At 33.4% G+C, this 576,716-nt stretch overlaps 2 protein-coding genes across 2 annotated transcripts; one reads left to right on the top strand and one right to left on the bottom strand.

The window, feature by feature from the left end:
- The first annotated feature begins 3,211 nt into the window (after nt 1–3,211).
- On the top strand, nt 3,212–44,006 carry GFRAL (GDNF family receptor alpha like). Its single transcript, XM_074190001.1, has 8 exons — nt 3,212–3,278; nt 16,695–16,823; nt 27,284–27,436; nt 29,563–29,976; nt 31,475–31,516; nt 32,655–32,711; nt 35,413–35,743; nt 43,739–44,006. The coding sequence occupies exons 1-8, from the start codon at nt 3,212–3,214 to the stop codon at nt 44,004–44,006; spliced, it is 1,461 nt and encodes a 486-aa protein (XP_074046102.1).
- Nucleotides 44,007–191,858: 147,852 nt separating this feature from the next.
- Nucleotides 191,859–445,968, bottom strand: HMGCLL1 (3-hydroxy-3-methylglutaryl-CoA lyase like 1). Its single transcript, XM_074237239.1, has 9 exons — nt 445,683–445,968; nt 373,689–373,766; nt 373,164–373,271; nt 328,941–329,036; nt 326,360–326,508; nt 273,382–273,445; nt 270,541–270,729; nt 200,426–200,551; nt 191,859–192,736 (listed from the first exon to the last, which is right to left on the bottom strand). The coding sequence occupies exons 1-9, from the start codon at nt 445,788–445,790 to the stop codon at nt 192,635–192,637; spliced, it is 1,020 nt and encodes a 339-aa protein (XP_074093340.1). The 5' UTR covers nt 445,791–445,968; the 3' UTR covers nt 191,859–192,634.
- Nucleotides 445,969–576,716: the final 130,748 nt, after the last annotated feature.

The raw sequence follows: 576,716 nt of genomic DNA on the forward strand, positions 1-576,716 counted from the left end.
GGTAGTATCATTTTATGTATGTTAAACAGTTGAGAAATAATAAATGTTCTAATAAATATTGTCTGCATTTACAAGTCTACAACTTTTAGTTTCAGGACCAGTTCCAAGGTAGATTCTGTTGTTGTTCAGTCATGTGCAATGCTTGAGACACAGAATGATTTTTTTGGGGGGGCAAAGATACTGCAATGGTTTGTCATTTCCTTCTCAAAGGATTAAGATAAACAGAGGTTGAGTGATGTTGCCTATGGACAGACAGTTAGTAAGTGTTTGAGACTGGATTTGAACTCTGGTATTCCCAACTCCAGGTCCACTGAGTCACCTAATTATCTCCTAGAGGGATAGTAGGTAGGCATGATATGATTAAGACTTCCAGTTCTTTTCTTAGAATTCCTATTGCATCAGAAGATATAAAATAAATATAACATTTTAACTCAATAAAGACCAAGTAGATCTTGAAAAAATTTCAATGTGTGAACTATTATGAAATGGTTCATTATTCTGCATTCTAAATGTTTCTTGAGCAGAAGCAAACAAAATCAAAATTTTAGTGTTGCTCAAATGTTCCCTAATATATCAATTGTTTTTTTTTAACAAATTTGAGTTTTCAAACCATATTATAGTATAACAGATTCTCTGTGTGATTATGTATATAGAGTATATATTTTTATATGTTTATATGTATACACATATACTTCTGTGTGTGTGTGTATGTGTGTGTATGTGTGTGTGTAAAATCAGAAGAGAAAGGAAAGGAAAGATGCTGCAAATGTAAAACTGGCAAATGTGGGCAACAGATTGTATATGGGGAAAATGAAGAGAGATAGTGAAATATCTACTCTGGAGTGAATACACACATAAACACATGCATCAAGCATATTTACACATATGGGTGTAAATATGTAAAACAAGGCAGAGATAGAGACAGAGACAAAGAATATCTGCTACTATTTCCTTGTTCCTAGAAGTATCATGTGGAATTCTATCCAAATAATGAAGGCTGAGTTGCTGTTTCTGTCGCCCTCTCTCTCTCTCTCTCTCTCTCCTTATGCATGTATACACACACATACACACATATATACATTTTACACACATTAATATATTATAAAAATGATCATCTTCCCAGCTCCTAGCTAGATTTCATCCTTGATTCTTTATTATTTCTCATATCACCACCGCCACTATGCATATTCTTTTTTTTTAATTTTAGTCCTTCTTCAATTTCTTTTTTTGGGGGGGGTGTATTTATTTATTTATTTATCTATCTATTTATTTATTTATTTTCAGACATTTGTACATACATATTTCCAAGTTACAAAGTTTCCCTCCACCCTCCCTTCCTACCCACTCCCTCCCCCCAGTTGGGAACAGTCAGGTTAGCATTTTATATACATATGTTGTTAAACATATTTACAAATTAGTAATTTTTGACATGAGGAATTAGGATTAAGGGAAAGATACATAAAAGATATTTTTTATAAAGTGTTCATCAGATTTGGTAGAGGTGGTTTTTTTTTCTGTGTTTTGTTTTGTTTTTCTTCCTCTGGTTGGGGATAATATAGTCCATAATTTGTCAAATATGGTTGCCCTAGCTCTCTGGACTGCCAAGAGGAGTTGCTTCCATCAAGGTTGTTCATCTCATAATGGTGATGTGTAAATTGTTCTCTTGGCTCTACTCCATTTGCATTTAATATGTTGTTAAGTTGCGCTGATTTCACCATTCCAACATCTTCTCTTCTTTGTTATTGCCATCACCCTAAGACATGCCCTCATCTTTTCATGTCTGAACATCAGTTAATCAATAAACTTTTCTCAAGTTCCTATTCTATGCCAGGTATTTGTACTGTTTTAAGGATACACAAAAAGCAAAGAATGTCCCTGCCCTTAAGGATCTTACAGTGTGATGGGGAAGACAACATGCAGATAAATACAAAAGATCAATGGTTTGGGCAAGTAATAACTCTAGAGTAACTTGGGAAAAAAACAACTTCAGTAGGATTATAAAGTCAGGAGTGGAATTGTACTAGATTAAGAAGAGTGCAAAAAAAGTGAAGGCACTATTTCAGATATCCTTTTTCAAGAAGTTTCACTACAAAGGACAAAATAGATTTGGGACAAAAGTGAGAATGTGAATAAGGGAGGAGTTTTTTTAAGGGTAGGGGAGACTTGGGCATGTTTATAGACAGTAAGTGATGATCCAATAGACAATGAGAGGGATTGAAGACAGTTGAAAGAATGGAGGTAACAGAGGGGGCAAACTATTGAAGGAGACAAGATGGAATGTGATTACTTTGAACAAATAAAGAAGGTTAGCCTTGGTAAGGATTAAGGCCACTTTATCATGTAAGACAGGATTCTTGAAGGGGACCATCATGGTAGAAATCACCTAAGTTCTATGAGTTGAGGAAGAGGGCAAAAGAGAAAATTCACTCTTAATGACCTTAAAAACTGAGAGAAGATTCTCAATTGAGAGTGGTAGGATAGGTAGTCATGGAAAATGTGAGGAGGAATGGAAAGGCTTGGAAGATCTGCTGTAAAGAGTAGGATAGTAAGTAGGTAAATTAATCCAAGTAAAGTTGAATTATTTAGCAAAAGTGAGGATCCAGTTGAAGTTATTTAAGAAATTTGTAGTGGACCTAGTCAGAGCAGTTGAGTGTTCCCTCCATTTTTTTTTCATCAGTACATTGTGATGAATGGTGGGAGTGATTCAATACTGATACTTGACTGGGTATAATCAGCAATATGATTAGCAGAATAGTGATTCAAGAAAGGAGGACAGTGTAGTGCTGAACTGATTTATCAAACTGTCAAAAATGGAAAAAGATGAGAGCATGACTATTACAAAGGAGATTACCTGGGAGAGAATTAAGGGGTTAAGGAATTGGAGATCACGTCACAGAAGCACAGTAAGATATTATAAGTGAAAGCAGAGAGAGAAGTGAAAAGATAATAGATTATGTCAAATAAAGGGATTTCAGAATTCTTGAACACAGAGATGATATATTTCTGGGTGAAAGTAAGAAAAGGGATATAAAACCATTATTTGGGTGTGACTGAGGTGGAGTAAAAGTAGGAAGTGAGTAGGTTGTGGTACTGAGTGGTCCTGACATTTGAGGGAGAGTCAATATGAATGTTAAAGTGTGAGATTGGAACAGTAGTATGAATCCACCATGATCCAGGCCATGTCTTAGCCAACACCTGTTTTGTGGGATACATGCTCAAAGATTGCTCCATTATGGCTCTCCATGTAATGCGAGATACGGACCCTGAGAATGGAGGAAGTATTCAACTTGGGAACAAAATATGCCTGAAAATATATTATACATAGTTGTGTAGGTGCAGAGAATAGTACTGAGTTAAACAAAACAGGACACTGGAAAATAGTGCATAAAAGTCTTTGAGCAGATCAAAGGGTACAATTATTACAAGCTTCAATTGTTGACTACATAACTTTTTGCAGTTTTTATCTTTAAATATTCTGATTCTCTGGACAATAAATGTATTGTTCTCTTGCATTGTCTGCTTGCCTGTGTCTTTTCTCTATTCAGCTTCTCACCAAAGCAATGGGGGCACAGGTTGTTCCCCACATTAAAGTCCCATAGTATGAAGGAAGAAATTGAGGAAGAAGAAAAATTGTGAGCTAGACATCAAATTCATAGAAGAAAGGGGATAGATGTATGTAAGTTTGTGTGGGTTGGTCTGAATTTTTCAGAATTTTGCTTGGTTGGTAGATATGAGTACCATTTGAAAGAACTTGTTAGTTGATCTGCTTGCTATAAGTCTTTTGCAGTCCAATCCATCCTTTATTTAGCTGGCAAAGTGATTTTCCTAAAGCACATTTATGATGACAAAATAATCTCCAAACTCATCTATTTCTTGTGACTCCTATGATATCCAACATCAAATACAAAATTATGTTTTTGTGATTCAAAGTCCTTTATAAACCTTGTCCCCCCACCCCCACACTATCTTTCCAGTATCCTTAAAACCTCCCCACAGAAATATATAATTTGATCCAGTGGCACTGAACATTCTGATCCCTGGACATCACCTGACACCTTCTGACTCTTGATATTGGTTCCCCAAATAGGTTTGAAATATTCTCCCTTTTCAACTCTACCTTCTTTCAAGTCTCTATTAAAATCCCACCTTCTCCTAGAAGGCTCTCAGTCCCCCTTAATTCTAATGTCTATCCCCATGTTAAATATTTCCTGTTTCCTATATATTGACTGCTTTGTACAGATTTGCTTGCTAGTTGTTTCCCTCATTACATTATGAGTTCTTTGAGATATTTAATCTTTTTTTTAATATTCTACCTCTTAGGAAAGTGTCTGTCACACAATGTTGTTTCTTTCATTGTCGAAGAAAATCAATGGCATCAGGAGTGATGTCTTTGACTCATGGGTGAATTGGATTTGAGTGAGGCAGAATTGCACAAAATTGTTAGCTTCACTCTCTGTTCTAGAATCATCAAGTCCAGTGGCAAGACAAAGGTTAAGATGAATGGAAATAACCCAGGTGTATACATGACCTTGGTGTTTCAGATGTCAGACCAAACTCTAAGAACTCTACATTAAGGCTGACAGCAGTTAAGTAACTTGCCTAGATTCACATAACTAGTATGTGTCTGAGCCTGGATTTGAACTTGGGTCTTCTTCATTCCAAATCCAGTATTCTAACCACTATGACACATATCTACCTAGCCTTAATGGACATTGTCTCAGTCAAACTGAGACCTATTAATTTAAAAAAGCCAAGATCTCCCACTATATCCAGAGCCATCTCTAGGTGTCCTGATCTATATCTTGCCACTGGATCCAGATAACTCCAGAGGAGAAAATGAGGCTAGTGGTTTTACATACCATGCACACACACACACATGCACACAGACAGAAATCCAATTCTCTTGCATGTCATTTCATCCCTTCCAGAATGAAGGACAATGACCTCTGAACATCTCTTGCTTTGCTTCTTTCTTAGACTTTCTTCCTTTGTTTCTTTCTTAGACTTTCTTTGTTTCTCTCTTTCTCCCTTCCTTCCTTCCTTCCTTCCTTCCTTCCTTCCTTCCTTCCTTCCTTCCTTCCTTCCTTCCTTCCTTCCATGCCTTACCTGCTAGTGCTCCACCTAAAGGAATATAAATTTTGATTACTGAAGTTTTCCTAGATACCATGAAATTTACTAGCTAGATTTTTTCTTAAGAATCATGCCTTAAACCCAAATCATTCTCATCAATAGGACTCAAGTCAAATCCCATTTGGTCATTGTTTGGGTCCTGAATGAGTCAGAGTGAATGTAAATAGTAATTGTTTCTCTTTTGCTCAGAAATCCTGAGGATTTTACCCTCCCAGATTGTTATTGTTATTGCTATTATTATTATTATTATCATTATCATTATCATTATTATTACTAAGTAAAAGAAACTAGCAAACAAAATTTTCTGTCTCATTTCTGACTGAATGAGCTTTGTCACAGTCAAACTGAAACCTGTTAAATAGTTTAATTTATTACCTAAGTTAAATACTTTAATTTAAAAAGACCAAAGTCTTCCACTTTATCCAGGGCTATCTCCAGTCATCCTGATCCAAATCTAGCCACTGAACTCAGATGGCTTCAGAAGAGAAAGCAAAGCTAATGATTTTAGGGGCATCTAGGTGGTGCAGTGGATAGAGCACTGGCCTTGGAGTCAGGAGTACCTGAGTTCAAACCCATCCTCAGACACTTAATAATTACATAGTTGTGTGGCCTTGGGCAAGCCACTTAACCTCATTGCCTTGAAAAATCTAAAAAAAAAAGCTAGTGATTTTGTAAGTTTCCCCTCTTAAATCCAATTCACTTGCATGTCATGGTCCTCTTCAAGAATGATTACTGAACAGCAACAGCCACTCCATAGCACATGCTTTGGCTGCCTTTATGACCATTGGGAAAAAAAATGTTCTTATCAGCCTATTTTACTGGTAGAAGAGTTCACATGTTTAGGGTAGACAGCCACCTAACTTGCTTATGAGTTTGAGGTCCTTTGCGTTCCTTCAACTTGATTTAGTTTATCCCCTGAGATGGTTTAGAAGGGTGTGGCCAGTGATCAAGCTAAAACTTCTTAGAGTCACAAGTGAGATATGTGTCCCAGGTAAACAGCAAAGGTAGATAAGTGGCCCTGAAAAGAATTCTGCAAACTCCCACATCAAAGGTGCTAGTCTTCCTTGAACATCTCATACACATACTAGGAACTTAATAAATGTATATTGACTGATTGATTAATGGAGAAGTAAGATTTTCTGCACACTGAACATCATTGCATTTTACGTATTGGTGATTCAACCAGAGAAGGTCAAAAACATAATATGAACAAATATAAATAAAGCAACTTCTATCCAGGAAAAATAGGAAAGATTTAACAGTGAGAAACAATGGGATTAAGAAGGGATGGGAAATATTCCTACAGAATGAGGAATTTTAGTTAGAAAAGGAAGCCAGGGAAGTCAGTAGCTAAAGAAAAGGAGGAAGAATATTCAAGCATGGGAGATAGTCAGCAAAATTTCTGGAGCTGGATGTCTTGTTTGTGAAACAACTGGCAAGTCAGTGTTACTGAACCAAAGAGTCTGTGTGAGGCAGTAAATTAAAAAAGACTGGAAAGATGGTGAGTAGGAGTGCCAGGTTTGGAATGTCAGAGAGAGGATTTTGTATTTGTTTCTTGAAACAAAAGGAAGCTATTAGTATTTATTGAGTAAGGAGCTGATATAATCAAATCTGTGATTTAGTAAAGTCCAAAAAGAGGAGGAATTGGAATCTAGAGAGACTTGAGGTAAGCGGAGTCACCAGGCTGTTGAATAATCAAGAGAAAGTAGAGAAAATATCTGAAGTACATCTTCTTTCTCCATGGTTAAGAACCTTAGAAACAGTGGCCAATTTACTCCCTCAATGGACCACTATATCTTTAACTATAAGTAACTCTAAGTTCACTTTTAATTCTCAGTCTATGAGCCGATGAAGCCATGATGATAATGATGTCAATAAAGGTAACAACAGCAATAACAATCATTATTTCATCTTGATACTTTTATTTTGTATCCACTGATAAAAACAGAATTAAGTAGCAACAATATTCCCATCTATCTAGGACAGACAATATATGTAGATAGTTGTGTTGTGTATTATGTGACTCTAGTAGAAAGAATATTGGATTTGGAGTTAAAAAATATATTTGAATCTCAGGTCTATCATTTCCTGAAAAACCTACCATGGTCTATCAATTAACCTTCAGTTTCTTGATATGTAAAATTGTCATAACAAATATGTGTGCTATCCAACCCACAGAGATATTATGAAAAAACAGTTTTGTAAACTATAAAGCACTATATAAATTGTTATTATTATTAATCAGATAATTATGATGTTTCCTCAAGATTAATTGACTTTATAGATAAGAAAACATAGGAGGGCCTATCTTGAACTCTTAAAAGCATATTAGGTAGTTTGAGTGAAGAAGAAACATTAAGACATGACACTCCTTTCAAAATAGCTCACATCTAAGAGTTTTCACTGATTCCAATTGTCCTTCCTAACAATTCATCTAAATCATTGAGAGTTTCCTATGGCTTAGGAGATCAAGTACTGAACTTGGAGTCAGGAAGAATTGTGTACAAATCCAGTTCTCTGATACTTGCTAGTTGTGTAACATAGGCAAGTAATTTACCCTCTCCAAACTTCAGTTTTCTGAAATATCTCCTAAATTGTTGCTGAATTGCAAAACCCTTTACATATATTATCTTATTTGAGTAGTAGCAGACATTCTATGTCAGGCACAAGTCTCAAGTGGGAAATGATTTTGGAGGAGAGAGATACAAAATACCAAAGAAAATTGTAAATTTTCTTTTTGTACAGTTACCATATTTTTAATTTACAGAAAAAAAAACATTTCCATAGGAATTTCCATAACTTTATACAATAAAAAGATAAGTAGACATGAAACTATAAATCTAGTATCTGAAATGTGTCATTCCTTTCAAATGTACAGCAAAATTATCATGTAATTTCTTTTTTTCTTTTTTTATAGAAATGGTCATCATTAGACACAAATATATATATATATATGCATGTATCTATATGCATGCTTGTGTTTATATACACATATATGTAAAATTATTCTAAACACACTATTTTTTCAGTTCATTCTCTAGAAATAGATATTATCTTTTATATTCATCCTTTAGAGCTAATTTAGTTATTTAAATTAGTCAAAATAACATTCCATTAAATTTATTCCAAAACATGGAATGATGAAGAAGCACTCGAAATGACCACTATTGCTGAAGGGTAAATTGGATCAGGGAATAAATATCCCTGGACAGTGATTTTTGTGTCCTCTAAATTTTTCTTCTTGGTGAAAACTTCAAATGAATACATACACATAGAAAAAGGAACATTTTAAGAAAATCCATATTTTATGGTCAAAGGATATGAACAAGTGGTCTTCAAATAAAGAAATTAAAGTTATAAATATAATTATATGAAAAATGCTCCAAATCATTATTGATAAGAGAAATTCAAATTAAAATAATTATGAGATACTATCCATACCTAGCAGATTGACTAAAACTACTAAAAGGAAAAATGATCAGTGTTGGAGAATGTGTGGGAAGATTCATATGTTGATGTACCACTGGTGGAGTTGTGAACTAATCCAACCATTCTGGAGAGTAATATGGAATTATACCCAAAGAGCAATAAAACTAATCATTTAAATTCTATCTGCCTCAGTTTTCTCATTTGTAAAACTGGTATAGTAATCTCTACTTTCCAGATATATACAAGGCACATCACGCAAAATGCAAAGCTGGATGAATCAAAAACTGGAATTAAGGTTGTTGGGGAATATAATAACAATCTCAGATATAGATATAATACCACTATGATGGTAGAAAGTGAAATGGAGTTAAGGAATTAAGAAACCTCTTGATGAGGTTGAAATAGGAAAGTATAAAAAATTGTCTTGAAGTTTAACATAAAAAACAAACAAGCAAAAAAAATTCTAAGATCTTTGAAACCTGGTTCTATCCCTTCCTGACAAATTGAGAAGTAAAAACATTGTCACATTTTGTAGTTTAGGATTCTAAGATAACTGAAGCTAAAAAAAAACCCTTGCACCTTGGAAGGAAAAATTATGGTAAATCTGCACAGAATATAAAAAGCAGAGACATTGTCTTAGGAAATTATGAATGCTGATGTTCACATGATATTCATATGGACTATTTGCTTTTGACCTGTGGTAGAGCATTCTGAGCTCATATTGGTCTGATCAGCCACAGTTAGACAGACACACCGTAATTTGTGGCAAACATAGTGATGTTGTTTTGATCTTCTTTGATAACAAAGGACAAGAATAAACCAGAACTTTATATTCATGCTTGGTTTCTTGCTTTTGTAGTCCTGGAATTTGTGTAAGATGTGCAAAATCTGTGTGTAGGGTATTTGGAGAGGAAAAAAAAATACCCACTGAATAATATAATTAGAGGTCAAAGAAATGTAGCCTTCAGGGTTGTGTACATAATGACAAATTCTATTTTTGAATCTATCTCAAAAGGAGACTTCATTTTTCTTACACCTCCCATCCATCACACTTAGGCATTCTGATGAGATTAATTAGAGCTTCCTTCCCCAACAAGATGGTCTAATGAGATTATTTACCAGGAAACACTTTCACTGGAAGAGATATAGTTTTGGATTTACTACTCAATTATGTGAATTTACCACTTAAATTTACTATTCAAGATGAAGCTACTCTCCACACTCCTAACTCCTCAATTTACCAAGCATCCTGTCCCTATTTCTCAGTCACTGTAATAAAGTAACTGAGAAAACTCATCAGATAGAGTCTTTCTGCTGATTACCTTGAAGCTGTGTAAAATGTCAAAATGTGTGTCTCTTTGGGAGCACTGCTATCCACCTGATGTTAATTAAACTACTTTTTTGTTCTCTAGATTTGTCTCTAGATTTTTTTTTATCTGCACTCAATTTTTTTCTGTTCTTGTAGTTCAGTATTTAAATTAGAAGATTCTCAAAATAGTTCTGATGTGAGATAAGAACCTATACTAGCATAGTAGATTTTGCTTCTCACTTTTGAGCTATAGTTTTTTGTTTTATCCTTAAAAAACTATATGGTTTTTTTTATTTACCCTAAAGAAGTTGATTAAGAATTTCATGAAAATAATCCAATAAAACAAAGACAACCCAACTTGCCAAAAATGCTACAACATAATAATACACACTCCAATTTCAATACTTTCAAGAGACACTGTATTTCAGGCCATTGGGAAAACACTTCCCAGGAACTCCCTCAAAAGCTAAAAGGTCTGCTTTACATCATTACCCTTTTCTTGAAAATCAGGGGCAATAATTTTAGTATATTTTCTTAGTAAACCCAGCACCCTAACTCACAGAAGGTATTTAGAGAATACATTTTTTTGGCAAGGCAATAAGGTTAAGTGATTTGCCCAAGGGCACACAGCTAAGTAATCAGTAAGAGCCTGAGGTCACATTTGAATTCAGGTACTCCTGACTCCAGGGCCAGTGCTCTATTCTCTGTGCCACCTAGCTGTCCCTAGAGAATACATATTGAAATGAATTGAAGAGTAATTCAAGACAGGATGACTAGGAGAATTGGAAAAAAAAGTTAAATTGTTGTTAATTGCAATGTTAATTAAAATGAACCAAAATTAGGACAAAGAGACTGGGTTTAAAAAAAATTCAGAATTCATTGTGAAGGTGAGAAAATGTGTACTATACATCAAAGTAATGAAAAAGGAAGTGGCCAAAGAGAAGACACACATTCATAAAGGAAAACTCAATACAATGAAGAAAAAATTATAAATGATTTCAATGATGTCAAATGATGACAAATGATGTCAATAAATGACATCATTATATAATGATATCAAACTCAAATAGATGTGAATCCCTTCAGAGTGTATACTGACTTAGAAAATCACGAATTAATTTTAAAGAGGGATACATACATGGATATGAACCATCCAACATACATTTGTTTTTCGGGAGGTGCAGATGAGAAGGAATAGTTTTAGGCATGGCAGACAGTTAATGAAAATACCTAGAGTCAGGAGATGAAATAACATATTCTAGGGAAAGTAAGACAGCCAGTAAACACCTGTCAGCTTTCTTGACAGAATGTGTTTTTAAAGAAGGATCAAATTAGGAGTGAGGAGCAGCTTCTAGTAGAAAAATATACATTGTCATGCATTGGTGAGTAAGTGGTAACAGCTGACATGGATTGTCCAATCAGCAGTATGTAAGCAGGGAGCTGTTCAGCTCTGAGTTGTACTGAAACCTTGAAACCTTATTCTGGACAGCTCCTTTGAGCAAGAGACCTGTGACTCCACTTTTCTCTTTCAGCTTCATATGATCAAATCTTTCAGAATGTTATTTGTTCTCTTCCTAGGTAAGTGTTTTAAACTTTTTTCAAATATTTATATTATTTAGACTGTGAATAATTTTCGAATGAGAGATTTTATGTAATAATGAATCAATGCAAGCACCATCAATGTCAAATGCTCAACTGCATCTTTCTCAAAAAGAATATAATCTTGTGTTTATTTAGGATGCTATTCAACATTTCTGCTACTGTCCTATAAATTACTTTACTTTAGCATTCATTAAAATGTATCTTTAATCCTATCCATGTCTTTCTGGGAATTTAGCAAATATAACATTTTATATAATACATGATAACATTATCCAATAAATATGTACAAGGAGTATATAACATATATACATATGCTAATGATTTTTAATAATGAAAATATTTATTTATATTTCTATAACTATAGGATGAAACAATAATAATTTCTCATTTTCTTTTAAAATACTAAAATTTTCTTTTTTCATATATATATGTATATGTATTCACATGGCAATTTAAGCAGATTATAGGTTTTTAATAGCATCACAAACTATTTTTCATATATATTAAGAAAATAACAATTTAAAGGTTATTTTGGTGCATTCATAGTAACTTGTGCTTAAATGGGTATTCACATCATCTTAAAGTGAAATCCTTAGTGATTTGTTTTGTTTCATATAATACTAAAGAAGCTTATTCATATGATTGTTCTTGCAATTTGATCAGATTGGTAAATTAAATTGAATAAGTATTGTTTCCCTCAGTTCTGGCTAGTTATCATTAATTTACCCATCAATAAAAAGACTGGTAAATTGTTTATCTTCTCTAAGCAAACAGGTGTTTAATGGCTATAGGTGTGCATGAAAGAACCATAAAAAAGAACTGAGTATTGAGGTTTCTTTTTATGTTTTTCACACTTACAGGAGAATAACATATGAAGCAAGGTTGCTGAAAGGATATTTAAAAAATAATTTTGTCTTTTAAACCAAGTTTCTCATTATTTGCTTCAATCATTTTACTTCCTCACTCCCCATTAGCTTCTATTATTATTTTCACTATTTGTATATTTTTTATTTCTGTGGACATGTACAGAGGGAAATCTAGTTGACTACTGTTATGGAAGATAACAGCAGTATATTACTTAAGAGAACACATATAACCTGCTTGAGAGTTTAGCTCAACCATTGAAAGGTGGGGTGAGGAAATGGGGTGGAGGATTCCAAGATATGTAAAGAGAGAGAAGAAACTCTTTAGCACTATAACAGAGAAGCTAAAGTGACACATCAAACTTTTCAAAATGCACATCTGTAGATTCTTGGAGGCAATGTAATGCATGCTTTCCTGAAAATCTTCTCTTTTTGGAGTAGCATATTAAGCCTCCCTCATACCCTGTACTTAGATTCTAGGTATTAATGAGGTCTTTCACCAAGACCCTCTCTCTAACCTTTGTTTTGGGATTTTAATATAAGTAGCAGTTAAGGAATGAAATCTCAGTGAACATCCTCATTATCAAAACCACCTATGTAATTCTCCAGCTGTTCCTATGTATAAGAAGGGGCAAAAGAGAAAATATTTTGTATTAATTAATGAAAAACGTATTTGGCATATGAAAAGCAAGGTATTAACTTTTTTAAAAGGAAAGAACAAAGCAGACCATGGAGTGCTAACAAGATACATGAAATTCACATAAGCATAGCCAATGTTTTTAATTGATTTTTTAAATTGATTTTGTAGGTAATAGTTACTGAAAGGTCTAAAGAATCAAGGAAAATATTCAAATGTGGGAGTCAACAAAATAGAAATGGAAAAATTTGTAGAGAAATTTGAAATTTGCCAGTCAGTAGTTATTGTTAGTGATAAATAAATAATTGATTTTGTGCTAAATGGCATTTTCTTTTTCAGTTTTGAAAATTTTTGGTCTTTATTTAATTCATTAGTTAGATTTTGCTATGGGAAGAATTTCTACCAAGAATAATCTGCCTTGGGGTGGCTAGGTGGTGCAGTGGATAGAGCACCAGCACTGGGGTCAGGAGTACCTGAGTTCAAATGTGGTCTCAGACACTTAATAATTACCTAGCTGTGTGGCCTTGGGCAAGCCACTTAACCCCATTTGCTTTGCAAAAAAAAAATCTAAAAAAGAATAATCTGCCTTAAAAAACAATCTGCTTTTCAATATGTTGCTGTCTTAACAAAATACATATGACTATTATGAGTTGTGTAAAATTAAAGAGGTTTAGTGTCAAGAAATTAAAAAAAATTTATCTAAAGATAAAAAACTAAATAGTGTCCTTCTCTCAAATATAAAATGAGTTGGTCACTTATAATGGTACAGATTTGAAAGGCAAAAAAGATTTGGGACTCTAGAAACATTTGAGTTTTACAGGACAGTGCTGCAAGTTCATCAATATTGGAATTTTTCCCACTGAAGTAGACTGGCAAATCATTGTGAGTTTAGGGTCCTAGAGAGGATCCTGGAGGGTGGTGGGAGGGTTGGTGACTTGCCCAAATTCACAAAATCAGAAATTATGAATAGTAGTACTAGAACCTAAACCTTGTAGACATCTAGTCTGGTACTAAACACTGAAATTTTTCCACTTGGCTTGTTATGAATTTTTTTAAAAAATAGTTAACTTAAAACAATTTAGGGAAACCTGACTGTTCCTTGCTGAGGGGAGCAGGGTGGGAAGGGAAGGTGGAGGGAAATTTTGTAACTTGGAAATATGCATCTACAAATGGATGAAAATAATTAATTAAAGAACAATTTAGGGTTTACTGTATCTAAAGGACATAAATAGAAGGAAATATTATCTCTCTTCCCAAAGAAATTCTAATAAGGGACAATAAATAGAGTGATAGGGTGAAAATATATAAAGAGAAGTTGGAAGACTAGGAATTCAGAGTCAAATAACATAATACAGGGTGAGGGGAGGAGGAGGATAATTCCAGTTTAGGAGGTATGATTTTAAAATAATAAGCAAGAAATGTAGAGACCAAGTTCCTGGGCAATTAAGGCAAAGACCTTTTCCATTTCCTTTCCTTTAACTGTATACTAAACATTTTGATATCTGAATTTCCACCTCATTAACCAACTAAAATTAGACTTTATGGCATCACCAATGAGCTCTTATTTGCCAAATTTAATGCTCTTTTCTCAATCTCCATCTTTCTTGACCATATTGCAGATTTTGACACTGTCAATCATACTTTTCTCCTTGGTACTCTTTTCTCTCCAAGACTGAATAACAGTGACCTTTTCCAGTTCTCCTTTTTACCTGGAATCTCTTCAGTTTCCTTTCAAAATTATTTATTCAGGTCAACCAACTAATAATGAAAGTAATCAAAGTCACTAATCCTATATACTAATCTAGCTCTAATTTACCTTGCTTGATAATTTCCATCAATAGTTTAAGTCAATTCAATCATTATTTCTATCTATGGAGATAATCCTCAGTTTTGTAAATCCATTACTATCTTCTCTCATGAGCTCCAATTTCACTTTAGTAGCTGCTTATCAAACATGTTGAAATGAACATCATATATATAATATATATATATGTATATATATTATTTATATATCTTAAACCAAACCTGAAAATTGAACTCATCATTTTTCTTCTCTTCTCTTCCAAATGTTCCCATTACTATTGGAGGCCTATCTTCTCTGTCACCCATTTGTTGCCATTTTACATTTTTCTCTCATAATCATTTCATATATCTACTTTATTGTCAAGTTTATCATGACAGCATTCACAACTTCTTCCATTTATACCCCATCTCTCCTCTAACATTTCCATTAACATAATGCAGGCTCTCATCTCATGTCTAAGTTATTTTAATGGCCTTCCAGTTTGCCTCCCTTTCTCAAACCTCTTCGAACTCCAATAAATCATTCAATTAATTTCCAGTGAGATTTTCCTAAATGTGAAGTTTAAATATGTCAGTTCCCTGCTCAGTAGTCTCCAGTGAAAAACACCATTACTTCCAAGATCAAATATAAAAATCCTATGTTTGACATTTAACTCCTCATAACTTGTATTCTTTTTACTTTTTGAAAATCCTTTTCCTTAACCTCCAAGAATTTGATTTTTTTAAAAGTTGCTAGTCTTTTATTAAGACCCTATGCCTTTGTACTAGCTGTCTCTTTTCACCTCAAAGGTATTAACCTTCCTTCTGAGATTAGTTCCTAGCCATTTTGTTTTTTGGAGGGTGGGGGTGGGGTAGCTTGCAAGGCAATGGGGTTAGGTAATTGTTAAATGTCTGAGGTTGGATTTGAACACAGGTCCTTCTGACTTCAGGGTCGGTATTCTATCCACTTAGCTGCCCCAATTTCCAAATATTTTCAATCAATCTTGTGAGCACTCGATTATATTTTTTTCTCCCATGGTTGAATATGATCTCCTTGAGGTTGAGGATATTGCAAGTTTATATGTGGGTTTTTATTTTTTTTTGTTGTTTTTATCTGCTGTCTTTTTATTTACTTTTTGTATTAATAGTAGTTAGTTGGACACATTGCAAAGCACTTAATAAATGCTCATTGGCTGGATGCTTGACTTCTCTGAATTCATGGTTCCAAGGTTAGATAGAGCATGGGATTCAACTGAAGAGAGTTAAAGACAATGAGCAGGATTCAGGCACCCTGGAAAGAAATTGACCAAAAAGGAAAGGAATGATTTAGGATAAGAAGAAGCATCAATTACTACAACCCAGAATTCCTGGAGCAAAGTGGACAATCCTGTGGAAGGGTTTTAAAGAGGATACCTAGAGTGCCACACATCTTGTTTCTGATTTTGCAAATGACTCAATATTTTAAATAGATTTTTCTAATATCTTTCATCTTAATGATAGTTTTCTGATTAAAGCACAGTCAAATGACATTAAGTTGCAAGAAATCCATTATAGTTTCCTCAGTTTTCTATAGCAGGATTGACATTGTGTCAGGTTTTTGTTGCTGGATGTTTGTTTTATCTATGTGTAAGTTTAAGTTATCTATGCAAAACATAAAACAAAGGTTCAGAAGGAAGTTATATGTATTTGATTTTTTTAATCATATTTTTAATGTTGGCTTTCCCTTTTTTCCTTGTTGTCAAGATCTGATCTATTACTGTGATTAAATCAATTATTTAAAAATGTGGTTGACAATTTATAAAAAATCAGTTACTATGAAAAAGTTTCATCACACTTTACTTTCCAGAAGATAGTATTTTTGAAAGAAAAGCTTGGTTTTACAGAATGAATATATGCATGTCTTATGACACTGAGTCAATAATATTTGCTTTTAAAATTTTAGTGCTGTGCTTAGAAAAGAAATCTACAGCCCAGATTACTGACTGCACACTCTTGAGGGAACAATGTATAAATGGCACAAATGGATGTGACCTTGTTTGGGCAGTCCTTGAAGATGTCTGTAATGTTTCAGGTAAAATACTCCTTTAGAAAGTATATTGCCATAATATATATATATATATATACATATATATATGTATATATGTATATATATATGTATATATATATGTATGTATATGTGTGTGTGTGCCAAAATGCTATTTTTGTCCCATTAGATATCATATATAATTATGCATGTGTGTATTATTTATAATCCATTTAATAATATATAGTGCAAAATGTATACCATATAATAGATTATATGTATATGTATATGTATAGGTATGCTTGCATATGTGTATACATTACAAAAAGGGAAGAGATGAAGAGATTTGTTGACATTTGTTTGGGAGATACTGGTATAAAAATGTCTATAATTAGTCTATAATTAGTAGTGGAAAAGATTTAACTGGAACATTGAGAAATTAAGTAAAGTGTCAAAATTGCAAAGTTAAATTCTGTCTCATGCATAACTTGAACCCAGGTATTCCCTACTCTAAAAATGGTGGGTTCCAGTTATGGATTCAGGGAAACTAAGTTTCATGAGTTCAAATCTGGTCTCAAATGGTTACAATCTTTGTGATCCTAGGCAAGTCATTTACTTACTTCAGTTTCCTCATCTGTATGGTAAACTGAAGAAAGAAATGGCAAACTGCTTCAGTATTTGCCAAGAAAATTCCAAAGCTGGATATCAAAGAGTTTGATTAGATTGAAAATGAATGTACAAATAAAACAACTCCCTTACTTTGGAGCTGACCCCTCTATCTCCTTAGACACAGTTCTGAGAAATTCTACAAATTCAAATTTAAAAATAAAAATTAGTGTTATATACTATGTTTGGAGGTTGCAGATATGGTAGAAATAGAACAAGATTTGGCATCAGAAAACCTAGGTTGAAGCACTTCCTAGCTGTGTGGCCATTGGCAAAGTATCTGTTTTATCCTAGGTAAAATGAGGATAATTTAAAAAAATGAGATTCTGCAGCTTATTACAATTTACATTTTGCCCTTTTCACATATTGACACACATACTTCACTTTTTTTTTTTTTTAGGATTTTGCAAGGCAAATGGGGTTAAGTGGCTAGCCCAAGGCCACACAGCTAGGTAATTAGTAAGTGTCTGAGACCAGATTTGAACCCAGGTGCTCCTGACTCCAGGGTGGGTGCTTTATCCACTATGACACCTAGCCACCCCCTCAGAAGTTGTTTCTACTTCACTTTTAACACAATAAACTTCTGTTATTGTTTTGTGATGGAAACATGTGTTTTGATCTGAATAAGATGTTAAGATGTTAAGCAGTTTCTTTACCAGAAGACAAGGTCTCAACTAGTCACCAAAGCTGGAGAGGACTTTTTGAAACAGACTCAGAAGATGCAGAAGGATAGTGAATGACTCCAAAAGACAAGAGAAGAGAAGAGTGGAGAGACATCGGACCAGTTCATCTCTATCATCTCTCGTCTATGTATACATTGTTTATCTGTAACTTCCCCATGACTCTGTAAGTGTGACACCCCTACCTTATGCCCTTCTCCTTATAGAAAGAAGGAGGGGAAGCAGGGTAAAAATGTTATCCATTGAGAGAGAAAGAGGAAGATTATTGGGTGGCATGATTATCCCACATGAGTCTGTATATCCTATCTAGGGAAAGTCCTATCTCTGATTTAGACAATGGGGTATTAGTAAAGGTGGGAGGAGAGAATCTAGCTTGCAGAAGTCAATGCCCAGTCTTTTGGTGTGGCTAACTGTTGGACTTGCTGTAGTCCAAAGCAATTTGAGAATTAGCTTTGGGTAGCAGTACCCCTGAGTCTGACCTAGATTCTCAGGTCCTGGTCAGAGGTGCACTGTGGCACAGGATTCTAATCCAGAGGAGAGAAATACCAGTGGCATATGACTGAGTCAGTTCAGGGTGACTATTGTCTATAACTGACTCGCCAGGATATTTGCCTGGGGAGTAGCAAATGTCTGGACATGTTCAGAAGCAGGGTACATATATTCTGGACTGTACAACATAGAGATAGGTGGCCTCAGACTCATGTGAGATTAATAATAGTACCTGGATCCCTTGTAAAGATGTGCAAATTGAGGCATTTGTTAAGTGAAAGGGATTATGAGTTAGTATGGACTTGCAAGGAAAATGCAGAAATGGCCTTGCAAGAAAAATAATTTAAGGAACATCATTAGGTATATTAGCTATTCTTGGGCTTGGTCCACTGACACAAAATCAGGGATTTATTTTTATCAGTTTTGGAGCCAGGAAGACCTATCTAAAGACATTGGTATAAAAACTTGCCAGTGGAAGAAGGTACAGCAAATTTGGAAATGTATCTATTATCATGGTAATTATAGGGCCTATCTAAAAGGGTCTCTTGGAAGTAAGGAGGTGATCAGGAAGTCATTATCTAGACTCAGAAATCTGAAGAAATCTCATCAAAATAAAAGAGGAGGGATTGAGTGGGATAAAGTCTGAGATCTCTTCAGTAGAATATTATAGATTAGAACTGTGTCTCTTCTGCCCCTCTTCCCCTGACAAAAAACTTGTGAAATACCAGTGAATGTTATTAGGATTGTAATGTGAAGGGCAAATTGACTTTTGTTCCTTATCTACTGAATCTTCAGGAAGGAGACATGTCTCTGATTGGATTATTTAAATTACTTTACAGGTTTATATGGTAAAGGACACATTCTTAACTAATGAGAATGGGTCAGTGGTGGGAGTGAATCACAAATGTGATTCTTGGGTCTTTGCTTTTGCCTCAGTCTCTAATTGACTTGGAGAAACAAATAAAGCTTTCTCTTTATAACTTGAAAAAAAAAAGATGAGGATAATTATTTCACTATGACTTACCTCTTAGGGTTGCCTTAAAAACTTTGTAAACAAAACATTATATAAATGTGAGCTCTTATAGATGTTTAAACTGGGTCCACTACAAATTTTACATCATGATGGGGTTACAACTTGGGGGGTCACATTACTAAGCAATCTTACTTTATAGAAAAAATTATGGTTATTCATTTCAATTTCCCTCTTCCTTTTTCTTCAACTCACATCATTCAAATTCCTTCTATCACAATCTTCTCTTCCATTCCTATCTCATTTAATAAAATGGCCCTACTCCTTATCCAGGATAAGTTTTTTACCTGCTCAACCAGTCCCATTCTTTCCCATTTCTGCCAACTGACTGTCCTCTCTGTTATCCACACTTTATCAAGTATTTCCTTTCCTTCTTTGTCTACTGGCTTGTTCTTTATAGAGTACAAGCAAGCCCAAATCCATTCCATTCAACAAACAAAAATAAACAAAAAACCCTCCCCCTTGAGTTTTCTATTTGCTTTAACTTTCATTCTCTATCTCCTCTAACTTTTGTGGTGAACTTACTTGCAAAGAATATTTACAATTGGTATCTTCACTTTATCACTTCTCACTCTCTTCTTACTTCTCACAATCTGGCTTCCAAATATCATTCCAATTGAACTACACTTTCCAAAATTCCAATTTATCTCTTATTTTCCAAAGACCTTTTCTCAGTTCTCATTCTCCTCAAGCTCTCTGTGGCTATTGACACTGCTAATCATTATCTCCTTCTTTATAATTCCTTCTCTCTTATTTTTCAGGGAATCAATCTCTCCTGCTTCTCCTCCCCCTTATCTAACCATTCTTATTCAATTTGATAGACCCTTTTACTAGATCACAACTTTTAATGTTATTTGATCTACATGGTTCTGTCCTAGGTCCTCTCCTCTTCTCCCTCTATACCACATCATAGAGTAGTTTCCTCAGCTTCCATGGATTTTATTATTATTATGTTGATGATTCTCAAGTTACCTATCCTAACCCAACCTCTCTGCTGACTTCCAATCTCACATCTTCCACTGCCTTTCAGAAATCTTGTCTAATAAACATCTTAAATACTACATGTCCAACATGTAACCCATTTTCTTTCCCCCTAAACTTTTACCTACTTGCCACTTATCACTCTTACTATGTATATACATATATATGTATATAACTATACTATTCTCTCACTGGCCCTTAAACTTTTAAGTTAGGAATCATACTGTACTTTTCATTTGCTTTTAACCCCATATCCAATCTGTTGTCAAAGCCTGTCATTTCATCCTTCACAACATTTTCAGAATATATATTCCCTTTTCATCTCTAACACTATCACTACTCTAAATCAGGCTCGTTGCAAAAGTCTGCTGATGAATCTGTCCGAATCAAGTCTTTCTTTACTCCATGAGCATCATTCAGCTCCTGAAGTGATTTTCTTAAAGTACATATTCAATCATGTCACCCCCCCCTTCAAGATTAAATACAAAATAATATTTTGGATATCCAAAGCTCCCTTCTACTTTTTTTTAACTTTCCTATCTTACTTCCTTATTTCCAAGTGGCAGTGTCTTCCCTACTATTCCATGATCAAGACATTCCATGTCTCTCTTGGTTTAGGGCATTTTCTTCAACTGATTCCCATTCCTAGAATGCTCTTCCTCATCTCTACCTATTGGTTTTCTGACTTCTTTTAAGTCCCAAATAAATCTCATTTTCTACAAGGAGTCTTTCAATCCTTCTTACTCCTAGTACTATCCTTCTTTTAATTACTTCCTAGTTATACTTTATATAGCTTCTTTTTTATATTTTTGCTTGGCATTTTCTCCTCCATCAAAATATAAGCTCATTGAAGGCAGGAGCTATCTTTGGTATATTTTTTTATCTCCAGGGTTTTGTACAATGTCTTTTTTTGCTTTCCCTTTCAAATTTTTAAATTATGTCAATAAAATAATTTCATAAAAAATTAACCTCATCTATTAAGGTGATGATATGGATAGAAACTATATCTATATCTATCTATCTATCTATATAATAAATATATATATATATATATATATATTTAAGTTCCAAAGTAAAACCTCTTTTCCTTAGGAAAAAATTGTTAATTCTCTTTGTTTATACCTTAGAGGGTGCTAAAATATTTTGCAGTGAGGAACAAGAGAAATGAACTACTCTCTCTGCCCCTTCCCAAATTCTCCAAAGCACCTGGTCTCACATGGTGGGGAGAGGAATGAGCAGAGCAATTAGAGTGAAACTCTGGAATTTTGCCAGGGTACTGTTTTTTGTTTCTGCCAAGACTGGCTTCTCCTGGGACATCCATGGAATCACTAACCCAGGGAGTCAACATTTGACTAAAATGACTGAATTGGTTTGTGATCTGAATTTGATTTTCTTTAACCCACAGATAAAATTTATGGGGATCTCCAAGTGCAAAAAGTAACTTACATGTATTAGAAACAATTTTATGCAATCATATTATTCATAAAATATATCCTTGTAATAGATATTCATGTGCATACACATGTACTGATCTTTTAAAGACCTGTGATTTCATTGTTTTGGGTACTCGATCTGCTTGAATTTTACATTCCCCTCTGCCTTAGTAGATGATCCATGAACAATAAAGAAATTACTAAAAATGTCTGAAAATATTAATAACCCCATACTTACTTGCACTGATGAGACTTCCCTCACTTAGCTAGACTGGACCTTAGTGAGAGTGAGAGACATAGAATCTGCTCCCAAACTTCTGGACCTCCCCAGGATTGTAGTGCTTGTCAGTGCTTGTGAATATAGGACCTTAGAATGAAGAATAGAATGGAACCTCAAAAGTCAATCCCCTCACTTATAAACTGAAAAACTTTTTAACAGCATAGCTAATTGCTCAACCATGCAAGAAGAAAGCCTGCATTGGATTGTCCTTAAAGCCGGAAAAGACTTAATCACTTAATCCAATACCATCATTTTTACAGAAGAAAAAACTGAAATTGAGGGAGTCAATGATTTGATTGAGGTCAAATTGATAATGCAAAAGGAAGTATTTGAATTCAGGTCCTCTGCTTCTAAAGAATAAATAGGCATATGTGTGTATAATTATTATTTAAATAATTAAAAATAAATTTCTTTTGTTAGCATATGCATACATGTATATTGATGAGATTTAGCATTTGTTCAAGGTTTTTTCCCTTTAATTTCTTTATCTTATTGTAACCTCTTTTTAACAATAAAAGATTAACAATCAGGGCCCTCCTTTTACAACAAAAGATCCTCACAATGGCCACCAGTAGGGACTTGATCTGAAAAGTAACTTGACAGTTCATCTAGGCAGGCATAGGAAACTGAGAAGATATGAATAAATCCTGCATCTCATGCCTACTCACTTAAACCTTAGACAAATTATTTATCTTTCTTTATCTTTATATTTCTTTATCTATAAAAAAAAGAAAGAAATTTGGAATATATATATATATATATATATATATTCTCTATAGTTTCATCCTCCTTTATATATAAAATCCTATGCAGTTATCCAAGCCTCCATTTTACAAATACAAAAACTGAGGCTAGCAAGGTAAATAGGCTTACACATGGATCAAAATCTAGAATTCTAACAAAATGATAAATATAAAATTAGTTATATATAGGTCAGTGCTTCCTTGGGGAGGGGGTTTGCAAGGCAATGGGGTTAAGTGACTTGTCCAGTGTCATACACAGCTAGGCAATTATTAAGTGTCTAAGGTCAGATTTGAACTCAGGTCCTCCTGACTCCAGGGCCAGTGCTCTATCCACTGTACCACCTAGCTTCCCCATCAGTGGTTTCTTTAGAGAATAGTTTAGTCCTCTGATAGTTTAAGCAATTTAGGGTTACCTTACCAATATTTATCAGAAGTCACACTTGAATCCACTTGGACCTAACAACCACTGACTTTAGAGAGTTTTCAATTCACTATGTTAAACTGCTTCTTACCTCTTGTATGATTGATTTAAAATTCTGCACTTGCTTAACAGAAAAATATGAGGAAATATTTCTATTACAAATGGATTTGCCTGCAGTGACAAGTAAAAAATCTATTGAATTTAAAAAAAGAGGCCAATGAATTAAAAAGAACTGAATTCAAGTTCCAAACTAGACATATATCTGTACAAACCAAATTTTTTAGTAATTAGGACAGAAGTGTCAAAAACAGAAGCTCTAAGAATATAAACAGAAGAGAGTGATTCACCTTCATTGGTAGGAAGAGTTTCCCATCTAAACATACGCACACACACACACACACACACACACACACGTATGTATGTGTGAGTATATATATGCATATATGTATATATATAGTATTATTCTTTTCATATTGCTCCATAATTGTGTGAAGAGATGAACATTGTCTTAACATTATTTGCAAAAAGGAAGCAACTATGAAATGTAGTGCTATATGAAATATTGTTATAATTACAACTGTATCTTAGTATTTCACCAACTGATTTTTAGATAAAGAAATACTTCACTTTAGAACAATACATTTAAATGGTACCATTTTTTTCATATTTATTTTCATCCATATGTGCATGTATATTTTTAAGTTGCAAAATTTCCTTCCACATTCCTTTCCCACTTACCTTCTTTCAGCAGCAAGCAGTCTAGTTAATATTGAACATAAATATTTTGATGAACATGTTTACAGATTAGTTATTTTTGGTATGAGGAATTAAGATTAAGGGAAATAGACATATGAGATAATTTTTATAAAGTATTCATCAGATTCTGAAGGGTTTTTTTGGTATGTTTTGATTTGTTTTTCTTCGGTATCATTCTCAAAATTATATTTTCAGGAATCAAAGAAATATAGTGCATACACCTTCATGATGTTTCATCATCATCATTTTCTCATTGTTTTTGGACTTGAATCAAATAGCATTAAATTGAGATATTTGCCAGTCATCCTTTCTGCACAGTTTTGCTGGGAGCAGATCAGATAATAATTATTAAAGAAATAACAATAGTTTTGTATGCTATCCTATAGATTTTTTTAGTCAGTTGAATAAATACAATATTTACACTATAACTAAGACAACAGAAAAGTGAGGCTAAATTCATGGATAATTTACTATAATAAACTGACCTTGTCATAGAAGACTGACCATCTGGGGAATATGAATATAAGATTAAAATATGTATATTTGTAAAAAACCTCCAAACTTAAGAACATTTTTCTCAAACACATTATATATATATATGTATATGTAGATCTTGATAGTTTAGAAATATAATCAGCATAACTTATCATCCCTTCATGACATGTAACTTAGGTAAACTTGTTACCCAACTCTCAAACCTTCCTATCCCCAGACCAAGGAAGTGTTTGCAATGAAAATAGAAAAAGATATATTTTCCCCTTTCTAACATGAATTTATTGAATATTATATATGAACCTTGTAGTTACTACATCTAATTGTTCACATATCTCAAAGATTTATATGTCTTTGCAACTACCCAACAGATGTGAACTAGTTAGACAAAGAGACAGTAACCACTGCTATGTGGATACTAATAGAAAAGTTAGTTTAATAGAATGGGTGCTAGATAAAAGCAATAGGATCCTTCTTTAGAGGCAAATTCTTTAGCCTCTGTGTCCCACAGTTTCCGCATCTGTAAAATGAGAATAATAAGATTTATAATAAATCATGCACAGAGATGTAGGGGAAAACTTTTGAAGACGTTAAAATAATATCTATTGTTCAGTTGTTTCAGTCTTGTCTGACTCTTTGGGACTCCATTTGGCATTTTCTTGGCAAAGATACTGGAGTGGTTTACCATTTCCTTTTCCAGCTCATCTTACAGATGAGGAAACTAAGGAAAACAGAGTTGAATGATTTGGCCAGGATCATGCAGCTAGTGTCAGAGGCTGAATACGAACTCACATCTTTCTGTCTCTGTTCCCAGTGCTCTAGACACTGCACTTACCTATTTGACAAAGTAAATGTTTTATTATCCTTTTCTGTAGCTATCCTCCATCCTTGCCCTAAGTGATTGACATGCACGTATGTATGTATGTATGAGTGTGAGATGAAACAAAGATGATTACTCTCCACACTGTCTTTGGCCAGACAGATGTACAATACCTATGCTCTCTCAACTCATAATACAATAGTACAAGTTGGAATTAATCATGATGATCATCTATTGTACTTATTATCACCTACTCCAATTATTCCAATTTCATTTTATGTAAATAGACACTGAAATGGAGCACTGGAGTAAAATTCTTGGTCACGAGTTGAGAAGAAAATGTAGAGCATTAAAAAATTTCTTTGTTTTCTTTAAGCAGAAAAAAAATTCTGAAAATTTCATGATGACAAATTCAAAATTGTGTCAAAAGACTTTTATGTTTCACAAAATGTGAGATATTTTCATAAGATCATCTAATCTTAGAATCATAGGAAGAGTTGGAGGGGATCTTAGACACTATCAATTCCAATTCCCTTATTTTATGGATGAGGAAGCTTGAAGTTCAGAGATGTTAAATATATTGTCCAAGATCATTCAGTATTAGGATCTGACTCCAAGGCCCCTGATCCCAGAACAGCATTTTTCTCTCTAGACAAAATGAAGTAATTTCCAGATTTTTGTTAATTATATTCTTATAATTATCTTTTTATCACTCTATAAGAAGGGTACTCAAGTGTATCAAGAATCTTTTGGTAAAAGCCTTAGAGGAGTTATTTTGTTTCACTTTCAGGTTTACAACTTGCACTGGAAATTAGACCAATAGTTAAAATGAATAGAGATACAAATAAGAAATAGCTTTGTGATTAAATTGTTGTAGGGAAAGTACTGAATGAGGAAATTCTTCCATCCAATTTTTGAAACTATAGTGTATAAGAATTTCAGAGTATTGAGAGATTTAGTGTGTTATTCAGGGACACATGGCTAAATTGTGAGGCAATGAGGATAAAGAACTAGATTTGATATTACAAAAACAAGTTCAAAACCTTCATCAATCATTTATTAACTGTGTGACACTGACTCAATTAGTGACTATCTACCTCAGCTTCCTCATTTGTAATTTGGGGATAATATTATACTTCTCAAGATCATATTTGTAAAATGCTTTACATTTTAAACTTAAAACATCATGTAAGTATACATTATTATGCTAAAATTGAAAACAATGTAATGTTTATTTCCTAAGACTCCCATAGGACTTCAAATAATATATCACTTTTAAAGATTTTGCTATTTTCTATCTAGAATATGATCATAAAATATTAACCTAATGAAACATTATTTCATTATAATCACAATATATTATATGTTAAAACTTTACTCCTTGAAGCAAAACTAGAAAAACAAATGGGAAAACTTGTTGCATTAATGAGTTCACATAGATATGGTTTTCATTCTATATTAAAAATAAATAAAATAAGTTTTGTGCTTAATAAAAGAGCCTACAGATATTAAAAGAAATTTCATTTTATAGTGTTTCTCTTTGACTCATCAAGTCATGAAACTTTGATATTGCTAAATTGTTGTTATTCAAAATATATTTTAAATAAATATATTGTAATTAAATTATTTTGGAAAATCAAGTAATTACATTCAAACTAATGTATTCAATATTTTATATATGTGCATATTTATATTTATATTTGTCTATAAATTTTAGGTAATGACTGCAAAATGAAAGATTCATTGACCTGTAACTCAAGTATCCAATCCCTGGAAGATCATTATCCCAAATTTAAAAACTGTCTTTGTACTGAAGATATTTATTGTAGCATTAACAAGTTGCTTGGCAAACGATGTACCAGTAAAACAGGTAATAAGAAGATTCTCAAATATAGAAAATTATCAAAAGAAAAACAGAGATTTTACCAGTGACAAAATGAACTAATCTAATTAATTAATTAACCATATAGATTTTGTAAATATATATAACTATGTGAATCAGCTTAACAGCTAATCATTTTTCAGTCATATCTAACTCATCATGATGCCATGGGATTTTTTAGGCAAAGATATTGATGTGGTTTGCCATTTCCTTTTTCTTTGCATTAAGGCAAACAAATGTCAAGTGACTTGCTCAGGGTCACACAATTACTGTGACTGTGGAAAGATTTGATCTCAGAATTTCCTGGCTTCAGTTTCCACTGTGCTCTATCCTCTGAAACTTAGCTGCCTAAATCAGTTGTACAGGTAACTTATCCAGCTCAATTACATACTCTGTGACTTCTATTTCAAATATTAAATTTCATTGAAATGTATTATGAGTTGTAGATTATATTCTTGTACAAAAATATTTATGGAAATTGTGTTGCAAAAGGACTAAATCAATAATTTAACATGACATATATCTTTATGACTTTTAATAATAAATGAATTGGCTCAAAATGCATCTCTTTTAAAACTACCTTGCATAACCAGGAAAATAATCAATGATAGTACTGAAACAGAGCCCTCACCTCTTTTTTGATCCAAAAGTCATCCTTTGTTCCTTGCTGATGCTTTATGTTCCTGTTATTTGACTATGTGGACAGGCTGTTAATAAGAAGTTTTATTGGTAAGAATTTTTTTTAAACCATAACCTGTATTACAATGCTTATGTAATCTTTAGCATGTCTCCATGGCTCATGATAGATCTATTTCTTTTGTGCTTATGTCTGAATCTATACATTTTTTGTAACCAAACTTTTAAACCAAAGAGCTCTGCTAAATTCAATTATACTTTTAAAATAATCAAAAATCTCCCACTAGAGGGCAGCTAGGTGGTACAATAGATAGAGCACTGTCAGGAGCATCTGAGTTCAAATCCTGCCTCAGACAATAATTGCCTAGCGGTGTGACCATGGGCAGATTACTTAACCCCCAATTGCCTTAAATAAATAAAATTTTTTAAAAATCTCCCACTAACTCTATTTGTATTCAGATGAATTAGCATAATAGTATATTTTCTCCCACAAATAAGAGATTACATCCTTACAATGCTAAAAGGTCTCACATTTTTAACTTAATGCTTCTGACACAGAAACCTAAGATTATTTTAGGAAATCATTACATAAATGAAGAAAAGGGTTATAAGATGTTTAGTTCTGCCTTTCTTATTTACCAACAGGTCTTATTTAGTCTTCAATCTTCCTCTAAAATGGAATTTTTCCTTTACCTTCCAATATATGAAATGATGAACTATTTTCTATCAAAGTCTCACATAATCTTGAGTCATGGAGTAGTACTTATTTTTTGATTTTTAACTATTGGCTTTTTGGTTTGGTGCTATTATTTATCTGCTCTTTTTAAGAGATTAAAAAGGAATCAAACTTATTTTGACCATACCACTTGGGGGTATGTGTCTCAGTGGAGAGAAAATTTCAGCAGAATTTTAACTAAGAGAAGAAGAAAAAATGTTTAACATATAAAATGTCATATGAAATGAATGAATGAATAATAAGGCTCTTAACTATTTGCCATGTGAAAAGAATTATGCAAAGTCCTGGAGATAAAAGTAGAAAAGAAAGACAGAAGAATATAGGTGAATGATAGATAACCTTAAAATCAGGAATTCTGGAGAATATATTAGCAATGTGATGCACAACCACATAGTTCTCTTAGGCAATTGTCTAAGTTGACTCTAAGTTAAAGTGATGTTTATTTTTATTGGTAAAGGAGTTTCCTTGTAGGGACTTCCCTATGTTAATTTAATCTTATCCCTTAAAGCTTCCATTGAATAGAACATAGGAATTAGACATTTTTAGTTACCACCAGGTTCTCCAATTAAATGATACAAAAAGTTAAAATCTAAATATGTGCATAAAATAAGTTTAAGGAAAATTGAGCACTGAAGTTTCAGAGGGCAAAAACAGATTGTCTTAGTCCCTAGTTGTCCTGCAGGTAGTAGGTGGTTAATATATGTTTATTGATTGATTCATAGTCTTATATTCATTTTTGCAGAGCATTCAGAGCTTACTTCAGCCCAAGTTATTCAATCAGATGTCATCCAGAGGACTATGTTGGAAAAGAGAGTGCAAGGGAGTGAAAGAGACAATGACTGCATTGTTGCCATGCAGGCTTGTCAAGCAACTGAGCATTGCTTCATGATCTATGAGAATTTTAAAGAAACATGTAGTTCAAAGACAGTAAGGTGCAGCAGTGATGATGCAGCAGGAAGCCTGTGCATTGCATTAAGGGAAAAGTTAAAGAAAAGTGTGCTGTGGGATTGCAACTGTATGGAGCCATTGAATGAGGACTGTATCCAAATATGGAAAAATATATTTGAAAGCCCTTGCTTACAGCATGCTCAAGGACATGTGACAGTCGTTAGTGAAGAATATGAAGATGAATATATTCAGGAGGATATGAATGCAGGTTTGTATTTATTCAAGGATTTTCAAGAGCAATATATGGAAGCACTCTACTAAATGTAGAATGTCAGACTAACTTAAATATCCTTTCCTTTCTCACAAATAGAGATGGAGTCATGACTTTTCTCCAGATTTTGCATTATTTTAACTCAAACAATTTCCCTTTGTGTGTGAAAATCAGATTCATAGCCGAGTTTCTACCTCTTTCTTTCCCTCATTGGAGAAGATGAAATTGTCATTTAGACAACTCAAGATCTTATAACTCTACTATCTATTCTATTTTCTACTTTGGGGAGAGAAAAAGGTGGGGGGGGGGAGAAGAGAGGAAGTGAAAGAGAAAGAAAGGGAGGAAAAGAAAGAGAGAAAAAGAGAGAGAGATATCTTAGATTTGAAGAAATTCTAAATTTAGAAATTAGTGAAAGTAAAAAAAAGTAAAAATATAATTATATGATTTTTTTTTATTTTTAAGTTCATGGTCAGTTTTAAATCTATTTAATTGTTCAATCATTTCAGACATGTCTGAATCTGTGATCCCATTTAGGCTTTTAAATTTCCTTCCTCCACTCATTTTACAGATGAGAAAATGTGAGGCAAATAGGTTTAAGTAATTTGCTCAGGGTCACATAGCTAGTAAATGTCTGAAGCTGAATTTGAATTCAGGTCTTTCTGACTTCAGGACCAGTATTTTATTCACTGTATTACTTGGCTCCACAAAATCTGTCTCTAGACTTCTTTTTAAGAAATCCTCTTCTAAGGGGTGGCTAGGTGGTGCAGTGGATAAAGCACTGGCCCTGGAGTCAGGAGTACCTGAGTTCAAATACGACCTCAGACACTTAACAATTACCTAGCTGTGTAGCCTTGGGCAAGCCACTTAACCCCATTTGCCTTGCAAAAAACTAAAAAAAAGAAAAGAAATCCTGTTCTAGAGGTAACTGAAGGAGAGACCCAGAAGATTTAGGTTCTAATTCCTCTTTATATCTATTAAAATATTATTAAATTTCTTGTTTTAGGATTCTACCTTCCTTTTTTACTATTGTATTGTTATACTATTTTATTCATTAAATTCATTCATTTAAGTAACATTTATTAAGTGACTTCTATGGGTCACATACTGTAATAAAATTTAAGAAACAAAGAAGATGAAGAAAAATAAAATACCCCCCTTCTTTTAAAAATGTATATTTTATTGAATGAGACAGTATATTAATGTACATATTTTATACATAATTACGGGGAAATGAGGATGGGGACTAGTGGTAACATGGATCAAGAAACGTAAACATGATGCTTGAACTGAATTTTGAAAGAAAAAAGGAACTCTGCAAACTAGTCAGTCAACATACTTATTAAATATTCACTATGTGCTAGGAACTTTGTACCTTGTAGAGGTAAGAAGGAAGCATGTTCCCGGCCCTAGGCAACAGCATATTTGAAACTGATGGACTGGTTTGAGACAGTAGATGGGCTGTGTTGAGAAAAAGCAGTAAGGTAAATTTGGACAGAATATAAAGTCTGGGAAAATAATGGATACTCAATTGAGGATGGTAAGGAGAAAATAAAATAAAAAAGAAAGACTATAGAATGTCTACCTAAAGGTGGCCAGGATATCAAGAAGTCTTAACAGCAAGTTCTATGGGAAACAGTTGAGAAGAATGGAGAGAAGAGAAGAGAATGATAAAGAACAAGACAGATAGCTATCTTCAAATATTTGGCAGTTAGTCAAATATCTGAAAGAATGATTATGTAAAGACATAAATAGAATCTTATGAGGACATAAGCAGAAATAGTGGTTGGGAGAGTTTAGCTCAATATAAGGGAATCAGATTTCAACTCAAGAACTTTCCAATTCTGTCTGTGCAAGACAGAATAGATTATTTTATGAGGCAATGACTTCTTTTTCACTGGAGCTGCATGGCATAGTATTTAGATAAAGAAAGTATTCTGGAGATCAATTAGTGCAACTTTCTCATTCTGCAAATGAGTAAACTTTGACCCAATAAGGTAACTTGGTACCTGAGCAGCAGAGGCAAGATAATAATAATAATAATAATAATAATAATAATAATAATAATAATAATAATAATGATGATGATGATGATGATGATGATGATGATGATGATGATATTTATGACAACAATCATAAATCAACTATTCTTTTCCTTACAACCTGTTATCTCCTTGAGGGGAATATTATAGGAGAGGTCATATTGTGGGAAGAGATTGAACTGAATCATCTCAGAGATTCTTTTCAGCTCTAAGAATCTAAGATACTATTATTTCAGTGCACAAGACCTCTTTTTTTTAAGATTAAAGTAATTTAGATTAAAGTAATTTGCCTAAATTTTACTTCTAGAGAATCCAAATATTGAAGGGAAGGTTAATTTGGTTTGGAAAAGACAACTGACTCATTGTTTCTGTTGAAATACAAGGTCCAGTCACTAAAATTTATTCCTATGATTAAGCAATGACAAGGATGGTAAATTGACTTAAATAATAGCCAAGTCTTTATTTTGATCAGATCTTTGCCCAGATATTATCTAGACTTGCAGGTTTAAAAACTTAAGTCTAAGTGTTCCCACTTTTGTTAATTATTAGCTATTTTAAAGGATCAGTATTAATGATTCTGATTCATATTTACAAGTTACACATAGGAAAGTTTTCAATTTATGTCTTTCTTTCTAGATTACATCAATAAACCTATTAAATTGCAGTGGGATAAAGCTCTACTTCCTCACCATGGTAAGCATTACAACAGTTAGCGTTACTACCACATTCTGTAGTTATTTAATATTTTTATTATTTCAAACTATACAGTTATCAAATAAATCAAATATTTTAAAAATGATCTACTTATGTATATTTTCTCTCCCTCTTTCTATGTATACATTTGTGTGTGTGTGTATATGTGAACCCTAAAACTGATAATCCTAAAAATATAGGTTTAAAATAAAGTGACAAAAAAAATAGGTTATACATGAACTTTTATACCCTGGGATTATTTGTCCAAGATGATCACCCAGACTGAGGAAGAAATAGGTACATTTGCCCAAAACCAAAGAATAGGGGAAACCATTAACTTCATTGCAGAAAATTGTCTAAAAAAATTGGAGTCCTGAAATAGTTACATTAAATTAAAGAGATAATAAAGAAAATAACATTTTGCCTATTAACAAGTAATTGACTTTTACCATGATCCAGGGAGATGGTTCATCAAATTTCTTTGTACAAGTCAGATAATTTAGCTTAAAAACCACTTAAAAACTGACAAGTTATCTAATATTAACAATAATAGTAGTAGTAGTACTAAATTTAAATTTAGCATTATTTTTACTTTCTTCTGTCTCCCTCACTTGATTTTCAAAATCTTTTTTTGAGCTCTGTCATAGCCTGAGCCCAATTTCTGTTTTTTTTAAAGTCTTTAGATGCAGAAGCTTGTAGTTCCTCATCTTCAGATTGAGTATTTTGATCCTTCTTGGGATCATAGATAATGTATTTCTCTTTCTTTTTTTTTTAAAGGTTTTTGCAAGGCAAATGGGGTTAAGTGGCTTGCCCAAGGCCACACAGCTAGGTAATTATTAATTGTCTGAGGCTGGATTTGAACTCAGGTACTTCTGACTCCAGGGCCGGTGCTCTATTCACTGCACCACCTAGCCACCCCCTACAACGGATTTCGCAATGGTGTTCCTTTTTTTCCCCTCTGCTTACTCATTTCTCCAGTCTGTGCCTGGATTTGGGCTGCTTCCTGAGCTTTTGAATATTACTGGGACACCCCTGCCCCCCACAAGGATATCTGTGTGTGAAGCTCTGACTTCCCTCCTAGTCTGTGAATGTACAAGTTCACCCCTCTGCCACGGGGCTGAGGTGGTGGGGGCTTGTTCTATGGGGGGCCTAGAGTGTGATCAGGATCTGAATGTGGTCAAGAGCCCCAGAATCATGTTCCAGGTACAGAGGACAGACCTTTGAATTCTTTCCATTCCCTTACCTTTGGTGAGCTGAGCACTCAAGACTCAGTTGCCTGGGGGATTTTGCTTACTGATTCCATGCCTGCTTCTGTTTCCTGCCATGCAGAGCTGACTGCGCTGATTGCCACAAATGCCCTGAGGGCCTGGGCTTCCAGTGCTCTCTCTGACAGAGGTCCCCTCGGCTGATCCTCCAATTTTTGCCCTGTGCTCCCCATGATGCATGTCAGGAGACTGCCCCTGCTGTGGTGAGCTACAGCAACCAGGCACCCTGGGGCTGCCTCTTGGAGGCTGAAGTTACTTCACTCTGGCAGGCTGCCCCTCTAACCTCGTAGAGTGGAGCCTTGCCACTATTTTCCAGGACTGGAGAATTGCCTTACAGGATCTTTCTGTGGGTTATGTTTCTTGAAAATTTAGTTGGAGTCATAATTTTAAGATTTTTGAAATATTATGGAGAGAACACCTAGGAGAGGCTGTTCTTCCATCACATCTTGGTTCCACCCCTAAAATACATTTTCAAGAAATGTTGTATATATGTATGTATGCTAATGTATTAAATTTCTGTACTTTATTATTCTAATTTATTTGAACTTCAGGTCCCTCATCAGTAAATTGAAATTATACCTCTGTGGTAAAGTAGAAACAGTTCTGAAATTGTATCCAAAGGAACTTTAATCTAATAATGGTTCAGAGTTTTACTGCCCATGTGACCTTGAGTGACTCTCTTAACCTCCTTTCCTTTAGCTATAAAATGAGTGCATAGGGTTAGATGGTCTTAAAGTTCTCTTCCAGTACTAGATCATGGTTTCATGATCCTATTATGGGCAATGAAATAATACATACAAAACATTTTATAAATATAAAAGTTCAAATTATTGTTATTATTACTATTTTCATTATCAAATTATCAAAAGGCAATCTGATAACTCCCTGTCCTTTGCCATTCATCCAGGAAATTTATGTTATGAGATGTTTCTTGAAATACAGAATTGTTCTTTCTTGTGTCCTTTCAAATCATCCCCAAAAGCAAAATTAAAAGAAATATATATATATATATATATATAGATAGATAGATAGATAGATAGATAGATTCTCAGTTTTTATTCATATTATTGTTGCTGTTGTTGTTATAAATATATGACTTTAATGTTTTATAAAACCCCCTGCATGAACACTCTCTGCATTAGAATACTCTAATGTAAAGCCTTAAAGAGTTTTCTGAACACTATGAGATTAATCACACAACTCATACATTTGAGGCAAAACTAGAACTGAAATCTTCCTATTTTCAAAGCTGGTCTGTTCTCTCCTGTATTGTATTTCTCACAGCAAATTCTTACTTTTTTAAAGCAATTGCTGAAACACACAAGATTAATAATATACTAATGTTTCAATTCTCGACTTCTAAAAGTATTTTCTAGGTGTTCTATGTGTTGATGCCTATTTATATTCCTCTAATCTGAGTTTATTTCTGTTTTTAGGGTTCCAAGGTATCTGGTCCTGTCTGGAAGCAGCACAAGTTTGTGTTGGAGATATAATGTGTAACAAACAATTGGCTCTGTACCTCAAGGCTTGTTCAACAACTGGAAAGCCATGCGATCTGTCACAGTGCCAAGCAGCCATCCGTTTCTTCTATCAAAACATGCCTTTTAACATTGGCCAGATGTTGGCTTTATGTGACTGTGCTCTAGCTGATATACCTTGTCAGAAGTCCAAAGACATTCTTCATAGCAATTCATGTGCCATGACTGTAGTTCCACCCCCCTCATGCCTTGATGTAGTACACAGCTGCCGAGATGATGAAATATGCCGGTAACTAAAAGCATGTCTTCCTAATTTTCTCATTTTTGACAATTTACTTCTTACCATTCAGTCTCAATATTTGACCTGATTGAACCAGTCACAGTAGTTCTTAGCAAAAGATAAAAAAAATAGTGTAACAATATGACTAGACTAATTTTATGGGAAATCTCAATCCATATGTAAATAATTTCTGATATCTATCCATATATAAATATATTTATATATGCACATATATTTGTATAGAGAGATTTATACACTTCATGTATAATACATATATAAATGTATGAAAATATCTATATACAAATATGTATTTGCATGTATATACACTCATATACAGACATCATTTTATATAATATATTTGCATATATGTATACAATTATATATTATTATTCAATTCTTCTTGTCCCCATTTAGGGCTTTCTTGAAAAGACACTAGAAAGGTTTCCCATTTCCTACTCAAGCTAATTTTGCAGATGTATAATTATATATAGTATGTACATATGTTCATATATATATACATATTGAAGTATTCAAATATAATTCATAATGGTATGAAAAATGGAACATGCAAAATGTTGACTTGGGAGCAAACAGTATTACTAATGTTGCATATCCTGTTGCTAACAATTTGCACATCCTCTTCCTATCTCTGACCATATCTCTGTTCCTTAAGGTTTATGGGATTTTAAGGAAGGACTAGCATCCATAATGTAAGGGCCTATTGAGCACTTTTTAGAGATGCTTATCCATCTTTGGTGTCCACCTTCACTCAACTCTCACCTGTGAGTCCAAGAAGTATCATGTGCAGTGATCTTGCTCCAGTAAACCATCTTGATAAATGGGCTAAACTAGGTTGACAGTAAGGGGTAGGCCTCAAATCAGAGTTAGGGAAATGCCCACCCCAATAATGAGAAGACTTTTTTTTTTAAAGGAGAATGGATAAAAGAAAACAATTTGTTCCAATAACAATGAATGTGCTGACATAGGTACTGAAATAGTTAATATATCCTATGAAGTCTTGACTTTTGTCTTGTCTTGGAACTTTGAGAACTCAAGAAGAGAGATTAAAATTAATGACTTTGCTCAACTCTGTTTTTTCATATTTTTTTCATCCATATGCACATGTATATTTTTAAGTTTCTAAATTTCCTTCCACTGTCTCTTCCAATCCCCCTACCCCTCAGGTCAGGTTAGCATTGTATATACATATCTTTGATAAACATATTTACAGATTAGTCACTTTTGGTATGAGGAATTAGGATTAAGGGAAAGAGATTCATTAGAGATAATTTTTATAAAGTGTTCATCAGATTCTGAAGGGTTTTTTTTTTTTGTTCTGTTTTGTTTTGTTTTGTTTTTCTTCCTCTGGATGGGGATAATATTGTCTATAGCCAGTCTAACACAGCTGTCCTAGGTCTCTGAACTGCTGAGAGGAACTGCTTCCACTAAGGTTGATCATCTCACAATGTTGTTGTCAATGTATACATTGTTCTCTTGGTTCTGTTCCCTTCATTCAGCATCAGATCCCGTAACTCATTCCCTGTTTGTCTGGAGTCCAACTATTTATGGTTTCTTATAAAAAATAATGTTCCATAGATGTACCATAACATGTTTAGTCATTCCCCAATTGAAGGGCATTGTTCAACTCTGTTTAACTAAAATGCAATTTACATACAAGTCACAATATCACATATCTTTGGTCCTCTTTGAAATGAAGGTCAAGCAATAATATCTCGTCTAGGAGTGCCAAACAAATAAAAATGGGAAACACTACTCTCCAAATATGAAATTATATATGTTTACTCAGTTTTAAAAAATATTATCTATATTTTCTTTTCTTTATCTTTATTTTGTCAAATATTTCACAATTTCTTTTACATCAAATTTGGGTCCTGGTTGTGTCACAGGAAAGTGTTTGTTTTCTCCATTCAAACAGTCTGATTTAAACCTAGCTTTTTGTTCTTATGGGTTAGGCCAAAGTATTCAATTTAAATGCCCCTTTTGTGGCTATTAATCTAGCATTAGATTTGAATTTGTCACTGGTAGATAAGAGAAAGTGAAATAGAAAATGATGACATTTAATTTGTATGGATTAAGCAGGTGTCATAGTGATACCCTGATTCTTTAGGTTTGATGAAAATGTGATTTATTCTTTATCTTTTTATCTTCATCACATTAATAAGTATTTTTAAACATGTATGACTCTCATTACTGTCTGCTATCTGGGAAGCACAGAGACTTGCAGGTTATAAACTCATTTAAAAGTGTTAAAATCAATCATTTTTTCCATTTTTATTGTTTGCAATTTTCAGCTCTATGTCTTAATTGTTGCTTTAGCCATTATCCATTTATCTGAAGGCTTTTAATGATGCATATTCTCCTTGAAGGATTGAACACTTGGAAATTCAAATTCCTTTTTAGATATGTACCTTTATTTACTTATTATTTCCAAAATCTTAAAATTGAAAACAGTAAAGAAAGTGTTTTTTCAAATTTTCAATATATTTGTCAAAAAATTTTTATTAAGCAAGTTCACACTAGGGGTGGGGGAAGGAAAGAGTAGGATGATTATAGTTCTAGATTCAAAAGGCCCTTAGTCCAAGTCTTTGATTTTTATATTTTAGAGAACTGTGGCATATCCAGGTGAAATGATTTAACTAAAGCAACAGAAATACTACTTAGCAGAGTGGAAAATTGAATTCAGCTCCCAAATTGAACATTCCAGTTTAAATTTTCTTTCTGCTGCCACACAAGGTTTGAATAAAAATACAAGAGTACAGAAGTACAAAAATGATAATTTTTGTATTATTTGGATTTGTCTTAGAATTCTATAGGAATTCTCACTTTCTACTAGTAATTAATACTTTCACTATAATAATTGTTCCCTTATAAGCCAGAGACTTTTACTGAAGACGAAAATTGCATTCCTCTTGCAAAATGACTCTATTGATTATCTCTTGTATTCTGTCTATCCAGGGCATTCTGCCAGAGGGCTGAATCAAATTTATTTTCTACTCTTTTGTCATGATACATATTCTTTTTCTATAACTCCCCACAAAGAACATAGCTTCCATATTCCCACTTTAAGTTATCCAACATAGACTCTTTTGAAATCTCTTGCAATGTAATCATTTATTTATGTGACTCCAATTCTTTATTCAATGCAGCTTTGTACTTTTCAGTAGTTCTAGAAGTATATCAAGTACCATACTCTTTTACAATCAGTCCATATCCTCCATTCTTCATTGTTTTTTTTAATTCTCCCTTTCTTTGTAGCTTTCCTCTGGTCACCAATCAAATGCTACATATTTTAAAATCAATAAATCTTACCACACCATTTTACAGTATCATAGATCTAGCATTAAAAAGGATTCTGGAAGTTATTTAATACAATCACTTCATTTCATAGAGTAGCAAGTTGGAGCTGAAGCTAGGTTAAATAATATGCCCAAGATAGTAAATGCTAGATATGGTCCCTCTGATTACAAATCTAGTGCTTTTTTTCATTATCTCATTTATTGGTTCTCCTTGAATTTCTTTTATTTATATGAATTCTCCTGATTGTATTATAAACTCCTATGTCCACACAGGAGTAATAGTATAAAATGAAAAAAGGGATTCTTCTACCAGGGAGCTTTTTTCAGTGGGATGGCGAACTTGGATAGGAAAAATTGCATCTTTCTTTTGATATAATCATTTTCTTTAGTAATTCTCTGCATTTTATTTCATGCAACTAAAAATATTATTCTTATAAGGAAGCAATAAGTTCTACCATATTTCTAAAATGGTTCCTATCTCACACGCACACACACAAACACACACACACAGAGAGAGAGAGAGAGAGAGAGAGAGAATCCCTAGCATAAAAAATAGTGATCCAGCTTTAGTGTAAGGAAAACCCATGTACAATTTTTACCTTGAGCAAATACTAGCCTATGACCCTGAGCAAGTCACTTAGCTGCTCAGGGTCCTCAGGCAATTCTCTAAGACTAAATTATATAGAAGCTGCTATCGGCATCTGTGGGCAGAATTTCTACATCAAAACATTTTATATCAGTGAAATTCCATGTCTTGATCATTATCCTACAAATGTTTAAAGTGTGGCCTTTTTTCCTATTTCATCAGTCTCCTAAAAAAGTCACAAGGATATGGACCCTGCTTTACCAAATAGTAATATGAACCATCTTTCCAGCTTTTGAAATTTCTAAGAATCTTAGTCTTTTAGGATAGTGTCTTTGACATTAAACTGAGATTTGATTTTTTTCATCCTTAAGTTAATTCATTATTGACTGGTTCTTTTAATCTATCTTCTGAGTTTACTTTCAGTTTTGAATCTCTCTACAAGTATCATAAAAGTATCATATCCTTTCTTTGCTTAAATGTATTCCTATTTTGGTTATGAGTGTTGGTCCAGTTCCTCAGGCAAATAATTCCTAGCACATACCACTTATCAAAATAGGCCAACTCTCAAGATTACTCACTCTCATACACACATACATACAAAATAATAAGAGATAGATTTGATTGAATTAATTTATTTATAAAATAAATGTCCATCCATCAAAAGATTGGATATGTAGCATTTTTTTCATGAATACAGTTTAGTAAGATGTCAAAGATTTGGACTCTTTATCAAAGAAGGGAGAGTCCATAGCCATGATCCTCCCTCTCCTCTTCTCCACTTCTCCCTTTCCCCTCTCTTCACATTTCCTTTACTATCCTCTCCAATTCCCTCACTTCTCTTTACTTGTAAAATAGAAATTTATCCTAGTTACTTCACAGAGTTAATTTGAGGGAAAGCACTTTGGAAATGTACTAGGAACACGTATTTTTACTACTGAGGCAGTTGATTGCTTTCCCATTCTTGCTTCTGTTTGAAGTCTCTGCATGAAGTGCCACCTTTGTCCCTCACTGAAAAACTGTTGAGAGGTCTGAAGAAGGCCAATATAAATTTATATGACCTGGTCCAGCTGCCAAGGAAGCAGGTGGAAACTGGAAGAAGATGGAAAGGAGATTTGAATGTCTTTCCTACTCTCCAAAAGACTCAATAGGAGATATTTCCTAGTTCTGGGTATATTGAATGATTACTGAAAAAGAGGAAAGATAAACCCAATTAATTCACCCCCCTGGAACAGGAGTAGGAAACCAAATGAGCATTTATTAGCTTGATGACCTGCCAGACATCATTTATCCTGAAATCACAAGGGGATAGGAAATGACTGACACAAACAGTGAAACAAATTTTATTAGTATACATAAGAGCAGGTATCAATCAGCAATTCCTCAGCTCTCTGATTACTGCTTTAAGGGATCCTGAATACCTCAAATAGTCAGACAGCAATCTAAATACTATATTTTCAATCACTGGGGACAAAATAGGTCCCTACAAAATGCAACTGGGAATGAGAATAGCAGTTGGAACACCTGCTGCAAAAACAAAGTGGCAAAAGATCTTTTAAATGTAGAGGTTTAATGGAAAAATGCTGTAAAATTACATTTCTTCCAAGGAGATCTGTAAGGTAGTAAATCTTCCATAGGATGGAAAAACACAGCTAAGTTTTCTGATTTGCTAGGGGCATCTTTATAACTTTCTCAAGGTAACACTCTCTCAAGTTGGTCTTCTAAAAAAATTAATACAAAAGGCAATAAGAATCCAAGGTGACGGTACATATCTTCCCCTATTTTGGTGAGAAACATGGGAGCAGTTAATTCCTGAAAACAACCTTCAACAGAAAAGCACAATTTAAGGTTTTATTTACATAATTGTATATCATCGTTGCTTAAAATATCTAGAGAGAAAATCATTTTGTTCCTGGATATATGTCAGAGTAGCAATGTAACATTTTTGGATCTCTTGAGAATTAGAGTCAAAATTACATCTCTACATCAATACCATTAGTTGCATCTTGCAAAGGCTTAATATTTCTTTTAAAATGAGCATAGTTTATTTTTCTTCGAAACCAAACTTAGTTCACTTGGAGGAAAGATGGAACTTCTTTCTGGCAAATTGAAAAAAATCAAGTTGATATAGTAATATCAAAGTAGAGGCATTCAGTAAATTTTTTATAACAACTTATTAAAGAGAAGCTAGAAATTAATTTACATATAAATATAAATTTTAAGATTGAGTTCTATGTTGCCAATGAAATTGCAAAAGTAATGCTCTTTTGTCCTGAATTTTTCAAAAAGTAATTGGAGTAAATTATCTAGATTGCTATAAAAATAATCAAATACATTGCCAAAGTAGTCTTTGTGATAGATCACTATTTTATTTAAAAAGCAAACAAAAATGACAAAAAAGCAAAAAAATTTATTCTTTTTTTTAAAGTTTGATTTTAATTAGAATCTACTAGGAGCTTGGGAATATTTAACCAACATTAAATGAGACCCTGGAGTCCAAGAGAAAGAAATTGACCTTTGTCTACTTTTCATTGATGAAAAATTTAGGTTAACTGACTTTGTCCAAACACTCTCAATAAGAAAATGGCAGATTACTTACAATAAGAGCAATATTGTGAAACATTATGATACCATAATAAAAATCTTCATTCAGCAAGTGAACTCAAAATTGAAGTTAAAATGAATGAGAATTACTATCTATGTTTAATCTGAAGTAGAATCATATCTACAGATTTCTTTTCCATGTCCTAGTGTAAGCATTTTACAATATAACTTTTTCTTACATTTGTATTGTATGAAGTTCCTAGCATTCTACATTCTAGTTTAGCCTAGTTTTGAGCAACAGTAAGTGAATGTGGTGTAAGCAAAGTGGTACAAAATAAGATTTTGTATTATCCCTGATGCAATCTCCATTCAAGATAAATTGGATTACTTGCTCTTCCTTGTACCTAACATTGAATTTTCAGATTATTTCTGTATCTGGAATTCTCCGTTTCTCCTTTCTCCATGCTTCATGGTATCTCAAGTTACCTTCGAGGCTCAGGTCTGATGCCCCTTCCTACTTGAGGCCTATTCTAATTCACTACAACCCCCAACAAGTTATTTATGCTTTTCCTACTGAAAATTACTTTGCATATATTTTATTTTTGCATAGATTTTATTTTATAATACGTAGTATTGGGGCTTGGTGGATATAAGACTGATCTTAGAGACAAGAAGACTCAGGTTAAAAATATGCAGCTCTGTTTGATGCTGGTTCCTTGAGTCTGGGAAAGCTAATTAAACACTTAGCTCTCTAATGAAGGCAACTCTCTGAAAGGATGAATTGAGAACAGGTATTAATCTGCATTGGGAGAGTAGCTGGTACAGTGGATAGAGTGCTGGACCTGTTGTCAGGAAAACTTATCTTTCTGACTCCAGATATGAACACATAAAGTAATTGTATTTCCTGTGCAAGTCACGGTATTCAGTTTGCCTTCAGTTTTCATATTTGTAAAATGAGCTGGAGAAGGAAGTGACAAACCATTCCAATATCTTGACCAAGAAAATACTAAATGAAATCACTGAGTTAGTTGGTACTGAATCACTAATCTGTATTAGTGGGAAAAATAATTCCTTTACCGTCTTACACCAATGAAATCAGAGGTCCTGCTTTGACTCTTTTTTTTAAAAATAATTTTTAATTTTATTTATTTAAGGCAATGAGGTTAAGAGTGACTTGCCCAATGTCATACATCTAGGCAATTATTATTGTCTGAGCCCGCATTTGAACTCAGGTCCTCCTGACTCCAGGGCTAGTGTACTATCCAATGCAACATCTAGCTGCTCCCCAGAGATCCTATTTTGAAAAATTAAATTGACAAAAATTATTTTCCTGAGTAGAATATGAGGATGGGCAATGTTTTTTCTTTTTCTTTATCGTTTTTTTCTTTTTCATTGTCAGCATCTAATGAAGTATCTTTCACATGTAGGCATTTAATAATTTTTTAAATCATTACAGTGCTTGTAAAATATTACTTGCCTAACAAACTATTATTAATTGATTGACTGAATTGAATTGAATTAATGTGAATAACCAACTATTCTTGACTTTTTTTTTACCAGAAGCCGCTATGAAACATTTCAATCAAAATGTTGGCAACATGTCACTGAAAAATGCTATTATGACGAGACTTGCATTAATACCTTCAATAAGGAAGATATAAGTTGCTCAGCAGATGATAAATGCAAAGCTGCTTATATTGGCACCCTGGGGACCATTCTTCATGTACAATGTACCTGCAGCTCCATTCCATTCACTGAACAGCCTTTATGTGAGATTTTTTATCACATGCTTCAGAGCAGGTCCTGCTTCAGTAAGTCATCTGATTAACATCACCCTTAACGAATGTCAATTTTTATGCAGGAACTAGATCTAAAACTGCATATGTATATACATATACAGAGATGTGTGTATACCCATGTAAATAGATAGATGAGTATATCTATACTTATCTCTGCATTAGTAGGAAAAAATGATACCTTGACCTTTTTATGCCAATGAAATCAGAAGTTCTATGTGAGAAAAAAATATCTATATGTATTGTTTAGCTAAATAGAATATGATCTCCTTGAGGGGGGAGAATGTTTCATTATTAAAATCACAAACATCTAATAGCCTTTCATCTCTAGATCTCTATTTCATCTCTATCTTTATCTCTATCTCTATCTCTATTTCTAAGTATCTTTCTTATTTAATGAATCTTGAATAGTGCAGATCTCAATCTCTCCAATTTTTTTTATCTTGTACAACTCTTTATCATGTCTTCCCATACATTTTCCATTTGACATTTGACTAATACAACAGGTTCCTTCTTTTAGGTCTCTTGATGTGGTATAGATTCAAGAGAAGCCCATAGGACACCCCTTTCTCATACTACTTAACTGACTTTTTTTTTTCCCTTTTCCAGTTATATATTTCTAGGGGACTATCTTTAATTTTGAACCATTTAGCATAATTGGGAGAACATTGGCATTATAAAAAAGGAACCCTTGTTTCAAGACAAAACACTGCACAATGAAATCCAATATGTTCTCTTCGTTTTTTTTTCCATTTGGGGATATTTTGTGGGCTATCTACAATAATTTTGAGCCATTTATGCCAGTAGGGTGAGCTCTATGACCTGTCCAAACAAAATGCATAGCACTCTGATCTTAAAACATTCTCTATCTCTTTATTTTTTCCCATATAGTTATATTTACATATTAAATGCATATAAGTATATAAGATAATAATTATCTGGCATTTGATTCAGATTTATGTTTTTCTCACACAGAAGCAACTGGAAGATCTCTTCCATCTATCCATTGAGTTAGACTGCCTCTTTAACAGAATCCAAAAATATGCAGGCAGGAGAAGTCTCCCTATTTCATGCAATACAATATTTATAATAAAAACATTATCGAACAAAACTATTTCTATTGTCAAATATTTCAGTTCATCTTATTAGAATATATGTACATGGGAGGACAGCTTTTTAAGATTCACTTTTCTTCAGGATAGATATTTTTACAATTTGAGGAAGACAAAGAGATGGAAAGATACACACTGTGATCACATTTTCTATACCTTTTAGTTAAATTATAGGGTCATCTGTGGGATATTGTTTGTGAAAGCCATCACAAGCAATAGCAATATTGACATCACAGACCATTAAAGACAAAATTCAAAGACAAAAGTCTTTAATAAAGGAAAAAGATTGAATTTGTGAGGGTTAAAGATTTTTTAATTTTTTTTACTTCTAGTGTAATCTTTTACTTCAACATAATCTAAAACTTACCAAATTTTATGTAATTTTGCTTTTATATTTCCAATTGATTACTTTTTGCTGTTTCTGAGATGGATATGAGATACTCGTATCTTTCTTCTAATCTTCACTATAAAATTTAACAAATAGTTTTCAGTCTAAACCAATGCTTCCCTGAATCATCATATTTTTAAAATCTGAAGTATTTGAATATTGCAGTGACTAGAGTGCTGGGCCTGAAATCAGGAAGACTTGAATTAAAATTTGAACTCAGAAAGTTAATTGCCATGTGACCTTGGTAAAGGAGTCAGTTTCTATCTACCTAAGTTTCTTTCTATGGAATATAGAGATAATATTAGAATCTACGTCTCAGGACTTTTGTGAGGATAGAAGGTTGTAATATTTGTAATGAATTTTATAGACAAATAATATGCAATATATTAAAATATAACACAAATGATGATGATGCAAGATTTTAGATAACCTAGAAATCTCTAGGTTATCTTAGTCTTTTTGTAGTGCCTTCCTTAAGAAATTATTTAAATTTCTTTAATTTATGACATCTGCTCCATTATCCATTCTCCTTCCCACTTTTTTTCCTTTTAATGAAAGTTTCTTAGAAGAGGCAAGCTTAGGTGTGGTTTCATTGTAAAAAACAGTTTTTCACTGTTAAACTCATTTGGTATTTTTACCTTTTCTCTAATTGGGCAATGTTAAGATTACACATGGATAAATGATGTGCAAAATGAGTACTTTACTAAGAAACAATCATTTCTTGTAAAAAAAGAATACATTTTGCTTATTTATTTATATTAATATTCCAATGTGTATTTGATTTCAAAAATACTGACACTCTCCAAAAGCAAAAACTATCTGCCTTTGATATCATCTTATCCATGTCATTCTTATCTCTATACTTCCATGAATCAACTTCAAAAGCTGCATAGATGTCCAGGATGCAGGGGTTGTGGACATCTTCTTAAAGGTTATATTTAATACTGCTTGGGATGTACACTGGTTCATTGGTTAGCTCTCACTCACAACATATTGCTCACTTACTTCTTAAGGTTTAATTCTTCCTCTTTTCTCTCCTTTAAGTCACTTGCCTTGTGTGTTTCTTGATAAATAATATGTTGTATCCTGTTCACATCGGTCAAGTAATTGTCCTTAAAAGAACTGAAGGCACTAAAGTGTTCAATGACTCACCAGAATATTGGTGGTAAAATACACGAGCTTTTATTTCAGGCAGAAGCTTGCCATTCAAAACACTGGGGAAATCTCACAAACATAATCCAGTATACTTATACTCTCTTGTTCAGTCTTTGTCATATATATGTAGCTACATACATATGCATGTGTTTATAATGACTTTGTGTGTATTTTATATACACACATGTTAATGTACAGGTACACACACCACACAAAGCATAACTACATATGTATATATATATATGTGTGTGTCTATGTGTGTATGTATATAGATGAATTCTTTGGATCATACATATAGCTATGTATCAGAGTCTAGAAAATGGGCATCTTTCCCTCAATTTTTTTCCACTTTGTGAATAATTAGCATGACTATAATCAATGATTAAGTTGTTCTGCAGTATTTAGGGATTTGTTGTAATCAACTCTACATCTTCTACAAACAGAAGCGTCTAGAAGACTTTTGTCTCTGTGAGAATATCTTTTTTATTCTTCTCTGCTGGACATCCTCCATGATTATTGCTTAATAACTCAACTTCTTAAAACCTGAATTCTACCACTGCTATTTTCTCCGATGAGTAGACTCAGTAAGTAGCATTTGGAAAGGGTTTCTATCTTTAAGACAAAGAAATTCTGTTTATATGAAATTCAAAGTGGAATTATGATAATATTTACATGTCTTCTTGAATTATTGTGCCTTGATGGGGTTTATTTAAGTGAAGATTACACGTTTCTAATTTCAGGCTATCATTTCATTTTTCAGAACAATACAGATGTCTGTGCACATAGATGATTTTTTCTGGTTTCTTATTCTCTGTTTCAGTACTATAGAACATTTTAGCGTTTAGAATGGAAGTAATTTCAAGTATGTTGAGGTTGCTCTCTACTATTCTCTGGCATCTCTCTGTATTTCAAAATCTTTCCATCTTGGTAATAACTACTGGATCTTGTATTATATTAGCATAGATTTAAAGAAACCAGGAACACCTCTATGCAATCAGAAAGCATTAGAGTAAATATTAGGGCATTATCAAAGACAGCTATCCTTTGATACCACAATACAATTTCTTCTTTTTTTTCTAATAATATTTTTGTTTGTACAAATCCTACTCTAATGTCTCATTATGGAACAAACTTCCTATGTATAATCAGATCACTGACAAATTATTAGAACAAAACTAGTCCAAAGTTTGAAAAAAAAGTGAATAAAAACTAATAGGCAATGAAAGTAACACAATGCTGACATGTTTAAACAAGTTACTTATGATAAAAATGAGATATGTTTGGAAGAACTTTCTTAAAATTTTATACAGAACTTTATCCTACATAAATCAATCTCCATTTTAGGGAAGCAAAAGAAAAAATCCCAAAAGCACTAAATTGGAAAACGTTTTACATACTTACAAAGCAGAGAGAAAAAAACAACTAAGAGCAACATCATTTTAGAACTGAATGCATTTGAAAAATTTTACTGAGAAAAATTGGAAGAAGATGAGTCCTAAATTCTCACAAAACAGAGCCAGTAGTAGAGAATAAAATCAATTTAAAGAACACATAGTAACAGTATACTACCTAAGTAGTATTATTCAAAGACATTTAAGGTCTGGAGTGCAACAAAAGTCAGGAAAATTGAAAAATTAGTAAAAAATTTGCATAACAAATGATTTTCAATTTTTGAATTTAGAGGAAGCACAAAACTGATCCTTAATGGTTCAGTTTTTCATGTGCTTATGAAAGAATTAGAAATGTCCCTAAACAAATATAGGGAAAGCAGCTAGATAAGACTAAATGCACACAGAAGAGATCCTTGTGGGAGGTGACAAAATTGTTAGGGTTTTAAAGGTTCTATCAAAAACCATATGGAAAAAGAGAAGATACTGAAACCAGAAAACCTGCCTGCAAGCACAGACACAGACACACACACACACACACACACACACACAGACACACAGAAAACTTCAGACTTTATTTATACTGTAAAAGATAACATAATATTAACAATTATCAAAATTTCTGTTTTGTGAATTAATAAAACAGTGAATTAAGTGAATTAATAAAAATAGAAAAACATAATTCCAAAGTTGTTCATTTCAGGGGTGGCTAGGTGGTGTAGTAGATAAAGGACCAGCCTTGGAGTCAGGAGTACCTAGGTTCAAATTGGTCTCAGTCACTTAATAATTACCTAGCTGTGTGGCCTTGGGCAAGCCACTTAACCCCATTTGCCTTGCAAAAACCTAAAAAAAAAAACAACCAAAAAACCCCACAAAAAAACAAAGTTGTTCATTTCACTCATGGAGGAGAGTCAGAGTACATTCCAACTTGAAGATGAAATTCTTCTATATGATTAAAGCCTCTAGCTTCTCCTGTTTTTAAATAAAATCTAAATTTGATAGGTATATCAAACTACTCTGTAGATATTCTATATCTATAGCACTTCCAGAAAGGATCTATAAACAGTAATGTTTGGTCTGGCCATCTACACAAGAAAATCCAAATGGATAAAGAATATCTATTGTTCATATTATATATACAGTTGGATAGATAACCCAGAGTTTGTATTTGTGTGTATGTATGTGGTCTTTAATAGATAATGCAAATAGATAAACTAGCATTAGAATTTAATAGGAGGAAATTGGGCTTACCTTTACTAGTTTTTCTTTTTTTAGATTTTTTTACAAGGCAAATGGGGTTAAATGGCTTGCCCAAGACCACACAGCTAGGTAATTATTAAGTGTCTGAGGCCAGATTTGAACTCAGGTACTCCTGGCTCCAGGACCGGTGCTCTATCCACTGCGCCACCTAGCCACCCCACTTTACTAGTTTTTAAAGCTCCTTTAGTGACTACAAGCTTTTCCTAGAAATAGGGTTCATCTTTTCAATACTAATGTCAATAGCAGTATATCTATGAGTTGCAGAACACTATACTAGCTACAGATATTACCTAAAAATATTCCAAGGAACTATGGATAGAAACCATAAAAATCTCTCATCTCCAAATGTCAATTAATTATGCTATCAATGCTCCAAAACATTTATGATTTAATTAATATGGGAGTTCTAACTCATAGTGCAGATCTCAAATCATCCTTGCTTCACCATTTTCTAATTTTGGAAAATTCTCCTTAGATAGAGGTTTCTTGAGCCCTCCATAGTAATCAAAGTACTCAAGATCTTACTGACATTTCAGAAATAACATTGTAACCCATGACAGAAAAGAGTTCAAGGAGACAAAGAACTCTGCAAATCTGTGATTGGGGAATGACTGAACAAATTGTGTTAGGTATAATATAATAAATGATTATATAATGAGTTCAGCTAAGAATGAAAAGAAATATGAACTGATTCAAAGTTCAGTAACCAGAGCAAAAAAATAAAAGCCATATATTCAATAACTGCAATGAAAACTGAATGAACAACCCCAAAATGATTGAAAATGAAAGCTATGCAATTAAAAAGAAAAAAAAAACTTGGCTTCTAAGAATATATATGAAAAGCAACTTTCCCCTTTTCACTACACCTCTCTCTCCCCTCATTCTGCTTCTTTGCAGTCATAAGAAACCTGTAAGTGTGGAACATTGTAAATATTTCCACACTTTTTTCATTTTGTAGATTTTTTCTTTTACATTTTAAAAATACGTTTCATTATTAAGGAATGGCTAAAATTAAGTATAACAAAATAATTTCTTTTAAAAAAGTAATTGGCAATATTAAGAGGGCAAAGAATCAGTGGATGTTTGTGGTAGTAATTTGCAACATATAATAAGAAATTACAAGCAACAACTAGAGGAAAGAATGTACACATAAACATAATTAAAAAAGAGCATAAGCTGTATCCATGAGTAGAACAAGAGGTAGAGGGATCATGGGTTACAATGTCATTTCTGATATATTAAAAAAATAAGTAAGATCTTGAGTACTTTGATTACTATGGAGGAATCAAGAAGGTTACATCTTTAAGGAGAATTTTCCAAAATGAGAAAATGGTGAGGCAAGGATGATTTGAGATCTGCACTATGAGTTAAAACTCCCACATTAATGAAATGATAAATGCTTTGGAGTACTGATAATATAAGTAATTGATATTTGAAGATGAGATATTTTTGTGTGTTTTATCCATATTTACTTGAAATATTTTTAGGTCATTTTTTTTACTCTAGGAACAATAGAAGTCACTTTTATAAAAAATCATATTTTGTCTACTAGATGGCATAGTGAATAAAGCACTTGTCCTGCAGTCAGAAGACATCTTCATGAGTTCAAATCTGATCCAAAACATTTATTAACTAGGTAATCTTGGGTCTCAATTTCTCAACTATAAAACAAGGTGGAGAAGGAAAAGGCAAACCATTCTAATACCTTTGCCAAAAAAAAAACAAAACCCAAATGAGGTTGGACATACATAAAAAAACCATTGACTTCTGCTTTCTGGCTCCCATTCTGAAAACTGATTAGCAAGATTGGTATAGTAAAATGGTGCCATTGTTCACACCAAATTAAGTAGAACAGTGGTATCATTAAGAATATTGCTACAATTCGTATTATATCTGTGTTTGCATTTAATGATGGCACCAGTATAAGGTAATGAATATCACCAATTGTCTGAGTTGTATGTTCATAACTACCAACTTGGCTACAATATTCTCAATGAAGCATTTACCACTTGTATATGACCAGATACCAAAACAAATTTGGAATAATTTCCAAATAGAAATCATAGTTTTTGCCCTAGAAAAAGATGATAGGTGGCCAAAATTGTCTTTTCTTTTTTGTATCCCCAGTGCTTAGCATGGTGACTGGCACATAGTAAAGAATATGACAAATGATCATTAACTTAAGTAAAGTTAAAGCCCTTGTGAAGAAACTATTCTATACCTATGCATATGAATTCTACTACCATGGTTTTAAAAGTACAGAAGGAAAAAAAATAAAAAAGCTAAAATCCTTTTAAAAAAAGATCTCCAGAAGAATGAGGTTCAAGATATAGAAGCTGAAGAAAACAAGTATATCTCAAAATCCTATTACTGAGCTAAGTTAATTGAGTAATATAGCAGCACAGATAGCAAGGACACCTTCCCCTAATTAACAGGTCAGGAAGAGGAGAGTTGAGACAAAAGGAGTTACCTTTGGGTGGTAGCTCCCTGGATTAAAGTATGCTCAGGCATATTTAACCTCTTTAACCTCTATATAACCTCTAAATGGAAAACAAAATCTGTAAAGTGATAGCAAATGCCAGAGTAGGAAATTGAATTCTTTAGTAATTTTCTCCAAATCTATTTAGGAGACCCAGTTTCCAAGAAGTCATCTTTAGAGGCTGCTGTTCTACTTTTTTCATGACCTATTGTGTAATCAAGGTAACATTCCCAGATCATTTAGTTTTAATTATGTAATTTTATATTATGTTATTTTAATTATATCAGAGTTCTCTAGTGTCAAGGCTTCTATAGTTAATGTTCAGAATTAATTTCATGAACTTGCATTCTAAAAGGAGACATAGAAGGGGAAATTGCATTGCATCCTTTTTGCTGGTATATTTCTTTAACCATCATTTTACTCTGAGAATTCAGCTACTAGTCCTTTTGGGAGTCCCAAAATGTTAAGTAATACTTTTAGAAAATTGATTCATATCTCATAGCACCAGCTATCAGGTTTCAAAAGATTTAAACAAACCACAACCCATATTCAGTACCTCACATCAATTATGTAAATATGAGGATAAAACTGATTTATTATGTACAATAATTGGTCTCATAATCTAAAATGTTTCAGAGAACAAATGGAGGCCCTGTTGGTTACTACCAAGTCAGTTTCCTGAGCACATACATTTCTCCTTTTAGAAAGAAATGCCAGTTCAAGGGTACTTTCTCTAACTCTGAGTAGGATTTTCTTTTTCCTGTGTATCTTGATTTATTGGCATATTTTTTTATGACATGCGTGTGGCCACTAAAGCTCATATAAGGAAAGGGAATATCAATGGATGACAAATAGCAGTAATAGAAAGACAGCAGGAGAGGGAATAAAAATGCAAAGAAACTGAAATGATATATAAGCTTTGTAGGAAAACACAAAAAATCAGGGACCTTTCACTTTTAAAAAATTTTAATAGCTACAACAGATTTGAAGGAACCTTCCTCCAGGAAATTCAAAATAAGCATGGGATTTTTTTCAAAGTGTTTCCTTGAATACTGACCATTTGCTTAATGTCAAAGCTAGACGCCTAAGAATATTAAAGAGATCATCTTTTTTGAGAAAACATAACTCCGCCTTTTTTGTAGGAGTAAGGGATAGCAGGTATAGAACATAGTATATACTCAACTAATGTTTAGTTTTGTTGAACTGCCTTTTTCCTCTCATTTTTAATTCTTTTTTTAAAAGAAAAGATTGGAAAGAACAGAAGGGCAAATATTATTTTGAAATAAAAATTTTTTTTTTAGGTTTTTGCAAGGCAATGGAGTTAAGTGGCTTGTCCAAGGCCACACGGCTAGGTAATTATTAAGAGTCTGAGACCGGATTTGAACCCAGGTACTCCTGAGTCCAGGGCCGGTGCTTTATCCACTGCGCCACCTAGCCACCCCGAAATTAAATAATTTTAAATATATCAAAATTAATGATTAAAAATAAATCAAAGATGACATACAGAATTAAAGCTGAAGATAAGGGTGAAGAATGATTTCCTTTCATTTGTAATATTCAAAGGTAAATAGAATGGGGGTGGGGGGGATTTATTTGTGGCTAAATTTAGTGGCAACTTTGACATGTTCCCCTCTCAGAATAGGTTAAAAGGCTTCAGATCCTCTGGGGAAAGCTTTATACAGCAAAGGCATCGAGTATCACTCCAATCCTAATGCTCCTCCTACTCCCTTCTACCCATAGTACACCTATTCTCTTGGATTTTTCCAAAAGATATGACACACAGCATGTCTCATCAGATGAAATCCCATATCTTCTACCTACTACATTTGCCAGAGACATGGAGAAAAAACCAGAAAACAGAAAGATTTCAAGTGGTGAGACTGTATCATACTGACTTCAGAGAGACTATTCTTAAATTTTTAATTTGAACCCTTCAACCAGGGACATCAGCAAATGTTATAAAAAGCATTAGATTCTTTTGTTGATTGTCTAGAATTAAAAAATGATGGAGAAAATATTTGTAAATAAACTTAAAAATATACGTATGTTTGTGTGTTTACATATATATATATATATATATATATATATATACATTTTTTTTCAACCAGTTATTGAACATGTACCAGCACACTCCCTTAGAGCAAATCAGTTGTACAATTCAGTGAATATATGTACTTATAAACACTGCAAGGAATCTCTAACTAATACATTTTAATGTCTTGTTATAGATTCAGGAAAGAGAAAAAAATCACATGTGTATCCAGTTCTGTTTTATAACTCTATATAGAAATCACCATAATCTTAAAATCAAGGTAATACTTTTTCTTTCCTTAGAGAATTCAGAAACTCTAGGTGTGGATTGTTGTGAACACAATCAGGAAAGAATAAAGCTAATGCTATTCCATTTTTCTTAAATCCTTATCCAAAAGTTTAAGTAAATATGAGAAAGGGAAAATGTCACCAGCTAGAAAATTCAGGATATCTTGCTTGTGAGTCAGGGAAATGACTATCTCAGTGCTATTCATTCAAATAAATCAATATTCAACTTTCTTTTTGAGGTACTCGTTGCAGCTCAGTTGAGAGGTCTTTCACTGGTAAGGATGAAAGTAAAACCAAGACTGGCAAATTGTGCTTTAGTTGATAATTCACTTTGTGGGTAGAGATGGTAGTGGTGGAAGGAAGACTTTGTTATATGACCTAGAAGAAAACAATTTGAATTTTCAATTCTACTTCTAGTCTAACAACCACAGCAAAATTAATCATAATAACTGACATTTATAAATCAGTCACCAGATAAATCAGGTAGGCTGAGTTGTCAGTTATACTGTGAGTCAGAGGACTTGTTTGAACAAACCTTGTTATCACTTGCCTCTCCTTTCTCTGAGGTGATTTAAATTTTTTTTCCAAACACATTGGAACTCCTCTTTCCAAGGTAATAATTAATCATGTCTCCTTGTTCTCATTCCCAGATTAAAAGCTTATTATGTTTTCATTTTTTTATCATGGTTATATTGTTTTTGGATTTTGGGGGAGACATATTTAATTTTGAATGTAGTCTCCCTACTATACTTCAGTGATTCCAAATTAGCTGAGAATTTCAGTAAACTTCATTTGAGCAGCTAATGTCCTATTCACAAACAGATGACTTTCCATCTTCAAAAAGGAGAATCCCCTTGTCCTCATCTTGCCTCATCTCTAAATTTCAGTTATAAATAAACTATATCATTTTCATCACATTAAAGGTTTGAGACAAATTATTTAGAGATTAAAAAACAAAAACTTTATTTGCATCTGTCTTTCTGAGAGGTTTGTCAATCATTCTCATTTATCTTTAGAAAATCAAGGGAAATAGTCTCAAGTTTGTGATAAAAAGGTAATTCAGAGATCATAGAAATCCTCTTTCTGCAGTTATTAAGAATTTACTTCTTTTTAAGGTACAGTTTTCTACTGTATTGTACTGTATGGATTCTTTGCATAGTTGTTTACCTGCATTCAGTATGCACTTGAGAGTCCATGCAGATACTGCCATAAGCAACAGTTTCAAGGATATTGATACTATCCTGATGAGAATATGAGATATCCTCTAGACTTTTAATATTTTCATTGTCTCTATATGATCAAGATTTAAAGAGAATGAAGCTGAGACTGAAACCAAGTACTTCTCTATCTGCTCCTGTTCCCTCATATATTTCTTCTTAAAAGCAGCTGTCTCTCCTCTGTACTGCTAGACTCAACTCCAAATCACACCCACATATTCATTCTCAGATGCAGTTATGTTTTCTCTCCACTTTCAGAACCTTATTCAACTCCTAATCTCCCACAGGCTCAAATCAACTTAATATTTTATAAATGAACCCTAGGGTATGATTAAGTTTCCTCATTCCATTTAAACACTCTTCCTGTTCAAGATCATTTTCAGTTCATCAGATTCATTAGAGACATCTGTACTGATAAAGGATTCTTCATACCTTGCTGGAATGCTTTGGATGGATTTAATTCAATCCATGTACTTTAGTGTTGCATTTTTCCACATGCTTGATTGAATTTCTCAAGCATGCTCTACTCTTACAATAGAATTATAGGATTATAGATCTAATGATAATTTTTGTTTGTTGTTTGTTTTTGACGTTTGCAAGGCAATGGGGTTAAGTGACTTCCCCAAGGGCACACAGTAAGTATTAAGTTTCTGATTCTGGATTTGAACTCAGGACCTCCTGACTCCAGAGCCAGTGCTCTATTTACTGTGCCACCTAGCTACATCTAGAGATAATTTTAAAGGCCATCTAGTTCAATCCCCTCATTTTAAAAATGAGGAATCTGGGGACTCACTATTTACAAGTAGAGCTAGAATTAGAATTTGTTTTCTAACTATGCCTTTTGCTAAATTTATATCTACCAGTATTCAAAAATTCTGGCTTGGCTGTGAAGTTTTAAGTTTCCTCTTCTGGGAAAAAATGTCATTTTTTTCCTTATAAAGGAAAGATTTAACACCTGAATCCTATCCTTTTTTAATTTCCTTTGATTTTTGCAAAGCAATGGAGTTAAGCGATTTGTCTAATGTCACACAGGTAGGTAATTATTAAATATCTGAGGACATATTTGAACTCAGATCCTTCTGACTCCAGAGTGGGTGCTCTATACACTGTGCCACCTAGCTGCCTCAAGTCTTATCTTTAATAAGTCGTTCAGAAATCCTCTGGTACAAGAGTTCAATAAAATTATTCTATACTTATAACCCATTGATTAATGCTCACTAAAAATAAAGTATTTGCTAGAAAGGAATACTCAATTTCCAAGTCCAGAAAAATTTTGCAAGGCTTTTATTCCAAGTTCTCTACTACATTATTTTATTTAGTGCCTTTGTTATCAATGAGTTATGCCTTTGTGATGACTAGAGAAAAAAACAAATATATATATTTGTAATTGTTTATGAGCCAGAATTTTATGCAAATATGAACTTATGGAGTACTGAGTCTAGTGTGTGTGTGTGTGTGTGTGTGTGTGTGTGTGTGTGTTTAGGAGAAACTGGGCAATCGAACCTAGTACAAATAACATTTAAAACATTTAAATAATAATTTGAAAAGAGAGAAAATGCCAACAATGATGGAGATCTATGAAGTATTTTTATGAGAGAGGAGCTCCTCAACTGAACCTTAAATGAAGTTCAAGGTAGAGGAAAATTACAAAGGACAGAGAGGAAAGTCTAAGTTCAACTATCAGGAATGTAGAGTACACAAAGGGAAATAAAGCAAAATAAGCCAGAAAGGTAGACTGGAGCCCAATATGGGAGGCAGAGATTATAATTTAATGTACTAGAGTTAATAAGGAATCACTAAAAATTCCTAAGCAGAAAAATTACACGTTTAGGTTTATTTTTAGGGAAAATTATTTCATTAGCTATATGAAGGATAGAAAGAATGGAAAAAAGATGGATAAATAAGGGACCCATTGCAATAGTCCCAGGAAGAGGTGATGATGATGATCTGAGCATGTGTGGTAGCCATGGGGGTGAAAATAAGAGAGTGGGAGTGAATAAAATTTCAGAAGTAAAATTGACATGACTTGGTAAATAATCTAATGTTGTAAAATTAGCTGATTGTTATGATGGTTGTACCCACAAAAGGAATAAGAAAACAATGAGGGGGGGAAAGGGGGGAAAGATAATGAATTTTGCTTTAGCAGGTTGAATTTAAGATACCCACAAGGGTTGAAGGTGGACAGGCAGTAATTTTATCTATGTATCTATATATCTATGTATCTACCTATAGATCTATCTATCTACCATCTATCTCTCTATCATCTTTATCTCTCTATCTATATTTCTATTTATAGAGATATAGATCTCTCTCTCTCTCAAGATTGAGATAGATAGATAGAGAGACAGAGATCTAAAGTTGCTTGTGCCAGACTATTCCTTTCACTACCCACAATGAATATGCTACTTATGTATGTCTTCAGAGCACATATCTCCCCTTTCAATTCATAATAAGATAGCACTGCAAGAGTTAAGGGAATTTTTATTCTGCAGTTGGACCACTTGAGTAAACTTCTATTTTCAAAAGAGACTCAAATGACTGATTCATATACAATGTTCCCTCTGCCCAGAAGTCTTAGCAGGGGAGCCCTATGAGACATATATTCAGGTCTGACTCATCTGATTAGCAGTTATATCTATGTCTTTGCAGGTTTTGTTTTTTATTTGTAGCTTTGTTCTTCCTACTGCAAGTCCTATCTTTAGGTCTGTCATAAATGCATGCTCCATCTATCTACTACTGCTGATTTCCAGGAGTCAGGAGCTGGACCTTAGGAATTGATATTATTTTCAGTATAAGTTTATAAGAAGTTCTTTCTTCTTATTCCTAATAAAGATCCAACTCTAGAAATAATATTCCATCTATAAAACAAACATTGTTATACAGGGATTGCTTACTTCTAAAGGTGTTTTAACATACAAGTATGCACAAACACATACTTACACTTTATTTACATATAACATATTTAAATATATTTTTAGTGTCAATTTGATAAGTGAAATTTATACAATTACATTTTGCATGTTCAGGGACTATAGCATTGGATGTGTCAAACAGAGATATAGAAAGGATATAATGAACAGTGAATTCAATGAATTGAAAAAAAATCAGTATCCACTGCCATGTACTCACAATAACCTTCTTCTGTTGTAACCAGTTTATATAAATTTGTATTCTAGGAGTTTTATGTTAAGGTTCATATTTAAATAAATCCCTTCACTCAACCAAAACCACAGAATTTTTTCTGGTTTCCACACAAAACCCTAATTCACATCCAGTTCCCTTTAAATTCAGTCCAGGTGTTTAAAAACATTCTTAGTTTTCAATAAAACATTCAGCAGCTTGGCTTTAATCTGCATTCAAGTTTATCCTATGGTCTGTAAACAGACCCATGTTTCTGAATTGGTGGAATCATGTAGGTCAGTGGGAAATATGATTCTTTAAATTCACACATGCTCATTAAGAAATATATAATTTTCCTACAAAATTCAAATTATTCCTTATGCAATATATATTTTTGTTGATAATGGAAGTACTTTCCTCTCTTTGAAGAATTCTATTTTGTCAATTGAAATTAAATAATAAATATATTCTGCTTGCCTTTAAAAAGCAATGATTATCATTGCAACTTTTGTATTCACAGATAATTTATAAAAAGATAACATTTTTATCTTGACTTCTATTTACCAATAACAAGAGTTTTGTTTTTATTCTATTTAAGTCATAGATACAAGACTTTTAACTTTGTGTTCAATTTGTTTTTTAGTTAAAAAAACACAGCAATTCATGTGATTTTGTTTTAGATCAAGAAAAAAAATAGCAACACCTTCCCATTTTCCTTTTTTTTCTTTTTCCTTCTCAAATTTTGGATTTGGAATGAGTACCAGTAACACTGCTACTATGATGTTTATATAATGTTTAGAAGTGTTCATTGCAGTGATCTTAGTGATAATTTTCCAGAGAAAAGGAAAAAAAAACAGATCAATAGGCTTTTTAGTATACTCAATATGTCACATGGGACAGTTGTGGCTCCTGAAGTCATTCTGGAGACTATTTCTTCTTTCTTATGACACTTCTAAATTAAAGAATCTATGGAAAAATATTTAGCCCTTTAAGGTCAGGTGTTTCTAGACAGGATGGTTGCATATTCTTGCTCTGCAAAAGTCCTGCATCAATTTATGAACAAAATGATGTTTCATTTTTGGTAAGGAATAAGGTCACAGGGGCTGAGAGGCAAGTTAGTCTCAATATGTAATGGACTAGAGATCAAATAAGCTATTTCTTTATATACAGATTGTCTTAAGATGATTTCAATCAATAGTCAATAGATTATGTAATTACTATTCTAGAAAAAAATGTCACTTACAGAAATGGCTCCTTTCCATTGTTACCAAATTCCAGACAAATCTTGTTTCTTATAAATATTAGGCAGGGACATGTTTGGTTGTTTCCCTCCCAGCACCAGTGCTTTGAGGGCAGAATAAACGTTCTTAGTACATTTACACAGAATTTTCTAAAATGTTATATCATATGTTGATCCAGAATATCGATTATTCCATTACTGAAAAGTAATACATTACATAACATCTTTAGTGCTTTAGTCAGTAACACAGATTTCAAAAGATTCTCCTCCACTGAACTTCCTGAAATATTATTTGCCTTCTGCCCAAATAACACAGGTTGTTTTTAAAAATTGAAATTTTTTTGATGCTTCCCTTTTCTTTTTCTTGGTTTAAAAAGAAGTTTCTTTATATTATTTGTTTACATTCAGTTTAATTTAGATGTCCTAAGGGAACAAGACATAACCAAAAAAACCACTTTTCCATTGTTTTTAAAATTAAAGTCTTCACTTAAAATAATTGAAGCACTTTTAAAGCATTAAAATACAGAAAATTTGGTCAACTCATTTCACAAAAAACATAAATAGATGAGGTATACCTCAAATAATTGTTTAAAGATGAATTAAATTAATTCTAAGATTAATGTTAAATAGATGTAATATTACTGACTTATAAAAGGTCAGCTGGATTAACTTTTCTTCTCTCCCTTCCTATTTCCCATCTCTCCTTCCTTCTTCATTTCTTCCCTTTCTTTCTTTCATGTTATCTTTCTTTCTGACTTTTTGCATCATTTCATAAATGTATGCACAAGTATCACTGAATTATTCTTGCTAATGATTTCTACAGTGAATAATATCCCAATTTATTAATATGCCATAATTTGTTTAGACTTTTATCATATGATGAGTGCCCACTTTCTTTTCAGTTCCTTTTATATCATAAGCAGTGCTATAATGCCATTCTATATTTTCTCTATTTCTGTATATATTTCCTGAAGCCTCTAGACCACTTCAGCAGGGCAATCAAGTCTTCTATTCTTTCTCTTCGCATTTCCCATTACCATATCAAGAATGAAGTTATTGGTTGTGATTTGTCATTAAGATGATAATATCTCTTTTTTCTTAACCATTTTGTTCATTTATACAGTAAGCAGAATAAAACTAATTTTCATATTAGACTATTATTGACTGACTAAAATATTCTCAAGAATCATCATCAGAGGCTTGAAGAAAGAAACTATTTAGTTAGTGAGAGAAAACTCAGAATCATAGAGGATAGTCTGAAAATCATGCAAAATGAGGAAACCTGAACATTATAACAACATTTAGGAAGGAGATTGCCATTAGCAGGATTATATCCTAAAATACATTGACATCATTATAGTCAACGAAAGCATCCAGTATTGGAAGTGTTTAATTTTTTTTAAATATCATTTGTCTCACCAATTTAATTAACACAAACTAGTGTTTCTTATGTGCAAATCATTGTGTCAGAATTGGAAGGTGATACCTGAGGTAGATAAGACATGACATCTACCTTCACCATATTTACATTTTCATAAGTAGATAAGACATCTACAGGTAAATGTACAAAAACTATGTGTATTAGAGAGGTATGTTGCAGGTTTACCTCTCTCAGCCATGCTCAGCCTTATGATAGATTCATGATTGATATCTCTACAACAGAGACTAGTATTTTAGGATCATGAGATCATAATTTTGGAAACTCAGTAGTAATTTTGTCCAATCTCTTAATTTTACTTATGATGAGATTGTGACCCAGAGAAATAGCTTGTTCAACAGATTAAGTGACTTTCACATATATTTAGTAGACCAAAAAAACAGAGATTCAATCCAAAGTACTCTGAATCAAAATCCAGTGTGCTTTTCTTATTATCACATTAAAAATTTTCAGGGATTAAAACTTAAAAAAGTTCAAACATTCATTTGGCTTCATGCCTTACACTACTGGTGCCAGACTCAAATAGAAAAAGAACCATTAATCCAGATATAATAAGCATCCCTTTAGGCTGTATATTGACCTAGTTTTGATATATAGTGCTATCTATGTTTTATTGTATTTTCATTTATTTTCTTAAATATTTCCTAGTTTCATTTTAATTTATTCCTGGAAAACTCAGAAGACCTGGGCCTCAAGGGGCCCAGAAGCTGAATGTTTGACACCTCTCCCTTATATTATCCTTTTGTGGAAAAAATGAGTGTCAAATTTTGGCTATGCAAGTATTCATTTGTCTCCAAGAAAGTCTACCAAGTATTTATGACTAAGAGTTCTACATTCTTATCTAGTATAAATTGTCTATATCCCAATTATCATTGAATATACCATCACCTTGACAAACTTAAAGGAGGGGAAAGAGACATTTCAGTGGTCTGGACAAGCTCAATGCAACAGGCATATTACATATGACATGCAGTGAAAATGGGTGGGGGAGAGGTCTGGGAGGAGGATTAACACACATGTTGCTGAAATGTTAGCCATCAGACCACACAGAATTGGAACAGTTAAAGAATAATTGTCTGTTCCTATTGAACAAGTATTCTTTACAGCAATCTCTAATCTTTGTTCAGAGTCCTGATTACTAAACATGGAAACATATGGCTTATCCAAAACTATAAACAATTTGTATTCATTAATTACAACAGAGTTTGATAGAAAGCCCTCAAAAATACCACTCAGATTACTACAATTAGCATTACACATAGCTGAAAGCTCAACTGACCATCACATTATAGATACCCTAAAATTTTAGCATTGCAATCAGGACACCTGAAAGTATTATTCAAAACATTCATATGGACTAACATGAAAAGACTGAGTTTTCATGAGGCCTCTTGCAGAGAGCTTTCCTGTAACCCCTAAGGAATCATTCTGATTTAGACCTCCAGATAAAAATAATGCAATTCATTTCATAGACATTTATTAGGCATCAGTGTGTGCCCCTGTTTGTACGAGCCATTGTAAAGAATATCAAAGAAATAAATAAGAATATATTTGCTCTTAATGAGTTTACAATTTTACTGGAAGGACAAAATTAATGTGTACCAAAAGTAGAAAGAATATATATATATATATATATATATATATATATATATATATATATGTACATATATACATATATCAGTATATCAGGGGCGGCTAGGTGGCTCAGTGGATAGAGCACCGGCTCTGAAGTCAGGAGTACCTGAGTTCAAATCTGGCCTCAGACACTTAATAATTACCTAGCAAGCCACTTAACCCCATTTGCCTTACAAAAACCTAAAAAAAGAGAAATATATAGCAACATACTTTGAAGTATCTGAAATATTTAGTGCAGTAGATCATAAATCCCATAAGCATTCAGAGAAAAATCAGTAGAATAGGAGTGAATAGGAGTGAATAGGAATGAATAGGAGTGGTGAGAGATTTAAGGCAAGAATGTTATTGCAGTAGTTAAGGTATGAGGACTGTTCAGGGAGGAAAAATGTATTATCTGGTAATTTCCTAATTTTTTTTAGTGATCATTCCTGTTTCCCAGATTCTAAGCCTAATTGTACTTCAGGGACTTGCAGTGAGGGGGAAGGCAGAGGAGGCAGAGCTGAACCTCACCTCTAATTGTGAAGGGTTGAGTGTTTATACAATCAGAGGTGAGACACAGGTGAGGTACAATTCTATCTCCTCTGCCTCCCCTCACTATGTCCCTGGTTGTATCTACTTGATGAAGGATTACAAGTTATATTAGGGCTGTGAGAGAAAGCTGAGATCCTTTTGCCCTAGTATACCTAACCAAACTAAAAATTCTGGTCAAATTACCAAATATAATATCTCTCTCACTTTTGACACGTCACTTAATCTCAGGCCTTGGTATACCTTATAGAGGTCTTTAAAAAAGACAATATGATCACCCTTCGATCACTCCTTTCTGTTTCTCTTTGTTAATGGTGACATGTGTTCTGTGATGGCAAAGGGAGGATTAGGTATAATTGTGCCTCCCAAAAAAAGACTATTAAAATATTTTTAAAAAATGCATAGAATAGAACTGAAGGTGATTTTAAAGGAAGTAAAAGGACAGTTTTGAAAGTAGCATATAGAATTTTTACATATTCTTTAAAAATAATAGCAATAGTTAACATTTACATAGAATTCATGTACCAGATACTATTTCAAATATTTTATAATTATTACATCATTTGACTTTTAAAACAACTCTGGAGGTGGGTGCTATTGTTATACTCATTTTATAGACAAGAAACTGAAAATTATTCATCCAGGGTGGCAAAAGTAGCAAGTATCTTTTTTTTGGACTTGAAATTTGGCCTTCTTGACCCCAGACATGGCCTCCTAGTTGCCCTATGTGAAAAGAAGATTCACAGCTATGACTGTAAAAGCTTTTTTTGTGCATGTGTATAAGTTCATGATAATAATAAAAATACTTAAAGAAGATGAGAGCATGGGCAAGTAACAGGTACAGTGGACAAATTGCTGGATCTTTTAAGTCTTAGTTCCAATATCAGTTCTGCTGCTAGTTACCCACATGACTATGGGCACTGCAACTAACATTTTCTGGAATTTGGTTTCCTCCTTTATGAAATTGGAAATTGGATTATGTGATCTCTAGCAACATTTCCAATGGGAAAAGAAATCTCCAACATATTTCCCAGTATTTATTCGAGTATTTCTATTTACAGAATGTTGCAAGAGATCCAAATGAGAATTTCACTGGTGCAACTTACTGATAATATTTCCTTGGTGTCTAACCGAATATATATCACAGTTCAATGAAAAGAATGATGTATTTGAATCAGGATGTTTTTGCCTTGAATTTATGGTACTGTCACTTCCTATTTCACTTTGTCTCAGTTTCCTAATGGATAAAATGAAAGAATAAGACTGGAATTAGAAATTCTATGCTTTGGAATGAAACTGGTAAGAGATTTCAAGGAGTCTCTGAAATTTAATAGGAAAATATTATTCATTTTTCTCTCAGTTATTTGAAAATAGGTTTCTGAGGAATTCATAGACTTTTCCACAATACTGAAGTATGACATTATAGAAAAAACCCATAAATTATCTGTAAGGTCTCTTGAAGTCAAAAAATCTGTGACCCTCTGAAAAATCTAAAGTAAATTTTTAAACAAATAAGATTAAAAACAAAGAAAGATCTGGAATGTATGCAAAAGTAAGGTGTAGTAGGTGAAGTAATAAATTGAATTATAGACTCAAAATTAGGACAACTTTTTTATTCCCAACTGAATTTTGTTTTATTTTTCCAATCACATGTTACAAAAGATTTTCAACCTTCATTATATGCATATGAACACTTATAAGTTACATAATTTCTTTCTGTCCTCCCTTCCCAGCCCCCTCTGCTCAGTGGCAAAGTCTGGTGAACATTGGACATATATATTTGTGTTTAAATGCTTATGGATTAGTCATCTTCCAAAGAAGGGAGAAGGGAAAAGAAAGAAAACCCTGAGATAGGAAGGAAAAACCATAAGGTAAATTTTAAAAAAGTGAACAGTGTTCATTCAGATTCTGTAGAGTTATTTTGTTTTTGGTTTTGTTTTTCTTCCTCTAAATGTAGATAGCATTATCGACAACAGGTCTTCCAAGGTTATCCTAGCTCCCTGAACTGCTAAGAGGAGCAGCATCCATCAAGACTGATCAATTCACAAAGGTGTTATTAATGTGTACAATGTTCTCTTGTTTATGTACCCTTCATTCAGGATCAGTTCCTATAATTTGTTCTATGGTTCTCTAGATTCTGACTATTCATGATTTCTTATAGAACAGTTCTTCATACTATGCACAAACCATAATTTGTTCAGCCATTCCCCAATTGATGGGCATGCCCTTAATTTCCAATTCTTTGCCAATATGAAAAGAGTTGCTGTGAATATTTTGGAACATTTGAGACCTTTCCCATTTTTTATGATTTCTTCTGTATAAAAGTCTAGTATTGGTATTGCTGAATCACAGGACATGAACAGGTTTTTAATTTATTTAATTTTGAATTTTATAATTCTCCCCCTAATCTCTCTTCCATTCCCCCCACCCCCCACAGAAGGTAGTCTGATAGTCTTTATATTGTTTCCACGCTATACATTGCTACAAATTAAATATGTTGAGAGAGAAATCATATCATTAAAGAAAAAATAAAGTTTAAGAGATAGCAAAATTACATGATAAGATAATTTGTTTTTTTAATTAGAGGTAATAGTCTTTGGTGTTTCTTCAAATTCCACAGTTCTCTGGATACACATAATATTCTCCATCACAGATACCCACAAATTGTCCCTGATTTTTTCACTGGTGAAATGAGCAAGTTCGTTAAGATTGAGCATTAACTCCATATTACTTTTATGTTATACAATGTTCTGGTTCTGCTCATCTCACTCAGCATCAGTTCATGTAAATCCTTCCAGGCTTCTCTGAATTCCCATCCCTCTTGGCCTAATAGAACAATGGTGTTCCATAACATACATATACCACAATTTGTTCAGTCATTCCCCAATCAATGGACATTCACTCAATTTCTAATTCTTTGAAACCACAAACAGAATTGTTATGAATATTTTTGTACAAGTAATGTTTTTATCCTTTTTCATGATCTCTTCAGGGTATAGGCCCAGTACTGGTACTGCTGAATTATAAGGTATGCACATTTTTATTGTCCTTTGGGCATAATTCCAAATTGCTCTTCAAAAAGGTTGGATGAGTTCACAGTTAGACAAACAGTGTAATAGTGTGCCAGATTTCCCACATCCCTTCCAACATTGATCATTGCCCTTTCTGATAATATTGACTAGTCTGAGAGATGTGAGATGCTTTAATTTGCATTTCTCTAATCAGTAAAGATTTAGAGCAATTTTTCATATGACTTTGGATCGCTTTGATTTACTCATTTGTAAATTGCCAATTTGCTCATTTGTAAATTTGACAATTTATCAATTGGGGAATGGCTTGTTTTTTAATATATAAATTCGACTCACTTCTCAAAATATTTCAGAAATGAATCTGTGTCAGAAATACTAGCTGTAAAAATTGTTTCCCAATTTACTACATTTCTTTTGATCTGGGCTACAGTGGTTATGTTTATGCAAAAGCTTTTTAGTTTGTTTTTAATGATGTCCTCTATCTCTTCCTTGTTCATAAATTGCTTCTCTTTCCATAAATGTGACAGGTAACCTATTCCTTGACCTTCTAGTTTGCTTATAATGTTGTCTTTTATGTCTAAATTCTGTACCCAATTTGATCTTATCTTGGCATAGGGTGTGAGATGTAGATCTAGTCCAAGTTTCTACCATACTAAGTTCTAATTTTCCCAAGTTTATGTGGAAGTGAGTTTTTACCCCAAAAGTTGGACTCCTTGGTTTTATTAAACAACAGACAACTATAATTATTTCCTGCTATTGTACCTAGTCTATTCCACTGATCTACCACTCTATTTCTTAGCCAATAAAGACACTTTTGATGACTAATACTTTGTATTATAATTTTAGATCTTTAAGGCATAAGCCACATTCTTATGCACTTTTTTTCACGAAATCCCTGGAAATTCTTGACTTTTTATTTCTCCATATGAAGTTACTTATAATTCTTTCTGACACATTAATTTTTTGAAATTTTTATTCATTGGGCACTAAATAAGTAGTTTAATTTAGGTAGAATTGTTAATTTTATTATATTAGTTTGGCCTATTCATGAGCAGGTGATATTTGCCCAGTTATTTAAATCTGATTTTATTTGTGTGAAAAGTGTTTTGTAGTGGTTTTCCAAAAGTTTCTGAGTCTGCCTTCACAGGTAGACTTTCAAGTATTTTATATTGTCTGAAGTTTCTTTGAATGAAATATCTCTTTCTAGCAATTTCTGCTGTATTTTGCTAGTCACATATAGAAATGTTGAGGAATTTTAAGGGTTTATTTTATATCCTGTGACTTTACTAAAGTTTTCAATTGTTTCTAATAGTTTTTTAGATGATTCTTTAGTATTCTCTAGGTATACCATCATGTCATCTGCAAATAGAGTTTTGCTTCTTGTTTCCCAATTCTAATTCCTTCCAATATCTTTTTCTTCTCATTACTGTAAGCTAACATTTCTAATAAATATTGAATGGTAGTAGTGATAATAAGCATCCTTGTTTCAACCCTGATCTTATTGGGAAGGCCTCTAGCTTATCTCCATTGCATACAATGTCTGTTGATAGTTTCAGATAGATACTGCTCATTATTCTAAGGAACAATTCATTTATTTCTACACTCTATAGTGTTTTTAGCAGGAATGGTTACTGTATTTTGTCAAAGCCCTTTTCAACATCTACTGATACACTCATATGATTTTGATAGGTTTGTTATTGATATACTTAGTTAAATTAACAATTTTCCTATTATTGAACCAATCCTGCATTCCTGGGGTAGATGCTGCTTGGTCATAGAGTATTATCTTAGTGATAAATTCTTATAATTGTTTTACTAAGATATTATTTAAGATTTTTGCATCTATATTCATCAGGGAAATAGGTCTGTAATTTTCTTTCTGTGTCTTGAAACTTCCTGGTTTAGGTATCAGCACCATATTGGTGTCATAGAAAGTGTTAGGTAGGGGTGGCTAGGTGGTGCAATAGATAAAGCACCAGCTCTGGAGTCAGGAGTACCTGGGTTCAAATCTGGTCTCAGACACTTAATAATTACCTAGCTGTGTGGCCTTGGACAAGCCACTTAACCCCATTTGCCTTGCAAGAACCTAAAAAATAATTTAAAAAAAATAAAAAAAGAAAGTGTTAGGCAGACTTCCCATCTTCACCTATTTTTTCAGAGTTTATATAGAACTGGAACCAATTGTTCCTTAAATGTTTGACACAAATCATTTGTGAATACATCTGACCCTGGAGATTTTTATCTTTTCTTTTCCATAAAAGGAATGCCTGGTTTTATTCCTTAGTTCAATAGGTTTTTTTGCTTTCTATTTTATTAAATTCTCCTTTAATTTTTAGAATTTCTAACTTGATATTTAATTGGGAGTTTTCAATTTGTTCTTTCACTAACTTTTTAGTTGTATATTTAGTGTCCTAATTTCCTCTTTCTCTAATTTATTCATATAAGCATTTAAAGATATAATATATACCCTGACAGATGCCTCTGCTGTATCCCATGAAATTTGGTATGTTGTCTCATTATTGTCATCATCTAGGATGAAATCATTCTTTCTATAATTTATTTAATGCACTCATTCTTTAAAATGAGGTTATTCAGTTTCTAATTAGTTTTAGGTATATTTCTCTCTGACCCATTATTGTACATGATTTTTATTGCATTAATATCTGAGTTGGATGTCTTCACTGTTTCTGCCTTTCAGCATTTGATTATTAGGTTTTTATGCCTAGTACATGGTCAATTTTTGAGTAAGTGTCATGTACTGCAGGAAAAAAGAGAAGTACATTCCTTTATATCCCCATACAACTTTCTCCAAAGGTCTATCATGTCTAGGTTTTCTAACATTCTATTAACCTCCTTAAGTTCCTTCTTATTTATTTTATGGTTAGATTTATCTAAATCTGAAAGCAGGAGATTGTGGTCTCCCACCAGTAGAGTTTTGCTGCCTATGTCTTCATAGCTCATTCAACTTTTCTAAGAATTTGGATGCTATAGCACTTGGTGGACACATATTTAGTATTGAAGTTGCTCCATCATCTATGGTACCTTTTAGGAGGATATAGTTTCCTTCCTTATCTCTTTTAATGAGACCTATTTTTGTAGCCTCTTTGAGATAATGATTGTTACCCCTGCTTTTTTTCTCTTCAACTGAAGCAAAATATAATGTGCTCCAACCTTTTACCTTTACTTTATCTATCTTTCCTCCATTTATCTCTCTGCTTTAAGTGAGTGTTTTTTTGTGAGCAGCATATTGTAGGATTCTGGTTTTTAATCCACTCTGCTATTTGCTTATATTTTGTGGGAGAATTCATCCCATTCACATTCAAAGTTATAATTAATAAATCTTTATTCCCCTCCATGCTATCTTCCCTCTGTATTTTCCCCCTTTTTTCACTTTATCCATATTTTGGTTTTGAATACCGCCACCTTGAGTGAGTTTGTCCCTTTGTATCCAACTCTCCTCCCCTTTCTTTCCCCTTTCTGTTTTCCCCTTCTACCTTTCTCTTTTTCTCCCCCCTCCCCTTTTTCCCTTTTAATACTTGAAAGGTAAGATAAGTTTCTCAACTTAACTGTGTGAATGTTAACTTTAAGCTAAATCTTATGAGAGAGATTCAGGTAGTTCTCACCTCCTCCCTTCTTGCCCTCTACTGCAATAGGTTCTTTGTATCTCTTTATGTAATGTGATGTACCCCTTCAATCTCCTTCATCTTTCTGTTTCTTTACTGTCCCCCTTTTAAGGACATATTATTTTAAAATCATTCTATCAGATTAGTCATGACTGTTCATTACCTCTGGCTAAATATATTCTCTCCAATAGAGTTACAACTCTCAAGAGTTATGAGAATCTTTCTCCCATGTGGGAATATAGGCAGTTTCTTCTTATTGGATAGCAGGTTTTTTTCTTTACCCTTTTTTTGAACTTTTCATGTGAATCTTCAGTCTCCTGTTTGAAGTTCAAATTTTCTATTTAGCATTAGTCTTTTCATCAGGAAAAGTTTCAAGTCTCTTATTACATTAAATGTCCATCTTTTCTCCCACAAGAGAAGGCTCAGTTTTTACAGATAGAGAATTCTTTGCTGCATTACAGACTTCCTTTCTCTTTGGAATATCTCATTCCAGGCCCTTCTATCCCTTAATATTGATGCAGCCATGTCCTGTGAAATCCATACTGTGGCTCCTTGGTATCTAAATTGTTTCTCTCTGGCTACTTGCAGGATTTTCTCTTTTATCTGATAGTTCTGTAAGTTGTCTACAATATTCTTTAGTGTTTTTATTTTGGGATACCTTTCTGGAGGGCAACAATGCATTCTTTCAATGACTCTCTTCACCTCTGGTTTCATGATATCAGGGTAATTTTCTATCATTAAATTCTATAATATTGACACCAGGATTTTTTCTCTTCAGTGTTTTCAAGGAACATGATGATGCTTAAGTTGTCTTTTCTGGATCTATTCTTGATGTCAGTGGTTTTGCCAATGAGGTATTTTTTGTTTTCTTCCATTTTTTGATTTTTGGTTTTGTTTATGAAGTCATTAGTTTCCACAGACTCTGTTCTTTTATAGAGAAGAATTTTCTTCATTTACCTTTTGCAACTCCTTTTCCAATTGGTCAATTCTATTTTTTTTGCAAGGCAAATTGGGTTAAGTGGCTTGCCAAAGACCACACAGCTAGGTAATTATTAAGTGTCTGAGACCAGATTTGAACCCAGGTACTCCTGACTCCAAGGCCAGTGCTTTATCTACTATGCCATCTAGCCACCCCAGGTCAATTCTATTTTTGAAGGAGTTTTCCCTTTGCCCAATTGAGGTTTTGGGAGTTATTTTCTTATTGCATTTGTGCAGTTGTATTTACCAAGCATTTATTTTTATGATGTAAGATGTTAATTTTCCCTCGAGTTTCTTATCCGAATTTTTCCAATAGATTTTTAAACATTTCTGATTTCTTCAAGGAAATCTTTCTGAACTGGAAACCAAATCATATTCTTCTTAGAGTTTCTAAATCTCTCTGAATTAGGGTTTTTATCTAGGTAGTTTTCCATGGACCTCTCTTTCTCCTGGCTTTTCTTCATTTTCCTAAGATTTTGTGTTGGGGGAAGGACTGATTTACAGAAGTTTGGTGTTGAGATCCCTAGAGGCTTTGCTCACTGTGTTTAGTAACTCCAAGTGGGCTGGCCAGTAGGGGGTGCTGTTTGCATTCTCTCTAGTGCCTGTGCCCTTCATTTGAGGCCCTCTCCCTAGGCCTGGAACAGGTTGGGAGAGCAGCTGGATCTGAATTATCCTTGGACAATGTAGACTGCGTCCTGGGGCAAGGAAGTTAATCTCCCTATTCAACTGAGGAAGCTCTGATGCCCATGCTTGAGTCTTTGTGGGGTGGGAGTGGGGGGCTGTTACTATGTTCATTCTAGGAATCCACTGAAAGTATAGAGCTCAAGTCTTGAGCCCAGTGGATCAATGTCCAGCTATACTCTGCAACTATCTGTCCTTCAACTCACCTTCCAGCCCAGCTGGGGCTGCTCAGATGGCTGCTCCCACAGTCAAAGCTTCAACAGCCTAGGCTGGTCTTCAGACCTGTTATTCTGACAACCAAGGCCTCTGTAGCTGATCTTAGGTTAGTCCCAAGTCTCACTGCACCACTACTGGTTGGCTCTCTGCTCTCTGCCTGCAGTTCACCCAGGCTCCCTGGAGACAGACCTTGTTGGTAAATATTCTTCTCCTAACATCTTTTTCTGGCTTTTGTTGATAAAATTTCTTTGAAGAGGTTTATTTCCATATTATTTCTGAGGGAAAACCAGGAGACCTTAGCAGAGTACCCGGATTCTCTCCACCATCTTGGTTGGGAGTCCCAGAATGATCAGTTTTATTGTTCTTTAGATATATTTTCATATTGTTCTCCAGAATGGTTGAATTAATTCCAACTCTCCTATAAATACATTAATGTCCAAATCTTCCCTTAACCTATCCAAAAATGATCATTTTTCTCTTTTGTCATCTTAGCCAATTTGTTAGCTACGAGGTGGTACTTTATAGTTGTTTTAATTTGCATTTCTTTAATCTGTAATGATTTGTAGCATTTTTTCACATGATTATATATAAAACTTTAATTTCTTCATTTGAAAATTACCTGTTCATATCTTTGTCTATTTATCAAATGAGGAATGACTTGTAAGTTTATGAATTTAATGCAATTATTAATGTGTTTTATAAATGAGACCTTTATCAGATCCCTTAACTGTGAAAATTATTTCCCAACTTTCTATTTCTCTTCTAACCTTTGAAGCATTGGTTTTATTAGTGCAAGAACTTTTAAATTTTATATAGACAAAATCATCCATTTTGCATTTTATAATGTACTCTATTTCTTGTTTGGTCATAATTTTTTCTTTTTTCCATAAATCTGGCAGATGAGTATTAATTGGTCTATGATGTCACCCTTTATGTCTAAATTCTGGACCCATTTTGACCTTATTTTGTTTAGGATGTGAGATACGGATCTATGTCTAGTTTTTGCATACTATTTTCCATTTTTCCCAACAATTTTTGTTAAATAATGAGTTCTTATCCCCAAAACTAATGTCTTTGTGTTGGTCCAACAGCAGATTACTGTAGTCATTTATTATTGTTTTTTTTTGAAACTTCCTAATCCACTGATCCATTGCTCCATATCTTTATCAAAACCAGGCATTTTGATAACTGCTGCCTTATAGTATAGTTTTTGATCTAGTAGAGCAAGACCATCTTCCTTTACATTTCTTTTTTAAATCAGTTCCCTTACTATTCTTGACTTTTTTTTTTTTTGCTACAGATGAGTCTTGTTACTATGTTTCATAGCACAGTAAAATAGTTATTGGTAGTTGATTGGTATGGTACTGATTAAGTAATTTAATTTTGGTAGAATTGTCATTTATATTATATTTGTTTGACCCAACCATGAGCAATTGACATTTTCCCCATGGTTTAGATCTGACTTTATTTATATGAAAAATGCTTTGTAATTATGTTCAAACAGTTTCTGGGTTTGTTTTGGAATGTAAATTCCCATTTATTTAGTGTTTTATGCAGTAACCTTAAAAAAGGATTTTTTTTCTTTTTCTCTTGCTAATTTTTTTCTCTTACCCTATTCATATACAGAAATGTTGATTTAGGTAGATTATGTTAGATATTGCTACTTTGAAGCATTTGTTAATTTTTTCATTTGTTTTTTAGATGATTTTCTTGGGTTCTTTAAATATACCAGCATGTAATTTGCAAAGAGTGAAAGTTTTGCTTCCTCATTGTCAATTCTAGTTCTTTAAATGTCTTTTTCTTCTCTCATTACTAAAGCCAATCTAAATTGAATAGTAATGGTGAAATGGGCATCTTAGTTTCACCCCTCATTTTAATGGTAATGCTCTTAGTTTATCTCCATTACATATATTTGGTTTTAGATAGATCCTGCCTATTATTTCAAGGAAATCTCCATTTGTTCCTATACTTATGTGTTTGTAATAGGAATGGATGTGGTATTTTTTCAAAGACATTTTCAGCATCACTTGAAATAATCATATGAATCCTGTTGGTTTTCATATTGCTATATTCAATTATATTGAGTGTTTTCCTAATATAGAGTTATCCCTGTCTATCTGGCATAAATCCTGCCTGATCATGGTGTATTATCCCAGTAATAATTTGCTGTAATCTCTTTGATAAAAATTTATTTAAGATTTTTACATCAATATTCATTAGGGAAATTGGTCTGTAATTTTCTTTGTCTGTTTTGGTACATCCTGGTATAGGTGCTAGTATCAGACTGGTGTCATAAAAGGAATTTTGCAGAATTCCTATTTTTTAAAAATAGAATTGGAATTAATTGTTCCATAAGCATTTGATAGAATTCACTTTTAAATTAATCTGAACCCTGAGACTTTTTCTTAGGAAATTTATTGATGCTTTCTTCAATTTCTTTTTGTGAAATTGGGTTATATAAGTATTTTAATTCCTCTTCTGTAAATATTAATTCCTTTCACCCAGGTTAACAAATTTATTGGCATATAGTTGGCCAAAAACCCCCCTCTGTACTTTTTAATTTCCTCATTATTGGTGAGTTCTTTTTTTTTAAATCTTTGATACTGATAATTTGGAGTTCTTATTTTATTTTCTTATTTTTTTTTTTATTTTTTAGGCTTTTACAGGGCAATGGGGCTAAGTGGCTTGCCCAAGGCCACACAGTTAGGTAATTATTAAGTGTCTGAGGATGGATTTGAACTCAGGTACTCCTGACTCCAGTGCTGGTGCAGTACCCACTGCGCCACCTAGCTACCCCTTCTTTTTATTTTTAATAAGAATAATTAAGTGTATCTATTTTATTTTTTTCATAAAAGCAACTCAGTTTTATTTAATGGCTTTCTTGCTTTCAATTTTATTACTCTCCCTTGATTTTCAGAATTTCAGAGCTGGTATTTAATTGGGCATCTTAATTTGTTCTTTGTCCAGTTTTTTTTAGCTCCATACCCAATTCATTGATCTCCTTTGTATATATTTTTTCATAAAGTTTTTAGAAATATGAAATTTGTCTTAAAAGTTAGTTTGGCTCCCTCTCAGAAATTTTTGTATGATGTTTCATCATTATCATTTCTTTGGATGAAATGATTGCTAATTTCTCTGATGTATTGTTAGATCTACTTGTTCTTTAAAATTGCTATTTAATTTCCAATTTATTTTTGGTTTATCTTTAAAGCCATGGCCCTTTATTACATGTATTTTTTATTGCATCAAGATCTGAAAAATATGCATTTATTATTTCTCCCTTTCTGTATGATTGCATAGTTTTGTACACTAGTACAAGGTTAATTTTTGTATAGGTGCCATGTACTTCAGAGAAAAAGGTGTATTCTTTTCTAAACCCATTCAGTTTTCTCCAGAGGTCTATCATGTCTAAGTTTTTGAAGATTTTAGTCACCCTCTTAGCTTCATTCTTGTTTATTTAGTGGTTAGATTAGTCTATTTCTGAAACATCAACAAGCATTATATGCAATGGGGATAAGCTAGAGGCATTCCCAACAAGATCAGGGATGAAACAAGGATACCCATTATCATTGCTACTATTCGATATTGTATTAGAAAGATTAGCTTCAGCAATAAGAGAAGAAAATGAAATTGAAGGAATTTGAATTGGGAAGAAAGAACCAAAAACTCTCATTCTTTGCATTTGACATGATGGTATACTTAGAAAAACCCTAAAATAAGATCATTTAAAAAATGACTAGAAATAATTAGCAACTTTAGCAAAGTTGGAGGATATAAAATAAACCCACATAAATCCTCACCATTTCTATATATTACTAGCAAGACACAGCAACAAGAGCTAAAAAGAGAAATCCCAGTTAAAGTAACTTCAGATAATATAAAATACTAGGGAGTCTGCCAAGGCAAACTCAGAAACTCTATGAAAACAAGTTTAAAACACTTTTCACACAAATAAAATCAAATCTAAATAACTGGGCAGATATCAACTGCTCATGAATAGGCCAAATTAATATAATAAAATGACAGTTCTTCCTAAATTAAACTACTTATTTAGTGCCCTATCAATCAAAAAATTATTTTCAAAACAAAATGAGCTAGAAAAAATTATACCTAAATTCATATGGTGAAGCACTGTCAAGTATATCAAGGGATTTAATGATAAAAATGTAAAAGAAGGCTTATTAGATATAAAATTATATTACATAGTATCAATCATCAAAACTGTCTGGTAATTGGCTAAGAAATAGAATGTTGGATCAGTGGAATAGATTAGGAACAAGAGAGACAGCAGGAAATAATTATAGCAATAAACCCAAAGAGTCCAGCTTCTGGGATAAGAACTCTTTCTTTGATAAAAACTGTTGGGAAAATTGGAAGTTAGTACTGTAGAAACTTGGATTAGACCAACATCACACACCCTAAACCAAGATAAGATCAAAATTGTTGCAGGATTTAGACATAAAAGACAATATTATAAATAACCTAGGAGATTCAAGAATAGTTTGCCTATCGGATATATGGAAAGGAAAGCAGTTTATGATCAAGGAAGAGATAAAGGACATCATTAAAAACAAACTAGATAATTTTGGTTACATCAAATTAAAAAGCTTTTTCACAAACAAAACTACTGTAACCACAATCAAAAGAAATGTAATAAATCGGGAAACAAATTTTTTCAACTAGTATTTTTGATAAAGGTCTCATTTCTAAAATATATTGAGAACGGAGTCAAATTTATAAAACTACAAGCTACTCCCCAATTGACAAATGGTCAAAGGATATGCAGAGGCATTTTACAGATAATCAGTCCATAGTCATATGAAAAATTGCTCCAAATCATTGCTGATTAGAGAAATGCAAATTAAAGCATCACTGAGGTACCAACTCACACTTCTCAGATTGGCCAATATGACCAGAAAGGACAATGTGCAATATTGGGAGAGATGTGGGAAATCTGGGGCACTAATACATTGTTAGTGGAGCTGTGAACTGATACAACCTTTCTGGAGAACAATTTGGAATGATGCCCAAAGGGCAATAGAAATATGCATATGCTTTGACACAGCATTACCTCTAGAGGGTCTATACCCTGAAGAGATCATGAAAAAAGGTAAAAAAGGGGTGGCTATGTGGAATAGTGGCTCTGGAGTCAAGAGTACCTGAATTCAAATCCAGCCTCAGACACTTAATAATTACCTAGCTGTGTGGCCTTGGGCAAGCAACTTAACCCCATTGCCTTGTAAAAAGCAAAAAAAAAGGGGGGGGGGGGTAAAAAAACATCACTTGTACGACAATATTCATAGCAGCTCTATGGTAGAAAAGAATTGGAAATCGAGTGAATGTCCATCAGTTGGGTAATGGCTGAACAAATTGTGGTATATGGGATGCAATTGTTCTATTAGAAATCAGGAAGGATGGGATTTTAGAAAAACCTGGAAAGGCTTGCATGAACTGATGCTGAGTGAGTTGAGCAGAACCAGAACATTGTACACCCTAACAGCAACATTGGGGTGATAGTCAAACTTAATGGACTTGCTCATTCCATCAGTGCAATAATTAGAGGCAATTTTAGGATATCCTTGATGTAAAATGCCATGGATAGCCAGAGAAAGAACTGTGGAGTTTAAAAAAAGACCAAAGACAACTACCTTAAATTTAAAAATTTTTTTTCTTGTGTACTACATAATTTTGCTATCCCTAATATTTTATTTTTTCCTCAAGGATATGATTTTTCTCTCAACACACTGAATTTTGATCAATGTAAAGCTGATTAGACTGCTTTCTGTGAGGGTGGATGGGGGGAGGGAAGGGAAGGTGGGGAAAACTGTAAAATTCAGAACCTTACAAAAATTATATATAATTGGAAAACAAATAAAATATTTAAAAATGATTTATGTAGTTCTAAGTGAGAGAGGCCGAGGGTCCTCATTATTATAATTTTGCAATGTCTTCCTCTAATTTTTTCAACATCTCCTCTAATAAAATGTACACTATACTATATATGCCTATATATTTAGTAATGATATATTTACATTGCCTATGGTTGCTTTTTAAGATTTATTTTCCTTCCTTATCCCTTTTCAAGAGAACTATTTTTGATTTTGCTTTGTCTGTGATCAGAATTGCTACCCCGATTTTTTACTTCTGCTGAAGCAAAGTATAATTTGATCTAATCTTTTACCTTTGTCCTTTGTATTTCTCTGTTTTTCAAACATGTTTATTGTAAACAACATACTGTAAGATTATGGTTGCAATCTGTTTCTGTTTTATTAGAGAGTTCATCCCATAGACATTTAAGATTACTAATTCTTTATTTCCCTCTATGTCATCTTTCCCATTTGTATTTTTCTCTTTCATTTCCTCCCCACCAATGTTTTATTTCCTTTCTCCTTCAACTTTTTTCTAATTTTATTTTCTTTCATTTTCACTTATACCTTCACTTTCCCCTTTTCATTACCTTCTTCCCTTTTTCCCAATCCCCTTGTCTCTATGGGGTAGGAGAGATTTTTAAACCCAATTGGTGATGTATCTTATTCCCTCTCTGGACCAAATTTATTGAATAGCATTTACTGAGTGTTCACATCCTCCTTTCTTTCCCTCTATTAAAATAGGTTTTGGTGCCTCCCTGGTGTTTTTTATTCACTAATGCCTAGTTTTCTCATTTTATGTTATTATTGTTTTAACCCTGTCTTGTACTTACATCTCTTTTGCCAAATAATGCATCTTTTGCCTTTGCTGATAGAAGTACTATTAATAAAAGTACTATCAATCAAAGGTTTACTGAATGATTATTTGATTGATTGATAAATAGGATTGCCTTATAGTCACTAAGTACCCTCCCCTCTTCTCCCTCATTAGAAATACACTTTTCAAAAGTTGTGAATCAAGGGGTGGCTAGGTGGCACAGTGGATAAAGCACTGGCCCTGGAGTCAGGAGTACCTGAGTTCAAATCCAGTCTCAGACACATGATAATTACTTTAGCTGTGTGGCCTTGGGCAAGCCACTTAACCCCATTTGCCTTGCAAAAAAAAAAAAACCCTAAAAAAAAGTTGTGAATCATATCAAATTATAATTACATTATACCTTACCCCCTTTTATTTTATTTTTCAAAGGTTAACTGTTTTTTTATTTTATTTTTTCACATTACTATAAAAGCTATGTTGAAAAATTAAAAATACCCCCCCCCCCCAAAGAAAGAGAAACCATGAAAAATAAAATGAGAGGAAAAAGGTGTGCTTCAGTCTGTATTCAGATACCATCAGCTCTCTCTTTGGATGAATAACATTCTTTATCACAAGTCCATCAGAGAAATCACTTCACAGTTGCTACTACTATTAGCTGTATTCCACTCTATTCTATCTCCCCACCCCCATTTAATCTATTTTCTCTCTCCTTTCACTCTGTGCTTCCTCAAAAAAAGTGCAATATATCTGGCTTCGCTCTCCCATGACCTTCCCTCTTGCTATCACCTACAACCCCTTCCCCTCCCCCATCCTCTTACTTCCAACCCTTTCCTCTCCTGATTTCCTCTAGGGTAAGGTATGTTTCTGTAGCCAATTGACTGTGTTTGTTATTTCCTCTCTGAGCCACTTCCAATGAGAGGCAAGGTTCAGTCACTCCCCTGAACGTTCTCCCAGCTTCCACTCCATTGCAAAAACTATTTCTTGCCTCTTTTATGTTAAATAACTTCACTCAGTCAACCTTTCCTTTTCCTTTCTCCTAGTACATTCCTTTCCCCAACATTAAGTCCATCCTTGTAATATATTATGCCTTATATTCAGTTTCCTCCTGTGAATTGCCTATATATACTCTCCTTTTAACTTCCCTAATAAATGGAAATGTCCTTATGAGTTATCAGCATCAACTTCCCATTCAAAAATACAACTAATTCAACATCATTTAATCCCTCATAATTTCCCTTCCCAGACACCCTCTGTATACTTCACCTGAGACCTGTACTTGTAGATTAAACTTTCTGTTTAGTTCTGATCTTTTCAAGAGCAATGTTTGAAAGTCCCCTACTTCACTGATTGCCCATCTTCTCCCCTGAATAAGTATGTTCAGTTTTGCTGGGTTGTAACCCAATCTCTTTTGCCTTCTGGAATATTATATTCCAAGTAAAATGCCTTCATCCTTAGACTGGGGCAAGAAACAATCTTACATATATCATTTAAATACAATCTATTCAACTAGAATATATTTAACTAGAATAATATTCTCAAGAGTTACAAGTGTTATCTTTCCTTATAGGGTTATAAACAATTTAATGTTCTTGATTAACATTTATTCCCCCCCTTCCCTTTCTGTTTATCTTTTTATGCATCTCTTGACTGTTTACTTTAACAATTGAATTTTCTGTTCAGTTCTGGTCTTTTTATCATGAAATTTTAGAAGTCTTCTATGTCATTGAACATTCATTTTTTCCTTTGGCAGAATATGTTGAATTTTGGAGTGTGACAATTCTTGGTTGTAATCTAAGATACTTTGCCCTACAGAATTCTGTACTCTAGATCCTCTGATGCTTCAATGTTGAAAATGATAAGTCCTATGTAATTCTGATTGTGCTACCTTTGTATTTAAATTGTGGGGGGGTGTTTTTGGCTGCTTTCAGTGTTTTCTCATTTATTTTATAATTCTGGAATTTAGCTATGATAGCCATTGGAGTTATTATCCTGGAGCATCTTTCCGGAGGAGTTATATGTAGGCTATTTTCTTCTTGATCTAGAAGATTTGACCAGGTTGCCCTGATAATTTCTTTTTTTTTTATTAAAGATATTATTTGAATCTTACAATTCCCCCCATCTTGCTTCCCTCCCCCCCACTCCCCACTGAAAGCACTCTGTCAGTCTTTACTTTGTTTTGATGTTTTACATTGATCCAAATTGAGTGTGATGAGAGAGAAATCATATCCTTAAGGAAGAGACAAGAAGTCTAAGAGGTAACAAGATCAGACATTTAAGATAATAGTCCTTGAGCTTTGTTCAAATTCCACAGCTCTTTATCTGGATACAGATGGCACTCTCCTTTGCAGACAGCCCAAAATTGTTCTTATTGTTGCACTGATGGAATGAGCGAGTCCTTCAAGGTTGAACATCACCCCCATGTTGCTGTTAGGGTATACAGTGTTTTTCTGGTTCTGCTTATCTAACTCAGCATCAGTTCATGCAAATCCCTCCAGGCTTCCCTGAAATCCCATCCCTCCTGGTTTGTAATAGAACAATAGTGTTCCATGACATACATATACCATAGTTTGCTAAGCCATTCCCCAATTGGAGGACATTTACTTGATTTCCAATTCTTTGTCAACACAAACAGGGTTGCTATAAATGTTTTTTTTACCAGTGATGTTTTTATCCTTTTTCATCATCTCTTCAGGGTATAGACCCAGTAGTGGTATTACTGGGTTAGAGGGTATGCACATTTTTGTTGCTCTTTGGGCGGAGTTCCAAATAGCTATCCAGAAAGGTTGGATGAGTTCACAGCTCCACCAACAGTGTAATAGTGTCCCAGATTTCCCAGAACCCTTCCAACAATGATCATTATCCTTTCTGGTCATATTTTGCCCTGATAATTTCTTGAAAGATATTTTCCAGATTTTTTTTTTTTTTTGATCTAGGCTTTCTTGTAGACCTATAATTCATAAATTATCTCTTCTGGATCCAGGTCTTGTGTTTTTCCAAAAAAGGTATTTTAAATTTTCTTCAGTTCTTTTCATTCTTTGAGTTTGTTTGATGGAATCTTGATGTCTCATTGATTCATTGGTTTCTATTTCTACAATTCCAATTTTAGGGTTTTATTTTCTTCCAGTAGCTTTTGTCTTTCCTTTTCCAGTTGGTTAATTTTAACTGAGTTGCATTCTCTTTCCAGTTGGTTAACTTGAAATTTAGATGAGTTGAATTTATTAGTTTTTGAAGAGTCACATTCTTTTTCCAGTTGGTTATTTTTATATTAAAAGAAGTTGATTTCATTGGTCAATTTTTCATTATTTTCCTGTGTGGCTCTCATTTCTTTTTTTTTCATTTTTTATTTTTACTTTCTTCTTTGGTTTTTAAGATCTTTTCAAGGTCTTCCATGAGGTTTTAGATTTGGGACCAATTCATAGACACCTTTAAAACTTGCCTTATGTCACAGGTTTCTTCTTTTCAGTAGCATTTTTATCATCTCAATTTGAATAATATGGTTAGTACTCTTTTAGCTTTTTTGCTCATGATGACTATTTGAGCTCTGCTCAAGCTTTTTGTGTTGGGGGTTGGGCTCTGATACTTGGCTTCTCACTGGCCAAGATGTTGCCTGTTTGTTTCCTCCTTTATGGCTAGGCTCTGTCTCTACAGTGATTTATTCCCAACCCAGTCATGTCTTTGGCCCTGGTGTTCCCAGGTTTAATACTTTGTTTGGGGTTGGGACCTACCCTCTTGGCTTACTGTCTAGTTGTGGTGACCTGTGCTGTTGTCAAACTGCTGTACCTGGACTGCACTGTGGCTTAAAGCTTCTCACTGGCTTTCCCACTCTTTCACCTAGCTGGGTTTTACTTCCCCTTTTTCCTCTTTTCCCCTGAAGAGACATAACTTCACTGAAGATCCTCCATGATGTCTATATTTGAAAATTTGTTTATATCTTTTATTATTTTGGTGGGATCAGTAGCTTTAATGTCCATGTAGAGGCTTCATTTAATGTTGTGTAGGGAAAAAAAGTTCCAGGAGCATCCCAGCTTTGCACTGCCATCTTAGATCTTGGGATTTATTTTAAACTTCTGCCTGATATTGTTAATAGTAGAGGGTAATGAAGGGCAGGGGGACACTGTTGAAGGGAGCTGAAAGGTTTGAACTCTTTGATGAGATAAGATGGTATCCACTCCAAATATATGAAGACTTTCCCCCACATAATTATATAGAGTATTATTTTTTTTATATATTTAAGGCAATGGGTTTAAGTGGCCCAAGGTCACACAGCTAGGCAATTATTAAGTATCTGAGGTTGGATTTTAACTCAGGTCCTCCTGACTCCAGGGCTGGTGCTCTATCCACTGTGCCACCTAGCTGCCCCTCCACCCACAGAATTAACAAATGTAGACAGTTCATTCCAATGGTCATAAAGGCAGCTGTAGAGTTCTTAGAACATGATTAGACATTGCAGATGCCAAGGTCATTCTGACTTTTTTCTTGCCACTGGTCTTCAGTGACTATGGAAGAGAAAGTGAGGCTGACAACGTCACATAGCTCTCACTCATTAAATACAATCTTCAGCACTCCATTATTACTCACCTCACCATTCTTCTTACCGATTACTGGAGAGACCAAGTTTCTCGGTCACTCAGACAAATAAAATATAATTTTCCTGTGCCTGTTTTCATCTGAGTCCTCTTAAACATTGATATTAATAGCTAATTATGAGTTAATATGCTGCATCTAACGTGGGAATTTTAGAAGATATGGTCTTACTACAAGAAATTAATTTCTTAATATTTGGGGCTCAAAATAACACCACTCCAATTTTACCCTCTAGGCAGCCACTTGCTTTACTTTGAGTAAGACCTTTAAGATAAATTCTTCTTTATTTAAAACACCTAGGAAATCATAGGATCATTAATGTAGAACTGGAAGAGACAGAAGCCATTCATTTAGCTCGACTAAAATATTTTGCAAATGAAGCAACTGAGGTTCAAGTAATTTAAGTAATTTATCCCAAAGTCACAGAGATACTATGTTACAATGACAGGAAGTCCCACCATACTCCAGTGATACATAAATAGTAATAGAAAGTATAACTAGATATCAGGATTAAAAGGAAACTTTAGAAACTTTAAATCATTACTGTCAATTTATAAATGAGGAAATTAATGGCATAGTAATAACTCTATACCACACTTTTTCTTTCTGTTTTTCAGTAGAATTTACTATATCATTAATGCTGGGAATTCTCTACCTACGATGGTCAGCAAATGCTGTTAAACTTATAAACTTCAGAAGTTTCCCTGGGTCCTGAAAAGTGAAGTGATTTGTCCAAGCTAACAAAATCATTTTTCTAAGGCATAGAGCTAGAACTTCTGACCCTTCTGATTTACTCATTTTTTAAAAAAATTATACTTCTTTAAGGCAATGATGTTAAGTGACTTGCCCAAAGTCACAGACAGTTATTAAGTTGTTGAGGCTGATTTTGAATTCAGCTCCTCCTGACTCCGGGGCTGGTGTTCTATTCACTGCACCACTTAGTTGCCCTGACTCTTTAGATTTCAAGGCCATCTTTCTATGTTTTAGAACTGTTTCTCCCCTTTTTTTCCCTATCATTTTAAAATGTTGATGCTTTCTCAGAAAGACATGATCATCTGGTGAATACAGATTATTGTTTATCCTGGTGTAGTTTTGTTGTATAACTATTTTCCAGATTCTCAAGCTATTTTCATAAAAGAGTACCAGACCTATTAAACAATAGCAATACAGTGAGTTTTTTAATTTGAATACCTCTGTATTTCACTCTATGAAGATATGTATCCTCTCAAGTAAGAAGCATATTGGTCCAAATGGCAAAATATAATGTTTTCCACTTAAGACACACTCAAAAACTAATCATGGGACTTTTGCCAACTTTGAATACAATAGCCTTTCCATTACTTGCCAGGTTGGCTAAACATAGTGACATGTGTGTGCCTGAAATCATTAAATGCTTTAATTTGGAGTACTTAGAACCAGAGTGCTGAGAGAACCACAAGCTTCCCATCATTTCTCTGAAGATTTGTTTGCATTCGGCATCATGTCTGGTTTAAACTTCCACCCCACATGGACTGGGAGACCCAATCAGATTCAATCAGATGCCCTAAGGAATTATCTGGTGGTTATGCCATATGACCTTTCATAATTCAAAACTTTCCCCCAAAGGAAGGGCGAGGGAGAAGCCTCAGAAGACTTTGCCGATTCCATTCCAACAGAGACAAATGTTGGCTTCAGTTACACTGAAAGGTTTACAGGCACACAAAGGATCCCAATAAAATGCAGCTGGTTTAAATTTTGTAGACTTGAAACCCGGCAAATTTGGCTGGGGTTCCTGCTTTATAAAGAATGCTTCACACAGACCTAATCAGGAAACACTGAAGTGTACAAACAACAGAGACAACCTAGGAGCAGATGTCTTCTACCTTCTCTCCCTTTCCCCTCCCATACCCTGAAAAGCTTAGAGGTGCTTAAAAAAAAGTCTGCCACTAAAGCATGAAAAGTAGTATGAATCACCCATAACTACCTTTATAGTGTTCTTGAAGCCAAGAAGGAAAGATTAAAGAGTTGCCAATGATGAGTGAGACAACTCACATTTTACAGATGCTGAAAGGAAAGGTGTGTTTGCACAGCAGGCAAAGAAACAATGATGTTACAGTCTGGACAATTGCAGGATTTGGTATGGTAATGCATTCTGTTATCTTTTCCATTTTCCTTCCTTAAACTTATTGGCTCAAAACAAAACTACTTATAGGTTATAATCGAGTGAGAATAGATGCCAAGTTGGCATAGAATAAACACTTTATTTTCTAAACATTATGGTTGTGTTTGTGAAGCCATAAAGTTCCTATATTATAAACATATGGATATCTAGCTTCAAAAGCTGTATTGTTTTGTAACATTAGAAGACACAAATTGCATGGGTTTCTACCAAGCATTATTCTCTTTGGTTTTCACAATATCTTTTTAGGAATCCAAAAATGCTGCATTTAAGGCTATTATAGTATCATCTGGATTGTGAAACCATTATTAAGGCAAAACCTCCATATCAAGGAGGCAGTAGATAGAATGCTGGTTTTGGAGTCAGGAAGATTCATCTTCTGGAATTCAAATCTAACCTCAAACACTAACTAGCTACGTGAATCTGTGCTAGTCATTTAACCCTGTTAGACTCGGTTTCCTCATTTGTAAAATGAACTGGAGAGGGAAATGGCAAACCATTCCAGTATCTTTGCCAAGAAAATCTCAAATGGTGTCATGAGGAATCAGATGACTGAAAAAGAGGCTGGAGAACAGTGCTTATAAGGAGAAATATTTGGTATTAACTTCTTTTATTAAGGGACTTTTTGTTCTGAACTCCTGATGAGGTAAGGATCCCACAGTATTTGATGATGAGATGTTTCATTTTGTACTCTATCAAATAACATTGTGCCATGAAGACATGTTTTATATATATGTGTGTATATATATAAGTTTTTGACTATAAGTCACTTACCTTCTACAGTGTCCCAGGTAACTTTCTAGATTCTAGATTTGAGAACCGGTGCCAATTTATATTAAGTCCCTCAATTTACCTCATCAGGAGTTCTTTATACTAATGTAATGACATGTCCAGTGCAAGAACCAACATCACTAACAGATTAAAAAAGTCAGATTTGAAGGGTAATAGTTATTTCTTTATTTAGTTTTTGGGAAACTGAGTTCCAGAGAGCCAAAGGCTATTTTCTAAGATCATGCAGTAATTTATTGGTAGGGCTGGGAGAAGTATCTGAGTTTCCAGCATGCACAAGAGAACCTGAGTAAATTTTGGGCATCTCAAACTTCAGTGTAAGTAAAGTGTGCCACAAATTTCAAAAGGTTCTAAACTAACTTTCTAATTCAGCAAAATCTCCAGGAATGAATAAAAGCAATTGTCATTCAGTTTACCTATTTTCTGGCTACTCTGTTGAAACCATTCATTTGGGACAAAAATAAATCATATGGGAAAGTTAGAATGGTATGAAAATTGAGAAAGTAGTTTCCACACTCAACCTGTAAGTTTGTAAATTCTTTGATAGCATTTCTATTAGATAGAGACAATTTCCTGTTGTCTTTTTCCTTACTACTAATTTATACTACAGACCAAGAATAGCTTTTGATTATTATCCCCTTCTGGAGAGAGATAGTCAGAGAGACAGAGAGACAGACAGAGATATAGACAGAGACAGAAAGAGACAGAGACAGAGACATATACAGAGAGATACAGAGAGAGACTAGAGTCAGAGATAGAGAAAAAAAGAGAGAAATATTGATTTGGGGGTGATCTCATTTTCAGCAACTTTATGAAACAGAATAATAATGATTAATATTTGATGTCTCTAAGCACAGTGGTCAAAATTTATTACAATATCTTTTTTAGGGTTCTGTCTCAGTTTTATACATCTGAACACTTGGAAGTATGTAATGAAACAAAGATTATAGATATTTGGACAAAAAGAAACCAGAAAACACATTTACTCACAGTCATTGTCATTCACATTTGAAGATGTTTCTGCTCTTCTGGCTACTCATTCATGATGGCCATTTACCTTTCTATACTGTCCTTGCTTATACCCAAAGTTTCTAGTATCAATTAAGGCAGACTGAGTTTTACAATGACATTTTGTTTCAAATGCATATGGATATTATTACCCTGAAAATGTATGCCAAGCACATGTCCATACTCCTGATAGTTCCTTCCAACACTATTGCTAGTTGCCTTTCCCTAGTTACATTCCCTCTTCTATTCTTTTGGCTCATTCTTCCACTCTAGTAATATTCCCTTACTGTGGAAAAGGAGTTGAGTTTTTCTTTTTTTCCCTCCTTCTTCAGAATGTCATATATGAATGGAAAGAAAGGAACATCTGAATTGACAAACAGCTTACACTGATGTGGCTCAGTCTCCCTCACTTGAGGAAGTTAGATTATCTCTGTTCTTGGTTTCACAACTTGACCAGTATTCTGAAATATTAACTGGCAAATCCTCTTTTGATAATAGTTTTCTTTGAACTCATTCATTAATAAATATGTGTCCAAAGTATTTTTCTCTTATGAATCTTACAATTTTATTCATTATTTTGATCTAAACCTATTTTCAAATTGTATAGAGAAATTAAACTCTTAAGAGGTTCCTGGGGCACACAGAAAATCAGAAACAAGACTTAAACCTGGATATTCCTGACTCTAATTAGAGTCCTCCAAAGGTACTTTGTACCTTTGTCAGTCTTTCTTCAGCTCCTAAATATCAATCATAATTTGACAAAATAAAATTATTCTACTTCAACATATAATAATTTATCAATATGCCTGACTCAGAATTTCTATGTATTTTTGTATAATAACATTGGTTAATGAAGAAGTATTAGAAAAAGATTCTTAAAAGGAGGAGAGTTAGTATGGAGGAAAGAAATTTGAATTTGGAATCAATGGAACTGATTGCAGATACTCACTCTAGCTTATATTTTCTCTGTATGCTTGGGAAAGTCACTATACATTTTGAAACTCAGTTTCCTGAGGAGGAGAAGGGTATACCATATAAATTATGATGCCCTCCATCCCATTTTCTTTTTCTTGTTTTTAAGAAAGATATAATTTATATTGAATTTTACAATTTTTCCCCTAATCTTGCTTCCCTCCCCTCCCACCCCCCACAGAAGGCAGTCAGTTTCCACATTGATCTAAGTTGGATGTGATGGGAGAGAAATCATATCCTTGAGGAAGAAACATAAAGTATCAGAGATGGCAAAAATTACATAATAAGATAACTTTTTTTTTTAAAAAATTAAAGGTGAAAGTATTTGGTCTTTGTTCAAGCTCCACAATTCATTCTCTGGATACAGATGCTATTCTCCAGCACAGATACCCCAATATTGTGCCTGATTGTTGCACTGATAGAATAAGCAAGTGCATTAAGGTGGATCATCACCCCTATGTTACTGTTAGTGTGTACAATGGTCTTCTGGTTCTGCTAATCTCAATCAGCATAAGTTTATTCAGCTTCCCTGAATTCCCATCCCTCTTGATTTCCTAATAGAACAATAATATTCCATCATACATATACCACGGTTTGTTCAGCCATTCCCCAATTGAAGGACATTCAATTAATTTCCAATTCTTTATCACCACAAACAGGGCTGCTATTAATATTTTTTATACAAGTAATAATTTTACCCTTTTCCATAATCGCTTCAGGGTATAGACGCAGTAGTGGTATAGTTGGATCAAAGAGTATGCACATGTTTTTGCCCTTTGGGCACGATTCCAAATTGCTCTGCAGAAAGGTTGGATGAGTTTACAGCTCCACCAACAATATATTAGTGTCCCAGATTTCCCACATCCCTTCCAACATTGTTCATTGCCCTTTCTGGTCATATTGGCCAGTATGAGAGGTGTGAGTTGGTACCTCAGAGATGCTTTAATTTGCATTTCTCTAATCAGGAAAGATTTACTCATATTTCATATAACTGGATTGCTTTGATTTCCTCATCTGTAAATTGTCTTTGCATATCCTTTGACCATTTATCAATTGGGGAATGGTTCGTCTTTTTAAAAATTTGATTCAGTTATCTGTGTACTTTAGAAATGAGTCCATTGTCAGAAACACTAGTCGTAAAAATTATTTCCCAATTTACTACATTTCTTTTTATCTTGGTTACAGTGGTTTTGTCTGTGCAAAAGCTTTTTTATTTAATGTAATCAAAATTGTCTAGGTTGTTTTTAATGATAATCTCTATCTCTTCCTTAATCATAAACTGCTTCCCTTTCCATAGATCTGACAGGTAAAGTGTATCTTGATCTCCTAGTTTGCTTATAGTATTTTTTATGTCTAATCTTGTATCCATTTTGATCTTATCTTGGTATAGGGTGTGAGGTGTTGGTCTAATCTAAGTTTCTGCCATATTACTTCCAAGTTTCCCAACAGTGTTTATCAAAGAGACAGTTTTTATCCCAATATCTTTGGGTTTAACAAACAGCAGATTACTATAATCAATTCCTGCTATTGCACTTTGCCTATTCTACTCATCCACCACTCTGTTTCTTAGATAATACTAGAAAATTTTGATGACTGATGTTTATAACATAATTTTAGATCTGGTAGGGCAAAGCCACCTTTTATGGCACTTTTTTCCATTAAGTTCATGGAGATTCTTGACTTTTTATTTCTCCATATGAATTTACTTACAATTTTTTTCTAACTCATTAAGTAATATTTTGGAAATTTAATTGGTAGGGCAATAAACAAGTAGTTTAATTTTGGTAGGATTGTCATTATTATTATATTAGCTCAGCCTATCCATGAGGAATTGATATTTTCCCAGGTATTTAAATCTGATTTTATCTATGTGAAAAGTCTTTTATAATTGTTTTCAAAAAGTTTCTGAGTCTGCCTTGGCAATTAGACTCTCAACTATTTTATATTGAGTGCAAGTACTTTAAATGGGATTTCTCTTTCTAGCTCTTTCTTGTTGGATTGTGCTAGTCATATATAGAAATGTTGAGGATTTATGAGGGTTTATTTTATTTCCTGAGACCTTGCTAAAGTAGTTATTTAGATGATTTTTTGGGGAATTCTCTAGGTATACTATCATGTTATCTGCAAAGAGTGAGAGTTTTGTCTTCCCAAATCTAATTCCTTCAGTTTCTTTTTTCTTTTCATGCTTAGGCTAACATTTCTAATACAATATTGAATAGTAGTGCTGATAATGGGCATCCTTGTTTCACCCCTGATCTTATTGGGAATGCCTCTAGCCTTTCCTCATTGAATATGATGCTTGTTGATGGTTTCAGATAGATACTGCTTATTATTCCAAGGAACAATCCATTTATTCCTACTCTCTAGTATTTTTAATAGGAATGGGTGCTGTGTTTTGTCAAAAGCATTTTTGGCATCTATTGATATAATCATAGGATTTCTGATAGGTTTGTTATTGATAAAATTAATCGTACTGATAGTTTTCCTGATATTGAACCAACCCTGCATTCCTGGGATAAATTCTACTTTGTCCAAACGTATTATTCTAATGAAAACTTCTTGTATTTATTTTGCTAAGGTTTTATTGAAGATTTTTGCATCTATATTCATCAGGGAGATAGGTATATAGTTTTCTTTCTCTGTTTTAACTCTTCCTGGTTTAGGTATCAGCATCATATTGGAGTCATAGAAAGAGTTAAGCAGACTTCCGTCTTCACCTATTTTTCCAAAGAGTTTATATAGAATTGGAACCAATTGTTCCTTAAATATTTGATAGAATTCACTTGTGAATCCATCTGGCCCTGGAGATTTTTTTCTTAGGGAGTTCAATAATGGTCTTTTGAATTTATTTTTCTGAGATAGGGTTATTTAGGTTTTTAATTTCCTCTTTATTTAACCTGGCCAACTTAAAGTTTGGTAAATGTTCATCCATTTCACTTAGATTATCAAATTTACTGGTATTGAGTCGGGCAAAACAATTCTGAATTATTACTTTAATTTCCCCCTCATTGGTGTTGAGTTCACCTTTTTCATTCATGAAACTAGCAATTTGATTTTCTTGTTTTCTTTTTTTAAATAAAATTGACCAGAGGTTTATCAATTTTATTGTTTTTTTTATAAAAACAACTCTTAGTTTTATTTATTAGTTCAATAGTTTTCTTGCTTTTGTTATTAATTTCTTTAAATTTTATAGTTTAGGTTTTTAATTTGTTCTTTTTCTAATTTTTTTAGTTGCATATTTCATTCATTGATTTCCTCTTTTTCTAATTTATTCATGTAAGCATTTAAAGATAAAATATATCAACTGATAGCTGTAGTGTATCCCATAGGTTTGGTATGTTGTTTCATTATTGCCATTATCTAAGATGAAATAAATGATTCTTTCTACAATTTGTTGTTTGATCCAGTCATTCTTTAAAATGAAGTTTAGTTTCCAATTAATTTTGGGTCTATATCTCCCTTGCCCAAAATTGCATATGATTTTTATTACATTATGATCTGAGAAAGATGTATTCACCATTTCTGCCTTTCTACAATTGATTATTAGGTTTTTATGCCTTTGTGCAAGTGCCATGTCCTGCAGAAAGGAAAGTTTATTCCTTTCCATACTCATTCAATATCCTCCATAGGTCTATCATGTCTAGGTTTTCTAACAATCTATTTACCTCCTTAACTTCCTTCTTGTTTATTTTATTGTTAGATTTATCTAAATCTGAGAATGGGACATTGAAGTCTCCCACTAGTAGAGTTTTGCTATTTATGTCCTGTAACCCCTTCAACTTTTCCTCTAAGAATTTGGATGCTATGCCATTGGGTGCATACATATTTAGTATTGAAATTACTTTATTGTCTATGGCACCTTTTAGGAGGATATAGTTTCATTCCTTAACTCTTTTAATGATATCAATTTTTGTAGTTGCTTCATTTGAGATAAGGATTGCTACCCCTATTTTTTCACTTCAGCTTAAGCAAAATATATTTTGCTCCATCCTTTTTACCTTTACTCTATATGCATCTCTCTACTTCAAATGAGTTTCTTGTAAGCAGAATATTGTATGATTCTCAGTTCTTAATCTAGTCTATTTGCTTATATTTTAAGGGAGAGTTCATCCCATTCACATTCAAATTAATAAATACTAACTCTTTATTGCTCTCCATGTTATCTTCCTTCTGTTTGTACATTTCCACTTTTTCCCCTTTATCCATATTCTCCAGTATTTTGTTTCTGAATACCACCACCTTCAGTGTGTTTACCCTCCTATATCCAACCCCCTCTTTCTATTTTTTTCACTTCCTTTTGTCCCTTCTTCCTTCCCTTCCCTCACTTGGTCCCCCTTTTCCTCCCCCCTCCCTTTTTCCACTTTTAATACTTGAAAGGTAAAAATGTTTCTTGACTTAACTGAGTGTATGTATGTTAACTTTGAGCCAAATATGATGAGAATAAGATTGAGGAGGTTCTCACCTCCTCCTCCCTTCTTCTCCTCTATTTCAATAAGTACTTTGTACCTCTTAATGTAATGAGATTTATCCCATTCAGTCTCCTCCATCCTACCATATCTTTACTGCCCTCCTTTTAAAGGAGGTATTGTTTTAAAATCATTCTGAGTCACAGAAAATCATGAGAGTCCATCACTTATGGCTAAGTATATACTCTCTCTAATAGAATTACAATTATTGAGAGTCATTTGAGTCTTTATCTCAGGTAGAGATATAGCTAGCTTCACCTTATTGGATAGCAGTTCTTTTTTTCTTTATTTACCCCCCCCCCCTTTTAAACGTTTTCTTGTGTCTCTTGAGTCTCCTGTTTGAAGTCCAAACTTTCTATTAAACTCTGGTCTTTCCATCAGGAAAAATTGGAAGTCTCCTATTTCATTAAACGTCCATCTTTTGCCATGGAAGAGAGGCTTGGTTTTGCTGGATAATGAATTCATGGCTGCATTCTAAGCTCCTTTGCTTTTCAGAATATTGCATTTCAGGCCCTTTGATCCCTTAATGTTGATGCAGCCACATCCTGTGTAATCTTTTCTGTGGCTCCTTGGTATCTAAATTGTTTCTTTATGGCTGCTAGTAGTATTTTCTTTTTTATCTAAAATTTCTGGAATTTTACCACAAAATTCCTTGGTATTTTCATTTTGGAATCCATTCCTGGAGGGAATTGATGTATTCTTTCAATAACTATTTTTGCCCTCTGGTTCCATGATATTAGGGCATTTTTCATAACTAAATCCTGTAACATTAAATCCAGGCTTTTTTTTCCCTTCAATATTTCCAGGAAGACTAATAATTCCTAGGTTAACTCTCCCTGATCGATTCCTGAGGTCAGTGGTTTTGCTGATGAGGTATTTTACATTTTCTTTTATTTTTTCGACTTTTTTGTTTTTTTTTTTAACAGACTTTTGTTGTCTCATGAAGTCATTCGTTTCTAAAGACTCCATTCTTTTTTTCAGAAAGATTTTATTTATTTTGAGTTTTGCAATTTTGCCCCTAATCTTGCTTCCCCTCTTCAGAAGGCAGTCTATTAGTCTTTACATTGTTTCTATGGTATGCATTAATATAAGTTGAATGTGATGTGAGAGAGAGAGAGAGAGAAATCCAGTCTTATTTTTTAGAGAAGAATTTTCTTCATTCATCTTTTGCAGCTCTCTTTCCAATTTGTCAGCTTTATTTTTGAAAAAAAAATTTCCATTTGACCAATTGAGGTTTTGAGAGAATTATTTTCTTTTTTGCATTTGTCCAGTTGTATTTTCCAAGGATTTGTTTTTTTGTTGCAAGGTGCTGATCTTCTCTTGGACTTCTTTTCCCAATTTTCCAATTGATTTTTCAACTCCTTCCTGATTTCTTCAAGGAAGTCTTTCTGTGCTGGAGACCAAATCATATTCTCCTCAGAGGTTGTAGGTCTCTTTGAGTTATGCTCTTTTCCTTTTAGGAATTTTTTATGGACCTTCCTTCCTCCTGGCCTTTCTTCATTTTTCCTATGATCTTATGTTGGGTGATAGTTTGGTGTTGGGATCCCTAGTGGCTTTATTAACTGGGTTTAGTAACTCCAAGTGGGTCAGTCATTACAGAATACTGCTTGCTTTCTCTGGAGTGTCTGTTATCTTGATTTGAGGCTCTCTCCCTTGGCCTAGGGGGTGTGGGCAAAGCTGCTGAACCCTTTTATCTTTGAACAATAGTGGGCTATGCCCTGAGGCCATGTAAGTACTCTCCCTATACACAGCTGAGGGATCTCTGCTGCTCACCTGACCTTGGTGGTGGTGGGGGAGGTGGGCTGTAATTGTGTTTGTTCTGGGAAGAGGCTTCAGCTGAAATGAAGGTATATATTCTGAGTTCCTCTAGACCAGAGGTGACCTGGTATTGATTTCTGAAACTCTCACACACTGGAACTCACCCTCCAGCCCTGCTGGTAAGCTCCAGACCATCCATTGGCACTCAGACCATGGCTCCCACAGTAAATGCATCTGTAGATGCTCCCATGCTAGTCTTGCTCTTAGGCTCTCTCACTCCACCCCGTCCTCCCCTCAGAAACTCTGCTTTCTGTGCCTAGCTCACCCATGATCCCAGAAAACAAAACTTGAGGTAGATGTTCTTCTCCTAGCTTTTCTTTCTGGGTTTTGTCGATTGGATTTCTGTTAAGAGGTTTGTTTCATATTATAAATGAGGAAAGATCAGTATACTTAACACAGAGCCTGTCTTCTCTCTGCCATCCTGGCCCTCTAATGTACAAACCACTTTCTTTTTTTTTTTTTTTTGTTTGCAAGGCAATGGGGTAAGTGGCTTGCCTAAGGCCACACAGCATATTAAGTGTCTGAGGCCATATTTGAACTCAGATACTCCTGACTCCAGGGCCAGTGCTCTATCCACTGTGCCACCCAGCCATGTCCCAACCCACTTTCAACACATTGATTTTTCATGACCTTCTCCTCCTCATCATCTCAACCATTCAGAAAGATGACCATGTCCTTGATTTTGCCATAAGTTACAAATGTACCACCTTCGTGAACTCTGAAATTTCACTATCTGTTCAATATCTATTAACTCTCCAGTTATGAACTCCAATCGCTCTAACTACCAGTTCTCTCTAGGGCACTGGATTATTCTCATAATCTTCCATTACCCAAATTAACCAATTGGTAGATCATTTAAACTCTACCCTATTTTCTTCTCTTGAATTGCTTTCCCCTATCACATCATCAAATAGACTCTCTCAAGCCTCATCACTAGATCACACCTCACCTTCACCTACCTTCAATACTACATAAATGATGCTGAAAAAAATGATGCATGACTCAGTATCCTACCTGTCTTAATGCTTCTTCCAAATCTTTTCATCCCTTCCTAAACATACCTTGGCTCTTCCTCCCCAAATTTCTTTCTTTTTTTCATTCTTTCTATCTTTATTTATCCAACTACATGTAATGGTAATTTTCAGCAATAATATTTTATCATTTTTCTACCTCCCTCCCTTCCCGCTTCCACTCTTCAGGAAGTCATGTAATATAGACTGTATATTTGTGAATATGCTAAACATAGATGAATATTAATCATGTTGTGAAAGAAGAATCACATCCAAATGGAAGAAAAAATTAGAATGTAAAAATGATATAACTTATAAAATAATATTTTTTAAATTGAGATAGTAAAGCTTGGTCTGCATTCAACTCCACAGCTCCTTCTCTGAATATGGATATTATTCTCCATCACAAGTCTTTCAATATTGACTTTGATTATTATAATAGAAAAATGATAAAGTCCATCACAGTTGATCATCATCCAGTGTTGTTGTTACTGTGCATAATGTTTTTTCTGGTTCTGCTCACTTAACTCAGTTTCAGTTCATGTAAATCTTTCCATGCAATTTTGAAGTCCCATTCCCCATGATATTTTTTCCTTTTAATAAATATTTTATTTGATTACAATTATATATAATAGCAGTTTCTAATCATCGTTTTCAGTAAGGTCTTGAATTTGATAATTTTTTCGTCACCCTCATTTCTCTCACCCAATCTAAACCCCACAGAAAGTATTCTAATAATCTTTATATTATTTCTATGCTATACATCTATCAATATTGAATATGATGAGAGAAAAATAATATTCTTGAGAAAAAATGAAATATTAGAGATAGCAAAATTATGTAGTACATTAGACAATTAAAAAAAAATAAATTGAAGGTAGTAGTCTTTGGTCTTTGTTTAAACTCCACAGTTCTTTCTCTGGATACAGATGGCATTCCCTATCACAGATACCCTAAAATTGTCTTTAATTATTGCATTAATGGAATGAGCAAGTGCATTAAGTTTGATCATCACCCCCCATGTTGCTGTTAGGATGTACAATGTTCTTCTGGTTCTGCTCAGCATCAATTCATGCAAGTCTTTCCAGGCTTCTCTGAAATCCCGTCCCTCCTGGTTTCTAATAGAACAATAGTGTTCCATATACCACAATTTGTTCAGCCATTCTCCAATTGATGGACATTCACTGGATTTCCAATTCTTTTCATCTTATTGGATAGCAATTTTTTTTCTTTTCCCTTTTTTCCCTTTTCATATATCTCTTGAGTCGCCTATTTGAAGTTCAAATTTTCTACTTAGCTCTGGTGTTTTCATCAGGAAAAGCTGGAAGTCTTTTAGTTCATTAAATGTCCATCTTTTTCTCTGGAAGAGAAGGCTGACTTTTGCTGGATAATGAATTCTTGGCTTCATTCTTTTTTTAAGAAAAAATTTAAATTATTTTTTGAATTTTATAATTTTCCCCCAAATCTTTCTTCCCTCCCCCTACCTCCCACAGAAGGCAGTCTGACAGTATTTACATTCTTTCCATGCTATTCATTGATCAAAATTGAATGTGTTGAGTGAGAAATCATATCATAAAGGAAAAAAATAAAATATAAGAGATAGAAAAATTACATAATAAGATAACTTTTTCAAATTAAAGATAATATCCTTTGCTCTTTGTTTAAAGACCATAATTCTTTCTTTGGAAACAGAAGGTATTCTCTATCAAAGATAACCTGATTGTTGCACTGATGGAATGAGTAAGTCCATTAAGTCCATTAAGGTTGATCATCACCCCCATGTTACTGTTAAGGCATACAGTGTTCTTCTGGTTCTGTTATCTTGCTAACCATCAGTTCCTGCAAATCCTTCCAGGCTTCTCTGAAATTCCATCACTTTTGGCTTCTAATATAACAATAGTGTTACATAAAATACACATACCAAAATTTGTTCAGTCATTCCCCAATTGATGAAAATTCACTCAATTTCCCATTCTTTGCCAGCACAAACAGGGCTGCTATGAATATTTTTGTACAAGTGATGTTTTTACCCTTTTTTCATGATCTCTTCAGGATATAGACCCAGTAGTATCATTGCCAGATCAAAGGGTATGCACATTTTTATTGACCTTTGGGCATCATTCCAAATTGCTCTCAAGAAATTATGGATGAGTTCTTAGCTCTATCAACAATGCATTAGTATCCCAGATTTCTCACATCCATTCCAACATTGATCATTGTCCTTTCTGGTCATATTAGCCAGTCTGAGAGGTATGAGGTGATACCTCAGAGATGCTTTAACTTGCATTTCTCTAATCAGTAATGATTTGGAGCAATTTTTCATACGACTCTAGTTTGCTTTGATTTCCTCATCTGTAAATTGCCTTTACATCCTTTGACCATTTGTCAATTGGAGAATGGCTTTTTTTTTTATAAATTTGACTCAGTTCTCAATATATTTTATAAATGAGTCCTTTGTCAGAAATACTCATTTCTTGTCATCTTGGTTACAGTCATTTTATCTGTACATTTCTTTTTCATTTAATAGAAGTAAAATTATCTAGCTTGTTTTTAATGATGTTCTCCAGCTCTTACTTGGTCATAAACTGCTTTCCTTTCCATATATCTGAGAGGTAAGCTAATCCTTCATCTTCTAGTTTTCTTGTAACATTGTCTTTTATGTCTAAATCCTGTATCCATTTTGATCTTATCTTGGTATGGTGTGTCAGATGCTGCTGTCTAATCCAAGTTTTTGCTGTACTAACTTGGAATTTTACCAACAGTTTTTATCAAAGAGAGAGAGTTTTTATCCCAGAAGCTGGACTCTTTTGGGTTATCAAACAGCAGATTACTATAATCATTTCCTCCTATCTCTTTTGCACTTAGTCTATTCCACTGTTCTACCACTCTATTTCTTAGTCAATACCAGATAGTTTTGATTACTGATGCTTTATAATATAATTTTAGATCTGGTAGGGATAAGTCACCTTTTTTTGCACTGTTTTTTATTAAATCCCTGGAAATTCTTGACTTTTTGTTTCACCATATGAAATTAGTTATAATTTTTTCTAGGTAATTTTTTCTAATAATTTTCTATAATTTTTTCTAAGTATTTTTTTTGGAATTTTGATTGGTAGGTATTAATACTCAACTGAGTGTGTGTATGTTAACTTTAGGCCTAATCTGATAAGTGTAAGATTCAGGCAGTGCTCACCTTCTCCCTTCTTCTCCTCTATTGTAATAGGTCCTTTGTACCTCTTTATGTAATGTGATTTACCCCATTCAATCTCTTCTATCCTCCCATCTCTTTAGAGTTTCCCCCCCTTTTAAAGAGATGTTGTTTTTAAATCATTCTATCAGAATCACAGATAAAGCATAAGTGTCCATTACTTCTGGCTAAGCTTATTCTCTCTAATAGAGTTATGGTTCTTTTTCCAAGGTGGGGATATAGCTAATTTCATCTTATTTTCTTTTTACCTTTAATGTGTATGTTTGAGTCTCCTGTTTGATGTCCAAATTTTCTATTTAGCTCTGGTCATTTTTATCAGGAAAAGTTAGAAGTCTTCTATTTAGCTAAATGTTCCTCTTTTGCCATGGAAGAGAAGGTTCAGTTTTGCCAGATAGTGGATTCTTGTCTTCCTGCCAAGGTCACTTGCTTTTTGAAATATCACATCCCAGGCCTTCAGTCCCTTAATGTTGATGCAGCCAGGTCCTGTGTAAACATTAATGTGCTCCTTGGTATCTTAATTGTTTCTTTCTGGCTGCTTGCAGTATTTTCTCTTTTATCTGCTAGTTCTGGAATTTGGCCACAATATTCCTTGGTATTTTCATTTTGGGATCCCTTTCCAGAGGGGATTGATGTATCCTTTCTTTCTTTTTACTTTTTTTTTTCTTTTAGGTTTTTGCCAGCCAAGTGGGGTTAAGTGGCTTGCCCAAGGCCACACAGCTAGGTGAATATTAAGTGTCTGAGACCGGATTTGAACCCAGGTACTCCTGACTCCAAGGCCGGTGCTTTATCCACTACCCCAACTAGCTGCCCTGATTTATCCTTTCAAAAATTATTTTGCACTTTTGCTCCATGATATCAGGGTACTTTTCCATCACTAAATCTCATAGTATTGAGACCAGGCTTTTTTCTTTTCAATATTTTCATGAAGCCCAGTGATTCTTTTTTTGGGGGAGCATCTGAAATCTTACTAAATTTTATTAAATATTTGTAGAATGAATAATAAGATCTTAGAGTTGAAAGGGACCTCAGAAGTCTAACATATATCTGAGTACAAATCTCCTCAATGGTCACCTAGTTTCTACTTGAAAACTCCAGAGACTAGAAACTTACTATGTCTCTTATATTGACTTTTCTTTCCAACTTCCACTTAGTATGTTTCAGTGGAAATTCTAAAAGGAACAATAACAAAAAAATCTAACTATAGGTAGACTTATTATTAATGATAAGCAGAAATTCTCTTACATATGTGACAGAGAACATTCTTAAGTGAATATGAAATTAGATATGAAAAATGTTTTTATGTTTTTTTATTAAAGATACTATTTGAGTTTTACAATTTTCCCCACAATCTTACTTCCCTCCCCCCACCCCTCCATGGAAAACAATTTGTCAGTCATTACTTTGTTTCCATGTTGTACATTGATCCAAATTGAGTGTGATGAGAGAGAAATCATATCCTTAAGGAAGAGACAAAAAGTCTAAGAGATAACAAGATCAGACAATAATATATCTTTTTTTTTCTAAATTAAAGGGAATAGTCCTTGAGCTTTGGTAAAAATTCCAGAGATATTTATCTGGATACAGATGGCACTCTCCTTTGCAGACAGCACAAAATTGTTCTGATTGTTGCACTGATGGAATGAGTGAGTCTTTCAAGGTTGAACATCATCCCCATGTTGCTGTTAGGGTGTACAGTGTTTTTCTGGTTCTGCTCATCTCACTCAGCATCAGTTCATGCAAATCCCTCCAGGCCTCCCTGAAATCCCATCCCTCCTGGTTTCTAATAGAACAATAGTGTTCCATGACATGCATATACAGCAGTTTGCTAAGCCATTCCCCAATTGAAGGACATTTACTTGATTTCCAATTGTTTGCCAGCACAACCAGGGCTGCTAGAAATATTTTTGTACAAGTATTGTTTTTACCCTTTTTCATCATCTCTTCAGGGTATAGACCCAGTAGTGGTATTTCTGGGTCAAAGGGTATGCACATTTTTGTTGCCCTTTGGGCATAGTTCCAAATTTCTCTCCAGAAAGGTTGGATGAGTCCACAGCTCCACCAACAGTGTAATAGTGTCCCAGATTTCCCACAACCCTTCCAACAATGATCATTATCCTTTCTGGTCATATTGGTCAGTCTGAGAGGTGTGAGGTGGTACCTCAAAGAATCTTTAATTTGCATTTCTCTAATAATTAATGATTTAGAGCAATTTTTCATATGACTATGTATTGCTTTGATCTCATCTGTAAATTGCCTTTGCATATCCTTTGACCATTTGTCAACTAGGGAATGGCTTTTTGTTTTAAAAATATGACTCAGTTCTCTGTATATTTTAGAAATGAGTCCTTTGTCAGAACTATTATTTGAAAAGATTGTTTCCCAATTTACTACATTTCTTTTGATCTTGGTTACAGTGGTTTTATCTGTGTAAAAGCTTTTTAATTTAATGTAATAGAAATCATCTAGTTGGTTTTTGGTGATATTCTCGAACTCTTCCTTAGTCATAAACTGCTCCCCCTTCCATAGATCTGACAGGTAAACTAGTCCTTGATCTTCTAATCTGCTTATAGTATTGTTTTTTATGTCTAAGTCCTGTAACCATTTGGATCTTATCTTGGTAAAGGGTGTTAGGTGTTGGTCTAATCTAAGTTTCTTCCATACTAACTTCCAATTTTCCCAGCAGTTTTTATTGAAGAGAAAGTTTTTATCCAAATAGCTGGACTCTTTGGGTTTATCGAACAGCAGATTACTATAATCATCTCCTGCTTTTGCACCTAGTCTATTCCACTGGTCCACCACTCTATTTCTTAGTCAATACCAAACAGTTTTGATGACTGATGCTTTATAATATAATTTTAGATCAGGTAGGACTAAGCCCCCTTCTTTTTGCACTTTTTTTAAGTTCCTGGAAATTCTTGACTTTTTATCTCTCCATATGAATTTAATTACAATTTTTTGTAACTCTAAAGTAATTTTTTGGAATTTTGATTGGTAGGGCACTAAGGCCATGTGATTCTTACATTGTCTTTCCTGAATCTATCTCAAGGTCATTGGTTTTGCTATTGCAGTATTTTACATTTTCTTCTCTATTTTTTGGATTTTTTGGATTTGTTTAGCAGATTCTTGCTGTTTCATGAAGTCATTAGTTTCCAAAGATTCCAATCTTTTTTTTAAAAGAGAAATTTTCCTCATTTACCTCTTGCATCTCCTTTTCCATTTGGTTAATTCTATTTTTTGAAGGAGTTTTCCATTTACCCAATTGTAGTTTTGAGAGAATTTTTTTCTTTTTGTCTTTGTCAGATTGTATGTTGTAAGGAATTGTTTTCTTGTGATGAGATGTTAATTGTTCTTGCAAGGTGTTAATTTTCTCTTGAGTTTCTTTCCCCATTTTTTCCAATTGATTTTCAAACTCCTTCCTGATTTCTTCTAGGAAGTCTTTTTGGGCTGGAAACCAATTCATATTCTCCTCAGAACTTCTAGATCTGTCTGGGTTAGGATCTTTGTGCTCAAGGTAATTTTCAATGGGACCTCTTTCCACTGGTCTTTTTCATTTCTCTAAGATCTTGTGTTGGGAGAGAGGCTGTTTCACAGACCTTAGGTATTGAAGATCCTAGAGACGTTGTTCACTTGGTTTAATAACTTTAAGTTGACCAGCCTGTAGGGGTTGCTAGAGGCTTCCTCTGGAGTGTCTGTGACCTTGATTTGAGTCCCTCTCCCTAAGCCTGGAGGGGGTGATGGTTGCAGCTGGATACTGTTATCCTTGAACAATGGGCTGTTCCCTGGGGCAAGGTAATTAATCTCCCCTTTCTGCTTCTCACAACTGAGCCTGGGAGTATCAGTGGGCTATTACAGTGTTTGTTCTGGGAAGAAGGCTCCACTGAAAGTAAGGAGTTCATGACTCTGAGCCAAGGAGATTAATGTTCAGCCTCACTATTCAACTCTCTGTGCTGGAATTCATCCTCCAGCCCCACTGGGGCTCCCCAGAACACCACTCCCACAGACAAGGCCTTCCAGCCTTAATGCAGTCCTGCTGCTCCCATGACCAAAGCCCCTGCTGATTTGGTTGGTCCTCTGGCTTCATTCTTCTGCTTCCCCTGGACTGGCTCTCTGTTCTCTGCTCCTGGCTCACCCAAGGTCCCCTGAGACAGACCTTGTTAGAAGATGGTCTTCCTCTATCATTTTTCTGAGTTTTGTTGATTGAATTTCTGTTAAGGGGTTTCTTTATATTATTTCTGCTGAAAAATCAGGAGACCTTAGCACTATGCCTGTCTTTCTCTCTGCCATCTTGGCTGGAAATCCTCCTAGCTTCATTCTAGCTTCCCTTGCTCTTTGGAATATCATATTCCAGTCCCTTTGATCCCTTAATGTTGATGCAGCCAGGTCCTGTATAATCCTTACTGTGGCTCCTTGATATCTAAATTATTTCTTTATGGCTGCTAGTAGTATTTTCTTTTTTTTTTTTTAATCTGATAGTTCTGGAATTTGATCACAATATTCCTTGGTGTTTTCATTTTGGAATCCCTTACCAGAGGGGATAGATGCATTCTTTGAATATCTATTCTGTCTTCTGGTTCCATGATATCAGGACAATTTTCCACCACTAAATCTGAAATATTGAGTTCAGGTTCATTTATCCTTAATGTTTTCAGAAAGCCTAATGATTCTTAAGTTGTATCTTGTGGATCTGTTCTCTAGGTCTGCTGTTTTGCTGTTGAGGTATTTTACGTTTTCTTCTATTTTTTTTTCGATTTTTTGGTTTTGTTTAACAGATTCATATTGTCTCATGAAGTCATTGGCTTCCATAGATTCCAATCTTTTTATTTTACTGAAGAATTTTTTTTTCATTTACCTTTTGCAATTCCTTTTCCAGTTAGTCAATTCAATCTCTAGCCACACTCTGGAACTCTCCCACGTGCTTCACTGGAACGCTCCCTCCAGCTTCATTGGAATTCTCCCACCTGCCTACTGTTCACACAGCCAAGGCTTCTGTGAATGTTTTTGGGTTAATCCCAGGCCTTATCTTGCCACCCCTAAGCTGGCTTTTTTACTCTCAGCCCCTAGCTCACCCATACTCCCTTGAGACGGACTTTGTTGGTTGATCTTCTTCTCCTAGGTTCTTTTTCTTGGAATTGTGAATAAGAATTCTTTTCTTTTAGGTTTTTGCAAGGCAAATGGGGTTAAGTGGCTTGCCCAAGGCCACACAGCTAGGTAATTAGTAAGTGTCTGAGACCAGATTTGAACCCAGGTACTCCTGACTCCACGGCTGGTGCTTTATCCACTGCGCCACCTAGCTGCCCCAATGAGAATGCTTTTAAGAGTCTTGATTCATATTAATTTAGAGGGAAAGCCAGGAGACCTTAGCACAGTGCATGGCTTTTTTTCTGCCATCTTCCTCATGATTTATTTTAGAACAATAGTGTTCCATCACATTCATTTTCCATAGTTTGTCCAACCAATACCCAATTAATGGGCATCCCCTCAATTTCCAATTATTTGTCACTGCAAAAACAGATCTTAAAAATATTATTTTGTATATATGTAGGCTTTTTACCCTTTTCCATTATCTCTTCAGGATACAACTCTAGCAGTAGTATTGCTGAATCAAAGGGAATTCATAATTTTATTGCCGTTATTGCCTTTGAACAAAATTCCAAATTGTGCTCTAGAAAGGTTGGATCACTCCACAACTCCACCAATACATTAATGTCCCAGTTTTCCCAGATTCCCTGCAACATTGTTCATTTTCCATTTTAGTCATATTGGACAATCTGATAGGTGGAGGTGGTACCTCAGAGTTGTTTTAATTTGCATTTTTCTAATCAATAATGATTTAGAGCATTTTTCATATGACTATAGACAGCTTTAATTTCTTCATTTGAGAATTATTATTTCATATCCTATGACCATTTATTTAGTGGGGAATTACTTGCATTCTTATAAATTTGAATCAGTTGTCTATATATTTTAGAAATGAATCCTTTGTGAGAAACTAGTTATGAAAGTTGCTTTCCAGTTTACTGTGTTTCTTTTGGTCTTGGCTGCATTAGTCTTATTTATGGAAAAATCTTTTCAATTGAATGAATTGAAATTATCCATTTTTCCTTTATGATATTCTCTATCTCTTCTTTGTTCATAAACTGCTCCTCTTTCTATAGATCTGACAGGAATACTATTCTCAGCAGTTTTTATCAAAGAGTGAATTCTTATCCCAGAACCTGGAATCTTTTGTACTTATTTTTATGGTAATTTACCCCTGTTTCTTTTGTACCTAATCTATTCCATTGATCACTAGTCTTTATTTTAGTCAGTACCAAGCAGTTTTGATTACTAATGCTTCATAAAATAATATTAGATTTGATATACCTAGACTTCCTTCCATTTCATTTTTCATTATTTCCCTTGATATTCTTGACTTTTTGTTCCTTCAAATGTATTTAGTTACTTTTTTCTAGCTCAATAAAGTAACTTTTTGGATTTTTGATTGGTATGGCACTGAATAAGTAATTTATTTTAGGGAGAATTGTCATTTTTATTATATTGATTAAGCCTATCCATGAGCAATTGATGTTTGACCAGATTTTGGATCAGATTATATTTGTGTGAAAAGATTTTATAATTTTCATAGAGTTTTTGAGTTTGCTTTGGTAGATAGACTCCCAAAAACCTAACCTCATAAATTTACTAAAAATTAATTGAGGATATTCAATGAGAGCTCTTTCTTCTATCTTCCTTCTAATCTCATTTCTTTCAGATGTCTTCTGCCACTGTCTCATGCAAAATTATGGTTCTTCCCCTTGCCAAGGCAAACTTCTTTATGTGCAAAAATGATCTCATTTCACCTTTTGTCATTTAGGCAATTTCTTTCTCTCTTTCCTCTCAGTTATCTTGATCTTCTCCCTGCCTACAACCTACTTCTCAATTGCCTAGAAACATGCCTATATATGCCCCCATCCTCAATTTACTGCCTACTGTTTCAAAAATTATTGAACATTACTTCTGGGTTTTTTTTTTTTGTATTATTGGTGGTGGTTTTTTTGTTTTCTTTTGGGTTTTTTTGGCTGATCCTTGAAAAGATCATTTCTAATAGAAGCTTCTGCTTATTTTCTTCTCTTCTTTCCTCTCTACTCTCTGACTTTCAGTCAAAACCTCTTTCTCCAAGGTTACCAATGATCTCTTAGCTACCATTTGCAGTGATCTTTTCTCAATTCTCATCTTTCTGGATCTCTCTAGAGTCTTTGATGCTAACCATGTTCTTCTCCATGACACTCTCTCATGTCTAAATTTTTGAGTCACCACTCTCTAATGATTCTCCTGTTACTATCTGAAAATTTCTTCTGAATCTGCATTACTGAATCTTTGACAAGGTATGCACATTAATGTAGAATGTCCAAAAGAGCTCTATCTCCCTGGATTCTCTTCTTTCCCCCCCCTTTCACTTGTTTATTTCATTTGATCCCTATGATTTAATTATCATCTCTATGATGATGATTCTCAAACTGAATTAACTAGTCTTAAGTTCTGTACTTATTTTCAAACTTACATTTTCAGTTGCTGATTATATAGCACTGTATATCTTCTAGAATTGAAAACTTAAAACATCTAAAACTGATCTCATTATTTTTCCCGGAAAACTCTTTCCAATTCTAAACTCCCCTATTAATTTCAAGAGCACCACCACCCTTCTTAGTCCCCAGGCTTTGCCACCTAGGTATTGTCTTCAACTTCTCATTATCTCTTGCTTCCCCTATCTTTCCAAGGTCAGTCAATTTCATCTTTATAATGTCTCTGAAATACATCCCCTTCTCACCTCTGATGATCCTATGTCAAACTTAGTTATAGCATACCTGAACTATTGTAATAGCCTATAGACCTGTCTCTCACAAATCTTTATCTATTTCAGTACATTTAGCCACTAAAGTGATTTTCCTAAAATACAAATCTGACACTGTCAATCCCTTATTCAATAAACTACAATAAACCTTCAATATCAATTATAAAATAGCTGTTTAGTATTCAATGCCCATCATAAATTACTTCCCCTTATGTAACCAACTTCTTTACATATTATACCATTCTCATCCATCCCCACATATGTTATTTTATTCAGTAACACTAGCTTCCTTGCTGTTATTTGAATAATGTACTCTATCTCTTGACCCTGGACATATAAACTACCTTCCATACCTGAAATACTCTGCCACTTAATTTTTGCTAGCTGACTTATCTGGATTCCTTTAAATTCGTAATAAAATTTGACCTTTTATAGGAAGGCTTTTTCAATCCCCTTTAATTCTAGGACTTTTATTCTATTGGTATTTCCAAGTATATTGTTTGTACATATTTGTTGACTTATTTTCTTCCCCCTTAGATTATAAGCTCCTTTAATGCAAGTAATGACTTTTCCTTCTTTTTTGGCAATTCCTACATTTCAGCAAATGCATGGAACATTATAAATTCTTAGTACATGTTTATTACCTGACTGACTAAATGAATCTCTAATCATTTGATCCTAAGAAACTATTACATGCTGATACAGGAAGTTGTTACTAAATAAGAAGTCAATTGATCACCTTCCTGAAGATTATTTTCCATTTCTCTAAAATGATAGGTAACGTTAGATGTGCTTTAGTTGATGATCAAGTTACATGATACGTCATGATACATCAAAGAAATTATGATATTATGAAATAGAGAATCAAAATATTTTGAGGTCGAGTTAAACTTCAAGCTCATCACAAATATTCAATAAGTGTCAGTAAGTGAGACTGATCATTCTTTGAAGAGAATGCTTATCTTAATCTTTAATTTCTTTACCTTCCCTACCACCAAGTATAATTGAGCAAAACCTATTACACAATCAATGTGACATTATCTCTTATATTGTTGCTGTTGTTTTTATCTAAATTTCGATTTAACTTGAAAATAGAGGAAACAGAATTTTAGAGAAAAAACCATCCCTAACTCCTTTATAACATTTATATTAATATATTAATATCTTGATAAAGTTGTTTGTGGAACCTCAGAAACCTCAGAGTCACTGGTTATATATATATACATACATATATATATATATATATATATATATATATATATATATATATACATACATATATATATATATATATATATATACATACATATATATATATATATATATATATATTTTACCATGGATGACCTCTTTTCCCCTTAGTACCTAAGGTTTCAGGTAAAGAGAGGAGAGGACAATAGGGAGTATTGAATTTTTTTGGCTCTTCTAATTGTACTTTTACTTCTAAGTGAATTTAATCATTCTTTAGTGCTTCCCATTAAGATCTTAACCCAATTACAGAAGAGTAATAGAGTTAGCAAAAAAAAGAACTGCCATAAGAAAGAAGAATAAAATTGGTTTTATTGGATTTACAAGAGGTTTCTAGCAAACAATTAAGAGCAATTAGAACTACAGAAAATATTTAAAAAAACTGACAAACATTTTAATAATTTAATGAGTTAATTATAATTGTTTTATTACTAAGCCATGCAAGGATAAAAATACCTTAAGAGAATAATAAAACAATGAGTTAGCAAATAAGAATTTAAAACTTTAAAATAAAATATTGTCAAACTGTAAGAATTGACCCAAGAAATGTTGCACTATGATCAAGTTGAGTTTATAGTACATTAGACAAACAACAAAAATAATGAATCATATAACAATAAAACAATGCTAAATATCATGATTATTTCAAATATATAGAAAACTCATTGACTAAATAGGACACATTTTTAAGGGTAAAAATCATGTGAAGCATATTTTTTAAAAAATATGCCATTAAAAAAGACCTTTAAAAAAACAAAAAAAAACCATTAAGTGCAATGGGGATGCCCCAGACATTTTCTTAGAAAATATAAAAGTAAAATAAGAAAGCCTATTCTCCCTGTTCTTATCTGTTATAGTCCTAGAATTTCTAACAAATGCAGGAGGATCAAAGAAAGAAATTATAAGGATAAAAATAATCAGAAGAAACAAAAATATTTGCACTTGTGAGAGATATGGTAGCTAACTTAGAAAATCCCAGATATTTAGCAAGGAAACTGAGAGAAGTATTCCATCAAAACAAAATTGCAGCCTATAAAGGAAATCTAAATACCCACATAAATTACATTGTAAAGTTACATAAAAATTCAGATAGAAAAAGCAATAACAGAAATGAAAATCTGATTCCAAAACCTTCAAAATATATAAATTCTTTGGGAATTAATGCAGCAAAGCATCATACAATGCTTATTTAGGTTAAATTGAAAATTTTTTCTTAAATTTTAAAGTAAAATAAAACTTACTGACGGAATATTTTGTGCTCATGATACCTGAATTGCCATTATATTAAAATTACAGTACTCCAAATGTTAGCTTATGATTTTTAGTTCCTTAGGACTTGAAAAAATAAGAATATGGAATATTTTTAACAAAATCTTATTTTTCCAATTATATGCAAACATAATTTTCATCTTTTTTTGTATGCTTTTGAGTTCCACATTTTTCTACAAATTTTTTTTGGGGGGGTTTCAGGATGTGAATGGTGGAGTCTTTCAATTTCCATTTTACCCTTTACCTCTAGGATATCAGGGCAGTTTTCCTGGATAATTTGAAAAATGTCAGCCAGGTACTTTTTTGGTCTTAACTTTCAGGTCATCCTTATTATCTCTCCTGGATCTGTTCTCCAGTTCAGTTGTATTTCCTATAAGATATTATACATTTTCTTTTAGTTTTACATTCTTTAGATTTTATTTTATTGTTTCTTATTTCTCACAAAGTCATCAGCTTTCCTTAGCTTCATTCTACATTTTAAGAAATTATTTTCTTCAGAGACTTTTTGTATACCCCTTTCCATTTGGCCAATTTTACTTTTTTCAGGCATTTTTATCCTCATTCATCTTTTGGACTGCTTTTTCCATTTGACCCAAACTAAATTTTTGAGACATTATTTTCTTTAGTATTTTTTTTTGTTTTTCCTTCACTGCTGACTTGGTTTTCATGATTTTCATGCATAGTTTTCATTTCTGTTCCTAATTTTTCCCCCCTCTACCTCTCTTACTTAATTTTCAAATTCTTTTTTAGAGTTTTTCCATAGCCTGAGATCAAGGGCAACTAGGTAGCACAATGAATAGAGCACTGGCCTTGGAGTCAGGAGGACAGGAGTTCAAATATCACCTCAGGCATTTGACACTTACTAGATCAGTGACCTTGGCCAAGTTACTTAATCCTGATTGCCTCTCCTCCAAGGTATCTCCATTCATGCTGATTCATATCTGGCCAATAGACCCTGATGGTTCTAGAGGAAAAAGTGAGACTGGTGACTTAACAAAATATCCCTAACTCCAATTCATGTTCTTTTCATGGTAACACTTCCCTGAAGTCATGGTCTTCTTTAAGAATGAAGGCCAAATTCATATTCATATTTGTCTCAGAGGCTTTAGATTTAGAAACATTTTAGTATGTATTTTGATCCTCCATAAAACAAAAATATTTTTCTATGGTAAGATTTTTTTTCTTCTCTTGTTTGTTCTTTTTCCCAGTCTATGACTTGATTTTGTTCTTTATTAAGTTGGGGCTCTGCTTCCTGGGTAACGGACACCTTGTAGCAAGCTTTTGAGGTTTTTGCAGCTGTTTTCATGGATACTTTTCAGGTTCCCCCAGAGTCATAAATTATCAATTATTCCAAGATCTTATGAGAGGCTATGACTGCTCTCCTGCCTCTTGTCTGTGGATGAGCATAAGCCCTCCTTTCTGTTCTAGGACCATGAGGAGGGTCTTTGCTCTGCTGCAGGCAGTAAGCTCTGGGGTGCTTCTGCTCATTGTCTTTAAACTGGGGCCCCAGAGGATGAACTAGATCTGAATGTGGGGAAAGCAAAAAAATCCTGCCTCAAGTATAACAAAGAGACCCCCTTCAATTTTCCCCTACTCCCTTACTTCCTGTGGGTTGAGTGCTCTAGAAGCAGCTGCCAAATAATTCCTAAGGCATACTCTGAGTCCCTGGGGTCTGGGCTGTACTGAGGCCTGTGCTAGACTGGGCTCCAATCTCATTCTTTTTTTTAAAAACTTTTGCAAGGCAATGGGGTTAAGTGGCTTGCCCAAAGCCTCATGGCTAGGTAATTATTAAGTGTGTGAGGCTGGATTTGAACTCAGGTACTCCTGACTCCAGGGCCAGTGCTCTATCCACTGCACCACCTAGCTGCCCCAATCTCATTCTTGTGGATCAGTTTTCCTTCTGATCTTTCCAATTGTTTTCAACAGTCCTTGGGCTGAGAGGTTTGAAATCTGCTACCACTACCACGGACTGAGGCACTTTCTAACCCTGGTGTAACAGATTCTTCCCTCAGATCTTTCAAGTTGTCTTGTGCTGCAAAATTGCTTGACCCAGTGCTTTTCTGGGTTCTGCAACTCTAGAATTTGGTCAGAATCATTATTTAAAGGTATTTGGAGTGGAGTCCTTGGGCAAGACTTTATTCCATCATCTTGGCTCTATTCCCCCTCTTTTTTTTTTTTTTTTGTCATTTTGGCCAATATGGTAGGTATGAGGTTGTGTCACAGAGTTCTTTTAATTTCATTTTTTTCTACTTAGTGATTATATAGAGCATTTTTTAATATGCTATAGATTGTTTTAATTTCTTCATCTGAAAAACTACCCGTTGGTGACTTCTGGGGCGGAGCCAAGATAGTGGCATGAAGCTAGTGTGCTCCTGGAGCTTTTCCCTACACAACATTAAACAAAGACGCTGGAAAGATATTAAAGTTATAGATCCTATCCAAAAAAGACAAGATCAAAAGAAGTTTTCAACCATGAACATTGTGGAGGATCTTCAGTGAAGGTCTGCCTAACTTTGGGAAAAGGGGAAGAAGCTAGGTGAAAGAGCTAGAAAGCCAGTGGGAGGCTTTTAGCCACAGTGCAGTCCAGGTCCTGACAGTTTGAAAACAGGATACATGCTGGCAGCTGAACCCTGAGAACACCAGGGCAAAAGACAGGACTGGGTTGGGAACAAACCACTGCATATGCGGAACTTGGACATAAAGGAGGAAACAAACCTCTGCAAAGGTAAGGCCTAGACTGGACAGGCAAGATCTTGGCTAACAACAAGCCAGGAATCAGATATGGCATCCAGCATAAAAAGTTTGTGTCTTTATACCCTCTACGCTGATTAGAGTTCAGACATTTCAAGATGAGCAAAAAAAGTATTCACTATAAAAAGCTACTTTGCAGATAAAGATGAAAACAATGTCACCTCAGAAGAGGAAATCAGTGAAAAATTATTCAAAGGGGAAATCTCAAAAGAGTCTATGAATTTAACTCAAATCCCAAAGCTCATAGAAGAGATTAAAAAGAATTTAAGAGCCAAAGAAGAGAGGAAGAAGAAAATTGGAAAAAAAGAAATGAGAGTCATGCAAGAAATTTATGAAAAATTGACCAAAAAATCAACTCCTTTAGAAATAGAAATAACCAACTGAAAAAAAAAAGAATGTAACTCTTCGAAACATAAAATCAACCAACTGGAAAAAGAAACACAAATCTAATTGAAGAAAATAAAACCCTAAAAATTAGAACTGAACAAATAGAAAACAACAAATCTTTGAGACTATATGATTTCATCAAACAAAATTAAAAAAGGTAAAAAAAATTGAAGAAAATATAAAGTACCTTTTAGGAAAAACCAAAGAACTGGAAAATAGATCCAGGAGAGATAATTTGTGAATTATTGGACTACTAGTAAGCCAATATCATAAAAAGAACCTGGAATACATCTTACAGTAAATCAGCAGGGAAAATTATCCATGTCTACTGGAGCAAGAAGACAAAAATAGCGATTGAAAGAATACACAGAAGTCTCATAGAAAAAAAGAGCCCAGGATAAAAATTGGAAAGATCACCCTAGCTGAATCCCAGAATTCTTTAAAAAAATAGAAAATAGTGCAAGCAGCAAAAAAGGAAGCAATTTAAATACAAAAGAATCATTATTAGACCTACACAGACTTATCAACTTCAATAATGAAGGAACAAAAGACATGGAATAGCATATATTGAAAAGCAATATTCTACAAAAAAAGAGGACTTCCAAAGTTTCCTGATAAAACCAAACTGAACAGAAAATTCAATCTCCAAATAGAAGCCTCACGAGATGCATAAAAAGGTAAACACAAAGGGGGAAGGAAAAACAAAACAAAACAATTTTTAGTCAAGACCATCAAATTGATACAACTCTAAAAGGGAAGATATAACACTTGTAACTCTTGAGAACTGTATTTCTTTAGGTAGTTAAAGGGTTGAATATAATTGAAGATATTGGATTTAGAGGATATTGGTATGTTTGATACTTGTCTTTCCATTGAATAGGACCAAAGTGACAGATCTCTGAGAGAAAAAGTTCAGATGAAAAGCAGGAGTGTTTACTCTAAACTAATGAGTCTCAGTTTCCTTTGACTACTGTAATTTTGATTTAAGCACAAAGCTTAGCACTTTCTCTGATGAGGGCTTCATATGCTGGCCAGTCCTGAGCCAGTATCTTCCATACCTTACAATCAATTGTGAAGTTCTTAAGAGAGACCTTGAGAGTGTCCCAGGGCTTAGTGCTCTTTCAGACTGTAAATCATAAATGACTTTAGGGATCGAGGGTGGGAACCTACTTAGAAGGGTTGGATTTAATTCATACTTCAGTTAACAAGTTCCTGGTTGGGGAGCTAAAAGGGGGGACTATGGGAAAAAGGGCATTTGGGAGGGGGCATACAAATGGTTGATGGAATTATTTGGCTTTGCATGATACTTTGGCACATGAGGACTGTGTGTCCTTGGAGGGTACTTGAAAAGGGATAAGATGTAGAATGATTATAATTTGATGTGTTCCATAATTTTTGAGAAATGCATTTCTAATGAGGCAGAAGAGGGGGTGTACTTAGTGACTATGAGGCAATGCTGACTAATCAAACAATTAATCAAGCATGCAAGCAATCTGTGATGATACTTTGATTGATAGTACTTTGAGTTTATCAAACAATCGCTTAATCAAGTTTTGATTGATGGTAATTTGAATGAAAGTACTTTGATTAATGTTATTCTTTCAATAAATAACACCAGGTGAAGAGGCACATCTATTATAGTAGAGGGAAAGAAGGGAGGGTGGGAACACTAAATAAATTCCATTCTATAGAATTGACCCAAAGATGAATAAGATACATTCCCACATGGGTTTAACAATCTATCCTACTGTACAGGGAAGTGGGGAGCAGAGAAAGGGAAAGAAAAGGGAAAATAAGACTGATAAAAGGGAAGGTAAAGGTATAAGTGAAAATAAAGTGAAAGATACAATTTAAAAGAAAGTTAATGGGGAAACCAATATAACTTTGGTGAGGAGGAATAAAAGGGAAGAAAAGAGAAACAATATAAATTGGTAAAGATAGCATGCATGGAAATACAGAATTAGTAATCTTAATTGTGAATGTGAATGGGATGAAATCTTCCATGAATAAATGAATAACATATAAATAAACTCCTTAAGAAAAATCTTCAGGTTCACATGGATTTACAAGTGAATTCTTTGGAATACACTTGTTCTATAAGAAACTAAATGGTCAGTCAGATTCTAGAGAATGACTTATGGGATCTGATGCTGAACAAGGGGAGTAGAACCAAGAGAACAATGTACACATCAACAACAACATCGTGTGATGAACAACCTTGATGGAAGCAGCTTCCTAGCTCAACTGTATTAGACTGACTATGGACTATGTTATCCCCATCCAGAGAAAGAAAAACAAAAAAAAAACAACACACATACACACACACAAACACACATACACACACACACAACAACAACAACCCTCCAGAATATGAACACTCTATAAATGTTTATCAAATTATGTATGTACAATGCTAACCGGACTGTTTGCAGCTACAAGGAAGGGGGTGGGAAGGGAGGGTGGAAGGAAATTTTGTAACTTAAAAATATGCATGTGTATATGGATGAAAAATAAAAAAATAAAAAAGTGAATTCTTTTATTTTTTTATAATTTCATTTGAGGCAATGGGGTTAAGTGACTTGTTATTAGGCATCTGTGATTACATTTGAACTCAGGTCCACCTGACTCCAGGTCTAGTGCTCTATCCACTGTGCCACCTGGTTGTCCTACAAGTAAATTCTACCAAACATTTAAGGTACAATTAAGTCCTATTCTACATAAACTATTTAAAAATATAAGAGAAGGAGTTCTGTCAAATTCCTTTTATAACACCAATATGGTGCTGATATCTTAACCCAGAAGAACCAGAACAAAGAAAACTACAGATCAATCTCTCTAATGAACATTTATGCAAAAACTTAATCAAAATTTTAGCGCAGTGATTACAGCTAGTTATTACTACGATAATATACCAATAATCTGATAGGATTTCTAACTGGTAGACAGGGTTGGTTCCACATAATTGAACATATCAACAGCAAAACCAACAGAAATCATACAATTATCTTAATAGATGCTGAAAAAAACTTGGATAAAAAACCACATCCATTCCTATCCTATGCAGTTGTCCTTAAAATTATAAGCAGTATCTATCTACAACCATCAACAAATATTATACATAAGGGGAGTAAACTAGGAGTCTTTTCATTAAGATCAGGGGTGAAAGAAAGATACCTATTATCATCATTGATTTTCAATATGGTATTAGAAATATTAGCATTACAAATATTCTTCTAATAGGAAGAAAAATAAATTGAAAGAATCAGAATTAGCAATGAGGAAGCAAAGCTCTCAGTCTTTACAGATGATATGATATTATACTTAAAAAAACCTTAGAAAATCATCTTAAAACTACTTGAAATAATTAACCAATTTAGCAAAGTAGGCAGGATATAAATTAGACCTCCATAAATCAGCAGCATTTCTATATATGAACAAGAAAGTACAAGAGCAAGAGATAGAGAAATTCCATTTAAAGAAACTGCACACAACCTTGAATATTTGGGAATCTACCTCTCAAGGCAAACCCAGAAACTGTATGAATAAAATTACAAAGCACTTCTCACACAAAGAAAGTCAGATCTAAACAATTGGAAAAAATGTCAGTTTCTCATGGTTGGTAGAGCTAATATAATAAAAATAACAATTCTACCCCAATTAAATTACTAATTAGGCTGCCATACTAATCAAACTACCAAAAATTATTTTACCAAGTTAGAAAAAATAGTAACAAAATTCATGTGATGCAACAAAACATCAAGAATATCAACGGAACTGATGAAAAAAATGTAAAGGAAAGTGACCTAACTCTACCAGATCTAGAACTATACTATAAAGTGGCAGTCATCAAAACTGCCTGTTACTGGTTAAGAAAATAGTCATGCATCAGTGGAATAGGATAGGTTCAAAATGAACAGTAATAAATGATTATAGTAATCTACTGCTTGACAAACTCAAAGGCATTAACTTTGGGGGTAAGAACTCACTATTTGAGAAAAATTGGTGGGGAAACTGGAAAAGAGTATGGTAAAAATTCGATATAGACCCACATCTCATACCCTATGCCAAAATAAGTTCAAAATTGGTACAGGTTTTAGACATAAAGTGCGACACCATAGATCAATTAACAGGCCAAGAAATACTCTATCTCAGATCTATGGAAAGGGGGAAGATTTATGACCAAGCAAGAAACAGAGTACATTATAAATTGAAAAATGGATGATTTTGACTATATTAAATTAAAAAGTTTTTCCACCAATAAAATAAATACTGCCAAAATTAGAAGGAAAAATGAAATCTGGGAAATAATATTCCCAGCTAGGGATTCTGATAAAGATCTCATTTCTAAAATAAATAGAGATTTGGATCAAATTTATAAGGGTACAAGTTGTTACCCAATTGATAAATAGTCATAGGATATATGAACAGACAGTTTTCAAATGAAGAAATCAAAGATATACATACATATATATATATATATATATATATATGTAAAATCATATATAAAACGACTCCAAATAGAGAAGTTTCCACCTCACACCTATCAGATTAGCAAAGATGACAAATGTGAAAACCATCAATATTGGAGAGGTTGTTGAATGATTGGAACATTAATACATTGATGCTGGAGATATGAACTGATCCAGCCATTCTGGAGATCAATATGGAACTATGCCCGAAGAGCAATGAAACTGATTTTATACTTTGATCCAACAGTTCCAATACTAGGTCTATATCTTTCAGACATCACAAGAAAAAGGGAAAAGTCCCACATGTTCTAAAATATTCATAGGAGCTCTTTTTTGTAATTGAAAAGAACTGGAAATTGAGGGGATGACCATTAACTGGGGAAAGACTGAAGAAGTTATGGCATATGAATGCTATGAAATACTATACAAAACCATAAATAATTGACCTCTAGTGAAGCATGGAATGACTTACAAGATCCGATACTGAGTGAAGTGAGCAAAACCAAGAGAGAACATTGTACACATTATTTTTTTTTTGTAGTACATAAGACACTTCTTTTATTAAAAAAAAATGATGGTAATAGACTTTGTTCTTTGTTTAAACTCCACAGTTCTTTCTCTGGGTACAGATGGTATTCTCCATTGCAGGTGCTCTAAAATTGTCCCTGAATATTGCATTGATGGAATGAGCAAATCCAATAAAATTGATCATCACCCCCATGTTGCAGTTAGGGTGTACAATGTTCTGGTTCTGCTCATCTCACTCATCATCAGTTCATGCAAGTCTTTCTAGGCTTCTCTGAATTCCCATCCCTCTTGGTTTCTAATAGAACAATAGTGTTCCATAACAGACATATACCACAGTTTGTTCAGCCATTCCCTAATTGATGGACATTCATTTGATTTCCAGTTCTTTGCTACCACAAACAGGGCTTGTATGAATATTTTTGTACAAGTGATGTTTATTTTCAATTTTTTTATTTTTATTAAAGATATTATTTGAGTTTTACAATTTTCCCCCAATCTTGCTTCCCTCCCCCCACCCCCACCCCACAGATAGCACTCCATCAGTCTTTACTTTGTTTCCATGTTGTACCTTGATCCAAATTGGGTGTGATGAAAGAGAAATCATATCCTTAAAGAGAACAGAATTCTCAGAGGTAACAAGATCAGACAATAAGATATCTGTTTTTTTCCAAATTAAAGGGAATAGTCCTTGTACTTTGTTCAAACTCCACAGCTCCTTATCAGGATACAGATGGTACTCTCCTTTGCAGACAGCCCAAAATTGTTGCCAATTGTTGCACTGATGGAATGAGCAAGTCCTTGCGGGTTGAACATCTCTCCCATGTTGCTGTTAGGGTGTACAGTGTTTTTCTGGTTCTGCTCATCTCACTCAGCATCAGTTCATGCAAATCCCCACAGGTTTCCCTGAAATCCCATCCCTCCTGGTTTCTAATAGAACAATAGTGTTCCATGACATATACCACAGTTTGCTAAGCCATTCCCCAATTGAAGGAAATTTACTGTATTTCCAATTCTTTACCACCACAAACAGGGCTGCTATAAATATTTTTTGTACAAGTAATGTTTTTACCCTTTTTTCCTCATCTCTTCAGGGTATAGACCCAGTAGTGGTATTGCTGGGTCAAAGGGTATGCACATTTTTGTTGCCCTTTGGGCATAGTTCCAAATAGCTCTCCAGAAAGGTTGGATGAGTTCACAGTTCCACCAACAGTGTAATAGTGTCCCAGATTTCCCACATCCCTTCCAACAATGATCATTATCCTTCCTGGTCATACTGGCCAATCTGAGTGGTGTGAGGTGGTACCTCAGAGAAGCTTTAATTTTCATTTCTCTAAAAATTAATGATTTAGAGCATTTTTTCATATGGCTATGGATTGCTTTGATCTCCTCATCTGTAAATTGCCTTTGCATATCCTTTGACCATTTGTCAATTGGGGAATGGCTTTTTGTTTTAAAAATATGACTCAGTTCTCTGTATATTTTAGAAATGAGTTCTTTGTCAGAATCATGAGTTGTAAAGATTGTTTCCCAATTTACTACTTTTCTTTTGATCTTGATTACATTGGTTTTATCTGTGCAAAAGCTTTTTAATTTAATGTAATCGAAATCATCTAATTGATTTTTAGTGATGTTCTCCAACTCTTCCTTAGTCATACACTGTTCCCCTTTCCATAGATCTGACAGGTAGACTAGTCCTTGATCTTCTAATTTGCTTATAATATTGTTTTTTATGTCTATGTCCTGTGACCATTTGGATCTTCTCTTGGTAAAGGGTGTGAGGTGTTGGTCTAATCTAAGTTTCTTCCATACTGACTTCCAATTATCACAGCAGTTTTTATCAAAGAGGGAGTTTTTATCCTAGTGCCCTGACTCTTTGGGTTTATCAAACAGCAGATTACTATAATCCTCTCCTGCTTTTACACCTAGTCTATTCCACTGGTCCACCACTCTGTTTCTTAGTCAATACCAAACAGTTTTGATGACTGATGCTTTATAATATAATTTTACAACAGGCAGGGCTAAGCCACCTTCTTTTGCATTTTTTCATTTAGCTCCTGGCAATTCTTGACTTTTTATTTCTCCATATGAATTTACTTACAATTTTTTCTAACTCATTAAAGTAATTTTTTGGAATTTTTATTGGTAGGGCACTAAACAGATAGTTTAGTTTTTGTAGAATTGTCATTTTTATTATATTAGCTCTCCCTATCCATGAGCAGTTGATATTTGCCCAGTTATTTCAATCTGATTCAATTTGTGTGAGAAGTGTTTTATAATTATTTTCAAAAAGATTCTGAGTCTGTCCATTGTACACATTAACAACAACATTGTGTGTTACTCAACACAGATGGATGCAGCTCTTCTCAGCAGTTCAGAGAGCTAGGATAACTCTGACAACTAAGAATGCTATCCCCATTCAAAGAAAAAACAAGCAACAAACAAAAAAATCCTTCAGTATCAGAATGAAATTCTAAATTCACTTTAAAAAAATTCTCTTATGTATTTCTTTTCTGTCTCATGGTTTTCTTTCTTTTCCCTTAAACTTAATTTCACATGCCAAAATTGACTAATCTGTAAACATGTTTAACACAAATGTATATTTCCAAATGGGGTGGGAAAGGAGGGTGGAAGGAAATCAAATAACTTAAAATATGCATATGCATATTTATGACAGGTGAAAATCTTTCATAACATTGAACTGTAAAAATAAAATAAAATATCAATTGAAAAAAAGAAAAAAGAAAAAAATCTTAAAAATCAGTATGAGTCAAATAGAAAAGCCAGTCCAAAAGATGTATGAGAAGAAGGATTTAAAAAGCAAAATTTTCCAAATGGAAAAGAAGATACAAAAGCTCTCTGAAGAAAATAATTTTTTAAAATGTAACTAAAGAAAGCTGATGATGTTGTGAGAAATAAAGAAACAATAAAAAGAAACCAAAATAAAGAAAAACTAGGAGAAATTGTGAAAAAATGGGTAAAAATCAACTAATCTAGAAAACAGGTCCAGGAGAGATAATTTAAAAAGAAATTATTGGACTACCTGAAAGTCATGATCCCCACTCAAAAAAAACATAGATATTTTCCAGAAAATTTTCCAGGAAAATTGCCCTGATGTCCTAGAAGCAGTGACTAAAATACAAATTTAAAGAATTCACTGATTACTTCCTAATGGAGGAGTCTCAAAAGGAAAACTGTGGTGAATATTATAGCCAAATTTCAGATCTCCCAAGTTAAAGAGAAAATATTTCAAACTATCAGAAAGAAAACATCCAAATATTGTGGAGCTACAATTAGGATAAAATAAGATTTAGCAGCTTCTACCCTAAGGGATAGTAGTACTTGGAATATGATATTCCAGAATGCAAACCAAGAATCAAATACCCAGAAAAATTGAACATACTCTTTTGGGGGAAAAGATGGACATTCATTGAAATAGGAGACTTTCAAACTTTTCTGATGCAATGAGCGGAGCTGAGCAGAAAGTTGGATTTTCAAGTGCAGAACTCAGGGGAAGCATAGAGAGAATGATCAGGAAGGGCAAATCATGAAGAACTTAATGACCTTGACCTCTTTGTATTCCTACATGGGAAGATGATACTGATAATTCATATAAACCTCATTTATTTTGACAGTATAGACAAGGTACTGAAATGAGATAAATTTGAAGTTATAATATATTATAAATATGGAGTTAATGGGGAGAAAGGAATGTATCAGGAAAATGGAAAGGAGGGGTAGAATGGGGTAAATTATTTCACATAAAGGAGGTGAGAAGTTAGGTAGACTACAATATGGGGAAGGTGAGAGAGAGTGAAAGAGCCTTATTGTCATTGGAATTGACTCAAAGAGCTAATAACATACACACTGAGTTGGATATAGAAATCTATTTTAGCCTAGAGGAAAATAGGAGAAGAAAGTGATGTGAGAAAGAGGAGGAGGGTAGGAGCATATAGATTATAGAAGAGAGGGAAGACTGTGGGAGGGGGTAGTCAGATGCAATATACTTTTGATCAGGGAGTGGGTAAAAGGAGAGAGAGAATAGCTTAGTGGGGGAAATTGCATGGAAAAATAGCAATTGTGGGAAAAATATTGAAACAAATTTTTCTGATAAATAACTCATTTCTCAAACATGGAGAATTAAGTGAAATATAAAAAATAAGAACCATTCCCTAACTGATATATGAACATGAGATATGAACAGTTTTCTGATGACATTATCAATGGAATCTAATTTTTTTAAAATGTCCTGCATCACTATCGAAGGGAGAAATGTGTTGAAACAATTCTGAGATACTACCTTATAACTATTGAATATTACCTTATAACTATTGAATTGGCTAATAGGACAGAAGGAGAAAATTACAAAAGTTTGTTTGGGATGTTGGGAAATTGAGACATTGAAGCACTGTTGAAGAAGTTGTGAAAGGATTCAACAATTCTGGAGAGCAATTGAGAAACTATAACCACGCCTATCTTTTGACTTAGAAATGCCACTGCAAGGTCTATATTTCAGAAGAGATGAAATACACAAAGAAAAGAATCTATATGCATAGAGATATTTATAGAAGCTTTCTTCTGGTGGTAGGGAGCTGGAGACTGAGGTAATGGTTCAATAGATGGTGATACATGATTGAAATGAAATGCTGTTCTATTATGGGAAATCATGAACAGTATGCTCTCAGTAAAACAATTACAGGAGCGCCTGCATTGGGAAATGAACCTTATACTAAATGACAGCAATATTGCAAGATTTCTGAATGATCTACCTTTCCTCAACAATTCTGTGAACCAAGAGAACACTGAAGTACATGAGAAAGAATGCTATCCATTCTAAAGTCAGGGCTTAGATGCCTAAATATAAACTGAAGCATACTTTTTTCATTTTATTTTTCTTGAGATTTCTCTTTTTTCTGGGGGGGCGGTATTTATATGCTTTACAATATGACTATTATAGTAATGTTTTTCATGGTTACACATTTTTAAAATTTATTTATTGTGAATTTTACAATTTTTCCCCTAATCTCATTTCCCTCCCCCACCCCCCACAGAAGGCAGAATCTTAGGCTTTGCATTGTTTCCATGGTACACATTAATCTAAGTTGAATGTGATGAAAGAAAAAATCATATCCTTAAGGAAAAAATAAAGTATAAGAGAAAGCAAAATTACATAATAAGATATATATATATATATATATATATATATATATATATTTAAATTAAAGGTAACAGTCTTTGGTCTTTATTCAAACTCCACAATTTGTTCTCTGGATACAGATGGTATTTTCCATCACAGATAACCCCAAATTGTGTTTGATTGTTGCACTGATGGAATGAGCAAGTCCATTAAGTTTGATCATCACCCCCATGTTGCTGTTAGAGTGTACAATGTTCTTCTGGTTATTCTCATCTTGCTCAGCATCAGTTCATTCAAATCTTTCCAGGCTTCTTTGAATTCCCATTCCTCCTGGTTTCTGATAGAACAATAGTGTTCCATGATATACATATACCACAGTTTGCGAAGTCATTCTCTAACTGATGGACATTCACTCAAATTCCAATTCTTCACCACCACAAACAGGAATGCTATGAATATTTTTGTACAAGTGATGTTTTTACCTCTTCATAATCTCTTCAGGGAATAGACCCAGTAGTGGTATTGCTGGATAAACATTTTTGTTGCCCTTTGGGCATGATTCCAAATTTCTCTGCAGAAAGGTTGGATGAGTTCACAGTTCCACCAGCAATATATTAGTGTTCCAGATGTCCCACATCCCTTCCAACATTGATCATTGGCCTTTCTGTTCATATTGGTCAGTCTGAGAGGTGTGAGGTAGTATCTCAGAGATGCTTTAATTTGCATTTCTCTAATAAGTAGTGATGTAGAGCAATTTCTCATATGACTATGGATCACTTTGATTTCCTCAACTGTAAATTACCTTTGCATATCATTTGACTGTTTGTCAATTGAGGAATGGCTTGTTTTTTAATTTGACTGAGTTCTCTGTATATTTTAGAAATGAGTCCTTTGTCAGAAGTACTAGTTGTGAAAATTATTTCCCAATTTACTACATTTCTTTTGATCTTGGTTATGGCTACACATCTTTAACCTACACCAAGTAACTTGTTTCATCAATGAGAGGAAGTAGGGTAATAGAAAAGGAGAGAGAGTTTTGAATTCAGTGTTCTGGAAGTAAATTTTGAAACTTCTTTGAAGCGAGCTGGATGAAAAATTTAAAAAATAAATAGCACATTAAAAGAGAATAAAAGAGAAGGAATTCATTTGCTCCAATGTTTTCTATGCTCAAAGATACTTCTCCATATATACAACCTACCTAAATGTCTTTAAAAAAATGGTAAATACTATTTTGTCCCCACTAAAAATAGTCACAGGAAGCTATTGTATTTTGACAGTGCAGGTGTAGAAACTGACACTAATACTATATCTATAGATGCCAAATATAGTTAGTATTACTAGAATTTTTATCAGTGCCATCATACTAAACAATGTATACTATTTTTTGATGATCATTCTTTATCATTTTCCTATAATATTAAGGGAAAATGAATTGGGCTTGGTTCCCATGCTCTCAGAATGTCAGTATAGACAAACATAATATATTATATTGTTGTCACTATGTCACAAAAGCATGGTAAGAGAAAATTAATAGTATTTATTAGTGTTGATAATGAGGATTATGATGGAGCACAAAGATTATTTAGTGTGTTTATTTTCTATAAACTACATTTTATTTGTTCAGGTGATAATTTTCCCATGATGATGTGTTTATGTTTGGGTTGATGGTATCATTTTTGTCTCTAGAATATTTCAGAAGCTTATAGTCATTATTGACATTTTCAAATTCAGATACATTATTCTACCCAAATGAAGTAAGGTATAAATAACTGGGGAAATGTTAGTTGCTCATGGTTAGACTGAGCTAATAAGAAGAAAATGAGAATTCTACCTAAATTAAATTACTTATTTAGTGCTATATCAATGAAACTACAAAAAGTTATTTTACAGAGCTAGAAAAAATAGTATCAAAATTAATCTGGAGAAACAAAAGATCAAGAATATCAATGGAATTAAATGAAAAAAATTCAAGGAAAGCTTATCTAAGCTGAATCAGATCTAAAACTAGATTATAAACAGAGATTCATTAAAACTGGTACTGATTAAGAAATAGAGATGCAGATCAGTGAAACAGATTAGGTACAAAACAACTCATAGTAAAAGATTATGGTGATCTATTATTTGGTAAATTTAAAGACTCAAACTTCTGGGATAAGAACTCACTATTTGCAAAAATTGTGGGGAAAATTGGAAAAGTGTGACCAAAATCAGGCATAGACATATATCTCACATCCTATATTAAGATAAAGTCAGAATGGCTACAGGATAAACATAAATGATGATACAATAAGCCAATTAGGAAAATAAGGAATAGTCTTTATGACAAATCTATGGAATGGAGAAAAATTTATTACCAAAGAAGTGATAGAGGATAGTTAATTTCTACTACATTAAATCATTTTTTTACACAGGTGGATTAATGCAACCAAGAATAGAAGGAATGCATAAGATGTGAAACAATTTTTACAATTAATGTTCTTAAAACATATGGTAAAAGGATATGAACTGGCAGTTTTCAGAGGAAGAAATTAAAACTTTCTATAGTCATGAGATAAAATGCTCCAAATCATTATTGATTAGATAAATGCAAATTAAAATACCTCTTAGATACTATGCCACACCTGTCAGAGTGGATAAAATGAAAAAAAAAAAGGAAAAATGATATATGTTGGAGAGGATTTGGTAAAACTGGGATACTCATTCACTGTTGGTAGAGTTGTGAACTGATTCAATCATTCTCTAGAACAATTTGAAACAATGAACAATGGTCAATAAAACTATGCATACTCTTTGATCCAGTAATAGCACTATAAATCTATATTTTAAAGAGATCATATAAAAGGGGAAAGGTCCATTTGTACAAAATTATTTGTAGCAGACTTTTTATAGTGGCAATTAGAAATTGAAGGAATGTCCACTGAACAAGTTATTATATTTGAATGTTATGGGATACTAATGCTTTTTAAGAAATCGTGAATAGCATGACTTTAGAAAAGCATGGAAAGATTTGTATGAGCTGATCTGGGTGAACTGAGTAGAACCAGTTAAACACTATAACAGCAATATTATGAGATGGTCAACTATGGTTGATGTAGCTCCTCTCAACAGTTTGGTGATCATGGACAATCTAGAGAGACCCAGTAAGGAAAATGTCATTCACATACAGAGGACACAAAAAAAGGAAAAGAAAAGGAAAAAACAAAAAGAACAGTAACAAAATTATGGATTCTGAATACAGAAAAAAGTACACTATGCTCACTTTTTTAAAAACTTCCTTTATTTTTTCCTTTCTCATGTTTTCCCCTAAATTTCTCCTAAGTTCTAATTCTTCTTTGACATTATAATTAATACAAAAATATATTCAACACAATTTTACATGTACAAACTATATCAGATTGTTTGCTACTATGGGGAAGGGAGTGGAAAGGGATGATGGAGGAATACATGGAACTCAAAAACTTTCAAAAAGATGGATTTGAAAACTATCTTTACATATAATTGGAATAGATAGAGAGATACATGATAAAAGAAATTAAATAGTGCACTCTTCTAGTTGAATGAAATGCTGAGCTATTGGTACTATTGGTACTTTTTAAAAAGACATATTTTATTTATTTTGAGTTTCACAATTTTTCCCCTATTCTTGCTTCCCTCCCTCCAACTGCCGCAGAAGGCAGTCTGTTAGTTTCCATGGTTTACATTGATCTAAGTTGAATGTGATGAGAGAGAAATCACATCCTTAAGGAAGAAAAATAAAGTATAAGAGATAGCAAAATTACATAAAAAGATAACTTTTTTTTAAAAAAATTAAAAGTAACAGTGTTTGGTCTTTGTTTAAACTCCATAATTCTTTCTAGGGATACAGATGATATTCTCCATTGCATATAGCCCAAAAATGTCCCTGATTGCTGCACTGATGGAATGAAGAAATCCATCAAGATTGATCATCACTCCTATGTTGCTGTTAGAGTGTACAATGCTTTTCTGGTTCTTCTCAGCATTAGTTCCTGCAAATCCTTTCATACTTCCCTGAATTCCCACCCCTTCTGGTTTCTAATAGAACAATAGGACATTCACTTAATATCCAATTCTTTGCCAACACAAATAGGGCTGCTATGAATATTTTTGTACAAGTGATATTTTTACCCTTTTTCATAATCTCTTCAGGACTTAGACCCAGTAATGGCATTACTGGACCAAAATGTACATTTTTTTTTGCCCATTGGGTGTAATGCTAAATTACTCTCCAGAAAGGTTGGATGAATTCACAGCTCCACCAACAATGCATTAGTGTCCCAGATTTTCCACATCCCTTCCAACAATGATCATTGTCCTTTCCAGTCATATTAGCCAGTCAGATATGTGTGAGGTGGTGCCTGAGAGATGCTTTAATTTGCATTTCTCTAATAAGTAGTGATGTAGAGCAATTTTTCATATGACTATGGACACTTTGATTTCCTCATCTGTACATTACCTTTGCATATCCTGTGACCATTTGTCAATTGGGAATGCCTTGTTTTTTGAAAATTTGACTCAGTTCTCAGTATATTTTAGAATTGAGTCCTTTGTCAGAAATACTAGTTGTAGGGGTAGCTAGGTGACACAGTGTATAGAGTACCGGCCCTGAAGTCAGGAGTAACTGAGTTCAAATCTGACCACAGACACTTAATAATTACCTAGCTGTGTGGCCTTGGGCAAGTCACTTAACCCCATTGTCTTGCAAAAAAAAAAACCCTAAAAAAGAAGAAAGAAATATTAGTTTTAAAAAATTGTTTCCCAATTTACTACATTTCTTTTGATCTTGGTTACAGTGGTTTTTATCTGTGCTAAAGCTTTTTAATTTCATGTAATCAACATTATCTAGTTAGCTTTTAATGATGTTCTCCATCTCTTCCTTGGTCATAAACTGCTTCCTTTTCCATTGATCTGATAGGTAACCTACTCCTTAATCTTCTAGTTTGCTTATGATATTGTTTTTGATGTCTTAATCCTGTATCCATTTTGATCTCTTTGTATAGGGTGTGAGGTGTTGGTCTAATCCAAGTTTCTTCCATACTAACTTCTAATTTTCCCCAAAAGTTTTTATCAAAGAGAGTTTTTATCCCAATAGCTGGACTCTTTTGGCTTTATCATACAGAAGATTTCTATGGCATCTAGTGTATTCCACTGATATACCACTCTATTTCTTAGTCAATACTGGAGAATTTTGATGACTGATGTTTTATGTTATAATTTTAGATCTGGTAAGGCTAAGTGATCTTCTTTTGCAACTTTTTTCATTGGACCTCTAGAAATTCTTGACTTTTTATTTCTCCATATGAATTTACTAACAACTTTTGCTAACTCAAAAAAAGGAAACTTTTTGGAATTTTGATTGGTAGGGAACTAGTTAGTTTAGTTTTGATAGAATTGTAATTTTTATTATATTAACTTGACCTGTGCATGGGCAGTTGATGTTTGCCCAGTTACTTAAATCTGATTTTATTTATGTGAGAAGTGTTTTGTAATTGTTTTCAAAAAGCTTTTGAGTCTGTCTTGGCAAGTAGACTTCCAGCTATTTCATATTGTCTGAAGTTAGTTTGAATGGGATTTCAGTTTCTAGCTCTTTCTGCTGGATTGTGCTAGTCTTATATAGAAATGTTGAGGATTTATGAAGGTTTATTTTCTATCCTGTGATTTTACTAAAGTAAATTATTTCTAGTAGTTTTTTTAGGTGATATTTTGGAATTCTCTAGGTATACCATCATGTCATCTGTAAAGAGTGAGAGTTTTGTCTCTTCCATTCCAATTCCTTCAATTTCTTTTCTTCTCTTATTGCTGTAGCTAACATTTCTAATAAAATATTGAATAATAGTAGTGATAATGGGCATCCTTGTTTCATCCCTGATATTATTGGGAATGCCTCTAGCCTATCCCCATTGCATATAGTGCTTGTTGATGGTTTCAGCTAGAAACTGTGTATTATTCTAAGGAACAATCCATTTATTCCTACACTTTCTAATGTTTTTAGTAGGAATAAGTGCTATATTTTGCCAAAAGTTTTCAGCATCTATTGATATAATCATATGATTTCTGATAGGTTTGTTATTGATATAATTAATTATACTAACATTTTTCCTAATATTGAACCAACATTGCATTCCTTGGATAAATCCTACTTGATCATAAAGTATTATCCTAGAGATAACTTGTAATTGTTTTGCTCAGATTTTATTTAAGATTTTTGAATTTATATTCATCAGGGAGATAGGTCTATAATTTTCTTTCTCTGTTTTAACTCTTCCTGGTCTAAGTATGAGCACCATATTTGTGTTATAGATAGAGTTAAGCAGACTTCCATCTTCACCTATTTTTCCAAATAGTTTATACAGAATTTGAACCAATCGTTCCTTAAATATTTGATAGAATTCACTTGTCAAATCATCTGGCCCTGGAGATTTTTCCTTAGGGAGTTCAATAATGGATTTTTAAATTTATTTTTCTGAGATAGGGTTATTTAAGTTTTTAATGTCCCCTCCTTTAAACTGGGCAACTTATATTTTTGTAAATATTCATCCATTTCACTTAGATTGTCAAATTTATTGACATAGATTTGGGCAAAATAATTCTGAATTATTACTTTAATTTCCTCCTCATTGGTGGTGAGTATACCTTTTTCCATTTGTGATACTAGCAATTTGGTTTTCTTCTTTTTTTAAATCAAATTGACCAGAGATTTATCAATTTTATTGTTTTTTTCATAAAACTAACATCTGGTTTTATTTATTAGTTTAATAGTTTTATTGCTTTTGATTTTATTAATTTCTCCTTTAATTTTTAGAATTTCAGGCAGAGCCAAGATGGCAACATTAGAAGAGCCTCTCTTAGCTCCCCTCTCTATAATATTTCAATACTCATAAAATAACGACTAAATTTTCGAGAGGCAGAACCCACAGAGGGATCCAGTGAGGCAATTCTCCAGCCCAAGGTAACTTGGAAAACAGTGGAAAGGCTCTGCTCCATGGGGTTAGGGGGCAGCCTGCCAGAGTTAAGGAACTTCAGCCTCCCAGAGGCAGCCCCAGGAAGCTGGGAGTCGCGACTCATGGCAGTGGGGAGTACAAGGCACGACTTGGAAGATCAGTGGGGGGACCTCTGCCAGAGCAAGTACATGTAGCCCAGCTCTCAGGGCACTCAGCGAGCAATGGCCATAGCAGCCCAGATCCAGGTAAGGCAGCAGCTGGAGCAGGTAAGCAGGAGCCGCCAGGCAACTGAGCATACCCAAAGTAGGAGAGTGGAGAAAGTGGGAAAAGACTTCCAAGATTTGTCCCCTGTACCTGCAGCAGGACTCTGGAGCTCTGACCACATTCAAATCCTGATCACAGTCTAGGACCCCCATAGAACAGCAGGGCCCCACCCTAACCTCAGCCCCGTGGCAGAAGTGTGCACTTATGGTCATTCATAGACCAGGAGGGAAGACAGAGCCTCATACATGGAGATCCTTGTGGAGGGTTGTATGTCCCAATACTACTCAAAAGCTCAGGAAGCACCCCCAAACCAGGTGCAAGCTAGGGAAATGAGTAAACAGAGAAAAAAAGAGAAGCACTATTGTGAAATACATTGTCTATGATCCCAAGAAGGATCAAAATACCCAATCTGAATATGAGGAAGTTCAAGTTTCTGCATCTGAAGAATACAAGAAAAACGGAAATTGGGCTCAGGCTATGACAGAGCTCAAAAAAGATTTTGAAAATCAAGTGAGGGCGGCAGAAGAAAAATTGGGAAAAGAAACAAGAGAGATGCAGGAAAAACATGAAAAAGAATTCAGCAGCTTAGTCAAGGAGATCCAAAAAAATGCTGAATAAAATAACATGTTAAAAAAACCAGCTTAGGTCAAATGGATAAAACAGTTCCAAAAGTTGTTGAGGAGAAGAATGCTTTAAAAAGCAGAATTGGCCAGATGGAAAAAGAGATAATGAATCTCTGAGGAAAACAAATCCTTCAGATAAGAATGGAAATAAAGGAAACTGCTGAGTTTGTGAGGAATCAAGACACAATACTTCAAAACCCAAAGAATGAAAAATTAGAAAAAAATGTGAAATATCTCATTGAAAAAATGACTGATCTGGCAAACAGATTCAGGAAAGATAATTTAAAAATTATTGGAATATCTGAAAGTCATGATCAGGAAAAGAGCCTTGACATCATTTTTAAAGAATTCCTACAGGACAATTGCCCAGATATACTAGAAGCAGAGGGCAAAATAGAAATTGAGAGAATTCAACGATCTCCCTTGGAAAGAGATCCAAAATAAACCAACCCCCAGGAATATTAGAGCAAAGTTCCAGAACTCCCAAGCCAAAGTGAAAATATTACAGGCAGTCAGAACACAATTCAAATATCATGGAACCGCAGTCAGGATCACACAGGACTTAGCAGCAACTACATTAAAGGCTCATAGGGCTTGGAATATAATATTCCAGAAGATAATAGAACTCGGAGTGCAACCGAGAATCAACTACCCAACAACAACTAAACATCCTCTTCCAGGGAAAAAGATGGACATTCAAAGAACCAGGTGAACTTCAAATGTTCCTGTTAAAATGGCCAGAGCTGAACACAAAGTTTGATCTTCAAATATAGGACTCAGGTGAAGCATAGACAGTGGAGGAGATGGGTAAAATATGAGGGACTTAATGATGATGAACTGCATGTATTCCTGCAGAGAAAAATGATACTAATAATACTCACAAGAAATTTCTCATTTAATAGAGCAGGTAGAAGGAGCTTTTAAAGTTGAAGCACAGGAGAGAGCTGAATTTGAAGATATAATATATTGCAAAAATGAAGTCAATGGATAAAAAGGAAATGTAATGGGAGTAAGAGAAAGGAGATGTGGAATAGGCTAATATATTTCATATACTAAGATTTTATTATGACAATGAGCTATTGCAATGATATGGAAGGGGGGGAAGGTTAGGGGAATGAGGTAACCACCCACTCTCATCAGAGGTGGTTCAGAGAGGAAACAGCATCTATACTCAATGGGGTATAGACATCAAGAATAAAAATGAGAGAAGGGGGATGGGGGAATGGGGGGATGTGAGTGTTGGAGGAGAGAGTGGACCATGGGGGAGAGTGGTCAGATATAATACATTTTCTTTTATACTTTTTGCAAGGGGCTGGGATTGGATGGCCTGTCCGGGACCACATGACTGGATGGTTGCTGGGCCTTAGCTGTGGTATGTGGGCTCAGGGCCTCTTGGCCACAGGGCCAGTGATGAATCTGCTGTGCCACTCAGCTACCCTACAGCACACTTAAGAAGTGGGACAGAGTGAAAGGGGAGAGAAAAATATAGTATATGGTAGTAGGGAAGTACAAATAGAGGGAGTTGCGATCAGCAATGGCAACAGTAGAAAATATGGAAGTAGATTTTGTGATTTACTTATAAAGAATGTGATCCACCAACGACAGAGCTGGTGATGTTGAAACACAGACTGAATCACATTTTTTATTATTATTATTTTTTTGGGGGGGTTTCCAGGGCAAGTGGGGTTGGGTGGCTTGCCTATGGTTGCGCAACTGGGTGATAGTTGGGTGTCTGTGGCTGGTTTTGAACCCAGTTGCTCCTGACTCAAGGGCTGGTGCTCTGTCCACTGCACCACCTAGTTGCCCCTATCATTATCATTGTCATCATCATCATCATCATCATCATCATCATCATCATCATCATCATCATCATCATCATCATTATTGGTTTTTGCATGGCAATGGGGTTGAGGTGGCTTGCCCAGGGTCACTCAGGTGTGTGATTGTTAGAAGTCGGGGGATGGATTTGCACTCAGGTCTTCCTGACTGCAGGGCCAGTGTTCTGTCCACTGCACCACCTAGCGGCCATTATTATTATTATTATTATTATTATTATTATTATTTTTTTAATTTTAATTTTAATTTTTTCTTCTTTCCTTCATTGCTCATGAGGGTCCATATTTTTTTGGTGGGAGGGGGTATTATGTTTACTTTTAAACAAGAATATTTTAGCAATGTATAAAAATCATTTGTACAAAAATAAAATGAATATAATTCAAAAAAATTTTTTAGAATTTCTAATTGTGTATTTAATTGGGTATTTTAAATTTGTTCTTTCTCCAGTTATTTATTTTTTGTTGCATATTTAGATCATTGATTTCCTCTTTTTCTAATTTATTCTTGTAAGCATTTAAAGATATAACATATCCCCTGACTTGAGTGTATCCCATAGATTTTGGTATGTTGTTTCATTATTGTCATTATCTAGAATGAAATAATTAATTTTTCCTTGATCCACTCATTCTTTTTATTTTTTAAGGCTTTTGGCAAGGCAATGGGGTTAAGTGGCTTGCCCAAGGCCACACAGCTAGATAATTATTAAGTGTCTGAGGCTGGATTTGAACTCAGGTTCTCCTGACTCCAGGGCCAGTGGTGTAACCAGTGCACCACCCAGCCGCCTCTCACTCATTCTTTAAAATGAGGTGTTTCAATTTCCAATTAGTTCTGGGTCTATATCTCCCTTGCCCAATATTGCATATGATTTTTATTGCATTATGATCTAAGAAAGATGTATTCACTATTTCTGCCTTTCTGCAATTGATAATTAGGTTTTGATGCCCTAGTACATGGTCAATTTTTGTGTAAGTGCCATGTACTAAAGAAAAAATTGTATATTCCTTTCTATCCCCATTCACTTTTCTCCATCAGTCTATCATATTTACGTTTTTCTAATGACCTATTTACTTCCTTAACTTCATTTTTGTTTGTTTTAAGGTTAGATTTATCTAAATCTGAGAGTGGGACCTTGAGGTCTCCCACTAATAGAGTTTTGCTTTGCTGTCCTATAGCTTTTTTAACTTCTCTAAGAATTTGGATGTGATTTGAGTGGGTGCATACATATTTGTTATTGAAATTACTTTATTGTCTATGGTACCTTTAGCAGGATATAGTTTCTTTCCTTATCTCTTTTAACAATATCTATTTTTGCAGTTGCTTTGTCTGAGACAAGGATTGCTACCCCTGTTTTTTCACTTCAGTTGAAGCAAAATATATTTTTCTTCAACCTTTTACCTTTATTCTATATGTATATCTGGTTCAAAAGAGTTTCTTGTAAGCAGCATATTGTATGATTCTCTGTTTTTTAATCCAGTCTACTAGTTGATTACATTTTAAGGGAGAGTCCATCCCATTCACATTCAAATTAATAATTCCTAACTCTTTATTGTCCTCCATGTTATCATCCATTTATTTATATATTTTCCCTCCCCCCCCTTTATCCATATTCTACAGTATTTTGTTTCTGAATATCACCACCTTCAGTGTGTTTACCCTCCTATATCCAACTCCCTCTTCCCATTTTTTTCCTTTTCCCTTTGCTCCTTCTTCCTTCCCTGGCCTCTCTTGATTCCCCTTTTCCATACCCATCCCTTTTTCCTCTTTTAAGACTTGAAAGGTAAAATAAGTTTCTTGACTTACCTGAGTGTATGTATGTTATCTTTGAGCCAAATCTGATGAGAGTAAGATTGATGCGGTTCTCACCTCCTCACTTCTTCCCCTCTATTGCAATAGGTCCTTTGTATCTCTTAGTGAGATTTACCCCATTCAGTCTCCTCCATCCTCCCATCTTTTTATTGCTCTCTTTTTTAAGGAGGTATTGTTTTTAAATCATTCTACCTTTACCCTATATGCATCTCTCTCTGCTTCAAATGAGTTTCTTGTAAGCAGCATTTTGTATGATTCTGGTTTTTAATGAACTCTGCTATTCAATCATGTTTTAAGGGAGAGTTCATCATATTCACATTCAAAATTATAATTAATAACTCTTTATTGCCCTTCATGTTATCTTCCCTCTGTATTTTTCCCCTTTTTACCCCCTTTATCCATATTGCCCAGTATTTTGTTTCTGAATACTACCACCTTCAGTGTGCTTGCCCTCCTATATCAACCCACCTCTCCCCTTTCTTTCCCCTTTCCCTTTTCCCCTTCCTCCTCCCCTTCCTTCTATTAGTTCCCCCTTTTCTCCCCCTTCCCATCCCTGCTCACCTTTTCCCCTTTTAATATTTGAAATATAATATAAATTTCTTAACTTAACTGAGTGTGTTTAAGTTAAATTTAAGCCAAATCTGATGAGATGAAGATTCAGGTGGTTTTCACCTCCTCCCTTCTTCCTCTCTATTACAATAGGTCTTTTGTACCTCTTAATGTAATGTGTTTTACCCCATTCAATCTCTTCCATCTTCCAGTCTCTTTATTGTCCCCCTTTTAAAGGAGGTATTGTTTTTAAATCCTTCTGAGTCACAGAAAAATCCTGAGTGTCCATCACTTCTGGCTAAGTATATTTTCTCTAATAGAGTTACAATTCTTAAGAATTATTAGACTCTTTCTCCCAGGTAGATGCATAGACAGTTTCATCTTATTGGATAACAGTCTCACCAATAAGTCATGAGTAACCATCACTTCTGGTTAAGTATATTCTCTCTAATAGAGTTAAAATTCTCAAAAATTATGAGGATCTTTCTCCCAAGTGGGGATATAGCCAGTTTCATCTTATTTGATAGCAATTTTTTTCCTCTACTGTTTTTTTTAACCTTTTCATGTTTCTCTAGAGCTTCCTGTTTGATCTCCAAATTTTCTATTTAGCTCTGATCTTTTCATCAGGAAATCTTGAAAGTCTCGTATTTCATTAAATATCCATCTTTTACCCTGGAAGAGAAGGCTCAGCTTTGCTGGATAGTGGATTCTTGGTTGCATTCCAAGCTTCCTTGCTCTTCTGAATGTATCATTCCAGGCCCTTTGATCCCTTAATGTTGATGCAGCCAGTTCCTATGAAATCCTTACTGTGGGTCCTTGGTATTTAAATTGTCTCTTTCTGGCTGCTTGCAGGATTGTCTCTTTTATCTGATAGTTCTCGATTTTGGCCACACCATTCCCTGGTGTTTTCATTTTAGGATCTCCTTCAGGCAGAGGTTGATGTATCTTTTCAATAATTAGTAGACATTAAAAATCAGGATTTTATTTTGTTGTTAATTGTTTAGACTTAAGAAATCAGTTGAGAAAAATGTTAAGGTGGATTTAATCTAAAAGTGTGCCAAGCATACAGTCTTTCCCTTCCTCCAAAGAACTACTTATTAAATATTTATCAGATGGATTCCATTACATCCAGTGCTCTTCTAATTATACTTTTATTAAAGTCTCTCCTTTTTAAATTGAGATTGCATAGTGCAAAACATAAATAGGGAAAAAAGACTTAACATTTATCTAAGAATATATATACCTAAAAAAGAGCAACTTAAATTGCATTTACCACTTTGGTCAGAAAAGTTTATCAGCCATTGAAACCATCTTACTTAGAGACAAATAACTGGAGACAACAGAGCAATTAAAATACTATTTCAAAAGACAAGTAAAAATTTAATTTCACAAGATCCATTTAATTTTTTAAGCCAATGCATCTGTTAAAAATCAATCAGTTCAAGAAAATTGCAGGACCATTCAATGTACTTTATGATTATATTTATTATTTTAAGTGAAACATTAATGTCTATGAAGAAATTGGGAAAGAAAAAGTTCTATTTCTTTAAGTTTTTTATTATTCAAGAGTCACAGTATGTGTTTATGCTTTTGCCTAATGTTTAATAACTGTCTATATTTATATGTTCAATAATATTATATAGAACAATGATAATCTGAATCATTCCTGAGGTTCTGTCACTTATATTACTTTTTGAAGTAAAAGAAATGAGAAAGTTAGCAGTTTCTTTGAGGAGAATATTGTTTAAACTTGTTGTTAACCCAGGATTGAAATTAATCTTGATTTTTCTTCAAGTGCATTGGGATTTTATAATGTAATTAATAATCATATATAATTCCTCCAGGGTAAGTGTTAAGATAAACAAATCACTGACACTGTTTATCTATAAATATAACAGATGTTGTGGGACTAAGTTCAGTTATCAACTCTTCTGACTTTAATTTGTAGGTTATAAAGCATTGTAAACCTCACTGTTTATAATGGGAAAGGAAAGAGAAAGAGAGAAAAATCAAGAGGCTTCAGTAGCCAAGAAATTCTCACTAGCATTAATCTGTCTGACTGATATTCAGTATCCTCCTAGGGTGCAATATTTAAGATTGGGTAGTGATTGCTAGACACATTTAAAATTTCATTGGGATCATTAATAACCACTTCTGTCATTGATCTATTATAACCTAGTTAATGAATTCCATGTGATTAAATTTCAGTTCATTTATGAGTCTTTCTGAACTCTTGTACACAAATTCTGCACAATTATAGGAAGCAATTCTATATCTGAACTTTACTTTTTTCCTTAGGATATTATATTCACTTGAATTTTATAATCCCAAAGGTACTATAGAGTTCTAACATTCTTGGGTATATTATTTTTCAAAGAAAAGTAATAAAAGCTAACTTAATCTAAATGATTCAAATACAAAATGTTGGAAGAAGTTGTAGTAGCTATACATAAATCAATACTTCAATCCATCTATTCATCCATCCATGCATCAACTTAAGCAGTAAATCATCAGGGATAAATTCCATGTGTTTAATCTCATTAAGAGTACTAAATAAGTATGAGACAGTTCCTGTTTATTTTAAACTGATTTTAAATTCAAATTTGAAATGTTATTACAATAACAGTCTTTCATGGAATTCCTTTTTGAAATATACAATTGAACCATCAAAAGTATTAGAAAAGTATATTTAGATGTGTTTTAAATGCACATATATGCATATATATGACAACTATATGAAAATCTAGTAAAAATATTTAGCCAAAGCCAAATCATGTTTTATTATTGCTATTCTTTGCTTTGGTCAATCTAATTCCCTTTCTTCTAACTCTCCTATTTAAAGCAAGATACATTTTCTAACTTGGAGACAAAAATAGTATATTCCCTAAGTGTTCTGGTATATATAAACACATATATACTTAATAATGTTCATTGTGCATAATTCACAAAGGAAGAGTGAAAAATATTTTTAAGGAAAATTAAAAACCACATCTACTTTTATTGCAGTGAAACTGTGGATTTTTCCCATTCCGGTGTGAAACAGAAATAATTCCTTCTGTGGATATATAGTCACCTAATATCAGACACATAAATCAGTGAATCTGTACTTTACTTGTTAAATACCAGTTAATGTATGAAAAAAGGGACAGTCTTGAAAATTATATTTCCTGAAAGAACATATACAGACCTTGTAGCTAATGTTTCCTTATCTATCTTAAGAATGTAATTATTAACCTGGAATATCATCCATCTTCAGTTCTTTCTCCTGATTATTTCTGATATATAGCTCAAACCTAAGTTTCCATGATAGCTGTATTCTGAGCAGTAGCGGTCCCCAAAGAGGAAAATCTGAATAGGATTATAGTAATATATCTCTTAGTCCATTGTACTGCTCATTCTGTTATTATTGTCTATCACCTAGAGACTAACATCTATTGTGTAATACACTCACTTCTAGATACTGTTCCTATCTTTGTTATTTGAGAATAATAATGCTCAAAAGAGCTGAAATAAGGGATTGACAATGTCCTTTTACAAAGGTCATTTTGTAGTAGCTGTTTTTCATTTGTCCTTGACCAAGTCTTAAAAGTGATCTTCCATTCATTTCCTTAAACAAAAAAAAATATACTTTAGGTATATTTTGCATTTAATTTTAACTTAGTTGTAAAATTGAGTGAGTTTTATTTTTTCATAGTCTTTATACTGCATAACCTATAGAAATGTAATTTTGGGGGGGCAGGGAGGAACAGTCTGAACCTGTGATCCCATCTGTGTAGGGAACTTCCCATGTGACAAATCATCTGTAATTTAGTATCTTAGAGATTTGTGTAGGGACATTGAGAGGTTAAATGACTTTCCCATGATCATCCAGTCAGTGTGTGTCAGAGGCAGGATGTGAAACCAGGTCTTCCTGACTACAGGAAGACCTGGTCAGTCATCTATATACAATTCTATGTTCCTTCTATTAATCCATTTTAGCCACTAAATATTTTCTCTTTTTAACTGACTTGAAAAAGAATGTATTTTAGTCCCCCAATCCATAAAAATATGATTTTTTTCTTTTAAGTATCTTTGAAATATTTTAAATTTAAATAGGGAAAAATTTAGAAGCAACTAAGTATAAAGAAAGCATCCAGGGTCAATTATGGCAAAAATATGTAGAAATCAAATGTCCTTAAAGACTATTGAAGGGGCAGCTATGTGATGCAGTGGATAGAGCACTGGCCCCGGAGCTAGGAGTTAAAATCTAGCCTCAGACACTTAATAATTACATATCTGTATGATCTTGGGCAAGTCACTTAACCCATTGCCTTGCAAAAACAAACAAAAAGACAGTTGAAGTAAGGAGGCCATGGACCAAAACTAATGCTTATAGAGCATGAAACGATATAATTGAGGACTATTTTTTCATGACTGACAGATACTTGGAAGGTGGGGAAATTCAATATCAAGAAAAAAAATCTCATTACAAAATGCAATGTTACAGAGGATGTTACTCTTTCCATATTTTATTGACTAACCTATAATGTTAGGTCTTTTAATCAGTTAATAACAAAAGTTATTTAGTGAATAGCTCCATACAATAAATGTTTTCTCTAGTTCCTGTTTATATAAGAAATTATTCAATAGACTATCTAGAGAGAAGGCATTACATTGTAAGGAAAAACTGTGTTTTTGAAGTCCAGTGGAATTTTTGTTGTTTTTGTGCATTGGAGAAATGAATAAATCTTTATTAATTGCTTAATATGTGCCAAAAACTATACTAAGCAATGTGAATATAAATCCAAAATATAAAACATTCTCTACCTTCAAGGGGTTTACATAACATGGATGAGGAAGAGAATTTTGGTATAAAACATAGAGTGAAATAATCTATAAAACAGTTAATAGGCATTCCCTTTCCAAAAACAATGGTACCATTGATTAGAATAGTGTGATCAAAATCATGTTTGGTGTGGAGATCCATATGGTGGTGGGAAGGTATAAATATAGACTGAGTAAATAACTGGATAAGATATTTAGCACAGTCTTATATGGTCTGGGTCTGAATAGATATGATGGGAAAGGCAAGCTCTCACTCTAGCCAGAAGATTTAACTTCAAAATCTGGGTTCCACAAATTAGGGCATTAATTTTTCCAAGGGGGATACTGATTATGGGAAACAATGAAAAAGAGGGAAATCTAGGTGGAGAGAAATGGGGATGTGTCAGAAAAATGATAAATGGACAAAGTAGATTGTCAGGTAGGATGAAGAACAGATGTAAATGTCTTTTCAAAGATGAAGATTCTAGTCTTGATTGTAATATGAATTTTTTTGTGACCTTTGGCAGATCCCTCCCCCCTCTCTAACACCCTTTTTGAAAGGGTGGAAAAAATGGGAAAAATGGAATTAGAAGATCCCTAAGTTCTTTTTCAGCTTTTGTCTTCTTCTTTTTTGCCTATATCTAAATTGAAATATTTTGAAATCATCTTTTTCATTTCCTGAAATAATCATAACTATTTACCTTCCTTTGATACCTTATAATGGAATGGATGAGATCTTGTATTCCTAAAGGATGTACCAGTGGTAAACATGTTTTGGTAGTCCTACCCTAATAGAGAGGTGATGAGTAATGACCTTGAGAATATCAACAATGTCTTGCCTGAACAGCATCCAAAGGAAGTTCAGAGAGATTCCTTACTTCATTGCCCCCAGGGTAAGGAATGTTACACTGCAGAAAATCTCAAAATTAACAATTTACTAAATTATAGAGTCATTGTGATCTCTCTTGATGGAAGAAGCAACCACAGCAATATAATGAAATTGAAGTAATGATTCATGTCATTTGAATATTTGGATTCAATTGTAACCTTTGTATTTCAGGTAAGACATATATGTCTACTGTTAAAAATATTCCCTTATATGAAGAAACATCTGCAAAAGAAATCACGTTAAATGGATTTCACTTCCTTTCCAATGGTGGGTTAATCTTCTCCCCCCCCCATTTTTTTAAGTTAGCTTAACTCTCAGAAAGTATTTATCATATGTGTGTGTGTGTATGTGTATCCCATGTATCTTGTACATTTCTCTTATGTTGTTAGTTTTTTGTTTGCTTTCTTTTCCTTCAGGTGAAGCTATATACACCATTGCATGCCTAGTGCTTGCCTTTGGAATAATTCTGGTGGCTCTTTTCAAGACCAGGTAACTTGTAGAGTTATAATGTATAGAATGCTAAGCTTGGTATCAGAAAGTTCAGGATTCAAATCCCTTCTCAAAAATTTACTAGTTTATTTAATCACTTTGAAACCCAATTTGCTTTTGAGTAAAATGGGGATAATACCATTCATAGTCCTTACCTTTCAGTACTCTTGTGAGAATAAAATGAGGTCATTAATCTAGAGGTAGATGGTGTTTCCAAGACTACTTAGTCCCACTCAACTCATTTTGTGACCCATGGAGATTAAGAAGCTTTCTCAATAGGCAAGAGTTTCCTCATAGGGAATAAGTAGTAATGAAATTGGGATCTTATTCTATGATCAGAGGTTTAGAATAAAATGGATAATCTGAGGTTTGCTAATCCAATACTTTCATTTTGCAAATAAGGGAACTATGGCCAAGCCTACACAAGTTGTAATCAATAAGTTCCCATTTTATGCCAGACATTATGCTAAGCATTATAGACAAAAATGCAAAGAATAAAGCAATATCTATTTTTAAGGAACATGGATTCTAATGGGAAACCCACATGGGCATATATATGTATATGCATGCATTTGTGTGTAAGAATACAAATAAAAAAATGAAATATAAAATATAAGAATACAAGAATAAATAAAGATAAAATTAAAAAAAAATACAAGGTAATTAAAAACAAAGGAGTTGTAAAGGGAGAACACTAGTTCTAGAAGGCTATATGAGAGAGAGATCTTCAGTCATGAAAAACCACTTTGGAAGTTATAAGGAGAAGCTGGATTTGGGAAAGACTGGAGGTGCAGAGGCAATGAAGAAGTTATAAAAAGTCTAGGTCAAGAGGGATGAGTATTTGACCTAAAAGGTTATTGTGTTAGTGAAAGAAGGTTTCAGATATGAAAGAATTTGTAGAGGTATAAAGGAAAATATGCAGCAACCAACTAGATATGCAGAATAAAAAAGAGTAAGAAGTTGAGGAGGAGACTTAAGTTACCAATAATGAAATTAATGAAAGTGATTAAGATAAACATTCATAAAACATAAGATATCAGAATGGATTAAAAAAACAACAATAGAACATACCAATGTGATGATGACAAGAAACATACTTGAAACCTAATGAGTCAGACAGAGTTAAAATAATGAGCAAGGGCATTATTTATTTATTTGTTCGTTCATTCATTCATTCATTCAGTTTTATTTTAACTAAGAAAAAACAGAGGCTTACATTGGCAAAAACTAAACCAATTAGAGTGATATATATATATATATATATATATATATATATATATATATATATATATTACAACTATAACAGTTGGGGACCTCAGTGTACTCCTTTAAGACCTTAACAAGACTAAAAGTAATTAACAGGAAAGAACTTAATGAAATGAAAAGAATCTCAAGAAATTTAGATGACAGAACTCCAGTAATTTTTAAATGGTATTTAGTAATTAGGTCTGAAAGGTGTACACTGAGGTCCCCTTGTGTCTAGGAAAGGGTTTTTGAAAACACTTCAGTGTATTTGATGACAATAGAAACAAAACCATTAGAAAAAGTGAAATTAGATATCTGAGAAAAATAAGTGAATACTTGAGGATGAAATTTGTCAGAGAAGATAAAGTCTGGAGTCACTGAACACATGGAGGATTAGCATGAAGACTCTGGGGCAAAGAACGAGAGAGTTGAATGTGTCAAGGGTTTATGTGATGAAAACAGTGACAAAAAGAGGAATCTTATATCGATGTTTTCAGTTTTCTTGGTAAATTAAAGTGGAATAACCCTTACCTGAGGAGAATAGAAGGGACGGTGTAGGAGGTATGAGGAGGAAAGAGAAGGTTTGGGATAATTTCTATTGGGACTGAGAAATGGAATACATTAGGGAAGATTCAAAAGCTTGCATTGTTATTTTGAAAACTATGAAGACTGGATAACATAAATTTAGAATGTTCATAGTGTTGTTGTGAGACATTATCCAATTGTTTTCAGTGTGTGGGTGCAAGAAAGGTGGGTAGTGGTATTAATTCAGGGCTAACTGAGGTTTTTCAAGAGATGAGAACTAGTGAGATAGGACAAGGAATTTTAAGGATTCAAAGGCAGAGGAGAATAGAAGTGGCTTAATATTGAGTTGAGATTAGAGAGGCAGGAAAGTGAATTTAGAGCAGTCATAATGACATAGGAAAGTGCTATCAGTGAAGGGATTAGAAGTCTTGATAATTGTGACAAATAGTTTGGTAGGAATAAGAAATAGGGAAATATGGAATAGTAGGATGTTATGATCATTTAGAGTTTTTAATTAAGAAAGTTGAAGACTTTGGAGTAATGGTAAAAGTTAGAATGTAAATTTCTCCTCTATTTGGGCCTCATTTGAAGTAAAGGTATAGATTCAAATATTTAAGGAAGCTAAAGAATTGATTCAGATAGGTGGTACAGTGGATAGAGTGCAACCTTGGAGTCAGAGGCCGTGAGTTCAAATCTAACCTCAGACACTATCTGAGCGATTTTAAGTTACTTAACCCTGTTTGACTCAATTTTCTCATTGAAAAAACGAAATGGAGAAGGAAATGGCAGTGCACTCCTGTATCTTTGCCAAAAAAAATCCTAAAAGGGGTCATGAAGAATCAGACTAGACTTAACAAAAATATGGATTTGGAAGGTTAGTAAATTTGAAGGAATATTCATGAGAATGTTTAAGTTGTCAAGTAATAAGAATATTAGTTGGGGAAGAGAAGACTATAACAATGCAGGTGTTTATGTCCTTTAGAAAGGAGTGAGAATTATCTGATGATTAATGCATTATAACCACCATAATTTATATTGTATAGGCAATTTGGCTAGCCTTTGAGTGGAAGGCCTGTGGTCTGTCACCAGGCCCTTGAATGAATCCTTTCTAGCTAGCATGGTAGCAAAAGATAATGTTTCAATTCTAATGACATAACTTTTATGAATCTGGGATCCATCTCTAGTCATAGTAAAGTGCTTTAGTAAAACATCAGTGCAGGAAATAAAGGACTAATGAATAAAACATTTCTTTAGCATGCTATGGGAATTGCTAAGACTATAAATAGAAAGTTAGTCCCAACTTTAAGGAACTCACGGTCTAATGGAGGAAGTTTATATGTGGGAAAATCATATGTCCTTAGAGTCCAATGGCAGAACATATGGTAATGTCTCTTCTTGAATGTCATTTCCACAAATAAAATATTATCAGTTTTTGAAGTTTTGAAGTTTTGAAAGTAGCAATGATTTTGAGGACAAGAACTTTCTCTTCTAGATCTTCAATACATGTTGCTATATAGCACCTACAGGAATATACTATTGATACAGTGTTCTAAGATATAATTTGGAACTGAACATTCTCACAACAAACCATTTATCAACCCATTTAAAAAGTATGATTACTCATCGGAAGATTTTCTTCGTTTCTCAAGACTAGGCTATTTCTCTTAAGGTGAAATAAGAGCCTTGATAATTCACTTGAAAAATCTATTTTGAGAGGACTAATCTTCCTTTTCTGAAACAATTAATTTAAAACTCTTCAGGGTGCTGATAAATCACTGAAACATTGATTCTAAACAAATCATTTCATAAACTCATAAATTACTTCTCACTATAATAATATAAATGGAATTTAAGAAAGCTAGAACACTGATTTAAGTTGCCCAATTCATGGATTAAGTGCCGAACTCAAATAATTAAACTCATATCAAGGACAAAAGACTTAGGAATTGTCTTTTTAACTTCTGTTGACATATTACAGTACTATTAACTTTATCTGTCCTTGGAATTCTAAATATTGAATCATGGGGTTAATCTTCCCTGGGGAAATTTCATAGTTCATTACTTATACACTGGCTAGGTAGAGAAAAAATAGATATTGGAGGCAAGGGTTGGACCTTGAATCAGGAAGTCCTAAGTACAAATCTGACTTGGTATGTGTTCCTAGAGTAAAACCATTCTGATATCTTTGCCAAAAAAAAAAAAAAACAACTCCATCAAGAATTGGATATAATTAAACAGCAAGGCAGAAAAATATGATTAGAGCAACAAAATGGTATGAATCAGAAGACTTTCTGATTGTTTGACAGTTGGTGTATAATTGTATCCTTAAGAGTGAATAAGAAAGAAAGAATTCTCTCTTTTGCAGTCATGATAGGTCTTTAAGAATACTTAATAATAGTCTGACTAAGAAGTTAAGACTACAGTCCTAGGTCAAGAATGGAGTTCTGTATGCCATTAGAAGAAAAGTAATTACTGTATCATAAGAGATATTGACACCCAAAGCATCTTCCTGGAGGAGTCTGACATCCACTCTATGTTGTTGACTTATTTGACTTATTTTTTCTGGATGACAGATAGATAGATATATAGATAGATAGAAAGAATAGCTAGAATTAGAAACATAATATAATACCATTATATGGTGTTATAAATAGAGCCCTGGAAATGAGTTTTGGAAGACTTGGATTAAAGTTATTCATTAGACATTAACTTGTTTTGTGACCCTAGTTATTTAGATTCTTTCAGCCACATTTTGCTCATCTATTAAACCTACCTTATAGGCTTACTTTTAAGAACAAATGAGGGGAGGGGCTAGGTGGCGCAGTGGATAAAGCACCAGCCCTGGAGTCAGGAGTACCTGGGTTCAAATCCGGTCTCAGACACTTAATAATTACCTAGCTGTGTGGCCTTGGGCAAGCCACTTAACCCCGTTTGCCTTGCAAAAAAAAAAAAGAACAAATGAGATTGTGTATGTGTGTGGACATTGCTTTGCAAATCTTAAATAATAATATTAATAAACACAAGACAATTTATGAAACACCCAGTATGGGAACTCCCTCCACCAAAGTAAATTTCAACTTGCTCATGGCTTTCCTATATAAATTCCTAGGATTTTGCCTGGAGTATTTAAAACTTAATTGACTTGTCCAGGATCGTATAACTAATTCATATGGGTAGTGGAGGAAAGTAATATTAAAAAAAAGAGTAGAATAAGTCAGTAAATCAAAAAAATAATAATGTCATGCCACCTTAACATATGAGAAATAAAATGTTTTTGTGTACTGATAAAGGGTCTTAATTTTGAACATAATATTAAAGACACATATATAATAACTCTTTGAAAAGTAAAAGTTACAAAGGTAGAACACATTCTAGAACTGATGACATATGCCCTAAATTCCAAATTCTTATTTCTTGTCAAGTTACTTAATATATATTAACTCTTTGCTAAAATTTAAGATTTTATAACAGCATGCATTTGTTGCAGTATATTAATCAAAATTGTAAAAACCTTTACAATGACATATTGTTTAAAATATACAATCTTACTTTTATGTGTTTTTAGAACCTGCAGAAAATCAAGTTCGACAAGAAATCCTTCACCAGTCCAAATCTCTGAAGGTCTTATGGTACATTAAGTCATGGATCATTAACAATCACTTCTTTAAAGCTATTCTTTGTAGCCAGTCAGTAGAACATATGTGATTAATAAAGGGGGTGGTTATTATTAAGATGAATTTCTTCTGAGATTGAATTCTAAGGAATTTGAAATGAAGCATATTAACTTTAAATTTACTTTCATTTAGAAATATGTTAACATGGAAAAATTATACACTAAGCCTTTTTTATAATATTGGTGTCAGGGTTACAATCCCAAGTTCTTGAAGGTATGTTTTAAGAGAACCTTATGCATGAATCTCTATATTACTAATGTTGAATAATCTTATAATTACATTCACTATCTTAATCTAATAATTATAGACAATCTCATAAACTTTTAAATTTACAATTGATCAAAAAAGTTTTCCTCTCATTTGCTGTTTTGATATTTTAAACATTTCTAACTGCAGGTAAGACAGTAAGTCATGTTTACTTTGACCTTGACTTTCTAGATAATTATTCACTAGGTTTAAATTTTCAAGTAGTCTCAATATATTAAGCTTAATTTCAAAGAGATAAATTCATGGCAACTTATGCACACTGGTTAAATATAATATGCAAAAGAAAAGTAATTCTAGATTTCAATAGCAATGCATTTTGTTTGTAATATTCCTTTATTTAACTTTGCCATTCTTTAGGAATTCTTCACAATAATGAGATGTATTTATAGTTATTTAGTATTGAAACATAATTTGAGATAACTGTTTGATTAGAAAATGAAGGAGCACCACTGGGTCACAATAGTTCAGACAGAAAGAAGAATTTAACGTTTTTCAAAACATTTACAACATTTACAAACCAAAAATCTCTAATGTAGGAAATGGTTTAACAAATTGTGGCATATTCGTGCAATGGAATTGGATTCTTATGCTAGTCACAACAAATGTGAAGAATTCAGAGAAACTTGAGAGGATTTAGATGAACTGATGCAAATTAAAGAAGCAAGCAAACTACATAATGACATGAAAAAAAGAAAGCAACATTAAAAGCAGCTGAATTCATATTTATTTAATTAAAATTCTCAATTCCAGAAGAATAAGGATGAAATGTGACTTCTTCCTCTATATGGAGAAGTTATGAATTATGGTTGTAGAATGCTATATATACTGTAACATATGGTTGATTTTATTTGTTTATTTTTTGCTTAACTTATTTTTGTCATTGCATTATAAGAATCTGTCAAAAAAGCAACAAATGTAAAAAAAATCAATAAAAGAAAAAAGAATGATTACTTTATTTAGTGTTTTAAATAAAGCCATAATTTCAAATTGTCTTCAATAAACTATGAGGTGAATTTAAAAATTTATGTATAAGTTAGGTGGTGCAGTGGAGCACTGACACTGGAGTCAAAAGGAACTGAGTTCAAATTTGACCTCAGACACTTAATAATTACCTAGCTTTGTGACCTTAGACAAGTCACTTAACCCCACTGCCTTGCAAAAAAGGAAAAAGTTTACATGTGATAATAATCATTCTTATTACTTCTAATTAAAAGAAAGTGAAACTAAGACCTTGAAATCAAATGGTATTATGGTATCTTGATTCAAATATGAAACATGCTCAAAATTAAAACTAAAGATAATGGGTGTATTTTTTTTTTTGCTATATATGACCCTGAATATACCTCAGTAATACAATATCATCTTAGAATTTGGCTGACATATCTAATTGTTTTTAGACTTGCTATCTACTTTTAAAAAAAGGAAATGATGAGCAGTAGAAGTGTTATTCTGTCAAGAGAAATCAATGATTCAGTGAACCATTTCCCCTGCTAGAAGTCATTCCATATTTTTCCATTTCGCTTTAAGTGTCTAGGTTAAGAGGATCTGGTCCTTGTAAGCACATCTGTAAATCACTATTGCCTGAGATCCATTAAGCCAAGGAAACACAAATATGTTCATCCAAACCTCTCTGCAAAGCTGAAGGAAAGAAGTCAGGGTTTTTTCTGGAGAGATAATATCAGAGACCTAGACATAATCTCAGGGTGTTCACTCCAAAGAAGCTTTTCAACACATGAAGTGTAGATCTATCCTAACTGTCCCAGAGTATTGTCTTGAGGAACTATTCAGTTAATTTGACTTGGGCACCTGGCCAGGCATTTCCATGCTTTTGTGTCTTCCCCATATTTTTAATATTTAAATTCCTCATTTCTCCAGAGTTCATCTGAATATATCTATATAACACATGATGTACTTTGCAAAACAAAGCATTTTATAAATGCTAATTACTATTACTTTTAATAATATTTTTAGTTATCATTAGCAAAATATACAAAAAAAGACTCCCATTAGAAATAACCATGAGGCATTGAGTTTCTTTTTTTTTTCAATTTATCTCAAACCAGGACTAATTGTTTCTAATGATTTTGAATGGAATGGTCTTAAAACATTTTTTTTCTTAGTGCTAATCTTGTCATTTCTAGCTCTGACTCTGAAAATATTCTTATTTTCATGAAAGACTTAAATAAATGTACTAAAATCTGATTATCACTGATGATAAAGGGTTCAACAATCTTCCTGTTCATATTTTTCCAGTTTTCTTATAAATACTAAGATATAACCAGCATGGGCAACATTTTGGAATTTTTAAAAATTTGTTTTTGTATTCTCTTTTGGGGAGGCTGCTTGTTTTTTAAACCAATCTGAAATTTAATTATCACAGGGAATTTCTAGTTAAGAAACTCTGGATATCAATGTAAAATCACAACTGCTTCTTCTAATTTAAATTCTTAGATCTGTTATACAAAGAGATTAACTGACTAGGGTCACATAGGCAATATGTCTCTGGGGCAGGGCTGGAACCTGACTCTCAGAACCTCAAAGACTGGTTATCTGTCAACTACACCATTCAGCAATTACTAATACCCAGAGAAATATAGGACTTGGGCTTCATATCTGAGGGACTTAAACAAAGCTAGCCATTTCCTCCTGGGTGGTATAACACTTCTGGTTCTGTCTTCCTGGATCTAGAATAATTACTCACAGCATTTTCTTCTCCAAAGGAGGAGGAAAAAAAATCTCTGTAATTTCTTTCTGAATAAGCCTAGAAACGGTGGTCAATAGAAGAATGCTAGTTGAATGAAGATCCATCAGGAGGCAATCAAGGGCAAAAGGTAAACAGAAACTTGCTGACAACTATAAAGTTGGGAAAAGATACCTTTCCTATTTTTGGATATCCTGAGTTAATCTGTGAGACATTTTAGTATAACACACATGCACACACTAAAACACATTATTTGGAATGTTCTAGGCTACAATGAAGAGGAGATAAATGATAATTTCTTCCTCTCTCACCGAAAGAACATGATCTCAAGGTGAAGTCACTAAACATTAGGATAAAATTGAGAGGTTGACAATCCATAAGAGGGAGCTACAAATTTAAAGAAGGTGATCACAATCTCATGAATTCTTAAGAATAGAAGAACTTCCTTGTCTGTTTGCCTGTTATTTTTTCACACTCCATGCTACCACCACCCCCTTCAGTATCATGAGATGAATACCATCTGGTCTGCAGTGATTTACTGCTTTTGAGTTTCTCAAGTTGTTCCCTAAGTGCCTTTTTGAAGACTTCAGGGTCTGTTAAGACCACACTGATTTCATCCCAAAACCATACAGTAGAATTAGAATTTCCAAAACAACCTCCACAAAGAAATCAGTGACAGAGAGCAATCTTTATTCAAACTTCTCCAATGAGTGCAATTGACTCTGCTTGGAGTTCCATCAAAGTAAAAGGGAAATGGCAGCTTTAAAAAGCAAAATCCAATTTTATATGCAACCTAGGAGGATTGTCAGATTTAAAGGGCAATATTAAAATCATGGTCATTATAAATATCTGACCTACCACAAATTATTTTACTAGATGTTGTTAATCTTTTTGTGACTGTCTTTGATTCATTCACACATAATAGCTTTCAATTTTTAAAGGATAGACTAAAATAATAAAAGTATTATTCCAGATTCATTAGATTCTCCATATAATTAATTTGGGGGCAAAATTAGTAGAATACATAAGATAACAAACCTTGGTTTTGTGTCACATTTCACATGATTTAAAACACTGTCTTTCAAGTTAGAAACTTGAGGAGACCCAGGACATATTTATTTTCAGTACCAGGGCATAAATATTTATTTAGTGACTGGGAAAAATGTATATTCTAGTCTCAATTCAGTCACCAAATATTTCTATTTAAAGGAATTGATTTGTGGAGGGGGAGGGAATTTTTCACAAATTATTTCCATTAAGAACTGTCAATGTGATAAAGATAGAAAATCATCCAGGAAAAATGTTTTTAGTCTGGATTATATTCCATCAGTCAATAACAAGCTACCTCATTTGCAAGATAAATGATATTTATTATTGTGACATAGTCAATTGAAATTTTTTGAGATGAACAGTATGTCAATAAGCTATTTTCACAATGAAACTTTATTATATTCATTACACTTTCATTATAAGGATTAAAATATGACTTCTATGCCTCGACACAACTGTGAGTTACAGTTGATAGGATGCTGAGTTCAAGTGCAGTCTTAGACACTTACTAGATCTATGTGACTCTGGGAAAGTCATTTAAACTCTATCTATCCCAAGTTCCTCAAATTGTAAAATAAAAATAAGAGCACCTACCTCTCAGAGTTCTTATGAATATCAAATGAGATATTTGTAAAATGCTTAGAAGCATTCCTGGCACCAAGCCATGAATACTCATTTCCTCCTTCCTTGAGTAATTATTTTGAAGAAAAAATGACAATTTACTAATGGTTACTTAGAAGATGATTTACATCTTTATTTGATAACTAAAAAAAGTATTTACTGAAAGTCTTCTATATGCTAACCCAGGTTCTTAGGATTGAAAAGCAAAAGTGAAACAGTTTATGTTCCCAAAGGGCCTATGTTTGATCTATTCAAGATGAAAAATAAATGTTATAAAATTGTTCTAAAATAAATTAGATAAGTGAAAAATGTAGATCATAGATCTGAGAGTTATCTTCCAATATGTTTCTCAGGATAACCCAGGTTTCTAATCAAGTTGAGAGCATTTTGCATGAGATTCTTCTAATTAGTAGAGAGAATGTTGATAATACTGTCTTGGAGTTTGTCTGTTTGAGGGTGAGAAATTGTTTGAATTCTTTATTCTTGATTTCAAGATAGGACTTACATGGAAGTAAAGTCTTTTGGATACCAAGGAGAGGAGAGGAGAGGAGAGGAGAGGAGAGGAGAGGAGAGGAGAGGAGAGGAGAGGAGAGGAGAGGAGAGGAGAGGAGAGGAGAGGAGAGGAGAGGAGAGACAGAAAGACTGACAGAGAGACGGAGACAGAGAGACAGAGAGACAAAGACAGAGACAGAAGGAAAAAGAGTCAGAGACAGAGACAGAGACAGAAAGAGAAACTTTCAAGAGAATCTTATAAAATTTTAAAAAGACAACTCTCATGTACAAATTTCCCTGGAGAAATCAGGAATTTTTGCCTCCAGTAAAATCCAGAATTCTAGTTTGTTTCAGTGAATAAGTTTGCTCCCATTGATGGAGCTGATTTTGTTATTCGTTTTTAAAAATTTAAGTTCCAAATTCTCTCCCTTTGTCCAACCCCACCTAACCTGCTCATTGAGAAAGCAAGTAATTTGATGTAATTTAGAAATGTGTAGTCACGAAAAACATTTCCATTATGGTTATTTTGTGAATGAAAACATTGATTTGCCCCATCCCCCCCAAAAAATAAGTTAAAAAATATGCTTCAATCTGTATTCAGTCATAATCAGCTCTCACTCTGGGAATGGATAGCCTTTTTTTTTTTTAAATAATAAGTCCTTCAGAATTGTTTTGGGTCACAGATTTGCTGAGAAAAGCTATCATCCACAGCTGATTATCCTACAATAGTAGCTAGTGGCACAGAGGATAGAGCACTGATCTTGGAATCAGGATGACAGGAGTTTGAATCCAGCCTCTGACACTTACTAGCTCTGTGACCTTGGGAAAGTCACTTAATCGTCATTACCCTGTATCCAAAGCCATCTCCAGTCATCCTGATCCATATCTGACCACTGGATTTTTCCTGTTCTCCTTCCAAGTTCTCCTTCAAAGAATATGGACTGAGAGGTTGAGAAATAGCCACTGCTGCCACTGAACTAATTACTCTGGCTACCTGTTTATGAATTGCTAGGGCTGGTCCATACTGTTGTGTTCAGCACTGCTCTGCACAGTTGCAACACACTTTTGTTGATGATCTTCCCAGTTGTCATGGGTTGGAAAATTATTTCACTGCTTTTTCTGGGTTATGTCACTCAAGAATTTGCAGTCCTTATTTAAATGTATTGGAGGAGTTTCAAGGATGAAAGAGTTGATTTTATAACATTTGTCTATTACTTAGATATAAATGCTAAAAAATTAATGTACATCTCATACTTCAGCTTCTATCTTTATCTCACTTGACAAATAACAGAAATAAAGGCTTGCTGGAGAGAGGGTTGTATTCATCAGGAATGTATTAGGAGGAAAAGGGTTGGGGATAGACCAGGGAAAGGTTGAGAAATATTGGTAAATCTTGATAGACTAGTTGAGAACACTTATCAATAGAAATTATAAATTTTTTTAGGTTTTTTTTTTTTTGCAAGGCAAATGGGGTTAAGTGGCTTGCCCAAGGCCACACAGCTAGGTAATTATTAAGTGTCTGAGACCAGATTTGAACCCAGGAACTCCTGACTCCAAGGCCGGTGCTTTATCCACTACGCCACCTAGCTGCCCCGAAATTATAAATTTAAAGAGGCAAATCATTTCCCAGCAAAGACAGTCATAAATGAGGGTATGGAGAAGAAGCAAGATCAATTTTTTATTAATGAATTATTGACATACCAGGATATGAGGAAGGGGTCTTATGGATATACAATCACTAAAAAATGTTGCAGTTTCAACAGAGGAAATTGGGAAATGACAGATATCACTGTCAGAAGTTTACCTCATAGGGACTGTTTTTATTGCTTTATTAGATCATAAAATTATATAAAAAGCAATAGTATTAAAAGATTAGGCTTTTAAAATGTTTAAAAAACAGGGAAACAGTAACCAGAACAAAGATGTAGACATTTGGGGCATAAGGGCAATTCTGGGAGAAATAACAGGCAGGAGAGGAAAGGGAGAAATGTGAGAGCAGTTCAAACTTGGGACCTAAAGATGTTTCTAGGATTTTCCAGCTGGAAGAATGTTATGAAATTGGCTGTGTCCTTAATCTCTCACAATATCCTGTAATATTCCATAATAATAACTTCCTGCCTTGACAATCTCCGACCCATAATCCCTTGCATTGATTATATATATGGAATGCTCTATGCGTGGAGGGTGGTTATTGTTGGGGGAGTGGGGGTGGGGAAGTATTGGGGCACCACAACAGTGAAATGAACAATAATGATAAAAATATGGCCCATTCATCATGTCTATCAATGCATATCAAAAATAGGAAAATTAATTTTTATATAAATTTATTATAAATTAATATGATTTTATGCTATATTTCATATATACATTTAAAATAAAAATTCCCAACTTTTGTTCATCTGTGCATATTGGGATGTTTGTGTTTTTAGATAAAAGAATTTATAAGAAAAAAAATAAAAGTGGTTTTCTGGTCTATGATATTAATTGATGTCATAGAATTCCATCTAAGCAATGGGGCGGGGTATGGGGGGACTTACAGTATTTCTTATCATTTTGTTCATATTGAAATCTTTGATTATCTTGAGAGTATCACAAGATTTTTCATAATATTTGATGATGAATCATAATTTTTAATAATTTTTCTTTTTCTCCTGACAGAATTGGGTACCATTAAAGGAAGGTAAGCTACTGATAGGTAGAATAAAGAAAATGTATGGGGTAGGTGGGAAATTTGCCCATGTGAATATTTTGAGCTATATTTTTGGAAATTCCATATCATATATTCTCAATACCCTTTAAATCAGAGGTATTACGTGCACACAAAGGTCACATGTGACTTACAAGACCTCTAAGTGATGCCCAAACAAAATTAAAATGAAATTTGGAAATGTTTAATAAAACAAATATTACAAAATATAGTTAACAGTAATGCATGAGTTTTTATTTTAATGTCTGGACACCCAAGAACCTTATATTAAGTTTAGTGGTCCCATTTTTATTTGAAACCACTGTTTTAAATGAAAGGACTTTACAGTGACAGAAAAAGTATTATTGCAAAACTTTAGAAAAGGTGACACTTCTATTGCCTAGATTCACTTGAAGTGAAATTTGAGGCACGTAGATAGTTTAGTGGAGAGAAGAATGTAGGACTTGGAGTCAGAGAGACCTGAGTTTTAAGACTTATATCAGATATTTATGTGATTATGCATAAGTACTTTCAGTTCTCTCATCTGTAAAATGGGAATTAGAATAACACCTACCTCAGAGGGTTGTGGTGAGGCTCAAATATTATATATATATATATATATATATATGTATATATATATATATATATATATATGTATGTATATATATATATATATATATCTTTGCAAACATTAAATGTTAGTTATTATATGTTGTTATACAGCATTTTCCTGCAATAGCAGGAATGACTTCTCTCAGTTTAAGTCTTCAGTGTGACTCTACTAATTTATGTGAAGAATTATTTTTAGGAGAAATAGTTCAATTTAATGGATAGCAAGATGGATTTGGGAGTTGAGGGATAGATATGACTTCAAAGTTTTCCTCTATTTCTTATGAACTGTGTGAGTCTTACTGAGTACCAGGTCACTCTTTCAAATAAGATGATGGAGGATGGTATTCCTATACAAAGATTTCAGATTCTAGACCATCAATTATACCCTTATTTAAATATAACATTCATAGGAGATATTTTTTGAAGTCTGTTCTTCATTATCAAAGACCATGCCATGACAAGCACAAAAATAGGATCTGAATGAGGGGGGTGCTACACAAAGTCATCAATTTCATTTTCTACTCCAGGGTCATCTGGGTCCAGTGGCCGGATAGGAATCAGGACAACTGGAGATTTCCTGGACTATGGAGCAATCAGGTTTAAATGACTTGCCCAAGGTCACACAGCTAGTAAGTGTCAAGTGCCTGAGGCAGAATTTGAACTCCTGTGTTCCTGAATCCATGGTCAATGGGATCCAGGGTACTATCTAGCTGCTCGAACAATCATAAGTATGCGTGTAATAACCATCTAAACTGAAATTTTTATGGTCCTTTCTCTAAGGTCACAGTTCAGTAATTTTCATTTGTGTTTGACTCTTTGTTACTTCATTTTAATTTTTCTTAGCAAAGATACTGAAGTGGTTTGCAATTTCTTTTGTCAGTTCATTTTCTAGTTGAGGACATTGAGGTAAACAGGGTTAAATAACTTGTTCAGGATCACACAGCTAGTAAGTGTCTGAGATCACTGAGATCAGATTTGGGAGAGAGAGAGAGAGAGAGAGAGAGAGAGAGAGAGAGAGAGAGAGAGAGAGAGAGAGTATTCCTTCAAGGAATAGCTAGAAGTCCAGTTTGTTTAGAATATATATGTATTTCTTTTCAGCTTCAGACTACAACTAAAGATCATTTCCACTTGTGAGTAATAAAGGAATTATACATATGTTACTGGAAAGGCATTTAAGAGACCATATAATCTTTTCCAAGTCTAGGAATCCAATTATTTAAGTTTGATAATGGACTGAAATAAGACACTTAGAAGTCATTCAGCAGGTAACAAAAGAAAATCTGCTTCATCTTTGAAGGAAGATACTTCATAAAATTATGTACTGAGGTTAGTCCCAAGTTGATTATTTGACTGAAACTGTCTTACCTGAATATTGCCTTTGTGGTTTGCCAGATAAAGAGCAGAGAAGTACAAGCTACTCATGGTTATTTAAGACATAGGCATAAGTAAAGCAATGTTAACAGCCTGAACCTTTAGTTCCTTGTGCCAATCAAGTCTCAAGGATGGTCTCCTTACCTTTTAAGGAAATCTAGTCTAATGTAAGGGTTAAGATATTGTTCTCATCACATTATCCAAGCCTACATTTTACACAAGAAACTGGGATTTAGATTAAAAGATTTGTCCTAGGTCACAAAAGTAGAATCAATTAGAATTCAAACCAAGGGCCTCTGATCCAAGATGGTATTGCAACACAGAACCTCACTGCCTCTAGTTTTGATTTATTGCCTCTTCTCACTCACTTCTAAATCTCTTGTAATCTGAATTCTGAACTCATCACTCAATTCAAAGTACATTCTTCAAGTTAAATCCAATGGCCTTTTCTTGATAATCTCTAAACTGAACAGACCTTAAAATGTCACCTTATCTCCATATACACACATACACAAAGTCTTAAATTCCTGCTTAATTCTCCAATATAAGATGAGGAAATAATTTAGAATTTCAGAGTCCTCATAGTCTTGCTGAAACTTATCTTTTCCATCATTCTACATATTATATTATTTTCATATTATTGCCGTCGTATTTCATATTATATTCATTTTCCATTATTTCATATTACCTACTCTCCTTTCGAGTCAATGTTTTCCAAACTGTTCCCACTCACAGTATTCCTTTTCCTACTTCTTCCCCCTGGCAGGATTTATCCCTTATACTTATGCTAAATCTTATCCTCACATTCACCTCACAAAACAATCTTTCCCCCTTCTCCTTCGCTTTTCCTTCAAAGCAGAGCTTTAGTTGCCAACTCTTTTATAACAATTTTCCTAATCCCCCAATCTTTGATGATTTCCACCATATGAAATTATTTTAATATTTTATATACATATTGTATTTACTTGTTCAAATTGCATTTTGTCCCTTCTCTTCACCCTCTTCCATAATAAAAAAGTTTGTGAGGACAAAATTGGTTTCTTTTATTCTTAAGCATAGTTGTTCATTCAATACATGTGTGTTGAATTTAATTGAACATAGAGCTTGTCAAAAGCAAGTTTATGAAATTTCTGGAAAGGGTATGTGGGGGTTTCCAGATTGTGGAGGTTTAAATGCAATGTTAAATTTAAATCTCTGTGCTGTTTCTTTCTAGTGCCCTACAGGTATCAGCATCCAAGTGCTTATAAGGAAAGGCAGAGATGGGTGAATGCTTTGATTCCTTCCAAAGCTTAGGTTGCTGATCAAGTCCAGAATAGTATTTCCATTGTTTTAGGTTTTTTTTCTTTGTCTAATTAAACAAGACAAGAAAGGAAAGCAAGGAGTAAGGGGGGTGCAAGGAAGAGATTTATAAAAACAGATCTATGTATTTGTGTTCCCATATTCAGAACAGTTATGCTTGCTTTCCCCCATTTTAATATTAGATGACAAAATCTCACAATAAGGAATAGGTAGAAGTCCAGTATGACCTGATAATCTATATGCAATTATTCACTAATTATTTTATTCTTGTTTTGTTTTATTTAGAGTATTTAGACTAATTATTTTGCTGTCAGAAAACCTTTTTTTTCTTAAACTTTCCTAAATATAAAGCATAATTCTTTTGTCTTCCTGGGATCAAAGCATAGTTTCATAAGTCGGATCCTTTCAACATGCGGAAAATATGCTTTTTATTGATTCAGGATTGATTTTATCTTGCAGTCAATGTTACAATATATGTGCATGTGTTTTCATATGTGTGTTGGGGGGTGCATGAGCATATGGATATAGATGAATCTGAGTCTGTGTACAGTTTTAAATCTCTTTGAAAGACTTTTTGGTTCCAGTGATAATAATGATTGAAGCTAATGATGACTGATTATGATTACAACAATGAATGTGCTGATCATGATGATACTGAGGATTCATCATGTCATCTTAGTGGGAATTCCCAGAACCTCACTGTCATAGTGGGCTACTTCATTAATCACTTATGTTTCTTCCCCCATCTCCAATCTTCATTGGGATGATGAGCCTTTCAATCTTCATGGAATCTGGCAGAGATTTTCCTACACTCAGAGTTACCTTCTTGCCTCAGAAAAGTCTTTTAATGGAGGATTTATAATATCTTAATAAATCAAGGACCTGTGATTTCATGGATGTGGGAACTATCTCCACCTAAGGCAGATCCCAACTCATCTCAAATGTGCATCTTACACAGTTGTCTGAGACTCAGGTTAAACGACATGACTAAGGTCACACAGAGATTAAAGGTCAGAAGTGAGATTATATACTAAATCTTCCTGTTTCTAAGACCAAGTATCAGAGAGGAATAATGACAACTATAGCAAATAACAATAACAATAATATAATTTATATAGCACTTTAGCTCTATAGGTTTAGAAAGTACTTTACATATGTCATCTCATTTGATCCTCAAAACAACACAGGAAGAAGGTGCTATGATTACCATCATTTTATAGGTAGGTAAATTGATAATTAAGGAAGTTGAATGATTTGTTGAGGGTCACAAAGCTAGTAAATGAGTAAGATAAGCTTTAAACTCAGGAGGTCTTCCTATCTCCTACACTCTCTCTACTCTGACAACTAGGTACTAGCAGTATCTAGAAACTTGGTTAGCCTATGTGCATCACTTTGAAAGATGGGGGAGAAAGCTATAGTTGTTTGTATACACATGTGTCCAGACCCTCAAAAAATTTGAAAAGTTAAGAATAGTCCTTAGTTAGAATCTTCCTAAATCCCTCTCCCTACTACCTGGACTGCTTGGACTATCTTCCCTCCTCTCTGACTCGGGCTTTGTCCAGTGGAGAGAAGACACCTAAACAGTTACCACTACACTGTATGAGACTACTTGACTATTCTTTCCATGATTAAGAGATCTCTCTGAATTAGCACTTATTTCATTGAAATATGATGTATAACCACTTAGAGAATATAGAAGTAGATTGGCCACTAAATTTAAGTTGTATCAGTGAGGAGTACAGATAAACCACTTTTGTTGTCCCATACAATTGTGTAAAACTGTATTATAGAAAAATTGCTCATCTGAATTGGTAGAGGGAAGGTTACACTAGAACTCCTTATAATAATGAATTCTCAGAGAATTCTCTAGACAGAAATCTCTAGACAAAGAAGCATGTTTCTAGAAATCATTTAGGAGTAAATAGAGGCTCAGATAGGTTTAAGTATTAGGCAAAAATCACAAAGAACTGGGACAATCCAGAATTCAAAATTTTGTTTTTTCAGTTTAAGTTACTTTGTCCCAGAAGCTGCCCCATATTTACAAATCACATAATTAATCAGTCTATTAAGAGCTATTTCAGGGAATTTCAGTGAAGGGTACTTTTATCTCCATCTTATTTGCATTGTTGCAACCTTTTGAAGAATCAATTACCATGAATCTTAAGTCAACAATTCTACCAAATATTTATTAAATATCTACTACATGGAGAATCCTATATAAGACACAAGAAGAACATACAAGACAAATGAGACATAGTCATTGATCTCTTAGGGTTAATCAACTAGAAGGTTAAAAACCATGTAAAGTTAAAAAATGGAAAGTAATGAATGGTCAATTCAATTCAATCAACATTTATTAAAATACTTACCAAGTACTAGATAAAACACTAGGTAAAAGAGTTCAAAGTCAAAAAAGAATTAATTCCGGACTTCAAAAGACCTATACTTTGCATTTTTGTCATTGAAAAAGTGAGTTATAAACCAGAAACCAATCAAAATCAGGGAGGTAAAGGCCATTACTGAATGGGGCTGTAGGATCACAGATTTAGAGTTAGCTGGAAAGGACTTTAGAGGCTAATTTCTCATTTTTTAAAAAAACAGAATGGAAGCAAGGGCTCTCCCTTGCTCTGCAAAAACAAAAAGGTCAGGGAACTTTTTCTTTTTGCAGTCATATACAGGTATTCAAACGAGAACTTTGAAGGCCAAGTAGAGAAGGTTTTCATGTGAACAGCCATTGAACATGGGTCATTAGGTCCTGAGAGATATAGGAAAGTGCTATTTTGAAGCGATAGACCATGACTTCTGTTGCCTCAGCCAGTTGAAAGGGAGTTTGGGTTCAGATTGCCAAATCTAGAGAGGTGGGGATGGTCCTCAGAGGCATCCAGTGTGGTAATCTATTCTGGAGAAGCCAGTGGGAGTTCCAGGGAGAGTTCTCTTCTCTTTGTGAAGGGTTCTACATTGATGAAGTGTCATGATGCCTCTCTGATAGGAGGAATAGAAATCATAAGGCAAAGGGACTCCAGAAGCAGCCAGACCATCTCCAATAATCCTGTTTCCTATAAAAGCCTGAGATGGAACGTGAGAAGGTCCTGAGATGGAATGTGAGAAGGTCCTGAGATGGAATGTGAGAAGTTCCTGATATAGGAAAATAAGAGGAATTCCTTGCACCACAAACCCCTCTTTATAATAAGCAAAATTGGGCAATGCATGGCTCCAATAACTTGGTTGATTGGTGTAGTTCTAGGATGTATAGCAGGGAGGGAAATTACAGAGAGAGAGAGAGAGAGAGAGAGAGAGAGAGAGAGAGAGAGAGAGAGAGAGAGAGAGAGAGAGAATTTGAATACTAGTCTTATGCTATTTGAATTTTATTTAGTAGATAATAGGCCAAGACCATTGAAAGATCTTGAACCAAAAGAATGTGAGATGAGGGTTGTGAAGAGATCAGGATAGGGGAAAATTGACTTGACTGTATTGTAGCGAAAGAACTGGAAGAACACTGTGTAGGTGAAAAGATTAGCTAGGACATGAAAATATGTTAGGAAAAAACTTATTCTAAACTGGATCCAAACTATATAACTACATTAAAATTTTCCTCTGATTCATCATCATTGTCTGGAGGTCACCTGAATTATAATGCGATGCCAGTAGAATACATACTCTGGCTGCTCCTCTCAACCTTTGATTATAGACACAACAAGTGTCTGTCTCCTGAGGAACTGGAGAAAGATATATCAACAGAAGGTTGTCTATCTTGAGAATTTTTTTTTAATCAATGTAATTCACAAATTATTTTTATTGAACCATAGGGGTTTGAAATATGCTTTGTAGATGGAGGGAATATCCATGCAGATAAGTCCATTAATCCTTGAAATATTGGACTATGAGTATGTGCCAAGTACATGGGCAGCTCTGAGCCTTCATCAATACCCAAGCAGCTGACAGGAAGCAGTCTCTTCCAACTTGGTGCATAAGCACTTGCAAATAGTCTAAAACAGCTGCTAATGAGCTAATGATCTTTACTCATTAGCAACTGCTTAAAACCCAGGTTGGAGTTAGGTGGGACATGAGTGAAGCACTGCTACCAATCAACTGCAGCTGATTCCAAGCAGCAGGGAGTTGAAGGATCAACCCATAATATGGTTACATGATTATCTATGAATATTATACACAGACAGTATCAATTCTGACCTTAAGATGATAGAGCACAAAGGCAAAGAAGCTCCCTATCTAATCATATTTGTGTTTGGTACAATCCTCTCTTTATTTTGGAAAAAGAGAAAAAAAATGTTGGTGGTACAGTAGTGTTAGTCATGGCAGAAATACAGTGCTGGCTGACTTAAACCTTTCAGGGTTCTCATAAAGGCATACCATCACCTTCAAAGTTTGCCTGGTGTCCTTTCTTACTGTTCCCTACCATGTTAACTTGTCAATTCAGTTATTTCCTAGCAATTTTTGCATATACCCCAATATATAAGTGCATAGTGTAGACTGCAAGGGATTGGTTTGCTGGCACAACTGGATTACATTGACCCTTGCTCTAAAGGCAGTAGGATTTGAGTAACATCATTGTGGCCTTAAATCTTTACTTTCTTTGTAATGACTGGTTGTTCCATTCAACTCTCTATAAGTGATATCTAGGGACAGTTATGTGGCACGATGAATAGAATGCCAGACTCAGAGTCAGAATACTTGAGTCTAAATTTGACCTCAGATCCTAACTAGGGAAGTCACTTAACCCTGATTTCCTTTGTTTTCTCACATGAGCTGAAGGAAATGGTAATCCACTACCTTATCTTTGCCAAAGTATTGGACTTGACTGAAGAATGATTAAATAACAAAAACTAATATAAAGGACATAAAGATATCAAACATTTTTCAGTGGCCCCAAATTTAAGATTACAAGAAATACTCTGTTTCATGTAATTATATATATATATATTATAATTATAAATAATGATAAAAAATAAGAATTTGGTAAACTAAGAAAGGAGGTTAAGTTCCAAGTTATCATATTCTATGGTACAGAAAAATATTTTCATATGCATTTAACTAAACATCTGCTAAGAAGCCTTCCCTGGCAATGTACTTCTCACAAACTTTTTATAAGCTTCAAGGAGGCAAAGTGGTACAATGAAAGGAGTGCTCGTCAAGATGTCATATGATTTAATTTCACATCTGACACTCCCTATGTCACCTTGGGTATGGCATTTCCCTTCCTTGGACCTTGGTTTCTTAGTATGAGAAATGAAGGGAATTAACTCTGATGACATCTAGTATTCCTTCCAGCTTGAAATCTATGATCTTGTAGTACTATAAATTTTTTAGACTTTGACTAGTAATTGGTTTTTAATCCTCTCTTATTCTTTATATAATATTGGGTTATAGTTAGTTATTTTGATACTTCTATTTTACCTCTGATTAGTCTGTAAGTACCAAGATAAAAGCTATCATATCTAAACTTACTTTCTATCTCAGCACTAAACATCCTGTATACACAATATGTACTTTATGGTTTCTGAGTGAATTGACATAATTGAATAGCTTAAAACATTTTCTCCCTGAATTTCTTACTGGAGTTTATGCAATTATTAATATGTGGAATTGCCTAAACAACCTAAGATCTCCTTCACTATTGTTAGATTCTGAAACAGAAATTGTTCTTTGGCTCTTGTTTAGAAAGTCCTCACCATGAGAAACAATAGACATATTGTTATTATACATCTACCAATGAAAGCAAGTTGATTATGATGTATTTGTTCCTTTGACTTTGCTCTGAGAAGTCCTTAAACTATTGAGGTCTATAGAATGTATAGTTATGTATTCTGAAATCTCTGCCTATCACTTAGGCCCCTAAACAGGTGGATAGTCAAACTTTCATTTCCCTGATATGTGAGATATGTGAGACTCAGGATCCAAATTGCCTATTTCTTTCATTTGGAACCTAATCATAGGGTTTCAGTAAACTACCTTGATGGAAGGTTTATCTTAAGACTTTTATAATTTTTGCCTCTTGTGTATCATAACATTTTTGGGGAAATATTTTCTAGGGATAACATGTGGTGGAACAATCTTTCAGGTTACCTGTTGTGACCCTGATTTTGCGTCATGTGGGAAAAATGTGCTTCCAATTAAGTTTGTCCCAGGAGGATGCAATTCTTTATGGATTTAGGGTGAAGAATAGCCATGTAGCCTGGTCTTTGTCTGACAGCTGGAGAAAGGCACCTTGAATCAATAAAATTCTTATTAATTCCAGTCTCAATGCTGGCAATTGGCTCAACACTGTCAAGAGTCTGCAAAGTACTATAGATCTAACAAAACTTATTTTGTAGGAGGAAAAAAGTACAGGAAACGTGAGGTAAAAATCTACAGATTAATTCAAAGTCAAATAAAAACAACACACATTTATTCATTGCCTACTGTATGCAGGTGGTCCTATGTCTGGTACTAGGTGGAATAAGAAGATTAACAAGCTTCTTTAGGTCAGAGATCATATCTCATTCATCTTTGTATCTAGCACAAGATTGCAATGTCTTACAGTGGGCACTTAATAAATATTTGCTAAATTAGTTTGTTGAACAGTTAATCAATCAATCTATAGACACAAAACAGAATAGTTCAATAAAACATCTTTGGACTTTGGAATCAGATGACCTGGGGAGGAATCTCATTCTTCTGTTTATTATACTTGAAACCTTGGCGACATTATTTAAGTTCTCTGAATCGTAGTTTCTCATCCATAAGAAGAGAAGGTTTAATTGTATAGCTTCAAAGAATTCTCTAAATCTAAATCTATGATACAGTTTACATTGAAGAATTTAATTTATATAATAAGATTTAAGTGGGATATGACAGTATAAGAGAAAGAATGCTGGATTCACATAAAAAGTCTTGGCTATGCTCCTTACTTACCTGTGTGACCTGAATCAAGTCATTTAACCTCACTTAATTCTCTTTAGTTCTCTGAACTGTAAAATGAGGAGGTTAAGCTATTTGACCTCTGAGATCATTTTTAGCTCTATGAATTCATGAGCATATGAAAAATCAATAGTACATAATGTAGATTTAACAAAAATAACAATACATTTAGATTATTAATTAGTAAAATAATATTCTTGTCCTAAGAATCAAAATTTCCCTCATTAATTTCATTTCTCATTTGGAAATATTTTAATAAATATTTCAATTTATTCAGTATTCTATTAAAAAAAAATCTAATGGTTAGACTAGGAAGGAATATCAGGTGTATGTTTTGTTTCACTGCTCATTCCCTCCTAGAAATATCAAGGAAATCCAACTTGCCTAGCCTTCTACCCCATTCTAATCTATCCTTCATTCACTTATCACATTGATCTTATAAAAGCACAGTCTGAAACATGCCATTTCTCCCTCACCATATTACATGAATTCCAGTGGCTTCTTTTTTATTTTCTTTTTAAAATTTGCTTTATTTTCATTCATATGCACATGCATATTTCCAAGTTAAAAAATTTCCCTCCACCCTCCCTCCCCACCTCCCTTCCCCTTAGCAGAGAACAGTCAGGTTAGCATTTTACATACATATTTTGATAAACATGTTTACAAATTAGTAATTTTCAGCATTAAGAATTAGGATTAAGGGAAAGAGATATCTAAGAAATAATTTTTATAAAGTGTTCATCAGATTTGAAAGGGGTTTTTTGTGTATGTTTTATTTTGTTTTTATTTTCTTCCTCTGGATGGGGATAATATAGTACATAGCTGAGAGGAGCTGTTTCCATCAAGGTTGTTCATTTCATAATGTTGTTGTTGATGTGTACATTGTTCTATTGGTTCTACTCCCTTTGCTCAGCATCAGATCCCACAAGTCATTCCATGCTTCCACACTTTATGATTTCTTACAGAACAATAGTATTCCATAATATTCATGTACCATAACTTTTTTTTAGTCATTTCCCAATTGATGCATATCCCCTCAATTTCTAATTTTTTCCCACTACAAAAAAGAGCTGCTATGAATATTTTGGAACATGTAGGATTTTTCCCTTTTTTAATAATTTCTAAAGGGTATGAAGAGCTTTATTGATTTTTAGACATAGTTCCATAATGTTCTCCAGAAAGTTATATACATTCACAACTCCACCAGCAATGCATCAATGTCCCAAACCTCCCACAATCTCTCCAACATTGTTCATTTTCTCTTTTTTCTCATCTTGGCCAATCTAATAGGTGTGAGATGATATCTCATTGTTATTTTAATTTGCATTGCTCCAATCAATAATTATTTGGAGCATTTTTTCATATGATTAGATATAGCTTTAATTTCTTCATTTGAAAACTGTCCATATCCTTTGACAATTTATCAATTGGGGAATGACTTGCGATCTTATAAATTTGATGTAATTCTTTATATATTTTATAAATAAGACCTTTTGTGGTAGCTAGGTGGTGCAGTGGACAGAGCACCGGCCTTGGAGTCAGGAGTACCTGGGTTCAAATCTGACCTCAGACACTTAATAGTTACCTAGCTGTGTGGCCTTGGGCAAGCCATTTAACCCCATTGCATTGAAAAATCTAAAAAAAAAATAAGATCTTTATCAGAAACCCTAGTTGTGAAGATTGTATCACTATCACAGCTTTCTGCTTTCCTTCTAATTTTGGCTGCATCAATTTAATTAGTAATTTTTTGCTTTTATTTTATTTTAAATTAGGAATGATACCCCAGATTATTTTACTTCAGCCGAGGCATAATATATTTTGCTCCAGTCTTTTACCTTTACCCTGTGTTTATCTCTCTGCTTCAAATGTGTTTCTTGTAAACAGCATATTATAGGATTCTGCTATCTGCTTCCATTTTTGGGGACAGTTCATCCCATTCACAATCACAGTTAAGTTTACTAATTCTGTATTTCTCTCCATGCTTTCTCCATTTATATTTTCCTCTTTCCTTTTCTATTATTTCTTCTCATCAAAATTTACTACCTTTCCCTTTGACTTTCCTTTTAAAAAATTAACTTTGTTTATTTTCTCTTATACCTTCCCTTCCCCTATCTTTTCCTTTCCTGATCCCCCCCCCCCCACTTTCTGGTATTCTAAGTTAGATTTTTATACCCAAGTGGGAATGTACCTTATTTCCTCTTTAGGCTAAATCTACTGAATATGATTTACTCAGCATTCATATTCTCCCTTCTTTCCCTCTAAATTTATAAATCTTTTTGCCTCTTCCCTTAGTATTATTTATAGCTCTAATACTATTAATCTGGTATCATCAATTATAGTTTGATTATTTGATTGTTTGATAAGTTCATATTGTTATCAAGATATGATTCCAGATTGTTTGCTTGATTTCTTGTTAAGCAGCATTGACTCAAATTGCATCAAATTATAATTATAGTCAATTTTTACCTTACCCCCTTTTCAAGAATCTTTCAAGTACATACAATCCTCCTCATGAGCCAAAGTCATATCATTTCTTCAATTATTTGTGACCTTCCCCCCAGGTCTATTCTCTCTCCCACTTTACTCCCCACCACCCAGAGTACTTAACCCCTTGTTAAGTGAAGCACAGCTTAGGTCAAACCCTGATCTAATTAACTGCAAGAATCTTAAAGATCTCTAAATCCTGGGAAGTTCTGGAGATCTCAACTGAGAACTTTACAAATGATAGTAAGTTAGGGGAGAAACTGACTCAAGACCTCCCAGTTTATGATGCTTAAAGGGCCCCAGTACTTGGAGGCTCTGAAGGTCTCACCTGAGAACTTTACAAATGGTTGTAAGTTACAGAGACATTAACTCAGGTCCTGGCAGTTTATCATGCTCCCATTAGACAAGGTTGCTAAGCACAGTAGAATTAAAGTCAGTCAAAGGATAATGAGAAACTTAAGTTTACACCCCTGCTTTTCTTCAGGGCTTTTGGTTTCAAATGTAGTGATATTATCTTGGATCTCTTCAATGGAGAGATAAGATCCAATTATAGTCTACCCTTTAATTATCCCAAGTGAAGTAAAATTCTAAAAAATTAGAAGTATTATATCTTCCCTTTTAGGGTTGCATACAATTTGATAGTTTTGAGCTACATTTGTTTAGTTTTATTTTGTTTTTTCTTCCCCTTTTCATTTACTTTTTTTTTTAATGCAACTCCTTAAATTCTCTGTTCTTTTGGTCTTTGTGTCAGGAAACTCTGGAAGTCTTCTATTTTGTTGAACATCAGTCTTTTCCCTTAACATATCCTGAATTTTGCAGGGTAGTGCATTCTGGGTAGTAATCCCAAGTCCTTCACTCTACAAAATATGCTATTCCAGATCTTCCAATCTTTCATTGTTGGGGCTGATAGTGTTTCCTTTATATTTGAATTGCATTCTTTTTGCTGCTTCCAAAATTTTCTCCTTTATTTGAGAGTTCTGGAATTTGGTTATTACAGCCCTGGGAGTTTTTATCCTGGGATCTCTTTTAGGAATTCCAGTGACTTCTTAATACCTTTAGGATAAAATATAAAATGTTTTCTTTGACAGATAAAGTACCTTATAAACTGGTCTTTTCCCCCTTTTCAGTCTTCTTACTTTCTTCCCATTCACCATTTCCTGAGCCCCATAAGATACTGTGATCTCTTTGCTTCTTGTGACCAAATTATTATATTTTCCTAATCCATGCATTTCGACTTATTGTGTGTTTGGAATGCCTCATGTCTTCCTTCCAGTTTCCACAGCTTTTTTCACATTCCAAATAAAATTTCACCTTCTATTAGAATACTTTCCCAATTTCTAGTGCCTTTCCCTTGTTGATTATCTGGCTTAGATTTACAGATCTCTATCTCCACAGCTATAAAATCATACACACACACACACACACACACACACACACACACCTACAAACAAACACATATAAAAAGATAAATAGAGGGAGAGACTGATAAACAGATAGATAATATCTGTTAACACAATTATTTTCATAATGTCTTCTTAATATACTATGAACTCTTTGATTTCGTGAAATTGTTTTTGGAGGGGTTGAGGTCTTTTTTCTTTTTATTTATTTCATTAAATAGTTATCAATTACATGTAAAATTATCAATAATTTTCAAAATTTTTGAGTTCAATTCCTCCTGATCCTACCACCTCCTAAGTAATTTGATATAAATTATGCATGTGCAATCAGGTAAAGTCTATTTCCATATTATCTATGTTCAAATAAGAAAACATAAGCAAAACAATTAAAATAACATTTTTTATTGATTGGTTTTTCCAATATATGTAGAGATAATTTTCAACATTCAATTTTGTAAAGCTTTCTCACTCCCACCATCCCCTATTCCCACTCAGGGATAGCAAGTAATTTGATATAGGTTATACATGTACAATCATGTTGTAAATATTCCCATATTGGTCATTCTATGAAAGAAGAATGAAAAGAAAGAAGGGAAAAACCACAAGAAGGGAAAAGAAAAAAAAAACAAAATTAAAAAGGTTAAGAAATACTTTGATCTGTATTCAAATTCCATAATTCTTTCTCTAAATGTGTATGTCCTTTTCCATCACATCCATATAAGAGTTATCTTTATTGAGAAGAGTTAGATCCATCATAATTGATCATTGTATAATGTTGCTATTAAAATATAAACTGTTTTGGTTTTTTTCACTTCACTCAACATCAATTCATGTAAACCCATCCTTTTCTGAAATCTGCCTACTCAACATTTCTTATAGGGCAATAATATTCCATAATATTCCTATACCATAACTTGTTCAGCTATTCCCCAATTGATGGGAATCCCCTCCATATCCAATTCTTTATCAATACAAAAAGAGCTGCTATTAATATTCTTGTAAATGGGAGTATTTTTCCCTTTTTTTCCTGTAATTTCCTTGTGATACAGCCTTAGTAGTATAGCTGGATCAAAGTGGTATATGCAATTTTTTTCTTCCTTTGGACATAATTCCAAATTTCTCTCCAGAATTCATGGATTAGTCAACAATTTTACCGGTACTTTAGTGTCCCAGATTTCCTATACTCCTTACAACTTTTATCATTTCTCTTTTCTGTCATAGTAATCTGATAGGTGTAAAGTGATACCTCAGAGTAATTTTACTTTTAATTTCTCTAATTAATAGTGAAATAAATAATTTTTCATATGACTATAGATAGCTTTAATTTCTTCATTTTATAACTGCCTGCTCATATCCTTTGACCCTTTATTAATTGAGGAATAGTATTCTTTTAAATTTGGCTCAATTCTCTGTATTTTTTTAAATGAGACCTGTAACAGAAATATAGGTTGTGAAATGCACTTCCCTGCTTTCTACTTTCCTTATATTTGGTTTTATTGGTTTTGTTTGTACAAAAACTTTTTAATTGAATGTAATCAAAATTATCCATTTTGAATTTCATAATGTTCTTTATCTCTTCTTTGGTCATAAATTCTCCTTCTTTCCTTAAATTTTAAAGATAAATGATTCCTTGCTTTTCTAATTGATATATGGTATTACCCTTCATGTCTTAACAGGTTTCTATTTTGATCTTAATGTTATATATGATGTAAGAAGTTAGTCCATGCCTAGTTTCTGCCATAATAAAGGTTTTTTCAGATACGCTTCAATTTGCATTCAGTTCATCTATTCTCTTTATAGAGATAGATAATATTTTTCAACATGAGTATTTAGGAATTGTCTTGGATTATTGACTTTATGAGAGTACCTATTAAATTTCACATCATTAAGTACTGACATTACCATGTATAATGTTGTCCTGTTTCTGTTCATTTCACTTTGTATAATTGGTTTTTTCTGAAACCATCTTGTTCATAATTTCTTAGAGCAAAATATGCTTAAATTTATTCAGCCATTTCCCAGTTGATAGGTTTTCCCTCAGTTTCCATTTTTTTTAACTGCACAAAAAGAGCTGTTATAAATACATTTATACAAATAGATTCTTCTTCCTTTTCTTTGATCTTTTTGCTATAAACATCAAGAAGTTTTATAGTATACATAATTTAAAATGTTTTTCAGTATGGTTTCAAATTTTTCCTCCAGGTTAGTTGCTCTAATTTACAGTTCCACCAAATGTGCATTGGTCTCCCAATAAATCCATATCCCCTCCACATTCCCTCAAGTATTTGTCATTTACCTTTTTTGTCATGTTAACCAATCTGATAGATAATTTCTCAAAGTTGTTTTAATTTTCATTATACTAATCGATAGTGATTATGACTATTGATAGTTTGATTTCTTCTTCTGAAAATTGCCCATTCATATTCTTTGAACAATTATCACCAGAGGAATGGCTTTTATTTTATAAATTGGCTCAGTTACCTACAATTCGAGTAATGAGGCCTTTATCAATGAAGCTTTCTATAGTTACCCCCAGTTTCCTGTTTTCCTACTAGTCTTGGCTGCATTAGCATTGTTTGTACCTTTTTTTTTAAAGTTCATGTAATTAAAATTATCTATTTTACTTCTTAAAATGTTGTCTATTGGGGCAGTTAGGTGGTGCAGTGGATAGAGCACCAGCCCTGGAGTCAGGAGTACCTGAGTTCAAATCTAGTCTCAGAGGCTTAATAATTACCTAACTGTGTGGCCTTGGGCAAGTCACTTAACCCCATTGCCTTGCAAAAGCCTAAAGAAAAGTTGTCTATTTCTTATTTTTTTCATAAAATCTTTCCTAATCCATAATATCTGACAGTCACATTTTTCCATGCTGCCATCATTTACTTATATCATTCATTTCTCCATTTTGAACATATCTTGGTATATGATATAAAATGTTCACTATATCTAGTTTCTGCCCAACCATTTTAAAGTTTCCCCAGTAATTTCTTTTTTTTTTGGTCAGATAGTGAGTTCTTGACCACAAAACTTAGATTGTTGGGTTTATCAAACACTGAATTACTTTGTTCATTTAAATGGTATGTTGGGTACTTAATATATTACAAATATTCAACCCTCTATTTCTCAGTAACAGAATGTTTTGATGAATATTACTTTGTATTACAGTTTGAAATCAGGCATTCCTAAGCCTCCTTCCTTCACTTTTTTTCCCCACTGGTTCCCTTAACATTCTTGGCCTTTGGATCTTTCAGATGAATTTTGTTAATGATTTTCCTAACTCTATAAAATATGTTGTTGATTGTTCAATTGGTATAATACTGCTTATAGGTGGGATGAGTCAATATGAGAAAAGTGATAAGTAAATTAAATTAGATAAAATCATCACTTTTTTATATTGACTCAGTCCACCTAAAATAATTACTGTTTCTACAATTTTTTAAACCCATTTTCATTGGTGTGAATAATGTTGTTTCTTTTTCTTTTTTTTCTCAAGACAATGGGGTCAAGTGACTTGTCAACGGTCACACAGTTAGGTAATTGTTAAGTGTCTGAGGCTTCATTTGAACTCAGATCCTCCTGACTCCAGGCCTGGTGCTCTATCCACTGTTCCACCTAACTGCCCCTGTTTATATTTTTAAAAATTGTATTCAAATAGTCCATGGGTTTGTCATGGCATATTGACTCCAAAGTATTTTAGATTATTTGCAGATATTTTGAATCAATTTTCTCATTTCATCTCTTCCTACTGGATTTTATTGGTAGTATATAGAAATCATAATGATTTATATGTTTTTTTTATTTCCTTCAACTTAGTTTACTCTTGGTTTTTAAATAGATACTATTTATCATTTTGAGAAAGATTCTCTCAATTTCTATGCTTGCTAGCATTTTTAATGTGAATTGAGTTTGTATTTTATCAATGATTTTGTATGTATTCTTGATATAAATTCCACTTGATCATCGACTATATTCTTCATTATAATTGCTCTAATCTCCTTGATAGTATTTTATTTAAATTTTTTTGCATTTATATATATTAAGAAAATTGGTCTGTAGTTTTCTTTCTCTTTATTACCTCTTTACCTAAGATATCAACTATATCTTGTCTAATGTATCAAAATCATATTTGCTCCATAAAAATAATGTGTAGGAATCCTTCTTTATCCACATTTTCAAATAGTTGCATAGTATTGTGCTCTGGACCCAGCTCTGGACCTTGGCCACCTATGGGCTAGGAGACGCCTGGGGGTGTGAACCCGCCCACGTGGGTGCTGGGAACGCCCCAGTAACAGGAGTGGCTCCGCCCATGAGGGAGGAACGGGGAGGAGCTCGGGGAGGAACAGAAGACTAGATATGGGAGGGGACTGGGGAAGAGGAGAGGCTTTTTTCTCTGCTATGTAAGGAATAAAGACCTGCTTGTTAGACTGCAACCGGGTGTTCTGTCCAGTTATTGCCCTCCTTCCCCAAAGGAGGGTCCGTGCGTCCGAAGACCGACGGGTCCCTGACATGCGAAGACCGGGGAAAGGTATGTATCCAGGCGAAGGCTCGGGATAGGTCCCCGAGCAGTATTGAAATTAATGGTTCCTTATGTGTTTGGTAGAACTCACTTGTAAATCTACCCATTTTTTTTTTCTTAGAGAGCTCATTTATGACTTGTTCAATTAATTTTTCAAAGAAAATATTATTTTAGTACTTAAGTTATATACATTATATAATGTTAGTATTAAAGCATTTATTTCCTCTTCTGCTAAACTAGGAAATGTATAGTTTTGTAAATATTCATCCATTTTACTTAAATTCAATTTGACTGGTACACAATTGGGCAAAATTATATCTCATAATTGCTTTAATTTCATTTTTTTTGGAAGGCAATGGGGTTAAGTGGCTTGCCCAAGGCCACACAGCTAGGCAATCAATCACCAAGTGTCTGAGCCTGGATTTGAATTCAAGTACTCCTGACTCCAGAGTCGGTGCTCTATGCACTGTGCCACCCAGCCGCCTGTAATTTCATTTTTATTGGTGATGAAATAATTCATTTAATTTTTGATACTAATACTTTCTTTTTTCTTTTTTTAAATCAAATCAACCAATAATTTATCTATTTTTCCATTAAAACAGCTCTGAGTTTTATTTATTAGTAAAATTTTGTTTTACTTTCCATTTTATTAATGTCTCCTTTGATTTTGAGGATTTCCATTTTGTTAGGATTGTAATCTGTTGACCTCTGCTCCCTTGGGACCTGAAATTATACTCTTCCTGGGTCCTTGATCCCTTGGAACCAAATGTGATAATGGTCCTCAGGATCCCTGGTCCCTCAGGGCTCCTACTTCATCTTAACTGAAAGTGCTCCTCTCCACCTTGAACTATGAACAGAATTGTGTGCAGGTAATGGAGTTACCTAGTAATGCTCTGCATCCATTCCTAGGATGTGAATTCCCCATATCTTTCTGAACAGCTGCCAAGTACCCTAACCATCTCCAGGATGAGCAGCTTCTGTTAATCACTATCTGGTCCCACCACTTGTATTTCATATGCATATCTCTGGAGTAACATCCAACTCTGTGTCACAGATCTCTTTCTGAACTGATGTCTTGAATGGGAAGAATGTCTGAGTTTTTTCCTCTCTGAAACTGCAAAATTTAAGTTGAGGTATTAGTTTAAAGATGATTAGAAGAGAATGTTAGGGGAGGTCAAGTTAGCGTTTTCTCTACTCTGTTCTCTCTACTCTTTGTGGCTCTGCCCACAGAAGTCCAGGAGGGTCTTTTTCCCCCCTGTACTTATCATGGTACCCTGGTACAGAGTAGGTATTTAAAGGCTTTTTGATTTCACTTGACTTAATTTTATCTTGGCTATAATTAAAATGACTATAGAGGATCTGAGAATATGGATACAATTGAGAAGGAAGTAATGTGTAGTTGATGACAGCCCCATTCCTATGTGGTGAGGGGTCTGATAGCCTATTTAACACAAAGGAGTACTGCAGACTATTCTTTTTATTAATGTTGCATTAAAGTCAAATTTTCCAAAAAACTCCAAGAAGATAAAAGAAGCTCTGTGGCTACTATGGATCTTGGGCAAAACACAAGGAAGTACTGAAGAGTACAATCCTTTTATTAATGTTGTATTAAAGTCAGGTTGTCCAACAAAAACTCCTACAAGACAAAAGAAGTTCTGTGGGCACTGTGGATCTCTAGAAGGATGCTCTGTCAGTCAAACACTGTCTTGAGAACTCTAGAAAGGAGCAAAGAAAGGTCTCCAAAAATGACATGGAGGATGTAATACCTGGGAGAGCAAAAAAAAAAAAAAGTTTACTGCGTTATGCTGGATGATAAGAACTGCAAATGAAGAAGGGAATACTAATTGTAGGAGTTTCAATAGGATCCTTGAACTAAGTTATATATCCAAGGAAGGGTTATTCCTTAGTGGTTGTTATTTCCATCATTGGAAAGATCATTGATCAATAGCTGGAAGAGATCTCAGAGTTCTCAAAGGGTCCAGCTCCCCATTTTACAGAACAAGCAACTGAGACCCAGAGTTGACTCACTCACAGTCACATGGATAATAAAGGAAAGATTTTAACCCAGGTACTTTGGCTCCATAGCAATGGTAGTATTTCTAATCACTGGAAAGTAATTAAAAATTTTCTTCTTTGAATTTTGTGAACAGGAGTTGGTAAACAACATTTTGAATGATGTCAGATAATAAAATCTCCAGATGATTTGGATTCTGGTTAATAAAATATGGAAGTGGAACTATGAAATAAATGTTCCATATCAGTACTTTGTCTCATGTGTGAGAGATTTTGACACAATGGCTTACATTTTTATCTAGAAGGTGGAGGGGAAAGGGGATAGTTATCTAAGATTGGAATTTAGAGCTCAGAGCTACTGTGCTTTATAGTAGCTAAGTAGAGAAAACACATTTAGAATTGCATATACATTCAAGTGTGAGTGCTATATACAATAAGTTTAAAAGGCATATACTGGTCATCTCCATGGCTACCAAAATTTTAGAGAATAGCTGAGAAAATTACTCCCTTAGCAACAACTAGGAAACTCTGCTAATCAGTGACATGGTTTCTGAGTCTTAAAATTGTTATGTATCTTCATAGAAGAAAATTGCTCCAGTTAGAGCAACAATTTATAATAAAGGGGTGACCGATTTCAAAAGCCAACACCAAAGCAAGTTGGAGACTTCTAATTAGGCCCTTGAAAATGTGAAGATATTTCTCACTCCAAAAGTCTCTGAAAAGCATCGAATCAAGTCCAATAGTTTCCTTTGTCCAGAAAACTGTTCTGAAATAATATCTTTGAGCTTCCTTTCTGCTTATGTTTATTCCCAATAAGATATCTATGGATGAAATCTTTGCCTTCTATGCATTCAATTTATTGTTTGATCATACTGTTTTTCCCCCTCTGGGAGTTTACTATTGTAAAAGTAGCATTGTTTTTCTTGAAGTGTACGTTTGATTTAATGAAAAATACTTCAAGTACATGTCCAATGATGGGTCTGATCTTCTATGTTGATCATACAATCATAAAATCATAGATTTGGAACTGACAAATGTCTTAGCTGATATACAGCCCAAATCTCTTATCTTGTAAATGATGAAACTGAGGCCCAGAGGATTTAAGTGAAAACGCATAGCAAATACCTGGGATGGGCTTTGAATCAACAACCTATGATTTTTGTTCTGAGAATATACTTTTACAGATCCATGATGAGTGGAAAGTACTTCTGTTACAAGTGTCAGATGCCTTCTCTACCATAGGAATTTTGTCCATGCCCTCTGGAAATCCTTTGGGATCCATACAGTTTTGAAACCCTTTCTTTAATTTATTTTAATATTTCATGGTTATTCTTGTAATACTAGGACTATCTCTTCCTCAGGTTTGATACATATCTGGCCCATTTCCTTTTCCAGTCATATGTATATTCTTTGTCTTTTAAGTCCCCCAAAGCACGTAAGAAATTACTGATAATGTGCTCAAATCAGTTAACACCAATCAAATGCCTTTCCATTGACCTTTGGCTCACCTGTCAGTTTGATTCTTCTGAATTTTATAATTCTCAAGCATGTACTATCACTGAGAGAATATTAATGCTTAAGAGCTATCTTCTGTGGCATTGAACATCTTGAGATCATTAACAGCTCTGTACATTCTCAAATGTGATCCAAATCATTGTCCTATTCAATTTTTGACTCAGTTCATTGTCCATTTGTTTTGCTGGGACAGAAGATTTGCCCTGATATGCAAACTCAATGGGCTGCTTATTCAAATACATGTCACAATCTGGGTATTATTCATTTTTCATCTAAAATTTTTTCACCCCCAGAATGCATAGCTGTGCCAATTTCTTTCACATGACTGCAAATTTCCTTGATGGGGCTTCATACATTCAGTGCAAGGTCATCCATAAACAAAAGCATCTGTCAAAATCATCCATAAGAAATCCATATTCCATTTAAACTCTGCAAGGTATCCTCCATGACACAGAGTGATAATTTATATAAGGCCTATTACATGGTAGATACTATGCTAAGTGTTTTTACAAAGATTTTCTCATTTTATTCCTCACTACAATAATTCCAAGTTTTACTATTTTACGATTGAGCAAAATTAGACAAGAAGAGATTGAGTGATTTCTCCTGTTTCTCACAGTTAGAATGTATCAGATGCTGAATTTGAACTCAGATATTTCTAACTACAGGACCAGTACTCTATCTTTTTGACATCAGCTGACAACCACAAAATTTCTCTTCCAATGCTTCATTGTGGCCTAGAGGTGGCATTGCTTTCTTAAAGGTTATATTCTACCAAGCTAGAATTACCTCAAGTACAAATGCAATGAAAGGTCTAATCTTCTATATGGAACACAGCGTCATAGAATCATAGCTTTAGAACTGAATTGAGTTTTTAGAGGTCATATAATACAACTCTTATTTTCATAAGTTGAAATTGAGACCCTGGAGGATTTAAGAGTTACCAAGGTCTTACAGTTAGCAAATAACTGGACTGGACTTTGAACCAACAACCTGTGACATCAAATCTAGAACTTCTTTGACTTTGTCATAAAATGGTTCATCCAACTTGGCAATGCCAATAAGCAATAACTATTTTTGGCCAATGCCAATGATCAACATCCTCCTTTATCACTTACTTGGTCTATTATAACCTTTCAGAATCTGATGAACACTTTGTAAAAAATAGCTCTTATGTACCTCTTTCCCTTAATCCCAATTATGCATACCAAAAATGATTAATCTGTAAATATGTTTATCAAAAATATGTATGTAGAATGCTAACCTGACTGTTCACCACTGAGAGGAGAGGATTGGGAAGGGAGGACGGAAAGAAATATTGTAACTTAAAAATAAACATGTGCATATGGATGAAAAAAATAAAAAAATAAAAATTACCATGATCTTGTAGGATTTCTACCAGATACAGGGATAGTTCAATATTAGGAAAATACTCAACATAATTAGACATATAGATAGCAAAAAAAAAAACCCAACAGAAATCATATGATTATCTCAATAATGCTAAAAAAGACTTTGATAAATAAACATCCATTCCTATTTAAAAAACTAGAAAGTTTAGGAATGAAAGGAGAAAAATAATAAAATAAAAATAAATAAAATAAAATGGTATCTATCTAAAACCATCAACAAATATTATATGTAATTGGAATAAACTTGGAGTATTTCCAATAAAATCAGGGGTGAAACAAAGATGCCCATTATCACCATTAGAAATGTTTATCTGTAGAAATAAGAGAAGAAAAAACATTGAAGGAATCAGAACTGGCAATGAGCAAGCAAAGCTTTCACTCTTTGCAGATGACATGATGGCATACTTAGCGAACCTGAGAAAATCATTAAAAATTCCTTAAAATAATTAACAAATTCAGCAAAATAGCAGAATATCAAACCAACCCATTCAAATCATCAGCATTTCTGTATATGAACAACAAAGCCCAAGAGGAAGAGATAGAAAGAGAAATTCCATTTAAAATAACTATGGACAACATTAAATACTTGGCAATCTCCCTCCCATGACAAATTCAGAAACTGTAGGAATACAATTATGAAGCACTTCTCACCCAAATAAAGTCAGATCTAAATAATTGGAAAAATGTCAAATGCTCATAGTTAGGTTCAGCTAATATAATAAAAATGACAATTCTACCCAAGTTAAATTACTTATTCAGTGCCATACCAATCAAACTTCTAAATAACTATTTTATCAAATAAGACAAAATAGTAACAAAGTCAAGAATAGCAAGAAAATTAAGGGAAAAAATGTAAAAAATTTAAGTAAAACAGTAGTGGAAAATAAAACCATATTTTTTTCCATCCAAGGTCAAAAACTTCCTGAAATCTCTAAAGAGACCTTTCTGTTGATGCCAGATTAAAAATTTCTCCTCAATTAAAAATGACAACAGAACTATTGCTAGTGATTGGGAGATAAAGGAACACCCATTTTCCTCAAACAAAAGGAACATACATAGTGCAAATTAAAGAATCAAGTTTTGACTCTTATTTACTACCTAAGTGACATCTGACATGTGTCTAAATGTCTCTGCGCTTCAATGCCTTCATCTGAAAAAATGAGAGAATTGGACTTGAGGACCTCTGAGGTCTTTTGTAAGTTCAAGATCTATAATCTTCAATCCTTTTAAGTTGCTAGTAATGGCATAGTTGGAGACAGGAGAAGACATTTAGATCTCCAATTTTATTGTTTTACTTTTTCTTCTTATCTCTTTTGCCCTATGAAGTCTGGGAAACATGTCTTGCAATTGGCTAGAAGGAGAACAGTAGAGTTATATTACCCTCTTTAAATAATTAAATACATGTAACTTCAAAAATTTTGAGGGGATACATATAATTCTGAAACCACTCCCTCCATCCCAGAATTTGTTCAAATGAATTCTGACATGTACGAGTTAATGGACTATTTCTTCACACATCTACAAGGAATTGGCTGTGTGCCTTTTACTGCTTCCCAAATTCATTTCAATATCCTGACATCACAAGGTATTTGAATATTATTACAATGTAGATAACAATTTAGGGATAAATTAAAATGATATGTTTCCAGTTTTTCTTATCCATTTAAAGTTCTCCATTTGTCTTTTCCTTTGTTTCTTGTAGTGGTATTAGTTGGCAGTGGTTGTTCAGATTTGTACTGAAATAACAAGTTGAAAGACTAGTGGACAAAGTTTTAAATAAGAACTAGGCTCAAATCCTTCCTTTGACATACATATTAGCTGAGAAATGATTAGCAAATCTCTTAATCTCTCAGTGCCCCAGGCAAGAATTCTTAACCTGGGGTCCAAGATCCTATTTTTAAAAGATATTTTGAGGAGTTTATTTCAATATATTGGTTTCCTTGGTAATCCTGTGCATTTTATTTTATGCATTTCAAAACATTATTCAGAGAGGGAGTTCTTAGGCTCCACCATGCATGAGAGGGTTTTCATGGCCCAAAAAAGGTTGAGAATATTTGGCCTGAGGCAACTCTGTAAGACTATAAATTACACACTAGTTGCTGAGCAGCAACTGGTTGGTGTACAGAAGCTTTCACCAGAGCTTTAGGCACCTTCTAGAGTCCACCATAATGATGAAGTAAGTCATAAGTCCAGAACAACAACAAAAAGTTGTTTTTATAAATTCAAGTTTATATTTGAAAAACTCTACCCTTGCAAGAAATAAAAAAGCTTAAAAGGAACTACATCTTACTAAGTTTAAGACTTTACTTTTTCTGATTCTTAAAGGATAGATTTTGGTGGCTGCCTGGGATTTTTCACCCTATAGCTATTAGTTACTGTATTCTATTATTCTCCTGGGTCATGTTACCTTAGGAAAATTAACAGAATGATCATGGTATTGGAGGGAAAACATATATTTTTGTTTTATAGATAGGAGCAGGGTATAGAGAGAATCTTCTGCTGTGGTCTCCTTACTCATTTTTTCCCTTTTGTTTCACTTACAAAACCTGTAGTTTTGAGCAGATAAGAAAGATATTCTACAGTAGTGGGATAATATTTATATTGGATTTCTTGCTTGCTACTCTTAGGAATTCTTATAAATATAATTTCTCTATTACTCCATGTCTTCCCCAAGGCTACCAAATGCCTTTCTATTTCTGGGCTAAGATTATATCTTATCAACTTGCCTATTCTTCAGTTACTGTCTATACAACCCCATTCTTTATACTAAGGTCCATTAAAAAAAGCTTGCCTATTAAAAAGAGATAGAATTCTATGGTAGGTCATTAATTAGATTGGATAAACAACCTTGATTTATATGTATGACACAATGGAAAGAATATGGAGTTTAGGAATCAATATACAAGTATCAATTTCACAAGACACAAAAAATCAAAGTAAATGTGGGGTTGGATTTCATTTCTTTGGCACATTGCTTTCACTCAGATAAGACAGAAATATCCAGACAGACATTACCAAGTGAGTTGTCACTGATTTGTCTTATGAGAACATGCTTTTAGACAATGGATAGTTAATAGTCCTGTAAACAATACCAATCTGGTCCTAACTGGAGAGGTAGGGCATGAATTAAGCACCCACAAGCTCTCTAGGAATGAAAATGCATTTTTTTTACACTATGCAGATGCATTCCAAAGTCAGGTCACACCTGACAGAGTGGGGGCAATAAGCAATCTTTCAACTTCATAGAACTAATAAATCCTATTCTTTCTATAACAAATAAGTAGAAATCTCACCTTGACTTGTGACCTTTAAGCTCATTATAAAAATAAGATGCACACAGCATACTTTATTTTTTTTTTAGGTTTTTGCAAGGCAAATGGGGTTAAGTGGCTTTCCCAAGGCCACACAGCTGGGTAATGATTAAGTGTCTGAGACTGCATTTGAACCCAGGTACTCCTGACTCCAGGGCCAGTGCTTTATCCACTATGCCACCTAGCCGCCCCACAACACAGCATACTTTAATAGAAAAATTAATTATGAAATTATTATTCCCCTAGAGAAATTGTTAAAATAAATCTTATTTATCTACAAAATAAGCAAAAGAAATGACTCAAAAAATGGCCAGATGTTAAATAACAGAAATGGAACATATTTCAGAGCCCATTCCCTTTCCCCCCTTTATTGATTTATTATTTCATATGATTCAAGAGTGATCATCATAGTTACAAATCCAAATGAGGATGAGGAAATTTTAGATGAAGAATCTGATATTCAGGGGATTAAGTAATTTGCTTAGTATCCTGTGGATCTATAATTAATAATAACAATAAATAATAAAAGGCAGAGTCACATTTACTATATCATATTTAGTACATCATGAAATTCATGCTTAATTACATGTTGCAGTCTATTTAGACCTATCATTCTGTTGCCCTGTTACTCATTTTGAATTATTCATAGATTATATTATTCAATGACTCAGAATGGTAGAGTACTCCTATTAAAGGGTATATCTTTGCTTCATAAAGGGCATTTGGTGTCATCTAAAGAGCCAAGCCTCTATCTGACACATAATGAACACTTTATAAAAAGCAAACTTTTCAATTGAATGGTCAGTGCCTTCAATAATGCTTATAGGAAATAAAAATACAAAATATTAGCCCTCTAGAGACAATTAGGCCATTCCTTCATATTGTAGTATAGTAGTAGTAGGCAATTAGTATAATCCCTCTCTGGTTCTTTTTTGTTTGTTTGTTTTTGCAGTGCAATAGGATTAAGTTGCCTACTGTCAACCAGCTAGGTAATTACTAAGTGTCTGAGGCTGAATATGAACTCAGATCCTCCTGACTCCAGGTGCTCTATCCACTGTCACCTAATTCTCTCTCTCTCTCTCTCTCTCTCTCTCTCTCTCTCTCTCTCTCTCTCTCTCTCTCTCTCTCTCTCTCTCCCTGTCTCATCCCCTCTCCTCCCCTCCACTTCTCTCCTCTCTCTCTATCTGAAGTAAGAAGCTTGTACTAAATGGTATTTGAGGTTTCTCCCAGTTTTCCATCTATAGTCTAATGGTATCACCATTCTCTTGAATCTTCCTAAGTTAGGTACTGCTTGCCATGGTACTCCTCTGCTAACCTCTCTGATATACTTCTTTTTTTTTTTTCTCCTGGAGTTCTTGATTTTTTGCCCTTAACAATAATTATAATAATATTCATATAGTACTTACCATGTATTAGGAACTCTGCTAAGCACTTTACAAAAGTTATATCTCATAGGATGTTCAAAGCAATCATTAGAGGAGGTGCTTTTATGGTCCACATCTTATTTTCTTTATTTTTACAATTTTTTAAAAATGAGATATCTACTTTCTATTCCTCCCACTCCTAGTTTACTGAAAAAAAGTAAATGACAAATATGAGATATAAAATATGAAATATTGAGCAAAGTAAATTCTCTTGTTGATAAACTAAAAAATAATAAACTACATATTGCACCCTGTGTCCATCTGTCTTCTAGTGGATTGCACCCTTTGGATAGTCATTGCATTGATCAGAGATATTTCAGCTTTCAATATAGTTTGATTTTACTATACTGTTGTTAATGTATATTTTTTACATCTGGTTCTGTGCACTTCATTCTTTATTGATTAATTAATGTCTTCAAAATTGTCCATTTTCATATGGATGTTAAAGTATAAATTGTCCTGCTCACTATACTCTCCATTGATTTGCATAAAAATTTCCATGTCTTTTCAAAATAATCTATTTTGTCATTCTTATAGCATAACAGTGTTACATTATGTTTATATAACATGATCTGTTCAGCCATTTCTGAATTGAAATTCAGATGATTTGTTTTTTGTTAATTGTCATCACAAAAAAATTCAATAAATATTTTTGTTTTTATTTTTAATTTTCAAATGCCCTTGATTTCTTTTGGGTATAGTGCAATATAGTTGGATCAAAGGGCATGCTCATTAAGTAATGGTGTATAATTCTGAATCATTTTGTTGGTAGCCATGAATCCATAGTAATCTAGTAGTAAATCTATGCAAAGATCTTAGTTACTAGAATAACGGCTTGTTATTTGACAAAAAACTGCTGGACAATAGTATAGAAATTAGATTTGGATCTGTAATTTTTCACCTTCCAGCAGATGGCACTATATATAGCCTTTTGAAATTGGTAGTGAAATAAGAACAGAAAAGATCTAGGGCAAATTTCTGATCTATTGAGAGCTGTGTTCTGTTTAATACTAAATTCTAAGTATTGCCCTTAGTTTTCTCAAAATAGAATTGATTGTTTTCCTTGCTAAGGAAACAGATTTCTATAGGGAAGAAAATTACAGGCTATCATTTAGCTTATAACTAAAAATGTAGTCTAGAGTGTTTGATCCTGCAGCCTCCCCATGTACCATACTTCCAGATGCTTGAATACATAGTAAAATTGCAGGACAAAATTATACAGACTAAAAAATAGGTAGCATGATATAGTCAATATTAAAAAAAAAGCATCCCTGCAAATGAAGAATTTGACTCAAATCAGGTCTCTGACATATATTGCTCACATGAGCATTAGCAAATTTCTTAACCTCTCAGTATAATAGACAACAGTTTTCTAAGATTATAAATTATAAAGTTGGTTCCAAGGTGTAAAGGTGGAGAGAATTTCCACTGCTGAAATCATAAAATTTAGGGGAAAAGAATAAGAGGCAGATGCAGGCAGAAGAATGGTCTGTGAAAGCAGATTATAAACATTGGTTTCAAAAACATCCCTCTCCTTCTTAATTCTTTTTATAAGACATGACTTGATTGGTAAGGGATAAGATAGGAATTTATTTGGAAATGAGGGTGATATAAAAATATCATTAATAATTTAAAACTATTTTTGAAAACACTAGATTCATACTCTTCAAAACTCTTCATTTATCCACATCTGTGAACCTAGAATCATCAAGTTTGAAATTAGGCAATTGGTAGTATGATGAATATTTGGACAATTGTTGAATGTGTTCATGCATCACTGTGCCTGAAATCTAAATAAAACTTCCTAAAGACAAAAGGCAGGTAACTTAGACATAAAGAGAAAATTGAGATTTTGATCATAATCTTGCTATTCTTTAACCAACACAATTCTTTTATCAGAGATTCTCAAATTATATGAAGGAAATTAGTAGAAGGCAAATTTCTCACCTCTCTCTGACTCACTGATCCTATTCAGAAAACAAATAAACAATCAGAGAAACCTGGAAACTTCATTGTATAAAATCACTCATTATGTTGTTACTAATTCCCCTTAGGAAAGTACACTCTTTACAATATTTCAGAAAAAGTCTTTTGTTTGTTTTTATTTTTATTTAGAAGTCAAAGGAAAATAAAACTATCTTATAATGAATTGAAATATACCAATGAATATATTGAATACTGATGAATAGAATTTATACAGTCTCATTTATTGACAGACATAAACAAAGTCGAGCCATCATCTCTTGTAGCTCAGCAGCATGTGGCTTAACTATTTCCTCAATATGGTGTCAGTTGTTGCTTTCCATCATCACTCTTCCAGCAGCTGTCCACAATTCCCATAAGGTGCTTCTTTGTTCGGGATTCCTAATTCACTTTTTTTTTCTGTGCAGTGTAATTCTACAAATCTAGTGATATTCTGAAAGTAAAATTATGTTATTCCCTTACTCAAGAGGCTTAGTGACTCTATGAATTTATGGAGTAATGAAAAAAAATTTTTGTTTGACCCTCCACAACCAGGATGTGTCCTACCTTTCCAGTCTCCTTATAGTTTACTCCCACTCAGATTCTAAGATCTTGCTTCATTGTTTTTATTTCATTTACTTACTATTCTATAGAAAGGCCATTACATTTCCAGGCTCTTTGCCTTTTCCCTATCTCTCTATCTCTCATTCTTGGAGAGTTCTCCTTCCTCCCCTCTACCTCCTAGAATCTTTACAACTTTCTTCAAAATTTAATTAAAAAAAACTTAATATAAATTTTTTTCTGGTCCCCTATCCCTGCTAGAGACTTCCCTTTGATATTCCCTTCTACTTATACTGGAAATATCTTGTGTGAATGGTTTTTTTCTCCTTATATTGCTTTCCCTGTAGGAATGTGAAGTACTTGAGGGAAGAAACTAAATTTTTTGTTTATTTGTTGAATTTGATTTGTTTAGCTTTCTTGGTTTTCCCATCCAACACAAAGCAATCACTTAAAGTTTGTTGAGATTTGGTTTCCAACTTTTGCATTTTCAGTTCTATTATCTTATTTTTTTATATAATCTTCTGTTGACGAAATGTGGGCTTCTTGTTATTCCTCAAGGGTTTATAACACATATTTAGGATAAATAACAAGGATATTTTTTTTTACAAAAAGAATGCTTAATAATGAAAGGCACAGTTTTTATTCATGAAATTTTAACCATGTCTATATGAATTGAATTTTATTTTGAAAATAAAAACATTGCAAAGGGATCATTCATACAAATCAATAATTCAGCTTTAAACTATAGAAGGATTTTTTAAGCTCAAATATTTGGTGAACAAAGTATCCTTCCAATCAGATGGAGCCTTCCAACCTACACTTGCATTTTGCTATGGAATGCTAAAGATAGAATTTAAGACTTGGTGACCAGGCACATTTCTTTCTTTCAATTTTTAAATTTAAATTGTTTAATTTATTTGCCCTCCTTTGAGAGACAGGTGAAAGTGCAATGTTGAAAACCCCGGCTGAGTTTTGAGAATCAAACAGGCAATTGAAAACAAAATTAGGGGGAAGGGGTATCAAACTGATTTTTCCTTGATGTGAATGCAGCCTGCTGACATCAGGGAGATGATGTCATGACAAGCACATGAACTGGATTTGAGTGAGAGGGGCTGCCCTAAGTTACTAGCATTATATTCTCTTCTTGGAGATGGCCCTGAATGCAAGGAAATCAGGATTAAGTGACTTGTTCAAGTTTACATAGTAAGAGACAGTTGTCTGAGGCTGGATTTGAACTCCTGTCCTTCTGACTCCAAGGCCAGTGCTATTTCTATGGCATATCTACTGCAAAGAAATATATACAAAACAAGTTATATATATATATAGAAATACTGAGGATAAATAGAAAAATAATTAAAGAAAATACTGAAATTAAAGAAGGCTTCTTGTCAAAGGTGAGATTTTAATTAGGACTTAAAAAGAAGTCAGGGATGGTAGTATTAGGAGCAAAGGAAGGAGAGCATTCCAAGCATGGGGTAAAGGCAGAAGAAATGTAAAGAGTCAAGAGATGGAGTATCCTATTTGTGAAATGATCATGAAGTCAAATTCACTGTATTGAAGAGTGCTTGTTGGAAAAGAAGGTATAAGAAAACTGAAAAGGTAAAAGGGAGCTAGGTAATGAAGAACTTTGAATGCAAAACAACAATAGAAGGGTGGCATGATCAGACCTGCATTTTAGGAAAATCACTGTAGTGGTTGAATGGGGAATGGATTGGAATGGAGAGAGATATAAATCTGGTGGACCTGTTAGCAGTAATCTAGTCATAAGGTAATAAAGACCTGCATTTGAATGTGGCTGTATTAGGGAACAGAAGGAAATGTATTCAAGAGATACTGGAAAAGTCACATCTACTGGCTTTGATAATAGGTTGAATGGGAGTGGAAAGACAGCAAGAATTCTAGAATGACTCTTAGGTTGCAAGTCTGAGGGTCTAGGAAGATGGTATTGTCCTCTATATTAATAGAGGAGGGTTTAAAGGGGAAAGATAATTTCTAATTTGAACATATTGAGTTTTAGATACTTATTAGACATCTAATGAAAGATGTCTGAAAGGCAGTTGGAGATGCAAGATTGGAGGTCAACAAAGAGATTGGGGTAGGGAAAGTAGATTTTAAAAGCTTCAGCATAAGAGAAATTAAATCCATTAAATCCCCCAAGTCTTAAATTCTATCTTTAGCATTCCATAGCAAAAATGCAAGTGTAGGTTGGAAGGTTCTATCTCATTGGAAGTATACTTTGTTCACCAAATATTTGAGCTTAAAAAAATTTATAATTCTATAGTTTAATTTAACAATTAATTTAATATATAATTCTATAGTTTAAAGCTGAATTATTGATTTGTATGAATGAACCCTGATTAGATTAGACCTGATTAGATCATTATTGAAATACTATTGAAGGAGAAGAAAAGAAGGCTTGGGAAAGAACCCTAAGGGATTTGAGATTAGAGGACATGATGTGGAGGAGGATCCAGCAAAGGAGACAAAGAGATGATAGGAGGAGAACTAGTGGAGAATGAAGGTCCAAAAATCTATAGAGAAGAATATATCAAAGAGGAGAGATTAGCCATTTCAGACTGCAGAGAGGTCAAGGAAAACAAGAATTGAGAAAAGGCCATTGAATTTAGCAAATAAGAAATCATTACGAACCATCTTTTCGATGCTACTAGATGACTCAGTGTATAGAGCACCAGCCCTGGAGTCAGGAGTACCTGAGTTCAAATCCGGCCTCAGACACTTAATAATTACCTCGCTGTGTGGGCAAGCCACTTAACCCCATTTGCCTTGCAAAAAACCTAAAAAAACCTGTCTTTTCCCAGTTCTTGCATTATCTTAAAGTTGAATATTTTATGACTTATTAGACTGTTTTAGCTATAAGAGGTTTTTTTGGGGGGGAGATGGATGAATATTAAAAGAAGGCAAAACATGTTCTTTCTATTCCTTTTTTTTTTTAGTTTTTTTGCAAGGCAAATGGGGTTAAGTGGCTTGCCCAAGGCCACACAGCTAGGTAATTATTAAGTGTTGTCTGAGACCGGATTTGAACCCAGGTACTCCTGACTCCAAGGCCAGTGCTTTATCCACTACACCACCTAGTCGCCCCATGCCACCTAGTTGCGCCTCTTTCTATTCTTAGGTCAAAGGTATACATAGATCAGGGTGAATTATGCCTTTAACATCTACAAGAAATATATCTTATTTTTCCAACACCTGTAATTTCTCGTTGCCATATTCTGACATCCTATTCAATTTCTATTGCAATACATGAGATCTCTTTGCTTTCTTAAAAGAGGATACTATTTTAATACAAATGGGGGTAGTACTTTGTATATTTAGGAAACATAATTCTACTCTTTTGAATCAATGAATGAATAAAAAAACCTTAGCAAATCCTTTGTTCTAAGCAGTGATGATAAAAAAAAAAGAAATGATAGTCCCTTCTCACAACGCTCACACAATATAACAGGGCAAGCCAATATATATGAGAAAGTTCCATTGCAATTCAGATCACACTGATCCCCAAGGTATAGACTCAATTTCTAATTAGAGTATCTCTCACATCTCTTTTGTTTTCCTCTACATTTTCAATATAAAGAGGGATACAAAGATGAACAAAACATAGTACCCACCCTCAAGAAATTGCAGACTACTAAAAGACTCCTACATCAACAAAGTGACCAGATGACCAGAGAAGTGAATTAAGGCTTTTTAAAGTTAGGAACCATTGATTTCAGAATTATTACTATAATTAAGTTATAGTATTCCATGCTAGTCAGACTTCATTTATATTGATTTATTCACTTCTTGGTGCAAAGTTTTATGAGGGATATTAACACATTGAAACACATCCAAAGGAGGGTAACCACAATGGTAAAAAAGATTTAAAACCACATTATGTGAGAATTGGTTGAAAGAATTAGGTATATTAGCTTGGGTAAAATAAGAAGACAATAGAGTATATGATCAAACATGCAGTTAGTTGGTATAATAGGAAGAAAGAGACAGAAAGACTTGGGTTCAAATTCTACTGCAGATACTTATGCTGAATTGTGGACTTCAAAATAAAAAAGAAAACTTTCACTTCAGCTTTATGATCACTAATCTCCTTTCCTGTGAATAGCACTCCTGTTTCACAGAGTTCTTATGAAAATTCAAAGAACTAGAGATAGCTAGGTGGCACAGAAATAAATTAATGGACTTATAGTCAAGAAACCAAAATATACAATCTTGACTCAGATGCTTACAAGCTATGTGACCCTGGGCAAATCATTAAACCTCTTTCAGTCTCAGTTTTCCTGATAGATAATTAGAGGTCTAATCCACAGGATTGTTGTGTTCAAATGAGATAACAAATAGAAAGCATGATATTTAAATGATATCTATCAACATCATAAGCATTAATTTGCAAATCTTAAAGTGCCATGCAAAAAAAAATTTCTTATAGCTCTCTAGAATGGGGAAGAATGTTGATACATGGGAAAATTTGAAGACAAAAAAATACCAGATACCAATGAAATAATTGTGAATAGACTATTAAAACAGTAATACAGGTTAGAAATTTATTTAAAACACTAATTTATTATTATTATCATCATTATTAATCTCCTCCTATGTTCTAGGCTTTATCCAAAGTTCTGGGGATATTTTATCCCCAGAAAAAGTGAGATAATTCTTGTAAGTAGTTTACATTTTTATAAAATAGAGACAACAAATATGTAGAATTAATAGCCTGGGAACGGAGTTTGAATCTAAGTATTCACAGAGGTTGGGTATGGGATGATAGGGCAGTAGGTGACTTTGCCTTTTCCTGGAGCAAAAGTAGTATTGATTTGATTTTTATTCTAAAGCAGGAAAAGGAGATGGTAAAAATGGAGATATCCATGTAATATTAGTGTAGTTAGTGTGTTGTTCACACTGGGTAAGATTTGTTGTCCAGGTAGGTAGTTGAAAAATATTCTGAGGTCAGTTAGATATAGTGGATTAGGGGATATTTATACTTACCTGTCTATCAGGAGAAGACAGTTAGACAGTATAGTGGATAAAGGACTGGGCCTGGAATCAGGACCTGAGTTCAAATTTGACTTCAGAAATTTAGGTGTGCAACCTTGGGAAAATCATTTAATTTGTTTTCCCTGGAGGCAACTAAATGGCTTGGTGAATAATGCTGGATCTGTTGTCAGACAGACCTGCATTCAAAACCAACCTCAGTCAATTAATAGTTATGTGGCCCTGGACAAATCACTTAACTCCTATTTGCTTTAATTCAGTGGAGAAGGAAATAGGAAGCCAATTATCATTATCAAGAAAATCCCATGGACAGGATGGTCCATAGGATTATAAAGAGTCAAAAAAGACTAAACAAAAAAAAGCCAGGATAGTTCAGTTCTAAGGCAGCTTAAATGATTTTTATAGTCTCTTCGAAGTCAAAATATATGATCCCCCTTCTCTACTGAAAAGCATGTAAATACTACTTTGAGAGATCAAAGTAGTTCCTCTCTGAATAAATCAGCTCTTGTTACAGATAGAAATAGGAGGTGTCAAGGGTTTTGGAAATAATTCTCAAGAGCTGTCAAGTAATTGAAAGATGTAGGTAGAAGAAGAAATAGACTTGCGCTGTTCATCCTCAGGAGGAAAAATCAGAAATGACAGGTGGAAGTTGAAGAGAGTCAGATTTAAGTTCTATGAAAAGAAAATTTTCTTAACTTCAGGGTCTGCCCAAGGAGGTAAAGTCTTGTTATCACTGGAGATCTTTGAATAGAAGTGAGGGTGACACTTGTCCTAGATATTGTAGATGAGATATATAACAGTAAGACAAAAGGACGTCAGCAGTTCTTTACAGTAATTCAATTTTGAGATTAAGAAGGCAGAGAGATTTATTCACTTTAGTTTTTTTAGGCTAGAGATGTATTATCTAAAATATTTGACAGAAATTTTGTGTTTTGTTTAATGGTGGAGTGGATAGGGTTTTGACTTGTAGTAAGAAAAATCTGAGCCCCATATACTTACTAGCTGTATGATCCTGGATAAGTCATTTCAACTTTTATACTTCAATAGCATTAATTTCCTCATTTGTAAAATGAGGAAAATAATAATAATTATCCAGCATTATGGTGAATATAAAGGAGACACCCTCTGTAAACTCTAAAGTGTCATAAAAATGCTAAATATATTATTACCAATACATCCAATGTTTCATGCATCAAAGGAACACTCTGTGTTTCAGACTTACAGACACTGCAGGGAACTCAACAGCTTCTCTTGGTGAAAGAGAATATCAGAACTCCAGAAAGGCAATGTTCCTTGTAGGAAGTGGTCTGCACGTGCAGTTAAATAATGTAGGTTTAAGTTATAAGTTGTTTAGCATTTCAGGACCTCCTTTTTCTCCTTTACATATTGAAAGTTTTGTACTATGATTTCTAACACAAAATTTATTTATTTAAAAAATTGAATAAAAACCCTCTTTATGTTAAGTACAATTCTAGAAGCCAGAGTTTACATGATAGAAACAGTTTCTTAGGGTCCAAAATCTAGGAACTATGCTTCTTCACTGGATCCAGTACATTCTTTCTTATTTATCCAAAGACCATGTGACAATATTATTTCCTGATGAGTATTAAAGGTTTTGTTTTTAACTTAAGAGTTAAGTAATAAAGGATACATGGACAGGAAATGCCTAGTTATATATTTGGAGGCCAGGGAAACAGAAAAGAAAACATCCCATAATATCATCACTGGAAATTTTTTCCATGAAAGAAAGAAACTGGGCTTACCATTTTGGGTGACAAAATGGGTTTTGAGGGGAAATCTGACTCCTTACTTACTGTTTCACTACCATTTTTCTCTGAGAGCTATTTTAGCTTTCACAACTCCCAGAATGTTTCATTTATGAGAATTCTTATTCATACTATCATTATTAAATTCACCTTAGTTACATTCAGTACCTTTCTTCATTGCCTTGATTTTAAAAGTATATTATAAGAGATTTGTTGAATATTAATAGAAAGCCCACAACATGAATTATCGTATTTGAACCAATATGCAATTTATTCAAAAGATAAAATCATCAAGGATTATTAGAGAAGCCTACATAAATAAAAGAACTGACATTTCAGAGTGAGTGAAATATTTGTACATGATTTGCATAGGTTACTGAGATGTTTTTATTAACATGGTATTTCTCATTGTTCATTTTGGATGAATACAAAATATTCTAATATTATATTATAATATTTATGACCTGCATTATTTCAGTAAGAACTTTATATATGTGACAATTTTTCCTCTTGAGTTTACAATAAGCTAGAATTTCATCAAGTTCAACAATGATCACACTACTAATAAAAATAGATAATCTGATTAAATGGTTAAGTATAACAACCATAGAATACAGAAGAATGACATTGTCCATGCATTGAGGATTATTCTTGATAGCATTGCAATTACAGTTAGAGTTATAAAGGAATTATAGAAGCTGAAAAAATGTGAAAATAGGATGTGCTAAAAGTAGAGCCAGAATCATACTCTTTTTATGGTATGAAATAAATGGGATGGAAATTCTACCTCCAATTTCTTTATTGTTGAGTAAGAGCCCATTGGTTTGTACTGTAACTGATGAAAAGAGAAGTATGGAGAACTGGATGCATGTAACAAATATGGGAGGTCCTAATATGTTCCCAGGATGTGGCATGTTGCCATTGACCACAGCCTCTTGGAACAAGATAAAGTCATTCAAATAGTTAACAGATGTTAACTATAGTTGAAATACAAAAGTCTTATTGCTAAAATTACTTAGGGTCATATTGAGATTTGGCTCTTCGTTTATAACTTAACTGACTTGGCAAACAGAAAGTTGAGATCCAGAAGCAAAATGTATAATATCAGGGCCACACACTATGTGGAATCTCATAAACTACTGAAAATATGTATTCTGTGTTGAACCCACTTGATTAAGTATTAACCAAGTATTCAATATTGGGGAAATCTGCATTCAATTTTCAAGTGAATTAAAAAAAGTTATTTCTGTCACAGCAATATATGACATTCTCCAAGTTCTAATGTTTATACACTGAATTGTTTTATTATTTATTCACAAGTCATTCTATTTACCTGGAATCCATGCTATGCTTTGACTCAACAATCTTCTTTTTTAGAGCTGAGTCCACTTCTGTCCATCATTTCACATTTCCAAATAAAGTGACAGTAATGTTAATCAGATGAGATCTATGTATTTTGAGATGGTGCTTCCAAATTTCACAATCCAACATCATTCATGTCAAACATTGAAGGAGACCTGTGCTACTTTAGAATTTGTTGTCTTATTTATAGCTCTACAAATATAGTTCCCAGCTTCCATCACTTTGTAAAGATTCACCCCCTGGTCAGCAGGAAAAAATGTAAAAGAAGAAAAGGGAAAAATGAGATAGTGAAATATTATTATTATTAGTAGTATGACCACTTATCATTTAAATAAGAGTTTTAAACTTTGCAAAGTGCTTTGCAAGTATATTCAATTTTATTATTACAATAACTGAGACAGGCAGAGAGCAAATGATTTGCCTAGAATCATTCACCCACTTCATCCTGAATCAAGATCCAGTAATCTATCCATTATACCATCTAGTTATCTCTATTATTTCTATCTGGTTCCATAATTATCAAGTGCTAGATTTGTTGTTCTAAATCTAAATACTTCACATTTAATTCTCTAAAACATAGCATTATCATTTTCTTTTGTTTTCCTTAATAATGTTAAACAACTTATCTTTATATAATATCTTAAGGCTATATAATATAGTGAATATGGAGATAGAATCAGTTTCAAGAGCATAGGTTTGAATCCTCCCTCAAACACTTAAAAACTGTGTCACCTTATAAAAGTACTTCTCCTCCATAACCACAGTTTCCTATTTGGTAAAAAAAAATTGGGGATGATAGTCCTTGAGATGCTGTTTTCAACATCAAATAAAATACTATATATATCAAGTACTTTGTAGGCCTTAAGATGCTATATGAATGTCAGGTATTATAAAAAATTTTCAAAATATATTTTATCTGTATTATCTCATTTGATAATCACAATAGTCCTGTGAAATAGGTACTATTATTATCCCTCTTTTAAAGATAAAGATACTATATCAGAAGACTAAAGTGACTTGCCAAAGGTCATCCACTTGTTTGAATTTGAATTCAATCCTCTCTCTTTCTGATTTTAAACTCAACAACCTCATCATGAAATATAGTCTATAATCTTACCCATATATAACTCCAAGGAGCAACCACAATGTAAATATTATATACACAGATGAACTTGATGAAAGGTACAATAGACAGAAAAAGATCCAAAGAAAGACAACTCAAGTAATCAAAGATAAGAGCAGCTTTCAGATTTAGGATACATGAAAACATAAGAACTCTTTACTGCTGCAAGATAAAGACTTAAAAGACTTAAGGCAACATTGTCCTTAGGTCAAAAAGAATATTAAGAAATAATGCATTAGCTTTTGGAAATTCTCTGATGATATATGAAAGTAAAAAGAAAATAGAACTAAAATTGTGATAAATATGTACAACAAAGGTTTAGGCCAGAAGTTCTTAATCATTTTCTGCAATCCCTGGTGTCCTATGATCTGGTGAAATCTCTGGACTCCTTCTCCAAAATATATTTTTAAGTGTGTAAAATGACATGGTATCATGAAGGAAACCAACTATATTAACATAATTATCAAAATATACATAAAAAGTTTGTGGGCCTCAAATTTTGAACTTCTGTTTTAAAACTTCATTATCAAGTCTTAAGAGTTACAAGAAGTTGAATCTGAACCCTAAATAATACACAAAATGACTTATTAAGCATAGTAAAATCACTTAACATCCCCTGTTCTCTGCTTTCTTTTTTTCTCCTATTAATTAATTAATTAATTCATTTCATTCATTCATTTGTTTATTTATTCACACATTAATACAATAGTAATGTTTTAAAAATAAACATATTCCCCCTCTCCCCCAAGAATGAGAAACCCTCAAGAAAATTAAAGTAAGAAAGAAAAAAAATGTGCTTCCAGCTATATTCAGACAACATTAGCTCTATCTTTGGAGCTTTAGCATAATTCCATCTGAGAAAATGCCTCAATTTTTTTTCCCTCACAGTTGCTATTACTAGTTGTATTTTCATCCATTCTATTCCTTCCCATCTCCATTTATTCTGTCCTTTTTCTTTCACCTTGGTCCTTCTCAAAACTGTGTTGTATCTGACTACCCTCTCCCATGATCTTCTCTCTCTTCTATCACCTACACCCCCTCTCTCCGCTCTGCCTGTTTCCTTTCTCCTATCCCTTTCCTCTCCTATTTCCACCCCCCTCTAGATTAAGATAAATTTCTTTCCAAATTGATTGTGTGCTATTTCTTCTCTGAGGCACTTCTTAATGAGATGAAGGCTCATTCATTCCCCCTCACCTTCTACTCCATTGCAAAATCTTGTTCTTGTTTCTTTTATATGAAATAACTTAGCCTATTCTACCTCTACTTTACCTTTCTCCAGGACAATCCTTTCTCACACATTAATTTCACCTTTATAATATATAATACCTACAAATTCAGCTCTCTCCTGTGCCTTGTTTATATATGCTCCTTCTAATTGCCCTAATAAATGAGAAGGTTCATATGAATTATCAGTATCATCGACCCATGAAGGAAAACAAGCAGTTCAACATAATTAAATCCCTCATAATTGACTCATCTCATACAACCTCTCTATGTTTCCCCTGAGTCCTGTACTTGAAGATCAAAAGTTCTGTTCAGTTGTGGTCAGTTCAACAAGTCCCCTATTTCATTCAATATCCATCTTTTCCCCTGAAAGAGAATGCTCAATTTTGCTGGGTAGTTGATTCTCAGATTATAATCCAAATTCTTTTGCCTTCCAAGTCTTACAAACCCTTAATTTGGATGTTGCTAAATCCTGTGTAATTCTGATGGTAGTTAGATGATATTTAAATTGTTTCTTTCTGGCCACTTATAATATTTTCTCTTTGAATTGAGAGTTCTGGAATTTAGCTATAATACTCCTGAGAGTTTTTATTTGGGGAATCTCTTTGAGGACGTGATCAGTGGATTCCTTCAACTTCTATTTTACCCTCTGCTCCTAGCATCTCAGGGCAATATCCCTGGGATTATTTCTTGAAAAATGAAGTCTCAGCTCTTTTCCTGGTTATGACTTTCAGGTACCCAATAATTTTGAAATTATCTCTTCTGGATCTGGTTCCAGGTCAGTAGTTTTTCCAATGTGATATTTAACATTTTCTTCTAGTTTTTCATTCTTTTAGTTTTTTTTATTGTTTCTTGATTTCTCAGAAAATCATCAGCATACATTTGAATCATACACATACATTTGAAGAAATTATTTTCTTCAGAGAGCTTTTGTATCTCCTTTTCATATGGCCAATTTTGCTTTATAAGACATCCTTCAGTTCAATGATCTTTTGAACTGCTTTTTCCATTTGACCAAAACTGGTTTTTAAGATATTATTTTCTTCAATAATTTTTTTGTATCTCCTTTGCCAAACTGACTTGGTTTTGATGATTTTCTCACATGCTCTCATTTCTCTACCTATTTTCCCTCTACCTACCTTACTCAATTTTCAAAATATGTTTTGATGTCTTCCATAGCCTCAGATCAATTCACATTTTTCTTGGAGGCTTTGGACATGGAAGCCTTGATTTTGTTAACTTCAGAGTTTTATTTTGATCCTCTAAGGACACAAAGTAATTGTCTATGGTTAGATGCTTTTTCTTCTGCTATTTGCTCATTTCTAAAGTGTATGACTTGATTTTAACTCTTTGTTAGGGGTAGAAGACCCATTTACCCAAGCTTTTGAAGATTTTGCAGCTATTTGCAGGGACAGCCCCAGGGATTCCAGTTCCTTCAAGGAGTCTTTGATCTCCTGGTCTGCACTCTGGTCTGTGGATGACCACACACAGACACACACACACACACACACACACACACACACACACACACACACACAAACACACACTCCCCTCTGCCCTGGAACTGTGAAGAGAGTCCTTGTTTCACTATGGCAGTTAAACTTCTTTTCCTGAGACTGGAGCCCCAAACTATGACTTGGATCTGAATGAGGGTGAAGAAAAAGAATCCTGTCCCAGCAGTAGCAAAGAGACTCTGCAGTCTCCCATGACCCCCTTACTGTTCTTAGACTCAGCACTCTGGAAGCAGTTGTTGGATGTTTCCCTGCCAGGTGACTCCCCAGATCTGCTTTTGGTTCCTGGGGCTGGGTCTATGCTGAGACCTGCACTGGTCTGTGCTCCATGCTCACTCTGATGCTACAGAGTTTTCCTGTTGACCTTCCAAATTGTCCTTGGCAACCCCTGGGCTGAGAGACCTGGAAATCGCCCCCATTGCCATGGACTCAGATCCCTCTCCCCCCCCCCCCCCCCAAGGGATCCAGACAGTCCCGGAACTGTTCCTAGATAGTTGGAGCTGGATTGCTCCCAGAATGTGGTGCATTCTGAGCTACATTGGGGTCCTTTCCAGCCTTGGTACAACAGAACTTTGCAAATCTTCCAAATTGTCTTGGGTCAGGACATTGTTTCAATTGGTTTTCTGTGGGTTCTACCACTCTAGAATTTGGCTAGAGTCATTATTTAAAGGGATTTGGAGTGGTCTGAGGGAGAGCTTGTGGGAATTTCTGCCTTCACTATGCTATCTTGGCTCCACCCCCCCCCCCCCTGCTAACTTTCTAAAGCTATAAATTATAGACAGATTGGCAAACTGCACTATGAACAGTTTCCACACAAGGAATTCTAAAACCTGATCAAATCAATAAAACTATTTTGATGATTTTTTAAAGCTGAAATTGGCATAATACCATTAATCTGTGATAATCCCCCTGTAGTATGTATGTCCCAATATCACAGTTATACATAGGATTTGAAAATATTACTTTGAGAAGGGAGGGAACAAGCACTTATTAGTACCTAATGTATTTAGGTGGTTTACAAATATTTTCTCATTTGATCCTCACAATTACCTCCAGAAAAAGGTGCTATTATTTAGCCCCATTTTATAGATGGGGCAAACATATGTTAAATATCTTATCTAGGGTCACCCACATAGTTTCTAAGGTTGTATTTAAAGACTTGCCATGTTAGATGACCAAGTGGGAAAATCAACTATAAAATGGGATCAGAGAAACAACTGAAAATGACTGGACAATATATGTACACAGATATTTCTACATGTGTATATACATGTATATACTATATATATATATATATATATATATATATATATATGCATGCAAACACAAACAAAACACACATGCATACTTAACCATATTTTCTTATCAATGGTGTTTACTATGTATAATTTTTGGAGGTCATAAATTTGAGTTCTCTCTTTTTTAAATTAAAAAAGTCATGAAAATATTTTTAAAAATCCACTATCTATAAATAACTTCCATTATTATTATTTTTTGTACAACCACTCCAATAACTAAGAATTACTTCAAATTGGATCTTAATTCAGGAAACCCAGTTGTATCACAGTAATGTCTTTAGGTATCTCCTCTGTTGGGTTCAAGGCACACTCTAGTTTTGATTCTCTCACAAAGTTAAAAGAAATTTTGGATGATTGGCTACATGTGTCAACTGAAAGTTCTTAATTATCTTCTAACAAGTGCTCACAGGAGACTTTTAAAGCTTCATCAACCATCAAATCCTCTCATCACCTCCTCAGAATTCCATTTGTAACAGTCATTTAAGCTGAATTGTTGAAATACATGCAAAGAAAGGAGGAAAGTCTTTTAACAGCTTTCTACCCTTTTGTAGGACTTAAAATGTCAAATAGAACATATTTTAAATTGTTACTATTTTGTTTCTCAGTGTAACAGCCTAACCTATTTTAAAAAAAAAAAACACCTAGCTTTCGTTAATAACCTTCAACTCTAAAACATGAAAAAATATCATTACAATACCTTATAAAACAACTTTATACTTAAAAAGTCATGACAGTCTTCATACTAAATGAAGACTCAGGGCATCAGTTATAACACAGAATTCAGAGTTAAATGGGACCTCATGACCAGAGTCCTTTTTATTTTATAGTTAAGAAAACTGAGATCCAGGAAGATTTTGACTAAGTTCACACTGCAGAGTGAGCTTTTGAACCAAGTTCTGTTTAGGCAAAATTCAGTGCTCTTTCACTATACTTTGACTGACTCCTCTTGTTCTGTGGTCATATTTGTTTACCTTAATTTTTTTCACCTAAAATTGATTTAATCTTCATTTGTCTTTGTAGGAAGCTAAATTGCTCTCTTTCTAAAAGGAGTATCATATCTAGTGAGTACATATATACATACATACACACACACACATATATATATATATATATACATATCTCTATATATATATATATAGATATATATATATATATATATATACCATTTTGGGAGATAGTGTAGTCCTGTGGAATGACCACTGCTTTTGCACTCAAAAGATTAGAATGAAATTTAGTCTCTAGCATTCTTCCCTGTAAGTCCCTATAAGTCATTTTCACTCTCTAGGGCTCTGTTCCCCCATCTTTAAAATGAAGACACTGGGCTAAAAGACCTCTCAGGGTCCTTCCTGCTCTGAAAATGTGATACTATGAATCGAGATGCTATTCCATAAAATGAAAATAAGGTTGGATTTGGATTTAGAAACCTGAATCTCTAACTGTTGTTGATGATGATGTTTATCTTTCATTCTCAAAGAAAACCATGACATCAGGGAGGTGATGCCATGAGAAACAAGTAAATTGGATTTGAGAGAGGAGATGATAAGCTAAGTCACCAGCCTCACTTTCTACTTGAGAGTCATGTAGTTCTAATGGTTGGATATGAATCAAGATGACTGGATGAGAGGCAATCAAGGTTAATTGACTTGCCCAAGGTCACACAACTAGTATGTGTCTGTGATCAAATTTGAACTTGGATCTTCTTAACATTAGGCTAAAATTCCTATCCACTATGCCATCTAGCTGTCTTTAAATATGATTCCTAATTTCCCTTTCTGTTTTAAACCTAAATTTCTGACCCTTAACAAGTACCAAATATGTATAGTACATGTTATGTCATTTAAATAGTTTTGTGCTATTATCTAATAAACCTTTCCCTTTTTCAAAGTAGATTTAGGAACACTAAATTATTGAATTAATCTTAAACTTAATTTTTTTTGTTTAAAAATCAAGAATAGTAATATTTGTATTACCAATCTCTTGAAATTGTGATGTGTATCAAGTCAGGTCAAGTAAATATTACATAATATATGGGAACTTTGAATTTTTTAAATTCTTTAACAAAATATAATTACCTGAAGAACAGAAACTGCCTTTTGCTCGTTTTTGTATCCACAGAATTTAACAAAATGCCTGATACATAGTAGGCATCTAAAATATGTCTATTGATTGTTTTCATTTCTGTCCTGTATAGTGTCTGATACATAATAGCACTTGATAAATACTTGGTGAATTGGTTCTGATGGTTGGGATTAGGGGTGGGTTGGGAGAAGGGAACATCTAGACTTGTGATTTCATTGGTTCAAAAATTCTTCTTTAGGAAATTTTCCCTTCTGAGGCAGATCAGCATCTTTTCTACAACCTCAGAATTTCAAGAGTTGTCTGTGGAACTGAGACTTTAAATGACTTATCTAAATTCACTTGACCAGTGTATATCAGAGGTAAGACTCAAATTTATCCTATTTTCCTTACTCTGGGGCTAAATTTCTATCCACTATACTATGCTGCCTCTTAAATTGAAGTTTAAAGAGTTGTAGCAAATGTAAGGTATTATTGTTCTCAATGATTGAGCTGTAGCAATATTGTTATTGTAAACCTGTGTAGAAATTTGGATTTTCATCTATGAATTTCTATTTTTTTATCATCTTTGAATTACAGCACATTGCAAAAGTAAAATAAATTTTTGACCTTAGAATGAATTTTCACTTCTTACAAATCTGATCTTGGGCTTCATGGAATACATGAATATTATTTGAATTCATTAAAACAACTTACCGTATTGAGTCCCAGACCATTCAGCATATATATCAAATCCTCTGTTGCTACATTCCCAGAAGCACCTTTTGCATAAGGACAACCACCTAATCCAGACACAGCCGAGTCTACAACATTAATTCCCATCTGGAAAGCAAACAAAAGCAATGCATTTTTCTTCAATTAGCAGTATAGTGTTTTCATTGGATAATTACATTTTCATTGGATTTTTGTAGGTAAACAAAAGATTAGTTCTTCCACAAATAGTTGGTTTGTAGGTCGAATGCCAGAATCACTTCATTTTAACCCTGAATTTTGTTGTCTATAAAGTTGGAGAAATAATATCAGAGGGCCTGCTTATAACTACCAGAACCATGATAATTTGCTGATGTACCTAGAAAATGTGAATGCAAGGGGAGGCAAGGATAAAAGATGCTACAAATGGGAAATTTTCTAGATACGACCACAGAATAAAGTAGGAGACACCCCTCTCAACTGTTGAAGCAAAAGTTTCAAGATTCAGCAGCAGTGCCTATAATTGTTTTTGATGGAGTCATCTTAGGCTGTACCCAATTTAATTTAACCAATGAATTGTTTAATTACTTATAAAGATATCTTCCGCTCACATATACAATAATAGAGGACAAACACTGTATTGTTTCTATTTTTCTTTTTTACAGGATCCAGCTTAGTGACATATATTTTTGAGCATTTATGTGATTTTATAAAAATAGATAATTCCTGGTGAGGATTTCTTCTCTGCCAATGCAGATTAGCACCTGATATGCTCTTTATAATCTTAGTACATCCTAAGGATACTGAGAAGCTTTGCAACTTTCTGAGGGACACATAGATATCATGTGTCAAAAATAAGGTTATGACAGCAGAGGGCAAGTCAAACAGGTCTTCCATATCAGAAAAAAAAAAATTAGTTTGGGCCTAGTGATTTGCTATACTTGGCTTCCCAAAAGTCTTAGTATAGTTTTAAGATTTATTAGTTCAAAATTTGAACAGAATGCTTAGTAGAGTTTTTGCAACTTTTAGAAATTACCATCAGTATTATTTTTGGGTTTTTTTTTTCAAGGCAAATGGGGTTAAGTGGCTTGCCCAAGGCCACACAGCTAGGTAATTATTAAGTGTCTGAGACTGGATTTGAACCCAGTTACTCCTGACTTCAGGCTGGTGCTTTATCCACTGCACCACCTAACCGCCCCTCCTTCAGTATTAATTTAAGTTTATTTTAATTTCCCCAAGACTTGGAACTATTTGCATATCTTTTTTTTCTGAGAATCAGATGTTTGGGGAGACTTACTAGGAAAATTTAGGTTGGACATAGGCAGATGATTGCTTCAGTCCCAGTGATTTATAAGTCTCTTTTATACAGTTGTGGAGTAGTTGTTAATTCTGTAGATAGCGTTTAAATCAATAAAAAGACAGGAGTTCAAGTACACAGTGCTTTGGGAGGAGATGCAAAGATGTAGGAAACCAAGAACTTCACTCAAGGAACAAATTATATTTTTTTTGCTACATAGACAATATTTGCATTGTAGTTAAATACTTTGCTTGTAAAAATCCTGCTTTAAATGTCAGAAGTGGTGCAATCAACAATCTCTGGAGTAACCAGGGAAGGTTTGATGAATCAAATAGGACAAGGACTTGGTCCCAAGTGTTGGATAAAGCATCCACATTCAACAAGATGACTTGAGAAGATGACACTGTACAGATATAACAGTCTTCAGCTACCCAAAGGATTGTCATATGGAAAAGTGAACAGTCTTGTTTTACTTATTCCTAGAGCATAGAATGAGAAGAAAAATGCAGAAGCAGTAATAGATAGTAGAAAAACTAGATAGCAGAAAACTTCCTCACAATTAGGGTCAACCTTAAGTGAAATGGGTGACTCTCAAGAGAAATGCCTTCCTCCTTGAAAGGCATTCAAACTGAATATATACATTATATTGGAGATGTGTTTCATGTTTGGGTTGGGATAGTCCCTGGTGTCCCTTTCCAAACAGAAATTCTGCAATTCAGTAACCAGGATTTTCTCTTATCAGATGAGAATATACAAAAATTCAGGAATTAGAAGAATTATAAGAACAATCTAAAGGGATCCATCACTCTCTGGGGATTTCTAAAGGCTAAAAAAAATCAACATGGTATTCCATACAAATCTTTCTCCTACCACCTCCTTATGTCCTGTCTCCCAAAATTAATTTGTGACCAATGGATAGTTCACTAAATCTGGTATGGAAGATCTGAGTTAAAATCTAACCTCAGTCACTTAGGAGCTCTGTGACACAAGACAAATCATTGACTGCTGTTTGTCTGAGTTTCCTTTACTGTAAAAGAATAATAATAATAATGATAATGATGATGACAATTTATATATAGGAAATGGAAATCCTGTAATTTAATCTAGTTAGTATCATACTAATAAAGCCATGCAATTGAAGGTGTCAAATTTATGGGTTTCTCTTCTTTTTAAACTTGATTAGTTAATCAAATTATCATTCTGAAATAGCACTGAATTTTGCAGACCAAGAAGAGAGCAATTTATCAATCAATAAGCATTTATTCTAAACACCAGAGATTCAAAAACACAAATAAAATCAAACCCTGATCCAAAGGAATTATATTAGAAGAAACACCATTCTACACATATAGGTAAAATATATGATTGCAACCTGATTAGCATGATGACTGACACATAGATGAAATTAACTTTTTTATTTGTCTGAAAAACAAGGGGATGAGAATATCAATAACTCAGTGCCTGATATGTGACAGCACTGTTCTTTATCTATTTATTTGTTTTCCTGTTTGTTTATTTTAATTTTTTCCCATCCATATGCATACATATATTTTAAAGTTATAAAATTTTCTTCCACCCTCTCTTCCCACCTCCCTCAGCAGCGAACTGTCAGGTTAGAACTGTACATACATATTTTTGATAAACTGTTTACTGTTTTTTCAGTATGAGAAATTAGGATTAATGGAAAATAAATAAATAGATATAATTTTTATAAAGTGTTCATCAGATTTGGAAGGGTTGTTTATAGCTTTTGTTTTTTGTTTTGTTTTCTTCCTCTGGATGGGGAAAACAGTTGTCCTAGCTCTCTGAAATGTTAAGAGATGTTGCTTCCATCAAGGTTGATCATCTCACAATGTTGTCCTTAATGTGTACATTGTTCTCTTGGTTCTACTCCTCTGGCTCAGCATCAGATCCTGTAAGTCATTCCATGCTTCTCTGAGTCTAACCATGTATGATTTCCTATATAACAGTAATATTCCATAGTATTCATGTACCATAACTTGTTTACTCATTCCCCAATTGATGGACATCCTTTCAATATCCAATGCTTTTCCACTATGACAGCACTGTTCTTAGCATTTTTAGAAATATTATCTAGTTTGATCCTGATAACAATCCAGGGAAATAGGGGTTGTTATTTTCCTCATTTTACAATTGAGGAAACAGAAGCAAGCAGAGGTTACTGACTTTCCTGTGTTCATATAGCAAGTGTCTGAACCTGGACACAACTCTTGCTGAATCCAGGCCCAGTGCTTTATCCACTCCATCACCAGCTTCCTCTATAATACAAGAGAATTTCAGGGAGATGGAATAACTGGCAGCTAGGGAGTGGGGGTTCAGTAAAGAATTTCTAGGGGATGTGGTTATTTGAATTGAGATTTGAAGAAAGCAAGGAATTCTAGTTCATTCTAGTCATGGAGGAGTCTTTTGCAAAATCTCAGAGAGAGGAGATGGACTACTACTGATCATGGAGAAGAAAAAGCACACTGGTCTGACTGGACCATAAAATGCATGAAGGAGTCATCTGTTAACAAGTCTGGGAAAGTGACCTGGAATCATGATGAATATTTTAAAACTCCAATTGAAGTTTCTAGATGTACCATATGGCAATATGGAAGGAACGGAGATTCTACAGCAGGCAAAAGACATAGTCTGAGCTGTGCTTAACAAATATGACTGCTTAAAAACATTGGCAGCTGCATGGAGTCCTGATGATTGGAAAGAAGAAATTGGCAGAGGTGTGCTTTCATTGTCATGGATTTAAGGTGTCACTAGGAGAATCTTAGATTATGTTAACTGAAGATCAATATCTACTTTGTTGTTCTAAGATGTCCAAAACAGAGAAGTTTAGGAAGGCTGAGCTTTTGTGTAGGGAGTGATAGCGGTAACAGAGCTGAGGTTATTTTCTTTTGGACGTGGTGCAATGAACATGAAATATGTCTACAAATCCATTGTTTACGATTAATTCAGTGTGTACTTCAGGGGAGACTCAAATATATGAGAATGAGAGACTTGACACTGATCCCCACAAGTAGAGAAAGCTCCTAGTGGGGCAGTAAGAACACAGTGGGGCAGGCTCCAGGAGACATTTGCCTGTGGTTTGGCTGCCAAATAAAGGCAGCTGGTAGCTTCTTATTTTAATTCATTATTATCAACAAATAGTATAAAACCCAGTCATTTCTAGGTTGCTGGAATATAAAAGTTGTCAGCACCCTTAAAATTCTGAAGCCTATGGCAAAACCCTGATCCCCCTAAAAAAAACTCCAGCTCTGCAGAGGATTGATTATTTATGTACTATGTACTTAATACTTTCAAATGAGAATGTACAGGATTTTAGAATGCAGTGTACAAAGCAAAGTTGCTATAGGCAGGTAATGTAGGGCTGTTGTGCATTGATCAAGATACATAAATACATTGCTTTATGCTCTGGCTGCAATTTTCCTCTGCTAGAACATTTTCAGGCAAAATCTGAATAGGTTTTGCATAAGAACAGAAACAAAGATTACTATCCTATGATGTGATCTGGTCTATTCTAAAATGAATGAATTTTGGAAAGTACTTCTTCCTGTTAGCTCTGATTATGTTTCTACAGAGACCTTGGATCTAAAAGATTCCTCAAGGAGTCCATTAGAGTACAAAATCAAGAATGTAGGAGAAATTTGTCTTTAGTACTATTAGCCTCAATATGGCCCTAACTATATTCCTTATTTAGTTAGGTACCCAGGGCTGTCATGCCTCTTTCATTCATTCATTCATTCATTCATTCATTATCTACCTACCTATTTATTTATTTATATATTCATTCATTCATTCATTTGTTTTTGCAAGGCAGTAGAGTTAAGTGATTTGCCCAGGATCACACAGCTAGGTAATTCTTTAGGTCTGAGGTTGGATTTGAACTCCGGTCTTCCTGATTCTAGGCCTGGTGCTCTTACTACTGTACCACTTAGCTGCCCTTATCATGCCTCTCTTCAAGTCATCATTTTTCTCCCTTTTTTATTTGGAAAAAAATGAAAAAAACTCATTCAGTCTCAAAGATAGATCACCAATAATAATTTGATATGATATCCTTCAAAGGGTAATTGCATGTAACATGACAAAAACCTAAAACCAACAGCATGTTAAAAGAAATCTAACAATAGAATATTAGATATCATGGTGGGATGAAGTAGGGGGATAAAAATAGGGAACTTTATAGTCAGCAAGGCTTTCTAAATCATCCCACAGAGGCATAGACATTGATTTAAGCAGACTAGCCTTGCATGATGGAGCTGACACACTCTCTCCTAAGGGAGCCAAAAGATGAAGCCTTCATCTCTTTCAGTTTTCCTGTCTCTTAGTAAATGCTGAGTCTTAGGTGTGGGTCGTCTTTCATCTTTAGTTCCATCCCCCAGGGTATCACGAGATTCCTGGGCAATGTTTCAAAATACTTAAAAACAAGGTACAGGAAGGATTTAAAGGACACAAGAGTCAGTACCCCTTGAGTGATCCATCTGGGTCAGCAGGAGATTACTTCAACAGCATCCAGCAGGTAGACCATGAACATTTCTTTGTTCCTCACTTCCCTGCACCAGAGGTCAGAAGATAGGTTAACCCTAGGAGTTATCCATTGCTCCTGAGCAGAACTCTCCTTTCTCATAACTTTGTTGACATTGGAAAAGAGCACAGTCTTAGTCCTAACTGGTCTTTGGAGAGTCAGTTTAGTTATGAGTTGAAAGGGACCAATTGCTTCTATCTCAGCACCAAAACCATATTTCCTTTTTGCTTTTCACAGAAACCAATGTGAAGTGTTTTCTATTGTCTTCTGTGTCATAATCACATGAGACTCATAAAATGTGACAAATTGGCACTCAAAATATAACACATCCCAAACTTTACTTTTCTATTTGATTGCTTTTGCAAGAGTCTGGAATCCTAAAGTCTGAATGAAATGAGTGGCAGAATGACCTAGTAATTAAAAAGAGGCAATCTCAGAGTCCTGAGTCACGTTTGGTGATCCCTTCCTGTTTTCCATCCACTTATACTCTCAGTACTCCGTCACTTATCTAAAGCTATAAATTGAGGCAGAGATGTCATGCCCACCTTCATTGGGAGTAAAAGTTTCTCTCTAGAAGATCAATGCATTATTTCAATGATAAAAGCCCAGATCTGTTAAAAAGAAATGTTTTGAGACTATGAATAGAAGAGATTGGAATAGCTAAAGGGTTCATTTCACTTATTTGCCATGGTGTCAGAACATAACCTTCCAATGGTTAATACCTTTTTATATATGAGTTCTTCTTCTACTTTTATAAATTTGTTCCAAAATACCATGGATAAGCAAGTTGTTTTAGTTTTGAAGATTACTCAAGAATACTAGCTCAATTTGCATGATCTCAGTCTCCAGAGGTAGGAAATACTAAACTATTTTAAAATTAAATTTCCTAAAATATTACTTATAACCAGTTTCCTATTCTTCTGTTCTGCTAAGCAATTGAATTCTATCTTTAACTAATAGAGCTCTGCAGAAAACAGTATTATCTGTAGTCCTATTAAGTATTCTCCCTGATATCAACATGATGGTTCAGGAGTTTGAAAAAGAGAAATGGAAAGATGAATTACCACTTCTACCTCATGTTCGTGGTTCTTCATAGACATGATTACATTTCACTTCTACTAAGTGTGAATCAGGAAAACAAAGAAACAAAACCTACCCCCAAAATACACACACACACACACACACACACACACACACACACACACACACACACACATACCTGTTTTGGATGAAAGACCTATTTTTTTCTCCTTTGTAACAACTATTCACTTTGAAAGGAGAAATAACTGGACAATTTTACTTTTTTTAGTCTATTCCTTATTATTCAAATGATAGGACTTGGATCTGTGATTTCATCAGTATCAGGAACTCCAAGCTACTTTTCCTATCGCATCTCTCTGCAATTTTACTTTTTTTTTTTGCAAGGCAAATGGGGTTAAGTGGCTTGCCCAAGGCCACACTGTCAGGTAATTATTAAGTGTCTGAGGCCAAATTTGAACTCAGATACTCCTGACTCCATGGCCATTGCTCTATCTAGGTACCACCTAACCGCCCCAGCAATTTGCTTAACACTAGGAGATTAACTTGCCAAGCATCACATAGTATGATTTCAATGTTGATAAAACAGTGCCTGAAAGCAATTTCTTTTTTTTTTCATGAAATGAAACTCTTTTAGTAGAGCCATAGGTAAACAGGTGAGATATTACTGTCATAAGATCATCTGTAGGCAAAGACCACATGTGTGACTACTTTGAGTGGAAGTTCTATTTGTGAAACAAGTAATCCTTCATTGACTGTTAAACTGAATAGGTCTTTACACAACCAACCGTAAGGTGGCACTGTTGCACCAAAAGATTCTCTGGTTAATAGTGGCCTTTTGGATGAAATCCTGACATTTAGCAATAAGAAAAATGAGAAACTACTCTGTTCCAAAAGAAGATAGGAGTCTATAGAAATATCAGTAATAGTGTTTTCCTTTAAGGAAAAAAAGAATTCCTCCAACTATATAGGATGCAATAAATCAGGGAAAGAACTTGAAGAGAATTCAGGAGTCATCTAGTTCAATCAACACTTGGGGATCAATTCAACAGCATCCCTGAAAATATGATATTCTAACCTCTGCTTGAACATGTCCACTGACAGATACATTCTATTCCATTTCTGGAAACCCAGTTCTACTCATTAGGACATTTTCCCTTGTTTCTTATTTGAAAAGTCCTCCCATTGTTTCAAGTTCTATCAATTAGGGCAGACTAGAACAATTTTATTTTTAAGTTTTTGGCAGGCAAATGGGTCTAAGTGGCTTGCCCAGGGTCACACAGGTAGGTAGTTATTAAGTGTCTGAGGCTGGATTTGAATTCAGGTACACCTGACTCCAGGGCCAGTGCTCTATCCACTGCACCACCTAGCCATCCAGACTAGAACAATTTTAATATTTCTTTTACATATCAGAATGGGGAGACAGAAGTCCTTGGCTGAAGTTCTTATTTTGCTATTTCCTACTTACTGACTTGATAATTTACCTAGAGAACTTAGTCTCTTCATCTTTAATTTGAAGGGATTAATTTAGATAATATCCAGTGTACCTCCCAGATATAACTTCCATTAGTCTATGAAATGCTTTCAAATAGCTTGTAAATTATTGTGTACCACTTCATCACATGAACCTCAAATAATATCTTCCCTATGCCAAAAATCATTTGCTCTTTCAAATAATTTTAATTAATTAAATTTAATTTTAAAAGTTGGTGTTTCCAATTATTTGTACTATCACCCTAGCCACTCTCTTTTGAATACACTCATACTTATCAATGTCATTCTGAAAATGGCATGTTCAAAACAAAACATCTCAATACTCCAGATATGTTCAAAACCAAAAGTATAGTCAATTGTTTTGTTACTCCCTTTTTTCTATGAATGTAGACTAAGATTGTGAGATTTTTTCATGCTATCATATCACATTTTGACTCACATTGGCTAGTAGTATAATAAAAATCATCAGTTTTTATTCATGTGTGCTTTTTAAAATAATGTCTTCTTTTAATGATTTTGTGCACTTCTTTTTAATGAGAACCATAGAATTTTAAATTTAATCCAGTTATCTTTGGTCATAGAGATGCACCATCAGTCTAGGTTGTCAATATTTTTTTAATCTCCTTTCTGTCATCACATATGTTAGCTATTCTCTGTACTGCGTCATCTACAAATCTGATAAGAATGGCATATATAGCTTTATTTTGTCCAAGACAGAAATATTTAATAGAACTTAATGAAGTATTTACTCTTGGGGCATTCTTTCCAGGTTCACATCTATCTATTATTCATTATGCTTTAGATCCAATTGGGCACAGTTATGAAACCATGTTGACTAAACAAATATCAGGCTGACATCTCTCCATCTTAACTGTCAAATATCTTATTAATGTATCAGATCAAGAAATACTCTATCAAATCTACAGAAAGGGGATACATTTATGACCAAACAAGAATTAGAGTACATTATAATTGCCAAAATGAATAATTTTGATTATATTAAATTAAAAAAGTTTTTGCACTAATAAAATCAATGTTGCCAAAATTAGAAGGAAAGTAAGAAGCTGGGAAATAATCTTCACAACTAAGAATTATGATAAATGTCTCATTTTTAAAACATGTAGATAATTGCATTAAATTTATTAGGTTAAAAGTCATTCCCCAATTGATAAATGGTCAAAGGATATGAATGGAGAGTTTTCAAATGAAGAAATTAAAGTTATATATAATCATATGAAAAAATTCTCCAAATAATTAATGATTAGAGAAATGCAAATTAAAACTCCTATGAGTTATCACCTCACAACTATGATATTGGTCAAGATGAGAAAAAGAGAAAATGATTAGTGTTGGAGAATTTGTAGGAGGATTGGGACATTAATGCATTGCTGATAAGAGTTGTGAAGGGATCCAACCATTCTGGAGAGCAATGTGAAACTATGACCAAAGAGCAAAAGAATTGTTCATTCCTTTTGACCCAGCAATTCCAATTCTAGGTCTATATCCAGAGGAAATTATAAAAAAATGGGAAAAGTCCTACATGTTTCAAAATATTCATAGCAACTCTTTTTGTAGCGGCAAAGAATTGGAAACTGAAGCAATGTCCATCAACTGGGAAATGGTTAATCAAGATATGGTACATGAATACTACAGAATATTATTTTTCTTTGAGAAACCATAAATGGTTGAACCCTAGAGAAGCATGGAATGAGTTTCAGGATCTGATGCTGACTGAAGGGAGTAGAACCAAGAAAATAATGTACACATCAACAACATCATTGTGGAATGAACAACTGTGATAGAAGCAGCTCCTCTCAGCAGTTCAGAGAACTACCACAAGTGTATTAGACCAGCTAGGGATAATGTTCTCCTCATCCAAAGGAAGAAAAAACAAAACTAAACAAAACAAAACAAAGGAAAACAACCCTTCAGAATTTGATGAAAACTTTAAAAAATTATCTCTTATATATCATTTTCCCTTAATCCTAATTTCTCATACCAAAAATGAATAATCTGTAAACATGTTTATCAAAAATATGTGTATACAATGCTAACTTAACTGTTCCCCACTGAGGGGAGAGGGGTGGGAAGGGAGGGTAGAAGGAAAATTTTTAACTTAAAAATATACATGTGCATGTGGATGAAAATAACTAAACAAATAAATAAGCAAAAAATTTAAACAAAAAATGGAATGAATCCATGACAATTCAAAGAACCCATGAGGAAAAATATCACCCACCTCCAGAAAGAAGTCTATTGTACTCTGAATATGGATTGAAGTATATTTTTCACTTTTTCATATTTCTTCCTCTTTTTTGCTACATGCTTCATATGAAATATATTTTGCATGATTTAATGCAAATATTTAATTGATATATTGCTTTCTTCTCATTGGGTGAAGAAGGGAAAATTTAGGACTCATTTTTTAAAAAGTATGAATGTTTGCAATAAATAATTGGTTCATTTAAAAAACCTAAGAAGTCATATGGATGTTCTTAATAAAACTGAGCTGGGGATAGGATATAATTAAGGCTAAATAATGGAAATTAAAACTTGGAAAAATAAGTCAGGAAAGGGGAGGGTGAGAAAGGGAAGAAAATAATAAGGATTGGGGGAAATGGGAAAAAGGAAGAAATATCAGAACAGTTTTTGAGACAGTGGTTGAAATTGCTCTGTGAAAACATGATTTCTTATTGCCATTTTTTAATGAAAATTGAAAAGCACAGACCACGTGGCATCTTTGAATGTCTTTTACCTTAGGACATTAGCAAATCTTCAACAGAATTCATATATTTATCCTTAAAAGATGAATTTATTTAAAGAAAAAAAACAGATTATTGCTCATTTAAAAATAGTTTTGCTTTGCCCACATGGATAGAGAGGTTTCACAAGTCCTCTTTCCTCCAATTCTTCCTCTCATCCAATGCTATTTTTAATATTTCTAACAATATGAGTAGATGAAAGGTGTAGGAAAGAAAGAAGTTATGAATCAACAAAGAATGGCCATATATACATAGGTTTTTAGAGGTGTAATCAAATAGAATTTATAATAATGTGACCAAAGCACACTGGAATAGAAAGATAATCATTATTATGCTTCATGGTAATGAATGTATTGGTTTTAAGCATTTCCTGTGACTAATATTGATTTTGTACCTTTTCCCTCCATTACCTAAACACCTAGAAGAAATAAAAAGTTGTAATGCTGCATGAAAAGTCAGAGCCCTCCATCACCTTGACTAAAAAGGTTATTCTAGCATGCTTTATTTTACTCAGCTCTAGTATAGTTTCAGGAGACAGAGCACTGGAATTGGAATTTAGAGACCTGACTTCCAGTCTAGATTCTACCATTTGCTAACTATATTAGTCAAGTCCTTTGACAAGGCAAGTTATTTAATCTTTCTGATCCTCAGTTTTCTCATTTGCAAAATGGCAATCATTGCTTATAGATTGCAAGCTATCATGGTGAGAAAATAACTTGGTAACCTATTGGATCTATGGACAGGCAAAGAATATGTGAGTAATACATAGAGAAAATTACAAATGGACAGTTTCAATAATATATAATTAAAACATTTTCTTTACACAAAAATCTGCAAAACTGAAATTAGATAAATTTTAAATATTTTAATTAACTTTCTCTGTTAAAGGTATTTCATATATGTGAATATATGTATATTATATATATTTAAATATATATGTACATATGTATATGACAGAGATAGGGATAAAGGGGGAACAAAGGAAGGAGAAGAGAGAGAAACAAAAAGAGACAAGGGGAAGAAAGAAGCTAGAACTGAATAAAATTCTTAAGGATAAGGGTTGCTAAATATTCAAAGGATATGTATAAGTAGTTTTTACAGGAAGAAATCCAAGCTATATATAGCAATATTTTAAATATATATATATATATATATTTATTTATAAATAATACAACACAGTTTTTAGAAAAATGGGAAGTTCTATCTCACAACTCTTGGCCAAAAAGGAAAATGTCAAGTGCTTTAAAGACTCTGGGAAAACATGTACACTAATGCCAATAGTGAAAGTTGTAAACTTGGAGAAGTCAACTGGAAAAAAAAGAAACTGGAAACCTGACCAAAATTTATCCATTGTAACTTCTAATAGGTCAAAACTCAAAAGAAATCAAAGATAAAAGAAAAAGTACATATTTATAAATATGAATCTATATATTGCAGTTGTTTTTGAAATGGCAAAACCTTTAAATGTGAGTGGGTGTACATCTATTGGGTAATAGCTGAACAAATCACAGAAATTATAAAGAAGATTTTTTTCACAGAAATCTGAGAAGACTTGCTTGAAACTAATATAGAGTTAAGTAAGTAAAATTAGAAGAACAATTTAAACAATTACAGCAACATTGCAAAGGTAGAAAAAAAATGAAAGATTTGGTACTCTGATCAATGTAATGCCTAGCCATGACACCAAAGAACTCATGAGGAAATGTAATGCTGACCTAATAGAGAGAGGTAAGAGCAACCAGAGAGTGAAGTGGATAGAGTGCCAGGCCTGGATTCAAGAAGAACTTAGTTTAAATAAACCAACCTCATTGTAATTCTGGACAAATCACTTAACCCTGTTTGTCTTATGTTCCTCAACTGTAAAATGAGTTAGAAAAGGAAATCATAAACCACTCCAGTACTTTTGCCAAGAAAACATCAAAATAGGGTCATACAGAGTCAGGCAAGGCTGAAATGACAAATGACAACAACAGAGAGAAATAATGAACTTCAATGCAGACTAAGACTTTTCTTTTTTAACACATGACTAAAGAAGGAATGTGTTTTGATTGACTATGTATATAAAAATCGCTTTTCTTTTCTTGTTTTTTTTTCCATGGGGGAAGAAGGAGAAGGCAATAGGAAGAAAATAAAGAGTACCTTTTATTGTGACTAAAATTTTTAAAATTAAAATAAATTTTGAATATCTTTGTAACACTAAAATCATTTTACAAATGTCAATTGTTATCAACACAACAAAATATATTTTTCATCATAGAGTCATTCACTTTTAAAATATATTAGAGAATAAGAGGAAAATAGAAAATGGAAAAGGAAGACTAACCAATAGGAGAAAACTGTATGACTGGAAAGTGAAGACAAATTACAGAGAACTTCCTTTAATTTGGACCTTGTCCTAGGCAGTTGTGAAATTAGTACAAGTGTTTGTGGATATCGACAACATTTCCATAAAAAGGACTTTTGCAACTGCTTCTGATGTTGTTGTATATATTTGAGATTTTATTGGTATAGAAATGGCTCTGGTTGAAATTTTTTTTTACTAATACTGATTAGTCACTATCCTTTACTTTATAGTCTTAGAGATTCGCATGGGACACTGAGAGGTTAAGTGACTTTTACAATAAAAAAATCTTACCTCAGAGGTCAATTCATTTCTTACCTCAGAGGTCAATTCTATCCATAACAATACCAACTCTATTTATAGTATTTCATGACAGGATATAAATTGCATAACTCTATCTATAACAATGAGAAAATAGAGGTTTAAAAAAAAATCCTCAACCAGGAAAACCTGTTCTCTTTGTCAAACAAAAGTTGTGACAGTAAAGTCAATATTATTTTAGATATAAATGAATTAGTAAAATATTGAAAAAGGATATTTAAAAATTCATAGAAATTTAGGAAGCCATTAAAAGGATGTGAATGAAGCAGGAAGGAACAATTGAATAATTTATATGATGACTATAATATAAAGAAAAAAGAATGCAAAGATTTCAGAACTCTAACCAATTCAGAGACCAACAGTTACTACAGAGGACTCACAGTGAAGCATTTCTCCTTCCTCTTTGTAGTGAGATGGTAGATAATATAAGTGTGGAATGAGGTATACTTTTCAGATGTGATCACTATTTGATTTGTTTTCCTTAAATGTGTTTATTCCATTTTAAAAAATAATTCTTTTTAATTAGCAAAAAGCTTCCTTTCTCACTTCCATCTCCATCAGTGAGAAAGAAAAAAAATTAAAACCTTGTTTCAAACACTGAATTCTGAACTTCAATATCCTCCTTAATGATGTTTGATTCACTGATACAACAGCTAAAGTCTTTCATAGTTATTTGTCTTTACAATTCCAATGTCAGTTCAAACTTTTTCTCCTGTTTCTTTTCACCATTCTGAATCAGTTGTTGCAAGTTTTCCCAAGTTGTTGTGAAGCCATCCCTTTCATTATTTCTAACTGAACAATTATATTCCAACACACTGATAAACTGGAACTTGTTTATCATCTTTATGGTTGATAATTTCATTGTAATTCCATTACATTCATATAAAACAACTTGTTCAGTCACTCCCCAGTGGATGGAGCACCATTCAAACAATGAACATTACTAAAGTTACCAATTTTTGCCACTAAAATATTACAAATATGTTCTTAGGATTTGTTTACTTATGACCAAATCCACCTCATTCTCTTCCTTTTGCTTATCCCTTATGCTACCTCTTCCCTTATATAATTGAGTAAAATGTGATTTTGTAACCAATTATCAGGGCTTCTGTCTAACTAGATTCCCTCTATGAGCCCTGGTGAAAATAGTGTTCTGACACGGTTTCATTCATCTTCTCCCATAATATTAGAAAGCAATTTAACATTCTTTATTCCTTTCTGATTGTTCATGTTAACTATTTATGTCTTTCTTGACTCTGGTATTTTGAAAACTGCTTGAAAATTCTTTTATTCAATGAAATGTATTTCATAAAATGTCTAGTAAGAATTTTTGGCTGCTTTTTTGATTTTTTTTTTGGTTTTTGCCATCTAATTTTATATTGATTCTAAGTCTATAAACTTTGCAATCTGGAATATTATATTCCATGATTTCTACTCTTTTATGCTAAATTAAATAGAATTCTTACCTCAGTACTTTTTATTATTTTTTCTGTCTGGTTGCTGTAGCTCTGAGTATTGGCTATCATACTCTTGGGAGTTTCATTTTGAGGTAGTTGGGTTTTTTTCCTTTTGATTCTATGTTGCTCTCTGATTCTTAGGGATCTGAGAAGTTTTTTTTATAATTTCTTGATAGATGAAATCCAGATTAGTTTTATTTTGTTGGTTTCATTTGGTCAACTCTACTAGGTCAGTTTTCTAGGTTAGTTCTTTTTATCTTTTTAAAACATACCTTATATTTCCATCTATGTTTTCATTTTTTCTTACTATTTCTTGTTGCCTTATGGAATAATTTTATTTGATTAATTCTAATGTTCAAGGAATATGTTGAACTGACAAGTTTTGTATCTTTTCTGTAAAGATGTTAATTTTCTTTCCAATTCTTTTTTCCAATCTCTAAATTCTTTTTCATTTTTCCCTCTATTACTTTCATTTCATTTATGAAACATTTTATTCTTTTTTTTAGTATTTGCAGGGCAATGGGGTTAAGTGGCTTGCCCAAGGCCACACAGCTAGGTAATTATTAAGTGTCTGAGGCTGGATTTGAACTCAGGTACTCCTGACTCCAGGGCTGGTGCTCTATCCACTGTGCCACCTAGTCGCCCATGAAACATTTTATTCTTTAAAAATAATTATTGCTTCATTTATTCCAGAAATTCTGGCTGCGTTTTTATTTTCTTTGCATCTTTGCTTATAAATTTTGATAGTCTTACCCTCTTATTTTGGTCTGTCTCTTGAGCATCCAGATCATTATAATGGTTTCTAAAGAAGGATTTTTTTTTCTAAATTTAAAACAATGGGATTAAATGACACAGCTAGGCAATTATTAAATACCTTAGGTCACATTTGAACTCAGGTTCTCCTGACTCCAGGGCTGGAGCTCTATCCCCTGCACCACCTAGCTGCCCCTAAAGTGGGATTTTTAATCAAACACTACTAGGTCTATATGCCAGAGAGATCATGGAAAAAGGGAAAAGGACCTACATGTACAAAAATATGTATAGCAGTCCTTTTTGTAGTGGCAAAGTGTTAGAAGCTAAGATGACGCCCATCCACTGGGGAGTGACTGAACAAGTTGTTTTATATGAATGTAATGGAATACTATTTTGCAATAAAAAATAATGAGCAGGCATATTTCATAAAAACCTTGAAAGACTTAATGAACTGATGGAAAGTGATATAAGTAAAATCTGGTAGATGTACACAGTATCAGCAACATTGTATGGTGGTCAACTAATGCATGACTTATCTTTTCTCAGCAACACAATGATATAACACAAATACTAAGAATACATGATGGAAAATGTTATCCGTATCCAGATAAAAAAAAACTGCTGGATTCTGAATGCAGATCAAAGCATACCTGTTTCATTTAATATTTTGTGATTTTTTTCTATTGATCTATTTCTTCTTTCACAACTGTGACTAATATGGAAAAATTCTTTTCATAATTATACATATATAACCTGTATCAAATTGCCTATCATTTTAGGAAGGTGGAAAGGAATGGAGGAAAAAGAGAATAATTCGGAACCCAAATTTTGTATAGAGCAAAGTTAAAATAGTGGGAATTTTTTTGTTCATTATTCCAGTCTATTTCCTGATGTTGGACTTTTTGTAGGGGTACTTCTTGAGGGAAGATCTGGGCTGGTACTGTTGCTGTTTTCTTGGCATATTGAATATTATATTATTTGAGGATCTCAGGGATAACTACAACTGGGTACTTGAGAATTTTCAATGCTCTTAAAATAGTCTAATTTGGGGCAAAGTTTGATTGCTGACACTCCAGTCTAAGCATGCTTTTTACTTGTATTTGAATCTGAGCAACAGACTAGGCTTGCCAATTTTATAGTTTCAGTAGAATTTTGCTATATTTTCAGACCAGTTGGAAAACTCTTCTAATTCAGTGATAGAACTATGAGATTTGTGTGTTTTGTCTGTTATTCCTGCTTTGGTATTCTGTTGCTGGTTCATAGGAGACTAGAAGATGAAAATGAGTTGCTGCTCTCCTCCTTGTATCTGACCCATATAGATGCTGTTTACATTTGTACTTGTTCCTTTCTCTGTACATAACCACTGGACCTCAATTACTTCACCAACTGCAGGAACAAGTTTTCCACACATATACACTCCAAGTTTATTCTAAATCTAGGACATGGATCTGAGTATTGAGCAATAAATATTTCCGCTGGAATCTGTTCTTGCACTTTAGAAGTTTAACTCTCTATGGTGAATCTAGGATGTTTTCTTGCTTTTGTGTACAGCCTGTCCCTTCACTAGCTCACTTCTGTAAGACATTAAGCCCAGCATCCACAAAACTTTCATTGAATCCCCTTATTTCAGCCTGGGATAGAGAAAAATACCTCACTGATTTTTTCTTTGATTTCCCAAGCAGTTGTCTAGAGGAGTTGTGCTAGGTAGAAGCACTAACTAAACTTCTGCCTGTTAATCTGTCATGCTGCTTTGGTCATCTTTGGGTTTATTTCTTGGAAGGAAATAAATTACTGAAGGAATGTAGTCACTAAGAAAGTGACAATGAAGTTTAAAAAATTAACAAAAATATTTAGATAAAGCTTGGTCAGAAAGTAAAATAAACCTGCTCATCATAAAAGCATATGAATAAACTTGAAAGATGACATACAGAAATGATCTCTTGGTTAACCAAGACCATAACTATTTTCTCTATCAATGCTCATGGTGCCACATCCTTGGGACTCTAACATCAGAGTGTCCTTTCTACTGCATGAAGATATAGAAATAGAAGGAAAGAAAAGAAAAATTAGAAAAGCAGCTATACTAAATCAAGGATGGATAGAGGGGATTCATTCTGGAGTGATGATATTGAGTACATTGAGATAGTTTAAAGAGGTACTGACTGGGGGACAAAAATTACAAAAGCAAAAAACAAATATGATAAAGGAAGTGTCAAAAACAACAACCTTTATACCTACTTTATCATCACTACAAAATGTTAGTGTAAATAATCTACATTTGTATTTAGGGAATATTTAATGAATGTTTAAGAAAGGGATAGTCAGATTTTTGAAAGAGGAAGATCATATACTTATGGTCATAAAACTTACTACAGGTCCCCAAAACACAATTTTGAAACATTTACATAAAAATGTTTTTATTTGTTAGCACAAAACATTCTTGCAAAGAAAAGGCATCTATGTATGCCCCAATGTCATATAATATTATTTGAAAATTATAGAAGCAGGGATAATTTTTTCAGCTTTTTTCTTGATTTTGGATAGAAACAAACAAGATATACCAGAGAAATGAAAACTTGCTAATGATAGTCCCTATAAAGAATAAAGTCCTGCTGAGTTTGTTTACAGATAATATTTTCATAATTGTATTCAGCCCTAGAATATTGTGGATCCTCTACAAAAAAATAATTCCCTAATCACTCAAGAGAGATCAATTTAACTTTTCACACAGGAAAAACCAAGTGGATGAAGAATATCGCTAATGATACAGTATGAAATTGGAAGGGGGACTAAAGAGCAAAACAATGTAGGCCTAAATCTTCAACAGATTCTCCTGAAGGACAATGAAGTCAGCACAGAAATAATTTTGAATAAAACTAATTGTCTTGCTTTTGGAAAAATATCATATCTTTATGTCTCCAAAGTTTTTCAAAATCAAAAATGCATTCTCCTAGGTAGCAATATTTCCATAATGATGCTACATGAATAAAAATCAAATTTGCTGACATAAATTTGTGGTTATTCAAAAGGGAATAGAGAAATGCGTAGTTGGTAGACTTTAACATATTGCTGAAAAATTGCTGCCCACTACAAATGGTAAAATTTAATCAAAGAGAATTAAAACAATAAAAATGATACATAGCTCATATTAAAGAGTGGGGGAGCAGCTTTCTTCAAATCTATGTTGTTTTCTTTTGTATTATTATTATACCTGTTCTATCAAGAGTTCTAAAGGGTGGTCAACACTATATTTGTTGTCTTCCTGGTCTTTATGTTAAAATTCATGTATCAGATTTCTGAGAAGACAAAGACAAAAATCTTGAAATGAGAAGGCATAAATGTTATATAATTTGAATTTTAGTGATCATAGATCTCATTATAATTATGGTTAAATAATCTTTAATTATTTCATGGATATGTAAGTTCCTAGAATAGAATGTAAACACCATCTAAATAGCAGGGGCTATATGTTAATTTTTTTTTAACTTTTCCAATGACAATATAAAGGAGATATTCAATAATATTTTTCTGGACTATAATTCAAAATTCAAATTTTATATTACATAATAAAATAAATTATACTGAGAATACAAGTACTTGGGTTAAATATTATCAATGCCTTCTCAAAGCACCTATATTTCAGACTAGATACCAAATACTGATAGTTTGAATTCAAAGTGAAGGCTCTATATTTATGCCAGGCCCAGGAACTTATGCTTAGGATGCCATTGGAAGTTTGTTCCTGGAGATAAAAACACATTTAGAAATATTCTTTCAAAGTGCCTCCTCTAGTGCATGCTCAATATTGCTATATTACCATGTGTCTAGCCTACACTTTCTATTTCTTATCATCATTTTTATCAACAACAAATTATTATTGAATCAGTAGCTATGTACAGGTGATAGAGTTAGGTTTGAGGAATAAAAAGAAGGAAGAGTCATAGTGCCCAAACTATGTGGAATATAGTTGACAAAAGCAAGTAATTCAATTTGACTGGAATGCAGAACAACATACTAAAATAGAGATTTTACACTTTAAAATAGAAATTGAAGCTTCCATGGATGTTCTATAGAACCAAAAGATCCTGTTATAATCATGTCTGCTCACAATAGTTTACAAAGGACATTAAAAAGGCCTAAAGATATACAAAAGTGGGCAATAGGATTTTATAGGACTCTGAGTTAATGTCATATGAAGGGGATGATTACCCTGAAGAAGAGATTATTTAGAAGTAGCAAAATAATTTTCTTCAATTTAAGGATTGAGAAATTGAGCCAAGATGATGGAATAGAGGCAGGAACGGAACTCCCATAAGCATTTCCAAATTCTTTACTAAGCAACTTTGAAATAATGTCTCAAATAAAGTTCTAAATTGGCAGAGCAAACAAAACTTTAGAGTGGTAATTTTACAACAAAAGACAATTTAGGAAGTTGGCAGAAAAAATAATCTGTCTCACTGTGATAGCAGGACCCAAAGTACAGCACAGGCTTAACCCTTATAGGTGAAGGCAAAGAGACCTTATAGGCAGGTACAACAGAAATTTCAGGACCAGCTTTGGGAGCTCTCAGACCACAGATAGTAAAAGGGTCAGAAACTGATCAGAACAAGATTATAGGTGAACCTTTTCTGGTCCTGAGTTCAAGAATATGTTGCAATGCCAAGACACAATTTCAGGGTGAGGAGTAACCAAAGGGGAGCAAGGGTCCTGGTACCAGTTGCATGGCCAGTTTAAAGTTGCTATTGTGGCAGGGAAGACACAAACTTAAAAGAAGGCAACAATGTCAAAATAGCTAAAAGCAATACCTCACAGAAAAACATGAACTGGAAACAAGTCCAACAAGAATTCCTAGAAGAGCTTAAAAGATTTTATAAATCAGAAAGAAAGAAAAAAATGAAAAGAAATGAGTGATTTGAGAAAATTATGAAAAGTGTCAACAATTTAGTAAAAGAGGCACAAAAATATTGAAAAAATAATTGATCAAAAGAAAAGAGACACAAAAATTCACTGAAAAGAAAAATTCCTTAAGAATTTGTTAAAAATTGGGGTGGCTAGGTGGCGTAGTGGATAAAGCACTGGCCTTGGAGTTAGGAGTACCTGGGTTCAAATCCGGTCTCAGACACTTAATAATTATAATTACCTAACTGTGTGGCCTTGGGCAAGCCACTTAACCCCATTGCCTTGCAAAAACTAAAAAAAAATTTTTAAAAAAATTAATCAAATGGCAAAAATATATACAAAAATTCACTAAAGAAAAGAACTTAAAAAATAAAATTGGCAAAATGGAAAGATAGGGGAAAATTCAATGAAGAGAATTCATTTAATGTTAGAAGTAGGCCAATGAAATCTAATAACTCCATGAAACATCAAGAAATCAAATAGTGAGATGAATAACCTTGATGGAAGCAGTTCCTCTCATCAGTTCAGAGAGCTAGGACAACCTTATTAAAACAGCTATGGAAATGTTATTCCCATCCAGAGGAAGAAAAACAAAACAAAACAAAACATACACACACAAAAATAAAAACCAACCCTTCAGAATCTGATGAACACACTATAAAAAGTGTGTCTTATGTATCTCTTTCCCTTAATCCTAATTCCTCATATTGAAAATAATGAATCTTGTTCATCAAAAACATGTATTTACAATGCTAATCTAACTATTTGCCACTGGGGGGGGAGGGGGGTGGGAAGGGAGAGTAGAAGGAAATTATGTTATTTAAAAATATACATATGCAGGAAAAGAAATGAGAAAGAAAAAGAAATAAGAATAAAAGTCCAAAGAATGGAAAAAATAGAAGAAAATATGAAATATATTATTGGAAAAACAAATGACCTAGAAAATAGGATGAAGAGAAAGAATGTAAAAAATTATTGGACTAGCTGAAAGAATGATTTAAAAAAGAATGTGTGTCATTAAAAATTATTATCGAGGAAAACTGACCTGATATCCTAGAAACATAAGGTACAATAGAAACTGAAAGAATTTACTAAATACCTGTCTAAAGAGATCACAAAATGAAACCTCTCAGAAATATTATGACCAATTCCAGAACTCCCAAGTCAAGGAAAAATTATTGCAGAAAAAGAAAGTAAAACAAGACAATCATGGATTTACAGTCAGGATCATAAAAGATTTAGCAACTTCCAAATTAAAGGATTAAAGACCTTGAAATATGCTTGTATTCTGGAAGGCAATGAAGATAAGACTGCAACTAAGAATATAACCTATTCAGAAAAAAACTTTGTATAATCTTTCTAGGAAAAATATTTTAAAAATGGAGGACTTTCAAGCATTCATGATGAGAAGGTCAAAGCTGAATAGAAAATTTAATTTTCAAATATAAGACTCAAGAAAAGCATAAAAAGTGAAATAAAAAAAGAAATAAAAAGGAATTCAATATTGGAAGATGATACTAGTAACTCCTATGAACTTTATCATTGTTATGGTAGTTTGGAATGTTTCAAAAATAAAATTAAAGTATAAGTAAAACAGATGAATGAGGAGTGAGTGAAAATAGTGAAAATCATTTCATATAAAAGAAGTGCAACAGGAAGAACTTTTACAGAGCAGTGGAAAATGATTGTGTTGGCAGTCAATTCTTGGATCTTACTCCCACAAGCATTGAATCAAAGAAGGAATAACATACATATTCAGGTGGGTATAGAAATCAATCTTACCCTACAGGAAAGTAGGAAGGGTAAAGGTTAAAAGACAGGTCCAGCTGAAAAAGGGGAGGGCAGCTTAATTATAGCAGTGAGTAGAGACAAAAGAGGCTTTTAAGAAAGGAGAAAGATGAGAGAGATAGATAGAGAGAGAGAGAGATACAGAGAGAGAGACAGAGAGAGACAGAGAGAGACAGACAGAGAGAGAGAGAGAGAGAGAGAGAGAGAGAGAGAGAGAGAGGAGAGAGAGAGAGAGAGAATGAGAATGTTAATGACAGAGTCAGAGACAAAGTCAGGAACAGAAAAAGAGAAAGAGAGAAATTGAGATTTATTCTTTTCTATCTCCTCTCCAATATCCCTTGATACAACAAATATAAATACATTTTTAGGACAAAAATTCATTAAAATCTCTCCTGTAATTTCCTTTCTTTTCCTGTTTATGAATAAATGAATGAATAAAAGTTTATTACATGCTTCCTATATTTTAGGAAAATCTATAATTATACATTTAATTTTCTTTCACAATCAGCATTTATTTTCTGAATTGGTTTAGTGTAAATGTTAAAATTCATAATCATGTTGTATGCTTTTTTACTTTATGTGAGATACCACACCTTACCTTGCTCTTATGGAGAAAAGCATGTTCTAGTGAGAAAAAAAAACACATGCTTTAGAAGTGAGTATGGATTTGAAATCTCATTTTTATGTTTACTAGTTAGGTTAACCTGAAAATAATAAGTTTACCTCTTTGATCTTATTTGAGGAAAAATCTACATCTACTCTCCTTTTCTAGTACTCTGACATTGTCACTACATAACAAGAAGGAGGCCATAGATGATTGAAAACCATTTTCTTTTTAAAGGTCTTTCATGGATGACCATGACCAAAAACTTCATTACCTAATCTTTACTTTGATTCTCAGAAAACAACTTTTCTTTATTATTGAGACTGCATTTTAATGTCATTTTAGCTCGATAGAATCTATTGAATTTATACTTCACAAGAAAGGTGATCAAGAATCTGGTCACTTCATGACCCAATGAGATATCAGAGTAGAATTTTTCAGTGCATCAAATCTTGGGGGAAAATAGATTGCTAATATTTAGGCTACCTATATTAAAATCATTTTGTGACAAAAGTGTTTTGTATGCCTCAAAATTTGATGAAAATGAATTCATAGCATCACATAAACAGAGGCCATAAGACACCTTAAAGATTATCCAATCTAAACTTCTCATTTTAGATATCAGGATATTAAAGTACAAAAAAGTTTACTGACTTAACTAAGATCATATATACAGAAAGTGAGAAAGTCAGGATTTGAAATCAAGTCTTTTGACTTCAAATCCTGAGCATTGTATTATGCATTCTAGTATTTCTAAGAACAAAAAATAATCATATAATTTGTATTATTTTTGATAAAGATATAAAACTATCATATGAGACACTGATTTCTTCAAAACTTAGTCTCTTGAAAATCATTTCTTTTTATTAATTAGACAGAAAATTTCCATTTTAAAGAGAAATGAAACAGTATTAACTTTTTTTTTTTTAGTTTTTGCAAGGCAATGGGGGTTAAGTAGCTTCCCCAAGGCCACACAGCTAGGTAATTATTAAGTGTCTGAGGCCGGATTTGAACTCAGGTACTTCTGATTCCAAGGTTGGTGCTCTATCCACTGTGCCACCTAGCTGCCCCCAAAACAGTATTAACTTTTAATTTAAATATTTTAAATATTGTATTAGAAACAAAGGGAATTAAAATTGAAACATTAGTGAAACCAAATACTTTCAAATTTGGACAACAGAAAACATATATTTCCCCCAAAAAACTGTTAACCTCAAGGCCCCTCTCCATATGGAATTATCACTAAAATAAAGTAGGCTTTGTCTTTTGTTCTGTTTTTGATTGAGTTTTTTTTTTTTTTCATTTCATTACTCCACATTGCCCTGGTCTGCTGATAGAACACTTGGGATACTCTTTCAGAATAAAATATTTCTGAGCTCCTTTCAGTGTTTCTGGTCTTACTTCCAGGGCAATTCTCTGCATGTATGGAATAATAAAAATGGGTGGGAGAGGAAGAGGCAAAAAAAATTAAATAAAATAAGAATGTCATGTAGGTGGAATTCAAGAACCATACAAGGTATTTTATTCAAATATCTGATTCTGTTTTTCACATATTTTATCTTTTGTGACTAGAGAGTCATCTGTTCTTTTTGGTGGATTATCTGCCTTCAGAACACTCAGTTGGCAGATTCTTTCTTGTCTCTACCAATGAAATCTCTGGGATCATTTTTCTGCCCCAATAGCTGTCAAGAAATACCTTTTCAGGGACAGTGGCTAGGAGAAATACTCCTTGTCTTATGGTCAAATGGAATCCATCATCTAAGTTGCAAATTTTAAAGTCATGTCAAAGCTTAATTGGAAGCAAATACATTGGATTTCCATTAGTACAAACATATAAAGAAGTCATATTGATTTAAAGCAAACAGCTACTCAATCTCTCCCTTCTTCTGTTCCCCCTAGGAAAAGAAGGGGGAAAAACCTGCAACATTTTATAGGCAAAAGTTCAAAAAAGTTGTGGTTGCAAGTCACTACCAGGCCTACAGAAGCAAAAAATGAAACACAGTATTAAACTCTATTCTGCCAGTACAGTCCTGATTTCTGCATTGCTTAATGATTTACTTACTTTGTGGATTTATGAAAATGCTCCTACTGCCAAGGCCTTGAGATACCCAAATGAATAACAAGTAAAATGACATTTTCAATCAGCATAAGCCATTTCAACTTTCTCTAAAATATGACCAAATCCTCAGGCAATAGATGGATCTGGCAATCTATTCTGAATGTAAATTGAATTTATGCCAGATTAACAACCTATATGAGATTAACAACTCTATGAGTTTTCCCAAGTGTCTGTATTAGATTCTTAAATGAGCCAAATAACAAAATCCCTGTTATGAGGATTAACTGGGGCCACCACATTTTTGACATTATATATCAACCATTCAGAATGTAAATTTTATAAATCAGATAGAAAAATTATATTTTAAAGTGTGAACTCCAAGGCATAGAGTAGGCAAGACATATTTTGTATGTGTCCAATTTTTCACAACACTTCATGGCTTTGACTTCAACTTTCCCTAAGGTGAAGTAAGATCCCTGTCAGGAAGACCCCTTGCTGTCCTTATAGCTCTGACCCAGATTTCTCAAGGAAACATTGTCCATCATTTTGCTAGCAAATAAAGACCCTCTCAAAAATCATCTGATCAGTCCAAGAAAAAATGCAATCACATTCCATTGCCAAGTTTTTCCTACACCTTGCCTAAAAAAATAATCTTTTTGAAATAAGCAGAAGAAAGTTTTAGAGGCAGCCCAAGAGAGAAAAAGTGGAAAGGAGTGAAAGGATAGAGAGTGTAGATCAAATATTCCTATTCTGCTTTATGTTATGGACTCCTCCAAAAATCTAGTAAAGTTTATGGCTCCCTTTACAGGAAAAAAAAGTTTTTTTTTTAAAAAATAAAATATGATATAAAGGATCACAAAGAAAACCAATTTTATTGAAATGTAATCATCAAGATTCTTACAACAGATTCACAGATACCAGGATAAGAATTCCTGGTAGAAGATGGGGCTAAGGGTAAATAAGAGTGGAAGGATAGATTAGATTATGGAGAATAAATGTCAAAAGGGATAAGAAAAAAGAATGGATAAATATATACATATATATTTATATATGCATTAAGTGTGCATTCATAGTATAAATATTACTAACAATTATTCTGTTCCTATTGTGTTTAGGGTACTATACTTGAGTATTATACTATATTGGTGACAAAGATGTATAGGTCTGTCTTACACTCTATCTGAGGAAATTAGACTTTGTAAAAGATAAGTAGGCCTTCAAGGCAGTACAATATTTGTTAATCCTAAAGCAATTAAGTTCATTAAGCATTCATTAAACACATACTATTGAATTGTTATTTTGCTAGGTGCTAGGACTATAAGGAAAAAAATAAAAAAATAATCCATGCTTTCATATTCTATATCTAATGAACAATACATTCAATAGATTCCAGAAAAATTAAATATATATATATATATGTATTTATAAACAGAGACACACACACACACACACACACAGACAAACATATGGAAACCCTTCTTTTATAGCCTAGTTATCTTATATCCTTAGAATTCTGTCAGAATTTATATCATCGTTGGGTCCACATTAACTATTCCACAAATACTAAGGGGAAAACAAATATTCTCAACATCACTGTTAATCAGCTGTATCTACTGTTGTCTACTGATTGGTTAAGAATCTGGGAAATGAAACAAAATCTCCAGTCCCCAGAAAAGACCTTCTAGTTGCATTTGAAAAGGCAAGGTTTCCCATAAATGGCTCTAACGATTCTTTAAACCCACTATAGCAGGAAAGATCAAAAGATAATATTTCAATTATTTTTCCTCTTCAATAGGATTATGGCATCAAAGTACATAGATATAATGCTACCATTACATATTAGAAGGGTCAACTTAGATATTCTTCAGGATATTTTCTTTCCTCTAAATGCTGAGGATGTGATATCTCTATCAAGATGTACTTTCCTCACTTCTAACATAAGTAAAATGTGAGTATTTGATTCATTTCAACAAGACACTTATTAAATGCCTGTTCCCTGTAGGGCATTGGAGATATGAAAACAAAATGAATAATTTTCTCTGCCATGAAGGAATATTTATTTTATTAGGACATCTTATATTATACATCTTTTCTTATATTTTCTACTGAGGTGATTTAAAAATAATAATGTAGCCTTCAGAAAAGGTAGTTTGGAAATCAAAAGTCTCAAATTCTTTAGCCAAAGTCTGCTTTACTTCCTTCAAATTCTCAGAAGGAGAGCCCAGTTTGCTTAGCTCAATATCACACTTGTTTTAAATACTGTTTTTTCTTTTCATATGTCAATGTAACAAACATCAATTAAATAAAGCATACAAAGTAGACTACTTAAAATGATCTCCATTTAACAACTTAAAGACCCAAATTTGTAAGTTACAATCGTGTAGCTGTGTCTGTAATTTTTGAGTCAGAAGAAATCAGCTCCACAGGAAACAGCTATGTGTATAAAAAGTTAAGGAAAATATTCATGATAATTATTTATTAAAGAAGTCTCTAATGGAGTCTTGTTACTCTCAAGACAACATGACCTGACAGCTTTTACTTAATTATCATTATTTTAAAATGCAACTGAAAGTTTCTAAATAATAGAGTATTACCATGAAGTCCATTAAAAGGTATCTCTGAAAAGTCTATGAGAGAATGCAGGGCTATGTATAAAGCATTATGAAAGAGAAAAATAATTAAGGGATAGATTTTCACCCCCCCCAGTAGTTTCAATAATAAAGAGTTAAGTTCGTTTTCTCTTTCCCAAATATAGCCTTCCAGGTTTAATTGAACAGCTGATAAAATGAATTAAGGGATATAACAAAAGTCACTAGTGCTGTTCTTTCTGAAATGAAATAACAACCATGGAAATAAAATGTTTTAGCTTTAATAACCCCAAGAGACTCTGAAAGATCTTCAATCTGATATATGTATGGGTCCACAGGGACAGAAGCATGAATAATTATAATGGCTAAAAGAAATCAATCTTAAGGATTAATTTATGCAAATTATCAAGGAAATGTTAAAAACTGTTCAAAATATCATTATTGGTAATAAAAAAGCTAGCAAATTTTAAATTCCTAGAAATATTACTTGCATACATAATAGTCATAAATATTAACCTTTATTCATGGGAAAAAATCTTCTCTAATATAGATATCTAGTGGACAAAATCAAAGCCACATGGGAACAAGATTATGGACATATCATTCCTATCCTCTTACATGCTATTGGAATTGTCTGAAAGTTGCTTAGAGGGAACATATGGAGTAGGTGCTTCTGTTTTGACACTTTCATTCATATAGTAAAAAGAACTAATTTTATCTATTAGCACAATTTTCCATCCAATGTGCAAAATTAAAGAACCACATATAGGATAATGATTTGTCCCGGAACTATTAATTTTTAAAAATCATGGAATATAAGATGAAAAGATTGGAGTAATAATAAATACTGACATTTTTTTTCCTTATGTCAACTCCTTTGATTTTCAAATTAGTGTAGATAGGGTTATAGATATCAAGTGATTGCCTCAAAGTATTAAAATTAAATTATTAATTTGACTTCTTCCTTCAAAATTTCCAGTTCTTCCATATGGAAACATATTCCTATATTGATTATCAGTAAGATTATGTATGATACAATCTGAACAGACATTATTTTAATAGTATCATTCATTAATGAGATTAGGAAGCTGAGAGTCATGGTGTTTAAATTACCAGGACAAATAGTCACACTAATTTTTCTACTTTGCCACATTGACTCTCTTGACAATAGATTTATCTTTGAAATCACTTGGGTCATCATGAACACATCTAGAATCATAACATAAAACAAATAAATAGATGTGAGAAAGGATACCATCCTATGTTAGTTACTACTTAACTAAAATATAATCCCTTACAATGAAATACTATGTCATAGTTCACATAAAACTGTCAAATACATTTTTAACACTTGATTATCATAAAAACCTGATGATATATAGAGCAGGGAGCAGTATCTCTACCTTAAAGATGGAAATTAAATCTCAAAGAACTTAACACCTTGCCAAAGTCTCACAACTATTCAGCAGATGAGCAATGTTCAATACTATTTTCAGAACCATATTGTCTCTATCTATGCTCTATTCTGATAGTTTCACCGAGTATGAAAATAAGAAGAGAAAGAATATATTTTTTAACTTTTGTTATTTTGGTTTAAACAATTATAATTTATTAGCAGGCAAATATATTTAACAACTGAAGTCAGACTGATATACCCTTCAATAATAACAAAGAAATCAAGCATTTTGTTCACACATGGGTTTACGGGGGTTTTTTCCTACTCCAATATTTTTGTGGCATTCAAAAATCAAGGAAAGTCTTTATTTTTAATTGGTTTACTAATATAATAATCCTGATTTAGATTGGTTTAATAATCTAGTCCCCCTTTACTTTTGAATCTCTTATAATTAAAAATTATAAATACATTTAGCAACAACAACTATCATTTTGTAAATAGAGAACTCATATTCTTTTGAGTTACAAACATAGCTACAGATGCAGATTAGACATTTAAAATACATTAAAGAATTGTTTATTATATTATTCTATATATCATCTTCAAATAACATTTGCTGAATAAATGAAGTGATATGTGCATGACTAACTTGCTTTTAGAAACAATCTATATTTTTCCTTCAATGAATTAACAAATGAGATTGTTCCTTGTAGAAACCCAGTAGTTAAGACCTAAGACCCAGAAAGTAATTCAACTAGTTAAGTAACATCTCTGAGTCTCAGTTTCCCCATATAAATGAGAATTATAATGTCTTGATTCTCTTATTGTTCAGCACATAACATGAAAAAATACTTACAGCATTTTGTAAATCTAAAACTTGCGTGAATATAATTGGTTTCTATTGCTACTTTCAAGCCTCCTTATTGAACTCAGTAATAGCCTTAGAACTGGGTAGTTAAGGGAAGGGTTGATTGTGATAGAAAAGTCATTTTTAGCAACTGAGAGTAAAGTTACTTATGAAGCAACAAAATCAAAACAGAAAAATGCTATAAAGATGAGAAGTGGGTAGGTTGGGAAGGAAGTAATATTCAGATTGTTGCTTGGTTCTTACTTATAAATAGTAAATTTAAGGAAGGTGACTTTCTAAGGATAATCTAAATTTGTGGAATGCCCATAAGAGGAGCTAAGAAAAAATCAAAAGAATGAAAAGGGAGAAAATGATTCTATGTATTTATATATGATTCTACATACTCTTCTATATATGTATATATATATATATATATGGATATATATATATAGATAGATAGATAGATAGATAGATAGATAGATAGATAGATAGATATAGATCACCAGAGTTTTTTTTGGGAGACCAAGTCAACTTTTTCCATTTATAAAGATTATGGTATCCTGAACTTGAAATGTTATAAGACCATATTTTTTTTGCTTATTGATTAAAAGATATCTCAGTAAATGTTTTTATAAGTTAATTAAAATTTAATATAATACAGCCAGAAGCATAGGGGCGTAGGGGAAATTTCTGATTTGAACATAGATGATTTTAAAGAGAAACACAAGTAGCCAAGACAGCTGTTGAAGGTTAGTAGTTTTGAGGGACAAGAAGTGCAGTTTGGAAAATACAGAGGAGAGGCTGAACAAGGTTACAAATGAGGGTTAAAAAAATCTTGAAATTCTAAGTTGCATCAATAAAAGACTGTAAACAATCCTATTTAGTTTGGCTATTCAGCATGGTGAGGTGACCCAAAGCACAGAGTGAGTCATAGATAGTTCTCTGACCTGAGAGTCAGACATATTTAGAAAGAAGAAATGAATAGAATTTTTGCGCCTGGCACATGAACAAACATGAAAATAACAATGAGGTAACCACTTACAATTTTTTACTAAAGAGAGAAAATGAATTTAATTCGGCCTTGGTAGTTCTGAATTCTGGTCCATTAAGAAGCTGTATCCACTTGGGCAAATCATTTTACATTGTACATCCCAGTTTCTTCATCTATAAAATCAAGGATTTAGATGAGTCATACTCTCAGGTCCCTGCCAGTTATAAAATCCTAGGATTCTGTGATTCCATGAAAATATAATTTTCTAATGTTCCAATTATTTTAAGATGTCTTTCTCTTTTTAAAATTTTTTTTTCATTTTTTTCCTACTGCTCTACACAGGAGGAATGCACATCAAATTAAGGGAGAAGATGAAAGAATGCACCAGTTGCTACTGTTTGATAATATTCATAGACCAAGAAAAAGCAAAGGAAAATAAGTGCAAATTATAAAACCTAATAGTAAACAAAGAGCTTTACAGAGTTCTTGTGTCATGGGAGTGATGCAGGTGCATATTCATCTCTTGCCACTTTGGGGAAAAGACAACTGTGTTCTTCATTCAAATGCCATTAAGTTATTTACAACTAGATCTGGAGATTTCATATTTATCATTGTGAAGTATAAAGCCAAATGTCCCTCTTCCAGGAGCACCAAAGATTAACAGATTAGAATGTTTTCCACATGTCCATTTTTACTGTCAAGAGAATTTTAAAGAAGTTTTCCAGCTTCCACAGCTGAGCCAGATGTCAATGGATCCCACAGTGAAGTGAAATTGGCAGAGTAGCCTCCTCATGACCCCAGAGTTGTTTTATCAAGGATCGGTTTTAAAGTCAAAAAGGCCATTTCTTGCTGAGGTCTATAACAGTTTGGGGGGCCCCTTCTCTCCCCAAATTGCACAAAACTGCTGACTTGGTTAAACAAGTGATACCCAGCAGTATTTCTTCTGACTCCTCTCACACTTTGCTATAATTACTATTTATGTTGGCACAAGAGAAGTAAAGGGTCTCGTTTCCACTGGAAGTTTCCGGTCTCTGGTTTCAGTAACATCAGTGAAGGACATTATACCAGCCACATATTTTGTTGTCTAAACCAGGACTGGTAATTTACCTGTCAGTCTCCACACTGTGGTTTCTAATTACTGTAGGTTGAAAGACTTCAGAGGAGACAATTTCTAAAATAATTTTGATAATTAAGAGTGAATGGTTTTCTTTACTAATATTTTTGGGTCAGGAAATCATGGCTAAAGACCCAAATATAGCTATCATGACATTTTTAATTCTCTAGAGAAATCATGTTGGCTTCCTTTCTCTTAATGCTGTGTTTGAGGAGTACTGAACCATAGCATACTACATGGAGATAAAGTAGTTATGTTATATTTATATATGGTACAATGCAAAGAGAATTGGCTCAGGTCAGAAGGACTTGGTTAAAGTTCAGCTTATAATACTTAGAAATTTTGTGACTTTGAGAAAGTCACTTATCCTCCCTAGACTTGATGTTTCTCATTCTGTCATTCTACAATATTTAACCATGAGGCTTACTATTTGAAATATCTTTAAAACTAAAAAATAATCTAATTAACCACATTGAAAAGGTTTAAAATGAAAAATATTCACTAGATCATAAATTGGAAACACTAATAGTCCAATAGACTAAAAGGAATAGAGGATTACTATTGTTATTGAATATAAAATGTATATGATGCATATTTTTGTATATGAATAGAGCTAGAGAGTTAGAAAAATGTAGAGATAGAAATAAAAATATATTATACTACTGAGAAAAAGTCTTTAAAGAGTCTTCAACTAAATCCAGTGTACTTCAAGTTATGAGATTCTTTGATGACTCTAACAATAAACATAATTGTGTTTAATGTGCCTATGGCAACCCTAAGCCAATTTAGGTAGGCACAAAATGTTTTGTCTCTTTCACAGAGGTTAAATCCTATACTGTTAAAATACAAGAGAAACTCCCTATAAATGGAGAGTTCCTTTAGTATTGGTCATGCAAGATATTTCACTGACTTTGTCAAGCCCTCAAAAGGTCCTCAAACTTAAAGAATGAGGTTTATGAAAATTCAATAGATTTGGCTAAAAATCCCATCAAAAAAGATTATGATGACAGATGACTATGAATCATGAAAGAATACAAAGTACAATGAGGATATGTATGGGTGATATAAATAAATTATAATATATTAACAACAAAGACCCACATGAAAGAAATTAAACAAATACCATAATCCAAAAAAACTTTCATTGGAAAGGGGAGTCAATCATCTAATAAGAATGAAATATAATAAATATAAATTCTGACTCTTGAACTGGTACCCATCTTATAACAAAAGACCCAGATGAATGTCTCAAAAACTTCCAGTCAATCTTTTATGGGACATTCTGTATATAGACAAGAATCACACAAAATTTAAAGGCAAGGATGGAATGTCATCTGTACCACAATAGGAAATAATCACCTTAATGAAATCAGGGACTCACTGAAGTACAAGATGAGCAAACGGTAGGAACAATTTAAACAATTAGTTTTTATGCACTAAAATGTTATTTTACAACTTCCTTATTAGTTCTTATAGGATACTTGTTAAAATGTATTAAAATATCTTTTAAAATTAATTTGTTACTCCTAGAAATATATTTCATTGGAACAGAATGGAAGCATTGAAGCATTATGTTCAAATTTGAAATATGCAACAGATTTGATTGTGCAACCTAATAATGTCATTATTAAAATTTCCTCTTGTAGTTACATATGTTTTCAGAGTATTTCTTCATCCAGATAGTACTTCCTCCTTTGGCAGGCTGCAGAGTTTACAATAACAAGATGATGGTAGGTATTGACTTCTTAGTTTGCTAACTGATAATATTTTTATTTCAGGTTTGAGATGATTAAATTAGTCTTTATTGATCTTTTCAGTGCCTCATTACCTTACTAACATTCCAGGTAAACCTCTGTAATTTCAGTGCAAAAACTTTCTTGTTCTTTATTTTTAGTATAATTTTATTTAATTGAAATTAAGTCTAACACAATGGACTAAATTCAATCTCATTTTTTCTTTCTTTTTTTTTAATCATGGAAATTTGGACATGAAATGAAAGAATAAGGTAGATAACCTATTATTTCCTGTTCCTTATAATCCTCTCATTCAATTGTTTGAGAGCTCTTTTAGCAATTTATCACACAAAGGAGGAGCTACTGAACACTCCATCTCTTTTGTGGCATAAAGGTGACCCACTTACCATTAGTGTCACTCAAGCTAGATCAAGTAGAAAACAATTCTTTCAACTTTGTGTCTCCTTATCATAATATAATTATAAAAACATTTGATAGTGTATATATATGTCTGCCTAACTCATGTGTGGTTGCTAGATTGTCTTTATGTGGTATGCATATGAAAACATGGAATGAGGGTAATGACATTGTTCCATATAGAAACTATGTGGTCATAATTAACTTGGAGAAGATAGAAGACATATGCTAAACTAGATGCTTTCAAACTTAATTGTTACATCCCTGTTTTTTACATAAGCATTGTGGTTTCCATCTCCCACTCCTCATAGATACATTTTTCACAAAGTAATCTGTACTAGCTACTTCATTTTTTTTTAATGTGACTGATTTTGGGAAATAATTTATGATGCTGGGTGTTCCAAAAGCCTTTAGGAACTTTTAAGTTTGTATTTTTTACTTGTACTTTGAACAAAGAAAAAGAAATTTAAAATTATAATATAATATATTTTATGGTACTCATCTTCTGGATCAATATTATCTAGTTGGACTCTATAATCTATATGATACCCACATTTGATTGAATCATTTAGTACAAAACAACTCATCAATATCAAGAACTGATACCAATTAATGGTGGAAAAAGGCAAATCTCTCCAAATGCAAATTAAATAGGTACCAACTCAAATTGATTGTTTGATCATGCCATATTAGATCGCTGTATCTGCCATAAGTGTGAATTCATCATGTTAGTCTCACTTCAATTGATTTTCATTCAGTTTTGCTTTCATCTGAGAAAAAAATAGATGTATTTATGCAGAACTTAGATTTGAAAATAACCAGTAATTTGAGCCATTGCCAATCTCCTTAGAATATTTTGCCCCTTTCTGGGGGGAAGGGGAGATATATATACCATATAATTTGGGAAATGCCATTCTAGATCACTATTAAATTAAGTGATAAGAACTTGACTAATGATCTGATGTTGGTAGCATCATTATGAGAAGACTTTAAACCTTAATCATTCTTAGCTTTCATTTCATCATTAGTAAGAAAGGAATATTATTACTCCCATTGTCTACCTCAAGGGATTATATTGAAGAAAGTACTGTATATACCTTGAGTGTGATATAGATGAGAGTTATTATAATTATCTCCCTCCTCCAGGTCTACTCATTCCTATTTTTCTGATACTAATTTGTAAAATAGAATAGGATCAATCAATAATAGTTCATCAATGTAGTAGCGTTCAATGAGATGCAATATGAAAATTGTTTTATAAACATTAAAAATCTATCAATATAAGTTATTATTAATCTTATTAAATTTGTTCTTATGTTTACATATATATATGCAATAAATGCATATATATATATATTTTATTTTTTCAGTACTTTGCTATTTTTTCTCTACTCTAAGGTAGGGGTCCTTAACATTTTTTTTTAAATAAAAGATTGAAAAGAAGAAAGGCATGCTTTCATAAATACCTCTTTGGAAATATAGCAAATTCTAGGGACCTCTCCTCAGAATGCTTTTGAGTAATTGAAAGAAATGCTAAGTTTCAATTAGGAGGTTAGTGAAAAATAGAGATTTCATTTTATTCTTATTCAAGTTCATAGACCTCCTAAAATTTGTCTATGGACTTCATATTAAGAACCCTTGTTTTAAAGCAATTCTTTTTCCAGAGGTTTCTTCATTTTTCTTTTCTTTTCTTTTCTTTTTTGGTTTTTGCAAGGCAATGGGGTTAAGTTACTTGCCCAAGGTCACACAATTAAGTAAGTGTTAAATACCTGAGAATAGATGTGAACTCAGATCCTCCTGACTTCAGGGATGGTGCTCTATCCACTGTACCACCAAGTGGCCCCTTCCAGGGGGTTCTTGACAGAAATTTGTCATGTACCATAAACTAAATTTTGTGAGTAAATTTTATATGTTCTTCATTAAATAAACATTTGTTCATTAAATAAACATTTTTAGCTAAGAAAAAAAAACATGCAATCTGGGACCTTCAGCAAAATGTAGAATTATGCCATTTCTCAAGCCCTGGCAATGTTTAAATATATCATCCAACTTCATCAGCTAGTAAGAAACTGCTATGATTATAGAGGCCATAGGACTTCATGTAATTTAATATAACTCTATATAGAGTCCAAGAGGTGAAAGAAAATTTTCTAGTATTAAAAACCAGAATTTTGATAGAAGACTGAAGTAGACACCAAAAGAAAAGTCTCCTTGGTCCTTTTCAACATCACTGGAACACTTTTTCATAGCCATGGGTCTTCCAAGTGTCTTGCCTTGTGGTCAGAGTATTCTCTATATACTTTAATTTCAGGGAACATTTTATATTATATCTTCTATAGGATAGCACAGGTTTGTCAACTGTTAACAGTTTCTTTTAATAGAGTGATGATGTTCTATGCAAACTTTTAATTTTTATAATATATTCAATGTACTCAGTAACTATATGCTAAGTAAAGAAGTGACATGGATACTAAAACCCCAGGGGGAAAAACTAAAGAGAAGATAATTAGAAATAGTATTTTATATTGATTTTATCTCCACAATGAAACATAACATAAAGACTGAGGTCTAAATAGGTATTTATACTTCTTCATTCTGTTTTATCTACAGTGAAGAATTTGAACTATACTGGCCACTAAAAAGCAAGTATAATTTCGTTTGGTTCTTGGTCTTTCCCTCTGGTCCTAGGTCAAATTTGCAGTCTTTGAAAGAATGTAAACATCTGAATTCTGCCAACAGAATTTCTCTTAATTAGATTATCTTTTATGTTAAATATATGATATACATCCACAGAGTCATAGTCCAATGTCTTATCATAACATGGATAGAGGCAGCTTGCATACTCTGCTAGCATATTATAAGCTCTAGTAGATTCTACCAAACTAGTAAGGCATCAAAAATCAAAAATTTTATCAGTTATCTAAGAGGTTTTCTGAGAGATATCCATTATTGAATATAAGGGAGTAAATTCTTAAATCTCAATCACATATAAGTAAAGAGAAATATAACTGAAGAAGATAATTAAAAGGATTAAGATTGCTTTAAACAAGCTTGTAGCCAATGATACTCTCTAGAAAAGTTGATCCAGAGGATATAAAAACTATAAACCTTTTTAGTCCACTTTATAACTTTACAGAAATAATATTATAAAATATTCTACACTTATATTAAGGTGTAATGAATAGAGTGCCAGTTCTGGAGTCAGGAGCACCTGAGTTCAAATCTAGCCTCAGATACAGACTACTGTTTAACTCTAAGCAAGTCACTTAACCCTATTTGTTGGAGAAGGAGATGACAAACCACTCCAGTATCTATATCAAGAAAAATACAAAAATAGGATAACACAGAGTTGGACATGACTGAAAGGAATCAAAAACAACAATAAAAATATGGAATGTATCTTTGATGAAGATTTGAAAAAGAGAAGCATGGTTTTATAAATTATTTTGTAAAACATAACTCATTTTTATAAACACATAGATGATCAAAACATTTATAGAATAGAAAATCTCCCTGTATGTTGATTCACGATTATATATATAGAAAAAAATTTGACTCTGAGGAGCAAAACATAACTTTAAGGGCACTTTTCCAACAAAGTTTCTCATGAATATGCTAAGATCATGGAACTCACAGAGTTCTCCTCAATTATTGTTGTGAAATGGAGTATAAAATAGAGAAATTAATGTTTGACAGAAATGTTTGCCACTTTTATGAGGGAGAAAGTTCTCTGAAATATTCAAAGTGTTGATATCTTCTATACACTTGCCTGGGGAGAATAAAAGACAAAAAATCTAATAAATAAAACAAAAATAAAAAAGTTTCTTAAATATAATTGACAATCAATCAAAAAAGTTCAGTCTGATAATCAAACTAGGAATGATCAAGTTAATGAAGAATGTCCATTGTCCAGAATACAACAAATATTGTATTCAAACAGTTTCATAAACATTGAGCTATTCCTCCAGTATATTTATATCTTGGAAAGACCTTGTGTCCAAACAAATATTCACTCGGCTATAAGTGAATAAGTGTAACACAGGAATGGTAGAGTAACTTTCAGTGATTTCAAGTTGCTCTACAATCCCTTATACCACCCTTGACAAGATCATTTCAACCCTAATGTTCTCTCAGTGGATTATATAGCTGAATTGGATGTGCCAGTGAGAAATCTAAGGGGATATCCAAAAGTTAGTTAAAAATATGGTCTAGGGCCTTGAGTAGAAGTAAAGATTGAGGTTTCTTCTACATACTTGGGGTAATCAAAGTCAAGAGAGCCTATGAGACTGCTAAAGGACAAAGTGAAGAAAAAGAAGGGAAAGAGTCAACAATAAAGTCTCTGGTTTCATTAATGATTAACATACAGATGTTAGATTAACATTCAGATAAGTTGGGGAAAAATATTGGATAGAAATGAAGTACTATGGAAGCCAAGAAACAACAAGGGACCAAAAATTCCTTAACATTATTGAAAACACAGAGGATTAAAAAATCAGTAAAAGGAAAGCATTAAGCAACTTTGAAGTAGTTCTAGCAAAGTGGTAGAAAAGAAATTCAAATGGCAAGAAGATGGGAGAGGAGTCACTGATTTGGAGGCAATCAATGTGGGCTATTTTTTTTTTTATAATTTTGTCAATGGGAATGGGTTTCACTGTAAATTCATTAAATATTAGCATGCATACTGGGGATTATCTAAACTCTAATGACACTTCAGATGATCAAAGTTTTAGTGCTGAAAAAAAGAATAATTAGAATTATTCTTTATATACTTATAATTTCAGCGTGTTTTGTTTTCTCAGAAGCAAGGAAGGGAGGGAGGGAGGGTACAAGGAAGGAAGGAAGGAAGGAAGGAAGGAGGGGAGGAGGGGAGGGGAGAAGGAAGGAGGGAAGAAACTGAGGCTTTAGCTTGCCCAAGGTAAAACTTTTAATAAATAGGAGACACAGGATTAGAATGCAGGTATGCTGATTCTAAATCCAGTGTTCTTTACACTGCACTACACAGTCTCAGAGTGAAGTTAAAAATGTATATTGATTGATTAGCTCAAATGTTATGTCTGTAATCTATAAAACTGTGGGTTTTCAAACCCCCCAAAATAATAAATAACTTTTTTAAACATAAAGGAAAGTGTATTTCCTTAACTTGAGAAATTCTGATTGAAAACAATGGAGTTTGGTTACTGTCAATTAATTCTTCTTGGAATGTGTTTGTACAATGCAAAATTCCTCATGGGAAAAATGTGAAATTAGATTTTCTGTATTATTAGAAACTGAAAATACAAAGAACCTCTTCCTCACAGCATCCTTTTTATCTCTGCAACGTTTTAAACTCAAGAAAATGATGTAGTGAAATTGTTTTCAGGACATTATAAAGGTTTTTAATCAAAGATCAAAAAATTGAGAAATAACTGAAGCTTTAAGAGACATTTTCAAAAAATTTTCTTAAGAATACATAAAACAACAAAAGAAACAATTCCAAGCAAATAGATTTTTTTTTCTTAATTAGGACAGTTGCAAAAATCCAAATATCAAGCTACATTCTACTAATCTATAGTCTCTATATTTTGATCGCATATTGCATCATCTTCTCTCCTCTCCTTTTCACATTACTCTCCTCTCTTTACCTTTGGTCCTTCCTTTACACAATGTTTTTAGAATAATTTTTCATAACTATGTCCAAAATTTTCCCTAATTTATCACTGCCTATTAAAACTTAAAGGACTTTAGCCTGACATTTAAAACCATCCTCAATTTTCTTCTTCACTTCAAAAATTACCTTGTACTATTGATTTCCTCTACAGCAGAGGGTCTTAACATAGCTGGTGTTATGGATCTCTGTCAACCTAGTGAAGTCTATGAACCCATTTTCAAAATAGTGTTTTGAATTTAAATTACATAAATAGGAGGGCAAAAGAAATCAAATATACAGTATTATGGATATCAATATACAAATAAAACAAAACAAGTTCAATGACCCCAAGAAGCCCTGTCCTACATGAAGAACCTACCCTAATCTATTTCCTTAATTGAGCACTGCTGTAGCTTTAATGCTCTGTACCAATGCCTAAGCCATTGCAAAGTAACTTGAATGCTCTTCTTCATCCTCTCTCCTGTTCTAAAGGTACAATCTTTCTTCCAAAATGCAATTTTTGGAAATGTCCAATTTTTCAATTGTCAATTTTTTTACTATATCTTCATTTTCAGACTTTAGGTGTACTCAGTATTGTAATCACTAAACATTTATTGAATGTCCTCAAGGGAGTGTTCTCTAAGTCAACAAGTCCAATTCTTGATCATTGTACTTTCTTTGAATCTCCTACAAACTGTCTATAGCAAAACATAAGACAATGGAAACAATAGTAGTGCCATCTCATTTAAATAATATTTAAGCTGAAAATTCAGAAAATCTAATTGATTTTTTCTGTAATTGGTTTTATTTTGTATCACTATTAACATTTTAAAACTACCTAAGTCTTGTTTCATCAGACTTAGTTAAGTTTGGAAATTCAGTTTTCCTGTAAATCACTTATTTTTGAGTTAAGTTGAAACTCAGTTTTCCTGCTAACACAGTTCTATTATTGTGACAAGGAAATCTGTTCTTGAAGAATGCTGTGGATGCCTAGGAGTCTGATCCCTTATCTCTGTAACACTATCCTTCAAGAAAGTCCTATCTATAATCACTGTGACTCTAACTAACCATGCAGGTGGACACCTCTAGTGACCTTTTAATTGTGAAAAGATGGAAGGAGGGATCATTGCCAGTCATATATATTCCAAATTTCCAATCAATCATATTGTCTCCTACATCTATACATAAGAAGAATTAAGTAAATATATGTTGATTTATTGATCATTTTGATTTCGTTAGTTTATGTAAAGCAATGCTATCAAGCTTTATAAATAGCTGTCACTTCATATTACATAATTGTCTCTTAATAACTACAAATTTATTAACAAAAGTAAGAAGCCATTCTATTCCACAAATGGAAACAGCATGTGTTTAGCTTCAAAGAACCAAATCAGTCATTCTTTTAGCTCTTTCAATTTTAACCTTGGTTGCTGTTTTTAAGTTTTTAATACTTATCGGTTCTACATCAAAAACCTGAGGAGACTAAATAAAAGAACTCCAAAAGAAGGTAGGTAGATATCTGGATAACACTCCACTTTGTTCAATCTATAAATTCTTTTGCTTGAAGTAGAATTTTTATCACTAAAACTCAAGCAAAGTTTTGTCTTCTTGACTATGATAGTGATTTCCAATATTTTTGGTATTGAATACACTAGCATTAATTATTTAGTTTCATTATCTAAGTCAACTAACAATAGCAACATCATCATCAACAATAACAAGAAGTAATTTATTAGGAAGTAGAATAATTAGTAACTATATCAAGTGGGATTTGAATACAGATCTATCTAACTTTAAGTCCAGTACTCATGCCACTATACTAGACTGACACTCAAAGAATTCTAATATGCTTAATGATGTGTGCAAAGCACTAGACAGGATTATTGTGAGGAGCGAATGAGGAAATACTTAGAATTCCCTTTGCAAACTTTTATCATGTTATATTATAAAGCTATTGTTGTCATCATCAATCCTCCAGGCTATGTCCTTACCCATAAATGAAAGATATAACCTCTGGAATCCCAAGGTAGAGATTGAGAAACATATTACAAAAAATGAGAGTAACCTTTTTTAAAGGTTTTTGCGAGGCAAATGGGGTGAAGTGACTTGCCCAAGGCCACACAGATAGGTAATTTATTAAGTGTCTGATGCTGGATTTGAACTCAGGTACTCCTGACTCCAGGGGCAGTGCTCTATCCACTATGCCACCTAGCCATCCTAGAGTTACCTTTGAAACAGAAAGATGTGACTTCAGAACAATAATCTGTGATTTCCATGATCCAAAGATCTATTTTCAAAACCAGTAATCAAATTCATAGAGATGAAAAACAAGTTAACATTTCTAATTAGGTTTTTTACATCATTTACTATTTCAAGGTGGGAAATTTGTTAATGTACATTTAATAACTAGATATTAACTATGTACTACAAACCCCATTTTTAAAAGAGTGATATTCTATTAAGTTCTGTATTCTCTGAAATTCCATACATTTTTTCAGTTCAATTCCATCCTGGTTGTTAAGTTATTACTTTTTCTAAATCAAATCACCAAACCTGAGTGTTGGCTTCTGCACAGGTATTATGCTAAGCAAAGAGCAAGATAGTGCAATTAAACAGTTCTGATTGATAATCCAGGCATAATCTAGCAATATTCTATTGGTCTAACGGATTTAAGGTAAAAAAGAAACAAATTTATATGAGTCTATTAGCATAAGGCTAGTAATTAAACAATAGACAAGCATTTACTGGGCACTAATAAGTCCTTTTTTTGTAGTGAGACACTGAAAAGAATTATGGATTAGGAATCAGAGGTGTTAGGGTTGAATCCTGATTTAAATTTTTTTTTTATTTTTATAATCCTGGCATGTGAGTACAATAAAAAGGTCCAACTTCTCTTGAATTCTAGTGGCTTACTTAAGCCCACCTAACTTCAGATTCACTCTCCACTTATTCTTTCCTTCCTTTCCCACCTTAATACTTTTTGTAAATAGGAGGAGGAGAAAAAAAGAGAAGAATTGGAGGAGGAGGGAAGAAAGAGCAAAATAACAGTTGCTTAAACCTTACAAATATAAGGTATATATTTGTTCAACTTGCTATCTCTTGCAGCTCATGAAAGAGTAATGTCTTCATTAAAGAAATCCTAAACATTTTTCATTAGATAGAAGAAATTATCTTTTTGGAGTTTGTTTTTGAGACTGTAAAGCATAATAGAGATAACACTTGACACTGAGTCAAAAGACCTAGGTTGGATTTCTGATTCTGACATATATTAAAACTTTGTGATTTTAGACAAATCAGTTAAATTCATCATGCCTTGGTTTTCTTATTAGTATAATGGAGACATTAGTTCACCATTTACCTCAGAAGGTTGCTATAAGGAAAATTCTTGTTACTCTTAAAGTAGTGAAGTATAAGCATGAAAGGAAGAAAGGAACATAGACTTGGAACTGAAAAAACAGTTAAGAGGCAAACAGATCAAACCCCTCCTTTTACATATGAGAAAACCAAAGTAACAGGAACTGACTTGCTCCAAGTCAGATGGGGTAAGTGGCAGCCTGAATAGTTGAACCAAGATTCTCCAAATTTTAAATCTGATTTTCTTTAGACTGAACCATGTTGTCTCATTTTTAATTTTGGTTTGGGTCAAAAAGAACACATTTTAAGCATTCCTAGAATCATAGCATGTAGATAGTAGTCTATTTCCTTTACTTATCCTGAAGTAAACCAACTAATGCAGATAATTACAATCACAGTAGGAACATCAATTTTTCCTAAAAATTCTATAATAATTTAGGGAAAGCAACTAATCAACTTTTCCCTTTGCTGAAAGAAAATTGTACTTATTTGCCTGAACTTGAAACACTCTATTTGTATTTTATTTGTTAGCCCTACAGAGAGTCACTCAACACCAAATTTTTAGAAAAGAAGTGAAAATAGAAGAAATATTGATAAGTAAGAGTTGGACACAATATTAATTCGGTAACTTTGGGAATATGATCGTGAGGATAAAGAGGAAACTGGAAATTTATCCACCAAGTGCATCTATGTCCTAAATGTTCTTGCTGCCAGTTTACACTATCCATCTGTGAATTATAAATATCAACTCTGACAAATGACCAAGAAATAGACCTTGGGACAGCTAGGTAGAGCAGTGGAAGGAGCACTGACCCTGGAGTCAGGAGAACCTGAGTTCAAATCCTGTCTCAGACATTTAATAATTGCCTAGCTGTGTAACCTTGGGCAAGTCACTTAACACCATTGCTTAAATAATTTTTTTAAAAAAGAAAGAGACCTGACAAATTTAAGAATGCACATCAAAAACACATTTCTTACTGATCATCAAAATAGTTTCTGGTATACATGTTTATACTTAATGAACTGACTAAAATATGTGATAAAATTAATGTAGAAACAGAGAAGTCTTGGTGTCAAGTAATATAATATGCTAATATAATTAGCATACTTGAATAATGATTGGTGTCTCCGAATAATAGTCTATGATGCAAAAGACAGGGTATTGGGTTGAAATCTGGTCTAAGAGCAAAATAACAAAAAACAACCACCACAAAAGCATAAGAAAAATCATACAAGGATGCTTTAAAATCTAGAGATTTTAGAAAGAAGAATTTAAAATGCCCACTGTCCTTAGTAAGAAGTATAAGAATATGTTGCATAAGAATAAGTGAGAAAAATAAATATAACTAGAATTAAAGTAATTTTAACTACCTTTCTGATTAAACAAAATAATTGGTTGTAATTTGCATAAAATAATTAGTTCCAAGATAAGAAAAATTATAACAACAGAAATCTGAGTTGATATATTTTGATTAAATTGAGGAGGGGAAGGGAGAGGAAGAATAGAGAAATTGCTTCATATAACTGAGGAGTACAAATAGAAACAAAGAAGACAGGTCCAGGAAAGGCTGTCACTTGAATTTCACTTTTATTTGAATTTGTCAAAGGAAGAAAACAAACACAAACAGTGGGCTACAAAAGTACCATATTTCCCCATATATAAGATGTACCAATTTTTGAAAAATTTGGTGTCTAAAAATTGGGAGTGTCTTATGGTTGTAGTTTTTTTACTTGCATTTCCCACTTTTTTGAGCTTGTTTTTGTGCTCCTCGTAGAATTTTTTAGTTTTATTCCCCTGCTTTTCCGCCCCTGTTATCTTTGAGTTCATTGTTTCACATTTGAAACCGGTATATTAGGCTACATTTTGCCATGTTCTGCCCAGAAATGGCTCAGAAAAGATTCTTATACAGTGCGGAATTCAAGTTAAAAGTGATCAAGTTTCCAAAAGTGAATGGAAATTGTGCTGCTGAACATAAGTTTGGTCCTCCTCAACTGAGAAAATCATTGATTGGCATTGGGAAGAAGAAACCCTACTGAAAATGCCACAGCAGAAAAAGGCCATGAGAGGTCAGTTAGATTGAAGAGCAAAAGGCACCTGGAATTCCTGTGTCTACAAAGATGGTTCAGCATGAGGTAAGGAGAACTGCTGATGAAAGAGAAGAGATTGATTTCAAAGGAGGATACAATTGGTGCTTCAGGTTCATGAAATGGAATGGACATTTGTACATACACCAGACTTGCCCAAAAGATGCCTGGAAGCTATGAGCAGAAGGTCCTTGAATTTAATTATGAAAAACTTCATTAATGAAAATTTTCATGATAAACCCTTGAGTTCAATAATTTTATGTAATACATTTTCCCCCAAAACTTCAGGTCCCAAAATTAAGTTGCATCTTAAATATGGGGAAATATGGCACCTTTCATTCAACAGAGAAATGAGAGAAAATATATAGAATAAGAGGGAACATAGATTAAGGAAATAATCAGTATTAAGCAAAACAACCTATTAAAAAGAGATGGGAAACAAAGTGTATGTACACATATAAATGTATATCTCTATATTCATTCATGAAACTATACATATGTATATATATTTACACGTCTATAAACATGGATGTATAAATTAATTAAATGGAGACAAATATACAAATTATGATAATAATGATGAAGATGAGTAGGTTGAGCTGGACCATAAAATGGATATGGATATCAAAATGAATCAGAAAGCATAATCCAATAATTTACTTAAAACATAAAGACTAGACAGTTAACATAAATGATTGGATCAAAAGTATAGTGCTCTACCTGAAAAGGCAGAGTAGCAATCACAATGTTCAAAACAATTGAAGTAGATCTATAATTAATTAATTAATATCATAACCAAAAGTGAAGTGAAAAATGTCATAGCCCATAGATTCTTAGAGGATAAATTAAATGAATTGCAAAATAAATATAATTATAATATTTAAATATTTCCATATAATTCATAAGTATAATAATATATATGTATTATTGAATGACATTAAGATAGTGAGGAACTCAATTTGCCCTTCTCAAAAGATAATTTTAGCAAAAAATAAAAGACATGTGTATATATATGTACATATATATATATATATATATATATATAATATTATAGAACTCTGGTGATTACTGAATGGAATTGGAAAGGAGTGTTTCTATCTCTCAGCTATCCATGATCATTTCATCAAAACTGAACATGCATTGGTCTATAATGTTTGGCAATAAATATACCATTCTAAATGAAATAATTGAATATTTATAATTTTTTAAATCCCAGAATAGAAAAAAAAGAAATAAGAACTAAAACAGTCTAATGTTAGAAAAAATAAATTGGAAAAAGTCATAAACAACTTCCCAAAGGGAAAAAAAAATAATTCGAGATGTATTTCCAAGGGAACATACTATCCACATTTAAAGAACAATTATTCCAATACTATATATATATACTGTTTAAAAGAAAAATAACAAATCTTCATAGTCCTTCTATGGTATAAATACAATTTTGATACATAAACTAGGATAAGTCAAAATAAAAGTAAAAGTTAATTATATTTTTTTAAATACTAAGATTCATAGGAGTAATTGGATATTTTCTAAATGTGACAAATAGTATATCTTAAATAAGAGGGGTGGCTAGGTGGTGCAGTGGATAGAGCACCAGCCCTGGAGTAAGGAGTACCTGAGTTCAAATCCGGCCTCAGACACTTAATCATTACCTAGCTGTGTGGCCTTGGGCAAGCCACTTAACCCCATTGCCTTGCAAAAACCTAAAAAAAAAAAAAGCAAGAGCCAAAGTTAAACATAATAGATAAGATTTCCAATAAGATCAGTTGTTAAGTAGCATTCATTTTAGAGTTAGAGGTATGTAGATGACATAATGAATAAAGTACTGAGCCTGGTTTTAGGAGGAGTTTAAATCCTGCCTATAATACATGTTATTGTGTGACCCTGGGCAAGCAACTTAACTCCATCTGCTTCAATTTCCTCACATCTAAAATTAGCATAATAATAATAATAATAATAATAATAATAATAATGACTTCGTATTGTTGTGAGAATTTTCTTCCTTTCTTCCATTTCTTCCTTCATTCTTTATCTTCATTGTTTACTATAAAGGTGAAGAACATAATTTCTAAGAGATCTGGACAACTGACTTAATATTATAAGACTAAAGATCAGTATACATTTGAGAAAGTCAAAGGTATGAAAGATAATTTTCAGAGGATGAAATCTAAGCTATTAATAAGCATGTTAAAATGCTTAAATGGTTTAATTTAATTTTTTTCTTTCTAATTACATACAAAGATACTTTTCAACATTCACTCTTTTGCAAATTTTAGAGTTCCACATTTTCCTCCAACTTCCCCTTCTCCCCCCCCCCCCCGTCCCCATGACAGCAACCAATCTGATTTAGCTGGATTTGAACTCCTCTCCTCCTAACTCCAAGGTCAGTGCTCCATCTACAATACCACCTAGTTGTCCTCAAGAAAGAGATAGTTTCAAAGAAATGCAGACTTGAGGGAAGTGATACAAGATGAACAATTTATGCAATAATAATAATATTACAAAAGTGAAAGATTTAGGAACTCTGAACAACAAAAAGACTAACCACAATACCAGAGAACTCAAGGTGGAACATGTCACCCACCTCCTGACAGAGAAATGATCAACTAGATAAGAAGTCATTTCTTGCTAAGCCTATACAGGTTTTCAAAAATACTAAAAGGGAAAGAAATTGCTTTATTAGTATCAAAAGAAGCACCAAAAATTAGAAGAGTGTGTATAAAGCCTTGTTAACCATTGAACTTTTTATCTGTGCCAAATATATTCAAAACTGAAAGCAGTTGATGTAAAAATTATGTGACAACCAGAGGTAAAGGGGGTCTCTTTACACATGAGGTAGTAAACTGGGTGAATGCATTACATATGCACACAAACACATATAAGTTGAAGAAAAATTGGGGAGGGGGAAAGGTTTTTTCTAAGAGATGACTTTTGATCTTGGTTGTTTCAAAGGACAGTTTTGGAGGATATATGACTTTTTCTTGTTTGTATAATGTCACACATTTTTACCCCTTGGCTTCAACAAGCATTTGGTTTTGTATGGTTTATTCAATATCCCCATGAAAAATATATGACTTAACAGTATTTTCTCTTTATTCTGACTCAATATTTGAAAATTATGAATCCTTGCCTACAGCACAATCATCTACAGTACTATGTCATATGTTTAAGTAATAAAAATCTGGGACCTCAAGACTGATCCTTCCATCACTCTGCTAAAATGTACTTTCCAGATTTGAAAAAAAGAGTTCCATTTACAACTCCCATTTGTTTCCTGCCATTTAGCCAACTTTCCACTTATTGCAATGTCTCCTTGCCTAAATACTACCTTCCAGGATTGAACACTGTAAGTATTACCCAACCTCTATTTCTTATCTCCCCCCAATAGGTGATTCTCCCATTGCCAATTGTCTGTTTTGACAGAAGAATCTTTAAAAGTTCCAGGGATTAATGAAGTCTCACTAAGGCTTACAGAAATGATTATCAGCCATATATATTTTTAGTCAAATTCTCTTCCTGATTTTCTATCTATTTCTACAGTGTAAACTTTTTTTGAGAACTTCTAATGTTCTCTTCATTGATAGAGTTAGTAAAGAAAGCAAGATAATAAATAAAATCAAAAGCATTCACAAGCCAACAGTAAAAATAAAAATAAATAATCTAATTACACCTGACCTCATGTTGCCTCACATAGGCATAAGCAAGGTCCTACAATGCCTGCTACACCTGTGAGAGTAATTTGTTCCTAGAGGAAAAACTACAGCAACATTACAAAGCCTCTCAATAAGAAGAGTTTCAGGTAACTAGTGAGATAATCTCTCCTTCTACCTTTATGGTCCAACAGTTTGCAAGCAGTTATGAAGAGTCTAAAGAGATAGTCAACTATGACAGATCAGAATAATTAGAATAGCCACGATAATGATTATGATTAAAACATATTTGCATAATAATGCAAAGATAATAATGCATTTACTTCTTCCCTTAAATATTTTAGGATGACTAATTCATATGGTATATAGGGTGCTGATCCTGGAATGACGAAACCAAGTTCAAATCTGTCTCAGATACTTATGAGTTCTGCATCAGTGATCAAGTAATTCAATATCTTTTTTTGCTCAATTTCTTACCTCCCATGTGAGTTAATAGTTGTAAAGTATTTAGCACAATGTCTGACACCAGGTAAGTACTACGTAAATGTTATCTATTTAATTAATATTATTACCTCCTATTTTGTTAAAACCTTTATATTTTGAAAATCTCTACTATTGTCAACTGTCTTTAGGATATAAGTTAACTTTATTCCTATATAGTAATAAGACATTTGGGTAGTATAGACAGTCAGACTCTCTCCCTGATTTTTTATCTACTTGTACAGTACAAACTTTTTTGAAAACCTCCAATTTTCTCTTAATTGATGGAGTTAGTTAAGAAAGCAAGATAAAGGACTCATCCATATTGTTCATTGACAAAAATCACAGAGAGGTCAGTTGTCTTCCCGGTGCATGTATGTGATATGATGGAGATTTTTTGGAGACTTGTAGAACCTGAATAAAAATATCCACATCTGCTAAAACCTAAAGATCATTACTGCAGTCTATTATGTCTTGGACAAGAAACTAAAAGCATTGGAGGAACAGGTTGGTAGGTAGGTGTTTTGTCTGTGTCTGTGTTTGTGTGTGTGTGTGTGTGTGTGTGTGTGTGTGTGTGTGTTTGTGTGTGTGTGTGAATCAATGCACTAATTAGAAGAGGAGAAATAGAGTGCTGAGCCTGGAGTCAGGAAGACAAGTTCAAATGTGATTCTGAGAAAGTCAATTCACCTATTTGCCTCAGTTTTCTTAACTGTAAAATGGAGAAAATAATAGCACCTACTTTCCAGGGTCGTTATGAGCAATGAGATAATATTTGTAAAGAGGGGTAGCTAGGTGCGACACTGGCCTTGGAGTTAGGTGGATGGGAGTTCAAATCCACTTGCCACTTACAAGATGTGTGATGTTGGGCAAGTCACTTAACCCTGATTTTCTTGCATCCAGTGCCATCTCCAGTTGTCCTGATTCATATCTGGTCATTGGATTTAGATAGCTCTTGAGGAGAAAGTGAGACTGGTGACTTGAATCCAATTCATGTACTTGTCAGGGCATCACCTCCCTGATGTCAAGGCCCTCTTCAAGAATGAAGGACAAGCATCATCATTTGCAAAGTATTTAGTAAGTTGGTACCTAAAAATTCTTATTTCCTTTCCTTTCCCTCCTAATCAGTGCTATTGATTGAAGGAAAATGTTTCATTAGATAAATATAAATTTGTTATGTGAATAATACAAAAATGTTAGTTGAGAAGAAGATTTGAGCTATTTTTGAAATATATAAATGATAGCTCACATTCATACTCTATTTTGAGAATCAGGAGACACAAATAGGATAATATTGGTTCTACCAATATTAAATTTGATGTATATTAAGAGAAATAAGTTATATACACAGATTCATGATTCCTTTTACAATATCTATTTTCTAGCCTTCTTTGGACTTGGAAATTTTCATGTATGATGATGATTTTCCAATTCATAAATTTCAAAAAATATTTTAAAATGTGACAAAGGGAATAGTTTTCAAATAATTATAACCCAGAAGGAGGAGCAACTGATTACTGAAGTAGAAAGGCTGGAAAATTTACAAAGAAGTAATCATTTCATCCTAGAATTTGTGATCAAGAAAGAGCTAAGAGAGTTTCAGGGAAGTCAGAGAAGTGAGACGGTACAAGAGAGATTGATTATCAAAATTCCCCTGGCGGGGGGACAAACAACAACAGAAAATTTTAAAAAGGGAAATAAAACCATAAGGATCTTTTTTAAAAACTGTTTTTTGGGGTAAAGAGGAGAATAAATGAGAAGAAAATACTTCTAATACAATAGAAACATATAAAATATTAAGTATATGATCTTAGAGGACTAAAAATAATCCATAATCAAATTAAATGCCAACACTAGAAACAAAATGAAGATGCTATAACTGTTATGTCAAAAAATAGCATCCATTTTTTAAATGAAAAAGCTTGAATATGATATTGTACAAGTTAAATGTAGGACTTTATTCCCAAAATAATCTCTCCAGCAAATTTAATCATTTCTAAACCAAATATTTTTTAATCATATTGTGTGTAATGACAGAAAAGCATATATTATTATGAAAAATGTATGGCAGGAAAAATTAGTCTTTTCACCTAAGTATCAGTTGTGCCAGGTAAACATAATATTGTTACAGAATAAGACTACTTACTCAAGGTAAGTGACAAAATTAATGTATACTTTTAAGTAGACATCTATAATGATTATAGATGAGTTAAAGTAGTTGAAATTGCTTGTCTAAATATTGTATAACTTGAAGAGACAAGAAAATTAAAAATGCAGCAGGAAAAAGGTTATCACAATTATTATAACTGCCTCACAAGTGATCACATTTGTGCGGATAATAGATAAGAAAATATTTTACAAAACTAATATGGTTAACAGAATAAATACAGATTTTGTTGAACAGAACTGCGTGAGAAGAGGGTTAAAATTAGTAACGTAGGAAAGTCTATACATTCCTTTCTAGGAAAAAAATCTCAAAGTACAGTATAACATACTATGTATTTATCAACAATAATGTGAAATTTAGGAAATTAAATTCTCCTTCGAACCTTTTTTTTTTAAATTACATAATGATTTACCCATCTCACAAATTTTCTGCCTAGAAAAAATGTTATTTATCAATTTAAATGAGAAAATGAGAAAGTAAACTTAATTTTGCAAGGACTTAGATGTTTCAAAAATGGAGAATGTAGAAATTATATCAGATAATATTAAAATAAAGATAATATAAAGATAATATTAAAATAAAATTAGAAAGCATAGGAAAATAAATACTAAAGTAAAAGAAGAAAACATTGGAAGATGGAAAGAAAAGAAAAACATCATTGAAATTAGAAGAATATCAGTATAAAATATTTTTATACTGCTGACATCAGACAATTTATAAAATTGAAAAGAAATGTTGTAATAATAAATATATAAAAACAAAATAATGTTTGATATAAATATGTCATTAAGAAGTTATATTAAATAAAAATAAATAAAATAAAAATATAGACTTGAATATTGGACTAAAAATGGATGAAAACCATGACATCAGGGAGGTGATGTCATGACAAGCATGTGAATTGGATTTCAGTGAGGGAGTGCCGTGCTAAGTAGCCAGTCTCATTTTCTCCTCCAGAGCCATCTGGGTCCAGTGGCCATCATGAATCCAGATGAATCTAAGTAGCTAGCCCTGGATGCAGGGCAATGTGCCTTCATCAGAGAAGATATTGTGCTCTAAGAGCAAAGTGGGTGTTCATATGGACTATTTGTACCTGACCTATGGTAGAGCATTCTGAGCTTGTATAAGTCTGATCAACCACAGCTGGACACATTATAAGGCTCTAACATAATGATGCCATTTTGGTCCTTTTCAAGAACAAAGGATAGTAACAATCAATACATATTTATGGCTGAAATTAAAGCCAATATATAAATGATCAAATATATTGTTTTTGAAAAGATAAAATATTCACAAACATAGAATACATACTCCAAATGACTAATAATTAAAGAAATAGAGATTAAAACAACATTGAGGTTCCATATGAAATCCAGAAAATTAGTAATGAAGTTCCTCCCACTCATACCCCAATATAAATAGAGAAAAATGGAAAGTCTATACTGTAGTTACTGTGACCAACACAAAGCCATGGTGTTGTTAGAGTTTGGAATTGGTTTCCACATTCTGTAAAACAAAGAGGAACTATATTAAAATTTCAACCAAACTCCTCATATTCTTTGACCCAGTGTGACCTTTACAGATCATATACCTGGGAATAACAAAAACAGAAAAATGGGCCCTAATACACTATTGCTCCAGTGCTTGATAAAAAGGTGGTACTTTTAATTTTCAAGGACATCCCTTTACATGTAACCTTTATCTCTTTATCTCACATGTGCTGCAGATAACCCAATAAACCCTCTCATCCCATCTTCAGTCTCTTCATTTTTCTTTTTACTATTTTTCCCTCTGGTACCTAAAAATATCAACAGTTTCTCTTCAATATTTTAAAAAACTCCTCCTCTGATACTACCATCCTCTCCAGGTAGCCTTTTATTTCTCTATATCCCTTTAACAGCCACACTACTCTTGGGAAGGAAAGAGGAGTGAGTAAGGGAGTTCACTTTCATTGCTTCTTCTCCTTCCTCTTAATCACTTCTCTATACTTATTTTTCTTGTCCTATTTTCAGCATTTGATAGTGACAATTACTATTCCTTTTGGATATTCTTCCATCTCTGGGTTTTTCTTAGACAGTTCTTTCTTAGTTCTCATAGTTTTACGACTATTCATTCTCAAAGGCCATTCTAGATCAATATTCATTTTGTACCCCACAACTTCTGGAATATTCCAAGACATTTTCTTGAATAGACTTTAAATTTCTACATTGTTTTTGTTCTGTAGATCAACTCTCAATAAGTTTAATATCATGTCAAGGATGAGGATAAATCTAGCTTGTTTTTTTCGTGAGTTCCTGTGCTTTTAAAAAATAATTATTAGACCAGTGGATTTTTTCATTTCATCAGTGCAATAATTAGGGACAATTTTAGGATATCTGTGTTGAAGAATACCATCTGTATCCAAAGAAAGAATTATGGAATTTAAGCAAAGATCAAAGGCCATTATATTTAATATAAAAATGTTATCTTATGTAATTTTGCTATATCTTATATTTTATTTTTCCCTAAGAAAATGATTTTTCTCTCAACACATTCAAATTTGATCTGTGTAGCATGGAAACAATGTAGAGACTATCAGACTGCCTTCTGTGGGTTTAGGGGGAGGGAAGTAAGATAAGGGGAAAAAAAGATTAAAATAAAATTTAAAAATATTTAAAAAATATTATTAGCCCATCCAAGTTGAATATCTCATAAGCATCTCAAAAATCAACAAATTTGAAACAGAACAAATTACCTTTCCTCTCAAACTGATCCTTCTTCTGAACTTTCCTATTGCTGGGAAGAAGGTTACCATCTTTCCTATCATCCAGGTTTTCAACCTCCAAATACTCATTAATCCTTATTCTCTTATCTTCCAGATAACCAATGTGTTTTCATCTATCTACCCAACATTACTTTTTTAAGCCTCCTTAGTTTGCTATATACATCTTTTGAGTACTACTATGCACTAAGCACTATTCTAGGTAATGGTTATATAAAAAAAATTAAATGGAACACTCTCTATGGCTTGCTAGTGCCTTTCCAATTGATTATTTCCAATTTATGCTATTTATATCTTCTTTGCACATAATTTTTTTGTATACTGTCACCCTATTAGACATTAAGTTTCTTCAGAATAGTATAATGCCTGCTGCATATTAGACTTGTTTACTTGACTTGACAGATGTTAGTCAAAATGATTTACAAGCATTTAATGTAAATCCTGTGATAATATTATTTAAAAAAAGTCAAGACATCACCCTAGATAAAAAAAAGCAAGAAATTTTGAGGAAGAGACACCAAAGGTCTCTCTATGAAAATCTTTAGCATTGTCAATATTGATATTGGATTAATATAAGCAAATAGTAAAATGTTATCAGTGCACAACACAATGAAGAAGAGGCATTAGTATCTTGTGGGAAATGTACTCTATGGAATTTTTCCATTTGATTTCCAGTTGGAAGCTTCTTTATGGATTCCCTATTGTAATGTAAGCTCCTTCAAGACAGGGACTCTCTTGTCGATTTGAAACTCAATTCTTATCACAATTTGTACATAGCAATAAGCATTTAGTATGGTTTTTCTTTTCTTCATTCATTTAAATCACTATTTCATTAAAAAGATATATTAAGACATAAGGGAATACATCCCAAATAAGAAATTAAAATCCTGTTTTCTTTTGTCTTCTTTTTCAATTGTCTGAACTTGAGTGATTAATTTTAACTCCCAGGATCTTAAAACTATCATCTATAAAAAAAATAAAAAAATTTCAAAGTTAGAAGGAACCTATTTTCCAGTCCCTAAATAAAAAATAATCTTAGTACAATATAATCAATGGGTGGTCATTCTGCTTTTGCCTTAAAACTTCCTATGGAAAGAGTTCACTCTCTCCTGAGGAAGCCATTTCATTTATGGAATGATCTTGTTAGGAATTTTGTTCATTTCCCCTACCCCACCTCCCACTCCCCCATTATCAATCTTAATTGGTCTTTGCAACTTCTAAACATTGCTCCCTATTTTTACCATCTGGGGCCAAAGAGAACAATATCTTGCCTTTTCTCCAAAAGCTTTTGAAACTTTCTTCTTTCTATCTGTATGTAAGAGAGGTATCAGAAAATCCACTCATCTCTCAAAATGCCTTTCCTAAATGGCAAGTTTGACCATATCACTCTTTAGGCTCTAATTATACTTTGCTTCCATTTGCTATTCTATGATACCATGACCTTCTATTATGCATAGACTTTTTTTACATTTTATTTTATTTTTTAATTTTAGAAAGGTTTTATTTATTTTGAGTTTTACAATTTTTCCCCCAATCTTGCTTCCTTCCCCCCAACCCCCACAGAAAGCAGCTTGCTAGTCTTTACATCATTCCCATAGTATAGATTCCGGATGTAATGAGAGAGAAATCATATCCTTAAGGAAGAAACATATGGGATGAGATATAGCAGAATTTTGTTCAAACTCCACAATTCTTTCTCAGGATACATATGGCATTCTCCATCACAGACACCCTGAAATTAGGCCTTCTTGTTGTCCTGTTGGTACTGATCCTGACACATTATACTCCATTTCCTTATTCCAACTTTTAAAACACTGTCTGCCTCCTATGTTTTTGTTCCTCAACTTCTCACCTCTGTTAACTGCTTACTGGATTCTTTGACTCTCTTCAAGACTCAGCTTGTATTCTCAATCTCCTGGTCCCTCATTCCTTTCCTTCTAAAATGAACTTCCATTACCAATCTCTCTCTCCCTCCTTCTCTATTTATATACATATATACAAAGATATATATATATATATATATATATATATATATGTGTGTGTGCATGTGCACATATTTAGGTATATATGCATTTATCCATCGACCTAGTTATATTAATTCATCTATCACTAGCTTTAGATAGGTAAGATTTAGATAGATAATCTTATAAATGATGTAATTTGCATGTAGTCTACCTCATTAGAACATGTGATTGTGGACAGGGATCATGTATTGTCATTCTTTGTCAATCCTAGAGCTTAGTAGAGGACCTTGTATTTAATTCATGTTTAAAATTTGCTTGTTGACTATATGACTGATCATGTAACTCTTCTCAACAAATTTTAATTGCTCCTTATTATTTCAAAGAGGGAGAGTTTAATTTAATCTAGTATTCAAAGAACTTCAGCACCTGACATTAATTTACCTTTCTGCCTTTATTATTCATTACTCTTTTTTATGTATTCTACAGTCCAGAGATACTAAACTTTTGATTTTTCCTCATATACAAGTCTATCTTCTTCTATTTTTGTGCCTTTGTACTGGCTGTACCCAGGAATGAAATGCAAGATTCTTCACTTCCATCTCTTATAATTCCTAGACTCAGTTTATGTACCACCTTCAGCATGAAGGCTGTTTTGAACCCTCCATTAGTAACTATTGAATTCCCCTTCAGAAATCACCACACATATGTTTTGTATATACTTGTGAATTTACATATTTTTATACTCAATAAGAATGTAAAGTCCTCAAGGGAAGGGAGAATTTCACTTTTTCTTTTTTTTTTCAGGAACATAACATAGTATCTTTTTCATACTAGATAATTAATAAATATTTACTGTTTGATTGATCAAAAATTGTGCCTATGAATTATTGCTGTAATAACTGAAATTCTAAATAAAATTTTTCAGGAAACCCAGCAGCTTCCAGGCAGTATATGACTGGACTTCAAAGGAAACACCTTTTACCTTGTAAGTAATGCTGTAAACCATTAAACCTAAAACATATTAAGAAAAATTCCCCTGTCCCTTTTATCCTACTTCCTCTAACAAGGACCAACTCAGTTAATAAAGTACATTCTTATTACCCAGAAGGTCCTTGTGAAACTCTTTTTTTTATTTTCAGTTCCATTTTATCCTTTATGAGATCACTGGAATGTATGTAGATTATGAAAACTATTTCTCAGAGTACTAGATACAAACCTGGAAGTCTAAAAATATTTAAGAGATGAGTATGCTTGTAGTTAAAAATCCTACTGGTTCAACTTATCTAACTAAATTCCTGTTACCTTTGTTACTAATTGCTTTGAGTTTCTATAACCAAACTCATCCACCAATCACAGAATGTGAGAAGCACCAGGGACCCTTCTGATATTCTACTTTAGCCCCTTAATTTTAAGAATTAGAAATTCAGCATTTAAAGGGTAAAATTATTGGCTCCACATCGTATAGCAAAGTTTAGGCTGAAAACTAATTTTACAGATTTCAATTCAACAACTTTAGTCTATATTGTATCCTCAGGGTATATTAAATAGAGCTTTGTCTCTGGCATGTACTGACTGTACAATCATTGACAAGTTAGTTAAACTTCTACTTCTCTTGGTAACATTTTTGAGACTTTGTTAGAGAGAGGTTATTGACTTTTGGCAGTGCAAGGAGTTTTTAAAACAGGGACTTTACTACACTAATGAAATCATAAATCCAATCACAGTATTTCAGACTGATATATATATATATATATATATATATATATATATATATATATATATATATATCTAAGAAGATAGTTGCTAGATAGCTATACAGACAAACAGGTAAATAGTCATTGGATAAAACAAAGCTAGTTAGGATTTGTAAATTCATTGGTATGGGAAACTTCTAGGAAGGAAACTCACTCTAACTGGGGAGAGGAGCATTTAGAATCTTAGAATTCCAATTTATAATTTTAGAGAAATACCAAGGAACTCTGGAAAGTCAAGTTATTTGTTCAATTTTCACTATCAGTGAAATTTGAACAGTAGTTTGCTTGACACAGAGGCTAGTCTTCTCTATCTACTTCAAGTTCGGTGTATATTTTATACATGTGTTTTTGTGTAGTATGTGTATAGGTTGCAGTAGAAATAATTAAAGAAAGACATAGAAATTGAGATAAAGAAATTAGGTAATTTACCTATGTTTTTATCCAGGTGGATAGACAATAATAGATAGATAGATAGATAGATAGATAGATAGATACATAGATACATAGATACATAGATACATAGATACATAGATACAGACAGACAGACATAGATAAATAGGTAGGTATTGAAAAAATATTTTTTCTTTTTACAAGGGATATATTGAATTCTATTTTCAGATATATCTCCCTACTTAATCTGATCCAAGAACTGTGAGAAAAGATCACATGAATATTGAATATTTTTATTAACCATTGCTTGAGTAGAAAGCAAACAACAAATCTAGAGCTAATATTCAGCACCATTCTTTTTCTATTACAATTCACTTTATTTGCTATCTCCTCCATTGCCCAGACTCTTTCCATTTTACCTTGATCTCTCTTGGTGTAGAAACAATAAAAAAAGAGAAATGAAGGGGGGAAAAAAGGGAAAAATTACAGCAAAGCAATGAAAATGACTGCAAAAAATAAGGAATAAAAGAACTTAATATTCATGCTCACTTGTTTCTTTACTATCACTGTAAAGGCACAATGTTAAAAAAAGCAATATTACTATTTTATTATAGAGAAATTGCTTTGAAATAATAATAGGAACCAGTGAGGAAATAATTATTTTAAAGAAAGAATCTATCCAAATTTAAATAAGTGTTTTATTCAGTATAATTGTCCCTATTTGCAGATTATTTTTAGGCGCCATCTTGAAGCAAAAGAATCAGGGATTTTAAAAATTTGTCCTAAAGATACTCAAGCTGAAATATTCATTCTTTTGGAGGTATGAACATTTTTTAAAAAAGTTTCAGTGTCAAGAAATGTTAGGTGATAGGAGTAGAAGGTTTAAGTATTTCATTTTTTTCTACCAAGGGGAAAATAAAAGTTATATTTAATATATTTATCAATAGCAAACATGTAGAATAAATAAGATGATTTAACATTGCAAAGTGCTTTGAAATAAGTAAAACAGGACAAGTTTTATATTCACAACAACTCTGAAACATAGGTGCAACAGACATTATTATTCTTCTTTTACATATGAAGAGACTGAGAAAAGTTAAATGGCTTGCCCATAATCACACAACCAGTAAGAAAATAAGATTTAAAGGCTTCATGACTCCAGAGCAATCATTATGTCATATTGCTGATGGGTAGCTAGGTGCTATAGTGGACAATATTCTGGTCCTACAGTTGAGGACTTGACATCAAACTTTACTTCCAACATCTGTAAACCTGGACAAGTCACTTAATCTTTTTTATACCTCAGTTTACTTATCTAAAACATAGTAATGATAATAATCGGGGTTAATATGAGAAGCAAATAAGAAAATATTTGTAAAAGGTTTTGCAAGACCTGAAGAGCTATCTAAATGCTCATTAATAATAATTTTATTACTGAAGGGCAGCTAGGAGGCACAGTGCATAGAGCACTGGATCTGGAGTCTGGAGGACCTGAGTTCAAGTTTAATCTCAGGCACTTAATAATTGCTTAACTGTGTGACTTTGGGCAAGTCACTCAACCCCATTGCCTTAAATAAATAAAAAATTAAAAAATAACAATTTTATTACTATATATGTTAATATTTTTGACCTGCAATGGACCAGATAGCCACTACAATCCTACTTTAATGATTCATTGAATCATTGCAGATGCTCTTGGTTTCTTCAAAACCATGCCAATAGAATTCAAAGTCAAGATTTAGATTCTACCAAACTGGGAAAGTTGTATTACATAATGTGATGTATGCCTTTCATGCAACAACCAGATTATTCAAGTGAGGGACAGAAAATATATTATAAATGTTTTCCCACCCTCACTTCTACCCCATGGGATTCTTAATTTTCTTCAAAGCACAACTCTTGTTTTTCTTCCCACAAAAGAACTTTCCTAACACTAGTTATTAGAATGAACATCTTCTTGAAATTATTTTAGATAATTCTGTATGTTCTTTGTATTTAATTTCTTGTGCACATTTTGTGCTCCCCCATCTTCACTTTTTTCCCTCTCTGAATAGAATGCAATCATCCTGGGAGAGGGGGAAGGGACTATTTTGTGATTTGCATGCAAATTATCTAAGTCTAACCAAATACTTTGTATGCTGAGCACTAAATAAATGTTTCTTTAATTAAACTGAGTTATAGGGTTTGCTTCATTGCTGTTGTTATTGTTGCTTTTAAGGGGGGAAGTATAGGGGATACAGCAGAATATCCACCTTCTAAGGGTAGGCAGACTATCATTCTTGGTAGCAAAGGTAATATGAAGCCACACAGGAACTCAGGGATCTTAAAAATACTGAATACAAATATAGGGACTTGGAATTTTCGTTGTTAAAATAATTTTGGAATTGTCTTCTATTTGCCATTACAACTTCTCTTTCTCTTACTTCAGTAAAGTTCTTCCTTACTTCCAAAGATTGAATAAGGATTTATGCACATGTGTTGTCAAGTCAAGATAAGTCAAGTCACTGGATATGATCATTGCATACTTTTTATTAAATGTCAGGCAAACAACTATGCACATAGAGACTGAGGTCAAGCTACACTTATTGATTTGTGACCTCATAAAATATATAATATATATAATATATAATATATAACATATTATATATATTATATATTATATAATATATAATATAATATAATATATTATATATATAATATATAATATAATATATATATTATATATATAATATATAATATAATATATAATATATATAATATATAATATATATAATATATAATATATATAATATATATATATTATATATATAAAATATATAATAAAGCCCTTCTTAAGATCTGATCTTTGATTGTCATACTTCTGTATTATGGGGTGTAAGAGAAAGGGAGGAAAGATAGAGAGAGGCAGATATATAAATACACACACACAGAAAGGTTCTTAAATCTCAACATTTTTTCTAATTTCACTCAGACTTGCATTTTTTCAATAAACATTCAGATTTGTGGCTTACATGGGCATTTCAAAGGCAAATTTCATATAGATCTCATTTAGACTATTTTCTATTTACTAATCAGTTGACACCTATGAGTTGACACCAATGAGCTCAGAGAAATTTTAAATCCAAAAATTCTACCTCTGGTGTAACATTCTCTAGTTTTAAAGAAACAAGTGATTAAAAATAGATTATATCAGTTACATTACATAAAAATCAATCAGTCCTTTAAACAGTAGATGTGATATTTTTACAGTGAGAAAAGGAAGACCTATCAGAATTCAAATAGCAGAATTCAAATTCTTTTTGAATTTTACCAAGCCACAGTCTTTTCTGGCCTAAATCTCTTCAACCATAAATTGTTAATAATCGTTATAAACTGTGTTCCTTATAGGACTACTGTGGAAAGTGTTCATCATACAAATGCCCTACAAAATCAGACCAATTATTTTTATATCTTTTGACAAACTATCATAAATGAGTAGATGATATGAGTAGATGATAAATAACAGTTTATGTGTTCAATCACTCAAGGAAGGGTACATCCTTTCAATCTATGATCAATTCATAATTAATATAAAATTAATCTCAAGAATGATATGAACAATCATAGGATTATAGAAATGGTGGCGATATATTTGCTTAGAGTTCATTTTGTCCAAACTCCAGGTATTTAAATATAAACAATGAAAGGTAGAACCAAGATATTAATCTAGTTCTTCTGAGTCCTTCACTAGGATCCCAATCATATGCCATAAACAATCTCATGCTTTCATTCTAAACAATATTAGATTATAAATAAGGGGTGGATTCAGCCCTTTTTTAGGGCTATTCAGAAATTGTTATTGGTAGAAAGGATGTTTCCTCAAATTTTAAAGCTCAAATTCACTACATTCTCAATTAGTTTCCCCTTAGTCCCAATAGCTCTCTGAAATATTTCATATGAAAATTTAAAAAAAATATTCTAAGGGAAGAATACAATTTTTTATTTCAGGATTATTTAGCAGCTTTCTACTATACTTTTAAGATACAGTGTTGGGACCCCTATATCACCAGTAGTTAATATTCCATCCAAGTACAAGCCTGCATCTGGGTTGTACAGCTGCCAAAAGAAGAAAGCTATGATCACCCTACTCTGACCATAAATTGTCCCTACATAAAGTCACATGAGATTGTAGCTGTTCAGTAGGCAAATCGCAAATCACTACTGGTATACCCTTCTGGAATTTCTCCTTGGGAATGTTCTGGGATTGTATTTGCTCATTAGGCTAGGCAGTTTATGAGGTACTTGTTTCTCTTCTCCTCCCAACAACCCTGTTTTACCCAAGGGGAGATAAGATGTCCTGGTGCAGGGATATCTCAATTAAAATGGCATAGACATGAATCATAAATCATGGATTTAGAGCTGGAAGGGATTTTATTGATCATGAAGGCAAACCCCCAATATTACAGATGAAGAAACTGAGGCCCAGAAAGTTTAAGTCAATTGCCAAAGTTCATAAAGTAAGTCATAATCTGTAATTTGAATCTGTGTTTTCCTATCCCAAAGTCAATGATGGTACTATAGACAAGAATATAAGAATGTTCTGTATTACTCATAGAGGTGTGCCTCTTTCATATGCCTCAAACATTTCTGACAGGCCCAACTGGGATATCTAATCTCTTCATCATTAATATCATATTCAATTTGTTTAAGATTTTAAAAATCAGTCTCTGACTTCAAGAAACTTACATTCATTGAGTACATGTCAGAACATATGAAGAGAAAAATACATCTATGAGTAATACAAAGCAACTGGGAGAGAAGAAGAGAGACAGGCAGCAGAGACAAAGAGGAAAATGTTAATCATCGGGAGGATTAGAAAAGAATAGGTAAAATAAGTGGCACTTGAATTATGCTAGAATTATGGTAGAAATGAGAAGGGAGTGCAGTCCGGAAACAGGTTACTATAATTAATTGCAAAAACAGAGAGACAAGAAATAGGTCATCAAATAAATACAGAACAAAAGACTAATTTGATTTCTGAAATACATCAATTCATTTTAATTAATCAATGAATTAATTAACTTCATTAATAACTATACGCCTTCACTTTTCTTGCTGAGGTTAAAGTCATTCACTTTGATAAAAGCACAATATATATATATATATATATAAAATATATATATATAATATATATTATATATATATGAGAAAATAATTTTAAAATGAATATAAAGTATGTCCAAATTTTAGATAGGTTAAAAATACCAATCTAACATGTACTATGAAAAAATGATAGATATTTTAATATTTAAAAATCTTGATTTTTATGTGTCTTCATAATTCCTAAAATGAAGAAACAAAATTAAGTTAGAAGAAAAAAATAGAAATGTGAATTTTCAGTCACCTCTGTATCATAACTTACAAAATAAATAAACACAGATTCCACTTCTCCTTAGATCAAAGAAGTTTCTCAGGGTCAAAAATAACAAATTCCAATACAAGTCCTATGTAACTTCATGTATGTTTGGACATACATACATGCATACACACATACCTACATATATTCATATATGCATGTATACATATACACACACACACATATATATATATCTTATAAATGTGTGTATATAAATAGGCATAATAAGTATAATATGACAGAAACCTGATGTAATATATATACATGGAAAGGCCTAGGCCTTGGACTGAATAGAAGCTCGAGATGATTCAAGTGTATAAGTCTACCAAAAAACTTTCAAAAGAAATTTTGTTGTTTAGTCATTTCTGTCTTGTCCATTTCTTCATGACCCCATTTAGGATTTTCTTGGCAAAGCAAACTGAGGCAAATAGGTCAAAGTGATTTGCCCAGGGTCATAGAGATAATGTCAGAGTCCAGATTTGAATCCAGGAAGATAAGTCTGCTTTATTTTAATCCGTGTACTCAATCAATCTCACCATCTGGAAGATTGAGCAACATTAATTATAACAACATTTCCAGAATGAGGAATGGCATAGTAGCATTCTTTGTGCTAGTCAAACCAGATTTGGGACACTGTTAAAATAATCTGAGTAACATATTTAAGAGAAATTTTGATAAACTAAAAGTCAGAAGAGAATAAATTATCAAGAAGTACGAAGAGCTCAAGTACATGGCCTATGGGTAAAGACTGAAAATAATGAAAGAATGAAAAAGCATTTAATAAATGCTTATTTGTTTACAGGAACTACCTTACAAGTATTATAAATAAATATAGAAAAAGTAAGATAATATATGCTTTCAAGCAACCTATAGCTGAACAGAGGAATATATTACAGAACAGCGGTGGGAAGTTGTATTTTCTAGCAAGGGTAATTTGACTATTCATAACTTCATTCTTGGGTCATATTCGATCAAACATTTTCATTAACTCACCCCTAAAAATCTAATAGATTATTGGATTTTGAGCCCCCCCCCCACCATGGGGACCTTGGCAATGTCAGACCAATATGGAGGAGGCTCCCCGGCATAGAGGAATGGTAGCAAAGAAAAGTTATTTTGTCAAGGAGGTCCCAAGAATTTTAAACAAGTGATATAATAAAAGCACTAAGTATTTATGAAAAGAGAGTGTAGAGTTGAATTGATTCACCAAAGAATCTAGATAGGGAGAAAAAGAGAGAATGGCCAGTGCAGAAAAGACAACCTTGGAGAGAGGTGTCATGGAACAGGAGGTAATAGCATATGTATAAAGAAGATTATATAAGGGAAGACACAGGAAGTGGTAAGAGGGCAGTAGTTTATGGTCATATAAGGGGATTTCAGAATTCTTAACCATATAGGTAGTATTTCTGTGAGTGATAACAAGATCAAGAGAATGAAAATCTTTGTGTTTGCCTGAGACTGAGTGGAGTAGTTTATGGGAGGTGAATAGATTGAGGAACCTAATGGTTAAGGCACCTGAGAGAAAATCAATAGATATGTTGAAGTCCCCTAGGATGATGGCAAGAGTTGGGGAGAGGAGAAAAAAAAATGTAAGCCAGAGAACCATCCTGTGGAGGAAAGAAGAGTGATTTGGGGAGAGAGGGAGTCTATAGACAACAATGACCAGAATTTTAATTGGTAGATATAAATAACATGAATCTCAAATGAAAAGAAGTTGCTGAGTGTTAGAGGAACTAAAGAACCTGGAAGTATTCATTTTACCATATAGGTTGTTTCATGAGATTGTATGACCAAAGAATTCATCCTGAAATGATCGATGTACAGGTAATGAATGAGCCTCTCTAATTACTCTGGCCCTTTTTGAAGTAGGACAGACTGCCTGTAACTCAACTTGGTAATGAGGCAAGGAGAATGAGTAAAGGTACAGTTGATAGACTGAGTAGTCAAAGAGGTAGCATGGTAATAGATTATTTTTTTTTTATGTCTGTGCTTCTGGGTCAACCATTTTCTAAGTGTCAAGTAGGTTCCAAGCATTAGGCTGAGTGCAAAAGTTATAAAGACAAAAATTTTGAAGTTCTTGGGGCAGCTAGGTGGATATAGTACCAGCCCTGGAGTCAGGAGGATCTGAGTTCAAATCCAGCCTCAGCTATCTGACCTTGGGCAAGTCACTTAACCTCACTGCCTAATGCCTTAAATAAATACAATTTAAAAACAATTCCTGCACTCAAAAATTTCAAGTTTCTGGGAGCTGTATTTGTTTTGAAGACTAATTTTATCTTCTCAACTACCAGACTTAAAGAGCAGGATGGATTCATGGGCATGATTCCCAAACTGATTAACAGAGAGCTTTGTCCTGATCATTTCCAACTCATCTTTCCTGGTGGCCTCCTCTCTAGCAACATCTCAATGTATTTATGATGAACTCAACGAAGATGCCCAATTAGCTCATTATATTCCAGTTCAGAATTCCCAGGCTCTAGGAATGTGTTCGTGTGAGCCTCTCAGTAGCTCGGACTACAGTACCATGCTCAGGGCTTCTCCCTCAAGTTTTACAGGTAGCCCATCTAATTTTGTTAGAAACTATCTATATTCTCATCCTTCAAAATGTATGAAGATACCAATGGAGTTTTATGGCTGTCTACCTTTCATCTCTCAATGATGCTATATAATTAATGTCTTCTCTTCCTGTCATATATTTTCTCAATGATATCTTTTATGCTGCTTTTTCTTCAAATTTTTATAGATTTCAACTTATAGCTGTATATACAACATGTATCTTCACTGTACTTTGTCTGACCTTTTAAATACTGGATATTATTTCATTTAAAATATCTCATTGTCATATAGTAATTACCAAGCCCATCATTTCCTGCAAACAGAAGTACCTCACCACAAAAAATTCTTTCAACTTGTACTCACATTAGTTTTCCTCCACTGAAGCAAGAAATATTATTAGTGATCATATATCTCCTAATATCATGCCTTACATAATGTATTTTCATCAGAGGGATGATGTCCAGGGTTCTTTCTTTCTATTAGGTATAACTTTCAAAATCTCTTGAATAATTTTAGCATAAAGGTATGAGTTTGAGTTTGGAAATAGACAGTCTGTCCTACCTCAAAAAGGACCAGACTAATTAAATAGAGAGACATTCATTCATTACCTGCAGATTGATCATTTCATGATGAATTCTTTGGTCATACAAACTCATGAAACAAACTAAAAGGTAAAAATGGCATTAAGTCTTGTGCAGCAATATTGATTTCTGCAGTGACAATGACAAAGTAGTGACCAATAGGTTAGGTAAGGGAAGGGAAAAAAGAGCATGTTAAGAAACAAAGTTTATTTCACACCACTTCTTAGAATGTTTTTAAATGCATAAAACAAAATTTATTGAAATACAAAGGAGACCAATCATATTAAATTTCAGGTATCATTTGTTTTAAATTCACAGACCTCATGTTAACCATGTTAAGAGCTTCTGTTTTATAACATCTATAAACATTTGTTTTACTCTTGGGAATCCAAATGTGAGATACAAGTCCAATGACAAATGCTTGGACATACTGCTGAATCACATCAATCTTGGAATTCTTGCTATAGAGGAAAATAAATACCTCACATTTACTCCCAAGAGAATCAAACAAAGGAAGTGACACAATTAATTTTGTTATATAATCAAGGGTAATAAAATATTATTTTATGGAATATTTGGTCATTTCACACTGTAGTACTCACATTTTTTTCACAAAGACCACAAGGAAAATAATTACAGCTTATATCCCAGCATCATTTGTAGAAGATGAAGATGTTATAGAAATTATAAAATAATTTGATAAGAACCTCTCCTCAGATCAATATATACTTTGGGATTTTTTTTAGGTTTTTGCAAGGCAAATGGGGTCAAGTGGCCTTGGCCAAGGATACAGCTAGGTAATTATTAAGTGTTTGAGACCAGATTTGAACCCAGGTACTCCTGACTCCAGGGCTGGTGGTTTATCCACTGCATAATATATACTTTGATATGTAAGATTTCAATGAAAAAGTTTGAAAATGTGAGAATTCAAGAGCAGAAACACCAGAGATGAGAGGTACAATCTAATGTATGCTAAAAAAGGTCTTTTTTGACTGCTCTGTAGATTATATGAAGAAAAATAAGGAATAACAAGTCCAGAAACAAAGAGAACAGTCAAGTTCTAAAAAGCTGTAAATTTTAAACAAAGATTTGTACTTGATTCTAAAGGCAATGATGAGTACATAGATTTTATTTAAAAGGAAAATGTTGTGATCTGTCCTGGACTTGGTAATGGTATGGAGAATGAATTGGAAAGGGGTGTATAATCTTGAGGCATAAACACCAATTAATAGATTGTTGAAATAGCCCAGGTGGGAAATAATGAAAATATGAATTAGGGTGATGACCAAGGAAGAAAAAGAGAAAAGAGTATTTATGAGAGTGATGTTGTATAGAAGAAACCATCAAAATTTGGCAAATTAGAAGATATATATATATATATATATATATGTATAGACACACACACACACACACACACACACACACACATATATATAAATGCAAGGGAGAAAATTATTGTGAAAGTATAAAATTGTATGACTGGAAGAACAGTGACTTCCAAGTGACTTCCAAAAGAGAAAGGGTGGAACTGGGGCAAAAGACAAGTTCTTTTAATAAGGTTGAAATACAGTTTGTACAAATTGATGGATAGTTTCAATGCTTTGGAAGAAAATGCATCCTAATATATAGGATTTGATTAAAACTTCTTCAGTTATCGAGCTATGATTAAAGCAATATCCACATTGCTTCACCCCCTCTTCCCCAACATGAGTTAGTCCATTTACCTCTAAATTATGACAAAATCAATGGGAATTGAATGGCCTGTGACTGTGTCTCTGTTGTCTAACTAAACTTCTTCATAGATTCTGAACATACTGACATGATTTCCTGGTCACCTAAGGGAATAAAAACGCTCACCTATGAGGAAGTAGAGCCCTTCAAATTCAGCAATCTTCCTAATGGCAGGAAATTCACCACATTCTTCTCTGTTGGCCATTTCCATTTCCATAAGGAGGCAAATAGGACTACACTCACATGAGCTAATTTATTTAACAACCTGTGGAATATTCTTTCTATCTTAAGACTAAGTAAGCTTTTGCTTTTAGAAGATCATCCCTGAAAATAATTTCATTCTATAAAGAACCTGAACTTTTATGGTAATGGCTTGAGTCAGGCCTTATATTAATTGCATGCCTTGCTTCTTCATTAAATGTCTTTGGTCCGTGTTTATATCTCATCCCTTCCTATGCTAGCAATTAAAAGAAAAATTCAGATTTGCATGTCTAAACCTAAATAAAGTAAGAACATCTTCCCCAATGTCCTCAAATAATTAAAATAAGTTTGGATATTCCATTCTTATAAATAATTTAACCTGAACTGTATTTGTTTATTCACAAACTTTAGGTTCTTATACTTTCTTTGATGTAGACAGTGAATTATACAGTATCTCAAGATTCCCAAAAATCTATTAAACTTATTTGAAGTCTTCAAATGTAACTTTTGAAAGGAATTTTCCTTGTTTTTTGTTTTGTCTGTTGTCAAATTTTCAGGCAATATAAGCTCTCTCAGAATACAAATTAGTTGGATTTTCCAGTCAACTGCATGTCCATTAATCAGAGTTACATTTCTATGATAAATTTTATTAAGTGCCAAAATGGACATGGTTCACTTCTAGTCATGACAGAAAAAAAAAACATTTAAAATAATCACAACTGTTTTTTTCTCTTCTTTTTCCTTCATGGTAAGTATACATATACCATATAACTTCTTATATTTTATTTTTAATTTAAAAGCAAAATTAAGCATGAAAGGAAAAATGAGATAGAGAGGGAGAGAGAGAAAGAGAGAAAGAGAGAGAGAGAGAGAGAGAGAGAGAGAGAGAGAGAGAGAGAGAGAGAGATGGAAAAAGGTAGAAAATGAAATGAAGGGAGGAAGGAAGTGAATGACATGGAGGAAGGAGAATGGAAGGAAGATTGGATTTACCTGCAAAGCTGTAAGAATATTTGCTAAAGCTTGCCCATATGTGTCATGACAGTGAACAGCAAGAGCACTTAGTGGGATTTCTTTCATAACACTTTCCAACATTTTTTTCATGCTTCCAGGAGTTCCCACTCCAATCGTGTCCCCCAGAGAGATTTCATAGCATCCCATGCTATACAACTGCTTAGATACCTGTCGAGGAATAATTCTATTAAAATGTTGAAAATGATTAGACATGAAAAATAAACAGACATAAAAGCCTCGCAGTTATGCAGATCATTTAGAGGTAAAAATTCTTTGTAGTGGAAAAAAATGTATAGACACCTAAAGGTATCTTGTATTAATGTTCTATCAGTTTGTGAGAAAGATGTATATTTAATGAATGTAATCAATTAAAATTAAATAATATTTATTGCTTTCTACCCTAAATGAGGCTTTTACCCAAAATCTTTCATTTAAACAGTAATAATGCTTATAACTGAAATTCTATAACTTATTTTATTGCTTTCATTAGCTAATATTTCATTATGCACATTTATGAAGTAATGGCTAATCAAATTGGGGACAGGCATCTGAGTGGGGTAGGTCTGCGCCCAATTTTTATTTTTGAAACATATTGCAAGGCTTGCTTCTCTCTCCCTGTAACCCCACAAAAAAAATATGCTCACAATCAGAGATCATTTAATCTATATTAAATGTAAGTCTATATTAAATATAAATATAAGGTAAGATTATATTAAATCTCTATTAAATATAAGATAAAAACCTCTAGTCTTGTCTAATTCATAGGCAAAATCATATAGTGAAAAAAGAATGAGATTAGATGTTTGGAGACTTATGTTCTTTTCTTGACTTTGATACTAATCAACTAAATGATCTGAATGAAGCATATCATTTTACCTACTAGCCCTCATTTTCCCCAGTTATATGGGGCAGGCTTCAGATGAAGTCCCTTTAAAGTTTACAAGTTTTTTTGGAAGTAGCAGTCTTTGAAAGCTAATCAAGAATTTCAGAGGGATTTTTCCAATATACTTAAAGCATAGCCTAGGGTGGATGCTTCCAGTAGGAACATTATAATTTTTTTTAATTGAAATTAGCTAGCTACCTGTTTAATTGAAGATACACTTTAATTTTATGTTGCACAGTATTTATTCTTTAAAAGAAATTATATATAGTCTTGTTTAGGAAATAAAAAAGGTCTTTTAAACTGATAATTACTGATATTTCCTTATTTCTTTGTATACAATTAACTTATTTGAACCTCACAGCAACCCTCTGAAGACGTATTAGAAGTATTATTACCCTATTTTAGAGATGAGGAAACTCATATCATATAAGATTTATGTAATATATATATTCACATCAATTAAGCATAAAATCATGAATTTGTGTTTCTTAATTCTGGAGTAGCATTCTCCACACTATATTACATCGACCCTATTGAATTTATGCAGTGTTATATGATTGAAGTTAACAGGGTTTTTTCCTTTCTTAACATGCCCTTTTAAAAATGAAAAAAATTTTCAGGACATTCATGACTCTAAGAGGTGAGTCAAGTAGAGATGCTGGCATGAGTTTTACTACTTTCAGTAATGTGTGGAACCATCATTTGTATTTCCCTTTAAAGATATGAATTTTTCATATTGCAGTTTAAATATATTAAATTCTACTCAGATGATTTTATTGTCAGCTGACTATGATCTCCTGAGACTTCATTCAGTCAGGAAATGTTGTAAAGCTTTAAGGAGACAGGCATGGAAAAAAGAAAAAAAACATCGCATATAGTGAAGATTTTTTTTTCCTTTGAAGGGAACAATTTTAAGAACAACCATAAACGCCCCTAACAAAAATCTGGCTGTGATATAATATAATAATGAGATCTGACAGAGTTCATTATTGATCTTGGGATAAACTAAAAATGATTAGGCCAAAAGCCAAGAAAATTTTTAGCCACCCAAGAACTAAAATCCTGTTAATCCACACTGGAATGTTTTAATGTTAATCTAATGTTATTTTCTTTGAATTTTAATGTCATTAAAATACTTTCTAGTTTAACTCAAGAATAATAATGATATGAAAAATTACTTAGAATAGGTCTAAGTAGGAAAGAAATTAACACACTAAATGTGTTGAAAGGAAATTATAAAAAATAAACTACAATATCTATTTTGTCTTTTTTTTACTTGAATGTTTATTTCACTGTGGTTCTATTCATACATATCCAACCTAATGTTTTTGAGAACAAAGATGTAATTTATCTTAGATAACAGAAGAGCAACTTCAGATGAATTGTATCACATATTTATCATGCCTCAGTTTTAATTTCTAAATTTTTTTCCCACTACTGTCTTTAGCACAACTGAACTTTCAGAACCATACAATTTTTAGCTAAGCCCAGTTGAATCAAAAGCCTTAGAAATGGGCCAAATCATATTTAATTTTTCAAAAGCATTTAAGATACATTCTATTATAGAAACAAAAGAAAAGTACCACTAAGAAAGCATAATAAATGTATATGAATATTAATAGATCTCTTTATATCTATTGACACATGTGGTTAAAATTGGAAAATAGCTTTAATCAGTATGATCACCCTTGCTTCAAAAAACTAATTAGGCAATTCTCCTTACACCCCTCCCATCCCCTTCCCATCACCACCACAGAACCAACAGGGTTAATCAGCCACCATCAATTCTAACATTCCCAACTCCTTGTACTTACATGTTTTACAAAGAGCAAAATAGAATGAATTCATAGAGATATCATCCTTTATATAGAACTTTACACAGAAAAAAGCAGGATATAAAAAATACATTGATCTAAGGACAATAGATATAATCTTACTTCAGCCACTTTTTCAGGCGCGATGTGTCCTTCATATGGGCATCCCAGGGCACAAGAAACATACCTATATTTGAAAAATATAATTATATAAATACATGTTCATGGTGTACCATGTAAGCTAACCTAATTACAATATAAATATTACATAATCAGATAAGCTTTAAGTAGGAATAGTTTCTAATAGTGTATCTTCAATTTAATGCAATAAATACATTAAGCACTTAGTATGTGTAGTTCATTGTGTAAAGTGTCAGGTCTCCAGTCAGGATAACTCATCTTCTTAAGTTCAAATTGGTCTTAGACTCTTACTAGCTATATCACTTTGGGGAAATGACCTATCCCTGTTTGCCTAAAGTCTCTCATCTATAAAAATAAGCTGGAAAAGGAAATGACAAACCATTTTGTCAAGAACAGTCAAGAATTGAATAAAACTGCAACAACTCAATAACAACTTATGCTATTGCAAAGCACTGTGCAGGTGAGAAACAATTCTGTAAAAGAAAAAAGATAAATAAATTAAAGATAATTTCAGGAGGCAGAAAGACTAGTTACCAGTTAAGCCACCTATTGTTTCTGGTATAGAAATAAAATCGATTTTATTAGTGCTTTTTAGAGAGCAATATCAATCAATTGACCCAAAAGTGAATTCATCAGTCTTATCAATCTCCAACCTAAAATTTTCTACCTTGACCAAATCAAAAAGAAAAGGAAAGGCTCTATATGTACACAAATATTATTGTATCAAAAAACTGGAAAGTGAGAGGATGTCCAACAACTGAAGAATAATCGAACAAGTTATGGTATATCACTCTGATGGAATATTATTATAATCTTAGAAATTATGAGCAAGAAGCTTTCAGAAAAACCTGGAAAGACGTATTTGTACTGAGACAAAATGAAATGAGCAGAACTGAAAAAAAAACATTTTATACAATAACAAGAATATTGTGTAATGTTCAAGTATGAATGATATCCATTCTCAGCAATACATATATATGATCTAAGGCAATTCTAAATAACTTATGATGAAAAAAAATTGCTATCCATCCCCAGAGAAAGAACTGACAGAGTCAGAATCCAGATTGAAGTATACTTTTTTTTTTTTTTTTTTAGGTTTTAGGCAAACGGGGTTAAGTGGCTTGCCCAAGGCCACACAGCTAGGTAATTATTAAGTGTCTGAGACCGGATTTGAACCCAGGTACTCCTGACTCCAGGGCTGGTGCTTTATCCACTACGCCACCTAGCCACCCTGAAGCATATTTTTAAAAGAAAAACTTTATTTTTCTTGAGGGTTTTTTTTTCAGGTCTGTGTTTCTTTCACAACATGTCTAATATAGAAATATGTTTAAATGACTGAACATGCATAATCTATATAAAAATTTGGAGAGGATGTAGAAAAATTGGGACACTAATGCATTATTATGCGTGCTCTGATCTGCTCTGACCATTCTGGAGAGCAATTTTGAACTGTGCTCAAAGGACAACTGAACTGTGTATACCCTTTAATCAAGCAATAGCTCTACTAGTTATTCCAAAGAAATCTCTTTATCCTAAAGAGATAATCAAAAAGGTAAAAGTAACTACATTTGCAAGAATATCTATAGCAGTCCTTTTTGCAATGGCAAAATATTAGAAATTGAAGGGATGATCAACAGTTGGATATACAAGCTGTGACATATGAACATAATGAAATACTATTATGCAATAAGAAATGATGAACAGGAAGATTTCAGAAAAACCTGCAAAGACTTGCATGAATTGATGCAAAATGAAGTGAATGGAAAACAATGTTCATAGTATTAGGGACCTTATGTGATGATCCCCTGGGAACTAGCTCTCTCTCTTTCAACTCTTCTCTAGTGTCCTGCTGCTATCATGACCAATCTCTCTTGATTTCCTGCTCACTGACTCAAATAAGTCACTGGAGCTCAGTGAGTCACCTTCCCAAACTGATTCAAACCAAATTTAGGATCATATTTCAGTTTCTAAATTCACAATTTCTTGTTTCATTTTTGCCCATTTTGCTCATAAACACACATATATATGTTTATCTACCTATCTAAATATCTATGCATATTCATTGACATACTTTGCAAGTCTTTGAAATTCTCAACATTGGAGAGTTGCCCTTTGATGTCCTTGAAACTGTTTATGAAGCCTCACTTACTGTAATTTTCATTAAGTAAAAGTTTTTTTTTCAAGCAATGAGGTTGAGTGGCTTGCCCAAGACCTCACAGCTAGGCAATTATTAAGTGTCTGAGGCCAGATTTGAACTCAGGTACACCTGACTCCAGGGCAAGTGCTCTAACCACTTTACAACCTAGCTGCTCCTAGTAAAAGTTATTTTTTAATATTACAAAATATTTAATATTTTTTAATATTACAAAACTGTTTCCACAAGAATTGGGCATCACACCACACTGTTGAAAACAAGTTCCAAGTCTCCACTTCTATAATATGGATTATTTTCTCTTCCAAACTTTCCAAAATCCATATAGGGACATATTTTTTAAAAAAATACATTAAAATCTAGTTCTATTTCTTCTTTTTTTAGTTATCAAATTCGTCACCCATGATAGCAGCAATATCCTGTATCATTTGACAATTAAAGTTCTTCCTTTAAACAAAAAATAATATTTTCTTACCTTTGAGTCATTATCTGCTCTTTAAGAAAAGAACTTTAAAGAGATAGCTTTACTGTCACTTCTCTTTGTTCTATAGGTTTTCCATCACACTGTACTTATACAACATAATCAACCCAATGCCAATTTTTGCCCATTCCTATTCAGAACATCTCTAGAATATTTGCCTAGCCATCACTACTCTGGTGCTGTTCCTCATCTTTTCATGCTTGAACTACTGCAATGATCTGTTGGTTGGACTCTACCTTAAATCCATTCACTTCATACATTAATTCCATTCACTTCAAAACAATCCTCTAATCAATTTACAAAATTATCTTCATAAAGAGGGAGATCTGACCATATAAATCTGTCTTCCCCTTATTACCTTCATTTCAGTCTTCAAGCACATCAAATTCCTTCACAAATATTAAGTTCAATCTTATGTACAGCCTGTTTCCTTCCACTGAAATTTTCCATCTTCTGCCTCATTTCCCATCCCCTATTTTTGACTATTTCTTTAATACTATCAAATCTCCCTTAAAATGAATGATTGAAGAATCATTTATAATATGCTTAATATGTATTGAGTACTGTGCTTACTTACAAATAATCCTTTACATATTTCTCTTAATTTCTCATGTTTTCCCTTTTTTCTTTTTTTTTTTTTACAACATAATGATAGCCTTTTGCACTTATTAAGAGTCAACAGCATTATGGAAATGAAGTCAATAATCTATGGGTTCAAACCTTATTAGCTCTGATACATATCAATTACAAGACAAGGCAAGTTACCTAAATTTGATGTGCTTTAGGCATAATCTCTGACACAAGTTGCTGAGCAGATTTAAATTGTTGAGTTGGATTATAAGAATCTTCTGGCATTTCTATACAATAATGAAATAACAAGTCTATATCTCCATTAAATGGCAGCATTTTGTCCTTGGGATTAGTCTTGCTTAGGTTAATTGGGTAGTAGTGTTTCTAGATACTTGATACCAATCTTTGTCTTAATGTTATCCATGAACTTCAATTTTTTATTGATTACATTTCTAAATTTTTAAAATTTATTTTCATCCATATGCATATGCATATTTTTAATTTACAAAATTTCCTTCCACCCTCCCTTCCCACTGTCCTCCTCTCAGCAGCAGTCAGATTAGCATTATACATACATATTTTGATAAATATGGTTACAGATTAGTTATTTTAAGTATGAGGAATTAGGATTAAGGGAAAGAGATACATAAGAGATAATTTTCATAAAGTATTCACTAGATTCTGAAGGGTTGGTTTGTGAGTGTGGGTCTTTGTGTGTGTGTGTGTGTGTGTGTGTGTGTGTGTGTGTGTGTGTGTTCTGTTTTGTTTTTCTTCCTCTGGATGGAGATAACGTAGTCCATAACTGGTCTAATACAGTTGTCCTAGCTCTCTGACCTGCTGAGAGGAGCTGCTTCCATCAAGTCTGTTCACCTCACAATGTTGTTGATGTGTACATTTTTCTCTTCGTTCTACTCTCTTCTCTCAGCATCAGATCCCACAAGTCATTCCATGCTTCTCTAGAATCTGACCATTTATGGTTTCTTATAGAACAATAATATTGCATAGTATTCATGTACTATAATTTGCTTAGTCACTCCCCAACTGATGGCCATGCCTTATTTCTTTGTCACTACAAAAAGGACTGTTATGAATATTTTGGAACATGTAGGAATTTTCCCTTTTTTATAATTTCTTCTGGAAATAGTCCTAGAATTAGAATTGCTGGGGTCAAAGAGTATGAACCATTTTATTGCTCTTTGGACACAGTTCCATATTGCTCCCCAGAAAAGGTGGATCCATTCACAACCCCACCAGTAATGCATCAATGTCCCAAACCTTCTACAATATCTACAACATTGATCATTTTTCCTTTTTCTCATCTTGGCCAATCTGAAAGGTGTAACATGATACTTGATTGTTTTTTATAATTTTCATTTCTCTAGTCAATAATGTTTTGGAACATTTTTTCATACTATTATATAGATTAAATTTCTTGCTTTGAGAAATGTCTATCAATATGCTTGGACTATTTATCAATTGGGTAATGAAATGTAACAGTATAAATTTGATGAAATTCCCTATATATTTTAGAAAGGAAAGCATTATCAAAACAACAAGTTGTGAAGATTGTTTTATAGCTTACTGCTTTCATTCTAATTTTTGGCAGCATTGATTTTTTATTAATGCAAAAACATTTTAATTTAATATGTTTAAAATCATTCATTTTTCTGTTTATAATATATTCTACTTCTTATTTGCTCATAAAATTATTCCTTTTCCATAGATCTGATAGAGTATTTCTTAATCTCTTAATTTATCTATGGTGTTGTTCTTTATCTCTAAATCCTGTAACCATTTTGACATTATTTTGGTGTAAGGTGTGAGGATGTGGATCTATGCTTAGTTTTTGCCATACTCTTTTCCAGTTTTCCAAACAACTTTTGTCAAATAGTCAGTTCTTATCCAAGAATCTTATGTCTTTGGTTTTGCCAAGTAGGAGATTGCTGTGGTCATTTACAAAAGGAGAGACCAAAAACATACTAAAGAAAATGACATTTTCAAAACCAGTTTGGATCAAATAGAAAAAGCTGTCCAAAAGACCAATGAGGAGATGAATGCCTTAAAAAGCAAAATTGGCCAGATGAAAAAGGAGGTACAAAAGCTCTCTGAAGAAAATAATTCCTTAATATGTGGAATGGAGCTAAGGGAAGCTAATGATTTTGTGAGAAATCAAAAACCATAAAATAAAACTAAAAGAATTAAAATCTAGAAGCAAATATGACATATGTCACTGAAAAAAAAAGAATGGATCTGGAGATCAGATCCAGGAGAGATAATTTAAAAATTATTGGATTTATCTGAAAGGCATGACCAAAAAAAAAGAGCCTAGACTTCATCTTCAAGAAATAATCCTGGTAGAGTAGCTAGGTAATGCAGTGGATAGAGCAAACGCCCTGGAGTCAGGAAGATCTGAGTTCAGATCCAGCCTCAGACAATTAATAATTAGTTAGCTGTATGACTTGGGCAAGTCACTCTTAATGCCATTGCCTTAAATAAATTTAAAAAATCAAGAAATAATCCTGGAAAACAGCCCTGAAATCCTAGAAGTAGAGGGTAAAATAGAAATTGGAAGAAGCCACTGATAACCCCCTGAAAGAACTCCCCAAATAAAAAACTGCTAGGAATATAATAGTCAAATTTCTAAATTCCCAATTAAGGAGAAAATAGCACAAGGAGTCAGAAAGAAACAATTCAAATATTGTCGAGCTACAGTCAGGAAAAACACTAGATTTAGTAACTTCTAATTTAAGGGCATATAGGGCTTGGAATATGATATTCTGGAAGCCAAAAGAGCTTGGATTACAACCAAAAATGAATTATCCAAAAACATCGAACATACTCTTTCAGGAGAATAAATGCACATTCAATGAAATAGTGGACTTTCAAACTTTCCAGATGAAATGATTAGAACTGAACGGAAAATTTGATGTTCATATACAGGACGCAGGTGAAACATAGAGAGGGTACATGAGCAAATCATGAGGGACTTGATGATGTTGAACTGCTTGCACTCCTTCATGGGAAGATGATTCTGATAACTCATATAAACCTCATTTATTAGGTCAGATAGAAGGAGCATACATAGACTTTGTATGGAAGGGAGTTCAATTTGAAGGTATATTAAAAAGATGGATATGGGCAAGAATTGAATATACTGGGAGAAAGCAAAAGAAGAGGTAGAATGTGGTACATTATTTTACATAAAAGAGGGAAGAAAAACCTTTTGCAGTGGACTGCAAGAGGGGGAATGAGGGGGAGCAAGTGAGTTTTACTCTCATCAGAAGTGACTCTAGGATGGAATAACATACACACTTAATTGGGTTTAGAAATCTATAGTGTCCTGGGGGGAAAGAAGAAGAAATGGATGGGAAAGGAGGACAGGGGAAATCAGGGGAGGGCATAGGTGTTAGAAGAGAGGCATGATCATGTTAAAGGTTAGTCAGATACAACACACTTTGGAGGAGGGGCAGGGTGAAAGAAGAGAGAGAGAATAGAATAAACATGGATGGGGGTAATAGGATGGAGGGAAATAAAGCTAGCAATAGCAACTGTGGGAAAAAAATATTGAAGCAATTTCTCTAATGGACTTATGATAAAGAATGCTACCCGGCTGAAAGGCAGAACTGATGGAATTTGAATACAGACTGTAGTACGCTGTTTATCACACATTATTATTTTCACGCTTTCATTGTGGAGAGGGTATGTTGACTTTTACAATACGATTATTATATTAATATTTATCATGCCTAGACATACTTGAACTAACCATATTTAACTTGCTTTCTCAGAGGTTGGGTGGGTAGGAGAAAAGGGAGAGAATTTGGAATTCAAGGTTTTGTAGTATATGTTAAAATTTGCTTTTGCGTGTAGCTGGAATAAAAAAATGAGATAAAATTAATTAATTAAAAAAGTATAAAAGAAAGAAAGACATTCTTCAATAGACATTAAATTCAGAGATGGATGGAATTTTTCATCAGTCTTTCAAAATTTTATTGATCAGGACAGCTAAATAATTCAAGGTTGATCATCCTTATAATATTATTTTTTTTTCTGTGTAAGATGTTCTCCTGATTCTACTCACTTCACTTTTGCATCAGTTCATGTAAGTTTTCTCAGGTTTTTTTCTGAAACTTTCAGGTTCACTTTTCTTTTTATACCTCAATAGGATTCTATCATAATCACAAGTTGTTCACTAATTCCTGAATTGATGGGTTTCTCCTCAATTTCCAATTCATTGTGAGCACAAAATCTACTATTACTATACATATTTATGCACATATATGTTCTTTCTTTTTTCTTTGATTGCTTTATGATTCAGAGTTGTATTAATGCTAAGTCAAAAGATACATACAGTTTTATATCCTTTAGGCTCTACATCTGCAAATTGCTTTCTAGAAATGGCTTCATCAGTGCCTATATCTTCTCCGATATGTATATTTTTTCTTTCCTGTCAAATTAGAAAATTTGATCAATATGAGGTATTAACCCAGAGTTGACTTGATTTGTATTTTTCAGATCCATAGTGATTTAAAGAATTTTATGTAACAATCAATGACATTCCTTTCTTCACCTAAAAGCTCTCTATTTATATCCTTCAATAATTGATCAATTGGGGAATAATTTATTCCTATAAATTTCATGGTTTTCTACATATTTGAGAAATGTAATGGGATAATTATCAGAGAAATTTGCTGTCTTTTCTTTTTCACCCGGTTCCCTGATTAACAGCAAAAATTTGCTTCATTGGTTTTGTTCATAGAAAAATGATCAAATTCTTGCAATCAAAATTATCTATTTTATATCCCATGACTCTTCTATATCTTATTTGGCCAAAAATACTTCCCTAATCCATAGATCTGACAGGAAGAATTCTCCATTTATCTTGGCAAGTACATTTTAAAGTGTTTTATGCTATATGTAATTATTTTAAATAATTATTTTAAATGGAATTTCTCCATCTCTCTTCCTGCTGAACATAAAGATATGCTAATGATTTATGTGGGTTTATTTTATTTTCTGTAACTTGATAAAGTTCATTATTTGAACTGATTTTTAGTTGATTCTCTGTATTCTCCACTTATATCATCATATCATCTGGAAAGAGTGATAATTTTGTTTTCTTATTGCCTATTCTAATTCTTTCAATTTATTTTTATTTCCTTATTGCTACTGTACAAAAATAATCATAATGGTAAGTACCCTACTTTACCCCTGATAATATTGGGAAAGCTTGTAATTTCTCCCCATTACAAATAATGTTTGCTGGAGATTTTAGATAGATATTATGTGACATTTTAAGGAAATCCAAATTTATTTCTATGCTTTTGAGTATTTTTACTAGGGACAAGTATTGCTCTTTGACACAATCTTTTGCTGCATCTTTTGAGGTAATAATATAATTTCTTTTGTTATTTCATAAATTATGCTGATAGTTTTCCTATATTGAACCAGCAATACATTCCTGGTATAAATCCCACATGGCCATAATGTATTATCTTGTGAAATAAAGCTACAATCTCTTTTCTAGTATTTCATTTAAAATTTTTGCATCCCAATGTTCATTAAGGAAATTGGTTTATGTTTTTCTTTAATTTTTTCCTTGTTCAAGTGTCACTTCCATATATGTTTCTAATTTATAGGTTCCTTTTATATCTTTTTTTTCGTATAATTTAGTCTGAGAATAATTTCTCTTCGTTTCTCTTTATTCAACTGTGAATCTATCTAGTTTAATAGATCCACCGCCCCCTTTAGGGAGCTCATTTATGTCTTGTTTGATTTATTTTTCTCTGATAGGGCTTTTTTGGTAAATGCTTTATCTTCATTGGTAGTACAGTCATACCTTTAATATCTGATACTGGTAAGTTGTTTTTTTTCTTTTTTAAAGTATATTAACCAATGATTTATCCTATTTATTAATATTATGAAAAATCAAACCATAGTTTTATTTAATAAACCAATGGTTTCTTACTTTCTATTTTATTAATCTCTCTTTTGATTTAAGCATCTTCAATTTGATATTTAAGTAGAGATTTCTAATTTGTTCTTTTACTAAGTTTTTTTTAGCTTCATGCATGATTTATTGAGCTTTCTTTCTCCATTTTATTTATGTGTGCTTTTGGTGATATAAGTTTTCCTCTCAGTACTATTTCAGCTGAATCTCAAATAAATTGAAATTACTTACTGTTGTTATTGTCTTTGATAAAATTATTGGTTATTTCTGTGATTTGTTCTTTGATCCACTCACTATTTAGGATTATATTATTATTAGATTATTTAAAAACTATGTTTCCAAGTCAACTTATTGAATGAAAATTTTATTGCAGTATGATCTGAAAAAAAACATGAATTAATATTTCTGCTTTTCTGACTTTGATTTCCATGTATTAATTGCAAAATACAAAGTAAAACATATTGTTAGATTCTGGTTTCTCTAATCCGAGCCCTTCATTTTATGGGTACATTCATCCCATTTACATTCACACTTGTTATTACCAATTGTGCATTTCCCTTACTATAAGAGCTTTCTTTTCATGCTTTTTTTGTGAGATAATTTCTACATTCTTTCTCTCTCATTCATCCCTGTTTCTCACCCTTTGTTTTTTGAAATCATCTGATCATAATGAAATTGCACCCAAGCCCTCTATGAATTCTCCTTTAAACTTCACTGATAATTAAAAAATTATTAGGACTTAAAAGTGTTATCTTTCCATAAAGGAAATTAAGAAACTTAACTATATTGAGTCACTCATGATTTCTCTTTCATGTTAATGTTTCATGCTGCTCTTAAGTCTTTGTATATGAAAATCAAATTTTCTATTGAGCTCTGATGTTTTCATTAAGAATACTTGAAAAATTTTTATTTCATTAAATACCTTTTTGTTTCCCCCTGAAAGATAGTATTCAATTTTGCTAAGTGAATTATCCTTCATTATAATTCTAACTCTTTTGCCTTCCTTATTGCCATATTCTAAGTCCTCTGCTCTCCAAGAATAGTACATTCCAAAGCCTTCACTGCTTTAATGTGGAAGCCACTAAATATTGTATGATCCTTACTGTGATTCTGTGGTAACTGAATTATTTCTTTTTTATTTCAATATTTTCTCTTTGATCTGGGAATTCTGGAACTTGGCTATAATATTCTGGGAATGTTTCATTTTTGAATCTCTTTCAGAAGATGATAGGCTAATTCTTTCAATTTCCATTTTATCTTCTCATTAGCATATAAGGGGAATTTTCTTTGAGAGTTTCTTGAAATATGATATCCAGACCTTTTCTTTGATCATGTTTTTCAAGTAATTCAATAATTCTTAAATTATCCTCCATTCAATATATATGTTTAAGATCAGTTTTTTTGCTTATAAAATAATTCACATTTTCTTTTTCATTCTATTCTTGTGAATTGATTTTAGTTTTTCCTTGATGTTTACGGAGACATTAGCATCCATTTGTCCAATTCTAATTTTTAGGAAATTATTTGCTTCAATAAATCTTTGTATCTCTTTTCCCATCTGGCCAATACTACTTTTTAAGGACTTATTTTATTAAGTTATTTCTTTTGTTATATTTTTCTCATGTGGTCAATTCTGATGTTTAAGGGCGGACGTTTAAGGATTTTTTATCTTCAGTGGATTTCTTTCAGTGCTTTTACTGTTTGGCCAATTCTGTTTTTTTTCTAGTTTTTTTGCAAGGCAATGGGGTTGAGTGGCTTGCCCAAGGCCACACAGCTAGGTAATTAATAAGTGTCAGAGGCCCGATTTGAACTCAATTACTCCTGACTCCAGGGCCGGTACTCTATCCACTGCACCACCTAGCCACCCCATCAATTCTGTTTTTTAAGGATTATTTTTTTAGCTGATTTTACTATAATCATATCCCAATATATAACTTTCTCATTGAAAGAGAATAAATTATTTAGGTTATTTTACTTTTTGAAGTCCAGGCTCTGGATGACATAGTATAAAAGAACTTGTATATGATTATTTAGAAGGAAAACCAATGTTTTCCAGGAGCCAAAATAGATTCTCTTAGAAGAGGTCATATCAAGGCCAAGTATACACACACACATATATGTAAATGTGTATATATATATTTACATTTATATATGTAATATTATAAATATATTATACATATTTAAATTAGATATTTTCATATGTTAATCAGGTTTATACTATAATCATAATCATTTACTTTTCATTAAGGTACTTGACAAAGTTTGTAATAAATGAGGTAGTTGGTACAGTGGCTAGGGCATTGAACCTGGTATCAGGAAGATCTAAGTTCAAATCTGAGCTCAGACCCTGAATAACTGAGTGACCCTTGGAAATTCAACTTGTTTACCTTAGCTTTCTCATCCATAAAAATAAATCAGAGTAGAAAATGACAAACTACCCCAGTATCTTTGCCAAGAAAGTCCCAAACAGACTCTTACAGGATTGGACACAACTGAAATGACTGCACAACAACAACAAGATAGGGATAATGATAGCACTTACTTTCATTTCCTTTCATGAAAATCAAATTAGAATATATATATATATATATATATATATATATATATATATATATACATATTATACTACCTGGCACATAGTAGGTTCTATATCACCATCATCATCATCACCATTAACATAATCATCACTGCCCAGATAAATAGATGATAGGCCAGAATATAGGACAGTAAAATGGATTCTACATGATTCCAATGACTGGATTTAAAGAGTTTGAATGATGTTAACCCAGAAAGAAATCTCTAAGGGAATTTTCCTCAGAGATCTATTATTGGTTTTATTCTGCACCACATATATTAACAACTTGAACAAATCATGGATGATGTACATATAAACTCTGAAGAATATATATATATATATATATATATATATATATATATATATATATATAAATTTAGTGTGATGGAATTGAAAGTATGCTAGATATTACTCAATAAATTGCCAAAATATAAATAGTAAGTTACTAAAATTATCAGTAACAATAAAAATGCTCCAAATCACTAATTAGCTTGATAAATCATGATACTGGCATTTTCAATGAAAAAAATCATGGGGAGGCAATGTGAAAACATAGGATTTAATATACTTGGTAAGCTCAACTAGCTATTGAATCTGTACTAGTAACTCATTATTGGTTCTATGAATCTGAAGAGATGAAACAGTGAAAAGATATATTCAAACAAAAAATGTATACAGTGGCTCTCTTTGTGCAGGAAAAGAAGTAAAACATGAATGGAGTGATTATTAATTGTTGATTATGATTGAATAGAGCATTGTATAGAAATTAAATGAGAAAAACTTATGTAATTATGCAATTCCTTAAGGGATGTTTTCAGAGGAACCTGGGATAACTTTTCTGAATTGTAAAATTAAGTGAATAGAAAAAGGAGAAATATTTGTACATTAATATTTTAAAAAATGAACAAGTTTGAAATATTTATCAACTCTAATCAATACATTGACCACTTCTGGAGGATCTGCAATGAAATGTACTTCTCATGTGCTGATAGAGAGGCAATGAAACTTTGGGTACAGAATGATACATATATTTTTGGTCATGACCAATGTAAAAATTTATTTGAATTGAGTATCTATATTCAATTAAAGGGTATTATTTTGCTTTGCTTTTTATCTCTAATAAGAAAAGGGCGTCTTTGAAACAAAAACTATTTTTAAAATTAATCACTTTTAATTAAAAATAAAAACTATAGCCACAGTTCTGTTTGAATTGCATCTCGGCTCCTTACTACTTAAATCAGTTTAAATCTCTAGGTCTCAGTTTCTTCATATATAGCATAAGGGAATTGAGCTAGATGATTATGGTAACTTTTAGCTCAGAATCAAAATGAGGTTATGATTTCATTAGAAGAACAAATAAAATAGTCAATGAATTAAGGATCAAAAACTGACCCCAACAGTGAAAAAATCAATTGTGGAAGATAATAAGATGAAATTGGAGATAGACAGATAGGTAGATAGATAGGTAGATATAAATTCCTTTATTTGGGATTCAAAAATATAATATGTGGGGATATGGCTAAATAATAGCTCATTTGAAAGACATTTTAAAAAATGTCTATAATTTTAATAATTAGTCAGTCCAAAGAATCTAATGGAATCCTCTGCTATATTAATGGAAGAGGAATTTCTAGAACAGGAAAAATAAAAATTTTTCTGTGTTCTATTCTGGACTGACAATAGTATGCTGGAATAGTATATTGAATTCTTGGTTACATACTTTAAAATAGCCACTGACATCATTTATGCTAAATGGACATCAGGCAAAGCAATTTGATAAATAGCAGTTAAATAAGTAAAAGAACATGAGGAAAGTAACAGAGTATCAAGGAGATAAGGGTGATAAACATTTGCTTTCAGAGGATGTGAAAATAGTAACCGAAAAGAGTAGAGATACTCAGTTCTTAATTTGTGTAATGTAGAGACATTAAAGAGAATAATCTTTACACTGGAAGTGAAATCCAAAAAATAATTAATATGAATTTGATATCCAAGACAAGTAAGGAGATCATATAAAAGGACCGAATTGCTTTTGATTAATTTTACCTGGCTAATTTGAGTGTGCCTTTATGTGTGTTTGGGTAAATGCTCTATCACCTTTATTCCTTTGTCTTAGTTCTGTCCTCTAGTGTCACATATAAGAAATATAATACTTAGACCGACTGTTTTAAATTATCAGTATCATCTATATAAATATATGTGTATTTGTACATTTAGGTACATATGCACAAACACATATAGACAACTTGTAGCATATATACCTCTATGTCCAATGGAATAGAAATTCTGTATTTTATTATGTGAGGTAATGATTGTGGTATGCTAACAAGAAAATTGAACATAATGAAAATAAAGCTATTTTTAAAAAGACCTTGTTGGAGGTAAATTACCAGCTTTAGAATGATTGGACTCAATCAGAATGTTATGAGATGATATGATATGATACACATAAAAATAGATGCTTGTGATAAACTGAAATTAAAATAATTGTACCCTCTAGAGAAATGATGATCTCAAACTTTGATTCAATTAAAATAATCCCTCAATTACCAAATGGATAGTGTTTTTCACCATTAGAAAGTGGCCAAGTTAACAACACTTAACTCAATAATTTCAAATAAATATGGCAGTTAAATTATATCTTTCTGGTTTGTTTGGATCCACAATGATATACTTTCAAATAGATGGCTTAAATAATTTAAATTATGATAATTATTATAATTTCTTTTTTAGTTTAATGAATTTTAATGACAACTGTTAACTTATCATAGTGTATGATTGTTTATTTCAGCTCAGAGGCCAAGAGTAATATAGGATTTCCTTGATCATTCTGAAGCTAGTTCAAGCCACAGATGAAAGTACTAGAAAACATTAGATACAATCTTTTGCAGTAGGGCAGAATAAAACAGTCAAAGAGATATGATTCTCATTAAAGTCCATAATATCAACTAATCCAAATCATAAATTTAAAATTTTCCACTTAAATTGGATGATTTTAATTTTTCTCTAGCCTGATCTGATAAAGATATATTAAAAATGAAGCTGCAAAGAAATGGATGAGGAATAATGGGGCAATAACTTCTGTCCCGAAAAATTTCTAGTGAGTTTCCTAGATGTTAACGTGTACTGATCAGTCAATGTTAGTGAATGTCTGTATATTAGCAGGGGTGGTGTGTGACCATGGACAGACCTCTTTGAAGTCAAAAGGAGCTTAATTTTATTTATAACTTTTTCCATTTACAACTTTGGGAAACTGAGAAAATCACTAAACTTTTCTGAGTTGCAGTTTCCTTATCTGTAAACTAGGCATGATAATATCTTCCTCACTTTTTCCCTCAATAATATCACAAAGATTGTTTAAGATACTGAGTAAAAAGAACCATTGACTCTCAGAACTTAAGACCTTTTCTCTTAATTTTATGAGATATAAAGGGAAATTGAGGAATTTCCTGAATGTCTCAGGCTTACTTTTTCTAACTTATTTTTTTCTTCATAATCCCTGTGGGCCTAATTTGTGAATAGATATTTGCTTTTTTGTTGAGATTAGTCAAGAAAAAGTTATTAGGCAGACTCATGCTATCTCAAAATCTTTATAATGTTTGGTATAAGAAAATAATGAAAGTGCTTTCTATCACATTAAATTATACTAATATTCAATTATATTAATATCAACTCTTCATTTTAACTACCAATTTTCCCTTCTATTAGAGGGAGGGTTTTTCAAAAATTCTTTAGAAGGTAGGAAAAGGAAACTGGGAAGATTATTTATGGACTAGGCTCTATTCAGAAAAATTTAGTCTATATAAAACAGTTGGAAGAACATGGACATCACTCAAAGTCTCTCATTGTTGCAAATAATTACTCTAAAAATCATATAGGTTCAAAACTCTGGGAACCAGAATATTTAGGATGTATATCTTACAACTTCAATAGATTTATGATCTCAACAGACTGAGGGTGCATCTCCCCAATAACTCATCCAAGTCTAAATGTTCATGGGATAATTTTTATTCATGACTTGAGAAATTGCTCTAAGTCATTATCGATTAGATTGAGGTACCACCTCACACCACTCAGACTGATCAATACTATAAAGGATAATGATCAATGTTGGAGGGGATGTGGGGAAACTGGGACACTAATACACTGTTGGTAGAGTTTTGAACTGATTCAGCCTTTCTGGAGAGCATTTTAGAATTATGCCCACAATTCAATAAAATGTTCATACCCTTTGAACCATCAATACCATGACTGAATCTATATAAGCAAGAGATCATGAAAAAGGGTAAAAATCTCACTTGCACAAAAATATTCATAGCAACTCTTTTTGTGGTGGCAATGAATTGGAAACTGAGGGGATGCCCATCAATTGGGGATTTCAGAAAAGCCTGGAAAGACCTGCATGTATTTATGGTGAATGAAATAAGCAGAACCAGAAGAACATTACACACACAAACAACAATATGGGATGATGATCAACAACTAATGATTTGCTCATTTCAGCAGTGTAATAATCAAAGCCAATTTTAAAAGATTTGTGAGGGAAACTACCATGCATATCTAAAGAAGTTTGGAGTTTAAATGAAGACAAATGCTTATTATCTTCAATTTTGTGTAAAAAATGCCTTATGAATATGTCATTTTTTCCTTTCTAATGTTTTCCTACTTCCATTTGGATCTGATTCTTCTCTCACAATGTGATCAATATGGATCTATGTTTAACATGGTTATAAATGTAGAGTCTATATCTTACTGTTTTTTTGGTCAGGAAAAGGTGAGGAGGAAAGGAAGAAAAGGAGAAAAATATAAACTCTAAACCTTGGAAAACATTGATTGGTAAAAGCTATCATTACATGCAGTTGGAAGTATAAATAAATAAAATAATTTTTAAAAGAGAGAAATGCTAACTATTACATTTTTCATTTGCTTATTGTCTTCCAGTTTCAACTCTAAATGTTCCTGAATCATAGTTTGTAGCTTGATTTCATGAAAAAATTTCAATCAACATCTTTCCACAATTTCTTTTTATTTTATGATGAAATACAGCTTATTAATTTGATACCACATTCCTCTGGAAGATTTGCAAATGTTTTTAATTTGCAAATGAATTCTGTCTTTGACCTATCTCAAGTCTAATTTTCCTTGAGCTTTCTGAAATATTTAATGCTATCCACCACCCTCTAATACTGAATAATCAATCCCTCTCTGGTTTTTCATGATATAAATTATCTTCATTCACTTCCTACATGTATAACTGGTTCTTCATAGTCTCCACTGCTAGAGAGAATTTCATTTTTATCATGCCCCCTCCCTGCACCTGGAGGCTAAGTGTCTAAACCCTCTTCTATTACCTTATTTCCCCATTCATAAACACACACTTTTTTGAAAAATTTGGGGTCTAAAAACTAGAAGTATCTTATACAATGTTGTAGATTTTTTAAACTTGTATTTCCCTCTTCTTTTGCCCTTGTTGTCTTTGGGCTCATTGTTTTGCATTTGTTACTGTTATATTAGGTTACATTTTGCCATGTTCTGCCCAGAAATAGCTCCGAAAAGATTTTTGTACAATGCAGAATTTAAGTTCAAAGTGATCCAGTTTGCAAAAGTGAATGGAAATTGTGCTGCTGAACAGCAGTCTTTCTCCAATTGAGAAAACAATCTGAGGCTGGCTACAGGAAGAAGAAACTGCTGAAAATGCCACAGCAGAAGGCCATTGGAGCATGTCAAACAAAAGGCCTGAACTACAGAGGGAAGTGAAGAGATGAATTGAAGAGCAAAAGTCCATTGGAATTCTTGTGTCTACAAAGATGGTTCAGCATGAGTCAAGAAAAATTGCTGATGAAAAAGAAGTGACTGATTTCAAAGTTGCTTCAGGTTTATGAAATGGAATAGACTAAATGTGCCCACATACCAGACTTACCCAGGGAGAGTTTGCTGTCAACCCTAGACTAGAGCACAGGCAGAAGAGCAGTCAAAGCCTCTTCTAAGACAGGGATTCATCATCAAACATAGATGAGAACAAGCTAATGGAGGGGAGTTTTGACAATGATGAAGAGTTGTATGAATTTTATGAGGAATAAAACTTGAGTTCAATAACTTTATGTAATTTTTTTTGAATTTTAGGCCACAAAATTAAGTCATGATTTATACATGGAGAAATATGGTATTTTTTCTAGACTATCTTCCTAGGTAACCTAATCACCTCCAGGGGATTCAGCTACCATTTCTATGTAAGTGATCTGCACCTTTATTTATATAATTCTAGGTTCTTCTTGGAGCTTCAATCTTGCATCTCCAACTTCTTTCAGACATCTCAAACTCAACATGACCCAAATAAAAATAATTATCTTTTCCTTAAATGTTTCTTCTCTTTCTGAGGTCCTTATTGCTGTCAAGATCATCATCCTCTTTCAGTCCTCCAAGATCACTTGTGTTGTCCCTCAAATCCTCCTGTCACTCATATTACATATCCAATGCTGCAATAAATTTTGTTTTAACTTTCATAATGGGTCTCTCATACATTCTATTTCCTGCCCTAAGACAATCACTAACCTAATACTGGTCACCATTACCTCTTCTACATACTATCCTGGTGGTCTTCTACAGGGTCTTTCCCCTCTCCTATCCAGACATGTCAAAGTGGTTTTTCTAAAGAATAAGTCTGACTTATGGGGAAAATAGGTATAGAAACAAGGGAGGTAGGAGCACATTTATCAAGCTTCTTCTATATATCATTGTCTCCAAAATATCATCACATTTGATTCTCAACAAAATTTTCTGGGATGTAGGTGTTATTCTTATTTCAATTTTACAGATGAGGATTTTCAGAAGCAATTAGAAGTTGTGATATACCAAGATCTAACAGCTAGAAAGTGCCTGAGATTTTTATTTGAGCTAAGGTCTTTGTGACTCCATGTCTAGAACTCTATCCTCTGAGCCTTTAAAAGTTACCTTCCTTCTATCTAGATGCATCATATTGACTCCTCTATTATCATGTAATATTTCTGATGTCATAGCCTCTTTTTTGTGTTTCTGCCTTTATTTATAACCCTAGCACTTATCACAGTCCCTTACAAATAGTATTCACTTAATAAATCCTTTTTAGTTGATTGATTATAAGGAGATGAATAATTTGTTGCCTATGCTGATTTCAGAGTTCTTTTTGATCTCCTCATTGTAGTGATAGCATTATAGTGATTAACTGTAGAAAAACAGCAAAAATCGATGAATCTAAGAATCTCATTTTAACATCAGTTTAATTTGATTAGGTATTATTGGAGCTATTGAAATTGGGCATAATATTTCCTCATCATTATTCTTCCTTCTAATTTGGTGTTGACTTTGCTTTTCATTTATCTAATCAATATATGCACAATTAGATTATAAACAGCTGATTTAGAAATTATTCCTAAAATTGTAATCAGCTGTATACTTATGTTAAAACAATAATGATAACAACAATAGTAAAATAAGAACTATATCACTTACATATTTAGTTTTTGACTCATTTTGACTCAGTGGCTTTGAAATCTGAGGACTCTGACTCAAATACCATCTCTTACATCTCCTACCTGTGATTGGTCAAGTTGACTTCTTGAAGTTCTATTTCCTCATCTTCAAAAGTATGGATATACGCCTATGTGGGTTCTTTCCTCTTCTAAAACAGTATTCTTATAATTCCATTAGTAACTAGTGATATAGGCATCAACTCGATGGGCCTCAGTTTCCTATTTACAAAAGGCAGGTGTTGATCTAGATGATCCCTTAGACCCCTGAACTTCCAGTTTTAGAATACTATGACAACATTGGGGCCAAGATGGCAGAGAGAAGACAGGCACAGTTCTAAAGTCTCCTGATCTCTTCCCCATCTATCACATGAAACAAACCTCTTAAAAGAAATCCGAACCAGGAAACCAAGAAAGAAAAGCCAGGAGAGGAAAATCTACCTCAGGATTTGTCTCCTGCAGCAGCCTTGGCTGAGTATCGGCAGGTGAGTCTGGGCTCCCAGGGAAGATCAGCCCGGGATCAGCCAGACCAACAGCTGAATCGGAACTGGGAGTCTGAGGGCCCAAGATCCAGACCTGCTGGATCAGCGGTGGGGCTGGACAAAGGGGGCTTGGGTCTGCCGGGAAGCAGAGGCACTGGTGTTGGTGCTGTCCCCCTGGAGCTTGGGGAAGGGGCTGCGGGGAGAGGTCTGGTGCAGGAGAGCTGTAGACACCATCCCTGGGCTCCTCGGGGCTGAGAAACTCTGAGCCCATGCCTCCATTGTACAGAGGTCTCCTCCCAAACAAATGCAAATTATTTCTGCCTCAGGCCCAGGTGTGTGAGCAAAAGAACCAGCCCAGCTGAGGAATCACCTCAGGCCAAGGTAAAGCCCACCATTGATTGAAGGCAAAAGAATTCAATAGCTCCAATTCCCTCCCTCAAGCAAGGGGAGAAGGCCTGGCAACCAAGGACACAGACACTCCAGAGAGGGAAACCAGCTCCTCCTACTGGCCAGCCAGAGAAACTGCACTCAGTAAAGCCTTTAGAGATCCCAAGCCCAGGTGAACCAGCCCCACCCTACTCAAGGTCTTAGCATAATGAAGAAGGGTAAGCAGAAAGGTGGATCAATAGAAAAATTCCTGGAAGGGAAAGACCCAAACCCAGAGAGACCTGGAACCTCTGAGGAGAATACGATCTGGTCTCCAGCACATAAAGACTTCCTTGAAGAAATAAGGAAGGAGTTTAAAAATCAACTGGAAAATTTTGGGGAGACAATTAATACCTTGCAAAATGAGAATAATTCTCTCAGATCCTCAAATGAGCAAATGCAAAAAGAAATTAATTCTCTCAAAACCTCAACTGGTCAAATGGAAAGCTCTTTTAAAAGTAGAATCGACCAATTGGAAAAGGTTAATGAAGAAAACTCCCTCCCAAAAAATAATGGAGTCTACAGAAACTAATGACTCCACGAGACAGCAAGAGTCAGTTAAACAAAATCAAAAAATAGAAAAAATAGAAGCAAATGTGAAATACATCATCAACAAAACCACTGACCTCGAGAATAGATCAAGGAGGGGAAACTTCCTGAAAACACTGAAGAGAAAAAAAGCCTGGACTTAATGTTACAGGATCTAGTGATGGAAAACTGCCCTGACATCATGGAATCGGAGGGCAAAGTAGTTATTGAAAGAGTACATCGATCCCCACCAGAAAAAGATCCTAAAAGGAAAACACCAAGGAATGTTGTGGCCAAACTCCAGAACTATCAGATAAAAGAGAAAATCCTGCAAGCAGCCAGAAAGAAACAATTTAAATAGCAAGGAGCCACAGCAAGGATCACACAGGACCTGGCTGCATCAACTTTAAGGGATCGAAGGGCCTGGAACAAGATATTTTGAAGAGCACGGGAGCTTGGAATGCAGCCAAGAATCTACTATCCTGCAAAGCTGAGCCTTCTCTTCCAGGGAAAAAGATGGACATTTAACGAAATGGAAGAATTCCAAAAATTTCTGATGAAAAGACCAGAGCTAAACAGAAAATTTGGATATCAAACAGGAGGTTCAAGAGACACATGAAAAGGTAAAAAAAAAAGGGGGGGGCGGTAAAAGGAAAAAAATGCTATCTAGCAAGTTGAAACTGGCTATATCCCAGCATGGGGGGGGGGGGGTAGAGACTCTCATAAATCCTGAGAATCCTGAGAAATGTAACTCTAACAGAGAGAATATACCTAGCCAGAAATGCTGGGCATCCATGACCTATCCATGAGACTGATACCTAGTGGAATGTAACTGGCTTTAACTCCACCAGGGAGAAAGACTCTAATAACTCTCAGGAATTTGGAATCTATTCAACAGAATATAGTGAACTAGAAGGGTCAGACACTCAGAATTTTCTATGACTTAGAATGATCTAAAAAAATACACTACCTCCCTAAAAAGGGGGACAGGAAAGAGACGGGAGGAGGGAGGGGACTGAATGGGACAAATCTCATTACACTAAGAGGTACAAAAAACCTATGGTAATAGAGGGGAAGAAGGGAGTAGAGGAGAAATACCTGAATCTTCTTCTCATCAGACTTGGCTTAAAGGCAACCTACACATACTCAGTTAACTTATAAAACATCTAAACTTTCAAGAAGTAAAAGGGGAAAAGGGGAGTGGGGACAGAGAAAGGGAAGGAGAGTGGAGGAAATAAGAGGAAATAACAAAAGGAAGGGAAGGGAACAGGGAAAGGGGAAAGAAAGGGGAGGGAGTGATATAGGAGGGCAAACACACTGAAGGGGGGGTATTCAAAAACAAAATACTGGGGAATATGGATAAAAGGGGGGGAAGGGGGAAAATACAAACAGAGGGAAGATAGCACAGAGGGCAATAAAGAATTAGTAATCATAACCTTGAATGTGAATGGGATGAACTCTCCCTTAAAAAGTAAGCAAATAGCAGAGTGGATTAAAAACCAGAATCCTACAATATGCTGCTTACAAGAAACTCATTTGAAGCAGAGAGATACATATAGAGTAAAGGTAAAAGGTTGGAGCAAAATATATTTTGCTTCAGCTGAAGTAAAAAAAGCAGGGGTAGCAATCCTTATCTCAGACAAAGCAGCAGCAAAAATAGATAGCATTAAAAGAGATAAGGAAGGAAACTTTACCCTCCTAAAAGGTACCATAGACAACAAAGTCATTTCAATATTGAATATATATGCACCCAGTGGGACAGCACCCAAATTCTTAGAGGAGAACCTGAAAGAATTACAGGAAGACATAGGCAGCAAAACTCTACTAGTAGGAGACCTCAACCTCCCACTATCAGATCTAGATAAATCAAATCATAAAACAAACAAGAAAGAAATTAGGGAGGTAAATAGATTGTTAGAAAAATTAGATATGGTAGACTTATGGAGGAAACTGAATGGGGATAGGAAGGAATATACCTTTTTCTCTGCAGTACATGGAACTTATACAAAAATTGACCATGTACTAGGTCATAAAAACCTAATGAACAACTGCAGAAAAGGCAGAAATAGTGAATACATCTTTCTTAGATCACAATGCAATAAAAGTTATATGCAATACTGGGCCAAGGAGATATAGACCCAGAGCAAATTGGAAACTGAATAACCTCATCTTAAAAAATGAGTGGACCAAAAAACAAATTATAGAAAGAATTAGCCATTTTATCCTAGATAATGATAATAATGAAACAACATACCAAAACCTATGGGATTCATTCAAAACAACTCTCAGGGGATATATTATAGCTCTAAATGCTTATATGAATAAATTGGAGAAAGAGGAAATCAATGAACTAAACATGCAACTAAAAAAATTAGAGAAAGAACAAATCAAAAATGCCCAATCAAATACCAAATTAGAAATTTTAAAAATCAAAGGAGAAATTAATAAAATTGAAAGCAAAAAAACTATTGAATTAATAAATAAAACCAAAAGTTGGCATTATGAAAAAACCAATAAAATTGATAAACCTCTGGTCAATTTGATTAAAAAAGAAAGAAGAAAACCAAATTGCTAGTATTATAAATGAAAAAGGTGAACTCACCACCAATGAGGAGGAAATTAAAGTAATAATTTGAAATTATTTTGCCCAACTTTATGCCAACAAATTTGATAATCTAAGTGAAATGGATGAATATTTACAAAAATATAAGTTGCCCAGGTTAAATGAAGAAGAGTTTAAATACCTGAACAATCCTATCTCAGAAAAATTAAATTCAACAAGCCATTAGTGAACTCCCTAAAAATAAATCTCCAGGGCCTGATGGATTCACAAGTGAATTCGACCAAACATTTAAGGAACAATTGGTTCCAATCCTATATAAACTCTTTGGAAAAATAGGGAAAGATGGAACTCTGCCTAACTCTTTCTATGAAACCAATATGGTACTGCTACCTAAACCAGGAAGAGTTAAAACAAAGAAAGAAAATTATAGACCTATTTCCCTCATGAATATAGATGCAAAAATCCTAAATAAACTCTTAGCAAAACGACTACAACAATTAATCACTAGGATAATACATTATGATCAAGTAGGGTTTATTCCAGGAATGCAGGGTTGGTTCAATATTAGCAAAACTGTTAGTATACTCAATTATATCAATAACAAACCTATCAGAAACCATATGATCATATCAATAGATGCTGAAAAAGCTTTTGACAAAATACAGCATCCATTCCTATTAAAAACACTAGAGAGTGTAGGAATAAATGGACTGTTCCTTAAAATAATGAGCAGTATTTATCTGAAACCATCAACAAGCATTATACTCAATGGGGAGAGGCTAGAGGCATTCCCAATAAGATCAGGGGTTAAACAAGGGTGCCCATTATCACCACTACTATTCAATATTGTATTAGAAATGTTAGCATCAGCAATTAGAGAAGAAAAAGAAATTAAAGGAATTAGAATTGGGAAGGAAGAGACAAAACTCTCACTATTCACAGATGACATGATGGTCTACCTAGAGAATCCCAAGAAATAATCTAAAAAACTACTGCAAACAATTAGAAATTTTAGCAAAGTTGCAGGTTATAAAATAAACCCACATAAATCCTCAACTTTCCTATATATGACTAGCAAGAAACAGCAGGAAGAGCTAGAAAGAGAAATTCCATTCAAAGTAACCTCAGACAGTGTAAAATACTTGGGAGTCTATTTGCCAAGACAGACTCAGAATCTTTTTGAAAACAATTATAAAACACTTCTCACACAAATTAAATCAGATTTAAATAACTGGGAAAATATCAACTGCTCATGGATAGGTAGAGCTAATATAATAAAAATGACAATTCTACCAAAACTAAACTATCTGTTTAGTGCCCTACCAATCAAAATTCCAAAAAATTACTTTAATGAGCTAGAAAAAATTGTAAGTAAATTCATATGGAGAAATAAAAAGTCAAGAATTGCCAGGAGCTTAATGAAAAAAATGCAAATGAAGGTGGTTTAGCACTACCAGATCTAAAATTATATTATAAAGTATCAGACATCAAAACTGTTTGGTATTGGCTAAGAAATAGAGTGGTGGACCAGTGGAATAGACTAGGTGTAAAAGCAGGAGAGGATTATAGTAATCTGCTGTTTGATAAACCCAAAGAGTCAGGCCACCTGGATAAAAACTCCCTCTTTGATAAAAACTGCTGGGATAATTGGAAGTTAGTATGGAAGAAACTTAGATTAGACCAACACCTCACACCCTTTACCAAGATAAGATCCAAATGGTTACAGGACATAGACATAAAAAACAATACTATAAGCAAATTATAAGATCAAGGAGTAGTCTACCTGTCAGATCTATGGAAAGGGGAACAGTTTATGACTAAGGAAGAGTTGGAGAACATCACTAAAAACCAATTAAATGATTTCGATTACATTAAATTAAAAAGTTTTTGCACAGATAAAACCAATGTAATCAAAATCAAAAGAAAAGTAGTAAATTGGGAAACAATCTTTACAACTAATGATTCTGACAAAGGACTCATTTCTAAAATATAGAGAGAACTGAGTCATATTTTTAAAACAAAAAGCCATTCCCCAATTGACAAATGGTCAAAGGATATGCAAAGGCAATTTACAGATGAGGAGATCATAGCAATCCATAGCCATATGAAAAAATGCTCTAAATCATTAATTATTAGAGAAATGCAAATTAAAGCTTCTCTGAGGTACCACCTCAAACCTCTCAGATTGGCCAGTATGACCAGGAAGGATAATGATCATTGTTGGAAGGGATGTGGGAAATCTGGGACACTATTACACTGTTGGTGGAGCTGTGAACTCATCCAGCCCTTCTGGAGAGCTATTTGGAACTATGCCCAAAGGGCAACAAAAATGTGCATACCCTTTGACCCAGCAATACCACTACTGGGTCTATACCCTGAAGAGATGAGGAAAAAGGGTAAAAACATTACTTGTACAAAATATTTATAGCAGCCCTGTTTGTGGGTGGCAAAGAATTGGAAATCAAGTAAATGTCCTTCAATTGGGGAATGGCTTAGCAAACTGTGGTATATGTATGTCATGGAATACTATTGTTCTATTAGAAATCAGGAGGGATGGGATTTCAGGGAAACCTGGAGGGATATGCATGAACTGATGCTGAGTGAGATGAGCAGAACCAGAAAAACACTGTACACCTTGACAGCAACATGGGAGTGATATTCAACCTTGAAGGACTTGCTCATTCCATCAGCGCAACAATTGGGAACAATTTTTGGCTGTCTACCAAGGAGAGTACCATCTGTATCCATATAAGGAGCTGTGGAGTTTGAACAAAGTACAAGGACTATTCCCTTTAATTCAGGAAAAAACCCCAGATGTTTTATGGTTTGATCTGGTTACCTCTAAGAATTCTGTTCTCTTTAAGGATATGATTTCTCTCTCATCACACCCAATTTGGATCAAGGTACAACATGGAAACAAAGTAAAGACTGACGGAGTGCTATCTGTGGGGTGGGGGTGGGGGGAGGGAAGCAAGATTGGGGGAAAACTGTAAAACTCAAATAATATCTTTAATAAAAATTTTTAAAAAATAGTCAAAAACAAAACAAAAAAAGAATACTATGACAAAAAGTATGAGTTACATTCTATCACTGATGAAGATGATGAAGTGTCCTAGGCAAAGATGTTTATTAAATCATTATGAAATAATCATAGATTTAAAAGCTCAAAAGCTTTAGTTCTTTCCCAACTCTGTCACAACTGCATGACAGTAGCTGCTAAGGTGTTGACCTTAATCAAATCAAGGTGGCCTGAGTTAAAATTGTGCTTCACACAATTTCTACCTGTGTATTCATGGGCAAGTTTTAGTTTTTATCACTAGCCTCCCTTTCCTCCTTTGTGTGAGAGAGAGAGTCTGGATAATAATTGCATAACCCACTTTAATTGTGTCCAATTCTTCAAGACCCCATATGGGATTTCCATGGCAAAATGGTTTGCCATTTCCTTCTCCAAGTCATTTTACAGATGAGGGAACAGAGATAAACAGTTAAGTTGCTTGACAAGGGTCACATAGTTAGCAAGTGTCAGAAGCTGGATTTAAAATCAATTCTTAAGGGTGGAGTAGCAGAGTGGAGACAGGAATTCCCATAAACTCTCCCCCATACCATTCCAAGTATCTTTAAATAATAACCAAATTCTAGAATGACTGAACCCACAGAAAGACTGAATGAAACAATTTCCAGCCCAAGACAATTTGGAAGTGCATGGAGGGGGAGGAGGGTCTGTTAGACTAGAGTTAGAAAGGGTCACAGCACAGTCAAGGCCGCATGGGAGTGAATTGGTTTCAGTCATCCAGGAACAGTCCATGGGGTGCCTGGATAGCAAGAGGGCACCTGGGCCAGCAGAACTAGTGGTGCTTTCCAGACTTCTCAGCCCAGAGATTACCGAGGACAACTTGGAAGCACAGTAGAAAAACTCTGCTGCACCAGAGGGAGAGGGGAGGCCAGTCTAGCACAAAAACAGGCCTCAGGGGACCAGGAACTAGCCTAGGGAGCCACCCAACAAGGAGTCACATCACAGCTGTTTCTAGAGCACTCAGGTCAAGTATGGTTCAGGGTAGATTGCAGAGGTCTCTCTGCTATCTATCTCTGAAGCAGGATTCTGTGGATTTGCTGGTGCTCAGATCCAGGCTGCAGTCCGGCCCCCAATCATAGGAAAGGGAGCTTTACTGGCATAGCAAAGTGGGGACCTTGCTCACAGTTCCAGGGGAGAGGGGAGTGCTGATGGTCATCCACAGAGCAGAGCACAGGCTAGGAGAGCAATCAGAGCCTAACATAAGGATATGAAGGAAATGAGGTCCCTGGGGGAGAGGGCACCCCTAAAAACAGCTGCAAAAATCCTCAAAAGCTTGGGACATTGTGTCCCACGAAGCAGAAGTCCACCTTAACAAAGAGTTAAAATCAAGTCATAGGTTAGGGAAATAAGCAAACAACAGAAGAAAAAAGAGCATTACTCTGGTCCCATGGAGGTTGAAAATAGACACCCCAGTAGACAACAAAGTCAAAGCTTCTGTATCCAAAGTCTCCAAGAAATATATGATTTGGTCTCAAGCTATGGAAGATTTCAAAATAAATCTTGAAGATCAAGAAAGGGAATGAGAGAAAAAATTGGAAAGAGAAAGGAAAGCAATGTGGGGAAATGATGAAAATCAAGTTAGAAGCTTGGTGAAGGAGAAACATAAAATACCGATGAAAATAAGTCTTCAAAAATAGTTTAGGTCAAATGGAAAAAAAGAAGTCTGCAAGGTCAATTAGAAGAATGTCTTAAAAAAGAATAATTGGCCAGATGGAAGAGGAGATACAAAAACTTTCTGAAGAAAATAATTCCTTCAAATGTGGAATGGAGCTAAGGAAAGCTGATGACTTTGTGCAAAATCAAGAATCAATAAAATAAAGCCAAAAGAATGAAAAACTAGAAAAAATGTGAAATATCTTCTTGGAAAAACAACTAGCCTGGAACACAGATGCAGGAAAGATCATTTTAAAATTATTGGGTTAACTGAAAGTCATGACTATGAAAAAGGACTAGACTTCATTCTTTAAAAAAATATTGCCATGATATCATAGAAGCAGAGGGCAAAATATAAATTGAGGCAATATTATGATCATCTCCTGAAAGAAATCCAAAAATGAATACTCCCAGGAATATTATAGTCAAATCTCAGAACTTCCAAGTCAAGTAGAAAATATTTCAAGCAACCAGAAAGAAACAATTCAAATATTGTGGAACTACATTTGGGATAACACAAGATCTAGAGCTTCTACACTGAAGGTTTGTAGGGTTGGAATATGATATTCCTTAAGGCAAAAGAGCTTGTATTGGGGGCGGCTAGGTGGTGCAGTGGATAGAGTACCAGCCCTGGAGTCAGGAGTGCCTGAGTTCAAATCTGACCTCAGACACAATAATTACCTAGCCGTGTGACCTTGGGCAAGTCACTTAACCCACTGTCTTGCAAAAAAAAAAAAGAGCTTGTATTACAACTGAGAATCAAGAATCCAACCAAACTGAACATACTATTTCAGAGTAAAAGATGGACATTAAATGAAGTAGGAGATTTTTCAGTTTTCCTATTGAAATGACCAGAGTTGAACAGAAACTTTGATCTTTAAGTGCAGGACTCAGGTAAATCATGGAGAGGTTAGAAGCGAAGTGCAAATTATGAGGAATGACTTTGAACTGCTTGTATTCCTGCATGAGAAGATGAAGCTGTTAACCCATATGAAACTTCTCATTTATTAGGGCAGTGAAAAGGTGCATTTATTTAGACAAGATCTAGGAGGGAGCTGAATATGAAAGTATAATACATTATAAAGATAGCATAAATGGGCAAGAAAGGAATGTACTGGGAGAAAGGGAAAGGAGAGACAGAAGTTATTTTACAGAAAAGTGGCAAGAAAAAGTTTGTGCAATGGAGTAAAAGGGGGGAAGGTGAGGGGTAGTGAGTGAGCCTTCACTTTCATTGGAAGTGTCTCAGAGAGGAAATAACATATACACTCAATTGGGCATAGACATCTGTCTTATACTAGAAGAAAATAGGAGGAGAAAGGCATGGGAGAAAGGGGACAGGGGAAGGGAAGGGGGGACTTAGATAACAGAAGAGAGGGAAGATCATGAGGACAGTCAGATACAACCCACTTTTGTGGACAGACAAGGTGAAAGGAAAGAGAGAAGAGAATAAATGGGAGTGAAAAGGAATAGTATAGAGGGAATACAGCTAGCAATATCAGCTGTGAGAAAAATATTGAAGCAATTTCTCTGATGGATGTATGATAAAGAATGCTATTCATTCCACAGACAGAACCAGGATTGACTGAATACAGATTGAAGCACACTTTTTTCTCTTATTTTATTAATCTTGAGATTTCTCTTTCTTTATGTGTGGAGGGGGTTTATGTTTACTTTTAAATCACAACTATTCTTTTGGCCACAATGGTAGAGAGAAGATAGGCATTGTGCTTAAGATCTACTGGTTTCCCCCTCAACAATAACATGAAAGAAACCTCTTATCAGAAATTTGATCGACAACACCCAGAAAGAGAAGTTAGGAGAAGAACATCTACCAAGAAGTCTGTCTCAAGGTTACTGTGGGTGAAGTGGAAGCAGAGTGGAGAGCAGAGAACTGGGGGGGGGGGGGCAGGGTGAAGCCAGAGGAGCAGCTTTAGTGGTGGAGGCTTTAGTAAGTGTTGGGTCTGAGGACCAGCTTTAGCTGTGGAATCTTTAGCTGGGGGAGCAGAGGTCTGATGAGTCCCAGATGGACTGGAGGGAAAGTTCCCAGAGAGTTGCAGAGCATGGCTGGACATTGATCCACTGGGCTCAAAGACCCTGAGCTCCATACTTTTAGTGGATCCCTCTTCCCAGAACAAATAGTAACAGCCTTCCCCCATCCCCTCAGGCTCAGGCGTGGGCAGCAAAGCTCCCTCAGCTGAAAGAGAGATTAACTACCTCCCCCAAGGCCCAATCCTTATTGTTCAAGGATAATTCAGACCCTGTTACTGCCCCTGGCACCTCACCTTGCCTCTTACCCCCTCCAGGGCTAGGAAGAGTGCCTCAAACACTCCAGAGTAAGCAACCAGCACACCCTACTGGCCAGTCCACTTGGAGTTACTAAACCTCTAGGGATTTCAAAAGTAAACCTCTTACAGCCAGCCCCCTCCCCCCAACACAAGATCCTAGGAAAATGAAGAAAGGCCATTGAGGGGGCAATTGAGAATTATTTTGAAGCCACAAAACCTAACCCAGAGAGATCTAGAACTTGTGAGGAGAATATGAATTGGTCTCCAACCTAGAAAGACTTCCTTGAAGAAATCTGGAAGGAGTTTAAAAATCAATTGGAAAAATTGGGAAAAGAAACTCAAGAGAAAATTAGCGCTTTGCAAGAGAAAATTGACATCTCACAACAAGAATACAAATCCTTAGAAAATATAATTGGACAAATACAAAATGAAAATAATTCTCTCAAATTCATTGTGCAAATGCAAAAAGAAAATAATTCTCTCAGAACTACACTTGGGTAAATGGAAAGTTCCTTCAAAAAATAGAACAGGCCAATTGGAAAAGGAGTGGCAAAAGGTAACTGAAGAAAAGTAAATGAAAAATACTGGAGTCTGGAAACTAATGGCTTCATGAGATAATAAGGTTCTGTTAAACAAAATAAAAAAATTGAAAAAAATAGAAGAAAATGCAAAATACCTCATCGGCAAAATCAATGACCTCAACTTTAGAACCAGGAGAGACAGCCTAAGCATTATTGGTGTTCTGCAAACATTGAAGAGAAAAAATCCTGGACTTAATATTACAGGATTTAGTGATGGAAAACTGCCCTGATATCATGGAACCAGAGGGGAAAATAGTAATTGAAAGAATAAATCGATCCCCTCTGGAAAGGGATCCTAAAATGAAAACACCAAGGAACATTGTGGCCAAATTCCAGAACTATCAGGTAAAAGATAAAATCCTGCAAGCAGCCAGAAAGAAAAAATTAAATACCAAGGAGCCACAGAAAGAATTATGCAAGACCTGGCTGCAGCAACATTAAGGGATTGAGGGGGGCCTGGAATGAGATATTCTGAAGAGCAAGGGAGCTTGGAATGCAGTCAAGAATTCACTATCCAGCAAAACTGAGCCTTCTCTTCCAGGGGAAAAGATGGACATTTAATGAAATAAGAGACTTCCATCTCTTCCTGGTGAAAAGATGAGCACTAAGTAAAAAATTGGACATCAAACAGGAGACTCAAGAGACACGAAAAGGTAAAAAAAAAGGGTAATAAAAAAAAACTGCTATCCAGTAAGATAAAACTGGCTATATCGCCACCGGGGAAAATATTGTCATTACCCTTGAGAATTGTACTTCTATTAGAGAGAATAGACACAGCCAGAAGTAATGAACACCATGACTTATCCATGATTCCAATAAAATGATTTAAAAACAATATCTCCCTAAAAAGGGGGGACAGTAAAGACATGGTGGGATGGAGGAAATTGAATGGGGTGACTCACATTATATAAAGAGGTATAAAGGTCATATTGCAATAGGGGTAAGAAAGGAAGAAGTGAGAACTGCCTGAATCTTACTCTCTTCAGATTAGGCCTAAAGTTAACATACACATTCTCAGTTAAGTTGGGAAACTTATTTTACTTTTCAAGTATTAAAAGGGGAAAGGGGAGGGGGAGGAAAAGAGGAGCTAACTGAATGGAGAAGTGGCAAAGGGAAAGGGGAAGGGAGCTGGGTACAAAGGGGCAAACACACTGAAGATAGTGGTATTCAGAAACGAAATACTGTGGAATATGATAAAGTGAAAAAAGGAGAAAAACATAAATAGAGGGAAGATAACATGGAGGGCAATAAAGAACCAGTAATTATAACTTTGATTGTAAATAGGATGAATTCCTCATAAAAGGTAATTGAATAGCAGACTGGATCAAACACCAGAATTCTACAATATGTTGCTTACAAAACTCATCTGAAGCAGAGAGATACATACAGAGAAGGTAAAAGGTTGGAGCAAAATATATTTTGCTTCAGCTGAGGTGAAAAAAGCAGAGGTAGCAATCCTCATCTCAGGCAAAGCACCTGTCAGAAATAGATCTCATTAAGAGAGATGAGGAAGGAAACTATATCCTCCTAAAATGTACCATAGGCAGTGATGCAATTTCAATACTGGCTGGAGACCAATTCAAATATGTAGTACCAAGTGTTATAGCATCCAGATTCTTAGAGATGTTGAATGAGTTACAGGAAGACATAGCAACAAAACTCTACTGGTGGGAAATTTCAGGCTCCTGCTCTCAGATTTAGATAAATCTAACTATAAAATAAATATGAAGGCTCTTAAGGAGGTAAATAAAATGTTAGAAAACTAGACGTGATAGAACTTAAGATAATTTTGATTATATTAAATTAAAAGGCTTTTACACAGATAAGACCACTGTAACCAAGATCAAAAGAAATGTAGCAAACTGGGAAACAATTTTTACAACTAGTATTTCTGACAAAGGATTCCTTTCTAAACTATATAGAGAATTGATTCAAATTTATAAAAAAAAACCCAAGACATTCCCTGATTGACAAATAGTCAAAGAATATGCAGAGGCAATTTACAGTTGAGGAAATCAAAGCGATCCATAATCATATGAAAAAATTTCTCTAAATTATTACTTATTAGACAAATGCAAATTAAAGCATCTCTGAGGTACCACCTTACACCTTTCAGACTGACCAATATGACCAGAAAAGATAATGATCAATATTGGAAGGGATGTGGGAAATATGGGATATATCCTTGGTGGAGTTGTGAACTCATCTGACTTTTCTGGAGAGCAATTTGGGATTAGGCCCAAAGGACAACAAAAATGTGCATACCCTTTAATCCAGCAATACCACTACTGGTTCTATGCCCTGTAGAGATCATGAAAAAGGGTAAAAACATCACTTGTACAAAAATATATATATAGTAGCTCTGTTTATGGTGGCAAAGAACTGGAAATCGAGTGAATGTCCAGCACTTGGGGAATAGCTTAAAACACTGTGGTATATATATGTGATGGAACACTATTGTTCTATTAGAAACTAGGAGGGATGGGAATTCAGGGAAGCCTGGAGGGATTTGCATGAACTGATGATGAGTGAGATGAACAGAACCAGAAGAACATTGTTCACCCTAAGAACAACATGGGGGTGATGGTCAAACTTAATGAACTTGCTCATTCTATCAGTGCAATAATCAATCACAATTTTGGGATATCTCTGATAGAGAATACCATATGTATAAAGAGAAAGAATTGTGGAGTTTGAACAAAGACCAAAGACTATTGCCTCTAACTTAAAAAAGTTATCTACTATGTAATTTTACTATTTCTTATATTTTATTTCATTTTTCCTTAAGGATATGATTTCTCTCTCAACACATCCAATATCTATCACTGTGTATATAAACAATGTAAAGCCTATCAGACTGCCTTCTGTGGGGGGTGGGTGGAGGGAAGTGAGATTAGGTGAAAAATTGTAAAATTGAAAAATAAATAAATTAATTAAAATTAAAAAACATAATTATTTTAGTAATGTGAAAAAAATTTAAAAAATAAAATAAGTAAAATCAAGTCTCCCTGACTCTAGGTGAGTTGTTTTATGTACTAAACAATCTAGCTGACCTTTACTTGGATCCTGTTAGAAGCAAATGATTATGTAAAATTATTTGTAAAATTATACATACACATAACTTATATGTATGCATAAAAATATATACCTAGGGAACAACCATATTTTTTCTTATTATATCTTGCCAAATCAAATAACTTTGACTATGCCTAATAAATAAAGCTACTGCTGTGATAAATGAGAAGGGGGACCAAAAGCTTTCAAGGATTTTATAATGTAATTCCATAACTCTTCTATATATCAGGCTTAAAATTCAGATTTTGATGTATGAATACTTATTTCAAGTGAATTACATGTTTCTCTTAAAGAACTTTATTGACTTATTATTTATTTCATGATCTTGGCTGATAACTTTAAAGAAAAGTTACTATGATCTCATTATTCCTAAATCTAAACAGAATTTATTCTTATAGACTAGTCACATACTGGTGTCAAATAAGGGACAGATAGATGATCTGGAAACAATGAATTAATGAGGTAAATGACAACATAATCAATTTTGCTGAATGCACATAAATAATAAGCAAGGATTTCCATCAGAAGGGTCATCTTTACAGATTATTGTTTATAGGCATACTCAAGTCAATCACATTAGCAACCTGTGCAGGAATAAAAAAAAATAAAGATTCAGAGGTACAGTTCCTTTTCAATAACAGCTTACATACTAATCAGTATTTAATGTTACCTCCTTTTACATGTATCTGTGACTAATAATCATGGATGTTCTTTATATAATTAATACTAGTTTCATAGGCTGTTCCTTAGGGCCCAAACTTCATGGAAGGAATGACGCTGAAAATATTTACCTATTCTTGCTCTATTTTTATATTAGTCAGCATCTTCTTCCACATATTTTTTTAGTATCAAATATTTATATTTATTTATTTTTGCTACATAAAGCTTTGTAGACTCTATTGTAGAGAAAAGATGATATTTAAACTATATTTTCATGACTCAAAGTACATAATAGTCCAATCATTTCTTTAAAGGTCCAAACAGAATAAATTTTGCTTTATGTTTGTTAAATAAAGGATATTTTTTGTTCCCTATCAAAGTGGTAATGAGAGGAAATGAAAGGAAAAGAAGCAAATTTCTTAAAAATATATATATTTTTTTACTTTTTGCAAGGCAATGGGGTTAAGTGGCTTGCCCAAGGCCACACAGCTTGGTAATTATTAAGTGTCTGAGGCCAGATTTGAACTCAGGTACTCCTGACTGCAGGGTCAGTGCTCTATCCTCTGTGCCACCTAGCCTCCCCTTGAATATAATTTTTAAAGAAGTCTTCAACTTTGACCCCCACTCCAAATCAACACAGTAATCTCTGTCCTAAAGTATATTCCCTAGCCATAGCCCAGCTACTTGGCTCAGGTAGACACTGGTGCACTGTCCTCTGTCCCAGGACAGGGAATAGAGAGATAGACAGCACTGTCAGTATGGAATATCTAGTTGCAGCTTTCTCACTCCCCAGAAAGAGAGTAAGCTCTTGGGCATCAAGAAGGACAAGGGCTTCAGCATCCTTACTAGTAATAGCATGCCTGTTTTCCTATAAGGGTAAAAATCAGGATACTATGGGGGAAGGATGAATACATTTTAATTCAAGATCTATAATGATGCCACACAAAGTGATGCAGTTATTTCAAAACATGGTTTAATTACTGACAGAGCAAAGCTTTCATAAATGGATAGAAGAAATGAGACGTCTAGAAGTTCTTTACAATGATTCTCAGAGCAGAAAGAATAGAAAGAAAAAGCAATAATAGAGTTTGGAAAATGTTATTCAAGTCAATAAAAAAACTACAAACAATAAATAATAATGAAGCTGAAGAAGATCTTAGTAAATTATATTGAAAAATCTTCTCATATTAAGTAAAAAAAGTGTGGTTATATTGTATTACTTCAACCCTAAATTCAGCTTGAAAATCAAAGATTTCTCCAGCATGTGTTTATTTCTCATCACTGAAAAAAAATTTATTTCAGTATCTTAATATTATTCAGCAAAGATGTTCAAAGTTCCTTTACTGATTATATTAGGATCTTTTTTGGACCAATCATCTTTAGATCTAATCATTGTTATTCATTGTTTTCTTCAATTGTTTCCTCCTTTGGCATTCCAAGGTAGAAAGAAATGAAAATCCAAAAATCAAGACCTTATGTATTGTGCATTGTTATTTTCAATTGTACGGTTAATAAAGTTATTTTTCAAATAATTTGGCTTTGCTTGTTTTGTATTTAGTGCGCAGTAATGGGAAGAAGGAAGGGAAAAAGAGACATTGACAAACAAGGACATCTTTGAAATATTTATGTGGAATTTTTTATATAATTAAAAGGAAAAGAAAGCTTGAGAGCTTCATGATTTCATGTGCTATCTTTTTTCTCTTTTTGTCTATAGAAATGTTAATGTTGTTTGTTATCAGTTAAGTTCAGAAAGAAAATACATTTGTGTGCATATATGATATACAAATCTACATATATGTGCATGTCCACAAATATACATGAATTTCTCTGAATATACAGCCCCCCCTATAAATATGGCTAGGGTTAAAGCTTAACTTGGAAATCTCATAGGTACATATATAGAAAATCTTATTAATATTACCAGACATAAGACAGAACTTCTAGAGTATTATTAAGTTTGACTTGCTCACGTAAATTATCAATCCACTTTGGGCCCAGATATAGCAAGGCATAACATTGGAAAAAAGAAATATTCAGGCTAAAAAAATCCTATTGCTCATTTCACAAGAAATAACAAAAATCATTCTTTTCTCAAAAACTTTCAGTGATGGCTATTAAGCCATGACTACACAAATAACAGCAAATTCCTATTAACTCTTGCAGGCTTTGCATTCTTTTTTTCTGGCACCCATCAATGCCAGACTAATATATTGGACTAAAAAGAAATATGTAGCCTCAAACCAACCATACACATGGGAAGAAAATGTCTTTGCCAGATGTCTCATTTTCTGAGACATATTTGGCTACTCAGGATACTTGCTCTTCAAAAAATTTACAATTTAGTTTAACTGCTATCATTAGGATGGAGTTTAAGGAAGATGTCATTCACAAGAATGTCACTACATCCAACCAGGATAAAAAAATTTAAAGATCAAAGGTTCTCATTATAATGCATGTTTTATATTCTTTACTCATGAGAAGGTCTGCATGTGACATATTACACTCTATAAAATAGACAAATGTTAAAGTGAAGGGTTATTTGTCTCATCTAACTCTCTGCTGCCCTGAAATTTTAGATCCAAAAATATAACTATATTCATTATTAAACAGCTACCAGAGAAAGGGAACATGAGAGCAATAAAACATTATTTGGGTAAACTAGAAGTTCAACAGCTATGATCTCAATCAATATTGATATTTTAGTAGTGAGAAATCATAAGATTATATAGAATTAGATTTGAGGACCTGAGATCATCTTATCCAATTACCTAATTTGAAAATTGGGAATTGAAGCCTAGAAACTTTAAGTGACTTGCCTAAAGTCACACAGGAAGTAAACAGCAGAGCCAGAACCTCTAATTCCAAATAGAGTTCTCTGCCTAGAAAACCATGAAAAAAATTTGATTTTTTTAAAATAGTGGAGCCAGTCCATTATTTATTTTATGGACATTTATGATGATTGCATATTTAAAAAGAGAAACCAAGTAACTTCAGAGAATGAGTTATAGTCACAATCTAAGTATAATACTAATTTCAAATTAACTTAAAGAGAAATTTCCTGACAATAAGGGTTATTAAACATAGAAATGGATAACTAAAGGAAATTATGGAATCACCCTTAGAGGTCCTTAAATTTTTTTTTGTATTCTCATTTGTCCTGAGTAATTTAAGTATAAACCAACCAGAAAGCAGGTGGGTGAGACTAAATGAACTCATCAGGTTACTGTTTTATTCTGTTTTCAATGATTCAACAATTTTTAATTTCAACAACATAAAAGCTATAAATTTGAATCAAAGAAGAATATTTCGCATTATGCTATCATCTTCTCTGTGCAACTAAATGATCAGGTCACCAAATGTTTTCTACAATGATGTTATTTACACAATGGTTTCAGAGAAAGAGTGCCATGGAAGATTAAAAAGCTGGCCTTGGATCAGAAAATTTAGATTCAGGTGTCATCTTTGACAAATATTGGTGGTGTGACCCAGGACAAAACACTGAATTTCTTTATGCTGCTTGCAATTCTCTGAGACTAAAACCTGCAAAGAATTTCTTCCTCCAGAGTTTCCCATGCCAATAAAATAACAGGTCTTCTCCTCTGTCATGGCTTTACCATTCAGAATTCTATCTTGTTTAGTGTACCTAATTATTTACTTGCAAATTCAGTGGATGATATACTTATTTTATTTTTTAAATATTCCTTAATATTATGGAAGGTAGGTTTTGCATATTTATATTGATAAATATTAAGCAAAAATATATATATTGAATGTATAGGCTTCAGAAGGTCAGTTAATGGTCAGTGAAATTTAGCCTCAAGATAAACCAGCTGATACACTGAGACAGCCAGGTATTGCTGTGAATCGAGTTTGAGACTATGAGTCAAGGCCTTGGCTAGAATCTTATGTTAAATCTTCTCTAGTTACGTGACCATGAGCAAGTCATTTAACTTCTTTATGCCTCACTTTTCCTTTCAGTAAAATAGTAATAGCAATAATAATGGTACCTGCCTCAGAGTGTTGTAAGGATTAAATAAGTTAATATATGTAAAGTATTTTGCAAACTATAAAGTGCTACATAAATGTTAGTTATTATTACAATTCAAGTATGTAAAATTACCATAGAAAAAGAGTTTCCCATTTCTGAATTTTGTTAGCAATAAAAAGAAGAGATACAGATTGTTATGTCTACTTAGAGAATAGTGACTTAAAAGTATTTCGCCCAATGTATATTATGAAGAAAATTCCTTTCAATGAATTTCATTGAATATATGATTATATTTATCACATGCTTTTCATTTTTCCTCTGCCTGTCTGTCTTTCTCAATTCAGGCAGTCACTAGAAAAACAGCATAGAGATTCTGTCACCTGAATTACACATGAAAGAATGAAGCCCTAAATTTAGATATGTCAATACTGTTTCACATTGAAAATATGTGTACTAGTGGTTAGCTGACCACACATTTTATAACATTGATTTGGTACAGTATCCTTGCTGAATGTGAATGTATCCCAGATGTTATGTAGTCTGTATATTCACAAAAATGTATATGTATGTGTGCATGTGAGTGAATATGAGTCTCTCTCTCTCTCTCTTTATATATATGTATATATATATATATGTTTGTGCAAGAGAAAGCAAAAGAGTGTATAAAACAGTGGCCTTTATGACTATAATAAAAGCTACTATTTAGACCATGTGCAAGTTTTCTATTTTTACAAGCATTTAAACTGTTGTAGCAAACATTTATAAAACAATAGAGACTTATAGACTTTAAATCTGACAGCTGACGACATAAATTTTCTGGATGGTGATCAAGTATATGTTGTTTCAGCTGTTGCAATAGTAGGACATGCATACTGAAGCCTAAACTAAATGAGTATATATATATATATATATATATATATATATATATATATATATATGGCACCAATAGCCAATGACTTATACTGAGTACTTAAATTTTAGTTTGCCAGTAAAAATATAGTCAAATTTAAGTTCTGTAAAAATTGAGGGCAAGTAATTTTGTACTGAAAACATAAATGTTTAAAGTAAATATATAAGTATTTGTTTTAAAGATAAATAGCACTTCCTAAAAATCAGCAACAATATTTTCAGTTGACATCAGTTTGGCTTTGGAAAGTATACATATGGATGAAATAGACTAATAAATTCCTCATGTGATTTGTATGCCACACATTCTGTTATAGTATAGGTTAAATACTTTTCAGCATGTTGATACTATATAGTAATGAAGAGTTCTAGGCAGTGCATAGAGGCATCTTATTCTTGACAGAGGCAGTTAAAGAACTAACCTTTTTGAAAAAATGACAATGATTCAGGCAGGAAGTTACTGCAGAAGATACACTATCTGATCTAAAGTGAGAATAATTTTAGATATACTGTGACATCAAACCCTATCAATGTTCCTCGGAAGAAGTCTTTAATCTCTGTTTAGCTCAGTTTCCTCCTTTGCAAAAAGTAATAATGAAGATGAGAAAAATAGCACTATCTCACAACACAGGGAGCTAGGTGGCTAGGTGAATAGTGTTCTGGGTCTGAGGTTAAAACAAATGAGTTCAGATAACCTCAGATACTAACTAACTCCATGACTATGGGCAAGTCACAACCAATATTTGCCTTAATCCCTTAAAGAAGGAAAGGTAAACTATTCCAGTATCTTTGAGTGAAAAGTGTTTTATAGTCGTTTTCATAGAGTTTCTGAATCTCTCTTTGCAGGTAGACTCCCAAATATTTTATGTTGTCTGAAGTTATTTTAAATGGGATTTCACTTTCCAGCTATTGCTGCTATATCTTACTAGTAATATATAGAAATGCTGAAGATCTTTATGGGTTTATTTTACATCCTGTGACTTTGCTAAAGTTGGTGATTATTTCCAGGAGTTTTTTTTATTTTTTGAGTGGCTGTTTGCTTTTCCTTTCTTTTTTTGGTTTATTTATTTTATAGTATTACAATAATCTTGTTATGAGAGTAAACATAAACCCTCCTGGCCCCCCAAAGAAGATGAGAAACCTCAAGAATAGTGAGAGAGGAAAATAATGTTCTTCAGTCTGTGTTCAGATTCCAATGGCTTTGTCTCTGAAATGAGTTGCCTTCATTATCATAAGTCCACCAAAGTAGTTGCTTCAATATTTTCCCCACAATTGCTATTACTAATTATATTTCCCTTCACTCTATTCCTTCCCACTCTCATTTAGTCTATTCTCTCTCTCCTTTCACCCTGTCCGAGTTCAAAAGTGTGTTGTATCTGAGTACACTCTCCCACGATCTTCCCTCTCTTCTATCACCTATTTCCCCTTCCCTTCCCCCATTCCTGTTTATCCCATTCCTTTCTTCTCATTTTTCTCTAGAGTAAAATAGATTTCTATATACTAATAAGTGTTTATGTTATTTCCTCTCTGAGCCATTTCTGATGAGAATGAAGGCTTACATATTCCCCATCTCCTTCTCCCATTCCACTCCACTGAAAAAGCTTTTTTCTTGACTCTTAAATGAAATATCTTAGCCCCTTCTTCCTTTCTCTTCTAGTACTTTCCTTTATCACCCACTGACTCCATCTTTTTAATCATATACCATTATATTCAGCTCATTCCCATGCCTTGCCTATATATATATATATATATATATATATATATGTATATATATATATATATATATATATATGTATATACTCCTTCTAACAGCTCTTATAAATAAGAAAGTTCAAATAAGTTATGAGTATCTTCTTCCCATGCAGGAATACAAAATGTTCAACCTCATTAATTCCTTATAATTAGTCTTTCCCATCCACCCCCTCTATAATTCACTTGAGTCCTGAACTTGGAGATCGACCTTTTCTGTTCAGCTCTGGTTGTTTCAATAGGAAAGTTTAAAAGTCCTCTAATTTAACTGAAAATCTATCTTTTCCCCTGAAAGAGAATGTTCAGTTTTCCAGCAGTTTTTTAAATCATTTCTTGAGGTTTCTCTAGGTATATCATCATGTCATCTGCAAAGAGTGAGAGTTTTGCTTCTTCCTTCCCAATTTTAATTCCTTCAATTTCTTTTTCTTTTATTTCTGAAGCTAACATTTCTAATATGTATTGAAGAGGAGTGGTAATAACAGGCAACCTGGTTTCAGCCTTGATCTTATTGAGAATCCCTCTAGCTTATCCCTATTGTATATTATACTTGTTGACTGTTTCAGATAGATACTGCTTATCATGTTAACAAACAATTCATTTATTCCTATGCTTTCTAGTGTTTTTAGTAGAAATGGGTTTGCATATTGTAAAAGGCTTTTTTCAGTATCTATTGAGATAATGATATGATTTCTGTTAGATTTGTTATTATATAGTCAATTATGTTGACAGTTTCCTAATATTGAATCAACCCTGAATTCCTGAAATAAATCCTGCTTGGTCATAGTGTATTTATTTATTTATTTTTAAGGTTTTTGCAAGGCAAATGGGGTTAAGTGGCTTGCCCAAGGCCACACAGCTAGGTGATTATTAAGTTTCTGAGACAGTCATAGTGTATTTATTATCCTAGTGATAACTTGCTCTAATCACTTTGCTAAGATTTTATTTAAAATTTTTGCATCCATTGGTATATAATTATTTCCTTATTTTGACTCTTCCTGGTTTAAGTATCAGTAGCATATTGGTATCATAGAAGGAGTTAGGCAGAGTTCCATCTTCACTTATTTTTCCAAAGAATTTATATAAATTTCGAGTCAATTGTTCATCAATTGTTTGATAGAATTGACTTGTGAATGCATCAGGTCCGGGACTTTTTTTTTTAGTTTTTTGCAAGGCAGTGGGGTTAAGTGGCTTGCCCAAGGTCACACACAGCTAGGCAATTATTAACTGTCTGAGGCCGGATTTGAACTCAGGTACTCCTGACTCCAGGGCTGGTGCTCTATCCACTGTGTCACCTAGCCTCCTCTGGACTTTTTCCTTAGAGAGATCATTAATGGATTGGTAAATTTCTTTATCAGAAATAGGGTTATGTAGCTATTTAGGTTCCTCTTGTTTTAATCTGGGCAACTGAAATTTATGAAAATATTCATCCATTTCACTTAGATCATCAAATTTATTGGGATACAGTTGTTCAAAATACTTGTGAATTATTAAATTTCCTCCTTACTGATGGTGAGCTAACCTTTTTCATTATTTTAGTGAAAGATTTTATTTATTTTGAGTTTTACAATTTTTCCCCCATTCTTGCTTCCCTCACTCCACCCCTCATAGAAGGCATTCTGTTAGTGTTTAAATTGGTATCATGTTATACATTGATCTCAGTTGAATGTTATGACAGAGAAATCGTATCTTTAAGGAAGAAAAAGTAAAATTACATAATAATATAATGTGTTTTTTTTTTTCTAATTTGAGGGTAATAGTCTTAGGTCTTTATTCAAATTCCATAATTCTTTCTTTGGATACAGATGGTATTCTCCATTGAAGAGAGCTCAAAATTGTCCTTGGTTGTTGCACTGCAGGGATGAGCAAGTCCATCAGCCCCATATTACTGTTAGGGTGGACAATGTTTTTCTGGTTCTGCTTATCTTGCTCAGCATCAGTTTATGCAAATCCTTCCAGGCTTCCTGGAATTTCCATGCCTCTGGTTTCTAATAGAACAATAGTGTTCCATCACATACATATACCACAGATTGTTAAGCCATTCCCCAATTGAAGGATATTCACTTAATTTCCAGAATTTTGCTACCACAAACAGAGCCGCTATAAATAGTTTTGTACAAGTGATATTGTTACTCTTTTTTATCATCTCTTCGGGGTATAGAACCAGTAGTGGTTCTGGGTCAACAGGTATGCAAATTTTTGTTGCCCTTTGGGAATAATCCAAAATTGCTTTCCAGAAAGGTTGGATGAGTTCACAGCTCCACCAACAATGCATTAATGTCCCAGATTTCCTGCATTCTTTCCAACATTGATCATTTTCCTTTCTGGTCATATTGGCCAGTCTGAGAGGTGTGGGTGGTATCTCAGAGATGCTTTAATTTGAATTTCTCTAATAAGTAATGGTTTGCAGCAATTTTTCATATAACTAGGGATTGCTTGGATTCCCTCAGCTGTAAATTGCCTTTACATATCCTTTGACCATTTGTCAATTGGGGAATGGCTTGTTTTATTGAAAATTTGACTCAGTTCTCTGTATATTTTAGAAATGAGTCCTTTGTCACAATGACTAGTTGTAAAAATTGTTTCCCAATTTACTACATTTCTTTCAGTCTTGGTTACAGTGGTTTTGTCAGTGCAAATTCCTTTTAATTTAATATACTCAAAATTATTTAGTTTGTTCTGAATGATGTTCTCTATCTCTTCCTTGGTCATAAACTGTTTCCCTTTCCATAGATCTGACAGGTAAACTACTCCTTGATCTTCTAGTTTGCTTATGATATTGTTTTTTATGTCTAAATCCTGTATCCATTTGGATCTTTTCTTGGTATAGAGTGTGTGGTGTTGATCTAATCTAAGTTTCTTCCATACTAACTTCCAATTTTCCCAGCAGTTTTTATCGAAGAGAGTTTTTATCCCAATAGCTGGACTTTTTGAGTTTATCAAACAAAAGATTACTATAATCATTTCCTGCTTTTGTACCTAGTCAATTCCACTGATCCATGACTCTAGTTCTTAGCCAATACCAGACAGTTTTGAGGACTGATACTTCATAATATAATTTTAGATCTGGTAAGGCTAAGCACTTTTGCACTTTTTTTTATTGAATCCCTGGAAATTCTTGACTTTTTATATGCCCATAAAAATTTACTTACAACTTTTTCTAAATCATTAAAGTAATTTTATGGAATTTTGTTTGGTAGGATGCTAAACAAGTACTTTAGTTTGGGTAGAATTGTCATTTGTATTATATTAGCTCGATTTATCCAAGAACAGCTGATGTTTGCTCAGGCATTTAAATCTGATTTTAATTGCATGAGAAGAGTTTTGTAATTGTTTTCAAAAAGTTTTTGAGTCTTCCTTGGCAGGTAGACTCCCAGGTATTTTATTTTGCTGAGGTTACTTTGAATGGGATTTTTCTTTCTAGCTCTTTCTGCTATATCTTGCAGGTCATAAATAGAAATGTTGAGGATTTATGAGGGTTTATTTTATATCTTGTTATTTTGCTAAAGTTGCTAATTATTTCTAGTAGTTTTTTAGATGACTTTTTTGGATTCTCTATGTATACCATCATGTCATCTGCAAAGAGTGAGAGTTTTGTCTCCTCCTTCCTTATTCTAATTGCTTCAATTTCTTTTTCTTCTCTTTCTCCCAAGTGGGTATATAGCCATTTTCATCTTACTGGAAAACAGTTTTGATTGTTTATTTTTTACCTTTTCATGTGTCTCTTAAGCCTCCTGTTTGATGTCCAAATTTTCTATTTGGCTCTGGCCTTTTCATTAAAAAATCTTGAAAGTTTCCATTTCATTGAATGTCCATCTTTTTCCCTGGAAGAGAAGGCACAGCTTTGCTGGGTAGTAGATTCTTGGTTGCATTCCAAGTTCCCTTGGTCTTTGGAATATCTCATTCCAGGCCCTTCAATACATTAATATTGCTGTGGTTAGTTCCTATGTGATCCTTACTGTGGCTCCTTGGTATTTAAATTTTTTCTTTCTGGCTACTTGCAGGATAGGATTTTCTCTATTATCTGATAGTCCTTGAATTTGGCCACAACATTGCTTGGTGTTTTCATTTTAGGATCTCTTTCCAGATTGGATGGATGTATTCTTTCAATAACTATTTTACCCTCTGGTTCCATGATATCAGGGCAATTTTCCATCACTAAATCCTGTAATATTAATTGCAGACTTGTTTTCTCTTCAGTGTTCTCAGGAAGGCCAATAATTCTCAGATTCTCCCTTCTTGATTGGTTCTTGCAATCAGTGGTTTTGCTGATGAGGTATTTTATATTTTTTTTCTATTTTTTTTCGATCTTTTGGTTTTGGTTTTGTTTAACACAATCTTGTTGTCTCATGAAGTCATTAGTTTCCACTGATTCAATTCTCTTTTTTAGACAAGATTTTTTTCTTCATTTACCTTTTGCAACTCCTTTACCAGTTGGTCCATTCTATTTTTGAAGGACTTTTCTATTTGCCCAAATGTAGTTTTGAGAGAATAATTTCCTTCTTGCATTTGCCCAGTTGAGGATTTAAGGTAATCATTTCCTTTTTCATTTGTCCAGTTGAGGATTTGAGAGAACCATTTTCTTTTTGCATTTGCCCAATTGAAGATCTGAGAGAGTTATTCTCATTTTGTATTTGTCCAATTGTTTTTTGAGGATTTGATTTTTTTGTTGCAATATGTTAATTTTCTATTGCAATGTGTTAATTTTCTCTTGAATTTCTTTTCCCAATTTTTCCAATTGATTTTTAAACTCCTTCCTGCTTTCTTCAAGGACCTTCTGGGATGGAGATCAATTCATATTCTCCTCAGCAGTGCTAGATCTCTCTGGGTTAGGATCTGGTCCCTTCTAAGTATTTCTCCATGGGCCCCGCTTTTCTCTGGCCTTTTTCCATTTTGTGTTGGGGGGGGAGTTGGCTCTCAGCAATTTGCTTTTGAGGATCCTAGAAGCTTTGTTCACTTGGCTTAGTAATTTCAAGGGCCAGCCAGTAGGGGGTGCTGGTTTCTTTCTCTGTCATGAGGTCCTCAGCAGCAGGGTCTGAGTTGACCTTGAAAACTGGGCTGGGCCCTAGGGGAGGGAGGTAATCTCTGTTAAGTGAGCTCTGTTGCCTTGAGGGGGTGGGGGTGAGTGGTTGTTTATTGTTTGTTCTGTGCTACAAGCTCAGTTAAAAGTATGGAACTCAGGTCCCTGACCCAGCTTTTTCTCTAGGAGTGCTCTGAGACTCTGTGCTGGAACTCACCCTTCTGTAGCTCTTCTCCCCCTGGCCAAAGACTCTACAGCTAAAGTTGGATCTCATACCTACCACTCACCAAAGTCTCCACAGCTGAGGCTGACCCTCTGGCCTCCCCCAACTGCCATCCCTAGTGCTCATCCTCTGCTGTGTTAACCCATGGTCCCCTGAGACAGACCTTCTTGGTAGGTGTTCTTCTAGCTTCTCATTTTGGGTTTTGTTGATCGAATTTCTATTATGAGTTTTCTCTCATGTTATTTCTAAGGGGAAAGAGAGAGCACCTATCACAATGTTTGTCTTCTTGTCACCATCTTGGCTGGAAGTCACCACCTTTTTCATTTTTTGATAGTAGTAATTTGGTTTTCTTCTTTCTTTTTTAATTAAATTAACCAAAGGTCTTTCAATTTTGTTGTTGATTTTTTATAAAACCAACTATTAGTTTTATTTATTAGTTCAATAGTTTTCTTGCCTTTGAATTTATTAATTTCTCCTTTAACTTTTAGAATTGCCAATTTGTTATTTATTTGGGGGTTTTTAATTTGTTCTTTCTCTAATTTTTTAATTTCATACTTAGTTCATTGATTTTCTTTCTCTATTTTATTCATGTAAGGATGTAGAGATAAATATATATCCCCTAATAATGTTGTCTCATTATTGTCATTATCTAGGATGAAATCACTAATTCTATCTATAATTTGTTGTTTGATCCACTCATTCTCTAAAAATGAAGTTATTTACATCCCAATTAGTTTTTGGTCTGTCTCTCCATGGCCTATTATTGCACATGATTTTTATTGCATTATGGCCTGAAAAAGAAGTATTCACTATTTCTGCCTTTCTGCATTTAATTATAAGGTTTTTATACCCTAGGTATATGGTTAATTTTTGTGAAGGTGCCATGTACTGAAAAAAAAAAGATTTATTACTTTCTATTCCCATTCAATTTTTTCCAAAGATCTCTCATGTCTAGGTTTTCTAATATTTTATTTTCCTCAACTTTTCTTACATATTTTATGGTTAGATTTATCTAATTTTGAGAGAGGGAGGTTGAGGTCTCCCCCCATAGAGTTGTGCTATGTCTTCCTGTAACTCATTCAGTTTCTCCTCTAAAAATTTGGATGCTATACAGCTTGATGCATACAGATTTAGTATTGAAATTGCTTCATTGTCTATGGTATGTTTTAGGAGGCTATAATTTCCTTCCTTATCATTTTTAATGAGGTCTGTTTTTGTAGCTTCTTTGTCTGAGATAAGGATTGCTATCCCTGCCTTTTTCAATTCAGCTACAACATAATATATAGTGTTCTAAACTTTTACCTTTACTCTGTATGTATCTCTCTGCTTCAAATGAGATTCTTGTAAGCAAAATAGTTTAGGATTCTGGTTTTTAATCCACTCTGCTATCCATTTATGTTATATGGGAGAGTTTATCCCATTCACATTTAAAGTTATAATTACTAACTCTTTATTGCCCTCCATGTTATCTTCCCTCTGTTAGTATTCTTCCCTTTTTATTTTATCCCTATTTCCTAGTATTTTCGTACTTAATATATTTCCTTCAGTGTGTTTGCCCTTATATCCAACTCCCCTCTCATTTCTTTACCCTTTTCCTTTGCCCCTACTTCCCTCTTTTCCATCAGTTTCTTTTTTTCTCCCCCTCCCTCCTCCCTCTTTGCTCTCATAATACTTGAAAGATAAGATAAATTTCTAAACTTAACTGAATGTGTGTATGTTAATCCTTCTTTAAGCCAAATGTTATGAGAGTAAGATTCAGGCAGTTCTCACCTTCTCCCTTCTTTCCCTCTATTGTAATAGATCCTTTGGATCTCTTAATATTAAACCCCATTCAAACTCCTCCATCCTCCTGTCTCTTTACTGTCCCCCCCTTTTTAAGGAGATATTATCTTCAAATCATTCTATCAGAGTCACGGACAAGTCATGAGTGTTCCTTTACCTCTAAGTATATTCTCTCTAATAGAAATACGATTCTAAAGAATTTCCAGAATCTTTCTCCCAGGTGGGGAAATAGCAAATTTCATCTTATTGGATAAGTATTTTTTTTCTTTTCCCTTTTTTAGCTTTTCATATATCTCTTGAGTCTCCTGTTTGAAATCCAAACTTTCCATTTAACTCTGGTCTTTTCATCAGGAAAAGTCAGAAGTCTCCTATTTCATTAAATGCCCATCTTTTCCCCTGGAAGAGCAGGCTCAATTTTGTGAGATAGTGATTTCTTGACTGCATTCCAAGCTCCTTTGCTCTTTGGAATACCATATTCGAGATCCTTCAATCCCTTAATGCTGATGTAACCAGGTCCTATGTAATCCTTACTGTAGCTCTTTGGTATTTAAATTGTTTCTTTCTAGCTGTTTGTAATATTTCCTCTTTTATCTGATGGTTCTAGAGTTTGGCCACAATTTTCCTCAGACTTTTCCTTTTGGGATTCCTTTTGGATGAGGATCAATGTATTTTTTTTAATTTACATTTTTATTTATTTACACATTACTAAAATAGTCTTGTTGTAAGAGTAAACATAACCTCACTCCTCCCACAAAAATAAAAATCCTGACAATTAATAAAATGAAAGAAAGAGAAAAATATGTGCTTCAGTCTGTGTTCTGATACCATCAGCTCTGTCTCTGGGGTGGATAATATTCTTTATCATAAGTCCATCAGAGATGCTACTTCCATAGTTTTTCCACAGTTGCTGTTGCTGATTGTAATTCCCTCCATCCATTCCTCCTTACTACCCTTTATTACATTTTCTCTCTCCTTTCACTCTGTCCCTCTTTAAATGTGCGTTATGATGCAGCTGAGTGATGCAGTATAAAGAGCACTGGCCCTGGGGCCAGGAGGCCCATTCTTTCAATAACTATTTTGTCCTCTGGTTTCATGATATAACAGTGCCATTCTTCCTTCACTATATCCTGTAGTATGGAGCCCAGGCTTTTTTTCTCCTTAATGTTTTCAGAAAGTCCAATGATTCTTAAATTTTCTCTCCTGATATATTCTCCAGATCAGTTGTTTCTTCCATTTTTTCATTTTTTTGTTTTGTTTAAAAGATCTTGTTGTTTTATGAGGTCTTTAGTTTGCAGAGATTCTAATCTTTATTTTTAGATAAGAATTTTCTTAATTTTCCTTTTGCAACTCATTTTACAATTGGTCAATTCAATTTTTGAAGGAGTTTTCCATTTACCTAATTGTGATTTTGAGAGAATTATTTTCTTTTTTGCATTTGTCTGATTGTATTTTCTCTTGCAAAGTTAATTTTGTATTGTATTTCTTTTCCCATTTTTTTCAATTGATTTTTAGAATTCTTCCTGATCTCTTCTAAAAAGTCTTTCTGGAATGGAGAACAATTCATATTTTCCTCTGAAGTTCTAGTTCTTTCTTTGTTAGGATATTTGTCTTCTAGGCAACATTCTAAGGCTCCCTCACCCTATGGCCTTTCATCATTTTTCCTAGGCTCTGTGTTGGGGAAGGGGCTGGTTCACAGACCTTTGGTGTTGAGATCCCTAGAGGCTTTTTGCTTACTGGGCAGTAGGGGACACTAGAAACATTCTATGGAGTGTCTGTGATCTTCATTAGTGGCCCACTCCCATGGCCTGGGGGAGATCTGTTGCCCATACCTGAGCCTGGGGGTGTGGGGGGGCTGTTACTGTGTTCTGGGAAGAGTCACTTTCTCTCACAGACATGGGGGAGGGGACTCAACTGGAAACACAGGGACTTTACTGAACACACTGGGACTTTGCTAAAAACATGGGGGCTTGTGGCCCTGGTCTTCCAGACTAGCCAAAGTGACAGGATCAATGTCAAGTCATGGTACTGGAGCTTTTCTACCTCACACAGCAAACACTTCCACTGCTGTTCTCAGATTAGTCCCCTTCACCCTGCTGCCCCAGGCTGGCTCTCTGCCCCCAATTCACCCATGCTTCCCTGGGATAGATCTTATGGGTAGATATTCTTTTCCTCAGGTTTTCTCTGAGGGAAAGCAAAGAAAAATTCAAACAGTGCCTGACTTCTTTCCACCATCTTGGCCAGAAGTCCATCCAATATCTTTGCAAAGAAAACTCTGGGCAGTGTGGTCCTTGAGATCACAAACAATCAACATCAGTGAACAATTAAAGGAGAACAATAACACTTTCCATGGTTTATGTGAGGATAAAATGAAATACAGTTATATTTGCAAAGCACTTTGCAAACTTTAAACCAATTTGCTTAAGATTAAGGTATTATATAAATTCTAAGTATCATTATTATTAACAGTGCTCTATTGTGCTAAATATTTATTCTTCATTACACTAATGAAGATCACTGTGCCATACACTAAAATAATTTTTAAATGATTAATATATAATAAAGATCTTCTAATAACATTCTTCTCCATTTGAATATGGATGAAACCCTGGATTACCTGAATAAAGGACCATGACACATGAGTTCTGGTATTGGTGCAATCTTCATAAATTTGTACAATGTCTTGGGTTATATGTAAGCAATTGGAAGCTAGGTCTACCTACGTATGAAAAGACATCAACAGAAGATTGTGTGCCAAATGCTAATAATTTTAGAAAAACTCATTTAAAAATATGTGGCAGAGCTAACAAGAATATGAGAGCTTCACTATGAAAGTTCTTGTCAGTTTTCTTCAAATTGCTTAGGGCTCTGTTCAGTGGCTTTGGGTACTTCTAGCTTCTAGTTCAACAGAACAGGAGAGTTTCATAACAATGGTTTCTGAAACTGGGCTTACATCTTTACTAAAGCAAAGAGTAGGTGCAATATGCATTTATGAAGTTCAAATCATGCATCTTTGAAGAATCAGTTTACATGAGTTTATATCAATTATCAAAGAGCGCTACTCCATTGGGTATCAGGGAAATGACAATTACAGATTTATTATTTGTAATAGGTAATTCTAAGATCAAAACTGAGAATTTATCATTTGTATATAGTGTCCTAACCTACCTCAATTCAATGAGAGTTTCTACCTTTTCCAATCCATTTTCTATAAAACTGCCTAATTAATATTCCTTTTTTTTTTTTTTTTTTTTGGCAAGGCAATGGGGTTAAGTGATTTGCCCAAGATCACACAGCTAGGTAATTACTTAATGTCTGAGTCTGGATTTGAACTCAGATCCTCTTGTCTCCAGGGTCAGTGCTCTATCTACTGTACCACCTAACTGCCACACTTATGAATATTCTTAAAATACAAAGCTGAACATAATATTCCCTGATCAATAAGCTCCAGAGTTTCCTTAATGCTTATAGTCTAAAACACAAGTGACTCTATTTATCATATAATATCATTTAAAATCTGGTTTCAATCTACCTTTCTACACTGCTTAACCATTATGCACTTCATTAATTTCATGATCCACTTGAATTTGCTGTTTAATGTCCCTCGCAGTCAATTTTCCATTTCCCATCTCCATGCTATCCCTGGTACTTGAAATGAATTCCCTTCTCACTTCTGTCTCTTAGAATCCCTAGCTCTCTTCAGAATTTAGCTTATTTGCCATTTCTACACGAGGACTTTCTTGACAAACCTTCTGCTAATTATTCCTATAATATAATTGAAGTTCCTCCAGGGAAGAGATTACACCATTTTTATGTGTGTGTATTCAGTAACTTGAACAGTACCTGGCAAACAAACAGTACTTAATAAATGATGGTTTATTATAGTAGTTTCTTATATTAATTGAGTTGTGTGCCTCATGAATTTTGAAAGGGTCATCTGTGAACATTTGCCAGTAATTAATGGTTAGAATTTGTATAGTACTTTGTTTCGCAAAGCATTTACAAATATTATTTCATTTAATTCTCATAGCAACTCTGATAGCTAAATGTTATATTCCTTATTTTCAATATAAGATGAGAAAGTAAAGCAGGGAGAGATTAAGTGACTTTCCCAGGACCATAATTCTATTTCATTTCTAAAGTTGGAAGTGAACTTAAATCTTCCTGAATCCAGAACCAATAATCTCCCCACTATCTAGGTATCAAGCAAGAATTATAAGAAAATGAAGCTGATTCATTTATAAAGTGATGGGGAAAAATGAATTTGAAGAATTACAAAAACAAAATCCAATTTCATAAATATATGATATAACCAAAAAAGGTATTCATTATATTATATGTCTTACAATATAATGCAATATAAAGTGTAACATAAATAGTCCACAAAGGGAAAAGAAAATAACTATATATTATAGTTCATGAAAATTTTAAATGGTTATTAAAAATCACAATTATAAGTGCTTATTATCAATTGCAAGGGGTCTTAGAATCCATAATTGACAGAATTATAGCAGTTTCTAACTATTTTGTCTATTTGATTTTCTAAATTCATTACAATTATTATCTATAATAAGTTATTTAAAGGGCAATACATCTAATTTTTCTAAGTCCTGCCATATAGAAATCATGCTAAATAGTCCAAAAAAAAGAGAACTTTAAAAAGAAAGAAACTTAAGAAGAAAAAGATTTGGGCTAATTCAGCCGATAAAATATTGTTACTTGCAAAGTTTTATAAATACCCTCGCACTGGAACATTCATATGCCTTGCTGACTTAACAACTGCTTCAAATCTCTCCATGCTTTCTTCGATAGAACAATTAATGTTCTTCTTACTGAATGACTCAGATGCTGCCCCAAATACTGACACCTCTGTGGCCCCAGCTGCAATCTGTAAAACATAATTTAAAGGCAAAAATTTGAGACCCGACAGATGCCAAGTAAGTGACTAGAAAGAACAAATAAAAACAAAGATTTATTTTTCCTGAAATGTTTAGTATGTGATCATTCTCAAACATCTAGCATGACAATTTTATAAATGGTAATTAGGAGGCTGGAAAGAAATGTTAAAGTTTGAATTCAAATTTGTTTCTTCTAAATGATATTTTGCCTCATCATTCTCAATTGAAATATAGAAAAGACAGATTTTTTTGTTAATTTTTAAAATTTTCAATAGAAACTACTCTGTTAAATCAAATTGTCTCATGGTGGAATGTTAAAAGACATTAGATTCTCTTCTCTTCCCACATCCAAGATGCAATCACTTTTTCCTAACCACTTTTTTGTCTATGGATTTTGAAAGACTATTTTCTTTTCATTTTTACAGGAAAATCTTTTTTTAAACATATCTCACATCTTTAATTCTATATCAACCCCCTTCTTTAACTCTGAATAGGGTCTTTTCATTTATCTTAAATTACCCAGTTGAAAATCATCTTCTTCCATCAGTTTTGGTCACATTTCTCTTCTAAGTCTGTCACTATCTCACCTCAATTCTAATTCTTAATTTCAAGCTTACAGTTAAACTTTATGGGCTTGGAAGATTCCCTCCTGTTTTTATTTCTTCCCCGTCCTTTTCCCTACATTTTTTTACATTAATAAATAAAAACTACTCTGGAATGTTTTCTCAATTTTTTTTAACTATAAATGCAGAACTTTCTTTATTGCTTAAAAATCTAAATCGATTTCCAAGTCACTATATTTTAACCATCTTCTTCTGCTCATTCATATTACAGCTATACCTAAATACATTTAGATCAGGGAAATGTATGTATATTTTCCTGTATTTCTCCATATTGTGACCATTAATTTTATCAAATAGTAAGAAAGATAAAAATAAATTATACATAATAAGTGACAAAATATACAACATTCAAGTTGTCAACTTATTTATCTATGGATCATATATTCATCAAACTCAACCCGCTAGATCATAGAGATGTATGAGGATGGAAAATTCATACATGTCCAAAACAATCATTCTCAAATCATCTTTGGCCAGTACTCATAGGCATATAAATCCTGTTTTTAACATATTGTTATTAATATACTTTATTTAACACTCAAATCATTCTTTCTCCTCCTTCCCACACCCAAACTGATTATCTCTTTTAATATATAATTTAATTATCTTGTTTCCCAATATCTATGGAAGGCTATTGGTGGATTAGGGAAGGACACAAAGAGAGGGAATGGAAAAGATTGAAAAATTGAGATATTAGTTCAGTGCATGGGAAGCTGCATGATTCAGTGGGAAAAGGAAGATTTCTATAGTCAGAAAACCCAGGTTTAGAATTGGGTTCTGACACTTACTGTTTACATGATTTTGGAGAAGTCATAACTTCTTTTCATCAGTTTCCTCTAATGATAAATGAAAGAACTGGATTCAGAGACTCCAGTGATAATTTCCAGCTCTAGATCAATGCACCTATAGTAACTGTCCTAGTACACATTGTAACGTATTTATGATGTCAACTGTGAGAATTATTAAAGAAAGACTTTTGAGGAGCCAAGTGTACATCTGGTTACTAAGATCCCTCTTAATTCTTAAAATCTGTGATTCAGGGAGATCAAAAATATGTTGTTACATTTTTAGTAAAAATAATATGGAAAGAAAAGATTAAAAGATGGTCTTATAGCCAGAAGGGCTGTGGTCAAGTATTGTATAAGTCACATACTGACTGTGTGACCTTGTTCAGTTCTCTGTTAGATTCTCTGATTTTGTTTTTGGTTTTTTGGTTTTTTACAATGCAATAGATCTAAGTGACTTGCTCAAGGTCAAACAGCTAGGTAATTATTAAGTGTCTGAGGCCAGATTGGAACTTAGTTCCTCCTGATTCCTGGGCCAGTGCTCTATCCACAGCACCACATAGCTGCCCCAGGTTCTGTTATCTAGGTAACTCTCTAAGACTAAAAACTACAAAGAATTATTGGACCACATTATTAAGTGAAGTTACCTAATGGGGAATTCTCTAAATTAATGAAATTCTAGGTCCAATACCTATTCTTATTTTATATTTTGAAAGTTATAAAAATATATAGTATATTTCAGAGCAATTTCTATTACAAACGAGTAAATTAAAATAAAAGGTTTGACACTTAAAGATGTAATATTCCTTTACCTGGATATTGCATTTATGTGGAATATTTCATTCTTCATTCCTTTTAAGTCTGATAAATGAGGTGTTGCTGCCTTAACAGTATGTCAGCTCAATCCTTTTGAGATATCCATATGGGATAGAAGTGTCCCACAGCCTTAGGGAATTTACTTGACAAAAATAGAAGTTATATTGCTCAGCTCTTAGAGAAATTAATATTACTTACGGCATGATGAAAACCCTGAAGATTAGGAGTGAGCACAGGATATCGAACACCAGGATACTGATAGATGCCTTTCATTACTTCTGTATGATCTGCCATCTTCAATATATAATAGTGAATGGTTTTATTTTTATAACAAAATATGATTTTGAATTTATCTCAAATTGTAATAATAATAATATTATTATTATTTATTATTTGTACATAGACCTTTAAAATTACACATCTCTGTAATATATAAAAACATTTAGAAAATCATCATTTATTGCAGATGTATTAAAACACACAACTAGCAAAACTCCAGAGTACAATCAGAATTAGAATAAAATGTATCTGGGAAAACTTTAACAAAACAATGAAAATGTAGTACAATATAGAAAATGTTAATTTGTGGTTTTCTTACTTATTAGGTGACTCACAGGGATTATTTCTATTTGAGTTTGAAAACACTAGGACTACAATAAAAATGTCTTTGCATACTTTAAATGTATAATAATAATAGCAGAACTTAAACCCTCCAGATTACTTTGGATCAAGTACACAGGTACAGAAAGATATTAAAAAAAATCAAATATTTATGAAGAGAAAAGGCCTTAAAGGACATCTAACTGGTACCTCATATGTCTAAGGTTCCATGTCTGAAGCACTTGCCAATCCTAATCTATAGCTTCTCTTGACTATTTCATAATTTTATATAAAATACAGAATCCAATTGTATTACCAATTATTCTCCATGTACTATTTAATTTGTTGTTGTTGTTCAAATCAGCAACTTTAATAATATAGAAATCTTTTCTCCAAATGAATATCTTCTACCAAGATATTTTTTAGTCTTAGATTGCTATTTTTGGCACTGAGTTCAGTGTCAAATGAGATCACATAGCCAGTAAATGTCAAAGGCAAGAACTAAATCAAAATCTTCTTGGCCTCAGGTCAATGTTCTTTCTACTACATTTTAGTGCTTTTCATCTTATTTTAAATGTCTACTCTTATTTTTTATTAGCATAGATAAAGAAATGAAAACAATATGTGAAAATTTATATAGAATGTGATATATTCATATCAATTGTAAACAAAAATTCTTAAGATCTTATGATGTACAGAATACTGTGTAAAGTACTAAAGATGATAGGCAGAGAGAGATTGAGGTAGAGAGAGAGAGGGGGAGAGAGAGACAGAGAAGAAGAGGGAGAATAGGAAAGACAAAGGAAAGCAAGAAGACAGGAATGAAGGAAGGATGAGTGAATTGAAAAAAGACCACATCTGTTTTCAAATTACAGAGTTACAATCTAATTACAGAGATGACCAAATGGAAGATTTCAGCTGCAACAGATTTGGAAAAGAATCGTTGTCCTTAGGAATCAGTGGTAAAGCAAATGATTTATCTCTTAAATGCCATTTCAAATGATAAATTCATATCACTTTCTGATACTGAACCATGACTATGTCTTCCTAATCCCCAAAATCAGTTCTCAATCTATTATATGCAGGTTCTTATTTTTATTTTACTTAAAAGAGGGAGGGCTGTGCAAAGTCATACAGTCTAACTTTCTCAACAGGAGACAGCTGGGTCCAGTGGCAAGTTAAGGATCCACTATACCACACTGAGTCTTGGAAAAAGTTAAAATAAAAGTATAACTATTCAGTGTGTTTTTTAAGAAAGAGTGGTTAAGTGGTGAAAACCACACTGTAGTCAAAAGACACAGGTTCAATTCCTGGCTCAGGCACTAACATTCTTGGAAAGTCAAGTCACCACTCAAAGCCTTTGTCCCCTTATCTTTAAAATTCTAGGGTTACCCAAATGATAACCTAAATCCCTTCTACTTCTTCAATTCTGTTTCTTTAGTGAATGTGAACGAATTATCATCAGTGTTCAGATATCAGTTCTGGTAGAAATATCATAGAATCTTATAACCAGAAAAAATAGAGGTTGTAGAAAAATACAATGAAAAAAAACCTGACAGGTTATTTATGAATAATTCCTTGAACTAATGTAAAAGTCAGTTTACTAAGCTCAAAAGAAAACATTTATTAGTTAATTCAGTTAATATCATAACCACTATCTACAGTGAAATTCCATAGACATAAATGAAAGAGCTAATAAAAATGACATTATTTCATGTTCTGAAGCAGCTCAAGTGCTAATTATAAACAATAATTTTTAGTGGGAATTCCAGCTCCTGGGTATATCCTATAAAAGAGTTATATACTTGGGTAATAAAAAATGCAGCAATACTTAACTTTACTCTCAGCCCCTATTAAATACTCTAATACACTAAATAAAGTTGGAAATATATATCAATTATTTTCAAAGCATGATATGAATTAAATAACAATATAAAAACCAGAAATAAAAGGCAACTAAAGTGACTAATATTTTATCCATAATAGCTTTATTTGTGAGTTTCATGTTATCTAACTCAAATCTAATTGCTCTCTGTGTCACATTTATTTTGCTAATACAGCTCTCCACTCAAAAATATTTTCCCTTTTTTCCTTGAAAATGTGTCTTTTAAAAGTATTACTTGTCTGCTACATCTCTTATTTAATTCTAATCCTATATAACTTCAATCAATCAATCAATATCTACTGAATATTTAGCTTAGGGTCATTCCATATAAAACATTCATAGTTGCTTAATTTGCAATAGCAAAAGGTTGGAACCTTTATATCTGACAATTATCAGATAAATTATAAAGTAATATAAAGTAATAATATGGTACAATACAAATGATAATTATATAACATTCAAAGAAATAGGAAAATATTCATACCAAATGAAGAAATGTGAAATCAAAAGCAGAATAAAGTCTATTATTTTTCAGACTAATTACAGCTATGTAAGAAAACCATAAGTGTTGAAGACCAGCAAAGATAGTCAAATAAGAGGCAGAATATATATAGCCTAGCTCACTCTGAAAAGTACTAATGCACACAAACCTAAAATAAAATGTACTGAATAGAATACTGATTAACAAATCCAAGAAAAAAAATGTTCAAGTAATACTTCTCCCCTAGTCCAGACCAGCAGAAGGAGACAGGTTTGTGGACAGTAAGGACTGCATTTAGCTGGGAGAGCACCTCATGGAATTTTTTAGTTCAGCATTTGAAAGGGGTTTGACAAAAGTGGGAGAAGGAATAGGTTTTAAATGTCAGTTCTGTCACTCACATACCCCCAAGGCTAGGTGGTACATCCAATGAGAATGAAGGAGGGGGAATGTACTTGGGGTGGGAGTCCAGGGCAAGAAGAAGTTACAATACCCAGGATCATTATGAAAGTCCTGACCACAGAAGTAAAGTAAAAATTCAAATTCAGCTCTCCATCCAGTTTGAAGCCTCAGGTTTAAGAAGGAAAGGGAAAATGTTGATAAAAGGGAGGTACCTATACCCTTTGGCCCCCAAAATATGACTAATTGGTTTATTGCCAAAGATGACTGGGGAAAAGGAAGAGAACTTGTATTTTTAAAAATATCTAAAACAGTTCTCTTTGTAATAGCAAAGAATTGGAAATTGCAGAGTTACCCAGCAATTGGGTTATGCCTGAACAAGTTGTGATATATGATTGTTATTCAAGACTGGGAATTCAATGATCTTACAAAAATATGGAAAAACTTACATGAAATAACAACAATTGAATTTAAGGTACAACAATTTAATTTACAAACAAATTTAAGGAAATAAGTTTTTGAGTATTTTAAATGCCCAAATTAACTCTAAAGGACATATGAAGAAAGTCACTATCTTTATCCAGGGAAAACTGATAAGTATAAGTATGTTTAGAATAATTTAGGAAACATAGATATATACACGCATACACAATTATATGTATGTATGTGTTTATATATTTGTGTCTAATAGCAGCCAGCTCTAGGGCAGGGGAAAAAGGGAAAAAAGAAAAAATATCTATCACTTTTTTATATATTTAAAATAAATAGTAAGTATATATATATATATATATATATATGTATATATATATAATTTATTTTTGGTTTCATATGTAATCATATTTTATATTATATTCTGTAATGGGAATTCTTAGTTTATTCTATAAATTAAAAAACAGTTTTATTTTTAAAATTCCTTATTAGAAAGGGGGAAAGAGGAGGTATGGGGAGTCTTCAGTTCTTTTGCATTAAAACTTCAGAGCCTTCCAGATAACTGATGATGGTGGAATTCTATCACCTTAAATTATATATATATATATACATATATATATATATATGTATATATATATACATATATATATATATATATATATATATATGTACACACACACATACACACATATATATGATCACCTTAAGAAGGGAAAAACACTCATTTGGTGTTTCTCAGATTTAAATCAAGGCCAGGAATTTGCAAATAGGAGACCAAGGAGGTAGCAATCATGCTTTCCACTGTGTCAGAACACTTGGACTCACTAAAAGCTTTCAGATACCCAACCTAAGCGATCCCTAAGACCGACCTTCCTTCCTTCCTTCCTTCCTTCCTTCCTTCCTTCCTTCCTTCCTTCCTTCCTTCCTTCCTTCCTTCCTTCTTTTCTTTCTGTTTATTTTTTGCAAAGCAATGGGATTAAGTGACTTGAACAAGGTCACATAGCCAGGTAATTATTAAGTGTCTGAAGCTGGATTTGGACTCAGGTCATCCAGATTTCAGGTATTCTATCCACTGCTCCACCTAGCTGCCCCATCCCTAAGATCTCTAAAGAATATAATCGAGTTATTGGGAAAGGTATCATCAAGAACAGCAGAAGGAAAACTCCAAGAAACAATTTGCCAAAATAAAGAGCTTCCAGGTCAAAGAAAAATATTATAAGTAGTCAAAAATAGTCAAGATCATAAAACATTTAGCACCCAGAAAATAAAAAAAGCAAAAAGGATGAAATATTAAATACAAAAGGCAAAAACTGTAGGTTTACAACTAAGAATAAGTTACCTGGCAAAATAAAATAAAAAAATGCGGTCCTATATTATGAAAAGACAATAGCAGTGTAAGCACAAAGAACATGTTGAAAGAGTTAAGAGAAACACAAAATGGTCAATATGAGAAAACAACCATAAAGGTCTAAATAAGGATGAAATGAATATATATATATATATATATATATATATATATATATATATATTTAATATGTGGGCATTACACACACACACACACACACACACACACACACACATATATATATGCATGCATAATGGTCTAATGTCATAGAAAGTTTTGTTATGCCTCAATTATTTCTTAAAGGAAAAAATAAGAAGAGGAAGAGGATACTGTCAAGGAAGAGAAAGGAAGGGGCATAGTGATCCAGGATGGAGGAAATAAGAAAAGTAGGTGAAATTACCTTTCACAAATAGAGTACCTCACACAAATAATACAAACCTATAAAACAAAGAGGAAGAGGTGGCATTTGATCCTTCACTTTCATCTTTCTGTTGGGAAGAAAATATATATTATACATAGACACACAGAAAAACACATACACACATATTGAAAGTGAGGAGACCGAATTAACAGGAAACTAGTCAAAAATAAACTCTTGCAGCAGAGTGACTTTGAGTAGGGTTTAAAAGGAAAGAAATAAGGACAGACAACCTTATGACTGGGTTTTTGGTCAAGGGAAAAAAGAGAGGTAGGAGAACATCAAAACTAGAGAACTGCTATATAGTCCTTGATCACCAGTTTGTAATCTTTATAAAGAAGGGAATGAATTCAAAAGTGAGAAATGGAAATGAAAATAGAATGGAGGAAAACACACTTACTGATAATTTTTGAATATGGGGGAATGCCAAGGCCAAGGTAATATTACAGATGACTGAAGATTTAAGAACTCCTTACCTGAAGTCCAGATCAGAGGCCCCCCCCCCCCAAAAAAAAAAGAAGAAATTTTTCATGTTCTCAATTTCTTTTCTGGTTTCTCCTTTCATTCAAGTGACTGGGCAGAATTGACAATTGGCACTTTTTACAAGATGAACAATGTAGTAGGTGGGTAGGGAGGGTATATGTGTGGATGTGGGGGAACTTTTTGGTAAAGTACATTTAGCAATGGGATGATCCTGTCCTAGTGCTAACCATGCAGAAACAAATGAACTTTTGCATGCATTTTCCCATTATTATGTGGAGGCTAGTTCAGTAACAGCATTGAGTTCTCTAAATTTTAGAGTTTTCCAAAGAAAGATTTTACTAATCCCCCCTTCCCCTACCACTGTGGATTTGGCTATAATTATTCAATATTTACACAAATGTACTCTTTGGGATTAGAGCTAGAAAGTCAAGCATGTTTGGAAAAGGTGGCAAATTTTCTATCTGATCACCAATAATGATATTTTTCATATCTGTAATCTCAACAGCTAATGAAATATATTTTTCACAATGTCGTTTAATCAATTTTTGCTCAATATTTGTCTGAGTTGCTAAAATAATGAAAAAATAACAATATTCATAGTTTTTTCAAATAAATGAGTTAAATTTAACATCAATGCCAAAAGTAGAATGACAGTTTTAATCTCTCCTTCCATTCTGAAAAGACAGATTGTAATCTATTTCCTAATGTCAATCATGTCCCTAAGAAAGCAAACTAAGAGAAGTAGATATGTTTTGATACTCCAATAAAATTTAGATAAATATAAATCCATATTTCTTTTTTCCTAATGCAAAAATAGTTTTCATAAAAAAATTTACTGGTGTTTAAAATAATTAAATATGTATAAATAATAGAATGAGAAAGCATTTCAAATCATTTACTCATCCTTGAGTCTGAATGAATTACTGACAGTCAGTCACTAGAAGATAAAGGCCAAAGGGAAATTCAAATCCAATTGCAAATACTGAGGGCTAGGCATCTACAAAGGGATGTGTCATTTCACATTCTACTCAGTCAAACCCTTGTTTATGTCTTCATGAAGAACTTGATGGACTAAACAAATAGAGTTGTCTCTTCTGAAAAACAATAAAAGCTTCCAAAAGGCAAATTATGAAGAGATATTTCAGTGGGAATAGAAAATAAGCAGAGTTGATAATAACCAAATTACCACATCATAAAGACTGAACTCTGATAACCACTGAAGATATCCTAATACAATTATAATAACTATGTTAAGCATGAGATTCTATCCTAGAATCCAACCACATTCATTGTTTTTCTTCTAAAATAGCTCTATTATAACAGATGCAATACATAATTATGTTCAGGCTTAATGTAGGCAATAAAAGCAAGCAATTTCAAGAGACTTAGGATGTCCTGATAGGATATAATTATATTACAACGCCTAAATAAAGCAGGTTTCAATTAGGGACATAAAATCCTGGTTTTACAATTCCTTGCTCTTGTGGGTTTATGTTATGCTTCAATCTTGATGTTATTTTAATGCCTTAAGTTTAACCATTATTTAAACAATAATGAAACTATGACCCTACAGAACTCTGTTTTGACATTTAAGCATAGCTTCTCTACATCTGCTTTGATTTACCCAGTTTTTAACTTTGTACATGGAGTTTTCATTTGGGATCATAAAACATTCCACATAATTTAGTCCATAACATGTTTCGCCATCATCTTAAAATTACAATGTCATCTTCATTACAATGTTGTTGACTTTATATACTGTGCATAGAGAGAATACAGATCAGATTGCTGTATCCCAATAAACTTTGAAAGATCATAGTCTGGGATTGACAGAGACTTCATCCATTCTTAGTCCCTAGATATGAATCACAGCATGGCCAATTTAGTCATTTTAGTCATTTTCAGTAATATCAAATATCTTAGCCAAAATATTTATACTACATTGTGAATAGATTATCAAAGTATCTTGAAGGAATTAATTTATCTTCCTATGTTTAAAGCCATAAGAATATAAAGTCAATGTTTCACTAAAAAATGTTCAAATTTTCCAAAGAATTCACTATATCCAATTATCTAGATAGTCTATTCATTTCCATATCAATTCCTTTATGCATTATTTTTACATGTGTAATTCTGTTTATTTTTAACAATATTTTATTTTTCCAATTATATATAAAACAATTTAAACATTTTTTTTTAAATTTTGGGTTCTAAATTCATTTGTTATCTCCTTTTCCTTCCCCTCCTGAGAAATCAAAAAATTTGATAAAGGTTATATATCTGCAATTATGCAAAACATGTTTCCATATTGATCATGTTGGAATAGAAAACAAATCAAACACACACATATATAAGAAAGTAGAAAATAGTATGCTTTGATCTGCATTCAGACTCCATATATTCTTTAAATATGGATACCATTTGTCATCACGAGTCTTTCAGAATTGTCTTGGATTATTGTTTTGCTGTGAATAATTAAGTCACTCAAAGCTGTTCATCATCAAAATATTGTATATAATATCGTTTTGATTCTGCTGTTAATTCTGCATCAGTTTATTTAAGTCTTTCCAAATTTTTTATCTTGCTCTTCATTTCTTATAGCACAATTGCATTTCATTAAAAATTATTTTTGAACTCTAATAACCAATCCCATTGTATCAAAAGGTACTGGGCACATTGATATCTTGAAGGAAGATATGTGGAGATCCTGGTATAACGAATAAGGCACCAAAAATTCTCAATTTGGGAGGATACTTTCCTTTGGGAAAAGTGATTTAGTGCATTTTTTCATATGAGACCATAGATAGCTTTAATTTCCTCATTCAAAATCTGCCTGATAATATCCTTCAGCCATTTATCAATTGGGGAGTGAATTGTATTCTTATAAATTTGACTCATTATTTATGTGAGAAATAAGTTATTTATCAGAGCTATTTGTCATAAAAAATTCCCCACTTTCTACATTCCTTCTAATCTTGGCTTTTTGGGCTTTGTTTATAAACAAAAACATTTTTGTTAATTTTATGCAATCAAAATAATTGATTTTATGACTTATAAAGTTTTTTTTCTTATTTGGTCATAATATCCTCCCTTATTCATGGAATTGACAGGTAAATTATGTCATGCTATCATCATTTGCTCATAATACCACGATTAAGGTCTAAATTGGGTTTTCATTTTGACCTTATACTTCTATATGGTATAAGACATTGGTCTGTACCTCATTTCTGCCAAAGTTCTTACAAGTTTAATTTTTTTGCATATTCCTAAGTGTTAGTTCAAAGTTTGATCCACAGATATAAGCTAGAAGCCTTTCCAATGAGATCAGGGGTAAAGCAAGGATAGCCATTATATCCATTATTATTCTATATTTTACTAGAAATGAAAGCCATAATAATATAAGAAAAATAGATTGAAAGAATTAGGATAGGCAATAAGGAAACAAAATTATCATTCTTTGCAGTTTATATGAATGAATACTTGGAGAATTCTAGCTGATTAACTGAAAACTAGTTGAAATTATTAGCAACTTTACCAATAATGCAGGATAAAAAATAAACTCCCATAAACATATATAAATATATATATGTGTGTGTGTGTGTGTGTGTGTGTGTGTGTGTGTATGCACACACACACATATAATTCTTAGAAATCCATCTGCTAGGACAAACCAGGAACTATATTTCACACAAAAAAATTCCAGATAGAAACATGGAAAGACTTAAATTAACCACTGCAGAGTAAAGTGAGCAGGACTAAGAGAACATTGCACACTATAATAGTAATATTGATTGTTACACAACTTAGAATGACTAAGTAATTTTCAGCAATACAATGACTCAAGACAATCACTAAAACTACTTTCATGTAGAGAAATAACTTGTAGTATGAATGTATACACAAGTATACTATTTTTCATTTTCTTTTTTCCTTTTTCTTGTTCTAGTTTTTTTCAAAAAAGAAATGACTTATATGAAAATGTTTTATATGATTGCACATGTATAACCTAATCACAAGGCTTACTATCCCAGGAAGGGGCAGATAGGGAGAGAGAAAATCTGAAGCTCAAATATTCAAAATAAATGGATATTTAAAGTTTTACATATAATTGGGGAAAATATAAAATATTATTTTAAAAAAAGAAAAAGTTAGGCACACAGTATAATACTTAATATATACCACTTTATCTCTAGTAGGGTTAATTCACTGTTTGAATATTATATGACAATGTCTTCCTTACGTCTCCTAATAACAATGTAAGTTTCTCTTTAGAAGAATCCAAATATAAGAATTTTTAAAAAAAGAACAGTGGAGAATATGCATTCCAAATTCCATCTAATATAATTATATCATAAGATCATAGCTTTAAAAGTAGAGTCTTCAATACCTTAAACAGGGTGTTGAAGTTTGAATATTACTTGTAATGGGAATCTCACTACTTAAACAGCCCCAATTGTTAGACAATTAATTTCACCTCATAATGAGCAAAACTCTATCTCCTTGTGATTTCCATATACTTTCCCTATTTCTCTGCATTGTGTCTACAGGAAAAAATACAAATTTATCCTTCCTTTCAAAAATGAACTAATTACAAATAGGATTCAGAAATGATTACAAAAATCTACTTTAAAAAGTCACATTTTATAAATTAAATAAAATATGCTTCGATATATTTTCAAAATTTCCCCATGTAGGATTTTACCCTTAAGATAATTTTCACAGATGTCTCTTTTCCACATTAATCTTTGAATCCGTAACCTCTTGAATGTCAAGTTTGGAGAGGAATGAATCTTGAACCTAAAACTAAGATGATAGAACCATAAATATATAGAAATGAAGCTTCAGCAGAATTTTTTTTAAAGTTAATTTGTTAAAAGGTTTTATCCTACTTATGTATGTCTATTTTTGTAGGGGTTAAAGGGGTGGGATTTAATATCAAATCTTGGTTATCAAGATCAAAAGAAATATAGTAAACTGGGAAACAATCTTTACAACTTATGTTTCTGACAAAGGACTCATTTCTAAAATATACAGAGAACTGAGTAATTTTTTTTTTTTAAAAGTCATTCCCCAATTGACAAATAGTCAAAGGTTATGCAAAGGCCATTTACAGATAAGGAGATCAAAGCAATCCACAGTCATATGAAAAATTGCTCTAAACCATTAATTATTAGAGAAATGCAAATTAAAGCTTCTCTGAGGTACCACCTCACACCTCTCAGACTGGCCAATACAACCAGAAAGGATAATGCTCATTGTTGGAAGGGTTGTAGGAAATCTGGGACACTATTACATTGTTGGTGGAGCTGTGAACTCATCGAACCTTTCTGGAGAGAAATTTGGAACTTTGCCCAAAGGGCAACAAAAATGTGCATACCCCTCGATCCAGCAATACCACTACTAGGTCTATACCCTGAAGAGATGATGAAAAAGGATAAAAACATCACTTGTACAAAAATATTCATAGTAGCCCTGTTTGTGGTGGCAAAGAATTGGAAATCAAGTAAATGTCCTTCAATTGGAGAATGACTTAGCAAACTGTAGTATATGTATGTCATGGAATACTATTGTTCTATTTGAAACCAGGAGGGATGGAAATTCAGGGAAGCCTGGAGGGATTTGCACGAACTGATGCTGAGTGAGATGAGCAGAACCAGAAAACATTGTATACCCTAACAGCAACATGTGGGGTGATGTTCAACCTTGATGGACTCACTCATTCCATCAGTGTAACAATCAGGGACAATTTGGGGCTATCTGCAATGGAGAATATCATCTGTATCCAGATAAAGAACTGTGGAATTTGAACAATGTCCAAGGACGATTTTCTTTAATTTAGGGGGGAAAAACTGATATCTTATTGTCTGATCTTGTTATCCCTTCTACTTTATGTTTCTTCCTTAAGAAAATGATTTCTCTCTCATCACACTCAATTTGGATCAATGTACAACGTGGAAACAATGTAAAAATTAACAAATTGCTTTCTGTGGAGGTGGGGGGAGGGAAGTAAGATTAGGGGAAAAATTGTAAAACTCAAAATAAATAAAATCTTTAATAAAATAATTAAAAAATCTTGGTTATGATTGTTAAACATAGTGTTAAGAAGAAAATTATTTTTTAACTTTCACCCCAATGAATTAAGCAAAACTCTGGTCAAAGAGTATTATAAGGAGTTTATTAAAACTCTGTCAAGCTAACTACACATTGATAGGCTAATCATTGGAGCTCAGCTGTGGCTCAAAGTTGTGACTGGCTTTTGTAGATAAATTGAAATGAGATAAACGCAATTTTGGTAGGTTCAAATCAACAAAAATTTGGACCCTTACATCTCAGTTTCTGCCCAAGGTAGGAGTACATGAAATTTTCCAGGTGGGGTCGACTTGATAAATATCAGAAAACTAGGTAATGCCTCCCCCTAACACTAATTTTACAAGCAGATGTGAACCATAGATCATGGAGTCAATATAACTTTCAATAAAAGCACCAAGATTTATATAAATTTTTTTCCAGTTCTAGGTTTCTACTGGAAGGCCCAAATTTAATTATTTCTTTCAACCTGTGCTGCTTTTAAAAATTTACCATTAAGTAAGATATATCCTGCCTATGATATTTAAATATATCTGTTTCTTTTTCCTTGTTGCTTAACACTGCAATTGAAATGTTCCATAAACGTTTTCTGTATATACTGAAAACAGAAAAAGTTGTGTGTTCCATAAGTTTTACCTTATTAGGATAACATGATATATGCTTAGATCACACAGTATACACAAATAAATATTTAAATACTATACAAACATATATCACTTTCTCATATTTAGGCTAATATTTTAATGTTTTTTTTAGTTCTTGCTAGGCAATGGTGTTAAGTGGCTTGCCCAAGGCCACACAGCTAGGTAATTATTAAGTGTCTGAGGCCAGATTTGAACTCAGGTACTCTTGATTGCAGGGCTGGTGCTCTATCCACTGTGCCACCTAACTACCCCCCAATATTTTAATATATTTAAATTTAAAAATTATTTGGTATGGAAAGACTTAGACTAAAGAAAGAGGATTGTAAGCACCCACATCACACCCACCTAGTTTGGGAATGTAGGTATTTCAAGTTGACTCCATATGAACACATATTAAGTGAAACAAGGGGATAAAGCTTTCTAGTAAGCACAAGGAAAGAATATAAGTTTGATAATAATATTTTTATGTATTGTATAAAGTTTTTGGTGATTTATTTTTGGATGGGGGGTTTGAGGGTTATGCTAACCAAGTTATGCTTTATATGTCAAAGCAAATATTGTTAGAAAAACAATATTTGTTATTAAAGGTATAATAATAAAATACAATGGCATAAATATTTGGTCTTCAAATAATTATTTTAACTATTGTGTGGTGTTTTGAATAGAATTGATTATATCAATTATATCTGTAATTTGAAACAGTCATGTCACTAATTGGATCTTTTTTTCAAATAGTAAAGGTTTTTAAAAGTAAAGATTCTCTCAACTTCCATTATTTAAAATTATCAGAAACTAATTACTGGGTAAAAAACTTTTTGTTGCTATTTCTAAATTTTAACAAAATGAAATATAATTAATATAAAACAGTTTAGAATTAGAATTATCATAGAGTTCACAATGCACCCCAATTTGTTAGAAACATAAACTATTTTATATAGTGAAGAGTGTAAAAGAGTGTATGATCAGGTTTGCAATATCTAGTGTGATATTTAGAGTATATTCAGAAATTCTCTGCCTAATTCCAGTCTTTTTTCATAGAATTTTAGAAGTCTGTTTTTGTTCATAATTGAGGTATTGATACTGTTCTATAATGACAATTTCTAGCTGGTTAAGGGAGATAGAACTAATAGCTCAATCAGTCAGTCAATAAACATTTATTAAGCACCAGTTATGGCCAGATACCCTGTTAAACACTGAAGCAAAAAAGGCAAAAAGATTGTCCTTACCCTCAAAAGGCAAGACAAGAAGCAAAAGTGTATATAGAAACAAACAAATATAGGATATAAAAGAAATAATTATCAGAAAGAAAGGCATAGAAATTAAGAAGAGTTGGGAAAGACTTTCTGTAGATCTGCTTCTAGTTGGGAATTGAAGAAAATTATGAAATGTAGTAGGCAGAGATAGGAAGGAAGAATATTCCAGGCTTGGGGAATAGCAAGAGAAAACAAAATAAAACACAAAAAAACCCAATCTAAATAGCTGTATTTTAAAAGGGGGGGGGAGAATGTGATTTGCTCGTGTCACAACCTCTTTCCTTCCTCTAAGCTTTTAGGAGAGTATGCCTTTCTTTCCCCAGTCACCTCCATTTCTCTTTTGTTTTTTTTTCTCTTTGGCTCTTGGTGAACAAATATTCTAAGATAGGGGATGCCCCTAACCTTTCAGGAGATTCAGAGATCATAGGAATCACCAACTAGCAGAGACTGAAACAGAGTTACAAGTCACAGTCATAGTCATAGGATTCTGGAGATGACTTGAGTGACAGCCTTGAGATGCATGTGTTTGTTATAGCATCCTTGTGAACATTATCTGCAGAAATTTCACGGCATTAACTAATGTATTCTTCTCTAGCAGCAGAGTAGAAGGCATGAAGTGAAAATCAACAGCAACAGAGAGATCCAGCCTGACTCTGGCCCAAAGAAAAGCAATTTGACCCATAAGATTAATTTATATACCACAAAAGTCATGCTTTGTAGCAAAATTCAAGTACTACCTTTTGTAACAATTATTCTCTCTGCATGACCATTACTACCACAGCACATTCAGAGTATCTTTATTATTTATTAAGACCTTCACAGAAATCTTGTTTTAAAAGTCGTAAACCAAAGGGTTACCCATAAAACCTTGAGGAAATATATTCAATCACCATCCTAACCTGTAACTGTGAAAATTCAGTCAAGGGAAAAGTCTAGAAAAGGTGTTACAGATTTTATTAATATAAATTATTTCTTCAAAAACATAATAAATACAGTTGAAAAGTTTACAATACACAGAGTTGTATATATTTTATTATATATATATATTTATAAGCTTTCACTTTTAATTTACCAATTAATCAACAGTTATTAAGAAACTAATATATCAGACAATGTGCAGAACAAAAAACAAAAGACAGAAAGTGACAAGCCCAAAGAATGATACTGGCTTATCTACTATATACTGTTCAATGTATGTCGCTGTTTCATCTCAAATGTTATTAAGGATTTTGAGATATATGAGGAAAGTGAAAACATTTTTCTCTGAACTCCCAAATCATGGCCCAGGATAGATGAAATTAAAATAAAATCAGATAAAAACAAACCAACCAGATATCGATGGAGTACTTCATAGATGCACACAAAGTACAATTCAATATGTTACTGGAACCACAAAGATTGAGACTGTTCCAAATCTTTCGAACATACCCTTAGACTTCAAGGACTGGAGTATATTTTCAGGTAACTTTCTCATTTTTTCTTTCATTTATTTCCCAATCACATTAAAAAACAGTTTTAACATACTGCTCCTCACAGCCTCAGCTCTCATTCGATTATAAATAATATTGTTCCTCATGATCCCTGATTCCTTGTGATAGAAAACACAACCCTCCGAATATCATCTTTTAGTAGCTATAGACACTGATGTTGCCAAATAGAATCTGATCCTGTGCCAGAGACAGCACAGAAGTCCCCAATAATGACCTTCTGACCAGTTGTCCTATTCCCTTAATGTCTCTGACTCTAGAACTCCTGAAGCTGCTGCTATCCCTGCAGCCACCACTAGAATCCTTGTGGGCTCCAGCTCAACCCAGACCTCCTAAGGCATCTAGGGCTGCAAGTATATCTCACATTGACCTGTTTTTCTCCTCTGCCACTCCAGATTTTGATTTGATTTGTTATTTTAAATTTTTTTGAAGGGGAATGTTGGAAGAAATAAATTGCAGAAGTTCTCCTACTACACCAGCTTGGATCTGCCCCGAGATGTTCCCTTTGGTATCTTTTAAATGAACTCATTCAGTAATATTGTGTATTAGAGCTTTGTTGATAGTTCCCTCTCAAAAATTATAAATTATTTGAGGGCAAAGTTTGTGTTATCTTAACCCAGGCATAAGTTCTGGTTACTAGAAAAATGGTGCACCGAATAACAATAGTGAAATTTGAAAGAATTCTTTTTTTAAAAATCATGAGGCTTCGATAAGATCTAGCAAAAGATATACAAAAGACAGCTGATGACATTCTCATTTCTTCTCTTAATTTACTTCCATATCCAAACTAGTGCTAAGTCTTAATATTTCTGTCTTTATAGCATTCCTTGAACACAATTATCACCTTAGTTCAGGCATTCATAACTAGATTGCTACAACAGTAGTCTCATCAATCTCCCCACTTCCCTATTCAGCTACAAAAAAGTGATTTCTCCAAAGCAAAGGGTCTGACTAAGTCATCACCTATTTAGTACAGTCAAGTGCCTTACTATCGTCCCCATGATCCAATACAAAATGTTGTTTGGCATTTAAAGTCCTTCACCAATAGATCCTTTCAATATTTTCAATCTGCTTACATATAACATACTCTGTGACCCAGCAAAAATGGCCTCTTTACTTATTCCTTATTATTCCTTCCATACAGCATTCCATTTTCTTATTTCACTTTCCACTATGTAACTGTATTCTGTGACAGAATGCAATTGTCTATTGAATTATATTTTTTCACTATGTTCTGGAACATTGATTTCCGAATTTTTTGAGCACACATCAAATAAGTTAAAAAAAACTCCTCTAAACATATAAATCCAATATGTGTTTATATATTTATTCATTTATTTGTAAAACATACATGTGTCTACTGAGCTAATATATTATTACAATATAAATTGAACACAGAGATTTTTAAAATAAGATAAAGATGAAATACACACACATATATGACAAAACTTTTTTTGTCTCATTCAAAGGACTTTAAGAATTCTGTATTGCTACTAAAGTGGGATTGGGGGGAAAGAACAGTGGCCTATAAGATGTTATGATTGGGGTCTTGTGGGAAGATTGCCTTTCTACCTGCCTGCCTAGAGAGTTACATGAAGCATTACAATCCCATATACAATTAAGTTAGACAAAAGAACAACAGAGTTAAAGTTAAATAGAGTCTCTCAGGTTTGTTGTCCTATTGGGTCTAAAACATTGTTTGCCTGTGTTAGGGTGCATTGTGAAGTTTTCTTCTTTATTAAGAGCACTCAACTTCTATACTTCCTACTAGAACCTGCCACTCCAAACTCATTTTGAGATTACTGTTATACACAAACTGAAGCATTTCCTCCTCTGTGAATGGACATTGTGCTTTCCTGACTTGCTTGCCTTTGCTCATGCTCTTCAAATAAATACTGAAATATTTTTACTTCAAGATCTATGGATAGAAACTATCTCTATCCAACAAGGCCTACCATTAGTGCTATCTCTTTTAATGAATATCAGGCATATTACCAAAAAAGCCTAGCCACAAGATATAGGAGAGATTTCATTTAAAATAACTGAGGAAAATATAATTTGAGCATCTGCTAAGATGAAACCAGGAACTCTATAAACAAAATTACCAAACACTTCACAGAAGAAAACTCAGATCTAAACAACCTGAAAAATATCAGTTGATAATGGGTAGACCAAGTGAATATAATAAAAATGAAATTCCATCTTGATTAATTTATTCACTTATGAATAATACTATTATAATTTTACTTATTTATTTATTCAAACAAGCAACCAAAATAGTTTAGAGAGTTAGAAAAAATTGTTACAAAATTCATTTGGAAGAACAACAGGTCAATAATACTAAAGAAAATAATGAAAGAAAATACTAAAGAAGGTGACCTAGACACCAGATCTAAAACCATAATGTAAAGGAGTAATCGTCAAAATTATTTGGTTCTAATTTAGAAACAGAATAGTGGATGAGTGGAATAGATTAGGTACAAAAGACACAGTAGTATGACTTAGCATTCTACTATTTGATAAATTCATACTCCAATTTCTGGGAAAATCACTCAATATTTGACAAAAAAATAATGGAAAATTGAAAATTTGAATGGCAGAAACTAGGCATAGACCAATATGTCACAAAATAAATCAAAATCAAAATGAGTACAGAATTTAGACAGAGTGATACTATACATCAACTAGAAGAGCAAGTTATAGCCTAATCTATCAAATCTATAGGATGAAGAATTTATAACCAAACAAGAGATAAAGAACATTATGAATTTAAAAATGGATAATCTTTGTTACATTAAGTCTAAAAGGTCTTGGCCAAACAAAATCAGTGCAACCAAGATGAGAAGGAAAGCAAAGAGCTGGGGAAACAATCTTTAAAGCAAATATCTCTGATAAAGATCTCATTTCTTAAATAAATAAATAAGTAAAATAGAGTCAAACTCATAAGAATACAAGTCATTTCTTAGCTGATAAATGGTCACAATATTTGAATAGGCAGTTTTCAGATGAAGAAATCAAAGCTATAGATAGACATATAAAATGCTATAAATAAATAGAGATTCAAGAAATGCAAATTAAATCAACTCTGAGTTACCACCCCATATCAGAGAAAAAGGAAATGATGAATGCTGAAGTGGAATGAGTAAACTGGGATAATACTGTACTCTTGTTAGAGCTATGAACTGATACAACTATTTTGGAGAGTAATTCAGAACTATGTCCAAAGGGCAACAACACTGAGTATACTCTTTGACCAGGCAATCCCCTTATTAGGTCTGTAGTTGAAAAAGATCATAAAAAATGCAAAAGATCTACATGTACAAAAATATAGCAGCTCTTTTTGTGATGGCAAAGAATTTGAAATTGAAGGAATACTTATCAATTGAAAATGGTTGAATAAGTTATATATGAATGTAATGTAATACTATTTTATTACAGAATTCAGAAAACTTATAAAGTCTTAGATGAAGTTATGCTTGCTGAAAGAATTGAGTAGAATGAGGACGAGTAATAGCAACACTGTGTGATTATCAACTTTGACAGACTTAGCTCTTTTCAGCAAAACAGTGATCTAAGACAATCCCAAAATGCTTTCCAAATCCAGAGAAAGGCCTTGGAATCTAAATGCAGATGAAAGGATAATATTTTTATCATTGGTGGGGGTTGTTTCTGTTTTTATTCACATTTTCCCCCTTGTTTATGATTTTCTTTTGCAACATGACTAAGGTTGAAATATGTTTAACATATTGTGCAATAATAGACTATAGCAGATTAATTGAAATCCTGGAGAGGAGGCAGGGAGGAGATAGGAAGAAAATTTAGAACTCAAAATCTTATACAAATGAATATTTAAAATTATATATAGTATTAGAAAAATAAAATAATCCTTATCAAAAAAGAATATCATGAAGAGTTAAAGCTCAGAATTAGCAGACTGGTAAGGAGAACTCAAGATACAAAGAGGAATTTTTGAAGCTATTGGGGAGGAAAAGGATTTTGAAGAAAGACTGAGAATTTTTCTTAGGGTAGACAATGACAACTGACAAGAGATAGAATGCAGAGGTGGTCAATTCTTATTTTGCTTCTATTTTCTTTGGCAAAAAGAATTAATTTTACACAAGAAGTAAAAGGGAAAAAAAGACATGACTAAAAGGGAGTTGAACCCAAAGAAAAGTAAAAACATAGTAAAAGAACACTTAGTTTCCTTTAATGAAGTCATCTGGCTCAGATGAATGATATTCTTGGGACTTAGGTAATGGACAGAAGTGACTGCTGATGACTACTAGTAGTATTTGAAAGTCACAGAAAATGAGAGAGGCAGCACAAGATTAAAAACTGGGAAACTGTGTCCTTATTTTAAAAAAAGGGGAGGAGAATTAAGGAGGAAGAGAACAGAGTCTACAGTTTAATCTGGATTCCTGGGAGAACTGTAGAATGAATTACTAAAAAGAAAGTGATTGGACATTTCGACTATAATGAGGTGATTTCAATGAGCCAACATAGTTAAATAGAAAAAAAAAGTCTGCGAGACTCACCTCATTTTCTCTTTTGAAGGCTTTTTCTATCAGTTGAAGAAAGCTCTATATATACAATTTGCCTAGATTTTAGCACAAGATTTTGAGAAAGAATCTCATACTATTCTTGTCAAGAAAGAAAAATGTGCAGTAGAAAAAAATACAGATGAATTAGAAATGGTTGGGTATTCAAACTCAAAGAATAGTCATTAATATTTCAATATTACTGTGGAATAGTGGAGTACTCTAGGAATGTTTCATTTAATCTGTTAAACATTTTAATGGATGATTTGGATAAAGCTGTAAATAATGTCATCTCTAAATTGGTGACTGGTTCAAGAGTAGGAGAGAAAGCTAAACCACCAGATGAGAAAGTCAGGATCCAAAAAGATTTTGACAGACTAAAGGACAAGGCTGTAATCTATTAAGATCATGAGATGAAATTTCAAAAGAATATAAATTTTTACACAGGAATAAAAATCAACTTTACTAGTATAAGAGGGGGATAAGATGGTCAGATAACAAGCATTCTGAAAAGAGAGCTGAGAGACAAATATGGAAAAATTAGCATTATGTGGAAGAGGGAAAAAAATGAAATACAAACAACTTAGATCAAATTGAGGGGTATATTTGCCATAACTTCATTGATAGTATCATGCTCACTTCTGAGTGCCACAGATTAATGATATTGATAGGCTAAAGTTAGGGAAGAGCATGATAACCAGTTTAGCAGAAAGTCTTAAGACCATGTCTTAAGAGGATACATTGATGAACCAAGCATTCTTAGCCTAGAAAATTGAAACCTTAGTGAGGGATGATAGCTGTCTTCAGGTTTTACTTATTCTATTTGGTACCAGGAGATAAAACCTAGAGTGGTTCATTAAAGTCACCATCCAATTTTGACTTGCTGTCAGGAAAAAACCTTAATAACAACTGAAATTGTCAAAAAGTTGAATGTGCTATTTTGAGAAGTGGTAGTTTCCCACTCCTTAAAAATCTTGAATTTGAGGCTGCATACCCACTAACCAAATGTACTGTAGAAGGCAGTTGAGAATTGTTACAATTCTAAAATGCTATGATTTTGTGAAAACCCTTCAAATAATTCAAGACAGCTATCATATTTCCCTTTTAGTTTTTCTGTCCTAAGCTAAATATCCCCAGTGTTCCCATAACCATTTTTCATATAATCTTGCTATTGTGAATTTTCCTGGAAATAGTCCCATTTGTCATTTCCTTTAGAATACAGCTTTCAGAACTGAGTATAATACTCTCTGGCAAGGGCAGATAATAAGGGGACTATCATGTCCCTTATTCTTAACACTTTACATCTCTAATCCAGTTATAATATACATTATCTATTTGTATTTCGATGTAACTTTGTTTATATATTGTTGACATCCATTAAAAGTCATTATTTCTTTATTGTTGTACAAATTGCTATCAGTCCAAGATTCTTGTGTTCTGCACTTATAAAGCTGACTTTTGGAAACATCAGAACTTTTTTGTATCATGGTTCATCTTCCTGAGCAACAGCAATAACTGATATTTATTTAATATTTTATTGCTTGCAAAATTTTTCATATGTACTATCAAATTTGAAAAATATGTAGCAGAGCAATAGTTTTTCAGGATATATTATATTTTTATATTCAATTTTTTATTTTAAATTTAGTGAACTATAATTATTAAATTCCAAAGTTAACATTTTTAAATGACAGTATATGAAACACTTCTTCAATAAATCTATAATCTTACAGGTATGTATACCCATCAGCATAACTTGCAACCAATCCAAACTTCTCATCTTGTCGGATATTTGAACACATTCTTCCATGGAATCTACACAAAAGAATCTATCCAATTCATTGGATGAGTTCATCTATGTATTTATTTCTAAATAAATATTAATTCAGTTTCTTTTTCACATAACCAAAATTTTCTCTAGTATCCTTTCCCTTATGCATCCCAGAGAACTATCTCTTATAGAAAATATACTTGAAAATAATTCAACAAAAATTTGTAAATGAAATGAAAAAGATCTTGATATTATAAGCTATTTTTTTAATCCAGTGGACCTCTGCTCTCCACAACACTGCAAATGAGCATAAATATCTAATCATATCTCTTGTTTGGGATATACTTGTTCTTTATAATTTTGGAACATTCTTTTTATTATTTTGGAGCTCTTTCTATTTACAATGTAGTAATCACTGAACACATTTTATTATCTCTGCTTATCTTACAATGTATATTTTCATGTTTACATATTTTTCATATTTATTGTATTTATCATAGCCATGGTTTCCCATAATACAGAAAAATCCCATTATACTTATGAACTACAATTTGTTTAGCCATTACTCAGTTGACAGAAATATATTTGGTTTTCAGTTCTTTGTTCTTCCAAAGGGATATACAGCAGAGCAGTAGAATCACTAGGGTTTTGGAAATTCAAACCACTATTTGCATAATTCCAAATTTCTTTACCATTTATGGTTAAACTGATTTACAGATGCATCAACCCCTCCAAATACTGCCTCTTCACTTCTTTTGTTTTTCTTTGCCAAAATTTGCTGTGTAAGGTAAGTTTCCAGATTGTTTTAATTTTTACTGCTCTCATTATCAATGGTTTAGAGTATATTTTCATGTGGGTATTAATAATAAAATATCAACTTTTTTGAAAACTGTTGCTTGTTTTCTTTCATATCCTTCAACTCTCTATCGAAGATTGCTTTGGCACTTTGTTATTTATGTTAGTCTTCTATACATCACAGATTTAACACTTACTAAGACATCTAATTCAAATATTTTCCCCACTCAATAACTTTCCTTCTTATCCAGATACATTAATCTTGTTTTTTGTAAAATATTTTCAACTATAATTAAAATGATCAATTTTTATCTCATATTTGCTTCTGTCTCTTATTTTCTTAAGAATGCATTGCCTATCCACAGCTGTGAAAAGTATATGATATACATATCTTCTAATTTTTATGCAATGATCAGCAATATCATTTGTTTGTCCATTTCAATTTCCATATACATTTAATATTCAATATCCATTTTGAACTTATGGTGGCATTTGATATAAGATGTTGGTCTAAGACTAATTTATATCAGACTACTTTTATGATTTCCTAATAATTCATTACAAATTAGAACTCCCTATAATTCTGGAGGATATTGAAAAATGGATCATTACATTCCATCATTTATGATTCTCCCTTATCTATATATTCCATTGATAAATTTTTCTATATTTAACCATTATCAAATATTTGAATGATTACTGCTTTATAATATAATTTTATGATTGGAAATGATAATGAAGAATTTATAAAATCTGTCAACTAATAAATAACCTAATTCCTCCAGCTTTTTGTCACACATAAAAATATATATTTTCTTATTTTCATCCAAGACATGATGAAAATTTTGAAAATAACATGGGAAAGTACACAGGTGGCACAGTGGATAGAACACTGGTCCTGGAGTCAGGAGTACCTAAGTTCAAATCTGGTGTCAGACACTTAATAATTATCTAGCTGTGTGGTCTTGGACAAGCCATTTAACCCTATTTGCCTTGCCAAAAAAAAAAAAAAACCCTAAAAAAAAGTACAAAGCCGTAGTAGGTAAGTCACTGAAATCACCTTTCTAAATGGATGGAAAATCCAAGCAAACACTCAGGATAAAGTCCTGCCATATTTTATTTTATCTTCATTCTGACAATTATTTTCTAATACGCAGGTATATAATCATATATTTATAAACTGAAGGGACAGAAGTAACCATCTAATCTAGTCACTTTATTTTACAGAAAAAAAAAATTATTTGCCAAAACCCCAAATATTAAATGGTAGAGCCTGACTCCAAATTGAAGTTCCTTTCTCTCCATCACAAACACATCAGAATCTCTGTAAATGACTGATAAATCAGGTCACCCATCTCTCCTCAATCTAACAGAATATTATCTCGATTTTAAAAATTATAATTATTTTAATAATCATATCAGAATAGGAAATTAAATTAATGTATTATGAACTATTTTAAGTTAATCCATAAGGGTTCCTACTGGTCTCCCATAGTCTCAAATGTATAACTTAAGGAAAACTTGGCAATCATCTAGTTCAAACTATCTGGGGTGAAGATAACTGAAACTAAGAGTACTGTCCAAGTGACTTGCCAAGAGTCACATGAATTAAAAATCCCTTGCCCAAGATTCAAACCCAAGTTATATGCCTCCAAATCAGTATTATTTTGAATATATCATTTTGTCTTCATTGTCTCAGAGTTGACATATCAGGTATTTAATAATTTGGGGCAGAAAAGTTCATCAGTTTAGTTTGTAGATATTTTGCAACTAGTTTGTGGGACTCTCATATTTTCCAGATAGAAGCATTTTGGAATAAATAAATTTGGTTTGTTGTTGTTATTATTTTTAGATCTTCAGCATTTGTTCAAAAGGAGTAATTTGACCACTGCTCTGGTATTTTCAAATAAGAAATAAATGATGTTTTATGTCATGTGTAGAAATGAAATTGAGAAGAAAACAGCATGTTATTATTTTCCCTTGATAATGTCAACTACTGTACAAGCATAAACAATGTTGTTTCAGGCCTTATAACTCAGTCAGTTTAAGTAGTAATTTCTCTCTTTCATTAGTTATGGGTTTTAGCTATCAGTAATAATGCTATATCTTTTCCTCATAATTCTGGGTAAAAAAAAATAACAAAGAGAAATACTCAAACTGGAGCACTCTCGTGCCTTGTCTTTCTCACAGTCTCTTGCTATAAAATCCATACATCTTAGCCTCAGTAGCTCAGAGGAAACCTTGGTCGACTTGGAGAAGTAAGACAGTTTTAATAAATCACCATCTTATAATAATAAACACAGGAAATCTCTGGAAAATTGAACATCCAGTTCCCCCCTACCCCAATACCCTGTCTTGGCTGCCACTCCTGAAATGATCTGACACCAAATACACAAAGCTTCTGAAGTCCAGAAGCCTTAAAACACATTTGGATTTGGTGTATAATTTCCTGTCCCTCTCTCATACTATTACCTTTGTACACTGACTACTCTTCGATTGCCCTCTTCTGGTTGGAATTTTTCAGTCACTTAGGATTGTCTATTCTACACAACACATTGTACAGATTCCAACATGCCCTCATGTGAAATGAGTTCAAATACCTATCAAGATAAATGAATATTTTAAATAAGTTATTTAGGTTGGCAACTATATTTTAAATATTAGAATATTAAACAACTTCAGAAGCTCATTAATAAAAGTTATAAGAAATGGAGGGACCAATTATTCAAGCATAAAAATTGAAGTTATTCCTTTGAATAGAATTTCCTGATTTCCTAAACACACAAAATTCATAAATATTAGTTATTCTTCATGTAAGCAAATAACCATAAAAAGATTCTGTTCTTATCATCAGTTTGAAGTCAGGGCAAGATATTCATGGTACCCAACACTATACATCACTTATATTTCCAGGTACAAACCAGAATGATGACAATAAGGCTGAACTGTCTGAAGGAGACTAATTGCCACTGAGTCCTGGCACCAGAGCAAGGAAGGGGGTAAAAGAGGGTATTAAAAACCAACTAAGCAAATAGCCATTCACCCCAATTACCTTAACATCATTAGCATATTATAAACTGCAGATCTTTGTTTCAGGATCAGTAAAGACAAGACTCCAAATATCTCAGATATAGATTACAGGGTCCATCCTATTGTAAGGAGTTAATACCCCCCAAAATTAAATAATTCTTTGTGATTATTTACTTGATTTTGATTTTCCTTCTATGTATTTTTGCACCCTATCTATCCTCACAAAAATCTTCTGAAGATAAGAGAATATAGAACTATGACATGTACACTTTTTCAACTTGCATATCTAGGACAGTGCCATAGCTGTGGTCTGTATTTATCATCTTCCTGGCAGTAGGAACCCCAAATCAACAACTATTAAGCAAATTCTTCTCTTAGAGAACTGCCTGGGCACCAAAAGGAATAAAAATAACTTACTGATGGGACAAAAAGTTAATATATGAGGGAAGCAGGATTTAATCATAAGTTTTTCTGACTCATTTTCTACTATGCTGTGAGTCTGCTTCTGACATTAGTGCTCAACAGCCATGTTTTTAAATGAAAAGAGAAAGATGAAAAGATTTTAATAAGTTCATGGAGCAAGTGAATATAGAGTCTGAGTTATTAGAATTCTTATTATTTATAATTTGATATGCTATTATCTATTGTATATTGGTATTTATCAATTGGTTCCTTGAAAAAATTCTGCAACATATGTTTAAGTTTAATATTTAATAATTGATTTCTGATAGCATTGTGAATGCTCACAATAAAAAAATTTATTTTTATTTTTATTTGTTTTTTAGGTTTTTGCAAGGCAAACAGGCTTAAGTGGCTTGCCCAAGGCCACACAGCTAGGTAATTATTAAGTGTCTGAGACCGAATTTGAACCCAGGTATTCCTGACTCCAGGGCCGGTGCTTTATCCACTTCGCCACCTAGCCGCCCCGACAATAAAAATTTTTTAAATGGTCTCATGAGATATTAAATCTAACTCAAACACAACTCTGGATTATGATGCAATTCACTGAAATGTGGTGGAATGTAGATTTAATACAAGACCTGGCAAAATGTGATATGATTTGCTATGGTACGGGGTGTAATATATAATACAATAATTGTTAGAATTTTAGTAGGTTTTTAGATTTTCAGTGTGAAAAATATTCTGAAGGTATTCTAGTTCAACATCTAAATATTTCTAAGAATATTTTCATGTTCATGTAAATTATTCAAAGGCCTTCAAAGACCTTCATCTCCTCAAAAATGTCTGGATATATATGTATAATATTTTATGTAGCACTATTACAAATATATGAAAAATATCTTCTAATAGGATTAGGTTTATTTGAACTTCTCAATGCTTACAAGTTACATTTTTAAAAAGGATATGCTCATAATAAATGATAGGCAACTAGGTGGCATAGTGTATAAACTATATCTATGACTATGACTCCAGGCCTAGAGTCAGAAAGCCTCATCTATGTTGATTTCACTTGTGATCTCATGCATTTAATTTACTAATTCCTCAGCTATAAAATGAGTTGAAGAAAAATGGCAAACCAATCCAGTATCTTTCCCAAGAAAACCCCAAACAGAATCACAAAGAGATGTACATTCCTGATAGCAACCAAACAACAACAAAACAATATCGCAAAATCTAGTGTTGTGAAATAGATTTCAATTCAACAAATTAACCTTCTAGGAAAATGAAGAAGTTTAAAAATTTTTAAAGCTGGCAAATCAAAGTGAAATCAAAAAAGCTGTGAAATAAAGATCTTCATTCTTCTATGCCTTGATAGCTGTTTTTTGAAGGTTGTGGTCAAAAACTCTCATCATTCAGTAGTGAGCTTTAGCTGGGCTAGTTTTGTGATAATAGACAGTTTGTCCCAGAAAAATATAAGTTCAAATGAATTATTTTTCCCCAAAGATTTTTATTTTGAATTTTACAATTTTTCCCCTAACCTTGCTTCCCTCCCCCCTCCCCTCCCACAGAAGGCAACTGGCCAGTCTATGCATTGTTTCCATGACATACATTGATCCAAACTGAATGTGATGAGAGAGAAATCATATCTTTAAGGAAGAAAAATAAAGTATAAGAGATAGTAAAATTACATAGTAAGATAACGTTTCCCCCCCCCAAAATGGAATCAAACTCCATAATTCTTTCTCTGGATACAGATGGTATTCTCCATCGCAGATAGGCCTGTTGTTGCACTAATAGAATGATCAAGTCCATCAAGGTTGATCATCACCCCATTTTGTTGTTAGGGTGTACAATGTTTTTCTGGTTCTGCTCATCTCGCTCAGCATCAGTTTCATGCAAATCCCTCCAGGCTTCCCTGAATTCCAATCTGTCCTGGTTTCTAATAGAACAGTAGTGTTTCATGACATATATCATATACCACAGTTTGTTAAGGCATTCCCCAATTGATAGGAACTCTCCCTCCAGCCCTGCTGGCAAGCTCCAGAGGGTCAGAGCCATAACTAATGCCTCTGCTCCCTACTTGGCTGGAGCCCAAGTGGCCCACCAGGCTCTAGCCCTGCTGATCAAGCCAGTCCGGTTCTCAGGCCCTCAGGCTCCTGGGCTCCTGCCCTGCTGCTAATCAGGCTAATCTGAGGCTGATCCAGGCTCCCAGTCTCACGGGTCCTGTGCTCTCAGCATAGTCCTCCCTCTGGGCCTGGACTCACCCATGATCACAGAAGACAGTTCCTGAGGTGGATGTTCTTCTCCTGGTTTTTCTTTCTGAGTTTTATAGACTGGATTTCTAAGAGGTTTGTTTCATATCATATATGAGGGAAGATCAGGAGCCATTTAGCACTGTATCTGTCTTCTCTCCACCATCTTGGCCAGTAGTCTTTCAAATGAATTATTATACTTAACATACTTTAAAAATATCAGTTGTTGTTTTCATTATTGCTCATTCTCATTCTCCTCAAATGGATCTGTAATCTTAATGATTTGGACATTCCCTTCAATGATATATATCTTACACAAGACAATCTTAACTATACAATTCTAGCTCATGACCTCTTATATATTCTCCAACAAATTCTATCCAACCATCTATAGTCTTCCTTTCTCTTTTCTTGATGTTTCAAAGATGCCAGCATTATCATTATATCACCCATTTTCTTCTTTTTTTCTTATATATCTCTCTGTTGACATCCTTTTCACTATTCTTTGTAATTCCATTTTGGTTATATGTTGCAGATTTCTCACTTCTACCAAGCCCCTCTTTAATTGTCCTTGGTATGATAATCATTTTCAAATCATTGAAGAATATCATGCTCCATGTGTTTTGGTCATATAGTTGCCATTTGTACATAACAACCTCAAAATATAATCATCACATTTAATTGTTGTAGCAGAACAAAGTCTTCTCTGCTAGCTCTTTGACTATAAAAAACAACACTCAATATTATTAATAGGTAATATTATATATATGTGTGTGCATATACATATATACTTAACACAGAAAAGAGGGATAAGGTCAAATGAGATTAATTTATGTAAAGATGTGAATAACAATGAAAGACTATATAAATATAAATTTATTTTTATGTTATTGCTTGCAGAGCAAAGCATAAAATACTAACCTAGATCAATCACATGTGAAAATATTTTACACAAATTTTATTTTGAATATAAATTTACAGACAAACAACTCTGAGAAAAACCCTTCAGTTTATTTGATGAAAACACATTATTGATTACTCTCCAATAAGGAGAGAGAAAATATAATAAAGTAGAAAAAAAATCTCAAGCTTGACCTTTATTCTAGCATTGCATTTTCATTAACCACATAATTTCAAAGATACTGGCTTGCTTTTTAAAGATCCTTGGGTTTTTCAATTTTCTGGCACACGTATACAGATTTTATTTCTTAATTCAAGATAAAAGAAAAGGCATTTTACTAATCAAAGGGATAATTAATCAAATTAGGTAGTCACCATATTACTTAGTAATTGTTTCTTCTAAGCATGACAAAAGCAGGAATGTCAGCAACCTTTTTCCATATGATGTACACAAAAATTACCAATCCCTTTGAATGATGCACCAGCCTTGAAATAATATTAATAAGGTTGGTTCCTCGTATTTTAGCTTTTAATGAAAAGTTTTGAATTTTCAGTAAACATAGTTGGTGAAATTGAATTTTGTCTGCAGAATAGTCTGCTAATAAGTACACAATAATAATGAAAATATCCACAACTAATAAACTGAAATCTATGAACATCATTTAAGCCAGTTGCCTGTCCTGCATGATAGCAATAAATTTAAAATGGCAAAATATTCATTTCTGGCTTTACTTTTGGTTCACTGCTTTAAAGAAACCCATGGAAGAAATGATCTAATCCAGCTCAAAAGAGGAGTCCAAGAGTTTAAATCCTCATGTGAATTGTAAAGAGTCAGAATGCCTATTAGAATTTAGAGTACGCACCTATGTGAAATAAATCAAATGCATTGCTATGTTCTAGACAGAACCAAGTTGAATACTGTCCTCAAGTCTCAATGACTGATGAAACAAATTAACAAATGAGCAAATGAATGAAATAGAACTTGGGTGTATTACTATGAGTTCTCCATATACAAAAAAAATGACAAATGATACAAATTAGATAGATTTTCATTTTATTTTTCCAAAAATGTCTACTACTCTACATAAAAATTCACAATAGCTATGCAGTAGTTGGAAATGATGAAAAATTACTAAGGATAACTTGTAGAAAATGAATGATAGCTTCTAAGAATTCAGGTTTAGAAGGGAAAACAAAGGTAAAACTCAAACCAGAAGAGCAATCCTATGTACATCACTGTCAGGTAATCAAGTTCTTCCCTGTCATCCATATGTCCCACCATCCCCACTGAGATCATGCTCTTTTATTTGCTCTTTGTTATTATTTGCTCTGTTGTCATTATCCAATTCTCTTTTATTTGTAATCTTTTGCTTTCTGCATTAAACAGTAAGCTCTTTGAGAGCAACAAATATACTTCTTGCTTTATTTATATCTCCATTACTTAGCAGACTGTTGGCAAATAGCAAACACTGAGTTCCTCTTCTACATGCTAGTCCTTTAAATATTTGAGGATTTAAATATTGATGACATCTTGCATGTCCATCCTCCTACCTTCCCCCACACCCGATTTACAGACACATACTTGCCTTACCTTTTTCAAAATAAAAAATATCAAGTTCCTTCAAATGATTTTCATATAACCTAGTTCTAAGTTCTCTACCCAGCTAGGTAGCCTCCTTTAATGTCAAACTCTAGTTTGACAAAATCAATAGATAATAACACTTTAGGTTTGGTATGACGAGGATTAATTACAGTGGAAATAATCACTTCCTTGAGAACTAGCAACCCCTGGCATTCCCAATAAAAATACACCATCCCCAGACCAGGGAGTTTTCTAGATTATGATATGCATTATTCCAAAGAGGATAAGAAACTTCACAAAGAAACGATAGTGACTATTTGGTACATGGTTATATTACTATATTATACTATCAAAGTTAACCTTTTTATTTTATTTCTTATGAGCACATATAAAGGACAAACTAAAATTTGTATTTCAAATTGAATAGGATTCACAGTTAAGTTTCTTATTTGCATGGATGTTATATTTTAGAATTCTCTTTATATTCAATGGAAACCATAAGAAGGTTTGTTGCAAAAAAATAAAGGATACAGGGAAGAAAAACAAAAAGACTGGGAATCCCAACTTTAAGTACTATGCTTAGATTAACTGCAAGTTAACAAGCTTTTTTATTTCAACTTTTTTAAAAATTTTGATTGCCATGTAATTCTGTTGATTTAGATTAAGCTCTCAATTCATTAAAATTATCAGGTCTTTTTCATGCAGACTTTTCAGAAATTAAGAAAAAAAAGGTAGAGCCATTAGCTTAAACTTTTCATTTTATAGATGATGAACTGAGGTCAAAAAGAGGCTAAGTCAAGAGTCACTCATCTGGTAAGTATCCACAGTGGGATTTGAATGCAGGTCTTCCTCATTCCAGGCCCAACATTCTATGAACATGGTTCACCTCTTCGATACTTGTACAGATTCTTTTGGACCCAAACCCAAGCTATGATACTTAATCTCTATTAAATTTCATCATATTAAATTCAGTCTGTTATTTTACCTGCCAAGATGTTTTTGGGTGATATTTTTCTCAGTCAAAACACTGGATATCACTCACAGAATTTTATGGCATCTGCAAATTGAATAAGCAAGCTATAAATGTATTCAAGCAAGTTATTGATTAGGTGCTTAACAACATTCATTAACTGACATGTTGAGTGTAACATCCAAGTAGAGATCTTTGGGTATCTCCACTAGAGACCTTCTTCCAAGATACTTCAATATGATAATAATTATTTTTAGGCACCCTTCTCCAATCAATACCGAATCTTTCTTACAGCCAGTCAACTGATATTTATTAAACACCTACTTTATGACAGGCACAATATCTTTACCATGGTAAAAACAAAAAACCTTTATCTTTTCCATGAGGATAGCATGCCAGATTGTAAACTTCCTTACTGTAAGTCAGATTAAATATATATATATATATATATATATATATATATATATATATATATATATATGTCTTGATAACATTCCCCTGATCTTCCAATCTAGCAACTCTGTCAAAAAAGAAAATAAGGCTAACTTGGCATGGTCTGCTCTTAAAGAACACATTGGCAACAGGGCTCATTTCTTTGAAATCTAGCCCACTAACAAACAATCTTTATAATAAAAAATATAATTTTTCCTGTAATATAAGCCACACTCATTGTCATATGATTTAAAGATTTCACTTTTTGAACTTCAAAATAATACTTACTCAATCCTATAACATTTTCTTTCATTCTCTATGATTTCTCTAAGATTATTAACAGTAGCTTGGTAATCAAATACATTCATTTAGAAAATTTGAATTTACAGTTAATCCTTTCCATATTACATAGGTGTGGGTAGGACTGTGGTGCCCCTACAATCTGGATAATCTATATACTTTTTTGACCTTCCTTTTGTACCAGAGAAGAAGTATGATTTTTTTTCTTTTATTGGGTATTTACAGTACCTTATTATAAAATTTTGTAACGATATGTGGTCATAGTCTCTGTGTCATCCGCTGACCTTTGAGTGTCATCTGTTGCTTCCATATAACTCCATAAAAATTCTCCTTAAATTTCATATGCTAACCCACAATTTATGAAACCATGATGAGGAAAAGACACAATGTGGAAGGTATAACTACAGTTCATAGATGACTCGGTGTACACAGCTCTAGACCTAAAAGATCTGAGTTCAAATTTGACTTCAGAGATTTACTACTTGAGATACTGGGCAAGTCACTTGATGTCTGATTGTTTCAGTTACCTCCTCTGAAAAGTTAGGGTAATATAATCTACGTCTCAGGGTTGTTATAAGGAGCAAATGATATAATCTTCATAATTTGTTTTGAGAATCCTTAAAGCACTACATAAATAATAGCTGAATTATTATGATTATTATGATTATTATTATATAGATCTAATGACATGAAAACACAGGGAAAACAGTATAATGCTCTCTTGTCACCTTTTTTTTTTTTGGTCTCTTCTTACATTCCAATTTCCGGATGACAACTTTTTCTATTCTTCCTATTCAAAAAGTCATTTTACGTGGAGAATATTTGCTTTCCTTGATAGAAAATCAATCATGACCTTTTATTCCAGGAGTACATTTTGTCCTTTTCTATTTAAAAATAATCACTGTGGTACTTTTCCCCCTATCAAATACAAATGAGGATTACTCAGTAAGGTAAAACATACTGTTTAAATTACTTAGGTATTACAAATATTTCTCTTGGTTGAAATGCCTTACTATTAATAGGCCTGGCTAATTTACACAATGTTCAAACATCAAGCGGGGATGAAGTTTATTGCTACTGGGCTTTGTAGAAATGGCTTCTTACACCAGGTTTACCTAGAATTTACCTAGAAAGCTTAGCTAGTGGCAAGCCCTGAACTGTACCTATTCATTTCCTAACCCTTTCTTTTTCTTCCTATGACCTTAGTTTTTTGAACTGCATGACTCCTAAACACTCATCATCTTGACTTGCATAGAGACAACAAGAAAGAGTGCCCTCACCCTTCATGAAAGATATGTCTAACAAAAAAGTCTTTCTAATTATCTGCTTTTGGAAATGCCATAGACTTAGAGAAGTATACATTTAAAGATGAATGGGATTCATATAATTATATATATCTTTAATTTCTTTCTTTGAGGTCATCAATTCAAACATCTCATTTTATTTTAATTTTTTTGCAAGCAATGGAGTTAAGTGACTTGCCCAAGGTCACACAGATAGGTAATTATTATGTGTCTGAGTCTAGGTTTGAATTCAGGTCCTCCTGACTCCAGACTCTGTGCTCTATCCACTGCACCACTTGGCTGCCCCTGCATATTTCATTTTAAAATTAAAAAACGAAGCATAGAGAAGTTAAGAGGCTTGTCCAATGACAAAACAAAAAATCTATAGATTCCAGTGTAATGTGATGCAACAGGATTGTTGCATCAAATGGACCATGGTGCAGCAAGAATCAATAAATAAATGGCAGAGCCAGGATTTCAAAACACATTGTCTGATTCAAAACCCAGAACTCTTTTCCTTTTACATGCTACTTTTTTTATTTTAACTTTATTTATTTATTTTCATCCATTATGCACATGCATATTCTTAAGTTGTAAAATTTACTTCCACCCTCTCTTCCTACCTTCCTCCCCTCAGTGGCAAAAAGTCAGGTTATCATTGTGCATATATATTTTGATAAACATGTTTACAATTTAGTAATTTTTGGTATGAGGAATTAGGATTAGGGGAAAAGAGATAATTTTTATAAAGTGTTCATCAGATTCAGAAGGGTTATATTTTTGTGTGTTTTGGTTTTTTTTTCTTCCTCTGGATGGGCATAATATAGTTCATAGCCAGTCAAATACAGTTGTCCAAGATCTCTGGACTGCTGCAAAGAGCTGCTTCCATCAAGGTTGTTCATCTCATAATGTTGTTGTTGATGTGTACATTGTTCTCTTGGTTCTACTCCCATCGTTCAACATCATACCCTGTAATTATTTCCATACTTCTCTGGAGTCTGACCATTTATGGTTTCTTATAGAACAATAATCTTCCATAGTTTTCATGTACCATAACTTGTGTAGCCATTCTCCAAATGATGGGCATACCCTTAATTTCCAATTCTCTGCCACTACAAAAGGAGCTTCCATGAATATTTTGGAACATGTAGGACTTTTCCCTTTTTTATAATTTCTTCTGGATATAGACCTAGCATAGGAATTTCTGGGTCAAAGGGTATGAACAATTTTATTACTCTTTGGGTATAGTTTTATTTTGCTCTCCAGAAAGGTTGGATCATGTTCACAACTCTACCAGCAATGCATCAATGTCCCAATCCTCCCACAGTCTCTCCAATATTGATCATTTTCCCTTTTTCTTAAATTGGCCAATCTAATAGGTGTCAGATGATACCTCTTTTTGTTTTAATTTGCATTTATCCAATGAATAACGATTTAGAATATTTTTTCATATGATTATATATAGTATTAATTTCTTCCTTTGAAAACTGTTCATATCCTTTGACCATTTATCAATTGGGGAATGATTTATACAACACTCTACTACTAAAGAAGTTTAATATAGATGATGTTATTTTCCAGTGATGACAATATTTGGGGTTTTCTTGACAGAGACAAGTCTCCAGTCCAAGAGGAAATTGAGACAAACATGGCGAGGTTATTTGCCTAGGGTCACACAGATAGTGTCTGAGGTCATATCTGGACTCAGATCATCTTGACCCCAGATTTTCCACTCTACTTTGCACCATCTTACTGCCCAATACAAATGCTATACTGCCCCTTAATTTCCACATTTTTATTCCTCCCTAACCTTGTACATTTTTTAAAGGAAAGAGTTCAGAGACATAACCCATAATAATGATTATTGCAGGCATCCCCAGGCTATTCTAGGCATCACTTAATCCATCAAGTAATTTCTCATTTATTTAAAACAATAAATAACAAGAATAGTGAACATTAACAAACTATTTTCAGTTTAGAATATTTAGAACCCTAGTCCTGAGTCTACCTGATACAAGACTTGAATTGATAAGATACATTAGTTTTTGATAAAAAATACATGGAAAACAACTTTGATTTTCAGAATTTTTAATACATTTACCACAAGAATCAGCATGAGAAGCTCTGGATTCATAGGGCTTAGTTCAGGTTTAGTCAAGTTAAGGCTTCAGTCACATTGTATCCTTCCCAGAGAAGAAAGAGAAAGGATGATGGGGATAGTTCTTCTGAGTATATAATACTGCCATACCAGCTGAGTTTGGTATACTTTTGCCTGCATTTGAATGTCCTGCTTTGCTTTATAATAGTTGTATTATCTTAGATAAATTTCCTAATCTCTTTGGGACTCATTTTCTTTTTCTGTTAAAATGAGGGGGATAGATTAGATGTTCTCGAAGGTCCCATCCAGCTGCATATATTATGAGCTCATGATTTCTAACAAAATTTGCTATACCATGATAAAAAGTCAGTGTATTTGTAAGTCTGATTATTTCACTTATATTTGTTTATAAATTTCATTTTGTAATAACTCTAAAATACACCAGGTATTAGTGGATGATTAAACTTAAGCTTTAGTGGTAGTTCATATTCAATGAATATTTGGCCTTTTGCCTTGAAAAACCACCTGGATATGCAATATTCATGAAATAAATGCAGTTTGACATAATTGTACTTAGCTAGTGAATCTCAGTCAAATGAAAAATGAGGTCTCAGAAATTTTGTTATTTCCATTATTATTTACCTATCTTCTAACTTTAAGGGGAAAAATACATAATACTAACTATTGATAAATAGCCTCAATACTCAACAAAGTGAACAGAATACAAAATTATACATACTAGAATGCAAACATTGCAAAATTGTATGAAAACATTTTATAAATAATGAAGCAATATGCAGTGAGTCACAAATTAATCACATTTGTTCAAACTGAAAGTCCAATGTAGTACATTAACTTTAACATTTTAAAAATAGAACAAAGGGAATAGACAAATTAATCAAAATTATTCTAAATAGCAAATATCTGAAAACAACAAAAATTTCCAAAACTTAGAGAATGACTGACTAAATTATATGTCTTCAATATAGAATTGTGAAGAAGAGAAACAGCGCAGAAAATTCCAAGTTCTAAGTCCAAGATCCTTCCTCTGCCTTCATTTTCCCTCTCCTCCCTTCTTCTCCTTTTCCATTTTCTTCTACTGCTCATTTCTAACACTTCCAGATCTTTTTCACACAAATTTCTTTCAAATTAATCATCCTCCTTCTTGGAGGAGTGAAAATGTATGTAAGAAATTGTTTTATCATGATTGAACACCTAAATGTCTTAAAACCACTGCTCTAACTATCAAGATCTATTTGGATCCTGATTCTGTCATCTTTTCAGTGTGTTAGCTATCCCTCCCAGTTTTTTGTCCTCTGAAAATCTTTTTGGACGTGACAATTATATCTTTATCAATGGCTTGTTAGGAGACTAGCAATGTCATTAATTCAATTTAACACATAAAATATAAGCCTATTGTGTGAAAGTATTAGGAAGAACACGTTTAAGATTATATTCTCCTCTAAATCAAAGGACCCACAATTCATTGGAGAACAATAAGGTATGAATTCTCCCAAGTACCATACAAGGCCAAAATCAAGTGTTTTAAACAAAGGTCTAAGTAGAATATTATGAAAGAGGTGAGAAAGCATTCAGCTGGAGTTATAAGGGAAAGCTTCATGAAAAAAGGTCATCTCTGGAATGGGTTTTAATGCAAAGGATTTCCCAAAGAGGGAAAATCTTCTATTCAAATGTATGAGTCAATAGAGACCCGGAGAGTAATTGAAGAAATAAAGTAGAAAAAGTAGTCTAGTGTTACATTATGGAAAACTTTTAGGCAAGTCTAAGAAGTTTTTCTTTTATAATGTATATGAGTACAAAGTTCTGATGGTATTCTTATATGTTCAGACCTCTACATTAGGAAGAAAAGGTTAGAAACAAGATGAAACTGATGGAAAAGAGTAGAAGATAGCTGTAAGGAGACTAGGGAGGAGGATAGTAAATGATATAATATTATCATACAATATAAATTCAGGTGCTTGAACTTGGGTAGTGACAGTGGGAATGGTATGAGGGTTTGCATTCAAGAGACACTATACAGTTAGAATTAACTACAGTTTGAATGTGGATTTGTACATTGGCGTGTAGGGCATCAGGAGAGAAAGGACAAAGATTTTGGGAGGCTGGATAATAGTGAATATAATTGAATCATTGAATTAGAGCCAAAAGAACCTGAGAGATCAATGAATCCAACACACATTTTTACAGAAGAGGAAATCAATATCCTGGGAAGTTGAATATTTAGTCCAGGGTTCACAGGTTCACACAACACTGCCCTGCCCAGAGGTTTCAAATATATGATCAGCAACACTCCCACAAGCATCAGAAGTTAGATTAAAATGTAAGTGGGAATTGCTGAACAAAATAAATAAAAGTATAGTAAGCATAGATAACATTATATTTTATAATGAAATGAATATGCTGCCCATTAGCGATTCTAATCCACGGATTAGTGATCCTATTTCTGAGTTTGATATCATTGCTCTCCAACATACATGTCCATGTTACTAAAGTCAATGACAAAAAGAGGGAAGTCAAAGTTTATTTTGTAGTTGACAAATGGCATAGAAACATTTTCCAAAATATTTCTTCCATAGTCCAGAATTTAAATTGTATCAATGATGGAAGAATAAATTCTTGTTGATAATATTTCCAAATTCTGACTATTGAAAAGAAAATACAAATCTGAAGCTTCTGTCCCAAAAAATCAAAGTTTCTCACCAGTACTTTTTTCCTTTAATGGAGATAAGTTAATTTCACAATCTCCCCTAATGAAATGGATAAATTCCTAAGATTAAGGGCAAAGAAGAGAGCATTTCCTTCAATAACTATTGTACTTAGACATTATTGGAAGAGTTTTCAATTTATCTCTTGGTAGTTTTTGGCATTTCATTTTAGACTCCTTTACTTCACAGAATTTATACAATTACCGAGCAATGTATGGTCACTCATCTCTTCCAATTTGGGACTAATGGACATTTTAAGACAGACTAATTTTAATTAAATGAGGTTTTATAGAAAGAAAAAAGGAAATGAACAATCTAATTTAGGCCTTCATTTCCTTAATGATTAAGTTATTACCAAGTTATTGAAATTCTGAAATGATATGTGGTGATGATTTAAGAAAAAAAAATCTAAAAAAAGATGTGATGTAATAATAAACACTCAATTAGGAGTCAGGACACCTGGGTTCTCCTTTTGTCTCAATCACTAGCTAACATTTTTAACTGTTTCTTACCTTGGGTAAATCATTTAACTACTATAAACTCAAGTTTATCACTTATGGGAAATATTTAGATTAATTATACTCAGCTCAGGGGAAAGCTAGGTAGTTCAGTGCATAAAGTACTGACTCTCAAGTCAGGAAGACTCATCTAAGTCCAATTCTGGCCTCAGGAACTTACAAGCTATGTGTCCCCAGGTAAGTCATTTAACTCTGTGTGTCTCAGTTTCTTATCTATAAAATAAGATGAACACAACAATGGCAAATTTTTCCAGTAACTCTGCCAAGAAAATTCCAAATGGAGTAACAAAGAGTCAGACTCAACTTAAATGAGTCAATAACAATAACAACACTACCTCTTAACTCAGATGAGTATTAAGAGAATTAAATAACTGTATATGAAAATGGTATGAGGGTATAAATATTTTGAAAACTGACATTTTTGTTTCTATTGCTTATTAAAACTAGTTTAAACTGGTTGACTAAGTGAAACATTAATTTTACTTTTCTCTAATTTTAAAAATATTGAATTATTTCTTTAAAACATTTAAGTACTATGATAAATTAATATAATGGAATACTCTTGGTATAGTAAGATATAAAAATACTATTTGAGGAATTAAAATAAATAGAGGAATCCAATGTGATAGAAAGCAGAGATAGCAGAACCAGAACATTATCCAGTTTCACTACAACAATGCAACTGAAAATAACCTATCTCAGGTTAAATGTCATGATCTTTCTGGACACTGGAGGATGAAACAACACTTCCCTCCTCCCCGAAAGAAATGGAAGTGATTGGATTCAGAATGTCGCATGGTGGCAGATTGATCATTTTGTTTAATTTTTCTTTGATTCAAGGAAATAACCCTATGGGTGAGACTATACAAAGAAACGTGTGAAAATTAAAATCATCAACTCAGTTTTAAAATAATTCTAGTAATGTTAAACAATATTGTACAACTAAAAGAATTTCTTTTATCACTATAATGCTGCTGTTGTTCAGTCATTTCAGTTATGTTTTACTCTTTGTTACTCCATTGGCAATTTATTTAGTAAAGATACTGAAGTGACTTAGATTTTCTTAGCTCATTTTGAGTTGAGTTTATTGATGTAAAAAGGTTAAATGACTTGCACTGGGTTCACAGAGCTGTTAAGTATTTGAGGCCCCATTTGAACTCAGGTCTTTCTGATTCCAAACCAGTGCTCTATTCACTGAAGTCTTTAGCTGTCTCCTATAATTATGTTCTTTCCAGGTAAATCAGAATCAATTTTTGAAACCATTCTGCATATTACTTCACATAAGACTTAAAAAATAAACCTTTTTTTCCAGGTTAGTTGTAAAATGCATGAACTTTTTAGTGGCAAGAATTTTATCATTGTTGGCTATTTTGATTAGAGGTGCAGGATCCTGTTTTATATGGCACCTTGCTACTGTGGAACTTTTTTCTTTTGGCTGTTTTCCGGAAGAAATTCACTGCCAAGCAAAACAGTAGGAGGGAAACTATAAAAGAGTTTGAAAATACTAAAAAAAGAAATAAGTGAACAAGCAGTGATCTAAACATAACTGGGAGTACTATTCCCATGACCTATGACCAAGAAGGGGAAAGAAAAGAAAAGAAAATGTACATAATCAAGAATGAATTTTATTTCAGAACCATAAACCTTTATCTTTAAATGGATCGGCATTCACTATAAATAGCATGCTAGCAGTTATGTTAAAACAAAATATTCTAACCCAAGTCTGAGATAAGAATTCTCGAAATCATACAAATCTGATTTAAATTTCCTCCCCAAGAGGGTTTTTATAAACTTTTATAAACTTAACTTTATAGTGAAGGAGAATGATACAAAGTGGTTTCAGGAAAGAAAGCCATGTTATGAACCATCTTAGCTTGATGTAGCTTTTGCAGTTTACCATAAAAAAATGAAATCAGTAAAGCAATGTGGTGATATAAGCAGCAAAGAATTTTGTTCAAACAAGGCAAGCTAAATTAGTTTTGATTTCACATCAAATTGTAAATATTGGAAAATTTAGAAATTAGTAATTTAAGGGCAATAATGCTTTAAAAATTAATTATATGGTATCTTTGACCCAGGCACACCATTGACCATTCATTGATTATTTAAGCCACAGTTAGCTTGCAATACTTAAATACAGATTAGTACTTAAGAGGAAATACAGTAATCCAAAATTTCTTATAATTGGCATAAAATTATTCATTTTTTACAGATGGAACAACTTAAATAAATAAGATTGGACCAGTTTCAAGTTATTCCTCCCCCCAACAACATCATTTGGCAGGGGAAAAAGACTGCTCATAGAACGAGGGCAGAAGTATATTAGTAGCTCTATGGGACATTAGCTCATTTAATTGATGTTACTCTGTTGCTTTGGAAGAGTTCATTAATCTTGCAACAATAAACAGTTTACCATAATCATAGGATCTAATCTGACATCATTTATATTGCCTGACATTTATATCACATTTCTCCACTCAGTTCATAGCATATTAGAAATATTTCCCCATTTTCCCCTCAAAAAGCACTTCTTTTTATTATTATATTTTATTATTATTTATTATTACTACCTTTTCTATTTATATAGATGTTTCTGTTAGCTAGGAATAATTGAGGTGTCCAATTGTTTTGTCCTTAAAATGGTTCTTAATTCTATCCTTTGAAATATAATGAAGTGCAAGAGTTGACCTAATGATCAAGCAGATTTAACCGAAAGGGTTAAAAATCAGAAAACCCCTTCTTACTAGAGGGTGACCATTTATTTGTATGGATTTCTGTGGAGTAATCTCTGTCTGGGGTTCTTTTGTGGGAGCAAAGAAAAGAGAACAGTGGCCTTCCTTTCCTGAAAATTTTCCACAGTGATCCATATCCACCAAGTTATAGGGCAAATAGTAGTACAGTAGATAGAATTCCAAGCCTGCAATCAGAAATACTGATCTAAATGAGTTCAAATATGATCTCAGACATTTACTGGAGAAGTCAGTTAATACTGATTGCCTCAGTTTCCTCATCTGTAAAATGACTTGAAGAAGGAAATGGCAAACCCTTCATAACTGCCAACCTCCTCACAAGTAAATAGCAACAAAATCATCAAATCATCCAGTCTTGGGGGATATCAGTATTGGTTCTCCTCTAAAGTCAACCCCATTAAATATTAAGAGAAGATCATATGATGTGGTCAAAAGAACACTTGATTTTGATTCAGAAGACCTGAGTTCATATGTCACCTACTCCTTAATATCTCTATTACCTTGTATAAGTACTATAGTGGGAAATGTACTATTAGAAGTCAGAAGCTCCAAGTTGATTTGTAGTTATCTAGGTGACCTTGGGCAGACAGACACTGTGCTAGGCAATGTGGATAGTATGAAAAAATGAAATAAAGGCCTTAAATCATGACATTTATATATTCTAACAGAGAAGATAAACATGTTCCTATGTTCAAAATGAATAAAACAAATAAAAAACTTTTGACAGTGAATTCACTACAGCCTGGGGCAGGGGAATAGGAAAGCCTAATGTAGATGAAGTTAGTCCTTGAGTTTGGTCATGAAGGAAACTGAGGATCCTAAAATATAAAAATGAGGAAAAATTAATTTTATGCAAAGCAAAGACAGTGAAATGAGAGATGTGTTATCATGTTAAAACAAAAGAGTCCACGAAGGAGAGTAATATACAAAAACATTTGGAAAACTAAGCTGGGGCCAGATTGTAAAGAGCTAGCCAAACAAAGGAGTTTACTTGAAACCTAGAGGTTTTCATCTTCAGAAATCCTTTTAATTTTGACTTGTGGAGTTGATACGGTTAGGCAGGCCCTTTAAGAAAATCATTTGGCAGCTATATGACACACAGATTGGAGAATGAAGAAATATGAGGCAGGGACACCAATTAGGAGGCTATTATAATGAAAGCAAATCATTTAGTTACTCAGGGTTACAATGAGTTCATCTGCAAAATGAAGGGATCATTATAAATCTTATGATAGCAAGTACCAATCATCAGGGGACAAAAAGCTGGAAATGCTGTAGAGGTTGACAATTACTTTTTAGTTCCATTTGTGTACAAACATTTTATATATTTCACCTATATATAGCAGTTCTCTCTTGGGTATGAGGTGATTTGTATTTTCTTTTCCTCTTTTTACTTGTCCCTGATAGTTAAGTCTATTTCTGGTTCGATAGTGGAAAAACAGATGGAACTACCAAAACAGGTACAGAAAGAAGAAAGCCCTAACTAATCCTTTATAGAAGGGACCTGTGTGGTAGGTCCCAGTCTATTCATCATCATTCCCATTAAGAAGATAAGGGAGCTAAATCAGAAAAATGATTTGAGTCATATCAATCATTAACTGGGAAGGTAAATCATTATTTTTTTTCAGCAGCTGCTTTGCCCAATTACTAAGAGGTTCCATAATTTACCTGAGATTTCCATCCACTGTGAGAATACAATGAACAGGAAATATCTCACTATCTACTGCCACATATTTATCTAGATCTGCTTTGGTTGTAAGATACTTGAAAAACTCAACTAAATCTGTAACTGATACAGAGCTACAAAGGATAGTGAAATGTAGTAGATAAATAGAACATGTGAAAAGCATCTTGATAGTATGGAGGGATGGGTTGAAAGTAATATTTTAAAATATAATGGAATAAAAGTTTTCACAAGGTAGTGAGCAGGCCTTGAACTCGAGAATGCATGGGACACCAAAAACCCTGAGAGTCAACTCCCACCTTTGATAAATACATATAAATACTGGCTATGTGACCCCAAGTAAATCAATTAACTTCTTGATGCTGACACAGAAAAACACTATTAAGACTACAAATTGCAGGATACATGAAGGATTATCATTGGTAGATTCCCTGGCCAGGAATTTTCTCTTTCACCAATGAAATCACAAATCTGGTCTTTTAAAATATCTTGAATTTAGATTCAAAAATTCAACTGTAGGAATACAAAAATGGATTTGTTGTTAAAAAGACCTCAGTTGAAAAATCCACCTCAGATACTTACTAGTTGTGGAACTACAGGCAAGTCATTGAACCTTTCCCTCAGTTTTTCCTTAACTATAAAGTTACAAAATGAATAGTTCCTCAACCACAAAGTTATTGAATAACATCTGCAAGTTGTTTTGCAAACCCTGAGCACTTCTGTGAATGACAACTGTAATGACGTGGAAAAAAAGCAAACATGAAAATACATGACCTTTATTATTTTACCATTCTTGAGCAGTATTCTTTTTTCTAATTTCTCAATAATTATCTGACAAATTTCCATCAGAGACCTAATGAATGAATTCTGTATTTTACCTACCTGAGGTACCCATTTGGAAGACACAAAACTGGTTACTTCTATTACTGATAAACCTGTTTTGGAAAGTTGGTTGATGAACTCAATTTTAATATCTGTAGGTACAATAACCTAGAAAAGAAAAATAAAGTATTTAAATATTGAGAGACTTATAGTTTGTAAGAAGAAAAAAATTTATCCAAATGCAAAAGATTTAATAAAATGAGATATCAGGTATAAAGCACTTTGTCAATTTTGAAGTATTACATAAATGCTAGCTCTAAATATTATTAAATGAATTGTGCAAATTATGTACACATAGCTATATGCCTCCCTCTAAGAGAATAAGAATTCTTTGATTTCTGGGGTAATTTCATTTTTTCTTTGTTATTACCAGCTTCTAAAAAGTGTTTGGAATGTAGGAGGCTCTTGTGAAATATTTGTTGATTGATAAATGCTGTTATTCAAAAAATATGACTTTGGATAATTTTCAGAATATGAATACTTTCAATTAATATTTAACAGAGATCTTGTGAATATATCCATTACCTTTTCATTTTGTAAGCCATCCCTGGGTCCAACTTCTACTATTTTAACATATGCAGGAAATCCCGATAATTGTGTTACCTAGAAAAAATCATGAGGAAAAAATAACATTTAAACTATTACAACTGCTCAGTTAAAAATCAAGAACCACTACAATTTCAAAAACTGAAGATACCATGTAGTTTAATTACAACTGAAAAAATTGCCTTTGTAGCATGTTTAACAAATTTTTGTAAACAATTCAATAATTATTTATTAAATAATCCCTGTCCTCAAGGAGCTACTTTGTACTGGGAAGGGAAAAAAATATGCAGAGATATACAAAAGATAATTTGAGGTATAAGGGAGAATTGGGGGCACCAGAAAAATATTCATAAGAAAAAGAACTGAACTGAATGAATGTGATGCTTAACACAGTTTGTGACACCAATTAGACAATAAATATTTGTTGACTAAGAAGAAGATGAGCTATCTGAGAGGACATAGTGAAGAAGGAATACATGTGGTGGTGGAAGAAATGTTATACAACTAACTAGAGAACGAAATGGAATGCACAGATTTTTGTCTTTCTGTCATGTCTGACTTCATTACTTATTTGGGGTTGTCTTGTGAACAGCCCTGGAGAGGTTTGCCATTTCCTTGCAAGCTCATTTTACAGATGAGGAAACTGAGGCAACAGGCTTATGTGACCTGTCCAAGGTCATACAGCTAGTAAGGCCAGATTTGAAATCTCAAAGATCAATCTTACTTTAGGTCTGGTATTCTATCTATTGTGCCTGCTAGCTGTCTCATGCAAGAATTGGGAAATAACTATTTTAGTTTCCAAAGATTTTAATACTAATGTAGGAAGATCCTATTTCTCTCATTTTAAAAAAACAGTAAATTCTCTGGAGTTGAATAAGTATCTTGATCAATTCCTGAGGGATATGTGTTCTAGCTCCTTCCTGGGGATATGCAATAAACTCACCTGATCAGTATCCAGAGACTGGTGATGTTGCTTGTTGATAGTGACTGAGACTATGGATAGGACCAGTCTTTTATTTAATTTCCACCAACTGAGAAATCGCTTAATTTTTGAACCCTTTTGGAAGATGTGTCTTTCTTGTTTTGAAATTTAGTTATTAATTTTCAGCCATATGCACATGAAAATTTCCAAGTTACAAAATTTCCCTCCACCCTCCTCCCTTCAGTTGGGAACAGTCAGGTTAGCCTTTTACATACATATTTTGTTAAACATGTTTACAAATTCATAATTTTTGGCATTAGGAATTAGGATTAAGGGAAAGGGAAAGAGATACATAAGGGATAATTTCTATGAAGTGTTCATCAGATTTGGAAGGGTTTTTATTTTCTGTGTGTTTTGTTTTGTTTTTCTTCCTCTGGTTGGAGATAATATAGTCCATAACCAGTCAAATACAGTTGTCCTAGCTCTCTGGACTTCCAGAGGAGCTGCTTCTATCAAGGTTGTTGAGCACATTGGTGATGTGTACATTGTTTTCTTGGTTCTGCTCCCTTCACTCAGCATCAGATCCTGTAACTCATTTCATGTTTCTCTAGAGCCCACACCTTTATGGTTTCTTATAGATCAATAGTATTCCATAGTATTCACTTACCACAACTTGTTTAGGCATTCCCCATTTGATGGGCATCCCTTCAATTCCTAGTTCTTTACCACTACAAAAAGAGCTGCTGTAAATATTTTGGAACATGTAGGAGTTTTTCCATTTTTTTTTCTAATTTCTTCTGGATATAGGCTTAGAATTTAAATTGTTGGGTCAAAGGGTATGAACATTTTATTGCTCTTTGGACATAGTTCTATATTGCTCTCCAGAAAGGTTGGATCCATTCACAATTCCACCAGCAATGCATCAATGTCCCAATCCTCTCACATCCTCTCCAAAATTGATCATCTTTCCTTTTTCTCATCTGGGTTAATCTAATAGGTGTGAGAAGATACCTCCTTGTTGTTTTAATTTACATTTCTCTAATCAATAGTGATTTGGAGCATTTTTTCATATAATTATATATAGTTTTAATTTCTTCATTTGAAAACTGCCTGTTCATATCCTTTGACTATTTTATCAATTGGGGAATGACTTGTGACCTTATAAATTCCATGCAATTCTCTATATATTTTAGAAAGGAGACCTTTATCAGAAATTCTGGTTGTAAAGATTGTTTCCCAGATTTCTTCTTTCTTTCTAATTTTGGCAGCATTGACACATTTTTGATTTAATATAATCAAAATCATTAATTTTGCAGTTTATAATGTGCTCCAATTCTTGTTTGGTCATAAATTTATCCCTTTCCCATAGGTCAGATAGAGTATTTTTTTGATTTTTTCATTTATCTATGGCATCACTCTTTATGTCTAAATCTTGTAACGATTTTGAATTTATTTTGGTATAGGGTGTGAGATGTGGATTTGCCTAGTTTTTGTCATACTATTTTTCAGTTTTCCCAATAATTTTTGTAAATAGTGAGTTCTTATCGGAAAAGTTGTTTGTTAAAGAGTAGATTGCTCTAGTCGTTTACTACAGTCTCTTGAACCTATGCTAATCCTAATTTTCAACCAGTACCAGGAAGTTTTGATGACTGCTGTCTTGTAGTATACTTTTAGATCTAGTAGAGCTAGGCTATCTTCCTTTGCCATTTTTTTCATCATTTTCTTTGCCTTTTGTTGTTCCAGATGAATTTTCTTACTATTTTTTTCCTAGCTCGGTAAATAGTTATTTGGTAGTTTGATTGGTATGGCACTGAATAAGTAATTTAATTTGGGTAGACTTGTCATTTCTACTATATAGTTCAATCTAATCATGAACATTTGTCATTTTCCCAATTATTTAGATCTGACTTTATTTAGGTGAGGAGTGATTTATAATTTTGTTCATACAGTTTCTGGGTTTGTCTTAGGAGGGAAATTCCCAAGTATTCAATGTTGTTTACAGTTATTTTAAATGGAATTTCTCTTTCTATCTCTTTCTTTTGGTCTTTGTTGTTCATATATAGAAATGCTGATGATTTATGTCGGTTTATTTTATATCCTGCTACTTAGTTATATTTGTTAATCATTTCAAGGAGTTTTTTTAGATGATTTTCTCAGTTTCTCTAGGTATACCATCATATTATCTGTAAAGAGTGAAAATTTTGCTTTCTCATTGCCAATTCTAATTCTTTCAATTTCTTTTTCTTCTCTTATTGCTATTGTTAGCATTTCTAATATTAATTGTGTTGATGGGCATCCTTGTTTCATTCCTGATTATATTGAAACTGTTCCAAGTTTATTCCCATTAAAAATAATATTTGTTGATGTTTTAGGAGAGATAATATTTATTATTTTAAGGACAATTAGATCTGTCTTTATTGAACATTTAAGTGGAAATGGGGTAGTAGAGATTTGCCTTGGACTGCTTCCCTAAACACACACACACACACACACACACACACACACACACACAAACTGCTAAAAATGAGGATTTATGGCAGAAAAATAAGTTCAACATTGTCAAATTGTTGGTGTTCTTACTGTTAGGCTTACAGTTCCTAGGATTCTTTCTTTCTATTTCATTTTCTGAGCATAGGTCAGTAGCTAATGATACCAATAGATGTATGGACCTCCAATGAAACACATATAGGATAATCCAAGAAGTTAATTGATGGACAATTTTGATTTTGAAAGTTTATATTGCTCTGAGTTGAATACTAGCTACCCAGAAAGAGAAAAACATTAATTAATAATCACTTTTTCCAGACTGAGGAATACCAAAGGAAAAATGATGCATAAGCTAAGCAAAAGGCAATGGGATTAAACTTTCCAAGAAATTTAAAAGTTTCAATTTTCCATGATAATTGCTCAAACAATACAGGTCTGAGGTGCATGCGAAATACCTATTAAGTAGTTCCACAAAGGGCCTCTACTTTGTGGGCAGAATAGTTATTGTAATACACTATTTAAATGGTTCATATTTCCTATATTTATTCATGAGCACCTAAAACTCCTTTGTATATTTGATGTGATTAGGAAACAAAGTCATTCTATGTGAGATGTTCTTATTTAACATTGATACTTTTATAGGAGCTTATCCCATCACTCATTATGAAGGAAATACTCTCTATGGGTTACATCTAAGCTTTGTTAAAAAGATTATACCAGAACTTTACTCCAGTTTGGAGGAAAAGGTAAAAAGAAAAGTTGACCTCTTTGAGGGTTAACCCTCTCCATAAATGAATCTGGTCTGTATGAATGCAGAATCCCTCTGGATCAGTACACTAAGGTTTTGAAAATGTGAGAACATTTCTATATGAAATCTTTTCCTATTTTCCTTTCCTTAAATATTAAACTTGAAACCAGATTGTAATTTGTTTGAAGACATGGAACCTGTTCTCTATTTCCTTTCTATTCCCCCATAGCACCTTGGAAATCAACCAACACATATCTTAGTGCCTGCTATTTGTTATGTACTGTGTTAGCAGCTGTGGGGGGAAAAAGAAAGAAAAATGAGGATCCTAGTCTCTTATATCTACTTTGAAAGGTTTGGAGATCAATACAGATAAAAGTTTAGTAGCCACTAATACCAAAAGTATTATCCCTTTCATTATAGGTGCATCTTAACTCACCCAATGGAAAGCAAATATGGAAGTCAAATTAACACCTCAATGTAGAGGATGATGAGAGTGCAAGGGGAGAAGACCAAAGGATACATCATGTCACTAAATATATATATATATATATATATATATATATAAATCACAACTCTGGAGAGAGGCAGGATATACAAGCCTTGAAAGGCACCTGGGCTCAATCTTAATCCAGGTCAGAGATCCCCTTCCTTCCTTGTAACCTGTATTATTCCATACTCTTAGTTACTTGACTACTTTTTCAGTGTATAACCTATAATATGGCACAATTCTAGTGTTTTGCAGGTAACAGTAGGTCTCATTCAGGTACATCTGACTGTTTAATGTCAAGGGCAGAGAGGCATCAATTGTAGAGCTTGCATGGGTATTGGAAATTTCTGGAAAGGAGAGTTCAGATATAAGGATCTCCAGAGAAAGAAAGGTTAAAGATGGGTCACTAGTCAGAAGGTGAAAGATATCTCTTTAGTGGTCATCCCCAAAATTGAAGCCAAAATACTGTGCAATGGGGAAAGAATAGATATATCTTAGCTAAAGGAATAGTTGGGAAGTATTTAGAAGGGAGGGTGGTGATTAATGATAGATAACATTAGTTTAGCGATAGCAAAAAAAAAACCTGGTCTAGACATTTCTTTCACTGATATTAAAAGAATTGACAGGGGAATGCCACAAACATGAATAATATACTGCAATTTCAGCAACAAAATTGTCAATTTTTCATGATATCCTTGTATAAATGTTGAAGCCAAAGTTTAGATAATAATATGCATGAGTAGATTTAAAAAGGGTCATAGGATAGGAAAATTTAAAACTGGGAAGTTTTCAATCTCAAGTATTTGTACCTTGACTCTATATTGACCAGCATTATGATCAATGAGATGTTTAAAGGTATATAGGTAGGATACTTTTTAAATGTTCCCAAAATAAATATCTAAAAGTTTTAACTAATAGAATTCTATCACCACATTGGATAAAGACAAATTTTGACACTCAGCACTGCTTCAGTTCACACTAATTTGCTTCTCCCCTCTCATTGGAGAGCTGCAGGAGAGGACACTAAACCTCTCCCAGAGCCTTCCTTTATAGAGGTCTCAAAACCTTCAAGATAATGCCATTTTATATCAGTAGCTTGGCTTGCCTTCAACTCCATAGAACACTTTGGTGTCTTCCTCATCTCTCTTTACAGCTGTTTCCTCCATTAGAATGGAAGTTCCTCAAAAGTGGAGATCATCACTCTATTTTTATTTATTTATTTTTTTGGTGAGGCAATTGGGGTCAAGTGACTTGCTCAAGATCACAAAGCTAATGAGTATCATGTCTGAGCCCAGATTTGAACTCAGGTCCTCCTGACACTAGGACCAGTATTCTATCCACTGTGGCATCAAGCTGCCCAGCATCACTGGTTCTTATTTGTGTCCTTTGTGTTTGGAACAGTCCATAACATAGAAGAGGCACTTAATAAATGTTTAGTGAAATGAAACTAAATTGAATTAATGATAATTAGAACCAGAAAATATTCAATATGAGTTAATATGTGACATGGAAGTAAAAAAAAAGAAAAAGATAAATGATCTTAAGCTGCTTAAGAGAGGCAGGAATAGGATGAGAAAGGTCTTTATTCTATCCAGATCATAGCTGTGAAATTACATTCAATTCTGAAAATCCACAATTTCCTACTTTACATTGTTGGAAAGTGAAAAAGATGAAATATATTAGGGTATTTCCAGAAGATTGTTTGAGTATAGAAGAAAATGTCACATTAGGATAGACCAAATGAAATGCAGGTGATGAATAGTTGAAAGAACATTTATACGCTGCCTTGTATTGCCTTGTATTGCCATTGCGAAACTTAAACAAATACTTTAACCATCCTGGGTTTCTGTCTCTTCATATATAAAATAAGGAGTTTGGAATAGATGGTCTCTAAGATCAGTTCTGTTTCTGGACATGTAGATTTAAGTTTTCCTCTTATAAAAACATTTTTAAGCATCTAAGGTTAAGTGATTTGTCCAGGGTCACAAAGCTAATAAGTGCCTGAGGTCAATTTTGAAATCAGGTCCTCCTGATTCTAGGGCCAGTCTTATATCCACTACACCACCTCCATGAGAGTATTTTTGAGGGCTACCATGAAGAAGAGAATTAAATTAGTTCTATTGGCACCCAAAAGACAGAACAAGAAATAATGGGTTGAGGTTATAGATAAGAGGTTTTGCTCCCTCATCAGCCCCAGGTGACTATTTGTGGTGGATATAATAGAAGCAACTTCTCTTCAGATATGAGTTGGATTATTTTATTATCTTCCATGTAGGAAGGTGATGCAATGGATATACATTCCTTTCTATTCAAAGTCTAGGGCTGAAAAGTTAGTGAGAGACTGGAAATCTCAGAATTACCAATGTCCTTAATCCTGAATTTTCATTCCCGCACATAAAACATCATTTAGCAGAAATGGCCAAAGAGTGCCTTTCATGAGTCAGTTTTGTGCACTAGGGAAGGAGTCTGGGGTAGCCATCCATTGATTAATAGCTAGATAAACTAATTATAATACCCAAGTCACCTCCTACAATGATTTATGTAGCTGTTTCCATATCAGCATAGCTACAAAATGGTTAGGAGACACTTAGTGCAGTAGGACAGAACAAAATTAACTTGTCATTTAGGAACTCAAATCTGTAATTTTGGCCTCAATAGCATGATATTTTCATAACTAACTGGGTGAACCAGCCCCAAATTGTCCTTATTAAGTTGTTTACCATTCATAATTGCCACCAAATCATACATCACTTTAAGAGATGGAGTTTACAAAAATCAAAATGTGACAATATTTTGAACTGGACAATGGTTTGATATCAGAGAACATGACAGAAATGAAAGAAAAAGAAAATGAGAATCATTTCTATGCAAAGTCTAGAGCTGAAAAGAGAATAGGAAAATTGGGAAATCTCAGATTTACCAATGTCCTTAATCCTGAATCATTTCCATATATAAAACATCATATAACAGAGATCACCAAAGAGTGCCTTTCTTGAGCCAGTTTTGTGCACTAGAGAAGGTGTCTGGGGTGGTTATCCATTAATTAATTGCTAAGTAAACTAGTTACAATAGTCAAGTCACCTCCCTTCAAATTGGGCCTAAAAAACTCCCCAAAGCTGCTCCATGTTCTCGGTCAAAAGGCTTTCTAATAAACAGCTCAAAAGCTCCTAAAGTAGGTTTACTTTTACTTTTGAAAACACAGTTAATTGCCAAGTAATTTAAATAAAACTTATAAATGAAAATAATAAGATTCTTCCCATAGATCTTGAGCTCACTCTTCTACAAATACAACTTGACTGAGAATAGAAAATTCCATCTGTAGATATTGAGCTCACTCTTCACTCCCCCCACAAAAGATTCATAATTTTGTAAATATATCTGAAAATAAATGAATTTTTCTAGAATTATTTTGAATGAATATTAGCTACAATTAAATAATAACATGCAAAAGTCATGTTAATATAGTACCTTAAAAATTTTAAAGCACTTTCATTATAATAACCCTGTGAGCTAGGTAATATAAATATAACTATCCTCACTTTAATAAGTGAAAATTGAGATTTAAATATGCAATATTAAATAACATACCCAAGCTTTCATAGATGCTTAGTTTAAGATTTTACATTTGAACTTATTTTGTTTATGTTCTATGTGACCCTTCCCACAAGATCTAACTCAAATCCTGCCTTCAGATGAAACTTCTCTAATTTCCTCCAATTTCTCCACACCCCAAACACACAGAGGTATGAGTTTTTTCTTATCCAACCTCATAGTACTTTATTTTTTTCATATGAAAGTCAGTGTTCTATAATGGACAGAGAAATAACCTTAAATTCCCAAAGATCTGGGTTCAAGATTCATGATCATACTGGTTGTGTGATACTGGGAGAAAAAATCATCCAGCTAAAGAGTGCTCTAAGCTTTATAGCCTGAAAGTTGCAGAGAAGTTATTAATGTACATTGAAAAGGCAAGTTTCCATCTCTGGGAATTTCCTCTACTGATAAAATCAGAGATACAATCTTTAGGCCCCTCTTATTTTTAGCATATAAGATTACAGATTACAATTAATTTCATTACATAATCTTATAGGTAACCTAAGATATATCTATCTATCTATCTATCTATCTATCTATCTATCTATATATATATATATTTTTTGACAACCAAAATAGGGAAAACATTAAATAAAATGTGAAAAATTTAAAGATAGCAACGTGACCCCAAAATGGGGATTTAAAAGACAGTAAATATCAACCTTTCTCATCTTTAAACGTATTATCTATCTATGCACTGGGAGTATTTTGATGAAAATATAAGAAGGGAACAGGCAAACATTCTCAGAAAATTTTGTGTAATGTTCATATAATGTAACTTTGCTTATAATTTTTTATAATATAATTTCATATAATTGACGATCTTTTGTAAATTGCATTGTTATTAACCCCAAAACACATTTTAATTATTAAAGAAAGATGCAACCTTAAACTTTATCTTTGAAAAACAATATCTGTTTATATAGAGAGCTTATGTAAAACTCCACAACAGATATAACCAAAGATGTAATTTTGTTAGCAACTTTTTGGACTATCAGTAATAATCATTAGACATATTCAGATGGACACTGGATGAGTTGTTTTAGGTGTAGATGAGATTCCTATGCTAATTTCTCTCTGAAGTAAGTGACCACTTAAATAAAATAACTGCAAATATGCACTGAGGAATGACACAAAAGAGATATATCCTCAGCATAGATCATGGAGGATGTGCATCAAAAAAAGTCAAAATTGACTATTATCTACCAGTATTTCCCTACAACATAAGAAAAAGAGCTTTCACAATACCTGTCATATATGATTATCTTGTTCCCACTTCCCAACATGAATTAGGCTCATAGATTCCCTCTCTCTATAACAATAAGAATTTAAACAAAAATTATTGGAGAAAATTAGAAAGTAGTAGGCATAGTCCCATATCTCATGTACTATACCAAAAAAGGTCAAATTGGGTACAAGATTTAGACATAAAGGGTGACACCATAGATAAATTAATAGACCAAGAAATAATGTATCTCTCAGTTCTAAGGAAAGAGGAGAAATTTATAACCAAATAAGAATGATTTTGACTATATTAAATTAAAAAGGTTTGCATTAATAGAATCAATGCTGTCAAAATCAGAAGGAAAGCAGAAAGCTGGGAAACAATCTTCACAACTAGGAGCTCTGATAAAATTCTCATTACTATAATATATATAGAAAACTGCATCAAATTTATGTTTGCAAATCATTCCCAATTTGATAAATGGTCAAAGAATACGAATAGAAAGTTTTCAAAAGAAGAAATTAAAGCTGTATATAATCATATGAAAAAATGCTCCAAATCATTGATTAGAGAAATTCAAATTAAAACAACTCTGAGATATCAACTAATACCTATCAGATTGGCTAACATGACAAAATGGGAAAAATGATCAAAGCTGGTAGAGTTGTGAACTGATCCAACCATTCTGGAGAGCAACATGGAACTATGCCTAAAGAACAATAAAACTGATCATAGCCTTTGACCCAACAATTTCAATTCTTGGCCTTTATCCAGAAGAAATCATAAAAAATGGGGAAAGTCCCACATGTTTCAAAATATTCATAGCTGCTTTTTGTATAGTGGTAAAGAATTGGAAATTGAGGGGATGCCCATCAATTGGGGAATGGCTAAACAAGTTATGGTACATGAATACTATGGATTACTATTGTTCTTTAAGAAACCATATATAGTCATATTCTAGAGAAGCCTGGAAGGACTTACAGTATCTGATGCTGAAGGAAGGGAATAATACCAAGAGAACAATATACGCATTAACAGCAACATTGTGAGATGATCAACCTTGATTGATGCAACTGCTGTCAGCAGTTCAGGGAGCTAAGACAACAGTTATGGATAATGTTTTCCCAATTCTGAGGAAGAAAAACAAAACAAAACAAAACAAACAAAACAAAAAACCCTTCAGAATCTGATGAATACTACACTTAATTTAAAAAAATCTCACATATTTCTTTCCATTAATTCTAATTTCTTATACTGAAAATGACTGATCTGTAAATATATTTAACACAAATGTGCTTGTACAATATTAAGCTGACTGCCTTTGAGGGGAGGGCGATGGGAAGGAAGGATGGAAGAAAATTTTGTAACTTAAATATATATATATATATATGCATATGGTTGAATGAATGCTGAAAAACTCATAATTTGTATTTGCAAAAATAAAATATCAGTGAAGAATTATAAATCTGAGTTCATATAAATTATAAATATAAGTTCACTAAATGAACTTAGTGTATGTTATGTTGTCAAAACAATAATTTCTCAGGAATTTTGTTCCTTGTTAAAAAAAATAGGAATTAGGTTCAGGCTGCCTCTTTCCCTCATGTGACAGAGATGAATTTTCTATAAAAGAATATCAAAAAAAAAACTCACCCGTGGACCTAATCTGTCTCTGCTTCCCTAAAATAGATTCCTAGTTCACCAAAGGCATTAAAAAGTCCCACACAAATGGTATCAGAGTCTCTCAGGCTTGGTGGGTTCCTGAAGCCCTGTAAAACATTATATGCTGCTCTGTTAACCTGCTAACCTGCTAACTAGTTTAATTTCCATAAAGGATACAAATGAGACGGCATATAACAAAGCTATAACTAAATAATAATCTATATTTATTGCTTGTATTTATTGTGCTGAGGCAAAATAAACCTCTTTTATGCATATTAATTTAGGATTGCCTCATCACATAGCAGTTAGAGGGAATAGAGCTCAGAGATTAGAGTAAGGAAGAACAGAGTTCAAACCTGTACTCCAACACTTACTGTGTGATCCTAAACAAGTCAATTAACTTTGCTTGACATAGATTCCTCATCTGTAAAATGATCTAGAAAAGAAGATGGCAAGCCACTGACAAAACATCTCAAATGAGTTCACAAAGAGTTGGATACAACCAAAATGACTGAAAAAAAATCAACATTACCTACCACAATATAACCCAAAATAAGGGAATATTGCTATTAAATCTGCCTCTAACAAAACTGAAGTGAGATTTCCTATATATGGTAAGGTTCTCCAAGGTTATTCTTTACTGGTGACATAGTGTTGATTACTCTAAGTCCTGTTTTTAAAAAAAAGCTATATGATTTGCTCAGTGAGATAGATCTATTGGTCAATCAAAGAGCAGTCTAACATTATATATTAGGACAAAACTAACCAACAAATAAAAGCATGTTGATGAAGAATTCTCATCGTTCAAGATCTTGTATACAGCTGGACAGTCAGTTCATTAGGAAGATCTATAATGTTACCTGTGAAGGAAGCCTTGGAGGGAGGAAAGAATTACATTTGAATCCTCTTTCAAATACCTCATAACTAGATGAATGATTCTGGGCATGTTACTTTACCTTATTTCCTCTAAACTACTGTTTCCTCATCAATAAAATTGGGTCTATATTTAAAGTTCTTGTAAGTATTAAGTGAATGGGCCAGCTAGGTGGTGCAGTGGATAAAACACTGGCCCTGGAGTCAGGAGGACATGAGTTCAAACGTGACCTCAGACACTTAATAATTGCCTAGTTTTCTGACCTTGAGCAAAACACTGTAGCCTCCTTGCCTTGCAAAAACTAAAAAAAAAAAATTTTGAAAAAAGAGTTAAGTGAATGCATTAAAAGATGCATTTTGAAACTGAGTGATATAAAAATGCTAACTATTGTTCTATAGTGGACAGGTTGCTATGGTAACAGAGACCTGAACCCAGAATTGAACTGGGAGAAGAGAATAGGTTGGATTACATATGAACAACCATGCAGTTTGTGTTTAGTGATAACCAGTTATTCACTGACACAAAAGTCCATCTTTTCAACACTAATATTCTTCCAGGGATGCTATATGGTTATGAATCAAGGACTTCCAAGCTCTCTGAAGCATCAAAATTGTAGGTGACCCAAAGGTCAATGAAGAAATGTGTGGTGGAAGAAAGTTGGTTATATGATATTGCCAATGATGAGTTATGTGCTAGAAATGTTGTAAAACACATCATCAAGGGCAAGCAAACTGGAAAAGCAGATGTGTTGATAACATAGGAAGACTAAGAGATAACAGATGGTCAGTCCAAGTGTTACATTTATGTCCATAAAATATAGTCAAACCTCTGTAGTATCAAAAGAACTGAAAAATGTAGATTGCTGAAGGAAAAGGGAGTGAAGCATGGTGTGTGAGAGCAGTGAGCAGTCTGTATCACATTATAAACAATGAGTTATAATAAAGAAATGGTGTAAATGATGTCAAACTAACATATTAACAAATTTTTTTAAAGACAGATTGGTCATATGGTGAAAGGCAAGGGTAAACTATGACAATTTTCATTTTTTCCATTATTTTTTTCTCAATGTCAGGAGAAATAAATGAAGGCCCAAAACACATTGGGTGGTCCCCCTATAGTAAACATATGGGAGGAGATGAGCAAAAGTCTCAAAGGATAAGCATCCATGAATGGGTTGTCACCTTCATTGTTTGAGGAAATAGGATTACATTTAGGAAAGGAGACTTATAGATCTTTTAAACATTATAGTAAAAGTTTTACAGGATGTTATATAGATCCTTCTCAGAGGATCCATGAAAAAAAAAGTTCCATAGGATGAGTACTTTAATAAGTCACTTAGTGACCAATTGATTGAAGGCAGTTAGAAGCTGTAATATGTATTAGTGGAGGTAGTGCCCATGTCTTCAACATCAAAGTGTAAAAAAAGTCAAATGTATCTTTATATTTCCTCTAGCATTCACCTAGCACTATATTGACCTTAGCACACTAGATAAATATTGAATAGATGAATGGATGAATAAGTGAATAAATATTATTTTATTGTTATTCTTTGATCCTAGTCAAACCCAAGTTCAACATTAATTTATTAATACATAGAAGTGTTAAATAATTTTAAATATTATTATTAAAAACAATAATCATTATTATCAAAATAAAATAGTGTCTGTATGCATTTGGGGCTTTTAACTTTTATACTAATTATCTCATTTCAAACTCAAAACTCCACTATATTATGGGTATAAATTAGCATATCTTCATTTTGCAGATGAAGAAACATAGGCTTGCAGAGATTAAATGAAATTCCTAGAGTCAGTAGTAATAAGATATCCAGGATCAGAACCAATTTTACTGAGGACTATTCTAATGATCTTAAATTTGAGAGATCATGTGGCAGAGTATGAGGGAAAAAAAGTCATTTCCTTCATAAGACATGGTTTCAAATCCCACATCTGACAATAACAAACTGGGTAGAAAGGGGCAAATGACTTAACCTTTCTTAGCCTCAGGTTTTTCTTTGATAAAATAAAGATGATACCAAATACCAACAATACTTGCCTCATGGGGGCATTTATGAGGAGGAAATGATATAATGCATGTAAAGTACTATATAAAATTAAGTGTTATATAAATTTGTGAATAATTATTGAAAATAATGTATAGTAGGGGCAGCTAAGTAGTATAGTGAATAGAATACTAGTCCTGGAGTGAGAAGGACCTCAGTTCAAATCCAGCCTCAGATGCTTTATAATTACCTAGCTGTGTGATGTTGGGCAAGTCATTTAAGCCCACTGCCTTGCAAAAACCTAAAAAAAGTAATAATAACGTATACCTTGGCAGTTTACTTTTGGGGGATGTACATATAAATGATAAGGTTGATGATTGGAGCTAATTTAATGTTTGGGAGGCTCCAAAGATTGGAGCTAATTTAATGTTTGGGAAGCTCCAAAGGACACTGGGAGCGAAGGAGTATTAGATTGCCTACCAAACTGAAGATATTCAGAGTCAATGTGCAGATTTCATTGTTGTATGTCTGTGAAATCTGGACAGTCTACCACTGCCATGCCAGGAAACTGAATCAATTCCATTTGAACTGTTTTAGGAAGATGTACAAGATCACCAGGCAAGATAGGGTCTCAACTACTAGGCCCTTTCTCAAGTTAAACAGGCATGTATTCAAATGCAGAGAGTGTAACTCTAATGGGCTGAGTGCATTGTTTGAAGGCAAAATGTACAGTTGCCTAGAAGACTATTTTACAGAGTGCTCAACCCCAGGGAGGGCAGAAGAAGCAACATAAGGACACTCTCGGTAGAACTTTGAAATTGATTGTGAAACAAGGGAGGCATTGGCACAGGACTTCCCAGTATCTCATACGCAACTCAAAGGAGGTCTGTGCTCTATAAGCAAAGCAAACTTGCAGTAGTTCAAAAAACTTGAGATGCAAAAATTTAGAAATAATTATGCTTCAAATGTTTATATGAGCTGTTTGTGTCTGCCATGTGGTAGAGCCTTCCGAACTCACATTGAGCTGATCAAAATCAGACATATTCAGTAGTCTTTCAAATAAATTTACAACCAGTTCTCTGCCCTAATGATTATCTAAGTATTCGAAAAGATATACCAAAATGTAGTTTAAAATTTCATGAATTTAATACTCAAATAAGAACAATAAAAGAGGTACACAAAGTTAGATTGTGTTATATAACTCACAGTAAGTAAACATATCCTTATGAAGAAAAAGCAGCCACATGACCACAGCCAATGTTAGAACATATGCAGAACCAAAACTCATTCTGCCTATTCTCCCTCTTTTTGGCCTTCTATTTCCATGCCTTCCCAAATGGGCAAGAAGATAACCCTTGAAATCTACGTTTCTATTGGTTCATTTTGACCCAGTTTCCTATTGGTTTTATTGTTCAGGGAACAGAGTGCATTCATAATATCTCAGGGGAATTTTAGGTGTAACACAAAGTGGACATAAATGACAGCTTGTCACACCCTGTTTTTTTCACATTATATGTTTGTTTACTAAAGTAACAAAAAAGAGGGAATTAAAACACGATATTTCATCAAAGGTATAATGAATTTTAATAAATGAATATTACAAGCATAATCTGTCAATTTTTTTCACTTAGAGATGGAATGAACATTACTATGGATGCTTAGAAAATGCTTCTGTGCAGATGAACATTTAAAAAGAGTAAGGAATGTAAATTTGTCATTTCCATATTGGGCAGCTGCCCTGGTGCCCACATTTGAGAAAACCCTGATTAGAAGTGCCAATTTAGCAACGGGTTTGTTGAACTCAACAAAAAAATCTGGTATCAGCTCTGCTGAACTGATATGAACCAACTGAATGCCACCACTCGACACACTGTATCTTGACTCAAACATAGTGATGTCATTTTGGTCTTCTTTGAGCACAAAGAACATCCATCAACCAATTACTGAATATTAAATTTTGATAGAAAATAGTGCATTTTTTCCTGAATGAGATCCTCATGATCTGAATAATAATAATTCCACATGGTCTAAATATCTGCATGTTTATCAAGGAAAATATAATAAGAGACAGTATATTTATAACATTCTTTAAACATATATAAACATAAATTAAAAAGAACTATTTTTCTGCATACTCCATTATTATAAATAGGGTATGTATGCATGCTTGCAAGTTATGATAACTGGTGAGTTCTGGATAGAAAAGTAGATTCCCCTGGTTGTGAGAGTTACCATTCCATACTCCCTTTCCCACCAAATTCATCTCCCCCATCCCCCCAATATTGTTCTTTCCCTAGGAAACTGACACCATCCCACAGTAGAAATTTCCAGACAGATTTTTATATGTCCCACTCACCACTACTTGTACTAAACTTGAAGAGTGATTTTATGTGTAAATAAAGACTTTATGAGGATTGAAATATCCTGTCCCACAGCAACTATTCCCAAAGTGAATCTCTCCACTATGGCTAAATAAAATGCTCCCAGAACACTGACAATAAGTCTAAAACTACTAACTCATGTGTGCCTATTCATCACTGGATGAGGCATAATTTTTCTTTAACAGTGAAATATTCTCTTAAAAATGTTTTGACGGTTTTCAAATTTCCCAGAAGAATCTTTACTTTTAATATCTCTTCTAAATAGTTCATATAGCAAATTTCATGGCAACATTAAACCTCCAAAGTCATGACATTTGTAGTTTCTCATGTGTCATGTCCCTTTGTCCTTAAGTCTAGACTTAAACAAATAAAAGCATTATCATTAATATAGCAGATATCCACAGAAATCTCTATTCTCAGAAGAGTCTAAAGAAGTCTCACTCAGTAGATGTCATAACAAGAAAATACCTGATTGATCAAGGTTGAAATTTGAAACCCTTCTTTCTTAAACCCTTCATACAATCCAAGGAGATAAGACTAAAGTAGCTAATAATACATGCATATGTATGTGTCTGTGTATATGTATATATATATATATATATATATGTATGTATATACTATAAAATATAAATGTACATACACATAAATGCATTTATAGTACAAATTGAATTTTTTTACTTATTAAAATCTCCAAATCTTACTCTACTGAATTAAGAGAATTCTTAATTCTAGATTGTCATAACAATAGACAAAATTCAAGTATAGTACATTGTTTGCAATTAATAGACATTTGGGTGAAGTCTGAGAATAAGGTTTAATATCAAACATTCCTCTCTAGCTATACTGCTATTATTCTGAGAGCAAACAGTAGGACTTACTAACCATTCTATATGAACTTGAGATGCTAAATAGATTTAATCATTTTTCTACATCAATATAGTGGACATGAAAACATACTGGAGGTCTCCTTTCTCTAGCCAAGGCAAACTTTTACACTTACCAGAGTGATCTGATTCCACTTGATCTTCTCTAGCAGACAGAATCTTCTATCATACTGCTTTTGTTTGGTTTATTTTTTTAGTCATGTCTAATTATTTTTAAGGCAATGGGGGTTAAGTGACTTGCCCAAGGCCATCCAGTTAGGTAATTATTGAGTGTCTGAGGTCACATTTGAACTCAAGTCCTCCTCATTCCAGGGTCAATGCTCTATCCAGTGCACCACCTAGCTATCCCAATGTCTAATTCTTCATGATCCCATTTGCTGTGGTTTTTTTTTCCCTTTGACAGATATATTGGAGTAATTTCTCTTATCATATTCCAGATCCTTTTTCAGATGAGGAGACCAGGACAAACAGGGTTAAGTCACTTGTCCATGGTCACACAGCTAGTAAGTATCTGAAACTGCATTTTAATTCAGGTTGAGGCATTTTCCTGGTTCCAAGCTCAGTACTCTATCCATTATGCTAAGGAGTTACTGATTCTCTCCTTATTCTTCAAATCTTTATTTAATGACTGCTTCCTTAATGCCTACAAACTTCCCACTTCTCCTGATAAGACCCCACTTAATCTATCCAATCATGTTATCCATAGCCCTTTTATCTCTTCCCACTTCCATGATTAAACTCTTTGAAAAGATTATAAATGAATCTTCTTAATCTCTTAATCCATTGCTGTCTGTCTGAACATTATTTAACTGAAACTCATCTTTGCAAATTGATTGATATTTAATTATCAAGTCTATTGGCCTTTTCTCAATTTTCCTCCATTTTTCTACAACCTTTGCCACTCCCTTCTTGATATTTTATTCTCCATGGCACTACTCTTTCATCTATCTCTACCTGCCTGCCTTTTCCTTCCCAGTTTCCTTTGTTGAATCATCATCCAGGTCACTCTTGCCAACCACTGGTTTCTCCAAAGACTGTCCTGAGTCCTCTTCTCTTCTTCATCTATATTATTTCACTATGTGATCTCTCAGATCTACTTGCCCAGATTTTATCTCTCTATAACATCCTGAAATGATACCTTGATACCTCCTAACAACCAATATCACCTTTCCAATGGCTGTTCAAATATCTCAAAGATCTTTAACTGGATAACTCCTAGGATATCTTAAATGCAACATGTCCAAACCAGCCTCATTATCTTTCCCTTTCCCCATCACTATCAAGTATACCCAGTCACTATTGAATTGCCTGCTGGTCGGTGTCCCCAAATCAAGTTTCTCTCCATAAACTATATTGAATTCTGTTGTAAAATTTATGTTCTTAAAGCACCAATCTAATCAAGTAATGTCCCTATTTGTTCAAGTCATTACTTCCAGGATAAAATATAAAATTCTTTTTGACTTTTAAAGCTTTTCATAACCAGGTCCTTTTCAGGGTTCTTCAACCTTTCACACCTTCAAAACCTCCAAGATCCAATGGCATGTTACCATTGTTCTTCTGCTCACATAATACTTCATTTCTTGGACCCAAACATTTTCACTGGCTGTCTCCATGCCAGAAATTCTCTCCCTTCTCTTCCGTAACTCCTAGTTTTCCTATCTTCTTTCAATTCTCACATAAAATACCACCTTACTCAAGGAGCCTACTCTAGTCCTCCATAATTCTAGCCCTTCTTCTGAAGCTCTCCCCAGCTTATCCAGGATGTAGCTGAATCAAATACATGATTATTTTCATGTTGTCTCCCCAGTTAGATTTAATCCCCTTGACAGATGGAGAATTCTTTTGCCTTTCTTTTGGGTCCAAAAGCTTAATGAATGCTAATTGACTGAATAGTCTGACAATACCCTGGACCTTTAGCTTCCTTTATTTTATCAAAGTGCCATGATTCTTTCCCATACTATGCCTACCACCAATATAGATCACAACTCCAATATAATTTAGTACATTTCCTTTATGAGTGGCTGTGACCAAAAGTCTTCACTCTGTGACTCACTTAGTCACACAATCTGGATTTTGCAAAATTAGTTAATTCTCAAGTAATAATTGATAATCTATTTCTAATACTAATCTATTTCTAATACTGATGACAGGCCTGTTAACATAATGGGTTAAATTGTGGCTTGAAAAGAAACAGAGTTTCAGATAAAATTAATATATACTCAAAAAAGAGTATAGAGATGAAAAAAATCAGTCTTAGTATTAAACATTATCTTAGTCTTATTAAAATTATTTTAAATTAAAATTATTTTAGTCTTATTTTCCCTTAATAAAAACTTGAACATTTATATTTAATAATATCAGATAATTCTTATACATAAGATAGAAACATATCCCTGTTAGAAATAAAATGGAGTATGTGTGGATTAAAAATAAAGAAAGCAAAAATAGAATATGAGAAGGATCTTCATTAAAATTGGGGTGTTATGATATCTTAGAAAACAAAAGTCAATCAAGGAATGAAGAAAAATAGCAATTTTAAAAAAGGAAGTAATTCTCATTTATTTTTACTTGAGAATGCAATAAATCAGTTAGTAATACAAAAATAAACCCAAGTATTGAAAAAAAAGTGATAAAACCTTTGTGTTTGGAGATGATACTAATGTTACTGTGGTTATTATTTAACAGCAATATTCTAAATAACTTCTTTTTGTTAAAGTATTTGCTTTCAGCAGACAACACATATCAGTTTATTTTATTTTTTTTCTTGGAATAGATTACCATCCTCTACCACCCCCAAAATTGCCTTTTTGTAAAGATAACTTTGATATATATATATATATATATATATATATATATATATATATATATATATACCCACATTGACTTTAAATTGTGTTAAAGTAGTTATTTGGAAAATCTGAAGGAAATATTTGACTTAAAAACCTCTAAGTTCAGAAAATTACCTTTTCTCCATCAAGTCTTGTCAAAGAATAAAAAAAAAATAAAACCACTAAAAATTGTTTTTGCCTTCCTCAAACACAGAGACAGCCAATTCACTGAGTTTTTTTTTCTTTCAAATTTTAGAAAAAGCTGAATTTCCCAGCCTGAAAAATGTATGCCAAGTTTCGTCATGGAAACCTTTCTGTGGATTATAAATTGCTGAAAACAGTGGTTTATAATAGAAAATACAACTAACCATTCATATTAAGCTAGTTATACAAGCAATGTGACCTTAAAGCCACAAAGTTTAAGAAAACTATGGGGATGTATAATTTTGTCACAGCTGTAGAGTCCCATAACTCCTTTGCTTATAAAGCAAGCTTCTCTCTTGTATTGGACAATTTATTAGTTGGCTTGCAAAGGACAGTTCCTTGTTTTAGAGAATTATTTGAGTTGTGATCATCCTATTAGTAATAATAGTAATATTAATAATTACTTTCTTACAACTTTTCTTTAACAAATCTGGTTGTGCCATCTTAGCAACTTAACTACTGTAGTTAATGAAGCAAATGAAACATGTCCTTCATTTTTACAAATGCATATTAAATTGTAACAAGTCTATCTTCATGATAAGCCTGTCTGAGTAAGACTGTATAGAGAACTGAGATGTAAAATTTGTATAAGAACTTACTAGGATAATCAAAGATTTAGAACTAGAAAAACATTATAGACTATTAGAAATTAGAAAAATTCATGTAGTCTAATGACTTCATTTTACATAATAGAAAACTGAGGGCAGAGAAAGATTAAGTGGACTTACCCAAGGTCATAAAGATAGTTCCCTAAATAGGGACAAGTTTGGTTTTCATCTCTATATTCATATGATTTCATCAATTCTCATGTTTCTAATGTAAATAACTATACAAATAATTCCTCTTTCACCATTTCTTTGAACTTCTTTTATATTTCTGATGGATAATAATACTTGGATAAATGACAAATTTTATTATCCATCAGAAAACTAAGCAAAATAGATCATCAGTTCACCTTCCTCTAAATCATTCTGGCTCTGACCACGTTTAATCTGTTTGAAAATTAGGCTATATAGTATCCTAAATATATTGTGAAATATTGTGTTGTAACAGATTTGTCCAGACTATAATAAACATGGTAGCGCGATGGAAGCAATGTTTGTTTTTAATTGTCTCAGACCTTGTCAGGTTATCACAAGATATCAAGGGGAAAAATGTCCATTTTTAAAGTAGGTATTAAAAACTAGGGCATAACAAACTTGAAAAGTTTGTGACAAACACAAAGGTATATAGTATAAACAAATTAAGCAACTTCTGGTGTTAAAATGAAAGCTTCCAGAATCAAATTACTATATGAAAGTTGTTGAAAGTCTAATGAAGAATTTAAGCTTCAAAACAACATAGATCATAGGTTTTGAGTTGTAAAGTGCCTTAAAGGACATCAAGTCCAACCCCATCACTTTACAGATGGAGCATTCTGGTTCTGCTCATTGAATTCTTTATCAGTTCATAAAAGTCTTCAAAATTGTTCATTTTTAGGGGCGGCTGGGTTGCACAGTGGATAGAGCACTGGAGTCAGGAGTACCTGAATTCAAATCTGGCCTCAGGCACTTAATAAGTACCTAGTTGTGTGGCCCTGGGCAAGCCACTTAACCCCATTGTCTTGCAAAAACTAAACAAAAATGTTCATTTTATAATATTCAGGTTATTAGAATAAATAGTTCTCTACTGCTTTACTGTTCCATCATTTCAGTCAAATTGTATTCTTTATGACCACATTTGGAGTTTTCTTGATAAAAATACTGGAATAGTTTGCCATTTCCTTCTCTAATTCATTTTACAGATGAAGAAACTGAGGCAAATAGGATTAAGTGACTTGTCCAGGGTCCCACAGCTAGTAAGTATCTAAGGACAAATTTGAGCTCTACTCTAACACCTAGCTGAAGAAGTTTGGCTTACTACACTCCATATCAGCACATACAAGTCTTTACATGAGTTTTTGAAATCACCTACTTCCTCATTTCTTATGGGACAATAGTTTTACTTCCCAATCATATACCAAAATATTTTTGGGTCATGCCACAATTTGTGAGCAACCGTTTAATTACTAAGCAGAATCAGTAGAAATTGATATAAAAACAACACTCTAAAGACAAGAACTTTGAAAGCTTCAGAAATTATGATCAATGAAACAAGTATGCAGGATTCCAGAAGACCAATGATGCATGCTGTCTAATTTCTAACAAGCAAGTATTGGATTTAGGGTGCAAAATGAGATCTATATTTTTGAAGATTGCCAATGAAGAAATTTGTTTTGCTTGACAATGTATAATTGTTGAAAGGAATTATTTTTCTCTTTTATTTTTCAGTGAGGTGTAGGGTGGAAGAGAAAATAAATTTATGTTAATTACATTACTACATAATCAGAGAGGTAGGAAAGGCTACGAGTGTGGAATATGGATACACTTTCATGTGAGGGCACTTTATTGTTAATTTTACTTAAATTATTTTATTTTTAAAAGAGAGTGAGGAAGTTGACAATACAGATATGCTTATGATATAAGAGCAAAACCTGTTAATAAATCTTTTAAATAATCAAGAAAGAAACTGAGACTAAGGTGAAATCCATGTCTTGCCCAGGGTCATAGAGTAATATGAGAATTTAGGTCTTCCTGAATCCCTATCCAGTGCTCTGGATTTTGCCATCTTTCAACGAATGCCTAGATTTCTGACCAAAAGTATAAAAGAATTTAATTAATATCTGTATTAAACCAAAAATTATTAAAAATCACCTACATACATGGCACAGTGTAGGAAGTCAAAGATTCAATTTGAAAGAATACATGAATTAGCTTTTATTAAACAGTCCTAGTAAATCATCAGCCTGTCGGTCAATTTTCAGTTACTACAGCTCCTGCAAATAATCTAGACAGAAACTTTTCAAGCAGGTTACTTTGAATACGATTAACCCCAGAGTTAAGAATTTTTTTCATAATATCTTTCAAAAATATCTGAGTAAAATTATTCTGCCCATCATTTGCAAATGTACTTGTGGTTTTCGTTTTAATGACTGAATTGATTTATTTTGATACCAAGGCAATTTTATCTCTCTTAACATCATTCCAACCACCATCAATATAATATACTTAATTTAAATAAAATCTTTCTGCAGAAGATTAAATCACTTTTGAAACATTATTACATTCTGGGATCTGCCCACAATGCTATCCACTTCCTACCATCAATTGCACATTTGGCAATATCAACCTTTCAGTGAACCCTCTGAAAGTAAAGGGATATTCAATAAAACCATAAATGAGACCTCAAATTAAAGACCTGGCTGAATTGTGCCATACATGAAAGCAAGAATAATAGTTATTTTCTCTTTGGAAACTTTTTAATGGAAAAATTCTAATTTAAAACTTAAATTAACTAGACAATGAATTCTGACTGGAATTAAATGTCCACAGGCAAGGTAGAAGTATCAAATAAACCCTATATCCTCTTCAGAGTGTAGATTTTAATTCTCTCACTCCAGGGAGTTGCTTTTTAATTTCAAATAGTGGTCAGTGGGGTAAAGAGTCCTATAGAAATAGGATTCTTGGACTGCATAGTCTCAGCACATCAGTAAATGAATGATTGAATACAGTATCAGATTTGATTTGACCTCTGTATCCCTGAAAGACTTAAGATTGTTCTTTAGCAGCACAGATAACCTGTATGTCATCTTTCTTGAAAGAATTTGGTTAATTACAATTTTCTGATTACTAGAATGAAAATAATAATAATAATAATAATAATACCTTTCTGACAAAATCTATCAGAATGTTCTTTAAAACTGCAACATATGAAATGTATATAAAGAGTAACAGAGCAGAGAACTCCTTCCTCAGGGCAAGAGGAAGAGAAGGGGAGAGGACTAGAGAAATGTAGATTCTAATTAGAATTTATTTTATTTTTATCTGGAAGTAAAACTTAAAAGGTACTATGACTTTTATTTTTCCTTAAAAGAGATTCAAAATAATGATACAATATTCTTTTAAAAATCCTTATTTCTCCACTAGACTTTTTTCAACCCCTCTACTCAAAACGTAGAAGAAAAATAAAACAATTCCAAGAAGCACAACCTAAAACTACTTTATTCATCTTTGTCCCATGTCCAATGTCTCTTTTTCCTCTTATACTAGTAAATACTTAGAGTTTCCAGGATGATTGATCTCTGAAATACTGTATTTGGTTAGATAAGTTCATTTCCATTATTCAGTCCTTTGCAATCATGGCAAACTCTTCATGACCCCATTTGAAGTTTTCTTGGCAAGGACACAGGAGTACTTTTCTCTTTAGTTTACAGATAAGTTTCCTGGGGCAAACAGTTAAATGACTTGCACAGAGTCATTCAACTAGTAAATGTCTGAGGTCAGATATGAACTGAGTCTTCCTGATTCCAAGTCCCCTGATTCCTTCCCTGAGATACCAAGATGCTCACATTACCTCAATTTAAAGGGTATATTCTGAATCTGTGTTTGGTAACCTACAACCTTTGCAGATTAATTCATCAAATATCTTATTAGGCAAAATGGTTAAAAAGGGATTATCCAATGTCATACATATCTACCTACTCTGATCTCACTTTTCTGAGCTTTCTATTTCTTCTCTGCTATTCCTCTCAGTCTATTTGCCTCCTCCTATACAGTCTTCCACAGTAACCTATTTTGACCTTCCTTTCCATGAATTTAATTTTTCTTGGTCTTCAATGAAATTCAAAAGACCTGTTCAGTATTTAATCTCAGTAATATGAAAAGACTTTTTGACAACTTAATCAACTAATTGACTGTATAAAGAAATAATTATGCCTGAACAATAAGAAAGTCCCTATGCTAGGCAGTTATCACAGATCCTGAAGACTAAATACAGAAAACTTTATTGGAAAAAACCTTGTAAAATGGTAATCAAATAACATGTTTAAAGCCAAAAGAGATCTTAGAGAAAATTTTGTGATCCAAAGTTTTTGAACCTGAGTTCTGAGAATTAAAAAACCAAAGAAATAAACAAAAAAACTTTGCTAACTGCATTTTAATATAATTACATTCTTTTATAATGCTATGCATTTTATTTTATTCATTTAAAAACAATATTCTGATTGGTCATTCTGAGTCACCAGACTGATAAAGGGGGCCATGACACAAAAAAGATTAAGAACCTAAATCTAGTCTAGCCACCTTTCTTTATAGATGCTTAAATAAAGCATAGAAAGTTTCATGCATATAACCTAATTCATATAAGATGATAATTAGCATAGCTAGGATTCAAATCCAATTTCTCTGATTTCCAGTTCTATACATTTTTCACCAAACCGCACATTCAATCAGATCTATAGAGAAGAGAAGGCTCCAGTTATCCATAATTAACAGGTTCACATTTTAAATCCAAACTTCTGAGGATCTAATTTTTTAATACCTTTAAGATGTGACTTAAATGTCTGACAAGAGAGAAACACCTTACTACTCTGACCCCACACTTCATGTAGTGAGTTGACCCAAACATGGCAAAAAGCTATTACTGGATATAACACATTGAGTTTGCTAGATACTTATGAAAGTATACAGTCTTATTTTGTCATGGAAAAGTATAGTACCCAATACAACTGATTTAGTATGAGTACTTGTGAGCTGTCTCCTTCACTGAAGACAGTCCAAAGCAGGGCTAACAAGATGGTGGTGAGTATTGAGATTATCTATGTCATATGAAGACTAAAGGGAGGTTATGGGGTATTTTTTACCTCGAGAAAAAAAAAAAGAGTATAGGATAGTTGTCTTCAAATAGTTGAAGGACCCTCATGGATAAGGGCTAGGTGAAACAGAGGATAAAGGAGTCTGGAAGAATTTAATTCAAATCTGACCTCAGGACACTTAATAGCTGTGTAATTCTGAGCAAGTCACTTAACCCAATTTGCCTGAATTTCCTTATCTGTAAAATTACCTGGAAAAGGAGATGGCAAACCACTCCAATATCTTTGCCAAGAGTTTCCTAAATCAGACTGCTAGGTATAGTGGACAGAACATTGACCCCTGGAGTCAGGAGGATATGAGTTCAAATCAGACACTTGGTAGTTATAATCTTTATGACTTTGGAAAGTCACTTAACCCTATTGTCTCACAAAAGAGAAAGAAAGAAAGAAAGAAAGAAAGAAAGAAAGAAAGAAAGAAAGAAAGAAAGAAAGAAAGAAAACCCCAAATGGAGTCATGAGGTGTCAGATAAAACTGAACCAAGTGAACAGTAGCAATCCATGAATGATGGATTGCATTTTTTTTGTTAACCCTAAAACAGAAGCTGGAGAAATGGGGAGAAGTTGCAACGAAGCAAATTTAGATTCATTTCAACAAAAACTAACTCTGTGACAATCAGAGTTGTCCATTAATGGAATAGACCTCCTCATAAAGTGGTGTATCCCCCTCATTAAAGGTCCTCAACCAGAAGTTAGAGGATAATTTGGGAATATGCTATGTGAGATACTCTTTTCCTGTACACCTTCACTTCCACAGTGTCTAAGGTTCCTTTCATTACGAAAATTCTCTGATTCTGTAATTATCACAAACTTTAGGGATACTAGTTATCTAACTCTGTCTACTTGTCCCAGACTAATTTGTCAAGCTATCACAGTATAAAATATGGTACTATTTTACAAACAAAAGGATAAAATATCCTTCTGTGCTACCTGGGGAACTCTTAACCTGAACTGCAGTGGGATCCCATTTCTTCCTGACCATGTGTGTAAATCCGGGTGCATCCTTAGGGATCCAGTCATTTTCTCTGTATCTACCTGTAGATAATACTAAAGTGCTAAGGAAATGACCTGATCAACACAGACAGCAAGGAAGAATTGCTACTGATGAAAATTGACTCCTACGGGGTAGGACAAAATCTTTTCTGTGAAAGGGACTCAGAGGCTTCTTTTCTCCAATCTCAAGGAGAGACACCTGTGAAAAACATTATCCCAATAATAGCAGACCCTGAGGCAGACTGGTGAGGGGCACACTTTGAGACAAGTGAGTTTTTGAATGAACTTCAAATCACATCATAGAGTTATATAGGCAGCTGCCTATTCCAAAATTCCATTCCTAACTGTTCTCTGGACACATTGGACACTCCATAAATTATTCTGACTAAGTAGAAAACAGCTGGTCAACATCCTTTATATAAAAAAGCCCTTCATATCCTTGAAGGCTTTTTAATTCATTCCACAGTCTTCCAATCTCAAGATGAATGTAAAGTGTACAATATTAAAGAGAATGCACCATACAGAATACATGAATAAAAGTTTGGTGTGTGGGGGCCATATTGTAATACAGAAGTCCTCATCAACTTGGGAACAGGTGGGGTTTCAAGTTTGTTTGCAGGTTAGGAATGTAAAACTCAGCTGGCAGCTTCCTATAGAAACCATGTTATATAAGGTAGCTAATTTTCTTAGCCTGCTCAAAAAAAATCACATTTGTCATAAATTAACTAAAATATCCTGTTATTGCCTCCTTACCTGAGATTGCCTTCTTTTACTACTATATGCATGCATATATATTTATATATATATATACAGATATATATGTATACAAATATATACACATATATAATTATCTCTAAAAGATACTAGTTATATATTAGTTTCTCTTTCTATATGTAGATGTAAATTATATGTAAATCAAATGCAAACCACCCATTTATTTGCATGCTGTTCCCCCCATTAAAATGTATGCTCCTAAAAGGTATTTTCATTGTCTTTCTTTAAGCATCCAATACTTAGTATATACTTGAAAAATGTATGCATATGTACATACCTTGCTACATATATACATGTGTATACACAGGGCATACATGAATGTTTTATGCATACATTATTGTTTCTATGTATGAATCCATATATCCATGCATATGATCCAAAGCAATTCAATATGATGAATATTTCTCAAACATCTACTATGTGCTAGGAACTATGCTAGGGGTTGGCAATAATGATGAATAAAAAGAGAATCTGTGCCCTCAATGAATATGGGGAATGTGTATCAAACAACAGTAAGCTCTATAGATGCTCTCTGAGAGGAAAAGAAGGTAAGGAGAGAAATCACAGAAGGCAGAAATTTAAGGGTAGGTAAGAACTATTCAAGTATCAAAATTTTTGTCAGTTGGGCAGAGGTTTCAAAAGTCTCTCCTTCCATTTTATTCTGCATTTTCTCAGTTCCTAGCTAGAACATCATGTCCTGCTGCTGGATTCCAAACTTTAGGGCCCTAGTAAACTTGGACACAAGAGAAAAGATTCCTGAGAGAAAAACAAAAATGATTCAAGAGATAAATAAGAGGAAAGAACTTGGAAAGAACTTAAGAGAAGTGAATTATTTATTCTTAAAAGAAACCTAGGAATATTTATTTATCAATTTAACTCTTCTTAAAAAAAAACAGTACTTTAAAGTGTGACCTTGGCCAAGCCACTTTAACCCCATTTGCCTTCAAAAACCTAAAAAAAATACTTTATCCCTAGTATATAAACGGTTGCCCTTTACCAATAATGTTTTAGACCTACCAAGATTTCTTATCTTTTTTGTGTCATGAACCCTCTGGTAAATCCTAACCATCACTTCTCAGAATGAATAAAATAAAATCCACAAGAATTTAAGGATCCAGTTATGCTGAAGTTTACATAAAATTATTTTTAAAAACTAAGTTTGTGACCCTAGGTAACAATTCCTTCCTTAGATTTACAGTTGCACAGATATAGAGATCATCTAGTAAAATATTCTTCATTTTTTCAAGAAGAAATAGAGACACAGGAGTTATTTTCCATGGACTGCTCTATAGTGTTTTATATACATATAGATCTACATCTATCTACATCCAGCTATAAATCTAGATTTAGATATAGTTATAGCAAGTAGTTATGTACTTACGGCAGCTTCCTATAGAAGTCTAGGTCTAGGTCCACTGGACAACCAGAGGTCTCTATGCCATGTGACCAGACTAAGCCTGCCCTTATGGCTGCCTATAATTTTCCTCTCAATCAGGTCTCCTGGCTATTTTCCTTTCCACTTAACCTTTCCTTTCCACAAACCTCAGCTAGCCTTTGTTATTTTCCTACCCTCAAGCAGCTTACCAACTACTTGATGCTTCTTCAGGAATATGATGCAGGGAGCTATGGACAAAGTGATGTTATAATTGGAAACACATTTTGCAATTTTTTACAATGTTAAATTCTATCTGAGGAGCATGATAGAAGAAATATTTGTCTAGTTAGAAAAAAATATTATCTACTCCTGTGATGTAAATTGACTCCTGTTGTTCCATTTTTAAATATGAATTTGTCCAGATGGGAATGGCCTTGGCTCAGTCCCCTTCCTCCAGCTTCCAATTTCCACTCTACCTGATCTTGGCTATTGATGGGTCAAGTTTGCACTGACTTGACAGGATATAACTTTTAGGACTTAGAGATCATGCACCTTGGAACAGGAAAGACCAGTAAGTAGCTTGCCTACTAAAGAATACCTGGAGCCATGTGCTAGACCACTCCCCAAGTGCCACCTTTGTTCAAACCATTACAGAAGTGCATTTAAGTCCTCAGGAAGAGAAGCACCCCTCCTTTTATTTTTTCTTCTTCATCCTACCTTTGCCTTGCAAGGATGGCTATCTCTTTTTCTTTCTAAGTTAGGCCATGGGCTCCCAATCTAGGTCCACTGGACAACCAGAGGTCTCTATTCCATGTGACCAGACTAAGACTGCCTATACTTTTCTTCTCAACCAGGTCTCCTTGGCTATTTTCCTTTCCACTTTCTTCACTCTCTCAAACTTCAACTAGTCTTTGTTATTTTCCTATGCTCAAGCAACTTACCAACTACTTGCTGCTTCTTCAGCAAAAGAAAAGACTTTAAGCTGTATACTTTGTAGGCTTGTTATAATAAATCCTGAGCAGATTAAAAACCCAGGTCTGTGTGAGAATTCTTTTTCTTTTCCAGGTCTCTCAATCTTAAATTTTCTACACCAATCCCCAGCAACATTAGGAGCAACCAAATCTCAACCCAGGTCTTTTAACTCCCCATGATTCCTAGGGAAGTGACCTCCACATAAAAGATGCTCAATGAATGGCTTTTGAAATAAATGAATCACCACAATGTTTTTACCTATAAAATGAAAATAATTGACTAGGTGATTTCTGAGGTCCTTTGCATAGCTAGATTTATGGTACAAATAAACTACAGACTTACAAATCATTTTAAAATTTACCTTAAAAGTTAAATGACTTATTCCCTCAAATATCTTTTTTCTTTAAAGGAACTGTTGAAATAGCCCCCACAAATGTATGTGCCTGGGGAAAAGAAGTTGATGGAGAAGGTAGAACCCTTTCCATTATTTCAATAGATTGCATCATGGTCGATGTCAATGAAGCACAGACTCTGGCAAAAGCTATTAAATTGGAAAGTTACTTGTCAGTCAGAGAAACAACCTAGCAGATTGTAATGAGACATATCACAAGAAATGTGATCCTAAAAAAGTATTAATAGAGAATAGTTTTTCATCCCTATTTTATTTTTTTAAAATCAGGGTTTAAATAATAATAATCACAATAATTATAATAATAAAATAAGGATTTAAATAAAAATATTAATTTTAAAATTCTTATTTTAAGAATCAGGAAACTGAGTTAACTTGAAGGTATATGATTTTATCAGTCATAGAATATGAAACCAATTCTTACATGATGCAGATAATATAACTCTGTGTTATCCATGCTGCTTCTGAAAGCAAGGATAGTAGAAAAATTTCCCTGCCAATAGAATTTTGGAAACCCCTCAAATCACAACTATGTAGGCAATTGCTTGCTAGGTTTGCATATTGTTCTGTTTACATAATAATTAACTTGATTTTGTCAAGATTATTTCAGGAGACTCACATTGTAATCATCTTGAATGCCAAATGAGAATAAAAGTACTTTATCTGATCTAAACCAAAGTTGGAATCATGGGATTAGACATCAATTTGAAGTTGGGGGAGGTGAAAGAGAAGGATGAAACCTCAATTTAGTGCTTTCTTAAATTATAGGTACAAAAACATGGAAATGTAAAAATGAAACAATTCTTTCTACCAGGATATCTCAGCAACTTCACTATAATTTATAATCTGAATTCTCTACACCCTGAGAGGCTGAGTGATTTGCCAACAGTCAATAATGAAGTAGGTATCAAAATAAGACTTAAATCGAGATCTTCCTGCTTCTCAAACTGGCTCTTTCTCAACTAGCCCATGTTATCTTGCACCTGAATGATACAGAATGAAGTATGCAGGTATTTGTTACAGTGCAAGTTGGTAGGTAGGTTTAAGTATTGTTTAGGTTATAGCCATATGCCCCTATTTTGGTTGATTGGTTGAACAGAATTGTTGAACATATCTTCCAAGAATTTAGTCTCCCCTTCAATAAGTGAAAGATTTTTTTGGATTCTTTTGTTGTTTAGTTTTGTTTTGCTTTTACTTCTTTCTAGTCTGAAAATGAGGCAGATTATTCAGATACTTGAGGGCATAGGTCTAGTTTAGCTAGCACCCTAGTTTAGGTCCTGATCAACTCTATCGTGGATTATTGTAATAACTTTCTATTTTGTAAAACTACTATTAATTTGTATCCATCCTCTTCATCCTTCACATTGGTGCAAAATGGGTTGCCCTAAAAGTGTAGTTCTGATGTCAGTTCTCTCCTGCTCAACCAACTACACTGAACTCCATATTGCCTTAAGGATCATATAGAAACTCCAGGGATTTTTTGTTTGTTGTCTGTTTGTTTTTTGCATTTAAAATTCTTTTCAAACTACATTCTTCCAATTTTTCCATTCTTCTTACACTTCCTCTTCTCCTTGTCCACTTTGATTATTAACCATAATTGCATTGATTCACCCACACTCCATCTCCATTATTGGTACATTTGTGCTAGTGGTCCTAATTCCTGAAATTCACTATTTTAGACTCTAGCAATCCCTGGTTACTTTTGCAACATCTTTTTCCATGAAGACTGATCCCACCCACCTAACAAAATGCTAAACTATTCCCTCCCAAAACTATCTTGTATATAGTCTGTATATAGCTATGTATACATTATTCTAATTAGAATATAAATTCTTTAAGTGCAGGTACCATTTCACTCTCAATTTAAGTGTCTGGCAAATGGGAAGTACTTAACATTATTTTATTTCACTTTATTTTTATGGATGGATTGATTGATTATTACCAGAAGGCACTTTAGCACCTAAGAATTCAGAATGTCCACACTTTCAGATTCAGGAACCTCAGAGTGACTTCTGAGCTGTTAGGGTTTACCTAAGGATTGTAAGGGACTAAAATCCCTCAATATTACTTCAGAAATTCTCCAAATTCTAAATGTTTAGTTGTAGGCAATTATGCAGGTTTTAGACAAATAAATGAATAAGAATGCTTAAATACAGAATTAATCCTTTAAAAAATAATCATTCTGAATTATAGATCATGAACATGGCATAGGTTTATGCACATTCCTCCAGTTTTTCTCTTTATGAGTCTTTTTCGAGGAAAGCAATTCATCAGTAAAAGAATCATAGTATTGGGGCAGCTAGGTGGTGCAGTGGATAGAGCACCAGCCCTGAAGTCAGAGTACCTGAGTTCAAATCCAACCTCAGACACTTAATAATAACCTATCTGTGTGGCCTTGGGCAAGCCACTTAACCTCATTGCCTTGCAAAAAATCTAAAAAAAAAAGAATGATAGGATTACAGGTCTAAATTTGAAAGGAATCATTAAGTATCTTAAAGATCAGCAATCCTAAAATCTCTCATTTTAGTGATGAGGATCTTAGACCTCAGCTGTTAAATCAGGAAGACTTCAGTTCCAAATCCACCTCAGAAACTACCTCTATGACCTTAAGCAAACTAATAAACTGCTTGACCTCCATTTCTTCATCTGTAAAATGGGAATAATAATAGCATCTGTCTTATAAATTATTGTGAAGATTAAATAAAATATATTTGTATTTTCTTTGAATATCTTAAAGTAATATGTTATATTAGTTATTATTAAATGACTTGACATTTGAATCTGAACTCAATTCCTCAGAACCCAAATTCATTGCTAGTTCCATTGAACATAATTATCAAAGTGAAATTTTCCCTAAAAATTCCTTTTGTTTAAAGCTGTTTGGAAAACTCCTATCAACCTAGATAAGAGCATGTTACTAACAAGTATCTGAAACTACTAAAAGGAAAAAAATAATAATACTGTTCACTTTATCAAAGCCTTAAATTTCCACTCTCCAAAGCCCAGTACTCCTTGTAGACTTTGAAGCATAGCCAATTGATGTAATCAAAATAGACAAAGAAGGTGTAACTTGAAGATATCTTCCCAACTCCAAGAAATGATTCCTAATGATTTGCAATAACTACACATCATTCCTGTCCCTTCCTATTCCAAAAAAAAAAAATGCTTCACACCATGTTTTGTCTTATTCGAGCCCCATGTTCTGTTTTATGTGATGCCTACAGGCTATTCCATCCAAATCTCAATTCCAGTCTTTTATACATTCAGCTGTGATCTACGATTCATTCTGCTAAGTCTTTCCCGTAATCCCTCTGTTCCATATTATATATACACCTTCATTGCTTCCTTCCCTCTCTCACATCCTAACACCTATACTTAATCGCCTCTTAATCATTTGCCTGAAAAGTAAACCCTACAGACACACTTTTGTTTCCTTCCAGATGCTGCTGCTGAATGACCCCCTGGGGGCTTCACCTAACATTCCATCAGTGTGCATTTGGCTGTTCAGACTGCAATTGTAGCACTCCAAAGCTTTTAAACTCTTTCTTTCCAAGAAACTCATAGCTAACACTATTATTTCCATACAAAAATCCAGTTCACATCTGCAAGCTGAAACATCAAAACGGGGGGGGGGGGGGGATCTAAGGAACAGAAGTTCCACAAGATGTAAGTTGGGTGCAGGACTTTTTATCAGTCATTGCATGCAATAAATCAATTTTCTTCTCTTCAGTTTCATTGAAAAAATACAATAGTCAAATTTCAATTTCTCTCAGAGGAATAGTTAAGATAAACAAATTGGTTACAAGCAACAACTAATTAGTTTTCATGCTTCCTGGTTAAATAAGATAAGATCCAAGCCAGAAAACAAATCTCTAAAGAAACTTATCAGATCTCAGTAAAGTTCAATTATACACTATTTAAAACTATTTCTTTTGTAGACACTATTTTGTTATTTATTCAGTAGTGAATTGCATGGAATTTCAACAATTATCATACCCTAAACTAAAATTACATAGTGGTTAGAAACAGAATCTTTTCCCAGAAAAGTCTTGCAAGCAAAATAATAATAATACCAACAAAATAAAAATGAGACATTTTCTAAAGAAAAATTCAAAGTGTATATTTTCATTTGTCTTCACAACATTCCCAATTAGACAGGCTGCTCATTTTACAAGTATTGTCATCTTTACATAGTTTTAAGATTTACAAATGCCTTCCTTACACCAACTCTGTGAATTTCATTATAAGCAGACTGAAGGGTAAGATGTTTTGCCAAAGATCACTTACTAATGAAGGAGATAGCCATAATTTGAATATATAACTCATGACACAAATATTATACAGTTTCTTTATTTAAAAAACCACCATTTTTAGAGCAAGACCCAAATAATAGATCCAAAGTTACTTAATTCTTCAAATTTCCTCTAGAACATTAAATAAAGTTTATTGGAAGAATTTAATTGCATTTTATGACAACTTGGAGAAAGAAAAATCATATATTTAAAATTTTAAAAATGAATCCTTCTGATAACAGAGGTATAGTAGCCCAATTATCTTTTTTTCCTCCTTTATGTAAAATATTCTTTATTAAAAAGCACCTCTTTCAATATCATAACTCTCCCCTTTGAATTCCTACCTCAGAAAATCTAATCTCTTGCATTGCAATTTTTTGGACATGAGATATTTCTTCTCACTTGGATCATTCAAGTAAGGCATTCCCATAATACTTTAGGCAGTGACCAGATGCAACATTAAATCCCATTTCTTAATCCTCAAACAATTTTATTCATTTCCTAATCATTTCCCAATCCATCTCAAAACTTTCTGTCCTGAAAATTTGCTTGAATATGCCAATACTGGGAAGATTTGCATATGTTAGAATCTGCTGAAAGAATTAAACACACATGCCACACATATATATGATACATATCATGTGTGTTATAAATAACTAGCATAAGACATCAAAGACACATACAATTGGAATCAAGATGTATTGTTGATGTATCCAGGGTGAGACATAAGAAATGGATAGCCCAAGTGCACACCATTACCCTTACTACATTAAAAGTACCAGAAGAAGGATTTCAATATGTTCTATGAATCCCCTATGAAAGATTTACAGAGATTCATCACATAAAAGCAAAAATGGAAGGCATGGGTTCTCAATTATTGATTGCAATAATCTAACAGATACTCACAGAAATGTGTCTAGGAAAAAGGGAAAGAGATTCATCATTTATGTAAACACCTACTATGTGGACCAGGCACTGTGAAAAGCATGTTACAAATATTATCTCATTTTTATTCCCACAACAATCCTGTGAGAAAGTCCAAGTTTATTTAAGATTATTATTCCTATTTTACAGCTGCAGAAACTATGGTTATCAAAAGTCAAGTAACTTTATGGATTTAAAGTCAAATCTTCCTGACTATAAGTTCAGCGTTTTCTGTTTACTGCAACACTTAGTAAGTTATCCAAATAGCAAAGTACGTAGAACGCAAAAAAGTTCACCAATGTCAAATACAACATTTAAGCAAATTGAATGACCTCTAATCCATGCTTCATTGTTCAACTGTAAAACTCAAGAGTCTTTGTAGAACAATGGGGTGGGGAGTGGTGGAGAACCAAAACACCTGAATTTGGAATCAGAGATTTGGATTGAAATCACAAAATTGCCACTTACCTCTGTAATTTAGGAAAAGCCAGTTTAATTCTGAGCTTCATTTTCCTCAGCTGCAAAATGAAATTATTGGACTGGATAATGTCTTTGGGAAACCTACTTCTTATAAAGTTATGATCCTAGGGATTATTCAGAAAAAAAACTGAAAACTTCTAGAATAAATTTCAGAGGTAAGTGAATTTCATTCAGGTATTCCAGCTTCAAATTAGAAATGTGAATTCCCATTAGGAATGTTGGAACCGAGATTGTCTGTTGGTTGACAATGAATACTAAAGCTAACAAAAACAATTGTTTTTTGCTATGATGTGATAAAACTGAAAAGCAAAGGAGGCGTAGGTTTGCTGCTCAGATGGGGTAGCATAATAAAAGTAAAACGCAAAACAATTCAACTACTGCTTTTGCTCAATAACTCTACTTGACTTTCTCTATTAGGAAATATTATTTTTTAATTTCAAAGTACAGGGGAACAGTGCATAACAGGAAACTGATATCATTATCAATAAAACGATAAAAGAACCAACTGGTTGCCTGCATGAAGACGTCAAAAAATTAAATCCTCACTAACAGAAAGAAATAGTGGATGTGATTCCTGTGGCACTGTAGATAAGTCAATCTGAGAAACTTCCAAGCCATCTGATTCTAGGCACAGCACTTATGTCTACCTGAACTAGAAAATCAGGCTAATAAAAGCACCTATTTAATAGGATTATTGTGAGTATGAAACATAACATTTATAAACTGCTTGGTACAATGCCTGATATATAGTTCACCTTTAATAAATGCCACCTCCCTAACTAAAAATCATGAAAAACTGGTAGGGAAGTTAAAGGACTGGAAATAAGGAAAAAAAAATGTAGATTTGATTTTCAAAAAAGGAAAAAAAGTTGTGAAGCTATTGATCAATGAGTATGATTTTTGCTTCCCATCAAAATTTTAGAAACCGTTACTCTCAAGATTTGTCAGCACTCAGTATGAGAAGCACTGATCACAACTATCCAGAAAAAGTTGCTCATCAAAAATATTGTGACTTCTGATCATGCTCTCTCCTTTCTGGTAGTATTACTGAACAGGCAGAAACATAATTGCAAGCATAATACAGATAAACTTTAGCAAAGTATTTGACTTCTTATTTTATGAAATTCCTATTGTCAAAGTAAGAATGTTTAGATAAAAATGGAAACTAGTGATCAATGTCATTCTGAAATAAGATTTTTACTAGAATACACTAAAGACACAATTTGGTACTGTTCAATATGCTTATGAAAGATTTGAATGAAAGGCTAAAAAGTCAATAAGCATTTATTAAATACCTACCACAGACTATGTACTTAACACTAGAGATACAAAGAATGACAAAAAGTCAGTCCCTTCCTTTGTTGAGATCACTTGAATAGTATGAAACTGAGACCAGCTAATACATTAAGTGACAAAATCAGAATTCCAATGGAACTTGAAAAATCAATCTATACTAACAGGATGATGTTTTGATCTTCACGTCAATTTATCGTTATAGGAATGAGAAGTTAAGTGAGTTATACAGGGTCACATAGCCAAAACATGTCAAAGGCAGAACTTTAATGTCATTTTACCAGATTCTGAGGTCAGTCTTTTAACTGTCACATTATTCATGTTCTCTCTGATTTAATAGACATTATTCAGTTTCACTCTGATTTTTTTGGGGGGGTGGTTTGCAAGGTAAATGGGGTTAAGTGGCTTGCCCAAGGCCACACAGCTAGGTATTTATTAAGTGTCTGAGACCGGATTTGAACCCAGGTACTCCTGACTCCAGGGCCAGTGCTTTATCCACTACACCACCTAGATGCCCCAACTTTAGAAAATTAAAAAGCCTCACTCTGATTTAATACAAATAAGCGTAAGTTCCTACATTTGGGATCAAAAAATAAATTTCAGTAGTATTGAATTGGGAAGACACAGTTATAAAATGTGTCATAAAGATAGGTTTTCAATGGACTTTAAATTAAATATTAAGATATAATGACACTATGGCAAAATAAGCTAAGGCAATCATACACTGTTTTAACAAAAGCATCCAAATGGAGAAATAACTCACCATATTTACAATATTATGGTTGGTACTAGAGACTCTTAAAATTTTTAATTCTATTTTTAATTGACAAAATTTGATTTTCTCTCTTACTCCTTACAATTAAAACAAAACAACAAAATTCTTGTTACTAATAAGTAGAGTCAAGAGAAACATATTTTAATGCTGACTGTTCAAAACATATATTTCTCATTTGCATCATCCCATGTCCATTATCTTTTTGCCATAAAGTGGTAACAGGCTTTATCATCAGTTTTCTGAAATCAAAATTGTTCACTATGAAAAGAGTTGTTAAGTCTTTTAAAGTCTTTTTCTCTTTCTATTTTTAAATAATTTTGCTGTTTTTGTGTAAATTGTTCTCCTAGTTTTGCTTCCTCCATGCTACATCAGATAATAATTATTCCTAGATTTCTCTGAAATGATCTGACACAAAAGTATCAATATACTCACATACCATAACTTGTTCAGCCATTCCAACTCATTGACATTCCATTAGTTTCTATAATTTGCAAAATAAATACTTTATCAGAAAAAAATTCAATACATTTTTTTCAGTTTCTTGTTTTTCATCTAATCTAAAATTAGTTGCACTCATTTTGTGTCTGGAGTTTCATATCTTAACCAATTCTAAATCACTTTGACAATTACTGTTTTATATAGTACAGTCTGAGATATGGCTAGATGTCAATTTTTTTGAAAGGATGCCGAAATGAGAAATATTATTATACAATGATTGGTGAAATTATGATTATTCATTGAGATCACTGTACAAGGGATTCCTGCTTAGGTAAAGGTTTGATTAAATAATTTCTAAGATTCCTTCCAACTTTGAATTTCTATGATTCCATATATTTATACACTTATGAAACTACTGAGGAATTGTCTTCAAGGAGGGGTGAAGAAGAACTTTTCACATATACCATAAATTCCTGTTCTTAGGTTCCAGCTGATATTCAAGCACATATTGCTCTATATGAGAAGTATCAACCATGCAGATGTGAATTATACTGCTACTCCACTCCAAAATGTTACCAAAATCAGATTAAAGTGCAATTGGAAACACTGCACAAAATAAGTAACAATACAATAGAATACAAAATTAATAAATGTTTCTCTAAATCAATATGGGCTTCAGGGATTCCTATATATGGTTTGGTGGGCCCCATTTCTATTGATTTTGACATCAATGTACTAAATAGCCCCTAAGGTTCCTCCTTCCTTTGAGATTTTTAAATTTTATGAAATCAAATTTGTATACACAAAAGCACTAAAGCTAGTTTAAAGTAAGCTCCCTTTGACAAATCAATAGATTAAGAATTCAATTGACATTGATGAAGGATAAAGTGATCACATCAGCAAACAATAAAATACATTCTCCCATAAATAAAATGCTTCTTTGCCAAATTCAAATTTCTTTACTGTACTTCCCTACATAATAATTTCTTATCTTTATAGAGTTTTATCCATTTCACAGTGTATTTACAAATACCATTTCCTTTGCTCATGTGTAGTAGTAAAATCATATATACTTAGGTTTAAAAACAATAAATAATAATTCTTGTTTGTCCTTTTTTTTTTTCCTAAAAGGATTAATCTTTTGTGATTTAGATGTAGTTGAAGCAGTCACAGAAATTCCTTAAGACTCATTCTTTCTTTCAGTCATCAAAGTGCAGTGACAAGACAAAAGTCCTTGGTGTCTTCACTGTCTGACCAAGTTCCATAGCAGTTATTTCATCTGCCTTTGTGGCCCATGGAGTAAATTGGTCTGATCCTCCCATACTGCCATGGAAGTTTTCTCATACTTGGAGGAGATACCTTCCTAACTCACTCATGAGTTTGAGACATGCTGGTTCTTTTCAACCTGGTTTAGCCCAATAGTTGAGATGTACTACTAGGGGGACATGCTACAATTTCTTGGAGTCATAGATGATGATTAAGTGTAAGGCAAACCCCTAAAGTAGATGAGCAGTCCTAAGAAGGGCTCAGCAAGCCCTCATAGCAGAGGTGCTAATCTTCCATAAACACTGCATAAAACAAAAATAATAACTAATTTCATTTCAACAGAGATAATTATCAATACCTCCTTGGTGCAAAGCATCCTCCTAAGGGGGAAAAACATGAATAGGAACCTTCCAACAAAGAGTTTTTAATTACTTGGAAGACAAGTCATTTACACAAATCGCTGATATAAGACAAATTATGATAAATACAAAGGGAAGAGCTCTAAGGAATTGGAGGAAGAAGAATGCAAGCTCCCAAAAAAATTCCTTAAGGGTTGGAAACATTTGATTATGAGATCAAGACAAAAATGTAAGTAGTATGATTTATCTAAAACTTCGACACCTAAGGGAAGTAGTGAAAGAAGGGGGGGGGGGGATCAAGAAAAGTCTATTAGAACCAAATTCTATAGGAATTTAAATTTCAAAATAAGGAATTTATATTTTGTTCAGTGGGTAATCGGAAGACATATTTGAGTATAGGAAGGTATTTGAGTAGAGAAGTAATTTGATGAGAATGGTACTTTTATATGAAGACAATGGTGACAGGATAAAGGATGCTTCAAAAAGCAAAAAGCAGAGGCAGTAAGAACCATTAAAACACCATACTAATAGTTCACATAGGGGAGAAATGACCCATTCCAGGTAAGAAAAGAAAACATAAATGCAAGAGTTAATTCAAGGGTCTGGGAAGATACAAATCTAAATAAATAGAAGTTAGGGGATTGTGATATGAACAGTATTTACTGTGATCCTTGACATTTAGGCTGGGCTAGCTTTTCCTCAGGTTCTACCAACTAGTAAAGCTAGTTTTACTTTAGAACATACTAAAATCATCCTCAAGATTTAATTGGTCCAAGGAATTAAGGTTTAAGCTTTTCAAGACATTTTCTGTTGGCTAAGTACAAAAGTTAGCAATGAGCAATGAAGATATCCTCCCTTGATACCCAGAACACTAATACATCAAATGAAGAAGCAAACAAGCAATATCCAAGTGAATCAAAGCTATATCTATGCTGAATATCCTTTCTTTTGTTTTTTTTCTTTTAGGGTTTTTTTTTTTTTTTATTAAGTGTCTGAGACTGGATATGAACCCAGGTACTCCTAACTCCAGGGCTGGTGCTTTATCCACTCTGCAACCTAGCCACCCCTCTGAATATCCTTTCATGATATGACTAAAAACAAACTGGGAGAAAGACTCAGGCAATATTCTGAAGGTGAAGTGAACCACTGGACTAGCCTGTATAAGGCTTAGACTACAGATGTGTTGTGGTTTTTTTAGGTTTTTTTTTTTTTTTTTTGCAAGGCAAATGGGGTTAAGTGGCTTGCCTGAGGCCACACAGCTAGGTAATTATTAAATATCTGAGGCCAGATTTGAACTCAGGTACTCCTGACTCCAGGGCCAGTGCTTTATCTACTGTACCACCTAGGTGCCCCCCAGATGTATTTTTAGGAGAAAATATTTCTGTTTTGAAAATGTTAATAATTTTCAAAATGTATCATTATTAATGCTCTGTTTTCTTTACGTCATTGCTATTTTCCAGTACCCCCTTACCACTCCCCCCAAAATGGACACATCTTTGTAAGAGAAACAAGCACTCAAAAAAACCCAAATACATTGGATGTGCCCAGCCATGTGTGCTTTACCTATAATCCACCATCTTTTTACCAAGATGTTAGAAGCATATTTCATCCTTAGTCCTCTGAAGTCACAATTAGATACTTCTTGATCAGAATTTCATTAACATTGGCTATTTGTGTTGCTGTAATTCATATATTCATCTTTATGATGGGTTTCAATTTGAATGTGTGTGTGTGGAAAGAAAAAAGATTAATAGGGAAAAGAAAAAAAAAGTTTGAATTCCCTCTATTATTTTACTGTACACAGTATTATGTACTTCATGCTTAATTCACTCTGCATAATTTCATACAAATTTGATGATGTAATTTCCTTCAAAAGTCATTTCTGTCAAATCTGAAAGTCACCACTAGCATGCCTTTGTTAAAGGTGACACACATAAATATATATGTACATCTATATATACATTTTATATATAAATACACATGCATGTCTATGAACAATGAATAAATTTGAGATTTTCTTTTTAATGTGACTTTATAATTTATATCCTCTTTCAAGCTTTTCCTTTAATACTTTTGAGGACATACATCCAGGAGAATAATTATATTAAATATAATATTTTGATTCTAAGTGAAGGGAGCTTAAATGATAGCAGGCATTCATGTATGAAATACTAAATACTAACTACAGCTGTTTCTTGACAGGCCTTAAAAAAGTCTTTAAAAAAAACCCCAAAACATAGTTCTAAAGTACAAAGTACAGAGAAGGCTGCAAATTATTCTCAGCTTTTAGGACTGACCATATTCACAGAATTACCAGTTTTCTGTACAACACAAGATTTGAATTATTTAAAGCGTTGGAAGGGAAAGTAATCTCTGTTCTAAAATGAAAATACTAAAAAATAAATTGCTTCTTGATTAAATAGGACTCATGTTTTGTTAAGGTATGGTAGTTTCCTTCTTTTTTTTTACAAGTGAAATAAATACAGATTAAATAAAGACCTTAAAAGGGGATGCCAGAGTCTATACACCCAGTGGGTTACAGATGTCAGAAAGCTGTGGCAGACAGCCACTCCACTTCCTTCCATGTCCAAAAACATTTGGAACGAAAACCCAGAAGGAAAGAAATCTGACAGACATGTTCTCTGTGGAGTTTCCTGCCTCCTTGTTTGCCAAGCCTCAGAGACCCCATCCTTTGTTAATATAGTTCAGCAAAAAAAGACTTTATGAAATGTCAAATTCATGGAGTGATCTTAATAATAAAAGAATTTCTATGTAGTTTGAGTTTCCTGCCATATGCATTTTCCTACAATGTTCACTCTCTAATATTCTTATAACATTTTATCTGGATCTTTTCATTGTCATTACCATTTTCTACCTGTTATCAAATTCGTTTGTGTACATTTATTTATATATGTGTAAATTATGAGAAAAGCAATTGACTTGGAAAATGATTAAAGAAAGATAATTTAAGAATACTTAGATTAAATGAAAAGAGTCTAAACATCATATTTAAAGAAAGTATCAAGGAAAACTCTGATGTCCACGAATCAGAGGGTAAAATAGAAGTGTAAAGAATCTACCAAATAATCATTTATTCTATGGTTATACTTATCTAGATCAGAGAGGGATATTCAGTTTCTCTGTATAGGTTATATTTATGTCTGTCTAGATGCTTATAATATTTTTTCTTTGACCTGGGAGCTCTGGAATTTGACTTTAATATTCCTGGAAGTTTTCATATTGAAATTGAGACAGGAAATAATTCAAATACCAAGGAGCTACAGTCAATATCAAGCCATTTCCATGTTAAAGGGGAAGAAGGTTTGAAATATGACAATTTGCAAGGCAAAGGATCGAAGATGACAACCAAGAATAACGTATCCAGCAAACCAGAGTATCCTTCTCTGATCTAGATAAGTCTAATCACAGAGTAAATAAGGGAATTTAAAGAGATCAATAGAGTTTTAGAAAAGTTAGATATGATAGATGTCTCAAGAATATTTAATGGGAATAGAGAGGAATAGCTTTTTCTCAGCTGTACAAAGTAACTACACAAAACTTGACCATCTATTAGATCACAAATTTAAAAAAAACCTGAAAAATGAAATATACCATTTTCTAACCATAGGTTATTTTCAAAAATTATAATCAGTAAAGTCCTTTGAATCAATATTAAACATTAACTGAGCAAAATAATGCTAAAGAAATGAGTGGAGCAAAGAAACAATAGATTGAAATTAATATCTTAGTGGAGGTAATGTTATATATCTTCCATTCTTTTTTATTTTCCACCCTAATTTTAACACCTTCTATTCATATTCTAGATCTAGTTTTCCTCAGTGAATCCTAGCAGGAATAGACATTCTGGATTGTTGTGGACTCTCTTCTAAACTCTAGAGTAGATCCAATCTCATAGGTCATTTTTTTTCAATATATGTATGTGTATGTTGCTTTTTTGTTTGGTTGGTAGGAGGATATCTAAATAGAAGATATGATCCTGAACTTGTTATCAGGAAAATCCAGGTTCAATATCTCCTATATTTGTTATTAGCATCATTCCCAGTCCTGTGAAATAGGAAAATTCTAAAACTAGCTTTATGGCACTGTGTAAATCACTTAACCTCTCTAATTGTTTGCTTCCTTTTTCATAAGATGGGGATAATCATACCTCGGTTTTGTATCTCACAATATTTTTATAAGGCTTACATGAGGCTCTATGGATATAGATATATCTATATTCATATATATAATACATTTATTCACATATATTTATCCTATATATTCAGAAACCTAAAGTGATTACATATATGTCAGGAACCATTAATTTATATTTTTATAAACTTTCTTTATTTTCCTAGTTGTATTCAAAGATCTGGAGGTCAGAGAACATTGCCTGAACCTTTATGGTGTCACTTATGACAATATTAGGTATAGTGTTGGTATTCAGTACTCGTTCATAGATTTACTTTACAGTTAAGTTCTGAATAGACATTCCAAGTATCTCACTTTAAATCTTTATCCCTAACAACAAAAATTATTTTTGGCTAAAGTATAAATAAAATAAATTAGTTTTAAAAGTTGACATGTGGTTGCATTGATTTGAATTCATATGTCCTTGGGAAGGTTAGAGTTTCCTTTACATAACTGCTATAATACTACAAATTATAAAACAATTTTACATTGAACTACATCACAACAAGGGAAATACATTTGCAGCACGATTCTAAAAATTACGAAAACATTTTCAAATTTTGAAAGACAAAACATCACGACACCATTTTTTCAGATAGATAAATTCTATGATCCAATTCATGAGTGATTCATATGGAATGGAATAATTCATAGTTGTGATACTCCTGATATTATGTTATTCCATGAGTTTCAGTGACATGGTACCATTATGAAAATATAAGTGTTAAAGATAGGGGATTGATATATTTACTTACCAATGGCTAGTGAACTACTTGTGTTCATGGAAAGTGCTACATAATTTCCCAAGTGCAAGCAAGCTATGAGATCAATGATAGAAGTATTATATGTTGTCCGGAGACCAGCCCAGCTGACTTTGAAGGAATTTACCAGGATAACCACAGGGTAATAATATTTTTAGTCCTGCCAATCAATGAATTATTAAGCAGTTATAAAGCTCCTAACTAAATGAAAGGCACTATACTAGGTACATGTGAAGACTAATGACTGATTAATACATGAGTTTTAACCTGAATGCATAAGAGGTCTATGAATGATTTCAGAAGAGGCACAAACATTAATGGAAAATTAAAGTAAATCTTTAATTTAATTGATTTCCTTTGTAATCCCATTTCTTTTACTATATATGTATTTAAAAACATTGCTCTAGGGAGGATACCATACGCTTCATCAGACTGTCAAAAATCCATACACAAAAATAAGACTCAGTCTAATATGTTCTGGAGACGTTGTGATCTATGTGGGTAGAAGAAATACCAAATTCAGAGACATTACTGTTCATTGAAGTATTGAAAATTGAAGTAATATTCAGTAGTTCAAAACACATTTTTTTTAAGATTTTGCAAGGCAAATGGTGTTAAGCCCAAGGTTACACAGCTAGGTAATTATTAAGTGTCTGAAGCCAGATTTGAATTCAGATACTCCTGACTCCAGGGCCAGTGCTCTATCCACTGTGCAACCTAGCCACCCCCAAAACACTTTTGATAGACAAATATAAGATGGAGAGTCTATGAGCCAGGAAGGTTCAGAAGGATGTTAAACAGAAGTATTGAGGAAAAGTAAGCTGACAGAAAACACAGTTGTAAAAGACTTAACAGCAGGTATAAACACACACACACACACACACACACACACACACACACACACACACAAATGAAATGCAGTATGTCTTTACTTTAGGTCAGTGATTCTCAACTTTTACATCCACACTATTCTTCATTCTTATTAGGAGAGCCCAACAAAGGAGCAAAGACCAGTATGGCCAGCAAAGTGAGGAAGGGTATGAAGCACTCAATCATAGCAGAGATCTACAGAATAACAATTCTGCTTCCTTTCAGCATCATTACAATTTAAAATGAAATAAGGAAAATAGCACAAAAAGAAAGACAGAGGATGAAAACTATCAGTTGGCTTTTATTATCACTACACTGGATAGCTATTGGGCACTCACTTATCTCCCCAATCACTTTGGCAGCCAATAATCTTTGTCTCAGGAAGCATCTTAAGATTTTAATTTCTTACACATTTATTTAGTTCAGTAGAGCAGAGGCATTAAATACATGTCTGTGAATCACATGCAACCAATAATACTCCTGAGTATAGGCCCAAACAATATTAAAAGGTAGTTTGGAAATATTTAACAAAATAAATAAAACATTGAAAAATAAATAAAACTATTTAACAAAATAAAACAGATTATAAATACATTTTAAAACTAAATTGATATGTGTTTCACAGGAATTTTTATGTGCATTTTCACTTCTATTTGAGTTTGACACCATGCCTATAGAGGCTGCTAGTACTATGGGTTCCAAAGGAAGGATTATTGCCTGATCAGACAAAGGATCTGTGACAATCATTTCAGAATTGCGTGTCAATGTTTAATAATCTAATCTGTTTAATTCAAGACATTATAATTAATGTACATCCTTTTTTATTTCCCTAAAGACCCATGATTTTGTTTTCCATAAAATGATTCCCCCAATCATAAAATTCCTTTATAAGTGCAGGTCATCAAGGATTTTGACCTTTTAGTCATTTGGAGCATTAAGAATGACTTGGTGAAATCACATAGCCACTTTATCAGAGGGAGGACCTAAAACCCAAGATAAATCAAGGTTCGATAGGTAAATAACTAGCTGAATCAATGTCTTCAAGTCAATCTTCTTAAAAAGGCCAGATCCTGGAATCCTGAAAGAGTACATTGTTGATGTGTTATAGGTGATTTTTGAAAAATTAAAGTAAAAATGTGAAGCAGAAATGACAAGATCTGGATATATGTAGTGAGGAAAAGTCAGAATTTAAAAATGATGCTGAGGTTGCAAACTCAAGTGACTGAAATGATAGTGGTGAAAAATGGGTGTTTGAAGCTAGGGGAGGTCTCAGAGTCACCAATAAATTCCCAGGATGATAAGGAAACCAAGAACTAGCCCCACATCTCCCCTTTACTACTTCTACTACTACCACTATTACTGCTGCTTCTACTGCTGCTGCTGCTGCTGCTACTACTACTACTACTACTACTACTACTACTACTACTACTACTACTACTACTACTACTACTACTACCAATGCATAGTAGTATCACTACTACAAATAGTTGTGATAATATTAGCATTACTAGTACTACTAGTAGTAGTAGCAGTAGTAAATACATTCAAGAAAATTGTGAACAAACACATTATTTTTAGAATCACAGAATCAAAGATCAGGAAAGAACATTCTTCCAAATTTTACAGGTGAAATAATAAATGATTTGTTCAAAATTAGTAACCAGTACTGAGATTATAATGTAAGTATCCAGTCTCTAGGTCAAATACTCTTTTTTGGTAGCACCTTTCTACAGGTATATAATAGAGAGTTCTTAAAATGAATAATTAGAAAAAAAATGAATAATTAGAACCTCATGGTCTAAGATTCTGTAGGGGAAGTTGTCTAGAAAGGGTTGAGTCTATCAAAATTAGAAATTTAATAGTACAAATTCAGAGTATCCTGAAGATCTTCAATTCCATTCCTTTTCAATATGCATTCAGCTATGTTGCTTTAGATGTTTTCCACTTCACTTCTGTTTCATAGTTTCTTAGGCTCTCTCAAGACCCTGCTTTCAGTCTCCTGCTGAAATCTCTCTGGTGTTGTCCTGGTCACTTCTTGAATGCACAATGGGAAACAGAGTGTTTAAACTTTAATTGAAACTATATAATAATATTTGTGAATTATAAGCAATGACTATTCCTGTTTAGATACCAGACCTATGTATTTTCATAGTCATTTAGACTCCACTAAATCAGCATTTCTGTTAAGAAAATGTGCCTCAAAAAATAATTTTGTAAACCTCTGACAAAATCATTTTCTTGCTATGATTGTCTCTCACTATTGAGAACGTTCCAAAAATTCCAAAAACTACAGTTGTGTAGTCAAGACCCTGGGGGGAAGAAAGAACAAGATCGAGAAATTAAGAAATAGAAATAAAATGAAAGAATAAGACAGGGGAAATGATTAGAGGACAAAGTGAGCCTGCATCCAAAAAGTCAGGGATCTATGAGGAATTCAAAGCTAACGAAAAAAAAAAGATAAGAAGGCCAGATGGAACAAAAGGAAACAAGAGCCAAAAGGAGGCCAACTTGTAGCAAATATTAAAAAAAGAAGAGGAAATTTCTTGAACCTTTATATCTCAAGACTAAAAGTCCAGGGACAAGGCTGATCTAAACCAAGAAAAAGATGAATATGGTATGGAGGTAGGTAGGGAGAGAGAGAGAGAGAGAGAGAGAGAGAGAGAGAGAGAGAGAGAGAGAGAGAAGAGAGAATATCAGAGTCTTCCTGGGAACAACATGAGTGAATTATCCAGGCCAAAACCAAAAACTAATGGGAATAACAGGAAATATGGGAAATACAGGAAAAGGTTGAATCCTCTTCAGCCAATGTGAGTATATTTCAAGAGACCTCAGAATAGGAAATCCCCACAAATTTTTGGACTGTTACCTACTGGTAAAAGGGGAAAGAAGAGGTGAAGCTTGAAAAGACATGTCTACTATTTTTCCTTTTTTATTATTCCTGCTTTCTTATCTTCTTCAAATCTTTTGATGATATGCTGATAATACTGAACTGAGTAATAAAATAATTTATTTAGCAAGCTAGGGTAGGGATTTTAATAGGAATTCATGTGAGAGATAGTAGGATATAGAAAATAGAAAGCTGACTTCAAAGTCAGGAAAACCCAAGTTCAGTTATTTCCTCTGACAAGTACTGGCTGTCTATCCCGGCAAGCCAATTAATCCTGTTTGCCTCATCCTTCTCATCTGTAAAATGAGTTGGAGATGGAAATGGCCAACCACTCTAATATCTGTGCCAAGAAAACCCCAAATGGGGTCAGGAAGAGTTAGAAACAAGTGAAATGACCAAACAACAACAAAGCTCTCTAGGCAACTCTTTAAAACTGAATTGCAGATAAAGAGCTAATGTGCCTTCTCAGTTGGAGTTTCCTGATTTGAATTTCTTGATATCAATCGAATAGTAGGCTCAGTATGCATCTATGCTCAAGCCGATGAGTCCCACTTCTGATCCATATTGAGTTTATGATCAACTATTTTCACCTTAATGCAGAATGAGACTACATTTAACATCTCCTATGGAAATTAATGCCACATTATGAGAAATAAGGGCTCTAGATCAAAGAAAGCAATAATGCTACTTTACTCTGTCTTATTTCAACCATATCTAGAGGATTCTGTCCAATCTGTAAAGCACACTCCAAAGAGGATCCTGTTAAACTGGAGACTAATCCAGGATTTAGAAGCTATGCCAAATGAAGAATCTTTGAGTAAGCCATGGAAGAATTAGCCTGAATAAAGAAGAAAGAAAAAAAAAAAAGGGGGGCAGGAATCTGTAGAGGGGCCTGGAGTAGAGGAAACAAGGTATAAGTACATTAATAATGTAGAAGAATTGCTATGATGTCTGTGTAAAGACAGATATTTTTCTGTTGGTTTGTTAAGTTACCAATAGAGGAAAAATAAAGCCACCATATTATGAAACCAAATGATTTAACTGTTTAAATTTTTATTATTTGTATTATTCTGAGTTCCCAAATTTTATTTAGAAAATCAATCAGTAGGGCAACTAGATGGTACAATGAATAGAGCACCAGCCCTGGAGTCAGTAGGACCTGATTTCAATTGCAGCTTTAGACAATAATTGCCTAACTATGTGACCTTGGACAAGTCACATACCCCCATTGCCTTAAATAAATAAAATTAGAAAATCATTCAATGATTAAAAAATTTCTAACATAATTCCATAATAAAGTTTAACAAAAAAATAAAATTTTATTCTTTATTCCACAAAAATGTTAAAGTTCAAAAACTTGCAATATCTCCCCATTTTTATTTTATTAGACACCTCTATGTGTTTCTTACTTTCCAAAAGTCTTTCTTTGACCTTTACTCATTTTACAAAACCCAGAATATTTGATAAAAATAGAATAGATACTATATGTTGCTGGAATGTGTGCTTTGAGTTTTTTAGCAGTAGTAAAGGTCTTTACAGCAAGGATTAATTCTTTCTTAGAAAATAATTATGGGGACAGAGACAAGGTGGCAAAATGAAGGCAGGGACTCCTGCAGGCACTCCCTCAATCCACTTCAAATACCTTTAAATAATGACTCTAACCAAATTCTAGAGTGGCAGAACTCACAGAAAGACTGAGTGAAACCATTTTCCAATCCAAGACAATTTGGAAGTTCCAAGGGAAGGGTCTGTAATACTGGGGTTAGAAAGGGCCTGCAATGCAGCCTAGATCACTGCAGATACCTGGGTCTGTAGCAGCAGTGAGAGTTTCCAGACCTTTTATCCCAGAGATTGTCAAGTACAATTGGAAGATCAGCAGGAAAACTCTGCTGCACCAGGGTTAGAGGGGAGCCCAGTCCAGTGTCAGCCTCAACAGAGAGCAGGAGCAGACATGGGGAGCCACCATGTAGGGAGTCAACAGGCAGCTGACTCCAGAGTATTCAGCCTACAGATAGTAAGAGTGTGAGAGGAGACTGGAGAGGTCTCTTTGCTATCCCTGAGGCAGGATTCTGTTGCTTCACCCATACTCAGATCTGGCTCACAGTCAGAGATCCCAGTCTCAGAATTAGAAGCAGAAGTACAGCAGAGCAAAGTGCCTGCAATGAAGCCAGGACCCTTCTCACAATTCTTTGGCAGAGCAGTGTGCTTGTGGTCATCCACAGACAGACCAAGAGAGCAGTTATAGACTCTCATAAGACCTTGGAGGAATGGAGAACTTGAAGGTCCCTGCGGAGAGACCCTGAAAACAGCTACTAAAAAATTAAATAAAACCCCAAAAGCTCTGGACAGTGTACCCTCCATCCTAGAAGCAGAGCCCCACCTTAATAAAGAACTGAGGAAATGAGCAAACAACAGAAGTAAAAAAAGATCCAAATATAGGTTAATTACTTTGGTCCTATGGAGGATCAAAATGTACACACACAAAACAAAAAGTAACTCAAAGTTTCTGAATCCAGTGCCTCCAAGAAAAATATGAATTGGTCTCAAGCTATGGAAAGGCTCAAAAAAGATTTTGAAAATCAAGAAAAGGAGATAGAGAAATAATTGGGAAGAGAATGGAGAGCGATGTGGGAAAATAATGAAAACCAACAAAAATAACATCTTATAAACAAGTTTGGGTTAAATGGAAAAAAGAGTGCAAAAGGCCAATGAGAAGATGAATGACTTAAAAATCAGAATTGGTCAGATGGAAATGGAGATACAAAAGCTCTCTGAATTAAACAGTTCCTTAAAATATAGAATAGAGCAAATGGAAGTGGATGATTTTGTGAGAAATTAAGAAACAATAAAATAAAACCAAAAGAATAAAAAAACTATAATAAAATATGAAATATCTCATTGGAGAAACAAATTACCTGGAAGAAATAATTTTAAAAATTATGTTTAGAAAAGGAGAGATAATTTTAAAATCTACCTGAAAGTCATGACCAAAATAAGAGCCTAATAATTTTAAAGAAATCATCCAGGGAAATTGCCCTGATATCCTAGAAGCAGAGGGTAAAATAGAAATTGACAGAATCCATCATCAATCACCTCTTGAAAGAGATTCCAAAATGAAAACCACTGGGAATATTATAGCCAGAATTCAGTACTCACAAGTAAAGATAGAAATATTACCAGCAGGCACAAAGAAAGAAGTCTAATTTTGTGAAGCTACAGTCAGGATAACACAACATTTAGCAGTATCTACTTCAAGGACTTGTAAGGTCTTGGAATATAATATTCCAGAAGGCCAAAGAATTTGCATTACCACCAAGAATCAATCACCCAGCAAAAGTGAACATATTCTTTCATGGGAAAAGATGTATATTCAATGAAATAGGGGACCTTCAGACTTTCTGTATGAAATTACTGGAGCTGAACAGAAAGTTTTATTTTCCAGTACAGAACACAGGTGAAACATAGAAAGGATAGACAGGAAGGGCAAATTATGAAGAACTTAATGATGTTTGAAATACTTGTATTCCTGCATGGGAAGATCCTACTGATAACTCATTGATAGGGTAGTTAGAAGGAGCATATACAGATAAGGCACAGGAGGGAGTTGAATTTGAAGGTGCGATATTTTTAAAACATGGAGAAAATGGGGAAAATGAATGTACTGAGAGAAAAGAACAAGCAGAGGTAGAATGGATCCAGTTATTTCACAAAAAATAAAGAAGAAAAATAACAGTAGGGTAGAAGGGGAAAAGTGAGGGGGGAGGGAGTGAGTCTTACTCTCATTGAAAGTGGCTTAGAGACTTGTGGCCAAGATGGTGCAGAGAAGTCAGACACTGTGCTAAGGTCACCTGGCTTTCCCTCAGAAATAATACAAAAGAGTCTCTTATCAGAATTCAAATCCACAAAATCCAGAGAAGAACAAAGGAGAAGAACATCTACCAAAAAGTTCTGTCTGAGGGGAATGTGGGTGAACCAGAAACAGAGAGCAGAAACTAGCCCAGGGGTAGTGGGGTGAGAGCTAGACTAACCTCAAAACAGCCTTGGAAGCTTTAGGCTTTATAGTCAGGCAGTAGAGCTCCAGTGAAGTTGGAGGGACAGTTCAAGCTCAGCAGGCAGGAGGGCTAGATATCAATCTGATCAGTTTCAGTGGACTTGAAGACCAGGGTCATGGGGTCCATATTTTTAGTGGAGTCTCTGAGTTTCCAGTTGAGCCACCCCATCCCTGTGAGAGAAAGGGGCTCTTCCCATTACAAACACAATAACAACTTTCCCACCCAACCAGACTCAGGTGTGGGCAGCAGATCTCTCTCAGTAGTGAATAATAAGATTAACTACATAACCTGAGGGAACAGCCCATATTGTTCAAAGATAATTCAGACCCTGCTGCTCCCCCCACCCCCCAGGACTAAGGATTAGATCACAAATCAAGCTCACAGACACTCCAAAGAAAGCCTAGAGCACCTCCTGCAGTCTGCAAAGTCTCTGAGGTTTTCAAAAGCAAAGGTCTGTGAACCAGCCCCTCCCCAAACACAAGATCATAGGAAATGAAGAAATGCCAGGGAAAAGGGGGGGTCCATTCAAAACTACCTCGAAGACAAAGACTCTAACTCAGGGAGAGCTAGAAATTCTGAGGAGAATATGAAATGGCCTCCAGCACAGAAAGACTTAGAAGAGATCAGGAAGGAGTTTAAAAACCATTTGGAAAAATTTGGAAAAGAAGCTCAAGATAAAGTTAACACCTTACAAGAGAAAACTGACATCTTGCAACAAGAAAATAATCCTCTCAAAACCAAAACTGGGCAAATGGAAAACTTCGAAAATAGGATTGACCAACTGGAAAAGGAGTTGCAAAAGTTAAATAAAGAAAATTCTTCTTTAAAACTAAAAATTGAGAATCTGTTGAAAAAAACAAAAAAATCAAAAAATAGATGAAAACATAAAATATCTCATTGACAAAACTACTGACATAGAGAATAAATCCAGGAGAGACAATTTAAGAATCACTGGGCTTCCTGAACACACTGAGGATAAAAAAAGCCTGGACTCAATATTTCAAGATCTTTTGAAGGAAAATTCCCCTGATATCAGGGAATTAGAGTGCAAAATCATTATTGAAATAATACATTGATCCTCTCCTGAAAGGGATAACAGAAAGAAAACAGCAAGGAATATTGTGGCCAAATTTCAGGGCTATTAATTAAAAGAGAAAATCCTACAAGCAGCCAGAAAGAAAAAAAATGAAGAAATTAAGGAGACACAGTAAGGATTACACAGGACCTGGCTGCATCAACATTAAGGGAACAAAGGGCCTGGAATATGATATTCCAAAGGGCAAGGGAGCTTGGAATGTAGTCAAGATTCACTATCTAGCAAAAGTGAGCCTTCTCTTCCAGGGGGAAAGATGGACATTTAAAGAAATAGGAGACTACCAAATTTTCCTGATGAAAAGATCAGAGCTAAATAGAAAATTTGAACTTCAAACAGGAGACTCAAGAGACACATGAAAAGGTAATAAAGGGAAAAGAATAAAAATGCTATCCAATAATATAAAAACTGGCTATGTCTCCACCTGGGAGAAAGATTCTCATAACTCTTGAGAAGTAACTCTATTAGAGAGAATATACTTAACCAGAAATAATGAACTTGTCTGTGACTAAGAATGATTTTAAAACAATATTTAAAAAACAATATTTAAAACAATAAGGATTGAACAAAGTTCAAGGACTGTTTCCTTTAATTTAGGGGGAAATCCAGTTATCTTATTATCTAATCTTGTTATCTCTTATGCTTTTTGTTTCTTCCTTAAGGATGTGATTTCTCTCTCACAATCAATTTAGATCAATGTATAACATGGAAACAAAATAAAGACTGACAGATTGCTTTCTATGGTGAGGGGGGAGGAAGTAACACTGGGAGAAAAATTGTAAAACTCAAATAAAATCTTTAGTAAAAAAAATCCAATATCTCCTTAAAAAGAGGACAGTAAAGAGGCAGGAGGATGGAGGAGATTGGAAGGGGCAAACATTACCTGAATAGGTAAAAGGACCAATTGCAATGTAGGGGAAGAAGAAAGGAGGTGAAAAATGTATGAATCTTTCTGTCACCAGATTTAGCTCAAAGAAGGCTTAACATACACTCACTTAAGTTAAGAAACTTATTAACCTTTCAAATATTAAAAGGGGAATGAGGGATGGATGAGGAGGAAAAGGGGAACTAAGAGAAGAAAGGAAAGGAGGAAGAGGCAAAGGGAAATGAGGAAGATAGGTGAGGGGTGGATATAAGGTGGTAAACACACTGAAGGAGGTGGTATTCTGCAGTAAAATACTGGGGGATACGAATAAAGTAATAAAAGGGGAAAATACAAACAGAGGGAAGATAACATGGAGGACAATGAAGAGTTAATAATTAAAACTTTGAATGTGAATGAGATGAACTCCCCCTAAAACATAAGTGAAAATGAGAGTGGATTAAAAACCAGAATTCTACAATATACTGCTTATAAGAAACTCATTTGAAGAAGAATAAAGGTAAAAGGTTGGAGCAAAATAAATTTTGCTTCAGCCAAAGTGAAAAAGGCAGGGGTAGCAATCCTTATCTCAGGCAAAGAAGTTGCTAAAAATTGATTTCGTTAAAAGACATAAGTAAGGAAACTATATCCTTTTAAAAGGTACCATAGACGATGAAGAAATTTCAGTACTCAATATGTATGCACAGAGTGCTATAGCATCCAAATTCTTAAAGGAAAAATTGAATGAGTTACAGGAAGATAGCAAAACTACTGGTGGGAGATCTCAACTTCCCTCTCTCAGGTTTAGACAAATCTAACCATAAAATAAACAAGAAGGAAGTTAAGGAGGTAAATAGAATGCTAGAAAACCTAGAAAAGATAGATCTTTGGAAAAGATTGAATGGGGATAGAAAAGAATATACATTTTTTTTCCTGCAGTACATGGCATTTAAACAAAAATTGGCTATATACTAGGACATAAAATCCTTATAATCAAATGCAGAAAGGCAGAAATAGTGAATACTTCCATCTCAAATCATAATGCCATAAAAATCACTTGCAATAAAGGGGCATGGAGAGACAAACCTAAAAGTAATTGGAAACTAAATAATCTCATTTTAAAGAATGAGTGGATCAAAAAAATTATAGAAACAATTAATGATTTCAACCTTGATAATGACAATAAAAAAGTAATGTGATACAGCCAAGGTAGTTATTAGGGGATAAATTATATCTTTAACTACTCAAATGAATAAAATAGAGAAAGAGAAAATCAATGAACAAAGCATGCAACTAAAAAAATTAGAAAAAGAACAAATCAACACACCCCCTCCTTTGGGCTTCTGGCCAAAATCACAGAGAGAAGACAGGACCTGTGCTAAGGTCTCCTGATATTCCCCAATTTATAATATGAAACAAACCTCTTAATACAAATCCAATCTATAAAACTCAGAAAGAGATGCATTATTTCAATAATGATTTTGCCCTCTGGTTCCCTGATATCAGGGCAATTTTCCTTGAAAAGATCTTGAAATATTAAGTTCAAAGTTTTTTTTTTATCCTCAATGTGTTCAGAAAGCCCAATGATTCTTAAGTAGCCTCTCCTGAATTTATTCATGGTCTGTCTTCATGGATCGTGAGTGAGTTGGGCACAGAGAACAGAGAGCCATCGGGGGAGGTGTGAGAGCCACACTAACCTAAGATCAGCCATAGAGGCATTGGCTATGGGAGCCATGGTCCCAGAACCAAATGGAGTGTGTAGGCATTGACTGAGGAAGTTCTGGAGGGTGAGTTCCAGGCTCTATCACCCCCTAAAGTGGAATAATTACACTCTGTGAGAAAAGCCACTAGCATCTACCAAACCTCTGCAGAACTGATGAACTGGAAAAAGAGTTGCAAAAGGTAAATGAAGCAAATTCTTCTCTAAAATAAAGAATAGAGTCTGGGAAAACCAATGACTTCATGAGGCAACAAGAATCTGTTAAACAAAACCAAAATAATGAAAAACAAATAGAAGAAAATTGAAAATACCTCATCAGCAGATAATAGTGAGGAGAGGAAATCTAAGAATTATTGGTCTACCTGAAAACATTGAAGCGGGGGGAAAAAAGGCTGGACTTAATATTATATGATTTAGCAATGGAAAACTGTCCTTATATCATGGAACCAGAGGACAAAATAGTTATTTAAATAATACATGGATCCCCTCTGGAAAGGGATCCCAAAATAAAAATGCCAAGGAATATTGGGACTAAATTCCAGAACCTTCAGATAAAAGAGAAAAATCCTGCACAGAACCAGAAAGAAACAATTTAGATACCAAAGAGCAAAGTGAAGATCACACAGGACTTGGCTGCATCAACATTAAGGGAACAAAGGGCCTGGTATGCAATACTCTAGAAAGCAAGGGAGCATGAAATGCAGCCAAGAATTCATTGTCTAGCAAAACTGAGCCTTCTCTTCCAGGTCAAAAGTTGGATATTTAATGAAATAGGAAACTTCCAACTTTTCCTAATGAAAAGACCAGAGCCCAAAAGAAAATCTGGACTTCAAACAGGAGAGTCAAGGGACAAATGAAAAGGCTAAAAAAAAGGGGGGGTGGTAAAAAAAAAGAAAAACCCTGCTATCTAATAACATGAAATTGGCTATATCCCTACCTGGGAGAAAGACTTTAAAAACTCTAGAGGATTGTAACTCTATTAGAAAGAATACATTTAGCCAGAAGTGATGGACAGTCATGACTTATTTGAGAAACTGCTATCCAATAAGATGAAACTGGTTATATCCCTACCTGGAAGAAAAACTCTAATAAGTCAATAATTGTAATTCTATTAGAGAGAATATATTTAGACAGAAGTGATAGATACTCATAATCTTTCTGTGACTCAGACAGAATGATTTAAAACCAATCCTTCCTTAAAAAGAGGGACAGTAAAGAGATGGGAGGATGGAGGAATAGGAGATTGAATGGGTCAAATCTCATTACATTTAGAGGTACAAAGGACTTATTTCAATAGAAGGGAAGAAAGGAGGAAGTGAGAACTACATGAATCATATTCTCATCAGATTCACTTAAAGTTAAAATACACACACTCACACTCAGTTAAGAAACTTATCATACCTCTAAAGTGTTAAAAGGGTAAAAGGAGAGGGGAGGAAAATGGGAAACAAGAGAAGGAAGTGGAAAAAAAGAAGTGGCAAAGCGAAAAGGGGAAAAAAGGGGAGGGGGGTTAGATATAGGAGGCCAAACACAGTGAACGTGATGGTGTTCAGAAACAAAATAGTGGGGAATATGCATAAAGGGGGGGGGAAAGGGGAAAAATATAAACAGAGGGAAGATAACATGGAAGGCAATAAAGAGTTAGTAATTATAACTTTGCATGTGAATGTGATGAAGTCTCCCTTAAAACATAATCAAATAGCAGAATGGATTAAAAAAACAGAAATCTGTAATATGTTCCTTAAAAGAAACTCATTTGAAGAAGAGACACATATAGAGTAAAGGTAAAGGGTTGAAGCAAAATATATTTTTCTTCAATGTAAGTAAAAAAGCAGAGGTAGCAATCCTTATGTCAGACAAAGCAGCTGCAAAAATAGATATTATTAAAAGAGATAAGGAAGGAAACTATATCCTCCTAAAAGCTACCAAAGACAATGAAAAAATTTAAATGCAAAATATGTATGCACTCAATGCTATAGCATCCAAACTCTTAGAGGAATAGTTGAAGGAGTTACAGAAGACATGACACCAAAACTCTATTAGTGGGAGACCAACCTCCTGCTCTCTGATTTAGAGAAATCTAACCGTAAAATAAACAAAAAGGAAGTTAAGTAGGTAAATAGATTGTTGGAAATCCTAGTCATGATAGACTTATGGAGGAAATTGAATGGGGATAGAAAAGAATATACTTTCTTTGCTGCAGTACATGGCACTTACACAAAAAAAATGACCATGCACTAAGGAATAAAATCCTAATAATCAATGGCAGAAGGGAAGAAACAATGAATACATCTTTCTCAAATCATAATGCAATAAAAATCACATGCAATTATGGTTCAGGGAGAGACAGAACCAAAACTAATTGGAAACTGAATGACCTCATTTCAAAGAATGAGTGGATCAAACAACAAATTATAGAAAGGATTATTAATGATTTTATCCTAGATAATGACAATAATGAAACAACATACCAAACCTATGTTTATATGAATGAATTAGAAAAAGAAGAAATCAATGAATTAAATATGCAACTAAAAACATTTAGAGAAAGAATGAATTAAAAACCCCCAATTGGATATCTAATTATAAATTCTAAAAATTAAAGGAGAAATTAATAAATTCAAAAGCAAGAAAACTATTGAACTAATACATAAAACCAAGAGCTGGTTTTATGAAAAAAAAACAATAAAATTGCTAAACCTCTGGTCAGTTTGATTAAGAAAAAGAATGAAGAAAACCAAGTTGCTAATATCATAAAGGAAAAAGGTGAACTCACCACCAATGAGGAGAAAATAAAGGTAATAATTTAGAATTATTTTGCCTAGCTCTATGCAAATAAATTTGATAATCTAAGTGAAATGGATGAATATTTACAAAAATATAAGTTGTGCAGGTTAAATGAAAAGGAAATTAAATACATAAATAACCCTAATTTCAGAAAAATAAATTCAGGAAGCCATTATTGAAGTCCCTAAGAAAAGTCTCCAGGACCAAATGGATTCACAATTGAATTCTATCAAACATTTAAGGAACAATTGGTTCCAATTCTATATAAATACTTTGGAAAAATAGTTGAAGTCAGAACTCTGTCTAACTCTTTCTATGACACTAATATGGTGCTGATACTTACACCAGGAAGATTTAAAATGGAGAAAGAAACCTATATCCCTGATGGATATAAATGCAAAAATATTATACAATATCTTAGCAAATGACTACAACAATTTATCACTAGGATATTACATTATGACCAAGTATAGGAATGCAGGAATGCAGGAATTCAGGGTTGGTTCAGTATTAGGAAAACTGTTAGTATAATTAATTATATCAATTAGAAACCTATCAGAAATTATATATATGTGATTATCTCAATAATGCTGAAAAAGCTTTTTGACAAAATAAAGCACTCATTCCTACAAAAAGCATTAGAGAGCATAGAAATAAATGGATTTTTCCTTAAAATAATAAACAGTATTTATCTGAAACCATCACCAAGCATTATAAGCGATGGGCATAGGCTAGAGGCATTCCCAAAAAGATCAGGGGTGAAACAAGGATTCCCTTTATCACCACAACTATTCAATATTGTATTAGAAAAGTTAGTTTCAGCAATAAGAGAAGAAAAAGAAATTGAAGGAATTAGAATAGGGAAAGAAGAGATAAAATTCATTCTTTGCAGATGACATGTTGATATACCTAGAGAATCCCAAGAAATAATTTAAAATACTCCTAGAAAGAATTAGCAAATTAAGCAAGGTCACAAGATATGCAATAAACCCTCATAAATCCCCAACATTTCTATATATGACTAGCAAGAGGCAGCAGAAAGAGCTAGAAATAGAAATCCCATTTAAAGTAACTTCAGAAAATATAAAATACCTGGGAGTCACCCTGCCAAGGCAGACTCAGAAAATTTTTGAAAATAATTACAAAACACTTCACACACAAATTAATTCAGATTTAAATAGCTGGGAAAATATCAATGGCTCACACATAGGCTGAGCTAATATAATAAAAATCCCAATCATTCCAAAATTAAAGGACTTGTTTAGTGCCCTACCAATCAAAATTCCATAAAATTACTTTATTAAGTTAGAAAAAATTATAAGTAAAAGAATCTCCAGGGATTTAATGAAAAAAAAAGGCAAAAGAAGGTGGCTTAGCCCTACGAGATCTAAAAATTATATTATAAAGCATCAGTCATCAAAACTGTCTGGTTCTAGCTAATAAATAGTATATTGAACCAGTGGAATAGACTAGGTGCATTAGCTGGAATTGAGTATAGTAAACTGTTTTTTGATAAACCAAAATAGTCCAGCTATTAGGATAAAAAAAACTCTTTCTTCGATAAAATCTGTTGGGAAAATTGCAAGTTAGTATGGCATAAACTTGGATTAGACCAGTTCCTCACACCCTATGGCAAGATAAATTCAAAATGGATACAGGATTTAGAAATTAAAAACATTGTTATAAGCAAACTAGAAGATCAAGGAATAGTTTACCTGTCAGATATATGGAAAGGGAAGCAGTTTATGACCAAGGAAGAAATAGAGGATATCATTAAAAACTAACTAAACAATTTTGATTACATTAAATTAAAAAGCTTTTGCACTGACAAAGCTACTGTAATCAAGATTGAAAGAAATGTAGTAAATTGCAAAATGATTTTTACAACTAGTATTTCTGACAAAGGACTCATTTCTAAAATACATAGAGAAGTGAGTCAAATTTTTAAAAAGACAAGCTATTCCTCAGTTGACAAATGGTCAAATAATATACAAGGAAATTTACAGATCAGGAAATCATAGTGATCCATGGTCTAAATCACTAAAATTATTGGAAAAATGCAAACTAAAGCATCTGTGAGGTACCACTTCACACCTCTCAGACTGCCCAATATGATCAGAAAGGACAATGATCAATGTTGGGAGGGATGTGAGAAGTCTGAGACACTAATACATTGTTGTTGGAGCTGTCATCTCATTCCACCTTTCTGTAGAGCAATTTGGAATTTTGTCCAAAAGGTAACAAAAATGTGCATACCCTTTGATCCAGCAATACCACTACTGGGTCTATTCCCTGAAGAGATTATGAGAAAAGGGTAAAAGATCACTTGTACAAATATATTCATAGCAGCCTTTTTTTGTGGTGGTAAAGAATTGGTAATTAAGTGAATGTCCTTCAATTGGGGAAATGGCTTAACACACTGTCATATATGTATGTCATGAAACACTATTGTCCTATTAGAAACTAGGAGGGATGGAAATTCAGGTAAGCCTGGAAGGATTTGCATGAACTGATGCTGAGCAAGATCAGCAGAACCAGAAGAACATTGTACACTGTAGCAGCAAGATGGCAGTGATGGTCAACCTTAATGGACTTGCTCATTCCAACAGTCCAACAATCAGGTACAGTTTTGAGCTATCTGTGATGAAGAATAGCATCTGTATCCAAAGAAAGAATTGTGGAGTTGGAACAAGGACTAAAGACTATTACCTTTAATTTAAAATACTTTTATTTCTCCCTTAAGGATATGATTTCTGTCTCATCACATTCACCTTTGATCAATGCATACCATGGAAACAACTAAAAGACTGCCTTCTGTGGAAGGTAGGGGGAGAGAGGCAAGATTAGGGGAAAAATTGAAAAATTCAAAATAAATAAAATCTTTCTAAATAAAAACTCAATTAAATACCAAAGAGAAATTCTAAAAATTAAAGGAATATATCATAAAATTGAAATCAAGAAAACTATTGAACTAATTAATAAAACTAAAAGTTGGTTTTATGAAAAAAACAATAAAATTAATAAGCCTTTGGTTAATTTCATTTAAAAAAAGAAAGAAACAAAATTCCTAGTATCAAATGAAAAAGGTGAAATCACCACCAATGAGGAGGAAATTAATGTAATGATTTGAAATTATTATGCCTAAATGTATGCCACTAAATTTGAAAATCTAAGTGAAATGGTGAATATTTACAAAAATGTAAGTTGCCCAGGTTAAATGAAGTAGAAATTAAATAACTCATAACAGAAAAAGAAATCCAACAAGCCATCATTCAACTCCCTAAGAAAAAAATTTCAGGGCCAGATGGATTCACAAGTGAATTCTATCAAGCATTTAAGGAACAATTGGTTCCAATACTATATAAACTCTTTGGGAAAATAGGTGAACATGGAACTCTATCTAACTCCTTCTATGACACCATTATGTTGTTGATAGCTAAATCAGTTAGGTGTCAAAACAGAGAAATAAAATTATAAACCAATTTCCCTAATGAATATGGATGCAAAAATCTTAAATAAAATCTTAACAAAGTGATTACAGCAAGTTATCATTAAGACAGTACACTATGTTCAAGCAGATTTATCCCAGGAAAGCAGGGTTGGTTCAATATTAGGAAAATTGTTAGTATAATTGACTATATCAATAACAAACCTAGCAGAAAGCATATAATTATCTCAATAGATGCTGAAAAAGTCTTTGACAAAATACAACACCCATTCCTACTAAAAACCCTTGAGAGTTTATGAATAAATGGATTTTTCATTAGAATGATTAGCAGTATCTATCTGAAACCATCAACAGCTTTATATACAATGGGGATAAGCTAGAGTCATTCCCAATAAGATCAGGCATGAAACAAGGATGCCTCTTATCACCACTACTATTCAGCACTCGATTAGATATGTTATCTTCAGCAATAAGACAAGAAAAAGAAATTGAAGGAATTAGAATTGGGAAGGAAGAAACAAAACTTTCTCTCTTTGCAGATGACATGATGATATACCTAGAGAATCTCAAAAAGTCATCTAAAAAACTACTAGAAATAATTAGCAACTTTAGCAAAGTCCCAGGATATAAAATAAACCCTCATAAATCCTCAGCATTTCTATATTATGCCTAGAAAGATACAACAGAACGAGCTAGAAGGAGAAATTCCACTTAAAGTAATTTCAGACAACATAAAATACTTGTGAGTCTACCTGCCAAAGTACACTCAGAAACTCTACAAAAACAATGTTAAAACACTCTTTACACATAACTGGACAAATATCAACTACTCATGGATAATATAACATATATTTTTAAAAATAAATATCAATTAAAAAATAAACTAGTACTACACTCAAGGATGAATCATTTCAGTAGAGTCATTTTTTTAATCATTTCAATAGAGTCAGCTTCTTTATGACCCTATTTGGGGTAACAATACTGGTAACAATACCATTTCCTTCTCTAGCTCATTTGACAGATGAAGAAACTGAAGCAAACAGAATTCACTGACTTGCTTGGGGTCACATAGTTTATAAGTGTCTAAGATCAGATCTGAACTCTCCTCTTCTTGACTTCAGGGCTAGTTCACTATTCATTGTGAAACCTAAATGAGGACACACAAAAAAAGGCAAATGACAGTCCCCTTCTCTCAAGTATACTGGAGGAGACAACCTTCTAAGAAAAACAACAATAACTATGTACAAACAGGATAAATTACAGGTATTTATTCATCAGAGGAAAGAAAGCATAAATGGGGAATAATAAAAGGCTTCTTGCAGATGGTATTCTTTTAACTGAGACTTGAGGGAAGTCAGGGAAGTCAAGATTTAGAAATGATGAGGGGAAAAATTTTTATCCTGAGCAAGAAATACAAAGGAAAAACTTATTATGTTGAATTTAATAAGAAATATATCAGGAGGTACAGAGAATGAACATTTTTTGCCCAGCTCGTGCAACACAGATCCTCCATAACAACCTAGAACTGAGTCATATTGAATTCCAATCACAAAATCTATGAAAAAGTCGCAGAGATTCATTTTTTCAGGTCAGATAAGTTTAGCAAGATAGAAAAGTCTACAGAGTCTTGAGGTGGGGAGGAGAGAAGGAAATTTAAGAGCTGAATTACAGCGGCACACCTGCAATAGCAACAGCAGCAGAGTCAGCTGGACATCATTCATCCCTGTTATATATGAAAAGACTTCTAGCTTGTCTCCACCACAGATAATTCTGGCTTTTGGTTTGAAATACACTACTTTTCATTCTAAGAAAAGGTCCATTTATTCCTATGTTTTCTAGTATTTTAATAAGAATGGATATCATATTTTGTCAAAAGCTTTATGGGAGAATCTATTGATAAAAGTGCATTTTTAATTTTTATGGATATATTATGCTTATAGTTTTCCTAATATAGGACAGTTTGCAGTCCTGTTGTAATCTCATTGCTAGAATTTATCTAACATTTTGCATCAATATTCAGTAATCTATATTTTTCTCTTTTTTTTGTTCTTTGTTGTTTAGATATCAAAGCCAAATTTTATATCACAGAAGTAATTTGGTAGGACTGTTCACCTATTTTTCAAACATTTTAGAAGTATTAGAATTATTTGTTCTTCAATTGTTTCATAGAATTCACTTTACAACTCATCTCATGCTAGGTTTTGATAATACTTAAAAAAATTTTAGCATATGAATGTGATGGAGTATTATTGTGGCATTAGAAATGAAGGTGATAGTTTTAGAAGAAAAAAAACCTTGAGAAGAGTTATTTAAGTGCTTCATTAAAAGCAAAGTGAAGTGAAGTGAAGTGAGTAACACCAGTAAAATAATAGCTATGTCATGAAATTAATCTGCATAGATATTATTAACTGATTAATACATTCACCCACCATACCTCTAGAATTATGCTGAAAGATACTATTCACTGCCAGCTAGAGAACTGATGAATTCAGATTACAGTCAAGTATTATTTTTTCTTTTTTCTCATTTTTTTGACATAGCTAATTTTGGAATTTTTTTGCATGATAATATGTGTGTATGTAGGAATGTGTGCATAATCGGTCTGTGTGAAAAAGAGAAGAGATAGTATTTGGATAGATAAGTGAACAAACAAATAGATTAATAAATGAATTAATTAAAGAATGAATAAGTAAATATATTTATGCTTTTTAAAAGATCAAATATAACTACCCCAAGAGAAACAAATAATTTAAAATATTAAATAATATACCTTCTAAATGTTTTTAGTTTTGTTTTTATTTTGTAGATTTTATACTTTGCAGTTAAAATTTTAAAATGTACTAAGACTTTTGGGAGAGCAGCTGGCTGGTATAGTCATGATGGCCTGATTTTAAATCTGATCTCTGTCATTAGTTGTGTGAATCTGGGCAAATCATTTAGTTTCATTTTACTCATCTGTAAAAAGAAATGGAGAAAGAAATGCCGAATCACTCCACTGTTTTTACTGAAAAAATCTCACAGAGCATCACTAGGAAAAATAACTACAATGACTTTTGAGACCATCAGGATTGCTGAGAAGATCATATGTGATAACATATGGAATATGCTTGGCAAACCTTGCCATTATCAAAGTTGCATTTCTTTACATTGTCACTGTATACATATTTTTCCTGGTTCTCATTTCAGTTTGTATCAGTTCATATAAGTCCTTCAATATTCTCTAAAACTATCCCTTTCATCATGTCTATTTTATTCAACAATGTTGAAGTTAATGGGTACCCCCTTTAGTTTCCAATTTCTTTGCTATAAGGTCAATTTAAACAAATGTGAAGAGTTGGACAAGTTTCAGGAAGAGGGGAGCACCTCCCACTCCCCTGAGGTCTAACTTGACTTATAGCCCAGGCCTTGCTTTTTCTTTGCTGCTCCTTAGCCACAACTTTGGATGACTGAGAAAAGAAAGGCTCTAATAATATCCATGGTTCAATGTCAAAAATAAATAGTTTTATCAATAGAAGTGACAAAATAATTTTTATTATCACCTTCCTTATTATTTGGCCCTCAGGACCACTGGGACTTTTGATCTGCCTCATACCCTTTTATAGATGTTACCTGCATCTGTTTGAATTACAATTCCTTGAGAGGGGATCCCATACTGTTTTGTTTTTTTTTGTCTATGTCCCCCATGCTTAGCACAAGGTTTTACACAGAGTAAGCATTAAATATCTGTTTTTCCATTCATACATTTGTGAATTCTAGATAGGTTTGTATATTTGGGTGTGCATGTGCTTATACATGTATAAACACTCATTCACCTTATAATGCAAATCATCCACTTCATTTTTTCATGTCTTCATCTACAACATGGTGGATGCTGCTTGTTGTCTTCCTGTCACTCATCAAGATATTGAAATATTCTTTGTGTTCACTCTGAGAATTATGATATTTAAATACAAAAGGTCATTAATTACATTTATAGAAAATAAATACTGCCAGGGCCTTTCATGATCATAAATAGTTCAGTCTAGAATATAATATTTCAGACTAAACTTGGCATCTCTGATACCACATATTTGAAATGCTGTTAAGAGAACTCTCCTGGTGGGGAAATGATTATATTCTGAAGATTTATACTACAGAAATTTGGATACTAATGTTTTGAAAAGGATCTTTATTGTTTAGGAAAATATTATTTAGGATAAGGTGATAGAGAGTTACATTAATTATGTTATATAAAACAGCACAGTTATTTCATAGGTTCCATCAAAGTCCCCACTCACAATGAATCACATGTTCTTCCCCTTCCTAAATTTTTGCTATCCCCTTTGACCTATGACTAAAACTTTTAGACTCATTTTCTATGGAAAGAATCCTCATTTTCTGTTTCTTTCCCCTTGGAACATTCCTACTCCATCCTTATTCCATAGACATACCAGTTTATGACCCTGTAAATATTTGGAGAGACCTCTGTATGAAACACCAAGGACCCTTAGGGATTCTTTGCTCCCAAATTAGGTTTAAAAATACTAATCTGCAAAGCCATCTGAGGCCATGAGAAATGATGTCTGATACAATTCTGTCACAGAAAGTGTATCCTTGTGGGAAAAGTCCTAAATTTAGTATCAAGAAATCTGATTTCTCATTCCTGGTCCTCCTCCTATGTCCATGAAACTAATTCCTTGGCATATGAATTCTGTTTACCTTTATTACAGTTTGCTACACTTTACCTTTCAGAGATGCTGAAAAGTTCAAGTAAATATTATTTTTAACTTCTATATACTGGTGCTAAAATTACTTTATAACCTTCTTCCATCTTTCCAGTTTTTTTAGACCTTACTTACCTCTCCCCTTCCCATGCACTTCTATGAGTTGATGGCAGTGATCCCTTTTCTGTTACTGGAATATAACATCAATCTCCCTATGCCAGGCATTTTTCATGGAACTCTCTTATTTTCTCTTCATTTCCTACTCCTGGCTTCTCTCCCTCTCTGCCTTCAAGTCCTCTTTAAAATTTAATCTTTTAAAGGAAGTCTTTCCCCATTTCCCTCAATTGCTTGGTCCTTCCTTCTGTTCATTATTTCCAGTTTATCTGGGCATTGTTTGTACAAAACTGCATGCTTTTCATTTCCCTTGTTAGATTGTTAGATCTTTGAGAGCAGGAAATATTTTTTTGTTTTTCTTTGTATTTCCAGTTATTAACATATTGCTGACATATAGTAGGCACCTAATAAGTGTTATCTTCTTAAAGATTGACTGGATTGAATCATTGAAGTTATTTTGCAATATATCAGTTTTAATGAGTTTTAACCAGTTTTAATACATGTGTTTGTTTTCAGTCTAGTGTGGTAATCTGAAACCCCCTGAAGAGACTGAAGTAAAACATGAATTTTATAGAGAAAATTATGCATATAATGGTCCAAAATATTGAGTTGTTCTTTGTGATGTTATTGTACATGCAACACAATGAGATACAGATGTTTTATGATATATATGAATATTCATATAGCAATAGTCAAACTTGGATTCATCCTTTGCCTCATATTCTATTAACTAAGTGACAATCCGCAAATAATATATGGTTTTGTTACTCAGTTTCTTCTTTCTAAAGTAGGAGAGAGGAAAACATTTGGTACTTAATTCACTGTGTTGTTAAAGGATCAAATGGAAGAATATATCCAAAACATTTTTATAACAAAATAGTAGTAATTGTAACAACAGCAACAACAGTAGCAATAGTAATTGAGGTAGCAGTGATAATTATAAAATAACATAACTGCTGAGATGACCAAAATATTTATTGATTGGTCAAGATATTGTCTTTCAAGTTGATGAATCTATTTGGCAAATAAACTTAATAATAGGAAGCTACTCAGACCCATTGAAGAAGAATATAGGAAATAGGATCATTTTAATAGAAAACGTCCTTATTGTTTGAAGCTTTCGCTGCCATCTTTTTCTTATTTTTTTCTTTTTAAATTCAGCATTCCTACATATGATGACAAGATCAATTTGTAGATAAAGATATGGAAATGTTAGTAATCCTTTATACAACTGTCTGCAATAAAAACACAGATTCCCTGTAGAGATATCACTTCTCTCATTATTTTTCAATTTTCTTTCCTCCAAAGAGGCTCAAAAGGATTTCTTATTCTTAATAGAATAAGGAATGAATTGTAAAGCAGTTCAAAGAATTGAAATAATAATAAAATAATATTAATAAAAACAACAATAATATTAGCTACTATTTACATATGACAGGCATTATACTGAATTTTTTACAATCACTATTTCATTTTATCCTTACAACCTAATTAGATAGGTACTATTATTATCCCAATTTTACAAATAAGGAAACTGAGGAATAGTTAAAGTTTAAGAGTCACACTTCTAAAATTTGAACTCAGGTCTTCCTGAATCAAGCATTTTATCTACTTTACCATGGAGTTGACTAGTTTAAATGCCAACTCTGCTGTTTATAACTGCGTGACCTTGGATAAGCCATTTAACTTCTTTGGGTCTCATTTTTTCATAAAAAATAAATAGAAGACAGGAGTTGTCTAGACTTCTAAATCATGGATAAGTTCCCTTGCCAGCTTCAATTCTTATGATCCTAATGTGAATCCTGTGGTTCTGATCCACACTTCACCTTATTTCATGACTCATCACTTCTGCTAAGATTGCTAGGGAAGATCTCCTGGGAGAGGCAGAAAGTATCAATAATTGCTCGTTCATAAACCTGTCACCCCTGGCAATGGTCTAGAGATCTGAAAAAGTATCAAGAAGGAACAATGCAAAAGTCAATCCAAATCCCAGAAGGATAAGATCCTAAGTTAACAACACACCTCCAACCATAACAAAAAAGTGCCAAAAAAAAGTGTGGGAAAAGGAGATTGGTTTTTGCTTTTGTTTTGTTTTGTTTGTACTTTGCCTTTCTCGTTGTTAATTTTTCATCTGTAAATTGAAGGGACTGGATTAAATGACTTCTAAAGTACCTTTCAATTCTAAAATCTTGGTCCTATAACCACTCCCACTTTCCCTCTCAAACCCTAGCTTTTAGATGAGGATGTTTGAAAATTGTTGTGAATATAACTAGCCTGTTATGCACTGAATAGTAGCATAAAATGTAATCCAAAACGTTTAAAATCTAAATGAAAAGCTTCTTGGTGTATACATTTTTTTTTTTTTTAGTTTTTGCAAGGCAATGGGGTTAAGTGGCTTGCCCAAAGCCACACAGCTAGGTAATTATTAAATGTCTGAGGATGGATTTGAACTCAGGTACTCCTGACTCCAGGGCTGGTGCTCTATCCACTGTGCAACCTAGCCACCCCAGTGTATACAATTTTTGACAAATTATGCTATAAGGTTTAGTATGTAGGAAATCAATGAGCAAATGATGAAACCCTTTCTCTTAATAGAGAGGTAGTAGACAGGGAGTGGAAAATATTGTATACACAGTTATTGTTAAACAACAAAAAATTTCATTCAATTGTGTAGCATGGGGACAATCAAGATATGACTATGTATGAAAAACCAAGCAGGGGTTCTTAGTCAGAGGGCCTGGATAGATTTTTAGGGAGTCCATGAATTTGGATGGGAAAAAATGAATCCATATTTTCACCAAGTGCTCAATTGAAATTTAGCATTTCTTTCAAATTTATGAGTTAATAAGTTTCAAAAAATTTCCAGAGGTCTAAGACATACACAAAGCATACATATGGTTAAAATTTCTTGTTTTAAAATCAGCTTAAAAAACTTCACTTAATACTATTTCTTAGCAAATCTTTCACTTCTCATAGGCAACTGAAAACTAAGCTTGTTCTCAGGATGCTTGATTTATTGCATCATCTTAACTAGTGGAGTCAAAAGTAGTAATTTGTCAATACTATCCTTATTAAAAAAGGGTTATAAAATGAAAATAAAAATAGACTAATTGTCCAGATGTAGTTTACATATCTGTGTGACTGTTACTATCAAACAATATTCATTGAAAGTTAATAAGATCAATAACATTTTTCTTAAATCAAGTTAATATTTTATTTCATATTATTTCTTTGTACCATGAGAATAAAAAAAGCCGTGGTCTCCTGGTATTCCTAACCCACTTACATTTTTACTTGAAAATTGACCAGTCATGTTCTTTCATTTCCCTATCATTTCAGCTTGCTTTATTAGGAGAAAAGATTCCATATTTTTTCTCCTTTAAGTACAAGTCCTAGTGTGGGGAATTTTTGTGTGTATGCAACTTAAAAAGTTAAGACTTTTTAAAAATAATATTTGACATGAGTGGCAGTCATCTGACTATTATACTCCATTGAGTTGACAGGATTTACAGTTGTCAAATCCTGAGTTACATTCCTATTGTCAACTGACTCTTTATGGACACAAAGTAAAGATTCTGCCCACGCACGAATTATTATCAAGCTATACAATTTGGCTTTAGCATGTCTCCATAATCATTACATTTTCCTTCATTTCTTTTTCTACCTTAATAAAGATGACTATTTACTTGCCCACGGGATTGGGATGAAAGCAATGTCTTGTATTACACAAAGGGCAGGTCATTGCATAACATGCTCCTGCTGTGACATAACAAAGAACGAGAACAACATGGATAATTAGGTAGGCGGATTTTCCCAAGAGGAACTTTTTTCTTTTTCTTTTTTCGAAAGGAAGGAAGCAATAAGGTTCACCTGTGACTAATGATGGAGAGTGAGGAAAACAGGGGGGAGGCAAGTCAGGGTGGGGCCTGCAATGACAGCGACCTCTACACCAGCAGCAAAGGCCAAAAGAGACCAGAATTAGGAGAATGGAGGAATGGGTGGAGGCGGCAGTGCCTGGAAGAAGGCAGCTGGGGGGTGGGGGGACTGGGGGGGAGGGGGAGGGCGAGTGATGCATCCCTCAGTGGAATAGGGGGAGGGCCGCACGCTAGTACCTGCGCGGGCTCGAGTGCCCCAGCCACTGAGTCCCCGACTCCGAGATGTTCCCGGAGAAGATGCTGGTAGCTCAGACAGTGCTTCACGGCGGAAGGCATGTTCCCCATGACTGTGCCGCTGCCTTCGTGGGCTGCCTGAGGTCGCAGCTGTAGTGGAGCCAGTAGAGCCGGCTTGGGTTGGCTCCGGGGTCCCCTCCGCCACAGCCCGAGCCTCGGGTATTCAGCGAGCCTCAGTGAAGAAGCATCCACGGAGCACTGCCCCTTCCTCCTTCTAGGCCACCTGCTTTCTCCACTGAGCATGCCCAGAGTTATCAGCGAGGCAGGTTTCCCTGTCACCTGCAAGGTTCATCTTTGTGGAAAACAGAGGAAAATTCACTTCAGTTCAATATCAATGTAATGAGACTCAGACTTCCCACGAGCCGTGAGATGTAGAAAGTTTCATAGTTAAGAACACCAAAATTCATGTCACTCTGACCTGAGTGGAGAGTATGACCTTAGACAAAGCTTTGATTTCTAATTGCCCTCAGGAAACTGCATAAGAATATAAATTGCAGAACAGTTTCCAATTTGCTTTGGAACCCACAGTGACACCCTTGAAACACAATTCTGGAACCCTGAACAAAGGAAAAAGTGTTAGTCATTCGAGGGTACAGTGGCTAGAGACCTGAACTAGACAGAGTATGTGAGGGAAGAAAGAAAAAGGGGAAACAGGAATCTTAATTGAAATCTTGCCCTCAGATGCTTAGTTAAGCCCTGGATTAGTCATAAACTTGTTGACTCAGTTTTCTCCTCTGTAAAATGGGAAAATGCTATTACCTATCTCACAGAGTTTCTGTGAAGAATATATATATATATATATATATATATATATATATATACATATATATGTGTGCATACATAAATATATATATATATATTATATATATATTTATTTATTTTCTTTTTAGGTTTTTTTGCAAGGCAAATGAGGTTAAGTGGCTTGTCCAAGGCCACACAGCTAGGTAATTATTAAGTGTGTGAGGCTGGATTTGAACTCAGGTACTCCTGACTCCAGGGCTGGTGCTCTATCCACTGCACCACCTAGCTGCCCCACTTCTATGAAGAATAAATAAAAAATAGAAAGCTCACACGTGAACTGTATCTATATGTATACCTATATTTAATATATTTCCATATAATTTATTTCATTTGTATTTCTATGCATTTTCATTTATGAATTTTTAAAAGATCATTCTTCTGAAAAGGGGTCCATATGATTGACCAGTCTGCCAAAGGAGTTCATGACTCATAAAAATTTAGGAAGCCAGAATTAGAAGATATGGAATGAATGAGAATACTCAATCTTTATAAGGAATAACAATTGTAAAGCATTTGATTATTGAAGAGGAGATCAGAGAATGATTTCAGAAGTAATCATTAGACACATTCAAATTTATGAATGTGTAACAGTGCTCATGCAGATGATATACTTGTCATGAGAACACAAAGCTAAGAACTGAAGATTTATTTACACACACACACACACACACACACACACACACACACACACACACACACACACAGACACATGCTTTCCTCCAGAAGGAATTTTGACAGGTACAGGGGTCTATAGTTACTAGGACCCAGAAAGTCCCATCAAGTATTCTTAAGTGCTTGATGGATACTTAAAGAAGAGAATGCTTATTTTTAGTTTGGAGAGAGTCAGAGTCAGAGACCCTTGCCATAATTGGGGGGAGTCCTTTAGGTTGGAGGGGAGGCAGAGATCTTCCCCATATGAGGCACAAAAATGATGAATTATGGGAGTAATTCTCTGTGATGTCTCAATAATAATGACTCACACCACCTCTAAAGAATAAAGCAAACAGGGTTAAGTGACTTGTCCAAGGTCACATATCCATAAAGTGTCTGAGGCCAGATTTGAAATCAAGATGATGAGTCTTCTTGACTTCAAGTTCAGTATTCCATATTCTATCCCCTGTCAGCTAGCAGATTATCTATCTATCTATCTATCTATCTATCTATCTATCTATCTATCTATCTATCTATCATTTATTATCTATAGATATGTGTGTATATATCTATATTTATGTATATGCACAGATATATAAACATATATATGTTTATATATATATATATATATATATGTTTGTGTGGTTTACCTTGTTAACTTGCAAAGCTACAAGCCATGACTAAAGTAGATGTAAAGAAAAGTAGCATATCATTTTTGTTCTCAGAAAAATGCAACCTCTGTGGCTGAAATGCAGCAAAATATGAATCAGTTCTCTATCTCTCTTGCTAATTTTGACCTCACAGCACCATGGAATGGATGAAGAAAAGGAATATGTGTAATCCTGTCTGAGGAAAATTGTTCCTTGGTATATAGACTGAATAAAGGGAGAACATACTATATAATTAGCCCCTAGTTAGGGATATGTGATCAATTGACCTGCTGATCCAGTGTCCCTTATAGCTTCTGCTTCTAAATGACCTTTCCCTATCCCCTCAGCTGCACAATCTATTGTGCAGTTGTGTACAAAGTAATCTCTGATTGCATTTTAGTTTTATACTATTTTCATTCATTGCCTGTTGCAGTAGAAATAAACTTTAGCTTAATTTCTTCAATGTCTTCCTGAGCATAAATAGAATTGAATTTCTAAGTGGCACCAATTTACATCATACAATAAAATGTTACTCTGTCCTAGGTCCTAAATTTCTTCAAAATATCATCCACTCCCAACTCTTATCTATATTAGGATCTCCAAGAAATATAAGAAACATTACTTCCGTTAAAAACAAATCACTTCTTAACTTCCCTCCTTTCTTTCCAAAAGTAAGCACACAAATATCTCCAGGGTGATTTAGAGGACCCTGCAATTTAAAAAAGACTGAAGAAATCATTAGGTAGTTTTCCATAGAGCAGGAACATCTCAAGCACTTCCATTATCCCTCCATATAACAAACAATTTCACAGATCTTCAGAATAGAAGGAAGTTCAGAAACCTAATCTTGCACACATACAAAATAATATTAATCTGCTTGGCAACAGTGTCAACAATTGATCATCTAGAGTCCCTTTAAAGAATTCCAATAATGGGTAAACTATCATCCAATATATCCTATTTCACTGAGTCAGCTCTAATGACCAAAAATTTATTTTACTTAGATTAAGTGAAAATGTGGCTTACTATAACTTTCACCCTTTGTTCCTTGTTCTACTTTTTGACATTAAACAAAACAAATATGATATTTATTTCAAGTTAGAAATATTCAAAAGTTTGAAGACAACTGTCACGTCTTGTCTCTACTCCCCAAATCCCATTGCTCCACGTCTTCTTTACAATAAATATCTCCATTGTGCCAGAAATCAAATACTTTATTAACTTTCTAGCTTGTTAGTGTTCTCCATGAAAGAAACAGTGTCCAGAACTGAACTCAGTATTTCAAAAGAACCCCGATTATATCTTACTGTTTGATAGGCATTCTACTTCCTAATCTAATTACATGATTATTTATTATGTGCCTTAGATGGGATTTGAGCTCAGGTCTTTCTGATTCCAGAACAAATGCTCCATCAATTGCACTACCATCTACCTGAGTGTGCTGACTGCTTTTATTTTATATGATTTTATATTTTATCAGTTATACTTCCTATATAATAATCTAAATTGATTTACTCATCAATTTACAGTAATTAATTCTGATGTGGTTTTAAAATGCAAGAGATCATAGACTATATGGTATGTGTTTTGAAAGGGATTAAAGACCCAAAATACTCTAATAAATAGTATGCCCTTTATTACTCCAAGCACATAGCAGGAGCTTAAGAAATGCTGGCTGAGTGCCCCCCCCCCTCCAAAGTTACTACTGGTACAAGGGGCAAAATAAGGGATGATCAATCAGTCAATAAAAATTTACCAAGTTCCCACTATATATATATATATATATATATATATATACATATATATATATGTATATATATATACATATATATATATATAAAATACAATTATCCTTTTTCTTAGTACTACTAAGAAAAAGGATAATTGTATCATGGGGTATCCTTTAGGCACAAGAACACTAATAATAAAAGTTATCATTTATAAATTTTATATTGAAGTATGTAAAATAGTGATATATGTGTGTGTGTGTGTGTGTGTGTATGTGTGTGTGTGTGTGTGTGTGACTTTATTTGATACTTACATCAACCCTTTATAATTCTTAATATACACAGGATGAAACTAAGTCTGAGAGAGGTTATGACTTATTCACAGGGTCATATGTCTGATAAATATCCTATGCAGGATTTGAATTAAGCTTCTGAATTTCATGATGCTACTCAATCTCCTTTACTAAAGAGGAAGAAAAATTGCTTTGAAACCCATATGATTGTAGGGCATAAGTCAAATCATGTAATTATTCGGCACTCAGAAACTTAAAATTCTAATGTAGGATGTGGCTTGTGATTATTATTCAATTAATCATTGACTTAAAAATATTTATAAAAATCTAAAATTCTGTATTCCTTCTTCAGAAGGAAGTAGCTGCTTTCTCCTTTTACTACAATGCAGCATCAGTAACCAAGATGGAAGCATTGCATAAAAATTTAGATCTTTACTTTTCTTCTAGTAATTGATTTTAAAGGTGAGCTCAGCACTTGAAAATTTTTTAAAAAAAGGAAAGAAATACAACAGCAATCCAAAACTGAATACCTTTATTTATCTCAAGAGTAGGCTTGTGGATGATTTATTTATTTTTATGTATTTATTTATTTATTCTTATTTTGTACATATAATGTTTTTTATACATTAATAAAATATTCTTGTTTAAGAGTAAACATAATATCCCCCCAAAAAATAATATAGACCTGCATGTGTGCTAAAGTAAAGGGGAGAGAAAAAATTAAAATTAAAACTAAAAACTAAAAAATAATAATAGTAATAATTTTAGGTATGGCCAGGTGGAACAGCAGACAGAGCACCAGCCCTGGAGCCAAGAGCATCCAACCCAAATCTGGCTCCATACACCCAACGATTACCCAACTGTGTGACCCCGTGCAAGCCACCCCAATCCCATTGCCCTGCACCCCCCCCCAAAAAAAAGATCCAAAATAAAATAAAATAGTAATAATAATAGTATGGGCGGCCGGGTGGCGGATAGAGCACTGGCTCTTGAGCCAGGAGCACACGGGTCCAAATATGGCCTCAGACACCCAACAATCACTCAGCTATGCGACCCCAGGCAGGCCACCCAGCCCTATTTACCCTGCGACCTTCCCAAAAAGAATAATAATAATAATAATAATAATAATAATAATAATAATAAATGTGCTTCATTCTGTGTTCCAATACCACCAGCTCTGTTGCAGATGGATCACATTCTTTATAAGTCCATCACAAAATTTACTTCCATATTTTTCCACCACTGCCATTGCTAATCCTAACTTCCTCCATTTGTACTTCTCCAGTACCATGTACTATATTTTCTCTCTCCTTTCACTCCATCTATGCTGTAGGGTAGCTGAGTGGCGCAGCAGACAGAATTATGTCCCTGGGGCTAAGAGGCCCTGAGCCCACATACCACCCCTTAGGCCCAGCATCCACCAGGCCCTGTGGTCCCAGACAGGCCATCCAATCCCAGACACTTGCAAGAAGTAAAAAAGAAAATGTGTTATATCTGACCACCCTCCCCCCATGGTCCATCCACTCCTCCATCACTCATATGCCCCCCTTCTTCCTGTCCCCCTTCTCTCCTTCTTACTCCAGATGTCTATATTCCATTGAGTATATTTGCTCTTTCCTCTCCTAGCCACCTCTGATGAGAGCAAAGATTCCCTCATTCCCCCTTGCCTTCCCCCTTCCATATCATTGCAATAGCTCACTGTAATAAAGAAAAATCTTATTATATGAAATATCTTAGCCTATTCTTCATCTCCTTTTTCTTTCTCCCATTACATTTACCTTTTTATCTCCATTTTTACACCACATTATAGCTTCAAACTCAGCTCTCTCCTGTGCTTCATCTATAAAGGCTCCTCCTACCAGCTATATTAAATGAGAAGGTTCATATGAATATTATCAGTATCATTTTTCTGTACAGGAATACATGTAGTCCATCATCATTAAGTCCCTCATATTTTCCCCATCTTCCTCCACTCTCTATGCTTCACCTGAGTCCTGTATTTGAAGGTCAAACCTTCTGTTCAGCTCTAGCCATTCAAGCACAAGCAGGAACATTTGAAATTCCCCTGGTTCTTTGAAAGTCCATCTTTTTCCCTGGAAGAGGATGTTCAGTTTTGCTGGATAGTTGATTCTCAGTTGCATTCTAAGCTATTTTGCCTTCCAGAATATTATATTCCAATCCCTAAGAGCTTTTAATGTAGTTGCTGCTAAGTCCTGTGTGATCCTGACTGCAGCTCCACAATATTTGAATTGTGTCCTTCTGGCTGCTTTTAATATTTTCTCTTTGACTTGGGAGTTCTGGAACTTGGCTATAATAATCCTGGGGGTTTGTTTTTTTTGGATCTCTTTCTCGGGGAGATTGGTGGATTCTCTCCATTTCTATTTTGCCCTTTGTTTCTAAGATATCAGGGCAATTTTCCTGTAGTAATTCTTTGAAGATTATGTCAAGGCTTTTTTCCTGATCATGACTTTCAGGTATTCCAATAATTTTTAAATTATCTTTCCTAAATCTGTTTACCATATCAGTTGTTTTTTTTCAATGAGATGTTTCACATTTTCTTCTGATTTTTCATTCTTTTGGTTTTGAAGTATTGTGTCTCTCTCAGTTCTATTCTTTGTCTGAAGGATTTGTTTTCTTCAGACAGCTTTCTTATCTCCTTTTCCATCTGGCCAATTCTGATTTTTAAAGCATTCTTCTCCTCAATAACTTTTTGAACTGTTTTATCCATTTGACTTATGCTGGTTTTTAGCATGTTATATTCTTGAACATCTTTTTGGATCTCCTTGACTAAGCTGCTGACTTCATTTTCATGTTTTTCCTGCATCTCTCTCATTTCTTTTCCCAATTTTTCTTCTGTCTCACTCACTTGATTTTCAAAGTCTTTTTTGAGCTCTGTCATAGCCTGAGTCCAGTTTCTGTTTTTCTTCGAGTCTTTAGATGCAGCAGCTTGTGCTTCCTCATCTTCAGACTGAGTGTTTTGATCCTTCTTGGGATCATATGCAAAGTATTTCTCAATGGTCGTCTTTTTTCTCTGCTTACTCATTTCCCCAGCCTGTGCCTGCTTTGAGGGTGCTTTCTGAGCTTTTGTGTGTGTGAGGTTCTGTCTTCCCTTCTGGTCTGTGAATGACTACAAACGTACCCCTCTGCCATGGGGCTGAGTTGGGGAAGGCCCTGCTGTTCATGGGGGGCCTAGACTGCATTAGGATGTGAATGTGGTCAGAACCCCTGAGTTCTGTTTCAGGGATAGAGGACAGAGCTCAGCAATCTCTCTCCACTCCCCTCCCTAGGCTCAGCACTCATGCCCTGAGGGCTCCTGCTTATGGGCTTCTGCTTCCTGTTCCTGGATTTGGGCTGCCCCGACCATGCTCGCTGTGTGTCCTGAGGGCTGTGCTTCATGTGCTTGCTGTGGCAGAGGTCCCCTGCTGCTCCCCCAAGTTGTGCCTGGTGCTCCTTGGGCTGTAGGTCAGGAAACTCCCCAGCTACTGGGAACTGTGGCTCCCAGTGCCCTGGGGCTGCCTCCAGGAGGCTGAAGTTCCTTCCCTCTGGTGGGCCACCCCTCTGGTGGGCCACTCCTCCGACCCTGTGGAGCCAAGCCTTTCTGTTCTTTTCCAAGTTACCTTGGGTTGGAGAACTGCCTCATTGGGTCCCTCTGTGGATTTTGTCTCTCGAAAATGTAGTTAGAATCTTAGCTTACAAGTTTTAAGAGAGAGCACCTAAGAGATGATCCTTTCTTGTTGCCATCTTGGCTCTGCCCCCCAATCCAACACTTTCAGAAATCATATCAAATAGTAAAAGAAATCAAATGAAATTAAAGCTCTGTCTCTTCCAGAAGCTATACTCTAAAAATTGATCAAATTTTTATAGATTTATATTTATAGATACACATTTCTTTAGATAAAATCTTAATTCATACTCTAAATCAGGCAGAGGATGTCAGAAAATCATACTAGCATGTCATAGGCCATTAATTAATCGGGTGAAATGACTTTATGGAGAAGAATTAATTTCCATAGGAACCAATAAATGGGTGATTGATTAGAGAAAGTGATGGTACTGTGAGGTAATATATGTTTATGACTTCATTTTAAAATTATGTGGATTTTAATTCCCTGCACTAAACTCCAGTGGGAACCCCCCCCCCCATTGCCTTTAGGATCAAAAATTAAATTCCTGTTCCTTTTTATACTTCACAGTTAAGTGACAAATGTAACACTTATATGCTGGCAATCAAAGCTTCTCTCCATTGCCCTCTGGTCAAACTGTACATTTTTGTTCTTTGTAATATTTTAATAGTTTAATAATCCGTGATTCAAAATCACATAGAATCACCAGACAAATACTAGTTTGTTGGTTTGTTTGTTTTTAAGACTTTTTTAGGGAGAAGTTTGAGATTGTTGAAAGTACTACTCTCATTTCAATGTGCACTTCGTCCTCTTCTTTAATTTTTCCCTCTTCTTGCTATTCATCTTTCTTCTTCTTCATATTATTCTTATATTCAATGAGTCAAGCTTTTTGTCAATCCATTGTTTCTTCCTAAGAAAAAATAAAAATGAGTCAATGTGTTTGAATATTCATTTACTACATATCAATGTTTATTCCCTTGTTTTTTCCTGATGATTAATTAATTGATGATTAACCTAAATTATAATAAAAATAATTATAGAACTCATTTAGTGTACTCTGAAATTTTCATGGTATTAAAGTAAACAATACAATATCATCTGTAATAAAAGCATCTGTAATAACTCATTGTCTATAGGGAATAATTTTTCCATTTATAATAAGTTCTGAATTATGTCATCTCTGTGAAATTAAAGTCACACACCTTTGTTGAGCTGAATTGTTCATATGTTAAACATAATTATCTTTTGTAATGACTTACAAGGAATCTTATATAAATTTTATATATACAAAACTTTGTTGGTTATATAACAATTTTGTTTAAAAAGCATTTATTTCAATTGAATCAAAAACTTTTTATATAGTCAACAAATGAGAGCATAACAAGAAGTAATATTTCTTTAACTTTTAGTCAACTGTGAAACTTTAAATATGTGGTATGCTATTTATCATTTCAGAAAGCCTGCCTGTCACCTTCTATTTCTTTGAATACCTTCTATTTCTCTGAAAATTGTGTAGATTATTCTAATAAAATTATTATGGAGTTGAGGCAATTAGATTACTTAATGATCTCTAATCCTTTTTACTGAAGCAAAGGTCATTTTAATATAAGCATTCTTTGAGTGATGTCAATGAGTTATTTGAACATTATTGCCATCAAAGAATTAACGTTAAGGGTGAAAAAAGTGATAATGGAGAAATAAATGTTGAGAATGGGGATACAGCACATTATGAACAATGAATGCTGATGAAATCAAAATTATCATCAAAAAACTATGAAAAAATAAGGTGAGATAGTAACTAGGTAAAAGCAAGAGGTAACTGATGGATAGCCCTTTTACTATATGAGGAGATGTCATTGGACCTAAATCTTAAAGGATCTAGGGATTCCAAGAATTAGAGTTTGTGCAGTATACTATTTGAGTCATGGGAGACATCGAGTAAAAAGATAAAGAGGCAGAACTCTGGGGTGAAGCCAAGTTGGTGGCATGAAGCTAGCATGCTCCTGGAGTTTTTCCCTATACACTAATAGATGAAGTTTCTACACAGACATTAAAACTTTAGATCCTAGGAAAAAAGACTATATTGAAACAAGTTTTCAACTGTAGACATCATGGAGGGTCTTCAGTGAAGGTTTGTCTCTTTGGGAGAAAGGGGAAATAAAGCCCAGCTAGGAGGGAAAGCCAATAGGAGACATTTAGGCATGTCAGTCCAAGTCCCAGCAGATTGACAACAGGACAGGTTCCAGCAACTAGAGAGCAAGCCAGCAGGGAGTGTCCTATTCCTAAACAAATTCTGAACCCTGGGAATACTGAGGAAAAAGACAGGAATGATTTTGGGGGAAAAACCCCACTATATTGGAAGAATCTGGACATAAAGGAGGAAATAAAATACTGCAGAGGCAGCATCCTGATCAGTTGATAAGTCAGGGATCAGACCCCAGACACACCACAAAAAGTTTAGGTCTATATTTCCTATTCCTTAAAAGCAGGATTCAAACAATCAAAATGGGCAAAAGAAAACTAAAAAAAAGAGGTTGGCATAGTAGTGTAGTGGATAAAGCACTGGCCTTGGAGTCAGGTGTACCTGGGTTCAAATCCGGTCTCAGACACTTAATAATTGCCTAGCTGTGTGCCCTTGGGCAAGCCACTTAACCCCATTTGCCTTGCAAAAACCTGAAAAAAATGAAAGAAAGAAAACTAAAAAAAGCATTAACCATAGAAAGCCACAATGCAGAGATGATAAAAATTCCTCCTCAGAAGAAAAAAGCAGTGAAAAATTATCTACATGGGAATTCTCAAAGGCATCTATGAATTGTACTCAAATCTAAAAATTCATAGATCTTAAAAAAAATTTAAAAACAAAGAAAAGAGGAAGAAGAAAAAATGAAAATAAGTAAATGAGAACCATGCAGGAAAATTATGAAAAACTGCCAAAAGAAATCAACTTCTTTAAAAATAAAAATAACCACCTAGTAAAAGAAAGTAACTCTTCACAAAATAAAATTGATCAACTGGAAATGGAATGCAACTCATCTAAAACTAAAATGAACCAAGTGGAAAGGGAATGAAACTGAATTAAAAATAAAATTAATAATCTGGAAAAGGAAACACAAAAACTAACGGAAGAAATAAAATCTTAAAAATGAGAATTGGGCAAATAGAAACCAGTGAATCTATGGAAAACCAAGATTCACTCAAAGAAAAAGTAAAAAGGCTGAAAAAATTGAAGAAAATGTAAAGTACCTTTTAGAAAAAACAAATGACCTGTAAAATACATCTGTTCTACCAGAAAACCTACATCAAAAAAACAGCCTGAAAAACATATTTCAGGAAATTATCAAGGAAAACTGTCCAAATCTGCGAGATCAAAAAGAAAAAATAGCCATTGAAAGAATACACAGAAATCCTCCACAAAGAGACCCCAGGATTAAAAGTACAAGGGCTATCATAGCCAAATTCCAGAATTCTCAAATTAATTCTCCAAGTAGCAAAAAGAACAATTTAAATACAAAAGGAAGCACAATCAGCCTTGCACAGGACATATCAGCTTCAACACTTAAGGACCTAGAATAGTGTATTTTAGAGATAAGTCAAGAGTTTACTGACTTAGAAAATTCAAAAAAATATTCTATTGGGGAAAAGATAGATGTTCAAGGAAAAAAAAGATGGCCAAAATTTCTTTATAAACAGACCAGAAATGAACAGAGAATTCAATCTTCAAATACAATACTCATGCATAAAAAAGTAAATGGAAAGGGAAAAAACAAAACAAAATGTTAGTCAAGAACATTATATTTATACAACCTTACAGGAGAAGGTTTTTTGGAACTCTTGAGTATTGTTTTGTTTTAGGATAGTTAAAGGGCTGAATAAAGGGGAAGAGATTGAACTTAGAGGATACAGGTATGGTTGGTTCTTGACCCCTTACTGAAGAAGACAAAAATTGACATCTCTATGTTTGAAACAAATTACAGCCTGCATCCCACTGTAGCTTATGAGGCAAAAACACTCAGAATATTCTACTGCAGGTTGTGCACAAATAATCCAGGTGAAAAGCTGGGGTGTTTACAAAAATCTTATATATCTCATGTTTCCTTAGACATACTTGAATTCTGTCTTGATCTTAGAACTCAGCACTTTCTCTGTTGAGGATATCCTAGGCTAGGTGGTCCTGTGCTGATGTCTCCCATCCTTTACAACCAATTGTAAAGTTCTTACAAGAGACCTACTGAGTATCCAGATACTTAGGGTACTTAGAGACTTTGTACTTAATTAAAGAAGTGACTTTACTATCCACTTAAAGATGTTTAGCACCATAGGGACAGAGGGTGTGAACCTATTTAGAAGGGTTGAACATAAAGAGATAAGGAAGTGATTTTTATCTTAATCTATACTTTATTTCAAGGGTTTGAGTACCATAGCTGGGGAGTTAAAGGGGGGGAGTATGTTGGGGGGATACAAATCATTCATTCACATAAGGTGGAAAGTAAAAGACTGGAGCAAAACATATTATTCTGCAGCAGAAGTAAAAAAAAAATCAAGGGTATCAATCCTGATCTCAACCAAAGCAAATCTATAATATATCTCATTAAAAGGGATAAGGAAACAAGCTACATCTTCTAAAAAGTCACCTTAGTCAATGAAGCTATAGCACAGTTAAACAATTATGAAGCTAGTTGTATAATGTCCAAATTCTTGGAGAAGTTGAATGAATTACAAGTAGACAAAGACAGCAAAACTATAATAATGGGGAACCTCAACCACCCTCCTTAGAACTAGATAAATCTAACCATTAAATAAACAAGAAGGGAGTGAAGAAAGTGAAGCAAATCTTGGAAAATTTAGATACGACAGATCTCTGGGAAAAACTAAATGGGGACAGAAAAATATACATTTTTCTCTGCAGTAGATGGCACCTATATGAAAATTGACCATATATTAGGGCATATATACTTACAATCAAATGAAGAAAGGAAGAAATAATAAATGTATACTTTTTGGCCCATGATGCAATAAAAATTACTGGCAATAAAAGTCCATTGAAAGATAAAGGAAAATTTAATTGGAGACTAAATAGCTTTATTTTTAATTTTTTTTTTAAACCCATTCATGCATTTTACATCCATCTGCACATGCATATTTCCAAGTTACAAAAGTTCACTACACCGCTCCTCCCCTCCCCCTCCCCTCAGTAGGGAACAGTCAGATGAGCATTTTACATACATATTTTGTTAAATATATTTACAAATTAGTAATTTTTGGCATGCAGAATTAGAATTAAAGGAAATAGATATATACATTTTATAAAGGATTCATCAGATTGGATAGGGGTAGGACATTCTGTGTGTTTTGTTTTGATTTTCTTCCTCTGGTTTGAGATAATATAGACCATTACAAGTCTAATACAATTGTCCTAGCTCTCTGGACTGTCAAGAGGAGTTGCTTCCATCAAGGTTGTTCATCTTATAATGTTGTTGATGTATATATTATTCTTTTGGCTGTACTCCCTTTGCTCAGCATCAGATTCTGCAAGTCATCCCATGCTTCTCTGGAGGTCAACCATTTATGGTTTCTTAAAGAACAATAATATTCCATAGTATTCATGTCCCATAACTTGTTTAGCCATTCCCCAATTGATGGGCATCCTCTCAATTTCCAATTCTTTGCCACTATAAAAAGAGCTGTTATGCATATGTTGGAACATGTAGGACTTTCCCCATTTTTTACAATTTCTTCTGGATATAGTTCTAGATTTGGACTTGCTGGATCAAAGGATATGAACAGTTTTATTACTCTTTGGTCATAGGAAATGATAATAGTGAGACATACCAAATTTTATGTAATGCAGTCAAAGCAGTTCTTAGGTAAAATTTTGTATCTCTAAATGCTTGTATGTATAAAATAGAGAAAGAGGAGATCAATGAACTGAATATGCAATTAAAAAATCTAGAGAAATAACAAATTAAAGTTTCCCAATTAAAAATCAAATTAGAAACTCTGAGGAGAGATTAATAACATTGAAATTAAGAAAACCATTGACCTATTAAATGAAATTAAAAGCTGATTTTGTGAAAAATAACAATGAAATAGATATGCATTTCATTAATCTGATTAAACAAAAGAAAGAAGAAAATCAAATTAATATCAACAATGAACTCATCACCAATGTGGAGGAAATTAAAGAAATTAAAGAGATAATTCAGATAATTCATAGCTATTTTGCCCAACTCTATGCCAGTAAATTTAATTAACTGTTTGCAATGAATAAATATTTACAAAAATACAAATTGCCCAGATTAATAGAAGAAATAAAATACTTAACTAACCCCATTTCAGAAATAGAAATTGAAGAAACCATCAATAAACTCCCTAAGAAAAAGTCTCCAGGTCCAGATAGATTTGCAAGTGAATTCTACCAAACATTTAAAAAACAATTAATTCCAATTCATCATAAACTGTTTTCAAAAATAGAAGAGGGGAGGTCTTCTAGGGAGGAGCCAAGATGGCATCTTGAAGCTCACATGCTTCCAGAGCTTTTCCAAACATAAAAGAATCCTGTATTCTCACATTCAAGCTATAGATCCCACCAAGAAAAGAAGATTCAAAGAAGTTTTGTCATTAATAGACATTATAGAGGATCTTCAGTGAAGGTCTGTCACTTAGGTGGAAAAGGGGAAATAAAGTCCAGGAGGCAGAAGAGCAGGAAAGCGACCAGGAGCAATGCAGTTCCTGATAGCTTGACAATAGCAGAGGTTTCAGCAGCTAGATGACAAGCCAGCAGGGAGGATCCCAACCCCAAACAAAATCTAAAGCCTTGTAACACCAGGTCAAAAGGTAGGACTGCATTGGGAGCAAACTACTGCTAAGTCAGAACCTGGACATAAAGGAAGAAACAAACCTCTGCAAAGGCAAAGCCCGGACTGCATAGGAAACATCTTGGCCAACCACAAGTCAGGGATCAGATCCAGTAAAAAAAAAAGTTTGGATGAATACTCCCTATACTCCAAGCAGAACTAAGACAACAAAGATAAACCAAAAAAAAAGTTAAAATAGTGCTCACTCTAGAAAACTACTTTATAGACAAAGATGACAAAAATACCATGTCTGAAGAAAAAACTAGTGAAAAATCACTCACAGGGGAAGAATCAAAATAATCTTTAAATTGGACTTAAATACAAAATCTCATCAAAGAGCTTAAAGATAGTTAGAAAACCAAAGAAGAGAGGAAGAAGAAAAATGGACAAAAGAAGGGAGAGTCATGCAAGAAAATTATGAGAAATTGATCAGAGAATTCAATGCCTTTAAAAAGGAAATACACAAGGTAATTGAAGAAAATAAAACTCTAAAATTTAGAATTGAACAAATAGAAACTAAGGAATCTATGAAACTACAAGATTCCATCATACAAAGCAAAAAGACTGAAAAAATTGAAGAAAATGTAAAGTACCTTTAGACAAATGACCTGGAAAAAGATCCAGGAGAGACAATCTATGAATCATCAAGCTACCAGAAACCCCAGATTAAAAAAAAAAAAACCTTGAAAATATCATGCAGAAAATTATAACGAAAAACTATCCAAATCTATTAGAACAAGAAAATAATATAACCATTGAAATAAAACACAGAACCCCCTCTAGAAAGAGACCCCAGGACAAAAACTCTAGGGTGTTATAGCCAAATTCTAGAACTCTCAAATAAAGGAGAGAATATTGAAAGCAGCAAAAAAACAAAAAAAACCAGAAAACAAAAAACAAAAAAAAATTCAAATACATTGTAACACAAGACTCACATAGGACCTATCAGCCTCAACATGGAAGGATCAGAAGACCTGGAGATTGAATGACCTGAGCTATACAATCCAGAATGTACTACCCTGCAAAATTCAGTATATATTTTCAGGGAAAAAGATTGATATTCAACAAAATGGAGGTCTTCAAGAATTTGCTGACACAAGGAACAGAACTGAACAGAAAATTAAATCACCAAATACATGACTAAAGTGTTGCATAAAAAGGTAAATGAAAAGGGGAAGGAAAAAAACAAAACAAAACATGTTGGTCAAGACTATAAAATTGAATACAACCCTAAAGGAAAGATATCACACTCCTAATTCTTTAGAATTTTACTTTACTTTTGATAATTAAGGGGCAAATATAATTGAATAGAATGGATTTAAAGATAATGTATCATTGTGTCCTGTCTCTCCATTGAAGAGGTACAAGATGATATCACTATGTTTGAAACAAAAAGCCCTCATGAAAAGCAGGGATGTTTAAACTTAAGTATCTCTCTATCTTTTGACCCACTTTAATTCTGGTATGCTGACAAAGTTTAACACTTTTTCTAATGAGGACATCATAAACTAGTTGGTCCTGAGTAAATGTTTCTGTGAATTACAATCATTTGTGAAGTTCTCAGGTGAGACCTTCAGAGCTCCTTGCACTTAGAACCCTTTAAGATACTAGTAGATAATTATATCAGGTTTCAATTAATCCACATTTCACCTAACAAGGGGTTAAAGTACAGTGGGGTGGGGTAGCATAGGGTGGGTGTAAAGTGTGAAAGAAAATAGGCCTGGAGGGAGAGGCACAAATAGTTCATGAAATGATATGACTTTGGCTCATGAGGATTGTGTGTACTTGGAGGGTACTTGAAAAGGGGTTAAGTTAAAAAAATATTACAATTATAATTTTATGTAATTTGATACAATGCTGTTTATCAAGCAATCAAGTAAAGAATCTGTGATGATACCTTGATAACAATATGAGCTTATCAATCAATCAAACTGTGATGGATGATGCCTGATTAATAGAACTAGAGTGATAAATAATAACAGGAGAAAAGGCACAAAAATTTATAATGGGGGGGGGATAAGGGAGAATGTGAACACTGAATAAATTCTATTGAATAGATTTAGCCCAGAGAGGGAAGAAGATCCATTCCCACTTGGGTTTAAGCATCTATCCTAAACTACAGGGAAGGAGGGGACAGGCAAAGGGAAGGATAAAGGAAGAAGGGACTGATAAAGGGGAAGGCAAGGGTATATGTGAAAAGAAACTGAAAGTTAAATTTTCAAAAGAAAAGTCAAAGTGGAAAGGTAGTAAAATTTTGGTGAGGAGAAATAAGAGAAAAGGAAAGAGAAAAATACAAATTGAGAAAGATACCTTGGAGGGAAATTTAAAAAATCACTAATCTTAATTATAAATGTGATTGGAATGAATTGTCTCATAAAATGGAAGTGAATAGCAGAATGGATGAAAAAAAACTAGAATCCTACAATGTGTTGTTGTATATAATAGACCTATGGAGAAAATTTAACAGGGATAGAAAAGGATATACCTTTTGCTTGGCAGTAGATGGTAACTATACCAAAATTGACCATGGACTTGGGCAAAAAAACCCCCTTAAAATCAAATGCAGAAAGGCAGGAATAATAAATACATACTTCTCAGACCAATACAAAAAAATTACACTTAATAAAGATAAACCAAATACTTATTGGAAATTAAATAACTTTATTTTAAATAATGGGAGGACCAAACAGCAAATAATAGAAATAATCAATAATTATATCCAAGAAAATAATACTAATGAGACATCACATCAAAACTTATGGACTGCAGCCAAGGCAGTTTTGAGGGGCAACTTTATATCTCTAAATGCCCACATGAATAAAATAAAGAGAAGATCAATGAATTAAGTATTCAACTAAAAAAGCTAGAAAATGTATAAATTAAAGATTCCCAATTAAATACTAAATGAGAATTTCTGATAAAACTAAGAATTAATTTTATGAAAAAGCCAATAAAAAAGACAAACCTTTGGTTAAGATGATTAAAAAAGTAAGATAACCAAATTACCAGTATCAAAAATGAAAAAGGTAAACAAACCACCAACTCTGCCAAAATGTATGCAAATAAATTGGATAACTTGAATGAAATGGATGAATATTGTAAAAATAAAAACTTCCCAGATTAACAGAAGAAGAAATAAATTACTTAAATAACCCCATTTCAGAAAAAGAAATGGAAAAAAAATCAATTTAAGAAAAAGTCTCCATGTACACATGGATTTACAAGCAAATTCTACCAAACATTTATGGAACAATTAATTCCTACTCTACATAAACTATTTAAAAATATAGTAGGATTTCTGCCAAACTCTTTTTATGGCAATGGCATGGTTCTGATACCTAAACTAGAAAGAACCAAAACAAAGAAAATTATACACCAGTCTCCCTAATAAATATCAATAAAAATTTAAATAAAATTTTAACAATGAGATTACAGCAAGTTTTTATCTGGATAAAGCAGCATGATAAGGTAAGTTTTATACTATGTACATCAGGATGGTACAATTAGGAAAACACTCAACATAACTGAACATATCAATAGCAAAACAGAAATCATATGATTATCTCAATAGATGCTGAAAAACCCTTTGACAAAATAAAGTAAAATTGGTAAAAAAAAGTCTTTGATAACAATAAAATGTATCCTTCCTATTAAAAACCCCCTAGAAAGTTTAGGAATAAATGGAATTTTCCCTAAAATAATAAGTAGTATCTTTTTAAAACCATCAACAAATATATTGTGTAATAGGAATAAACTTGGAGCCTTTCCAATAAAATTAGAGGTGAAACAAGGATGTCAATTATCAGAATTACTATTCAATATAATAAAAGAAATTCTAGCTGTAGCAATAAGAGAAGAGAACAAAATTTAAGAAATCAGAATTGTCAATGAGTAAGTGAAGTTTTCACTTTTTTTTTTTTTGCAGATGATATGGAATACTTAGAGAACCCAAGAAAATCATCTTAAAAACTCCTAGATGGCGGCTAGGTAGCACAGTGGATAAAGTACCAGCCCTGGAGTCAGGAATAACTGTGTTCAAATATGGTCTCAGACAATTAATAATTACCTAGCTGTGTGGCTTTGGGCAGGCCACTTAGCCCCATTTGCTTTGCAAAAACCTAAAAAAATAAATTAAAAAAATTAAAAAAAAACTCCTAGAAACAACTAACAAATTCACCAAATAGCGAGTTATAAAATGAACCCATATAAATCATAAGCATTTCCATATATGAACAACAAAGTTCAATAACAATAGATGGAAAGATAAATTCCATTTAAATTAACTATAGACAACATTAAATACTGGGAATCTACCTCCCAAAACAAACCCAGAACCTTGTTTGAACACAATTTTAAAGCACTTATACCCAAATAAAGTCGAACCTAAATAATTGGGAAAATATCAAATGTTCCTGGTTAGGTTGAGCTAATATAATAAAAATGACAACTTTGCACAAATTATTTATTCAGTGCCATACCAACCAAACCAGTAAATACCTACTTTACCAAGATAGAGAAAATACTATCAAAATTCATCAGGACAACACAAGGTCAAGAATAGCAAGGGAAGTAATGAAAAAAAAAAAATGTAAAGGAAGGTGACCTAGCTCTACCAGATCTCAAACTATACTATGAAGTGGCAGTCATCAAAACTGCCTGGTAATGGTTAAGAAATAGAGTGATGAATCAGTGGATTAGGATAGGTTCAAACGAAGCCACATTAAATCATTACAACAATCTACTGTTTGACAAATCCAAAGACATCAGCTTCTGGGATAAGATCTCACTATTTGACAAAAAATTTTTGGGAAAACTTGAAAATAGTATGGCAAAAACTAAGCATAGATCCACATCTTACACCCAATACTAAAATAAGGTCAAGGGTTACAGGATTTAGACATAAAGGGCAATTCCATAGATAAATTAATAGACCAAGAAATACTCTATCAGATCTATGCAAAGAGGAGAAATTTATGACCAAACAAATAGCAGAGTACATTATAAACTGCAAAAATCAATGATTTTGACTATATTAAGTCAAAAAATTTTTGCACTGATAAAATCAATGCTACCGAAATTAGAGGAAAAGCTGAAAGCTGGGAAACAATATTCATAATGAGGAGTGCTGCTAAAGGTCTCATTTCTAAAATATATAGAGAATTTTATCAAAAATATAAGCTTACAAGTAATTCCCCATTTGATAAATGGTCAAAATATATGAATACACAATTTTCAAATGAAGAAATTATAGTTATATATAATCATATGAGGAAATGCTCCTAAATATTATTTAATAGAGAAATGCAAATTACAACAAATATGAGGTATCACCTTACACCTATCAGATTAGCCAAGGTGAGCCAAAGGGGAAATAATCAATGTTGGAGATGTTGTGGGAGGATTGGGACATTTACACATTGCAACAACAGTAACCAAACTGTTCATACCCTTTGACCCAGCAATTCCAATTCTTGGTCTATATCCAGAAGACATTATAAAAATGGGAAAAGTCCTTCATGTTACAAAGTATTCGTAGCAGCTCTTTTAGTAGTGGCAAAAAATTGGAAATTGAGGGGATGTCCACCAATTAGGGAATGGCTAAACAAGATATAGTGCATGAATACTATGTACTATTATTGTGCTATAATAAACCATAAATGATCACACCCTAGAGAAGCATGGAATGACTTATGAGATCTAATGCTGAGTGAAGGGAACATAACCAGGAAATAAAACATACATATTAACAATAACATTATGAGATGATCAACCTTGATGGATGCAACTACTCTCAACAATTCAGAGTTAAGCTAACCATATTAGACTGGCTATGGACACTGTTTTCCTCATCCAGAGAAAGAAAAACTAAACAAAACATAAAAACCCCTTCAGAATCTAATGAACACTCTTTAAAAATTATCTCTTATATATCTCTTTCCCTTATTCCTGATTCCTTATCAATTAAATGACTAAACTCTAAACATGTTCATCAAAGATATATAAGTCCAGTTGTAACCTGACTGCTCTCCTCTTAGTGGAGGGGAGCAGTAAGTTAGGATGGAAGGAAATTTTGAAACCAAAAAGCATACATATGCATATGGATGGAAAAATAAGCAAAGAAATAAAATTTAAAAAATAAGAAGAGTTATGCCAAATTCCTTTGACAGCACCAATATGGTGCAAATACCAAAACAGATAATTAAAATTATAGACTAATCTCCCTAATGAATTTGATGCAACATTTTTAAATACAAGTTTAGCGAACATATAATGGGAAGTTATTTCTTGGAAAATATACCATGATCATATAGGATTTCTACCAGACAATCAGGGATGGTTCAACAATAGGAAAACTAACATAATTTAACATAATAAAAAACCCCACCAGAAATCATATGATTATCTCAATAGAGACTGAATAAACCTTTGATGATAAAATACAACATCCATTCCTATTAAAAACACTAGAGAGAGAATAGGAATAGAGTTTTGCTTTATATAATAAGCAAGATCTGATTTAAAACCATCAACAAATATTATGTATAATGGGATTAGAATAAGAGTATTTCCAATAAGAGCAGGGCAGTGGTGAAATAAGATACCCAGTATTACCATTACTATTCAGTATAATATTTTTTTTAGTTTTTTTGCAAGGCAAATGGGGTTAAGTGGCTTGCCCAAGGCCACACAGCCAGGTAATTATTAAGTGTCTGAGACCAGACTTGAACCCAGGTACTCTTGACTCCAGGGCCAGTGCTTTATCCACTGTGCCACCTAGCTTCCCCTCTTCAGGTTAATATTAAAAATGTTAACTTTAGCAATAAAAGAAGAAAAAGAAATTGAAGGAATTAATATTGGCAATTTGAGAGCAAAGCTTTCACTCTTTGCAGATGATGATAGGATGGTATACTTAGAGAGCCCAGGAAAATCTAAAAAAATTACTTGAAACAACAAATTCAACAAAGTTGCAGGTTATAAAATAAACTAACATAAACCATCAGTATTTCTATATATGAACAACAAAGTCTAAAAGAAAGAAAGAAAAAGGAATTCCATTTAAAGTAACTCAACATCATTAAATACTTGGTAATCTACCTCCCATAAAACCCAGAAATTGTATGAACACAATTACAAATCATTTTTAATACAAATAAAGTCAGAACTAAACAACTGGAAAAATGCCAATTGCTCATGGTTAGATTGAGCTAAGATAATAAAAATCACATTTCTTTCCAAATTAATCTAAAATAGAGAATTAAATCAAATTTTAAGGTTCCAAGTCATTCCCTAATTGAAAAATTGTCAAAACATATGAACAGTTTACAAATATAAAAATTAAAATGCTATAAAATCATATGAAAAATTTTCCAAATCATTATTGAAATGCAAATGAAAACACCTATGAATATTACCTCACAACTATCAGATTAGCTAAAATACCCTTTGTTCCACTACTAGGTCTGTATCCCAAGGAAACCACAAAAGAGGGAATAAGAATACCATGTATAAACTATTCAAAGCAACTTTATATATGATGGAAAAGAATGGGATATTGTGGTTTTTTCTCTCAAGTTATATGAATGTGGTATGTGAATGTAAGGTAATATTATTGTTTTATAAGACTTGATGAGCAGACAGATTTCAGAAAAACCTAGAAGGACTTGCATGAACTGATGCTGAGTGAAATGAGCAAAACCAGGGGAATATTGTACACATCAGCAACAATATTGTATGGTGATCTACTCTAATGGTTTTAGCACTTCTCAGTAATTTAGTAATCAAAGATAATTCAAATACATCTAGAGAAAACTATGAAATTTGAATCTAAATTAAAGCATACTATTTTCATTTTTTTTACTTTCTCAGGATATTTTCTCTTTTGTTCTGATTCTTGACTAATATGAAAATTTGCATAGCATGATTGTGTACATATGACATATATCAAATTACTCACTGCCTTAGCATAGGTAGCAAGGGTGAGAAGAATACTAAAAAAATGTAGAAAATTATCTTTAGATACAATTGAAGAAAAGATATCAAGAAAGAAAATAACAAAAAGTCACAAAATCAACTAGATCTATGTTTTATTGTATTTTTATTTATTTTAAAATTTCTCAATTATATTTTTAATCTAGTTTGACCACTTAAGGTGATTTGAAATTCTATATGGTTCCTCATACTGAAAATTACTAATCTGCAAACATATTTATCAAAATATTTATGTACAATGCTAACCTGACTGTTCACTGCTGAGCTGAGGGGGGGTAGGGGAGGGTGGAAACAAATTTGCAACTTAAAAATATACATGTGTATATCAATAAGAATAAATAAATAAATTAGAAAAAAATTTTAAGAAAAGAAATTCTATTTGCTACATAAATCTCAAGTTTATATTTCCAAACATCAATGGAAGGAATTTATGAAATATAGACTATCCAGTTTAGTATTGAAGAAAATAGCTGGATGATTGGGTTGCTAATATACACTTGACTGCCTTTTAATAGTGAGCAATAAAGTCCATAATTTTACATTCATTTTCATTGAGTATCTTTCCCTCATTCCTCTAAAATTGTGTCATCCTCTATGAAATTATATAATCCAGATATTTTTCCTATCTTTAAAAACATCTTTTGTGAAATTTCTCTACCTCAAGATGCACATCAGATATTAATATTGAACTTTAAATGTGGTTACTTCTCTGTCATTGATGGAGAAAATTCTGTATTAGAAACATTTTTATATTTCTTCTTTCCATTTAACCCTTCTTTTTTGGCCTTCCCTCCAAATCATTCCTGGGATGATGAAGTTTTATCGAGTTTCATATTAAGTTTTCTACAGCTGCCAAAGTATTTCCTAAGTGTTTAACTGCCCCACCCTTAACCCCCCACCTAATAAATTCTGTTCTCTCCCTGGAGTGGAGATTACCTCTGGGAACAAATATAAACTCTTCTATTGGTATTTAAAACTCTGCACAACCTGGCCACCCTCCACATTTTCAAATCTTCTATTCTGTTCTTAATTACTCTTAACTACTCCATGATCCAATCCTATTGGCTGACTTGCTATGTCTTACTTTTTGTTCCTTGGATGCAAAATTGCATCTTCTGTCTCTGCACTTCTGAAATGGTCCACCTCAATACCTCTAATGCTTTTAGATTTTGCTCAAATGTCTTCTCCCAAAGATAGTGTTTCCCAGTTATCCCTTGCTGTTAGTGTGATGATCCTTAAGGTTACTTTGCATTTACACTGATTGTATTTTCTATATCATGATTTATATGTCTTGTTTTATCTTTAGAATGTAAACTCATTTAATCAGTGGCTGTTTTTTCTTTTTTTTTTTTTAGTTTTGGGCACACATAAACAATAAGTGTTTATTGACTGATTTTTTCTTTCTTATTCACATTCTTCCTTGAGGCCAGATTGATTATAATTTACAATCCTCTGTAGGATTTCATAAACTTAGTTGCCATTTTCTCTAATTATCCATGAGATCCATTACTTAAGGAAGCTTTCAGACTCTTTTGACTAATCTCTCGACTTTTTTCATGTTAGTGAAACTCCCATTGAAAACTGTAATATTTACTGATGTATAACCCTAATTCATTTCCAATTTGTTGAACTTCATAATTTCTTGAAGTTGGTTTGTTTGGAACTAATTACAATCAATTTCTTCTGATTTTAATGCTTTCTTTCTTCCAACTTTTATTTGGTTGGATATTTTATCTACCAAATAATATTATCACTGTACTCAAAAAGATTATTCAGAAATTACTTTTAAGAGGAAGATCCGTTTTTTGAGATGCAATCTGGCAGGCACCATTTCTAACATCTCTTAAATCTGATCTTGAGGAACATATTTAGGAGTCAGAAGTGTAAGACTGTTGTATGTAACCTTTAAGAATCTGGCATCTTCTGTTACTTAATCTCAAATCAATATCCAAACTATTGCTTTCAGTTGTCCATTACTAATGGAATTTAATATATACAGCTATAGGTTCATTACATTTGGAGTAAAAATAATTTGAGGAGGATATGAAAACGATTCTTATATAGTATCTGAATTGAGCATTAAAAGAAGTATAGGATTTTGAAAGATGAAGGTTGGAGTGATGGAAAATATTCCAAAAACCCTGAGATACTAGGTTACATGGTTAGTTAATGGAGAAGCAACTATGTCCATTTGCCTGGAATACATAAGATATGAAGGGAAAAATGTGGAATAAGTTTTGAATGGTAAGATAAAAGCAAGTTGCAAAGCAGATTAAATGCCAGTTTTAGAATTCTTTTGAATACTTGAGTTAATAAAGGATCACTGAATATCCTTTAGCAGGAAAATGACAGGGAACAAATTTGTGCTTCAATAAAATTATTTTGACAACTGTGTAGACCATTGATTGGAGAGGGTAAGTGTACACATATTCAGTTTAAATGTGCATGGTCTATATAATTGGAATAAATAATATTTCCAGTATCAATATTTCCATAATCAATCATTATACTTCAAAGCTCTTGTACTTCAGGATGTAAAACAATAGGGTAGGTTCATTTCTTTTGATCTAAATAATATTAATCACTGGCTGTCTTTCCTTCCATGACAAAAGCAATGATCTTTTACTTCTTGTGATAGGCAATGTACAGGATAGTTGCCAGGATGTCTACTATAACCAAGTATTCAAAAATGTGGCTACTCTGAATCTACCGGGGGCCATCTAAGTAGATGTAAGAGTTGTTATGAAATCACAACTGAAAAGATTTGACATCAGATTAAATAGAAGCAATGATTTAAAGTAGAGATTTAAGGTTGATTTGGAATTAATGAACTGAGCTGACTTAGACTGTGGTGCTTTCAATACCAAGAGACAAGATGCTGCACATGGACATAAAAAGGGTACTGGACATGGAGTGTGAATCATGCATCAGACAATTAGGAATAATGTGGCCCTGACAAGATACTTTTGCTTTCAACTTGAGTTTCCTCATCTGTAAAATCTAATTCACTGGATTGCTGTGAGGGTCAAGTATGATGCATGTCCATATATGGATACAAGGACACATATAAACAAAAAAAGAAGAGATATGTCTGTGAATGTATATGACTCTCTATAAATCGTAAAAACAACATAATTTTTGACACTATTTGGAGGAAGATGGGCTTATATCTGAAGATAGTGAATTCTTATTATATTATATTGTTTGAGCTATGAATAAGACATCTGGAGGAATGTCCAGGTGTCAGTTGAAGGTAAAATTAGATGTCAGGGAAAACATTCTCTCTCTCTCTCTCTCTCTCTCTCTCTCTCTCTCTCTCTCTCTCTCCCCCCCCATTTATCTTCCTAGATAGATGGATATATGAATGGATAGATGGATGGATAATGTATACACAAAATAGACATGTATATGTAAATATAACATTTAAAAATGCATAAAGCAAGTTTTTGTTGCTCCTTGTACCAGTGAAGGAAGACTAATTCTTATGAGAGAGCAGGTACATATAATTATTTTTTCCCTTACAACCTCACTTCAAACACCATCAAAAAACTATATATTCCCAAATATAAGTTGATCAATAGATTGATATGTAGAGAATTCTATATGAGGTATAATTATATATAATTTATATAGAAAACGTGATTTCTGTACTATATGAATTTATGCACATACATGTGTGTAGAGGAGAGAGAGAGAGAGAGAGAGAGAGAGAGAGAGAGAGAGAGAGAGAGAGATTCTTATTTTTCAAAGTGGAAATGGAGGGAAATTATACCAGAAGTTACTTGAAAATGTCAAAGAAAAAATAAATTGACTGGAAGAGTGGAGATTGAGACTGAATTACATGAGTCTTCATGTACCATCATATCTCATTGTTAAGTTTGGAAGTTCTGCTACCCATATTAAACATTACTGGAAGGCACACCATTAGAAAGAGGAAGTCACACACTTTGGCATAAATTGAACTACTGGCAGCTACTCAGAATAGAAAAACTGGCTGAGTGTAAGATTGGAAATCTATTTCTAAATACGAACTAATTCCAATTGAAACAATTAACACATAATATAAAAATCAAGGCCGAGAAAGGGATTTTTGCTTAAACATAGGGTGGATTAAATGAACTTTGAGGTGAGACTGGAAGGGGAGAAAAAATTATAATGAATGTCAATCTTTTAATGAACCTTCTATCTCATGCATTTATGTTCTTCTACTTGTACAAGTAGCAGCAAAAGGACTTCCAGCCAACATGGCAGAGAGAAGCCAAGCTCTATGCTAGGGTTTCCTGATCTTCCCTCATATAAAATTTGAAATAAACGGCTTAAAAGAAATTTGATCAACAAAACCCAGGAAAAAGAGACTAGGAGAAGAACATCTAAGAACAAGATCTGTCTTTGGGGATTGTAGGTGAGCCTGGAGCAGAGAACAGAGAGCCAGTGGGGGTGGGATGAGAACTGGACTAACCTAAACTCAGACGTTGAGGTTTAAACTGTGGGAGCTGCAGTCTGAGAGCCAACTAGGCCACAGAGACTTTGTCTGTGGGAATAGTGGTCTGGGGAGCTCCAGCAGGGCTGGAGAGCAAGTTCTGGTGCAGTTATAGAGTGCAACTGGACATCAATGATCAACTGGACTTGGCTAGTCTGGGAACTATGGACCTCATACTTTCATTTCAGCAGTGTCCTCTTCCTAGAACAAACACAATAGAAGCCCCCGAGTGCCCCCCAGTTTCAGGCATGGGGAGCAGAGCTCCCTCAACTGAATAGGGAGATTAATTATCTTGCTCCAGGGCCCAGCCCATATTGTTCAAAGATAAAAAAGTTTCCAGCAGCAAAACCCACCTGCTCCAGGCCAAGGGAGAGGGCCTCAACTCAAGGTCACAGACACTCCTGAGAAAGCAACCAGTATGCCCTACTGGCCAATCCACTTGGATTTACTAAATCCAGTGAGCAAAGCCTCTAGGGATCTCAATAACAAACCTCTATGATTCAGCCCCTCCCTCAACACAAGATCTTAGGAAAATGAAGATAGGTCAGCAGAAAGGGGTAATTCATAGAAAACTACCTAGAAGTCAAAGACCCTAAATCGGAGAGATCAAGATTTCTGAGGAGAATATGATTTGGTTTCCAGCCCATAAAGACTTCCTTGAATAAATCAGGAAGGAGTTTAAAAATCAATTGGAAAATTTGGCATAAAAACCTAATAATAAAATGCAGAAAGGCAGAAATAATGAATGCATCTTTCTCAGATCATAATGCAATAAAAATTACATGCAATAATGGACCACAGAGAGAGAGACCAAAAACAATTTGGAAACTAAATAACCTCATTTTAAAGAAAGAATGGATCAAGCAACAAATTATAGGAAGAATTAATGATTCCATCCTAGGTAACAATAATATCAAAACAACATTCCAGAACTTGTGGGATACAGGCAAGGCAGTTGTCAAGGTATATATCATATCTTTAAATGCTTACGTGAGTAAATTAGAGAAAAAGCAGAAATCTATTAACTAAGAATGGGACATAAAAATTGGAAAGAACAAATTAAAAACCACCAATTAAATTTCAAATTAGAAATTCTAAAAAAATTAAGGAGAAATTAATGAAATCAAAAGCAAGAAAGGTATTGAACTAAGAAATAAAACTAAGATTTGGTTTTATGAAAAAACTTATAAAATTGATAAACCTCTCATCAATTTAATTAAGAAAAAGAATGAAGAAATCCAAATTGCTAATATTATGAATAAACTAGGTGAACTCACCACCAATGAGGAGGAAATAAAACTAATAATTTAGAATTATTTTGCCCAGCTCTATGCCAATAAATTTGATAATCTAATTGAAATGGATGAATATTTACAAAAATATAATAAGTTCAAAATATAAGTTAAATGAAGATGAAATTAAATAGCTAAACAGCTCAATCTCAGAAAAAGTAATTTAACAAGGCACTATTGAACTCCCCCCAAAAAATTTCCAAGGTCAGATGGATTCACAAGTGAATTCTATCAAACATATAAGAAACAATTGGTTCCAATTCTATATAAATTTTTTAGCAATATAGGTGAAGAAGGAACTCTGCCTAACTCTTTCTATGACACCAATATGGTGCTGATACCTAAACCAGGAAGAGTCAAAGCAGAGAAAGAAAATTATACACCTATCTCCCTGATGAATATAGATGCAAAAATCTTAAATAAAATATTAGAAAAATTATTACAACAAATTATCACACTGATAATACTCTATGAACATGTAGAATTTATGCCAGGAATGTAGGTTTGGTTCAAAATTAGAATAACCATTAGTATGAACAAAAAACCTATCAGAAATTATATGATTATATCAGTAGATGCTGAAAAAGCCTTTGACAAAATACAGCACCCATTCTTACAAAAACACTAGAGAGCATAGAAATAAATGGATTGTTCTTTAGAATAATAAGAAGTATCTATCTGAAACCATCAACAAACATTATATGCAATAGGGATAAGCAAGAGGCATTCCAATAAGATCACGGGTGGAACAAGGATGCCCATTATCACCACTGCTATTCCATATTGTACTAGAAATGTTAGCTTCAGCAATAAGAGGAGAAAAAGAAATTGAAGGAATTAGAATTGGGAGGGAAGAGAAAAAACTCTCACTCTTTGTAGATGACATGATGGTATACTTAGGGAATCCCCCCAAAATTATGTTAAGAAACTACTAGCAACTTTAGCAGTCTCAAGATATAAAATAAATCCTCATAAATCCTCAACATTTCCATGTTGTATATATATATATATATATATATATATATATATATATATATATATATATATATATATGTACACACACACATATGTGTGTGTGTTTGTATAATGTTTAATTGCCAAGGCAGCCAGAAAATTGTCATGCATCTGCAATGGAGAATGCCATCTGTCTTCAAGAAAGAATTGTGGAGCTTAAACAAAGATCAAAGAGTATTACCTTCGAGTTTAAAAAATGTAACTTATTATTTAATTTTGCTATCTCTTACATTTTATTTTTTCTGTAAGGATATGATTTCTCTCTCAACACATTCCATTTTGATCAATGCATAGCATGAAAATAATGTAAAACTGCCAGTCTGCCTTCTGTGGGTTGGGGGGGAGGGAAGCAAGATTGGGGAAAAATGTCAAAATTCAAAAAACAATTAAAATTGTATTAATTAAAGAATTATTTTATCTCTTGGATGTCTTTATTTTCCCTTAATCATAATTCTTCATACCAAAAATGACTAATCTGTAAATATCCTAAGCAGAAATGTATATGCAATATTAGTCACTTACTTTCCAGCAAGGGGAGGGGAGTGGGAAGGGAGGGTGGAAGGAAATCATATTACTTAAAAAATGAATATGCATGTGAATGAATTTTGAAAAAGTTCATAACATATTGAAAAAATAAAATATCAATTAAAAAAAGAAATTCCTTTGTGTGTTACACTCATAGTTGAATCTGTACTTAAAATGTGTCATTTGAAAGCAAATTTTTTTGTTGCTTTTATGTAGTTATCACCCATTTTGTGTGATTAATAAAATGGTTGTTGAATTTATTTGAAGATCCTTATCACCCACAGATCAATGGATGTACATGAAATGATAAATACAGTACAAAGTTTCTTCAAGGTAATGTCTTGAGATAATGTGCTCTAATAGCTGAGGGATCAGGAGAGATCTGGGAGGTGATGACTCCTGAGCTGTGTTTTAAAGGAAACTTGTTTTTAAGAGGAAATGGAGAAATAGAGGAAAACAACTGATTCCTTTTTTTTCTAAGGACTATCAAATAATCACATTATTTTTAACACTTGGATTTCCATCCATTCTGGGAGGGGTTAAAGCATTGTGTAGATGCAATTGTACTCTTAAATATAATTGTTTTAAACTAGGTGAGGTACTGCAAATAAATAATAAGTATTCACTCATCACTCAGTTAAATAAATTCTTTTGAAATGAAGAGTCTTTGGTTGACATTAGATGTAACTTTTTCTTTGGTGTACTGTGATTTAAGACAAGTCTAGAGGTTCAATTAAAATCTAAGGTGCAGAAACACTTTTCCTATCACACAACGTGTACAGATTAATATATTTATTGATGCCATCTGTACTCCTAGTATTATGGAATGTCACTGTAAGGCTTTTTACATAAGCAAATCTAAATTTCCTTTAAAAGCATAATTCCCATGGAATCATGAAGAAGATAAAGAAGTTGAGTCAAAGAAAGACATTTAAAAGAAAGCAATAACTAGATGGGGAATGTTCTTAAGAATATTTTTAAAGGATGTTCCTAAATTTCTTTTAGGCCATGGGCATAGGTTTATAACTTCTTGGATAATATCCATGATATTAGAACTTAGGGGAATGAATGAAAAAATATTTCAGATATCAAATGTGAGTCTCTGAAAATGTTAGAAATTCAATGTTGCCTAAAATAACAGTTTTCTGCATGATTGTCTTGAGAAACAAACATGATTATTGATTTGGGGTATTTCCTTTGGTGAGTAGCACTCTGAGACCAGCAAAATTCAAGGATTAAAGGTACTCTTAAGAAGTTTTGATTTCACCTATAATCAAAATTGCCTGAGGTACATGGTACTTCTAGTACTAATAGGATTGCACTATACAATCTATCTTTACTAATTATTGAGTGTTATATTCCCAAGAAAAGTCTGGAAAATTTCTGGCAAGAAAATGACTCTTTCCATTTAACAAGTACAATAAATCTACATTAAACCAAAAGGTCAAAAAAGTCAAATAATATATGTAAAAATGCATAATGAGAGTGTAGTGAACTAGGAAAAAAGGAAGTAAAAGAGGGAGGAATGAGATTAAAAAATCCAATAATCAGATTTTCCTCTAGCATACTCTTAAATACATAGATATGCCTCTAAAAATCAAAACTCCATGTGTGCTATATATATCAATTACAAAAAGATTGAGGTTGGATAAGCAAAGAACGGAGAGGTTTGAGTCTGGAGCAGCAAAAGATTCATTAGTGGTTCTAGGGTAAGATCTTGGTTTAAACCCTATTCTGCCATGTTAGCTATATGATTTTGGATCACTTCTTTAATCCTCAGTTTTCTTATTAAATAAAGGTCTTAGACTTCAGAGATTACTTTTAAGTTCTCTTTTACCTATAAATTTATAATTATTAGATGTTTCTGGGAACATGGAGCTAGGAGAATACTCTAAAAAGTTTTGTTAAGAAGATTGAAATTTGAATGTAATAGCATTGAAAAATTAAAATCACTTTCTAAAACTTGATGATTTTTCTTCTGTTAAAACTTTAAGAAGTATTTATTTTTTTCATCCATTAAATAAGAATAGAGGGTCAGCTAGGTTGGTGTAGTGTATAAAGCACCAGCCCTGGAGTCAGGAGTACCTGGGTTCAAATCCAATCTCAGACACTTAATAATTACCTAGCTGTGTGGCCTTGGGCAAGCCACTTAACCCCATTTACCTTGCAAAAACCTAAAAAAAAAAATAAGAATAGAGTTCAGACCCTCATCACTTCAAATCTGAACTATTAAAATAGCTTCCTAACTATACTCTCTAGTTTCTCGCTTCTACAATTTATCCTACCTAAAGCCTGCAAAAGGATTTTCCCCATGACTGTTTTGACCATGCCATTACCCAATCAAAAGCTACCTGTGACTACCTGTCTTATAAAATAAAAATTTCTCAACCTGAAGTGCAAGGCCCACCAAAAATTGTGTCTCTAAACTTATTTTGTAACACATCCCTTTATGTGCTCTATATTCTTCCAAATGAGACCACTATCTTCTCATCCTATGGATTTTCATGGTCTGTCACTCTGCTCAGAATATATTCTCTTCTCATCTTTCCATCACAGCATACCTTATTTCCTTCAAGATAGATTTCTAATCTTTCCTAGTATAACCTTAATTTAATAAAGGCTTTTCAGATTGCTCCAAGTGCTAGACTTATCTCCCTAAATTAAACTAAAAATAAACCTTGTCCTAATTATATATTTAAATAATTTATATTCAATTACTATGTATTCTCATATTATCACTCTTAAGAGAATACAAACTATATTAAAACAGGAACTTTCATTTTTGTTTTGTTTTGTTTATTTCCAGTGTTTATTAAAACTTCTGGAACACAGTAGACTTTTAATAAGTTCTTGAAGCTTAATACGTGATATCTTCCCCAGTCATATTTACAGGAAATGATATCTCCCTCCTTTCATCTCTTCAACAACATGATCCAGTGGAAAAGATTTGGATTTGAAGACAAAAGACCTGGTTATAAATTATGCACTGTCATATATTGAAACAAACAAATAGATGACAAAACAATGAAGTATGTAATTGAGTTATACAAACAGTATGATCATTAATTTATTTAGTTTTATAAGTTAACAGAGATGATTTGTCCAAGTCTTTCATTTGATAGATGATAAAACTGGGCCTTGGGCAAATTTAAGTTACTTTATGAAAGTTTTACAGGATGTGAAACCTGGAACTCTAGAGAGGCAGAACTCTTTTCACTGTAACATATTAGCATTAGTCTCTTTATCCTATATACTATCCTACATCATGGCATTATTATATCATCTATTAAAATAAATAGAAAAAGTGAGAGGAATATTTTTCTCTGTTTAAAGATTTTTTTTATTTTGAGTTTTACAATTTTTCCCCAAATCTTACTTCCCTCCCCCCACCCCCCTCAGAATGTATTTGCCAGTCTTTATATTGTTTCTATGGTATACATTGATCCAAATTGAATGTGATGAGAGAGAAATCATATCCTTAGGGAAGAAACATAAACTATAAGAGATAACAACATCAGACAATAAGATATCAGTTTTTTTTTTCTAAATTAAAGGTAATAGCCCTTGGTCTTTGTTCAAACTCCACAGTTCTTTCTCTGGATACAGATGGCATTCTACATTGCAGATAGTCCCAAATTGTCCCTGATTGTTACACTGATGGAATGAGCGAGTCCATCAAGGTTGATCATTTCTCCCATGTTTCTGTTAGGGTGTACAATGTTTTTCTGGTTCTGCTCATCTCACTCAGCATCAGTAAATGCAAATCCCTACAGGTTTCCCTGAATTCCAATACCTTTTATTTTCTAATAGAACAATAGTGCCCCCTCCCCTTGCTTTCCCCTTTCCCTTTTCCCCTTTTCCCTTCTATTCCTTCTGTTAGTTCCTCTTTTTCTCTCCCTCCTTGTTTCCATCCCCCCTCCCCTTTCCCCCTTTTAATACTTGAAAGGTAAGATTTTTTTAAGTTAACTGTGTATGTGTGTAATTTAACTTTAAGCAAGTCTGATGAGAGGAATATTCAGGTGTTTCTCATCTCCTCCCTTCTTTCCCTCTATTACAATAAGTCTTTTGTATCTCTTAATGTAATAAGATTTACCCCATTCAATCCCCTCTTCCCCCATCCAGTCTCCTTCCTGTTCCCCTTTTTAAGGAGGATGTGTTTTTAAACCATTCTATCTGAGTCATAGAAAAATTCTGAGTATCCATCACTTCTGGCTAAGTATATTCTCTCTAATAGAGTTACAATTCTTGAGAGTTATTAGAGTCTTTCTCCCAAGTAGGGATATAGCCAGTTTCATGCCATTGTGTAGCAGTTTCATGGATGTTATGAATGTACATCATTTCTGGTTAAGTATATTCTCTGTGATAGAGTTACAATTGTTAAGAGTTATGAGACTCTTTCACCCATACTGGGATATAGCCAGTTTCATCTTATGGGATAGCAGTTTTTTTAAGCCCCGCCCTTTTTTAATGTTTTCAGGTGTCTCTTGAACCTCCTGTTTGATGTCCATGCTTTATATTTAGCTCTGTTTTTTTCATCAGGAATTGCTGGAAATCTATTTCATTAAATGTCCATATTTCCCCCTGAAAGAGCAGTCTCAGCTTTGCCAGATAGTATTCTTAGCTGCATTCCAAACTCCCTTGCTCTTTGAAATATCTCGTTCCTGACCCTTCGACCCCTTAAGATGCAGCTAGGTCCTGCATAATCCTTACTGTGGCTCCTTGGTATCTATATTGTTTCTTTCTTGCTACTTGCAGCATTTTCTTTTATCTGATAGTTCTGGAATTTGGCCACAACATTCCTTGTCATTTTCATTTTTAGGATTATTTTTCCAAAGGGGAGAGATATATTCTTTCAATAGCTATTTTGATCTCTTGTTCCATGATATCAGGGCAATTTTCCATCACTAAATCCTGTGTTATTAATCTAGCCTTTTTTTCCTCTTCAATGTTTTCAGGAAGTTCTATAATTCTCAGATTGTCCCTCCTTGATCTATTCTTGAGTTCAATGGTTTTGCTGATGATTTATTTTACATTTTCTTCTTTTTTTCTGTTTTTTTGGTTTTGATTAACTAGCTCTTGCTGTCTCATGAAGTCATTAGTTTCCACAAACTCCATTCATTTATTTAGAGTAGAGTTTTCTTCATTTACCTATTACAACTCCTATTCCAATTGGTCAATTCTATTTTTGAAAGAGCATTCCATTTGACCAACTGAGGTTTTGAATTTTTCTTTTGCATTTGTCCAATTGAGGATCTGAATTATTCTCATTTCGTATTTCTCCATTTGTATTTTCCAATGATTTGCTTTCTTGTTTCAAGGTATTAATCTTCTCTTGGGTTTCTTTTAACAAATTTTCCAATTGATGTTTAAACTACTTCCTTGTTTCTTCAAAAAAGTGTTTCTGTTCTGGAGACCAGATCATATTCTCTGCAGAGTAGGTCTCTCTGAGTTAGGGTCTTTTCCTTCCAAGAAGTTTTCTATGGATCTACCTTTCCCTCTGGCCTTTCTTCATTTTACTAAGACCTTGATTTGGGGAAGTGCTGTTTCACAGAAGTTTGGTGTTGGGATCCCTAGAGGGTTTACTCACTGAGTGTAATATCTCCAGCTGGCCAGTAGGGGTGCTGGTTGCTTTCTCTAGAGTGTCTGTGACCTTGATTGAGGACCTCTTCCTTGGTCTGAAGGGAGTGTTTTAAGCTATTAAATACTTTGTCTTTGATCAATAGTGGGTTATACCCTGGGGTGAGGTGATCACTCTCTCTATTGTCAGCAGAGGTGGCTCTGCTGCTTACACACCTTGGCTTGGGGCCGAAGTAGTCTGTAATTGTTTTTGTTCTGTGAAGAGGCTTCAGCAGAAATGGACGTGTGGACTCTGAGTTCCTCCAGACCAGATCAGCCCAGGGATGGTGTCTGCAACTCTCTGGCACCAGAACTCTCCTCCTAGCCCTGCTGACAAGCTCCCAAAGGCCAGCGCCAACACCAATGCCTTTGTCCCTAGTTGACCCAAGCCCCTGTGGTTGACCAGGCTCTAACCCCACCACTGATCAAGCTAGTCCAATTCTCAGACCCTCAGGGTCCAGGACTCCAGTCCCTCTGCTAATCAGGCTAATCCTTGGCTAATCCAGGGTCCCAGGCTCTCCCCAGTCCCGTGCTCCCAGCAGAGTAGACCACCTGTGCTCAGACTCAGCCGTGATTGCAGAAGACAAATCCTGAGGTAGATGTTCTTAATGGCTTTTCTTTCTGGGTTTTGTTGATCAAATTTTTGTTAAGAGGTTTGTTTAATATCAAATATGGGGAAAGTTCAGGATATTTAAGAACTGTGCCTGTCTTCTCTCGCCATCTTGGTCAGAAGTCTCAAGAAATATTTTTCAAATACAACTAGCACATCTGTCAATCATGTTGAATTTTTTAGTCTTCTTTTGAAAAAAGATGTTTATCTTTGTAGACTCTCTCAGACAATTTCAGTGAATGAAATTTCTATGCTTTCATGCATCATTTTACAATTTTTTGGCAAAAACTTTTTTTGTTTGTAATTGCATTAATAAAAGAATGAATACGGTTGCACAACTGGAGAGATCATCATGAGTATCTTGTTCCAGGTATCCATCACTGCGGAAGAGTCCTATTTTACTAAAGTAGACCTCATTACTTGGTCTATCATGAATGCTTTATGGGTCGGCTAGGTGGAGTAGTGGATAAAGCACCGGCCTTGGAGTCAGGAGTACCTGGGTTCAAATCCGGTCTCAGACACTTAATAATTACCTAGTTGTGTGGCCTTGGGCAAGCCACTTAACCCCATTTGCCTTGCAAAAAAAAACCTAAAAAAAAAAAGAATGCTCTATAGGGGCAGCTAGGGGGTACAGTGAATAGTGTTATAGCACTGGAATCAAGAGGACCTGAGTTCAAATCTATCAAATAATCAAATAATAAAAAAACAAATAATAATTACTAAGCTGTGTGACCTTGGGCAATTTATGTAACCCCATTGTCTTCCAAAAACAGCAGCAGCAACAACAACAATAAAAAGAATGCTTTATTGCTGAACAATACTATTGTAAATTAAAACTTACTTTATTGACCAAAGTTTAAGGATTTTTCAAATATGTTATTTGCCCCATCAGTTTAGATCAACTAAATGTAAAATATGTTAGAATGTCTTTAAAATTTTCAGCTATAAAACTGAAATTGATAAAAGCCTTACTTTCTCTTATGTATCATAAGCATTAGTAACCAAGTTTTCTTTAATCTATTATTTTTCCTCTTCCCCTCTCTCTGTCCCTTTCTTGATCTTTCTCTCTGTCCTTCTCTTATCTTATATCTCTTCCTCTCCCCCCTTCCTCCCTAATTCCCTCCCTCCTGTCTCTTCCTCCCTCCTTCCCTCCCCATGTATCCCCTCCTTCCCTCCCTCTCTTTCTTTTTTATCTTTTCCTCCTTCATGGACTAATTATCTTTTAGTTAATTCTTTCAATGACTAACCCCCTGTTTCTAGGATATCAGGACAGTTTTTCTTTTTTCCTTTTTCATTGATATTTTATTTTTCCAGATACATGTTATGAAACTTTTTCAGCATTCATATATATGAATATGCATATTTTTAAGTTATGAAATTTCTTTCCACCCTCCCTTCTGAACTCCCTCCCCTCACTGGTGAACAGCCAGTAAATGAACAGCAGTTCATTAGATTTTGAAGGAGTTTTTTTGTTTCGTTTTGTTTTTCTTCCTCTGGATGGGAGTAATTTTGTCCATAGCTGGTCTAATAGGGTTTTCTTAACTCTGAACTGCTAAGAGGAGCTGCATCCATCAAGGTTAGTAAACTCCAATGTTGTTATTCATGTGTACATTGTTCTCTTGATTTTGCTCCCTTCACTCAGAATCAGATCCTGTAATTCATTTCATGCTGCTCTAGAATCCAATCATTTATGATTTCTTACAGAACAATAGACTTGTATAATGGTCATATACAATAACTTATTCAACCATTCCCCAATTGATGGGCATCCCCTCCGTTTCCAATTCTTAGCCTTTAGAAATAGAGCTGCAATTAATATTTTGGACATTGTGAGATTTTCCCCATTTTTATGAGTTCTTCTGGGTATAGGCCTAGAATTGGAATTACTAGGTCAAAGGGTATGAACAGTTTTATTGCTCTTTGCCCTCCAGAATGGTTGGATCCCTTCACAACTCCACCAGCAATGCCTTTATGTCCCAGTCCTTCCATACCCCGTCCAACATTGATCATTTTCTATTTTTGTCATCTTGGGCAATCTGATAGGTGTGAGGTGATACCTCATAGTTCTTTTAATTTGCATTTCTCTAATCAATAATGATTTGGAACATTTTTTCACATAATTATATATAGCTTTAATTTTTTTCATTTGAAGACAGCCTCTTCATATCCTTTGACCATTTATCAATTGGGGAATGACTTGTGGCCTTATAAATTTGATGCACTTTTCTCTCTATATATATATATCGTAGGAATAAGACCTTTATCAGAAGTCCTAAATTTTGAAGATTATTTTTGGGCATTCTGCTTTCCTTCTAATTTTGACAACATTGATTTTGTTAGTGCAAAAACTTTTTAAATTAATATAGCTAGAACCATTCTTTTTGCAGTTTATGATGTACTCTATTTCTTGTTTGGTCATATGGATAGTTTTTCTTGATGATTTCTTGAATGAAATCTTGTCCAGGCTCTTTTTTCATCATGGCTTTCCGATTGTCCTATAATTCTTAAATTATTTCTCCTAGGTCTATTTTTCAAGTAAGTAATTTTTTCAGTGAGTCATTTTACATTGTCTTCATTTTTTTAATTCATTTTAAAAATATTTGTTAGATATCATAGGGTCATTAACTTCCACTTTCCCAATTCTAATTTTTAATGACTTATCTTCCTCAGTTAACTTTTGTATCTCCTTTTCCATTTGCACATTTCCATTTTTAAAAGAGTTGTTTTCTTTTTTCATTTGCCAAATTTTATTTTTAAATTGTGTTCAATCAGTTTTTGTGCTTCATTTATCAAGTTGTTGACATTCTTTTAAATACATCTCATTTCTTTTCACAATTCTTCTGCATGATCTTTTAAATTTATTTTCATCTATATGGCTATGTATATTTTTAAGTTACAAAATTTCCTTCCACTCTTTCTCACCTCCTCTCCCCTTAGCTCAGTGGCATACAGTCAGATTAGCTTTGTACATGATATTTTTGATAAACATGTTTACAGACTAGTCATTTTAAGTATAATGAATTAAGATTAAGGAAAGAGATACATAAGAGATCAGTTCTATAAAGTGTTCAGGTTCTGAAGGGTTGGTTTTATTTTTGTTTTTTGTTTTTTGTGGGGTGTGTGTGTGTGTGTGTGTGTGTGTGTGTGTGTGTATGTTGTTTTGTTTTGTTTTATTTTTCTTCATTTGGCCTAGCTCTCTGAACTGTTCAGAGGAGCTGATTTTATCAAGGTTGTTCATCACGATGTTATTGTTAATGTGTACAGTGTTTTCCTGCTTCTCCCTTTGCTTAGCTTCAGATCCCGTAAATCATTCCATGCTTCTCTGGAGTCAAACCATTTCAGGTGTCTATTAGAACAATAACATTCCATAGCATTCATGCACCATAACTTGTTAAGCCATTCTCCAAATTAATGGGCATCCCTTCCTTTTCCAATACTTTACCACTACAAAAAGAGCTGCTATGAATATTTTAGAACATGAAGGACTTTTCCCTTTTTTTATAATTTCTTTTGAATATAAACTTAGAATTAGAATTGCTGTATCAAAAGATATGAACAGTTTTATTGCTCTTTGCTTGATTTTTAAAATCCTTTTTGAGTTCTTCCAAGAGAACTTTTGAACTTAAGACCAATTCATATTCCCCTCTGGAAATGTCATCTTTTTATCATTGTCCTCCTCTGAGATGGTGTTTTGATGTTCCTTGTCAGTATTGTTCAGAACTTCTTTTTGTTTCTTACTCATTTTTTGCCTAGTTCATGGTTTTTAATGCTCAGCTTCTGGGTCAAAGGGGGCACTATTTCAAACTTTTTGTGCTGATTTTCCATGCTGGGGCTTCAAGTGCTAGCAGCTTGCCCACTGTACTGAAACTGCTGTCCTAGTCAAGCCAGCTTTACTGGGATTCTGGAACTCACAATTTGCTGTCTATGCTGGGTCTGAAGACCTCATAGATGATCTGCTATACCATTGACCTGCTGAACTAAGATCTAGCAACCTAGATTCTGATATTTTCTGTGGATGGAAGTCTCCTGTAGATTTCCTCCACCTGCACTGGACTCTGCATATATGTATCTCTCTCTCTCTCTCTCTCTCTCTCTCTCTCTCTCTCTCTCTCTCTCTCTATATATATATATATATATATATATATATATATAAATGTATATGTATATATATAGTGTAGTTGTGTAGATATATATGTATATATACACATCTACATATAGACAGGTATAGATAAATCTTTATCTATCTATCTATCTATCTATCTATCTATCTATATGTGTGTGTGTGTGTGTGTGTGTGTGTGTGTGTGTGTGTGTGTATGTGTCGGTGTGGGTATCTATGTATGTGTATATGTATTCTTTATTCTCCAGATTGCTTTTCCATAACTGCCCTTCTTATCCTTATGTTTTCTAAAATCTGGGCAATCCATTTATGCCCCAACTTTTCATGCCTCATTCCCATCATCTTCTAATCTCTAGGTTATTTTTCCCCTTTTTCTTTTGCAATAAACCATGCTCTTCTTTCTCAACATGTTCCCTACCAAATCCCTTCCTTAAGTATTTATGTTGATGACAGTAATATTAACAACCAGATTCCATTGTCCTAAATCCTCTGAATTCTACTTCAGACATATTAACTTTGCCACACATCTTAGATTTTACAATTTCTTAAAATTATATGACTTAACAAGATCCCAAACTTTGAAATTCCACTTTTTGACTTAAACTCTCTATGCTTCTACTACTCCCATTCTCTCTCACACACTAAACCAATTAATTGCCTTTATCATGTTTTATTCTCCTTTGAGCTAGATGCTAGTAAAGTTATATGAAAGAGAATCCAGATGAAAACTGCCTAAAAGTAGAAAATGTTGCTTTTGAAGTACTAGACTTGCCTCTCACTGAAGATCTAGTACAAGATGGATGCCTTAGAAGATTTCTTTTTTTGGGTTAGATTGGGTTAGATGGGCATTGAGGTACATATCAAATCTGAAATTTTGTGATTGTTTTGGCATTGGAAATGTGCATGGTGCATATAAGTAGGATGTATCATTTTTCTGATAATGGATTGAGAAGGAAAATTTTCATTAACTATAACACCTGTATATCCTGAGTGTTATAAACATTAAATGACCTGAATCTTAAAAAAGAATAGATTTATTCTCTATAAAGAATTCATGTATAGCTAGAAATGCAGAAATCAAATTTTTATTACTTTAAAAAATATTTCTTTATTTTTGAATTTTACAATTTTTCCCCTAATCTGGCTTTCCTCCACCCATTCCCCACAGAAGGCAGTTTGTAGTCTTTGCATGCTATATACATTGATCTAAATTGAATGTGTTCAGAGACAAATCATATCCTTAAGGAAAAAATAAAATATAAGAGATAATAAAATTACATAATAAGATTACATTTTTAAAAATTAAAGATAAAAGTCTTTGGTCTTTGTTCAAACTCTACAATTATTTTTTCCACAGTTCTGTCTTACAGATGGTATTTGCCATCACAAATACTCCAAAATTTTCCTGATTGTTGCACTGATGGGATGAGTAAGATTCTATTAAGATTGTTTATCAACCACATATTGCTGTTATGGTGTACCATGTTCTTCTGGTTCTGCTTATCTCATTCAGCATCAGTTTTTCTCAATTATCATCCTTTCTGGTTTTTATGGAACAATAGTGTTCCATAAAGTGCATATAACAATATTTGTTCAGTCATTCATCAATTGATGGACATTCACTCAATTTCCAATTCTTTGCCACCACAAACAGAGCTGCTATGAATATTTTTGTGCAAGTGATGTTTTTAGGAGGAATGGGTCTGGTATTTTGTCAAAGACTTTTTCAGCATCTATTGATATAATCAAATGATTTCTGATGGGTTTGTTAAATAGATAAAGTGAGATAAAGTTAATTGAACTAACAGTTTTCCTAATATTGAACCAATCCTGCATTCCTGGGATAAATCTTGCTTGGTCAAAATGTATTATTCTAGTGATAACTTACTGAAATTGCTCTGCTGAGATTTTATTTAAGTTTTTGCATCTATATTTATTGGAGAGATTGGTCTGTAATTTTCTTTCTCTGTTTTGACTCTTTCTCCTTTAGGTAACAGCACCATATTGGTGTCATAGAAAGAGTTAGGCAGAGTTCGATCTTCACCTGTTTTGCTAATGAATTTATATAGAATTGGAACAAATTGTTCCTTAAATGATAGAATTTAATTGTGAATCCATCTGGCCCTGGAGACTTTTTCTTAGGGAGTTTAATAATGGCTTGATAAATTTCTGTTTCTGAAATAGGGTTATTTAGGTATTTAATTTCCTCTTCATTTAACTTGGGTAAATTATACTTTTGTAAATGTTCATCCATTTCACTTAGATTAAAAAATTTATAGGAATACAGTTAGGCAAAATAATTCTGAATTGTTACTTTAATTTCCACCTCATTGGTGGTTTTACCTGATACTAGCAATTTGGTTTTCTACTTTCTTTTTTTAAAACAAATTAACCAGAGGTTTATCAATTTTATTTGTTTTCCATAAAACCAGCTCTTGGTTTTATTTATTAGTTTCATTTATTTAGTCAGTTAATTACGTATTTATTTATTTATTTATTCAGTAGTTCTCTTGCTTTTGATTTTATTAATATTTCCTTGAACTTTTAGAATTTCAAATCTGATATTTAATCAAGGGGTTTTAACTTGCTCTTTCTTTATTTTTTTTTAGTTGCATGGTTAGTTCATTCATTTTCTCTTTCTCCAATTTATTCATGTAAGAATTTAAAGATATACTATATCCCTTGACAACTGCCTTGTCTATATCCCAAAAGTTTTGGTATGTTGTCTTATTATTGTCATTATCTAAGACGAAATCATTGATTCTTCCTATAATTTGTTGTTTGATCCATTCATTCTTTAAAATGGGATTATTTAGTATCCAATTAGTTTTAGGTCTGGCTTTCCCTGGCCCATTATTGCATATGATTTTATTGCATTATGATCTGAGAAGGATATATTCACTATTTCTAGCTTTCTGTATTTGCTTATTAGGTTTTTATACCCTAGTACATGGTCAATTTTTGTGTAAGTACCATGTATTACAGGAAAAAAAAAGTATATTCCTCTCTATCCCCATTCAACTTTCTCCAAATATCTATAATTTCTAGGTTTTCTAACATTCTATTTACCTCCTTAACTTCCTTCTTGTTTATTGTATGGTTAGATTTATCCAAATCTTAGAGGGGGAAGTTGAAATCTCCCAACAGTAGAGTTTTGCTATGTGTGTCTTCCAGTAACTCATTAAAGTTCTCTAAGAATTTGGATGCTATACCACTTAGCGCATACATATTTAGTATTAAAATTGCTTCATTGTATATAGTATGTTTTAGGGGGATAGAGTTTCCTTCCTCATGTCTTTTAATGAGATCTATTTTTGCTGCTGTTTTGTCTGACATAAGGAATGCTACCTGCCCCTGTATTTTTCACTTCAGCTGAAGCAAAATATCTTTTGCTCCAACCTTTTACCTTTGCTCTATATTTAGCTTTCTGCTTCAAATGAGTTTCTTGTGAGCAACATATTGTAGGATTCTGGTTTTTAACCCAGTCTGCTATTTGCTTACATTTTATGAAACAATTCAACCTATTCACATTCAAAGTTATTGCCCTCCATGCTATCTTCCCTGTGTTTATATTCTCCTCCCTTTTTCACTTTATCCATATTCTCAAATATTTTGTTTCTGAATACTGACACCTTCAGTGTGTTTGCTCCCTTGTTTCCAAACCCCTTCCCCTTTCTTTCCCCTTTCGCTTTGCCACTTCTTTCTTCTATTAGTTACTCTTTTTCTGCTCCATCCCCCTGTCCCCTTTTTCATACTTAAAAGGTGAGATAAGTTTCTTAACTTAACTGAGTATGTGAATGTTAACTTTATGCCTAATCTGAGGAGAGTAAGATTCAGGCAGTTCTCACTTCCTCCCTTCTTCCCTCTAGTGTAATAGGTGCTTTGTACCTCTTTATGTAATGTGATCTACCCCCATTCAATCTCCTCCATTCTCCTGGCTCTTTACTGTGCCCCTTTTATAAGAAGATATTGTTTTCAAATCTTTCAGTCAGAATCATGGATAAGTCATGAGTGTCCATTACTTCTGGCTAAATATATTCACTCTAATAGAGTTAAAATTCTTGAGAGTTAAAAGAATCTTTCTCCCAAGTGGGGATAGCCAGGTTCATGCTATTGATAGTATTTTTTCTTTACCATTTTTCTTTTTTACCTTTTCATGTGTCTCTTGAATCTCCTGTTTGAAATCCAAATTTTCTACTTCACTATGATCATTTAATGAGGAAAAGTTGGAAGTCTCCTTTTTTTCATTAAATGTCTATCTTTTACCCTGGAAAAGAAGGTTGAGTTTCGCTAGATAGTGAATTCTTGGCTGCATTCCAGGCTCCCTTGCTCTTCAGAATATCTCATTCCAGGCCCTTCAACCCCTTAATGATGGTGAAACCAGGTCCTGTGTAATCCTAACTGTGGCTCCTTCTTATCTAAATTCTTTCTTTCTGGCTACTTGCAGGATTTTCTCTTTTATCTGATAATTCTGAAATTTTGCTACAATATTCCTTGCTGTTTTCATTTTAGGATTCATTTCCAGAGAGGATTGATGTATTTTTTCAATAACTATTTTGCCCTTTGCTTCCACAATATCACACAATTTTCCATCACTATATCCTGTAATATTGAAATCTAGGTTTTTTTTCCTTCGTTAATATTTTCATGAAGTCACTGATTCTTAAATTGTCCTTTCTGGATCTATTCTTGAGGTCAGTGGTTTTGACAATGTGGCACTTTACATTTTCTTCTATTTTTTGATTTTTTTGTTTGTTTAACAGATTCTTGTTGTCTCATGAAGTCATTAGTTTCCACAGATTCCATTCTTTTTTTTTTAAGAGACAAATTTTCTTCATACACGTTTTCCAATTGGTCATTTCTATTTTTGAAGGAGGTTTTCATTTGCCCAATTGAGGTTTTGAAAGAAATATTTTCTTTTTGCATTTATCCAAATGTATTTTCCAAGGATTTGTTTTCTTGTTGCAACATGTTAATTTTTTTCTTGCAAGGTGTTAATTTACTCTTGAAATTCTTTGCCCGATTTTTCCAATTGCTTTTTGTAATCTCCTTCCTGGTTTCTTCTAGGAAGTCTTTCTGGGATGGAAACAAATTTATATTCTCCTCAGAAGTTCTAGATCTCTCTAGGTTAGTATCTTTGCCTTCTAGGTAGTTTTCTATGGGTCTTCCTTTTCACTGGCCTGTCTTCATTTTCCTAAGATCTTGTGCTGTGTGGGGGCTGGTTCACATATCCTTGATGTGGAAAATCCTAGAGGCTTTGTTCACGGGGTTTAGTAACTCCAGGTGGACTGGCCAGTAGCAGATCCTTGTTGCTTTCTCTGGAGTGTCTGTGACCTTGATTTGAGGCCCTCTCCCTTGGTCTGGAGGGGTTGGGGGTGCAACTGGATACTGTTATCCATGAACAATGTTGGGTATGTCATTAGTGAGGTAGTTAATCTCCCTATTCATTTGAGGAAGCTCTACTGACCATGCCTTAACCTGGGGGAGTGTGTGGCATGGCTATTACTGTTTTTGTTCTGGGAAGAATATGGAGCTCATGGACCCTCACAACTCCCTGTGCTGGAACTCGCCTTCCAGCCTGGATCACCATAGAGCACCACTCCCCCAGTCAAAACTTCCATTCCTTAGGTTGGTCCTCCAGCTTTACCCTGCCATCCCTGGGTTGGCTCTTTACTCTCTGCCTTTGGTTCACCTACGCTCCCCTGAGTCAGGACTTGTTGATAGATATTTTTCTCCTACCTTCTTTTTCTGGGTTTTGTCAATCAAATTTCTGTTAAGAGGTTTATTTCATATTATTTCTGAGGGAAAGTTAGGAGACCTTAGCACAGTGCCTGGTTTCTCTCCACCATCTTGCCCAGAAGTCTATAAGAGAATTATCTTTAGGCTTTTGCAAGGAAAGTGAGGTTAAGTGGCTTGCCCAAAGCCACACAGCTAGGTAATTATTATTTGTCTAAGGCCAGATTTGAACCCAGGACCTGTGCTCTATCCACTGTGCCACCTAGCCTCCCCCATAAGTGAAATTTTTAAAAAATGAATGTAGTGTTCATTCAAATTCTGTAGGGCTTACTTATATTTTTTGTTGTTGTTCCTCTGGATGTGGATAGCACTGTCCATAAAAGGTCTCTCCAGATTATCCTAGACCTCAGAACTACTTATAGGAACTACATTCATAAAGGTTGCTCAAGTCACAATATTGATGCTAATTTGTATAATATTTTCATGACTGTACTGCCTTCCCTCAGCATCAGATCCTGTATTTCATTCCATGCTTCTCTAAAGTCTGATCATTTATGGTTTCTTATAGACAAAAGTATTCTATAATATTCACATACCATAACTTGTTCAGTCATTGATGGGCACAGTCTCAAGTTCCAATTCATTGCTACTACAAAAAAGAACTGCTATGGGGACATTTTTGGAAACTGTGGGATCTTTCCCATTTTTTATGATTTCCTGTGGGTATAGGCCAAGTATTGGAATTGTTGGATCAAAGGGTATGAAGAGTTTTATTGTTCTTTGGGCATAATTCCATATTGCTCTCCAGAATATTTGGATCAGTTCACAACTCCACAAAATGCATTAATATCCCAATCCTCAGTCTCAACATTGATTGTTTTCCCCTTTTTTTCATCTTAGCCAATCTGATAGGTGTGAGGTAGAACTCTTAGTTGGTTTAATTTGAATTTTTCTAATCAAGTAATGCTTTGGAGCAGTTTTATTTGATCATATATTGCTTTAATTTCTTCACTCATAACCTTTGTCCACCTATCAATTGGGGAATTACTTACAACCTTATAAATTATAAATTATTGCAATTCTTTGTATATTTTAGAAATGAAATCTTTATCAGAACTCCTACCTGTGAAAATTGTTTCCTAGCTTTCTGTTTTCCTTTTGACTTTTGCAACATTGGTTTTATTAGTGCAAAACCTTTTTAATTTAATATAATGAAAATCATTCATTCTGCAAATTATAATGTATTCTATCTCTTGCTGATAATAAATTTCACCCCTTTCCATGGATCTGACAGAGAAAGTTTACCGAAGTAACAATATCAAGAGTAGTGATCCTGATCTCAGATCATGCAAAAGCAAAAATAGTAGATCTCATCAAAAGGGATAAGGAAGGAAATTATAACTCCATAAAAGGCACCATAGGTCATGAAACTATATCATTAGTAAACATGTATACACCTAATGTTATAGCATCCAAATTACTAGGGAAAAGTTGAGTGGATTACAGAGAAACATAGCAAAATTTTAATTATGGGGGCCTTACCCTCCCTCTCTCAGCACTAAAGAAAGAAAACCACAGAATAAACAAGAAGGAAATTAAGAAAATGAATGAAAACATTTATATGATAAACCTTTGGAGAAAACCTAAAGGGGATAGTAAAAATACACCTCTTTCTCTGCAGGACATGACACCTATACCAAAATTGAACAAGTTCTAAGGAATAAAAACCTTATAATCAAAAGCAGAAAGGCAGAAATAATAAATGCATACTTCTCAAACCATGATACAATAAAAATTACATGTAATAAAGGTCATGGGGAAAATAAGTAAAAAATTAATTGGAAAATATATAACTTAATTTTGAAATAGTGGATCAAGCAATAAATGATGGAAATAATTAAAAATTATATCCAAGAAAATTATAATAATGAGTCATCATACCAAAATTTTTAGGATGCATCACAGACAGTTTTGAGGGGAAACTTTATGTTTCTAAATGCTTATATGAATATAAAAGAGAAAGAGGAAAAAAATTGAGTTGGGTTTGTAACATAAAAAGCTAGAAAAAAGGGGGTGGCTAGGTGGCATAGTGGAAAAAGCACTGGCCCTGGAGTCAGGAGTACCTGGGTTCAAATACGGTCTCAGACACATAATAATTACCTAGCTGTGTGGCCTTGGGCAAGCCACTTAACCCTGTTTACCTTGCAAAAACCTAAAAAAAAGCTAGAAAAACATCAAATTAAAGATCACCAATTAATACCAAATTAGAAATTCTGAAAATCAAGGGAGAGATTAGCTAAATCAAAAGCAAGAAAACCACTGATCTAATAAGTAAAACTAAGAATTGGTTTTATGAAAAAAAAATAAATGTTTGGTTAATCTGATTTAAAAAAGAAAGAAGATAACCAAATTACCAGTATCAAAAAATGAAAGAGGGAACTAACCACCAAGGAGGAAATTAAAGAGATAATTCAGAGCTATTTTGTCTAACTGTATGCCAATAAACTTGATAACCTGAAAGAAATGGATATTTAGAAAAATGTGAACTGTCCAGATTAACAGTAGGGAAAATGACCTACTTAAACCCATTTCAAACAAAGAATTTAAAGAAACTATCAATAAACTCGCTAAGAATTAGTCTTCAAGTCCATATGTATTTAAAAATGAATTCTACAAAATATTTATGGAGCAATTCCTATTTTTCATAAAGTAAAAAAAAATAAGAGTTCTGCCAAATTTCTTTTTATGACATCATCATAGTACTGATAACAAAACCAAGAAAAGCAAAAACAAAGAAAATTATGGAGCAATCTCCCTAATGAACATTGATGCAAAATTCGTAACTAAAATTTTTGCAATGAGATTACAGTAAATAATACTCAGATAGTACACCATGATCTGGCAGGATTTATACCAGGTAAGCAAAGGATAGCTCAAGATTAGGAAAACATTCAACTTTATTTTATATATCCATAGCAAAACCAGCATAAATCATATGATTATCTCAACTGTTTTTGAAAAAACCTTTGATAAAATTCAACATCCATTTCTATTAAAAATACTAGAAAGTTTAGGAATAAGTGGAGTTTTCCTTAAAATAATATGGAGCATCTATCTCAAATCATCAACAAATAGTATATGAATTGGGAGTAAATATTAAGCATTTCCAATATATCAGGGGTGAAACAAGGATACCCCTTACTATTCAATATAGTTTTAGAAATATTAGCTTGAGTGATAAAAGAAGAAAAAGAAATTGAAGTAATCAGAATTGGCAATGAGGAAGTAAAGCTTTCACACTTTGCCGATGATATGATGGTACATTTAGAGAACCTAAGAAAATAATCTAGAAAAACTCATTGGAACAATTAGCAAATTCATCAAAGTAGCGGAACATAAAATAATCCCCCACATAAATCAACATTTATATATATATATATGAAACAAAGCCCAAGAGCAAGAGATAGAGAAATTCCATTTAAAATAACTATGGAAAACATCAAATACATTGGAATCTATCTCCCAAGATAAACCCCCAAATCGTATGAACAGAATTATAAAGCACTTCTCACCAAATAAAGTCAGATCTAAATAATTGAAAAAATGCCAAATGGTCATGGTTAGGTCAAACAAATAAAATAAAAATGACAATTCTTACCAAATTAAATTATTTATTCAGTTCCATACTAATCAAACTACCAAATCGAGCTAGACAAAAAAATAATAACAAAATTCATTTGGAGCAAAAAAACACACAAGAATAGCAAGGGAACTGATGGGAAAAAATGTAAAGGAAGGTGGCCTAGCTAAACCAGATTTAAAATTGTGCTGTAAAATGGCAGTCATAAAAACTGCCTGGTACTGGTTAAGAAATAGAGTACTGGATCAGTGGATTATAAGTTACAAAGAAACCAGAGTAAATGACTACAACAATCTCCTATTTGACAAAACCAAAGACATCAGCTTCTGAGATAGGAACTCACTATTTAACAAAAATTGTTGGGAAAATTAGAAAATAATATGGCGAAAACTAGGCATAGATCCACATCTCACACCATAAACCAAAATAATGTCAAAATGGGTACAGGATTAGACATAAAATGCACCACCATAGATAAATTAATAGACCAAGAAATAATCAATCTATCAGATCTATGGAAACGGACAATTTTATGACCAAACAATAGAGTATATTATAAAATGCAAAATAAATGATTCTGACTATATTAAATAAAAAAACAATTTGCACTAATAAAATCAATGCTATCAAAATTAGAAAGAAAGCAGAAAGTTGGGGGAAAATCTTCACAACCAAGATTTCTGATGAAGGTCTCATTTTTAAAATATATGGAGAACTACATGAAATTTGTAAGGTCTTAAGTCATTCCTCAATTGATAAATGGTCAAAGGATATGAAGAGATAGTTTTCAAATGAAGAAATTAAAATTATATATATATATATATATATATGTATATATATGGTCATATGAAAAAAATGCCCCAAATCCTTTTCAATTAGAGAAATGCAAACTAAAGCTACAACAGATTACCATCTCACACCTAACAGATTATCTAAAATGACAAAAAAGGTAAAATGATCAATGTGAGAGGATTGGGACATTAATGCATTGCTGTTGGTGTTGTGAAGGGATCCAAACATTCTTAGAGCAATATGAATCCAGAACAAAACCTTGATTCCTTTACTACAACCGACGCAAAATATATTTTGCTATAGACATTTTGCCTTTACCATGTGTGTATCTCTCTGCTCAAATGTGTTTCTTGTAATATTGTTTCCAAAGAACAATAAAACTGTTCATATCATTTGATCCAGCAATTTTAATTCTATGCTTATATCTAGAAGAAATCATAAAAATGGGGAAAATCCCACATGTCCCAAAATATTCATAGCAGCTCTTTTTTGTTGTGGCAAAGAATTGACAATTGAGGGGATGTCCATCAATTGGGGAATGGTTAAAGAAGTTATGGTACATGAATATTATAGGATACTATTGTTTTAAAAGAAACCATAAAGGGTTCAGAGAAGCATGAATGAATTACAGGAAGTGATACTGTGTAAATAGAGCAGAAACAAGAGATCAATATATACATTAACAACATTTGAGATGATCAATTCTGATGGATACAACTGCTCTCAACATTTCAGAAAGTAAGGACAACCCTCTTAGACCATCCACAAACAATGCTATCCCCATCTAGAGGAAGAAAAACCAAATAAAACAAAATGAAAGAAAACAAAAAATAAATCCTTCAGAATCTGATGAATATCATATTCACTATTTTTTAAAAAATCTATCTCACATATTTCTTTCCCTTACTTTTAATTCCTCATGCCAAAAAATTACTAATCTGTAAACATGTTTAATACTCACGTGTATGTTCAATATTAATCTGACTGTTAGCTGCAGAGGGGAGGGAGGGTTGGAAGGAAGGGTGATGCATGTTGAAAAATTTTCATAATATCTATTGGAAAAATGAAATACCAATAAAAAATAAAGGTAACTTTATTGCCTATGGTGCCTTTTAATAAGATGCTATTTCCCTCCTTATTCCTTTTAATGTGATTGATTTTTGTTCTTATTTCATCTGAGGTCTGGATCACCACCCCTGATTTTTTTTTTTTTTTACTTCAGGTGAAGCTCAATATATTTTGCTACAGCCTTTTTACCTTTCCTCTTTATCTCTCTGCTTCAAATGTGTTTCTTGTATTTAACATATTGTAGAATTGTGGATTTTTTGTACATTCTGCTATCCTATTCCATTTTATGGTAGAGTTCATCACATTCACATCTACAGTTAAGATTACTAATTCTGTATTTCACTCTAGGCTATCTTTCCCAATTAATATTTTTCTCTTTCTTTCCTATTATTCCTTCTCATCAAAGCTTTATTCCCAATGCCCTTTAATTTTTCTTTTAAATTTTAACTTTCAGTTTATTTTCACTTATACCTTCCTCTTCTTTCTTACCGGGTCCCTTCTTCCATTTCCCCCGCCCCTTCCCTCACCCCTTTCCCTATAGAGTTGGATAGATTTTTAAACTCAAATGGGAAATGTATTTTGTTCCTTCTCTTAGCCAAATCTATCGAATAGAATTTACTCTAAATTCACACACTCTCCCTTGTTCCTGCCATGGTAATAACATTTTTTTTTTGCCTCTTCACCTGGTATTTTTTGTTTGTCCTTCTTTTTTGAAGACCACAACATCAGGGAGGTGATGCTATGACAAGCACATGAATTGGATTTGAGTGTGGGGGTTCTGTGCTAAATTAGCAGTCTCACTTTCTCCTCTAGAGACATCAGGGGCCAGTAGTCAGTAATATACCAGGATGATTGTAGATGGCCCTTAATATGGGGCTGCAAGGGTTAAGTAATTTGCCCAGAGTCACACAGCTAGAAAGTATCAGAAGTTGGATTCAAATTCCTGTCCTACTGATTCCAAGGCCGGTGCCTTATCTACTGTGCCTTCTAGGTGTCCCCAATCTGGTGTTATTTATCAATAGATGTACTTTCCAAGTTCTATCAAAGTACCGTTAATCAAAGGTTGATTAATGTATTGCTTGATTCTTGTTAAACTCAAAGAACTGTCAATCAAAGAAAAATTTGATTGATTGAACGCTTGTTTGATTCACAGCATTGTCTTATAGTCACTAACCACCCACCCCTCTTCTGTCTCATTAGAAATACAACTCTCAGGAGACATGAATCATATCAAATTAACATCATTTCATACCTCCTCCCCTTTTCAATTACCCTCCAAGTACATACAATCCTCATGAGCCAAAGCATCATGGAAAGCCAGGCCAAATCTTTCACAAACCATTTGTACCCCCACCCTGCCCAAGCATACTGTCTCCCACATTCCCCCACCTTTTAGTTCCCCAATCATGGAACTTAAATCCTTGTTAACTGAAGTATGAGTTCGTACCCTTCTAAGTTGGTACCCACCCTCTGTGCCTAAGTCACTTCTGATTTAATGAACTAGAGTCTCTAAGTGCTCTACCTGCTCTGAAGGTCTCTCTTAAAAACTTTACACTTGTTTGTAAGGTATGGGAGACGCTAACTCTGGCTCATCCAGCATAGTATTTATTAGAGAATGTACTATGTAAGGGAAAGGAAACTGAGACATATAAATTTAAACACCCCAACTTTTCCTCTAGGCTTTTTGTGTCAAATATAGTGGTGTCATCTTGTTCAATGGAAAACAATAGCCATATCCTCTAAATCCAGTGTATTCAATTATTTTTCAACCTTTAACTGTCCTTAGAAAATACAATCTTCAAGAGTTACAAAAGTTATATATTCCCTTAAAGAGTTGTTTATAATTTGATGTTCTTGACCAACTTTTTTTTAACCCTTCTCATTTACCTTTTGATGCATCTCTTGAATCTTATATTTGGATATTGAATTCTATGTTCTGTTCTGCACTTTTTAATCAGAAAATTTTGGAAGTGCTCTATTTCATTGAATATACATCTTTTCCACTGACAGATTATGCTGAATTTTACAGGGTAATAAATTCTTGGTTGTAATTCAAGATTCTTTGTCTTTTGATATATAGTATTTCAGGTCCTCCTGTCCTTCAGTGTTGAAACTATTAAGTCCTGTGTAAGTCTGATTGTGTTTCCTTTATATTGAAATTGTGTCTTTTGTGTTACTTGTAGTAATTTCTCCTTTAATTGAGAATTTGGGGAATTTGGCTATGGTAGCCATTGGAGTTTTGATCCTAGGGTCTCTCTCTGGAGGAGTTTTGTGTACTTTTTTCAATTATTATAATGTCTTCTTGCTATAGCAGATTTGGATAATTTTCCCTGATAATTTTCTGAAATATGTTTTCTAGGTTCTTATTTTGATCTAGGCTTCCCAGTGCTACAATAATTTGCAAATTATCTCTCTTGGATGTATTTTCCAGGTCTTTTGGTTTTCCTAAAAAAAGGTACTTTACATTTTCTTCATTTTTTTCCATCCATTTTACTTCATTTGATAGAGTCTTGTAGACTCATAGATTCATTGACTTCTATTTGTTCAATTCTAATTTATAGGGTTTTATTTTCTTCAGTTAGGTTTTTGTTTCCTTTTCTAGTTTGTTAATTTTGCTCTTTGCTGAGTTGCATTCCTTTTCTAGCTTGTTATTTTTATTTTTATTTTTATTTTTTTATTTTTTATTTTTTAAGGGTTTTTTTTTTTTGGCAAGGCAATGGGATTAAGTGGCTTGCCCAAGGCCACACAGCTAGGTAATTATTAAGTGTCTGAGGCTGGATTTGAACTCAGGTGCTCCTGACTCCAGGGCTGGTTCTCTATCCACTGCATGACATAGCTGCCCCTTGTTATTTTTATTTTTAAAGGGGTTGAATTTTGGGCAATTTTTCATAATTTTCCTGCATGACACATTTCTTTTTTCTGTTTTTCTTCTTCCTCTGTTCATTGGTTTTTAAATTCTTTTTTAAGCTCTTCTGTGAACTTTTCAATTTGAGTCCAACTCATAGTCTTTTTTGAGACTTCTCCTGTAGGTAATGTTTCACTGCTTTCTTCTTCTGAAGTAGCAATGTTATAATTTTTATGTGAATAGTAGCTTTCTATAGTGAGTACTCTTTTACCTTTTCTACTCATCATTTTTCTTTTAGCTCTACTTCTGGGGTATAGGGAGTATGGAGCCAAACATTTTATGCTGTGGCTGGGTTCTGATCCCTGGCTTGTTGTTGACCAAGATGTTGCCTATGCAGTCCAGGCCTAGCCTTTGCAGAGGTTTGTTTCATCCTTTATGTCCAGTTCTGACTGTGCACTGTTTTGTTCCCAACCCAGTCCTGTCTTTTGCTCCATGTTTTCAGGGGTTCAGACTTTGTTTGGAACCTTCCCTCTTGGTTTTCTACATGCTTTGGGGACCTAGACTGTTGTTAAACTTTTGGGACCTTTACCTGTATTGCACTGTAGCTTAAAAGCCTCCCTATCTTTCCCACTCTCCCCACAACTGGGTTTTAATTCTCCTTTCCCCCCAAAGAGATAGAGAGTTACTGAAGGACCTCCATAAAGTCTACTGTTGAAAACTTATTTGAATCTTGCCTTTATTTTTTGGGGGGTGGACTCTGTGGCTTTAATATCTGTGCAGAGGCTTCATTTAGCTTTATGCTGGGAAAAGCTCCGGGAGCAAGCTAGTTTCACCTTGCCACCTTGGCTCCACCCCCACAAAAGAATTTACAGAAGACAAATGTTAATACCTGAGAAGAGCCATAAGATCACAGATTTAGAATTAGCTTGGACCCCTGAGACCATCTATTCCAACTCATTCATTTTACTGTTGAAGAAAACAAATGAAAGAGTCATCTAGGAGAGAATGACTGAATAACCAAATGAACGAACTTTTTGTTCTTTTCTTTTTTTTTATTCTCCAGCATCAGGTAAAGTAACTTGAAGGTATTAAGTGGTTAAAATATTTGAATTGAATTTAGAGGTATTTCAATGTGGGGAGCCCATGAGAATTCATGTAAAATATCATGCAACGTCAAATTAGCTAGCTTTTGTTTTGAATGTATTTCTAGCCTCAAATTATTTTTCCAGTAGATAGAAGATTCATAGCCTGTGTGTTGGTTCGCTTCTGAAATGATCCATTGAATTGGAGATAATTTTAAAAGAAATATGGCATCTCTGGTCACCTTGAATATTCTGTGGGTGTCTGATTTCCATACTGTTGTTATCTAGCACTTCAACCCCTACTGAGATGAAAATGTGTTGGTTTCTTTCTCAAACTCACCCCAAGAGTTATCCTAAAAAAAAAGATTTATTAGGGGTATAAAAATGGAAATATCTCAGATCCTTTGAGATACAGACTCAATGAAATGGTGGAAACTACCTCAGCCCCCTTCTCTTAACTGCTCCCTTACACTTTTTCCCAACACTTTAACATGTAATGCTTTTGGTATCAAACCAGAATTAATCCTTGATGGATGCTGTTGTTATCAACTCAGTTGCAAGAATCTTCCAGTTGTTCCCAATTTATCTTCTTACTGCTCTTCCTCTTTATGCTATTTATGATAGCTGCTACTGCTACTGCTGTTGCTGCTCCTCTTATTTGTCTTTATTTTCTTTCTTTCATTCACTATGTTGACCATAGTAATAAGCAAATGAATAAATCTTTTTTTCCCATAAATACTTCTGGGTCAAAGTCACGTCTTTACTTGAACATGAAATGAAGCCACATGGCAAAATATTTTTAAATTTCTTCTCCATCACAGTCTTCCTAAGTACTCTATTCCTGAACATTCCATTTTCTCAAAGTTAATGATCATATAGAAATTAGACTAAAGAGAAAGACTAATTGAATAGACTCTCAAAGCAGGAAGATACAATGTTGATAGATTAGATAGATAGATAGATAGATAGATAGAGAGGTAGTTGAAAATATACATATAAATATGATGGTTATGTGTGTCTTCATATTTATGAAGGTTTGTATAATAAATGGGGTACTTTTGGCAGAGGTCCTCACTGGTGTGTAGATCATGAATTGGAAGAGATATTGAAATATGTACATTTTTTTCATCATTAGTAAGATCTCCATGTTCAACAGGATTGAGAGTTCAGATCAAAAAGTTAGATGCTCAGGAAACTAAACTAATTTGCCAAAACCATATAGAAGTAGTGTGTCTGGTGAATTTCTTAAGGTTTCATTCATATTTTAGAACATTCTAGATTCATAAAAATGAATCTACCTCTATTAAGTGCCACAAGTCAAAGTAGATTTTCATAGGAGCTATATTTGTTGTCATTGTTATATTTTTAAACATCCCTTAGGATCCAAATAATATAATAAAAATTAATTAAAAATAAAATTATTAGTTTTCTCACCACCCACTCTGCCCAGATTTCCAATGTATGTTTAGTTAATCTTCATGTATAATATCCAGTCATCTTTCTTTCTTCGAAGAGAATATCCATATGGCTGAGTCAAATTTTCACACAAATCAAGATACTACAGCACAACATAATTCACGAAGGGTTAGTTTTCCAACTCTATAAATGTCTCCCAAGAAAGCACTCTGTCTACAATTTCAGGAAATGTGGTTTCCCACCTGCTCTAAACTTTGGGAAATGGTGTTAATTAGCTTCAGGCTATCCATAAAAATTCTAGGAAAGAATGGCCTAATAAACAACAATTTAGTATTTAATAGAGCATAGCTATTTTAAGGGGCTTGAAACAGGTTATTTTAAAGGCCTTAAAAAAAAGCTATGTTGAAGAATCACTGGACTGAGAATTAAGACACCCATTATGTGGTTCTGCTTTTATCACTCTCTAATCACTGACTTGAACAGATTACTTAAAGTTTATAAACTGATCATGAGATCATATCTTTAAGCCTGGAAGGATTCTTAAAAGTTATCTATTTCAACCTATTCATTTTATAGAGAAATACATTATTCCCAATATCTAGAATATGCTAATTCCACTACATGAACATTCTATATTTTAGAATATTTAGTTTTCTTCAAAATTAGCAGAATTATCACTTCCTACATGAAAATTTTCTTGAATTCATGAATCTGCTCTCAAAGCTACCTTGTATTCATTTGTAAATCTTCTGTATGCCATTATATATGTATATATTGTCTCTACCATCTTCTCCCCTTAAATATATACTCATTATATGAAGGAAGTAGGTGCTTAATTAATACTTGTTGATTATTTCAGAACTGTATTTTTACTTTGAATCTAATGCTGTCACACTCCCACTAATGCTAACTCTTTCTCTGTCTCTGTAGGTATATATAAATATATACATGTATATATGCAGACATATAAGTATATATCTGTATAGATATTTAATCATACACACATATATTTATACCTCTACACATACAAGCATTCACATACCTCCCTCTACTACAATATACACCATGTTAGTATCTGGATGAGTAAACTGGACTAGATTGCCTAGCATCTCTAACAATATTTATGATTAATTGTTATGTGAATTCTCTCTGCGATTCTCAAGTAATATTAGTGTGAGGGGCCCCTTTACACTCTTAAAAACTGAGGATCCTAAAGAGCATTTTATGTGGGTTATATCTAGTTATATTCATCATATTCAAATTTGAATATTTTAGTATTGTTATAAAAATAGTTTTGACCTTGTGGATATCCTGTAAGTGCCTTGGGGATGCCCAGATGTCCTTGGACCATGCTTTGAGAATTGCTGTCTATATTTTCTCCAGTCTGGAAATATGATTTCATTAATATGGGAAATGTCTGGTGTGGAAATTTCCTTCACCAAGTATTGTCTAAATATTCATGGGAATTTGTTAGGGCTTAAAGCAAATGGAATCTCAGAGGATGACTCATTAAGTCACATCATTTATTAGACAGATGGGGAAAAAACTAAACTGTCAGAGGCAGAGAAATACTCTTTGTCCACTTCAAAGAAAAAACAATTACCAATAAAGCCTACAGACCAGTAGCAAGGATGATTAAGCAAAACACCTTCAGTTTCATTTCATATATATTTAGCTGTTTTATGTGATAGGAATGCTTTTGATTCAGGGAGTTATTGGAATATGACACAGGGAGTTATGGACATAGTAATGTAATTGGAAGCAAATTTTGCAGTTTTTTACACTGTTATATTCTGTCTGAGGAGAAAGATAGAAATATTTATCTATTTAGAAAAATGTTATCTGTTCCTGTAATTTGAGGTGACTCCATTGTGGAATTTGTAAAGATAGGAGTGGCCCTGGCTCCTTTTCCTTCCTCCAGCTTTCAGTTTCTAGCCTATGGAACCTTGGCCATTGATGGGTCAAGTTTGCTTTGATGTGACAGGAAATAATGTGTTGCACCTAGAGACCATGGACCTTGGGACAAGAAACACCAATACATGGTTAGTCTATTGGAGAATACCTGGAACCAGGTTCTAGATCACTCCCCAAGTGCCATTCTTGTCCAGTCCACTACAGAAGTTCAAGTCATCTGGAAGAGAAGTGCCCTTCCTTTTTCTCTCTCTTCTTAATCCTGCTTTCTCCCCATTGGGATATCTGTCTCTATGTCTGTCTCTGATTCTGTCTCTGTCTCTGTCTCTGTCTCTGTCTCTGTCTCTCTCTGTCTCTCACTTTGTCTCTCTATCTCTGGATGTCTCTGTCTCTGTCACACACACATACACACACACACACACACACACACACACACACATACAAACACACACAGTTTTTTCTTATTCACCCCTGTCCTCAAAGTGCTTGCAGTTACTCGAGGAGGAGAAAAGGTTTTAATCTGTAACTTTTCAGGCTTATATAATAAATCCTGAGGAGTTTTAAAATCCCAGGATTGTGTGAATTTTTTCACCTTTCAAGGCCTCTCAATTTTAAATTGGTGACATCAATTCCCAGAAAAAAATTCTAATACTTCTACTTGGAAAGTTAAGTCATTTTCTGTTCTGCCCTTTTCATAAACCCATATGTTGGTTTTTCTCTCTCCTTTATTTTCACTTTCTGTTAGATTAAATCCTCAAATCACATAGAAAATCTACTGTAAAACTCCATTTATGATGACAGAGAGATCATCAAACAGTACCAGACTTCAGAATGTATGGTTGTGTATAATCACATATTATTTGTTCATGAAGGACTTGTAATAATCTTCAGATTAAAATTGTAAAAGTTCAAAAATGCTGACATAACTCAGTGTCTTTAGGGGAGTGAATGAAAGTAAAGTGAAAGGCTGTTGATAGATCTGCGCAAAAATAGCAGTTCTAAATTTTCCCAAATGTCTTTTTTTCTGCCTCTGGAAATAACCTAGATAACATTTTCCCTCCTTCAAAACTGTTTTCAGCAATTAGTGTGTGAACCATACATCCCTTGAAGCTAAATTTTGCGTTAAAGTACTGTTTGCAAACTAAATCTGTTGGCATTTGAAACAGCTGTGGCAAATTATACACTTTGAACTGTACAATTGATCATAACAATGAGAAATTTCAAATGTACATCGAACTTAACAAAAATTACTTATTAACTTATCAACATGGCAAAACATTTAGACTAAATACTACCAAAAGAAATGAAAAATAGATTGAAGTAGTGTGTTTCATATAATAAAAGCACAAGGTGATACCTATCTTAATAGGAAGTGATACACAAATTGCTGCATAAATATGGATAGCATTGGCTTCTTGACATTTTGTTTAGACTTTCAAAATCAAATGGCAGGGTAGTTAGGTGGCACAGTGGATAAAGCACCGGCCCTGGAGTCAGGAGTACCTGGGTTCAAATGGTCTCAGACACTTGATAATTACCTAGCTGTGTGGCCTTGGGCAATCCACCTAACTCCATTTGCTTTGCAAAAAACCTAAAAAAAAAACCATCAAATGGCAATTTTTTGAACATCTTCTATGATCTAAGTTCCTCCTTGGAACCTCAGGTGAGGAAGGGCAAAAGGTTATGAACTCTGGATTTGGAAACAAACAATATATCCATAACAACAAAGCATCAGGGAAATACCACTTAGCTAAATAATGGAATTTTATTTCCTGAAGGTGGAAGTTCTACATCTTTGTGGGGATTCCCTTTCAGTACATGATCTCTGGCATTACATTAAAGACAATGTTGAAAAAGTGATTGACTTGTAGTTGTTTTGTTGTTTTTTCAATGATAAAACCTCTATCATATCTGCTAAGTACTATTTCATTAGAAAATAGATGCTATTATAGAAATTAATGCTAAATTATTTAACAAACAAAATAATACTTAACCCTCTAACCCTACAGCCTAGAATGTGAGTTGATTATTAGAGACCTCTAGATATTTTGTAAAATCATGTTGTTGGAAAAGAGAACTTTGGCATAAACAGTGCTTTTCAAGTTATACTTAACAGTACTATGCCTTTATGAATTCTTACAAGATCACGAAAGTTAAAGCTAAAAGAGACAATACTAGGCATCTAATTCAACCAGCTTCATTGACTGAGGAAATTCAGTCTATGAAAACTGAAGATCTTTTTATTAAAGTTATACAATTACCAAGAGGCTTAAGCCAATGCTCTGTCCAGTATACCATGCCAAAAGCAAGATGCTGAGGAACTATATAAAATGAAAAGAATTTTATATTTATATGCACATCTTTGTAAATATAAAGACAAGTAACTAATAAGTTTTCATAATTGTCATGTGCTATATTCATATGCATGTGTGTGAGCTAATTCATGGTGTACAGTTCTTGAAACACACATAGATATTCCCTACTTGGTTTCAGAACAAGAAATTCCACATAAATTTGGGATAAATTCTCTTTTCTTTTCAACTGTGAGGGGAAAGGACCTATATCAATATCAGTTATTCCTATACCTATATCTGTTTATAACATCACTATCACATGAATAGTAACAGATTTAAAACACTGATTTAGATACATCTGGATATAAATATACATATATCACACACACATATGTATGAGTGTTTGTATTATCTAAGTTCTGTATTCTTAATGCATATCTTTTCCATTCTAGCCCTATTTAAGCCTCCTTTTGTTAACTCTTGAATGGCCTACAAGAATTTCATTTCAATTCATTATTGGACATTTTTGAGACAGACCTGAGTCAAGTCACATGTCAAAAAAACCTGTGTGGTTTCGAATCTTGGAAAAACAATATATTTTTAAAAATCAAAGTTTTTGATGACTTAAAATTTAAGGAAAAGAAACATGCTGAAAGCAAATAGATGAGAAGAAAGCAATATATTTCTAATGGCAACATGTATGTATCTACATATTTATTTTATACACACACACACACACACACACACACACACAGAGGGCAGCTAGGAGGCACAGAGTCAGGCTCTGGAGTCAGGAAGACCTGAATTCAAATGTAGTCTCAAATATTTATTAACTGTGTGACCCTGGACAAATCACTTGTCCTCGTTTGCCTCAGTTTCCTCATCTGTAAAATGAGCTAGAGAAAGAAAAGGCAAACCACTTCAGGAACTGTTATGAAAATCCCAAATGGATTCATGAAGTGTCAGGCTAAATTGAAATGACTGAATACAGAGTGAGAGCTAGAGCAAGAGTAAGAGCAAAAACAAGAGCGAGAGCGAGAGCGAGAGAGGGAGAGAGGCATGTATACATATACACACATAGATTCATACATATATTTCTCATACACATCCATATATGTATACACGCTTGCATGTTTCCACATAAATACTATCTAAAACAAAACTGTATAAAAAGGGAATTTGGGAGCACTGTCCCATATTAGGAATGCTATTTGACTTATACTTGATTTTTTTTCCTGATCTTTTCCTTTTAGACCAAAACATTATCATGCATATGTGTTATATTTATTTGTAGTGCTTTCAATATAGTTTTTAAAATCTATAACAACCCATCCTTCCATGGGTTTTGGTAAGATCCTAGAGAATTAAACTTCATTCATAAAGCTAACTGTTGTTTCATGTTAGCCAAAGGGAAATTATGGTTAACCATATATAAATTTAGTGATCTCCCTCAGCTTGGTGAGGCCATTACTAGAATGACCTCCACCTAACAAATGTTAAACCTCAGAGAATAAAATTTAATGTCTAATCCAAAAACAAATCTATAGCAACTAGAGGCTTTTTGGATATAGTCAGGTCCAATTAATTTTTTCTCGATTAAAATGTGGAGGTAGAGTCAATAATGTGGAGCAGATAGAGAATTAGTCTTGAATTCAGGATAGAGGTGGGGTCAAGTTTTGTTTCTAATACAGACTAGCTTAGTGATTCTGAGCAGTGACCAAGGCAGTTCTCTAAGAGTTTAAGTTTCAGTGTTTCCTTGCATTTGTAGAGAGAGACTTTAGTCACTGGGAATTCCTCATTCCAATGAAATCTCTGATTTGCCCTCTCAAAAAATAAAAAAAAATCTGGAAATTGAATGAGCTAAATTGATGGCTTATATTTCTGATTAAAAGATATCTTAGAGCATTGGGATGTTCTTCAGTAATGTATTGAAAGGATAACAATGAAACCAATATCATGGAAGAAGCTCTATTCCAAGAAATGTTCCAAGAACATCTCTATTAGGTTTTCTGAAACATATATTCCAATGTTTGATCCTCACAAAAGCTGTATGATTAAGATATTAAAAAATAAGTGTCATAGATAGGTCCTGAATTCAATTATTTTTTCTGATTTGAAGTCTAATTCTCTTTCAGTTATTCCATTCTGCCTTTCACAAGATTGAACTCCATAGACTGAGCACTCAGTTCATGTAAAATGGGTGTATATATCCTATTTACATATGTCCATGTACACTGGTTCACTTTCCATTCCTGTAGAATGGTAAACTGGTAAATGTGTTAGTTCATGAGTTATTTTATTTGAACTAATTCCCTTCCCATATAACTCCTTAAGGGAAATGAATAGGGTCCTAAAGGGTCTTACAGACTAAGAATAGCAGAGGATATTTCAAAGCACATGCTGTCTTTGAATCTGGAGGATATATTATCTACAGTTTTTGCTAGATCTCCTACAGGCAAAGAGGCAACACAATGAGAATTTCCAAGCAATTGCATCAGAAAATAACTATTACATAGAATTTTCTTCAAGGGGAAAAATCATATGTGTTCTTTAACTTCCATAACTATTTTGAAACAATACACCCAACTTTTATTTTAGACTTTTGTTCTAAGTTTATATTTATACTTTATAGCTAAATCTTTTGTATTTCTTAATATTTTCAATTTTACATTGCATAGCATTACCACAAATTTATGTGTTCAAGGCCTAGAGGTTTCAATTAATGACAAAAGCATTTTTAAAAAACATCTAATATAGGACTAAAGTAACAGTTATACAAAGGAGAGCTCAGAAAAGCATACTGAAAAATAAACGTAATGCAATTTTTGATGACTGTTTAAAGATGAAGCTTCCACTTTTAAGGTTTGTTGATTTCAGAGTCACTGACACATTAAAAAATATACACATACATATATGTGCTTAACATAATATTTTTCTGTTTAGACAATTTCCAAATTGGTCAAAAGTCTTACCTACTGAAATAATTAATAACAGAGCTGATATTTGGAAGAGAGGTATCAATGCTTCCAAATAAAGGTGCTTGAATTTTAGATTTAAGTTTTTATTCTTTACTTAGTTCCAAGAATTAATTTTCATAGTCAGGAAACTACTTTCATAGTTGCTGACATTCATGAATGTCATAACTCAAAATAGAATAAGCTAACATTCTTCTACTTAGTCAATTAATTAACAACTATGGTTCAATAGTAACCAATTTTTAAATGTTCATAGTTGAAAGAAAAGCAAGAAAATAAGAAACCTTTTCAATTTAATGTCCCCTCCTTTAAAATAATGGAGAAAATCCTGTTAAATTGTATGAAGAAGCTATTATTTGATAAGAAAGGTATATTTTCATTATGATTAATGCAGGTATGTTGTGAACTAAATGCTTTATAGAGTAATGGTTTTGTTTGCAGTTAAATTGTCTCCAATTTCTTAAAAATATTAATAGTTAAATTAATTTGCTTGAAGAAGTTTATTTCTTCCCAGAAAAATTCCAATATCAGATCTTATTTTATTTACAAAGTAGAAATTGCATATAATTGTATGATTCATCCTTTTTTTTTTAGTTTTTGCAAGGCAATGGGGATAAGTGGCTTGCCCAAGGCCACACAGCTAGGTAATTATTAAGTGTCTGAGGCCAGATTTGAACTCAGGTACTCCTAACTCCAAGACAGGTGCTCTATTTGCTGTGCCACATAGCCACCCCTGTGTGATTCATTCTAATTTTTTGATGTCTTTGTTTTTAGGCTCTAGTAATATAGGAGATAAAGAATAAAATATTATTTATTATTAATATTATGTTTTATTTAATTCCTTATTCTAGGTTTGTTAATAGATCAGTGGAAATATTGCAAGGTCTGCAAATCTATATGCAACTGGATAAATAAATTAATTGTCAAAAATATTGTAATACATGTTTTATTATTTTAAAATATTATGATTAACTAAATAAAAAGGATTTTAAAATCATTGCTGAATTCATGGTTTATTATCATTTTGTGTTAGCTTAACCAATAGATAAAAATGGTACAAAATCTATTTCCATATGAATATATACAAATTTTAAAAAATTATAAGGTAATCCTCAGAGTGGAAAAAAATGAGTACCATTGATCTTCAATATTTCACTGTGCCCATCTTCCCCATCATAGTGAATCACCGCCATCTCAATAACTCCTTGTTGTTAGACAAACTTGTAACATAAGTACACAAAATTTTATTATCTTAGTATTAGGGAAATGGTTGGTTCAGTACCATCCTTCTAACCTCTAGGTTAAGAAAAGCAACTCTGTGATTTTGAATAATATACCAAGTTGCCCCAGAGGGACCAAAGGGCTTAAGTGGTTCCTTCTCTGACTACAAGTAGGCAGTGTTGATTCAGGTGGGGAAAAAAGACCATTCTGGATTGGGAGACAAAAGATATCAGAATGTAGCATGATCATAGTCCAGATTGATATATTAGAGATTTAACTTGTTTAATAGTGAAGGATGATAGTTGGATGTGAGAAAACTCTTTAAAGGACTCAAATATGAGTGAAAGAATTATAGTACAGGAGAAACTTAAAAACAAAGAAATCTTTAGCTAGATATCATGCAATCTATGAATCTAAATGAGGAAAACATGACAACTTTCCCTCATAGATTTCTAAATTAAATTTAGTATTTCCTTTAATCATGAATGATTTTTTAAAAATTCTGAGAAAGGATCCATAGGCTAAAGATCATTGAGGTCCAGATTGCTAAGGGGCCCATAATACAAAAAAACAAAACAAACAAAAAACCCTAAGAATCCTACAGTCTGATATTTTATTCTTAGCTACAATTCAGTCTGACATAACAAACACTCAAAAGGGTTTTCTACTATAAGATCCAAGATGAAGTATTGATTTCCTAAAAAAGGAAAAATTTTTGCCATATGCTAAGAGTTGAGGAGAGCTGTAGGAAGAAAAATGGGAATACTAGGACTTAGATTGAACAGCAAAGGATGGTTGGTATTATTTATTAGGAGCTAAAGAGGATTTGTAAGGAGATCAATATGTGATATAGTATAAACTTCATGAGGATTCCTCAGTAAGAATTCTGGTTAGGAGTAAATTCACATACACTATACAAAGTTATGTATATACTCAACTGAATATCTATACTAGAAGTTGCACACAGGTCCTACTGAAAACAATGACTGTAAGTGACTGAGGCAATGTAAGATTTTGGAAGACATTTATACATAGAACATTATCATTATTAACATATATGACTTCATTTTCATTTCATTTACTGGTTAAAACAAAAATGTTCATCTTTTGAACTTTGTGAACCTTGTGCTTTAAAAGGGGGAATTAGATAACAATATATAAGTTGCTGATGATGAATTTCCAACATTGTTGGAATTTAACTCAGAAAAGTAAAAATTTTCCCAAATTGGGTGTAGGCCTTTTGTATCTTGTAAATGTAAGAGTTATTCTTGGAAATCAGTTGCTCTGTTACCTTATTCCTTTCCTAACTCACTTAGTACTTGACATAATCCTGAATACCTGGAATTGTTTTTTTGTTCCTTGAACTAATCATTCATCCCAAGAGTTCTCTAAATCTTACCTTGACTAAGTGGGAAACTGATTTCTTTTTCTCCATCTACTTAGCAGTTATTTCAACTTATATTTTGCACTTTAAAAAATTGCATTAATTCTTATTAGATTTCTAGTTTGAAACTATATTTTGGAAAGGAAAGCAGAAGTTAACACTTTATTATTGAGTGATTATCCTTTCTATTCACTTCTGCTTTTTCTCTTAAATCTTATCTTTTGAATATTTTATTGCTTAAGGCATTCAGTAGAGAAAAAGTAGATATATATATAAATCACTCATTTGAGGCACTTGTTTGTGGCTTAAATATTAAGTTTAGTTGAGAGAACTAGGTTGAAATCAGCCGATAAAAATTTATTAATTACCTACTATATCCCAGGCCCTGTTCTAAGTTCTGAGAATACTAAATACAAAATGCAAAAATAAGACTTGGGGATTTCAAATATTTTATTTTTTGTGCTCTGTCTGTTCCACTGAATCACAAACTCAACAAAAATAAGAAAAATAACTCATCTCCCTTTTATAACTTTTTCATTCTTATCAACAACTCAGGAAAGTCTTAAGAAATTCCAGAATTAATTTTTATGATTAAAAATTCTCTGAAGAAGATTTAGGAAAATCTGGAAATGTTGAAATTATTTATTTGTTGAAAAAAAATAGCAAAATATATTTATAAGGTGTAAAGTGTTACTGCAAAGATAGGTTCACATGCTTTAACTGGAGATATTTGAGACTATAGGAGGAAGAAACAACAATGATATGATTTCAGGACATTTGAATGAATCTCCCCCACACTCAGTCAGGGTTGACATTTCTAATCTAGAACAGTATATCAATGTCCATACAATGTGATTGGCACTCACACTTTCTCAGCATAAAAATACATCAATCTCCTTAACACTTCAATCATAAATAACACTTTTGGAAAGAAGACTAGGAAAAGAAACAGATCAGATGAAACTAGGAAGTCTGATCTTTGCTCCATGGCTTGAAGAAGGTCTCCATAGTGATCTGGAATTTCTACTTTCTTACTTCAGGATAGTCCAGGATGCTCCAGGGATAAGTTAACTTGTGGATAAGATTAGGTGTCATGATTATTTAAAAGTCAGAGTCCTGATATTTTTATTGAGAGAGGAGGGTTCCTCATCAGGAAAGTTCTATTAGTTTCTAATCTGTGAAGTTACAAGCAGGGAGATCACAATTAGCTAGGAAAATGAAAATTTTCTGTTCTGTGGCTTTGCCTATACTTGGATATGGATCAGTCCTGGAATACAGTCTTAGGAAGAGGAGAAGCTGTATCACAACAGATTTTGCTACTGCAGGGAAGCAGGAACCCTCCTCACAGTTCTGAGGCAGAAGGGAGTGCTTGTGATCATTCACATACCAGAGTGAAGTCTAGGAGAGAAATAAAATCCTCTCCATAGATCATAACACCTTAGTATAACTGAAAACTTACAGATCACTGGAAGTATTTCTGAAAACAGTTTCACAAAACTCCTCAAATTGGGAAAATTGACCTTCTACCCTGGAAGCAGAAAGCCGACCCTAAAAAAGCACAATTGACCAAATGGAATATAATACTGAGAAAAGGGAAGGTGAAGATTTTTTATGTAAGCAAGAAATAATTAAAAAAAGAAAAGAATTAAAAACTAGAAGACAATGTGAAATTTATCATTGAAAAAAAAACAACTGACTTGCAAAGTCATTACTCATTAATTTTATGAGAAAAATAGTGAAACAAGTTCCACAATTGCAAAAGAAACTAAAAATTTTCAGATGTTTGTCAGTGTTATCTATGACCATATTAAAAAAAGGTTTTAACTCACAATTGACTGGAAAAATGAACATTGAAACTATTCTGAGGAACTACCTTATACCTATTGTATTGGCTATTAGCACAGAAAAGGAAATCACAAGTATTGGAGGGGATGCAAGGAAAATAAGATGCTATTGGGCTGTTGGTGGAGCTGTGAAATAATTCAACCATTCTGCAGAACAATTTGGATCTATGTCAAAAAGAACTGTAAAGCCATGTATAGCATTTGATCTAGCAATGCCACTACTAAATCTGTATTCCAGAAGAGATGAAAAATGGGAAGGAAAAGGACCTATATGTACAAGGATTTTTATATCTATTCTTCTCTGTTGTTAAGGAATTGGAAATTGAGGGGATGTCCATCAGTTGGGGAATGCCTGAACAATTTGTATTATGTGATCATGATGGAATGTGGTTTAGCTTTAAGAAATGATTAGGATGCTCTCAGTAAAACCTGGAAAGATTTACATTAGCAGAAGTAATGTGAAATATAGCAATATACAAAGAAGCAGCAATACTGTAGGATAATCAGTTGTAAATGAAGCTTTTCTGTGACTGTAATTGGAGAAAAGAAAAGAAAATCTAAAAATTAAAAATTAAAGTTTCTAGCCTAGAATATTGAAGGTATAGACTTTTACAGCTATATGTTCTCTAGGGAAATGGATGGACTGAGTAGAGGGAATACCAAGGAGAAGAAGATGAAATGACTAAGGATAAATCATCTTCAAAAAGAGAAATATCAGATTACATAACATTTTTATTTCTTTTTAAAAAAAATAGTATATGATCAAACAACAATAGGGAAAAGTGAAAGTACATTTTATTGTACTTCTTTAGGAAATGATTTCTTCTAAAGAGAGACCTATACTGTTTGTAAGCAACTTGATAATGTCAGTACAAAGTTTGCCTTTATTAAACCATACTAATTATGATTAAATTTACATTTCCCACATCAAGAACATGGGTTCATTCATATATGGTGGATTTTCCATTGTAAAAGTAAAGCAAAATGAAATTAATATCTTTAACATTGCATACATTTTCAAATAATTTTAATACAAGAAAAATGATGTGACAGAATAAAACTCTAATGATATATGATGCCTGAAAGCCAAGAAATCATATAATTCTTACTTTGTTTGTATTATTATGGTTATCAATAGAAAATGTTTATTAAATACCCATTGTGTATGAAATTGCTCTCATAGTTTTGTGTAAAAGAACTCTAGATGCAAGTCAAGAGAGCCAGTTTATGGTCCTTATGTGTAACTAATTTATTTCAATTAAAGTCAGTTCATTGGACATTTATTGGGTGCCTATATTTTATCAACAATGTGGTTCTAAGGCATAGACCAGAACTACATCTGTGGGTCTTTTGGTATAGGTCACAATGACATGAGGAAGTTCCTTACAGTAATCTGATCATCACTTTCTCTCTGATTTAAGATCTTAGAAAGTTTTTGAGACACTGATAGTTTAAGTGACTTGCTCAAAAATCACACATTTTTGTGTCAAAAATGAATTTTGAATTCGAGAACCTCTGGTTCTGAAGCCAATTCTCTATTTAATATTCCATGATTGCTATCAATGTTGACACCCCAGCACACACAAATATGAAAATGAAATAAGCTCCAAAAAACAGATTAAAAAACCTGTAGATCAAATTCTTTAATGAATATCTCTGCAAAAATTATAAATAAAGCACTAACAAAGAGATAATAGCAATATATAAAAAGATCATACACCAGGACCAAGTAGCTTTTCTAAATGGAATGCAGGGCTGGTTCAATATTAGAAAAAAAAATGTTAACATAATTAACCATATCAATAAGAAAAACAAAGTCATATCATTATATAAGTAGATGCTGAAAAAGCCTTTGATAAATTAAAATATCTATTCCTGCTAAAACACTAGAAAGCACAGGAGTAAATGGAGATTTCCTTAAAATTATAAGTACCTATCTAAATCAAGAGCAAGCAATATTTGTGACAGAGACAAACTTGAAGCATGCCCAGTAAGTTCAAAGATGAAGCAAGAATATTTATTATCACCACTACTGTTCAATATTGTACAGGCAACTATAGCTATAAAACAAGAAAAATAAATTTAAAGAATAAAAATAGACACCAAGGAAACAAAACTATTATTCTTTGCAGGTGATATGCTGGTATTCTTAGGGAATCTATTAAAAGCTAATATTTTACTTGGTGTGACTTGGAACTCATGACCAATCCTACAATACAATTCTACACAGACACACACACATATATCATATTCCTATTGGATTTGTCAAAGGATATGAACAGACCATTTTTAGAAGAAATCACAAGAAAAATTATCTAAATCACTACTGATTAAAGAAATGCAAATTATAACAACTCTGAGGAACCACCTAACACTTATTAGATTGACTAATAAGATAGAAAAGGAAAATGTCAAATTGAAGAGGCTGTAGGGATAAGTGGGAAACAATTGCTCAGTTAGTAGAATTATGAAATACACCAACCATTTTGGAGAACATTTGGACCTATAAGAACTATAAAAGAACTATAAAACTTTATATATCCTTTGACCCAACAGTACCACTACTAGATCTATATCTCAAAGAGATCAAAGAAAAGGTAAAAGGATATCTATGTGTGTGTGTGTGTGTATATATATATATATATATATATATATATATATATATATATATATATATGGAGAGAGAGAGAGAGAGAGAGAGAGAGAGAGAGAGAGAGAGAGAGAGAGAGTTTGCTTTATTGTGGTAGCAAAGAAATTGAAATCAAGGGAGTGCCCATAAATTTTGGACTGACTGAAGAAACAAATATTGTTGGAATGTTGTACTTTAAAAGAAAATGAGCAGGATGAGCCGAGAAAAATCTGGCGAGACTTCTATGTACTGATGCAGAGGGAAGTGAGATAAATGAGAACAATTTACATAGTAACAGTAATATTGCAAGGATGATCAACTGTGACAGACTTGGCTATTCTGATTAAGACAACGACTCAGGACAATTCCAAAGGACCTTTGATGAAAAATGCTATTGTCTTCCAGAAAGATAACTGATGAATTTTGAATGCAAAATGAAGCATACTTTTTCACTTTCTTTAATTCTTTTTAAATTTTTTTTTTGCCTGTGTTTTCTTTTATAAGATTGCTTAAATGGAAATGTTTATTTGACATTACACATATAATTGTTATTAAATTTCCAACTCGAGGAAAGAGAAAGGGTGTAAAGGAGTAAGAATTTGGAACTCAAAAATAAAAAAAAAATCTAACTTCTTATACTTAAAAGAGAATATTTAGTGAAATTAATTTTAAAAAAATCAGGGGTTAGTGAAATTTTCTCTTCTCTTTGAAAGTTTATATATGACTGGAAGATTTTAACTTTTATTCATATAAATAAGTCCAATATAACATGAGAAGTGAGAGAACATTAACAGTTCAAAGGTATGGAAAAGGTTTCAAAGGAAATGCCATCTTTAGATTATCTTAGCAAAGAGGAAAAGGGAATATGGGAAGAAGCCATTTTTAAAGCAATAGTTAATCTAGATATGTGATTTGGACAAGTTGCTTGACTTCTTTGTGCCTAGTTTTCACATTGATCAATCAATAACCTTTTGTTGAGCATGGTGTCTAAGACACAATTTCACTATAAGAGCTAGTGATACAAGAAAAAAAATAAAGACAGAGACACAAAATTTATAAATAAGTACATATGTAATAAACAAAAGACAATACTAGACAAGAACACATCATTAGTTGAGAGGACAGGGAATGCGTCACTGCTGAAAAAAAATTGTTATACTTCCTCTGTCAACATATTTTCCTTTAGTCCACAGTAATTCTTCCAAAACTGTTCATCTTTCCTCAGGCTCCTATGACTTCCCTTTTCCACTCTCTCAGATGAGAACTTTACCTCATGTTTTATAGAAAAGTATTGAAACCATTTGCCATGAGCTCCATCTTCTTCCCTTATCTCTTATCATTCAGCTTCTTTGCTATTATATCCTCTTTTAGCTGATTCTCATAGGATGAGTTGGCCTTATTCCCTACCATGGCTAATTCCCTCCAGCTTTTTCAAGCATTCCATTTTTAATTGCTTTCCTGTCTAGTGTTTCCTTCCCTTCTATCTAAAACATTGCCTATTTCTCAACTCATTTTTTATTTGAAAAAAAAATAAGCAACCTCTCAATCCTTCTATTCCAACTGAATATCATCCTATAGCTTTATTGTTCTTTGTGGCTAAACTTGAAGAGACTAGCTATAATAGGTCCTTCACAATTTTCTTCTCTCACTCTCTTCCTAACCCTTTGTATTTTGGTCTTCAATCACCTTCAATCGGTCTCCAATCCACCCCGCCCCCCGGCTGCCCCCATGTGGATAGCATTTTATTTCTTGATATCTTCTTCCAAAAGATGTATTCTTTTTGAAAGGCAATAGCATTAAGTGACTTGCCCAAGGTCGCAAGTTAATTATTAAGTGCCTGAGGCCTGATTTGAACTCTGGTCCTCCTAACAACAGGGTCAGTGCTTTATCCCCTGCACTGCCTAGCTGCCCAGCCTTTGTGCCCAACCCGTGGTTTCTTTTTTACAATCCTCATTCTCTTGATCTCTCTGCAGTTTTTGACACCACTACTCATCCTCTCCTCCTTGATACTCTCTTCTCTCTGTTTTTTCAGGTCTCTACTCTCTCTCTCTCTCTCTCTCTCTCTCTCTCTCTCTCTCTCTCTCGGTTTTCTTCCAACCTGACCACTCCTGTGGCTTTTTTTGCAGGGTTTTCATTCAGATTACCTTACTTGAAGATCACAAATCTACCGATCCTAACTCAACCTCCAATTTTACAACTCTAATTAGCTGTCAGTAATTTCTAATTAGATATACAGTAGACATCTTAAAGTCAGTATGTCCTAAATCAAAGAAAATTTTACCCCAAACTCTATCCACCTTCCCTATTACAGTAGAGGTCAAATAATTCCATCCATTCTGTCCTTCAGGCTCACACCTTAACTCTTATTTTGAAAGCTTTACTAGAGAACTTTGGAAAATAGATTTTGGTTTGTGGTGCAAATTATGAGTCCTTTTGGACATTTTGAGCTTGAGATACTTTTGGGAGATTTCATTTGAAATTTCCAATAGGGCCATAGATTTAAATATGGATGTGACCTTAAAAGTCAATTTTTCCAACTCATTAATTTTCCACACAAGGACCTGGGGTCTCTGGAAGTTAGGTAACTGATACAAGTTCAGTCACACATGTATAGACTGTTATTTGAACCCACACCCTCTTCTAAAACATATGGTATTCAGTCCATTGTATCACACTGTTTCCCAAAAGACTATTGATGATGTGGGTCTGGAGCTCAATCCCGATGTTAGAGATGAAATATAGAGATACACTTCTTTTCAACAAAGATTTGATCACTGAAAACATGGGAGCCAATCAGATTATCATAAGGCCACTAAGACTGATTTCCTTAGTTTAGATGAAGTCTTCTTACTTATATGATTATTTGAAGAGCAGGTCATACTGGGGTTCTTTGGGAGGCCTATTCTCTTTTCAGCATTATTCTCACTTTTGAATATATGACGTTTTATCTTCTATACTCATAGGAAAGTGTCTGGACTACTCAGGAAAGACTTGGACCAAACTGTTGCCGGTATTCTCATCAGGACTGCATATCAAAGGTCTTGTTATTACCTTATAGAAGAACCAGAAACAAATACCTCCTACTCAAATAGTCTCTTTCTCTACTACTCTCTGGCAACTAGTGCTTCTGTCTAGCAGCATCTGGCCTGCTTCCATCCTAAATGTGCCTTACCCAGAAGTCTCTCTAGTACATTCTCAATGAATCACAGCTGGTGTGGGACTTGTAAACAAAAAAAAAGGGAAAAAAAGAAAAGAAATGAAGTATCATGGATTTAGAGCTGTCATAGACCTCAGAGGGCATCTAATTCAATTTCCTCTTTATATGTCCAGTAAATTGTGTTCATTTTCAAATACTTTGGTTTAGGTAAGAAACTGATAAGCTGGAGAGCCTTCATAACTAGGATTGTGAAGAACTTTGTGTATGTTATATGACAATAAATTGAAGATCTTTGGATATTTATATTAGAAGCTAAAGGGGGAGGGGGGGGAGGGGAATAGGGAATGAGATTAGTTTTTCTTCAAGTATTTGAAAGCCTACCATGTAGAAGAGATTAGGTACTGTGTTTGACCCCAAAAAAGAAAAGTAGCAAACAGTAATGGGTTCATTTTCCAAAGTCTGGAACTCAGACTTGATGGAATGAAAACAAAAGAAAATTTCTTAATAATTAGAGCTGAAAAAAAGGTGAAATGAGATGTCCCTGGAGATAGTCGCTTCCCTGAGTAGAGCCCTTCAAGCAAAAGCTGGCAATGAACACTTAAGAGATTTGTTATAATGGAGAGAGTCCTTTTAGGAATGCAATGGAATGGTCTCTGAGACCCAGAGTAATTACATGATTTGAACATACACAATAAGGTAATACAATAAGTAACAGGGTCTGCTTCCAACCAATAGCAAACTCCATGTCCAAAGCAAATTATAAATTCTCCTAGGTGAATGGGTCAATTTTGTATGTCAGTTCTCTGCAGCTTTTGCAAAACCTTATTTGCCACAGACTTTCCAGATGTAGTGGTATTCCATTATAATCATATAGTGAAATTTATTTAGCTATTCTCAAATTAACAGACATATCTTCAATTTTCAATTGTCAACAGAAAGATATATTTAACATCTTAAACTCACTCAGTATGTTTAAAGATATATTTAACATGTTTAGGTACATAGAGGTTGTTTTCCTTTTTCTTAATGATCTTCAGAAACAGACCTAGTAGTAGTATTGCTGGGTCAAAGGGTATGATATCTTAACTAACTCAAAAACTTCTCAATGGATCAAATGAATAGGGATATGGTACAATGTTATTGACTCTATGAGTTCCTGGGAAGTTAGGAGGAAAAAGTATACTGAACTATGAAGAAGGAAGATTCAAATGGCATAATTTATGCAGAGTCAGTCCTGAATGTCATTTCAGGGAATTAGCTGTTTTCTCCAATTGCCATGATGTGATGTTCCCCAAGCAGCTCCACCAAGTTATGGACTATTTTGATTTTGAACACTGCATTTTTTTCTATCTCCCATAAGGGAAGGCAGATGTTATGTGCCCTTAAATTTGCCTTTGCTGCCTGTAGCTGATTATCATAAAAATAGGGCAAGCTGCAATTCCAATATGGCAGTTCTCCAGAAATTACAATTCCAACACAATTCTATCCTGATGTGTGACAGGAGTGTTTGTGAACCAGTCACATCTCATGGATGAAGGAATCCTTAAAAGAATTTTCCATTTTTTTCTGTTCAAAAACAGCTTTCTCCAAGTCCCACTGGGTGATACCAAGATTCCCTGTAGGTAAACTTGGGTTTGGAACATCTATATTCAGATCTTGGTAGTGACAATGTATTACACATGTCACACTATCAGATATAATTTGGACCAGCTGGTTGAAGAATGTCACATTATATTTGAGAGAGAATAGATTCACAAGATTATCTTTGGATAATACTTTTTTTCACAATAATCCCTTTAGGAGATAGGAGAACAGATATGTATTTTCTATGTTAGTTACAGTCTGATTTGGGGAACTGGACTTTTCTCATACTGTTAGAACATATTGCTTCTTTATTATCAATTGTTCAGCCTATTTAAATTTGTTTAGGTAACAATTCAGATAGAGAGACAGCAAGTTGTGGTGTAAATATTGTTGAATTAGATGTCAAAGTCATTTCCCTTGCCATCAGTCTCTCTGTCTGGTTTCAACTTTGCCATCAAGGATTATGCCCTCTTGCTGACAACCCCCTTTTAAGTTTTTTTTTTGTGCATGTGAATTATAAGCTCCTTGAAAGCAAGCACTATCTTTCCTTTTACTTTTTTTTATCCTTAGTGCTTAGCACACTGTGTAGAAGAGAATAGGAACTTAATAAATGTGTATTTATCATAGTGTATCTATTGATTCACCCAGTTGTCCCTTATAAAATATGAAATAGAACACAAACATTCTTGATTCTTGAAGTCTAGTGATTGTGCCTTAAGTGCTCACACTTATTCTAACTTGCTTCACAAGCTAGTTGAATACTGAATCTCACTGATTAGATTCTCTACATCTAAGTCAAATAGTTAATTCCATTATGTAGAACTAGTGATCATAGGATGGCAACCATGGCCTGGTGTGCTGAGCCATTCCCACTCCAGAGATCAATGATTTAGAATTAAATCTGACAATTGTCTATTTTCCAAAAAATTGAATCTCAGAGGGATGCCAGCATAAGGATTATTTTGTACTTTCTGTACATGTGTTCTGTTTTCCTAACATAAATGTGATAGAATTTAGCAGCTCAACTGACTTGGCAAATGTATAAAGTGATTGTCTGCTCTTTTTTTCCTTAGTCTAAGATTTTTTTTAGTGGAAATTGCAAACTTGAATAAAGCACAATGTACTTTTGTTTAAAGAAAGTATCTTCGTGAAAAATACTTGCTTCGTGCACCAAAGTATTGTATTAAAAATGGATAATCACTCCAAAGAAAAACAGAAATAAAAAGAATTGAAATCATATTTTCTTGACTTGATTCCAATTTTAACATAAACTGCAAATTATATTTTTGTATTGTTAACAAGGGAATTGATTTCTATGATTTTTAACATGTGTCATTGTAACCACCCTGAGAAATATGAGTTTTTTGAAATTAACAACATTAAAACTAAATCAATTTCTCATGCATAATTATTGAACAAATAGAAAAAAATTATTGAGAGTTGGCATTTAAATATTTGCTCTGTTTTAGCTCATAACCTCCATTATTTTTTCAAGAAAAAATGATAAAAAATCATTTAGGAATATGTGTTCTACTTGGTCAATGAATTTATTGCCTTTTCAGAGTAAATTTTGGAAAACATTGTTTCCAGAGGTATGGTAAATTTCGTGGAATCATATATGAATCAAACTTTGCAGAGCTAAAGGGAAATTAGGAACTACAGTTGCTTTATCAATGCAATGGAAGGAACATATATCAAAGTTACAACAAGTGCATCTTTGAGAAGAATATCAAAATTTCAAGGGTGCTCAGGGTACTTGAAATTCTAGTAGTTAGACTGTACAGTGGATAGCTTGTTGGACTTGGGGTATGGAGATTCACTTTCATGAATTCAAATGTAGCTTCAGATACTTCCTCACTGTATGATCCTAGACAAGTCACTTTACTCTGTTTGTCTCATTTTCCTCCACCGTAAAATAAACTGGATAAGAAAATGGCAAACCAGTCAATATCTTTGCCAAGAAAATTTCAAATGGGATCATGAAGAATCAGACAGAACTAAAACAACTAACAAGCTTAAAACCAAGTGAGCTTAGTATAGTATAGTTAGCAATTATGACTCTGGATGAGCTTCTTACTCATTTTCTACAACCTTAAGAATTACTGCCTTCTTCTTCCTCAGGCTCTTCCCCCTTTCACCTTCAATTGAATTTTTAAAAATTCATTTGATGATTCTGTTCATGCTTTTTGTCCCAGTCCACAAACTGTGAAGTGTGTTCCAAGTGCAAAAAAAGAAAGAACACGCTAGTTACAACTCTGGTATCTACTGAGCCTATGCTCTATACCCAACCCTATACCAGAAGATGTGTTTGTATGTGTGTGTGTTTATGTGTGTGTGTGTGTGTGTGTGTGTGTGTGTGTGTGTGTGTGTGTGTGTTATTTTGAAGAGAAGCAAAGGAAGAATGTGAGATGATCCCTTATCTAAAGAAGGTTAAAGATCAAATGTTAAAAGTCTTAATAGGTTAACAATTGCATGCATGAAGTAATTAGATAATACTTGATGGTGTTATGAAAAATGTTAGGGCTGTTACTGTAAATGCTTTGAAGAAAAAGACTGCTTCACTTTTGTATTCGTTTCACTAGGACTTGGCATGGTGTTTGACACAAAGTGGTTACTTAATAAATGCTGCCTGATTGTGTACTTTCAAAATTAAGAGAAGAGAACTTTTGGGTATTTTCATAAATGAAGTTTTATGGAGAAATAAGTTATTATATATAGGAATTTGAGACTCAGTGATAAAAGGAATGACAATCATCATGAATGTGGGAATGGAATTCCTGTTCATTAGATAATGAAGACAGTTATTTTTGCACAGTGGCTCTTCTGTTGGACTTGGACTGAGGAAGTTCAAATCCTGACTCAGAAACTTCCTGTCTATGTGACTCTGTCAAGTTCACAGCCTCACTCAGCCTTAGTTTTCTCATATAAATAAAATGAATATAATAATAGCACCTACCTCCCAGAATTGTTGCAAGGATCTGATGAGGCAACACTTTCATATCTAATTAATTTAAATCATAGGCAGAAATGTTGAGCAAAACCTGGTTAAAGGCATTCAGTACCTTCAGGTTAACAATTACTAATAATTGCTTTTTTGGCCCAGTTATTCAACCAGTTTTGTATCCATCTAACTGTTGTCCAGATGTGATCTTATCAGATATGCACTCAACTAGTTCACTTTTTTATAAGAATGTAGGGAGCGGATTTGTCAATATATTTGATGAAAGACAGTTATATTATGTCTGTGGTATTCATTTGATCTCCTAGGCTTGTGTCCATGAGAAAAAAGAAAACAATTCATTGGCATTACTTTTTTTTAATGTTCCCATAGAAGTATTCCCTAGTGATCACTGCTTCTTTGTCCTCACAAATTCTACCAAGTAAAATGAATAATTCATTCTAGAAAGTTGTCATGAATTAAGCAAATAATAGCTTCTTGGTTTAAAAAGTCAAGCAAATAAGTATCTTAGGAAGCTTGCTAATTTATAGATTAACAATTTAAAGACTGAACCTTATTCACTCTGAGATTCAAAATAACTTCCTCACAACAATGCTGAAAAAAATATCATCAGTTCCATTTTACAATTAAGGAAACTATGACTCTAAGATGTTAAATGAGTTGCCTATGGTCACACAAATAGTGAGTTCCTGATTCAAGCTAGTTAACCTGTCTCTAGGTCCAGTGTGTCCAGATTTCTTTGAAGAACTTATTTCAGAACTTTTTTTTTATTTTAGTACTTGTATTTTTCTCTTTAAGAAGAAAAATGAACATTACGTTACCAAGAGAAAACAACATAAACATGAATTACTTCAATATGCCTTTATTTTATGAAAGTCAAAGAAACCTTATTAATCATTGTCTCCATTCTTTTCATTATAATTCACTTTATTACAAATAACATCATTTCTTTCTGGTTTTTTGAGGATATTAAACTTTTGATGAAAATACTGTAATAAGAGGCTTTTCAGAAGCACTTTCATACCTAAATACAGTCAGCAAAATGACAATAGAAAAGGTGATGGTGTGATGAAAGGTATAATAGTCTTATAGGGTGGTGTCTGCATTGCCCAGTGTCACCCAGCAATGGTAAGCCAAGAGAACCTTTAGGTTTTTGACAGCAGCTAATAAACTTGATGGATTTGGATTTTATCAAGAAAGAGTAGAATTCCTCCAAGCAGCTGCTGGGCAACAATTAGACCACCATCAAATGTAGTTGAAGAAGGAAATAAAAGAAACCAAATTTATGCATGTAATTTTTGAAGTTCCTTGATAAGAATTTTGCTACTAGACCTTAAGTAATTTTTCTTCAGAATCAAATCCAAGAATACAGCAGGAATTCAAGAAAAAAGGGAGGTTGAAAAATTACTTGGGCAGTCTTGATGCATATAAGAATTAGAAATAAAAGGTACACAATTAGCTCCATGTTACAGTTACTGTAGTTGAATACACAAGAACAAGTGCCTTGAAGCACATTATATAGTCAATCCTTGAATATCTTCCCTTGATTCCAGGATCTGTGAATTGGAACCTTTTTAAATGCTTTTATAGGAAATTACTCATATACTTAAGGAAAGTTATTGGCATCCTGGAAATGTGCTTTGAAGGAGAATTTAACTCCCTAGAGTTTGTTTTACTTCACTCACTTGCTATCTAATTGGATCTTTTGTGAATAAGAATAAGGGCTGCTTTATCTCTCAATGGAAATATCAGGAAATGTTTCCTACAGTCTGTCTAAAACTGAATGTCTTAAAAATTCTGAACAAAGCTCAGCATTTTTGATCTGTTCAAATATTTATATTATATGTCTCCAAATTAAAAACAACAACTATAAAAATACTTAGAAAAGATCTAGTATCCTGGGGATCACTATATGTTCCTAGTATAACTCAAAAACTTTTAAACTGGTTTAGATGAAACACAAACCTTTCTGAACAGCACAAATGTTGTAATGGGTCTTTTTAATCTTTACAATACTAGTTAAAATGTTATTTATACATCTATACATTTATATCAGGAATAATGATAAAAACAAAATATTTATGAAAGAAATTTGTAGGTCAATCCTTTACTTTCTCATGATGTCTTTATGAATAAACAGAAAAGGAACATTGAGACAAATTTCTGGATTATGCCCAAGGCACCTTTCTTTCTCTTATCTCCTCATGCCTCTCATATCACTCACTGTTCCTTTCTACACTCTCTCCTCCATTAAATTTTCCCAAGAAAATACAGACCATTCACATTCACTCTTCTCCCTATTCCATAATTCTACATCCTTTGACAATAACTCATCCAATTCCATTCTGTGTTCTTTCTCTTCTTGCAAAAGAGGAAAACCTTTAAGTGAATTTGATTCTAGAACTTCATTTCTTCATTGAGTTTTTTCCTTCTCTTTTTATTCCTTAGGTATCCCCACTGTCTCTAATTTTCAGTCCTTCCCTATCTATTAGCCTTTTTTCCCTATGTTAACTAACATACTTCTATTATGCCAATCAAAAAAAGTTTTGATTTATCTTATCATTATGCAAATAATTTTTGATCACAATTACAGTCAAAACAAAATCCTAGAAAAAATAAAAGCAAACTAAACCCTTACTCTGATTCCACAAATTTCTCAAATTCTTGCATTCTGGTTTCTGGGCAACTTCTTTTCATCCTTTGCATAAGATGATCTTCCATACTCTGAAATTCTAACTTGGTCTCTGATATAAACAATATTCTCTCTCTCTCTCTCTCTCTCTCTCTCTCTCTCTCTCTCTCTCTCTCTCCTTCTCTCTCTGTTTTCTTTTTAATCTTTCTTTTTTTTCTTGATTTCACTAACTCTCCTGGATTTAGTATTATCTTTTATGTGTTTCATGCCTTGATAGATTGTTAAGTAGATAAGTAGATAGATAGGTAGGTAGATAGAATAGATAGATGATAGATAAATTAGATAGATAGATAGAAAAATATATAGATAGGTATAAATGGGCATATCTTAACTCATTACTATCTTCTTACACATCAACAGTTTAATTATTGATTGAATGATTTGTGAATTTGAGGCCATTCTGTGAAAAGAAATTCGAAATTATTATTTCACTTAATATAGAAATAAGTTCCAATTACTTTATCTGCTGCATTTCCCAAATCAAGAGACTTTTTGAAGAAACCTTACTTCCATATAAAAAAAATCTACTTTAGAAACTAGGCATTTTAAAAAGCAATTCTGTTCTATTTGAATGGATTCTTGTATTAACTCATCTTTAAACACATTAATACTAGCAACATGCTTTTGATTCATCTGTTGCCAATTAGCTGTTGTCTTTGGGAGTTTTTTAAATTTACTTTAACACTTATGAGAAATCTGCCTGATAACCTGCAATAAAGCAGGCTTTTACCAATGTCTTTCTATCCCTTTCTAAAGTGAGTAAAGTAATGAGAAGGATTAGGGAGGGGAAAAGAGCAAATCAGATACAAGTTCTGAGACAGTCTCTATACTGGAAATTTACTTTGTTTTTAACAAAGTGATATAGGGATGAGGATAGAGTAAATCTATGGTATAGAAACAGGAAATGAAATAGGTTTACGCCCATTCCCCACCCCAGGAAAATAATATTGGCTAAGAGAAGAATTACAAGATTTCTTCTGCAACACAATGTATTTATTTCTTATTCAGGCATGCCCTGCTCTTGCTGACCCCATCTGGGGTTTTCTTGGAAGAGATAATAGACCAGTTTTCAATTTTCCTCTCCCATTATATTAACAGATGTGGAAACTGAGACAAACAAAGTTAAGTCACTCATCTAGGATCACACAGTTAAGTGTCTGAGACATGATTTGAACTCAGAGAGGTGAGCCTCTTCTTGGTACTCTAAACACTGTGCTAACTAGCTGTTTATCTATGGTAAAAATTAATTTGATAGGATTAGGCTTTCCAGTAACAATTATAACATTTAAATGAATTGAATTGCAGTTTCAACAAATTATTAACCAAGCAACAGGAATTATATGATTATCTCAAAAGATGCTGAAAATGTTTCTGATAAAATACAACACCATTCTTATTAAAACACTAGAAAGTTTAGAAACAAATTAAGTTTTCCTTAAAATAATACATAGTATCTACCTAAAACTATCAACAATGTAATAGGAATAAACTCAAATCATTTCCAATAAAATCAGGGGTGAAACAAGGATGTCCATTATCACAATTACTCTTCAATATAGCAATAGAAATGCTAGTAGCATAAAGAGAAGATAAAGAAATTGAAGGAATCAGAATTGTCAATGAGGAAGCAAAACTTTCCCTCTTTGCAGATGATATTTTTGTATAATTAGAGAACACAAGAAATATTTAACAAATTTAGCAAAGTGAGTCAGTACTTCTGTATATGAAAAACAGAACCCAAAAACAACAGGTAGAAAGAGAATTTCTATTTAAAATGACTGTAGACAATATTAAATTCTTGGGAATTTACCTCCCAAGACAAACCCAGAAACTGTATGAACACAATGACAAAGCACTTCTCACCCAGATAAAATCAGATCTAAATAATTGGAAAAATGTCAAATGCTCATAGTTAGGATCAAACTAAGATAATAAAAATGAAAGTTCTACCCAATTTAAATTATTGATTTAGTGTCAGACCAAGCAAACTACCAAATAGCTTCTTTACTGAGATAGAAAAAAAAATGGTAACAAAATTCATTTGGAGCAACAAAAGGCAAGAATAGCAAGGGAAATGAAGGAAAAAAATGTAAAGCAAAGTGACCTAGCTTTACTAGATCCAAAACAATACTATGACAGTCCTAAAAACTGCCCAGAATTGGTTCAAATAAAGAGTAATGGTTCAGTAGATTAGGACAGAGAAACCACAGTAAATGTCTACAGCAATCTTCAAAGCTAAACGTTCTGATAAAAGTCTCATTTTTAAAATCTAAAGAGAATAGCATCAAATTTGTTAAGTCACAAGTCATTCTCCAATTGATAACTACTCAAAGGATATGAACAGTTTTCAAATGAAGAAATGAAAGCTACATATAATCATATGGAAAAAATGCTCCAAATCATTGCTGATTAGAGAAAGGTGAATTAAAGTAACAATGAGGTGTCACCTCACCATCAGATAGGCCAAGAGGAGAAAAAAGGAAAATGATCAATGTTGGAGAGATTGTGGGAGGATTGGGAAAATGATGCATTGCTGGTGGATTTGTGAACAGATCTAACTTTTCTGGGGAGCATTATGGACCTATACTCAAAAAAGCAATAAAACTGTTCATACCCTTTGACCCAGTAATTCCAATTCTAGGTCTATATACAGAAGAAATTTTAAACAAAAGGGAGAAGTCCTCCATGTTCCAAAATATTCAAAAGGCTCTTTTTTGTAGTGGCAAAGAATTGGAAATTCAGGAGATGCCCATCAATTGCGGAATGGCTAAATAATTTTTGGTATGTGCATAGTACTATTGTTCTAGGAGAAACCCATAAATGGTTGGACTCAAGAGAAACATGGAATGACTTACTTGATCTGATGCTGAGCAAAGGGAACAGAACCAGGAAAACTGTGTGCACATCAACAACAACCTTGTGAGATGATTAACCCTGATGGATGCAACTCCTATCAGCAGTTCAGAAAGGTAGGACAACTGCATTAGACACGTTATCCCCATCAAGAGGAAGAAAAACAAAACAAAACACATATACATGCACACAGACACAAAACAACCTTTCAGAATTTGATGGACACTTTATAAAAATTATCTCTTGTGCATCTCTTTGCCTTAATCCTAATCCTTCATGCTGAAAATAACTAATCTGTAAATTTATTTATCAAAAATATATATGTATGATGTTAAAGTGACTGTTCACAGCTGAGGAAATGTGGATGGGAAGGGAGTTTGAAAGGAAACTTTGTAACTGAAAAATATACATGTGCATTTGGATGAAAATAAAGAAATAAAATAAAATATATAAAAACCAAATTACTAACCAATGTTAAAAGATAAAAAAAACTAAGTCTTTCAATTTCACTATTGACTATGTCATCCTTGGTAAATCATCAAATTTCACTCTTGTTTTCTCTTTCTAAAAATAATGCCATGAACTGATGCTGAGCAAGATGAAAAGAACTAGAAAAACATTGTATACCCTAACAGCAACATAGGGGTGATGATCAACCTTGATGGACTTGCTCATTCCATCAGTGCAACAATCAGGGACAATTCGCAACCATCTGTTTTAGAGAATAACATCTATATCCAGAGAAATAACAATAGAGTTTGAACAAAGGCCAAGGACTATTACCTTTAATTTAGAAAAAAAACCTGATATCTTATTGTCTGATATTGCTATCTCTTATACTTTATGTTTCTTCTTTAAGAATTTGATTTCTCTCTCATCACCTTCAATTTGGATCAATGTATTCCATGGAAAAATGTAAAGACTGGCAAATTTCCTTCAGTGGCCGGGGTGTGGAGTAAGATTAGGGGAAAATATAAAATGCAAAATAAATAAAATCATTAAAAAAATTAAAAAATAAAAATAGTGCCAGTTTTAAAAGTGAAGAGGTGCAAGAAACAAATCATAATTTGTTGGGGATAGGGAAAGTTAGGTTATAATCTATGATTTTATCTTTGTGATGACCTTTTTTATATAGAATTTTGATCAGCTAGGCATCTGTAAAGTCTTAGAATTTAGAAAATTTTTCTGATACACTGAGAGAATAAATAAACTCGTAGCTCTGAACCACACAAGTTGTATCAGTCAAGAATAGGATAAGTCTGTGATCTTGGCCAAATCACTTAACCTTTATGCACTTCAGTTTCTTCATCTATAAAATGAAGGTGTTGCACCAAATGACTTCTAAGTTCTTCTTTTATCTATAATTATATGGTCTATAATATATGTGTGCGTATAAACCTGACCTTCTAACTACTATGCACACTGCTCCACATAGGGAGGAATGGTATTGGTTATTTTAAATCGCATTATGAATATGAAAAAGTATTGCATTGATTTCTTCTATCTATACTTTCCCTCACCCCAAACACACAAAATAACTTTTGTTTATATTTTCTTATTTATGTTGTTCCTCCAGAAGAATATAAACTTCTTGAGGAAAAATACCTGAAATTTTTGCCTTTGAACCCCGAATATTAGAGAAAATTCTAAAACAGAACACTTGATAAATCCTTATTTAATTAAATTTTGGTGTACAAGTAACAATTTAAAAATATAATGAAGCACTTGAAAAGTGAGATGACTATCTACCTGTATGAAAATCAAATGAATTTTGAAGGTTAATAAGTATGATAATATTTTAATATTTATGCACATAATGCACAAAGAACAAAGAAGACAGTTTCCCTGTGTATGTGTATATATATATATATATATATATATATATATATATATATATATATATGGAATCTTCCTTAGATTTCCATATGTCCCTATTACTTTATGTACCTTGTTCCCAGTTCTGCAGCTGGAATTGCAAGCTAATCCCCTTCAATTCAGTTGCTGGTAAGCTAAATAGCTTATGGTCTAGTTTAAGGATTCATATTTCTGAACTTTAAGCAATGAGTTGTTGCCTGTGGGGATGTGTTAAACTAACATATGAGTAATACACCTCTTGAGAGTACAAGTAGAGGAGGGGTCTTGCATTCACAGTAGGTCCCCAATGAATTTTTCTCATTACTCTTGCAGACAAAATAGTATCATTTTAAAATCAGTACAATAATAGAGAATAAAGTTTGGAGACGAAAGTGATGAGCTGTTTAACAAATTTAATAAAAGGAAACAAGTTCTGGAGAAGAAAGAGGATTGAAAAGAGTGTTCCTGGAATCATTATTCACTCTTGACAGCCCCACCTGGTGTGAAAGACGATACAAGGAGCCATCCTGCAGAGATATAAACTTTTAAAACCCTGAGTCAACTGATCCCAAAAAGTTGAAATAGACATTTGATAAAAATTATTTCTCGCACAACAATATATCAATATATAATAAATGTGAACTTATCTTTTAAATTGACAACTGAAATCAAATGAGCATAAAGACTTTTCTTCAGACTTGGGGAATTACATTCTTTCTGCAAACAACTTTGCTTAAATTTTTTTTTACAATTTTATTTTATTTCTATTATTGCTATTTACAAGATAACCTGATCACCAGAGTATCAATGGAGATTAAATCTGAAACCGTATCCTCATGTAGAATTCCTTGTATACTAATGCAACATGATAACTATGAAAATATATATATATATATATATATATATATATATATAATATAATTGTTCTCTATTTTAGGCATATACCTAATTTGATTTGAATTGATCTTACTACAAAACCATCATGCAAATTTAGCCCAGTGTATTTGGCAAATAGAGATGAGATAGAAAATTGGAACAATGTTCAGGTCACTCATAGAGACATGACCAACCACAAATGAAGTTTTTGTGTATGAATTGGTAGAGAAATGCACATGATCTGCTTTGAGTATGTTCAGTTACATTTATGAGTTAAATGTGAAAATTTTAAATTTATTTGAATTAATGTTAAATGTGGACAACTACTCTTGTAGGAAGAAAAATAGGAACTAAGGACAAACTAAAAAGGTCTTTTCAATTAAACAACATTGGCACCTATAACTCTAAGTGAAAACCAAACACAGTATTATATTGATATCAGTTTTTCTTTAAAGTGTAAACAGAATTTCAGAGCAGGAAGAAGATGCTAATAGAATCAGCAAATTTAAAATAAACTCAGTCAAAATTTCTCTAAGAAAACAATTAGATTAGCTTGATATATCAGAATGAAATTAGTCAAGAACATTAAACTGCATATATGTCTACAAGGGATGATAATGCTCTTGAGAATTAAAAGAAATACAGTATGTTTAAAAGAAACATAATTAAAGTTAAAAGGATAGTTAAATAAACATACTCAAAGAGATGATATAGGCATAGGATTACCATGAAAATATTGAGCATTTAACCAAAACCGTAGCTAATGATGACTGCATATAGTTGTAGGGACTGTATTTAGAGGATATGAGTATAAATGAGTCATGAAGTAATATTGATTACAAAGGTTTTGTTTTTTATTGGGACAGTGGAAGGGAGGGAAGGGAGAGTACTTAGAGGTACTGGACATAATTAAATCATGAAGTTATCATTTTTTACTAGATACTTTAGTTCAGGGCAGTTTTAGTGTTATAACTGGAGTACTCAAGGGATGGAAGGACAGAGTACCTAAGGGACTGTACATGAATAGATCAAGAATTGATTTTGCTTTGCTTGATGCTCTGGGTACAATTGGACAGAATGTGCTTAAAGGGGGGAAGTTATAAATGGTTCATGAAATGATTTGATTTTGTTGTGATAATGCTCTGACTCATTAGGATTGTGTGTCCATGGAGAGTAAATGAAAGAGGATATAGCACAAATTGACTATAATGATGATATTTATGACTCTTCAGAAGTATGTTTCTAATGGGTTAGAAGGAGGATGTATACTTAGACAATAACTATTAGACATTGTTGCTTCTCAATCAACCAACCTAATCAATCAGTCGATCAAACCTTGAGAAAAGCACTTTTATCAAGAAAGATAAAGGGAGTATATTTTGACAGAATGGTTGTTGAAACAAGACAAGACGGGTTAAAGCAATAAAGAAGGATTATATTAGGAGAAGGCTAGGCATCAGAGGATAAATAACATTATATGAAGAGGCACAAAATCCTATTATAGTAAAGGGGAAAAAGGGAAAGTATGAACACTTAGCAAATCATACTCTAAACAGATTTGGATCAAAGAAGGAATAATATACATTCCCAATGGGTACTGTATAAAAAACTATCCTAGGGGCAGCTAGGTGGCGTAGTGGATAAAACACGGGCTTGGAGTCAGGAGTACCTGGGTTCAAATCCGGTCTCAGACACTTAATAATTACCTAGCTGTGTGGCCTTGGGCAAGCCACTTAACCCCATTTACCTTGCAAAAAAAATTAAAAAAAATAAAAATATAAGAAATAAAAAACTATCCTTCCCTAGACAGAAGTGACCCAGGATGGGGTGGGGGGGAGAGAAAGGGGAAGATGCAACTAATAAAAGGGAAGATGAAAGTAAAAGTAAAGTTAAAGCAAAGAGTAAAAAAGAAAAAGTAAAGGGAAAAGAAACCAAACATTTGTTGAGAAGGGAAAAGGGGAAAGGAAAGAGAAAAGTATAAATGGGGAAAGATAACATAGATGGTAATACAGTTAATATTTTAACTATAAATGTGAATGGGATAAATGTTCCCATAAAACAGACTGAAATAGCAGAATGAATTAAAAACTAGAATCCTACAATATGTTGTTTACAAGAAACACATTTGAAACAGAGAGTTTGGACAGTACAGTTTGGACCAAAATTAATTATGCCTTAATGGAAGTAAAAAATAATCAGGGGAAGCAATCCTGATCTCAGGCAAAGCAAAAAGGGATCAGAAATGGATAAGAAAGGGATAAGAAAAGAAACTACATCTTCTTAAAAAGCACCATAGGATATGAAGTAATATCATTATTAAACATATATGCACCAAGTAATATAGCATACAATTTCTTAAAAGAGAAGCTGAATGAATTACAGAGAAAGAGAGAGAGCAAAATTATAATAGTGAGGGACCTCAACCTCCTTCTCTCTCTCATAATTAGATAAATTTAACCACAAAATAAACAAGAAGGAAGTTAAGAAAAGCATAGTATCTTAGAAAATATAGATATGATAGACCTCTGGAGAAAATTGAATGGGGATAGAAGTGAACATATATATATATACATATATATATATCTTTTTCTCTGAAGTACATGACATCTATACCAAAATTGACCTTGCATTAGTGCATAAAACCTTATAATCAAATGAAGAAAAGCAGAAATATTAGCATACTTTTGAGATCATGATGTAAAAAAATTACATGTAGTAAAAGACCTTAGAAAGATAAACCAAAAATTAATTGAAAACTAATATAACCTAATTTTAAAGAATGAATGGAGCAAAACATTAGTTATAGAATCTAATGGTTTTCTTTCTTTCATCAGTGCTAAATCCTCTTACACAAAAATAAACTTTGTGAATATGTTAAAAAAACAGATTCCTACAAAATGTTATTTACAACAAATTTGTAATTCACAAGCAGCGAGATAAACACAGGCTGGAGCAAAATATATTATTCTTTAATAGAAGTTTAAAAAATTGCCAAGAATTTGTTAGACTGTTTACCACCATGGGGAGGGGGGGGGAAAGGGGGGGTAGTGGTAGAAAATTATAGACAAAACTCAAATTTGCAAAGAGATGAATGTTGAAAGCCCGCCATAGCATGTTATTGTAAAAATTCAAATTCAGAAAAGAACTTCTCTGAAATAGCTTATTGTAATTTAATTTTCTATTTCATATTGATTAAAAACTCTAAAAATAGTCTCATTTTAAGGTTAAATTGAAACACTTCAGAATAAAGACATAGCACTGTTTGAAAAGTGTTCAATAAGAACTTTTACAGGACACAAAAGTTACTTTAAATCTGATTTACTAAGGCTTTCATATAAGGCACTGAGATATGGAGCATATAGTCTGAGAAGTGAAAACATATCATAGAAGAAAATGTTGAAGCCATGAAGGATGTGAGTAGGCTGCTACATATAACCAATGAGGGCCATTAGAAGCAAAAGATGTCATCCGAAGAGTGCATGATTGAACACACAGACACACACACACACACACACACACACACATACAGACACCAGAAACTGAATTGATAATACAATGAGGGCAAGGTATGGCAAATGGATAGATCAAACCTTCCACTTAAATCCTTAGGAAAGCAAGAAAAAGTGAAGTAGACCTCCAGAAATTTAGTCCGAGTTTCCGCTGTAGTGAATTTACTGTCTGTCAAGAGTTGCCCAGGACTCAGTGGATTCTGAATCTGTAGCAAACAAGGGAACATCCAAATTATGATGATAGATACCTTTTCATTTGAGTTGAGATGAGAGTCACTAAAGCCATTCTTATACGACTTAAAAAAGAAAAACAGGCTAATGGGATTAATCTAAACTTCAATTAATCTCTTCAAGAAACCAAATAGCTATTGTTCTGGGGAAAAAATTTCTCCATGATAGGAGGAATTTTGTTGGAATGAGTTTACCTATATTCTTTTCCAGAATGCATACACAAGACAGTTATGAAAGATATTAAACATCCTAGCTTTTTAGTCAGATCTTCTGAAAGTCTTTCATAATCCATGCTCTTCAAATGTTGAATGTTTTCTTTAAATAAAAATGTCTCAAAGTGAAAAACTGCAGCTTTCATTTTGAATATGGATTTGTTTACAACTTGTAGCATAAACACAAAATGAGATCTCAATTTTAGTGGTTTTTTGGTTAGCCTAATTTCCTCTGCTTATTTCTTAAACATCATGTTTTATGATATTTGTTTTATACCATTTCCTTCTATTTTAAAACCATGTTTTATCCCCCCACTCCTGACTCTTCTCAATGTTCTACACTAATCTACAGTTAGTGAGTAGTGAATAACCATTTTTTTTTAGATATCTGCTAGTTGCCTAGAACTGTGCTTAGAACTAGAATAGTAATAGGAGAGAAAAAGAGAGTTCCTGCCCTCAATAAACTTAAAATCTAAAATGAGAAATCAATACATAAAAGGAAGTTGGAATTACTCCAGTTTGCTTAAAACACCATTTTCCTCTTACTTACTCCCATTCTGTCCCATTCTGTCTATTTTTCAAAATATTGTTACCATGAGGTGAGGACATTCACTATAAACACATGGAAAAAAATTGTTAACTTAAGTGTTGAATGGTTTATGTTAGGATATATTTACTGTACAAGGCCTAAGGTTATATAACAAATTAAAGTGACTCATTTTAAGATGGCTTCCATCTTTCGCAGTAGTTATGTGGAAAATAAGAATGGGTCATTTCACAAATACTCTCTCAGACTTGTCTTAATGGAGACTCATTAGAGGTTAAGGTCCATCTACCAGTCCCCTTTTACAATGTGATCAATTTGTGAATTGCTTCCACAGTTCTTTTGGTTACTACTTGTACCAAACACATAGGTTCTCTTGACAAGTTTTCTTCTAAAACATCTTCACTTAAAAAAAGTACTATCTAGATATCACTCAGTAGATCAAATTAAAATAGGGAACATTTTAGGGCACCATAACCTCTCACAGTATTAGAAAATAGAAAGCAGTATCCTAATCTGGTGAATGAGAAACTCCAAGATCTTCAAGGTTTTAAAAACATTTCAGTCAATAAATATAGTGAGACTGATAATTTTTTTTATGTGACTCCAAATCTTGTGGCTACAATCTGGTGATGAAGCAGCAGGTACAGACAACTAATCTAAACTATTCAACAATCATTTTGCTTCAGCAAAAGGAGTGAATGGCAGGTTCATGACAATATGATCACTACTTTGAGGAATGTGCCATGACACCATTTTCAATTTTTATGCTCCCACCATTACAAACCATGATGAGGTTAAAGAAAAAAGCTTTGAAGATCCCATGTCAATGTATCAAAAGAGGGCAAACTCATAATTCCAGGTAACTTTAATTCCAGAGTCAACACAGACTATGAGACATGGCAGGGAGTCCTTGGAAGAAATGTAATCAAGAGCAACCAGCAAAGGTCTATGGTCACTTATGGAAGACGTTCTTTTCATGACCTTTTCATCACCATCAACATTGTCTTTTATTTACCTAAATATAAAATTTCATGGATAAACCCTCATAGCAAATATTAGTATTTAATACGCTATTTTGTTGCCAGAGCAACTGGGGTTGGGAGATACAGCTTTGATTTGTTTGAGTGAAGAATTCACCCATCTCTGATTCAGGGAGGTAAGAAAGACTTAGACTTGAATTCACAGATTGCACAAAAAGTTTACAAGTTATCACAAAAATTCCACAAACTACTATAGAAAATTCACAAGTTAGATGTTTTAGAGAAGCAGCTAGAAAGTGAGCTTCAGAATTGCTGTGAGCTGGAGAGAGAGAGAGAGACAGAGAGAGAGAGAGAGATCCTTAATGTGAGATCTCTTCTTGTGAATACCAAGTTGATCTACTTTAACAAAATTAAGAAAGTGAGTTTCTAAGGTGGTAATGGTTGGGGGAGAAAGGGAAGGGATAATAAAGGGGATAGTCATTCTTTGTTTTGGTTTATTTCTTTTATATTATTACAATAATCTTGCTGTGAGAGTAAACATAAATCCCCCTCTTCCCCCCCCTCAAAGCTGAGAAACCTCAAGAACAGTGAGAGAGAAAAATTGTATGCAGATTTGTATTCAAATGCATTGAGTTTGTATTCAGATTCCAATGGCTATATTATACCATTATATTCAGCTCCTTCCTGTGCTTTATATAACCCTATATATACCCCTTCTAATTGCTCTTATAAATGAGAAAGTTCATATGAGTTATCAGTATCTTCTTCCCATGCAGAAAAACAAACACTTCAAAATCATTAAGTTCCTTATAGTTAATCCTTCTCATCTGCCTTCTCTATGGTTCACCTGAGTCCTGTACTTGGAGATCAAAGGGTTAGTTATTCTTAAGAGATAGCTAATCCAGAAAATTTTGGTTACTACTTTTCCAGAAAAAAAAAATTACAAGCTGGGAAAGGAGGTGAGTTTCTAAGGCTTCAAAACAGAATTGGTGTCACACTGGCAGATTGTGTATTTGACATTGAATGATCACTGATATAGATTGAAGTCTTAAAATTAAATTAAATTTTAAAAAATTTGATTATAGATAAATACAAAGATAATAAATGAAGTCATTGAAAAAATATAATCTCCATTAATAGTGAGAATACTATCAACAAATAAAAGCCAGATATATCATAGAAATTAATGTATTAGATAAGATGTGTCTAAGGAGTTGTTTGTTTTATTTTTTCAAGGCTGATTCTTATTTCATCTAGAGTGGAAGTGCATGACTGCTCATGGGTTCAGTCTCACTATTATTTGGCAGGGAGCTTTTGACTTGTTTTATTATAAGTAATGGGAATGAAATAGGAGCATTTTCAATAAGATCAGGGATGAAACAAATATTCCTGTTAGCACCACTACTTATTCAATATAGTATCAGAATCCTTAGCTTTAGCGATGAGAAGAAAATGAAATAGAAGGAATTAGAATAGGCAATAACAAAGTAAAATGTTCACTTTTTGCAGATGATGTGAGGGTATACTTATAGAACTCTAGAAAATCAATTAAAAACTATTTGAATCAATTAACAACTTCAGCAAAGTAGTAGAATTTAAAATAACCCCACATAAATCTTCAGGATTTCTACATATGAACAACAAAATCCAAGATAGAAAGAGAAATTCCACTTAAAGTAACTACAGACAACCTAAAATACTTGGGTATCTACCTCGAAAGACAAACCTAGAAACTGTATGAATACAATTACAAAATACTTTTCACATGAATAATTTCAGATCTAAATAGTTGTAAAAAGTCAATTGTTAAGCCAAGTTATTATGATAAAAATGACAATTCTGCCCAAATTATATCACTTGTTCAGTGTTATACCAATCAAACTACCAAAAAAATATTTTGCAGAGTTAAAAGAATAGTAAAAATATTCTTCTGTAGCAGCAAAAGGTAAAGAATATCAAGGGAACTGATAAAAAAAATGCAAAGTAAGTTGGCCTAACAGAACCAGATCTAAAACTATATTATTATAATACAGGAGTCAGTACCTTGTACTGCATGAGAAATAGAATAATGGACCAATGTATTAGAATAGGTAGTAAATGACTACAGGAATCTATGGATGGAAATCCCAAAACATTAGCTTCTGGGATAAGAACTCATAATTCCGCAAAAACTGCTGAGAAAAACTAGAAAATAATATGGCAAAAACTAGTTATAGATCCATATCTCACATACCAAAATAAGGTCAAAATACATAAGGTCAATAAGGTCAATACATAAAGGTCAATAATAGACCAATTAACAGATCAAGAAATATTCTATCTCTTGGATCTAAGGAAAGAGGAGAAATGTATGACTAAACAAGGAGGAGAGAACATTATAAATTGCAAAATAAATGATTTTGACTATATTCAATTAAAAAGTTTTGCCCTAATACAACCAATGCAGAGATTAGAAGGAAAACAGAAAGGAGGGAAATAATTTTTGCAGCTAGGAATCCTGATAAAAGGTCTTATTTCTAAAATATATAGAAAATTCAATCAAATTTATAAGATTTCAAGTCATTCCTCAATTGAAAAATTATCAAAGCATATGAACAGGTAGTTTTCAAATGAAGAAATTAAAATTATATATATATATATATATATATATATATAAATACTCAAAATCATAATTGATTGGAGAAAAGCAAATTAAAACAACTATAAGGTACCACCTCATACCTATCTGATTCACTAAGAAGAAAGAAAAGGGAAAATGCTCAATGTTGAAGAGGTTGTGAGAAGATTGGGACATTAATGAACTGTTGGTGAGGTGAGGTTGTGAAATAATCCAACCATTTTGGAGAGCAGTATGGTACTGTGCCCAATGAGCAATAAAACTGATCACATCCTTTGACCCAGTAATACCAATACTAGACGTATATCCAAAAAACCCCAATAAAAATGTAAATTCTCACATGTTTAAAGTAGTTCATTTTCTTGTGGCAAAGAACTGGAAATTGAGGGGATGCCTATAAACTGGAACAAGTTATGGTATATGAATGTTATGGAATGCTATTATTCTATAAGAAACTGTGAAGAGTCAGACCTTAGAGAAATATGGAAAGAATTACAAGAACTGATACTAAGCAAAGGTAACAGAACCAAGATAACATCATACACATTAACAACAACATTATGAAGTTATTAACTCTGATGGATCCAGCAACTCTCAGAAGTTCAGAGATCAAGGACAACCTGGGAGAACTCTAATTGATGACATCATCCATATTCAGAGGGAAAACAAAATCCAAAAAATATCACAGAATCTAAATAGGTACTATGTTAACTCTTAAAAAAACTTCTTTTATGTTTTTCCTTCCTATTCTGTGATTTTTCTTTATTTTCCCTTAGCTCTAATTCTTCATATAAATATAATATGTAAACATTCAACACAAATGTGCACATACAACTTTTACCAGATTATTCCCTGCTGAAGAGAGGAGTTGAAGGAAGGGAGGGTGGTAGAAAAATGTGTAACTTATAAATATGCAAGTTGAAAAACTTTCATAACCTGTAATTAGAAAAATAAAATATCACCAACAACAAAAAATCCATGACTGGACTCCATGGCTTCTCATGGGTCTAGTCCCACTAATGACTGACAGGGAGTCTTTGATATATTTTCTTTCTGACCTAGATTGATTTCCCCTTTTGGGGCAATCCAGTATCATTTTTCTTCCTGGGGATTCACCATATTAATGCTAGTTTTAGTTCAGACAACTGTCTGTCATAGACCACTGAAACTCAGAGCTCTTGACCTCAAGATTAACTAGGATTAATTAGCCTTAAGAAACATTACAATTTTTTAACATGTAGATATTGATGGAATTTTTGTTCTCATCCAATACTAATCATACTTGTACTTTCCCCATGTTAATACGTTAATACGCTCTCTCTCTCTCTCTCTCTCTCTCTCTCTCTCTCTCTCTCTCTCTCTCTCTCTCTCTCTCTCTCTCTCTCCATATATATATATATATATATATATATATATATATATATATATATATATATATAGTTAGTGATTCTCAGGGAACAAAGCCTTATCTCCTAATTTCTGTGTTTACTTCAGTTTAGCTGTTCAAAACTTTTTGAAATGCTATGTTGGTGTCCAGCATCATGTTTATGGATAGAAATACCCCATTTCTATGGGATAGAAAAATACAGTATGGCATTTCTTGAAGGAACTTATAGGTTGAGTTTGGAGTTAACATATACTCTGGTGGATAGATAATAGTGTGAGAACATAAATGACAAGAATTAAAAATGATTAACACAATATATATATACATATATTATTTTTTAGTTACCATACAATTTAAGGGATAAAGAGAAGAGGAGAAAAAAATCAAGCCATATGCTTAAGGACTTTTCTCTGCAACTTGTGAACAGGGACACTTTTATTAATGCTTTTTTATCCATAAGTGCTAACATGTTGTTTTGCATAAAACTCTAAAAATATTTTATTGACTTGTTGAAATGAATTACTGTTTTTTTATAATTACAATATTCATATTTCAATGGTCTTTCTTCCTTTATATAACACAGTTTTATCTTGTTAGATATGATTCTTATTCATATAAATTATGCATTATGACTTCCTTATAAAATAAGACATTTATAAGGAGTTGAATGATGTGGCATCATGCAACATAACAAAAAATGAAATTATATTTTACAGCTCACAATTGCTTTGTTAGCCACACTTTGTACATTAAATTTTTGGCTAGAGAACCAAGATGTACATTGATAAGAGCCAAAAGCAAGAGTATATATATGACTTTTTAAAAAAAATGTATGCCATGAAATTAAATAAGCTCTATTTTTTACATTTAATTGTAAATCAGAGGAGTTTGTATTTTATCTTAAAGGCAATAGAGAGTCACTGAAGCTTTCTGAGGAGAAGTGATGGTTAGGAGTGTGGTTTAGACATTGATTTGGAGAGGAGGAGAAACATTCCTATGGTATAATTCAGAACCAATTAAACCAATCCAAGCAATAGGTGAAGAAGATGTATCTGAACTAGAATGGTAGCCTAAAGGGTGAGGAGGTATGGAGATAGGATGGACAAGATCTGACAAATGAGAGAGAGAGAGAGAGAATGAAGAGGTGAGTATTACGCAGAGGTGGGAATCTTAGTGTTTATAAGTTTGCAAAAACAGTAAAGTTAGGAAAAATGGGAAGAGTGTTGGGAAAGAATGATATGGAATGCTTATTTTGGATATATTTCAATTGAGATGTCTATAGGACACCAAGTTGCAAATTTCTCGGGGGCATTTGTGATATGGGAGATCATGAGATATAACACATCTGAATAATAACAACATACTTTGGTTTTGAAGTCACATCCATAAAAATGGTGAACCTGAAATATTTTTGGTACTGACTTTAAATACGTTTTCCTATTTTATCTATTGATTTACATAATCTTTTAAAATATTTTATTTTATTTTTAGTTTATGAAATAAAGTATTTTCATAATATAATAAAGATTGAATATGAAACTATCAATATATTATGTACAACTTGTTATTTCATTTAAGTTTATATTGAAGTCATCTTGTAAATTTTCCCCCCTTTTTTCTCCCCATGCCTTAGAGATGGCTACCATTATACCCAAATATGTGTGTGTATATATGTATGTGTGTATATATATAAAATCATTCTTTACATACTTCTATTCATCAATTCTTTCCTATTATTGAAATTTTTTTCAAAATATGTTACAAAAGATTTTCAACATTCTCCCAAATAAGTATATATATTTTTAAGTTCCTTCAACCCTCTCTTCCCACTTCCCTCCCCTCAGAGGCGAAGAGTTAGATTAATATTGTACATACATATTAGTGTTAGACATGATTACAGATTAGTTATTTTCAGTATGAGGAATTAGGATTAAGAGAAAGAAATACATAAGAGATATTTTTATTTTATAAAGTGAATACAATTTTCATTAAATTCTGAAGGTTTTTTTCCTGATTATTGTTTCGATTTGTTTTGTTTTTCTTCCTCTGGATGATGATACAATAGCCCATGGCTTATCTAATAAGGTTGTCCAAGCTTTGAACTGCTGAAAGGAGCTGTATCCATCAAGTATGATCATCTCACAATGTTGTTGTTAATATAAAAATTGTTCTCTTGGTTCTGCTATCTTCCCTCAGCATTAGATACTGTGATTTATTCCATACTTCTCTAAATTCCAATCATTTATGGTTTCTTAAAGAACAATAGCATTTCATGACATTCATATAACATTAACTTGTTTAGCCATTCCCCAGTTGATGAGCAGCCTTCAACTTGCAATTCTTTAGCATTACAAAAAGAAGAGCTATGAATATTTTGGAACATGTGGAATTTGCCACTTTTTAAAATTTTTTCTAGATATAAGACTAATATTAGAATTGCTGGTTCAAAGAGTATTAACAGTTTTATTGCTCTTTGGGAATAGTTCCATATTAGTCTTCAAAATGATTGAATCCATTCAAAACTCCATCAGCAATGTATCAATTTCCCAATCCTCCCACAACATTTCCAACATTGATCATTTTCCCTTTTTGTTATCTTAACTAATCAAATAGTTATGAGATGACACCTCATAATTGTTTTAATTTTCATTTCTCTAATCAATTGTTACTAGGAGCATTTTTTCATATGATTAAATATAGTTTTAATTTATTCATTTGAAATCTGTCTATTCATATCCTATGACCATTTATTGATTGGGGAATAATTTAGAAACATAAATTTGATGCAATTCTCAGTAAGTTTCAGAAATGAGACCTTTAGCAGAACTTTTAGTTGTGAAGATTGTTTCCCAGATTTCTTCTTTCCTTCTTTTGGTAGCATTGATTTTATAAGTACAAAACCTTTTTTTCATTTAATATCATCAAAACCATTTTGCAGTTTAAAATGTACTCTGTTTTTTGTTTGTTCATCAATTTGTCCTGTTTTGATGGCTCTAATAGATAGAGAATTTCTTGGTCTATTAATTCTTCTATGGTGTCACACATTATGTCTAAATTCTGTACCCATTTAGACCTTATTTTGGTAGAGGATGTGAGATAGGGGGTCTATAGCTAGTTTTTGGCACATATTTTCCAGTTTTCCAATAATTTTTCTCAGATAGTGAGTTCTTATCCAAGAAGCAAATATCTTTAGATTTGTTGAATAGTAGATTAGTGTAGTTATTGACTACTTTTTTTAGAAAATATCCTAATTCACTGATCCATTTCTTTATTTCTTAACCAGTACCAGGCAGTTTTGAAAGATTGCTGTTATTTAGTATAGCATTAGACCCGATGAAGCAAGATCACCTTCCTTTACATGTTTTTTATTCATCAGTTCTGCTATTATTCTTGTCCTTTGAGATGAAACTTCTTACTAACATTGTTACTCAGGAAAATAATTATTTGGTAAAGCCCTGAATAAGTAATTTAAATTGGAAAGAATTACAATTTTTATTATATTTAGTTCGACCTAACCATGAGCAATTGTATTTCCAATTATTTAAATCTAACTTTATTTGAAAAGTATTTTGTAATTTTGTTCATACAGATTCTGGGTTTGTCTTGGGAGGTAGATTCCCAAGTATTTAATATTTTCCATAATTATTTAAATAGAATTTCTCTTTCTATATCTTGCTTTTGGGCTTTGCTGTTCATATATAGAAATGCCGATGATGTGTAATTTTATTTTATATCCTTCTACATTGCTGAATTTGTAATTGTTTCAAGGAAATTTTTAGATGATTTTTCATGGGTTCTCTAAATATACCATCATATCATCGGCTAAGACTGAAAATTTTGCCTCCTCATTGCCAATTCTGATTTCTTCAAATTTGTTTTTCTTATCTTATTGCTAATGCTAGCATTTCTAATACTGTATTGAATAGTAAGGGTGATAATGGGCATCCTTGTTTCAGTCCTAATTTTATTGGAAATGCTCAGAGTTTATTCACATTACATATAATATTTGCTGATGGTTTTAGATGTCCTATTTATCATTTTAAGGCAAACTCCATTTATTCCTAAACTTTCTAGTGTTTTTAATAGGAATGGGTGTTGCATTTTTTCAGCATCTTTTTTTAATGAAAGAAAGATTACACTCATTTTGAATTTTACAATTTTCCCCTAATCTTGTTTCCCTCCTCCCACCCCCACAGAAGTCATTCTGTTAGTCTTTACATTGTTTCCATGGTAAACATTGATCTAAGTTCACTATGATGAGAGAGAAATTATATTCTTAAGGAAGAAAAATAAAGTATAAGAGATAGTAAAATTACATGATAACATAATGGTTATTTTTTAAAATTAAAGGTAATAGTCTTTTTGTTTTGTTTTGTTTTATTTTAGGTTTTTGCAAGGGGTTAAGTGGCTTGCCCAAGGCCACACGGCTAGGTAATTATTAAGTGTTTGAGACCAGATTTGAACCCAGGTACTCCTTACTCCAAGGTCAGTGCTTTATCCACTGCACCACCTAGCTACCCCTAAAGGTAATAATAGTCTTTGGTCTTTGTTCAAACTCCACAATTCTTTCTCTGGATACAGATGATATTTTCCATCACAGACATCCCAAAAGCCAGGTTGTTGCACTGATGGAAAGAGCAAGTCTAGTAAGTTTGAGTATCATCCCTATGTTGCTGTTAGGGTATTCAGTGTTCTGATTCTGTTCATCTCAATCAGGATCAGTTCAGGCAAATCCTCCCAGGTTTCCCAGAAATCCCATCCCTCCTGGTTTCTAATAGAACAATAGTGTTCCATCATATACATAGCACACTTTATTAAGTCATTCCCTAATAGTTTGACATTAACTCTATTTCCAATTGTTTGCCACCACAAACAGGGCTGCTATGAATATTTTTGCACATGTGATGTTTTTACCCTTTTTCATCACCTCTTCAGGGTATAGACCAAGCAGTGGCATTGCTGGGTCAAAGGTATGCAGATTTTTGTTGCCTTTTAGGCATAATTCCAAATTGCTCTCCAGAATGGTTGGATGAGTTCACAGCTACACCAACAATGTATTAGTATTCCAGATTTCCCACATCCCATCCAACACTGAACATTGTTCTTTCTGGTTATATTGGACAATCTGAGAGGTGAGAGGTAGTACCTCAAAGATGTATTAATTTGCATTTATCTAATAAGTAGTGATTTGGAGCAATTTTTCATATGACTATGGATTGCTTTGATCTAATCATTTGTAAATTGCCTTTGCATATCCTTTGACTATTTGTCAATTGGGGAATGGCTTATTCTTTTGAAAATTTGACTTAGTTCTCAATATACTTTAGAAATGAGTCCTTTGTCAGACATACTAGCAGTAAAAATGGTTTCCCAGTTTACTACATTTCTTTTGATCTTGGTTATCGTGGTTTTACTTGTGCAAAAGCTTTTAATTTAAAGTAATCAAGATTATATAGTTTGTTTTTAATGATGTTTTCCATTTCTTCCTTGGTCATAAACTCTTTCCCTTTTCATAGATCTGGCAGATAAACTACTCCTTGATGTTATAGTTAGCTTATAATATTGTTTTTTTATGTCTAAATCCTGTATTCATTTTGATCTTATCATCATATAGGGTGTGAAGTGCTGTTTCTGCCAAGTTTCTGCCATACTAACTTCCAATTTTCATAACATTTTTTTATCAAAGAAAGAGTTCTTATCCCAGAAGTTGGGCTCTTTGGGTTTATCAAACAGTAGATTACTATAATTATTTCCTGCTATTTCACCTAGTCTATTCCACTGGTCCACCATCTTATTTTTTAGCCAATACCAGACAATTTTGATGATTGATGTTTTCTAATATAGATTTAGATCTGGTAGGGCTAAGGCACCTTCTTTTACACTTTTTTTTTTCATTAAATCCCTGGAGATTCCTGGGTTTTTATTTCTCCATATGAATTTATTTAGAATTGTTCCAACTTATTAAAGTAATTTTTTTTGGAATTTTGATTGGCAGGGCACTAAACAGGTAGTTTTGTTTTGGTAGAATTATCCTTCTTATTATATTAGCTTGCCATGAGCAGTTGATGTTTGCCCAGTTATTGAAATATGATTTTATTTGTGTGAGAAGATTTTTGTAACTTTTCAAAAAGCTTCTGAGTCTGCCTTGGCTGGTAGACTCCCAGATATTTTATATTATCTGAAGTTACTGTGAATGGGATCTCTCTTTCTAACTCTTTCTGTTGAATCTTCCTAGTCATATAAAGAAATATTGACAATTTTTGAAGGTTTATTTTATATTCTGTGACATTGCTAAAGTTGCTAATTATTTCTAGTAGTTTTTAGATGATTTTTTGGGATTCTCTAGGTCATCTGCAAAGAGTGAGAGTTTTGTCTCTTCCTTCCAAATTCTAATTGCTTCAATTTATTTTTCTTCTCTTAGTGCTGAAGCTAACTTTTCTAATACAATATTGAATAGTAATGGTGATAACGGGCATCCTTGCTTCACCTCTGATCTTATTTGGAATGCCTCTAGCTTATCCCCATTCCATATAATGCTTGTTGATGGCTTCAGACAGACACTGCTTATTATTTTTCAAGAACAATACATTTATTCTGATGCTCTCTAGTGTATTTAGTAGGAAAGGTTGATGTATTGCTTTTTAAATCAATCTATCAGATTCACATAAAGGTTATGAGTGTCCATCACTTCTGGTTATTCTATCTACTAGAATTACAATTATTGAGAATTATTAGAATGTTTCTCCCTCATAAGGATATATCCAGTTTCATATTATTGGATAACAGTTTTTCAGATAAGTCATGCCTATCTGTCTCTTCTGGCTAATTAAATTCTCTCTAATACAGTTACAATTCTCAAGAGTTGTTAAAGTCTTTTTTCCAGGTGAGGATATTGCCAGTTTCATCTTATTTGATAATAGTTTTTTCCCTCCCCCCCTTTATAAAAATTTTACCTTTTCATGTGTCTCTTGAGTCTCCTGCTTGAAGTCCAAATTTTCTATTAAGCTCTGGCATTTTCATCAGGAAATTTTGGGAGTCTCCTATTTCATTAAATGTCCATCATTTGCCCTAGAAGAAAAAGTTCAGTTTTTCCAGGTAATGAATTCTTGGTTGCATTCCAAACTCCCTTGCTTTTTCAGAGTATTGCATTCCAGGTCCTTTCATCCCTTAATGTTGATGCTGCCAGGTCCAGTGTAAGCCTTACTGTTGTTCCTTGGTATTTAAATTTTTTCTTCTGGATGCCTGCAGGATTTTCTCTTATCTGATAGTTCTGGAATTTGGCTACAATATTCCTTGATGTTTTCATTTTGGGATCCCTTTCTGGAGGGGATTGATGTATTTTTCAATAACTATTTTACTCTCTGGTTCCATGATATCAGGACAGTTTTCCATCTCTCTAAATCCTATAATATTTGAATCCCAGCTTTTCTCTCTTCAGTGTTTTCAAGAAGACCAATAATTTCTTCAATCTAATCTCAGGGTCAGTGGTTTTTCTGATGAGGTATTTAACCTTTTCTCCTAATTTTTCAATTTTTTAGTTTTGTTTAACAAATTCTTGTTGTCTCATGAATTCATTTACATAGAGTCCATTATTTTTTTAGGGAAGAATTTTCTTCATTTACCTGTTGCAACTACTTTTCCAATTGGTCAGTTCTATTTTTGTTAAGAGTTTTCCCTTTGATCATTTGAGGTTTTGAGAGAATTATTTTGTTTTTGTATTTGCCCAATTACATTTTCTTAGGATTTGTTTTCTTTTTGCAAGGTGTTAATCTTCCCTTGTTTTTTTCCCCCAATTTTTGTATTGTTTTTTAAGCTCCTTCCTGATTTTTTCAAGGAAATGTTTCTGTTCTGGAGACCAAATCATATTCTCCTCTGAATTAAGGTCTTTTTCTTCTAGAAATTTTTCTATCCCCCCTTTCCATTGGCCTTTCTTCCTTACCTAATTTCTTTTGTTAGGGGAGGGGCTGATTCATAGAAGTTTGGTACTGAGATTCCCTAGAGGCTTTACTTACTGAATGTAATATCTCCAGTTGGCTAGTAGGGGGTACTGAAGGCTTTGCTCATTGAGTGTCTCGAAATGGGTGTTGGAAGCTTTTCCCACTGCATGTAATATCTCATGCCAGCCAGTAGGGTGTGTTAGAGGCTGGAACCAACCCTCCAGTCCTTCCTGTAAGTTCCAGACTGTCAGTTCCATCCACATCTCCACTCTCTGATTGTTGCTAAGAGTGAAGTGGTTCCCACAGTGAAAACCACCTGCATTGATTTTAGATTAGTCTAGCTCACACCCCTCCCTCACTGGCTGTCAGCACTATGCACTTGCCACACCCCTGATCCCCAGAGACAGACCTTGAAGTATGTGCTGTTTTTCTAGCTTCTCTTTCTGGGTTTTGTTGATGGGACTTCCATTAAGAGGTTTGTGTCACATTGGTTGTGAGGCAATATCAGGAGAACTTGGCACAGGACCTCACTTCTCTCTGCCATCTTGGTTGGAAGTAGACTCATCATTTTTTAGAGCACAGTACTATTGTATCACAGTTATACACTACATCTTCTTTAGTCATTTGTCAATTGACAGGAATTCCTGCAATTTCCAGTGCTTTGCTACCCCAAAAAGAAAATCTATAAGCATTTTAGAACATATAGGCTCTTTTCCTTAGTCTTAAATATTCACAAGAAAGAAGTTTTATATTTTTTAAAAAGGATTTTTACTGAACAAAATTGTTCATGTTTATTCACTAAAGCTATAGCAATTATTTATTTTTGCAGTTACATTTCACCTGTGGATCTCTCTCTTTCTCTTTTTATTTATTTATTCATTCATTCATTCATTTAGTTATTTTCATCTATTTACATATGAATATTTTCAGGTTACAAAATTTCCTTCCACATCCCTTCCAATCCTCTCTGCTCAGTGACGAATAGTCAAGTTAGCCTTGTATATGCATATTTTGATAATAAATTTTTACATATTAGTATTAGTTATTTTTAGTTTGAGGAATCAGAATTAAAGGAAAGAGGACTTCCAGGACAGAGTCAAGATTGTGGTACAAATCTAACATTGTCCTGGAGCTTTTTACTAGCAAAGATGAATGAAGCCTCAATTCTGATACTCCTGCTATCATTCCCACCAAGAGAAAGAGAAGATGCAAAGAAGTTTTCAACTGAAGACATCATTGAGGATGATCATTGAATATCTGTCTCTTTGGGGGAAAGGGGGAAGAAAAATCCTGGAGGCAGGAGAGTGGGAAAAACCAACGGGAGGCTTTTATCCACAGTTTAATCCAGGTCCTGATAGCTTAATAGTAACAGAGGCCCCGGCAGTTGGATAGCAAGGCAGCAAGGAGCATCCCCACTCCAAACAAAGGCTGAACTCTGAAAACACTTGGGTAAAAAACAGGACTAGGTTAGGAACAGCCCTCTGTTAAATCAGAACCTGGACATAAACATCATGTAAAAAAAAAAAACCTCTGCAAAGGCAAGGCCTTGACTGCACTGGTAACATCTTGGTCAACGACAAGCCAGGGATAAAACCCCAGGCCCAGCAAAATAAAGGATTAGATCTATACTCCATAGACATCAGTAGCAGAAGTACAAGAAGAAAGATGAGCAAAAATCTAAAAGAATCCTCATTATGGAACAATACTTCACAGATTAAGATGACAGCAATGCCATGTCTGAAGAAGAAAGCAATAAAAAGTCACTCACAGGAGAAGTATCAAAACAGTCTGCAAATTGCACTCAAATACAAAAGTTCATTGTAGAGCTTAAAAAAGAATTAAAAACCAAATAAGAGAGGAAGAAGAAAAATGGAAAAATAGAAATGACAGTCATGCATGAAAATTGTGAAAAATTGACCAGACAATTCAAAACCTTTAAAAAGGAAACACGAAAGGTAATTGGAGAAAATAAAAGCCTAAAAATTAGAATTGAACAGTTAGAAACCAATGAATTTATAAGACTACAAGATTCCATCAAACAAAATAAAAAGGCTGAAAAAAATTTGAAGAAAATGTAAAGTGTCTTCTAGGGAAAACAGATCCTGAAGAGACGATCTAGGAATACTTGGACTATTAGAAAGCCTGGACCAACAAAAGAACCTGGAAAACATCATGTAAGAAATTATAAAGGAAAACTTCCCCAATCTACTAGAACAAGATAACCATAAAACAATTGAACAAATCCACAGAACCCTTCCAGAAAGAGACCCTAGGATAAAAACTTGAAGGGTTGTAATAGCCAAATTCCATAACCCTCAAATAAAAGAGACAATGTTGCAAACAGCAAAAAGAAAACAATTCAAATACATAGGGAACACAATCAGAATAGTACAGGACCTATCACTGTCAACACTGAAGGATTAGAAGAATCAGAATAACATATTTCAGGGATTATATTCCTGGGATTTCTGGAATTCTGGGATTACAACCCAGAATATTTTACCCTGCAAAATTCAGAATATATTGTGAAGGATAAAGGTAGATGTTCAATGAAATATAGGACTTCCAATATTTCCTGAAACACAGACCTAAACTGAACAGAAAATTCAATCACCAAATACACAACTAAAGAGTTATATTAAAAAAAAGTAAATAAAAAAGGGGACTGAAAAAACAAGACTATTTTAGACAAATATTGGTCTCTAAAAGGGACGATATAACAATTCTAACTTATTAGAACTTTACTTCTCTAAGGATAATTTAGAGGATATAATATAAGTGAAGAGAATTAACCTAAAGTATATGAGTATAATTGGGTCTTGTCTCTCAATTGAAGAGGTCCAAGATCACATCACTATGTATGAGACAAAAAGCCCTGAACAAAAGCAGGGTAGTTAATTTTCACTTAAGTATCTCATTATACCTTGACTTGCTTTAATCTCAAGGTGCTAAGCACCTTGTCTAATGCAGTGTATCTGCTACCTACAATCCTTTGTAAAGTTCTCATAGAGACCTCCAAAGCCTTCCACTATTTAGAGATCTTCCTGATTCTTTCAATTAATTGGATTATGATTTGAATTTAACTGGTGCTTTGCTTATTAAGATGTTAAGTGTCTTGGGTGGAGAGGGAGGAGATGAAATGGGAGACACCATAGGTTTTGGTTCACTAAACAAGGTGTTAAATACCATGGGTAGGGAAGGGGGGGTTAGTATGTAAGGTAATTGGCTTGGCAGGAGGGACACAAATAGTTCAAGAAATCATATGGCTTTGGATGATACTCTGGTTTGTGGGGAATATTGTATGTATTTGAAAGATACTTGAAAGCGGGGTAAGGTCAAAAATGATTATTGGATGCAATTTGAATCAATACTGCTTATTAAGCAATCAAGTAAATAATCTGTTAGGGAATTTTGATAACAGTAGGAGTTTGTCAAGCAATCAAATAACTGAACTATTATTTATGACACCTAATTAATAATATTAGAACAACAAGGGAAGAGGCCCAAAGCTTTATCATTTTAAGGGGAAAGAAGGAAGAATGTGAATACTGTGTAAATTTTATTCAATCGATTTGGCCCAGTAAGGAAATAAGATACAATCCCACTTGGGTTTAAAAATAATCTAAATTAATGGACAGTGAAGGGTGCGACAGGGAACAGACAAAGATAGGGGAAGAAGGGACTGATAAAAGGGAAGGGATTATAAATGAAAACAAACTAAAAGTTAAATTTTTAAAAGAAAAGTCAAAGGGGAAATCTAATAAAGTTTTGGTGAGTAGGAATAAGAGAAAAGGAAAGAGATGAATATAAATGGAGGAAAGATAACATGGAGGGAAATACAGAATTAGTGCTCTTAACTGTAAATGTGAATGAGATGTGCTGTCCCATAAAATGGAAATGGATGGCAGAATGAACTAAAAATCCAGAATCTTACAATATGTTGCCTATAAGAAACACATTTGAAGTAGAGAGAGATAGACAGAGGATAAAGCTAAAAGGTTGGAGCAAAATATATTATGCCTCAATGAAAGAAAAAAGTCTGGGGTAGTGATCCAGTCTCAGACAAAGTAAAAGGAAATATATAATCTCCTTAAACAGGATAAAGAAGGAAACTACATCTTTTTAAAAGGCATCATTGGAAATGAAGCTATGTCATTACAACACATGTATGTATCTAGCGCTATATCATCCAGATAACTAGAGGAAAACCTGAATGAATTACAAGGAGAAATAGACAGGAAAACTTTAATAATGGGAGACCTCAATCTCCCTTTTTCAAAACTAGATAAACAGATCAACAAAATAAAAAGGAAGAATGAAATCTTAGGGAACTTAATGGGAATAGAATAGATTTTTCTCAACAGTGCATGGCACCTTCACCAAAACTGACCATGTACTAGGGCACAAAAACCTTAAAACTTATAAATAGGCAATTCTCAGACCATGATGCATAAAAATTACATGTAATAAAGGGTCAGGGAAAGATAAAACAATACCTAATTGGAAATTAAATAACTTTATCTTAAATAATGGATGGATCAAACAGAAAATAATAGAAATAATCAATAATTATATTAAAGAAAATGATAAAAATGAGACATTATATAAATATGTATAAGATGCAGCCAAGGTAGTTTTGAGTGGAAACTTTATACCTCTAAATGTGTATATGAATAAAATAGAGAAAGAAGAGATCAATAAATTGGATAAACAAATAAAAAAGCTACTGGCTCTGATGAAAATATTATAAAAATTATCTCTTAAATATATGTTTCCCTTAATCTTAATTCCTCATGCCAAAAATTACTCATTTGTAAATATGTTATAACAAACTATGTATAATGCTAATCTGACCTTTATGAATTGAGGGGAGGGGGGTGGGAGGGTAGGATGGATGGAAATGTTGGAACTTGCAAATATGCATGTACAAATGGATGAAAATAGATAAATAATTAAATATCAACAAAAAAGATTAAAGAAAAGATAAATAAGAGCTTAATTTTCATAAAGTGTTTATTATATTCTGAAGGGTTGTTTGTGTGTGTGTGTGTGTGTGTGTGTGTGTGTGTGTGTGTGTGTGTTTTGATTTGTTTTTCTTGCTCTAGATAGGGATAACATAGTCCATGGTCAGCGGCTTAACAAGTTTAGCCATTCCCCAATTGATGGGCATCCCTTCAATTTCCAATTCTTTGCCACTACAAAAAGTACTGCTATGCATATTTTGGAACATGTAGGGCTTTTCCCCTTTTTAAAAATTTTTTTTATGGATATAGACTTGAAATTAGAAAGACTGAGTTAAAGTTAGGAATAGTTTTATTGCTCTTTGGGAATAGTTCCATGTTGCTCTCCAGAAAGTTTTGATTCATTCACAACTCCACCAGCAATACATCAATGTGCCAATCCTCCCAAAACCTCTTCAACATTGATTATTCACTTTTTCTTGTCTTGGCCAATCTGATAAAGTTGAGATGATATCTCGTTGTTGTTTTAGTTTGCATTTCTTTAATGCATAATGTTTTGGAGCATTTTTATATGATTATGTATACTTCATTTGAGAATTGTCTGTTCATATCCTTTGACCATTTATCAATTAGGGAATGACTTGTGACCTTATAAATTTTAAGCAATTCTCTATTTATTTTATAAATGAGATCTTTATCAGAACTCCTAGTTATGAAGATTGTTTCTGAGCTTTCTGCTTTCCTTCTAACTTTGGCAATATTGGCTTCATTAGTGCAAAACCTTTTTAATTTGGTATAGTCATAATCATTCATTTTGCAGCTTATAATGTGCTCTAATTCATGTTGGTCATAAATTTATCCCCTTTGCATAGAACTGATAGATAATTTCTTGGTTTATTTATCTATGATATCATTTTTTATATCTATATTCTGTACCCAATTTGAGCTTATTTTGGTTTAAGGTGTGAGACTTATTATTTTCCAGTTTTCCCAACAGTTTTTGTGAAATAGTGGGTTCTTATCCCAGAAGTTGATGTCTTTTTTGTTTGTCAAATAGTAGATTGCTATAGTCTTTTACTGATATAGTTATTGCCTATCCTAATCTACCAAAATATTACTCTATTTCTTTTTTCTTGTTTTGCAAGGGAATAAGGTTAAGTTGCTTGCCCAAGGCCACACAGCTAGGTAATTAGAAAATGTCTGAGGCAGGATTTGAACTCAGGTACTCCTGACTCCATGGCTGGTGCTCTATCCACTGTGCAACCTAGCTGCCCCTAAAAGTCTTGGTGTAACATTACTCTATTTCTTGATCAGTACCAGGTAGTTTTGATGAATGCCACTTAATCATATAGTTTTTGATCTGGTAGAGCTTGGCTACCTTCCTTTACATTTTTTTCATTAGTTCCCTTGATATTATTGCTTTTTTGTTGCTCCAGATGACATTTTTTTGCTATTCCAGCTCAGTAAAGTAGTTATTTGGTAGTTTGATTGGTATGGCACTAAATAAAAATAATTTAATTTGGATGGAATTGTCTTTTTTATTATATTCATTCAACCTAAACAGTTATTTAGATTACAGTTATTTAGATCTGATTTATGTGGGTGAGGAGGGTCTTATAATTGTGTTCATACAGTTTCTGGGTTTATCTTGGGAAGTCGATTCCAAATATTTAATGCTGTCTTTTAAATGGAATTTCTCTTTCCATCTCTTGCTCTTGTGCTTTGTTGTTCATATATAGAAATATTGATAGTTTTTGTGGGCTTATTTTTATATCCTGTTACGCTGCTGAATTTGTTGATTATTTCAGTGAGTATTTTTATGATGATTTTCTCAGATTCTCAAAGTACAACATGATATCATCTGTAGAGAGTAAAAGTTTTGCTTTCTTATTGCCAATTCTGATTCTTTTTCTTTTCTCAGTGCTATAGCTATAATACTTTATTGAATAACAATGATGATAATGGCATCCTTATTTCACCCCTGATATTGGAAATGCTCCAAGTTTATTCCCATTACATATATTTTTGTTGATCGATTTAGATAGATAATATTTATTATCTTAGATAAAACTCCATTTATTCCTAAATTTTCTAGTGTTTTCAATAAGAATGGATATTAAATTTTATGAAATGCCTTTCTAATATCTATTGAGATGATCATAGGATTTCTGTTGGTTTTGCTATTGATATCTTTAATTATGTTGAGGGTTTTCCTAATGTTGAACCATCCCTGTCTATTTGATCATGATATATTACCCTAGCAATAACATGCTATAGTCGCATTACTAAAATTTTTAAGATTTTTGCATCAAGTTTATCTCTCTTCAATATTGAACAACAGTCATTTAGTTGTTTTTTCATTGCCATCTTATCACTTTTCCTTTATCTATATCATTTAGTTAAACATTTCTCAGTTCTCATTATTAATTGGTCCACAGTTATCCACACAGGAATACATAATGTGAATCATCAAAGCAAAACTTGAGATATAAGTTATGTTCCATGACTTTAGAGGCTTTGAAATAAATTAACTATATCGTGGTAATTTTCTGCCTACATATTATTTATTTACTCAAGGGATAATTTCCATGCATTAATGATAATTTTCCATGCATTTCATTAAACTGCTTCAGATTTTACATCTTTTATCACTTCATTTTCTTGGGGATTCCTGAATATATCCAGTCTGATTTTAGATTTATAGATACTTTGATTTTTGTTTTTAGAAAAAGATATATTATACCATTGTAATCGATACCACGACAATAATTTTTTGGGCTTTCATTTTTCAGCTAAAATTGGGGTGCAACTTGATTTTCAAAATCTTTTTTTTTGAGCTCTGTCATAGCCTGGGCCCCATTTCCATTTTTCTTGGAACCTTTAGTTGCAGGAGCTTGTACTTCCTCATCGTCACATTGACTATTTTGATCCTTCCTGGGACCATAGACAATGTATTTCTTTATGGTGTTCCTCTTTTTTCCTCTGTTTACTCATTTCCCCAGCCTGTGCCTGGTTTGGGGTGCTTGCTGCACTTTTGAGTATTATTCGGACACCCCCCCACACACACAAGGATCTCAATGTGTGAAGCTCTGACTTCCTTCCTGTTCTGTGAATGACCACAAGCGCACCCCTCTGCCATGGGGCTGAGGTGGCTGGGAGGCCCTGTTCTGTTGCGTGGGGCCTAGACTGTGATCAGGATCTGAATGTGGTCAGAACCCCAGAGTCCTGCTCCAGTGACAGAGGATCGATCTCTGAAGTCTCTCTCCACTCCCCTACTTTCAGTGAACTGATCACTCAAGGCTCAGTTGCCTGGGTGCTCCTGTTACTGGCTCCAAGCCTGCCTGCTTCCATTTCCTAGATCTGGGCTGCTGTGAGGCCACCTCTGCTGGGCTGCCACAACTGCTCTGAGGGCCTGGGCTTCACTTGTTCTGGCAGAAGTCCCCTCCACTGATCCTCCAATTTGTGCCTTGTATTCCATGGAGTATGGGTCAGGAAACTGCCCCTGCTGCTGTGAGTCATAGCTCCCAGGTGCCCTGGGGCTGCCTCCAGGAGGTTGAAGTTTCTTCATTCAGGTAGGCTGCCCCCTAACCCTGTGGAGCAGAACCTTTCCACTATTTTCCAGGTTACCTTGGTCTGGAGAATTGCCTCACTGGATCTTTCTGTGAGTTCTGGCTCTTGAAAATTTCCTTAGAGTTATAATTTTAAGATTTTTGAAATATTATGGAGGGAGCACCTAAGAGAGGCTCTTCTCCTGTTGCCTTCTTGGCTCTGCCCCTCCCAGGTGCAACTTGAAAGGACAACTTTGTTCAGTACTTTTGAGTATTGCATTTCTCTCCCTGAAATCAGTTCTGTTCTTTGAGATCAAAATTTTAAAATATGTTTTTTCCTTCTATCCATACTCTATTATCCCATCCATTAAAAAAAGAATAAAGATAAAGATCCTAGCAGTAATTGGCATACCCCTTTTGCAATCGCTATGGAAGAACTTTAACATTCTTACAGATAAACTAAGGATCCCTTCCATATTTAATGCTTTACTGTTCAAATTTCAAATATTGAATGTCATTTGATCTCCTCTTTCATGAACATATACTTTTTTATCTAAACATTAGAAATTTAATTTCATTTTTGAATGAACTTGTAAAATATAGTCTTTTTTCCTAATTGAGCTATAGATCAATCAATTAACCTTTATTTTGGATCTACTATGTGCTGACCATTTTGTTAAGAATGGGGATATAAAAAGAGGAAAAGGCTACCAGCTTTCAGGGAGTTTCCTAATCATGAGAGAGATAACATTCAAATAAATGTGTGCAAAATAAGCTATAGACCAGTTAAATAGGAAGTAATTTAAAGAGAGAAAGCATTGTAATTAAGAGATTAAGTAGATGAAGTACTGGAGCTGAGGTAAGAAAATGCTAAGATTCAATTCTTCTTCCTTATATGATCCTGGGCAAATCACTTAACCTCTCTCTTGGGCAAATTTTCCCTTTTTTTATCTGTAAAACAAGGATGATAATAACACCTAACTTCCATGGTTATTGTGAGAATTAAAAAGATAATATATGTGAAGTGCTTTGCAATACTTAAAGCAATAGCTAACTACTGACTATTTGTAATAGTAAGAAGAGAAGAAAAAGTAAGAGGAATAAGAGTCCTGGGAAGCTAAAGTAGTGCAGTGAATAGAACAACAGACTGGGAATTGGAAAGACCTGCCTGAGTTCAAATATGACCTTTCAAAATTGATGATACTTGTCCTTCATTCTCGAAGAAGACCATGATTTCAGGAGAAGTGATGCCATGACAGGCACATGAATTGGATTTGAGTGAGAATGTGCTGTGTTAAGTCACCAGTCTAATTTTCTCCCCCAGAGCCATCTGGGTCTAGTGGCTAGAAATGAATCGGGATGACTAGGGATGACCCTAAATTCTAGGCAATCAGGATTAAATGACTTGACAAAGATCATACAGCTAGTAAGTGGAAAATGGTTGAGTTTAGATTTGAACTCCCATCCTCCTGACTCCAAGGCCAGAGTTCTACACAACCAATTCTCAAAATTATTGTTGGGATAAAATAAATATTCTTAGAAAGTGTTGAGTACATGCCTGACACCTAACAGGAGCTATACTAATGCAATCTAATGAACAGGACCAAGAGTAGGAGTCACAGAAGATGTAGAAATATGAGAAAAATAAGGTGTAGGAGTAAGAGAAGGAGAAAGAGAAAAGAGAAAGAGAAGAAGTAGGACTAGGAATAGGAGGAGTAATAGGAGAGGAAAAGGAGTAGAAGCAGGAGGCCAATGGAGAAGGAATAGGAATACGAGAAGGAGTAGGAGCAGCAATAGGAATGGGAGTAGGAGTAGGAATAAGAGTAGGAGTAGGTAAAACTAATTAGCAGGATTTCAAGAAGCACCCAGGTAGCTCAGTGGATAGGGCAATTCCTGGAGTCAGGAAAACCTGAGTTCAAATCTTATTTCAGATACTTTCTAGTTGTATGAACCTGGACAAGGCACTTAACCTCTATTTATCTTAATCTACTATAAAAGGAAAGGTCAGGTCCTCCACCCCCAAGAATCTAGGCGCATAAAGGCTCAAACATGCCTAAACAAAAAGAAATAGAAAATGAGATTCTAAGACTGGAAAAGTTATTTTTTTTTATTTTATGGTGTTAAGTGACTTGCCCAAAGTCACACAGCTAGGCAATTATTAAACATCTGAGACCAAATTTGAATTCAGGTACTCTTGACTCCACAGCCAGTGCTCTATCCATTGCACCACTTATCTGCCCTTGGAATGGTTATTTTTAATGGAGTTATCACCCTAGGCCCTCCCACCCCATCTCTTAACTTGTCAAGCTGAACATTATTTATATAATCTTAAACAGACTCATCTTAATGAGAATTTAACATTTCCTGTGGTTTTAGTACATATCTTCACTAAACAAGACTAATTGTAAAGTTAATGGTATATTTGAGTATTTTGTCATATGCTAAGACTGAGGTAATGCACTATATATTTGTTAAAGAAAAATAACAACCAGCCAGGTCCTAAATTCATAGCAAATCAGAACCAAAGCATTAAATACTATTTTATCCTTCATGTGATACTTCCTTTTTCTTATTTCTTGTCCCATCAGAGACTTTTCTATGTGTCTCACATAGCTTTTGTCCTTTCCTTACCCCCTGTTTCATCACCACATGCTTGCCCCTACCATCTCATTGCTTTCATATTTAATTTTATAAATGGCTTCCCTAACCAAGCAAAATATGACTTTAAACCACTACAAAACATTTATGACTGACTCATTTCACTCAATAACATATCTCTAAGATTTGATGTTGGCACAATAGTCAAAATAATATGCATGGAGTCAAATGAGAGAAGTTACCCACTTCAGAGTCATGATAGAGAAGTCAGTCAGAGAAGTTCTCTCAGGCAAGTTGTAAACTAGGAAATACTAAATCTTTTATATAAATCTTTTATTTGTTTTTCCAACTACATACTATTATAGTTTTTTTTATCAATTACTTTTTACAAGGTTTTGAGTTTTACAATTTTTCTCCCTCCCTTCCTTCTTTCCCCACCCTTACCCCTACAGCAAGTAATCTGATATAGGAATTACATTTATAACCATGATAAGCATTGATCAAACCTGAATGTGTTTGGAGAAGAATAAGATACACAAAGAAGAAAGAAGACATTAAAGAGAACAAAATTACACATAAAATTTTAATACAATAAGCTTTGGACTTCATTTAAACTCCATAGTTTCTTCTCTGGATACACATGGCATTTTCCATCACAAGACCCTAAAAATTGTCCTTGATTACTGTGTACTGCTGAAATGGACAAGTTCATCATGGTTGATCAATATTCCATGTTGTTGTTAGTGTGTATAATGCTCTTCTTTTTTCTGCTCATCTCAGTAGCATCAATTCATGCAAGTCTTTACAGGTTTTTCTGAAATCCCTTCCCTCATGTTTTCTTACAGAACGATAGTGTTATGTCACATATTTATATAACAATTTGTTCAGCCATTCCCCAATTGATGGTCATCCCCTCAATTCCCAATTCTTTGTCACCATGAAAAGAGCTGCTATGAAGATTTTTGAACATGATAACTTCAGGATGCAGACCCAGTAGTGATATTGCTGGATCAAAGGGCATCATTCCAAAATGCTCTCCAGAAAGACTATATCCACCAACAATGCAGTAGTGTCCCAGATTTCCCATATCCCTGCCCCTAACATTGTTCATTATCTTTTCTAGCCATATTGACTAATCTGAGATGCTTTACCTTACCACCACGATGCTTTAATTTGAATTTTTCTTATCATTTCAGATTTAGAGCTATTTTTATACTACTATAGATAGCTATGATTTCTTTTTCTGAGGAATTGCCTTTCTATATCCTTTGACAATTGATCAATTGGAGAATGCCCTTTTTTAAAATAAATTTGACTCAGTTCTCTATATATTTTAGAAATGAGTCCTTTGTCAGAAACTCTATTTGTAAAGACTGTTTCCTAAATTATTACATTATTTTAATCTCGGTTGCAGTGGTTTAGTTTGGGCAAAACTTTTTAAATTTAATGTATTCAAAATTATCCAGTTTGTTTTTTATAATGTTCTCTATCTCTTCTTTGGTCATAAACTATTCCCCCTTCCATAGATCTGACAGATAAACCATATCTTTTTCTCCCAATTGGCTTATAATATTAACTTTTATGACTAAATCCTACATCCATTTTGTGTGTCAGGGTATCAGATGTTTGTCTTTTCCTAGTTTCTGACATACTATTATCCAGTTTTCCCAGTTTTTAATGGAACAGTGAGTTCTTTTCCCAGAAACTGGAATTAATGACTACAGTCATTTGTTGCTATCTCTTTTGCACCTAATCTATTCCACTAATACACCACCCTATTTCTTAGCACCATACAGTCTTGATTACTGATTCTTTATAAAATAATTTTAGTTTTGGTATGGCAAGGCCACCTTCTTTAGAATTTTTTTCCATTAATTCCTTTGATATTCTTGACCATTTCTTCTTCCATATGAATGTAGTTGCTATTTTTACTACCTCACTAACATAATTTTTTGGAAGTTTGATTGCTATGGCACTAAATAAATGAATTAATTTTGGTATAATTGTCATTTTTATTATATTAGGTTGGCCTTTCCATGAGCAAATGACATTTACTCAGTTATTTAGATCTCATTTTATTTGTGGATAAAGTATTTTGTAGTTGTTTTAAAAGTTTCTGTTTGCCTTGGCAGGTAGACTTTCAAGTAGTTTAAATTGTTCGAAGTTATTTTAAATGGGATTTCTCTTTCCATCTCTTGCTGATGTATCATGTTAGAAATATGTAGAAAAAAATTGAAGATTGATGTGGGTGTGACTTTGCTGAAGTTACTGTTTACAATACTTTCTTTGATGATTTTCTGGGGTTCTCTAGATAAACCATCATATCACCTGCAAAGAGTGGGAGTTTGTTTCTTCATTCCAAATTCTAATTCCTTCAATTACTTTTTCTTCTCTTATTGCTAAAACTAACATTTCTAATACAATATGGAATACTATTGGTGATAACAGACAGCCTTGTTTCACCCCTAATCTTATTGAGGATGCCTCTTGCTAATCCCCATTGAATACAATTCTTGATCATGGTTTCAGAAAGATAATGCTTATCATTTTAAGGAATCAATCCACTTATACTTTTGATCTCTAGTGCTTTTAAGTAGGAATGGTTGTTGTATTTTGTCTAAGGCTTTTTCAGCTTCTATTGAGATAATATAATTTCTCTTAGTTTTGTTATTGTTATAAATAAATTATGGTGATGGATTTACTAATACTGAACCAACCCTTCATTCTTGGAATAAATCCTAATTGATCATTTTGTTATCCTAGTGAAAATTCTCTGTAATCACCTTGTTAATATATTTTTTAAAATTTTTACATTCATATTCATTACATAAATTGGTCTATAATTTTCTTTCTCTGTTTTGACTCTTCCTAGTTTAGGTATAAGTATCATATTGGTATCATAAAAAGAATTAGTCAGGGTTTTTTCTTCACCTATTTTTTCAAATAATTTATATAGAATTGGAACCAATTATTCTATGGCTGTTTAATAGAATTCACTTGTGAATCCTTCTGGCCCTGGAGATTTTTTCTTAGAGAGTTCACTGATGGCTTGCTGAATCTCTTTTACTGATATAGAGTTATTTAGTTATTTAACTTCCTCTTCTTTTAACATGGGGAATTTTATATTTTTGAAAATATTCATTCATTTCACTGAGATTATTCAATTTATTGGCATACAGTTTGGCAAAATAATTTGCCAATTATTGCTTTAATTTCTTCCTTATTGGTGGTGAATTCACCTTTCTTGTTTTTGATACTTGTAATTTGGTTTTCTTCTTTATTTTTTTAAATCAAATTAACCAAAGGTTTACCTATTTTACTATTATTTTTCATAAAACCCATTCTTGGTTTTATTATTTCCTGAGTTTTCTTGGATTTGATTTTATTAATTTCACCTTTAATTTTCAGAATTTATTTCTATTTGTTATTTAATTGGGGATTTTAAATTTGTTCTTTCTCTAACTTTTTTCATTACATGCTCAGGTCATTGATCTCCTCTTTTTCTATTTTATTCATGTAAGCATTTAGTGATGTAATATATCCTCTAATAACTGTTTTGATAGTATCCCTTAAAATTTGGTATGTTTTCTCATTATTATCATTTTCTTGCATGAAATCATTAATTCTTTCAATGATTTGTGGTTTGACCCTCTCATCTTTTAAAATTGTGGTATTTCATTTCTAATTAGTTTTTGGTCAGTTTCTCCATGGCCCTTTATTTCATGTGATTTTTATTGCATCATGATCTGAGAAGGATGTATTCAATACTTCTGCTTTTCTGCATTTGATTATGAGGTTTTTTTTCTCTGTTCTAATACACAATCAATTTTTGTATAGGTGCCATGTACTATAGCAAAAAAGGTATTTCTTTCTATCCCCATTCCATTTTCTCCAGTAGTCTCTCATATGTAAGTTTCTAACCTTCAATTCACTTCCTTAACTTCATTCTTATTTATTTTATGATCAGCTTTATCTACTTCTGAGAGAGCGTGGTTGAGGCCCCTTACTAGTAGGGTTTTTCTGTTTATGTCTTCCTGTAATTCATTTACCTTCTCCTCTAATAATTTGAATGCTATAATTCCTCTTACATACACATTGTATGCACTTCAGTTAAAGTGATAAATGAAGGGGTAGCAATACTTATCTCAGACAAAGCAGTTGCAAAAATAGATCTCATTAAAAGAGATAAGGAAAGAAACTATATCCTCCTAAAAGGTACCATAGACATTGAAGTGCATACAATATGTATGTACCAGGAGGTATAGCATTCAAATTATTTGAGGGGAAGGTAAATGAATTACAGGAAGACATAAACAGAAAAACCCTACTAGTAAGGGGCCTCAACCACGCTCTCTCAGAAGTAGATAAAGCTGATCATATTGTGCTCCAGCCTTTTACCTTTTAACTTTACCTTTACTCTGTATGTATCTCTCTGCTTCAAATGGGTTTATTTTACACAGCATATTGTGAGGTTCCAATTTTTAATCCACTTTGCATCCATTTCCATTTTTATGGAGGATTCATCCCATTCACATTCCAAGTTATAATTACTAATTCTTTATTGCCCTTCTTGCTATCTCCCTTCCTTACTTTCCTCTTATTTCATTCACCTTATCCCTCTTCCCCAGTATTTTGTTTCCGAATGCCACATCCTTCAATGTATTTACCTACTTCTATTCACCCACTCACTTTTATTTCCCCTTTCCCTTTTCTCATTTCTTCCTTCCCCTCTTTATGTCATTACCTTCTTCCCTTCCCTCTTCCTCTCCTTATACTTGAAAGGTAAGGTAAATTTCTAAACTCAATTGAGTGTGTCTGTTAATCCTTTTTTAACCCAAATCTGACAAGAGCAAGATTCTTGTGCTTCTTACTTCCTCCCTTATTCCTTTCTATCGTAATAGGACCATTTGCATCTCTTCATGCAATGTAATTTACCCCATTCAATCCCCCCCCTTTACTTGTCTTTACTGTCTCCTATTTTTAATGAACTATTTCTTTTAAATCATTCCATCAAAGTCATGGACATACCATGAATGTCCATACCTTCTTCCTAAGGATGTTCCCTCTAAAAGAGTAACAGTTCTCAAGAGAGAATCTTCCTTCCTGGTAGGGATGCAACCAGTTTAATCTCATTGGATAAAAGATTTTTCCCCCCTGTTTATCTTTGCATGTATCACTTGAGTCTCCTACTTGAAGATCAAATTTTCTGTTTACCAGTGGTGTTTTCATCAGAAAGATTGAATGTCACCTATTTCTTTAAATGATTATCTTGGGGGCGGCTAGGTGCAGTGCATAGAGCACCAGACCTAAAGTTGGTAGGACCTGAGCTCAAATCCAGCCTTAGATATTTAAAAATTACCTAACTTTGCGACTGCAGGCAAATTAATTAACCCCACTGCTTTGCAAAAACAATCAAACAAAAAAGTTTATCTTCCCTGAAAGAAAAGGCTCAGCTTTTCTAGATAGTGGATTCTTGGTTGTAATCTAAGCTCCTTCACTCTCTCCCTTCAATTCCTAAATTTTGATGCATGCAGTTGCTGTGTAATCCTGACTATGACTCCTTGCTGTTTTAATTCCTTCTTTCTGACCACTTGCAGGTTTTTCTAATTTATCTGATAATTCTGAAGTTTAGCCACAATATTCCTTGGTGTTTTCATTTGGGGATTCCTTTCAGGAGGGGATCTATGCGTTCTTTCAATGAATATTTTATCCTGAAGTTCCAGGATATCAGGTTGGTTTTCCTTAATTATTTCATGAAATATGGAGCCCGAACTTTTTTTTTTGGTTTAAATTTTTCAAGTAGTCCTATGATTTTTCAATTGTCTCTTCTGGGTCTATTTTCCAGGTCAATTGTTTTACCAATTAGTTATTTTACATTTTCTTCTATTTTTTACTCTTTTTTAAAATTTTTTATTTAACAGATTCTTGTTATCTCTTGAAGTCATTATTTTCCACAAATTCCATTTTTTAGAGAGAAATTTATTTCATTTTCTTCATTTCTTCAATTTCCTTCCTTTTCCAATTGGTCTATTCTATTTTTTCAAAGAGTTTTTAACTTTTTCCATTTACCCAATTGTGTTTTTGAGTGAGTTATTCTCTTTTTGCATTTTTTCAAATGTATTTTTAAAGGATTTGTTTTTTTCATTTTTTTTGTTCTAAGATGTTCATTTTCTCTTGCCTTTCTTTTCCAGCTTTTTCCATTTAATTTTTAAACTCTTCTGCTATCTTCCAAGAAGTCTTTCTGGGCTAGAGACCAATTTATATTCTCCTCTGAAACTTCACATAGAGTTTACCTTCTTTCTTCCTTTTCTGAGATAGTGTCTTTATCTCCAAGGTAATGTTCAATAGATCCTGCTTTGTGCTAGCTTTTCTTCCTTGTGGCCCCTTTCCTTAGGATCTTAAGTTTGGAGAGTGAGTGATTTACAGACCTTTGGTGTCAAGATCCTTATAGGCTTTGCTCACTAGTGTTAGGAACTCCTGGAGGTTATTCAGTGAAGTTACCAGTAAAGAACCAGAAGCTTCTCTGGATTGTCTGTGTTGGGGATTTCAGCAGCCACTCCCTATACCTGGGATTGTTTCTGTGCACACAATCTGGGCTAGGCCAGCAGGGCTGGTAATACCAGAGGATCTCTCTGGATAATCAGTACTGGGGAAGATCTGCAGTCCACACTCAGGCCTTGGGTCAAGGTGCAAACTACTGGGTCTGTTTGTATTTGTACTAGAGAAAGCCAGTTCATCCATCAGGAACAAGTGATCTCTGTTGGACACATGGGGGCTCACAGCCTGGGCCTTCCAGACCAGGTGAGCTGGCTGGATATGGGTCCTTGAACTGGAACTCTCCCTGTGTGCCCACCAAGCACATCACAAAGGCTTTGCCACGGTTCTCACTTAAGTTCCCTGGCCACACCTAACCATTCATACACTGGGGCTCTGCTCTCTGCCCTGGGCATACCCATGCTTCTCCATGACAGACCTTGCTGATTCTGTCTGTTCTTTTGTCAGTTTTGTTGATTCAAAATCTGTTAAGAGACTTGATTCATGTCAATTCTGACAGAAAACCTAGACAACTTAAAACAACACCGGGCTTCTCTCCATCATCTTGGCCAGAAGGCAAGACTAACATTTAAAGGGCCAAATCCTGTCATAGTGATCCATATCTGTCACTGGAAACAGCTGGATCTGGAGAAGAGAGTAGGGCTTTTGACTTTGCACAGCAACCCCCTCACTTAATCCAATTCACTTGTTTAAATCCTTTATGTCATGATCTTCTTCAAGAATGAAGGACAAACATCATTTCAGCCACTTGCTAGGTCTATGTTCTTAGGCAAATCACTTAATGTGAATTGCTGATATCAACCATAAATTAGGATAGTATAATACTTATCCACTTCACAGTGTTACTGTAGGAATGCAATTGGGTACATTTACCTAATACTTATATTCTAGTATAACATTGTAAACTCTGGTTCCAATGACCTGAAGTTCAGTTGTTGTACATTTCACCCCACCCCCAGTTCTCAAGAATTTTTAAGGGGTTTTGGGAGTGTCATTGGTTTTTGCCAGATTATTGCCTTCCCCTAATGTTTTAGCAGTTTTCAATATCCCAGTTTTATTTAACTACTTAATAGTGGACAGCTTTTACAAAGTAATTTTTATTTCAAAGTCATAGCAAGAAAACATACAAATATACCTTACCATTCATAGTGTAATTCTTTTTTATATCACTTCAATCTCTAGGGAAGGGATAATTGGATTCACTTCTTAATTCAATCCCTATATATAGCCCCACCAAGTTCTGGTCTTGAGTTTATATCACAGGACTCTGACTTCTCAAGGGTTCACTAGTGGTCTGGCAGTAACATCTGGTCTGGTAATTTGGCTCCAATATTACTATTGCTTGAGTTCCTGGATCTGGGGTTTCTATTCCTCACATATAGAATTGAAATAATAGTGTTTGTCCTTGATTTTTGAAGAAGACCACAACAGCAGGGAGATGGATGCCTTGACAAGCCAATGAATTGGATTTGAATGAGGGGGTCACCAGCCTCACTTCCTCCTCCAGGACGCATGAAACAGGAACAAAACTCTAAGGCTGATATTGGAGGCCACAGAATTAAAAAGGGGTTGGGGTAGGGAAAGGAGGAATTTCTACCCATTCTGAGATTAATGCATAGTACCTAAACTGTGAATAAAGGAGACCTCGCTCTTTGATGCCACCAGAAAGCTAAAGTGAGAGCTAAAGTGTAGCTGTCTGGTAGCTATGAAGCCAATAGAGACTGCTTCCATCCATATGGTAGGGTACACAGGAGAGAGTCTCTTACTTCTCCCTAGGTTTCTATGCACAGTTTAGTATAGTCTAAGGTAAATTAACTGGCTCTGTAGGAAATTCCAAAAACCCTTTAAGAATATTCCAAAAAGGTAAATAAACTATGAATGAGAACTGTTTAAAGATAACATACATTTGTAATTAACTCCATCTTACTATTTTCAATAAACACATTCTATGTGCTACGCACAACAAAAGCACTTGAAACTATTAGAAAGGCATAAATATGGCCCCGGCATTCATGTGGTTTAAATTCTCAGGATCACACTTTGCTTTCATTAGCTTATTTTTCTTCCCCTATGGGCAATTCTTCCCATTCCCCTAGGTCAGCCATGTTAGCAAATTATTTGAATTTAATATCAATAGCTAAAAATGAGTACATTTTAATTATGCAAGCATTCTGAATACCTTGAATACATTTACAGAAAGTACAACCAATACTTATACTTCCAGTAGCTATCTAAGAAAACCATATGAACCAGTCCCACTCACCATAGGGATGAAATTTTATGAGTCCAGCTCCACTTTTATACATAATCCAACCCTGACACAAAGGTCAATCTAGAGCAAACATACAGTTATCCCTTCCACATTGCTGGGATTAGGGTTGAGGTGTCCTTGCAAATTGGAAAATCCACATAAATATTTTTAGTTCTCCTTTGTACCATAAAAGAAGTTTGAATTATTATAATTTTTAAAGATAAAATATGCTGATATTATATAATACTATACATATAGTTTGTATATTTCTGAATTTCTAAACTTTTTCTCCAGCTTCCACAAAATTCCCCTAAAATACCTATTTGATGTCTTATGCTGATCTATGATATAATGAAATTGCAAAGAGGAAAAGTGGAAGGGCTAACTATAGATACATGGATGACTTTCATAAGAACATTAGTTATTCAGAGTAAAGAAGTCATGATTGTTTATTCAGATACTTAGCTTGACCCAGTAATTTTGTTCTGTGTTTTAGTTCACTCAGAGTTTATAATACCAAAGGTCATTTTGACTCTTTCCGTACGATTTTCACAGGACTGATAATCATAATTACTGATATTTACATAGTGTTTTTGCATATAGTATCATTTAAATACAGCAACTCTGTGACTTAGTTAAAGATAAATTTTTTTCACCTTTTTCTTTTCTTTTTTTTTTTTACAAATGAGGAAACTGAACCTTTGAGGGTTAAGCAACTTACCAAAAGTCATAAAGACAGCAAGTAATCAAGAGTAGAAAAAAACTACATATCTGTCTGCCTCCACAACTAGCATTCTAGCCACTATACTAAGTGATGAGATCTCTATACCTTAAAAATCTGATTACACCAATTTTTGATAGAAGTTTTTCCCTTGGAATGAAACATGTCACAATTCAGGGGGATTGAATGCAGGTAGTTCTACCTATCTCAGTCTCATTATGCAAGAATGTTAATAGAAGGCTCTAGCATATTGTGTCTGTTTCTTTGGAAAGTCTAGCAGCCAGAGTTGAATGCCCCAATACAAGAGCAGAGATCAGTCCAAGGTAATGTGGTCCAGTCAGCAAGAGAAGAGTTTCTTCAGAATCAATAAATTAAATTATTGTGAAAGACAGTGAGACCACCAAATGTGAAGCCCCCAGCATATTAGATCTGTAACTGCCTTAGACCAACAAGTATTGTTTTCCAGGATAGGTCAGGGAGGAAAGTACTTAACTAATGACCTCTACTCAATCGATAACAAATGACCTTAGCAAGAGGGGAGGAGACACCTCTTATGACAGTAGGCATCTTATGCTCACATGCCTTTTCTGTTTTCTTCCAAATATTGATTGTTAAGGCTCTGCCACTATATACATGAGTATTCATATGTAGGTGGGAAGCATTCTGAAGACTGTTAAAATTAACCAAATGCCCCCCTTTTCAGGGATACCTAATTGACTTCTAATTGAATTCTTTACTTCAAATCTTATCCATTTGAGGAGTTGGGAACCCATAAGCCTTTTTACCAATTTCATCCTCCCTTCCTGAGATTCAATCATCTTTTCTTCACAGTAATAAAACCCCATAAAAAAGACTAAAGAAAACTTTAAAAATAAATCCATTGCCATAATTACAGCATGGGTCAAGTTTCTCTCAAAGATAGAATCAGGGGGGATGCTCTACCAAGATGTGTCAGTACACCAGTCCCATGTTTTATACAGATCTGTTTCAGTATCATTTTGTTTATTTTTTAATACATTCATGTGTATGGGAACATTTAGCAATCAAATCTTAATACAGTCAATAGGAATTAGTGTTATTTTACTGATTTATTGGAACAAAGTTAATCCCAGAATGGAAAAATCAATTGACTGAAAGGCATCATCTGGAAAATTAATTCTATTATAGTGGGGAGAATTTGATCACCCCCAATGGCAACAAGAATTAGGCATAGTCAAAGGCTTTCTTGAGTGTCAAGTTAAAAAGGAATTCAGAGGGAGGACTTTTCATCTTCTATGACTCATTCTTTTTGGTCCAGAATGAGAAGTAAGAAAATAAGATATAAATAAATACAGGTGGAAGGGCTTTGAGTTTTTTAGAAGATAGGAATTCTACAATTGCTTTCTACTTAATCTGAATTTGCAGTTTATCTGTCTCTAATATCTACAAGGTACTCCCTCCTGCTCTGTCTCTTTACAAGCAATCAACAATGAAGTACCTCCTTCCAGGTTTTAGGTAATGTGGTAGATGTGAAAGATTAAAAAATAAAAATGAGACAAATCCGTGTCCTTAAGGAATTTGAATGCTATTTGGAGAGATAACACAAATTTTAGCTCACACACATATGTATAAAGTGAAAATAAGTATATATATTCATATAGTTCCATTACTATAAGAACACATAAATATATGTATATGTGTGCATATTCCTCAATGAATTTATGATATCACATTTATAATACACATTTTAATATATCCAAAATTAATATAGGGCAGCATTTTGGAAGTGGGTCATTAGCTTCTTGGAAGTCATGGAAAGGATAAATAAAGTTCCTATGTACACATGTCATTTGAATAGAATTTTGAAAAAATAAGGAATTCTCAGTAGAGGAATAGTAGGATTTCATTATACGCATTGGGGAGTGCAAAGGCACTAAAATGGGAAATAAAGTACTGTTTGTAAGGAAAAAACAAGAAATTTGTCTGGCCTGTAAAAGAGGGGACCCTGAAGAGATAGGTTGAATACAGACTTTAAAGAGTTTTAAAGCTAGCCAGATGAGCTTATATTTGATCCTAAAGTTAGTAGGTATTCACTGTAGTTCTGAAAAACCTCTTTTTTTTTTTCAAGTACCAGGTCAGGTATTATCTTCTCTATAAAGTTTTGCTGATTCCCAGAGCTGAAAGTGTTTTTCCTCTCCTCAAATTTCATATAATATTTTTATAAAGCCCTTTGACCTTATAACAATTTACTAGTCACACTTATAGCAGTGATATGGCAACCAAGAAATGTAATATGATCTTGAATTGTTATTAGGATGAACAAAACATCTAGGTGTATAAGATTCTGCTCCTTTAAGGTCTTTTTCATGCAATACGGTTTACTTTTGAAAAGACAGATAATATATTTTTATGAAGACTGTGATTTAAATAAGCTGGTAAAGCATAAACAATAATGTCTGTTACAGATAAATAATTTAATGTATGAAAAGAGTAAGAAAATAACTTTGGTATAAAAAAGTTTTCAAAAATTTGGCTATGGCAGAAAAAGTTTTATAATTGTATTTGAGCAGTTATAGACAAAAAGAAAACTGGGCTGCAAAAGAGACAAATCAACTACCAAAAGATATGGGATAATATTTCAATTGTATGCAGTGTGAGAATTTAGAGGGAAAGAGAAAGAACATTTATTTATTGAAAACTGAAAACAATAAGTATGAAGAAAAATGGAAGCAAAATTAGATGATAGACTATGTGATGAATGATGAAAATTATGGTAGTTCTATTCATTTGCTTTTTAAAGACCAAGATTAAAATGAATGAGAAACGACAGAGAGACTCACTAGAGAGAAAGAGACAGACAGAGACAGAGACAGAATCAAAGAGATAAATTATTTCATTATTTAGAGACTGGGGTATGATTTTTATTCTTTTATTTTTATGTTTAATGATTTTAATTGAGTTTTGAGTTTTACAATTTTTCTCCCAATCTTACTTCCCTCCCCCCCACCCCCCCACCCCCCCAAGGAAAGCAATCTGTCAGTCTTTATATTGTTTCCATGTTGCACTTTGATGCAAATTGAGTGCAATGAGAGAGAAATCACATTCTTAAGGAAGAAACAAAAAATATAAGAGATAACAAGATCAGACAATAAGATATCTTGTTTTTATCCTAAATTAAAAAGAATAATCCTTGAAATTTGTTCAAACTCCATGGCTTTTTATCTGGATACGGATGGTATTCTCCATTTCAGACAGCCCAAAATTGTCCCTGGTTGTTGCACTGATGGAACAAGCAAGTTCATCAAGGTTGAGCATCACCCCCATGTTGCTCATAGGGTGTACAGTGTTTTCCTGGTTGTACTCATCTCACTCAGCATCAGTTCAGGCAAATTTCTCCAGGCTTCCCTGAATTCCAATCCCTCCTGGTTTCTATTACTATAAGAACACATTTATATATGTATTTGTGTGCATATTCCTCAACGAATTTATCATATAACATTTATAATACATATTGTAATATATCCAAAATTAATATAGGACAGCATTTTGGAAGTGGGTCATTAGCTTCTTGGAAGTCATGGAAAGGATAAATAAAGTTCTCATGTACACATGAGAATAGTGTTCCATGACATACATATACCACAGTTTGCTTAGCTATTCCCAAATTGAAGGACATTTACTTGATTTCCAATTCTTTGACACCACAAACAGGGATGCTATGAATATTTTTGTACAAGTGATGTTTTTACCTTTTTTCTTCATCTCTTCAGGGTATAGACCCAGTAGTGGTATTGGTAAAAGGGTATCCTCATTTTTTGTTGCCCTTTGGGCATAGTTCCAAATTTCTCTCCAGAAAGGTTGGATGAGTTCACAGTTCCACCAACAGTGTAATAGTGTCCCAGATTTACCACAATGGAGTATGATTTTTTAAAAAGTGAAAGGTGAGGTTAATTTACTTCAGAGTCATTCAGAACTCAGAAGTTCTTGTTAAGGAAACTTCTGTTTTTGGGAGACAGCAGTTGAGACTGAACCTGGTCAGGTGAAATGACTGAAGTACTAAATCAAAAATGAAAGAAACAGAAGAGACAAAAAAATGCTTTTCAGATCTATTGAAGAAACTAGCAACAAAAGCAGTGGTCTGTCCAGAAAGATGTGATTGCTAGTTCAGGACAGACAAACAAGACTGTAGTTCTAAATATTGCTCATCAATGCTCTTTAGAGTTTAAGAAAGTTGAACCTTTCTCCCATTTCCCCTTTATTTGAAAGAAAGAAACAGCAAATAAGAAAGTTAACTATTGCAGCCATCTTCCTAAAAAACGAAAAGATCTGGCTAACATAACAGAAAAGAAAAATGGTAAATACTGAATGGAATGTGGGGAAAAATAGGGCCACTAATTTTGGTGAAATTATGAGCTAGTTTAACTTTTCTATAAAGCAATTTAACCTTTCTGTAAAACAATTTAGAGCTATATATGCAAAGGATTATTTAATAGTGATTAGGTCTTTTCTCATCAAAGAAAAGGGAGAAAGGTCCTATATGAAAGCAAAGAGCTGGAAATTGAGGGGATGAACATCAATTGATGAGTGGCAAAAAAGTTGGTTATATGATTGTTATGGAATACTATTGTGCTATGGAAAAACCTGGGAGGGCTTAAAAGAACTGATGCAAAGTGAAGTGAGCAGAATCAGGAAACATTTTAACATAACAGCAAATGAGTTGAAATTGAATTAATTTTTTTCCAGTCATATTGATTCTCTGTGACCCCATTTGGTATTTTCATGGCAAAGATTCTAGTCTGATAAACATTTTCTTCTCTAGCTTATTTTACAGATGAGGAAATTGAGATAAACGGGATTTGCTCAGGATCACAGCTTTTGATATGAACTCACAAAGATGAGTCTTTCTGACTTAAGATCTGGCATTCTATTCACAGAGGCATTTAGTTGTCCAAAAACCAATATTGTAAGGATTATCAGCTGTGAAATATCTTGCTACTCTAATGAAGACAATGATCCAGATAATTTCAAAAGACTCATGACAAAGAAATGCTCTCCTCCTCTAGAGAGAAAACTTAAGAACTGTAAGTGCAGATTGAAGCACATTTTTCACCTTTATTTCCCTTGTTTTTTTTTTTTTTGGTAACATGGGTAAAATGGAAATCAGTTTTACAGGACTTCATATGTATTATTGATATCATATTGCTTTCCTTCTTGATGAGTAGGAAAAAGATTGGAGATGGAGAGAATTTAGAAGATAACATTTTTTAAAAAACTGAATGTTATAAATAAATGAACAAATAAAAAAATGTAAAATAAAAGAAAAAATATTTTTATCATCATTAGGACAAATAGAAATAATCTACGTAGATTGCATAGGTGGGAATTGATTTTGTTGGGATGATCTGAAGCGAAGAATAGAAGGTTGAAAAAAAGGCACACCAAAAAATTGAGAAAGATGGGCAGCTAGGTGGTATAGTGGATCCATGTGTTGGAGTCAGGAAGACCTTAATTCAAATACAGCCTCAGACACTTAATAATTACCTAACTGTGTGAACTTGGGCAAGTCACTTAACCCCATTACCTGAAAAAAATGAAAAAAGAAAAGAAAAGATAATTGAATTGGTCATGCTACTAAATAAACCTAGGGAAAAAACAACAAATTAAATCTTTACAATTTAATAACAAAAGTAGTAAAACTAAAAATTATAAAATAATTTTCTGTGGTGTATATATTCTTCATGTATCAATGTCATCAAAGTTTATAGTTCTGAGTTGGCATTTTCCTGGAAAAAAATAGATTTCTTTCTTATGTGCTTCACTACACTGTTCCTATAAATGTGCTCCACTCTTCTTCTATAAATACTTATCATAGTTTATGGTTGCTTGT

Source organism: Macrotis lagotis, chromosome 5 (genome assembly GCF_037893015.1).
Source record: "Macrotis lagotis isolate mMagLag1 chromosome 5, bilby.v1.9.chrom.fasta, whole genome shotgun sequence".
NCBI classification, from domain to species: domain Eukaryota; kingdom Metazoa; phylum Chordata; class Mammalia; order Peramelemorphia; family Peramelidae; genus Macrotis; species Macrotis lagotis.

Bases quoted from the DNA above. Each gene is read 5' to 3' on its own strand.
- GFRAL (XM_074190001.1), top strand. From the start codon at position 3,212: ATGCTCAAAGATTGCTCCATTATGGCTCTCCATGTAATGCGAGATACG. The intron at 16,824-27,283 runs GTAAAATACTCC...TATAAATTTTAG, and splicing joins AGATGTCTGTAATGTTTCAG to GTAATGACTGCAAAATGAAA. The intron at 32,712-35,412 runs GTAAGCATTACA...TTCTGTTTTTAG, and splicing joins AGCTCTACTTCCTCACCATG to GGTTCCAAGGTATCTGGTCC.
- HMGCLL1 (XM_074237239.1), bottom strand. From the start codon at position 445,790: ATGGGGAACATGCCTTCCGCCGTGAAGCACTGTCTGAGCTACCAGCAT. The intron at 373,272-373,688 runs GTAATGGATATA...TTTCTTTTCTAG, and splicing joins ATGGCTTACAAAATGAAAAG to GTTATTGTACCTACAGATAT. The intron at 326,509-328,940 runs GTAAGTAATATT...TATGTTTTACAG, and splicing joins TTCAGGGTTTTCATCATGCC to ATTGCAGCTGGGGCCACAGA.